The sequence below is a fragment of the Choloepus didactylus genome, chromosome 10, assembly GCF_015220235.1.
Source record: "Choloepus didactylus isolate mChoDid1 chromosome 10, mChoDid1.pri, whole genome shotgun sequence".
NCBI classification, from domain to species: Eukaryota; Metazoa; Chordata; class Mammalia; order Pilosa; family Megalonychidae; genus Choloepus; species Choloepus didactylus.
Genome location: NC_051316.1, coordinates 18552423 through 19129138, shown reverse-complemented (window position 1 = coordinate 19129138; position 576716 = coordinate 18552423). Strand labels below are relative to the sequence as shown.

Genomic DNA, 576716 nt, shown 5'->3' with positions numbered 1-576716 from the left:
AAGGATTGCTGCAAGCCAGCCCCAGAATGTTACAGATTTGGAGAAAAAGGATGGCCTTGCCACTCCTTGATTTTAGACTCTAGAAGTCTAGACCTTCAGGACTGTGAGACAAATAAATGCTTTTTGTTTAATCCAACCCCTTGTATGTATTTTAGCAGCCTGGCAAACTAAGACTAGGATGATGAGAAAACCTTGTTGATTTGTTTTATCTTTAGAATTCATCTTGAATGGACATGCTGGTTTAGATACAGTTTAAAGAATGAAAAATGTGTAGTATTATTCAATGTCCAAAACAGAGTTGACTCAAATATATTGATATAATAAAGATATGTCCTTTTATTTTTTAATAAGCTTTTAATTTTGGAATAATTTTAGATTTACAGAAAAGTTGCAAAGCTAGTACAGAGAGCTCCTGTGTGCCCTTCACCCAGTTTAATTTTAATGTCTTATATAATCAGAGAACACCTAACAAAACTAAAAGAATTGTTATTGGTACAAGCTATTCACTAAACTGCAAGCTTTGTCCCGATTTCACCAGATTTTCTACTAATGTCTTTTTCTGTTTCAGGATTCAATCCAGGATACCACATTACATTTAGTGTCCTTTCATTTTTAAAACTGGCTGTCTAACAATATCATATGCACACTTAATTTTTTAAAGCAAGTGGATTGGACTTTTTTGATTTTGAGGCTTCCTTTCATATCTAATTTTCTTTGATTCTGTAACATAAAAAATCATATGAAAGAAAGAGACGAAAAAATCCTACTGCTTACATTTATACTTTTGAATATCCGAAAATCTTTGGCTAGATGCCCAGTCTATATGGATGAGAAGAGAAACCAGGACTGCTCTTAGTAATTTTTTCTAGAAACTCAAAACCATTATAATTAGAATGTTCTTCCTCAATTCCAAACTAAATCCCTTTTGTGGCAGTCTAATTCAGCAGAAAACAAAAGCAGGGTTTATCATTTTAATTATAGAAACATAATAACTCATTATTTGGTTTAACTTATATTGAAAATCAGGACCTGGAAAGGAGCTTGGTGGTCAAACAGAGAAAAGCCACAAAATTAGTCATCATAATTACAGTTTATAATTATGATGGGCTCCTTGGGATAAAGCTTCGTTTTTTACTTTGTGTGATGGTTAATTTCGTGGGTCAACTTGGACTAGGTTATGGGGTTCAGTTTAGTCAAACACTGACCTGGTTGTGACTATGAGAGTATTTCATAGATGGATTTAAATCATTAGTCAGTTGATTGCATCTATGGCTGATTGCATTACGGCTGATTGCATCTACAATCTACAAAGAAATTTGCCTTCAGTAATGAGGGGAGTCTCCTCAAACAATCAGTTAAAGGTTTTAAGAGCCAGAACTTAGGATTTCAGAAGTCAGAAAGAAGACTGTCTGTCTCTACTTTCAACCAGCCCAAGTCTCCTGGGGAGTTTAACTTCACCTTCACTGGAGTGTCCAATTTGTAGCCTATCCTATGGAGTTTGGCCATGCCAATCCCCAAAGTTGCATAAGCCAATTCCCAGAATAAATATCTTAATATTTACACATATATGTATATATGTGTGTATATAACCTGGCAGTTCTGTTTTCTCTGGACAACACTGACTAATAAATTTGGTGAGTATGTGGTGAAATTCTGGAAGTCAATGAAACTCGCAGCTTTGCTGAACCCTTTGTCTCATCTGGCAGTTTCCATTTCAGAATAGACTCTGGCAGATGATTAAAGCTTCAGGGGTTTATTTAGTGTGGATACCTGGAATAGAAGTCAGCAGCCAAATACCTAAAATCTTGCCCCCCTCCCCCCCAACCCAAATCTCTCATATAAAGCAGCAGTTACAAAACAGGGAACCCATCAGCTTCCACATAATAGCAAAGCTTTCAGATGGAGCACATGCTTTCATGTTTAAAAGTAATTCCTTTTTTAAAACAGAGAGGGAAACTTACTTGAAGAAATCAGATGTTCTAATATTTCCAAATAGCATATGTTCTGTTGATGACCATGTAAAAAGATGAAATGAATTCATTCACACTCCACCAGATGTTCTGCTGCAACAGTCCTGGCCAATCCCATGCATCCTGTTTCCCAGGAGCAAAATGCAGTCCTGGGTCTCTGTCTCTAAACTGCTCTCCTGGAGCCAGCTGTGGCTTCACTGGAGACATTTATCCCTTCCCTGTGGGAGCTTGGATAACTGGTTGGCCATTCAGCAGGCACCATGCTGGGGGTACTGGACCCCCTCTGTTCTGTGCCCCATGCCAAGAACCCCACATCCCACTATATGCCAACATGGGTGCACCCCAGGGTCCCCTTGGAAACTCAGATAGGCTCTGGGGCTGTCTGCTCCATCTGTGCAGGCAGAACACAGATGTTCCTAGGGAACTGTCACAGAGCAACCCTGAAATCTCCATTCTATTTTTGGGGAACTGAAATTTTTGGAATTTTTAGAAAGTTCTTTTTCATATGGAGGGCATCTCTTTTGTTGTTAAGGCTGTCTTCTGTACTTGATTTAACCCTCTATTATCACAGCAGTTTAAATGTTTGGAGACTGCTGTCACCAGCATAGCAAAGTGGTCAAGAGGATGTATTCTGGAATCAGGCTAGTTCAACTCCCAGCTCCATGACCCATGAGCTGTGTGACCCTGGGCAAGCGCCTTAACCTCTCTGGGCTTCATTTTCCTGCTCTGTGCTGGAATCTACCTCTTGACCCAGGCTGGCCTGTGACTGCTTTGACATAGCAGTGATGCTGTTTCCATTCTAGACCTAGCCTTTTAGAGGGCTGACAACTTCTGCCTTGGTCTCTTAGAGCCCTGAACTAACAAGTAAGAAGTTGAAAGTCACTGTTGAAGAGACCACAGACTGAGGGAGGTACAGAGCTGAGCCCAGTCTTCTTATCCCTGCCAAGGCCAGATGTGTGAATGAAGAAGTTTTGGACACTCCAGCCCAGCTCAGATGCCAGCCAAATGCCACAGAGTGACCCCAGCAGTGCCATGTGAAGCAGAAGAATCACCCAGCTGAACCCTGCCCAAACCTCTGACCCACAAAACCCTGAGATATAATTAAATGGCTATTGTTTGACCCACTTGGTTTGGGGGTAATTTGTTACACAGTTACAGAGTAATTGATGACTGGAACTGGCTGCATGTCCCTAGCTAGGGCCAGCTACATAATTTGCAGGGCTCTAGTTCAAAATTAAAATGTGGGGCCCCTTGTTCAAAAAGCAGGATAAAGTGCTTCTTTAAGGCATTAAAGTATAAAACTTTTTTCTCTCTTCTTTGGTCTGTTTTACAACTTGTCATGGTGTTTTTTTTGCTTGGCATTTAATGTCATTTTAAGCAAAGAAAATTTAAAATTGTAAATTATTAGCATGAATTTTACCGTTCATCTTTATATTGTGCCATGCTAGTTTAAAATGCAAATATAAAAGCATTTAACTCATATGTGGTTACACAGTTCTTATTTAGTAGCTCATACATGCATATTTATTTCATTCTCACCAGAGCAACAGAAACACTGTTCAAAATGAACCAAATGTTTTATTTCACTTCTTGATATGCATGCATTCTACCAACACTCCCTGCCTTTAGCTTACTGATGAGAAAGGAAGTACCAAAGGAATAGAAACTATGGGTTGCCCTTTCTTTCCCTTTCCTTCTCTGTCATAATTTTCAGCCAATACAGGGAAGTAACAGGAGTAAGAAAGGGTATGATATGGCTCCTGGGTCATTAGTGTTTCTTAGAAAGCCACTGGCTTCTTTCTGCCTTTGAAGCAGGTTCTGATGTGAACAAGAAGCTTGACTTCTCCGGGCTTCCTGCTTCCTCACTTGTAGAAGTAACGTTTTTACCTTGTGCTTGCTTTGAGTCTTACAGAGCTCCCATGCATCATGGATAAACTGAATTCTGTGCATTTGGGCATCAGACAGGCTAAATGCTGATAAGGGTGCAAGGAACTGAGGTGAACATGCAGAGTGTGTGCATTTCCTCCGCTCGGGCACGTACTCCATTGTCCCATTGGACTTCACTTACCAAACTCAAGTCCAAAGATAAAATTACTAAGAATTTCAAGACAACATCGGAGCCTTAAACCAAGCTCGGTCTCCTTCTGAGCATGGGGTCCATTTCTGGGAAGCTAGCTGTGTGTGTGGCTACCCCTTTCCTGTGCATTTTCATGAACCCATCATACATTTTATGAATCATTGGTGAGAGGCCTCCTTTCATTTCCCAGATTGCCCTAAAATATCTGAAATGTGAAAACACCAATACTACATAATTAAGTTGTCATCTCATGAATAGAAAGTGTTATATCCAGCACACTTTGAACATTCAGTGTGTCATACATAGAAACTTAGATCTTCTGGACCACCTGTGAATGCCCATTTACCTGGTCTGTGAGCCAAGATGATGGTTAGTAAGTCAGGTTCAAGGCCATCGCCCGAGAGAACCCTCGCTAGACAGGCTAACTTCCATGGCTCGCGTTCAGCATTTCTTCAACATGTCCCTATGCTTTCTTCTTGGCACAACATGCACCTGATACTGGAGACACACAGAAAACCCTTCCTGATACGCCCCAGTGAAACTGCTCTCTGTCCAACCATCACGGCATGCTTGGATGATAACGGTAAGAATTTACTGAGTGTCTGCTCCCCTCCAGGCATGGCACTAACAGCCTTGCAGCTATCTTGTGTTTTCATTTCTGTAAAAACCCTATGAGATAAACAGTAATATGAATTCACCTATCTCCTTTTACAGATGAGGAGATCCGGGCACAAAGAAGTGGGGTAATTTGCCCAAGGTCACCCAGCTAGTAAGTGGTGGATTTAGGACTGATCCTGGTCCTGGGCTGCTTGGTTCAGACAGGAAGTTCTTTTTTTTTTTTTTTTTCTTTAATTTTTATCCAACTTGACCCAGACTTGTCTTGCCTGCTTTTTGTAAAGTCTATTTTCCTTTTAGGAAGTTTAGTGCAGCAGTTGGAAGCAAAGACTCAGGATGTGTATCTGAACTTTGCCCCATAGATAGGTGTGTGAGATCAGACTACTCACCTGATCTCTTTGAGCCTGTTTCCTTAGAATAAAGGGGGAATCATAGTCAAAAGGTTATTGTGAACACTAAATAAGAGGATGTCCACAAATTGGCCCAGCGCCTGCCACATGCTTAGTGCTTCTGATAAGGAAGTGCCTTTATTACTCTTAATTTGCCTCTACACTATATCTGGACTCCCACTGGGCTGGCGGAAAAACCCTCAACCGCTGTGTCCCAGCTGCCCAGTTGTGGTCACCAAGCTGCTTGGCCAGGCCTGAACCTGCAAGTCCACAGAAAGGAACTTCATTTGCTTTGCTACAGTGGCTGTCATTTTTCTTTTGCCATCGCTGTCCTTCCCTTGTGGCTCTCCCCAGTGTTTCTCTGGCTCTCAGTCCTCCAGCTCCTGACCTCCTAGTGCTGTCTCCCTGCCTCGCAGTGATGTGGCATATTTCATGCTGTCCATGTCAAGTGGCAACTCATTCGGGTCACTCTTCCTGGCTTCCAGATGTAGCACAACACTCAAGAGGGTGTTCAACTGCCCCCCCTTCTCATTTTATTAAATCTGATCAACACAACTCAAAAGAGTACTGGCCGTTTTTGGCAGTCTCACCATACTCTTGAATCCTATAGAGCCCTGCCCTCCTTCCCCAAATCTTACCTTGGCCAGCTCTGGCCTTTCAAGCCAAGCCCTCAGAATGTTTCTCCTGTCTGGAGGAAAATGCTTGCTTTGGGAATGAGTAGGACTCAGAGCCATCTGTGACTTCTAAGTCTTTCTCTTCTGTATCATTGAGACAATTTCACATATCCTGTATTGCTGTTGTGAGGATTAAAAGACAACCTTTGGGAAGGGCCCATTGCTCCACCTGCCCATAGCAGGGCTCACAGATTTCAACTGTGGCGACTCCTATCAAGGAGTGAGAAATTTCAGGGTTCTGTCCCCCTGCAGAAGCTTTGAACAACTGACGAGAACTGGAAGAAGTGGCTTTCTAAAAGCTCCAGAAGACAGTTAAAGGATTACAATAACAGGATTTAGGGTGCTAAATTCAAGCCCCATGCTAATTACAAAGAAAATATCTGAGAATATGCAAGCTCATAGAGACAGAAATTAGAGTCCTGGTTGCCAGGGTCAGGGGACAGCATGGGTAATGGGGAGTTCGTGTGTAATGGGTGTAGGGCTTCTGTCTGGGGAGAGGGAAAAGTTTCTGTAATGCAAGGTGGTAAGGGTACCACACATTGTGAATATGATTAATCCCATTAAATGGAATGCTTGGGAATGGTTGAGATGGGAAAGTTTATGTTGTATATATATTTCCACAATAAAAAAAAGAAGACGACTAGAGACATTGTCAATTAAATGCAGTGTGTGATCTTAGGATCTAACAAGGGAGGAGAAAATACTCAAAAGAATATTCTTGAGACATGGAACAATTGGAATATAAATTATAATCTTCATTTCAGTATTACATTTCTTGAACTTGATAATTGCACTTAAGCTGGTTACAAAAGTGAATACTCTTGTTCTTAGGGAAGGTACATGGCAGTATTAAGTGTTCAGGAGCACGATGCATACAATCTTTGCTTAAGGGTTCAGAAAGTGGATTGATCAGTAGATAGATAGATCAATCAATAGAATGATATGGCTAATATGGCAAATGTTAAAATTGATGGATCTGGGTATATGGATGGAGAGTAGGGGTTTGTTGAAGTTCTCTCTATGGGGTTTGTATTATTTTATAACTTCATTGTAAGTTTGAAAGTATTTTGAAATAAAAAGGTGAAACATATATTAAGTAAATTATTCAAACCCTATTTCCTTAGATTTGACCCATTATTTAGCCTTTTGAGAAAACTGGCATATTTCCTGTTCCTTTAAGCTTTGCAGACACCAGACTTGGTAAATGAATTATGCAAGGTGAGAGAGAGAGAGAGAGAGAGAGAGAGAGAGGGAGAGAGAGAGAGAGAGAGAGAGGTTTTAAGGATGGGTTCTTGTGACCATCGTAGCTGGCACATCTGAACTGTGTAGGGCAGGCCACAAGCTGGAAACTCCAATAAAGGTGATGCTGAATTCCTTAATCCAAATTACCCAGGAGAATGTCTTGCTAGAAATTCTGGCAAGAACCTGTGTTGAAGCTGAGGCAGAAATTCGTCTTTCAACCTCTGAAATCCTCAGTTCTAAGACCTCCATCTAATGGGATGAGGAGATTCCCCACACTCCTAAAGGCAATCTCCTTTGTTGATAGTTGATGTGGTCAACTGATTAGAGATGCTAATCCCATCTATGAAACGCCCTCACAGTTACAAACAGGCCAAACAACTGGACACTATAAATGGCAAAGTTGACATAAGAAACTATCACAGTGAAGATACAATTCTCTTCCTTAGACAGCTACCCCAAAGTGCTGCTTTCGGAGCCAAGCTCTTCTCCCTCCTTTCCAAACTGGGTGCTTTGAGAAAGCAGACATTTAATGCATGTGAATCTTGCATCCCTTTGAAGAATGTTCCAGTTGAGTAGGATTTGTCATAGGGCTTTTCCATTCCTACAATCACCTTTAGTGCAAGCTATTTAAATTGCATTATTCTAGACTCATAAACTCCTCTTGCCACTGAAGAAGTAACCCCTTATTTTATCCTTGATTCTCCAGGTGAGTGATGCAACAGATAAAGTGGGTGAAACAATATGGAGTTGAAATTTTTGTTTCAAAATTTCCTTTTCTGTGGCACAGAATACCTGGAATAAAGTCCAGTTTTTCTGGAAAAGTAGGGCTTTACCTCTGGTAAAGAGAAATAGGGTTTGTGAATCCCAACAAAATACCCCGCCTTTGAAGGATCAATCCTTTTTCTACTATATGGTCTACTGGAAAAAGCATTAGCCTTGCAAAACCTGGACTGGTTTTGAGTCCTGAGTGTACCATGAACAAGCCTTGAGACCCTCAGACATTTGATTAAACATCTTGTGTCCTAGCTCATTTGCAAAACTTACCTAATAATACCTACCTGAGGGGGGCATTTTTTTGTCTGCCTTTGATTCACATCCCCATTTCAATGTCCAGTTTAGTTTTGGTGGCACTGTCCATGTTAGAATCTTACACCTCCCACTGCCCAGGACAAGCCTATCACTCAAACTGAGCCAACGGAGGCATCCATACCCTGGTGCAGATGGTGGGCATGTGACTTAGACCTGGCCAATCAGGGCACCCCATGCCCTTGTGCACAGTGGCTGTTGCTAACGGTAGACATGTGACTCAGATCTGGCCAATCAGAGCACTCCATGCCCTGTGCACAGTGGCTGTTGCAAATGGTAGACATGTGACTCAGATCTGGCCAATGAAGGCAACCCATTCCCTTGTGCTCAGTGACTGGTGGAAATCGGGGGCATTTGACTCAGGTAGGGCTCACCCAGATGCTTCCTTGAGAGTTGACATAGGAATCATGAGAAGGGGCGGGTCTCTCTTTCTGTTGGATTTTATGTTGGATTCTTGCCTCCTGGAGAAAGGCTGCCTGAAACAGGAGAGAATGAAGCCAATGAATAAGGAGAAACAGAGACAAATATAGCTGGGAGACAAGCAAGAAAGATAAACAGAAGAACATTTGCATATCACTTAACCTTTGGACCTTCTAACTATATAGAAAATCCATCTCCATCTTGGTGTTTCAGTTGTGGAAGTCAGGCATCTTTTTCATTCCTCCTCCTCCTCCTCTTTCTCCTCTAACTTTGTCTTCAACTATTTTGAGTTGAGTTTCCAACTCTAGCATTCAAAATATCCTCAATTATGCTCCTATATTTTGTTGTTTTGAAACTAAAAGACATAATTTATATAAGATCCCTGATATCAATGAATTTTAGTTTATTTTATCTGTACTTCTCTAGATTTCAGTCCTTTTATTCCCTGCATGTCTAACAACTTCTACAGCTTCTTTTACTTAGCAGGTCACTTCCTTCTTTTCTCTGCACTTAGAGCACTGTCACAGCCCTCTGCTTATGAGACACTAAATAAATATTTATAAAAGCTCCAGGAACTTTGCTAAATTTTTTATGTGGATCATCTCATTTTTTCTTTAACAGAGTCTGTGAAGTGGGTACCATTATTATTTCCATTTTACAGATGAAGAAATTGAGGCAGAGGAAGACAAGTAATGTGCCCAAGGTCACATAGTCAAAAAGTCGTAGAAATGGGAACTGAACCCACTTCTCTCTGCTTTAAGAGCCCCTGTTCCCAAGTTTGTTCTTTAAGGTTCCAGGGGCCCTAGAGTATGTGCATACCCACCCAGTGAATAATCTTCAGGAGTAAATGAACAGTTGTTTAAGAACATCAGTAATGTGTTTTCACTATTCAAAACACTGACTGACAACTTTGTATTAGTTCAACAAATAATAAGGATGCCCACTGTAATCTTAGGAAAATGAGAAAAAATAGATGTCACCATTGGTGGTGTCTTGAGGCTGGCAGGTAAAGCTGTCCCCTGTCACAGTCAACCACTGAAAGAATGTTGCCACTTTTGGAAATAAACCCTGGTCCAGACCACTTATGGCAACAGGGACTTGTAAGTCACAGCAAATACTCTGGTTTTGTTATAAAGGCAAGGAGAATGCATTATTAAATTTAAAAAAAATTGAAGTGTCATTTACATACAACAGGTGCACAAACCTTAAATGCATGTATTGGTTATTTTCAACAAACCTATAGGAATCTATATACTTGGGTAGTCACCACCACAATCAAGATACACAATATCTTCATTACCCAAGAAATTGCACCTTTAAGCCCATCTCCACTCAACCAGACTCAATTGCAATTCTGATTCCTATCCCTGTTCTTGGACTTTCATTTAAATGCAGCCATACATGTATATACTCTTGAGTCAGATTTTGTTTGCTCAAAGCATGTTTCTGAGATTCATTATGATGCTGTGTGTACCATTGGTTCATCCCTTTTTATTGGCTATTCTACATTTTATTTATCCATTTTCCTGTTGATGGATATTTGAACTGTTTCCTGCTTTTGACTGTGACAAATAAAGCTGCTGTGAACATTCTTGTACAAGTTGTGTGTGTGTGTGTGTGTGTGTGTGTGAACTTGTGTTTTACTTTCTCTTGAGTAAATATCTGAGATCATGGAGAAGAATTGCCCAGTCATGGAGTAGTTGTCTAGTTAACTTCCATGAAACTGCCAAGAAGTTTCCAAAGTGGTTTTACCATTTTATGTGAGATTTTGTGCCATGTGTGAGATTTCCAGTTGCTCCACATCTTTGCCAACAGTTGGTGCAACCTGATGGTCTAGCTTGAGGATTTCAGTCATTTTAATGGGGGGAGGGGGTGTATGAGTATTTCATTGTGGTTTTACTTTACCTGAACATATTTTTGTATGTTTATTGAGCCTTTCATTGCTTTCCTTTATAAAGTATCTTTCCATTATTTGTCCATTGAAAAAAATGCCTTCCCTGTTTCCTATGTAAATGATCATATTATCTGAAAATAGAGTCAGTTTTGTTTATTCCTTTCTCATCTTTATGCTTTCAATTTCTTTTTTCTTACCATATTGCAATGCCTAGAGCATCCAGTAAAATGGTGAATAAAACTGGTGAGTGAACACTCTTGCCTCTTTCCCAACCTTAGGGAAATGTTTCCACTATTTGAACTTTAAATATGATGTTATTTATAAGTTTTCCAAAGTTACCCTTTATTGGTTTGAGAAAGTCTATTTCCTTACATATAACTTCTCCAAGAGACCTCAAGTTCTGTTCTGGAGTTGAAGGGGTTTTTCAACACCAATAAAGTCAAAAGATTTATTTCACAAGCACTTAGTGCTAACTCCATGCTGTGCTAAGTATTAATTCTTCTAATCCTGAAATGCGGTTGGGCGCTATTACATCCATTTTATAGTATAGGAAACTGAGGCACAGCTTGGTTGAGAAATTACCGATTGTCAGACAGCTAGGAAGTGGCAGATCCCATCAGTTCTAACTCCTGACACTTTGTGCTGGGCTGCCTGATCACCTCACTTGTGGGGTCACTGTCATCGTAAATCCACTCTGCCTTAACTTGCCCATCTGAAAGTATCCGATGCTACTGAGCAATGCCTTGTTTTGGGGGTGGGGAAGAGACTGTCATGTGTGATGGCATTAGTGAATTTCTACAGCATGGATATACCTTTCTGCATGACAGAAATGTAAGTAAGTTGGCCTAAAATGCATATGCATAGATGCCATTGCTCTTTTATTTCCTTGGAACCTGTAAGAAAATGAATGGAGAGAAACAAACTGATTTCATCCTTCCCGATATATTTAAATTCCATATTTATTTAGTTGCTATCTCCACAGCTCTCTGTAATGTGTACCTTCCTTGCCCCAAGAGATGAGAAAGCATCTGTCTTCATGGCCCAAAGCAGTATCTTTTAAAAAATTTTTCTGTTATGGCTAAATAAACATATTTATGCTTTGTAATCTCAAGAGAGTATATTCTTTCCTCTTCTCTGGTATTAGCCAAGATTATACCGACACAATTGGCACACATATTCTAATATACATCAATATGTGTGTATGTGAGCTTACACCTCTACACAGTATGTGTGTGTATGTATGTATATATATATATATATATGCATTTTGTTTAGGTTGTCATGGTAGCAATGTCTATCATTTATTCAGGCTGCCGTAAAGGCAACCAGGGGCTTTGCATTTATCCTCTTTAATTCTTACAACCATTTTGCAAAATGAATACTACTGTTCCCATGCTCCAGCTGAGAATGTGGCTGAGTTGGGGTTATTTTTGGAATTCCAATCCAGATCATTAGTGGCGGTGATCTTAGATCAGTCCTTGGTCAATGACCCTGGGGGTGCCCTGATGCCCCACAATCCAGGGTGGCTATGCCTAAGAGATCGATTTGAAGGACACCTAAAGGACAATCATTACTGGTGAGTCCAGGCAAGGACAACCCCTGCTAATGTGCACACACACTATTCTCTTGGGATAAAGTTTTCAATCAAGATGAACCTTCACCTGCTCAAACTTGTTTACTTGAGGGACTGCTCACTCAACAGGATCTTATGGGAGTGCCCTGGTGTGAGTTTCGGTCATTGGCCTGGGAGGTGACAAACCACACAAAAGGGGAACAAGTACATCTGCAGGTGCTTGAGGGTGTTTTCTGGGGCCCCTTCATCACACCCATTTCTTTTCTTCAACCTAAGTGCCTGGAAGAGTCCTTGGCACATGTGGGTTCTCAACAAATACTTGCAAATGAATGGATAGAAAAATAAATGAGTGAGCTTCTCTTTGGCCCCTGTCCTCAACTCCCCTCCTTGCATTTGCTCAGGGCCTATGGAATTTTCTCCACGGTGAGAACTGGGCTTAGCTTCACACTGCTTTTTCAGGAACAGCACAGGTAGCACCTCCTTGGTGAAACCCTCCCTGCTGGGGGAAAATGCTGGCAGAGTGTTAGGCCCAGACAACAAAGTGTATTTCAAATCTAGACTCAGTAGGGAGAGACTTTTTTCAAAAGGATTATTGCAAAGGGGGAAAGGGACTATTGCAATAGAGGGAGGAAACTGTTGCAATAGAGAGAATGCTCTGAGTGTAAGGTCTGCAAGTATCTCCAGAGCTAGGCAAAAAGGGTTTTTCTTTTAAAGGGAGGAAAGAACCGGGTCTGGGGAAGCAGGAGGAAAGGTTGATGTGATCAGATAGTAGATCTGAGAATATTTTACACAGAAGCAGCCTATTTTCTGGAAAGCAGCCTTAGAGTTCAAGCATCTGCAGGAAGGGAGAAGGAAACTAAAGTTTGGTTAACAAGCATTTTACTCTAGTTGACGAGTGGGGACAAGCAGTTCGGCTAATCATTTCTGAGGCAAAGAAAGGGAATTTGTGTCTGGCCTTGTAGGTAAACCAGGGGGCATTGTGAGTTTCATCCAAGTCACGGGGAAGAAGGATTCTTTGCAGTGAGGCTTTTTCCAGAACACAAAGGGTGGGGGCATTTTTTTAACCCCCTGTTTTCCAGGATCATACGGCTCAGGTAAAAATTTGACATTGTCACCTTGTGCAGAGCAGTGGGGTGGGTCAAGCAAAGCTTCTAGACCAGGTATTTGCTCGCAGGGGCAGCACTGAGAGGGAGGGGATGATGGAGCTCAGTAGAACTCAAGATACCAGGGCAAGGATGGGAGGTTCTGGACCGTGTCCACTCCCTCCTGTATTCCTAAGTGGACTATAATCTTGGACCCCTCTGCCAAGTTCTCTGAGTTTGTGGTTCTACATCTTTAAAATGAGGAAGCTGGGGGTCATGAAGACAGCCAACATTTGTTGAAACACTGTGTCATGCATATGTACATTTTCCCTTTTAATATTTGAGCTAAACCCTATTAGTACGAGCTTTACAGATGAGAAAACCAATACTTAGAGGAGTTAACAGACTTGCTTAGATGGCACAACTGGAAACAGCAGGGCAGGGGCTCCAAGGAGGGCCTTACCCCCAACCCCATGCTATCCATGCAACTTTCCAGTCCCTCCAGTTCCAACTTTCACCACCGAACTCCTAGTTTTGCTTCTGGAAAATGAGAGCCTCTGCCACCTTTATAATCCCATGTCGTTTTCTTTGTAAAGCTGATGTATAATCTTCATAAACTTTATTAAATACACAGAATAACTTTCCCAGAGGCTTTCTCTGCCTGGCTTAGCCTCTGATGTCCAGCAGAGGGCAGTATAAACTCAGGGAGGTACACTGGCTTCCTCTGGTTAAGGTAATGGCATACATCTAAATGCTTCTAGCAAAATCCAGTCTCAGCTGGAAAAGGTCTAGTCTTACCTGGAGGGAAGATTGAAGAGTGCATAATAATAGATTCGGATAAATCCTATCTCATCAGGAGGCACAGTTTGAATATCGTTCTTAGGAAGGCGCTAGAAAGGCATTCATTTTTAATATAAATTTCTCATTTTATTCCATGCATGAAAAGAAGTGATAAAGATTTTGTGCTTTCTCTCACCTCTATTTATGGAAGTTATTAACATGCCTGTAATAGAAGGCATTTTGCCTTCTCTGGAACCTATGGTAATGTTAATTGACAGAGCACAAAGGCACCCTGTTGTCAAGCGTTAGGTAGGGTCTAAAATCTAAAGAATTTGTGCAAGTCACAGGTAAATCTTAAAACCTGTTTTTTTTTCTTCTTCTTCTTCTGGATTACTTTCTTTTATATCAATAAGTTGCTGGGATTCAGAACTGGACATCTTATTATCATAATAAACTAGACAGTGGTTAGTCTAGTTTATTATGTTACAGCCTACTCCTTGACCAGAAACCTCCCCCTGGCTTCTCTGGAGACTGGCGCCTGATAAAATAGATGCCTATTTTCATTTTCATTTTCCCAGCAATGCCTCCATCAATTCTTGGTGCATTATAGTGGATACATTATTTTTTAAAGATCTTTGGGGCACCCACTCTATCAGAGCAGTTATAAGCCAAAGGAATTCACAAAAGATGTAGGAAAAAAATGTTTAAGCCCTTATCATGGGCTAGGCATCTTTTAAGTGCTTCATCTATATCAACACATTTAATTCTTATGACATCACTACAAGGTATTATCGTTCCTATTTTACAGATGGGGAAACTGAGGCAGAAAGAAGCTAAGCAACTTGCTGACGATCACAGAGCTAGTAGGCAGAGCCAGGATTCAGCTGATTTCAGAGCCTGTGCTCTCCATTCATACTCTTCACTGCTCCTCTGTAGCAGCAATAGTAAGTGGTGTGAGGTTTAATATGTCCACCCCACCTTCTAGAAAAGATATTCTTCACCCATATTTATCTATGCTGGGTTCCAGAATCTTCTCCCTATATGTAAAGGTAGCAGAAGCTGCTGGTGACCCACCCACATCCCTCCGACCTGCGAGTTCTGCCCAAATTCCAGCTGCCCCTATCTGCAGCTCCTCTTCACCTAAGAGCTTCCTCCTAAGTCTCAGGAGGCCACTCTGTGCAGGGCGGTCTCTGATCTGTGGTACTAATATCCCCAGTAGTGGACGTCAATCAACGACTGGTGGGGTTGGAGTATAAATGCCCCAGCTCCCTCACCCTCAGTGGGGAAAACTCTAAGGAATGGGTTTCACTCTGTTCTTCACATTTCCTGATGGGACTGAGCTCCAGGTGCCCACAGTGGTGGGTGGCCTGACAGTGCATCCTAGATTGGCCACCTCTCTTTCCCAGTCTCAGGCGCTGGTGTGCTCTGCGCCTCCCAGATAAACTCCTTCCACCAGAATCTTGTCTCTGCATCTGCTTCTGGGGAGGAAGTCAGGGAGTGCCCACTTGATGCAAATGTCTATGTTGAATGGTTATTTGGGCTTTCTGAAGACAATCGAAAGACTTGTTGGGGAGAAGCAAATTCACTCTGTAATGAGAGTTCTCCTCAGTTCAAAAACTCTGCTGGTAAACAAAGAACTGAAGAATTTCAGCAGGTTCTTCTAGCCTTTCTTAGAAGGGAGCCGATGCTAGCCCCTATGCATAATGGCTAGAGGTGTGGGGTTTGTGGAACTTCAGTGCCAACCTTGTCCTCATGTGCTAAGGTGCTTTGTGATCACTTAGAGTCAATTCTTGGTATTCATAGTAATGATCTATAAAGTTACTGTGATCACTGAATTAGTAAACACTGAGCCATTGCTCCTAAGGGAAATAAAAGTTGGGGTCCTGCAAGCCTCTGGGCCCAGCATTTTCATCAGCAAACCAATATTTAATGCTGTGTTTTGTGGGTTTCTGTTTAAAGACATTTTGGTATATATTGTTGATTCATTAGCATTAAACTCAAGGCAACAGGACTACACCTCATGCCTGTATGAAGCTTAACTAACACATGTATTATTCCGTAAGGCACATCACAGCCTTCTTGCCCTTGGGAATAGCAGAAAGCCCTTCAGCACCATGCTTGGGGGCCATTTGAAACAGTGAAATCACCAATGGAAAGCACATGTATGAAAAATGTGGCACTAACTAGACTGCAAAAAGAACACATTTACAGCATGAGGACTGAAACAGAAGGCAGAACTTCTCCTTGTTAGGCCTTTGCTGGAAATGTGTGCATCAGGTGACTCAAATTCTTCATCACTCTGTGTTTCTGCAAATGAATGCAAAATCACCGCAAGTATAATTTGGGGGTTTCCAATAATTTCAGGGAATAGGAAAATTTGCAAATCTGGAATCCATGAATAATGATGATGGGCTGCATCTGGTTTGCCCCCTTCCATCCTCAGAGCCTGCTTTTTATCTCGCTTGCACCTTTGCTTGGGCTTGTGGCCTCAGAAATGGCCATGCTGCTGGAGCTATGCCCTGTTCTACATGCAGGGGTCTGTGTGCTGCCCTTTGTGGGACGCAAGGTTTACACTTGTCTCTGGAGGGAAGAATCTCATCTGCTTGGATTCAGAACTGGAAAAGCAATGCACCCCATGATGTCCCCATTTTCTGCATGGGAGAAGTCCCGTTATATATAATAATAGTCAATCCACGGAGTCTCTGAATTTTGGTCCTTCTTGTAGCATTTATTGGTTGAGTCCTATGTGCTAGGCATGATTATAAGTGATTATATATATTAATTAATTAATTAATTAATCAGAACAACTCTATGCAGTGCTTACTGCTGGTTTCTGCATTTTATATATGAGGGCATTGAAGGGAAGAAAATTCAAATAAGTTGACCAAAGTTGTACAGCGAGTGAGCAGTGCAGCTCAGATTCCAGCAAGCCTGTTTTGTGTCAAGAGTCAATATTTGTAACCACTTCTCTATACTACCCCAGTTTCACATTTTCAACTGATAAGAAAATAAGAAATGGCAGAAGAGGTTTATGAGTTCCTCTTTTTCTTATTCACGCTTGACCCCTTTCCATTAACATGTACCCAACAGTGTCTTTTACATGGTTCTTTTCCCAGTAAAACATCTGTGCTTCATAGTTTCCTAAAAACCTAATTAATATATGCAAATAGTAAAAAAAAAAAAAAAAAGAAGAAGAAAAAGGAAAAAGAGAAAAAAATCAGAGTCTCAGGGCTGCTTACTTTTACTGCTCCTACAGAGGAACCCAAAGTGTCTGTGGCAAGAAGGTTTTGAAGAGCAGTGATTCCCGCCATTGTCTGGGTTTCCCAGAAAGCATTGTAGGACTTCAGAAATGCACTTCCAGGACTTCTGGGTCAGGGCAGCTGTCTGAGCATATGGGTTTAACTCCCACCCTCCAAAGTACCTTATGAAAAAGGATGTGAAGAGAGGAGGGAAAAAAAATGCATGAGAGCAAAAAGAACTGGGAGAGAGATAATTAGCAGCCCAGAGCATCTTTGATTTCTGGATGATATAACCTTGCTCTGGGAGAGCAAAACAAAGGGAATTTTCAACAAGTAAGGACCCTACAGATTACTTAATTTCTTTGGCTGTTTTACTCCATCAAAACAAATGTACAAACAAGCAAAAAATAAGTGAGGGGTGGGGTGCAGTATTGTGACACAAGAAAGGGTACTCTTGGTTCTGCCAATGGTTATTTCCATAGCTCTATGTCTTTGCCTCTGTTTCTTGAGTTCTTGATTTTATTCCTTTAGGCTTTACGTATTGACTACATAACCTTAATGATGACACTTTAGCTCACTTATTTCGCCTGTTACTTATTTTGTCGTCCCTCCCTTCCAATTTTTGATATGAATTATTTCGATTTCTCTTTTGGTTATTTAATAACTTCAAATAACATCCCATGACTCTGTTTCTTGTTTGATCAATTTAGACAGAGTTAGTATCTCTAGACCCTTCTCCTCCCTTGTCCCCATGGGAGGGGGACACCCCTACAATTTCCTCTCAACCTTATCCAACCATGTCTTTGTTTTTATTTTATCAAGACCCACAACACATGTATTTTGTTTGGGTACCTGTGGTAGACAGATGTCCAGATGTCCAGGTCCTAATCCTCAAATCCTGTGAATATGTTCCTTGACTTGGCAAAAGGGACTTTGCACAGCTCACTCCTACTAGAATGGCTGCTATTAAACAAGCTGGAAGCTGCAAGTGCTGGAGAGGATGTGGAGAAATAGGAACACTTATTCATTGCTGGTGGGAACGTAGAATGGTGCAGCCACTGTGGAAGACAGTCTGGTGGTTCCTCAGGAAGTTAAGTGTAGAGTTGCCTTATAACCCGGCAATCCCACTACTTGTGATATGCCCAGAAGATTTGAAAGCGGGGATGTGAACAGATATTTGCAAACCGATGTTCATAGCAGCATTATTCAAAATTGCCAAAAGGTGGAATCTCAAGTGTCCATCAACAGATTAATGGATAAACCAAATACAAAATGTGGTGTACACACACACACAGACACATACACACAGTTTTGGTTTGCTAATGCTGCCGTGATGCAAAACACCAGAAATGGATTGGCTTTTATCAAGGGGATTTATTAGTTTACAGATTTTACAGTTCAAAGACCAGAAAAGTGTCCATACTAAGGCATGAACAAGAAGACAGCTGCTAACCTCTGTCATCTGGGAAGGCAGGTGGCTGGTGTCTGCTGGTCCTTTACTCCTGGGTTGGGTTTCAAAATGGTTTTCTCCAAAATGTCTCTGGGCTTCTGTCTTCACTCCTCTCTCTCAGCTCCTGTGCATCCTTGCTTCTTCCTCCCAGGGCATTTCTCTCTAAGCATCTGGGAGTCCTCTCTTAGCTTCTCTGGGGCAAACTCGGGGCTTCATCTCTTAGCTTAACATCTCCAAACGTCCTTCTGTCTGCCTCTCCCAGTATCTCCAAGCATCAGCATCTGTGTTGGCTCCTGAGCTCTCTTAAGGACTCAAGTGAACCAATCAAGACCCTCCCTGAGTGGGTGAGGTCCACACCTCAGTGGAGATAATCAAAGATGTCACCCACAGTTGGGTGAGTCACATCTCCATGGAAATACTCAACCTAAAGTTTTCAGCTTAATCAAAAGACTAATAGGTTTGGCCCCACAAGATGGCATCAAAGAACATGGCTTTTCTGGGGGACAAATATATCTAAATTGGCTCACATACTATGGAATATTTTTCAGCAGTAAGAAGGAATGAAATCCTGAAGCAGGCAACAACATGGATGAACCTTGAGGACATTATGTTAAGTGGAATAAGTCAGAGAAAAGGACAAATATAATATGATTTCACTGATGTGAGCTAGTTATAATATGCAAACTCACAGATGAAAAATATAGAATATGTTACCAGAATATAAAATGAGGCTAAAGAATGGGGAGCAGTTGCTTAAATTGTGCAGAATGTTTAACAAGGTTGAACTTAAACGTTTGGAAATGGACAGAGGTGACGGTAGCACGTTATGGTGAGAATAATTAACAGTGTTGAATGGTGTATGAATGTGGTGGAAAGGGGAAGCTTAGAGTCATGTATGTCACCAGAAGGAAAGTTGGAGGTTAAAACATAGGAATGTATAATGAAGTGAATTTTGTGATGGATGATGGCTGTGATTAACTGTATAGATATAAAAAAAAAATTAAAAAGTTCTTTCATGAACTAGAACAAATGTATGACACTATTATAAGTAGTTAATAATAGGAAGTGTTTATGGGAAAAAACGTACCTATTGCAAATGATGGACTAGAGTTAACAATAATATTTTAATATTCTTTTGTCAACAGTAACAAAAGTACTGCATCAATACTAGGGGTCAATAATGGGGGGGATAAGGGGAATGGGAGAATTTGGGTTTTATTTTTTATTTTTATTTCTTTTCAGGATTAATGAAAATGTTCTTGAATTGATCATGGGGATGTATGCACCACTATGTGATGATACTGTGTGCCAGTGATTGTATACTTTGGATGGTTTATGTGGTATGTGAATATATCTCAATAAAATTAAAAAAATTAAAGAGGGGACTTTGCAATGTGATTTGGGTCAATGACCTTGAGAGGGAAGGTTATCTTGGTTTATTGGGGTGCTCCCAATGTAATGACCAGGGTCATTATAGTGGAAAGAGGGAGGCAGGAAAGTCAGAGCCAGAGGAGATCTGACAACTGATTTTACACTTCTTCTCTCCAAAAGTGTAAGATAATAAATTTGTGTTGTTTTTAGCCACTGTGTTTGTGGTAATTTGTTATGGCAACAAGCAGAAGCTAATATAGCAATATAATTAAGTCTCCTGGAGTTTTGTACACAGGTTATACTATTATTGTGCTAAGAGCAGTTTATATATATTCTTCCATTTAATTCTCAAAACTACCTTGTTCATGAGAAACTATGATTCTCCTTTTATAGATGAAGACACTGAAATTCAAGGTTTAGTGCCTTGGTAAGCACCACAAATCGAATAGTGGGTACCAGACATATTTACAGGCCTTTTGGAGACCAAGTCTGTATGCCTTATATCACACTGCCTTCCAAATGGGAGAGTTAACAGCTACCTTATGGGGCTTACAATCTATAAGAAGAGACATTCGGGGATTGGGGAAAAGAAGAAAAGAACAAAATATCTGATGTTTCCTGGAGAAGGGTGCCAGATCATCTGTGATCACACTGTCCCTTTTCCATGACCCTAGAACCTGGTACCCCTTTGTATTTTCCTTTTAAAGCTCACAGGTGCTTGTGCAACAGTGAGCAGTGCTGGGGCATCCCAGCTTCTTCTCATAGATTTAAACAGAATGAATACCTAGGGCATGCTCTTCCTCTAGCATGTATTCAGAAGCCAGAGAATTGCTGGCTACAAGGTCTCTTCTGTCTGCAAATTTTACTACTTTTGGGGGGATGAGGAGAACTGGATCTTTTTCTTACAGAGGGAGCCCACCCTTTTTGCTCCCATATGTCTGGATTTTTCCTAACATCTTTAAAATATTCTCCAATCAAGGTGACAAGACAGTGGTAGAGCAAAGAGCCACAAGCCTCTGTAGCTTGGCTGGGCAGGAGCCTCTGCACTGGAAAAAGTGGGAATTTGCATTTTGGAGATGAAGATGGCTGCTGTTTCTTCCTGCCTTTTTACATCTCATCTTCTCTTTCTTTCCCTTTCCCTTTCTCTTCTCCTTTGCTCTGACTCAGTGTTTGCCCTTTCCTCTCCTTACTGTTTTCTCTTTGAAAGCCCCCCTCCTGTCCATCCCTCCCTCTCTAATTTCTCCTTCCTCTTGCTCATCCTCTTGAATGACCAGGTACAACATGTGCTTATAAAGAAGCACCAAGAAGTTCCAAGCTTTGAACCTGATCACTGTTTATTTACCTTAAGCACATTAACAAATAGCTCACAATTATTTCAGTAAATACACAAATTGGGAAGTACTGAGGATGACTGGCCTGGAAAGCCTGGCCACCAGTTTTTTTTCCTTATGTTCCTCACAGTTTGCATCTAACTCCCAGGTAGGCACTCATTGCTGTCAATTAGGTTTTTTTTTTCAAAACTTTGAAAAATGCTCTCTTATTTTCTCTAGTAAATTGCATTTTTTATAGAAAGCAACTTCTTGTTTTATTCCCAGAAGTCTGACTAGTTCCTGTCTATATTAATTTGGTGTAAGAACTACTCAGACTGAGAATACAACTATATTCTCAGTTACACTTATACTTGCAGAACAATTCTATATTGTTATGGTAATAACAAGGCTGCCATCCCTTTGCTATGCAAATTTTATACATTTTAGCTGAGTAAATACTTCCTCTCCACCTACTGTAATGATTTGAATAACAAAGATGTGGGATGTTAAGAACAGGCTGCTTTGGTTGATTTGGCTGAAGACTTCTTGCAAAGAAGGTGTTGGAATAAGACTGTAACGCCTCCCTGGGAGGTTTAGCCACTGCCACAGTAGAGTAGCACAGGATCCCTTGAAGCAAAATTCAATTTTGGTATATGGCAGGAAGATAAAACTTTTGAACTTCAAATTCTGAAGTTTCCCTCCCCTCCCCTCCCCTCCCCTCCTCCTCCCCTCCCCTCCCCTCCCCTCCTCCTCCCCTCCCTTCCCTTCCTTTCCTTTCCCTCTCCTATTCTTTCCTTCTCTTCTTATCTTCCCTTCCCTTTCCTCTTTTCTTTTCCTTTTCTTAAGGGCTTAGTTAGAAAAAAAAAAAAAAAAGAAAGAAGGGCGCACCTGCTCCCAAACACAAGAGTTTGTGAACAGGCATTGAAACTGTAAGCTATACTCACTGTTAAAAATGGTCACTTCACTTCCAAATTTAGATAGAGGGGCCCCTTTTAAGTCTAAATTATCTACCAGCTGCTTCTCTCCATAGGCACTTTGGGAGCCCTCTCTTTCTTGCAGAGGTACCCGTGCACCCGGCTTCTTATTTAAGCAAAGATAAAGTATGTTAGTGTTCTATTGCTGCTATCATTTGTGTTAAAAGAGCACAAATTTATTACCTTACATTTCTGTAGGTCAGAAGTCTGACTCGCTTCTTACTGGACTAAAAGCAAGCTGTTGGCAGGGTGCAGCCCCTTCTGGAGTCTCTAGGGCAGAATCCATTTCTTTGCCTCCCCAAGTTTCTAGAGACTGCTTGCACCTTAGGCTTATGGCCTTTTCCTCCAGTGTTTCTATGATGTGAAGTTCTTAAGACATTAGATCTCCTGGAATCAATGAGTCGACAGGGGTGCATTCTTTCTGGAGTCTCTTGGGTAGAATCTATTTCCTTGCTTTCCCCAGTTTCTAGAAGATTCCAGCATCCATTGGCTCAGGGACCCTTTCTTCTCTCTTCAAAGTCACAACGGTTGCATAAATCTTTCTCAAATAAATCACTGACACATGCTCTCCTGTCCCTCTTCTACATTTAAGTACCCTCATGATTATACTGGGCCCACCTAGGTAATCTAGGATACTTGCCCTATGTTAAGGTCAGCTGATTATCAGCCTTAACTCTCCTTTGCCATGTACCATAACATAGTCACAGGTTTCAGGGGTTGGGATGTGGCCATCTTTGGGGACCCTTATTCTGCCTACCACATAAGATAGATAGAGGTTATATTAAGACTGAAGATGGGGCACCCCAAATCTGGGTCCATCGCTCAGCACGGCTTAAGGCACAGACACACCGAAAAGGCTGTAGAAGGAAAAAGTTTATTTACACCAGCGGGAGGGCAGGGGGAAATTCCCAAATCTGCCTCCCCGTATAGACTTTTTTTAATGTGGCTTTTATACTTGTTAGTGACAAAGAAAGGTACTCATCTTGGATAACATGAAACGGGTCTGGAGAACTTCATTAGTTCTCTATCTCAGTTATTTACTACATCCTTTTGGATTACATCCTTTAAGATACATGGTGCATGGTGCCTCTAAGCCTGGGGGGATAGATGAGAGAACACAAACAAAAATGATTAATGTCTAACATAATAACATAATTGGTGTCAGTTGGTGTCCATATATGCCTGGGAGCAAGTCCCACATTTTGCTTCTCTGTGAGACTAAAACTTCAATACATAGCTTGCTTAGAGTTTCAAGGTTACATTTAAAATGCTAACATTACAAGACCAAGAGTATAAATGGATACAAGGTTTTAAAGACCAAGACTTTAACCTGTGCTCCTAGGAGATATGATGTTAGAAACATCTCCTATGGAATGGAGAAAAATGCCCCAAGTGGAACTTTCTAGAAAGGAAAGGGGTGTTTGGAGTGAGGACAAGCACTAAACTCTGAGAGGCAGTTCCCCGCCAACTCTTTTAGTATCCTACCATACCTTGGTAGAATGCTGTCCACAAGAGTGTGACTTAGAAGTTATAACCTTGGCAGAGGAGCCTGGGCACCGAGAATAGACTGCCCCATTCCTCCTTTGGTGAATTCTTCTTTTCAGATTTTCAGTGTTGACTCTGCTGTGGGGTCTACTTCACTGGGGCTCAGTCACTGGCATTAACTAATCTGAGTGAGTGCAATTACCAGTGATGAATTATGCATGTGAATGTGGTTGAATATGCTAGTAGAAGGAAAGCTAGGGGATAAAGCATGGGACTGTATTACACAGTGAACACTGTTCTGGATGGTGACTGTGGTTAATAGTACAAATATAAGAATGTTCTTTCATGACGTATAACAAATGTATATCACTAGTCTGAGGTGTCAATAATAGGGTGGGATATGGGAAAAAAGACACCTAATGCAAACTATGGACTATAGTTAACAGTAATATTTTTAATATTCTTTCATCTATTGTAACAAAGGTACCACACCAGGGCAAAGTGTCAACAATAGGAGGTAAATGGGAATGTTGTATTTTTTACATGACTTTTATGTAAACTTACAACTTCTCTAATTAAAAAAATAATAATAAAGAAAAACATTATGCTAAGTGAAAGAAACCAGGCACAAAGTACTACATATGGTATGATTCCATTTGTGTAAAATGTAAATATAATAAATTTATAGAGACAGAATTAGATTAGTGGCTATGTAGAACTGGGAAGGACAGAGGATTTAAGAGGTGACTGCTAAGAGGCAGGTTTTTTTTTTTTTGAGTAATGAAATATTCTAAAATCGATTGTGGTGATGAACGCACAACTCTGATTATACTAAAAGCCATTGATTGTACACTTTGAATGGATTGTATGGTATGTGAATATATCTCAATAAAACTGCTTTAAAAATACGTGATTACTTAAAACACTTGCTATTAAATACCCATTACAACTTTTTTTATGAACAGCAAATTTTTAAGAGTAAATATTACAAAGAAAGCTTGCTCTATTCTAGGAATTTGTCTAAGATATCTAATACATTGGTGTACAATTTAGTTTGCACTTAATTTTCTAATTCCTTCAGGCATAAAATTATGTTATTGGTTTGAGATGGTTGTTCTTTTATGATGTTGGTGTTTATAGCTACAGATTTTTCTATGGGCAATGTTTTCATTGCATCCTATAAGTATTGATGTGTTGTGTATGCATTTCCGTTTGTCTCAATGTGTTTTCTAAATTCCCTTGTAATTTATTCTGTGACCCATTGGTCATTTAAGCATGTGTGTGTTTTATTTATTTATTTTTATTTTTTGGTTTCCATGTATGTGTAAATTTTCCAGTTGCCCTTCTGCTGCTGATTTTGGGTTTCATTCCATTCTGGTAAAAGAAGATACTTATTTCAGTGTTTTTACATATGTCTTGGGGTTACATATGATCTGACCTGGAGAGTGTTCCATGTGTACTTGAGGAGAATGCATGTTACCAGGTCTGCTTGGTTTGTGGTGTTGTTCAAGACCTATTTCCTTACTGATCTTTTTTTAAAATTTTAAATAATTTTAACTCTTTCTTTCTATTTATTATTTCTTTTATTGTTTAGTTTTGTTTTTGTTTTTCTTTTTCTCTGCTTATCAATACTTTTTTCTTCTTGTTCTATCCATTCTGAAACTTGGGAAATTGAAGTTTCCGTCTACTATTGCGGAAACCGATATTGTTCCCTTCAGTTGCCAGGTTTTTACCTCCATATATTTTGGTGCTCTGTTTATCCACAGAATATATGTTTATAATCCTTATATCTTCTGGAGAGATTCACTTTGACTTTATTAAACAATTAGGTCACAAAATGGCTATCCATTTTCCTCTTGGTGGACATTAAAAATTGGGGATATTATTTGTTCCGGTTTGCTAATGCTGCCTTATGCAAAATACCAGAAATGGATTGGGTTTTATAGAGGGGGTTTATTTGGTTACAAAGTTATAGTCGTAAGGCCATAAAAGTGTCCAAGCTAAGGTGTCAACAATAGAGTACCTTCACAGAAGAAAGGCCATTGGCATGAGGTACACTTCTGTTGTCTGAGAAGGCACGTGGCTGGCGTCTTCTTTTGCTCCCAGGTTGTGTTTCAAAATGGCTTTCTCCCATTTCTCTCTAGGCATCTGGGGTATTCTCTTAGTTTCTCCCAGGCAAATTCTGGAGTAGCAAAAGTCTACTTTCAATGGCCATCTTCAAAATTTATCTCTTGGCTGCAGCAGTGATCTCCTTCTGTTTGAGCACTTACAGGGCTCTGGTGATTTAATTGAGACTCATGCTGAAAGTAATAAAGAAAAAAAAAAAGAAAAAAAAAGACTCATGCTGAATGGGCAGGACAACATCTCCATGGGAATAATCTAATCAAATGCATTACCCACAGTTGGGTGGGTCACATCTCCATGGAAACAGCATAATCCAAAGATTCCAACCTAATCAGCATTAATACATCTGCCTTCACAAGATTTCATTAAAGAATATGGCATTTTGGGGGACATAATACAGCCAAGCCAGCACATTATTCATAAAGGTATGTGGATATTCAGTTACAAAAAAAAAAAAAAAAAAAAAGCAGTTATAACCTTGAGGTACACGTAGGGAGCCCTACAGAGATTTGGCACAGAAACGACACCACAGCAGTGAACAAGTGTTGTGGTTTTCTGCAGGACCCACCACTTTCAGGGGCAAAAGCTGCAGGCTGATGGGTTTTTTGGACTTCTTAATTCTCCCACTGAACTTGGAATTTGAGGTCATTCTCTCTCCACTTTGAACTAAGTAAGTCCAAACCCAACCCAACTTTGGGGTTGTTGGTCTAAGGAGGGAGGCCTGAAAAGGAGCTACTGAACTTCTCACTAGTAACAGCATGTGTGGTGTTAAGAAATTAATTGCATAAATAAAAGATATGTGCCTATATTTGTACCCCGACCTGGTGAAATGGGCCAAAACAATTATACGCATTTTAGGATATTCATCTTTAAGGAATCTATTATCCCATTGAATATGGCTTGGCTCAGTCTCCAGTAATTAAAGTCAGTTCCTCTACTTACCCATAACACACTTTAGACCTTATCAACCAATTCCCTATTAAAAATTTCATTCTTGGCATAATATAAAAACACTTGTTTTCTCCAAATCAGTCTAAAATTCAACATGATTCTATTAAATATAGATTTTAACTTAATAAAATCATATTAGAATTACCATGAGAACTTACTCTTTCCCTGATTCACAAAGCATTTTGTGGTAGAATCTTTTAAAGCAATATCGTTCTCCTCCTTTTCCTTATATCATAATCATCTAGTTTATTCATTTATTCAGGACAGCAATGCAGACTACCAACATATGATATTCCCCAGACTCTCTTGCAGCTAGGTATGGCCAAGCAACATGGTCTGGCAAATGATATCCTTGAGTATTTTGTGTGACTTCTGAGCAACCATTTTAGAAAAGAACTGTCCCATATCCTCCCCTTCTTTGCCACTGGACTCAGGTATGCTGCTAAGAGCTCTATGGATAAAGAAGACCCATGCCCTTGGATTGCAAGAGTGCATGGAAGGAATCCTGGGTCCCTTACCATCAAGGAAATGATACCTCAGCCCTATTGTCCAGGTTTATTTTTTTTCCACATGTATTATGAGACAATCAAATTACTATCTTTTTATGCAACTGTACTGTGATATTTTTGTCACATCCAGTCAAATCAAACAGTCCTAACTGATACAACATTCATGGAACTCAAGAAGAAACAAACAAACAATACCAAGTAACTCAATCAGGTAACAACATGGATAGCATTTTATTTAATGTGTCCTGGAAAAAAGGTACATCAAGATAGGCAAAAAGCTGTTCTTGGCACAACTGTTAATAAAAGTAAACCATGAGCACAATGTCTAGAAAGAATAGAAATAGTCATCACAGGGAACTGCATACATTATTGATACATCTATATGATGGGCTATGATGTAAGAGTTTAAAAAATAGATTGCATTCATAAGGCTGATATGGACAGATCTCTAAGAAAATTTAAGTAAAAAATCAAAGTTTAGCAGTTTGTGTCATTTTGGTTTGAATTTTTAAAAATCAGTATATCAGTAGACTTTAAAAAATGTGCACCCTACATATACTTTGTTAGAGTATGTAAAGGAATACTTTTTTTCTATAAGAACACATGGAAATTTTATCTTTGCATATTGCACTTGTTTTGGTTTGCTTGGTTGACAAAATGCACCATATCAGAGCTGGGATGGCTTTTACAATGGGATTTATAAACCTCAGCTTACAGTTCTGAGGCCATGAAAATGTTCAAACCAAGGCATCATGAAGACAATACTTTCTTCCTGAAGAAAGGCTGCTGGTGATCTGGGACTCCTCTGTCACATGGCAAGGAACATGTCTTGGGAGAAGCTTTCTCCTTTCTTTTCTGGGTTTCATTGCTTCCAACTTCTGGCTTCAGTGGTTTCCTCTGTGTTTCTGTGGCTTTCTCTCTCAGCTTCTGTGTCTTTTTCTCCAAAAAGCTTCTGAGTCTTTTTTTTTTTTTTCTGTTTCAATAAGAAGATTAAGACCCACCTGGGGCATGCCTCAACTGAAATAACCTAATCAAAAGGTCCCACCCACAATAGGTCTTCGCCCACAAGATTGGATTAGTTTTAAGAACATGATCTTATGGGGTCCATAAAGTCTCCAAACCATTATAGCACTGAAATTTTACCATGTATATAGGTTTTTATTTTAAAATGCCCCTGTGGATTTCCTAAAAATCTTAATGGAAAAGAAAGTCCTTGTTATTTTAAAAGATGGTTATCAGGACAACGTGAGCTTCGACAAGTAAATACGTCTCTGTGCCTCATTTCTCCATTTATAAAATAGGACAGTTTTAATTCAAGTTTCATTAAATGCTCTTTATCTTCAGAGTTTTTGTCTCCAATAAGTGCCATCTGGAGAGGTCAGCATAAGGTTTGGAGGCTGATGGACAATTCATACCCAGACGATGCCCGCACCTGGTGGGCACATCACACATGCGGGCTACCGTTACTACTGTGTGTTCAAAATGGCCAGGCTCTGGGACAAATCAGCCAAGGGTAAAAGAAGGCCCATCATACTTGCAGCTAGTTTGAGCTAGTTCTAAAAATAAGTTCATTTTTGAAAATTAAGATTATGTTATAGCAATCCCATGTTTAGCTTCCTGTGGAACCACCACATTGCCCTCCAGATGGGTTGCACCATTCTACTTCCCCAGCAACGGTGATTAGGTACATTCCTTACTCCACATTTTCTCCAGCACTTGTATCCCTCTGTTTATTTTTAGATGGTTTTATTCACACATCATACATTCCATCCTAAGCAACTAATCAATGGATCCCTGTATAATCAAATAGTTATGTATTCACCAACACTATCTATATAAAGACATTTCCATTTCTTCCACAAAGAAAGAAGAGGTGAAAAAAGAAGAAAAAGAAAGAAAGAAAAAAATGACAACTGCTGTTTCTTCTCTTTCCTCAATTCGGCATCTGCAGGACCTTTCTCTAGTCTACATCCTCCTCCTGAGTTTCAAACAATTCAGAATTGTCCTTTCTTTCACTGAATCTGAAGAGGAGTTTTCATTAGCTATGTACGTTGCCATGTTGATGGCGTCACCAATAGGATCTTTTGAAGATGTTATTTTTAGTTAAAGTGTGGCCAACTGAATAGGAGATCTTAGTCCTATTACTGGAGGCCTTTTAAAAGAGAAAGCCATGGGAAGGAGCTGCAAGCTGGGAGTCAGATGGAGCCAGGAAGAGAAAGGAGAGGATATGGTCTTATGATGGGAAAGCCAAGGAACCCAAGGATTGCCAGCAAGCCCGAAGATATATCCCTGGCATGAAGCTAGCCTTGTACCCTTCAAAACCATGAGATAATTCATTCCCGTTGTTACACCAATGCATTGTGTGGTATTTGTCATAGCAGCTGTGAAACTAAGACACTTATCCTGAAATATTATTGAGCTATAAAAGGAAATTAAGTTCCAAAACATGCCACAGCATAGATGAGACTTGAAAAACATTATACTAAGTGAAATAAGTCAGACACAAAAGGGAAAATACTGTATGATTTCACTTACATGGAATATCTAGAATGGGCAGATTCAGATGGAAACAGAAAGTAGATTAGAAGTTATCAGGCGCTAAAGGGAGTGGGGGGTGGGGAGTTATTAATTAATGGGTAAAATGTTTCTGTTTGGGGTGATGGAAAATATCAGGTAATGGATGTTGGTGATGGTAGCACAACATTGTAAACGCATTAATGCCACTGAATTATATGCTTAGAAATGGTTAAAATGGCAAATGTAGGGAGCAAAAGTGGAAACAAATAGATTGGGAAGATGTGGGAGCCATCTGTGTAAAGGTGGAAATGGCTTGAACTTGTGCAGTGAATTTTTACAGATATACCTTTAAACATTTCACCAACCCTATGTTTTGCCTCTTTTATTAAGAATAATAGCTAAAATTTACCTTTTAGCATTGTTCTAGTTTGCCAATGCTGCCGGGATGCAAAATACCAGAAATGGATTGGCTTTTATAAAGGGGGTTTATTTGGTTGCAAGGTTACAGTCTTAAGGCCATAAAGTGTGCAAGATAATGCATCAACAATCGGGTACCTTCACTGGAGGATGGCCAATGGCGTCTGGAAAACCTCTGTTAGCTGGGAAGGCACATGGGCTGGTGTTTGCTCCAGAGTTCTGGTTTCAAAATGGCTTTCTCCCAGGATGTTCCTCTCTAGGGCTGCAGTTCCTCAAAAATGTTACTCTTAGATGTTCTTGGGGCATTTGTCCTCTCTTAGCTTCTCTGGAACAAGAGTCTGCTTTCAACAGCCATCTCCAAAATGTCTCTCATCTGCAGCTCTTCTCTCAGCTTCCTGCGCATTCTTCAAAGTGTCCCTCTTTGCTGTAGCAAGCTCACTTCTTCTGTCTGAGCTTATATAAAGCTCCAGTGAACTAATCAAGGCCCATGCTGAAGGGCTGGGGTCATGCCTCCATGGAAACCATCCAGTGAAAGATCCTGCCCACAGCTGAGTGATCACATCTCCACAGAAACATCCAATCAAAAGTCTCCAACCCAATCAACACCAATAGGTTGCCTACCCACACAAGACTGCATCAAAGATAATGGCATTTGGGGGACATAATACATCCAAACCAGCAGGAGCATCTATTAACCCAATCATAAAATTTTTCTCTCTTAATTTGATGACACAATGGATTAGTAACATTATTGAACTGCCCTTGTATTTTTTATTATTTTGAAGTTATTTTGAATTGTTTTTAAAGACATTGCTGAATTGTATTTTTGAACATTTTATCATATTGATTTCTATTCTCCCTTTTAATTCCATTATTATAAGATGACATAGTAAGTCTCAAATAATTTGAGTGATTTTCCATCTTTTCCTTTCTTTTATGGTTTTGAATACTTTGACTATCACTGAAATAACCAATTATTTAAAGGTTAGATAGAATTTAGTTGTGAAGCCATATTATGTCTCTAGCGCCTTTAAAAAAAAGTGATCCTCTTCAATCATCTTTCCAATCTTTCTAAGGAAATCGTTATATTTTCTTGTTCTAATTTACATTTTGATAGGAAATGATTCGTTCTGTTGCTAGGGAATTATAATTCTTTTAATCCCTTCTCATTTCTAATCTTGTATAACATGTATGCCTCTTTTTTTTTGCATTCATCAGGCTCATGGAGAAATTCATCTATTTTGTTGGCCTTCTCAAAAGGCTAATTTTTGGTTGAATTTGTACAAATTTTTATTTCAAATTGGTTAATTTCAGCTTTTGTCTTTGTGAAATCCATCTCTCTATTTTTATTCGTTTTCTCTTTTCCCACTCCCCGCACCCCACCCCCCATACTCTTTAGATAAATACAGGGTTGCTTTATTTTTAGCCTTTCTGTTTACGTAATGAAGGCATATGAAATTATACATTTTCCCTTGAATACAGCTTTCAAGAGTTTTGATATGAAAACTTCTTCCTTTTATTGCTTTCTAATAGTTTGTGGAAGCTGACGTCTTCCCAGGGTCGTGGATTCCCAGTTTGAAAGTCCCTGCTGCACATCGCAGGAGGGACCCGGGAGCGCTCTCCCCGGCTTGTCCTGACTTTCGAGTAATCAGCAGCTCCCCTGGAGGTAGAAGTGCATTTTGGACCCTGCGTTTGAGAGCCGCACTTCTCTCAGCGCTGCTCAGGTTATTTTTTTGACATACAACCCTCAGTCTCGCCGGTTTATGCAAATCATTTTGGAAGAGTACGTGGGAGAGAGCGACATTCTAAAAGGCCTCTTAGTTTCTCGTGGCTTCTATAATAAATTGCCACAAACCGGGTGCTTTAAAACAACAGACTTCGAATTCTGTAGAGAAGAATCTTCTCCGTGGCTGTCGACAATGCATGGTGTTCTCTGCATCGGCTGTCAGATGGGGTAGCTCCCAGAGTCTGTCTATCTGTGCCTCTTCTCCCCTTATAAGGACACCGGTTATTTGGAGTATAGGTTCACTCTAATCCAGTGTGACCTCCTCTAAATCAATAACATCTTCAAAGACCCGATTTCCAAATCAGGTCCCATTCCTGGACCAGGGGTTTGGACGTGACCTTGACTTTTTGAGAGATGCAGTTCAACCCATAACAACAGCGATTGCCTTTAGGGGCAGGAAAGAAAAAAACTTTTCAAAAAAAATACATTAAATGTAGAGAAAAGTTCTTAATTTTTTTTATATCTTTATATTTGGAAACCTTGACAATTGACACACATTTTACTCAATTATCCATTATATATAAACTGTCCATTGCATATAAAGCTCCCTTTCTTCTTTTCTATTTTTTCCCGAAAGACACCTGTTTGTAAACTCATTTTATTTCCTGCAGTCTCAGAAACATCCTTTTGGCTTTTTAATGTTAAATTCTGTAATTTTTAATCCTGTTGTGGAGGAATACTTCCAATTTTATAAATGTTTTTTTAAATATTAATGAAAATTAATATTTTATGAGGTATAATTCCATGTGACATATCATATAAAAATAGCTGTATCTGAGAATACTGAGTATCAAGAATATATCAGGAGGGGCACACTCGGAGTGCAAGCTCTGTCTCCATTTATTGTGGTTTTGCTCTCTCACCTAATTGAAAAATCCTAGCTGGACTCAATAAAGCAAAAAATCATAAAAGAAATGTCAGTTCACCAATCATTTTTGCTGAAATAACCAAGTTCAGGCTGCCATTAGAGCAGTAATAACAGAACAAAGTAATGATAAATGACCATGACTATGGAGCTGCGCAATTTTGAGCGCAAGTTTCTCAATCTTGCATGCAGGAGAGGTTTCCAAAGAACAAAGAAGGGATGCAGGATGCCACAAGACATTTATTTAAATGTCACTTATGCATTGGGTAATGAGAATTGAAGGAGTTCCATTTGAGATAATAAACCAATTTTTGTGAGAGAAGATGAGGCAATTAATTATTCAAGGACAATGGCTTCTCTTCCGACTTCTTTTTCACAAACTACATTTACCCTTTGCTGCTTAAAGAAGAAAATGACGGCACACCACATTTACTCATTTCTGCTTAAGTAAGAAACCAACTGCAATTCAGTTCAAGAACTCTTGGTTTGAGTGTCGGAGTCTCAAAGGATGTTGCCAGGCCCAGGTACAGCAATGGGTGAGGCAAGATTTTTGGATCCAAGTTAGGATGATGGTGGTGGTGGATGGACTGGTTCCAGGAAGATGAGTGTGACAACAGTGGATGGAGCCCTCGGATTCCCAGCAGAGAGAGAAGCTTCTTTTGGGATCCCTGGGCCCTGTAATCCTCACAGAAGCTCTGTGGTAGCTGCATGTCTAAAGGGACTCCTGCAGGCCAACTAGTACAGACCCACCAAAGGGATGCTAGACTTGCTTTCAAATATTCTCTTCAGGAAGATGTTGCTGGAGAGGAGAATTCTTGAAGCTGACCTTGGTGATAATCTACCTTTGTGCTTGCAGTCTCTTCCTTAGTTTGCAGAGAGATGAGGGAAAAGTCATGAGGTATTTGGAGAAGCCCTTTGGTAGAGTGAAAACACCACCCAACTCTAAGAAGCAAATGGGTCAGGCATGTTCTACTTTGCCAATTGGAGCTGCCATTTACATACTTTAGGGCTTAATTTCTTGAAAGAGTTGTACTAGATGATTTCTGTGTTCAGTTTTAATTCCAAATTTATGCTTCCTGGATATAAGGCTTTTCAAAAGGTAGAAGCAACCCAAGTGTCCATCAACAGATGAATGGATAAACAAAATGTGGTACATATACACAATGGAATATTGTTTGGCTGTAAGAAGGAATGAAGTTCTGAGACATGCTGAAGCATGGATGAACCTTGAAAACATTATGTTCAGTGAAAGAAGCAAGTTGCACAAGGAGAAATACTGTATGATTTCACTAATATGAAATATCTAGAAGTAGCAAATTTATAGAGATAAGAGGTTTCCAGGGGATGGGGAAAAGTGGGGAAAGGTGGTGGTGTTGCTTGGTGGGTATACAGTGTTGGTATATTTTGGAAATTTTTTAATTGTGAAAAAAGAGAGAGAGGACTAAAGAGAGAAGATAAGGTGACACAGGAAGAAGCAGAAAGTCAGGGATCCAAGAAGGGTCCCTCTGAGGTTCTAATTTATATATATGGTTTTCTTTTAGTTAAGCCTGTCATAGCAGGGTGCATTCACCTAACACTTTTCTTCAAAAAACCTACCAAGAGACAGTTAAAATAAAAAAAAAAGGACAAAGGTGAAGTGAGGAGAATCAAGAATGATAAACAGATTGGCTACAGGAAGGGGAGAGGGAACGATGGGGAATTTCTGGATGACCTAAAGCAAATGGAATAATAATGGAGGCAGTTACTGCAGATGAGCGCAGCTGAGGGAGGAGAAGTTTCTCTCTATGGTGACCCCCAGAATCAAGCAGGGTGGAGAACGGCTGTGGAAGGAGGAGCCTCAACCAACATAATTAGTTAAAAAAGGAAAAACTCCGCAGAAAAGTTGAAAGGGTCAGCTTCCTCCCTGCTGAGGTGGAGGAGTGAGCTGTGCACCTGGATAAAAGCAAAGGAAGAACTGCTGAAGAAATGCAATGACCTCCCGAGAGGGAAATTGGAGTCCAAGAGTGGGGGAGTGTACCCCACTGTCACCTCCTCCTGGTTTCCGCATCTCCGGAGGAGCTCAGCTTGCTTCTGCAGAACTTACCCACCCCCTCTAAATTGAAGTCTGGCCATTAACTCCCCATGCCCATGTCCCCAGAGCTTGTGGTCAGTTCCATCACCCATGCAGGAAGCTGATAAAGGCAGAGGAAAACCACACGAAGTTCCTGTATTGATTAATCAAGTTGTCCATTCATAACTATGAATAGTTAACCCAAGATCACTGACTCCTGCTTTTCTTTATACTTTAACTCTCTATGCTAGCATTCCTAAATGACAGGATTGTTTCGACGCTTTAAAGCATTATACAAGTGATATCATGCTGTCTATTTTATTTTGCAATGTTTTTGGTCTCTTACCATTGTATTTGAGAGACTGTTCTATGTCTCAATAATATACCTCTCTTCTTAAGAGTTCAGATTCTGTGGGCGTGCACTGAATTTGCAGATGAATTTTGGGAAAGATCATCATCATTAGTGACTCTTTCTACGTTTGAATGTGGTATATTGTTCAAATGATTTAGGTCTTTCAAAATGTCTTTTAATAAATTTTTATTAAAATGTATTTTTATTGCTATTGTAGATGGTAACTTCTTTTAAATTAAAGTTTCAAACTGATAGTTGCTTATAAAGAGAAATATATCATGTTTATGTTTACAGGTTTTGCACACAGCCGATTAGCTAAACTCTCCTTTAATTCTGATCTTATGTCTGTGGATTCTTTGGGCTTTTCTACATAGATACTTAAGTTTCTGTAATTATATGTGATTTTGTTTATCCTTCTCTGATTCTTCTAATTATTTTTTCTTTCCTGGATAGGATCTCAAATAAATTGAGGAGTTTAGTCCTTTTACATTATTTGTGATTATTTTTACATTGAATTTACCTCCAGCTTTCTTCAATATGCTATCTCGAATATTCTATCTCTTGTTTTCCAAATACATGAAACCATCAACACTGAGGAAGCTTCAGGTCTCTAGGACATTGTGGGTTGTTCCCATGAAAGTTGTTTTTGCTGCCCTTTCCCAGGGTTTCCGTCCCTTCATTCCCTTTCTTCTTTGAAGATTTTTATGAAATATGCATTTTATCTCATAATTATTTAGTTATTTCACTTTGACAATTGTTCATGGCAGACTGCCATACTGCTAGAATTCGAGGTTGAAACTGATGATTTAAAAAATGCAAAATTTCTGACAGAAATGAAGAGTGAACTTTCAAAGGCACAGAGTTCAGCAACTTTAACATGTTGCCTCTTGAGAACCTTTGACACATTAACCTTTTTAGAGGTAATATGTTAGACTTGTAAAGTGTCTGGAGCCAGACCTCAGACTTACATCTTAACTAGACCACTTACCAATGGTGTGACCTGGGCAAGTTTCATCAACTCTGCGTTCTTCAGTTTCCCCATGTGTATTAAAGGGCAAATACTTGTATTTATGACTTGTTACAAGAAACAAAAGATTATATGAATATGCTATAGTTTATTTTTCCTTGTACTGATGATGACATGCAATCTTTTTCCAGATTTTGGCTTTTTCAGAGTACAGACACATTCGTATGTGTCTTTTTGTGTGCATACGTACACAATTTTATTGGGTATACATCTAGGACTTGAATTGTGGGGTTTTAGGGCTTCCAGATATACAACTTTAGATGCTACTGCCCAACAGTTTTTCAAAGTGGTTGTACCACTTTACTTCCCCCAAAAAAGGGTCTTACAGTTCCCACCAACTTCACCAATGATTGGTACTATTTGGCTTTTAAAGCCACTCTGGTAAATATGTAACAGTTATAATAGGTGTAATTTTCATTTCATATCTTAGGAAACATGATAAATCTTCACCGTTCACTTGGGTACCTCTTTTGTGATGTGCTTGTTCAAGTCCCTTGTCCAGTTTTCTATTGGTTTGTATATATTTTCTTTCTTGATTTGTTGGAGCACATTTCTTGCACAAAGTAAGGTTTAATTGTAGTCTACTTTTTAACAGCTTCATCAACATATGATTGAGATACAATAAACTGAATATATTTAAAGTATACAATTTGCTAACTTTATCATATGTAGAAACCCATGAAACTGCCACCAAACTCAAAATAAACATATCCGTCATCCTCAGGAGTTTACTTGGGTCCTTTTGCAATCTTTTCTTCTCACAACTCCCTGGACTACCATATACTCAGGCAACCACTGATCTGCTTTGCATAGCTAAAGATTAGTTTGCATTTTGTAGCACTTTATATAAATGGAATCATATGGTAGTTACTCTTTTTTTGGCTGGCTTCTTTTACTCATCACCATTTGTTCTAGTTTGCTAATGCTGCCAGAATGCAAAATACCAGAGACGGATTGGCTTTTAGAAAATGGGGTTTATTTGGTTACACAGTTATAGTCTTAAGGCCATAAACTGTCCAAGGTAATATATCAACAATCGAGTACCTTCACTGGAGTATGGCCAATGGTGTCCGGAAAACCTCTGTTAGCTGGGAAGGCATGTGGCTGGCATCTGCTCCAAAGTTCTGGTTTCAAAATGGCTTTCTCCCAGGATGTTCCTCTCTAGGCTGCAGTTCCTCAAAAATGTCACTCTTAGTTGCTCTTGGGTTGTTTATCCTCTCCTAGCTTCTCTGGAGCAAGAGTCTGCTTTCAACGGCGGTCTTCAAACTGTCTCTCATCAGCTGTTCCTGTGCTTTCTTCAGTGTCCCTCTTGGCTGTAGCAGCTTGCTCCTTCTGTCTGATCTTACATAGTGCTCCAGTAATTTAATTCAGACCCACCCTGAGTGGGCGGGCCAACACCTCCATGGAAATTATCCAATCAGAGTCATCACCCACAGTTGGGTGGGGCGCATCTCCATGGAAACACTCAAAGAATTACAATCTAATTAACACTGATAGGTCTGCCCACACAAGATTACATCAAAGATAATGGCATCTGGGGGGACATAATACATTCAAACTGGCACACCATTGTTCTGAGATTCATCAAATATTATAGTGTTCATCAACAGTGCATTCCTTTTATTGTTGGGTGGTGTTTCTTTGTGTGGATATGACACTATTTGTTTATCTAATCATCTGCTGTTGAATGGCTGAGTTGTTTCCATTTTTTGACTAGTACAAATAGAGTCACTATGAACACTTGTGTACTAGTCTTTCTGTGGACATATGCTTCCCTTACTTCTTCGTATGGACATTTGCTTTTTCTTTTTTTTTTTTTTAAATTATCTTAGTCTAGATTTATTTCAATGCCTGCAGACATTCAGACTAATCAAAACGGTACTACCGTAATTTCTTAAAATACATAAATACTTCATATAAAACTCTTGGAAATGTTGGTACTGTCAGATTTTTAAAAGCAATGGCTATTTAAAAAAACACAAGGCAACAATAAGATATCAAAGAACTTTCATATATTGATGAAGACATAATTAGCAGCAGACTAGTCAAACAAAAGAAACACAAATCTGTTTTTACACTTTGAATGTTTAACTCTCTTCATAAAAGCATAGATAATTGAGGCAGCTTTTATTCGAGTATTTTATTTCTAATGTTGAATTGCATTTTCTAAATATTTTATAAAGAAATGAAAAATGCCACAAACTGCTGTTTGCCACAAAGTCGTCCACCATAAAGTAAAATACAACCAACTGAATTTATCCATGTTTCCCCCTAATCAAATGTGACTTGTAGATGTTTTTCTATATACTTTATTCTAATTCATTTATGCAGATTAGGGAAAACTGATTTATAATGAGTTGTTTTCATCTTTAAAATTACCTTCTATATACTGCCCCACCTTTCCAGCAAATCCAGTGCTTAAGTGAAGAACAATGCAATGTACTATATCAGGGGCCCAAAGCAATCTGTAACCTCAGTTTCTCAAATTTCAATTTCAGATTTCTGCGTTCATAACCAAAAAGACTCAAATAGCCAAAAATCACATATTTAGCAGGAAGGAAATATGAGATGAAGTTTATTTAACTAGAACTTTATTATTTATGCTTTTCCCCCAAGCTACAGGCACTCTTTAGACTGGCATTGAACATTCACAACTACAGAGTTTAGATTTTTTTTTCAGGCACATAATTACATGAAAAATAAATAACTTTCAAGCTCTTTCCTAGTTGAAGTGGTTTGTAAACATTTTCAGAGGCAAGGAATCCCAAGAATTTTTTGTTCTCTAAGAAACTGGTAGATATAAATGAACTGCTATATGTTCAATTAAATCTTGAAACCTAAAGAAATTTTTTTTTTTTTCTAAAAGAGATGCATGGCCATCACTCTTCATATAGTGAAAGGATGGAATGGCAAAGACAGATACAACCTCTTGTGAATATACAGTTGTAAGCTAATCTAAATGGAAAAACAAAACGAAAAACTTGCCACTGACAATCCTTTAAAGGAAAAAAGAACCAATCAAGAAAATTGTTGAAGAACAAGAGAATCTCCTCTTAAAAAGGAGAAAACTGTTATCCAACACAAAAATGAGAACTACAGATTTGAAAAACACTCATTTGTCTTTATCTTAAAATACAAACAAAAAATGGTGGAAGGAGGGCCTCAAGGCCATTCAGAACAGAGGCAGTTCTATGTTAAAATGGAACAGAGTACAATGATTTCACCTCATGAGGGAAATGAATAAAATTCATTTTTATTCATGTCTATAATAAAATATATTAATGCTAAAAAAATCGATGCATAAGTATCAAAAATACAGTGTCTGAATTTTTCCTGTTAGGTTTATAATAGACTACAAACCTCTATTTAACACATTTATTTCTACAAGCCTGCTCTGCTTTAGCAGCACATGCTACATACAAGTACATACATACCTACTCGCATTTTACCATGAGAATCACGTCTTCTCAAACTACTGATACGCCTTTCACCCACACTTTTAGGTGCTTTATTTCCATCATAAGAAACTTAAGACCTTTCTAAGTGGTACATTTTAGAAAGTTCTGAAAGAGTTTTTAATCAACGTATAACATACAAAAGAATCTTGATTTTTAAATGAAATCTTTCTAGTACTGTGGCATGATGGGTTTAATTTAACAGTTGAAGCATAAGTATAATAATTACATTGCACTATTTAAATGAATTCACAGCTATAGGAAAATGAATTTTAAAATATAGCCATGAGTCTGTGTAGTTAAGAGCAGTGAAATACTGGAAAACAGTCAATGAATAAAGAAGATGATTTTTCAGCAGTGGCCATTCATGATTTTGCTTTTAGGAACTTGGAAGAAATTGTCTTTTTTATGTTTCAAATGGTCTGGTAAATTCTAGTTGTTTCTTAGCTTCTTCAGAATCACCTTGAATTGCTGAAATAAGTGACTCCAAAGAATCAAAGTTCTTTTCTGGTCCCAGATAGCCAATGATGGCCACTTGGAGCATTTCCCCATAGAAATCCTCTTTGGAGGTATGATTATGTGAGTTTTCATAGTCTTTTTCCTATTCTTGTAGCATGGGTTCTGTCCTATGCTCACCACCATCTTATGGACACTTCCAACACTGGCCCAACCATAATAAATGCCGGTGGATAAATCAGCTGGAAGATGACCTATTATTTGTTCAGGAAAGTTAGCAGTGGGGATGCCCAGCTCCTAGAAACCACAGCCAAAGCCCCACACTACCTGACTGCAGCAGAAGTAGCCTTGCGGCGTGGGGTCCTGGCCCAGTCTGTGCATCTGGAGGGATCGCCGTCTATGCAGTGCCAGGAGCCTCCTGGACCAACCGAAGGGCACGGAGTGGGCTGGGTAACTCCGACGACGCGCCGCAACAGGTCTCCCACAGCTGACCCAACAGAAGCTACCGGCCCCCCGGGAGATTACATCTCTGGCATTTGCTTTTATACCTAGGAATTGAATGGCTGGGTCATTTGGTACCCACAGGTTTAAATTTTTAATGTACCACTTTTCATTCCCAGTAATACCGTATGAGGGTTCCAGTTACTTATCCCACGTACTCATCAACACTTAGACTGGCCAGTCCTTTAAATTTTAGCTTTTCTATTAGGTGTGCCTGTGTAGCAGTATCTCCTTATGATCTTAATTTTCATCTCCCTAATGACTAACGGAGTTGAGCACTTTTTCATGTAATTATTTGTCATTTGTACATATTTTTTTCAACAAAGTGTCTATGCAATTTTTTTTTTCCTTTTTAAAGTGTTTTCCTTACTAGTGAGTGTTGAGAGGTCTTTATACACTGTGATGCAAGTACTTTATAAGATACATGGTTAACAAATCTGTTCTTCCAATGCATGGCTTGTCTTTTCACTTTCTTAATGGTATTTTTTGAAGGACACTCATTGTCTTAAATGGACCATTGGCTAATAAAGGCTTCTCTTTAAATGGGGAAGAGGAAGGGAGGTGCCCACTGAGCCAGGAGGGTACAGTCCATAGTTTTGTGTAGTAACTTCCTCTGCATGGTGATAATACAATGTTTAGAAAAGCAGAGAACTTGTAATCGTGGTAATCTTGCATGTGTTGGAGAATGGGAAACTATTATACTCCAACACTATGGCTTTCAACAGTCAACATGTTGACTTTCTTAAAATGCCTTGAATCACTCTCCTACCCCCAAATATGTAAAGACTAGTATATTAATTTTAGAGAGAAATGTTGGGTCATTTTCAAATGGGCATATGCAGAGAAATGTCAAATGTTTGAGTGCCTAACATTAGAATTGATATGAATTTAGGTATCATTTCATAATTTTAGAGAAAAATAATTCCCACCCAAGGGCATAATATATAAAAGAACAATAGAAGCTTGTGTTAGGGCAACTGGAATCTGTCATGGTGATTTCTGGTAATTATTAATTGGCCTCCATTGAAGTCCTTGAGCTATGCCAAGGAAAGAGGCCAATGGAAAGGGGCAGAAGACATTCTAATTCTCTAATTTCTAAAGGGCTTTAATACATTCCTACAGCCACACCCTGGGGTGTGTGCTGCCCGCTCCCTTACAGGCTTGTAGTCCTTAGAACCTGATTTACAGAGGTGGTGTAAACTGTTTTGACTATGTGTGCTAAACTTAATTTAAAATGAAATCAAACGTATGTACACATGTATCCATGTCTGTGTATTCATGGAAAAATTCTGGAAAGATATGGGCTGAACTGATAGTTTTCCTGAGGGTGAAAATGGAAGATGTCTGGATGGAGGGGCTGTATTTTATGTATTATTACTATTTTTTAATCAGGAGATATTTGAAAACTTAGTTTGGTGCTCTTACATATTTTTCAAATTAAAGTTATTTCAGAAAACAAACAATAATTGATAAATTTGAGCCCCGAGTGACAGTTCAGAAAAGCCAATCAACAAATTTATTGAGTTCTGAGGGAACACAAGAACATTTTATTTTTTATTCTTAGACTCTCTCCCTCCCCCTTGATATTTTGCTCACTGATTTTACTGAGATGATCTTTGTAACCTCCTCTAAAGGGAAATTAGAAAGAGTTGTTATTTAGTAATTCTGATGTTGTTTTTATCTGTGGAATAAAATAATTTGGTTTTTCAGAGTTCTCCTCATTCTGATTATGGATCAACAAAAGCTTTGACACTGAGTCTATTTTTCTCAAATACTCATTGAAGCTCTTTCAATATGTTAAACATTTTATCAGTATGAAAAATTATTTCTTTCCTTCCCTTTCTTTCATTTGTCCTTTCCCTTCTCTCTCTCTTCTCTTATTTCCTTCCTTCTGCCCTTCCTTCATTCTACTTATCATACATTTTGGAGCACCTATATGTGCAAGGATTTATATTGGATTTTATACGCTGACCAGCATCATTTTGCCTAGCAGTTTCATATCGTAACTTGTTATCAGTTACATTATCCTTCTGGTATAGTACTATCTCTTTCCTGCTGGAGCCTCAACTGCTATACTTTCTCCTTCTCTTTGTTCTGTGCTTCTCCCCATACCTTCACTTCACAACTTTCATCCAGGTCCCCATTCTTTGTAAAAGAAAAAAAGGAAAAAAAAAAAAAAAAAAAAAAAAAAAAAAAGCTGATGTACATTAAATAAATGGAAAGCCTGAAAAATAACTTTGGGAAGGTGGAAAGTTATGGTGGGAAAAACTCTGGTCTTGTTGAATCTGGCAAATCTGAATTGAAGTATAGGTCTGAAATCATTATGCAGGTATCTGGTACTAATTACATGCTCTCTTATTTTTCTCAGTTCCCTTATTTGTAAACAGAGTAGTTCTTAGGACACAGTGTGGAGGGTGAAGTTTTGCATGCTCAGCATCTTCCCCTACTTCCCACCCCTCCAGGAAAGACTCCAAGGATTTCCTTAAAGAATGACTGGCTCCTCTTTCTCTCTCAGTCAATGAGGCTCAGTGGAGCTGACTCCACTCCCAGGAAAAGCATGGATGGGCATGTGACTGGTCCTAGCCAATCAGAGCATTGCACAGCTCTTGAGACAGGGATTGGTTCAGGAGGGGAGAACCTGACCCAATCAGAGTCAATGAAACCAACCGGGACCTTCTCTGCAGTGTTGAGGAGAAGAGGATAGGACAAAAACCTAGGCGTGAGCTGCTGGAGGGCTTCATGAAAAGGGGCTGCTTGAGAGGGTGGCTGACTCAGAAAAGAAAAGAGCGAGAGAGGGAGAAAGAGAGAGGTGGGAAGAGGGGGTGAAAGAAAGAGAGCAGGGAGAGTGAGAGAGAGAGAAACCAAGTCCCAACAATGCAGATCCAGGCTCTTTGCTAAAACTAAGCTCCACTAGGACTTTTCTACATGAGCCCAGAAATCCTCTTTGTGGTTAAACTACAGTCAGTTATGTGCAGTTGATTCTCATTATTCACGGTTGTCGTGTTTTATGTTTTATAAAGTTGCCGCAAACACTGAATTAGCAAATACTGAACTACTGTTTATAGAGGAAATGTAGGTTTCGTTTCCTGTGATCCTCTGGTCACAACATTTTTGTTGACAGAACAATTTGTAGCCTTGTTCTATGCGTGTTTCTGTGTAAAGATACTTTATTTAATATATATTGTTGGTGCATTAACCTTGAACTCTTGGCCAACAGTGCTATAACTCATGCCTGAAGGACACTTACCCAACACATGTATAGTCTCTGCAAGGCACATCACAGCTTTCTTGTGCTTGGAAACACTAGACAGCACTTCAGCTCTGTGCTAGAGGACCGTTTGAAATAGCAACATCACCAGCAAAATGCACAAAAATGCAAAAAATGTGACACTAAATATGCTGCAAAAGGGCACTTGAAAGCTGAAACAAGGAGGAAGAGCATGGCCTTGTTTGACCTCAGTTGGGAATGTGTGTCAGGCAATTCAAAATTTTCACTGTTCTGTGCACGTCCCCTCAAAAGCACCATGAATATCGATTTTGGGGTTACACATAAATTTTAGCAAGTAGGCACACTTGCAAAGACAGAATCTGAGAATAATGAGGATCAATTGTATTTGTAACCTGCGAGCAAAAGTGTCAGAAGAGACATAAATACTATCCATGTAAGTAAGTGTCAGACGAGACATAAATACTATCTTCAAGGACCTACCTGACCTTACTTATATGAGATATTCCAAATAATAGGTGGGCAAAAATGTCATTTAAATGCTTACGTAGATTCTTGGGGAGAATCACAGTTTTCAGTGCAAGAAGGGGTAGCAAAAGCTTGCAGATGCAAAGGTCCAAGGATTTGGTAGCTGTGATGGTTTGAAGCTGTCTGAACCCCAGAAAAAGCCATATTCTTTTAATCCATTCCTGTGGGTGCAGACCTATCATAGGTGGGACCTTTTGATTCGGTTATATCAGTTGAGGCATGCCTCAGGCTGGGTCTTAATCCTTTTACTGGAGTTCTTTTTGAGAGGATAAAGGACAGACAGAAAAAGCCGGGAGAAGCTCAGAGAGGAAGCCCCTGGAACTAGAACCTGAAAGCAGTAAAACCTGTGAGAGAAGGACCAGCAGACACCAGCCATGTGGCTTTCCATTTGACAGAGGTATCCCAGATGCCGGCAGCCTTTTTTCAGAATCCAGGTATCATCCTGTTGATGCCTTGAGTTGGACATTTTCATGGCCTAAGAACTGTAAATTGTAAGGTAATAAATCCCCATTGTAAAAGCCAATCCACTTCTGGTATATTGCATTCAGGCAGCTTTAGCAAACAGAAGCAGTAGCACATTTGAGAATTAGTTTAAAAGTGAACTTCTTTGGCAGAGCCCTGGTCTTCTGGAAAACTCGGGGGATTTATTCCATGCCATTTTTCAACAGAAAGAAAGAAAATAATTAACAAAGCCTGTAATGTTCTGGTGTTTGGCTTTCATTACTCCTCAAACAAAATCTATTCCATTTTAAGCCTCATCTCAAAAAGCCATCCTGCTATTTCAGCAAAAGTAATACAGAAGCACAACTCTAAAAACCTCAAGTAATGACTCATTCATCTGCTGCTGGTTATTGGATTCATTTTGGGGGATTAAAGAAATCCCTTTTCTGAATTTACTATTAAAAAAAATTAAGGCCAACTTTCCAAGTTTAGATTTTTCATCTGTAAACTGAGGAGCTGGGATCACGACACAAAACTTCCTTCCAACTTAGGCATTTTGGGGTTTTGAGTCACACCAGCAGAACGTAGGACCCTCTTTCACAGAAAATATTGCATATTGTATCTTGGAAAAATATCTATATCAATACATTAGGAGAAGCCTCATTCTGTTAATTGCTACAAGGTGTTCTGCTAAAATGGGCACATAATATTGGAATAAAGAATAGTTCCTGTCCTCAAAGAATTCATGCTTTAGAGAGAAGAGAAGAAATGTTCCACAACTATGAGGCAAGATGGTCCATGAAATGTACTTTAACCAAAAAATGAATGAAATGCTATTAAAAACAATAAATCTGGCTGGGGATTTCAGAAGGCCTTCTGGAGTAGGGGACATGCAAAATTAAAAAGGGTGAGGGAGGCAGTAATACATCTCTTACATGCTTAATTCTGCCAAAATTATAGATGTTCGTGGCACCAGTTGTAAGACACAAGCACAGAAAGGCTGTGACTGGGCCTCTCTCACCTTTACTCCTGGGTAATATGTTAGTCCTTAATACAATCAGATTTGTGTAGGAGGAACCCACTCCTAAAATTGACTTCAACCTCTATTCTCTGTGGTTTCTAGCCAAGTCCAGTTCTGTCAATGGCTGTTTTATTCCTTACTTCCATTTATAGGTGATTAATATTTATATAGGAACGAACAACACTTAAAAGTATTGATCTCTTGATATGCTTTTGCATAAAGTGCACCTTCCATGTACTAAACAAATGCTACTAAAGCATCTGGATATAGGAATAGTTCATATTGAGCGTTTGATGTTTCAATAATTTTATAGCATGCATGTATGCATTCAGTCTTTAGATTTTTGCAGATGGATGTGATTAACTTCAGAATTGGAGATTTATCCATCCCTTCTGTCTATTTAATTCTTAATCATCTATTATTCCATCCCTTTGAGTACTCTTCCCCCAGATATGCATGCCTAACCCTTTTAACTTTAAGTCATTGCTCCAACACCATTTCAATGAGCCCCACCCTAGGCCCTATATAAAACTGCACCTTCCTTCCCTGCACACCTTCCGGCAGATTCCTGCTGCCCCTTTTCCTATAACTATAATCACCTTCTAATATACCATATAATTTACTAATTTATCAGCTTTTTGCTTTTTATCTGCCCCCCCCATGAGAATGTAAGTTCCTTTTATGTATTATTCCATAATGTAAACCAAGGGTTTAAATCAATGCTTTTTCCATAGTAGATGCCTTATAAATATCAAAAGTTAAACCTCTCCAGTTTTATTTATCTACTCTCTATCTGGATTATTTTCTGTGCAAATGGTGTATTTTGTGCTCAGGAGCTAGTAGTGGCCTTCATAGACAGCTGGCTGTGCTGCTTGATTGTTGCAAAGAGAATGTACTGCAAACATTCTAAAATAAAAATGAACACTTTTGTAAAATACGATTGTCAACCATGTACAAATGTGCTGTATTATCTCCCAGCATAAAAAAAAAAAAAAAGAAATTCCTTGATCTAATATCCCCTTCTGGCTACCATCTTATTTCTCCCATCTTCTTTATAGTCATACTTTTCAAAAAAATTGTATATTTCCCACTATCTACACTCTCTCATCTATCTCCACGAGTCAGATGTTTTAATCTGGGTTTACCCATCACCACCAATGGAACCTGGCCATCCGCATGGCCACCATATCAGCTTCTCAGTGGCCTCCCCACCCCACCCCACCCCACCCCTGATCTCCAGCACTGCCTCCCTGAAAGTCCCTCTTCTCACGGATTCCATGGTACCATGCCCTCTTAGTTTTCCTTGCCAGCTCACTGACTACCTGTGCTGGTTTGGATATATTATGTCCTCCAGAAGAGCCATGCTCTTTAATGCAGTCTTGTGGGGGCAGACTCATTAGTCTTTTGATTAGGGTGGGAACTTTTGATTGATTCCATGGAGATGTGACTCACCCAACAGTGGGCAAGACCTTTTGATTCAATTATTTCCATGGAGGTATGTACCCTGCCCATTCAGGTTGGGTCTTGATTGGTTCACTGGAGTCCTTAAGAGAGCTCAGAGGCCAACACAGGTGCTGATGCTTGGAGACACTTGGAGATGCAGACAGAAAGGCATTTGGAGATGCTAAGCTAAGAGATGAAGCCCAGAGTTTGCCCCCAAAGAAGCTAAGAGAGGACTCCCAGATGTTTAGAGCGGAATGTCCTGGGAGAAAGAAACAAGGACACACAGGAGCTGAGAGAGAGGAGATCAGAGACATTTTGGAGACAGCCATCTGAAACACAACCTGGGAGCAAAGGACCAGCAGACGCCAGCCACGTTCTTTTTCAGCTGATAGAGGTGTTCCAGACACTACTGGCCTTCCTTTAGTTAAGGTATCCTCATGTTGTTGCCTTAGTTTAGACACTTTTATGGCCTTAGAACTGTAAATTTTTAACCCAATAAATCCCCTCTATGAAAGCCAATCCATTTCTGGTATTTTGGATAATGGCAGCATTAGCAAACTGGAACAGTACCCTTTCTCCATTCTCTGTGTTGCTTTATCTTCCTCTACTGAGCTCTCAAATGTTTTTCTTTTCTCTACATTCAAATCTTGGTAATATTCATGGATGTAAATATGATCTTTATATTAATGACTTCAAAATATCTATCAATAGCTCTGAGCTCTCCTCCAGAATCCACACTAGCAATATCTAACAACTTGCATTACATCTCCATGTGGGTTTTTTATATAGTTCAAATTTAAGGTTTCTAACATCAAACCCTTGAGTTTTGCCCCACCCCCAATGTCCCATTCTTCCTCAGATCCATAAAGGGTCCCACCACCCTCACAGTCTCTCAAGCCGAAAAATCTGGCAGTGCCTATAACATGAATAAATAACTTTGACTGTATTTCCAATAGATGTTTTAAATCTGCTCTGTTTTCCTCTGGTTCCACTGTTGCCACTCTAGTCTACCCCATTACCACCTCCCTTTCACTGTTATTCCAATCCCCTCATTAGTTCCCAGCTTCCACTCCTGCCCTTTTCTAATCCAAGCTCTGCCCAGTAGCAAGAGGGCTCTTTTAAAAATAAAATTCAGATTACATAATTTTCTGCTTAGGAGACTTCTGAGTGCTTCCCAGTTATATTAGAAAGGTTCCTCTAGAGGATGCACACACACATATAATTTTTAAAGAGGTTTATTATTGGAACTGGCTCACATGACCAAAGGTGCTGACAAGTCCAAATTCCATAGGGCAGGCTGCAAGATGGAAACTCCCGCAAACTGGAAATTCAGATAAAAGTGAAGGTGAAGTTGAATTCCCCAGGAGAAGCTAAGCTGGCCACCTAAAGTAAAGGCAGAAATTCTTCTTTCTGCTTTCTGAAATCCTCAGTGCTAGCTTAAGACCTTCAACTGACTAGATGAGAAGCCCCCTCATTGTTGAGGGCAATTTCTCTTGCTGATTGTAGATACAATCAGCTGTAGATGCAATCAACTGACTACAGATGCAAATCCATCTTGAAATACCCTCACAGTAATAATCATGCCAGTGCTTGTTTAAACAAACAACTGGGCACCATGACCTAGCCAAGTTGACACATGAAGTTAACCATCACACCAGTACACTTAGAATAAAATTCACCTTTACCATGGCCTTTACTGTCCTGTCTACCTTTCTCTTCAGAGCCTTTTTTTCTACATTTCCTCTTGCTCATTACTATTCAGATACAATGATTTCCTTATAGTTCATTGATTATTCCAAGATCTTTGCCAGCTCAGGCCTTGCACATGCTTTCCTTCTGCCTGAATTCTTCCTGCCCTCCTTGCACAACTAGCTCCTTTCGTAAATTCGGAGCTCAGTTTAAATGTCCTGCTTTCAAAGAGGCCGTTCCTGATTGCCCCCACTGCAGTGCTTCACTGTGGATACTTTCCACATCAGCCCCACATTTGTTTCTTTCTTTTATAACATTTATTGTAAACTGAAATTGTTTCATTTGTTTATGGGTTTGTTTATTGCCAGACTTTATCTTTGGAAAATAAGCTTTGAAAAGCAAGGCCACTCTCTCTGTCCTTCTCTGTATCCACCAATCCTAGAACAGTATTTGAAACATATGAGTCACTCACTCAGTATTTGCTAAATGAATAACATACCCAAAACATTTCATTGTTAAGAAGCATAATCAATGTTCCATATTGAGGCTTGCCTTTTAGAAAGTCTCAGAAAAACTCCCGTTTAATTTACTCTTTTAAGAAACATTTGCAGTAGAAAAGCAGCAATTAGAATAACTCTCTCTACCCTTGGGGGGACACCAAACTTTTAGACTGTGAGACTGTGAGAACCAGTGAGCATAATTTAAGATTGGGAAGAAAACAGGAGGAAAAAACAAAATACAGCAAAACTTCAGTGGGTTGCATTCAGTATTTGCAATGGGATTTGCAATGATTCACTATCTCCTACACTAACTGTGTTTTATGACTTTCTGCAATTACCCAAAGTCTAAAGTATATTTCATAGATACCGAAATTTATGTACACACTGAGATTAAAATGTATAATTTAAAAGACTCTAAAATGGCCTCATGCTTCATTCTTCACTTGTACCTTCATTTTCTCTTTTCTTATCTCCCTCTTCCCCTTATTTTCACTTTAATTTATTTCACCGTATATAGTCACATGACCCAGCTTAAATCTTTTCCTGGAATTCAATATCGAATACATTTTTTTAAAATATACTGAACCTAATCCCACATTTTGTAGAACAGAAATGTTGAACACCACTTTTATGGATGAAAATTAGCCACTGAGACCACAAAGAGAAGTCTTTACATTTGGGACTCATATTTCTGTGACAAAGGGATGCTTAGCCAAAGTTCTTTGATCCTTTTACAAAAATATGAGTGGACAGTCAAGCTATGTGAACCAGAAATTCTAAAGGCTTAGGACCCTGGAACAAATTTGATGGTGGCAGCCAATAAAACAGATGACCATAGCTGTCAGCCCCTTGGAGGGTTAGAGCCATATCTTTTCTTTCTGTTGTCCCCAGAGTCGATCGATGTGGTTTGCTTATTGTGAACCTCAATAAGTATTTGTTGATTAATAAATAGGATGGTGTCTTAACAGCACTCATGCTGCTTTTGGGGTGCAGGTGATTAGAAAAGTTATGGTAAGCAACTGGATGGCAGTTGGAATTACTTTTTCAACCTAAGCAGCTGTCTCTGGAAGCAGCTTCAGGGACAGAGAGGAGGAAGACAAAACACTGCAGTGATGACAATGGTCCCAGGGTACCCTGCTTATCCCCCTGTCCCCAAGGATGCCCAGCCACTCGTTGGTCCTCAGCAGGACCCTCCACAGCTCCTGGGTGCTGGAGCCAGAGACATATTGTCCCTTTTTCTCTCTCTCAGAGCCATGCTCGAGCCCAGAGCTGAAAATCCAATGGCTGTCCTCAGTGTGAATATAGGTCCCACCATGGACTGCTGGTTCCTCGAGATGTGGCATCTTTTTATAAAAGTATGTTCATGTGGTAACTTAGTTTTCTGACACTTCTTCTCTCTATGAACTACTGAAAAACCTTTCATACAATGTTGCATGAATGTAAAATGGCTATTACTTGGTGTGAATGTAAGATCTGCATATAAAATCTCCCTCTGTCCTTTTCTTTTTCATCAGTTCATGGCAATAAATATGGCATTCCTTGGCTCAAAATACATATAGTAAGTAAATACATGGGTACTAAAGTTGTATGTCCATACCAGCTAGCTGCCCGGTTGATCCAAAAGATGCATACACTACAATATATGTTTAGAAAATGAAAGTTCAAGCTAGAAAACTCTCATGTAGAGAATTTTGAACTTGAAGCTCAGATTCTTCTCCCCCACCAGTTTCATTCCAGAAAACCCGACGAATGTAGAATGTTTCCTTATGAAAGGATGTGACCTCCATGAAGAGCTCACTGCCTGACCTTTATAGAAGGAAATATGGGATATTAGCCTTGTTAAAAATAAAAGAAGGTGCTATTTTGATGCCTTTTGATTTTCCACTTTTTCTGTAGGAAAATTGATTGGAGATCAGGGGCCCTTGGCTCTTTGAACAAGTTCTTTGAAAGACATCACTCTCATATAAATCTCTAAGTGGCTCCTTTGATTGGCTTTTTTCTCTCTTCTAGGTCAAGCTGTGTCTTGTGCGACTTCCACTGCCTTGTGCGACTTCCACTGCGGCTGCTGTTTAACTTCTGCGTAGCAAAGGAGATAAGAGGAAAAGGTGAAAAGCCTTTGTGCTTAGGCCTTTAGTGACTAGGATACTCACCTAAGAAGTCTTAAAAAGTATGACAACCCCTTGAAATTGAGATAGCTAGTGTTAATCATCTTGGTTTGTATTACATGGTGTGATGGTTACTTTTATGTGTCATCTTGACCAGGTTATTGTGCCCTGTTGTTTGGTCAAACAAATCTGTGCCAATGCTCCCCGAATGTAGAACTAGACATTACTGTGAAGGCATTTTGTAGATGGATTAGTGTCTACAATCAGTTGAGTTTAAGTAAAGGAGATGATACTCAGTAATGTGGGAGGGCCTCATCCAATCAATTGAAGGACTTAAGAGCGTGATTGGGTTTCCAGTCTGCCAGCCTCCCCTATGGATTTTGGATTCAAGATTGCAACATCAACTCTTGCCTGAGTTGCCATCCTGCCATCCTGACCTAGGGGTTTTGGACTTGGTAGTTCCCACAATCCCTCCTTTATTGTATGAAAGCACAAGCTAGAAAACTCTCATGTAGAGAGTTTTGACCTTGAACCTCAGATTCTTCTCCCCTACCAGTTTCATTCCAAAAAACCTGGTGAATGTAGTTTGTTTCCCTATGAAAGGATGTGACCTCCATGAAGAGCTCACTGCCTGACATGTACAGAAGGAAATATGGGATATTAGCCTTGTTAAAAAAAACAAAAAACAAAATATATCCTGCTCATTCTATTTCTCTGGAGAGCCCTGACTGATACACACACCTACTAAGGGTTAGGGGCAGCTGTGTGGATTTAGATTAGAGAATCATCAGGCATCCCTGCAAAGTGGAAATCCAAAGGGAAGAGGAATTGTAAGATTCTGAATGGGACAAAAGGAGATCAGAAAGTCAGAACAGCATCTGCAAAGCCATGAGGCAGAAAAGAGCTGGCTACACTCCAGGGTGGCTGGAGTGGTTTGAAAGCAGTGATCAGTGGGGACAACTGCGAAATGAGGTCTGTGTAGGAATATTACCTGCTCACACTTATTGAGCTTTGTTGGATGACTCTTCTTGGATTATCTCATGGACTCACCATAAAAATTCCTAGAAAGTAAGTATGATTATTATCCCTGTTTTACAGATGATAAAATGGAGGCTCAGAGAAGTTAAGCAATTTGCCCAAGATCACACAGCTTGTTAGTGGTAGAGCTGGGCCTTATCCCCTGGACACTTCAGCACAGGTGATTGCTTAGTTGTCAGCCGGGATGGTGCAGAACCTAGAGGTGAGTGATGGGATCACAGCAAAGGGTTTTAATGTACATTTTAAAATATTGGGGTAGAGAGGGACAAAGGTAGACCAGCCACGGAGTTTTGTGGAATAAAGCCAGAGGGAGATGGTGGTGGCAGGAACCGGGGCTGTAGCAGAGAAGGGCAAGTGGAGGTGTTGAAGGCACATTTTGGAGCTTGAGCAGACAGGATCTAGTGATGGGGAAAATTTTCTTCACAGGGTCCCTGGGTGGATGATGGTGGGATAGGGGAGGTCAGAGGAGAGCAGATGTGGAGGAAAGATGTGTTCGGGGTGGAACATGATGAGTCTGAGATGCCTGAGGAATGGCCATGTGGAGATGTCACCTAAGTTGTGGGGATGTGACAGTTGTGGTTTAAAAGAAGTTCTTTCTGCATTTGGGGAGCATTGGCACAGATTTTAGTGTGGATGAGATCACTGGAAAAATGTAGAGACAAAAGAGGACCCATGAGAAGACATCTCCCCAACAATTATAATTGAGTGGAAGCAGAGATACTGACACCAGAGAGAGAGAGAGGAGTAGAGAGACCAGGGAATTGAGTAAAACCCGGAGGATGTGCTTCCAGGGAGGCTGGCAGGAGGGAGTTTTAAGAACGTGGGGAAGGAACAAACTCTTAATGCTGGGTGAGGCCCACACGAGCCTTGGACCAAATGGCTTCTATCATCCCCTGCAGCTGTCCTTCCGTCTCCCCCTGACCCAGGGCACCGCATTTGAGGGGCGGGGATGGTGCTGTGCAAACCCCTCTGCGTGTCCAGCCATTGGCGCAGCGTCCTGCTGGCATCGTTTCATTTCATTTTCACAACAAGCACCGTTATTAGTCCCATTTCATAGCTGAGGATATTGAGGAGACAAGAGTTACCTAACTTGCCCCAGGTCTTGCAGCTGGTTACCAGCTGGGTGTTGGACCCTGCCCCCCAAATGCGGTGCCCTCGGGCACCCGAACATCTCGGGTCTCCCCACGCCAGGACCTCCACGAGGTTCGGGCCATTCTCCCTCTGGCCTCCTGTAAAGCTGTGATTTCTGTGCTTTTTCGCTTCCCAAGAGAGTTGGCAAGAAGCGAAATGCAGCGTCAGCCGCACTTTGATGCCTCGATTCTTGTTCTCGGAGCTGCCAGCTGGGCGAGGAGTCATGGAATCAAGACACTCTCTGGCCCCGAGCCCCATGCTATTTTCCTGTAACAAGTTGTAACAGGAAAGGCATCAGATCTTAACAGGCACTTGAGAAATTTTCTGGGTTTATTTGACTTGGTGCGGAAATTCAACTCGGGGTGTGTTCCAACTGCGCAGAACAGGATTTTTATCCTTTTTATCTGTCTTGCCTTCTGTAGCCGGTTTCCCTTCAGCCGTGCCCGGAAGGGGGTCTTTGGGCTGGATCACAGGCTCAAGTTCAGCTCTGGGGTTTTGTCGGTATTCTCAAGAGGTAGATGTGTTGATTTGCAGTCTTTTTTTTTTTTTTTTTTTTCCTTGAAGGGCCTGAAAAAGCTGAGTCGCTCAGTTTTCTTGGCCAGCTCCCTAACTGGGACCCCTGGTCTCGGCTTGTGGTTTCTGGACCCCAGTGGCAGCACACACGCCCCCCCGCCCCGGGGATTTGGTAGAAATGCAAATTCTCAAGCCCTGCCCCAGACCTAAGGAATTAGAAACTCTGGAGATGGGACCTGACCTCGCAATCTGTATTTTAGCAATGCCCCCAGGTGATTCTGATGCAGGAAGTTGGAAAACCACGATGTGGGGTACAGGCAGGAAGAAGTACGGACCCCAGGGAAGACTGCGGCCAGAGAAGCCAAGGTGATGTGGAGAGAGAGCAAGAAGGGGAGAACGACCAGGGTAACAGGGAACCCTCGATGTCCAAATGAGACCAAATCTGTTAGGACTCAAACTCCTATACGGGAAATTTGGAGAGCTTTTTTGTGCTATCTCATAATCATACAGTTAGCATACAATTTTCTTATGATGTTACTGGGTGAAGTGGATGGGTTAACATCTGATTAGAAAGCAGAAGGAATAAAACTGATTCATTTTATTCCTAACCATCTGTCACCCTGAATTAAAATAGTCTGCTTTTTGAGAGTCCATGCTACCCTGGGACCAAGAGGACAGCCACTGTGATGGTTAGGTTCCTGTGTCAACTTGGCCAGATGATGGTGCCCAGTTGTCCGGTGAAGCAAGCACTGGCCTAACCATTACTGCAAGGATACTTTGTGGCTGGTTAATAAACCAGAAGGCTGGTTTATTAAATCATCAGTCAGTTGATTGCATTTGTGGCCGATCACAGCAACTAAGAGAGTGTCTTACACAATGAGAAAATTCAATCAGCTACATTTAATCCAATCAGCTGAAGACTTTCACTTCTTCAGCCAGCCAGCCTCTCCTGGGGAGTTCATCCAAGATCTTCATCGGAGTTGCGGCCTGCTCTATAGAATTTGGACTCATACATCCAATTTCTATAGAATCTGGACCTGTGCGTCTACACAGTTGCATGAGACACTTTTATAAATCTCATATTTGCAGACATCTCCTGTTGGTTCTGTTTCCCTAGAGAACTCTGACTAATACAGCCACTATCCATTTTCCATCACTCAAAAGTGTCTTCTATGTGCCAAACATGGTTCTAGGTATTTTGCAAATATTAACTCACTTGTATTCATTTGATCCTTATAACAAACTTATTCATTTCATAGTATTATTATTTCCATTTTATAGATAAGGAACTAGGCAGGGGGAGTTTTAGGAACTTGTGAAGGGAGTCACACATTTCAAGAGTAAGAAGATTTGATCCCAAGTAGATGCTTTGATGGAGAGCCCAGCTCTGCCACAAATGAGCTGTGTGACCAGGGATGTGTTACTTCACCTCTCTGTTCTAGTTTCCTCTTCTGTTAAAAGGTGGTAATGATAAGGGCCCCCAGGCTTTCTATGAGAATTGAATGGGTTAGAACAAAACCTTGGCCCTCAAAACATATTAACTATTCATGGGAAATCCTAGCATGTGTCTAGTTTTTAGGGATTCTGTTTTTCTTTTTGTTCTGCTTCTCTTGCAGGAAGACCTTTGCAAATTGTTTGCCCTTTCCTCTCCATCCACAACTTCTAGGTCTACAGGAGGAAACAAAAGCACTGCTTACACATATACATAAACTATGTGTATATAGTTTATGTAGAGTTTATATAAACCCTATTTAGTTAATGCATTTTAGAAATCATTTTGTGATAAGTAACTATAAAATTTCCACTGCCTTTGATTTAAGTGCTACATTATAGAAGTAAATGAGTCTTCAGAATTGAGGGAATTCTTAAAACTTCCTAATTTATGTCATTAAACTTCTTCCCTGAGAGTGTGTTCTGAATATATTGACTGACTTTGCTTTCTTAACAAAAATTACCTTGAATTGATGGCTACCATCTAATTATTCTGGAAACTTGTGGGGTCATAAACTTTAGAAGATGATTCTCTGCTCAGATCATTGAAGGGGTGTATGTGTATGTGCTTGTATGTGTATATAAAATTCTGATAGAATGAAGCACACACATATGTATATGTATAAATTTTTCAACAAAAATAAAAAATCACACCCTAGGAAACTATTTTCATTTTAGCTTTATTTACATATGAGAATTTGGGGGAATAGCCCAATTATAGAAATTAATTGATTGATTTGATTTATTTCTTACTTTCTTATGAAAATGGTCAATTTTATTGGTAGTTTGGAAGCTGACAACAATCTCAGGCTTTGTTTTGGTTTGAAAAAGAAACCCTTGGTTTACAGTATGCCAAACATTTATCTTTAACTCAGAAAAAAAATACTTTTGTTAGTTAAAGCTTAAGAATGATACATGCCTAAATAGAAACCTATTTCCATTCCAACAATGGTTTTAAACCTGAAGTTGGGCCTTCATTCATAGTCAAAAGGTTTTATGTTGGATAATGCATTTCTTTTTTTACATATTGCATTTTTCTGTTTTTAAGGGGAGTAGGAAAAATCAGGAGGTGATATTTAGGTTTGCATTTCTGACCTTTTAGGATTGCATTTCTAATTAGTATAATTCAAGCAGGCTTGGCAGAAATGCTGGCCCAGATGTAGAATAAGTGTTGCTGTCCCCATTTTGCGCACAAGGCACATTCTGGAGTCTCATGATCTGTTAGAAACATGCCTTTTAACATCAAGTAACTTTATACCTTTTCATTTTCAAAATAAAAATTTTTCTGATTATTTCCTAACTGCTCAATTTGCCTTGCTATGGAAAGAGAAACAGGGACTCATGGCCTGAGCTTTGCAATGTTAGGAACATTTTAACACTGTTTTATATTTTGTCTAGGAGGCTTTTTCCTAAAAAGAAAAGAAAGAGGCTAATTAATAAACAAAGCATCTATGCTTTACACAGGTGAATGTTCTATAATACTGTGATTCCCTTTCCCTCTAAACCCATGTCTGGGAGAAGTGAACCTATTAAGATAGTCATGAAATGGAAGAAATGGAATCTATTTCACTGTATTTCTAGAGTCCTCTAGATAATTCTGGAGTTGCTTGTCAATCTTGTCAAGATTTCATACTATCCTTGATTCTATTTCTAGATATTTTTATCCACATACATCCTCCAGATCTGCTCACCTGGCTTGAAACTCATTGAGTGACAGAGAACATAAGAGAAATTGATGTTTTCAAATAGCGGTTGTGCCAAACTAAAATCAAATGTACTTTGCGAGGTGTTTCTGTGCAGCAGTGAAGCTTTACACTTTGTGAGCTGGGTGGCTTTGGGCAAATTACTTAACCTCTCTGTGCCTGGTTCCTCATCTGTAAAATGGACATGATAGCTGGTAGCTGCCTCATAGAGTGGATGTGAAGTTTAAATGAGATACTACAAATGCTTAGAATGCTGCTTGTGAAAAGCAGGTGGTTATGAAATTGGCAATTTCTTTTTTCATTTCGTACTACTGCTGTCAAGAAGGAGTTTCTGAAGCAGAAACCATTGATATGAGCCCTCCCTCTGGCTCCTCATTTACCGAGCACTTTGCAGTAAGGCAGACAGATGCCCAGTCCCAGGTGCCCATGGAAAGAAGGGAGACACAGCCTGAGTTGCCAGCTCACTGCACCCCCTGAATAGCATCTCTCTTGAACAAATACTTGCTGGAAGTTACCATTACCATGTCGTGACTTTTGCACTCCCTTATGACACCTAAGTCTCTCAATGCCGCCCATAAAAAGGAGACATATTGGGATATAGAATGCTTCTGAACATAAAATGTTATCTGCAGGGAAATGCCAAATACTCATATTCATAAGTGAACACATAAAAATGACTGTATTAAAGAAAACCAGCTTTTGGCCATCATTCCAGGTCCCAGGACCACTCACTGATATTATGAACCACATGCATTTTTTCTGTGCAAGCAACCAACCTACAAACATATGCTCCTGAAGAGCATCGAATGCCTATTGGGTTTTGTAATTTAAGTCATTTCCATTAAGGTGGATTTGGAATGCTAATCAGCTTCTTAAAAATTCCTGTTTTTCAAAGCAGAGTTGAAAAAGCATTCAATTCCAGGCTATTGTTAGGAAGGTGATGGTGTACTCCTTCTTAAAACTTCTACTTACACAAAACTATTGGCAAATTTATAAAGGAAAAAAAAGCAAAGAACAACCAAAAAACAGTGGTTGGGGTTCTGAGGACACAGGGCAGCAGTGTTTACTGTGAAGCCAGGCAAGCTGTGTTGGGAACATCAAATGCAGGCCAAAGAGGACTGTCTTAGTTTGCCAGGGCTGCTAAAACAAATACCATCGAATGGGTTGGATTAAACAACAGGAATTGACTTTGGCACAGTTTTAGAGGCTGGAAGTCCAATATCAGGGGATCTTCTGCAAGCTATGCTTTCTCCTGGAATCTGTAACATTCTGGTGATGGGTTTCTAGCCATCCTCCGTCACATGGCAATCTGTCTCCTTCTTTCTTCTCCCCTGGATCAACTTCAGCTCAGTCTTCTGTGTCTCTGTCTGGATTTGGTCTCCTTATAGGGAATCTAGTCACATGGATGAAGGTCCACATTGATTCAACATGGCCTCATCTAAACAGGATCTTCAAAGATCCTCTTTACAAATGGGTTCATGTCTCTGTAGGGGGACACGGTTCAACCTCCAACAAGGACGCTGGCCAAATATTTGGAGCTCGCTTCCCCCAGTTGACATTCCTTGGTTTCAGACCTTTGATCTCAAAGCAGTAGCAAAAATTATCGTTTAATTGCTACTCATCTGCTGAGATGAGATTTCTTGTGGCAAATGAGATATTACTTAGATTTATTTTAGCTGTTCAGTGGAAATTGCTGTATAACTCCAAGGTGACATTATTTGTTCATAAGGCAATAAAATTGCTGTGTGCATTCTCTCTAAACAAACCCATGAAGCTGATGGGCATGTGTGTCAGGGACCATTAATAATAAATAAAGCAAAAGCAATCTACTTGCACATTTGCACATAATCATTTATATGCCTTTGCCGTGGTGTTGTCTATTTATGTCCTCTTGTAAATATGCTGCAGTTGCAGAGCGTTCCGCTTATGGGGTGGTTGGAAACCCAGATTCCATCATCTACTTGGACATAATGGTAAGCGACCTCGGACAAACCATTTCTCTGGACTTCAGTTTTCTCATTTGTAAAAGAAGAGCCAGATGAATTCTAAGGCCTTCTTGAGCCCCAGGAATCTGTGCTCCGCCAGCCCTCCTGCCTGCCCACCCAGCCCTGTGAAAACAGAAGCTAACTCCTTACAAGCCGTTAGGAAGAACAGTAGATTCCCAAGTCAGCCGGCAAACATAAGGATTTCGTCATCGAAAACATTGCCTGAACGCAATTTGCTCTCAGCCAAAGCATCCCACCCAAAATAGAAACTGGTACATATAAAATGAACATAAGATTCCATAACTGAGGTTTTTATAAGGGGACCAGGTGAGAAGTTAAGGTGACAGAAGGCTAGATCCTAGAAAACAGAATGCCCGGTGATTAAAATCCACGTAGGGCCCTGTCTGCCGTGGGCAGCCTGCTCTTGGCCTCTGCTTTTCTCTTCTGAAAGGTGTAGCATGGTCTGCTGACATCAGCCTGTCACCTGACTGTTTCTACCCCAAAACCTGAGACAATTTGGGGATGGCACATGTGTAGATCAGGGTCAAGCAACACTAATAAAAGTTTTGCCTCGAGAATTCTTGGCTACAGATTGGAAGGAGAGGCCCAGCCCTCTGCCTTCTGATGCCTTTGAGCCTCTTCTCTGGTGTTCATCCGTGAACCAAGTCTCAAGTGTGGGAGTGTCCATGACCATTTCCTTTGGGGGACCAATGGAAGCTAGGCACAAGGTCCAGCAAACAGATCATTAGCTCTTTTACTGGGAAGAAGCTGGCTTGGAGGATGTGGCTTAGTTGGGCAGCCACCAAACCCATGAGGCTTTGTACCCAAATTAGGCTGACTTTCTAGGTATACCCGGGCACGGGCCCTGCATGGCGAGGATGCCCCTGTCTGGGGTTGGCAGGTCTGAAGGGGCAGACCCAGAAACTTCTTTCCAGATCATCAGAGGTAAAACATGCCTCTGCCCACCAAGACAGGTGAGTGCTGTGTGGGAAGGAACCCTCCAAAAGGAAACCTGAGGCCAGGGAAATAAAAGGAGGCTTCCCCCAACCCCATAGCACCCCACCGAATTCCCTCAAGTCCACCCCTTTCATTTCCCTCCACTCTGACTTGGCCAGGCAAGCCCAGCTTTCTTCTTATTCCAGAGAGCAGAATTAAATTCTACACCTTGGTGATTGTCTTCTGATGGTGTGTGCTTAGTATTTTGTGCATAAACATTCCCTGAGAGATACATCCTCTTTCCTTTACTGTCCTACTTGGTGCCACTTTGTGTCAACCTCTGCCCACACCTGCTTTCTTGGGGATATCTTTGCTTTATGTATCTTGGCTCACCTTTGTATCCTTAGCCTCTTGGGATGTAGACAGCACAAAGTTGGTTTACTTTTTGAGTTAATTTGAGTGATTTTACAAAGGCATGGGCTAGTTATTTATCTTTACATATTTTGCATTTAAATTTTTTTACTTTATCAACAAATTAAAAAAAACCCATTTCAAACAAAACAAAGGCATGAGAAAAACAAATAACCTAAAATAGCTACATTGCTTCCAACGTGTTCCTACCATACCCCAAGAAAATTAGCAACCATAACAAAACAAAAGAATAAGAAAAACAAATAACCTAAAATAACTACATTTCTTCCAACAAGTTCCTACCATAACCAAGAAAATTTACAAACCATAATCATTCCTGAGCATTCTCATAAGGTTAAGATTACCCTCAACAGCTTATCAGTTCTTATTAGATTATCATTCCCCCTTCACTAGTTGCTGTCTACCTCTAGGTCCCCTACATTCTACAATATACAGTCCCACCAGCAATGAATAAGAGTCCCAATTTCTCCATATCTTTAGATTTAAGCACATCTATTTGGATTTATTGATATGACAAGTATGTCTTATGACAAGTATGTCATAAGTATGGTTAGTTCTACCATTTTACGATATGACTTTCATCTTCAGGCTTCCATTTTCATCTTTTTGCTATTTGAATCATGTATTATGTGTGGTTGGTTGCATGGGTCCAATTTCTTTCTTAAAGTTGAAAGTCATCTGTGTCACTTTCGTTCTTCTCATGATCAACTGTTTATCTTTATAAAATAGATTTAAGCCTCTGTTTCTTGGTTTTAACTTGAGATGTCTGCCAATGTCTCCTCATTCTATGAAAGGTGAAGAAAGCTTCCAAGACCTCTGCCATTTTCTCTCCCCATCACTTCTGCATTTTCATTAATATATGATGATTTTTACACCATGAAGTTTTATAACATTTACATTTCATTCTGCAACCACAATCCCTATAATCCCCATACAGTTTAGCTTGAGTTTTATCGCCCAATCTTTTTTAGCACAGCTTTCCTGTTTCTCGGTTTTCTGGAGTGCTCTGTCTTTATCTTCCCCTCAAGAAGGGTTCATGACAGGTGGTATTTCAGCTTTCCTCTGTTTAAAAATTCTGCTTGCATCATTTTTCGTGTGTGTGACTTAATGACAGGTATTCTGGAGGTGATATTCGGGGTCAAATTTTTCTTTTCCTGAAACTTCTCTATAACGTTTCGATTTTATTCATTCATTGGATATTACTGTGGACGAAGTCCTCAGCTTCCCTGATTCTCTCCATTCCAAGTGATTTTATTTTATTTTATCTTTTGGCAGGGGGGTGGGTGGCGGTGTGGAGAGAACTGGGTACTCATCAGACTCATTTTTAAAAGGCTATTAACAGTCTATCTTTCAGAGTTGATTATTCTTGCCTACCTTTCCTAGGACATTTTGTGTCCTTTGAATGTATACATTTAGATTTCTATTTGTTTCAGAGATGGTTGTTTTTCATTGCTACCTTTGAATAATTGTTCCTTTCTATTCACTTTTTCTAGGAATTCCATTTTTATCTTCCACATTTATAATTTCCTTCCTCTACTGGTGAGCATTCTTTCAGAGGCAAGAAACACAAAACCCAACAACAAAAAAAATGACTGACTACGATAACACAAGTGGTTGCCTCCCCTAGTTATTGAATTCTTCCAAATGCACTCACCATCACCGTCTCCTTGCTCCTTCTCTTTTTCCTTTCCTCTTGTGGTAGCAGGTCCAATGGCTACCTACACCCCTTCTTACTCCATTTTATCTCTTTCTAGTGTAGCCCTGAGAAGAGCTGTAGTGGGAGAAGTTAAGTCTACAAGGCAGAGGGCTTTTCCTACAGGGGGAGATATTCCCTCTCCACCTTGATTCGTGTGTCCTGCTGGATCCTCAAGCTCATTGGAAGCGAAGTGGGAAGGAGGGGTGTTCCAGTTTGCTAATGCTGCCAGTTTGCAAAACACCAGAAAAGGATTGCTTTTATAAAGGGGGTTTATTCGGTTACACAGTAACAGTCTTAAGGCCATGAAGTGTCCAAGATAAGGCATCAACAATCAGGTACATTCACTGGAGAAAGGCTATTGGTATCCAGAAAAGCTTTGTAAGCTGGGAAGGCATGTGACTGGCATCTGCTTGCTCCTAGGTTGCATTTCAGCTCCTCTCTCAGCTCCTGTGCATTCTGCAAAGTGTCCCTCATGGCTGCAGCTCCTCTCCAAAATGTCACTCTTAGTTGCTCTTGGGGTGTTTTGTCCTCTCTTAGCTGCAGCTGCTCTTCAAAATGTCACTCGCAGTTGCTCTGAGCTCCTTCTGTCTGTGAACTCTTTATATGGCTCCAGGGATTTAATTCACCCACCCTAAATGGAAACAGGAAAGCTGTGCTAAGAAAATTGGGCAATAGAAATCAAGCTCAACTGTATGGGAACAATAGGGATTGTGGTTGCAGAATGAAACATAAATGTTTAATTCAGACCCACCCTAAATGGATTGGATAAATTTCCATGGAAATTATCCAATCAAAGTCTTGCCTACAGTTGATTGAGTTACATCTGCATGGAAACACTCAATCAATAGGTTCCAACCTAATCAACACTAATATGTCTGCCCCCGCAAGATTGCATTAAAGAATATGGCTTTTTCTGGGGGACATAATGCATACAAATCAGCACAAGGGGATACTCTCCAGTCTTCTTCCAGGGCTAAAGTTGGGGGAGACGGTTCCGACAATTTGATCGCTTAAAATTTTCTAAGCACCCTTTCTCTCTAATCCTGTACTGGAACTCTGAATGCATTATCACTTAGAACATCTTGATTTTCTTTTCTTTCTTTTTTTTTTTTTTTAATAATGATAGCAAATTCTATAAAAGTCTGCAAAACCATTACGGCTATCATTCAGAAACATACTAGCAAGGTGGACTAGGAAACTCACTAACTTAGAGAAAAACTTTGATAGTAAAGCCCAATCAAAAGCTGGGTAAAACCTGTATCTCTGGATACTTAGCTATCCCTGGACACTGATTTCAGCAACTGATATAGGCACTGGTGTCAATCAACATAAAACTCGTGGTCTAGGGTGACTTCCCCGTCTTTGTAAGCACAGTCATGAAGGTGAGCCCTTGATTTCTAGAGCTCTTTTATAGGTTTATGCTACATTTAATACATTATATATTTGAGTACTGCCTTAGTTTCCTGGCTGCTAAGATAAATACCATACAATAAGTTGAGCTAAAAAATGAGAATTTCTTGGCTCATGGTTCTGAGGCTAAGAGAAGTCCAAAATCAAGGCATCAGCAAGTCAATGCTTTTCCCCTGGAGACTGTGGCATTCTGGGGCTGCCTGCCAGTGATCCTTGGTCCTTGGCTTTTCTATCTCATGGCAATATATATGGCTCTTTGAGTTTTCTAGTTGCTAAAGCAAATACGATGCAGTGGGTTGGCTTAAACAATGAGAATTCTTTGGTTCATCATTTTGAGGCTAGGAAAATGCCAAACCAAGGTGTCATCAAGGTGGTGTTTTCTTCCCAAAGACTTGTGTTCTGAGCTGGCTGCCAGTGATCCTTGGTCCTTGGATTTTCTTTCACATGGCAATGCACACAGCAATCTCTCCTGGCTTCTCCCTTCTTTTCTGGGTCCTATTCAATTTCAGCTTTTGGCTACTCCCTCTGGCTTTCCTTCTCTGTGTGACCTTCCCTATAAGGACTTCAGTATAGGATTAAGGCCCCTTCTGATTGAGGTGGGTCACCCCTTAACTGAAGCAGCCTCACTGAAAGGTCCTACTTACAATGGGTTCACACCCAGAGGAATGGATTAAGTTTAGGAACATGTTTTTTCTGGGGGCACATAGCTCCAAGCCACCAAAACAATGCCTTCTCTTTCTCTTCTGGGTTCTATTAACTTCTGATCTCTTCCCATGGCTTCTCTCTGTCTAAATTTCACTCTACTTATAAAGGACTCTTCAGTAATCTGGAGTAAATCCCAACTTGACTCAGTTAAGTCATGCCTGAACTGAAGGAACATCTTTAAGTGATCCTATTTCCAATTGGTACACACCCACAGGAATGAATTACAGTTAAAAGTGTATTTTTCTAGAGTAATATAATTCAACCCACTGCAAGTACTGTCCTAATAGCTGAGATTCCTGATCACAATCTGCAGAATGTTAAGAAGAATATATATACAGAACATTTTTTGCAGGGAAAGCTAGTTTTCTTTAATGTATTTCTCACTTGATCCCAAATAGCCTTAAATAAGTAACTACATAATGTTCAATTCTGTTCTCACACCATTCCCTCTTGGGGTTGCTGTCCCCTTGGGGAGCAGATGTTTTCATGGAAAGCCTTTCAGTAGTCACCTTCCCTACCTGTCAGAATTAGAGTTTTTGTTTCCAGCCTTATCTTTGCTTTTGGTTCTACTTACTTGCTTTCCTAGCTACTTATCTGTTTAACTAGGGTTTAAAAAAAATCCTTAATGTTAAAAAAAATTATATAGCAAAAAGCAAATATCCAAGTCTATTCAAATCAATTTGTAAACTCCCAGATTCCCAAAGGAAAAATGGACAGATAATATAGGTAGAAAATTTACAGCAGAACTTAGAATCTGGGCTTTTCAACACACATGCAGACATGTGTACACACGTGTGTGCACATACTTCTCTTCCTCCTTTCCTGTTACGTTACATTAGTTCCTCCAAGATCTATCTGACTATAAAAGACCTGAATTTGGTAATATATTTGGGCTCCTCTCTCTCCATATCAGGGCTTGGAAATTCTACATCATTAGTTATTGATTCTCCCTGACTTCTTTTCTCCTGACGCTACTACAAATTAGCCATCCATCTCTCTACCCTGAGATTCTTGAAGTCTCTCCTAAGTAGTCTCCCTGCCTCTAATCTCTTCCCCTTCTAATCCACTTCAGAGCATCTACAGCCCCAGAAGGCAGTCAGTTCAAATGTGATCAAGATGCCAGCGGTCCCTGAAAAGGATGTCTTCCAAAAGAATAAATTGTTTCCTTAGCAAGAAGGAGCCCAAAGATGTCAGAGCTTAAGGGTATGTTAAATTGGCATATGCTTCTTTTCACAAAATGAAAGAGTGAAAGCAAGAGATAAAAGGACTAAAAGCCATTAGAATTTCTATGTGGGGTAGAGTAGGAGCTAAGGGGCAATATTAACAAGTTTGTGATGCAAACAAAATAATAATAATAATAATAATAATAATAATAATAATAATAATAATAAGGTAAATCAAATTATGGGCAAATGCAAGAAGATGTCAAATGGTGCTTTCTCCAGTCTCTGATAAAGACCCAGAGCTGAGGACAATAGGAAAGGGGCATATCCACATCCAAAAGGAAGCAGCAAAGGAGCCACCAGAACACCGCCCCTGACTCATCTTGGTAGGAGGCGGCCATGATGGCATCTTTGGCCACCTGATTGGTTCCAAATTCAACTTGATGTCTCTTGAACTGTGAGAAATGGCTGCCATTTCTAGATTGCAGAGGGTGAGACTAGAATGTCTGGCTCTGGTCTTGTCACTCACGGAGACTGCCAGAGGGTAGATTGTGATCTCAGCAAAGATCTGACAAACTCTGTTTTGACAAAAGTGTACATTATTTCTTTTCATTCTCTTCTGAGCTCTGAATCCTAACCCTATAAAAGTTCAGCCACTGGAGATTGGGTGCAGCGAAGATGAACATGTACTTGCATTTATTTTAGGGTTGGTCCTTCTGAAAACAGCAGGGTGAGGAGCCCCAAATCTGGAGAAGAGTCTCTGGAGACTGTGTTCCCTTATATTGTATAATAAAATACTTGGTTGGCCTTTGTCTCAGGTTCCTGGGAGAGACCATCTAAATCTTTGGAATTTTCCATGATAAAAGAGACTTTGTATTCATGGTGGGCCCTAGGACATCACCTGATTGTTTATGCTAATGAATGACTCAAGGTGGAACCAGTCATACAGGTAATCTTAGGGTTGGGGCTGGCCACACTGGAAAGACCAACCATGTGATTAGAGGGTTTGGGCTTTGAGCCACATCATATCAACCCACGTGGGCATTGATTCAATCATTCTTGCCTGTATAATGAAATCCCAATGAAACTCTTGACACTAATCTTGGTTTAGCTTCCCTAAATGGTAATACACATCAGTGTGCCAGGAGGATGACACTTTTAAGTCCATGGGGAAAGGACATGGAAGTTTAGTCTTTGAAAGCCTCCTACCTTGTCTTACTTGTCTCTTCTTTTGCCTGCTTAGTCATATCCTTTTAGCTTTACTACAATTGCAATCATAGATACAGCACTTTCCTGAGTCCTGTGAGTCATTCTAGTGAATTATCAAATCTGAGGTGCTGGGGGGAACCCCTAACTTTGAAGCCAGTTAGTCAGAAGTGCAGGTGACCTGGGGACATCTGAACTTGAAGCTGGTATCTGAAGGACAATCTTGTAGAGGACTGTGCCCTGAACCCGTGGAGTCTGAACTAACTCCAGGTAGCTGGAGTCAGAATTGCATGCTGATTGACGCCAGAAGTTATTGTATCTGACCTCTGCTGGTTTACCAGGCTTGTGACGTTGTTTGTCCTGATTGCTCTCTGACAGTGAAAAGGGCTCCGTCTGGATCCCAGTTCTCTCTTTAGACCTCCAATTGCAAAAATTCGAATATGATCATCATCTCTAGGCCCCCTAATGAGATCCTTTAACTCTGGATTAGACAGAGGTCTCTCTAACCTCTAAAGACAACTCTTTGAGACACTATGATGTCAACCCAAAGTAAGGGAGACTTAGGCACCTTTGGGTTTCATGCAGATGGTAGCTTACAACCTTGTATATCTTGTATTCAGGGAGAATTTGTTATTTCTTCATTCATTAGGGCAGGTATTTATTGTGTGCCCACTTATTGTTAAGAACTGTGCTAGGCACTGGTGGTGGGGAGAGAATGATTCTTCCACATTCTTCTTGTGTCTTTTCATGGGGGAAAACTCTATTGGAACAACACTCCTGACTTCTCCACCCCTCACATTCTCCTTCCCTTGGGGAAGGTGGAACAGTATTCTGCTGTCCTGCAATTTGTTGATGCGTGTTTGTGATAAAGGCTGGGCATGTGTAGTTCAGCTACTTTCCCAGCCCATTGTCTTTGGGAGCTGGCATCCTGTAGGAAGGTTGTCTTCTGCTCTGTGCCTCTCCAGTGTGAGTTTTACAGGACAAAGCCTTCTTGAGAAGGGAGGGGGCGTCTGGTTTGGGTTTAGTGCAGCCTGTGGCTGGGTACGCAGGTCTTAGACTCAGGGGTTCAGTAATAGCATTATCAGTGCTCTCCAATATGAGCTTTAGTAGTGATGATGGTGTTATTTTGTTCTCTGCTTGACTCTTGCATATCTAATTAGTTCAGAGCTTGAGGGGGGGAGGGATGTGCTATTTATGCACTGCCTCACTCCCCCTTCACCCCTACTTTTTCCAAAGTGGCATGCTGGGGATACAAAGAAGAATGAGGCAATTGGCGCCTGACTTCATGTAGCCTACAGGCTAATGGAAAAAGGAAAATAAGTAAATAAATGACAAATAAACAAACGGAAACTAAGTGGGATAAGATATAAAGGGAGTACAATCACAGGGGTTGGATGATGGTGGAGGGGTGTGATACAACTTTTATGAGGATGGTCAGGGAAAGCCTCTCCATGGACAACACAGTTAATGACATAGCTTGGAAGCAAAGCCTCCAGAGGTATTGGCCTTGACCAGGTGAGGACACAGGGCTGAAACAGCTTGTGCAGTAGCCCTGATATGAGGAAGGTACATTTGGGGAACTGAAGAAAGGCCAGGTGGGTTGGTCCCTGTGAGCAGAAGGAAGGGGCATGAGATGAAGTTGGAGTCGTAGCAAGCAGTCACATCCTGAGAGCCTTGTGAACCAAGATAAAGGGTTTGCATTTGATTCTGAAAGCTCTAGGGTGCCACACCAGGGTTTCATTGCTCAGCTCCTCCTGGCTTGGAGAGTAGACAGGCCCTTGCAAGCATAGAGGTGGCGAGACTGGTTAGAAGCTAAGATAATTCTGTTGATATTTCAATCCTTTTGATTCTTTAGAGAGGACAAAGGGTTGAGAGGGACAGAATTTTTCCAGAGATGGAAAAGATCTAACAGAGACTGAGAAGTGATGGTGTGGAAGAAAGAGAGGGAAGAAAGCTGCCAGGTCAAACCCTCAGAGGAAATGCCATCCCCAGCACAAGGAGAGAGACTGGGCTGTCAAAGGAGGAGGCCTTGTTGCATGAGAGTGGTTAGAAATTGGGATACATTGCAACCAATATTCTGCTGTCCTATAATCTGTTGTGATGATGGGGATCAGGAAGTGGCCATCATTGGGGATGCCTGGGATTTGGTGGAGGAAAACTCACTGGGGCCAAGAGACCATGGGAATAAGAGGCCAGGGATGGGGGTCAATCTTTCAGGTAACCTTGGGTCCAAGTGGACAGGAAGCCCACCCACTCAAAGTTCGATAGAAAATGACAGAAGGGAAGAGGGTGGCAGAATCCAAAAGAAGGCAGGATTTTTTAAAAATTCAGTTTTACTGCAATATATTCACATACCATACAATCATCCATAGTGTACAATCAGCTGTTCACAGTACCATCATAGAGTTGTGAATTCATCATTGCAATCAATTTTTGAACATTTTCCCTACACCCAAAAAATAATAAAAATAAGAATAAAAAATAAAAGTAAAAAAGCACACAAATCTTTCCATTCCCCTCATCCCACCCTAGTTTTCATTTAGTTTTTCCCCATTTTTCTACTCATCCATCCATACACTGGATAAAGGGAGTGTGATCCACAAGGGTTTCACAATCACACTGTCACCCCATGTAAGCTACATAGTTATACAATAATCTTCAAGAATCAAGGCTACTAGGTTGGAATTCGACAGATTCAGGTATTTTCTTCTAGCTATTTCAGTACACTAAAACCTAAAAAAGGATATATATATATAGAATACGTAAGACTGCCCTCCACAGTGACCTCTCAACTCCATTTGAAATCTCTCAGCCTGAAACTTTATTTTGTCTCATTTCGCTTTCCCCTTTTGGTCAAGAAGATGTTCTCAATCCCACGATGCCAGGTCCAGGCTCATCCCTGGGAGTCATATACTGCCTTGCCAGGGAGATTTACACCCTTGGGAGTCAGGTCTTACGTAGGGGGGAAGGCAGTGAGTTCACCCGCTGAGTTGACTTAGCTGGAGAGAGAGAGAGGGCCACATCTGAGCAACAAAGAGGCACTCAGGGGGAGACTCTTAGGCACAATTATAAGCAGGTTTAGCTTCTCCTTTGCAGTAATGAGCCTCATAAGCCTCAAGATCGAGGGCCCGCATACCAGATTATCAGTACGAGGCAGGATTTTTTGCAGCTGGGAGTGGAAGACATGGCCCAGAAGAGAAATGGGGATCAAGGAGCTGCTGGGGTATGCAAGGAAAAACATCCTCAGCTTGAGATGGCTATAGGAGAAGCAGTGACCTGGAGAACAGATAGCTTTATTTAGGGTAAAAGGTTGTTGGGACACTTCTGCAAAGAAGTTTTAGAGAAATTTGATGAATGAAGTTCAGGTGCTCCAGAATATACAATGGAAGGTTTTGCAAGGAGGGAAGAAGAAAGGTGCACTGAGCCTCTCAACCCAGGAATGAACAGAGCACTCTGAGCAAATAGAGTGACATTTTATGGATAGAATTATCTGTATATGTGCAACAACACTATTATAGTGAGTAGATCAAGAGAACTAGGTCAACCTTCTATAAATCAGGGATGAGAAAGTCTCTGAGATTACAGGGAACAGATGCCAGCCTTAGCATCTGTGTAGCCTGGGTAAGCTGAAAAGATTAAGAACAGAGAGCAAGCATGGTGCCTTATCCTTAACAGGTGCATGTGGTATCAAGGGAAGGGGAAGGAGAGACAAAACCTTGTTAGACTTAAAAGCACCTCATACAGTTGGGTAGCCTGGAGGTATGATTAAAATACAGAATCAGGGAATAACACAGAGCCTTTATTCTCTGCAAAAAGACCTGTGTCTCATCCCAAAGTAATTTGGGCAGAGAATAAAAATATATATGCAGGGCCCTCCTAAGGAGCTGGGGGAAAATGCAGAAGTGTTGGACTTCCTCACCTGCACTGTTGCTGATGTTCTCACAAACATTGAGGACTGGCGGTTTGATGTGCCGAGCCCTCTGTCATGGGACTTACACTTATGAAGCTCATTACTGCAAAGGAGAGGCTAAACCTGTTTATAATTGTGCCTAAGAGTCTGCCCCGAGTGCCTCTTTGTTGCTCAGACGTGGCCCTCTCTCTCTAGCTAAGCCACCTCGGTGGGTAATCTCACTGCCCTCTTCCTTACCTGACTCCCAGGGGTGTAAATCTCCCTGGCAACACAGGATATGACTCCTGGGGATCAATCTGGACCTGGCATTGCGGGATTGAGAACATCTTCTTGACCAAAAGGAGGATGCAAAATGAAACAAAATAACATTTCAGTGGCTGAGAGATTTCAAATGGAGTCGAGTGGTCACTCTGGTGGACATTCTTATGCACTATATAGTAACACTTTTTAGGTTTAATGTATTGGAATAGCTAGAAGTAAATACCTGAAACTATCAAACTCCAACCCAGTAGCCTTGACTCTTGAAGACAATTGTATATCAGTGTAGCTTACAACGGGTGACAGTGTGATTGTGAAAACCTTGTGGATCACACTCCCTTTATCTAGTGTATGGATGGATGAGTAGAAAAATGGGGACAAAAACTAAATGAAAAATAGGGCGGGATGAGGGGGGATTATTTGGGTGTTCTTTTTTACTTTTATTTTTTATTCTTATTATGATTCTTTCTGATATAAGGAAAATGTTCAAAAATAGATTGGGGTAATGAATGCATAACTATTTGATGGTACTGTGAACAGTTGATTGTATACCATGGATGATTGCATGGTGTGTGAATATATTTCAATAACAGTGAACTTAATTAAAAAAAAAAAGACCTGTGTCTGAGATTGTTCATTCATGGCCTTTTCATACCCCTTTCTCTACAAGTCTGTCTACCGTAATGCTTGCCGTGGCACATTTTGCATATCTACCATTCAGGATGGAAGCTTTCATTTCCCCAGTGGCTGGGACTGTTACTGCCACTGGGTGTTAAGCCAGATCACTGTCTTCCTGAGAATGCTCCAGGCAAAAAGAGTCACCTCTCTCAAGGTCCCATTCCTCTAGAGGCAGTTTACCCATTCACGTACTGAAGGACACCTTGGTTCCTCCAATTTTTGGCAATTCTAAAGAAAGCTGCTATAACCATTTGTGTGCAGGTTTTTGTGTAGACATCAGTTTTTAACTCAGTTGGGTACATATCTAGGAGTGGAATTGCTGAATCAATATGGTAAGTCTATGTTCAACTTTGTAAGAAACCGCCAAACTATCTTCCAAATGGTGGTGCCATTTTGCATTCCCATCACATCCTTTCTGGAATTTTATGTTGTCAGTGTTTTGGATTGTAGCCATTCTATTGCCTTCCATATTTTCACTTTTTAAATCTCTTCAGCCTTTTTTTGTTAAGTCTTCACATTTGGTTTTGTCATTTAACCGATAAGCTACTTCTCAGGTTGTTATGGAAAACAACTCTGTGACTAGTTAAACTGGATAGTCCTTTCAGATTCCAGAAATAGCAGGTATTGTCCATAACTGTTCATTAATGTTTCTAGACCCTCCTCTGTGATTGCTTTTCTATTGGTTGGTACATTACTTTGTAATTTCCAATGAGGATTCTGGGTATGGAGTAACACTGCTTTCCTGGCTTCATTAAAATAGAGGTAGGTTTGTTGACGGTAGCCTTAAATCTGGCAAAAATGATGTGCTTTTTTAAAATTTTTTCTTTTTTTTTCTTTTTTTTAATTTCTTTTGCGTATTCCAATAACTATAGCTTCAAGGACAGAATTACAGTCAGATGAGCAAAATAAACTTTCCTGATTAAAAGCTGTAAGAAGCATAACTCTTAAGTAAGATATATATATATATATATAAAATATGTCTCCTGTGAAAAACAGAGCAGACATATACCTTGGAAATGAACATCAAAGGATAAGGCTGTTTGAAACTATACAGCAAACCAAAAGAATATTAGAGCAGGTAAATGGGATTCTATAAGGTGATCAAACTTAAAAGAATGAGAAAATGATAATGTTGCCCAATTCTCTCAGAACACTGGTATTTTAAAAGAATGAGTTATAATCAGGAGAAGAAATCTTCCTCATATCAAACGTGTAGTATAAATTTAATATGGGTTGGTGTTATAGTCAAGCATTTCACAAATGTAGGCACAGATCTTATTTCTTGCTGATTCACCTGCTTTTGAATAAATGCTTCTTTGACAAATTGTTCATCAATGTCAGAAAATAAACCTAGTTATTTCTTTGAAACGCTAATGTGAAACTGCTCAGTGAAAAAGCAATTTTAACGGGAGATTGTCAATGGCGGTTTTGTCATCTGAACCTATTAAATTAGAATGTATTAATTTACACCGTATGATTGTTACTGAGTATCTCCTCTGCCTTCGAAATGAGTAGGTTTTTAGTTTAGTGACTGGAAACGGAAGGAAAGGCTTTATGTGGACAGTAGTGATTATAATTGCTTATGTGGACCATTTAAAACAAAGGAATCTGGTGCCATTTCAATGAAATTATTTTAATTCATTCAATTATCAGAAAATTCCAGCCCTCACGATATATTCCAGGAGCATGCAGTAGGTGGCACCTAAAAGCTCTCCGGAGGCGAGCAGGCGCCATTTAAGCAGGAGGAGAAGCTGCAGCAGCTGTAGCAGCAGCCTATGGAGTTGGCACCTTTCGGAAGTCAGAGGCTGAAGCGAGAGGAGAAAAGAGGTGGGCAGCCGGGTGGCAGGGCCGGAGGACGGACTCCGGAGGCCGAGACCGCGCTGGACCCAGCAGCAGCTCGGGCCAGCGCACGTGCGCGGGGCTGCGGTCCGGGAGGGGCGGGGCGGGGCGGGGCGAGGCGGGGCGGGGCGGGGCGGGGCGCGAGGAGCGCCGGCGGGAGGGCGGGCGAGCAGGCGCAGCGCGCACCGGCCCGGGCGAGCAGCTGACTGCATCGTCACGACAGCAAGAGGTGCAGCGCGCCCCGCCTCGCCTCCGGGAGGAGCCCGCACCCGCACACCCTGAGCTGCCCTGTACTATGCGAGGAGCGCTCTGAGCGGAGTTGTGTTCTCCTCCAGGTAACCGATTCCTCCCTCTTTTGCTGTGTCGGCGCTGCGTCCAATTTGGGGAACAGATGGCTTTTGCATTATTGTTTGAGAGTCCGTGAAAAGGGGTTGCCGCCGTCTGGGAGGGCGAGTCAGCAATATAAATGTTGGAGTTGGCGAGGGGCTGGGGCGGGGAGGGGTGGGAGCTGTATTTCTATATCCTTGTCAGGAAGAGTGAGCATCATGACACCCTTATCCAAAACATTTTCTTCTTAAAAAAATCTGCACCTTACCTTTTGTTAGGGATTCCTTCCTTCCAAAGAAGGAGTTAGTGTTTTGGAAAATCCTATTGTGCGAGTGTTGCTGGTTATGTGGAAGTTGGCTTGATGGATTTACGGAAGTCATAAAAATATGTGATCCAACGATAAATGCAAAGCGTTAGGGGCTGCTATTTTGTTCAGCATGTTTTCATCCTAGACCGCTTCACTTCATGGGCTTGGCTGAGACTTGTCTACATAGTTCATTTCTCTTTTGAAAGACTCTGTTTCATGAGATCTAGATGTGTTTCTTTCTGTTTCCGTGTTGTGAAGGCAGGAGATGGGAAAGCCGCCGCATCACATCGTTGGTTGTGTGACTGTGGTTTTTCCCATCGGATGGAAATGACTGCTGACAGTTCCGAGCCTGCTAAAGCCTTATTTCTGGCTTCACGCGGTGGGGACCTGCCTGAATCTGCTGCTTCTATTCCTGCCCCAGAAAAATGCCGTTTTCCCCCTTTCAAACTCCTATGAATTTTATGGGGGCTTGGGAGACTTTTAAACCAGAAGCTCTGTGAATCTACTACATCTATTGAATGGGGAAACCCAACATTGTGTGGAATTCAGTGACACAGCTTCCCCTCCCTAGCCATTTATTTTACATATTTGCACTTGTTCTCTTTTGAACGACTGCCCTGCATGTGAGAAGCTAGTCTAGCTTAGCTGTGTGTGTGTGTGTGTGTGTTGGCTTTCAACATAAAACTTTAAAAATATTTTTAAGGAAGATTTTCTGGGTAAAAGTAAAAAACAAAACAAAACAAACAAGCAACAACAAAAAAATAAAACTGAAGCAATTTGTATTCCAAATCAGTCCAAATGTTTCTTTTCCAGTGGCATTTGGCTTTGAAGAGGTGGAGTGGGAGGGAGAGAAAGGGAAGGATAAAATTAGAATAAATTTAACAAATTTGTGGGGGGAATAATACTATTTTTGGGGTTGTTGCTTGAAATTGCAAATGGCCCATATTCTGTCCCTGGAAATGCAGGAAGTCCTATAGACTGGGGCTCACAAAGATGCATAGTGCATGTTATAGAAATAGAAGATACAGGACAAGGAAACATTTTCATCCCATTTAAAACACATGGTACTTCATTTGGTAATAGAGGCAATAGTCCCTAGTGCACACAGGGGAAAGAGAGAGAAGTGATTCTGTCTATACCATGGTGCAGAATTACTGCTCATTCCTCACTTCTCCCTGTGATGGGGATTTTATGTATAGATGATGGGTAATGTAGAAACCTCCAGAACCTTTCTTGCTACAGCTTTAATAGAGTTCTTCCCAAGAAGAGACTCGGAAAACGCACACATTGAATTCCAAGTTGTGTAAGTCACTTTTCAATTTGTCTGGCAGTCCAGCGTTCTCAGCCATGCCATTTCACAAAGAACAGAGCAGAGAAGACCTTTTAAATAATTTCAAGCTGTTCATATTCTATACACCACACCTGACTTTGATTCTATTTGAAAGGCATTATTCCAAGGTGAATGAATACTGGGTCTGCTCTGATTGCCCCTCTGTATTTTACTGAATAATTAAAATCTTTGAGACAAATAACTGGGGTCCTTTTACCAAAAAAGAGAGTGTATTTGTCTAATTTTGTGACTATAGTTGGTATAATGGTATATTGGAAATTAACCTATTGCTTTAGGCAAAACCATCATTTCCTCCGAGATAAACGCAGTAAATATTTGCGCCAAAGAATTTCTTTGTTCCGAGGAAGGGCAGTTTGGTTGCCTGGAGTGAAGAGATTGTTTAGGTATGAAAGGGCTCTGTGCTGACCTATTAACTTTCAATTCAGATAAACATTCTGCCCCTTTCTCACTCATAATGGGAACTGGATCCAACTCTTTCTCCGTGTGTCTCATTTATCTATCTATCTTGTATGGTGGACAGATGTCTCTTTAAAAGCAGAACTGATTTCTATGACAATGATTGGGTTATAATTTTGCCAGGAAAACAGCTGCGTTTAATCAAAAGGCAAGGTGATGGTTGTCAGGTTGTCACAATTGCTGCTGTTCTTTTCGAAATTAAATTTACTAACACATTGCATGCACATTTAAGCGTTAACTTAAAAACCATTTAATTGATTTCAGAATAATTTTATGATGTGTCTCACAAGTCTCTCTTCCTTTACTGGGTAAGCAGGATTTGAAGTACTCGAACAAACACCCTCCTATTTTTCCCTCATCTTTGCTCTTGCCGCTTGCCAATTCAGGAAAGAGAAGATTCCTTGTAGCTCTCTCCTTAGTGCAGCTAAGTGTTTTCCTATAAATCAGTACTGTCCAATAGAAACAAAATGTATGAGCCACATGCATAATTTAAAATGTTTGAGTAGGCACATAAGAAAGGTGAAAAGAAACGGGAAATTAATTTTATTAATATGTTTTACTTAACCCAATATATAAAATATTATCATTTTAACATGTATCAGTACAAAACTAGTAATGAGATACTTTACTTTTTTTTTCCCCGTACACTTACAGAACATCTCAATTCAGATGAGCTACATTTCAAGTGCCTGATACTCCGTGTGCCTTCGTGGCCAGCACAGCTATCCATCATTAACCTTTTGACAAAGCGATTTTAAAGCTAAAATATTAGGGACCACTGCTAATTAAACGCTAACAAAAATAAATATGCAAATGACATCAAATTGTTATGGCATGTTTCCTACCTTCTCTGCCACTATCTAGTTGGGCGATCTTGAACCTATTACTTCTTTATTAGTAAAACGAAGCGGATTGAATCAAATACTTTCTGTGATTTTATGAAAAATAGACCAATGGATAGACTGTCGGGTTCAACCCATATGTAGGGTAGAAGTCTATTTTTAAACGCAGGCATCAATCACCATTTTGAAGCAGTGCTAACTCCTATCCCAAGAAGTACTGCCCCCAGGTTTTTGCTCCAGCCCAATCCCTGAGTCCCCATGTCTCATTAGAGATCATTCAATCTCATGTTTAAATTCCTTTACTGCACAGGGAGCAACAAGTCCATTGCAAAACCAATAAAAAGCTAGTAAGCTTGTATTTACCTCTTGATTGAATATATTTCATACACCTTTTAGTATCTTGTGTTGGTATGAATAGTTTCAATGTTTGTATCTGTTTATTCTGACAACATTAAAGTCTGGGTGAAATGTAATGCTTTATCATCAACTGACTCATTATGAATACTGAGTTTTGAAACAAGGAAATTAATGACCTTAATGAAACTTTGTCAATTTCTTCACCTGGTCATTGGATGGCTTCTGTGATCAATGAGTGTGCTAGAATGGCCATATCCATCACATAGTTCTTTATAAGAGGAGTTTTAAAGAGAGCAGTGTTAGGTATGAAAATGAGTTCATGTGATATTTTTTAAAAGCTAATTAGTGTCTGGAAAGTAATTATTTTTTTGAGGAACTAGAGAACACAGAGAATTCCCATTAGGCCTTCCCACAATATACACACACACAAGCCCATGCATGTAGATAGCCTTCCTCCGTTAACTTCTGAAACTAGACTCCAGAAAAGTCCAAAGCCTCATCAGAGCTCCATCACAGGAGCTCTTGGTTGGGAGAAAGGTGTCCTTCCTCTGTCACTCTTTACATTTTGATTGTTTCATTGGAACACCTCCCTGCCTTTTAAGTTTGGCGCCTATCTATAGTTGATACTGAGCAAAGAGGAAAAATGAACAGAGTCTAGCTCTCTGCGTCCAGAGCCGAGTGAGGAGTTCACTCAGCTCTCTTTCTCACATTCTACTTTAAAAATCCATCCCAAAGGCGTTTTCCTTTCTGTATAAATTTGGTTTTGTCTCCCAACCCTGCCACCCAGCTATATCCCCACTCCCACTAATCACATGCATGAGATCAGTGAATTAGCAGATTGCCTGAGATAGTCCCCTGACATTTAAAGAGAGATACCTATGGAATAATCTGCTGACGTTTAAAGAAGGATGGCTAAGCCTTTTGCTTCCTTGTCTTTGCTTCGTGCTGCTCATTTGGGGCCATTTTGGACTTCATCTGTTTCTTGATCGCAGAATGAATGGGGTGGGACAACAAAAGGTAAAACTGACATTGCTATTTTATTAAGGTCTATGTAAATGTTTGCAGGTGAAGAGGAGGTTGGAGCTATGGGATCATAGAAATGGTGGGGTAACCTTAACTTTGAAAAGAACGTAAGTGCTCCGAAACCCCTATATCATGAAACAGTGTTTATCTGTTTTTTGTTACCCCAGCTGGATTGACAGATGACACTGCATCACTTATTCTTCTATGCTTTCAAATGCTAGCTTAAATTCCTCTAAATATACTAACAATTTCAATTGCAGAAAGAGAGCAGGAGGTTGGAGCAAGTGTTTAAACATACAGAATGAAAATGTAAATATGGGGGAATTTTTAATCGTCTTGGAGTTGGGAAGAGTTTTCTAAGGATGATCCCAAACTAGGATACTCAAGAGGAAAAGTTCATTAAATTTGGCTACATAGAAGTTTTTAATTTCCGCCTGATAAAAATAGACAACATCAAAAGGCAAGTGGTAGCTGGGAAGAAATATTTACAAACTATTTCGGGTCCAATTTCCTTAATACAGTGGTTCTCTATTTTTGTGAGCATCAGAAGCCAGAGTATTTCTAACAAGGTCCCAGGTGATGTTGAAAGTGTCTGTCTTCAGAGCACACTTCGAGGACTACTGCCTTAATATAAGATAAATACCATACTTGCAAACTAATAGAAAACTGAGCAAAGGACAAGAACATACAGGTCTCAAAGATTCAAATGCAAATTACTTTTAACGAATCAAAAGATGGTCAGCATCACCCACATTCAATAAATGCAGTTAAATAAATAATGAGAAACATTTCTTGTTACACTGGAAAGGATTGGAAGTTTGGTCGCTTTAGGTACCTTGTGCTATGATTGCTTGAGGAAATAGTACTCTCATATTCTGTTGCTGTTGGGTGGTGGAGAAATTGGCATTATATCCCCAAATTAAAGTGCACATGTCCTTAGACCCAGCAGTCTACAGATGGACTAAAAAAGATGAGGTATATATGGATAAGCCTGTTCATTGAGCATAGTCTGTAATGGCAAAAGACTTAAAACAGTGGGAAACTGATTATGTAAATGATTAAACACCTTTCAGTGGAGTCTTATGCAACTGGTAAAAAGCATAATATGGTTTTATATGTACTGATGTGGACAGACTGACATGAAAACCTTGTAGCTACTACAGTGCCTTTCATCTTCCTCTTTCTTGGACTAATTAGTTATCAATTGATATCTATCTCTCTTTAACGATATACATTTTTAAACTTTTTATCATAGTGACATATGTACAACTTAAAATTTCCCATTCTAACCACTTTCAAGCATACCATTCAGTGGTAATAATTAAATTCACAATGTTGTGCTACCACTACCACCATCTGTTACCAAAATGTTTTCATCACTCCAAACAGAAACTCTGTACCAATTAAGCAATAACTCCCCAATTTCCCTTACCCCCAGCTCCTAGTAACATGTGATCTACTACTTTCTGTCTGTATGAATTTGCATATTCTAGATATTTCATATAAGTGGACTCATACAATATTTTTCCTTTTGTGTCTGGCTTATATCATACAACATGATGTCTTCAAGGTTCATTCTTGTTGTAGTGTGTATCAGAACTTCATTCCTTTCCCCAGCTCAGTAATGTCCCATTGTATGTGCTTAGCATGTTTTGTTTCTCCCTTCATCTGTTGATGGGTACTTGGATTGCTTCTACCTCTTGGCTATTGTGAATAATGCTGCTATGACTTCATACCCACTAGGATGCTGTTATTAAAAAACAACAACCAGAGAATAGCAAAGGTTGAGGAGGATGCAGAGAAATGGGAACCCTTGTACATTATTGGTGGGAATGTAAAATGGTGCAACTGTCGTGAAAAATAGTTTGGCGGTTCCTCTGGAAGTTAAACATAGAATTATCATATGACCTAGCAGACCCACGTTTAGGTATATACCCCAAAGAACTGAAAACAGGAGCTTGACTATAAACCACTTTGTTAATACCTGATTACAATGCTGGTTCCTTACCATTGACCACTCAACCAGTAACACATGCTAAATGCTTTACTACCAATCATCCTTTTCCCCTCTGTTTTCTGTCCTTGGCAAGAGACTGTTTGTGGTGAATGAGACAAAAATAATGTTGAGTACATTGTCATTGTTATTAGTGTGGAACTAGTCCCATTAGTTAAAACACTGGAAAAGCATACGATTTTGTCTTTCTTTTGCATTTCTGAACGTGAACTGTTGTTGATCTTTGCATCGGTAACATTTTTTGTGCTATTTTCATTCTTTACACTGACATTCTGAGAACTTTCCCTTAAGAGATCTTCCATCTCTATCCTTTAGAGCAATTCCAGATTACATTGAAGCCGTTTCATTTCCATTATGGAAACACAAGTCAAATTTGGGGCAGAGGGATTATAGTCTATAAACTCTTGAGACTTCCAGTGTGACCCAAACCTCTTTCATCATAGGCCTTGACTAATTAGGGAGTCTTTTATTGAAGAGTTGACCCTAGCATTGAAAGGTATGTAAATCCTAAACATCGTCGGATCATCTCATCACCTTCTCCTAAGACCTGCAAAGACTGGCAAAATCAGAGATCAGATTCTGAATCGTCTCCTGTGGCCTGAGTCTCTACAGGTCAGCCTTATCTCACCACTTTTGCCACCCTACCCCCAAACCTCGCATTAGGGCTAAATTAAGATAACGATTTACATACCCCTGGATGCAAGTATAACTAATGTTTTCCACCAAATCTCCATACCTCTGAACTATCTTGACAACATGGTGTAGTTGCTCAGAGTTAAGCTTTTGGCAGAGACCTTTTATGAGGCATTTGTAAGTTTTTTGATACATCAGAAAACATGCATACCCATCCATTATAAATTTCCTAAAGTCATTATTGTATTTTTAAACTTAATATGATGTGAGTCTGAAAGCTGCTTGGCAATAGTACAGGTTTATGCAAAAGAAAAAAAAAAAACAAAAACCCCACAAAAAACCCAAACCTTCCTTCCAACACATTTTAGAATCCAGAGCTCCTTGTTCAATTATTGCTAATTAGAATCAGCTTGAATGCCTTATGGGATTTGCTAGTACTCTGCCTAGGTGTGATAATAACTTACTGTAGAGTCTGCAGGAGATATCTGCATGGCATGTAACATTCCTCCAGAGCTTCCTTGTTTTAATCAAAGTCTGCCCCATATTTCTGATCCCTTAGGCTGTTGCGTCTTTCTGCTCCTCTTCCCCATGTGTGTTTGGACTCAGCTAAATGTGGGTTGAAATGCAGGCTCTACAACTCTACAACAATGAACTTATTGCTTTAACCACCTGGAGTCTTGGTCCTCTCATCTGTATAATGGGCTTCCTAATAACTAAATCAAAAGGGATTTTGAAGATTATCTAAACTCAAGCTTATCTAGACACTGCTAGATGGTAAGAGCTCCTGGGCTATTTTCGTGGTTGCTAGCCTGTCAGTACCCCAAAGGTTCCTCTTTTTCAATGTCTCCTATTCATTCTTTCCCATCCCCATGATGCTCTTGAGAGCTTGGTTCATGTCACAAACCCCATTGGCTTGGAGTTGTGTTTTACTTCTGGATGGAATTCTGGCTTTCAGTGTTAGACCCTTTCTGATTTACCCCACACTTACTCACACTTACAGGAGTTGCTCCCTGTAACTCCATTCTGTAAAAGCAAAGTCCCTCTCCCCAAAAAATGGATTCCAGGGAGCTCAAAGTAAATGCAAATATTATCTTATTACCTGTTGATCCTCGAGATCCTATCCTTGATTGGAAACCTGAAGGAAGGTGGTACTAAGGACTGTTTGATGATGATTTTATATATATAAATTTTATAAAATTAAATGTTTAATTATATATAATCAAAATTGATTTTATATAATATTTTATATGTTAAAATTGTATATAAATTTTATATAATATTTTATATGTTAAAATTGTATATAAATTTTATATAATATTTTTTAATCTTCAGTTTATTGAGATATATTAACATACCACGCAGTCGTACAAAACAAATTATACACTCGATTGTCCACAGCACCACCACATAGCTGCACATTCACCACCCAAATCAATCCCCGACACCTTCACTAGCACACACACAAAAACAACAAGAATGACAATCAAAGTGAAAAAGAGCAATCGAAGCAAAAAAGAACACTGGGTACCCCTGTCTGTTTGTTTGTTTCCTTCCCCTATTTTTCCACTCATCCATCCATAAACTAGACAAAGTGGAGTGTGGTCCCCATGGCTCTCCCAATCCCACTGTCACCTCTCATAAGCCACACCTTTATACAATTGTCTTCGAGATTCATGGGTTCTGGGCCATAGCCTGACAGTTTCAGGTATCCACCACCAGCTACCATGTCTTTGTATTTCAGAATTAATTTAAGAAATTTTTTTTTTTTTTAAAATGTGAACCACTCAGCCACCATCCCTTCTCTTTCTTTTGAATCTCAAATAATATCTCAGAAAAGGTTTTGAGGCTCCCAGTCTCAATTTCTGCCCTTCCCGCTCACTCCACAACCCACTGCTTCTGGCTTCCACCCTGTGGTGCCATCAAAACATCTCTTGCTGTGTTCACCAGTGATTTTCATTGCTTCCCAACCAGTGGGCACTTTCCAATTCTCATTTGACTTCTCTTCTTTCTACCAGTTCACACAGTTGCACCCTCCCTTCTTTCTGAAGTCCTTGCTTTCCTTGGCTTCTATGCCTGTGCCTTTATTGGAGTTGCTTTGAACCCTCTGGTCACTTTCAATTCTTTGCAGATTCGTTGTCCTTTACCAAGGCATTAGATTTTGTAGTCTCTCAAGTCTGTGTCTTAATGTTTTTTACTTTTTTCTCTTCATTCTTTACAAGCAATCTCATCTACACACTTGGCTTCCATTCATGCCTACACACATGACTCCCAAATGTGAGTTCTTATCCCACACTCCATACCTGGCTCTGGACAGGTGTATCTACCTGTCTGCTAGATGTGAGTCCTTGATTGTCTCAAAGGCCCTGGAAACTCAATATGTTGAACATCAGACTCCTTACCTCTACCCTAAAACCTGATCTTTTCCCAACATTCTCTCAGCAAATGATCTCATCCCATCTATCCAGTTCTATAAATTGGATACCTGAGGAATTTTTCTTGACATTGCTTTCTCTTTCTCTCCACATCTTGGATACATCACCAATTTCTGCTGACGTCATGTTAACCGATTTCCATCTTCCCTGCTATCACTGGTCTAGGCTGCCTTTGGTTTTGGCCTGGTTTATTATAAAAGATATCTTATCTGCTCTCTATATTGAAGCCAGAAAAATATGCTCAAAATGCCCATCAAGCCCTAACTCCTTTAAAGACTGCCCACCGGCCTTGGAAATCCCTTGATGGCCTGAGCTGGGTCTTCCTTCCCAGCCTCATCTCACATTGTTTTCTCCATGACTGACTGTGTTAGTCACACCATTCTCTTTCCAGCATCCAGAATGTTCAAGCACAGGGCCTGTGTGCACATCTTTGTCTTGCTTTGCTAAGGCTCTTTCTGCAACAGAGAGCTGGGTTGGGAGACAACAGTGGCAGCAGCATTGGCTTCTCACTGAAATAGTGACATTGTCCCTACTAACCCTCAGTTACTGTAGCCTGGAAACCATGTCTGATGTCCTACTCAGCCCAGTGGAGCATAGGTAACTACAGCTGGTAGTGCCAAACTGGAGATGATGCCCAAGCTCTCTGCTTAATGTTACCATGGCCTCAGGCAAGTTGTTAGAAGTAGAGTACAGAGTGATTCAGGCATTGAATGATTTCCTACTGCACACTTATGTGCCAGGCTGTGTTCTAGGCACTGGGGAGACAGTAGTGCATGAAATATATAAGAAGCTCTTGTGGGGCTTATAATATAGTGGGAGTGAACAAACCCTTTAAAAAAGTCAATTGCATAGTATGTCAGAAAGTGGCAAGTGCTATGGAGAAAAACAAAGCAACTGAGGCTTGAGGCTACCAGGGTTGAACTTGGGGGTGGTTGTTGAAATAGGGTGGTCAGGGAAGTTCTCATTGAGAATGTGACATTTGAGCTTAGACTTGAGCAGATGAGGAGGTGAGCCCTGTGGATATCTGGGGAAGGAGTGGTTCAAGCAGAGGGATCAGCCAGAGCAAAGGTCCTGAGGCAGAAGTATGCCAGGTGTTTCTAAGAAGCAACAAGGTGACTAGTGTGGCTGGAATGGAGTAGAAAGGGGCAAATGGTAGGAAATGAGGATAAGGGAGGCCAGAGCCCTTTCGCTGTTACTCTCAGGGAGACGGGAAAGTTGATGGAAACTTCTGAGCATAGGAATGATATGATCTGGCTGCTGGGTGAAGAGTTGATTGGAGTGGCTCAAGATCTGAAGCAAACTGACAAGTTTGGAGGCTGTTGCAGTAAACCAAGTAGGAGATAATGGTTGCTTAGAAAGCATGGAAGCAGTGGAAAAGGTGATTTGTGCCTGCGCCTGGACATATATATTTTTAAATGTGATACGAGAAGTACTATGATGACATACATATGCTATTGTAACAGATGGAAAAGAAATGTAATCTAGACGTATGAGTAGGGGGATTCATGGATTGACATCTAAGTTAAACATCTGAGGGAAGATCAGTGGAATAGGTGGATGTTCCTAGCAGAGGAAACAGTATAGAAATAGCCAAGAGGTAAGAGAATTCAAGACTCACAAGAGTAAATCAAAATAATTGAGTTGGGCTGGTTGGGAAGGCAAGGAAAGGAGATAGAGTGAAGCATGGTTACCTTTCAGACTGGAAAAATAACTGGAGCCTTATCATGGAAAGACCTTGTAAACCTTCAATACAGTTTGGATTTTATTAGCATTTTTAAGTATGGGTGCACTTTGAAAATATCACTAACAGATTTTGCCAATGGTTTGGAAGTGAGGTATAAGAGATAAAGAGAAGTAAGTAGGACTCCAAGATTTTTTTTTTAAATTAAACTCAGTTTTATTGAAATATATTCACATACCATACAGTCATCCATGGTGTATATCAGCTGTTCACAGTACCATCATATAGTTATGCATTCATCACCCCAATCTATTTCTGAACATTTTCCTTACATCAGAAAGAATCAGAATAAAGATAAAAAATAAAAGTAAAAAAGAACACTCAAATCACCCCCCCATCCAACCCTATTTTTCATTTAGTTTTTGTACCCATTTATCTACTCACCCATCCATACACTACATAAAGGGAGTGTGATCCACAGGGTTTTCACAATCACACTGTCACGCTTTGTAATCTACATTGTTATACAATCGTCTTCAGGAGTCCAGGCTACTGGGTTGGAGTTTGGTAGTTTCAGGTATTTACTTCTAGCTATTCCAATACATTAAAACCTAAGAGGTGTTATCTATATAGTGCATAAGAGTGTCTACCAGAGTGACCTCTAGACTCCATTTGAAATCTCTCAGCCACTAAAACTTTACTTTGTTTCATTTTGCATTCCCCTTTTAGGACTCCAAGATTTTTGACCTGAACAACTGGAAGGATGAATGTTGCCATCAACTGAGATGGAGAAAGCTATAGGGGGAGCAGCTTAGGAGTAATATTGGGAGTTGGGTTTTGCACATGTTACATTTGGGTTGTCTCCAAGGTATCCAAGCACAGATGTTGAGGAGGCAGAATCTGCAGTTTGGGGACGAGGCTCTGGCCATAGGCATATGCAGTTGAGAATTGCGAACATATAGTGATATTTAAAGTCATGGAAGTTGATCCCATCAAGCCAGTGAGTATGGTAGAGAAGGGAAGAGTAACTAGGAAGAGTTAATTAAAAGTGATGGCACTGAGCCAGCTCCCCTGCTTCCTCCATGGTCCACACCAACCTCAGGCCACATCGAGATGATTTCTGGAGCCTCCTGTCTGTCTCCTGCTTCCACTCATGGACACCATCATCTGTTCCCAATAGAGTCCATCAAGAGGTCCTTTTATGGCTTACGACAAATCCTGCCACTCCTCTGCTCCAAAACCTTCCAATGACTTCCCTCCTTCTCATAGTAAAAGCTAAAATCTTTACAGTGCTCACAAGGCTTTATACCACTCCCCGTCCCCATCCTCATCTACTTTTCTCCCTCCACGTCTCCATTCCAGGACACCTTCATGTTCCTTGAACATGTCAGGCAGCTCCGTTGGTCCTGCTGTTTTTTTTTCAGCTGGGAAGGATCTTTCTTAGCTATTCAGAGGGGCACATCGCCACCTATCTTAAATCCTTGCTTAAATCTCAACTTTTTAGGGAGTCCTTCTCTGTTCTCGACTCACCGCTGATGTCCATGACGTATTCTTGAAATGTAACTGAAAAGATGTTGCACTCATGTGTTTTTATCAAATGAATCCAAACCCATGGAAATTCTTCATTCATAAGATCTTTAAACTGATTAGAAAATTTGGTTTTTAAGTTTTTAATTCTGCAGACTGGAGAGTTTTTATAGGGGCACGTTTACATTGATTCTGACAAAATCACATAATGGTGGAAACATCTCTATGCATTTCTTTTCAAAATGCTCCCTCCATCAGATAATTATTTCCCAAAGCTGGTACTATGTTAGTTTTATATTACAGAAATGGAGGAAGTGTGCTTATTTTGGGAAAATACCTGCTCTATGGTATACTACTAAAAGGCACCTACCACTCAGAAAATGTTAATGAGTTTAGAAGAACTGCTTTTTTTTTTTTGTATAAAAGAAAAATGTGTGACTTGCCTTCAAGTTCTGCAAGTCTTCTATTGTGTGGTAGAAAATATGGTTGCTCCCCATCTCTATGTAAAGTATTGAAAAGCTTCTACTATATCTTAAAGATCTTATTTTTATACATGAAAAATAAAATTTAAAATATCCCAAAGGATGACGTCTGGTAGCTCCTGGCTACTTTTGGCTTGAACTTACTCATGAATGATGCAGTAAAGTGATTTGCCTCTGGTTCTGATTCTGTAATGTTTCCCAAATCCTTTTGCAATTTTTAGTTCAGTTAAAATGCAGAGATTTGTTTGCATGTTCTAGAGCAGTGCAGACCATTAGAAATGCAATGTGTGTTACATATGGAATTTGGAATTTTCTAGTAACCACAGTAAAAAAGTAGCAACAGGTGAAATTAATTTAAATAATATATTTTATTTAACCTAATAGATATGAAATGATTGCTATTTGTAATCAATGTCAAACTTATGGATGAGATATTTAACATTCTTTTTTTTTCGTGGTAAGTTTTCAAGATCCAAGGCTGTACATCACAATTAGCCATGATGTTTTTCAGCTGGCTATGGTCTTGAAGCGCATCTTCTAGAAGCTTAGTTTTAAATGCCATGGCTAATAGTGATGGCTTCACACTACCATTAATACAGTATGAAGTTTGGGCCACAATGTAACTATAAATTTCAATTGGTCTTCTTGATAAATTAGATTTTTTTTTGCCTTGTCAGATCAGATTAGATCTTTATTGTTTTTACTGTATAGTGTGGATGACAAAGGCTAGGAACTGTTTGCCTCTGAGATAGCTGCTAACTGAGCTCACATCATGAGTGCTATCTTTAATTCATGACTTCTCAGAAAAAGATTGCATGTTTTTTTAAAAAATTATTGTGGCTGTGTGTATATATATATATATATATATATGGCAAAATTTTCCACTTAACCATTTTAAGTGTACAATGCAGAAGCATTAATTACAGTTTCAGTGTTGTACAATCATCACCACTATCCTTTTCCAAAACATTTTATCACCCCAAACACAAACTCTGTACCTATTAAGCAAAAACTCCCCATTCTCTCACCTCCCCACCTTGCCCTGGGAAATTGTAATCTACTCTCTGTCTCTGTGAATTTGCTTATTCCAGGTATCTTCTATAAGTGAGATCATATGCTATTTGTCCTTTTGTGTCTGGCTTATTTCACTCAATGCCATATTTAAAGGTCCATCCATGTTGTAGCACGTCTCAGAAACTGATTCCTTTTTATGGCTGGATAATATTGTTTTGTATGGATATACCACCATCTGTGGATGGGCACTGGGTTGCTTCCACCGTCTGGCTATTGTGAATAATGCTGCTAAGAACATTGGTGTACAGGTATCTTTTTGAGTCCCTGTTTTCAATTCCTTTGGGTATTCATTCATGACTTTTTGAGGGAATCTTTTTAAGCCACTGACCAATCTTGCAAGCTTCTATTTGGTGAAAACTGGAAATCCACCTTAGTAAGTAGAGATGAACTGCACCATGTCCCGATTAGCCAACACTGCATGGAGGTGCCCAGGTGCCACCCAGTAGCACGTGACATCATCATAATACATTGAGCCCCCTCCCTTTCCATGGGAACAGAGTCCCCCTGCTCCAGCTGCCTTTATCCTTTGGTATGTATTTACCTGCAGGAGTTTGCATGCTCCACGGGGCATATAGGCTTGACCTTGCAACGGGTCCTTTAAACAGGGGGACGATATTGCTTTTTTATTCAAAATGATTTTCCTTTTCATTTCCCTTTGCTGTTTGGAAAGAAAAAGAGCAAAGCAGAATAATGCAGAAACGTAGTCAGCCTCGACAGTCTAAAAAGTGTCCCTAAGCACATTTTATTTGGCTCTTTGGGATTCCTGGCCCTCACACTCTCCCCAGATGAAACTGTTTCAGGCAAACATCAGGAAATATTCTGCATTTGCTTAAGCAGTGTGCTTATTTGCCCCTCAGTAATGAAATTCTTCATCAATAATTTATTCTACTTGCCCCTTTCCAAGAAGTCCCCCATTTTTCTCCATTATTTTATTTTCACAGATTCTGTGAGTGTTGGGTAATTCCCCATGAGCCCCTGACTCCTACATGGGGTTTCCCTGGGCCCTGAGCTCTTGGGTCTGTTAGCTGTATTCCGCTGTGTGTACTGCTGCCACAGCTGCCTTAACGTTCGCTGCCTAACAGGGAATCTCCATTGCATCACGAAATAGATTCCAGGCAAAGGATTCTGTTTTCCTGGAGAAACACAAGTCATGGATGTTTAACCTTCCTCATGAGACAGTGATTTCCCACTAACAGACAAATCTTCCCCTCTTTATGTTCCCCTATGATGGTACACAAAATGAACCTTTAAATAAATTGAGTTTCTAAAAATACTTTTAAATATACTGTCTAACCTAGAGAATTTATACTTTGTTAAAAATTGTTTCTTAGTTGCTTTTTAAAGATATCCTTATTTATGTTGTAGCAACCATAGTAGTCCATATTTTTACTTAAATGGCCCCATTTACCTTATAGTATTTATAGTTTTAAATGTGGGTTCTCAAGTACCAACTTTAAATGTGGAATGTGGAGTTTTTTTTTTTTTTTGAAAGTTAATCAATTTTAAATGTTACTATAAAGACAAATCTATTTGAGGAGAAAACATTGTGGAAATCCAAGGCAATCATTAAGCAGCGATATCTCATATAAACTTCAGGAAACACATGTACCGTTGAGCTCAGACTATAGATGGGAATTTTTGGCAGGAGAGCATACCTAAATTTTCAGATTTTTCCAGATGATTGCTCTTAATGAGATGAATTCTTCCAATCTATAAATTTTCTCTGTAAACTATTTTTTGAAGCAGACTTGATTCAGGATATAATACCAATAAAGATGGTGGGTTGTTTTTACTTGAGATCTTTCCTTTATCTCTCGCATGAATCTAGAGTTTCTTCCAAAGGCTACTTCAATAGGAAACCTTTATGACTCAGCAAATCAAAACCCATTTTTTTCCCCAGAAGCTTCTAGAACATAGACCTTGTAACTTCTTACCTGATTGTCAGTATTAAAAGGTCTCATCTTACATTCTTTATCGACCCAAATTTGTATATTTTGTGGCATTTTGGGATGGTTTATTCCCTTCCATGATCCTTCCCTTATGTGTCTGTCTGTCCATGTAGAAGCTTTTAGGAATCATAAGGGACTATTAGATAGCTTAGTCCAAGTTCAAGGAAATGTAAATGAAAGGGGGTGTATTTAAACTCACACCAGGCAGCCTCCAGATTCTGGGATGGTGTCTTACTGAATAGCCTGTGCATTATGAAGACAGCCCAATCCTGTTGCCCTTCCCAGCTGATATAAAGAGTCGTTCATCAGTCAGATGGTCAACCAGAGGCCAGCAGATATTTGGGGAAGCCAATAACATGGAAGAGAAGGATCACAATGAACAAATAGCCCAGAGATATTGCAGATAACTGAAGGCAGCAACAGCAGTACATTTTCAATTAGCAGTCTGGTTGAAATTCAACATGGTATCCCATTTCATCAAATAAGAAAGCAAATTTCTCTTGGGTGAGCGCTGAGTAGCTAGAAGTTGTACTATAAATGCCTGTGAAATAAATGGTCCCAAGAAAGATGAATATAGTTTACTGTTGGGGGAAATACTGTCAGAGAGTTGAGGAACAGTATGGAGTTATTACCCCAGACCTAGCTCATGAATATATATTGAATTTTATATCCCTTCATCTGCCTCTCTCCATCCACCTTTCTGGTTCTAACTTCCATGTCACCTTAGAAAAATGGTTCCCGATTTGACTGAGTTCCTCCAGACCTCTCTATTGCAGCACTTACCATGACATAATTTACTAAATATTTGTTATCTGTTTGATGCCTGTCTGCTCTAGCTGAATCTAAGCTCCATGAGAATAAGGACCTTATCTTAGGTGTCTTCTCCCCACAGTTATTTTTCTGGCTCCTCATCCAGAGCCCAGCCTTTAATGGAAGTTCAATATATATTCCTTGTACAAATAAATAACAGTGACCATAAATTCTTCCTTTTTATGTTGTGTTTGATTTCTACATTCTGGTAGACACCCACTTATTTTGGTTGCCAGTTTAATAATGGAGACTTAGCCAACAACCTATTTTACATACATGGGTAAAGTGCTCTTTTAGAGATTCAGGAGATAGAGATTGTTAAGACCTGATCTCTTCCATCTAGATGTTTACACTCTTGTCTAGAGCCAAATAACCATACCATCAGACAAGTCTAAGTGAGGACATTGTCTTCTAAGCAAAATGGGAGCCTCATTCTGAGGATGTAGAGGGAGAGCTCAAATCAGATTCCATATACTCTTGAATTTTTTTAAATATAGAACAATTTATCACAATGCTACACTCTTGAATTTATCATAATGATATCATGGGTCTTTAATAGACTTAATCAAATTCTTAAGCAGGCCCTCCTGCAGTCTGTTCCTTTTAGTGAACTTCCTGACATCTTTCTATATTCTCCCTTCGCAAATTTTAACACTGATGCTTCTTCAGTTTCTTGGTAGGTTGGGGTTCCAAAATGCACACAAGAATAACTGAGTACTTAATTGAGCAGATTTGAAGACAAATGTATATGGTGAAATCAGATGCTGGGTGCCACAGTCCTGGGCTTTGATCTTATGTTCCATTTGCAGTAGACACAAAATTCATTGCACACGCTCATTTCCTTCCATGGTTAATTATGTTTAATAATTTTTACTGGTCTCAAAAATGACCTTACTGAGCAATGCTTTTTATTGTTACTTCACAGTTCCTCTAAGAATAGAAAAATGACAAGTCAACACTATGCTTACCTAGCGAAAATAACAGATTCCCTGCTTTGCATGACCCTGTAACTTCTCTATATAATATATACAATAAATGGATGTTAAATTCACTACTTTTTTGTGTGTCTCATATGTCCTTCCGTCTTAGTTTTCCATCTGCTAAAACCAATATACAGTGGGTTGGCTTATGGTTTCAGAGGCTAGAAGGCTTCTGGGATGGTATCTTCTGGCTGGCCGGAAATCCTTGGGGCTCCTTGGCTTTTCTATCACATGGCAAGGCACATGGCAGTGACTTCTTTCTTTTCTATGTTCTGTTGACTTTTGCTTTGCTTATTAGGACTTCCTCCATATTGGATTAAAGCCCACCCTCGTTCAGTTTGGGAACACCTTGGTTAATACCTCCTTCCAAGGTCCTATTTACCAGTGGGTCCAAACCCCCAGTACCAGTGCTTGGGACCTGAACATGCCTTTTGTGGGGGACAGGATTCAATCCTCAATATCTTCCTTATCAAGATATTTGATAGTCTCTCTCTCTCTATTTATATCTTTGAATAGAGGCAATGCTTGTAATAAAGGAAGCCCCATTCTACTTACTTTTAGTGATCATTAGTAAGTAGTTCATATTACCATCTTGATAGTACTTGACTACTTATGATTCTTAAAAATAAAGTGCATATACTCATTTTAATTTTAATGAATGAAATGACTCCACATTTCTCAGATAACTGTCAATCTTCTTGTTTATGGGAGAGAAGCCATGCCATGACCTGAGTAATGCCAAAACCACGTGGGGTTGGGCCTTAATCTACCAGGGCTGCTAGGACAAGTACCACAGAATGGGTTGGCTTCAACAACTGAAATTTATGGCCTCCCAGTTTTGAAGGCTACAAGTTCAACATCATGGTGTCACTAGGCCATGCTTTCTCCCACAGCCTGCAGTGTTCTGGTGCTGGCTTGATCCCCGCTTCCATGGATAGCTGTCTCCTCCTCTGGCGTCCACTTCTGGCCTCTCCTTTGGTTTCTACTCACTGCATTCAAATTTCCTCTGCCTAGAAGGACTTTAGCCATATTGGATTAAGGGCCAAGGTGACTCAATTTGGTCTAATCTAAGTAGGATCTTCGAAGTTCTGATTTACAAATGAGTTTGCATCACAGGACCAGCAGTTAGGGCTTGAACATGTCTTTGTAGGGGACATGACACAGTCTACCAGAAATGGGCCTTGGCATCAGCAGTACTTTGGTTTGCCTCCCACCCTTATCTCTTATTGGCTAAGTGAACAAGTTCTTTCTCTGATTTCCAATTTCTCCATCACAAAATGGGGCTTATGACACCAGCTTCTGCAAGGTGGTAAGGACTTCATGAGTTAATATATAGACTGAGCAAATATTGAGTATTCACAATACTTAAAGTAAAACAATAAAGATATGCCAGGATTTTTGTGTTGGGGGGTTATGGGTTAGGAGATATTACTTTCTCATCTCCCCAAAGCCTTTCTTTGATTCTGCCTCCCTCAAGGGAAGGACTTGACATCTTTTCCCGCATGTGTGAACACAGATGGTCAATGATGTGATCCATAAGGAGAAACAAAGATGGTGGCCAGAAGCAGCTGGACGCCAGATAGGCTCCAGTTAACCGTTGAGGTAGCCAAGTGCCCCTTTTGAAAACTGAGGATTGGCTGTATTTATCAAATTTAAGAACTGGAGAATTTTCACAATGCAATACCACTGTTCTGAGGTTGGGAGAATGGAAACACACCTTACTGGCTCGTTTTTGGGGGGCTGTCAAAAGTGACCCATCTCAGGAAGGTTTTTAGTAATTCTCTCCAACATCTGCTTCCTTTGCTAGGTATTTCCAAGCTGAGTGTTGGAGCCCTCACGCAACATGCCTGAACAGAGCAATGATTACCGCGTGGCGGTGTTTGGGGCCGGTGGTGTGGGCAAGAGCTCCCTGGTGTTGAGATTTGTGAAAGGCACGTTCCGGGAGAGCTACATCCCGACGGTGGAAGACACCTACCGGCAGGTGATCAGCTGTGATAAGAGCATTTGCACGCTGCAGATCACCGACACCACCGGCAGCCACCAGTTCCCCGCCATGCAGCGGCTGTCCATTTCCAAAGGCCACGCCTTCATCCTGGTGTACTCCATCACCAGCCGGCAGTCCTTGGAGGAGCTCAAACCCATCTACGAGCAAATCTGCGAGATCAAAGGCGACGTGGAGAGCATCCCCATCATGCTGGTGGGCAACAAGTGCGACGAGAGCCCCAGCCGCGAGGTGGAGAGCAGCGAGGCGGAGGCCTTGGCCCGGAAGTGGAAATGCGCCTTCATGGAGACTTCCGCCAAGCTCAACCACAACGTGAAGGAGCTCTTCCAGGAGCTGCTCAACCTGGAGAAGCGCAGGACCGTGAGCCTACAGATCGACGGGAAAAAGAGCAAGCAGCAGAAAAGGAAAGAAAAGCTCAAGGGCAAATGTGTGATCATGTGAACGGCCTTCCGGTGGGGAGGAGTTGGTGGCGTCCGGGTGGCCTCATTTTCCCCCCTCCCATGTGAAACCGTCGTCCGGGTAGCATGTAAGATGCCCACATGTTAAATATTGCATTTGGACAGAGCTGTGCCCTGTTGTCTTTCAAGAGGGCATTTCATACCACCAATGATAGACATCCCTTCTCCCAGTCTGCCAGGCTGTCAAAAGGAAAACCAAGAGGCTCAACGTCGCAGGGGACTGAGGGAGAGGTCAGGAATTTCTGAAGGCGTCATTCTCCATTAGACAGCAGCAGGGCTTCTAAGCATGGAAGCAGCGTTTGCCCAGAGGACTAAATACCCAATAAACATGCATGTGAGAGCATGTTAACTAACACACACAGCTGCAGAGGCCAACTCAAAGCCAGGCATTTCTTTCTGCTCAGAATCCAAAAACACATCTTAAGAGGGAGGGGGTGAGCAGGAGGAAGTGAAAAGAGCAGGCCAGAATGCTTTCATTCCCTGGTTTTTTAAACTGGATTAAAAATGAAATAATGCCACTTCCCCCAAAGGATGTCCATTCTCGATTCCCACCTGGCCTGCTGGGAGTAAGGGGATGTACTCAACTGTAATTACCCAGACTTAGTTAGCAAGTATTGTTTTAATAGTTAAGAGTATTTATTTTCATGTCCGATGACGAGTTCACTCATGGCGTGCTCCTCTGTCAGAAATTCTTCAATTATCCAGTGAAAATATTGTGACATGACTAAAACACCGCAATAACGTTCCCGTGTTATATACTTCAAGGGTTTTAGAAATGTGAATGTTCCTTTGACCAATGAGGGGTGTCATTTCTTCCAGCCCTCAGATTTTAAATAAAACCAAATAAAGTAGCTATTTTTAGACATTTTTCTTTATCCTTCAAGATGGTTTTCTTCTTTTAAATGACTTGCTCTGTATCCTGCTGGATCATAGCCAACAAAGACCATCGACCAGAAGCACATTCATTTTTCTGAATACGAACATGTATATGCCACACTTTAACCTTAATGAAATACCTTGAAACAGAAGTTGTTCACTGTGTTTTTGACGATCTATCTGTATCAGAAATATATTCCTGGAAAATGCATTCAGGTGATAGCAGGTGATCTCACATGTTCCATTATAAGTGTCTCTTAAGAGCTGTTCAACGCAGTTTTCACTCTAGAAATAATTATCCCCTTGTAATGATTTTGTGTGCGTCTTTGATCCTTCAAGCCAAATTATAGTTATTGCTGGTTCCTGTGTGTTGGCGTGGGAGAGGGGACGGTGATCGGATGTCCGCCAGGTTGCTCTGTCACCAGCAGAGCCCGCTCAGCTTTAATTGCTTTGCCATCATTAGAGTGTGGTTTGGCTCTGCTTTCTGAAAAATTCCCACTGACAGAGTTTGCTGGTTGTGCTTGGTTTAGTCAGCCCAATGCACGCTCATCCCAACTGGAGAATCTTCCTCTGGGAAATCCATCCCATTGATCCCTCTGCAAGCAAAAGAAGCTGAAATGTGGGGCTTGCACAGGTGAGCTTTATGGCTGCCTTGCAGCAGCACCATCCACAGGCAATATTTGGAAGTTCAGGATATTTGTCTTCAGCACGTATTCTCTTTTGGGTCTTCTCCGCTCTTCAGCATCCTAGTGTGATTTTCCTGCTCTTTCTGAGCAGGGATTGCTGCAGCAGCAATTTGTGGCACCTCAGTTCTCCTAAACACATGCTCAGAGCATTTTGGATAATTTCAAGGCCCTCTCCAAATCCTAACAGGCCACACCTCCAGCAGACTGGCTCTATTCTAACAGAGCATTCACGGTGAAGTCTAGTTTGTGGATTTTCTGTAACATTTATTTTTCAACTTGTCCCCACATCTTTTCCTATTTCTAATCTCAGAGAGATGTTATAGGCTTGTAATATGGGTATGGGCAAAGTGGAAGAAGAAACCGAACATCATAGCCAAAATGGGATTTATAGATTTGGAGTTGGTTCTTTGCTAACAGTAAAATGTGACATCTGCCACTGACTGTACAGTCAATTAGGCTTCTAATGTGAAATATTCCTGTAAACAGTCCCATTTCTACACATCATAGTCAGAATTTCTTTTAGGCCTTTCAAGTCAGTATCGACATATCAAGATGAGAAGCTTGTAATTATTGAAAATCTATTCTCATTCAGGACACATTTTATTCCTTCATATTTTGTCTGTGAGTTCTACAGGAAAGCTGTTGAAACCTCAACCACTGGCCTTTGTCCTGAGATCATTTTCTATGAGCCAAATTGATGGTTATTTTGAACTAATCCCTTCGAAGCTCCCCAGCTGACTCAGGGTTTGAGGAATTAATATCACTCAATCAGAGATTTTCAGCATTTGTATGGCCCCATCCCCAAATGTGCAGTTTTGGTTCTTGAGAACACATCTCACACTGTATACGAGCACAGATTTTCTTGACCTAGCTACTAAGTTGTAAAACTCAAAGTATTGCTTTGAAGATGGCAGTTTGGGAACAAAGCCTGGGCTTGAGTTCCCTTCTGCCCGTTGCTTTCCCTTCTCCATCCAATGACAAGCCATGGGCATGCATGCAATACAACAAGACCCACACAAGAGCAATATTGAATTGTTCATTCTATCTAAAATTATATATATGTTATATATATATAATTTATCTTCTTGCATTTTTGATGTATAAAGTAGCAAATTGTACATATCTATAAGCAAGTATATTTGTTTCACCATTTGTAATATGTAAGAAATACCCATTCTTTGTAGAACAAAACATGTATTAAATATTTTAAAAAATTGCTCTGTGATACTTCACTGTTTTTCAAAATTTGTAATGTGTTGCTCCTACATAAGCTCTTTGAAAATATCCATCACTAATGGAACATATGTAAACCCGCCTGGAATTCAATATCCTGCAAAGACAGTGTGTGGACAAAGTATTTACAGAGCATGACTTTTATATGTGTGGGAAAACAATGTGTGTATGTTTATATTTAAGGTGTATTTATTGTTACAATTTCCTTACCTATTATATTTTATTTACTCCACAGCTATAAAAATCACCCTTGCATACAAGTTTCTAGTTGCCGTGATGTTCTAAAAATAATGAAACATATTGAAATAAAGCTTCAGTTATAACAACCTGGCTGGAAGATGGTGACGTATATAATTCTTAAGGGTTTAGATGGTCTTGGATGGCCTCTTGTTCTCGATCAACTGCATTTCTGGGCTCACTGACAGCACAAAATGCTCTCAGGCTCTGCTGTCTTGGTTTGGCCCAGCTGCCCTGGAGGTGTTCCTGTGAAATGTTTCTGGTGGTCCCAAGTCACAGGGCTGAAATGAAGCAGAGTTCCGGGCACGGGAAGGAGGTGGGAAGGGATAGGGGCAGGGCCCTACTTGGCTTGAATTAGGTCTGTTTCTGCCTCCACCCAGTCCCACATTGGCCTCTTCACAGGATTCACCATGGAACCCAAACTGTATAAATGGAATTTATAGAGAAAGCCCCTCTCGATATTCTCTGGACAGTTTCTGCCTGACATCTTGGATCCCTCCTCCTACTTCTCAACACTTACTATAAAATAAAGCTGATGTTTGGCTATACAGGGAAAACAAAACAGAAACTAAAAACAGAGTGAAATCCTCACGCTGCCACTTACTAGCTAGGTGACTGTGGGCAGCTTCTGAACCTCTATGCTTCCGCAAAATGGAAAATATTGACACCTGGACCTTGGGGGTGGCCCTGAGGGTTAAATTAAAGATAATCGTAGAGCACTGAAAACAGTCTTGCTGTGTCCTGAGTTTTCAATAATGATAAACAAACGCAGAGCCTGCTGGCTGTGTTGGATTCTGTTTGGAAGGTCTGTTTCCATGTGAGAATTAATTTATGCAAATACTCCAATCAATCAGAAACTTTCCATTTCTTTAAGCCTCAGTTTAACAGCTCTGCCAGCCTTGCTCTCTGCATGTCACTCCCCACACCCCCCCATCATTATTGATTGTTGTATCATTCAGAATTTCACCGTTTATGAAGATAATTACCATCAGCCAGCCCCATTAGAACCCATTAAAAGAAAGGCAGCCCGTAATGTGGCACTTCTGAAAGGTTAATGTGCACATGAAGCACTTGAAGATGCTGTGATTCAATCGATTCTGACTTAGCGGATCTGAGTGGCCTGAGATTCTGCATTTCCAACAGGGTCCCAGGTGACGTGGGTGCTACGCATCCCCAGGCCACACTTGGTTCTCCAATTTCGCTGCGTGGTGAAATCGCCTGGAGGAGTTTTCAAAAATATTGATAACCAGGTCCCACCACGGAAATGATGATTTCATGGATCTGGAATGTGGCTTTGGCTTCAGGATATTTCCAAAAGATGTGAGGTAATTATAATGTGGAATCTGGTTTGGGAACCACAGCTATTAGCCAGGTTTACTGGTGAGTGACTGACAGCTCTCTAAATCTCCTGGGCGGGGGGATGGGGAAGTTACTTGTTATATCCAGTTTCCTCTTAATGAATGTTTTCAGGCAGCACATGGGTGGTATCACGGTGCGCTTCCTGGCTTCCTCTATGTATAGCCTCTCCCAGGATTCGCTGCTGAGCTTCCGTCTACCCAAAGCACCTGGGAGTTCCATCAGGGCTAAGGGTGAGCTCACAGCAGTAGTCTTGGCTCTGAGTCCCACCAGCTATTTGGAGTTTCAAGTTCTTGTCCTGGTGCAATTCCAACATGACTCACACGTCAAACCAGACAACCACTGAAGTTCCTTCTGTGCCTGTGAATACCGATGGCCCCTCTCAACTGTGACCTCTGTTCTGCTGACTTCTTTTTGCTCCAGATACTGCAAATGTGCAGCTCAATCAACGACCCTAACTTCTTAGTTAACCCACTCGGCGGCTAGTGGCTGTGTTCACATCACTCTTTTGACCCAAGTGGCAATGGCTCTGCCCTGCCACCATTCCTGCTTTAGGCTCAGACACGTCCTTGCATGCCTTTCTGTTTCCATGTTTTTGGATTGTTCTTATATATTTTCCGTTTCTATTTACTTTTTGTTAGCAAAAAGTGGTCTTTGCCCATCCTAGTATCACAGGTCTTTAGTGGGCTGAAAGAGCCAGTCATTTGTCTCAGATATTTTAGTATAATTTCTATTGTTATAGTAATAACAATCATGACAGCAGCTATTATCATTGTCGCTGTTATTGGCTTGTTCTTATAATTCCTTATAGTCTCTTTGGCTCAAGCAACAGGGAAGGGATGAGGTTAGGTGTAGCAGAAAAGAGTGAACCTCCAAATTCCAGCTGAACTTTTTATAAGGAAGGAGAGCTTAAGGAAAAAAAAAGAGAGAGGTCAGAAAAAAATAAATGGAAATAGAGACATTCATAGTGAATGTTAAGATGGCAGATATGCAGTTTCTTTTGTAGGGGCAACAAATAGATATAAAGTAGATGTGAAATGTATTTTCCCCCTTGTCAAAAGTCCAAGTTACAGTCTTTGCAATGTGTCTAATGACAAGTACATGTTAGCTCCAAGGAGTATATCTCCAAGTGCTCACTAGCAGACAACTCACACACACACACACACACACACACACACACACACACAACAACAACAGTAATAAAACAGCCTCAAAAGTTTGCTCCTACAATGAATCCTTAACCTGAGGATGAATATCAGGAACTCAGAGAAGAGCTGGGAAATGGGCTCCATTTGAGTTATCATTGCCACTGTAAAACCAACAGCATAGAAACATAAAGTGGCTGTGTCCAAATATTCTACTTTGGTCAGGCTATTTCCTTGACTCAGAAATCCTTTCTGCTGCTGTGTCCCATCCCTGCATATGAAAATATTTTCCTATATAAAACCTGCTCACAAATGACCTCCCCAAGGAAGCCTTCCCCAGTCATTTGAATCAAAAGAATCTTTCTCCTTTTTGGAATACCTGTTGGCTTATTTTTCTGAGCTTTATGGCTCTTAACAAATGTTTCTTTGTACTGAAATGGTTTTTGTATAAGTCCTGCTTTATTCCACACTATGTAACCTGAATTCATTGTTGGATGCTTTCAACAACCTGAACTGTGCTTTGGACCAGTAAGTTCTCCATAAATATTTGATAGAGTGAGCAGCAAAACCCTTTTAACCACTCCTGGTAGAAAACTGTATTGTTCTCCTAATTTTGTCATTTTTCACCCCTTTGGGCACAGAGTATGATTGCAGTTTGAGGTCTGCTTGTCATGGATGGGATCTGAGCATTTCTGGCCAATGAGTTGTGAGTGGAGGAGACAACTATTGTTTCCAGGTTTGCATTTCATTGACAATGAGAACTCCTCAGAGTTCTTTCCCTTTTCTGACAATGTTCCAGAAAGTGGATGTTCTGTCCACCTAGGTATCAGAGTGAGGGCAATGGTGTGAGGAGAGCAAAGTTCCTTGCTGACCTGCGATGGCTATGTAGCAGGAGAGAGAAATAAACCTTTGCTGCTTTAAACCAATGAGAAATTTGGAGGATGTTTGTTATTGTGGCAGAACCTATCCTATACTGACTGATACACTATCCCCAGTTTATAATATCAATGATGAGCATTTCCTTCTGGTCAGCCCTTTCCTTTTAAAATTAAAATAACAGTTTGAATAAATAAACAAAATATAGACAGTACAAATAAATAGAATACTGTGAAGGATGAAATTCTTAAGGACATGCCAGAATCAGACTGGTAAAGTGTTTTTTATCCCCTTGACAGACAATTAAAAAAAAAAAAACCACAGCATTCTCAAATTGAGGCTAACAAGTGTAAATTAAAAATGAATTAGACCCCGGAAATTATGCAACAAAGTCAGTCAATTGGGTGAAGACTTATTTAGGCATTCTGGGGTTTTTGTCTATATCCCGTATATTAGTGTGGGTCAAAATGTTGATCAATTAAGCAGTCTATAGGCAGTTTTATGGTTTCCAAGGCAAAGGCAGTGAAACAGTCTTTTTTTTTCTATACATTTTACAAATGTGAAATATAAAACAAATTGACTTTCTCAGAAATCCCATTGTGTTCCTAATAGTCATTGTGGTCTCAACAGCTGTTCCAGAGCCACTGGGACTTTTGTCACACCATCTTGGCTAATAATCTCGTAACACTGTGCATTTCATCTCAGCTAGTGAATTTTCTTGTTTGTTCCATGTCATTTCTTATGCTTTTTAAATTAAGTTTTTATTCCATTATGCATCTAACTCATGGCTCCATGAGACATAAAATAGAGATAAATTAATAGCAAAATACTGTAATTTATAATATCATAAAGTGCTGTGAATCTCTATGCATACAGTGAACCTGTCAATCTTTGAGCAGAGTAATTTCCTGAGACAAGCACCACCTGCTCCCCCTCAAAAAAGAGAGTGTCTAGGAAATAAGGCAAAAATGTCTGAAGATTTGCTGATAAGAACCTGGACCCCTCAATCCAAATTGTTTTTTATGCAAGTTTATCAATTCATCAAACCTTCATCATCACATTATTTTTTGAACAGGACAATGCAAAATCCTGCTTTCAGGCACTAAGTTAGTGAGTTGTTAAAGGAAGAGAGGAAACCACGAATCATACCTTCTGTAGCCGAAAGAGACATGCCACACTGTCACAGAGAGACCTAGAAAACCAAATGCACAGGTTATCGCAAATGTTCTCAGAGAGAAGGCACAATTAGTTTTTGGTTAAAATTCCATTGTCTATTGTTGGATATCACATAATATCAATAGCATGCAATGTGGAAGAGCAATTATCAATGCATTAGTTAGCAGATTTTGTTTCATAGTTGAATCAGTTCATGAAATAGTGGTGGAACAGGTGAGGGGCATATGGAGACTCCATGCTAGGGGAGAAGATGATCTGTGGTTGCTATTTGTTTGTGTTGTAGTGATTATTTTGTAAGGGTTGATATGGACTGCAGAAAGTACAGTGGGATTAGTGGCAGTGAGATCCTAGCTTTGATTAGCATGCGAAAGGGAAAGATTTCACTTGAATGCCAAACCACACACTGTCTTATTCTCCAGAACAGTTGGTGGTTAACGATATGGTTCCTGCTCTTGATTTATTGTTCAAGGAAACAGTAAAAATGGTGCATTTTACCAAATTATGGCACCACAGCTTGCCAGCCTGCTAACTTTTAAAAACAAGGGCTAAGGGATTTAGCCCTCTGCTTTTCATTATGAAGTGTGTTGACTGTCAAAGGGAAAGCCACTTAGAAAGTTTTTTAAATTAAAGACGAGTTAAAATGATTTTCTTTTTGATACTGATAATGTCAGTAGTGTGATCAAGTGACATATTTTGGGGACATATTGAGTACTTTGACAAGTTTGGACCCACCACCTTAGGCCAGTATATTATGATTTTTTACATTTAGGATAGTGCATCACTTAGGATTAGATTTGGCTGAATTTTACAAAATCCTCAATAAGAGTGATTTAAACAAAATAAGTATGTATTCTTTATCACATAAAAGGAGTCTAGTGGCTTTAAGAAGTCATGAGGGATCCAGGTTCGTTTGCTAATGAAGCTCCTCCTTCTCTAAAGTGTGGGCCACATCCTAATAGCCCAGAATGGCTGCTGGAACTCCAGCCATCAACTCTTCTCTGCAAATGGGCAGCAAAAGGATAGGCATGGAAAAGCATTCCATTTCTAGTGGCCAGGAAGGCTTAGAAATGCAGTCATATTTACCTGAGAGCCCACGTGCTTAGCGAGAAATTGGGGTCTGTTAAGAAGAAGGGAAAAATGAGTATCGACAGGCAACTGGCAATCTCTGTCATGGATAGGATATCAAGATTTCATGAGAAGCCGAAATGACTCAGTTGCTATTTGAATTTTTCCCAGTATTTTGATTTTTCTAAATTTGTTAGAGAAACAAAACAGTGGCATACTATGAATAATTTGAAAGCACATACAAATGCTGAACAAAATGCATGAAGAAATACTTTCTAAAGCCAAAGGACATCAAAGACCAGACTAAGAATCCATTTGCTGTGATCTCTCAGTTGAAACTTTTAACCTCCTGGCTTTTGAGTGTGATGTGTTCCTTGATCAATATCAGATACAGCAATGAAAACAGAGTCCATTGAGAAATGCCCTCACCTCTATTTCTGGATCTGTTTTCAGTCTTAGCAACCAAATCTGCCAGAACAATCAACCACTTAACTGTGGTTACTTATTTGTAATGAGCTATTACTAGTTTGAATGAGAGTTTTCTAATTTGGTAGAAATAGATGATGAATAAAATATGCCAACTACACAATAAAATCTCATGCACAGTTCAAGGTATGCATTGTTTAGTCAGTGTGGTAGGTTGAATTATGTACTTCAGGAATAAAAACATGGTCTTGATTGTAATCCCATTCCTGTGAGCATGAACCTATTGTAAATAGGGTCTCTTAAAGACCTTATTTTTAGTTAAGGTGTAGCCTTTGAGAAACAAGCACTATTCCTAAAAAGGAATAAATGCTCACCCAATTGTGGAGAAGAAAAGAATTTATTTACGATCTTGCAAGAACGGCTCACAACCAAAATGTGGGGGGTTGGCGCATAGAACAATAGACTCAGCAGTGTTTATTCCCTGTGCCTAACTCGCAATTCCCCCCCACCCCCAGCTGTTTCTCCAGTGGCTGGATACCTCAAAGGTTACATTCGACAAGCCTAACTAGCCCATGCAAATTTGAAACATGCAGCCCACCCAAACTGGGAACATTTGAAAAATGTCTCCTGCACAAACTTGAAACATTTGAAACAAGTCCTTTGTTCCTTAACTGCAGAGCAGGTCTGAGCTAGTTTTGGTAACAAATTATGAAGCTATTTTAGGAAACTCTACCCCGTTAACCCCTCCACCCCCATCTTCACCTTGCAAGGACAGTGGGCAGATAAACAGGAGGACTGGCCACTGATTATAGCTTGGCTTCTTGACTCTCTGCCATTTCCCTGAGCTGCCCCCACCCTGTGTGAAAACTAAACTTAATCTAATTCTCACAAGCCTAAGTGAATGAGGTTGGGTCTTTATCAGGTTTACTGGAGTCCTTTATAAGCAGAAGAAATTCATAGATAGTGAGAGAAAGCCACAGGAGGAGCCAGAAACTGAAAGTCATACGGCATCTGGAAGAGAAAGGAGAGGACATTGCTATGAGATGGGAAAGCCAAGGAACCCAAACATTGCCAGCCATCCAGAATGCCACCAACCATGGGAGGAAGCAACCCTTTTAGCCTCTGGACTCTCGAGACAACAAATTCCCATGAGTTGCCTTCTCTCTCTCTCTCTCTCTCTCTCTCTCTCTGGAGAGCTGGTTGTCAAGCATTTATCAGCACACTACTGCTTGCAATGAAAGAAAAGCTGCATGTTTATTATTTTTAAAATTTCTTTTCCCCTCTGAGACTCTGTCCCTCCAGTGTATCATTCCTTTCCTAATCAATTGTTTTCCATCTTATCCTTCCCCTCCACCAGACCTTTCTTCACTGGTCTCCCCCTTGTCAGTTACTAGTTGGTTGTTAATTTCATCCTTAGAAATTGACCCTAAGGTTTTATTTCAAGTTATAATGTTGCCGGTTGGCAGTAGCGTGGGGAAAACTGGTGCAGCATTTTGGAAACCTTTTTGGAAGCTATAAAATATTTTATAACCCTTTTGACTACATATTCCACTTTAGGCATTTATGAAACTAATTTGGAGTATAAAAGAAATAATCTTAAGCCCAGAGATGTCCTCTGCAGCCTTAAAGATAGGAAAAAAACCTGAAAGTTTGTTACAACATCAAGCAGCGGGCGTGCTATTGGATGGTGAGAAGTGATTTTTGGAACAGTCTCCCTGAGGCGCTCTCAGTTAGTTAATTATCAAAGGACATTTAAATCGGGTTCACTAAGTCAGGCAAGTGTGTTTTTATATACTTTGGAAAAACATTTTTTTTGTAATGGAGAAGTTTTTCTGGTTAGTGCTCAATTAAGCCAGGGAATTAAATTACCCTGAACACTCAATTACTTGAAGACTCTTCTTAATGGAGATTTTTAGAATAACAATTAAAACGAAAAGCTTTGTAGTGTCTTTAGAGTGGAGCCCTTTTCTGCTCTCCTTGGTATAGCTTCTCTAGGTAGATGGGAAATAAGAAAGCCAAAACCATCAAGGGGCAGGCTGGGAAGGGTGAGGGGCTGCTCTAGGGGTTTGCTCTCTCAAGTAATTGGGGGCACATGGCCTTTGCCTATTTACACCCCAGTTTTCTCAACTGCAATGGGGAAAGAGAATAATATCTCTTAGGGCTCTAGTACGGGCAAAATGAGACCACATCGGTTAAAGACTTGGCACCCCCACTGTCACATTGTACACAGTCAACATGTCATTAGCAATAACTATATTCAGTCGGTGAGAGCCATTACCAGCAGAGCTCAAGAGTTTGTATTTAACCCAACGATTTCAGTCATGAGCCCAGCTCTTCTTTCTTTCTTTCTTTCTTTCTTTCTTTTTTCTATCTGCCAGGCAACATTTTCTGTTAAGCAACTAGAACTGAACTTGAATATGTAGTGGTCTGAATTGCGTTGCTCTCACTCTTTTCTTCTAGGTTAAATTTTCGCTGTTTCTATCCACACTCTCCTCTCTTTTACTATGTGCTCTTGCTTTCCTTCACACACAACTCAAAATAGCTGCTTTCAGGAAGTGCTAAATATAGGTAATTCAGAATAGCCATTTTTATCCTTCCCAACAAAGATCTCTTTCCTTTTGAATTCTTCCAGAAGAGGATATGGAGTGGGCTCTTGCTTTCTTTCTTGCTTGCTCTCCTTTGATGTCGTGGACCCTCCTCCCCAGCTGCCTGGGTTGGCTGTGGTCTGTGCCCCCCTTGCTGCTGATTAGGGTCCCCAGAGTAGACAGCTCCTGTGATGCATTCTGTTGTCCCCAGGCAGTGTCAGCAGAGGGCAGTGATGGCAGAGGGGACATACTTCTCAAGTCCTGTGTTTAGATGCATATGGCATAAAGCTTCAGGGACCACAGCTTGAACAATATATTCCTCTCAGGCCACCCAAAGTCTGAAGGGAAATATCCCAGGCATCTCCCAGATTTCTCTTGGCTTCTCCATCTGGGCTATTCCCGAGATGTGTGCTGTCACTCCAAGAACTGGGTCCATGTTTCAGGCAGCAAGCAGGAAGAAAAGCAAAAGGAAAAAGAGAGCAAGACAAGAGGGTCAGCCCTTCTTTAAAGGAGCTTTCTGGAAGCCCAACCTCATGACCTACCTTTACATGTCATTGCCCAGCATTGTGGCCCATGGCTGCCCTTCTCCACAAGGGAAGTGAGATCCTTATTTGGATAGCTGGGCTATTGCCACTGACAATGAAATTGATATTCCAGTAGTAAAAGAGAAGGAGCCTCTGCCTTTTCCCTCTATTATCCACATTAGTATCATGCACAGCTGTGTGTATCTAGCAACCATTACTGAAGAGCTGGGGTAACAAAGGGATTACTTCATAGAAACTGTCCTCATTTCCTAGCCTGGCTCTGTTGTACTCTGTATTAATGAGGGTTGCTCGGAGAAAAATAACTGATAAGATTAGATAGATAGATAGATAGATAGATAGATAGATAGATAGATAGATAGAAAGAAATATTAAGAGATTTACTATACGAACTAGCCCAGACAGCCGTGGGGATCAGAAGCAAGTCCATAGTCCACAGGCAGGACACAAGTTGGAAACTCTGGTAAAATTAATGTTGAATTCCCCAAGAGAAGCTGGCTGGCTGAAGTAGAGATAGAAATTCTTCTTTCTGCCCTCTGAAATCCTCAGTTCTCTCTTTAAGGCCTCTACCTGATTGGATAAGGAGACTCCCCTCACTGCTGAGGACTAGCTCCTTTGTTGATTGTAGATGCAATCAGCTGTAGATGCAGTGAACTGACTAGTGATGTAAATTCATCTATGAAATACTACCACAGTAACAATCAGACCAGTGCTTGTTTGACTAAACATCTGGGCACTGTGCTCTAGCCAAATTGACACATGAAATTAACCATCACACCCTGTTTGTCAGAATGTTTCCTTTTGGTAACCACCACCTGTGCTAATCTCTATCTGCTCTTCAGGAAGTATGCCCTCCTCCCGATACCCATAAAAGGGGGCTTGCCTCTGAAGTTCATTCTCTTACCCTATTTCCTTCAGCAGTTACTCACAGTCTCAATTATCCTGTCAAATACAGCACTTGAGTAATGAATGGATAATTTTTAAAGGAAAGAGATTTTTGAACATCTGGGTGGCAATCTATACTATTTTTTATTTTAATCTCACTAAAATATGTACCAATAATACAACTTGGTTGAACTTCTTAAGTTTATGGCTTTTATGCAACTTTAAAACAAAAACAGTTACACAGCAATTTCAAACAAAACTATATGATCAATTAAATCAAATTAGCACAATTAATTTCATGCGAATCAGGTTTCTTTTTTTTCAGTGGCTGCTCTCAGTTGAATATAGTACCAATTGTTCCCATTCTGGGCTCTGCAACTGTGGTGTGTCTGCAGTAAGTTATGCTGTGTGATGGCCCAGTTTTCCCGTCACATTTCTCTCTTTGAGCCATTGCAAAAATCATTATTTCACAGTGCACCAGATGTCGTTTGGCCTCCATCCTTTTGTCACTGATAAATAAACTTAATTTTTCTTGGCACCATGGGTATCATAGATACAAATGAAGTTTCAAGGCAGGATATTCTATGAGATGATCCTCCAGTTGCTGCCAATTAAAGTTAACTCCTTCAATTTACCCCTTTGTCTCCACATCAATTTGGACTCTGGGTAGTCCCTGAAATAAGAAATGTCCTAAGCACATGAAAACCAGGAAAACTTGAAATTTTTGCTTATAAAGTTTTGATTAGAGTCTCAGGCAATCCCTATTATCTACCATAAATGGGAATGAATTAGGTAAAAGGGGATGGTTGGTCCTTTCAGTCGTGTATAAATGTTTTTCATCTTTTTAAGGGAATAAAATATCTCAGTCAGGGTCCCCAATGCCTTTGGCCCTGGGGTTTCATATATCACCAGTACTGAGTGTGAAGTATGTGCAGAGCATTATAATAAATGAGAGAAAGGAAAAAGTCTTTTCTCTCATTTAGAGCAATGTCTGATGAGAGTTTCATTGGAAATGTAGAGCAGTAATAAGTTCGCCAGTCTCTTGATGGAAGAACATTTTAGTTATTTTGCTTTATGATTTAAAACCAGAATTTATTGATGCAAATTCCCTGAGAAATTAAGGACCACCCACCATCTTTTTATTCTAGCTGGGTTGAAGTTCTCCACTAAAAAGCAGTGGGAAAAGGCAGGGGAAACATTGTAGATGGTATTTGAGAATAACTTGTATTTCTCTTTTCCCCAGTCAAATTACAAAGTTATCTCTAATTCTGAAAGGACTCTTCTCTCATTCCCCGGGAAGAAATGGGCCCCTGTCTGAAGGCCCACGAGTGTTTTCCAGCTCACAAAGCAAGTAGCCTGCCTTATTTACCTGTGCTTAAGTTATTGCCACTGAATGTGTTGTGGATGAATTTCTTCTTTTGGCCCATTATATGCCTGTTTTTTGAGCAAAATGAACCTTTTGCATAGTGTCAGAAACCATCCATAGTCTGGAGAATGGTATTTCCCAACAGTATCAGTCAAGAAAGGCTAGGTTATAGAGTGATAACAAACAGCCTCAGAATCTCAGTGCCTTAAAACTGCAGATTTATTTCTTGCCCTGTTGCATGTCCTCTGTGCCTTAGTTGGGGTTACTTCTTCTAACAGGATCTAGAGTGTTAACACAGTCAAAACATAAATGGTGCAATTTCTGTGGCAGAGGGAGAGAGAGCTTTGGAGGATTTAAGACAGGTGGTTGGAAGCTCTGGAATGAATGATACACATCAGATCTGCAACAGCTCATTGGCCAGAATTAGAAACATGTTTTCACTCAACCTATAGAGCCCAAGAAGTGTGGCTCTACTGTGTTCCAAGTGGGGGGAAACCAGCAAGGAAGGAAACACCTGTCAGATAGCACAAATGAGCACACACTAAACCCGCATGCAAGGTAGGTTGAGGGTCTCCACTAAAATGCAATGCAACTGCATGGGAAACTGGACTTGATACTTCTGTTGGTAGAGAGTCTGTCCTCATGGGAAATCACAGTTTTCACAGGAGTACAGAGAATATGCACTTTCAAAGGAGGATGCAAATATCTACATATTGAAAGTGGAAAATGAGACTATCACTCTCCCAGTTTTGTCTGCGTTGACCAGTTATTTTATTCAGGTATTTTCATTTGGTCCAACATCCAACTGGTTGTAGATTTAGACAAAATCTCAACCGAGACGCTTGCTGAAGGAGGTCCTGTTGGGCAGACTTGGAAGATAGGAATATCCCTATGAATTAGATAGATGAAAGATATTTTAATTCTCTGTTAGTATGATGGAAAAGGTAGGTGATTATAATAAGGCCAGAGAGAGTAATCAAAGCAGGCGCTCACTCCCAGTTGAGAGTGAATTCTAGATATTGGAACTTGTCGCCACGGCAATTACAGAGGAAGGTGGGACCCTTTTAAAATAAGAGTGATTCTAGATCATCCAAAGGAAAAGAAGCATACTTAGCCCTCAAGTTGTGTAAATGTATAGGGAACCATAATTTTAGATGGCGTTTGAAATTACTTGCATAATATCTTCTTTACAGTGCACTGTCAAGGGAAAAACATGAATGAAATTGGCAGCCATAGGAAGCTTGGCAAAATCTGACAATACTTGTACTTCTGCCTGTGAGACAGGAAATTGGTCAGATATAAACTACAGAGAAATAAAAAATTTGATTAAAAAGTAGAATTGTACCAGTGATGTATTATGTTTGCATATCAACTTTCTCTGTAAGCTCTGAGAGTAAATTAACCATGGAAATTGTGCCCATGTTTCTTTCACTTTCATTGAAAGGACAAGTAAATAAATACACCAAAATATCAAAATAAATCTGCCCAGTTTGGAAGACAAGATGAATTGATAAACTATGGACTTGCATGCATGAAGAATTGTTTAGTTCCTTAAGAAATATGATATGTACAATACAAATTGATAGTTGTAAATTGTTATAATTCATGGTACTTGGCTGCAAAGGTGAAAAGCAAACTTAGCCTGATTTTGAGGCATAACTGGGGACTAAAGACAAAGAAATTCCCTGTAGTTTCTGGACACCAGCACTTAAAAATGTGGTGTTTACCACGTGCACAAAAGAGGCCCAGCTTAAAAAGATAGCTAGCATCTGTTCTAGTTTGCTAATGCTGCTGGAATGCAAAACACCAGAGACGGATTGGCTTTTATAAAAGGGGATTTATTTGGTTACACAATTACAGTCTTAAGGCCATAAAATGTCCAAGGTAACATATCAGCAATTGGGTACCTTTGCTGGAGGATGGCCAATGGTGTCCAGAAAAACTCTGTTAGCTGGGAAGGCACGTGGCTGGCGTCTGCCCCAAAGTTCTGGTTTCAAAGTGGCTTTCTCCCAGGATGTTCCTCTCTAGGCTGCAGTTCCTCAAAAATGTCACTTTTATTTATTCTTGGGGTGTTTGTCCTCTCTTAGCTTCTCTGAAGCAAGAGTCTGCCTTCAAGGGCTGTCTTCAAACTGTCTCTCATCTGCAGCTACTCTCTCAGCTTCTGTGCATTCTTCAAATTGTCCCTCTTGGCTGTAGCTCCTCTTCAAAATGTCACTCTCAGCTGCACTGCACTCCCCCTGTTTGTCAGCTCATCCATATGGCTCCAGTGATTTAATTTAGACCCACCCTGAGTGGGTGGGGTAATACCTCCTTGGAAATCATCCAATCAGAGTCATCACCCACAGTTGGATGGGGCACATCTCCATGGAAACTCCCAAAGAATTACTATCTAATCAACACTGATATGTCTGCCCACACAGGACTACATCAAAGATAATGGTGTTTTGGGGAACATAATACAATCAAACCGGCACAGGATCTAAGGCTTTGTTTCCAGCTGATTTTTTTTCTTTTAATAAGAACAAATGGCGATGCTCTTTCATTTCCCAAGAGGAAATTCTACTAGATTAGACCTGCTTTTGAAGGCAAGATTCATTGAATAAGTGAGGCCTGTCACGTACCTCTGGCCACCCATCAGATGAAACAGCATCCTTGGCTCCCAAACTGAGAAGGTTTTATTCATGCGAACCACTCTGCGACTGAGGGGTAGCCTTGTTTCAGAACAGGTCTTCTCAGCAAGCCTTCTCTAAGAAGGAGAAAAGTATTTTCTGCATTTGCATTCTTTCTTACCCCTCCTCCCATACTAGAGAGCTTGTTAAAATGGAGGGGAGCAACCTTTCAGTAGAGAAGTGGACATAGACTGTTAAGTTCCTATACAGGTACCAACTTGAATGCCAAATAAAGGCAGCCCTTTGTTGACATCTTTTTGAGTTTACATGACTATATTCAAATTTCTTTGGGAAGACCAGCACTTCATAATACATATTCAAGCAATATGAATTGGATTTACCATACCACTAAGCAATTGTTCTCTTGGACATTCATCGCAAAGAAATGAAAACTTATTTTCATACAGAAAATTGAAAACGAATGTTCATAGCAGCCTTATTTGTAATAGCCCCAATATAGAAATTACCCAGATGTCCTCCTAGGGCTGAATGGTTAAACAAACTGTGGTACATCCATACATGGAATACTACTCAGCAGTAAAAAAGAATAGACTATTGATATACACAACAGCTTGGTTTGGCCTCAAGGAAATTATGCTAAGTGAAAATAAGGCAATTTCAAATTGATATATATTAGGTAATTCTATTTATATAATATTTATGAAATGACATAATAATAGAGATGGAGAACAGATTAGAAATTGCTGGGGTGTAGGAATAGGGCAAAAAAGGTAGCTATGGTTATAAGGGGTTAGTATGAGAGAGTCTTGTTGTGATGATAGAGTTAAACATTTTGATTGTGCTCACATGAAATGTACACTTGTGATAATACTGCATACACACACATGAGAGTATGCATACATTGTGAAATCTGAATTAGCTCTATGGATTGTGCCAATATTCTGGTTTTGACATTGGACTGTATTTGTGCAAGATAATCACATTGGGGGAGGCTGGGTGAAGGGGGAAGTACATTACTTTGCAACTTCCTGTGAATCTATAATGATTTCAAAATAAAAATGTTGAAACAAAAGCAATGTGTAGCTAAATAATCCAAATGCTGCTGCTTAATTTGTGCTATTTTGGGTCCATTATGGTGTCAAATTGGTGCTCTTTAAAGGCATAAAATGAATAATATTTAAGACGCATTGAATGTAGTGAATGCAGAAATCATCTGTATATAACATTTCAAAAACAATTACAATAGAAAGTTTAGCAGATGTTTAATGTTAGCGAATCACCATTAGTGGAACTATTGAAGATCCAATTCTCTTCTCCAATATAGTCAGATTCAAAATGGAAGGAAAAAAGTTCCTGTTAGTACTAATTATACATAAGGACATCTATGAATCAATAGAACATGATGTGATGTGTTGTGAACTTCTGAAATGCTTCAAACCTTTGTTCTCTGATGCTGTAAGCATAGAATGATATCCATGTTACTCTGGTGGAGTGGATAACAAACTATGAGTTGGTCCCAAGTTTCAGGCTGCACTGATGGAGGGAGCATTGTTTCACAATATAAGGAATTCCCAAGGATGTTGTGCCATTTCATTCAATACCAGAAGAGATCATACCTCCACAAAATATCCTGGATGCCAATCTGGCTAAAGACAGAGAGAATGAATTCAATAACCTTTAAAGTATTTAAAAGAATACTTTAGAAATTGGGATAGATTGAGATATGTTCCCCTGGGGGGGGGGGTAGAAAAAACAGCATATTCTTAATCTTAATCCACTCCTGTGGGTGATAACCCATTGTTAAGTAGGACCTTTTGATGAGGTTGTTTGGGGTTGAAGTGTGGGCAACTGAATCAGGATGGGTCTTAGTCCTGTTACTGGTGACCTTATAAAGAGAAAGCCTTGGGGAGGAGCTGGAAACAGGGAGTCAGCAGGAACCTGGAAGAGAAAGGAGAGACAGCATCATGTGATGGAAAAGCCAAGAAACCGAAAGATTGATGGCAAGTGAGAATATTCTACTGACCCCAGGAGGAAGAAAGCCTTCCAGCCTCTGAACCTGTAAGACAATAAATTTCCATTGTTTAAGCCAACTTGTTGTGTGGTATTTATCATAACATCCTGGAAACCAAGGCAGAAATAGAAGCAAAATTTCATAAAAGCTGCCATATATCTGAGATACTGAGAAAAAAATAAAATTCTTATTATTCCTGCAAAGATGAAACATAACCTATTCATCATTAATGCTGAGGAGTAGAAGGGTGAAAAAACCAAAGTAATTTTGGCAATGGCAAATCCATTTTCCATATTCTTGCATATTTGGCATTCTTGAAAGTTAATATATTTTACTACTTATTATTATATGATGTTAATTATGTATAACAAGAGTTTCACTGATACGCACTGTTTCAGAAAGAAATAAAATTTGTATGTTCTAAACTGGGTCCTAATTGACTGCCTTATTTCCCAACTGCTACCACAATGACCCACTCTATTTTAGGATAAAAGACAGCACCTTCCAGAATGGTGGAGTTCACTAAATTAAGAATCATTCTGTTAAATGACATAGATATTTGTGTATTTGATTTTTACAATGCTCCTGGCATGATGTAGGCAGCCAAAAAAGCAGCTACAAAGTAGCAAAATGCACAAAACCCAATTTTGCTGGGTTGGATAAGAATTTTCTCCTTTTTGCCTTAGGAAAATGCCTGGAATACATGTCCCTAAATAATTGTTGATTGATTTCTTGATGTGCAACAATATGCACATCAGTCTGTTCTTTTTACCTCTTGCTGTAATTCAGCCTCCTGCCATATCATCATTCTTTTACTGCAGGAGGCTCTCTGTACCAAGCATTTTCCTTTTTATAGTCTACTCTGTGCATTATAGCTAGACTAAACTTTTTATTTCATCTTGGGTGAGTTTTCATAGTTGTGGTTTTTGAGGAATTGTTCCATTTCATCTAAGGTGAATTTATATCTGTAGAGTTGTTGATAGTATTCCCTATCATCCTTTTAATGTCTGTGGGGTCTGTCGTGATAGCCACTCTCTCATTCCTATATTGGTAATCTGTATCTTCTCTCATTCTTTTCTTTTTTGGGGGTGGGGTGTGGGTGGGGCAGGTCAACATTCCAGACCTCTACCAGTTTTGTCTTTTCAAAGATCAGCATTTGGGTTAAGTAATTTTCCCTATTTTCTGTTTTCAAATTTAATTTTTGCTTTTTATTAATTCCTTCCTTCTGCTTCATTTGCTCTTCCTTTTCTAGTTCCTTAAGGTAGAAGCTTGGATTATTGAACTGAAACTATTAATCAATAAATTTATGCTATAATTTTCTCTCTAAGCACTACTCTTGTTGCATCCGACAAAGTTTGTTCATTGTATTTGCACTTTCATTCTGGTTAAAATATTTTCTTTAAAATAGTCTTTAAAATTCTTTGAAAAGTCATTTGTCAACTGTGGTAGGCTGAGTAATGGACCCCAAAGATTTCCATATCTTAATCCCCTGAACTTGTGAATGTCCCCTTACTTGGCAAAAGAGACTGCAGATGTTATTAAGTTCAGTATCTTGAGGTGTGAAGATTATCCTGAAATATCCAGAGGCCAAATGTAATTAAAGGAATCCTATAGATCCACCATCTCAATTCTTTCCTTCTAGCTATTCTAATACTTTAGCAACTAAGGAAAAGAAAACTATGTAGAGATTCAGTCATAATCCTTTGTTAATTCCTATCTTGTCTACTGTTACCCCTACCTCAAGTTTGATCACTTTCCCAATCTTCAGGGAAGTCTGAGTGGTGACCACCCTAACCTGTTCATGTTGAGAAGGGTGTCAACTTTATGGGAAAAGGGGACACATCTACTAGATGTTCTTGAAGAGGCTATTGCCTCTGGGTTTGGGGACTTAGCTGGCATAGGAGTTCTCTGGAGGATTTAAGTTTCTGAAACTTAGTTAGTGAAACTTTTATAGAATCTCAGACAGGGATCCAGGTATTCTTTAGGGTTTTCAGGACTACTGTTGATTTGGGCTTATCATACTGTGGTCATTAAATTGTACTTGGAAAGTTATCACTTCTATGTATATATGTTATATTTAACAAACAAAAAAAAAAGGATTAAAAAAAGAATCCTATTGTGCCAGTTTGAATGTATTATGTCCCCCAGAAAAAGCCATATTCTTTGATGCAATCTCATGGGGCAGACATTTTAGTGCTGATTAGATTGGAATTCTTTGAGTGTTTCCATGGAGATGTGCCCCACCCAACTGTAGGTGATAACTCTGATGAGATAATTTCCATGGAGGCATGGCCCCACCCATTAGCGTGGGCCTTGATTACTGGAGCAGTATATAAGCTCAGACAGAAGGAGCAAGCTTGCTACAGCCAAGAGGGACACTTTGAAGAATGCACAGGAACTGAGAGAGGAGCTACAGATGAGAGAAAGTTTGAAGACAGCCGTTGAAAGCAGACTTTTGCTCCGGAGAAGTTAAGAGATGAAAAATGCCCCAAGAGCAACTAAGAGTGACATTTTTGAGGAACTGCAGCCTAGAGAGGAATGTCCTGGGAGAAAGCCATTTTGAAACCAGAACTTGGAGCAGACACCAGCCATGTGCCTTCCCAGCTAACACAGGTTTTCTGAACACCATTGGCCATCCTCCAGTGAAGGTACCCGATTGCTGATGTGTTACCTTGGACACTTTATGGCCTTAAGATTGTAACTGTGTAACCAAATAAACCCCCTTTCAGTATAAGCCAATCCATTTCTGGTGTTTTGCATCCCGGCAACATTAGCAAACTAGAACACCAATAGAGGGAGGCAGGAGATTCAGAAGCAGAGAAGAGTTGCGATGATGAAAGCAGAGGTTGGAGTAATGCTCTTTGATGATGGGGCCACTAGCTCACGAATGCAGGTGGTCTCTGGAAGCTGGAAAGGAAAAGGAAATGGATTCTCCCCTAGGGTTTCTAGAAGGTTTCATCTCTGTTGACTGCTTGATTTTAGCCCATAAGTCCCATGTCAGGTTTCTGGCTTCCAGACCCGTAAGATAATAACATTTTGCTGTTTTTAGCTACTAAATTTGTGGTAATTTGTTATGGCAGTAATAGGGAATAATATAAAACTTTACACTTTGAAAAACTTCAAACCTTCTCATTAGTGGCAGAAATAGTTCATTGCACCCTCATATGCCCTTCAACTGGATTAATCTTTTGTCACATTTGCTCCCCCCCCATAATGCATGCATTTTGCTGAATCAGTTGAACATGAGCTGTAGCTATCATGTCTTATTGCCCCTAAATATTTCAGCATGAATTACAGAAAGAAAATTTTCTCCTAAATAAGCAGTAAAGTTATCAAACTCAGGTAATTGAACAATACTTTTATCCAAGCTATGCGTCACATTTTAATTTTTCCACTTATCCCAATAGTCTCATTTATTTCTGTGCTTTTTGCTCCTAATCAAGATCCAATCAAGATTCCCACCTTGCATGTAGCTGTCATGTCTTTATATTTAATCTCCTTAAATCTAGACATTTCTAGGCTTTTTGTTGTGTTCTTCTTATGATACTGACAATTTGGATGAATCAGGAATATTTTTGTTGAATGCTTCTCAATTTGGAATAACTGAATTGCTTCCTCATGCCTACTTTCAGGAAATACACTTTTGGAAGGAATATTACATAGTGACATGATATCATTTCCAGGATCTCTCATCAGGATGCATTGATACAGATTTATTTTTGTGTGTGCATATGACTTTAAATCTTATTTTTAAAAGTATTGTACAGTAAAATTGACATATTTTGTAGTACAGCTTTATGAATTTTAACACATATGTAGATTCAAATAATCACCACCTCAATCAGGAAACAACAGTTCCATTCCCACAATGGACCCCACCCCAGCGGTCTGAATTTGTAGTTTAATGAGGTCTCCATGTGATTCACATACACATTCAAGTTTGAGAAGCACTGGTTTAGTGGACTTGACATATTATTGGCAAATTTCTTGGCACATAGCAGACCATCAATAAATCATGGCTTCTTTAAATCTGTCTTTCATCATTAGAAGGTTTTCTAAGGACACATTTGTGTTGCATTGTATGAGAAAGATTAACAAATTTATAGTTGCACTAAGGCAAATAATACTCTAGTCAAAGCAAGACATGAGTTTGCTGTAATGACTGTTATTATATCACTTTGGTGGTCATTATATAGTCACTTCTTTACTTTGATAACTTCAGTAAATTTTCATGAGCTGATATTATTGACTCCCATCTTTGTGCACATAGAAATACAAACCACACACACAAGCCAACAGAGCTTAATGAAGGTTACTAGAAATTGCTTTTTGTTTTTCCCCATTGAAGATGCTGCTACAAAAACTAACTCCCTGAATGAGCCTTCTACTAGGAGAGCTTTCTGCCCTCCCGTAGCTGGTACAAAGAATGCAAAATGGCCTGTAAGGGTAAGCTGGGCTGGGATAGGTTGTGATTCATGTCGCTTATCTTCTAGAGCCCAGGGTACTTGACCAATCTTTCCTATATCTTGCTGAGATAGGGGCTATCTCCTCCCTGTCTTGTGAGGACCTTGAAAACCCTAGGACTTACAGGACATGTGGTCATTCTAAAGTCAGTTTAAGGACCAATGTCAAGACTATTGTAATATGTCAATCCATGAAACCAAAGTGAGTGTTCACATATTTGCATGATGTCATTTTCAGTGTAGGGGTCTGTTAAAGGATCACAGCCTCCAAGTGCCAAAAAGATCACCATCAAAATTCCTGTTGATCAAGCAAAGCTAAATTTATTATGTTTATTGCAGTGTGGGAGAACACTGCCTTGATAATTGTAGTTTCTCAGAAGGACAGAGTAGGGGGAAAACATTTGTAGAGTTTTAGGGACTGGGCTGGTTGATTTTAAGGATGTAGTTCAAAAAGTTGGAGTTGGGCAAAGTTTATAACAAATAACTTGGAGTAGTGGGTCAGGAAGGTGGGGGTCTTGAAGAAAGTATTTATGATATAAACTGTAAGCTATTTTTTTAAACAAGGTCTGCCTACCCTTCAAAGTACAACTCAATTCATGCTCTTTTTTTAAAAATGCAATTTTATTGAGACGTTCACATACCATGTGTACCGGTTTAAATGTATTATGTCCCCCAAAACGCCATTATCTTTGATGTAATTTTGTATGGTCAGAGGTATCAGTGTTGATTAGATTGTAATTCTTTGCACATTTCCATGGGGATGTGCCCCACACAACTCTGGGTGATGACTCTGATTGGATAATTTCCATGGAGGTGTGGCCCTACCCATTCAGCATGGGCCTTGATTAGTTTACCAGAGCACTACATAAGCTCAGACAGAAGGAGCGAGCTTGCTACAGCCAAGAGGGACACTTTGAAGAATGCATAGGAGCTGAGAGAGGAGCTTCAGCTTACAGAGACATTTTGGAGACAGCCTTTGAAAGCAGACTTTTGCTCCAGAGAAGCTAAGAGAGGACAAATGCCCAAGAGCAACTGAGAATGACATTTTGAAAAGAAGCTGAAGCCTAGGGAGGAACGTCCTGGGAGAAAGCCATTTTGAACCAGAACTTGAAGCAGACACCAGCCACGTGCCTTCCCAGCTAACAGAGGTTTTCTGGACACTACTGGCCATCCTCCAGCGAAGATACCCGATTGTTGATGCGTTACCTTGGACACTTTATGGCCTTAAGACTGTGACTGTGTAACCAAATAAACCCACTTTATAAAAGCCAATCCGTTTCTGGTGTTTTGCATCCTGGCAGCATTAGCAAACCAGAACACCATGTAATTCATCCACAGTATACAATCAGTGGCCCATAGTACCATCATATAGTTGTGCATTCGTTGACACGATTTTAGAACATTTTCAGTACTCCAAAATAAGGAAAAAAATAAAAATAAAAAAGAACACCCAAAACATTCCATATCCCTTATCCCCACTTAATATATATATATATTTGTCTTTATTTTATTACTCATCTGTCCATACGCTGGATAAAGGGAGTGTCAGTCACAAGGTTTTCACAATCACATGGTCCCATGATAAAGCTATATAGTTATGCAATCGTCATCAACAATCAAGGCTATTAGATTACGGTTCAAGAGATTCAGGTATTACCTTCTAGCTATTCTAATACAATAGGAATTAAAAAGGAAAATCTATATAATGCATAAGAACAACCTCTAGAATGACCTCTCGACTCTATTTGAAATCTCTTAGCCACTGAAATTTTAATTTTGTTTCATTTCTTTTCCCATTTTTTGTCAAGAAGACATTCTCAATCCCATGATGACAGGGCTAGGCTCATCACTGGGAGTCATGTCTCACATTGCCAGGGAGAGTTACACCCCTAGGAGACATGTCCTACCTATGGGGGAAGGTAGTGCGTTGGCTTGGAGACATAGGCCACATCTGAGCAACAAAAGAGGTTCTCTGTGGTGACTCTTAGGCATAATTATAAGTAGGCTTAGCTTCTTCTTCGCAGGAGTAAGTTTCATAAAGTCAAGCCCCAAGAATGAGGACTTGACTTATTAAATTGGGAATCCGTAATGCTTGTGAGAATATCAGGAATTCTCCAGTTTGGGGAGTTTAATATTTCCACATTTTTTCCCCAGTCCCTTAAGGGGACTTTGCAATACTTTTTTATTTTCTGCCAAAAATACTCTTGGATTTATTGGGTTATTACAGAAACCTATACAAAATAACAAGATCTCATTCCCTTTTCTGGTTCCACGTAATTATGTTGTTTAAATAAACTGACCATAAGGTTAAATTAGTGTGCTACAGAGAATATAAATTTTGTGCCAAATAAACATCTCTTAAATAATAGTTAAAACTCAGGAATAGTTGTGACTGCTGTAAGAGATGTAAACTATTTTTAATAGTTGGTTTGGTCTTCTCTTTCAAGCAAGTATTTTTTGGAGCAATTAGGTATGTTATTTTTGCCTGATCCCTGTATTGTTTTTCACCAAAATGGGAAATATGCTTTGCACTATAAATATGTTTGGCCCAAAATTTATAGGGACAAGAACAAGGAAGTTTGTTGGTTTCAGTACTTACAAGCTACTCCTTGGATGATGCGTCAGCAGGAGGAAGTCCTGGGCATTTGTGGGCATCTAAGATCTAGCAGAGATAGGACGCTACTGATATTCTGTCATCCTGCTGAGAAGTACACATGTACATCTGTCAGAAATGTGTAAGTCCTGGGCCAAAGCAAAGGCAGGCAGTAGGGTCACCAAAGAGGCTCAGCAAAGGCACTGATCTCCATGGCTTCCCCATCCCTTTCCCATCTGTGCTATTGCTTTGTTGTTTCGTGGGCTGTTTTAATGGCAATGCAAAAGCTTGGAGAAAATAGTGCATCACAGTGGGAACTTACTGCTTGGACTAGGAAGAGAAACGATTCCATGAATATGAAAACTATGAATTGTGGTGAGGAATCGAGACAATCCATTTGCATGTATCACTTATGAGCATTGACTACAGCTGCATTTCCCATTTTGTGTCCCATGGGGTCCTACATCAATTCTCTAAGAGAAAAGGCTTCTGTAGACCAGAATGTGGCATGTATATTCCTGAGAAGAGTCATCGTGCATCTCAGTGCACTGCTCATAAAGGTCCCATTGCAGAGCTACTGGTGAACATTCTTTAAGTCCATGACTGTCCTATGTACTTCACACTGAACACTTTTTACAATTAACAATAACAGAATCCTGAGAAGCTCATGTTTTCAATAATTTTTTTCCCCAATCTGATAAGAGAAAAGTAGTAACCCATTGATATCTTAATTTGCCTTTCATTTATTTAGTAGAGATCTTTGGTCAACTGGTATATTTATTTTATGAGACAGATGGATCTAAGAAAAGTTAAGCATTTTCATCAATCATATTTTGCTATTTTGCATCTCAGTATTTTTTGTGATTTTTTTAATGGCACTTGAATGTTATCACCCAGTGGGGATACAAAAGGAAGTCCATTTTGCTATATTTGATTGATTTCATTTTGCTGTATTTGGTTGATTTTGAGGATAATGAGGGTTTGTAGGGAGGATGTTGATGTCAGGGACCTCTAAGAAATGTTCTCTGTATTTGAGAATTTTATTTATCCATAATGTGCTCTTCTTCCTCTATGCTAAGCTAAAGTTGGCAGCTTCTAACATGGCTCCCAATGATCCCCACCTCCTGGAATTCATGCCCTTGTGTGGTCCCCTCCCTTGAGTGGGGCATGAGCTTAGTGACTTGCTTCTAGTGAACACAACATGGTGAAAGTGATGGGATGCCACATCTGAGATTAGGTTATAAAAGACTAGCTTCCATTTTGCTCATTCTCTCTCTCTCTCTCTCTCTATCTCTGGCTCTGTTCACTTGTTAACCAGAGGATGGCAGCTGCCAGTCTGCCAGGTTGTGACTTTCCTATGGGGAAACACATATGGCAAGGAACTAAGGGATGCCTCCAACCAACAGCAAGTGAGAAACTGAGGCCCTCCATCCAACATCCTGTGAAGAATTGACTCCTGCCAACAGTCATGCAAGTGAGTTTAGAAACAGAACTTCTCCTCCTCAGGCCTGAGTTGACCACAGCTCTGGCCAACATCTTGACTGCGGCTCTGTGAGGAACTCTGAGCCAGAGCTAAGTCATGGTTTGGTTCCTCACCCACAGAAACTGAGATAATAAATGATGCTGTTTTAAGCCAGTAAGTTTTGGGATAATTTTTTATGCAGTGATAGATAACTAATACTAGCTGATTGTTCATCGATCACATATTCTACAGTGTGTAGATGTGTCTTTGGTTCATATGTATTTTCTCCAAACAATACCTTTTTCTTTCTGTCTGAAAAAAAGGAAGTCTTATTTGGGTATTACTTAATATTTTTAATATGTGGAAAGTAGTATAAATGCAAAAATTATCTCTGTACTTCATTAACAGAGTTGTGGACTATGCACTCATTAGCCTTGGAAAGACAGGTCTTTGATTTAACTTCTATAGTTCTGAGAATTTTTAGTTCTCTTTTTCCTAGTTAAGTCTGATAGAGTCTACATGATACTTAAGAGAATATCAGGAAAGTTCCATTGGCTTGAAACATGGGGCCTGAAATTGATATCCCTAACACGAGTCATTTAGATTACTCCAAACTACAAACGATTAATATTGGAAAATTTTGTGAGTATGAATTTAGTAGGAGGAGACTATATGGATTCTCTAGGTTCTAGAAAAAGAGGCAGATGTGAAGAGGTGGTGTGGGAGAAGTGCAGGAAAGGAAATGGGCCCTAAAGAAAATGGATTCATCAAAATTGGCTTAGGTCTGTACTACCGCATTGGACAGTGCCATTTTTCAGGTAGCTCAACTCAACTGCATGACTGGACAAAATGACTTTTCCAGGTTCTTCTAATCTTGAGTTTGGAAATCTAGACTGACTTCTTTAATCCATTGAGCACTGCAAGATAAACCTTTTCCTTGGAAACAACCTATTGCTACCTACAGCAAAATTCCAATTACAGAGAAAAGGCTGCATGGTTTTACAATGTCCTAAAAAGCTTAAATGATTTGCTCTTCTTGAAAATAACTGCCTTGTATATTGCATAATATCCTCTGTACCCCATCAGGGCTCAACAGCAAATATTGTAAAAAACCTACATGTCGTGTCCAGTGCTCACAGTGGGATATCACCAACTATCAATTTAATTACAACTTTATTACTTGCCAGTCAATTTGGTTCCTGCCAAGTGTATGTTTCCTCAGGGTATAAAAAAAATTATTTTCTAATTGAAGTATAATTATGCCTCAAGGACATAAGGATAGGGGACATCTTACTGCTGCCTATGCCCCACATCTGAGCAGAGGTGAAGATCCATCATTCACACCCACTTGCTGTAATCTCACTCTACAGGCAGTATTTCTATTGAAATATAAGCCTTTTATAGAAAATCTTTTATTTTGAGTTAAACAACATAGAATCAAAAAAGGTACAGAGTAATTGTAATAGGGTAAAGCATGTGTTGATTTCAAAACTTTCACAGTTTCCATTGAAATGCATACTCTTTAGATTTAACAATATTTGTTTGCTTGTTTGGTACATTCTTAAAGTCAGCATTACTCGGTCATTAAGAGCCAGAGGTTATTATCAATGGGCACAGGTTTTGTTTCCACTGTTTTTTCTCCCAGGGTCCAAATAATTGTAATTAACTACCATAAACATCCTCAGAGTTTCTGCATTTCCTGTGCCTAACTCCACCAATCTCCCCTCCCACTAACCTGCCTTAATATTCATTGACTTATTCTTATTTTTATCTTATGCATGGTGTCTCTATTGCTTACTCCTTTTTTTTTTTTGCTTTTATGTTTCCATTTGCTGTTTGGTATGTAATGAACAGATGGATTGAGATCCACATATGGGGGATTTGGGGTCTCAACTATGTGATGAAGTGTCTTTAGTTATGCAGGGAGTCAGACCACAAGGGAGTGCTTAATTCTGTTTATGGTTATATTTAAATTAGCTGGATCTATGTGTTAGATCTGTGCTTGCTTTATAAATTTTAATCAAAGTGAAAATTACTGCCCCAACTGCCTGGACCTTAAAATGTGAGAAAACAGGATATGATGTTGTGAAAGGAAAAAATGGCTATAAAATGGAGAGGTTTTTCACAGGACCCATGTCTACTGGGGGAAGTATGAAAATACAAACAACCACTCCTGTGCCCTCAAATATCTTAGTGAGAGTGAAGCATAAACAAAGACTTCTGCTAGTTCAGTCACTTTTTTTGCTTTGATTGCCAAACAGAGACATTTCACATTGCTATATGTACAACCCATATTATCTCATTCCTGTTCCTCTCATGTGCAGGAGTTTTAGAATGAAACAGCACAGCCTTGGAAATCATCAAGGTGCTGGATTTAGGAAAAATGCACAATTTGCATATTTTTTGAAATTTCTGAGGGACACAGACTCAGTTCTTAGTCACACTGGTGGACCCAAATGAGCTTAAATAATGGCATTAACTGAGGTAGAATGGCGTGAATCCAAAACCATAGTAAGAAATTCCAGGGAGCATATATTCGCTCCTTCCCTCCCTCCATCAGTAATCTTTGAGCTCCTCCTCTGGGCAAGGCAGTGTGGAGAGGCCATGAATGAAACAGAAGTAGCAAGGGACTCTTCTGTCAAGGAACTTTCTGTGCATTAGAGAAGATAAATCTTGCATAATTTTTATTATAATTAAAGGAAGAACATACCATCAGGTGAGATCTCTGTAAATAGAGAGCCTGACATCTGTTGTCTCCCCACCACTCCCTGCCCTGCTATGCTATCCCTCAGGAAAGTCAATGGAATATATAGACAGGGGCAAGAGGTCATCAGTACTGGGGGCAGTCGAGGGTGCCATCCATGAGTTGGAAGAGATAGAGATGACTTGACTGAAGCAGGGAAAGCATATCCTATCAGTCTCTCTTGTGAAGTCTAGGAAAAGGGTGGAGGTGGCTATGATAGGGCCCCCTAAATTCTTCCTCTAGCTTCCCCATCTGCCTTCTAGCAGCCCTGAGGCAGAAGTGCTGGGAGGAAGGCCATAGGCCATCTGGGCTTGTGGGCTGTTTCTCCTCCATAGAGGGCATCCTAAGTGTGCACTCAAGTGGATGATCGTCAATGCTGTTTAGGTACAAGAGGACCAGTTTAACCAAATTTTGCATGTCAATAAAAAGTAGCAATCTGGCATTTAGCTTGCTTAAGTGCAAGGACTTAAATGTGAGGCTACCTGAATAAAATATGATGAACTCAACAGATGGAAATTGGAGTAATTCTTCCAGGAACTGCACAAAAAGAGACAGTTGAAAATGCCAAAGAAAAAGAAAAGAGGAGAATGTAGGAGAAGAAGGAGAAGGGGAAGGTGGGAGAAGGTAGAGGAGAAGAATAAAGGGAGGGAAGGAGAAGAGAGAAAGCTGGCAATGATCTAGTGGCTCCAGGCTATGATGTAATATGAATCCCAGAAAGAGAGAACAGAACATTTGTAGCAAAAACAATACTAAAATTAATTCTTAGCAAGACCTAAAACTATAGATCATAAAGTATATTATATTCTAGGTTAAACTAATAAAAAACTGAATAAACACAGGGAATAGCTAATGATCTTTTTGAGGAATAAAAACATACATAAACAAGAAAAATACTTTCTATGAAGAAACAGAAATCAAGTTGTCTTGGGTTTTTATTCTAGAGGAATCTATACTAAAAAACAGAACAGTATAGGATAGGATAAAAAATAGATAAGAAAAAATGCGTATAAAATGTCATTCTCAATCATGTAAGTTCCATTAATTATACCGCAAAATAATCTATTCCAGTTAGTACTCTGCTGGCCAGTAAAGAGTTAATGCTAATAGAGAAATCAAGAAGGATGGAAATATAAAGAATTGATGAGCAATAGGGATAGTCAATAGAAACTGTTTCATTTCTTAGGCTTTTAATAGGAAAAGATCACCAAAACATTCATATTTGAAAAGCCTATTAGATAAAGAGGTTCAATGAATGAAAAAAACTATAATAAACAAAGTAGTTTGTAATTCATAAGCAGGAACCAAGAATCACCAGACATTTAAGGAAAGAGAAGAACTATGTTGAATATAAAAAAAATCAAAAGATAATAGAAGAAATAAATGATCCCGGGAAAAGGGAAAGAACATTTAACTACTTTCAATTAGTATCTTCAGAGAGATTTGAAAGGCCTTCTGTTGCTAAAATAAGGAAAGGCTGCCATGAAAAGGAAACAATAGAAGAATAGACAAGTATTTTTGGAAATTAAAATGTTGCCAAGCTGAGAATATCAGTAAAAGGATTGAATGATTACAAGGAAACAGCTGAAGATGGAATCAATGAACTGGAAGATGTTCAGAAACTCTACAAAGGTACAGAAGAAAAAAAGAATGAGATGATAAAAGAGAAAAGTTTGGCCACATGGATATTCCCATCCAGGAATCCCAGCACTCTTCTAATAGGTTTTCTAGGAGGAGAAGACAAAAGTGAAAGGAAGGAAAACATCAAAGAGGAACAGTAAGGATAATAACTATAATTTAAATAAGCAAGTAAAATAGTTCCCATTTTCATATTGAAATGATTGACCGTTGAAAAGGATAAATTAATAAAAATAGAATAGACCCATATCTAGATATTCCTAATAAAATTTAGACCTTAAAGTATAAAGAGATAACCCTAAAAGCTACCAAAGGGGCAGAGGAAAAAATATCAGACAAAGAATCCCTTGGACTGCATCAAACTTCTCATTAACAATGATAGCTGCCCACTTCCCTCTTTCTTTGTTTTGTCTCTTGAATTTTCTTTGTGGATGAAACTCTTCATACTGTAGAGTTTCCCAGAGCCTTCATTTTGCTCATTGCCCTGTCATTTAACATGCCCTCTATCCCAGGTATCCTATGTATTTCTTATAATTAGGTAATTAAGTATGGAGGCTAGAGCAGATTCATGTTTGATGTTCTCAGGAAGACTATATCCTAGATGGTGACAGTATTCTCTCTCTAGATATAGATGTAGATGTAGATGTAGATGTAGATACAGATCTTTTGCTGGTTTCTACCTAGTGAGATACCAGTAGCCAAATTTTTAAGAGATTACTAATAGATATTATAATAATAATTTCAAATTGTTTTCCTAAAAATAAGTGAACTTAAAAAAGCAATTCAGTGTAACTGATACAATGTTTAATGAGTCACTTTCAAGGTAATCATGTAAACAATAGAGCAAGGTCAAATACCACAAACATAGTAGCTTAAGCCAACACAAATTTATTCTCCTGCTGTTAGGGAGGTCAGAAGTGTGAAATCAGCATCACTGGCCCAATGTCATCGGGGCTGGTTCTTTCTGGAGGCTCTGAGAGGAGAATCTGTTTCCTTGCTGTTTTTAGCTTCTGGTGGGTGCCTGCATTTCTTGGCTTGGTGTCCCTTTCTTTCATCTCTGAAACCTCTTGCTTCTATTGGCATACCTTCTACCAATCACTCTGACCCTTTGCCTCCCTCTGGTGAAGACCTTTATGATTACACTGAGCCCACTGGCATAATCCCGGGTGAAGTTCCCATCTCAAGATGCTTAATTTAATCACAACTGCAAAGTCATGTTGTCCTTGTTTCCAGGGATTAGGAGGTAGACATCTTTGGGGGCCCTTTAGCTTGCCATACCTTTTATCTGGTTGACGATTTGAACTGCAGAATGAATCTCTCTGGTGCACAAGCACTCAGCACCAACCAGTGTGGCTCACTCTTTATTTGTTTCCAATGGCTGTTCCCATTAAGCTCTCTCAGGTGAACACTGAGGGGAGGAGAATGTGCACTGAAGGATTGATTTTATAGCAGGGAGAAGTATGAAAGTGCATTAATGCTGATTGATAATGGAGTGCATAAATAAAATGTGTGCCATTCATATGATGGGATGGTATACAGCAGTTAGAAAGCTTGAAAAACATACAAAGAGCTTGAAAAACGTAACGTTGAGTACAAAAGCAAGTTACAGAAGAGCATAACTTATGTATCTTATATGATATTAAAAATTCACTCAAATGGCCCAATTATAAAAATGTGCTTTCATCAATTTTAACAAATGGTCCACACCAATGCAAAGTGTTAATAATAGGGTAGCATATGAGAATCCTGTATTTGGTGCATGATTGTCCTGTAAACCCACAACTTCTCTAACAAAGAAAAAAAAAAAAAGGAAAAGAAACTATACTCAAAACCTAATACTGTAACTACATATATGTGTACATAAAATTATATCATAATAAATTGGAAGGATACATAATAAATTCATATTAGTGCTTGCCTGTGCAGAGGGAAGAAGTTACAAAGGATATAGCAGTATTATTTATGATATTTATTTACATGTTTATTTTAGAATTAAGATGTATAATGTGCTATATAAAAAGCATGCAATTCATTACATTTATAGCTCAACACAAACTTAACACTACTGGTTTCAATCAGATCAAGAAATAGAACATTTCCAGACAGCAGAAGACTTTATCACATCACCTCACAATCAGTGCCCCTTCTGCCTGATAGTTAATGCCAGAAATTCAATTCACCTGTTTTTGAACAATTTATAAGTGAAAATGGAATCACAGGATATGTGTTCTTTGGCATCTGATTACCATCACTTAATTGTATTTGTGAGATTCATCCATGCTATTGCTTCTAGACAGTATTTCACTAATTTTCAGTGCCAAATAATATTCCAGCATATAGATAGCTCACAACATATTTGTCCATTTTGTTACTAATAGATGTTTGGGTTGTTTCCTGATTTTTACCGGTATGAATTGTGCTACTAAGATTCTCATGCATGTCCTTTAATGCACACATGATGAATTACTCTTAGATAAATACTGAAGAGTAGAAATGCTGACCCAGGGGGTATGCATATATAGTGATTTCCAAAGTAATTGTATCAATTAACACCCCCATTAGTAGTGTACACATGTGGATTTTTCTTCAAATAAAACTGGAGTCAATGGAATCTAAAGTGAATGCAATGGATGTAAAAATGCTTTTAAGAAACCCTGTTGTAAATGTGAGCAGAGGATTGGGTCATAGGTACAATAGATGAGCTGGAAAAGAATGGCTTGAGGTGTTTTTTGTTTGTTTGTCTATTTTCTTTTTAATCAGGAAGGCAATTAATGGAGCAAAAATCCTCACTGACAGAAACGATGCTATAGGGGGAAACTGATGACAATGAAAGTAGGAGGGTTATCTTAAGTAAAAGGACCTCCTGTAGTAAGAGATGGCATCCAGAATACAAGTGAAGGGATTTATCTTTGATAGAAGGAGGAGGACGTCTTTACTTAACAGTTGATTAAACCTAAAGCCTAAGTTCAAATAATGCGGGGTGAACAGGGATGAATTGTTGGCCCAGACGTTTATTTCCTTAATGAATTTTGAGGGGGAAGTGGAGAAAAGGGAGTGATGGAGTAGAGAGGTTTTGAGGACAGTGAAGGTGTTTGATTTAACTTGAGTAACACTAGCTGCTGTAACAAAAATAAATGTAGCAAGAAAATAAATAGCTTTTTCTGTAGGAAGAACCTAAACAATAGAGTTTATTTTAAACTCAAAATTGATGTTGCAAGCAGAGATTTAGGGACCCAGATGAGTTTTGTTTTGTGACCCCACCATCTGAAGCACAGCGCCTCCCAGGCCAGTGGAAAGTAAGGCAGATCCCACATTGGTGGCCATGACACTTCTGCCCAATCCTTTGGCAGAAAGACAATCACATGGGTTCTTCTAACAGAAAGAAAGGTGGAGTGGAATCTGGTAAACGCAGTGATCCAAAGGAGAATCAGAAAGAGATTTATTGAGCAGTTCAGACTCTGCCCCAGCTTTGTATATTCCCCTTCTTCCCACACATAGAACACACAGGTCCCCTCTCCAAGGTCAAGAACAATAGTCCCTCTCCACTTCCAATTCAGTTTGCAGCCTAATTCCTGCTTATACAATTTGGGAATCCTAAGCATTGTTTTAAACTTGAACAGTCCAAGACGTGAACAGTCCGAGACGTAAAAGTCAAATGCATTTTAAAGGTCTGGCTCTTTCAAAAGTATAATTTCATCTAAAACAAAATAGGCCTTTGATCCATGTTCTCCTAGTCAGACCCATGGGGTCATATATATGTTTACTAGATATAGTTCTCAGGTCTCTTTTATTTATCTGCTTCCTCAGCACTCTGTCCCTAGCATTCAGACTAATGGCAGCCACCCTGAGGATATCCAAAGCAAAAGGGCTTGAGTGGAATTGAGAGGCTCTTAATTGGATGTTTGTCACAATTCCCAATCACTTTATCTACCTGAAGAACCATAATGGGCCGATTTTGTTCAGTGCATTTTACAGTCTACTTTCCACCTTTAGAGCTAATAGATGGTTAATTTTCCAACTTTTCAATGTTCTAATTTTTGGACTCTATCTATTCCTCTATTGCAAACTAGATAATCCTTTCCTAAGTCCATTTATTCCTTCTTATAACTTGCTAAACACAGAATGTAGAAGCCAATACCTTCTATCAATATGATGCTTTCCAAAAACTTTTCTAGGAACATAAGCTCAGTGGAAAGTTTTTTAGAGCCATGCTGGGAAGTAGCACATGCCACTTCTGCTCACATTCACTTGGCTGGAACTCGATTGCATGACCTCATTGAAATCAATGATGGCTGGAAATTTAGCCTAGCTGCCTGCATGGGAAGAACTTGGACAGCAAGCCAGTTTCTGCCACAGTATGTAATACTCATCTCAAACACGAGGAAAGCAAGCTTTTAGAGAAATATGGTGACTGCCCACACAGTGTTTTGCACTTATTTGAGGTTTGTGATTATCAGTTTCAAATGAAGCTACTCATATTGGTTGTGTGATTTTTCTCCCCAAACTTTCTATTGTTGGTGTTAAGTAAAATAAAACAGATACCTGTATGGGCATTGTTGGGAGGGGAGCCCATTCTGAGAAGGGCTTTTCCAGGAGACAAAACAATTGGTCTGCAGGGGCATTCCCAGAAAATGGAATGCGCTCTACAGAACTGCAGATAAGCAACACCTGGTGATAAAACTAGTTTCGGCCCAGTAGAGGTAACTTTCAGAATGGACAAGCATACCCTACCAATCAATGTACATCTACGCCCCACTTTGTAAGATTCCTCTGTGTAAAATGGAAAGTTGACATCAGCCAACCAGAACTTTTCCTCGCCTGCTTCCGCATTAACCCTATATGAGTTTCCCCTTTCCACCCCTCAGTGGAGCTCCTTTCTACTTTCTGAATCGGATGCTGCCCGATTCATGAATCGCTCAATAAAGCTGTGAGATCCCAGATTACATGTAAAGTTTTTCTTTTATCATTGTGTTTCAGGCATGGAGAGAGTAAAGGGTTTTAACCAGGGTTGGGATATGTAGGCAGATGCGTATGATTAAGGGAGAAAGATGGCAGTGAAGTTGAGAAAGTTTTAGGTGGGTGGATATAATGATGAATCCTGGCAGCTAAGATTTGGAGAAGGAGGGAAATGAAGGGTAGAAAGTGTGGATAGATTGTGAGTAGACAGTGGGCTAATGAACTAGGGGTCTTGATGAGGTTGAAGAGTTCCTGGCAGGCAGGGGGTGGGGTGCCTGAGTTACTGACCAGAAGTCCGGGCAGAGGTGGTTTTGAGCCCCATATTGATGCAGTTATCATGGACCAGAGAAAGTGGAGTAAGGGATAAAAGTTCAGTGTAGATGAAAAGCCGGGAAATGGTGAGGCCACATGCCAAGTGCACACTGCATGGAACTTGTATATCTGCAAGTGAGTTGGGGTCAACAGGAACATAGCGAGCCTGGTAGGGGCAGGGGTGAAGGTAATGGGGAGTTCTGTGGAGTCAAATGTTTAGGAGGAGGAAAGAACATTATTTCCATGTCCTCTGGGCTTAAAAAAAGCAGGCGGATTTGTTGTATAGCTGTTGTGGTTCCTTTTTTGTTTTCAGGAAGGAGGAGAAGATGCAATATGGAAGTCGTGATGGGAAACCAGACCAGAAGCTACAAGGAGTGAACTTGGGAGCACTGGAGGAGGAGCAGGGACAGTGAGGTCTTAGCTGGAAGGAGGAGGAAAAGGGAGCTTCCAGAGAAGGTATTGAGGATGTAGGGTCATTTCCTAAACACAGAGTGTGAATTCTGATGTGCACAACAAAAGGGTTTAGGGGTGAGGGAAGGATGGGGGCCTGGGTCAGATTTGGGGCTGGTGGGGCAAGTTAGACAGGACAGTCTGGGTTATGTCTGATGACATCAGGTCCAGGTGATTACCGGTTACTAATGCAAATTTTATTATTACTAATAATCTTTTCAAAGGGGGTGGGCAAATGTTCCAGCATATTCCTAGAGCTGTACTTTTAAGCTCCCTTCACTATATTCCCATCAGTTTCTCTTGGGAAATTTTGCCCTTCTCCATTGGAAAAAGAGGTTCTTCTCTTTAGTTATATAAACTTGAGCCTTTCAGGGTTTGCTAGCATGCTAACAGGGCTGTTTCTCCCTGGGTGGGGTGTCGCATGGAGGGTGTGGTTGATATGTGGGTGGGTGAATGGGCACTGTCCTTTATTATGGGATATGTAGTTGGTTGCTTATTTCAGTTTCCCTATAGGTAAGGGCTTGTGCTAATTTCCTGGCTAATTTCCGAGGAAGCAAGCAATTTTTCTTTTTCATGGAGAAGAGACAGCCTCGTCATATATATGGGAAGCATATTATTTCTGTTAATGAAACTTTGAACTTGCTCCTTGTGAAAAAATAACCTTGGCATTATTATCCTATAAAGCATTTTATTTCTTCCCAAGCTGAGTTCAAATTACCAGAAAAAATATATTGGCCCCAAATCACTGCTGTTGTTTTTTTTTAACCATCTGGTTGAATGATATTAACCTGAATTAGATTTTTTCTTATTCTAAAATCACATGTGTGGTAGGCAGTCTTCACGATGGTCTGCGATGATCTCTACCTCCTGATATTCATGCCCTTGTGTTATCCCTGCTCCTTGAGTGTGGACTGAAGCTAATGACTTGATTCAGATTAATAGAACATGGTGGTAGTGATGGGATGTCACCTTAGAGATTAGGGTGTAAAAGACGGCTGCTTCCATCTTTGGTTCTCTTTCTTTCTTTCTCTCTCTCTCGCAGATCCTCTTTCTGGGGTAAGCCAGCTACCATGTTTTGGGGAACCCCACATGACAAGGGACTGAGGACTTCCAACAACCCCATAAATGAGCGAGGAAGCTGTGCTGGCTCCCGAGTGAGGAAGCTGTGCTGGCTCCCAGCTTGACTGGAGCAGCATGGAAGAGCTGGAGCCAGAGGTGTCTGTCAAGTTCTGCTCAGATTCCTGACCCATAGAAACTGATCCATAACAAGTGGTTGTTGTTTAGGCTGCTGGTTTTGAGTTATTTATTTTGTAGCACTAATATACCATCCGTGATAGAGAGAGTTGTTGGGCAAAGGGCCTGGAGGAGTTGCACATCTCATCCTAATACTAAGAAAATTAAATAAGAAATAGAATGCTGATACAGGTTCAACTTTTAGTAGATAATCAGAGTGCCCCTTGCCTGGAAGTTTCCCCAGGATCATAATGTTGAAAGATTATTTGGGCAGAGTAAAGTGATTCTCCAGGAAATATCTATGGGAAAAAAAGAGGTTTACTTTGAACTAACTGGTATGGACCTTTTCTGCTTCTGCCATTGTAAAATATTTATTTATTTTTCAATAAATATTGTGGGCACCTATAATGTTCCAGATACTGTGCTAGGTTCTAGTTATATAATGGAAAACAAAAACCAACATGCATCCTTTCCACAGAGAACTTTGGGCCTAGGGTGAGAGACAGAAAACAATCAAACAATCCTGACATTAAATGTAAAACTACTCCTCTATGATGTGCCAATAAAGGAGAGGGCCAAGGAACTTCTGAGAGCTTGAAATGAAGGGAGCTAGAAGTATGGAGCATGTGCGAAGGCCCCGAGCTGGTTCTATAAGCAGGAAAGAATTGATGGCATGAAACAGTAACATAGAGTGGAAAATAATTACCCGAGAGGAGACTGAGAATTGGGATGGGGGTGGTGTAGGAGCCATCTGTCTACATCTTGGAGCACACAATAAGGGCTCTGATTTTGTAGGGAGAGTTGCTGAACCCATTGAAGGTTTTGGAGCAGGACCAGATTTGCATTTCAAAGATACTACTCTGAAGCAATGTGGAGAGGGGATTTGAGAGGAAAAAGCAATGTAGACTAGTTGCATAAAAATCCACCCCAAAACTTTGGTGGCAAAAAAAAACAACCTTTTAATCAGGCTTATGTATTCCATGGGTCAGGAATTCAGACAGTGCAGAGTGGACATGGTTTGCCTCTGCTCCAAGATGTCTGGAATGTCACTCTGTGTAACAAATAGCTCCAAGAATTTGAGCACAGCAGCCCCCAAGATTGACTAGCAGAGCCATTTCCAGAAGAGATTTTTGAAGCAGCATCTTTTAGATTCTTACTGACATCACAGTCCTCATATCTTGAAGTCTTACTCATTTGGGAAGTATGGTAGTCAGAATAATGGCATCCTAAAGATGTCCCTGGAACCTGGGAGTATGCTACTTTGCATGACCAAAGGAATTTTGCAGATATGAAGAAGTTAGGGGCCTTGAGATAGAGAGATTACCCTGGTTTATCTGGATGGCCCAGTCTAATCACCTGGGTTCTTAAAAGCAGAGAACCTATCTCCACTGTGGTCAGAGAGGGAGATGATGACAGAAGAATGGCCAAGGAGATGCTGTGTTGTTGGGTTTGAAGAGGGAGGAAGGGGTCCATGAGCCAGGAATGTGGTAGCTTTTGGAATCAGGAAAAGATGAGGAAGTAGATTCTCTCCTACAACCTCTACAAAGGAAGACAGCCCTTCTGAAACCTTGATTTTAGCCTGGTGAGGCCCAGTTTAGACTTCAGATCTCTAGAACTGTAAGAAAAGACATTTGTGCTGTTTTAAACCACAAAGTTGGTGGTTATTTGTCACAACAGCATCAGGGAACTAATACAGGAAGTACACTCTGTGCTTGGCTCAATGAATTCTGACCATCCTTTTTCCAAGGTGGGAGCTCTGAATGTCTCCCCTAAGCCTAATTCCCAATCTTTCCACCAGTGAAGTCTGAGTTCAGCTTTACCTTTTGAATTTATTGTTCCTGTTTTTCAGCATTTAGTACTCATGTTGGGACTTTATAACTCACAGGAATAGCTTTCTCCTCCAATTCTCTATTCCAATTCATTCTTTTAGTTTCTCTAAAATGCTGTCTGAGCTAAGCATATCTCCACCCTTTTACACCCCATCACCCAAAGTTTGTCTCATCTGCCTTGAGGCTGTTAGCAACCAAAAGCACTCATTGCAGTGCAGAACCATGCAGGGGATCATGGTCTTATACAGATGAAGGCAAAGCATTGTTGGGCAAAGAGATCCTAGGTGGATGTAACTTTGGAGCAGGTGCAGTGTGACAGTTTCCTGTCTAGAACCAACTTGGAGAAGCTGAGCATGCTCTGACCACTGTTAGGTTGGAAAACACACCTGAAACCTGGGGTGGTGGGGAGGCTACAAGTTCTACAGCTGATGTTTTCCATTCAATGAGCCCATCATCCCCAGCCCCAGCCTGCCTCCTTTGGACAGGTGCAGGTTTCTAAGTCACTCCTGACAGTCACCTTCATTACCTATAAGTGTAAACCCTCCACAGCCCACCATCCAGTTGTGACCTATGCAAGGAGCTGGGATACGCTTGCGTGTCTTCACTCCTACACTCAAGGTCTAGTCACAGAGTCACAAGCCCAGCATAATCCACCTTCCATGTGTCACCTTCAGATTTTCCAGCTGCTCTTTCTTCTCTCTTCCTTCTCAGCCAAGATGACCATGTTCCCTTGGCTGGAATTTCTATAACTGGGGTACAGCATAGCATGTTCATATTGATAGCACTTTTCTTAGTTTTCCCTGAAAAACATCCGAGCCTGGATTTTCATCTTTGCTGCCCCAATCTACCTCCTCTGATGTTCATCTAAACTGTTCCCTTAATCTGAAATTAGTTGTGCAGAGATAGGAATTTTAACTACACTAAGCAAACTTAACTAAAATATTAAAGTGAGAAACTAGGATCATTGAGTGAGTTATGGAGGAAGAAACTAACTTGTCACATCATTTTGCCAGTTCTTTATCAACACTGTGTCAAAATGCTGAAATTATTGCTAAAGTAACAGGAAAGAAAATTGAAAATCTCATAAGAAAATACTATAAAAATAATTATGCTCATAGAAATATTATTAATAAGTAATTGAATGACTCTGTATTACTTGAAAAGTAGAATATTATTACAACATATGACAACTATTGCTAGAGTCAATGGATGTCTAGAATCTATCCAGGGACTGCATTCTATACAAGAAAGTGAATTGATTTGACAATTTTTAGGATTGATTTCTCTTCCATGTAGGTTTATTGCCAGATGACTATAAAGTGGTTTTATGTATAAAAACATCGTAGTCTCAGAAAAAAAGCAAAAGGACAATATCATCAACAAAGAATGTGGATCCCAACAGAAGCTTTTAGCAACTAGATAATTTTTTTAGCAATTATTATTCTAGGTCGTGAGTTTATTTGTGTCCCCAAATCATTAAAAACTGAAAACGAGATCTTTGTAGAAACCATATGTCTGAATTTGTATTGAAACTTTGTTCTAAAACCCCATCAGTTGACAGAATTAAAAACAATTAACATTATTAAGGTTAGAAAGATCCAAAGAATAAGTATGCTGGAGTAGAGAATCTGTGCTATGAAGTGAAAGCTGGAAAATTTGGTTGGAGTAATTTTATAGAACCTGGACTTTTTTCCTGTAAACATCTGAAGACATTAGAGGTAGCTGGGAAAAGAATGTGACATAATTATTTTAGAGGATTAGGAATATTAAATTGGCAATTATATCTACTGTTATAAAATAGTTGCTCTACATGTCAATGTTTATTTGGAAAACATGTTTTACTCTTTAGTGTAATGAGCACTGCTAATGGTATGGAGAGAGTCTAGAGAAGCCTTTACTGGATTGTGCCTAAAACAGTTTTGGTTACCACGATCAAATAGACAAATGGTCACATCTTTGCTAGTTATTAGTCCATGATTTTGAGAATGTTCATTAACTTCTCTGGTTCTAGAATTGTCCTTGGCACATAGCCATCTTTCAGTAAATATAGCTCTAATTTTAAATTCTTAAGAATTTTCCAGTCTCTTAGAAAGTGTATGACAGCATCTTTAGTTGAAGGATGACAGTCAGTCTTTATCTCATTTGTCTGTTTCACCAAACAATAAAGCAAGATGACAAGGAAGACTTATCAGAAACATCCTTTATGTCTGCTCTTCATATTTGTTAGAAGAAGGAGCGATTGGTTAGTTTTAATTATGTTTTGGTCTATTTAGGCCTGATGATACATTTTTTTTCTTGTACCATTGATGAAATGTCCTTGATATTTGGACTCCCAGCTGACATACTTAGCAACTCACTCTGTCATACATAAATCTTTCTTATCACAGCAATAAAAGGACTTTAGGAAAGAAATACATACAACTACTGAAAGGTTAAGCTATTTAACATCTTTTTTTATCTTCTACAAAATATTTTTTTTCATTCCTTGTTCTTTCACATCTACTGTTAATCAATATGACTGAAAAGAACTTTCTTGAACTGACTGAATTTTATGTTAATCATATTAAATAGTATCATAGTAAAAATATATTCATTTTTTAATGGCAGAAAAAGAGGAAGTAGAAAGGAATGTGTCAAAAGTCTAATTCAGCAAATTTTTATTGGTACTACTCACTATGTGTTAATCTCTGTGTGCCCGTTTGAATGTATTATGTCCCCCAGAAAAAGCCATATTCTTTGATGCAATCTTGTGGGGGCAGACATAATAGTGGGGATTAAGTTGGAATGTTTGGATTAGGTAGTTTGCATGGAGATGTGCCCCACCCAACTGTAGATGATAACTGATGGGATATTTCCATGGAGGTGTGGCCCCACCCATTCAGGTAGGGCCTTGATCAGTGGAGCCATATAAACGTGCTGACTCAAAGAGAAGGAACTCAGTGCAGCTGTGAGTGATGTTTTGAAGAGGAGCAAGCTTGCTAGAGAGGAACATCCTGGGAGAAAGCCATTTTGAAACCAGAACTTCGGAGCAGATGCCAGCCACCTGCCTTCCCGGCTAACAGAGGTTTTCTGGATGCCATTGGCCATCCTCCAGTGAAGGTACCCAATTACTGATGTGTTACCTTGGACACTTTATGGCCTTAAGACTGTAACTGTGTAGCCAAATAAGCCCTCTTTTTATAAAAGCCAATCCATCTCTGGTGTTTTGCACTCTGCAGCATTAGCAAACTAGAACAGATTTTGGTACCAGAGAAGTGGGGTGCTTTTGCTGCTTTGTTTGCAAATACCAAACATGTTGGAACGGCTTTTTAAATGGATAAGGAAAAGATTCTGGAAGAATTGGGAGGAGCTTGCTAGAAAAGGCCAAAACTGCTTTAAAGAGACTGTTTATGGAAATATGGACTCGAAAGATACTTCTGATGAGGACTTGAGCAGAAATGATGAATGTGTTGTTGTAAACTGGAAGAAAGGCGACCCTTGTTTTAAAGTGGCAGAGAATTTGGTAAAATTGAGTCCTGGTGTCAGATGGAAGGAAGAATTTGAAAGCGACAACCTGGAATACTTAGCTGAGGAGATCTCCAGACTACATGTGGAGGATGTACCCTGGCTTCTTCTTGCAGCTTATAGTAAAATGCGGGTGGAGAGAGATAAACTTAGAACTGAACTCTTGGGTTCAAAGAAACCAGAAGCTGATGGCTTGGAAAATTACGAGCTTCCAGGGGGTGGAATCCCAGAAGCTACAGTCCAACATGAGGATGTAACCAAACATGGAACCCAGCTGCCATTTCAGAACAAGCCAAAATTGCAGATGGAATTATGCAGAAAGGATTTGTGGAAAGTCCTATTGTCTGATGGCTTTGACCCCTGCATGCTTCATGCGAAGCCAACAGAATTTTTGCGAGATCTTTACAGACAGAGCCATTGCCAGTCTGGACTGGAGGAGAAAGACAAGGAACAAATTGAAGGAAAAATTTCTTCAAAGACAGAGCCATGGAGGTTGAGGTCTGGAGTTAAGAGGCCTTGTGCTAGGAGAGTGGAGCAGCCCACATGCATGGAAAGGGTGAGTTTGCCCTGGAGGTTGAGGGTGAGCCTTCCACCTCGATGCTCTGGAAGAGTTTTGCCACCCGAGGTCCCAAAGAGGGTGGAGCACATTCCCAGGGAATTGGGGAGAGCCTGGCTGCCACCACACTGTTCTGAAGGGGTTGAGCTTGTGCCCCGGAGATGGAAGGGAATCCGGGAGCTGCCCCAATGTTTGAGGAGGGTGGGGCCGAGAAGGTGGTCTCCCCAATGTGTGGATATGTTGGAGCACTCACCCAAACATTTGGAGAGGAAAGGGCTGCCACAAAGACCCTTAGGAAGGGTTAGACTCCTGCTCTCTCAAGCCCCAAGGATGCAACGTCGTTCTGTTAATGACTCTCAGACTTCGAAATCTAATGGAGTTTGTCCTGCAGGTTTTAGGAACTGTTTTGGTCCTGTTAACCCTATTTTCCTTACTGTTTCTCCTTATGGCAATGGGAATGTTTATCCTATGAATGTCCCTCCTTTGTATATTGGAAGCATATAACTTGTTCTAAGTCCACAGATCCAAAGCTAAAGGAAAAGCATGCCTTAGGACTGACCATGCCTATATTTGATTTTGATGGGATCTTGTACTTAACTATTGTTACTGAAATGATTTAAGTTTCTGTGGTATTGTGGGATGAATGTATTTTGTATTTGGAAAGAATATGTTTTTCTGGGGTCCAGGGGGTAGAATGTGCCGGTTTGAATGTATCATGTCCCCCAGAAAAAGTCATATTCTTTGATGCAATCTTGTGGGGCAGACATAATAGTGGGGATTAAGTTGGAACGTTTGGATTAGGTTGTTTGCATGGAGATGCGCCCCACCCAACTGTAGATGATAACTGATGGGATATTTCCATGGAGGTGTGGCCCCACCCATTCAGGGTACGCCTTGATCAGTGGAGCCATATAAGCGTGCTGACTCAAAGAGAAGGAACTCAGTGCAGTTGTGAGTGATGTTTTGAAGAGGAGCAAGCTTGCTAGAGAGGAACGTCCTGGGAGAAAGCCATTTTGAAACCAGAACTTCGGAGCAGATGCCAGCCACCTGCCTTCCCGGCTAACAGAGGTTTTCTGGACACCATTGGCCATCCTCCAGTGAAGGTACTCGTTTACTGATGTGTTACCTTGGACACTTTATGGCCTTAAGACTGTAACTGTGTAGCCAAATAAACCCTCTTTTTATAAAAGCCAATCCATCTCTGGTGTTTTGCACTCTGCAGCGTTAGCAAACTAGAACACTCTGCCTCGTGTGTAAGGTTCTTGTTCTTAACGTTCTTTCGGTCCTGAAGGAGACACAAATGGAAGAGACACCTGCTATGTCAGGTTTAGGGCATATGTTAGACTAGGGACAAATGTCTTGAAGTAAGAGAAAAGAAGGTGGAGAGCTGGGATGGGTGGTCACTGTCCTGAAAGGCTGACATTTGGCCTCTCTTAAAATCTCGCTGAAATGTGGCTGGATGTAAAATGAGATTCAGGGTAGATGTTCCAGAAAGAAGACATCACATAGAGATGTAAAACACCATGAAAATCCAGAAAACTACAGTTCATTTTATTTTTTAATTAAATTCAAGTTTATTGAGATATATTCACATACCATAAAGTCATCCATGCTGTACAATCGACTGTTCATAATACCATCATATAGTTGTGCATTCATCACCACAATCTATTTTTGAACATTTTCCTTACACCAGAAAGAATCAGAATAAGAATAAAAATTAAAAGTAAAAAAGAACACCTAAATTATCCCCCCCATCTGACCCTATTTTTCATTTAGTTTTTGCCCCCATATTTCTACTCATCCATCCATACACTGGATAAAGGGAGTGTGATCTATAAGGTTTTCACAATCACACTGTCACCTGTTGTAAGCTACACTGCTATACAATTGTCTTCAAGAGTCAAGGCTACTGGGTTAGAGTTCGATAGTTTCAGGTATTTACTTCTAGCTATTCTGATACATTAAAACCTAAAAAGGATTATCTATATAGTGTGTAAGAATGTCCACCAGAGTGACTGCTCGACTCCATTTGAAATCACTCAGCCAGTGAAACTTTATTCTGTTTCATTTCACATCCCCCTTTTGGTCAAGATGTTCTCAATCCCATGATGTTGGGTCCAGATTCATCCCTGGGAGTCATATCCCACCCTGCCAGGGAGATTTACACCCCTGAAAGTCAGATCCCACATAGGGGAGGGCAGTGAGATCACCCGCCAAAGTGGCTTAGTTAGAGAGAGGGAGCCACATCTGAGCAACAAAGAGGTACTCAGGGGAAGAGTCTTAGGCACAATTATAAGCAGGTTTAACCTCTCCTTTGCAGTAATGAGCTTCACAGAAGCACGCCCTAAGATACAGGGCTCAGCATACCAAACTGTCAGTCCTCAAATGTTTGTGAGAACATCAGCAACAATCCAGGTGAGGAATCCCAACACCTCCACATTTTCCCCCAGCTCCTTAGGGGGCTCTGCATGTATATTTTTATTCTCTGCCCAAATTACTTGGGGATGTGTTGCTATTTCACTCTAATCTATACAAACCTACCATATCTCACTTCCTATTCAAAGTTCCATGTAATTATGGTGTTTGAACAAACTGACTGTAGAAGTTACACTGTTTAGAAAATACAGAGCTGCACCAGATAAACATCTCTTCCCTTGGTCTCACATGGAAGTTGAAGTTTTAAAACACAATCGGTTTCGACCTTTACCCTTTGGCCTGATTTGACCTAGTCTTAACTAGATCTGCTTCATTCATATCTCTAATTGAAGTCTAGGCTCTATTTAAGCTTTTTTTTTTTTTTTTTTTAAGATTGCTGAAGCTACAGTTTTTTAAAATTTTTTTTTTTTTTTATTAGAGAACTTGTAGGCTTACAGAGCAGTCATGCACAAAACACAAGATTCCCTTATACCACCCTATTATTAACACCTTGCATTGGTGTGGTACATTTGTTGCGAATAATTGTACCATGGAGCATGGTTTAACTTAAGGGCTCACTGTTTGTGTAGTGTAGTTCCCTGGATTTTTTTTTTTTATTTAGTTCTTGTACCATATGTATAACCTAACATATCCACTTATAACCATATTCAGATAGCGCTGTTAATTGCATTCATGATGTTGTGCTGCCATCACCTCCACATATTACCATTAAAAGGGTTCAAAAGTTCCATTTTAAATCTCTAGAAATGAATGTATCAAGGCAATATAAAGTACTACTTTACCTTTTTAACACAAGCTCATCTATCCTAGCTTTACCTTTTCCTTTACTTGCACTACTCCCTTCCTGGAATATCACAGCTTTAGTGATATTTTTTTCAAGTTACTGAAACTCATTCCAGCCAGTTTCATAGACAAGTGATTAAAAAAAAACCACAAGAAACAACAACCAAGACATGTTTTGTGTAATAATGCATCTCATCAGTTCCTGCCTGAGAAATAATGATGCTGATACTTTACACATATCCCCTGACTGATTCTTTAAATTCCAAGCTGCAACTCAATGGCTATGCAGAAATAGATCATTTTATGTCTCACACTCTCACATTCATTATTCTCACTGGTCTTCACTAGTGGCTCACTATGGCATAGCACAAGACCATAACGACTTGGGGAGTTTGGCTCAAACAATGCAATGACCATCCTTCCTGTGGTGGTTAGGTTCATGCGTCAACTTGGCCAGGTGATGGTGCCCAGTTGTCTGGTCAAGCAAGCACTGGCCTAACCATTACTGCAAGGACATTTCATGGCTGGTTAATAAACCAGAAGCCTTGTTTATTAAATCATCAGTCAATTGAATGCATCTGTGGCTGATTACATCTACAGTCAACTAAGGGAGTGTCTTGCACCATGAGAGAACATACAGTCAGTTGGATTTAATCTAATCAGTTGAGGACTTTGAAGGGAGAAGAGAGAACTTTCTTTTCTACTTCAGCCAGCCAGCCTCCCCTGGGAAGTTCATCGAAGACCTTCACTGGAGTTGCCAGCTCGCAGCCTGCCGTACGGAACTGGGACTCATGCATCCTTGCCCTACAGAATTTGGACACGTGCATCTCCATGTTTGCATGAGACTTATAAATCTCATATTTACAGATATCTTCTGTTGGTTCTTGTTCTAGTTTGCTAATGCTGCTGAAATGCAAAACACCAGAGACAGATTGGCTTTTATAAAAGGGGGTTTATTTGGTTACACAGTTACAGTCTTAAGGCCATAAAGTGTCCAAGGTAACACGTGAGCAATAGGGTACCTTCACTGGAGGATGGCCAATGGTGTCCAGAAAACCTGTTAGCTGGGAAGGCACGTGGCTGGTGTCTGCTCCAAAGTTCTGGTTTCAAAATGGCTTTCTCCCAGGATGTTCTTCTCTAGGCTGCAGTTCCTCAAAAATGTCACCCTTAATTGCACTTTGGGTATTCGTCCTCTCTTAGCTTCTCTGGAGCAAGAGTCTGCTTTCAACGGCTGTCTTCAAACTCTCTCTCATCTGCAGCTCCTGTGCTTTCTTCAAAGTGTCTCTCTTGGCTGTAGCAGCTTGCTCCTTCTGTCTGATTTTATATAGTGTGCCAGTAATTTAATTTAGACCCAACCAATGGGCGGGCCAACGCCTCCATTCAAATTATCCAATCAGAGTCATCACCTGCAGCTGGGTGGGGCGCATCTCCACAGAAACACTCAAAGAATTTCAATCTAATCAACACCGAAAGGTCTGCCCACACAAGATTACATCAAAGATAATGGCATTTGGGGGACACAATGCATTCAAACCGGCACAGTTCTGTTTCCCTAGAGAACCCTGACTAATACACTTACTAATAGTGAAGTAGTTTTTCAAGAGTTTCCAAAATACTTAACTACTATGATCAAGACTTCTAGAGAAAATGGAGCCTGGGATTCTAGTGCTCCTGAATGCACTGGGTCACTACCACCAAACTGGGGAAATCCCTCCATTTGCCTTTCCTTTCTTACTGGCTAATTTGTATTGCAGTTTACATTTCACCAAGTAATTTAACAAATATTACCATACCCTTATACCTGCTTGAGTCAGGGAAGAGGGAAAATTATGTCTTCTGATATACTCACCAGGGAATTAAGGTTCAGAGAGGTAGAAGTCCACACTGGCCTAGTGCTGAGCTCTCTCTTCGTACTAGTTCCATAATTGAACAGTTGTGGGAAAATGATGGCAGAAAATATCATAGAAGTATATTCTTATGCAATTGTTCATATTTAATGCATTCATTATAGTCAGTGAGCAGCTGACCAGAAAAGAGAGTTACCTTCATTAGCATTTATCGAAAACTCACTACTAGTAGTTAAAATGAAAAATACAAATGGTTGGATGAACCCTCACCTTTCTAAAATACTCACATCAGGAGATCCTACCTTAGTTTTCTTCAGCACAGTTTTTCTCTTGGCCCCAGAGTTCCTCATTGTCCAGTCTCTGACATTTTTTGCCTTCTGCCTGATTCTACATGAAATCAGTTCCAGATCCCATCTCCTAACCCTGGGAGACAGAATGCCTCAGTGCCCAAAGCCCTTGTATTTAAGTCATTCAACAAATATCGAGGACCAATATTTAAGGGAAAAAAGTCTTGGTCAGTTACCTGCTGTGTGATAAAGAGCAATGTTGAAAATTGAACGTGAGGCTTAGAAAGGGAGAGAGTGGACCAGTTTGGTTATTTCCAGGACCCAGAAATTAGACATATTTTCAGACACAAAGCAAAGGGAATTCCAGGTATGGTGAAGAAGGTAGGAGATATAACCAGTAGGGGGTTTTTATGTAGGGTCTGGATTTGGGGGAGAGGGTTTCCATTTCTGGAAAGCAAGACCTCAGCCCTGGAGGAAGTAAATTACCAGAAAGAAGAGGTGAGGAACTCACTTGCATCATAATAGGTAGCATTTGTCACTAGCCACAGGGCAAAACAATTCATGACCAGGGGTAGAAGGCAGAAACTTAGTTACATGGAAAGAAACATCATAGCTTGTTATTAAATTTGGGATCCAGGGTCAGATGAGGACGAATTGAATACCCAGGCTCTGGTTGCAGCCACTGTTCCATTACTTCATCAGAGACAAGTTAGTTCCATGATCAAGAGCTGAGCTGAATATACAGATTGAATGAAACAGCCCCCTCAAAACATAGACAATTGTGATGACAAAGACCCTGGCAAGTCATGTTTTCTTTATTTCTTCAATATACTTATAATGATTTTCAGCCTCAAATTCCACTCAGTTTAGAAGAACTGAGTGACAACATCTGGGGAAAACAACCAACCAAAAGTCACATTGTCACTAAGAAAGGCAAGACTCCCAGGAATGTGCTACATAAACATAATGATACCTGAACACAAAGGCTTACAGAAGACAGTTCTCTGCCATGCACAGCAGTCCCTGGCAACTCCGCCAGCAAAGAACTTACTTGGCTAAATTTGGAGGAGGAAGGATTAGGTGTAGGATGGGAAACCTTTCTGGTCTGCTTAAAATTAAAAATTAAGAACTGTATTTTTGAAAAAAGGAAACTCTCTTTTCCCAATTTATACAGACTATACATACAGTATATGGTTTATATGTTTGTCTCTCTGTGCGTATCTATCTATCAATCCATCTATCCAGCCATCTCCAGGAGCCATCTGGTCAACTCCAGGAGCAGGGAGGGGGAAGGGCCCAGGCATGTCCTGGTAGGCCAGGTGCACTCTTCCCAAAGAAAAAAAAAATATGAAAATGCAGGTGACCTCCAGAAGCTAGAAAAGGCAAAGTGGAGTCTTCCTTGGAGAGTTCAGAAAGATCCAGCTCTGCCAACACCTTGACTTTAACTCAGTGAAGCTGATTTCAGGCTCCTGGGCTGCAGAACTGTAGAAGAATAAATTTGTGTTGTTTTAAGCCCCCACATTTGTGGCAATTTGTTATAGCAGCGTGGAAAACTACTATGCAGCATAGGAAACTAATATACCAAGAGAATAATACAAGTGTTTTCCCCTGTAAATATCCAATAGCAGATACTGTTCAGAGCATCTGAGACTAGCAAAGAGCCTCTAAGAGTTATTTTTTATAATCAAAACCTGAAGGGATGAAAACTCACAGTGCAGAGCTTAGAAATTTTCTAATAATTCTCTGAGCAATTGGGACTTGGTGTCTCCCACGTCTTAAACGAGTGTCCTTAGATTTAATCACAAGCCACTCACTGTGTGGGACTGAGTCTTGCTGCTGTAATAAACATGGTTGGGCATGGTTGGGCATAGAAATGCCAGTCGTGTCTGATCATTAGGCAAGTAAATGAGATGAACCTCACAGGGCACCAACTCAGCCAGTAGCAATGCTTGGCAGAGAAGCTACGGAGTTCCTGGAGGAACCACTAAAAGTGCCTTACACGGTTTGATGTGCCAAGCCCTTTATCATGGGACTTGCCCTTGTGGGGCTCGTTACTGCAAAGGAGAGGCTAAACTTGCATATAATTGTGCCTAAGAGTCTCCCCCTGAGTACCTCTTTGTTGCTCAAGTGTGGCCCTCTCTCTTTGTAACTGAGCCACCTCAGCAGGTGAACTCACTGCCCTCCCCCCTACATGGGACCCGACTCCCAGGGGTGTAAGTCTCTCTGGCAACACAGGATATGACTCCCAGGGATGAATGTGGACCCGGCATCGTGGGACTGAGAGTATCTTCTAGACCAAAAGGGGGATGCAAAATGAGACAAAATGGTTTCAGTGGCTGAGAGATTCCAAATGGAGTCGAGAGGTCACTCTGGTGGACATTCTTATGCACTATATAGATAACACCTCTTAGGTTTTAATATATTGGAATAGCTAGAAGTAAATACCTGAAACTACCAAACTCCAACCCAGTAGTCTGGACTCCTGAAGAGACTGTATAATAATGTAGATTACAAGGGGTGACAGTGTGATTGTGAAGACCCTGTTCATCACACTCCCCTTGTCTAGTGTGTGGATGGATGGGTAGAAAAGTGGGGACAATAGGTAAATGACAAATACGGTGGGATGGGGGGATGGTTTGGGTGTTCTTTTTTTATTTTTATTTTTTATTCTTATTCTGATTCTTTCTAATGTAAGGAAAATGTTCAGAAATAGATTGTGGTGATGAATGCACAACTATATGATTGTACTGTGAACAATTGATTGTATACCATGGTATGGTATGTGAATATATTTCAATAAAACTGAATTAAAAAAAAAAAGTGCCTTATGGAGCTGTAGAGGTTGAGCTGAGTTCAAATCTGAATATGAATATGGGCCCAGAAATGTGGAGCTGAAGTTGGGTCCCAGCTGCTGACTCACAGCCTCTTCCTTATCCCATCGACACCGTTTTTTTGCGCCCTCACTTTCTCTCACAGCAGTAGCCATGTGATAGCTTTCCCACAAAGACACACTGTGTTGATGATTGTCCCTAAAGTTTTTTGTTTGCTTGGGATTGTTTATTTTTTGAAAGCTGAATTCCCTGCTGTCCTGACAACAGCTTTCATAAGGAATGCTCAGTTATTGTAACTGCTTTAGAGTAGTAAGAAAATGGGGCATTTTAAAAAGAACTTAACCTTCCAAATCAGTTGAGCCCAATTGTTTGAAGAAGATATTTGTAACTTTTCTGTTTTTACCATAGATCTCTAGGAGAGGAGCAAACCCTACAGAGGACCTCAGGAGAATACCTTATCTCGTACCATTTTCTGAAGAGGAACATGGGTCAATTCTTAAGGACAAATGAAGAACAGAGGCACACAGAACTCAAAGTCAGACTTGCCCCACATGCATTTTCATTGTATTTTGTCTGCATCCCTTACAATTATTTTTGAACATTATTAAGTCACTGTAAAATCACGTCACCTATAGGAAATAAGCTGTTATTTTCTAATTCACTAATCTTGGCAGTGGCTGGGCTCTGAACCATCTCTTAATATTCCTCTTGGTTCTAGAGCATACATCAGAGCAGATACCACCAGTTGACTTGTAGGATGGAAGGCCTGAGTATGGTAGGAGGGTACACCCTAGCTCTTCTCTTTCGTGACACAACTCATGAATTTTGGTAGGCCCCCGACCATCTAAAAAGAGGGATTTCATTTTGTTTTGTGATCTAAAAAAATGCTTTGTGCTTATTCCAAATTAACTTGTCTCCAGACATTTATTATAAGTTCATCGCTAGAACGTATTCATTCTTCTTCAATATAGCCATGCATTTTTGTTATTTTTTCTTTCATTTTCAAATTTTTTAAAATCCTTAAGGGGCACTTTAGCAAATTAGTATAAATTATTGCAAAGTAACCTTCACCTAGGTGAAGAAATAAAACATTGGTAGAGCCCTAAAAGCCTTCATATTCTTAACCACAAACCGTTCCTTCTGCCTCCCAAGATAACCACCATCCTCCCTGTTATACTAATCATGTCCTTGCTTTTATTTTTAGCTTTCTTATCTAGTTAGGCACTGCTAAACTCTAGAGTTTAGTTTTATCTATTTTTGAATTTTATATAATTGGAATCAAACCATATCTATTCTTTTTTGCCTGGCTTCTTTCACTCAAGATTCATTCATATAGTATAGTGAATGCTGTAAGGAAAGTCATTTCCATTGCTGTGTAGTAACTTCATAGTAAACACATGCAACAGTATATTTATTCATTATAATGTATATATTTGTGCCATCTCTATTTTGGAACTATTAGGGATGATACAGATATAAATATTCTCCAATATGTCTTTTGGGGCATATGTGTCTATTGAGTCCATATGTGAGAGTGAAATGACATGGTCTTCAAATATGTAATCTTTAATTTTTCTATATAAAGCTGAACAGGTTTTCAAAGTAGTTATACTAATTTATGCTTCCACTAGTAGTGTACAAGAGTTGCAGTTGTTCATATCCTTACTCAAACCTGCTATTATTAGTCTTCTTTGTTTTACCTATTCTGGTGTGTAAATAGTGGTATCTTATTGTGCTTTTAATTTGCACTTCCCTAATGACAGATGAGTTTGAGCACCTTTTGGATATCTTCTTTGTAAAATTTTATTTTTATATAATAAATTGGCATTTAATATAATTGACATTTTTGGGTGTACACTTCTATGAATTTTAACATGTATATTGATTTTTATATGCACCACCACAATCAGGATACAAAACTGTTCCATCACACTAAAAAATTTGATCATATTGACCCTTTATACCCTCTCCTGACTCCTAACCTTGGCACTATTGATCTATTTTCTTAGATTTAGTTTTGTCTTTCCATAATGTTATATGCCCAGCTATAGATATAATGCATTGTTCTATCTGGCTGAAATTATGCTTTTTCTTCATCTTTGATTTTCAGCAGTTTGAGTACAACATGTCTTAATTAGATTTCCTTGAGTGTATCCTCTTTCAAATTTGCTGAGCTTCTGAAATTTATAAGGGTATGCCTTTTGACAAATTTGAGAAGTTTTCATTCAATATTTCTTCAAGTATTTTTTTCTATGCTGCACTTTTTCTTCATTCCTTTTGGAACTCCAATACATGAATGTTAAATGTCTTGGTATTTATTATACCACAGGTACTTAAGGCTCTTTTCTGTTTTATTTTTAAATCCTTTTCTCTTTCTGTTGCCTATCGTCATGTTCAGTAACTCTTTTCTCTGTCATCTCCATTCGGCTGTGAATGGAGAGAATCCAAAGAATTTTTTATTTCAGTTATGGAATTTTTCAATTATGAAATTTCCATTTGTTTCTTTATATTTTCTATTTTTTCTATGATTTTCTATCCTTCCATTCATTTCAAGATGCTTGCCCTTGCGACTTGAAACATGGTTATAATATTGTTTTAAAGTCTTTGATAATTCCAACATCTGTGTCATCTTGTGGTTAGTGTCTATTGATTGTATATCCCCTTGCATGTTGAGTTGTGTTTGGTGCTTCACATGCCAAGTAAACTTGGATTATATCCTAGATGTTTTGGATATTGTGTTATGAAACTTTGGGTTTCATTTAAGTCTCAAGGAGAATATTTTTTGTTATTGTCCTTGTTGTTTTGTAGTTTTTTTGCTTTGTTTTGTTTTAGCTGGTAATCCACCAGTTTAGGTCCAGGTTACAAGTTCTGACCTGCCTTATGTGGGCTGTAATTCCACGGTCAGTTCAGTTCTCAAGTATTTTCCATACTCTATGGATAAGTCCCATTTTGGCAACACCTACTTGTTGTTCTGGAACTTGAACAGTTGCAACCCTGTTGCTCATTTTTCAAACTCGGGTGAGACCCCAATTTCATACACAGCTTTATTGGATCACTCTCTTGATCTTTTCCCTGTGATCTATCTGGCACTTTCCTTTTACCTGGGTCCTTCCTTTCCTTCTTTAGCCACAAGGCCAGGGATTAATTTTGCCACTCTTCCACACAACTGTTGTGTCTAAGGGTGTCTCCTGGGCCAAGCAGCAAGAGGACAGAGGGAAGAAAACAACCAAAAGAGACTGCCCTCCACTCTTGAGACTAGCTGCTCTGGTCATAGAAAAAACTCCCCTCACTCAGAGTTTTAAGGACATGCCTGGCCACAATTGCTTTCGTTGAGCTGCTACTGCAGCTGTCATACTGCCTGGGGGCTGAGGCCAGAGAAAAAGGAAAAAAGAAATCCATCAGGAAATTTCCCGCTCTCGCTGACCCTTAAGTGTCTCTTTTTATGTTCCTTAGACTAGAAAGAAAGGGCTTCTCTTGTAGCACTTATGCCCACATGCAATGCACACTTTCAGCTTCAGTCTGTCTTTGAGTTTGGGCCAAGTGATACTGAGGAAAAGGAAAATAGTAAACTCACCCCTGGTTTGCTGAAACTTTGAACTCTCTTCTCCTCCCCCAATTAACCTGCTACCATTTACTTTTCAGTGTGTTCAGATAGCTTTTCTAGGCATTCTGTTCCTCAGTGGGAGAGAGTGTGGAGCATGCTTTCTGCATTTTTCCTGGAAAGCACCAGACATTATCATTTGTGAGGTATCTCTTCAAGTCTCTTGCCTAGTTTCTTTTCCCACTGAATTATCTATCTCACTCAATCTCTGGTTTTATTTAAAAATTATCCCATAATTAAAGGGTTCATTGAATTTTAATGGTTCCATGAATCCCATATTTCTCAGTGTCAGATTAACATTAGCAGGATTTTCTCAGTGTTTTGACTTCTCTTGAAACTTTTCCATTTTTAGAGGAAATATTTTTAACTTACATCCCATTTCCAAAAAATAAAATTAGATACCCTTTAATATTTTAAAAAAACCATCAGTTATGAGAAAATGAAGTCTCTCAGAAGGAGATTTGAGTTGATGACACCAGGAAACTGGGACTGGCTTGTTATTATGCTAAACCTCTATTCCTAGGGTCCTGACCCCATGAAGGGGAGACATGGAAATGCAGATCTCCTTGTCTAAAAGTGATTTCAATAATTATATTAAAGTACTTGGCATCAAAGACATTGCAAAATTAAAGTTTGTGCATCTTTATACATTTTGATGAAAGGACCTGGAGGCAATGCAGTTCAAAAAAATCATTTAAAATACCTCTGACTTTCAATAGGAACACAACATAAATTTGAGAGTGACATAGTGTTATTGACAGGAAAACTGGGTTATTATTTACTTCTTTGATATTTATTTCTATATTTATTATTCTTGGCAAATTTCAGAAACATTAACAAATGGAGTTTATCCTCCTTATCCAGTAGCTTCTTCAGAGGGTTCAATAGTATCATTTCCATATTACTGTGGAAACTGTGTATAAGTATTATACTCTTCCAAGAAATGAAATTGGCTTCAGTTTCCTTTTATCTGAAAGATATTTGAATCTTAGAAACATCATTTTTGCATATGTGCAACACTCATCACTTCCTTTTGTTTGGAATTACAACACATGGGATCAAATCCATTAACAGAGGTAATGCATAAAGATATTAAATTTATGTAGTGAGGGGTATTGTTTGTATGCTGGTGCGTAAACACATAGCTTTTATAGCACTAAATATCACACAATTGTAGTTTATTATTGATTCTGATGTCAATATTCTATGTTAGTTACTTCAGAGCATTTTAATTCAGGCCAAAAATTGTGGACATTCTCCTTCCTAATCTGCTTAAAGTGGACATAGCAATTATGATGTATGATAGAATTCTCCACCTGGCAACCATGGTTGCCATGGTGATGACCGTGGGCAAGAAGCATCATGACTCACTGTGTTTTCTCTGCTTGACTTCAGCATTTCCCAGGGGAAATAATGTGCATCTGTCTGAGGACTGCCTTTCAGTCCCTTTTGTTATCTTCTGAGCTGCCAGATAGGAGGGGGAATGGACAGTGTGGAGTTGTCTTATTAAAAACTATTTCTCAGCATAAAAGGATGGGTAATCTGTTTTTGCTAAAATACAATCTGAAACCAAACAAAGAAAATCTGATTTTATATCATGGAGACAACATATTGTTGTGGTACAGCTACTGAGGCATGATTAATATTGATGCTCTCGATGATAGAATCAACACGGATGTGCACTATTTACATTTCATACCACAGTTTCAGCTAGTATAAGCAAGTGCAAAATGAAAGAAAAATATATTACGGATAAATTTCAAGACTACTTGCATCTTGTAGCTGTGAAATAAATATTTTTAAGACCATCTATATCAGCTCAGGGGCGATCTTGAGCTCCAGATTAAACTCCTGAGCTCTCCATCGAAGAGAACTTTAGAATATTACTTATCCATTGTGCAGCTCCATTCTTTCATATGTAAATAGAAAAAGATGATAATAAGGTTGAAATGAGTATGAAATGTGAAAATATATTAATGAGGCTAAAACAGTATTTGACATAATTATCATCAAATACATTTCTGCTATTATCAATGCTATTTAGAATTGTAGTTTTGTGTGTGTCGGAGGATGTCATCTGACCTGGTTACTGTGATTTCCATGAGGACTGATTTCCCTGATCACTGGGTCCTGTTGCCCCACTCTTAACCATCCCCTCGGAGCTGGAGTGAGACTCAGGGGTGGGGTGGGAGGGAAGCCAGCCATTGTTCCAGGTTTCTCATTTAAGTAGAGCTAGTCTATCAAAAATCCTGAGTTTGGGGGCTTTCTCCCCTAAAGGTGGGAGGAAATAACCTGGGTAGGTGAGTGTGCTTTCCTGACTACCAGTTTCCCTCTCAGGGACCATCCCAAGGTCTACCTTGGAAAGGGAGCTGGCTGGGGCTGGCAGTCTCAGGCCAAGCTGCCCTCCTACCCGAATTAATCAGCAATACAGAGAGCATTTGGTGTTCCATCTGCTGTTTCTACTGTATTAGTTCCCATGAGAGGCAAAGCTCAGGTGGGGAAGGAAACTAGTCATCGGTCCCTCTTAGAAGTTCACCATTGTTGTTAAAAAGCTTAATACATAATAGATTTATCTTACTGTAGACATATTCAAATATATCAGAACAGGCTATAGAAATTCACGGATCCCTATACAATGTCATACAAAGGCTATATATATTGGTGGTGTTATGTTGTTTTCTTTTGTTTTCTGGAGAGGTTTTAGAATTTTAGGTATGGAATTTAGTTTTCCAATTATAATATAGTTGAAAATCATCAAGGTCTTTCTGATTCATATCAATTTATTTAGTCATTGAGCTGTAGTTCAGTAGCCCCACTATATTTATCAAAATGTTGTAAAAAAATAAGAGAGGCTAAAGCACCAGGTTGCTTACAGAATGGACACAGATACATGTATGCTCATCTCAGAGAAAAGAGAAGCCACTGCAGATACATTAGTGTTTAAGCTGCCACAGGTTGCCTGGGAAATTTACTTTTGTGAATTTACTTTTGTGAGGCTTAAAAAATAAATGTAATCTAAGACACTAACTTCTATAGATTCCAGAACAAAATAAAATTTATCAAAGGTTGATCACCCTTGAACAGGAGAATGGACTCTCTATACTTGTTTATTTCCTTATGTTTCCTTTTTTTGCAGCTCCCTAAATTATCTATAAGTGATCATTGTTCATAATTCCTTATTCATAAGCCTTTCTCCTACTCGCTTTCTTTCGGCAGGCACCCAGGCTAATATGTTTGATATGCATGATGTCTTGATTACATCTCATAAGATATATATAATTATATATGCATTTTAAATTTTATTCCACTTGGGGCTTATTTTTCTTTCATTATTTTGTTTTAAATATGTGGCCTGTTAGTAGGTGTATTAGTCAGGATTCTCTAGGGAAACAGAATCAACAGGAGATATCTGTAAATATGAGATTTTGTAAAACTGTCTCATGCAACTGTGGAGATGCATGAGTCCAAATTCCACAGTGCAGGCCATGAGCTGGCAACTCCGATGAAGGTCTTTTGATGAACTCCCCAGGAGAGGCTGGATGGTTGAAGAAGAAATGCAAGTTTTCTCCTTTCCCTTAAAAATCTTCAACTGATTGAATCAAATCCAACTGACTGTGTACTTTCATAGTGGAAGATAATCCCTTATTGATCATAGATGTAATCAACTATGGATGCAATCAATTGACTGATGATTTAATAAACCAGGCTTCTGGTTTATTAACTAGCCATGAAATGTCCTTGCAGTAATGGTTAGGCCAGTGCTTGCTTGACCAGACAACTGGGCACCTTCACCTGACCAAGTTAACACATGAACCCAACGATTAAATTGCGTGTATATCCAGGTAAGTTCAGTGATTCTAAAACCTCTTGGTCTCTAGAACTCTTTATACTCGTAAAAATTATTGAGGATCCCAAAGAACCTTTTTTTTAAAATGTGGATTACATCTATCAATAGTTACTTTAAGAAATTAAAGTTTAAAAATATTTATTAATGTATTTGAAAATGACAATACTGAATTCATTTCAAATATATACTATTTTATAAGATATACAATATATTTGTATAAAAGAGAGCTATATTTTCAAAAAAATTAGTGAGAAGTGTGGCATTGTTTTTCATTCTGAAATTCTCTTTAATGTTGAGTTTCATAAAAAACAGCTGGATTTTCACATATACTTCCAGATTCACTTATTTCAATATGTTGGTTTGGTTCAAGTACATGAAAAAATTCTGGCCTCTCATAGATACATGACTGAAAAAGGGGAGCAAATTCCAAAAGCCTTGCCATCTAATGGGATTTATTCTTCTTTGCTACTGCAACGAAACTTGACAAGTAGTGGTTTCTTAAGAGTTAGTTAAAATGTGCAATCTGAAACAATGTCAACGAACTTTTCATACTCATTAACATTATAATCCCCTGGTCTGTCTTGGGCTTTGAATGGATATTTTACCTGTGGATGGTTTTGTAACAACACACATTGGTTATTCAAAAAACTATTGTTTCACTGACTGTTATAGATCTTCCCAATGTTGACACATTTAATTATATAATATAAAAAAAAATTTACACTCATTAACAGCTCATCATCTATCTCATCCGATCTTCTTTAAGTATTGGAAAGCTGTCAAGCTCACAGTGGCAAATACAAGTAAAACAAAATCCAAATTTTCTTTTGAAAGCTTGAATCTTACCATTGGCAACAAATAATGTCAGTTGTTTTATTTGAATTGACAGGGTCGCTATGTTCATTATTGAGAATATGTCTGCCAAAATCTTAGTCTGAATAGCCATTGTTTGTCTGTCAGTTTTCTGTCAAGTACAAAGGTGTTCCATAAAAAAGTGACTATTTCAGCTCCCAACTCTTATAATTGCACAAGTGATTTCCTTGAGACAGCTTTTTTTTGCCTTGGTGTGCAAAAAGGAAGAGTTTTATGTGTACTACTCATTTTATCACTCATGATATTAAAAAGAGGGACCCATGGGTTGAGGTTTAATAAAATTTTTACTTTTCACACAGTTTCATCAAGGACATTGTTAAGCAAAGCTGGCATTTGTTTTACTAAGAGTGCATGGTGGTAATGAATTATTGACTACTCATACCATTTGATTTGTGCTAAGGCTCCAGCTGTTCTACTACAGATTGCTTTGCACTGTCATTGCAAACATCAACACATGAAAAAGGCAAATGATACCTTCATATTATTATGAAAATAGTTTTGACCTCATGAACTTCCTAAAAGTGTCTCTGGGAACTCTTGGCTCTCAGACCATACTTTGAAAACCGGTGATTTAGTTCATTCCCTAATGCTTAGTAGTATTAATGCAATATTTATATTGACAAATATAATTAATATTATTAATTAATAATGTATAGTTAAACCAATCCACTTAAGTAATGGTGACATTATAGGATAAAAGTATTGAGAACTTGGAGAAAAACTCATCATTGTGCTAGGATGCATATTAAAAATTAAATGTACACATCTTTAATTTTCTATAATAAGAAATTGCAATTTCTAAAACAGATAAACAGATTGAGCCATATGAGTTACAATGCACAGTTTAGATTAAAAAATTGGACGTCAAAGAATGACAAAAACTTACCAGGATTCAATTTCATAATGACATGACACAATAATTATAAACATGATAAGAAATGAATTTCACCCCAATTATATTCTTAGTGAATACAAGGTAAGGGCTTTATAATTATTACTCAGTGTTCTTCTTTACCTCTATAACATGGTATAATGTCCAGTTTGATGAATTGTATTTTCGAAGAATTTGTGTGAATGGTCTTCCCATTTCTTTAATTGCTAAAGAAAACTTATGGCTTCTGATAACAACCATAATTTTATCTAAATCTCAGGCAGAATCAAAGAATTTGGGTGATGGTCATTTGTACCAAATGGCTTATCTAGTTACACTGTGTAATAAAATGCATGAACAACTCATCTTCTCTCTGATTTTTGGAACTTGTACTGAGATGGGTTAAATGCACCTCCCCACCACCACCCCGAAAATAAAGACTGGCAGCATTCATCTGTAAGTTTCTAGAACCTGGGGATTGGAAAATCTTTAATTAAATTCAGTTTATTTAGTAGTTATTGCCCTGTGTGTTTTTTTTTAAATTTTATCCTGTGACAATTTTGTCATTTTACATTTCCCCGAAAATTATCCAATTCATTCAGTAACAATATTTTAAAACTTATAAAATTGTAAATCTGTTATTTCTTTCCAATTACAGCTCAGTCTTGCTGGGGGCTTGTCTGTGTTGTTTTAAAGAAAGCTTCACACTGTGATAATATTTTCTATTATACGGTTGTTCTTTAATTGATGTCTTCCTTTTTCTTTATTATTTTTATATTTCTTGTATTGTCTTTAAAAAATTTGCAAGCGATTTTTATTTTTCCAGCTTTTTGAGTTGAATTCTTGGTACTTAATATTGAAAGCATTACATTTCTTTGTATGATTGCTTTAGCTATCATCACTGTTTTGATCATTCATGTTTTTATTATTGTTTAGTTGTTGGTATTTCTTAACGTCCCTTTTGATTTCCTTTTTCACCCAAGGGGTATTTAGTCACATGTACTTAGTTTTCACACACACAAATATACATATAAGGCCAGTGCTTTTTGTGTCTTATTTAAGAAAGCCATGTCTACCTTAAGGCTATAAAGATATTCTATATTCCCAAAGCTTTATGGTTTGCCTAGTTCCTTCATTCCTTTAATGTGTCTGGAATTGATTTTTGTGTATGCTTTGAGGAATGAGTCATTTTTATTTCTTTCCCTATCGATACATAGTTGTCCTAGCTCCAAGTATTGAAGACACTGTGCTGTCCCCACTATATCAGTAGGAAATACTAATATATGTGAATTTCTTTCTATGAACTTCATTTTCATTGGTCTATTTGACTATCCCTGCAAAAGTCACACACTCCTAATTACTATAACTTTAAAATATGTTTTGATATCCATAAGAACAAGTCTTCCCAGCTTGTTTTATTTAAGAATATTTTGGCTATTCTTGACCATTTCCTAGTCTCGGTATTTCCATACATAAATTTTTAAATCAGCTTGCCAAATTCCAGGCAAAAATTAAGGATTTTCATTGGGAATGCAATTTGGGGGAAATTGGTATATTTAAAAGAGTGAGGATTCCAATCCATGAACTTATTATATCTTCCAATTTCATCTCTTTTAATATTTCATAATGTTGTTTCAGAATTTTATTTATGGAGGTCTCGCCCATAATTCTAGTTTCTGGGCACTTGGCTTTTAGGCTAAAAATATGTAATTTTTTGTAAATACCATTATTTTTATATGTGGCTGGCGACATACACATACAATAGAGTTTTTTTTTTAGTCTTTAATTCATTTTTTATTGTACACTTTAACATATATGCACAACAGTGATAACTTTCAAAGTACAATTCAACAAGCAGTTAGAGAACAAATTTCAAAGAATGTCATGGGTCACAGTTCCACAACTTCAGTTATTTCCATTATTGTAAAATATAACATGCATACAGAAAGGTGTTAACTTTCGATAGACAGCTCAACAAGCAGTTATAAAAGTAATTTAAAAAACTTATGGGTTACAGTTCCACAGTTTCAGTTCTTACTTTAATATGCAATATAGGGTATATACAGAAAGGTGAAGACTTTCAAAGCACAATTCAGTGAGTAGCTATATAGCAAATTTCAAAGGATGTTACAGGGTACAGTTCTACTTTGTCATTTTCCTCCTTCCAGCTATTCCAACAATTGAGTTTTATATGTTGAATTTATATCTAGAAATTTAATAAATTGGTAGGTTTCAATGGTAAATCTATAGATTAAATTAACTGCATACCACACGATGTCACCTGCTAATAAAGATTGTTTTGTTTCTCCTATGGACATCCTTGTACCTTTTATTTATTTTTCTTGCCTTACTGAACTAGCTAAAATATCCTAAGAAAGGCAATATAATGATCAAAAGCAGTGGTGCTAGTGGCTATCCTTTTCAACTTCTAGATGTCACAGGAAATGTTTAGCATTTATTCAGCTCATTTATTGAGAACTTTTTTCTTGAGTTTCAAATAAAAATGTTAATATCCAATATCTTTTTCTAACCTTTTATTTTGAAGGAATTTCAAACTTACAGGACAGTTGCAAAAATAATACAAAAGCCAATACAGAGAACTCCAACATACTCTCTGCACAGATACCCAGTTTTACAAACTTTTAATTTTTTACCACATTCTCTTATCCTCCCTTCTTCCTTTCCCTCCCTCCCTCCCTTCCTTCCTTCCTTCCTTCCTTCCTTGTACAATAAAATGGCCACCTGTATTGGGCATTGTCAGAGAAGACCCTCTCTCCAAAAAAGTCTTTCGGGAGGACAAAAATAATTGACATGCAAGTATTTTCTAAGAAAATGGAATGCACCTTATAGAGCCACTGATAAGAAATACTTGGTGATAAAACTAGTTGAAAACTAGTTCTGTACAGAAGTCCTGTACAGAAAACTTAGAATGGACAAGCACACCACACAAATCAATGTATATCTGCTCCCCACTTTATAAGAACCCTCCCATGTAAAATGGAAACAATGTCAGCCAATCAGAACAGTTCTTCACATGCTTCCAAGTTCACCCTATATGAGCGTCCCCTCTCCACTCCCTTGGTGGGGCTCCCCTCTACTTTCTGAACTGGATGCTGCCCAGTTCATGAATTGCTCAATAAAGCATTAAAATTCAATAAAAGCATAAATGGCATGAAAGTTTTTCTTTTTTCAGTTTTGGTGATGAGGATGAAATCTAAAGACAATTGCCGATGACTCTAGAGACAACGAGAAAGATGGGTAAAGGCATCATAGAGCACTTTGCATTCTCTGTCTTCCCCGCCATCTCCAAGGGTTGTGGGTGAAGGGCTCTTGCATTTGAGCTCCACTCTTTTTGTGTTTGAGCTCTCTGATCTCACTAGCTTTGAGTCCAAAGATTAGTGGGTCAATCTCATCGCTGAGAAGGCTCAAATTTTGAGTCCAAGTCTCTAGACTTTTGGTGTACTATGCAGTTTCATTTTTGCTACTTCTGGTTTCTTTGTCTTGTGCACAAGGTAAGAGTGAAATGATAAAACAGGATCCTCAAATTCTAAATATTTTGATTCTCCTCTCTCTGAAACCCCAGCGTATTACATGTTCAAAAATGATGGGGCTAGAAGTGTGCTTGTCTAACAAAAGAGCAAAATCTCATCAAAGACCACTTACAGTTGTGAAGGCATTATGGGGAATGTTACAATTAGACAAACTTTAACAGAGATGCACTTGAGAAAAACAGGCTCCTGAATTAAACAGACCTAATGGAATACCTATTTTAATTGTTATTCAGAATCCACCAAGAAACTGTAAGACAATAAAATAGCTTTTATAAACTAGTGAGTTCTGTATTTCTCTGTTTTTTGTGTCTCTGTGTTTTTATGTCTGACTCAAGGCTGAAAAATTCTAAATTGAAGCTATAAGCTCTCTGTGTCTGTATGCCTGTTTGATGTAAACTATTTTCCTACCTCTAGAGGGTATTACAAAATTAACTTATAAAACTCCTTAAAAGAGCTCTACTCAAATTGGCTTAACAATAAATGCACCCTTTTACATAAAGTAATACTCCTAAATCCTACAAAATAAGGAGTCTAGATTTCTAATATTTCCATATGAAAAAGTATTCATAGAATTAAACCCAAAGTTTTTAAAAATATTCAAGTTCCTGTGATTCAGATAAAATTTTGACAAATGGGACTGGTTAAATATTGTTAAATAAAAACAGATACACCTTTTGAGTTATCAATGTTAAGAACAATACAAGCATAAAATTTTATTCTATTTGGGTATGCCCTTCTGAAATTTATACAAGTTTTATCCACTAGATCTTTAAGACGATGAAAAATTAAAACTTGTTTTTAAACAAATTAAAGTATTATTTTGAAAAACTTTATGTGAAAAATAATTATGTTTTGTAGCATGTTGGCTTGAAGAGCATCCCCAATATCTTTTTTGGTAACTTGAATATGTAAGGTATGCAGGATGTGTTTTCGTTAAGAAAAAGAGTCATTTTTTTCCCTAGAGTAAAATGATTTGTTGTTGCAGAATGAGAAACAGGAGTATGTAGGACAAAACCCGAATGGGCATAGAAAGTTGTAGAAGGTATATGGAAAAGGAATTTTACTTGTCATGGTCAAAGGTGGGCTAAGATTTGATAGGCTTATGAGATTTTTAAGTGTTTTCTCATCAGAAGGTATCTTCATGCAAAACTAGAATTTGGTTCTCTCTCTGTTAAAATGAAAAAGTTTTCTTAGATTATTAGTCTGCTCTCAATAACAGGTTATTAAAGGTTTTCTTAATCATCTGAGTAATCTGCCAAGAAGGCAAAGATTCTGTATCACAGTAATTTCCTATGCTTTGTAGTGACCTTATTCTTTATTGGATCTTTATAATAGAAGAACAATTCCTACTTTTTAAAGAACTAAGTTGTTGTTTTCTTTTTTTATTTGCAATCATATTAACTCTTACTTACTTTTAAAATCTATTATTGTCACTTTGGTTAAATAGGGAACTAAATACTGTTGACCCGTGATTCTATGTAACTCAATGTTCAAATCTGACATTTTGATATTTTGCCTTCCCCAATTCAAACCCTAAATGATGTCTTCTTCATCTCAAACTGACTTTGGGATTTTCCAGAGGGACCCAGGAAAATCATAAAGAATTTGTTCTTTCATCTTGTAAAAAGAGAGGTGCTAAAACTGGTTAGGTTTATTGATATGTTATGAGTTGCATGGGAAGCGTTGTCAAAAGTAGAAAATATTTTCTAACCTTCAGTTGGTTAAATTTTTATGGGTAAAACATTTCAGAAGTTTAATAATTTCCCTAGAGATTTGAGAATGTCCTCACTGTCCATAAGATGCCCTAGCACTGATCTGCCTGATATTAGACAACGGTCTTATATTATTGGTCATAATTTCAGTTATTCTTAAAATAATGTTTAATGAACTCTCATGAGATCACTCACTTTTATAAAACGTCAATGAGCTAACCACTGCCATTTTAAGTCTTTTTGTCATCTTTGCTTCCCTGAAAACACCTGCAATCAGCTTCAGGCCCACAGTGCTTCATTTTCAATAAAAATGTCTGTTGCAGAGACACATGGCAAGGACCGTGCCAGGGACTCCGGGGCACAGGCTTCTGATGACAGTGCTTGACTAACCTTGAGACCATATCGGACTGAGTTGAGATTCCAGAATTCCAGTGGAGAAGTGGATGGGTTCACAAGATGGCTAACACAAGATCAAAGGAGCAAGGATGAGTTACCTAGGACCAAAGGAACTGATGAAGAATGGTTATAGTTCTGTTTGGATCATTGCTGATGTTTTAATGTTCTATTTCCTAGATACAAGGGATCCCTTACTTTTTCCCCCTGAGCTGTGTATAATTCATAGAACAGTCATCTTCTCCCTGCCTGTCCCTCCAGAAATCAGAAACTCTTATTGAATATTCTTTTTTATGGCAGTATAATTATTTGCAAAGATTCAGTTAGCATCTATCCTCCTTGTTAACAGGACATAATTGGAGACATTGGTTATATAACCAAAGATTTGACTGGAATGTCAATTTTGAGAGTGATGCTTATTTAATCAGACATAACCAGAGACTTTTAAGAAACTTAGGTTGACTTCATGGAGGCACTGACTACAAAACCCTCTTGGAAAAACTGGTCTGGTACCTCGCCCCAGGGCTTCCAGCCTTACAGGTCATAAAGAAGTTTCCTTTTTTGTAAGCACATGTACTATCTGTACTGCAGGTGAAATCTGGTGTCAAGTTCCTGCCTTAGCTTCCTAGCCTCGAGAGGATTTTAAAAGTCCAATCAGAGTTCCTTTATGAAAACTACCACCAAACCAAACCTAACAATGGCTATATGGTACATCACTATTCTTGCTGCACTTATGTAAACAATCAGGCCAAATCCAATGAAACCAGCCTTATTTTATGATTAAGAATAATCTTTTTGAGGTCATCTTTGATGAAAAGGAGGGTGACAGTAGAAAAATTTGTGTTTCAGTGGAAAACTAGCACACTCCTCTAGGTTATCAGCTTCTGCTTCTCTTTACGGATCTACTTTGCATCCCCTTTATAAGCTGCAGATAACCACACAGTTTTGTTACCTACCTGTGAATTGGACTAGATCCTATGATCTTGCATGTACTGTTTACCCTAAGTGCCAGTGAAAAAGCTTACTCAGTATCTTCTCTACATCGGGCATCAAAACAACAAAAAAGGTATAAAACCCCCAATCCCTTGAGCTACTGAAATATAGGGTTCCCCTCTTTCTTGCACATCTTCATACCTTCCCTAGGACACCTGACAGGGAGTGAACAGTTATAAATCTATCTAAGGCTATGAAACAGCTTTAACACCATCTTCAATGTTCTTTAGCCCTCCAGGCTGATGTTGACAGCTGAGCATCAGTGGTGTTGCAAAACAGGCTCTCGATACTCTGACTGCCCATGAAAATGTTGCATTTGTGTTAATAAGTCTGGCGTCATGATAAATAACATCAATATTTTAAAGGAACGAGTTAAGGTGTTTCATGATATCAGTTAAGCTCAAACATTTCAATGGACAGACCTATTTCCTCACCTAGGTTTGATACTAATCAAAAGTGGTAGATTCTGTCCCTGCAGCACTCAAATGACCAATTCTCGAGACACCAGGGTTTCAAAGTGAGGAAGGGTTTATTGCTAGGTGCAAAGCAGGAGATCAGATTGCCTAGCAGCCTAAAAATCTGTCTCCCTGAACTGCAGTAACTCTGATAGTTTTATAGTATCAAAAGTTGGGCAGGCTTTAGGATAATGAGCACAATGGCACTAGATGATGTAATTAGATGTGATCTAATTACTGAGCATGTGCAGAATGGTTACATGCTTGGTCACAGAACATATGTAAGAAAATGGTGGCTTTAAGGGCATGATTTTTAGTATTATAATGAGTCACTTATAGGCTAAAGTCTAAGCTACCACACATGTCAGGCAGGCTTATTTTGGTTAGACCAGTTTCGGTTATCAAGATAACTTTGGACTCGGGGTGGGTTAGTTCTGGGCTGACTCATGGCCCTTCATTAATAAACATTAGGGGCTGTCTTTAGTGACCACAAGACTCCGAAGTCAAAAATCGGATAAAATGGGTGTAAGTGGGGACCAGTCACAAGGTTTTTACAATCACAAGGGCACAAGATAAAGGCTATATGATCATTATCAGAGATCAAGGCAGCTGGATTACAGAAATAATGTATTTCCCTCTGTCAACTCTAATATATCAGAAAGTAAAGAAGAAATGTCTATACAATGGTTCAGTCATCACAATCATCCCCTGAATCCTATCTTCTTGGTTATAGGTTCTTGGTTTAATGGAATGTGGGGACATACTAGTTGTGCTGGTTTGGATATATTATGTCCCTCCAAAAACCATGTTCCTTAATGCAATCTTGTGGGAACAGATTGATTAGTCTGTTGATTAGGGTGGAACCTCTGATTGAATTATTTCCATGGAGGTGTGGCCCCACCCATTCAGGGTGGATCTTGATTAGTTCACTGGAGTATTAAAGAGAGAAGCTAAGAGCCAACACAGACCCAGATGCTTGCTGACCTTTGAGATACTTGGAGATGAGGACAGAAGGACTTTTGGAGATGCTAAGCTATGAGATGAAGCCCAGAGTTTATACCAGAGGAGCTAAGACAGGATTTCCAGATGCTTAGAGAGAAAGCAACTGAAATCAGAAGCTGAAAGCAATGCAACACGGGAACAAGGTACCAGCAGATGCCAGCCATGTGCCTTCCCTGCTAGCAGAGGTGTTCAGGACACCATTGGCTGTTTCTCAGTGAAGGTTCCTCTTGTTGATATCTTAGTTTGGACACCTTTATGGCCTTAGGACCACAAATTTGTAACCAAATAGACCCCCTTTATAAAAGTCAATCCATTTCTGGTATTTGCAAAAAGGCAGCATTAGCAAACTGAAACACTAGTATACCTTGGATTTATGCTTAAAAAAAATTTTATTAAAGAAGTAGGTTTACAGAAAAATCATGCAGAAAATAGAGTCCCCATGTAATTCCCCAATTAACAGCTTGCATTAGTCTAGTACATATGTTACAGCTGATAAAAGAATATTATTATAATTGTACTATTAACTATAGTCCATGGTTTCCATTAAAGTTCTCTGTTTGTGTTGTACAGTATTCTGATTTATTTTTCAAAAAATTTTTATTCTAGTAACATACACAACCTAAAATTTGCCCTTTTAACCACATTCAAATATATGATTCACTGCTGTTCATTACAGTCACAATATTGTACTATCACCACCACCTGTCATTAAAACTTTTCCATCAACTCAGATGGAAACTTTGCACAGTTTAAGCATTAACTCCTTTTCCCTATGCCCTACTCTAGCTTTGTTTAAATTGCATGTCTTTATTTTATTACTCATCTAGCCATACACTGGATAAAGGGGGTGTCAGTCACAAGGTGGATTTATGCTTTTAATTGTGATTATCAGTCTCTATGTTTTATTTCTTGTACAAACGGTGTTTCACAATTCTGTTTAAATTCCTTGCTACCCTCAAGACGGATGGTTGCTCTTAAGACAGCTAATGAAAAGGAAAATAAGTAGAAAGGAGACTGTCTACAGTGGATTAAGACTTAAAATAAAAAAAATAATAGATACCCTGACTCAAAGAGAGGGCTGTAGCTATAATCCACTCAGCTGAGTAAGTAAACGTCACTCCAACTGGCTTAAATATAATTGAATAGCCACCCAGTGAACTTCACTGCAATGAAGAAAGGAAACAAACAAACAAATGCACAGGAAAAATGGAACAAATAGACTGACCAAGTATACTCAACTATCTGACAAGAAAAGAAATGGCGGTGACTGGAGTGTTTGGTCAAGTTTCCAATGAGATCATTGGGAAAAAGACCAAAAGGGGAAGTAAAATAAAATGGCCTCCCATATTGGGCATTGCAAGGAGAAGACCCTTTTCTGAGAAGGCTTTTCCAGTACAGAAAGCAATTGACCTTCAGGGGTTTTCCAAGAAAACAGAACACACCCTACAGGATCGCTGATAAGCAACACCTGCTGGTAAAACTAGTTTGGGTCTAGTACAGAGCGTATCAGAATGGACAAGCATACTATATTAATTAATGTACATCTGCTCCCCACTTTGTAAAACACACACAACCTGTTCCAGTTTGCCAATGCTTCACTGAAGGATGGCCATTGGCATCTGGAAAACTTCTGTTAGCTTGGAAGGTGCCTGCTTGCTCCTAGGTTGCGTTTCAAAATGGTGTTCTCCAAAATGTTGCTCTTGAGGCATTTGTCCTCTCTCAGCTTCTCCGGAGCAAAGTCTTCTTTCAAACGCCGTCTCCAAAATGTCTCTGTAAGATGCAGCTCCTCTCTCAGCTCCTGTGCATTCCTCAAAGTGTCCCTCTTGGCTGCAGCCAGCTTGCTCCTTCTGTCTGAGCTTATATAGTGCTCTAGTAAACTAATCAAGGCCCGCACTGAATGGGCGGGTCCACGCCTCTATGGAAATTACCTAATCAGAGTTATTGCCTACAGTTGGGTGGGTCGCATCTCCATGGAAACACTACAGAATTGCAATCTAATCAACACTAATACATCTGCCCACACAAGATTGCATCAAAGATAATGGTGTTTTGGGGGACATAATGCATCCAAACCAACACACACAGCCCACCCCCCATGTAAAATGGAAACTTAATGTCAGCCAATCAGAACATTTCCTCACTTGCTTCCAAATTTAACCTCTATGAGCTGCCCCTTCCCACCCTTTTGGTGGCACTCCCTTCTATTTTCTGAATGGGATGCTGCCCGATTCATGAATCACTCAATAAAGCTGTGAGATCCTAAATTGCATGAAAACTTTTCTTTTAAAGTATCTATCTCTATATTTTCTGAACTAATGTCTCTTGCTGACTGATTTTCTGAGACACAATGTCCTCTATATAAGATCAAACGTTATCTTCACAGTCTGCCATTTACAATTCTTTTGGAAATCACACCCCTCAAGCTAAGGTACAAGCAGCTATGAGATACCCATTTACAGAAAGAAGGACCTGTAAGCCCTCCTGGAGCCAATCATTTTTTACCATATTTTGTTGCTAAACCACATCATTGTCCACAGGAAAAAGGCATTTTTCACAGTTCAAGTTTTCAGAACATTTAGCAGTTTTTACTTCTACTACATTCTGATGAAACTCTCTGGGCTGCAGCATCCAGCCCCAAACTCCACATATCTCTGAGGCATCAATTGTTCATTCCTCTAATGAAACATCTTCCATGGGACAGACCTGTTTATAAATTGGCTGACAAATCCTGGCAGTGATAGTATGACTGTCAAAGTTCCACTGCTACCTCCATAGTTACGCTTTGACTATTTTTCCCAATCTTTGCAGCACCTTCTCAAAACATTGTTCACTCTGAACAATTCCCCATGTGTGTATTGCTTGAGGCTTTCGATCAGTGTTTATAGTCTAAATCTAGAAGAACCATTTGATGCCATCAACATGGATGCAAATCCTGGATTATGGGGATTATGTCGGTTGAGACATTGAAATCTTCAAACCATTCTCAAGCCATTGGTTGGAGATATCAACATATAGAGGATACTTTTAATTGGAACAAACCCCTGAATGCTGGTTGCAGATAGCTGTCATGAGACACAGCATATTCAGGCTGTGCTCATCTGAGAGATGGTTAGAATTATGCAATCAAGTTTTATATTTAAAACAAAACCTAAAGGACAGTTATAGAGACCAAGATCTAATTGTGCCTGTAGACCTCTTTCATGCAAACTACTGAAGGCAAATGGACTGATGTGGTGTTACCATATTTGTCAACATTTGTCCCCCACAGTGACTCATTGTCATGAGAAATTTTTTAATGCCATCTGGTGATGAACATTTTGGCTACACTTCCTGAATACTCAATAAAGCCACCATGAAAGAAAGCAATGTTCCTTGACTTCCAGCAACACTGCTGAAGGGAGCCACCTGACATTTTCAAGCCCAGATGTTCCTGCTTCCTCTAGTCACAAAAAGATGGCTCTTCCAGAGGAAACTTGCTCATCCTTGAAATGTGTAAGTTCAGAGGTCAAGTGAAATGTTGCTGGCAGGGGCACTACATTTTGTGGGACAACTTCTGGATTTGATTGTTTCAGTGATCTTGTTCAATTTCTGCTTTTGTTTCATTTTTTACAATGACAAAGATGAGATGGTTTTGGAGACATGTTTGTTCTTTGAGGTCATTCTGTTATTATTTCTTTCTTCTGTTACTCAGAACAGCACATTCAGAGCATAAAGTACATGGAAAAAAATAGTTCCACTGCTTGGGCAAGATGGTAGAAGGATCACAGATGACAAAGAGAAAGAAGAGCCTCTCAAACCAAGTTTCATATGAGCCAATGCTATAATCCAAGAAATAATTCTCTAATAAATGTATAGACTTTGTATATGACAAATATTTTTAAATGAGTCATATCTTGAGGTCAAGGTAGCTTTACCTTGGAAAAACCAGAGGCAGTCAATGCTCTTGAAATCAACAAGACATTCAGTGAGCTCACACTGCAGAGCAAAAAATAAATTTTCCTTGCTGAGCTGACATTTTCAGAATATTTCCCTCATGGCTACAACAGAAATTGACTGAGTCCAGTGCCAACATCCAGAGCTAGTGCCTTGGACCCTTTCCTGTTTCCTAGTCTTAAATTCTCCTCTTCTATAAATTCCATCTTTCTTTTTAGTCCTGTTCTAACTCAGATGTTATGAAAAGACAATCTAGAAATAAAAATTTATAACAATAATAATAATTGCTGACACCTATTAAACATCTAATATATATGTTTGAGGGTCATAAGGGATAATTCAGGTGAAAGTCTTATAGTGCCTTGGTGATAAATAAACATTGATTCTCAGCTCTTGTTAAAAAAAAACATCAGTTAAAGTAAAAATAGATGGTACCTTGGTATTCAATAAATAATGAAGTCTCTCACCCCCAGTCAAACTGTATCACCTTGGCTCCTTTAAAATGACTTCTCTGATTTTGATCAGGGGCTTTCCTGACTATCCAAGATATGACATTTCTATTCTTGTCTCTGCAACAAGTTTTGTGTGTATCACTCAAGTACTCTCTTTCCCTAAATTTCTCCTCCCTGAATTTGATCCATTCTGGATTCTTCTCCAAGCTCTCCATCATCTTCAGCTCAGCATGATGCTTCATGTTAAGCTAGAATACCTTTGTTTGTTGACTTTTATTATGGACATCTCATGTTTGAACCCACTAAACTGTCAATCACATGTGGGATGGCAGGGATAATTGCCTGTACTTTGTTTGTTCATGTAGTCAAAAGGCTTAGCACAAAGCCAGACATATAATTTCTGATCAAAGCTATTGACTCATACAGTGAGTTTAAATTTGTTTGACAGCTTCCCTTCCAGATCATAATTATGTCCTTCACAGGAATTTTCACATGTAATCTTTAAGGTGATTCTGTTTTACTTCACAGAATTCTTTGGGACTGAACCCTGGTCATATTTTCTAAGCATATATTCTAAGCACTATCCATCCTTTCATTTGCTTGTTCAGCCAGTCACCCTGGATACTGCAATGTCTGAATCATAGGTATATACACAATTTATCTTTTAGAATAAAATGAAACAAAACAAAGGTTCATTGGGAGGACTTTGAACTACACATGCACACTCACTCAACTCCATTGCTTCATAAGAGCCTCCTTCTTGGAGAAAGAAAGTAAATTCAGAAGAAATACAGTGCCTGGTAAGCTTAGTTCTCATTGCCTGGAGGTAATCTGTCAGGCTCTCCATGTTTTAATTATAATCAGCTCCTTTAGCCAACAGAACAAACAACTATCACATGTTAGCCGTCAAAAAGATTGCCAAAACATCTAGGAAGATCACATCTCTCACTTGATACCTTCTCAGTTTCTAAAGCAACTTGAGTCTTACTTCAACATCCTAAAGTCTCTTCTGTCAGTTATAACCTTAAAGACTAGTGACAAGACAGCTTCTAGGCTTGATCCTTATCTCTGGAATTTCTTTCTTGCCCTGGATTTGATAATGTGTATGAATTCTGGAGCCAGGTGCAAGTTGCCAGAATATTGAAGCTGCTTCAGAAAGGTAATCTATTTGAAAACACTTCAAAAACATTGATTTATAATGTTTTAGATAGAGATAAGATGTTTGTTATTTTGTTTTATGATACCCCATGCAGTTTCATAACTTTATATGTAGGCAGAAAATTAAAATTATGATTTATTATTAGTACTTTGAATAATAGAATAATTGCAGTTATTATTTTTTATTGTTAAATAGAGTAAGGCAAGGAGACAGAACTATGTCCCATATTAGTTCAAGAGAATTAATATTGGAGCTTAAAGGAGATGTCTTGTATTCTCCCTGATTCATATGTATGAAGCTAGGAATCTCAAAAATTGCATAGTAGCACATGCAGACTGTGTCCAAAACTTTATAAATTGTAATTATAAGCCTACATTATAACATTTGCAAAAATTTAACGTTATGATAAAAATAACTTTTTGCTTGGTGATATAGAGGGTTTTTACATAAAAATTAATAATAAAAAATAATAATAACAAACATTTACTGAGAACATAGGGTATGTCAGGCACTATGCATATGCTTAGCATTTACTCATAAGTACAATTTTTATTCCCAATTTTACAAGAGAAAAGTATTACCCAGTGAGGTTAGATAAATTCTTCAAAGTCATGCAGCTAAAAGTAGCTGAGCTGCAAATACTATACCCTCATCTCTATACTACTGCAGAAAGAGAGAGGGAGAGAGGGAGAGAGGGAGAAACAGGGAAAGTGAGCTGGATGTCTTTTGTTTATTCCTCCTGATTCACTCCTTACTCTTAATACCTTATCTTGTACCCATTGGGCTTCCAGTTGGGTTTGGTCAATGGATCTCAGCAACAGATGAGAGGAGGGGAAAAGAGTGAGGTTACAGGATTTCCTCCCTGCAGGGACAACTTTGAATGGGTTAGTCCCTTGAAAGTCAGTAACTCCTGTCAGGCAAAACTTCCATGCAACACTCTGTCTCTGTGTTCTAGTAACTTCTCTTCACTTTGCTCCATTAGGCCTAGGGGTTGCTCCCTATAGTTACTAGCTCTGGGGTATAGCACTGTCTCCTACCCAGTTTTAGTACCATCTCTTTCTTGCCAGGATCCTGATAGTTTCTGGGAGTCTTTCAGAATATGTTTCATTAGAAATAAATCCCCAAATTCATGTGGAATTTTTTCACCGCTCTAAGGATATTGTGAAGGTACAGTAGGATGGCCATATCAGAGCCCCTAGCACAGCTGCTGGGCCATATTGAGTATTTCATCAATTTAGTTAAAACATAATATGAATCATAATTGCTTTAAATGCTGAAATTACTAATCTACTTGAGTACACTATATGAACATATTGTTGTGATTTGTCTCAGATTTTTCTCATTCCTTTTTCCTATCCTGCAGTTTAGGATGACCATTATGCTTCTAAAAATTTAAAATTAGTATTTTAACTAACCTGTGTTATCATTCCACATTTCAAACTCAAATTGACACTGACATTTCCCAAAAGGGGCATGAGAAAATGCAGTTTAATGAAGAATAAATATTTGGGGGTTCTGCTGGGCAGAATATAGAATCAAGCAAAATTAAAATGTTCCAGGTCATGAACACTGAATACTGAGAGAAGGATAGACTTAGAGATCATTAGAATTAATAATTACACAAGAGTGCTTCACAATCAATGTAGCTAAGCTAGATGAGATCTGCTGAATTCACTAGTTTGGTCTCAATTACGCTCACTGTTATATGTGCCCTTTGGTAGTAATGAAAACACAGAAGACAAGATTTTCTGTGAGGATGTTGACAGCACGGACTGGATTTGCTTGCCCTATGCACAAACTTGTGAATTTCATGAGTTAATGATGCTTAATTTAAAAAATCTAGCTTAGTGAGCAATGCCTTGGCAAATTTTCTCCAATTTCCTTCCTCATGCAGCCCCACACTATGCAGATCATATCATCTTCTAACTGCTCAATACCTTACCAGACCTTCAATTTCTTTACATTTATGAGTAAATGCTAAGCATATGCATAGTGCCTGACATACCCTATGTTCTCAGTAAATGTTTGTTATTATTTTTTATTATTAAATTTTATGTAAAAACCCTCTATATCACCAAACAAAAACTTATTTTTATAAGTGCAAAGAAATTGACAAATGTTAGTGAATAAGGCTGCTATGAAGAAGGGGCCTAGTAAATCCCCCTGGCATTCAGTTGAACCCAAAGTGTTGCACTTAACAGTAAAGCTAAACTGATAGATCAGGACTCATAGGGACTGAGACCCAGCCTTTATACATTTCAAATCCTGATTGGGTTACATCTATTAGCACTTTGGATAGTCCCTTGGTCTGCCAGAGGAAAACTAACCCTTTCTGGGAAAAAAATATCATCATCTAGAAGTTCAAATTATCTTTAAACTCTTCTATATACAAAGTTTAGCTTTCCACAAACAATAATGAAGCAATCAAAAAGAAAAGACTGAACACAAAACTCAAGGAAAAAATAAACAATACAAACATAGACAGAAGAGATCCAGATAAAGCAGTTATCAGACATGGGCTTTAAACTAACTACAATCAATATTTTAAAGGAAATAAAGATAAATTAGAACATTTTGGCAAAAAACAAACAAATCAAATTTAAAAGAACTAAACAGAAACTCTGGAACTGAGAGAAATACATATATTTAATTAAGAAGTTGACGGATTTCTTTAAGAGCAGATACAACTGAAAAAAGAATTAGGCAAGAAAGAATATCCAGACCGAACACTATCTGATTGCTTTCTTTTCATCTATCAGATTGGAAAATAAGGAAAAGAGTATAAGAGGCATATGGGGCCTCATAAAAAGATCCAACATATGACTAATTGCAGTCTCAAAAGGAAAGGGAAAAAAAATAGAGTAGAAGATATATTTAAAGAGGTAATGGATGAGAATTTCCAAAACCAATGAATGAAATCAGATCACAGAATCTATATAAATATGAATAAGTAGGATAAATACAAAGGAGAGCAACTTAGACATATCATGGTAAAACTGCTAATAGATAAAAGACAATAAGAACAATCTTAAGAATGTTCTCAATCTTCAAAAGAGAACCCTGAAGGAAAGACTCTGTTCCCCCAAAAAGACAGTTTTGAAAGATATATATTCTTCCATCCAGTGGAGGTGGAGATTGGAGTTACGTAGCCACAAGCCAAGGAATGTCTAAAGCAACTAGAAGCTGGAAGGAACAAAGAATGGATCTCCCATGGAGCCTCTTAAAGGAGCACAATCCTGTCATCACCTTGATTTTAGACTTCTGGGATTCAGAACTGTGAAAGAATAAATGTATGTTGTTTTAAGCCACCTAGTTTGTGATAATTTGTTACAACAGCCACAGGAAACCAATGCAATTTTCCAAATAGAATATCCAAAGGAATCTATTAGAACTAATGCATTAACAATATTACAGGATATAAAGTTTAGTAGCATTTATATAAATTAGTAATAACAACCAGAAACTGAAGTTTGTATAAGAAGAAGAGATACTTAGGAATTAATCTGACAAAAGAAGTAAGGGATCTGTACAGTGAAAACCACAAAATATTGCTGTGAGAGATAAAGAAAATCTAAATAAATGGAGATAAATATCACATTTATGAGTTGGAATATTCAATTTTGTTAGCATGTTATTTAGCTTCCCAGTTGATTTATAGATTCAACATAAACAGATCAAATGCCCAGGGGCCATTTTTTTTAAGAAACTGAAAAACTGATTCTAATTTCTTATGGAAAAACAAAAGAATCAAGAATATTGGAAACATTTTTGAAAAAAAAAAAAAAAAACAAAGTTGGATAACTAACACTACTTGATTTAAAAATATATTAAAAATCTCTATTAATATAAAGAAATAGATCAATGGAACAGGAATAGACCTACAAATGTTCAAAGGCAACTTCATGAAGAAAGGATAGTCTTTTACACAAATGATGATGGAACTATTGGATATCTGCTAGGAAAAAATAAGGCAAAATAAAATCAAAACTTTGGATTCATACTTCGCACCATAAAAAAAATTAAGCCCAAATGGATCATAATCTTAAATGTAAAATGTAAAATTATAAAACTTCTAAAAGAGAACATGGTAGAAAATCTTTGTAATCCTTAGATAGGCAAAGATTTCTTGGATGTAACACCCAAGGTGCAATCTATGAAAGAAAGCATTGCTAAATTGAAATTCAGAAAATTACAAATGTTTGCTTTTCCAAAGATCATGCTAAGAGAATGAAGACAAGCCATGGACTGAGAGAAAATATTTGCAAGCATATATCTGATAAAACACTAATATGCAGAATATATGAATTGAATAAGAAGAAATAATAAGAAAAGAGTAAGAAAATGAATAACAGTAAAAATGAGCAAAAATCTTGAATGGTCACTTCACATAAAAGGTATACATGTGGCAAATAAACACATGTAAAGATGCTCAACATTTTTAGTCATTTGGGAAATACGAATTAAAACCACAATTCGATACCCTTACACACCTCTCAGAATGGCTAAAATTAAATGCACTGACCAAACCTAATATTGGCAAGGATGTAGAGGAATGGAAACTCACATGTACAATAATAGGAATACACAACCACTTTGAAAAATATTGAGCAGTTTCTTCAAAATTTAATTACATACCTCTTGAATTATCCAGCCATTTTAATACCACGTAGTTCCCCAAGAGAAATTAAAAAACATGTCCTTATTCATACATGGATACTCACACATGGATGTTTCATTGGTGCTATTTGTGGCAGCCCCCAAGCTGGAAACAACCAAAATGTTCATCAACAGATGAACAGATGAAATTTTAGTATAGTGATGAAATGAAATAAAATAAATGAACTACTGGTATATATGCAAAATAATTGAATCTCAAAATAATTATCCTGAATGAAAGAAGCTGAACCAAAAAAAGTACATGCTATGTAATTCAACACATGTAAATTTTTAGGAAATGCAAATGAATATATAGTGACAGAAAGCAGATAAGTGTTTGTTTATTGACAAAGTATCAGGGAGCAGTGGGATAGAGGTACAGTATTACAAAGGGGCATGTAGAATTTGGGGAGGATGATGGGTATGTTAAATATTTTGACTGGCAATTTTTTCATGGGTATATTTCACATGTAAAAACTTTCCAACTTGTACACCTTAAATATGTACAGTCTATTTTGTGGCAATTATACCTGATTAAAGTTGTCAACAAAAAGAAGATATTTAAAATGGCATCAAAAAATGTCTACGAATAAATTTAATGAAAGTTGTGCATGACTATCACCATACTGAGAGTTATTAAAGTAGAAGTGAATGGAAAACATGTCATGAACATGGATGTTTCAATTCTTCCCAAATTGATCTACAGACAGTTACTCAGTATCACTGCAGGATTAGTTTCTGTTCACATAGATAAATTGGTTTTAAATTTATATGGAAACAAAAAGGTTAAATACAGTTAAGAAAATTTTGAAGAAGTGAGAGAATTCACTCTACCAGACAGCAACACTGATTATAAAGTTTCTGTCATAAAGAGAATGTGGTATGAGTGCATGTATAGACAAACAGTAGAAATTGTAGAAACAGACAACACAATGTGGAAACATAATTTATGACCAAGTTAACTCTTCAGAACCATGGAAGAGGATAATCTTTTCAGTAATGGGGCTGAAACTTGACCCTAACTCCATTATACACAAAACTAAATAACAAGTAGATTGTAGATCAAAATAATAAGGTGAAATTAAGATTTTTTAAGATACTAAAGGAGAATATTTCTCTATCTTAGGTAGAAAAATATATCTTAAACAAGAAACAAAAAAAGAACTACCCATAAATGGAAAATTGTGTTGGACACAAAAAGATTTCTTCAACAGAACACAAAAAGTACTAGCCATAAGGGAAGTTTGATAATTGGACTACACTAAATTTAAAACCTTTAATCCATTTAAGATTGTTTAATCTGAAGATGAGGAGGTAAAAAAGTTTGGAGTGGGGATAATAAAAGACAGTATTTGGGGAAAGGCTTATGTGTGCTAGTTAGGATTTGATTCCCCATTTTCATATGACCTATGGAAATCAGAAATTTGCTTCCAAAACTGCAGTGGGACACATTTTGGATAAACTTTTGGGAGAACTCACTGACAGACTCCAGAAAATGTATCTAAATGTTTTTCAAGGTCAAATACCAAACCAAAAAAGTAAAATGACAATTTACTTCTCTAGAGTAGTTTCGATTACTAAATTCATGATGGCCTGTTATTGCTAAAACCATGGAAAATTTCATTTGGGGTAATGTGATTTTCACAGATCTGATGCATTCCCTAAGCTGCTGACAATGTTAAACAGACACTTATTAAGAATTCACATCCATATTCCTAACAGAATCATAAACCTAGTAGCATTTTCTGCCAAATGATAATGGTTGAGACAGAAATCTAATCAAGCTTCCCAATAAGTCTCAAATGGAAGAAGGATACAAAGGCAGTGCAACCCAGAAAAATGTGGGTAGCATTGGGGAGCCATGTAATTTTACAAAATATTTGTTTGTTAGTAAAAATAGGAGTGAGGAAAAATCCAAAATAATCCCATCACAAAAATCATAAACAGAAGCTTGAAAGGATCTATAGAAAATGCCATTAATTTAACTTTTATCCTAAACAAAAGTGGACCTGCTTAAAATGGGGACAAGCTCATACAGACTCTCTAAACTGTATCAACCACAATGAATGGTACATGAGCAATAATTGCTATACATGCATAAAAGCAGGGATCTATAACTTAGAGAAAGAGCTCTCAATATTAAAAGATATGAGATGACCCACATGTTGGAATTAGCATTCAAGAACTTTAAATGGTTATTATAAATGATGACCAAGGATTTAAAGAGAAAGATGGACATAATGAATGAATACTTGGGAATCCGCACATATAAACAGAGACTAGTAAAAAGAAACAAATGTAAAAGCTAGAATTGAGAAGCTCATATTGTAAATGAAGAAAAAATAATTGAGAAGCTTACTAGCAGATTGGATACTTCAGAAGAAAGGTCCAATAAATTAGATGACTGATCACAGAAATTATTTAACTGAAGGACAGAGAATGAAAAAGTTTATTTTGAAAAAATGAGAAGAGTTTCAATGACTTGTAGGACAGTATTAAACAATTGAATGTATCTGCAATTAAAATCCCAGAAAAGGAGCAAGAAAATGGGGAAGAAATAATTTTTTTTTTAAGAATTAATTTTGTAAAGTTCCCAAATTTGTTGAGAAGCATCATTCTAAGCATTTTAGCAATCCCAGGCAGGGTATACCCAAAGAAAATCAATTGGGCACATCACAATCAAACAACTGAAAGGCAAAGATTAAAAAAAAAATCTAAAAAGCAGCCCAAGAAAAAAGTACACAAATGTGTTGAGTAATTTTGCTGAGAATGATGACTCACTTCTTATTAGAAGTATTAAAGGCCAGAAGACACTGGAACCGTGTGATTAAAGTGCTAAAAGAAAAATATAGCTGTCAACACAGAGTTCTGTAGCAGGCAAGACTTCATCTAAAAATGAGGGAGAAGTAAAGACATTTTCAGATAAACAACAGCTGAGACAATATGTCGTCAGCAGACATGAACTACATGAAATGTTAAAAGAATACTTCACAGTGAAGACCATTTTACCAGATTGACAATTCTTATCTATGGGAATAAATGATGAATGCTGAAAATGGTAAATATGTGAAAAAATATAAATATCTTCTCTTCTTCTTTTAAAAAAATTCTTTATAAGTCAACTCTCTGTTTAAAGCAATAATAACAACATTATATTCTGGGTTTTATAATTTAAAAAATATATAACATCAATAATGCAGATGAAGGGTATAAATTGAAATGATATTTTGTTTGGTTCTTATATTTTATAAGTGGTACAATATTAATCAAAAGTAGACTGCAGTAAATTAAAGATGCATATTATAATCCCTAGAGCAACCACTAAAAATATTTAAAGAGGTATATCTTTAAAGATGAAAGAAGAAATAAAATGGAATATTAAAAATATTCAATGAACTAAAAAGAAAGCTGAAAAGAAGGTATGAAGGGTGGAAGGAAAACAAATAGCAAGAGATTGCAATCACAGCTATGTTGAAAAGTAAATTAAAAGGATATGAGCTAATCCCTCCAAATAAGAAATCAAGATTTTAAGACTAGTTTTTTTTTTTAAAAAAGGGAGACCCAATTATATGCTCTCTATGAGAGATAAACTTCATACACTTCAAATATAAACACACAGCTAGTTTCAAAGTAGAATGATGGAAAAAAATGTAACAACGGAAAAGGAAAGGATAACATTGCTGCTGTGGTCTTATTAATATCACAGACATTAATTTTATGACAAGGGAATATTACCAAAGGCTAAAGGGACATTTCATAATGATAACTGTGTTAGGATAATAGTCCTAAATGTTTATGCATCTAATAACAGAATTTCCAAATACACAAAATAGAACTAAATAGAAAATTGACCATCAGAGTTAGAGAGTTTGACACCCTTCTGTCGGCAATAGAACAAATTGGAAAAAAAAAAATGTAAAATATCTATCATGTGATCAACACAATCAACCAATTAGACCTAATTGAACCTCATGGAGGATTCTGATCAAAAGTGGCAGTATATACATTCTGATCAAGTACACATGTTACATTCACCGAGATAGACTATGTGCTGGGACATAAAATAGGTGTCAATAAATTTCATATTGATAACTTCAGAGTATGTTCTCTGACTGGAGTAGAGCTAAATTAAAGAACAAAGATGGTGAGCTATTGAGAATATACTCAAATATCTGGAAATTAAGCAACACGGTTATAATGACCCAATAAATCAAATAAGAAATCACAGGGGAAATTAGAAAATGCAGTGAATTGAATGATAATGAAAACAAAACATATAACAAATAATGTTATTTTTAAAGCATTATTTGAAGGAAATTTATAGCTTAAAAGCATATAGTAGAAAAGAGGAAAGATATAAAGTCAATTATCTAAGTTTCTAACTTAAAACAATAGAAAAAGAAGAGGAAATTATACCAAAGGAGAAGAAAAGGAAGGGAACATAAATATAAGAGCAGAAAACAATGTCACTGAATACACAACTTAATAGAAATGACTAGTATCAGGAATGAAAGAAGGTTTTAACACATCCCAAAGACATTAGAGACAATGAGCCTATTATGAACATGTATATGCCAATAAATACAACAACTTAGATGAGAAGGACATACTCCTGGAAACCCAAAAATCACCACAACAGATGCAAAAACAATAGGAGATCTGAACAGTCCTTTATTTTTTAAAGAAATAGCATTTGTAATTAAAAACATTTTCATGAAGAAACTCTAGACCTAGCTGTTTTAACTGGTGAATTCTGACAACACTTAAGCAAGAAACTACAAAACATAGAAAAACTATTTAGAAAATAGCAGAGAAAGTAGCACTTCTCTACATATTTTGTGAGGCCAAAAATAATACCAAAACCCTGACAAGTAGTTACAGGAAATGAAAATTACAGGATAATCGTCCTCATGAACAAAATATTAGCAAATCAAATCCATCTATCTATATCACTGTGACCAGACAGGGTTTATTCCTGAAATTATAAGGTTGGTTTAAAATTCCAAAACCAATCATTGTAATTTATTACATTAACTGAATAAAGCAAAACAACAAATTGTCATTTTGATAGATGAAGACAAAGCATTTGACAAATTTCAATGAAAGTTTATAGGAAGAAAAATTCTCAGCAAACCAGAAATCAAAGGAAAGTTCCATCACTTGATAAGGTATATTTACTAAAAACTTACAGTTTATATCATATTTAATGGTGATATAATGAACTTTTTTCCCTTAAGATTTGAACAAGGCAAGGAGGACCACTGCCATCTTTTCAACATTTTACTGGAGGTCCTAGCCATTCAAAAAGGTAAGAACAAGAGACAAACAGTATAAAGGATACAAAGGAAGAAATTAAATATTCTTTTTTTGCAGAGAACATGATTTGTACATAAAAAGTCTACTTTAAGAAACTTACAAAAATACTAAATCTAATAAATAAATTTTGTAAGGTCATGGAATATGAGGTTACAGGATGCAGAAATCATGAGTATTTTTAAATATTGGTGACGAACATTCAGAAGAGAGAATAAAAACTATAATTTTATAATATAAAAATATACTTAGGAATTAATTTACCAAACAATATACAGGACTTGTACAATAAGACCTAAAAAACACTGCTGAGAGAATTTGCAGAATATTTAAATAAATGGAAATATGTCCATTTCCTGCCCAGTAGTTCTTGCATCTAAGTTCAATGCAAAGCCAAAAATACAACCTATATGTATGCTCAGTGAGAAGGTAAGTCTGGTGAACAATTAGCTAGTCTCTACCACATCTATGAACAGCCGATGTTTTAAGGAGGAATTTCAGGTTTTCTTCTACATTTTCTCCCTCCCTTGTTCGTTTGCATTGACAAAAATGTGCAAATTCTCCTCTGTATAAACCTAAGCACTGGGTGCTTATCATTTATTCTTAAATAGGCTGAAAGCTGAATTGTAAACACTTAACTAGGCATATGTATGAAACTATCCTACTTTATTACGTCCAAGGGAAATTCACTAGAGGAGAAATGACTCCCCACCCGTGATCCAATGAGCCCTGGGAATTCTCAGAAAACATGGCAAAAATATCAATGAATCCCCATGGAGTCTAAGTAAGCATTGCCTGCAGACCATATTATGTTTTACACATGTAGGTCCTATTTTTCAGAAATAGCAGCACATTCTAACTAATGTGCCTTGGGGAACTCATTGTAGCTTTTGTTACCATATATTCTTTCAATAACTACTTTCTCTTTTGTTTTCATATCAAAATAGGGTACTTATACCAAAGTGTTTGGGAACCACATTATTCCAGAAGATTGGCAGCTGTCATCGTTACCGAGGCCAAAACAACAGACTGTTTCAAGACAAGAGTTAATTCAAACTAAAAAAAATTAAGTCAATCAAATTCACTCTCGAACTTAAAACCTTTTGTACTCTTAAGCTCTCAACGCAATTATTGTTTTCCGCAAGATCTTTCCATTCCAAGAATTAAAAGGCATCAAAGCAAATTGCCTTTTGGGATGCATCCAGTCATCTGAGAAGGAAAGGCCAAGTTGATTGAATCTTCAATAAAGATTCAAATCACAAATTCCCCCTCTGGACAGGTTGCTTCAGGGAATATTTCTCTCTATTTTTCACTCCTTATTTCTTTTAGTTTATTTCTTAAGTTTTGAGGTGGCTAATATGGTATTGGGTGTTCAGTCTCTGAGGATGTTCTCAAATTGACTTTCAAACCTGCAAAGCCATTTTAATATCTCATATTTGTGATTACACCTATATGTGTCACCAACTGCACCAGTTAACAAGCCTTTACAATTAGTGTAAGTTATGTCCTTTATATTATTCACTCTGTATAAAAATCCAGTTTTACTGAATTCACATCTGTAAAAGGAGGAAACATTACTTCCATAGGGATGGGTAGTGGGCAAAATCAGGAATCCAGAAAACTCTGGAGCCTTTGACCACCCATCAACCATGCAGTATTTCCCTTAGCACTGATGCATGAGGACCTGGTTATGACTAGCATAAACTTGGAAGGTTATTTCCCAAATATTAATGATCATTTTAAAAATGTCTTTTTTCTCTTGTCTCCTGAGGGACACAAAGATGAGTTGCTCTGTCCTATAAAAAGTGCAATATTTGTATTTCAGCAGCTTCATTACTAGAGGAACCAGTTGACCAAAGAAGAATATAAGATGTGATGAAGATGAATGAATGTGATAAGAAACATTCAAATATCGACTCCTCTTGTAACAACTGTATAATGCACCAGAGTAAGGTGTCAGCTTTTGGACAAAAGAGAACAATATAAACATTAAATGAACTAATAGACAGACATATTGAATCATTTCATTTTTGAACAGTGAGCTCAAGCTCTCCTTGATAGCATAACTGAAAAAGGGGTTTCTAAAACAACTCCTATTTATTGTTAGATAGTATAATTGGTACTATCAAGTTACTTTTTTAACAATAAAGTTAAGAAAACAGTGGATTATATAAAGCACAAAAAAATCTCACAATCATTGGACACGAACACCCTTAAAATGCTTTAAAATTGTTAAAAGGCTTCCAAATAAGATTTCTTCTGCAGCCTATAGATGTCTGCCTCATGTTGTTTTCCTGACTCTTAAGTGAACTACTCTAGCATAAAAGCTTATTTTGTTGCCTGAGTGGAAGTGAGGAAATGCGAAATCATCAATGACAACATTTAATAACAAAATGCTAAGATGCAATGTCTTCTAACACCCTCACTAAATTACCTCTGAAAAGGCATTACAGATATTCTCTTCTTCTGAGTGCTGGGTTGCCTTTTGTCTCTAAATAGATTTTGGATTGGGGGGGAAGTCACTGTCCTTGCTGTCACTGTTAATTAGTGTCTCCCAAGTGTTGCTTCCTGCCGGAGGCGCTCACCATTTGCTGCCAGGCCCTTACAGGGACGTGCAGAAAAAGCCTTGTTTACCATCTCTGGCTCTCAAGCTTGTATTATTTCATGGCTTTATAGCCAAGGACTCATCAATGTGTCTATGAAGGTGTTGAAGTCAATTTCATATGTGGTGAGAATTTCACCTCTAATCTTGGAGTTATGAATCCTCAGCTGGACATAAAATTTTACCAAAAAAAAAAGAGAGAGTGTGAGGTGACTTATCAAATAACCTATAATTTACAAGCAGTGAAAACACTTCTATTGGGCCATCATTATAAATCTATTTTTATTTGGTGTCATTTCACACATTCTTTGTAATGAATTTCTTTTCCTTTCTTAAATATTGGATTGCTGGGGAAATTCATATGGCAGGCTTTTCAGGCCAGGCAAACAGCTATTTAAATTAAGGTTATAATTGTTGAAATCTGTGCTTTCTTTCTTTGGGGACTTTTGTAAACTCTGACACATACAAGTATATCAAATGGATCCATGGTTTTGATTGGAGGTGTCTGAGAGATGTCTAATGTTTTTGTTTTCTCTATGTTCCATTTTTCCTTCTCCAGCCAAGAGAATTCAGCTCCAGAGTGTGGTGGCTGTGACACCCACAGGAAGCCAGTGTGAGCTTACTGTACTTTTTCAGCTGCAGCTGGAGAAAGAGCAGGTGAGTTTATTTCTGGTTTCAAAGGCGCCCTGGTGGCATCCTGGGGCTGCTGGCCCTTGTGGTCCTCCCTGAAGAAGAAAATTCTTGAAGGAGGTTGACTTCTGGAAGGGAACAAATAGGACGGACGGGGATGCAAGACCTGGAGGCTCTGGTGGTTTATAATTATTATTTGGGCAGGAATACTCCTTCCTAAGAAAATGTTCTTTCAGGTGATAATCCTCCCCTTTTTATTTGAAAGCAGTTGAATTGGGTGCCTGTCCTAAGAGCTGCCGCCAGTCAACTTGGAACACTAATGTCTGTCTGGGGTTTGAGGAGGGAGACTCCATTCCAAAAACCACATGAGGGTTCAGTTCCTCAATTCCCTATCCCTGCCTTCTTGATAATGATAAGAAGTAGATAATTTTTCATATTAATTGAGTACTTGCGATATGCTAGAAACCAGGCAAAATGTTTGACATGCAAGATCTCATTTCATTCTCGTGGCGGTCCTACAAGGAAGATATTGTTATCTCCATTCCAGAGATGAAGAAGTCAACTTGAGCAAAACACACTACCAGGGGGTAGCAAAGCCTGATTCAAATCCACGCAATCTGGGGCGAAAACCGGCGTGCTTCATTTCTTGTTTGAGTCAACGTGGAAATCTCTGCTATGGACTGCAATAATGGTGAAGACCTGAAAGGAAAGAAGTGGCAGGAAGTCTTACACTCTTCCTTATCCATCTCATTCTCCACATTTTCTTTGTTGAGACCAAGCCCTTGTCAAACTGGGCAGCTCCTGATTTGTTTCTCTGGTTTTCTTGTTCATGAAATAAAATTTGACATCTCTCCCTACGTGAAAGGGAAAAAAAAGTAAAATTCAAGATTTGGAACCATAGGCCAACTACAGATTTTTTTCTTAGAAAATGGACTATTGCTTTCACATGGGATGATAGGCTTATAGTTTCCTGTATGTGCAATATTACTAAGTATTGATACAAAGAAGTGGTTTATCAAACACCCACGAAACACCAGAAATACTATTTTGTCCTCTGAATTTTGCAACATAGCTAACATTCACACTTTTTCCCACTTCCTGATACAGAGGCATGGTAAGCCTTAAAAAGGACAGTAATTAACTTATAGACGTGAAGCTTTCCATCTTAAGTCCCTGGGGACTTTGTTTCTAATCTAAAGTCAGAAATTCATTTCACTAAGTGAGTAGACTACCCGAGTCCTAGCTCTCCAATCTACTAGCTGTGTGACCTAAGCAAAGTTGTTTAACCTCTCTGAGCTTTTGTTTCCTCAGCCATAAAATGGTGATAATCTGAGTATCCACATTATATGGTTGTTGTGAGGGTTAAAGAGTGACATCAATATACAGTAACTAGCGCCTGGCATATTAGTAATTGATCAATAAAACTGTTGTTGTTTTTATTGTCAGTCACTTCATGGGTTATGTGTGCAGACCATCATCCTTCAGCTCACAGCACATGCATCTGCACATACTCCCTCATTGCTTTGCTGATCACATTCCTTACTGTGTGAGTGTGTGTGTGTGTTTACATGTGTGTGGGAAGGGTCAGTTATAGCCTGTGGTGCAGCTGACACTTTGTCCCACCTGCCAAGCAGTGAAAAGTTATGGTCGTCACATCCCTTTCCGGAGACAATGAGATGGAAATGGACACAAGTGTGGTAGAAGGAACTACAATGCATGCTTAGACTTAATACAACAGTAACCCAGGGCTGGTTCAGAGAGGGAAGTAAGAGGCAGGCTGTGCTTACCTGCTCCCTGGGAGGGCAGAATGCACTGTATTGCATTGTCAAAGCATTGCTGACATTTGGAACTGTAATATGACATTCCCATTACCAGCCCCTTCTGCCATGTCAACAAATTGTTTGCAGCTCCTAGCGCTCAGGACTCAGAAGTTGTGCCACCTTCTGACATGGCACTGTGCCGGCTGCAGGAATTTTCCACGAGCGGGCTGCAGCCAAGGAGTCTCAGTGAGAAATAAGAGAACATTAGGAATGACTTAGACCAAAGATTTGAAGATTTTCAGAAAATAGTAAAACCAAAATGAACTCACAGTGTTGAAACCTTAAGAAAGAGTGTAAAGGTAGTTCAAGAACAGTCCTGAAAACATATCAGGTCTGGTGTAACCAGAGCGTGCGATCGTATTTTAGGGAAAAGATGTTTCCTAGGTTGTAAAACTGTCCTAGAGCATAGAAGAAAAAGGTAATCGACTCGTTTCGCTAAGCTGCCCAAATGATGATAATAAATCTGTGCTATATGAAAAGGTAGTAAAATCTTATCTAAGGATATGAAAGATTTCAATAAAAGATGATAACTATCACTTTTCTAAAGGATACAGTTAATTTGGCAGTTCTCCCCAAACTGATAGATGTAATGCAATCCTACTCAAAACGCCAAGAACACATTTAGTGGAACTTGACAAGTTCATTTTAGTGTTCATATGAAGGACAAAATATGGGTTAGCTAAATAAATGATGGGAAAAGAAGAACGAGAGTGCCTGCCCCGGGATATATGACAACATATCAGAAACGCATAGAAATAAATAAATGAATACATAAATAAATAAGTGCATAAATACATAAAGACTTAAGAGAATCGGATAGAGATTTCAGAGATGTGCTATTTTAAGTGTATGAAAGCTGCCATGTTTGAATTTTGTGATGAATGTGGAAAGGAGTGGAAACTTGACAGTAATTTTGGTGCAGAGTGTGACCCTGGAGAAGGATGAAGGGAAATGTCCCTATGCATTTCTAAGTTTTTGAAACTTTCACCCTAAGACAATTTTTTTAATGAATTATGAAACTGTAAATGATTTTTAAAAATTTCTGTCATCTTGTGTTGTTTTTTGTTTGTGGGTTTTAACGGTGAGTTCATTTTTTAAAGTGGAGAAAAGAATTTTAACAGCGAAGACACTGGCGCCAAACTGTCTAGTTTCAAATTCTGGCTGTACCATTTTCTAGCTGCAGGTTCCTGGGCGAATTAATTAACCTCTTTTTGTCTCAGGTTCCTCCTTTGTAAAAGGAGCAAATAAAACTTTTTGTGGCTCTTAGATGGGGGTAAGTGAGATAAGATATGGTAAATGCTTAGAATAGATTCTAATGAAGCCACTTGGGATGTTAGCTTGAAGCCCCTGAACAATCGAAAGCCAAGGAGCATGGCTGGAAGGTATGGAGTTTGTGGGAATGGTGACAAGAGAAATTTCTCAAATTTTAGAATGATTCCTGAAGGCAATGTGAAGCATTTAAATATTTCTATGCAACGAAAACATGCTATTACATGTGTCCTTTCAAAAGATTCCCTTGGCGGTCTAGAGTTATTACATTATAATTGATTACATTTTAGTTTTAATTCTAGGTTTTATAATTAAATTTATTGCATACCACACTTCTCCAAACCTTGGTTTATGAGCACTGACATGTAAAGGAATGTTTAGACAAAAAGCCCGTTAAGTAAAATTGTGACAATGACCTCTCTCAGGAAAGCATTTTGTGGTTCATAAGTCAGGATAGATGACAAGGAACAGAATATTTAGGCTACCGTTGAGCTGTGGGGTAAATCAGCTCCTCCAGCAGCTCAGAAAATTCTCAGGAATTCAAATTCATGCTATTTTAGTCTTTAAATTGTACTCTTCATTTTTTTGATTTTTTTATTCTTATTAACCCATTTAATTACTTTAAGCTTATTAAAAATATACCACACACACATACACACATACACACATATTGAATTTAGATGTGCTACAGATGCAGGATTCTGGATTGATATTATAATAAATCATAATAACATTGCTCTGTTTTATCAGGAAGTTTATAAAGAATTTTAATACATGGTTAAGGTTATGACTGTAAATAATTTTACATTTTAAATGTTGTCTGTCTCTAGAAAAATTATCATAAAAGCTTTAAAAATGCAGTATTATACACCCATCCCTCTTCCATCTACTTTAAATAAGCAAATATAAGTCCTGTGACATGGAGGTTATTATATATGCTTGTGTTTGTTCTAAGAGACTTTTGTTCCCTCGGCTTTTGACAATTTAATCTTTCCAAAGCATTTGTGGAATAGGCAGGGAAAAACAACTCCCTTTTATAATCGTAGGGAGAGAACAAAAAATCTCCTGAAAAAAATGTTGACGTAATGGGTATTTGATGACAGAATGTAAACAGAGATATTAATGTCACTATTGAACTAAGAGAACAGATAATATGAGGTAGACTGACTTCTTTGCTCATAGTTTTGATGTTAAGATAGAGAAAAACAAATGTATATAACAGAGAGTGTTATTAAATGGTCAGAATACATTTACAAGTTGTTTTTAAGAGCGAATGGATTATAAGGCTTTTAAAATTTGTACATTTAAGTTAGATGACACAAATATTTAGAGTCTTAAATTAGCCTTAGATAATGTTTATGAAGATTCTGAGCTTTTTTCTAAGATAATTCATGGTCTTAAGTGCAAAATCCCTACCAGTCCTGGAAGAGTAAACTGCTTCTGCCTGGGGAAAGATGAAAATGTAGCCTGTAGTTAATTTTCCTGAAATTCAGTGAAATCAAATGATAGGCAAAGCACTTTACTAAACTGGATCATTGACACTCGTCATCTCTGTGAATACTGGTCTTTAACTTGCCACACATGTTACTGGATATTGATAGGTCAAGCAAATAATTTTTTATATTAATTTCTAATATTTTCATGAGTCTTCTTATCATTATGCACCGCAACCTGAGATATTTAACACAATTTTTAACGAATGTTTATTAGTTTATTTTTCATATGCCAAAATTCAAAGAAATAGCAGAACATGATCGAAAACCCCAAAGCACCCCATCCCTGGATGCAGCCTGCTTCCACTCAGTTACCTCCCAAGAGGAGGTGGGTCTATAATGTAGTAGAGCAGTTCTGCCGGTTTTTGAATTTATGTCAATGGATTTTTAAAGCCCTTGCATTAGAAGATAATGAGTAACTAGAATATGATGGAAAAAGAGAACTGTGGTTACCAATTTAGACCTTCTGCCCACTGACAGTTGGGGAACTATAGCAGCTGTGCTTTATGTGATTAATCACTCCTCCCTTCCCCCATCCCCATGTAACCAACCTGGAGGATCCTCAAGGTGGCTCATGTTCTAGGTTTTAGGTGGGAGGTGGCCCTAGTTGGCATCTCACTATCAATGGCCAGGTCACCCATGGGACTTAGTGTGTCTCATGCTTTCTCTGGATGATGCACAAGACTGGAGATCGGGTACAAAAGGAGCAGATTGTGCTGGATGTTCTCCAGTTCCCTATCTTTCTCTGTGTCCCACGAGCTGTTTGTCAGCTCCATCCATAGGCTCCCTGCGCTGGGGCTCCCTATTGTCTCAGATTAGCTGAGGCACCAACTAACACCAGACTAAAGGGCAGGAGGAATGTGAAATCGTGAAATTGCGGTATTGATACTCCCAAAGTTTTCCCTGCAGAATTGCCCCCCAAGGGGCCTCTCCTCTAGCTTCTGCTCCCTCCCCTTGCCCCTTAGATCTGGGATTCATAGTGGCTCTTTGCTACTGCAGTCTCATGTTTTTTCCTTAACTTAGGTCAGAACTTTGTAAATAGTCTCAAATAAATTTGCCCCAGTTACCCCATTTAGTGTGCTGTTGGTTTCCTATCCAGACTCACTAAGACAACTATTTCACAGCATTCTATCCCCCCTCAACTCCCTGTTTCTTTCTCTGTCTCTCTCCTTTTTTTCTTTCTCTCACATTTCTCCTCCTCCTCCTTCTCCTCTTTCTCAATATCTCCCACCCTCTTACTCCTTTCTAATCTTTCCCCCTTCCAATCTCAATCTCTCTCCTCTCCACACCCCCTCCCCAGTCTTCTTTCCTGTCTCTCTCCCCCTCTCTGGCTTTTCTTGCTCAGTCTCTCTCTCCCTCTTTCCCTCTCTCTTTCTCCCCTGGCTCTCTTCTTCCCCCACTTCCCTACCCCCGTACCTCCTCCAGCCACGCTGTCTTCATATGCATCACACTTGTTCCTTATGTTTCCTTTGACATGGAGCTCTGCCCAATTATTTTTTTTAAACCCGTCTTCATTTTTAAAAATTTTGATCATAACTCCAATATCGCCTTCCAGATCTTCCACAAAGTCACACAGTGTCACATTATCATTTTTTAAATTTTCTTGTAAATGCCGATCACGGTCTGAAATTACATTGCTCATATATTTGTTTACTATATTGGTGAGGGATCAGTTACAGATGACACACTACCATTTTCAAGCAGCAACAGATTTCTTTTTTCTACATTGTTTTATCAGCTTACAGCATTTCAGAGGTCCAGGAAACAATGTTTGGTTACTAAAGAATGGGAAGAAATCTATTGAAGACAAAATGCCGGACCACACTGTGGGACTCCCAGAGTCAAAGTCCGGCGACAGCTGCCACTTGCTGAGAGCAGAACCAAGATTTTCCACTTCAGCTATGGAAACAGAAAATGAAATCTGTTGTTCCTGAAGGAACATGGAGTCTTGGCCTTTTATAATTCACTTCCACGTTCCAAGTCTTGCACGGGTGCAGAATCTAGCTGTAAGGGAATCTGGAAGAGAATTTTGTGGACTCCCAGTGCCTGGCTGCAGAAAGATCACTTCAAGGGCCTTGGAAGTATGTTGAGACAGTTTACCTGACTCCTGCATCTCTAAAAGCAAACCTATCGGTGGTTTTTTACCACTGAATATTCAGGTCAGAACAGTCTGGTATACAGTAAGTGTTCACTAATTTTTTTTTTTAATGGAATGCTATTTTTAAAATATATTCTATTTTTATTTATACAAAAGGACTACACTGTATGTTCTGTACTTTATTGTCCTTTAATAATATATCATAGAAAAGTTTCCTTATCAGAATAAATCAATCTACTATATTATTTTTATTGAGAGGTGTAATAATCCATTGTATCTTTGTACCCAATTTTTTGTTAAACCAGTTCCCTATTGTTAAGGCTGAATTAATGATTTAATTAAAAAAACCTGAATGCATACTGTAGTAGTTTGAAGCTGTTATGTACCCAGAAAATCATGTTCTTAAATATAATCCATTTCTGTGGGTGTAGACCTATTGTAGGTGAGACCTTTAGATTAGGTTATTTAAATTGAAATGTGACCCACCTCATTCAAGGTGGGTCTTAATCCTCTTACTGGAGTACTTTATAAAAGGGTAAAAGATAAAGAGATGAAATTAAGAGAAGCTCACAGAAAAAGCCCCAGAGAAGCTGAGAGGAAGCCACTGAAGCCAGAAGCTGAAGCACTGAAACCTGGGAGAGAAGGACCAGCAGACATCGCCATGTGCTTTGCTATCTCAGAGGAGCCCTAGCTCACTGGCAGCTGGTCCTTATAGAATGTATCATACTGTTGATGCCTTAATTTGGACACTTTTCACGACCTAGGTGCTATAAATTATAAATTAAGAAATCCCCATTGTAAAAGCCAACCCATTTCTGGTATATTGCATTTCATCAGCTTTAACAAACCAAAACATGGAAACTTTTGTTAATATAGTCTTGAAATTGATGCCTCAAAGTGTGTGTGTGTCTGTGTGTGTATATATGATAGTATTTTCTAATTTCTCTTAAAGAAATGTATCTCTAATGGAAAGTACATGGGAATGCTTAGTTCCCCATACTATTGTCTAGATTAGGCATCAAAAAACTGAAAAAGTTTGTCTACTAAAATCAAAATGATGTGAACAACGTTGTTTTAATTTTCTCTTTAATTTTGTTGGTATCTAGGCATCTTTCATGTATTCATAGACCTGTTCTATTTCTTCTCTATCATTTTTTCCCCCATAAACTCCCAAATCATTTCTGTTTCTCCTCTTCTATTGAGTTTTCAGTCTTTTCTTATTGATTTATATGAGCTTTTGCAAATTCAGGAATTAACCCTTCAGCTCTCATGTAAGTTTGTTTCCTGGTTTTTGTTGTCCTTTTGTCTTAGTTTATCATATCTTTTTAGATAAAGGAATGTTTTACATTTTATGATTTCAGTGTCACAAATATTTTCTTTTTGACCTTTTCCACTCTGAGGACATAAAGTCAGCCATGCTTTTTGACACATGGTTTCATTTATTCCTTTACACTTTTGATCCCTTTTCACATCCCTTTGAAATTTATTTTGGAAGGATACATGATATAGACATTCCGCTTTATGATTTTCCAAAACATGAGTCTGGTGGCCTGGAATGAACCTCACTTGCTTATCATGTATTATTCTTCAATGCACTAATTTGTGATTTGTGTTTACTCGAATTTAACAACTTCTCAATGAAGTGTAACAGGCATGCAGGGAAAGCTCTTAAGTTTTAAGTATACAACTCAGCGAATTTTCAAACAATGAATCCACTGATGTGACAGGCCCCAGATCAAGTAATTGAACATCATCAACACCCCAGAAACCCCCTAACCCTAACCCCCTCCCACAAATCACTCTTCTGCTGGAGTAACCAGTACCCTGACTTTTACCTCCATAGATGGCTTTGCCTACTTTTCAACTTTATACAAATGGACTCATGCAGAACATACTCTTGTGTCTGGCTTCTTATGCTCAGCATTCTGTTTGGAGATTTTTCCCTTTTTATTGCTACATAATATTCCACTATGGGGCTATCCCACAGTTGACTTCCCCATTCCACTCTTGATGGAAATTTGAGTATTTTCCAGTTAGGGGATGTCTCAGTTCCCTAAGGCTTCCATATCACTGTGCCACAAACTGGGCAACTTAAAACAATAGAAATTTATTGTTTCACAGTGCTGGAAGCTGGAAGTTTGAAATTAAGGTGTCAACAGAGCCGTGCTCTCTCTGAAATCTGTATGGGAGAATCTTTCCTTGTCTCTTCCCTAGTTTCTGGTGGTTTTCTGGCAATCTTTGATGTTCCTTGACTTGCACTTAAATCTCTGCCTCCTTCATCTTTTGGGGGGGATCTATTCAACCCAAAAAAGTGCTGCTAGGAGCACTCTTGTACATCCCTTTTGTAGAACTTGTATGCATTTCAATTGGGTGTGGAATTGCTGGCTGATAAGGGATGTATATGTTTAGATTAAATGGAGGCTGCTAGACATTTTGCAAAAGGGTTGTATTAATTTACACTCCTGCCAGCAGCATACAGGAGTTTCAACCTTTCTGCATCCTCACAAGCACTTTGTATTGTTAGTCTTTTCTATTTTAACCATTACGCTGGTTATACCGTGGTGTTATATGAAGCTTTTAATTTACATTTCCCTGATAAGGAGTCAGATTAGGAAAATTTTCATGTGTTTATTCACCATTTGGATATCCTGTTTTGTGAAGCACCTGTTCAGTTTCCTGACCTTTTTTTTTTTTTTTTTAATACAGTCTTTTCCCTGTTGATTTTTGGAGCTCTTTATATATTCTCTCTGTTGTGTGATTACATACACTGCAGATATCTTCTTTCACTCTGTGGCCTTGGCCTGAGTTTTCCCTCTTTTAATGGTATTTTTGAACATAATCTTTGAATTTAATATAGTCCAATTTATCATTTTTTCCTTTTATGTTTAATATTTTTATGCCTTCATAAGAAATCTTTACTAAGGCTGTGAAACTGATTTTTGTTTTGTTTTGTTTTGTACTTTATATTAAGATCTGCAACCTATCTCGCATTGATTTTTGTTTATGGTGCAATATAGAGGTCAAGATTTAATTTTTTCTGTATAGATATTGAGATGACCCAGCTCCATTGATTGCAAGGACTTTCTCTGCCTCTGACAAGACTCATCTATGTGGGGTCTGCTTCTGTGCTCACCATTCTGCCCCTTGGGCCAGTTTGTGAATACTTGTGCCAATACTGAAGTGTTTTATTTACTTTAAATTAAATTAACTTTATACAATTTAATTAGCTTTATGAAAAATCTTGAAAACTGACATGTAAGCTTTATTCTTCTTCAAGAAGAAATGCAATAGAATCTGTAAGCAACTATTATAATTGATCGGTGATTTTAGCAAGGTCTCTGGATATAAAGTCATATACAAAATTATTTTAATATCGGCAACAAAATAAAAATAAAATTGAAAAAATACTTCCTGGTATGGTGATTTCCTTCTGAAATAATCAAATAATCAAATCCCTAGGAATAAATCTACCAAAAGATGGGCAAGACCTCTACATTGAAAACCTTAAAATGATTCTTGAGAAAAAATTAAAGAAGTCCTACATATATTGAGATATGAGTCATGTTAGTAGATTGATGGACTTGATATTGTCGAGATGCCATTTCTCCCCAAATTGATCTATAGAGTCAATTCAATCATAATAAAATTCCAAAAGCTTGTGTAAGTTTGTGTGCAGAAATTGACAAGCTAATTCTAAAATTGACTTAGAAAGGCAAAGGGCCAGGAATGTTCAAGATAATCTGTTCATTACTTTTTAATTAAATTCATTGCTTTTTAATGTTCTCATCTATTGTCACATTTTCTTGATTTACATTTTCTTTGTTTTTGTGCTTTTCAAGTTTTGTTCTCAGTGTTATCCTAGTTTATTGTAAAAAAACTCTTTAAGAAATGGAAGTAGTTTCAGTACCTATGATCTGGTTCTAGTACCCCCTTTGTATTGTTCGGTTATGGGGAGGCTCTTTGATGATTATCTCAAGGTCTTATGTTGTTATTTTGTCTGTTGAGATTTTATGACTACTGGGGAAAAAATTGTGTTAGTATTTTTCCCCTGGAAATTATCCATTTTAATCATTTTTTCAAATGTATTTACACTGAGATTTATAAGTTAAAGCATTATGATTTTTCTTAAATTATCAATTGTCTTGTTTTATGGGGGAGCATCTCTATGCAGGTGTCTGTACAACCTTGCACATTTCCACATAAACCACCCAGGCAGGGTTTGATCCACAGCTTATCTGAGTCTCAGCAAAACACTTTGTGATCTTCCCAAAACCTGAGAATATAGGAAGCTTGTGAGCTGTTCCTACAAGGCCATTTCTCACTCACCTCCTTATTTATCAAGAAGGCTGTCATGAACCATTTCTCACTGCCACCCAGGTATATATAAAAATTAGTAATGATGGCAGTGAGGGTATTGGTTTTCTCATTCATTTTCAATGATAATTTACTACACAAGGATGGAACAGCTGGTATGGCATAAGTTGATGCAGGAAATATTTGAGGTTGGAGTCTTCTTCCTGTGATCAGAACTTCCATATTACATTTCTCTCTCACATCATCTTGGAGGTGAGATTTGAGCAGGAACAGGATGATGTTCACTGCTGAAATTCCAGAAAGCTTTTAAACTAAAGGCAAGTAGAGGACCATGAAAGCTGTTTTCACCTCATTGTCATCCAATGTTAAGGAAGAAAATGTAGTTGTCTAGCAGTGAGGAATCAAATTATTCAATTAAATCCCTTTTAAAATTAAAAAAAAAAAAAAAAAAAAAACTGCTCTGGCAACAGCCTGGCATTGGTTCCTTAGGAACAAGGTATCCACTTGCAATCCGGCCACTTGTATTTTGGTGTCACCATACATAAAGGCTATGGAAAGCTGGCCTCTTTGGCTACTCTTGCTTTCATTGTCTACATAAATAATAAACTGGATCTGAATCTTGTTTTTTTTTTTTTTTATTAGATGAATCAACAAGCCTGGCCTTGCTTCAGGGTTGAATGTGTTACTAAGTAAATTAGTTTTTTACTTTTGTCATTATACTTTCTTCTTTCTGTTTCTTTTATTTAAAAAATCTTAAATTTCATTTAATGTTTTAATTATTCATCTACATGAATATATCTTATAAGATGTATAAGCATATATCTTGTAAGATTTAATATGATGCATTTTCTTTATGCTTGCTTTCTATATTTTGATTTCTTTTTTGACCCAATTCCTATTTACATATTAAAAAATTTTCTTTTTGCATCTACTTTCTTCTTATCTCACATTGTTTCATTTTGGTCTTTATTGAGATTTTCTTTGTGGCTAATATGGTTAAATTTTGTGAGCATTCCATGGATGCTTATAACACAGACATTTTGTTCAGAGTCTTTTTTTTTTCTTGTCTTTGTTTGACACGTGGGCTGACAGGGTAAGTTAAGTTCTCCACTACCATCGTGTATTTGTCAGTTTCCGTCTTGGCTCTTTTGTACCTAGTAAGTTATGACTTTATTCTTTTTTGCAATTTTTGTCATGAGGCTTTGCCCCTCTTTGTCTTGTTTAACAACCTCTACCTTGAGTCCAAGCTTATCAGATATCAACGTCACAAACCATATTTCTTTTTAGTTAGAATTTTTCTAGTATGTCTTTGTGCATCCTTTTACTGTAAACTTTGTTAAAACTGTCAGCTAGAAACAGCACACTGTTGAAAACAATAATTTTTGCATCTATCATATTTACTGGATTCACTTTTATTTACATATATACACACACGTAATTCTACATGAAGGAATAAATGTCATATACAACTATTATCTGTTAGTACCCACCCCCACCTTTTTTTTTGGTTTGGTTCTCCTCTCCCCTTAATACATATCTTCTTTCCAAATAAGGCCCCACTTCTCCACACAGAGAACCCATAAGGACAACCCAGAATTTTCCTACCTTCATGTTTTTTCCCATGCTATATATACACACACATAATCATATATGAATTTATGTATCTATCTACCTATCTAATCTATTTATTTATCACCATATTTATATCCATATCTGCATCAATATGAATTTTTAAAGTGATATCTCTGTTAACCCCTGTATGTCTTAATGCAGGGTAAAACCTCAGATGCCTGGTTGCCTGAATTTCATGTCCTTTCAGTTTTTCCTCTTTAATTTCTTAATTTCTTGAGGGTATTTTAATGTTTTTGAGAAAATTTGGGGAAAAAAATCATATCTAGTTTTAAAAATTGGCTTCAATATGAGGCTAATTATTTTCTTTTAGAGTTTAAATATTTCCGTTCCTCTTAAACTTGTGAAAATTCAGTGTATCTGAGTTAAATAAGCATGTAAAAAATCTTTTGGTTCTCCCCTCCTCCTTTTACATACCAAGTTATTTTGTCCTAAGTAAATAACAATTTTTAATTGTTTTTCATTTTGAAGGGCATTTGCTGAACTACAAAGATGTATAACAAATTAAAATCTAATGCGAATGATATTAACGCTACATTTAACAAACTAGGCTTCCTTACTAACACAGAAATTTAAATTTCCATGCTTTCACTATGTGCTATAACTTCATTAAATTAAAAAATTAAAGTTTTTATAACCATGAAACTGACTTCTTAGAATGTAATGTCTGTAACATATTTCACTAAGTACATAAAGAAAATACCAGTGTATAATTTAATTTCCCTAAACGAAAATTTTTGTTTTGCTAAAATTTTATTTTTCTACAATTAACTTAGATTGTGTTCTGCATTTTTGTTCAAAATTCATAGAAAAGATTAAGTAAAAGCAGTGATCCACTTAGTTGAATAGAAAAAAAAAAACGGCTTTATTTGGCGAGTTGGTCTAATTAACCTAGTCCACCTTATTAGAAACAAGAAGCAATATTTTTGGAATTTCATTTCATTTCACATTAATTTTTGTAAAATTGATGTGTTTGTGGAAACAGGTCTTTTTATCCTTTTTGCTTGCTCATTTCTTATTTTGTACCCTTAGTAAGGTTATATATTTTTATATATACAGGCCTTGAGACATTCTTGTTAAATGTATTGTTAGGCTTTTTAAAAGTTTTGTTGTTCCTGCAAATGTAATATTTATATACATTTCCTTTTCTAGTTGATTATTAGAAAGAAAACAACTGTTGACTTTTGTAATGTCCAGCTAGTTCACCTAATTCCCAATTTTTCCTGGAATATCTTGGGTGATCTAGAATACGCTCAAACTATCAGCAAGGAGAACTGTCTTGCTTCTTATATTCCACTGTTTGTGTAGTAATATTATTATTTGTCTTTTTATTAGGCTGCTTAGACAATGTCGAAAACTAAAGGGTAGGGTGGGCTTATAAGTCAGTGGTTTTATTGTTTCATTGAATCAAGTATTATTTACTTTTGGAGTTTAAAATATGTCAATATTATATTTACTAAATTTCCTTCTATTCTTAGTGCTAATATTTTGGTCATAATTTTTTACATCTCTGCTCATAATTTCTATATGACCTTGATATGTTGGAATTACAGTTATGCCAGCTTTATAAAATAAATCAGAAGCCCTTTATCCTTTTGAAGCTCTGTATCTATGTTTGTATATATGCCATAAAGGTGAGCCAAATACAGGAGTTAATCCAAGCAGGCTTTGTGCGTTCAGTAAGGGTGGTTCTCTTTTCTTTCTTTTTTATGATAATTAGTCTGCCTCTTGGGTCAATTTCAATATTTTATATTTTGCTAGAAAATCACCTCTTTCCACAAAATTTTTAAATTTTTTGCACAACATCACCTATAGCATTTATTTATGATTCTTTTCATCATCCCTCTTTCTTTCAAGGTTAGGTCTCCTATTTCACTCCTTATTTTGTAAACTTTGTGCTAACTTTCTTTTTTCTTAAACTCATGCAGGGTTTGTCACTTCTATTTGTCTTTATAAAATCTTTCTCTTTTTATAGACATGATTTATAGCATGTTCTAATTTTAAGCTTTCCTCTTTTTCTATCTTTTGCTCTATGGCTTATCTTGGCTTTTTTTAGAGTTGTGTCATATGGGATTATGTTTGCATGTGGGTCTGTCTTTAGGCAATTTGGAAGTTATACACTCTGTTTTTGGTTTTTGTAGTGGTTCTTTTTGTAAGTCTATTTTATACTTAACCCTCTGTTTCTGAATTTAGCATTCTTACAGAGCATCTGTTGACTCTGTTATGACTAAGAGAAAATTACCACTCTTCTACTTCCTCTCTCTCCCTCCTCCACCTCCAGACTTTTCTTGATTTTGTTCTTTATTTTTAGTTCTTCTGGTGGTTCCCTTTACAGCTTCAAGTAATACTTATAGGCTTCTTTTTCTTGGCTTACCCACTCCCTGCTGTGACAGATAAGGAAATGAGACCCTTACATTTTCTTCTCCCCATTCTGATTGTTGTTTGTTTTACAGTGAATTTTACTTTCTTGAGGTTCATGAAATGGATCTTTTGGAACAAAACTGCTCTCAGGAATTTTGTGTTAGTTTTATATTTAAGTGGTTTTCCTGTTTGCTGTCACTCCTACTGCAGCTGTTTCCATCTCTTAAATGTCCAGATTCCAGCTTTTTTTTCAAAGTGCACCCAGTGGCGATGTATTCCTGAGTTATTGCATGGGTGAGACTTTCCGCTTCATGACTTTATACCTAAATCATAGCTTGTCTGCATGTGGTATCCCTGGGTCCCAGCTGCTTTCCCACAGCACACGTTGTAATGCGTGATACATCACTCTCTTGTCTTCTGGAGGAGTCACAGGCCAGGCAGTGGTTTTGTCCCTGCACTAATCAGCTGTTTGCTTTTGTCCTTCCAGGATGTCTGAAGAATGGTTATTTTTGTTTAAAAATAATTATACTTGAAACTTAGCTAGTCTCTGTGCTTTGTAAATAATTTTGTGCCATTTTGGGGGATCGGGGTTTGCCCTTTACATCTGCACACTCTGTCCTTCCTCAGGTTTAGGAAAATAGTTTTCTAGTGTATCTCTAAATACACTATCTGTTCCTTCTGCAGTGATTCTGACTTCATACGTGACAACTATCTTTATATTAGCTATTCCTGTTCTCCATGAAAACCTTGTCCTCTTTAACTGCCTTCTTTTGGTTGCTTTTTTCCTTCTGCATTTATGGGGAAGGACTCACAGCTTTGCAGTTCATGAGTACTTTGGCTTTAGCCCGAGTCTATTTATTCCTTGCTATTTTATTTATCAAATATGTGCTGGTAATGTGTTGAATAAAAATATAGATCTAAGCAACTTCCTCCTTCTCTTTGGGAACAGATTTTTTAAAAACATTCTATTTTGAAATACTTTTTAACTTACAGGAGAGTTGCAAAAATAATACAAAAACCCCCCAAACAGAGAATTCCAACATACTCCCCACTCAGACACCCTGATCCAAAAACTTTTAATATTTTGCCCCCTTTACCAACCCATCCCTTCCTTCCTTCCTTCCTTCCCTCCTTCCTTCCTTCCTTCTTTCTTTCCTTCCTTCCTTCCTTTCTCTCTCCCTTCCTTCCTTCCTTCCTACCTTCCTTCCTTTCTTTCACTATTATCTGTCATCTATCATCTCCATCTATCTATTTTTAAGCTTTTTATTGTAATAACATAACATATGTACAACTCAAAATTTCCCACTTTAACCATGGCATAGATCTTTACATGTGCAGTTTCATATTATACTTTGTCCTTATTCCTTCCTCCTTTATGTCTTTAATCAGTTAGCAATTCTCTTACTTATGTTGTGCCATGTTTGCATAAATTCCAAACCATTTTTTTTCCATATCCCTCATGCTTAAAAGGGGCAGCTCTGAGCAGATAACAGGTTTTGTCTGGATGTAATGTAGATGGAGTTCCTTGTCTCTTCCACTCTCTGTGAGACAGGTTCTGCCCCTCTCTGAGCTCTGCAGTTTCTTTGGGGTTTTACTGGGTTCCTAGATTTTCTGCATCATGGGGTGAAGATGTGGTTGGCCTGTGCTCTGCCCATTTCATTGATACATTTTTAGTGTGTGGCATATGACTTTCTGCAGCCCATTAGGGTACAGAAATACCTCAAGGCCTTCATTCTCTCCAGGGACACCTTGGCTTCTGAATGTTCTTTTCTCTTCAGCTCTTGCTGTCTTTGGACAGAGAGAGGCCACTGAGTTTGCTTCCCTACCCAGCTCCTCCTGCCTGTCTCCAGCATCCATTTATATCCACTTGAAGAAAAGAGCAAAATGTCAAGTGGAGACAGGGTTGGGGCCCCTAAGTTGAGTCCACAAGGTATCGAGGGGTTTTGCTTGGTTCTTTTCTTGTTTCCTCTTTTTCCATTTCCTGCTCACTTAGATGGTTCTCCTGCCTGCTTCTCCTTTGACTAAACTGATATTTATTTTTGGAGATTTATTTTGTGAACGTTCTGCTTTTACTCATCTAGAACTCCAGAGCTTTCCTGCCTCTGGTGGGAAATGACAATGGCTGGGGAGTTTCTCCCTATGTGGAAATTTTCTAGTGAATTCCCAACCCTGCCCAAGCCACACTTCCTTGGCATCTCTCCAAGCTGGGTAGTTCATGACTTTTTTTTCCTTTTCAGAATTTTGCTTCTCACCTCTCCTCTGTAGAGGTGCTGTACAATGTAGGGTTGAGACTGCTGTTGTAAGACATCAAGCAAAACACAGGGTGTTCTTGGAAATTTCTACCTTTTCCTCTTATTGGACAGCAGTGGTACTTTCCTCTATGAGATTGCCATTGTTGCATTTTGGCTTTCAGTTTTCCTTATTTGCTATTTTTCATCTTAGGTTTTGTGGGATGTAGGTGTTGATCTCTCACGTCAACCTGACTGTCATCATAAACAGGAAGTACCCAAACTTGGCTTTCAGAATTTCACAAGGGGATGGCCTCTCTCACCCCATGAATTTTCAGGTCTTTCAAGACTGGTTCTCCCCATGTCCTCATCATTCCCTGGGCTGTGTATTGATTAATTGATTTACAATTCATAGCCAATTTTCCAGATGCTTCTGTGAAGGGAAATTGTCTGCCTTGTTTTGATAGTGCCTAGTTGTTTCTCACGAAAGCTTAACGGTTGGCTCCAGGTGTCCTCCTTCATCCCCAAACTTGGAATAATGGCAGTTGGTCATAATACTTTAGATGTCAGTAGATCCAGGACTCTGGTTTCAGGCAAGTTACCAGGTTGTTTGTTGAAACAATTCATAGGTGAGCTGCTTTCTTTTTTTTTTTTAACAAAATATATTTACAAATATAAGGCATATTCATGAAAGACTCATCCTATTGCTGAACTGGTTTGGTTTTCAAACAAATCCTGAACAACACATTTGTTGTATTGTTTGCAAGTATCCAATTTTACTGAGGAGACAAGTAACCAAGTGGATGGGTGGAACTTTACCACTTGCTTAGCACAGATGAGGGACTTAGTAACCTGTGTGGTGTTTTAGACCTACTTAGAGCAGGACTTGTGTGTGTAAACTGGGTGGCAGGACCAAGGAGAGAGCTCATAATCATGATGCGCTAAATAAATGAAGTACAGGTGTCACTGAATATTCATGAGGTTTTAAATCAGATGCTCATCGGTGACATCCATTCTGTCCCTTGTGTCCTCTGCAAAAAACACAAATAAAATACAGAATGTTCAAATTGACTAATAAAGAAGTACCTGTAGAAGCATATCATGTAGAAGTAACATATATGGATGCAAGAAGACACAACTGAAGGGGTTGAGCGCTAAAAGGCTTTGTCTTTGATATGTTGAAATAGCATAATTTATGGGATCTAATTATAAAGTATCTTCTTTTAAATTTATTTTCTGGGACTAGCATTTCCCCTGCCTTTGATGAACATTTGAGCAGGCCCATACATTTGGTTTTTCCTGGGTACCACAAAATCCTCTGATCAATAATTAACGTGTAATTAAAACACTGAAATTGGTGAAAAGTGAAGTCTTTCCTGTCTCCCAGCTGAGGCCCAGTGTGCTGCTGATGGGAAACTCTGAATTCTGGAAAAAGGTCAGGTTCATTCTCTCTGTACTAATTTAAAGCTTCTGCTTCTCCTTGGGGGTAAGAAATAAAAAGGGGAGGCAGAGAAGTTTTTGTTTAATTGGTACTGTCATGATCTGAGCTTGGGCTCTTTGTGTCTGGTAGATGTTTTAACTAACTTCATCTCTTAGGAGTGTTTTTAATGGCTTTTCATGACACTGCATCCCAAAACATAGTGACTTGAAATAACCACAACTTTAGCATATATCCTGATTTTTGCGGTCAGGAATTTGGGCAGTGTCCCAGGTGGTGATTTTCAGCTTGTGGGGCATGGGCTGTTGTCAGACTTCAATTTGCCACATTGCTGGAACCTGGGTTGGTCAGGCTGGTGTGTCAACTTGGCCAGGTGATGGTGCCCAGCTGTCTGGTCAAGCAAGCACTGGCCTAATCTTTACTGCAAGGATATTTGTGGCTGCTTAATAAGTCAGAAGGCTGGTTTATTAAATCATCAGTCAGTTGGCTGCAGCTGTGACTGATTATATCAAAGAAGGGCGTGTCTTCCACAATGAGAGAATGCAATCAGCTGGATTTAATCCAATCAGTTGAAGACTTTTAAGCAAGATGCACAAAGGACCTTCACTTCTTCTTCCTCTAACCTGTGAAGTGTTTCCTGAGGAGTCCATCAAAGTCACCAGTTTGTTCCTGAGGAGTTCATCGAACATTTTCATTGGAGGTGCCAGTTTGCTGCCTGCCCTATGGAATTTGGACTCTTGCATACCCACAGTTGCATGAGACACTTTTATAAAATCTTATATTTATAGATATCTCTTCATGATTCTGTTTCCCTAGAGAAACCTAACTAATATAGTACCCTATCTTAGGAAGTCTCTCATCTGCAGTTCCTTTGATTGAGTGATGTGCATGGCAATGGCTCCTCGTTGCATCCTTCCCCAGTCCCTAGCCAGCCTGCCATAGCTCTCTGCTGAGATCTGTCTTCCCTTTCCACTGGCCCTCAGGAACAGAACCAAAGATGGCCCAGGCTGGCTGTCCCTCCCACCTGTATACAATGTCCAGTCTGTAGGAAACACTCCTGCACCCTTTGCTCTAACAGTTTCCCCCAACACAGCTATTTCTCCTTGGCTCATCCAAGAGTTGGCACCTCTGACTCTTTAGATTTCCCAGATACCAACTGCAGGAACTCATTAGATTGGAAGGAAGGGGCAAACCCAGCCAAGCTCTTAAATTCCTCTCTCAATCTCCATCCTCTCCTTTCTTAGCCTCTCCAGTCTCTTGCATAGGTGTAAGTGGTCAGCTCAGGATAGAAAAAGGTGGATATTTTTCTACCAATTCTGCAACTTCTTCAAGATGGTCCTTGCTTAAAACATAGCATCTGTTGTCTTAATGCCTCAGTAAAACAGAGGTAAGAAGGTTCCCATTCAGTTTTTATTAGTGTTTTTTAAAAATTATGTGCATGATCACTTTGATAAAATGAGAACCAACAAGAGAAGGGTGTAGCTTTGTTTTATAGTCACACTTTGGTTAAGAGAGGCACACTTGGGCTACATAAATGCATAATATGTTCTATAACCTTAGTTGGCACTTAGCACACATGACAGGTGGTGCTCGGTGTATATTCCATAAATAGTACAGTAGAAGGTTAAGATTTAGTCATTGGAGCCAGACATACCTAGATAATTTTATTTCAAATGCAGTGATATAACATATCTTCATATGCCTCGTGAAACCTCATTGTCAGTAGTTTTATCACTTTGCAGAATTAATTAGGCGTTTTGTGTTGAGTTACCCACTCTGGCCATCAAACTCATTTAATTTATATTTCAGATGCATTATTTTGATAGTGAGGCAAATGAAGAGTTTTTTTCACTTTATATATCCTTTTTTGTCTTTTGAATTTTGAACACCATGAATGTTTCATTACTGCAAAGTACAATATTTTAAATACAAAAAAAATAAGTGATTGACAATCTATAGCTTCACATAAAAACTGATTGAGACAATGATATTAAAGGATTTAAAGGGTGAAGGTATTAGAATTCCATCTGTATGCAAGTATAGATTACATGGATAGAATTAAACACATATTTCCTGCACATCCAGAGTAAGTCAGTGAACATTAAGCACTTAGAAAGCATCCATATATGAGGAAAGAATACCCCAAGTTTAGTGAAGAAACACTTGTTTCTTTACAAACACATTACACAATATAATGTAAGAACACTTACATTCATTTATTCTAACTCTAAATTCACCAAAATTATACACTGATTTTTTAAATTATTTTTAATCATATTTTTGTTGTAGAATATATTGTATATACACAGAAGTGATAACTTTCCAAGTGCAATTTAACAAGTAGTTAGAAAGCAAATTTCAAAGGAATATTATAGGTTACAGTTCCACAGTTTCAATTGTTTTCTTATTATGAAATATAACATATATATAAAAAGGTAATTTCTTTCAAAGTCTGATTTAACAAGTAGATATATAGGAAATTTCCTAAGTTGTTATGAGTTATAGTTCCATAGTTTCAGTTATTTCCTTATTGTGAAATATATATACAAAAAAGTATAGCTTTCGAATTACAATCTAACAAGTAGCTACAGAACAAATTTCAACAGATGCTATGTGTTACAGTTCCATCATTTCAAATCTTTCCTTCTAGCTATTCTAATACCCTAGCAACTAAGAAAAAGAAAATTATATAGAGATTCAGCATTCATAATCCATTGTTAAATTCCATCTTGTGTGTTGCTACCCCTTCCTCTAGTTTAATCACTTTCCCGATCTTCAGGGATGTCTAGGCAGTGACCACCCTAACCTGCTCTTGTTGAAAAGGGGTGTCAACTTTATGAGCAAAGGGGACACATCTAGTTGAAGCTCTTGAAGAGGAGTTCCCTCTGGGTTTTGGAGCTTAGCAGGCACAGGAGCTCTCTGAAGGATTTAAGTCTCTGAAGAATAAAGTTACTGATTGAAACTTGTATAGAGTTTCAGATAGGGATCCCAGTATTCTTTAAGGTTTTGGGGACTACTGCTGACTTGGGTTTATCATATTGTGGTCATTTGGCATATCGAGGTGAAGCTCGCCTGGGAGTAACCTCCAGGACAGCCTCTTGACTCTATTTGAATTCTCTTAGCCATTAAAACCTTATTTTGTTGCGTTTCTTTTCCCCCTTTTGGTCAAAAAGGCATTCTCAATCCCTGGATGCCAGGTTCAGGCTCATTCCCCAAGTCCATATCTCACATCGCCAGGAAAGCGCATTCATCTTGGGGGTTCTGTCCCACGTTTGGGGAGCGGGAGAAGGGTGATGAATTGATTTGCAGAGTTGGGCTGCAGATGTTGAATTCTCAACATCTCTGAAGTTTGATGAACAGGCCAGTGAGCCTCTTTCTTTACAGCCAGATCTTATTCTACAGTAAAGGCTCATCATCCCCTGGTTCTTGTACTGGTGGGCATAAAAGACATTGGGGCACGCAAGTAGTGGCAGCAGGCATGAGACAGTCAGTCTTTGAAGGAAATGATGCAGCTTATGGGCATCAAACAATCATATTAAGAGATCCATTAACAAAATCAGTTTGACCTGCTTAATTTTCCAAACCTCACAGACCCCAAAATCATGATTCTGCAATATAACTGTGACTCATCATTGGAACACAAAAATCCAAAGAAGCAATTATTGCTCATGCAATTAAAATAGCTACTGACTTTGCTTCCAGTGGTTTTAAGTCCATCTAAGAGCAAGCACTAGGTTCACAAAACATGAAGTCACAGTATAGTATGGACATGCCATCTTCAAATTACAAACTAAAATAGCCTGCACGTGCCTCAGTTTCCTTCCCTGCAAGGGGAGATTGAATGGCAAAGTATGTCTGAACTCAACTTATGAATCATTCATTCATTTTTTTTTATTCACTTATTTGTCCATTCATGCACGCAAAAGATTGACACCAGCGTGGCCCAGTGGAAAGGACTTTGTTTTGAAGTAGGCAGACCTGAATTCTAATCTCTGCATGGCCACATATTATCTGTGAATCATAATGGGGCATTTTTCCATTTTAAGTCTGTTTCCTTTTCCGTAATTTGGAGTACTATATATCTCTGGTGTTGGTAAAGGGATTGTGTGACAACACTGGTTCCCATCAGAGCAATAGCACCTCTTAGTAGTATTTTGGAAAATAGTTAGGCATTTAGAAGATGAGGACTAGAATTCTAGACTCCATGATAGAAGTTTCTATCCTGGAAAATCATGTCATGGCCCAAATTACTTTGAAATGTTCCAGTGAAATTGATGGAGCTGAAAAACCTGAGTATAGAGCCTAACCCCATTTGATGTATAAGTATGATCATGCATTGAACTTTCCAGAAATAGAAATGGCTCTTTACTGTGTGTTCTAGTTTGCTAATGCTGCCAGAATGCCAAGCACCAGAAATGGGGTTTTATTTGGTTACACAGTTACAGTCTTAAGGCCATAAAGTATCCAAGATAATGCATCAACAATCGGGTACCTTCACTGGAGGATGGCCAATGGTGTCCAGAAAACCTCTGTTAGCTGGGAAGGCATGTGGCTGGCATCTGCTCCAAGCTCTGGTTTCAAAATGGCTTTCTCCCAGGATGTTCCTCTTTAGGCTGCAGCTCCTCTTCAAAATGTCACTCTTAGTTGCTCTTGGGATGTTTGTCCTTTCTTAGCTTCTCTGGAGCAAGAGTCTGCTTTCAACGGCTGTCTTCAAACTGTCTCTCATCTGCAGCTACTCTCTCAGCTTCTGTGCATTCTTCAAAGTGTCCCTCTTGGCTGTAGCAAGCCTGCTCCTTCTGTCTGTGCTTATATACTGCTCCAGTAATCAAGACCCATACTGAATGGATTGGGCCACACCTCCATGGAAATTATCCAGTCAGAGTTTCCACCCACAGTTGGGTGGGGTGCATTTCCATGGAAACAACCTAATCCAAATGTTCCAACTTAATCCCCACTAATATATCTGCCCCACAAGATTGCATCAAAGAATATGGCTTTTTTCTGGGGGACATAATATATTCAGACCAGCATACTGTGAGTGGTTCATCACTGAAAAACACCTAATCATTCTGCACTTGGAGATGTTGTTTTTACAGTGATTCTACATATCGTATAGAAATATGCATATGCAGTTATTTTTAAATGTTAAATGTAAGGATAAAGTGCTAATAACTTTCAGTTGGATCTTTAATACTGGATTTTATACCAATATGTACTCTGCCAAAATAAAACAAAACCATAAGTTAGGCAAATATTTCCCAAAGAAAGACACCTATAGATTTGACAAGGACATACAACACCTCCATGATGTAAAGGAATGATTTGAAAACTGTAATCATATAACTGAAACACTGAAATATATTTTTTGGTTATAAGGAAAAAGAGCTCATTTCTTCTTAGATGAAACCACAAATTATCTAGATAAATATGGTAAACTACACAACATTTGTGAAAAATAATCTTATTAGCTGTAATAAGAAAGGAATTAAGAAGGAGGCAGAAAGAAAAAGTAGAAAGAAAGCTGAAAGAAATCATTTGTTAAAATTTCCACCGAGCAATGATTATGTTTGAGAAGTGTTGTTAGATGGGGAAAGATGTAAAAATCAAGTCACATCTCACATGATAGTGAAGCTTTACCGCTTGCATACCTTAAGTTTGTAAGGAACGAAAACTCACAGAAGAAATGCTATTTTCAAAATTACTAACAACAGATATGAAGAAATTGCCAATATCTGAAACTTTTTAAGGTATAAAATTTCCATTTCTTAATGGAATATCATTGTTTAAGCCACAGATGGAGCAGAAGCTTTGCTTAGTCAGGAGGGGAAACATACAGGATGTTTTCAAAAACAGTACTGGTGTTCCAGCAACTGTTTGCCTCACACTCAACAACACCGAGATGCCAGGAGTTGTCATGAAATGTCACGTGAATCAACCAAAGTTGCTCTTAATGACACGGAGAGTGGTGGTCTCTTATACAGTGAATTACTTTAGAAATTATGTAGTGACAATGAAGAAGGGTTTGATTGTCTTATCCCAAGACTCTGAAGGGAGTGGCTGTCCAAAGGAAATTGTTAAAAAATGTCCTGTTCATTTTTGATACTACTGAATAACTTTTAAATGTAATTATTGAAAAACCCTACAAATTGAAATATTGAGAAACTATGCAGTATATTTTTTCAGACAAATTTTGAAGTTTAAATGGGTCCTCCCTAAACTGTAAAGAAATGAGACAAATCTTATTATAGTGAAGGGGATTACCATGGGATTTTTCAATAAGTGCATGTTATTTAAACATAACCTTGCTCAATGAGAAAAATATAAGGATACATTTAAAGGTTCTGATTTGGCAATATATTGTTACATTTAGACACTATTTCAAATGCATAAAGAATTGATTTAAAGATCTCTAGCAGCTTAAAATAGCAGACTGGATCATTATCTAGTTGAAATGGATTGAGAAGCTGTTAACCGTTTGCAGAAGTTAAGTAAGTTAAAAATAGAAGTGATTTGAGACCACAATATCTTTTAATTGGTAGACTTAGAGGAGATTTCATATTTAAGATTGTCACACCCATTCTTTTGGAAAGAAACTAACTGACTTAGCTCCTTTTCCAACTCTATGCTAAAGATGGTTTCAGGGCAGCAGAGTGGTTATTGCAAAGGCAGTGAACCAATTGTAACATCTCCATGAAGAAGATTTGAGACTCCTTTTAACAGTCTGAGAACCAAATATTATCAAGTTACTAGAGACACACTAATCATAGAGATTTAGGTGAATTTCATTGATGCGTCTTGCTTTAAATGTATTTTGCATTATTGATGCCTGTCACCTGTGTAATCATCATCATCTATAAAATTATATAGCACAATGAAAGGAAACCTATGTTGTCAATAGTACACATCAGATTGATTTAGAGGTTGCCTGCCATTTTTTCAGTCCTTCTCTGATACTGTCTTGATAGGTCTACCACGTAATCTCTTCCTATCCTCTTGGCTACGTTTCACCTTTTTTCTTCTACTTCCTGTTGTGAATTGAGGATACGGTCCCCAAGCTCTTAATACATATTAAACACTGAATGGAGTGTCCACATGTGGAGAATGAGTGCAGTTTTCTATGGTCATCTGACTCCTATCTCACATGATAGTGCAGGGAATTATTTTGAGACTGCTTCTATAAACTGGCTAAGCTCATGTGTATGAACTTCATGCCTCAAGATTTTCTTTCCATTTCACCAGAAGGTAATTTGCCTTGACTTATTACCCCCTTAAGTTAAGAGTAATTCCCTCTCATTCTTATCATATTCAGTCTGATCTGTAATTACTTCTGCCAACATTAGACTTTAACGTCTGTTTTCCCCTCTGCATTTCCATTACCCTGTGCCTCTTATTAGAATGGTTTCTTGAGTGTCTTCCTTCTCTTAAACACAAACTTATTCCTCTTAAGTAAGTGCAAGCATTTCTTTCCTTTACAGTGTCCTACAGAATAGCTGTATCTGGGCATTTGCCTAATTGTCTGCTTAATACACTGTTTAATCATACTTTATTTTCCCTTCATATTGATTTTATATGATTACACTGATCACATGAATTTGACATTTTATTGGTTAAATGCTGTCAAATATTAGCAAAATCATAAAGTTCAATATAACACCACTTTAATATTTTATTGAATTTTTTTTGCAATTATGTGAGTGCCTGAGAATGTCATTTCAGCACAGCAAAGAGGCAACACAACATATTTGTTATAAAAATGGGGGTTCCCAGCTGAGAACCACTGGATGGTATGTTCTGGGAGCAGTCTGCCAGTGCTGGAAGAGTGAAACTAACAAGCAGCCACCTCTGTCCTAAATATTATGCCATCACAATTCTCTGATCAAAGTGAAAAAAGTGAGGTGAGATGGTCCCACATACCCTTAGGCCTTACATGGCTATGGAAAACTCATACCATCCTGGAGTCAAAGAAGATGCCAGCCTCATTTTGTATAATGAATTTAGCAGGAGCCTGTGATCTTACTTAAGAAAATCAGAAAGACAAGATTTACCTACAGAAAAGCTATCAGGGTAAGACGATATGCTTGACAAATTGTGTTTCTCTTCATCAGAAGAGCAAATGGACATTTTTACATATTCAAGTCTGTAGTAAGGGGCTCAAAAGTTTCTGGGAAAACACAGGATTCACTGTATGTGAGTACTCACTCAGGAAATAAAAATCTATATTTTCATTTAAACCAATCTATTGGGGCCTTCCTTTTGCAGAATCATGACCAAATTATTTTCTTGTAAAATATTCTAAGTTTCAGGGTGACAGCAGAAACAAATTCAAGACACATTAGTGATTATTGCTTAGACTAAATGGTTACCCTATAAACTACCCAAGCCTTGTGAATCTGTAGTGAATTGTTCCTGTTACTGCATGTAAACATGAACTTAGTCTAATTCTATTCAAACCCAGCAAGAATGAATTTTTATTTTAACTGAAGTAAGTAAACACTACAAAAATGTAGTGTTTCAGGTAACAAAAAATCTAGCAACAACATGTCCAGGGCTGCAGGTCTTAGTTGATGTTTGGGACTTTATCTCAGCTGATGGAATTTGTACAAAAATTGTATTCCAATCACACATCTATCCAACCCTGATTTTTTCTTTCAGATCTTGATTTAGATAGACATCTCTAATTCCTAGTCTGAAACCTAAACATTAAGAAAGCAACATTAATTATTTTATATTACTTGTCAAATGAATGATGCATACCATGATATAGAATATTATACAGTAATTAAAAAGAGGTAGATCCATGTTTACTGATATGAAAAGATGCTTGTACTGTTTTAAGTGCAAAAGTAGCATTTTCTATATGAGTTATTATACATTTTTTGGTCCTTTCTTCATAGGCTAAAGTTTTTTCCCATAACACATTAGTAAATATTTTAACCTGTTTTAATTTTGAAAAAAATTAATTTGACTTTTTCTTGAATAAGAGTTGATGCAATCAGATAAGGCAAATATATAATCACACTCGTGCATTAGCAACCAGTATTTTTAGTGTGGAAGGTAAGAGATTCAAGTAGAAAATCAAAGAAGTTAAGTAGCAATCCTGTGATTGTAATTTTAAATTAGATGCATCAGGAAACAAACAAGGGGTTTGCTTTGCCCTTATTAAGAACATAAATCTATATAAATGTACGTATAAATATATATATATATATACATATACATACATATATAGAGAGACATATAAAAACATGTAACTATATATCCTAGCTCTCTAAAGTTCTAGAAGCAGTGGAATTCCAGTAGCAATAAGCATGTCTAGTGTCTAAACTGTGGTCTCTAAGTCTGAGATCACTTCCCACTGATTCCAGTGAGGGTCCTGTGGAGAAAAGACTAATTCCAGGACTGTGCTTGAAGATGTAGAAGATGAGCTTGGGACAAAATATTTTATCAGAAATTAATAAAGTTTTACTGGGATCATGACAAAAGTACTCAGAACCCAACCTGAAGGGCTTTCACTAATCAAAATTGGACAACTTGAGCATCACAAAGAATGGCATCTATAATGAATTGAAACACATCAAATATGTAATAATTCATGAGATGACAGTAATACTAAAAATAACTTACTGCTCACCTTTAGAACATGCTAGAGAACAACCCTATTATTCTGAAAACTGGTGTATAAAGGGAAAGGCTCAAGCATTTACCCAGCCTCTCTTATATGAAATGTATTTCAAAGCAAACAATTTTTTAAATTTATATTTATGAAAAAATTCATTATCTTAAATTTGACTTAGAAATCCCATTATAAATTCACTTTTTTTCTTAAATGTATTCCCCAGAGTGGTTCACTGAAATATTTGAGAAGAAAAGGCAAACCAGTAGCAAAGAGTGCCCATTTCCCACTAAAAGGAAGCAGGATTCTTAGAACAATGGGCAGGAAATGTGCAACCATGTGAAATTTCCCATTCAGTCCTTGAGCAAAAAATATTCAAAATGAACACAGAATATCTCATTCTGCCAAAAAATAAGGAAGCTAACAAAGAAAAATGGGACCATAACAAGATGTAGTTGCTAACATGGTAAAGCTCTTGTTGGATAAATATGGTACACCTTGAGCAATAAAAAGAATAATGACTGCAATGGACCAGAAAATTTGACATAATAAAATTCATGATTATTTCAGGTTTCAGTTCCAACACTGGAAGAGCTTAGAAGTCATCACTCCTGTTTTAAAAATTTGAAAAACAAACAAACTGAAAATCAATAACCTCTCTTGGACATATAAAAGAACTTAGGTCAAAGGGCAAACCACCACCCTAAAATCAAGAGAGGCAGACACACCCGGGGAGGTACAGCAAACCTGGAGCTAAAACTGCTGGAGTCATAAATTGGTAAAAATAGGTCAATGGTAATTTTGATGACTTTCTGGAAGCCGAGTATAGACTAGTGTGATGGTGAAGTAATTTTGTGAAAGACTTAAAGTCTTTGTCTAGATTCATTTTTTTTTTTTGCATATGGCTATGCAATTTTTCCATTTGTTGAAAAGTCCGTCCTTTCTCTATTGAAATGCCTTTGCTCATTTTTCAAAAATTTGTTGGTTATATTTGTGTGGGTCTAAACCTGGGCTCTATTCTGTTCCATTGATCTATTTGTCCATTCTTTTGCCAATATAATGCTGTCTTGATTATTGTAGCTTTACATTAAACCGTGAAGTTGGTAGTGCAAGTCCTCTGAATATTATTCTTCATTATTCTGTTGGCTGTTCTGGGTCTTTTTCCTTTCCTTAAAAATTTTAGAATAGCTTTTTCAATATCCACTGAATCCAGACTTGCTGGGATTTTGACTGAGATTACATCAAATCTCCAGAGCAACTTGGGAGGAATTGACATCTTGACAATATTGATTCTTTCTATCCATGAACTGGAAAATCTCTCCATACCTCTAGATATTTCTTGATTTACTTCATCATAGTTTTATAGTTTTCCTCATATGGACCTTGTTCACATTTTGTAAAATTTATATCTAGGTATATCATTTCTAGGTGCTATTGTAAATGGCATTATGTATGTAATTTCAAATTCCAATTGTTTATTACTGGTATAGAGGAAAGCAATTGGCATTGCCACATTAACCTTGTATCCTGCAACCTTGCTAGAATCACTTATTAGTTTCAGGATTTTTTTTTGTTTTTTTTTTGTCAAGTCTTTGTGATTTTCCACATAGACAATCAAGAATAATTAAACAAAGTTTTTACTTTTATACTCATTTAGTCCATCTCTGACAACTTTCATTTCTTTATATGGATCTGAGTTTCTGACCTATGTCATTTTCCTTTTCTCTGAACTTCTTACATTTCTTGTGAGCAAAGACAGTTTTATTTCTTCCTTTCAAATCTGTATGCCTTTTATTTCCTTTTCTTGTCTTATTGTATTAGCTAGGACTTCCATTATAATGTTGAATGGGATGGTAAGAAGGGACATTCTTGCCTAATTCCTGATCTTAGGGGTAAAACATCTAGTTTCTCACCATTAATCTTGAAGTTAGCTATAGATTTTTGTAGATGTTCTTTACCAAATTAGGGAAGATCCCCTCTATTCCTAGAGTTTTTATTATGTATGGCTGTTCAATTTTGTCAAATGCTTTTTCTGCATCTATTGTTACAGTCATATGATTTTTCTTCCTTAGCCTGTCTTATGATGGATTACATTAATTGATCAATTGATATTTGAACGTTAAACCAGCCTTATATACTTGAGATAAATCCCACTTGGTCTTTTATAAAAAGAATCCCTTGTTGGATTCAATTTGCTAATATTTTGCTGAGGATTTTTGCATTTATGTTCATGAGCGATTTTGACTTCAGTTTTATCTTTATCTGGTGCTGTTTTAGGGTAATGCATAGAATGAGTTAGGCAGTGTTCCCTCTGTTTCTATATCTTGGAAGAAATTATAGATAATTAGTATCAGTTCTTCCTTGAATGTTTGGTAGAATTCACTAGCAAAACTATCTGGGTCTGAGAATTTCTTTTTTAGAAGGCTATCAATTATTGATTTAATTTTGTTACTATATATAGGCCTATTCAGATTTCTGTTTCTTGTGTGAAGTTTGGTAGTTTGTGTTTTTCAAGGAATTGGTCCAGTTCATCTAAGTTATCAAATTTGTGAGAATAGAATTATTCATGACATTCCCTTATTATCCTTTTAATGCCCATGGGATCATCAGTTATGACCTCCTTCCATTTCTGATATTAGTAACTTGTGTCTTCCACTCCCTCCCTTTATTTTGGTTAGCTTGGCTAAAGGTTTATCAATTTTATTGATATTTTCATATAACCAGTTTTGGAGTTCATTGATTTTCACTACTGTTTTCCTGGTTTCAATGTCATTTATTTGTGTTCTAGTGTTTATTACCTCTTTTCTGTTTGCTTTAGTTTATATTGCTCTTCTTTCTCTAGTTGCCTAAGGTGAAAGCCCAGATTATTGATTTTAGATGTTTCTTCTTTTCTAATAAGTGCACTTCATGATATAAATTTCCCTCTAAGTACTGTTTTTGCTGAACCCCACAAATTTTGATAAGTTGTATTTTCATTTTCATTTAGATTAAAATATTTCAAAATTTCTCTTGAGACTTCTTTGACAGAGGCAATATTTAAAAGTTTGTTTTTAAATCACCAAATATTTTGGGATTCCCTGGCTATCTTTCTGTTATTGATTTCTAGTTTAATTTCATTATGATTTGAGAGCATATCTTGTATGATTTCTATTCTTTTAAATTTGTTAAGGTGTGCTATGACTCAGAATGTAGTCATTATTGGTAAATGTGTATTCTGCTTTCTTAGATGAAATATTCTAGAACTGACAGATCCAATTTATTTATGGTGCAGTTCACTTTAACTATATCTGTACTAATTTTCTGCCTGCTGGATATGTCAATTAATGATAGAGGGGTTTGATGTCTCCAAATATAAAAATGTATTTTTCTATTTCTTCTTGCTGTTCTATTAGATTTTGCCTTATGGATTTTGATACTCTATTGTTAGGTGCATACACATTAAGGATAGTTAGAAATGGAGAATTCTCCCCTTTTTCATTATGTACTGATTCTCTTTATTCCTGATAATTTTCCTTGTTCTGAAGTCAGCTTTGTCTGAAATTAATATAATTACTCTAGTCTTCTTTTAATAGGTTATCATGGAAGTCTTTCTCCATCTCATTACTTTTAATTTGTCTGTGTCTTTATATTTTAAAAAGTGGGTTTCTTGCAGGCAACATGTAAATTGGATACTTTATGTGTTGTTCTTATCCGCTATGACAATGTCTGTTTTTTAATTGTTGTGTTTGGACCATTCACTTTTTTAAAAATTCAGTTTTATTGAGATATATTCACATACCATACAAACATCCATGCTGTACAATCACCTGTTCACAGTACCATCATATAGTTGTGCATTTATCACCCCAATCTATTTTTGAACATTTTCCTTACACCAGAAAGAATAAAAATAAGAATAAAAAATAAAAGTAAATAAGAACACCCAAATCATCCCCTCCATCCCACTCTATTTTTCATTTAGTTTTTGTCTCCATTTTTCTACTCATCCATCCATCACTGGATAAAGGGAGTGTGATCCACAAGGTTTTCACAATCACACTGTCACCCCATGTAAGATGCATAGCTATACAATTGCCTTCAAGAATCAAGGCTACTGGGTTGCAGTTTGATAGTTTCAGGTATTTACTTCTAGCTATCCCAATATACTAAAAACTAAAAAAGGTTACCTATATAGTACATAAGAGTGCCCTCCAGAGTGACCTCTCAACTCCATTTGGAATCTCCCAGCCACTGAAACTTTACTTTGTTTCATTTTGATTCCCCCTTATTGGACCATTCACTTTTAAAGTGATAGATGATAAAGTTGGAATAATATCAAGTGTGTTTGTAACTGTTTTCTATTCATTGCACTTTCAAATAGCTTTCAAATAACACCATTTTGCTTCACAGGTAGTGCATGTTCTTGTAACAGAGTATTCTCGATTCTTCCCTCTCATCCCTTATAACTTTGCAGCCATCATTTCACCGATCTATAAGCTATAATCACCCACTACATTGATGCTCTCTTCTTCCGAACAAACAGCTATTTCATAGATCAATTAAGAAAAATAAAAATAAAATTCTTTACTTTTACCCTCATTTAACCCATCTCTGACAATCTTCATTTCTTTATTTAGATCTAAGTTTCTGACCAATATCATTTTCCTTTTCTCAGAAGAACTTTTAGCATTTCTTGCAATGCAGATCTATTGGCAATGAATTCCTTCCAGCTTTTATCTGAGAATATCTTTATTTCTTTTTTATTTTTGAAGGATAATTTTGCTGTTTACAGAATTCTAGGTTGGTGGGTTCTTTTTTTTTTTTTTTTTAACACTTTAAATATTTTGCTCCTCTCTGTTTTTTGCTTGCATGGTCCTTGATGAGAAGTCTAATCTATTATCTTTGTTCCTCTCTATATAAAGTGTCTTGTTCCCTATTGTCACTTTAAGATTTTTTTCTTTGTCTTTGGTTTTCTGCAATTTTAATAGGATATACCTAAGTGTAGAATTTTGGTGTTTATCCTGCTTGGTATCTTGTGAGCTTCCTGGATCTGTAGTTTTGTGCCTCTCATTAATTTTTTGAAAATTATCAGCTATTAATACGTAAAATATTTCTTCTGATCCTTTCTTTTTCTCCTAGTATTCACATTTTGTATATGTCACTACTTTTTGATTGTCTCACAGTTATTCAGTATTCTGTTCTGATTTTTTGTTGTTTGCTGTTGTTGTTCATTCAATTTCTTTCTCTTTGCATTTCAGTTTGGGAAGTTCCTTTGAAAATATGTGCAAGCTCACTGATTCTTTCTTTGGCTATGTCCAGTCTACTGATGAACCCATCAAAGAATTATTTATTTTTGCTACAGTGGTTTTTTATTTCTAGCATTTTCTCTTGATTCTTTGAGTTTCTATCTCTTTGCTTATGCTAGCAATCTCTTCTTCCATATTGCTACTTTTTCCACTGGACCCCTTGACATCTTAATCATAATTATTCCTAATTTTCTATCCAACGTCTCTGAAATCATGTCATATCTGAGTTTGATTATCTTTGAGCTATTCTTCAACTCTGTAAGATGATAGTACAAATTATTTTTGTCTGTAGACAGAAAAATTAATCATGTGCAGTGGAATGAAATCTACTATTGCCCTGTGGGGAGACCTGCTTTGAATCCATTTGTAAATTTAATTCAGAGTTTCTTGTTCCCTATATGTGTATACTTCCTCCTTTGAACTGTCTGTAATATCTTATAGGTTCTCTGATTAATTAATGAGTTAAATAAAAATTTTGGCATATCCTTTTATTTGTATGACAATCATGATTTTACCTTAAAAATATTTTTAAGACAATGTTGAAATTTACAACAGTTATGTTTTGAGTCATAGTTCCCACCTTTGTCTTTTTTCTGTGTAAGTGTTTAGTGCCCCATACCAGAACATTTTTTTCAGGTTTCCAGTTTAAACTATTCTCGGCTAAATTCTACTGTTGCTTGGTTATTTTTCATGAAGTGTTTGTGGGTGCCCTGCCACCTGAGTTTTTCATATTTGAGGACATCTGTCTGGGCTCATTGCCTTTGAAAGACAACTTGGCAGTTGGGAACATCTTGGACTCTACTTTCTTTCCTCTATAACTTTATGTATACTGCTTCCTCATTTTGGCATCCGATGTTGCCTGAATACTTCTGAGGCCAACTTGGTTTTCTTCCTTTTAGTGACTTATTGTGTCTGTCGATGGCTTGGAGAATTCATTCTTTATCATTAATGTTCACTAACATGCATAGTATAGTCTCAATGTTGGTCATTTTCTGTGTCAAATGTCCTGGGGCCAAGTGTGCTTTTTTTGTTGTTGTTGTCTGGACAAGCAGTTTTTCTTTTATTTCTGGAAAACTCCACTGTCTTATAATTTTGAATAAAATTTCCTTACCACAAAGACTTTAATTATCCTAGTGTTGGGTCATTATTTTGTTCTCCATATATGTTATCATTCCTCTAATTGTTTTAGTCAACTTGATTCTTTCTCTGCATTCATTCTGATTATTTTAACCTTTTTCTTATATTAGCAATTTAGTCTTAAGCTGTTGTCTTTTTTTCCCTTGCTGCCCACTTTCTCTTTAATCAGTAAAAGAATATTATCCATAGTTTGTTTTCTAATCTCCACTATCTCTACCTGTATCTACTTTTCTTTTATTACCCCATGCTTGAGCTCTTTTAAAATAAACTTACTTTTATATATTCTTATATAGAGAGGAAAATATTAGGGAATGAATTTCTTATACCTTTAGATTAAGATTTTTTTCTTAATACATGCTTCATCTTCCTTTTGCCTGCTAATTTCCTTCCTTCCCCCCCTTCCTTCCATCCTTTCTTCTTTCCTCCCTCTTGCCTACTCTTCCATTCTCTTATCCTTTCCTTTTCCATTGTTTATGTATTCATTGGGGGCATTGTACTTGCATAAGTATCATGGATGTTGAGAGTGGATGACTCTGTCCAGAACTTTTATTTGCACTGATACGGTGTGAATGAATTCTCTTTGACTTTCTTCTCATGATGCACAGGCCTGCTTTACCTCCCCTATGAGGCAATATGGTAACAGTACATTAAAGGCCTGATGTTCCAGGGTTAGGAGACAGGGGGGTCAGGAAGGACCTTGTATAGTGATGGCTGAACCAGACTCTGCCCTCAACTCTGTAGTTCTCTTGAATATCCTGAATTCAAGGGAACACATCTTAGAATCCTAGAGATCATCAGGCCTTAGTAGTCCAACTGGACCTTGGATCTTCTCCGGGGGATATCATACTTCTGGGGTAAGAGCCCTTCACCAACAGCCTCCATATGACTATGTGTGACTATCTCATTTCCATAGCCATTGCCCATCTTGAAAAGCAGAAGTGGATTAAATGGAAGATAATTTTGCCCCTTGTGTTAGGAGCCCAAAAAAGCTCCTTAGGTGTTTCTACAGGTATGTATGTATGTCTCTCATTTACATTCTATTTGCCTAAATTTTTATCTGTTGCTCAAGATAATTATGCCCTTTCTTCCATTTTGTTCTCTGGTTTCCTCTAGAAAAGCAGAAATCATGAAATCCCTGTCACTTTTGTTTTGGGGTTTGTTGTTATTCCCATAGGATAAAGGAGGGTGTAAAAGTCTACAATCACTCCCTTTTCTTTCACTTCTCTCCTAGGCAAAGCTCACCATGAGATCTTTCTGGACACTCCTTACCTCTCTCCAAAGTTAAAAGCCAGGTGGAGATGCACCACGCTGACTTTTGAGGATTCTTAGACATCCTTTGTTGTTTAATTTTAACCACCAGCCATCAATTTATTGAAAACCATTTGATTTAAAAGTTTGCTGCTGTACTTTTTGCTGCCTCTCCTTTTCTATCATTTGCTTTGTAACTGGTTCTTTGTTCATATTGAAAAGTTGTGTGATAGGAAGGTTTTCATATCCAATATCACGTTACCAGTTAAGTCTGAAATCACACAATACTTTCTTAAATTCCTCAGGCTGCAAGGCTGAATGGCAATTTAAATTCATCTAAAGAAGTTAAAATGCACACAACAGCTTGGTTCCCTCCCTGTGGCCCAAATGTACTTTTAAAAGGCAGATTGTGAGTGTGTTTATTTCCAGCCATCCAGGGAGAAGCAGCAATCATTTAGAAACATCACCTTCAGATTTTTAGAATGTCCTTTTAAAAGAGCAAATGCCTTTGCCTCCGCACAGTGTCACCTGGACGTAAAAAAGTTGAGTTTAGGCACAACCCTGATGGCTATGTTAGGTGGACCTCAGACCCTTTGAGCTCAAAATCTTGCTCTGCCAACAACACACTGTGAAAATGACCACCACTTCTTTTCCTGACATCCTGGTTATGAGTACAGGGGCAAAAATGCGTGCACTGGGATGTTCTTGACTATTGGAGCAGGAGGGCTGGCCTCCTGCCTTAAACAAAATAGAGACAACAAATCTCGCTAATTATGAACACAGCCTTTAGGGTCAAGGAGGCAGTGATCACTTCCTCCTCTAACTCTTTGCTGTTTATAGTAAGTTATAAAATATTATTTTCTAATTTACCACTTAATTGCATGCAAAGATACTACTCTGCTTTACATACATCTTATATGTCAGGCACTATTTTAAATACTTTTTTTTTTAACACAATCTCATGTAATTCCCTCAATAGCCCTACAAATAGCAACTATGTGTTTTGTGGTGAGAAACTGAGGCACAGACAGGTTAGGTTGATTGTCCAGGTTCACACTGCTAATAAGTAGCAGAGCCTGGAGTCAAACCGGGCAGGCTGACTTCAGAGTCTCCCAGCCCTGGGTTACATGCTTGGAAAAGGTGTAGCTCTTGGCACAGTTCTAAGCAATATGGTATGAGGGAAACCATATAGAACACACTGGAATCTGAAAGACTTTATGTCCTTGTGTGTGTCCCAGCACTGCAAGCTACCAGCTGCATGGATCTGAGCCAGTTACAATTTCCTTGAGCCTGCATTTCTTTGACTACAAAATGAGCACAACCCTATTAAATGGGCAGGGTTGTGCGAGGAATTCCAGAGATGATCATTGTGGAGGTGTTTTAATTTCCTGGGCTGCTCAAGCCAATACCATGAAATAGGTCAGCTTAAACAATGGGAATTTATTTGCTCACGGTTTTGAGGCTAAAAGAGAGTCTAAATCAAGGCATCATCAAGGCAATGCTTTTTCCCAAAGACTGTGGTGTTCTAGGGCTGGATGCTGACGATCCTTGGTCCTTAGCTTATCACGTGGCAAAGCACATGGTCTCCTGATCTCTCCCTTCTCTTCTGGGCTCCACTGATGTTCAGCTTCTTGCTTCCTGTGGCTTTCTCTTTGTGCATCTGAATTGCATTCTGCTTATAAAGGACTCCAGTAATAGGATTCACATCAATCCTGATGGAGGCAGGCCACACTGAAGTAACCTCATCAAAAGGCCCTACTTACAATGGGTTCACACTCACAAGAATAAATTAGGTTTAAGAACATGTCTTTCTGGGGTACAGATGGCTCCAAAACCATCAAAGGAATGCTTAGCAGTATCAAGCACCTCTTAAGTTTTGTTTATCGACTGGTTTGCTGTGTATATTTTACACTGTTTACATTTTCAAATACATGGATCCTCAAAAAAATAATTTCTACGCATATTTGTCAGAACTCAAACAATAGAAGATTAACAGTCATATAAATAGAGTCAGCAGAAAGGGTTTAAATATGTATTTTCAGAACAAGGCTGGAAGATTAGAGGTTTTCAAGAAGTAAAGATACACTCACATTTTCACATTGTTTGGACTAAAACAAATGAATCATCTGTCCACAGATCTGATCATCATTTTAGTAAGTTGCATCCCCTTCCTCTTACCAAATTTTTAGCCGGTGAGGGCAGGTGGCCTGCTGTATGAGGGAGTGAGTCATTTACAGTGATTGCAAAATGCAGCTCCAGCAGCTCCTCCTTCTGTGCAGATGGGAGAACATGGTGTCTGAGAGGGAGCCCCATGGGCCCCACCTAATGATGTTCTTCTTTGTATATGAGAAAGGAAAACACAACTATCTTGACAACATCTGAACCAAGCTGCAGTGGTCCTTGACAATGAGCTGAGTTCTCCCTTTTGCTTGCTTCATGGTTATATACACTAAAAGTCTGCACCCCATTCTGAAACTCAGAAGATATGAGGACCATGAAGGGCTTGAGAATGTTTAAAAATGAAGAGATGGAAATACAACTAAAGGGAATGAGGATAGAACAGCCTGAGGCAGGATAAACTGAGGCCAGCAGCCTGTCTCTATTCTTGCACAGTGAGAAAGTCCTGCTGACTAGAGGGAGGGGTGGGGAGCTGGGCAAAGCAGACAAGACCATCTCCCAACCTCCATCACCCACGTCTCCCTTGTGGATTCAACTGAACCAAATTTATTCCTAATATACCACATCATCAAAGATCTGCAGAGAAAGATGGTGCAAAATTACAACATATGTTTGGATGAGACAAAGTCAAGCATTAAGAAGAAATTGGAGAAAACCGTGGCAGAGGGGCAGAAAGCTGCCCTCTCTTTTTTTTTTTTCTGATAATGTGGAAGTATTTGTAGGCTTTTGAGCATATCCTCCCTGAAAACTCAGTATATGTTTTAAAAGCAATCAGCAGGGTTTCTTTTTCACACCTTGTCAAAGAACTTGTTGCAAGAAAAATAAGGGAGTGGGTATAAACCTACAAGAAGAAATCCTGCAAATGGGAAACACAGCATAGAGGAAACTGAATGGTGCTGAAATTCAAAGGACATCGATAAAACTCTTAAGGCAATTTCCTGTGGGGGAAAAAAGAGGGGGGAACTAGCTTTTATAGCCATAAGCCTGGCTCATTTATAGCACAATTAATGTATTGCATGGTATCTCTGAAAGAAAGGCATTGAATATCCCTATTTTGTAAATGAGTAAAACAAAACAAAACAAAAAACACAGCACAGAAAAGCCTGTTCATGCCCTCATTTGTTTTATTTTCAGGTAAGACAATATAGATAAATAAACCTGCAGATATGTAATAAAGCAGATGGTAGTAAGTGTTATGCAGAACAACAATTAATCTGGGAAGGAGGGATAGCGAACTATCAGTGCTATTCGCCCACAATCTGGTCCGAGAGGAAATTGTAAGTAAGGCCTTTACAAAATCTGTGACCAGCCCATGATAGGGAGGTGGAAGGGTAAATGGGCCACCTCACAGAAGGAAACTCATCTGACTGGTCAGAGTGGGGTCTGTGGAAGACATAATATTAAGTGGAAACCAGCAGAGTGAATTCAATTTATGTAGGAGAGGGAATAGCATTTGTGAAAAGCCATACCAAAGCCGGATAAAGTTTGTGGAAAAAGACCTTGCATTGAGGCTGTGGCTGAGTCTCTTTGGTTACCTGGTGAGACATCTAGGTGGTTTTGCTCCATCTGTAATTGCCCCCCAGAGGTGAGCACAGGAGGAAAACCAGGGAGGGAGCCAAATATTTGGGAGATGGCAATGGAAGGCATGCGATTAGATGATATACCTTCCATGGAGAGAGGGCTGTGTGAGAAGAGAAGGGAAAGTAGGGCTCAGAAAAGAAGGCTGAAGAAAGAGGCAGAGAAGTAAGAAAAAACTACAAGAGGGAGTTTCTGATAGTACTTCTAGGAAGACAGAGTTTTCAGCATTGTACAATGTCTCTTGGAGGTTAAGCAAGAACAGGACTTTGAACTAGCCGTGGCGTTTATCCCAAAGAGGTCTTTGGGGATTTTGAGAAGAGTGCTGCTTCGATTGAGAAGTGATCTGAAGGCTAGATTTTTGTATGACAAGAAGTAGCCAGGAGGTTAGAAAATGGAGCAGAGACCATGCTTCCATGAAGTTATGCATTAAACAGGACAGGGTGAGCAAGGGAGCTATAGAAGCTTGAGGGACAAGAGACTGGCAAGCATGGCTTCTTAGTACACTTAAATACTTATAATAAACACCTGCCAGACCTGCAGAACTTGGCTCCTCTTCTAGAGAATCTGGGAGAGGGCATGTGATGGTTAGGTTCATGAGTCAGCGTGGCCAGGTGATGGTACCCAGGTGTCTGGTCAAGCAAGCACTGGCCTAATGTTTACTGCAAGGACCTTTGAGGCTGGTTAATCAACCGGAAGACTGGTTTATTAAATCATCAATCAATTCGCTGCAGCTGTGACTGATGACATCAATGAAGGGTGTGTCTTCCACAACGAGAGAATGCAGTCAGCTGGATTTAATCCAATCAGTTGAAGACTTTAAAGGGAGACAGATAGAGGACTTCTTTGGCTAACCAGCAAAGCATTTCCTGAGGAGTTTGCTGAAGTTGCCAGTTTGTTTCCTGAGGAGTTCATCGGACACGTTCATCAAAGTTGCCAGTTCACTGCCTGAGGAGTTCATCAGCCATCATTGGAGTTGCCAGTTTGCTGCCTGCCCTATGGAATTTGGACTTGTGCATACCCACAGTTGTGTGAGACACTTCCATAAATCTTATATTTATAGGTATCTCTTGTTGATTCTGTTTCCCTAGAGAACCCTAAATAATACAGGGCAGAAGAATTGTGTGTGTGCATGTGCGTGCATTTTAGGGAGACTGGAAGGAGGAGGAGCAGAGAAAGATGAAATTAAAATATTAAGAGACATTAACCCTTGAAACATAATTTAAAATAAAGTGTCAAGCTAATTTAAGTTAATTGGAAAATATTCCCATTTATATAATTTGATTCACATTTAACAATTTGAGGAGATGCAATAAGTGAAATATAATTACCAATTCATACATGTCCCTTAAAATAATTACATGGATCTTTGCTGTGACAAAAAGTCATATATAAAAATTGAGATTCCATTTCTGACAACATAAAAAAGAAAACAGACTCTAGAAGGCATTAACAAAATAATACTTCGAGTTGCAAATTCCTCATTTGCAATTTGTAATTGTTTCAGCATTCTATATGAACAATGTGGATATTTAAATAATTACTAAAATTTCCTCACAACAATGTGCTTGCAATATAGACAAAAAGGTATTAATATCTTGTAGAACTTTGGATGTGGAACTTTGCTTTGTATACTAAAGAGGTTTTAATGATTTAAAGTAATTTTATCAAATTAGACTTGACCTCTGTAATCCAGTCATTTAGAAGCATTATTATCGTACTGACATTGAGTTCCAGAGAAAAGGCCAAACCAATTCAAGAATTTCACAAGGTTCTGAGAAGCACTGCCACTCCACCTGACACATTTCACATTAACAATAAATTGCCTTTATAGCAATGTACAAGTGACAAAGAAGTTGACCAGCTATCCTAGATTTTTGAGGTCAGGGGAATGCGCAATCCTTAAAGAAAAATGAGGACAGTCTGACCAGGTATTATAACTTGAGGGCTCTCAAGTTTTAGATGTAAATCTAAATCCATTTATTTACTGTCCCTGGATAGTGAGGTCTAATCCTGAATTCTAGTCTAATCTTCCAGGCAATGAAATTTATCCAATTGGATTCACTCCCACTTAAGTTTCCCTGGGACTTGTAGAACTTTTATTCTGGAGTTTATGCCTTGGCCTTGTTTTTGTAAGTCACAAAATGTGTATCGCCAAAGAGCTCTTGGTGTTTGCTTGTCTCATTTTAAACCACAGCTTCTCTGTCCTTATTTGGCTATTTTGAGTCATGTCTTAATTGGCTGTATTTCATTATCAAAAGTATTGAATAGCAGCTAAGCGCAGGGTTCTGTGTCATCATCTCTTCAATGAGAACAGAAATGGTGCTTATCTCTTAAGGCTCTTGTGAGGATAAATAAAAACAAAATAGAGTGTGGTATATAGCAAGCCCTCAACAAATGTTAGCTGCTTGTAATGAGCAGGGTTTTATGATTATTTCTGCTTTCGTTTTGTTCATGGTTCTGTTTTGCTTTGCATTGTTTTGCTTTACAAAGACCAGTTAGTTCATTTTACAAAAGTATCTGCCACTTGCAGATGTCTTGAGTGGGCATATCCTGGAGACAGTTATCCTTCTTCTCAAAGCAATGCAGCTATGTATCCATTGTCATCTAACATTAAATAAATGTTAATGCAATGAACTGTAAGAGCAGCCTGAAATTTTTTTCTGGTTAGGTGATTTTGTTCTGATTGGCAATTTCTGTTTTGTGAATCCAGAATTGCAATAATTTAACCAGATTATATCACAGTATTGATTTTTCTGTCACAGAATGATTTTGTTCTACAAATTCAGGTCTTCAACTCAAAGGAATTTTCTGGTTTTTTATCTTTGAATTCCTTTTATTTTCTGTTAGTTGTGTTCTCTGTTTCATAGACTTCAGCCATCCTGACATTGGATCACAGCGGAAAAATTTTTGTGTTTTGGGACTCTTTTCCTTCATTATCTTCTCTCTTATAGCTTTAATTTCTGCCCTTTTTCTTTGCATTTGTTACTATGACAGGTGTATGTGTCACTAATTCAAATATGAGGAATGTTTATATGCATACACATATTTGTATTATTCTGTTTACTATTGTTTGGCCTTTGAACCCTTTTATTGCATCTTCATTCTCATTAAATTGTTTTCTGGTATGAAGTATTACATTTGGAAATTATTTCTGTTCCTTAGAGCATGTTTTCTTCCATACCAAGTTTCTTAGCTCCATTTCACGTTTTTGCATTTTTATTCCATTTCTTCTGATTGTCCCTTTGGCTTTGCTGTATTTGCTTTGCTGCCATGCCATTTCTTTCTCCTTGGGTTCAGATTTAGGCAGCTCTGTCCAGGGCAAAAGCTGCGGGCCAGGGCTGGTGACCTCTTGCTTGACTCCTTCCTCCGGAGGCTGCTTCTCTCCCCTCTGAGTCTCAGTGGAAATATTGGTCATTTCACGTTCTAGACGCTCGTCTGTGACCTGAGGAAATGAGGATCTGGGTGAGGGATAGGAGTGAAATCAATGTGCTTGAGTTTTGTTGCAAGACCTGGGCTTCTGTCTCTCTGTCTCTTCTGAACTGTTGTTAAATATCCTGGAACAAGATGTACTGAAACTGAGAGTGTGTTTCCCAGGGCAGGAAATGAATCCTTGGTCTTTGGAGAGTCGCTTGTAATCTTCATTCATGATAGGCCGAATCATCATCACTCATGGCAGTTATGCTTACTACCCTGGGCACATTAATCTTCTCTCCAGAGTTAAGAGATGCGTCAGAAATCTCAGGCTTTTGTCCACACCCCAATTCACCTGGTCAGGGTTAGGATCTCTATCAAGCCCTTCTAGAAACTACTGTTTGTTCCCTCGTCACTATATTGTGACACTGAGTGACAATATATTTTCCCCCTTTCTTTGTTTATTTCATGCTGCATTTTGTTTCTTCCTCAGTGTTGTCATTCCCTTCCTTGCCGATTTTCCTATTTGGGTTGTCTTATTAGGAGTTGAGATGAGATTCTGGGACCCACCATCAGCTTCCATTTTCAGCAGGAACTCTAAAGAAGATTATGTTGGATTTCTGTCTGCCTCTCCAGGTTGCTCGCCCCCCATTTTATTCCAGTTATCTATTGCTGAATAATAACTGCCCCCCTCCCCAAATATGGTTGTATAAAATCACCATTTTCCTATGCCCACTATTTGTGGAGGTTGGAAATTTGGGCAGATCATGGTGGGAATGGCTTGTCTCTACTCCATGCCTGGGGCTTTAGATGAGGCGGCTCTAACGGTTGGACAGGGAGTAAACCTTTGACAGTGGCTGTATGTCTGGATCCATGACTGCATTCCTTGATTCTGCTGGGCTGGAAACGTTTCCGACGTCTTCATCATTCATTTCTTCACTCTTCACTTAAGTCGGCACCTGGGCTGGGATAACTGGGGCAGCTGGGCCCAGGACAGGCAAAAATCTTGCTCCACACAGCCTTTCTCACAACATGGTGCCTTCAGCTGTCATTGTACTTCTTACCTGCAAGCTGGCTTTCCCCAGAGTTTTCCAAACCTGGAAATGGAAGCTGCTGATCTCTTGAGGCCTTAGACCTGGAAACCTGCAGAATGCCCCTTGCATTTTTTTCCATGGGCTAAAGTAGTCACAAACACAGCCTTCAATCAAACACATTCTTTCTAATTGCAGTGATGAAATGGTGAGAGGCCCCACACGTGGCTGGAGAAGGCAGCTACTTTCCCCTACCAGACTCCCGATTATTTTAACTCAAAATGATTCCAAGTCCAACATTTTCAAATGTTTGTATTGAGACACAAAAGATGGACAGTTGTTTTTGTGGATTATTTGCATGTTGAACTATTTTGGCTGCAAATGGTCTTTAAGATCATCTCCTCTAGCCCTATAATTTCAGAAGTAAGTAAGTCTCTTTCTACAACCTCTGGCCATTGTTTCAAAGGCTTGACTAGGTTATCTGGTTAAGTCAACTATATATGCATGCTATCATAAACAAGAAACCCATTTAGAATGTGCCCCATGAAAGAATAAACTGCTTTGTGATGCCTGAGAAGCAAATGTGTGGAAAGCATTATAGGCCTTCTTTAGCAATTTTTTAGATTATACTTCTATTATTTTATTCTTCCATATTTTGACTGATTTGAATTTTCAAGTGCACAGAAGAAGAAAAGAAGCAGCCCACTGATTATATATCATAGAAAATGTATTTCCCAAAGGATGGCAGGAAGTGCCAACAATTAGCTACTTGCTACATCACAGCATTTTTCATTTTCATTTTCACCTTGAGCCATCTGTGTAGCTAACACATTTTCCATTGCATCTGAAAAAGTAAAATTTCTGAGTGTACCATGTATTCCAGACTCGGCTGCACACACACTTAAAAAAAATTGCTCTTTATTTCTTATCCTGAAAGACTGCTTCTTCCTCTTTTTCTCTTTCCATTTCTTTTCTTTTTTTTGAGGGCGGATTGAACTATATTCCTTTGTTTGTCATTTTTACTAGTTTTTTTTTTTTCAACTTGAGAAATAATAAGCAAACATGGTAAAACCAAAATGCCGATGTTGCAACAGTTTTACTGTGCTAAAACAAGTCTCTCGCTACTCTGGAAAATCATTTCCAAGATCCACTTAGCAAAAGCAATTATAGTTTTCAATTTCTAGTGGGCCCTCTAAAAATACTGTTTCTGTTTTGTATCCAGACACTATACAGATGTGTGTGTATATATGCAGGCTTCCAATTCCCTTTTTATGCAAACAAGGAACTGAATAGAAGAAAATACACATAATTCTGTACTTGCTTCTCTTTTTTTTGTCTTAATGTTTATTGTAAATCATTCAATAAAATAAACTCTGTCACCTTGCAAAAGCAGGAAAGTCCCCTGCTCAAAATTTGGTTCAGATGTCAAGACTGATGCCACACATATATCAGAAGGTTTATTACTTACACAACTTACACAACTGAGGCCTCTGGGGAGAGCAAGCAGATCTCATCAGCAGGTCAAAAATGGCTTGAGAGAGCAAGGAAAGGAAAGAGGAGGGAGGGTGCCTGGGTTTTTATTGTGGTTAGGGGGTGGGGCCAACTGAGAGTCCCTGGGTACTGGCAGGGGCATGCATGGTTTGAATCTTCCACTGGCACCAAAAGATGGAGTACCCAGGCTTTCTGATCAGCTTACCCAGATTTGGGATGGAGGGGAAGATGGAGGAGTGAGCTCAAAGGCAGTCAGCAAACATCAAAACATGAGCCAGACCCTTTATTGCATAAATCTATCCCATTCATTGCATTAAAAATGTCTTTATAGAAGTTTAACATATGGAATTATCATAAATTGAAAAAAACCCATTGTGATGGTTTGAAGCTGTATGTACCCCAGAAAAACACGTTCTTAAATTTAATCCATTCCTGTGGGTGTGATTCCATTGTAAGTAGGACCTTTCGATGAGGCGACTTCAGTTAAGGCATGGCCCACATCAATCAGGATGGGTCTTAATCCTGTTACAGGAGTCTTTTATAAGATAATAAAATTCAGACAGAGAAAAAGCCATGGAAACAAGAGGCTGAAATCAACAAAACCTAGAAGAGAAAGGAGAGCCCAGCAGATGACGTCACGTGCTTTGCAATGTGACAGAGGAATCCAGGATCGCCAGCAGCCGGTCTTTGGGATGAAAGCATTGCCTCGACGATGCCTTGATTTGGATTTTCCCAGACTCTAAATGTAAGCAAATGAATTCCCATTGTTTAACTCGATTCATTTCATGTTATTTGCTTTCAGCAACCCAGGAAACTAAAACACTCATGTACGCATGATGTAAGCCAAGAAGTAGGACAATCTCACCATCCCAAATGTCTTCCTTATAGTCCCTTAATTATAACTCCCTATGCCTTCTCAAAGGGCAAACACCATTATGACTTCTGGAATCACAGATGCATCTTGCCTATTTTTCAACTTGATATAGAGAATTATGCTGAGTATATTCTTTTGTGCTTGACTTCTTTTGCTCAGCTTTGTATTTGTGAGATTCATCCATGCTGTTGCGTGGAGCCTTAGTTCATTTTGCTTCCACCGATGCACAGTATTCCATTTGTGACTAAAGCATAATTTTTATTTCCATTCTACTGGTGAGGAATGATTGGATTCTTCCCTGTTTTTTGCTATTACAGATCGTAGTGAAACGACCATTCTTTTGTATGTCTTTTGGAGCATGTGTAACATTTCTGTTGAGTGAATAGATAAGAGTGGAATTTTTGAATCATAGGATATGGTTATGCCAACTTGAATAGATACTACCAATCAGTTATCTGAAATGGTTGTGCCTATTAACATCCCCAGCACAACACAGTTAAAGGGGTTCCACATAGTAATCCACACTTGTATTTCCAGTCTTCTTAATTTTACCAGTTGGCTGGGAGTATAATGGTATGTTAGCATGGTTTAATTTTTATTTCCCTGATGACTGTGCTTGAGGATGTTTTCAAATGTTTATTGGGCATTTGGATATCAAATTTTGGGAAGTGGCCATTTACCAAATAAAAATTGGAATATCTCTATCTTAATGCTTTGAAGAATATATTTTGAATCTGCATCTTTTGTCCGTTATATGTACTGCACATATCTTATACTGTGGATATGCCATTTCTCTCTCTTACTCATATTTTTTTAATACATAGAGGTATTTAATTTTAGTGACTCAAATTTATCAATCTTTTCCATTATGCTTATTGTTTCTTATCCTGTTTAAGAAATGTCTTCTGACCACAAGGCCAGGTGGAGCTTGTCTTATCTTTTAGAAACTTTATTATTTTAACTTTCATATTTAGATCTACAATCTCTCAGGAATTAATTTTTGTGTATCCTATAGGGTGGAGAATCAATTTTTGATCTTTTTCCATTTTACCAATTAACTTAGAGAACCATAATTTTCCATGCTGTATAGTGTTACTTCTGTCAAAAATCGTGTCCACTTATGCTTGGGTCTGTTTATGGAGTTTATATTGTGTCCTATTAGTCTATTTATCTATCTTTGTATCACACTCCTTTGTTTTAAGTAATATACCTTTGCAATAAATATTGATATTGGATAGTGTGAGCCTGAAAATACTGTTTTTCTTATTATCTGGGTTATTCCTGCCCTTTGAATTCACACAGTTTTTGAATGAGTTTGTCAATTTCTGCAAAAAATGTTAAAAAGGGAGGATTTATGTGGCCTGACATTCAATCTTTACAATCAGTTTGGAGAGAACTGACATTAAGTCAGTGTTGAGTCATCTAATCTTTAAAGTGACACAGTTCTGTTTATTTAGATTTTCCTTAATTACTCTCAATAATGATCTGTAGTTTTCTGTAATCTGTTTTCTTGTACTCTTGAGAGAGATTTATGCCTATATATTTGATTTATTATAGTTGATAGAGTAGCAAGTACCATTTTAAATGTTCCTTTTCTAATTTTCTTTTGCTAGTATAGAACAATGCAATTTATTTTTGTATTATAGCCTGATGCCAAGAGTCCTTGCTAATTTCACTTATAAATATCTTCCTTTATATGTGGATTCTTTGGGATATTTTTTAACATGCAAAATTATATTTTCTGTGGATAGAGTTTCTTTTCTTCTTTCCAGTATTTACACTTTTTTTCTTTCTTTGTTTTCATTGCATTGGTCAAACATGCAAGTAAACTGTTGACTGTAACTGTAAATTTGTATATCCTCATTCACTACTCATCTTCGGGGAAACTTTTCAATGTTTTACTATCAAGTGTGATGCTAGTTGAAGTTTCTTGTAGGCTTTCTTTCTCAGATTAAGCATTTTAATCATGGTTTGCAGTTGAATTGTATTAAATTATTTTCCTGCATGTTTTAAGTTAATTATGTGATTTTCTCCTTTATTCTGTCAATACAGTAATTTGTATTGACTGATTTTCAAATATTAAACCAAATTCGCATTTGTGGAATAAACAAAACTTGGTTATGGCATAATATCATTTTTATATATTTCTTTGTTTGGCATGCTGCTATTTTGCTTAGAATATTTGTATCTATAGTCACGAGAGGTATTGGTCTAAAATTTTCCTTTCCTTTAAGATATATATACAGATCTTGTTGACAAAGTTACACTGTCGTCATGAATCAAGTTGGGAATTTTCCCCTCTTTTTCTATGCTCTGAAAGAATATGTGCAAGATCTGTTTATGTATTCATTAAATGTCTTTTTACTGGCACTGAAATGTTCCTTATGGAATGGATTTTACTTATAAATTTAATTTCTTTAATAGTTAAAGGACTGTTTACACTGTCTATTTAGTATCATTTCAGTTTTGCTAAATTGTTTTTCTAGGAATTTGTCCAAAAGTATTGCTGTGAATTTTTCATGATATTCTCTAATGATCATTTTAATGTTCATGGTATCTGAAGTTTTGTTCCTTTTTTCATTTCTAATATCGTTTGTCTTCTTCCTTTTCTTGTGATCAGTATTGTCAATAGTTTACCAACATTTTAAATTTTCCTCTCAATTGTGAATTTTTTCTACTTCATATTTTCTGCTCTCATTTTAATTCTTCTTTTTATTTTTAGTTCAGATACTATTTTCTACATGTTAGACACATTGATTTTCACCCCTTTTTCTTTTCTAATATGTATGTTCAAAGCTATGAATTTTTCCTAAGCACAGCTGCATTTATAAGTTTAATCCATTATATTTTTATTATTCCATTCAAAACATTTTTTAAAATCCATTGTGGTTCCTCCTTTGATTTGTGGGGACTTTAAAATGTCAATGATTAATAGTCATACATTTAGGAATCTTCTAGATTTATTTTTGTTATTGATTTCTAGCTTCATTGTGGTCATGGAGTAAACTTTGATATGATTTCAAACCTTTGAATTTGTTGAGACGTTTTATAACAGAGTATGTGGTCAATTTTGGTAAATACTCTACAATGTAGAATATTTGTACACGGTGTACACTTGAAAATAATGAATATGTTTCTTGATGACTCAGCTCCATCCTTTCCTTCATCTTGTATCTTGGTAGCCCTCTGATTTTTTTTTTTCTAATTAAAAATTTTATTGAGATACTTGTAAATTGACATGAAGTTGTGAGAAATAATACAGAGAAATCTCTTACACACTTTGCCTGTGTTCCCGTAATGGGGAAAACTATCCCAACCAGGATGTTCCCGTGGATGTGGCAATATTGCCCTACCATGATGCCAGCTGCCCAAGTAAGTCTGGGTTACGGAGGAGAGTCTCAGGTCCATGGAGACAAAGGGGGACCCCTGCACTGGGTCACTGGCTGTATTTGATCTCTCCTGCCTGCTCCCTTGGTGATCTGGGCATCTCCCTGCAGAACAGGGGAGTTACAGGCCCAGAGAGGAAGGCGAGTGACTCACCTCGTGGCTTAGTTTTGGTGGACACCCTCCCAATTGATCCCCCTTGCTGGTGATGCTGGGCTCGCCCGATGTTGTCAGAGGAACTCCTGTGGAACAAAACCTGGGGTTGGAATGAGCCCGTCCAGGCTGTGCTCCCTTGCCATGTGGGTGGCTTTCCTCTGTTACAAGATGCTTATGCAGTTTCTCCATTCCTGGGGTCACAAACCAGCTCGCCTTCCTCCTTCCACCTCTCAGAATTCAACGTTCGTTGTCTCCTGCAACATTTCTGGGGTTTATAGTTGTATATAGCGGGAAGAGGAGGGAAAAATGGGTCTGGTGCCGTCTTGTCTGGACCAGAAGTCGTTGACTTTTTAAAAAATTTATTCTGTTCTGATTATTTGTTTTCAGTGAAAAGGTCAGTATGAACCATTTGGTTAGCCATTACTGAAAGAGGAACTCCACCTCATTCATTTCAGTGGCCGCAGAGCATTAGATGTTATGGATGGTTTCAAAATTTATTGAATTAATTTCCTATTAATGGACATTTTAGATTATTTCCAGGTTCTTGCTATCACACACTCAAACACACATACAAACTCACATTTCAATAAATAGAGCACCATGGAATCAGAAGATGTCTGAATTCTCTGTTTTTTTTCTTTTTTGAGTTGCACCATAATTTTGAGTAGAGATGGGTAATAAGAAAATTCAGGAATAAGTTTATGTTAAGAAGAGTAATACCTTTTAATAACTTTGAGCTTCTGGAAATAAAAGGGCAATGTTCATGGTCCTTAATAACATAATCCATTTGTATTCTTTAAAAATTGCTTACCATGAAATTCTGTTCCAGATGCATCATTTAGAAACTTACTTTGGGAACAAACTGCTTTGCAAATGATACCTTGAAATAGAATTCTTACAATATATGAAATACTTTGCAAATATTAATATTTATAAAATTTATTGTATAAGAGAGAACATGGATATGAAAGAAAATCTGTTGAATTTTATGCTTATTCCTGATTTTTAAAAAGTCAGAGTAAGCCAGAAATAAAAAAAGTCCTTAATCTTCTCAAAATTCTATCAGAAATAAAAGCAATTAAGAATGTATTTCACATTTCTGCAAAGATGCCTTTTTAGCTTCTGTGAAGATGATCACATGATTTTTATATATTATTTTTGCAGATTTCCTAATTTAAATATATTTTTGCATTCTTCATGGAATATTATTTTTATAGATTTCCTAATTTAAATATATATCTGTGTTCTTCACAGAATATCTTATGAAGCAGTTGATCTACAAAGGTGGCTCTTATGTCAATCATAAAAAAAACACCCATTGATGGTTCTGTAATGTCTAGCCAATAGAATAAGAAAAAATTAACAAAGTACAAATATTAGACAGGAAATAACACACTATTAATTGAATATGATGTAACTCTTGATGTATAGGAATCAAAGAAAAGAGAGGATGACTATCCCCCTTAGAAACTTCAGTTTGGATACGTGCAAACCTATAAGCTATGACCTATTCAATGTTGTCACCGGACAGTAGACTAGAGACAACAATTTACTCAACAGCTTGTTTCATTTCATGCTGTAATATGTTACTTAAGATTTTATCATCAGATAATTGGTCCGATGTTTTCCTTTTTTTAGTTTAGCCTTCTTTTGAGTCCAAGGTGTGCAGGCTTAGAGCTGCATGAAAAAGTGTTCGGAAGATTTATTCATTTCTATTTTGGAGAAATGTAGGTGCTATGGAATCTACCTCCTCTTTTGTGGTGTGGGAGCTTGTCCTGTGAAATCATCTGTTGCTACTACCTCTTGAGAAGCAAATATTAGGGCTCTTTGACAACCTTCTCAATTTATTTGAATATTATTTAGGTTTTTTGTTTTTCCAGTGTCACTTCTGGTATTTGTTACTGTCTTAGAAATTATTCCTTTCATGAAATTTTTCAACATTATTTGCATTAAATTGCATAAAGTAACCTCATATTTCTTAATTTCCTGAGTTGTTTTCTCATTCCTCAATTTTTATTCTGTGTTTGTGCTCTTTCCCTTTTGCCATGATCATACATATCGATTTTGTTTGATATTCAGTGAATCAAAGTAAAGAACTTTGATTTTTTAAATTAATCCTAACATTTATCCAATTCCTAAGCTATTCGTTTCTGCTTTAAAATTTTTATCTTTTTTCCCTTTTTATTAGACTTAATTATTACATTTTTTCTAACATCCTAAGTCAATTGCTTACTTTAATTATATTCATTCTTTTCCATTTAATAATGTAAAAATTAAAAGCTAAGAATATTCCTCTGTGCAAAATTTGAAACTTATCTCATAGATTCTGGTATGAAATGTTGAATGGATTTTGTCATTGTCATTTTTGAAATAGTCTGCTATTTCAGTTTTGACCTCATCTTTGATGCAGTAATGAGTATTTAAAACTGATCAAATAGTAAATCTCCCCCTGGTTAGAGACCAAAATGTAAGGTCGTGAACTATAAAACAATAACACAATAACTTGCGTGACTATTTTCTCTAAGATACAGAAAAAAAATGTCATTGCGTCTTATCAGATTCACAATTTTGTATATCTAGGCCCTCATTAAGTTTGCAAAAAAAAATAATAATATTCTCTTGAGACATAGAAGTGGGCTTTGCTCAGTAATGATTTTTGCATGATAAGAGGTCATCTGTTTGCCTCATCTCCAATTTTTGAATACTCTTCCTTAACGTGGAAGTATGCATGAGCCTTGAGAAAACAGATCCTTTATTACTGATCTCTTCAGACCACAACCAAGTTCAATTAAAAATGGTTTCCACAAACACCCTGCATTCCTGCTCTGCTGCACTTACCTAATCCCACTCTTTTAATACTGAGTCTGCCAGGCCAGATTACAGCTGAGTCCCTCCGAGGAATGGCCCCACCCTAAGGGAGTGTCTTGCCCAATGTTAGCCCCTCTCCCTGGAGACAGCTCACATCCAAGGACTTGCCTTAATTCAGGAGGGCCTCCCAGCTTCAGGGATACCTACAGGATCAGTGGAAGCATCTGTTGCAACTACATTGCAGATTGACTTCTCCCTGTAACCAATCTTGCTTCCCTTGCTCCCTTAGAGGGTTTTTCCCAAAAGAACTCCACAACCACCCTTATATGCAAAAATCCATCTCAGAATCCAATTCCTGGAACTGACTTACAACATGTCCCCACCTTCTTGGATTCAAGAATCAGAGCTTCCAAAATAGGCTTTTCACCTCTTGGTTCCTAACACACTGGAAATGCACAGAAGGAAATTTGTTGTGGTAAGAATAAGGTGGGTACCAATTGACTGAGTCCCTGGGATTGCTGAACTATTTGAGGAAAGTCAGCCCATCTCTGCAATTCAGTTTTGTGATTTTTAAAAAAACTGTGAATAAACTCAAAATGGATCATAGACCTACATTTAAGGGCTAAAATTATAATACTCTTAGAAGAAAACATAGGAGTAAATCTTTGTGACCTTGAATTAGGCAGTGATTTCTTAGATATGACACTAAAAGTACAAGTGAAAAAGGAAATATTGATAAATTGAACTTAATCAAAATTAAAAATATTTGTGCTTCAAATGACACCAAGTCTGTGGAAAGACTACCCATAGAGTGGGAGAAATACTTGCAAATCACGTATCTGTAAAGGACTTGTATGTAGAATATATAAAGAACTCTGCAAATTCAACAATAAAAAGATAAATAACCCAATTAAAACTGTGCAAAGACTTTGCTAGACATTCCTCCAAAGAGCATATGAAAAGAGCTAATAAGCACAGGGAAAGAGGCTCAATAGCAATAGTCATTAGGGAAATGCAAATAAAAACCACAATGAGATTCCACTTCACCCTCACTAGATGGCTAAAATTTAAAAACAAAACAAAACACATAAGAACAAGTATTGGAAACAATGTGGGGAAATTGAAATGATCATATGTTGCTGGTGGGAATGTAAAAAGCGGTGCAGCCACTTTGGAAAACTATTTGGTAGTTGACACAGGTCTTACTAGACTAAAATCTAGCAGTTGGCAGGTCTGGGTGCCTTTCTGTCAGGTCTGGGGAGAATTTGTTTCCTTGATATCCTTATTCCCCAGGCCAGCCACAATTCTTGGCTCATGGTCCCCTTTCTCCATTTTTACAACCAGCAACTTTGCATCCCTGTGTCCTCAAAATGTTAAATATAGGATTACCATAAAATCCAGCAGTTCTGCTCCCAGAAATTTACTTAAGAGAAATGAAAACCTATGTCCACACAAAACCTTGTCCACTGATATTCCTAGCAGTACTATACATAATAGCCAAAAGTGGAAATAACCTAAATGTCTATCTACTGATGGCATGATAAACAAAATGAGTATATCCATATAATGGAATATGTATGATACAAGTACTGACACATGCTACAACATGGATGAACCAGTTTGTATATACTATGTTCCCCAGAAAAAGCCATGTTCTTTGATGCAATCTTGTAGGGGCAGACATATTAGTGAGAATTAAGTTGGAACCTTTGGATTAGGTTGTTTCCTTAGAGATGCGCCCCACCCAACTGTGGGTGATAACTCTGATTGGATAATTTCCATGGAGGTGTGGCCCCACCCATTCAGCATGGGCCTTGATTAGCTTGCTGGAGCACTACATAAGCTCAGACAGAAGGAGCGAGCTTGCTACAGGCAAGAGGGACACTTTGAATAATGCCCAGGAGCTGAGAGAGGAGTTTCAGCTTACAGAGACATTTTGGAGATGGCTATTGAAAGCAGATTTTTGCTCTGGAGAAGCTAAGAGAAGACAAACACTGCAAGAGCAACTGAGAGTGACATTTTGAAGAGGAGCTGCGGCCTAAAGAGGAATATCCTGGGAGAAAGCCATTTTGAAACCAGAACTTGGAGCAGACGCCAGCCACGTGCCTTCCCAGCTAACAGAGGTTTTCCAGATGCCATTGGCCTTTCTCCAGTGAAGGTACCCTTTGTTGATGGACATTTTATGGCCGTAAGACTGTAACTGTGTAACCAAATAACCCCCCTTTTAAAAGCCAATCCATTTCTCGTGTTTTACATCCTGGCAGCATTAGCAAACTAGAACAATGGATGACCCTCCCAAACAGTATGTTAAGTGAAAGAAGCTAGTCACAAAAAGCCATGTGTTCAATGATTCCATTTATATGAAATGTCTAGAACAGACAAATCTAAAGAGACAGAGAATAGTTTAGTGGTTGCCCAGGGTGGGAAGCAGAAAGCAGGGAATGACTGCTAATAGGTTGAGGGTGTCTTTTTTCTGGGTGATGAATATGTTTTAAAATTAGAAGATGTTGATGGTTCAACTCTATAAATATGTTATAAAGTTAGTACAATTCAATGATTGTATACTTTAAACAGGTGAACTTTCTGCTATGTAAATTATATCTAAATAAGACTGTAAAAAAAAAAAAAAACCTGTGGATAATCTTTGTACCTCACTGAGTGGGTGCAATCCACAAATAATATAATTTAAGTTTAAATATTATTTAAATTATAAAAGGAGGCACTATTAAGGTTAAGATGCCCTACCTAAGCACTTCTGATTTTTACCTCATAAATCTCTCCTTTCTTGTTACTCTTTGAAAAAGCCCATGTCTACACCCATGTCTACACCATGTCCCAGCAGTGATTGGAGGGCTAGCTCAGTATAAGCACTCTCACTTCTCACATTTACACTATTCTAACGTGCTTAAGTCTATGGGAGAACATGTGTTACAATGAGAAACCAGGGGCCATGGGATGGCATGTTCATTCATCATGTGGGGTCTGCCGTGAGTGTGAGTTCTGAAATAAGGAATATGCCCACATCTAGCATTAGTGAGAAAAAGGGGGCAGATACCATGATTAAAGACAAATACACAAATAAAAACAGTAACAAAATACTTCTGCAAAGGCAAACAGAAGAAAGGAGGATCCTATAAAGGGATCTAAACATAAGGGCTCTGGTCAGTGTATGGTGCTGTTGTGTGCAGAGCTGGGGGAAACACAGTCATTGCCAAAGATGGGCTTCAAAGATTCTGCTGCTTCTTTGCCTTGTTCTCTTGATTTTGTGATATTTCAGACCTAAACAACCAACAAACAATGTATTTACATGTAAGCTTTAAAACAAAACTTATTTGATTTAAAGGCATTGTTAAATTCCTTTTGGTTCCTATCCTGTAATTTTGAACTTCCTTTGACCTTTTATTAAACTCTCCTCATGCCGTTAAAAAAAAAAAAAGAGTCTTTTTTTGCACTGCATCATTAATGGTTCTACACATTTGAACTGTTTTCAGCTCACAGACTTGATTTACATGTTGGCTTCCGAGGTAAAATGAGTTGGTTCCTAATTCCCCTTGGAGCACATTCCAGAGGCAAAATAAAGGAGTGGTGAACTAACAGCACATCCTGAGCTCATACAGTAAGTGAGAAGTTCCTGTTGACTGACTTCTTTAATGACAACTTGTGCGGAATTGGGAGTTTCTGAAATCCCATGGTCTAAACCAAACTAGTCAGGACTTTTTCAGTTCACATAACTGACTTACCCTGTTCATTGATTTAAAGTGTTATACGTGGGCAAGCAGTGGCCATGAATTCTCTCCAATGGCAATTCTTTGAGTGTTAAGTCACCTGTTAAGACTTAATGCTAAAGACCTCAGCAGCATTCGTCTCTGTTAAAAGATATGCTGCTGAAGAAAAATAAGTGTGCATTTTTATGTTTCAAAAGAGGATTGAAGCCATGGGAGGGAGGGTTTTGGCAGTGGAAGATGCCAGGAGACAAGTGTTTTAAAAAGCCCCCTCACTTCCTTTCAGAGAATACTATGATAACTTTAAGCAAAGTTCCATTTCATATCAGCTGAATGTTGTTTTTTTCAGTTTCTTTCAGCATACCTTTATTACTCTTAATATTTATGCAGCTGGCACAGTTCTTGAGCAAGTCCTTTTTTATTATTTAATTGCACATTCTTGAACAGAAACCCAGCAGACTCTCCATATTAGTGGAACACAATTCTTTCAAATTATAGTTGAATCTGCCAGGGTTAGTTAGAACTGAAAAGTTCTACTCCCATTTAAACTAAAATTGTACAAAATTTAAGCAAACGTCAACTTAAAGAGGAAAAATGCTGACCCAGGCAGAATAGTAAGGGTGCTACTCCTTGGAGTGGAATTAAGTGGGCTGTGGGGAGGCAATAGGCCGAGTCCATCAAAGGCTTAATTGTTGAAAGCACATGGCAGTCCGTGTCATTGCAAGCCAAGATGGGATAAAGCTACACAGTAGCAGCAGCAGTGTGTTTTCATTGGCCAAAGCTCCCCTTTGGGAGCACTGAACACATCCCACATATAATCAACTCTTAACACTTGAAGCTACTTAAACCAAGCAACTGCTGCTTTGCCTGAGAGCCTTGTTCTGCGGCTGGATCACCCTGAGCCCCACAGACACCAAACCAGAAACACCCTCCAACAGCGAAGGGCAGGCCCTTGGGGGATATACGCCCGCCCAATCTCTACTGCTCTCCACTACCCCCCAGCGGTAACTTCATTACGGACCGGCCCCACGTGGTCTCCCTTTCTTCCGTCTCCCAGGCCATCTCCCCAGCTGGGGCTCCCGGGATTCACCTCTCAGAGTCCTGCTGGCTGTGAAAGCGCGAATTTGTGCGCTACGTGATTGATGTACCTGGGAACTATTTGCGCACAGTCCAATTTCGCATTTGTTCAGACGCGATCTAGTCTGTGAGGAGAACCAGATGAATGCAGAAAACTGCACCCAGCTTTCCTGACCTGCGCAGCAATTTTCAAGCGCACCAACACCTCCAACAGCCTCCTGGCTCAGCGTCTGGCCTTAGAGCTCTGGATCCACTTCAGATAACTCTTTTTCCACCTCACAGTATCTCCAAGCAAACAGCCATTTCATACCCAGGTGGCTCTGCAGTGTAGGGGACATTTCAGAGCTCTCACGTCTGTTCTAACCTGGTCTTGCTATCTCCATCTGTAATTCCTAAAAGTCCATACATTAAAAGCAAAATAGTCCCCAAAGATCACTGCACACTGCCGCAAGCAAACTTTAGATCTTTTTCAAGACGAAATACCATATTTATTATGGAATTTATGTATTTTTTAACCACATGGTAATATAAAATGGTCCTACGATTTTATTAGGTTCTTCCTTTTTTTTTTTTTTTTGCTTTTATAAATGTGTCACTGACAGTTTTTGAGTGTTGTGTCACTGACGCCATTTTGACCCCGTTTTCCCATTAGCCCTGTAGGTTTTATTGAGTGATTTTGCAAAATGCGATGAATTTTAGGGTGGCATATATGGTATTTCAGCAGAACTGACTGGTATCCTAGTAAATGGCTCCTGACTCAGCTTCTCCTCATCTAGCTGGGTATGTCCCATCACAAGAGAGGAGGTGGTAAGCTAATTGTAAAAGCCGGTTAAAGATTTTAATGTCTTAAGTCCTCTAGAGGTGTGTGCAAACTCCCACAGAGGAACAAGAAAGAAAAATGAAGCAATATGTATCTGAGGCTGGGAGGCATCATGTTCTATGACCTTGAACAAGAAGGAAGCCCTTTCAGATCAGCACATTTGAAAGTACTTTTATTCTAAGGCTTTCTCTCTTCTTTCTCTTTTCAGGTGTGCAAAAAAGCCAGAGGAAGGAAAAACCAAAGGGAGGGATTGTCCAACCACAAAACAACCCCTTAAGCCACAGCAGAGCAGAAATCTGATAATGTGTAAAATTCGGAAAGTTCCTTTGGGGAAAAAATCTACAGCAGGAAGTGAGCTTGTACAGCCCATTGCAGGGCACTCACTGAAAGTCAGATTGCTTGTCCCCCTGAGTTACATGGACTTATGCCATAGTTAATCTTAACCGAGAGAGTGAGCACTATAGAGAAATAAAAAAAAGATCTTTGGGGACTATTTTGCTTTTGAAGTATGGACTTTCAGGAATCACCGATGGAGATAGCAAGACCAGGTTAGAACAGACATGAGAGCTCTGAAATGTCCCCTACACTGCAAAGCTGCCTGGATATGAAATGGCTGTTTGAGGACATAAAACCAAGGACATGTGAAGGGCACAAGGATGGAACTTTCCGGTGACCACACTCAACTCAAGTGTTTCATTTTATTCCCAAACTTAGTAAGGTAGAATAAGTTAATCCCAGAGAAAACACAAGATAGTGCATTTAGTTTGTTTTTTGTATGCTAATGCTTTTTAATCATTTGAGCAAAATGTATTTAAAAGCCCTCATGCCAAAATAGAGGCTCAGTCCAGTTATTCTCAATTAATTTTTGAATGTCTTATTAAAATAATACTGTCAAATATTGTTCAGGTTTCCTACCTGAGATAGTAGTGTCTAGAAAGAGCAGAATTTCTTTAGAATTCTGCTTTAACATTTTCATTTTGGCAGGAACATCTCCATAAATATAAATAAAAATATAAATGTAAATAATATAAATAGTGTATATATGTTTATTTGTGTGTATGTACTTACTTTTAGGGGCTAAATCAGTTAGATAAGGAGTGTTTTCTGCTTTTGTTTGTTTTGCTGTTATTATTTGGTTTGTTTTTCTTAACGGGGACTCTCTGAAATATACCTTGGAAGCAAAGGACTGCCTTAGGGGGCTTTAGCCCTCCAATGTCCACCAGAACTCATTCCCAATAAAACATCAAAAGAAAACAGTGCCTTTGCTAAATAACCATGGTTTCAAGCCAGTTTTTCTGGCTCCCACCCCCAATTCTTTACCTAACCCTTTTTAGCCTGAAATTCCACTAATCGGATCCCCAAACCACGTATTAACCTTACTGCTAAGTAATATGTGAACAGTGCTTCATATTTTACAAATCATATTCATGCATCACCTCCCTGAATTTTTAGACAGACTTTTCTAGGTGGGTAATAGCAACACCCTTTTGCAATGGAAAAATCAGAAACTCCCTTAGAACTTTCATGACTGGATGAAAATCACACATTTATAGGCAGATTAGGAGCCTGAATTTGGATGTTCTTTTGGTCTTATAAGCTCTTTTGAATTTTTAACAGCCACCATTCCACTTACCTTAAGAAGAACTCAGAATTCAGAGATTGGAGTGGTATGTGTGGAGGAGGAGATTCTTCGGCAAGGCCCGTTAGTAAAAGGGGTCTGCCTACTGATGGCAGATAATGTGAATGATTATATGCAGGTGGAATGCAGGGGTGACAATCACCTATTGCAAAGGCTTACAAATTTTGCTTTTATTGGGATCATGTTAGCTTATGATTAATGGGGATGACATTCGCTTTCTCCGTTTTCAAATTCAAAAGGGTTGCTGCCAGTCCATCAACAAAGAATAGTGGCAATGCCACCCTTAGGCCATGGGGTCTGCTGATGTCCTCTTGTACCAGATGGCTAAAGTTGGCAGTTGGCTGTTTAATATTAAATGATTTTGGTATTCTATTATAAAACCATTAGTAGATTGAAATTGGCCATGTAGGGAGTATTTACACCATGAAAATTGACCAACTCTGCAAAACAGGGCTTTTTGGTTTTTAATTTTTCCAGAGAGCAGGTTTACCAGCAAATCACTGGCCCTGAGCAGCTGGGACCTCTGTCCCCAACCTCACACTTTAGAGGGCTGTGCTTTGGCCTTTTCTGGTCCTTCCACTGTCCCCAAGGTTAGAAGTTGGCAGGGCCAACAGGACGTGCTCATTCAGATCCTACCCTTGCAAGCCACCCTCAAAGGCATCTGGACCCCAAAATGCTCAACCCAAAAGGCGTGGAGCCCACTTCCCAAGCCCTACACAAGCTTCTTCCCCATCTGGGTCCTTTCAGGGGCTTAGCATGTCTTTTTTAGTACTTAACATGGTGTTGAATGGAGCTTGTGTGGGGTGGGGAAGGGGACTATAAAGTATAACCCATTTGCATGTTGGCAAATTTTGTGAGGCACAATGACGTGAGACATGGTATTTAAGTGGCATGCAAAATCTGGAAGAAGCCCAGGAAATTCCACTTGCAGCATCTACAGCGTTCTCTCACCCCTAATCTCAGAAACCCCACCCCCCTTCTCTCACCCTGAGAATCTGACTTACCCATCAACTCATGCTTCCCTTTGACAGGGATTTAATACACCTTGGGTAGCTTTTTAAAATAAATGATTATGATATCAACTATTCATATCTCAAAGAAAGACTTGGCTTTTACTCAGAATCAGTGTTTAATTGCAGAAGAAATTCATGACCTTTGGAAAGATAAGAAAAATGTAAAAAGTGAAAATCACTTGTCACAACACCATTCTGAGATAGAAGCTTAACACTGTGACTAATTTACTTCCAGACTTTTTGAACATCTTCATAAAAAAAGTAAAATGCATATACACATGTATAAGATCATGTTTAAACTATTTATAGAGGCGTGTGAGAGGAAGAGAAAGTGTGTGTGTCTGTGTGTGTGCATATAGGGTTATATTCTATTGGACAGTTTGGGTAAACTGCTTTTTAATTTTTAACTGTAAAATCTTCTAATGCCAGTAAAAGTACTTGGCTTTAATAGCAGCATAATGTGCCATCATGTGGATATACCATAATCTTTAAACCCCATTGTATGCCAATTTCCTTACAACTTCACCAGCAATGGGTATTATTATCCTTTTCCAACATTTTCCAAGTGGAAGTAAAAGTGGTATGCTATTTTCACTTAGAAGGGTTTTCCTTATTATCAAATAAAGCCTGCATTTCCCAAATAAATGGTGGCACCTGGATGCTAGATGTGACGCTGATATTTTGGGGCTGGGAGTCACTTACTGGTGAGGACAACACTGTCTTCTTGACAATGACAAGGAAATGAGAGAAGGAGGCCTTCCTTATTGCCCTTACTTCCAGCCCTCCCTGCTACTTGTTGCCACTGTCAGATGAGATTTCATGGATTTCCTTGTGGAATGAAATGTGGAATCTCTGATGTGCCACAAAATTTCTCACAATCCTCAGCTTTAGGGGCTCTGAGTTTTTCTCATGCCCTTTGACCAATTCATTGTTTATTAAAATTTTCTTACTTATGCAAATTCACTTGGCAGAGGTCTCTCCTTCAGCCCTTCAGTTTTCCAATTTGGTGGTGCTTTAGATAGATATCTTCTCTTAAATCTTCCCTTATTTTATTATTATTAGAGTGAACTTTTAATGGTTACATTTATCATACAGATCTGGGGTTTTCAGTTTTTGTGATGGATAATTATTTCTGTACACTTTCTGATAACTCAAGGTTGTTGACATTAATGAAATTGAGCACATATTCAAATTTGTATGGTCAAGGGAATACAGTTTGCATTTCAAAAGCAGAACACAAACTATGCCTTCTGATAAAAATGGCAGGTAAATTAAATTTTCTAGAACATACAATCCATGCTTTTATTTCAAAGTGTTTTCTTAATAGAGAAGATTCTCCATCATGTTGTATCTATCTTTCTTTTCTGTCTACTCAGCTCCTGTGTATATATTCCACTCTGGGCCATGCATCAAGGACCAGCTGTGAAGGCTCCATCTTCATGGTGCCTATTGATCACCCCACTATTTGACCTCCTTTGAGATATCTTTTGTATGCTTGGTGCACACTTTTATTTAACTTTGCAGTATTTGCCTTGTTTATCTAATTAGACTGTATAGAATCACATCCTTTCCACCAAAGTCATAGATAAGTAGTTGGTTAGTAGAGGCTACATCAAATCTGAGGTCATTTCAAAACTCACATAGACCTCTTACTTCAGAGATTCCAGTATCATAATCAAGGGATGTGGGAAAAGGAATCTGTATTTTGCAAAGTCTCCTTGGATGGTTCCCATGTGTGTGTTCCTTTGACCTGGAAGGCACTTAGGGATCCCACAGCCTTTCCCAAATTGGCAAATTGTAAGAATTTCAACACTCAAGTCCTAGGGCCTTCCCCTGGAGATTCTGATTATTGGGTCTGAGGTGGACCCAGGGTCACTCTATACTAAATAAGCACTCTGGGTTTTCTGATTGTCAGATAAGGGTAAGAGATTGTGACGGAGGACAATCCCCAAAGAATCACAGGAAATGACCCCGTTGAAGGTCGACCAGAAGCCTGGGGAGAGAATGCATGCTTTGAAGCATTCCTGCATCTCAGGACCAGAAGACTTGTGAAGGTTGCTCTGCTGTGCCAACGTTCGCCAAGGTTTGTTGTGTCACTGTAATTACAGGGTGAATGCAGCTACATTCCTCAGTACAAATAAAGTCGTCAGAGCCCACTCTACGGCAATTGTTCCCCATTAAGGAAATGCTAGGTTTCCCCCAATGATGAACGGCAATAACACAACATATAATTCCTATAGCCGTGATATCATGCATCCAAAACCAAAACACAACTCTCCCTTAGCCATGTCTTTAGAGTGCAGGAAGATGAGTTTGTTTTCCAGATTGAAAGGAAAACTCTCTATCTTTTGCTTATGTGTGTTTACATTTCTTCTCCCAGAAAGCTGTTTGCCAAGGAGCCTTTTGACCTCACCTTCTCCTTAAAGTTAATTAAGCAACACTTACATGCTGAGATTTATAAAGGCTGTAGGCTTAGTTATGCCAAAAGAAAAATATGGTGGTGGTGTTTATTTTTTCCCCGAAAATTTTTCACCTAAACCTTTCAGTATTGCAGATAATTAAAGCCTAGGAATTTCTGTAGAAATGATTTTGAATTTTTTTGTTCATCTGAACCTTTCAGTATTATAGATAATTATAGCTCTGCAGGTTCTGTCGAAATGATCACCTACATACAGCACTTTCGTGCCTCCCTCTCCTCCTTTGATTTCCTACTCACTCTCTTTCGGAGCTTTATCCTCAACCAGAAAGATGCAGGCCTATTATCTTCACATGAATGCCTGCAAATAATAACTTACCACAAGTGAAGGAAAGCAGATATAACTTAGGTGGCTGAAAAACATGGAGAGATGCAATATCTGTGATAGCATCCAAGGGTATCTGCGTTTTATGCTTATGCCTAAAAGCTGTAGTTCTATGTTAAGAGAGATAGCAGGAGAAGCGGTTGACGGTGGAAGGAAAAATATAATAGGTTGCCCCAATTCTGGACACATTTGCATAGATTTCTGATTCCTGAGCTCTCTAAGCTTCATAGGCTAGTGTCGGTGACATATGTCCAAATGAAACCAGTTCACAATTTCATACCGCAGTAGTGTATGTGGGTCAGGATGGGGGTTGTTTGCCTCATGTTTGTGGAGAAAATTGTTTTGCAAGATTTTTGTAGACTACTTAAAAAATTAATTTCAGGGAAGATTATATTGCAATTTTATTTGGCAAGGGAGGGCTGGAGGTTGTCATTTGGAATCCAGGAAAACATCTTTTGTTTAGATCCTTTTCCAACCCAAACTGAGATTGTTTCCAGTCCAATCAATCCAAATGAATGAGTGATTGAAAACAAAGTATCTCTTTTTAGCAAAACCTTTACAGAATTCCAAGAGCAGAAGGTTGTAGTAGCACTGGGGTGCATGGTTTTGGAAGGACTGTAGAGTGATGGGGCTTGAGGAGGTGATGGAATGCTCACTTTGCAGCAAACATCAGCAAGACAACCATGGGCAGTGGGTCTTTACTGGTCACTGGCAGGTGGCCACAAGGACTTGGATAATACAATGAAAAACTGTTGGGATTTCCAGAACTATCTAAAGAGATATAATGCTTCTTCAGAGGCTGGGGGCAGAGTCAGAGATATATTGGCATCTATGACTGTTTCTATGCAACAAGCTACTTTGTCATGAAAACTGTTTACAAATTTTTGAGACAATTAGATTTTCAACTTTGCAATAAATGCAAAAAGTAATTTCTGCAGAAAATAAACCTTATTTTCACAATGTTTACCTAGGGCCTTATATGTATCTTGCAGGTTTGGGGTTTTGCTTTTTTAAAAAACAAAACAGAACAAAACAAAAACTCTTTCATAAGTAATAACTTTCTTGAGCTTTTTTCACTTCTATTTTAGAGTCCCTCTGAGATTATTTAACATATTTTTATGACACTTGCAGAAATGAACACTCTGCTAGTACAATGCAATAGTGAAATAACAAAAATAGAAACCAAAACAAAGCAAAACAAAGAGTCATCGTCTCTTAGCCGCTGATACATCATATACCCTAGACACCTGAGGATTACTTCGTAATGCCCACTCCTTCTCTATACCAAACACAGACACACACACACACACTCACAAAAAGTTTGTTCTGCTACTTAGGAATTCTTCTAAGAAATCTCCTAATGTGTGTGTGTGTGTGTTAGATTGTCATTTTAAGTTCTTTTTCTCATACTTCATATTTGCTAAAATAATGTCATAAATGATAGCATTCCATAAGAGCTGCCTCTCTCTACTTTAGTGCACTGTTGACTTTTGAATGGGTGGCACTGCTCTCTCTTGATTTTCATCTGACTTCTCTGGCTGCTCCACCTCTGTTTCCTTGGATGACTTACCCCACTTTTGGACCCAAGACATGCTAGAATGGCTCACAGCTCAGGTGCTCAGGATTGATTCTGCCAATAATCACCCAGAGTGATCTCATTGATTCCTATAGTTTGAAATGTCTTCTCTCTGCAGATAATTTCAAATGCATATAAGTTATTCATGATTTTATTCATCAGTTCAAACACTTTTTAATCTTTTATGTTCCAAATACTGTTCCAGGGAGAGCTCACCTTTAGAAACTTACAGCCAGCTATTAATTAAATATCCTAAATTGCATGGAAAATTGCCAGGTTGATAAGTGCTATAAAAGAGAGGCCTTGGTGCCTGGAAAACACGTAATGTGGGCATCTGATTTCCAAAAAAGTAAAATAAAAAAAATAAAAAAAAATCAGGAAGCCCTTAAGGCAATGATGAGTAATTTAAGGTCTAAAGGATGAGCCTGCATAAACTAGGGAAACAGGGAAGGAAAGAGGCTCTCTGACTGTGAGGCAAACATCATGCATCCAAGGACAGTGGAAGACTGGAAGAAAGACAATTGAGCCAGCAGAATGGGGAGTGGCATCCAGCTGGAGAAGAATGCAAGAGCCAGCTCTGAAAGTTCTGTTTGTCTATTGGATGTGTTAAAGACTTTTTGTCCCCCCATAAGGTCAATGGCAATAGAGAGCCATTGAATATTTCAGCAGGGATGGCAGGAGGGTAGGGAAATTGATGAGTTAAGAATTGCATTTCAGAAAGAACAGTTTGCAGCACACAGTATATATGAGCAAGAATGCATCATGGTAGACCAGTTAGTTGAGCTAGGGAAGAAATGATTTCTTCCCTAATTTGCAATTGCTGTTTCTTCGGCCTGAGAGTCCACATCAAATTGTCAAATGACCATCATCATTCAAGTCTTAATTCCAATATTTTCTCCTCAAAAGGGTATGCCTTGACCACTCTATAATTTGTTGCTCCCTCTCCTTCACACAGTGTTACGTGCTCCTAGGTTTTTACGTTTCTATTCATAGTATTTACCATGATCTGAAATTCCAATATATTAATTGTTGCTGTATTTTTTTTCTCCAGGGCAGGAGCCTTTTCTTTCCCAGGCATCTCTGTGTGTCTCCTGCAAAGACAATACCTGGGACATGGTGGATACTCAATGACATTTATTTCATGAATGAACGGAAACAAATAAACATATTCTAGACCTACTAAGAGGTGAAAAAGGCAGGCTTCAGTAATGGGTTGCATACAGGGTCAGAGGAAGGCGTCTGGAGTTATCTAGGTTTCAGCGTCACTAGTTGAAAGCAAATGGAAAGACCGTTTTTGGAAAGAGGACAATACATACCAAGGAACAAATGAATACGTCAATGAATGAGTGAGACAATATTTGTACCAGATGGCAAAATAATGGCAGTTCAGGAATGACTGAAGTGTGGGAGCATACTCTAGGCCAGCAGTCTTCAGTTTTGGTGGATACCATGTTCCAGTTTCAATCTATTTGCTGAGCAAAACAAACAGAAGAGAGAAGTAAGGGCACAGGGATTTTGCTATTTCCCGCAGTGTTTCTATTTCTGTCCTTGCTAGGCCAGCCACTGGAAATATTCTGTGTTAAGAATTATTCTTGTGTTCTCCGGGAGGCAAGGCCTAGGAAGCCACCGGATTCTGGACCATCTCACTCTTGCTGATTAAATTGCACAGCCCGCAGAGAGCCCTGTAGTCTCTGGCAAGGACCTCTGAAAATAAAACAGAGAAGAAGAGCTGAAACACAGCTTGGGGGAAGAAAAATGCTCTGCTGTCCCTCCATGTGAGCAAAGGAAAACACTAACAAGTCATGGATAAATGAAAAGACAGAGTTGTTTTGATTTTCCCTCAGGGGATATTCAACTGATGAATTTGCCTATTTTCTCTCTCCTAAACAGTCAAGCTACCCTGGGGGAAGCAATAAATCCTGCTCCCTTCTGCCAAGATCTTCCTCTCTTCTAGGGCCTGAGCTTCCCTCAAACACAGCAGAGAGTTTCTTTGACATTTTCCCTGAGGAAATTGTCCCAAATATTAAAAAAGAAATAAATAAATGAGCATTCAAGGAAATACTAAATTTTCACTGGTTTCAAAAGCAAAGCCTGTAAAATTCTATTTCTTCAATTGTACAAGAACAATGAAAATGAATTAATCAACGGGGATAACTAATCTATGGTGAAAAACAGCAGCACAGCGGCCCCACCGGTGGGGGTGGTGGTGACTGGACGTGACTGGGAAGGGGCACAAGGGAACTTTCCAGAGCCATGGTGAAGTTTTATATCTTGACAGGGATTTGGGTTATACAGGTGTATGCATTTGTCAAAACTTTTTGATTGTCCCTCAAGATTTATGCTTTTTATGCTGAATAAATTTTACTACAAAAATATAGGACAGATCAATACTGAATGCAGGTAAATGATATGCACATCAAAGTATTTATGGATAAGCGTACTGGTGTTTGCAACTTACTTTGAAGTGCATCAAAAAATGAGGAAGACTGATGGCTAGAGGGAAGGATGAATAGATAGATTCTCAAACAAGTACAGTGAAATGTTAAAGGTAGAAATTAAGTGGTAGTTATATAAGAGTGTCTGCCTTGCAATTCTTTCAATTTCTCTGCATTTGAACGTTTTCAAAACCAACTGACAGGAAAGAGAAGACTCTGAATAGAATTGTGTCAAATGACCAGCTCTTGTTCATGTTAACCTCTTCCCTCAGAAATGTAGAATTGTAATTGCAAAAGTTTCCTGCTTTAGAATGCTGACCTAGATATTTAATGTGTAAGTTGCCCTAAATCCAATCGAATGCTTACCAGGACTAAGTCCTGACTGTTAGAGTCAGGGGATATTATTGTGAATGGATGTTATTATAAACCAGTCTATAGTGGCAAGTTTGAGTCAGAATGCCTGTGGCATTTACTGCTGTAAGCCTATCTTGATCCCTGACTTTGTATTTAGCCTCAAACCCAAGTTCCAAAGCACTCATCTTAATGTTCTGACCCAATAGTTTCTTTTTCAGGAAAGATGTGTTTCGAAGATTCATGCTAATATCTAAAAATATATTTCGGGAAATGTTTATTGTCCCCAATCTGTAGATTCTTTTATGTAGTACAACAGTATCACATTTACGGTAAAGTGTAATGAAACTTTTCAGCTGCAGAGCAATATTAAACAAAGAGGCTTGCATAAATACGGTTACCGTGTAGACTTTTAAATACATAAATATATTTCATACTTGCCATTTTATGTTTGTAATTCTGATTTGCGTAGAGTGACTTTAAAAAGCAGCTTTCTGTCCATCCTTCTTACCATGATGGCTATTCTTCCGGTTAAAGTATCTTACTGTCAGAAACCCAGGTTCTCATTGAAAATAGCTTTAGCCCAATGTGTACAAAGCAGCTGCAAAGAAACAGTTGTTAAACTGGGCACCAGTGGGCAGAATGTCTTAGCCCATACGTGCACCATGGTGTCTTGAACATGAGAACTAGTAATGGTCATCCAAGAGTGAGAAAGCCTAGAATTCCATCAGGATAGTGTGGTGACATTATTGGTGTAAACCTTGCAGAAGCCCTTTTCCATACAAGTAAGGAGTGGTTAGCCAACCAGTTAATCATGCAAGAACCTACATCACATCCCAGAAGGATGTTCAAATAGTCCAGTACCAAGTACCACTGTCTGAAACTCTACAATGGGTAAAGGCAGGGCCAGCTTCACCGATTTGCAACCTGTAATGTCATACAAGGCCCTTTCAGAAAGGCCTCCATGCACTGTTTAATGCTTTTCTATCATTGTCTTGAAATTATTAATAATTTTATTTTTGAACTTTTTTTTTTTAAACAAAGTTCAATAGGATAATGGCAAATGAGTGTTAGGAGATGTGATATGAGAGGTGTGATACGCTCACGAGCATGGCAGGCAGGAAGTGCACTAAGTAATTGCCTTGACTACCCAGAAAACACGTGCACGCCCGGGGGCAGTTCAGAGCATGGTATAGCACCAAGGGGTCAGCAGGGCTGGGTCTGGGCCCAGGTTTCTGGGGGTGACTGCAGCAGTGACCCCTGGAGATAAGTGGGCAGCACCGGGACCTGTAGTAGGAACTGCCCACACTTGGAAGGTAAATTTTGTCAGAATTACTAGAGAATAAAAGCATACACATGGATATTGCAGTAAAGCATGTCAGGAAGTTATCAGATGTATTATAAGATTTTATGAGATTTTAGAATCCAAAGTTTTGAAAATTGCTACAACATTGCAAAGCAAATATTCACAGTCTTATGAAGAAGAATCAATTATTAATTGATTTTAGCATTATTGTAATTGAAGATATAGCAATAGAAGAATCCATGAACAAGCATTTTGACTTATATACTGATCATTAAGCCACTTGAGGTTTCTTGTACAAGTTCTACTAGTTGCAGGAAATGTCAGAGGAAACATTAAAATGCCATGGGATAAATTTACATTTAAAGTTAAATTCAGACTTACATGGAACTGCTTTCTATGGAGAGTTAAATCTTTTTTAGAAAAAAATTTCTTCTGCAAAAATCATCTATGAAAATTTATATTTCAAAATAATTTATCAGAAATTTATCTAAATTTTGTCCAGACTATAAAATACTCTTAATAGCTCCAATAACATTTGCATTACATAAAGATCCTTCTCAAATTTAAACAATTTTCAAAAGTTATTTGTGATCTTGCATTTGCCAAGAGCAACTGATGTTGCTTTAAATGATATCAATTATACATGAATTGCTAAAAGTATAAATTGTGATGAGAATAAATTTCAGACAAATATTGTCATCAAAATATCACATTAATAAAATATCATTTATTGTGTTAAATTTTGATACCACAAACATTACTTTTTTTGCAGTTTGTTTTTAGTTGTTATTCATGTATTACAATTACCCTTCATACATCTTATAAGTAATAAAATAGTTTCAAAGCGAAGAGCTTAACATTTTAGTGCATTTAACTGCATTTTTTCCTATGTGTTGAACAAGGAGCCCCACAGTTTCTTACCCTGATGCCCCCCAGGTTATGTAGCTGGCCCTTGTTGGCAATTTGGGAATGGCCTCTTGATGCTGGTTAATTCACTCCTCCAACTTCTGCAAGGATGGGCCCCACTTCCATAGTTCACTGAGAAACCTCTCCTTTTTACCTCTACCAGCCCCTCTCTCCTTTGAATCTCCCTTCTATGTTCTGTCTCCTTTCTTATTTCCATAAGATCATCTATTTTTTTATTTACTCTTGCAAATTCTTTTTTATGCTCTTCTAGGTTCTTCTTCATGTCCTTTATATCCTGTGCCATACTCTCGTTGTTTGTAGTTAGTTCTTTGATTAATTGCTCAAAGTACTGTATCTCCTCTGATTTTTTGATTTGGGTGTTGGGTTTGGGTTATCCATATCTTCTGGTTTCTTCATATGCTTTAAAATTTTCTGTTGTTTTTGGCCTCTTGGCATTTGCTTATCTTGATAGGGTTCTTTTAGGATATACAGGCTTATTTGAACAATTGTCTCTAATTTGTCAGAGCTACAGCTTGGTGGAGTGCACTTTCTCTGACTTACCAGCAGGTGGTGCCCCCAAGCCACCTATTACCCTCAAGCCAGTTCTCCCCAACATTGTCTATGTGGTGAGTGGCTCTGAATCTTGTGGGGGTCTAATCAGTGCACCAAATTACTGTGTGTAGTTGGTGCTGCCAGCCCTGAATGTGGGGTGTGTGTCTGAGAGTTCAGGGAGGAAAAGCAACTTTAAGAATCAAATCTCCCCAGCTTTCCTGGAGACTTAAAGCTGTTGCAGGATTCTAAACCTTCAGCTTAGTCTCCCCACAGTCTGTCTCTGCCATGGACCCACAAGTCCCTGGTATTGGTATAGGGTCCCTGGGACTTCTGTGCGGGTCCCATGTCTCCTTTTTTAAATTCTCTGGTATTCAACTTTGTCCCATTACTGGCCTGAATGGGCCAGGGATGGAAATCTGAACATCTTGTATTTTGAGGCTGTTGGAATGAAAGAAGCAGCTCTCAGTTTGGTTTAGTATTAAACCAAAAATAGTGGACTATTTAAAAGATTTCATAGGACTAGGATTAAATTTCTGAAAATTTTGTTTCTACTCTGATAAACGTATCTGCTCCATTCTATGCCTGGAGTCACTTCATCAAATGCCTGACTCCTTCTGTCTTCTATCCCCACCAGATGCATTTCCTTCCATTGTAACGATCTCCTAAAATCTCCCCCATGGTCTAAATAGATCTGAGTGAGAAACATCAAATCCAAGAATGATTTTCCTGCAACATCTATGCCAAGCTAGAGGAAATCTTTCTGGGGATGGTAAATAAGTAAAACAACCCATCGTGATGAATACATTGTCTTGGTTTCAAGTCTAGTTTTGAAGACAAAATATCTATGAACGTTATTTCTAAGGATTTCCTGAACTGAATCGTCTTGACGTAGACAGTCTTTGTGGGCAATGCTTTTCACCAAATACAGCAGATGCAAAGGTCATTTATTTTTCTAAAAATCTTCTATCACTCTGTGCATGAGGAACTTGCACCCCCCCCCTCCTTATCTTTACAATCAGTCCCTCCTGTTTTCCGAAGTCATCAGCACCTTGGGTAGTATCCAGGCTGCATCCACTATTTCCAAGTCTCTTTTTGGGATGCTGTAGTACTCATTCTCATATTCCATTATTATCAGAAGTTTCTGTCTTCCCTGGGAAGAGCCTTTAGGTCTGGGAATGGGTGGTCCCTAGCCCTCTTGAAAGCCTGTTTCTTCTGTTCACCACTGTTTGAGTCAATCCTACAACCCCGTCTGTGGCAGCAGGACTGGGTTCAGGATGATGTAATCAGAGATCTCCACTGGTACAGCCTCTGGGGAAGATCCAGGCTCTGAACTATACCCTTGCTGAGGCATTACAACTCACCGCCCAGCTAATGCATTAGGGAAAATTTTACTTAAAGTGTATTTTATCTAATATAGTATATACCTTGGCTCTCGTGTGGTTACTACTTGCATGGTATATATATATATTTTCATCTTTTCACTGTCAACCACTTATGCCTTTGAATTTAAGTTGTCTTTTGTAAACAGTATATAGTTGGGCCATGTTTTCTTTTTACCCATTATGCCAATCTCTGCCTTTTGACTGGACACTTTAATCCATTTAGATTAACAGTCACTAGTGATAATGTAGGACTTTCTTCTGCCAATTTGGTATTTAGTCTTTTTGTATATCATACCTTTTCTTGTATCAAAATTCTTCGGTTAATGTCTTCTTTCATATTTATTTGATTTTTTGTACTATTCCATATTGAGGCCCTACTCATTTCTATGTGGGTATATTTTTCATATATTTTCCTTCTGATTACCATAGGGCTAAAATTTAGCATCCTAAATATAAAATAACCTTATCTGATCTGATTTGACTTCAATAGCCTACACACGCTTTGTTCTTATACCCCTCTGACCTCCCACTTATTTTGTACTTGTTACAAATTATATTTTTGTACGTTGAATGTCCCAAACCATAAATTTATCATTACTTTTTATGTATTTGCTTTTTAGCACCTGTAGAAAGTAAGAAGTGGAGTTACATACCAAAAAATACAATACAATAGTAAGGACATTTACGATTACCCAAAAAGTTACCTTCACTCGAGGTCTTCATTTCTTTTTGCTGCTTTGAAATCCTCTATTGTCCTTTCCTTATAGCCTGAAGAATTCCCTTTAGCATTGCCTGTAAGGCAGGTCTAGTTGTGATTAATTCCTACAACTTTTGTTTATCTGGGAATGTCTTAATATCTCTCTCATTTTTAAAGACAGGCTCTCTCTGTCTTTAAGTTTTTTAGTTGGAAAATTTTTTTTCTTTCAGCATATTAAATGTTTTGTCACATTGTCTTCTAGTTTCTGGTGAGAAATTGATACTTCATCTTATTGAGACTCCCTTGTATATAATGTATTCTTTTTCCTTGCAGCTTTTAGAACTTGTCCCTGTCCTTTGCATTTGAAAGTTTGATCAGTATGTCATAGGGCATATTTCTCTCCAATTTTATCCTGTTTGATGTTCTCTGGGCTTCCTGGATGTGTGTATTTATGTCTTTTGCTAAGTTTGGGAAGTTTTCTGTCATTATTTCTTTAAACATTCCCTCTGCTCCTTTCTCTCTTTTACGTTTGGGGCAATATAATGTGTATTTTGGTGTGCTTGATGGTATCCCAGAAGTCTCGTAGGCTATTTTCACTTTTATAATTCTTTTTTCTTTCTTCTCCTCAGCCTGAATCATTTCAATTGTCTTGTCTTTGAGTTCACTGACTGTTTCTTCTGTCAGCTCGAATCTGCTGTTTAAGTGCTCAAGGGAATTTTTCATTTCAGTTATTGTGGTCTTGAACTTCACTAGTTCTGTTTATTATCTTTTTAAAATTTATCTCCTTATCAAGATTATCTTATTGTTCATTTTCTCCCCCATATCCTTTAGTTCTTTCTATTTTTCTTCATCTCCTTGATCATATTGAAGATCATTTTTTAAAAGTCTTTGTCCAGTATGTCATAGACTCATCTTCTTTGTTGTTGTTTTCTGGATTTTAATCCTCTTCCTTTGGATGGACCATCATTTCCTGTTTCTTTGTTTGTCTTATAATCTTTGATTGCACACTGTACATTTTAAATATTTTAAAATGTTAACTCTGGGATTTTTTCCCTGAGATGTCCTTTCTTGAATTTGTAACTGGCTGGTGATATGACAGAGACTTTCTTGAGTGTCAGGAGCAAAAACCAAAGCAAACCTAAGCAAAAATATCTCTTTCACATTCTTTGCATATTGGCTTTGCATTGGCTGGTTTGCTCTGTCAGAGTTCAGCCCTCGTATTTGGAAACATCAACTCAAAGCAAAGACAAATTCAGGGTTCTCCCTGTCTTTTCTGGGCTGATGTTGTATCCTGGGCTTTTGCTGGCTAGTTGCCTTGGAGTTCCCCTGTTTACACTGACAGTAGCATTTGAATGCCCCCTCTACTTTCCAGGAAACAGATCTTCTCCATTTCCTACTTGTTCACTGCAGGTCTTGAAGCAGGTAAGCCTTTGCCCCATGCTACCCACCTCAATTGTTTCTTACACTGCTTTCCTTGCCTCAAGCTCCTTTTGTCTGGAGTGAAAATTCGGGGGGGGGGGGGGCGGTGCGCAGCAGAGAAGAATTTCCCAAGTCAGTCTTTCCCAGCTGGATTAAGTCCTGAGACACAAAGGGAGAACTGGCCAGCTCCAAATTGCCCTGTGAAGAGGATGAGGGAGGGGCTAAACATGGAGCCAGGAGTGTCTTCCATGGCTCCCCAAAGCTGTAGTTTCTTGACTCAGTGTCTGCCCAGACAATGCAGCCCTTCAACTGCCTTCTGCAGCTCCAAGGATCTGAGACCTCTTCTGCCTTTGTCCAGGGCTGGTTGGAACAATGACTGCCCTCAGAGCTGTGCCCCCAGTGATCCAATGTAGCTATTCAAAAGCAGGAATGAGTGATCAGATCACACTCTTCCACCCCTGGATCTTGGGGAACTGGATTTTTATGTCCATCTCTCGCACCAGCAAGCTATGCCAGGGGTCAACCCCCACTGCTCTCTGCCACTAGGAAAGAGCAATTCACTGGTATTTGTGGTAATGTACCAGCCACTTCCTCTCACTCTTCCTGGTTCCTGTACAGTGTAATACTGGACTCTGTGAATTTCAAAATAGTTGATTCAGACAGTTCCTACCTGTGTAATAGTTGTTCTGGTGGACAGACTGATTCCTGGAGTGTCCTACTCCATCATATTCCCACAATCTCTATAGTTTTCTTTTCACCTCTCCTTCCCTTTTGCAGATCTTGGGGAATTAGAGCTTCTGATGACTTCTCACTGCAGGGAACTTTTAGTGAAGTGAGTCATAAACAGCCCATCTTTGCAAGCAGCCTTCTCTCTCAAGGTGTCCACGCCCACTAGTGCCTCCTCCAGGAGCATGGCTAGATATTCCCCCTGGTCACTGGAGACCCCAAGTAGGGTAATAGCCAGAGGATTCTCTGCTCCAGTCAGGCAACACCACGAGAGGGGGGCCTTGGCATCAACTCCAGAAGTTACAGACTTATGGTAATGCACCCCAGATATGGTAACTCTTCTCAAGCCACAAGGGAGGGTTCCTGTTGGGATTTATAAGGGGATGAGGGTCACAGATTGCCTGTGGAAAATTGCAAAATGATTGTGACTTGAGTTACTGTTCAGCATCCCCTGGTGAGATTTCACATCTGAGCTGACATGTCCTGGTGGCCTCAGCAATTCCAGAAAGAAAGAGCCTGGAGCTGATGGGTATGGGAAGGGCCTTGAGTGGGGTTAATCCTAGTTTAATTGGGGACTGGTCTCTCTGGTTTATTGTCCCAACCTTTTCCCTGATTTTTTCCAGAACTTATGAATTTCCAGCTATGAGGAATTATACCATTGAGGAAGGGGAGGGCATGAGTTACCGAAGAGCATCCAGCCCCCTCACGTGGAAAGGGTGAGGCTTCGGAAATCTTGGGGTCCACAGTCTTTAAAGCATCCCCTTGCTCTTTTTTTTTTTAATTAAATTCAGTTTTATTGAAATACATTCACACACCATACTATCATCCATGATATACAATCCACTGTCCACAGTATGATAACATAGTTATGCGTTCATCACCACAGTCTATGTCTGAACATTTTCCTTACATCAGAAAGAACCAGAACAAGGATAAAAAATAAAAGTGAAAAAAAAACACCCAAATCATCCCCCCATCCCACCCCATTTGTCCTTTAGTTTTTATCCCCATTCCTCCACTCATCCATACACTAGATAAAGGGGGTGTGACCACAAGGTCTTCACAATCACACTGTCACCCCTTGTAATCTACATTATTATATAATTGTCTTCAGGAGTCCAGACTGCTGGGTTGGAGTTTGGTAGTTTCAGGTATTTACTTCTAGCTATTCCAATACATTAAAGCCTAAGAGGTGTTATCTATATAGTGCATAAGAATGTCCACCAGAGTGACCTCTCGACTCCATTTGGAATCTCTCAGCCACTGAAACTATTTTGTCTCATTTTGCATCCCCCTTTTGGTCAAGAAGATACTCTCAGTCCCACGATGCCGGGTCCACACTCATCCCCGGGAGTCATACTCTGCGTTGCCAGGGAGATCCACAACCCTGGGAGTCGGGTCCCACATAGGGGGGAGGGCAGCGAGTCCACCTGTCGAGATGGCTCAGTTAGAGAGAGAGAGGGCCACATCTGAGCAACAAAGAGGCACTCAGGGGGAGACTCTCAGGCACCATTACATACAACTTTAGACTTTCCTTTGTATCCCCTTACTCTTGAACTTGACTCTCTATGGTGATTTCTGCACTGCCCACCACAGTGGCAGGCATGACCTCAGCTACTTGTCACACTTAACATATTATTAGTATCATTGTTTTGTTTTTCTGCTTTTACTCAAACTCACTGCATGGGCAGGGAATATTCTGGAGACTTCAGGGAGTGAGCATGCAAACTGAGACTGGTCAAGACGGCTTGGTAGGAAATGCCTCCACCAAAACTTGTGTGGACCATACTCAGGGATTGTGAATGATCTCGGTTGTCTGGCCCAGACCCAGACATTGCTTGGGCCTTATGGTATATTTGACCTATAGACAACAGGCGGCCAAGAATTTGGCAAATGTTTCCTGAACTCTCTGCTCTTATTTTGGATATTACGTGAAAATTCTTTGGGTGATGAGGTGCAAACACAAATGGACTGCCAGCTGATAATGCACAAAAGGAGAGCTTTGCAAGATCAAAATCCCTGGAGGGGAAGAGGGGAGAGCGAGGGTGCCAGAGGGGTCTATTGGGATTACCTAACCTAGGCTCCTGTGAGGGTCCATGGAGGGCAAGAAGAGAACATGTAGTTCCAGGGCTCTCGCCTTTATAGTGACCCGGAGGGGAGGGGTAAGGTTTCTCTGTAGATACAGGGGATTGGCAGTTCCAAACTACAGGCTTGGAAAGCAGAAGCAACAAGTACCATTTGAAGAAGCCAAGGGCAGCTTCTCATCATACAAGCCACATGGAGTACCTACGCTGATAGTAAATTACGTGGCAAGAAAAGGCAGAAGCAGCAAGGAGCCATTTGAGAAGAAGCTGCAGGGGCGTTTTTTGGTGAAACTGGGGTGAGCTCTTATCATCTCAAACCATATAGAGGTGCAGGTCTTGCTAACTGTGATTATGCCCAGGCCAGAGCTAACTGGGGTGGTTGCTCAAAAGGGCAAGAATGACGAGGCACCAAATATAATTTCTTTTATGACAGTACAGCTCTCTCCAAGCCTTACTCTAAAGACAAGAACCATATGTATTAAACAGGCATTTCATTTCCTGACTTTTTTCCTATGTTCCCTGCAGCTCTGTAGAATTCTCTGTGGTTCCTCAGTCCCTAGTCTCACCTTCTTCCCAATTTCTCCTCCCCCATGTACCCAAGAGGAGCCACATCAGCATGACAGGCCTTTGGTACTTGATGGCATTGAACTGAGCAAGGGCTGAATCCTGACTTATCTTCTGACCTAGGTCCTTGGACACGGTTTTCAAGCAACCAACATGGAATTCATCATCTACCTGAGTTCCTCTTTTCAGTTGTGCTGGGATATGGCTAGCTACAGTTCTGTCTTCTTTTTAAATACTACTATAAGTTATTGTGGGATTATAAGCCATCTTTCCAGAGCTGGCCTTCCCTTGCACTTCATCCTGGAATCTCCCATGGAATTTGGCCTGGTAAACTCACATAATGGCATGGTCCCAACTCCCCTTACTCAACTGTAAAAATACCTTTGCCACCATCTCCCTTATCCAGCAGCTCTAGCATTGAGTTCACATTTATTTCTATCTCACTCCTTTCCCCAATCTCCACTCCCAATACAACCCTGAAGGAAAACACAAGCATCATTATTGCTCTTCTTAACAGTATAGATATCTTGCATCTAAACATTCCTTCACCCCTATCTAGAAACCCTTCTTTGGTTCTAGAGCACTCCAGTTCCATTGACCTGGATGAACTTCTCCAACTTCACCTGCACGTAATCCCAACACAATGGTCCAGATTTCAGGAACAGGGAAGACCTCTATGGGCTGGCTTTGAAGTGGATTATTTCAGACACAAACAGAATTCCTACACTGCCCAAACAAACCTTTGCTTAGAATCTTTTATCATTATCTGTTTTAGTATCTTTTGTTCATTATCGTGCAGAGTCTATCTCTTTCTCTGCCCCACGTTTTATTGCTGGAGAACCTCTGTGTTATTTTGTCTTCGCTGTTTGCCAGGCAAAGGAGAGGGGGATTTTCTGGCTGTATAAATCACTGAACCCGTGTTTAACAAAGGGAGACAGATGCTCAGTCAAAACGCCATAAAGATAACGATGCCCTCCAGGCCAGAGTCCCGGAGCTCTTGCTGAGATTCACAAGGATTTGGGAATTTTCTCCCTAAAAGCTTGATGTGTTTGCGACCCGAGGATGCAACGGAGACCGCTGGAGACCGTGTAGCCCACTGGTAGTTGGGATGCTTTAGAGCCAGAAAGGAGATCCAAACTCCATAACCCAGGCAGCTCAACTTCTGCCTGAAAAACGGGGAGTTTTAGTCAAATTAATTATCATGACTTGGAGAACGCGAGGTGAGATCAAACATGCTTGTAGAAGAGTTACTTTGTAGTGATAATTAAGTGAGAGGAATTTTCACATATTCCACATCAGACTGAAAAGGTCAGAATGTAGCTTGCCGTTCCCTGGTGATAACACATCTGGTGGAAGGAAAGGGTTTGCCTGCCCCTGAAGAAAGGGAGAGAAAGGTTGAAAGTTCTTGACTTTCCTAATAACTTAAAAGTTATTGTCATAACATGATTTTCTGTGACATTATTTTAGCCATTCCATCTTGCCTGTCAGTATCCCCATGGTTTATACTTCTGGATTTCATATTTAAAGCAAATGCCTGTTTTTTTCCCCTTCTAAATGAACTCTTACATGGAATCCCTAAAGACATAAAGGCACAAAGCAGGCCAGGTTGAGGGGGAGGAGGTGGAAGTTGCCCTCTATCCAGAGGGAAATCCCTAAGTCCAAAGAGACAGCACAGCCTGGAAACCTATTGACTATATCTGGTGGTGGGTGGGAGAGGGGAGGAGAAGGTTCTAGAACTGAATTTCGTTACCTACAAAGCTTAATGAAAATTTATAGCCACGGTGGGCTCATATCTTGCCCAGGAGCTCTATTTTAGAGAAGGCATAAGGGAAACACACATATTCACTTCTAAGGACAAGGGCAAATCTGAGGTTCAGACTCTCTCTCTCTAACAGGTCCACAAAGCTGCTTTCTTCCCTCCTGGGTTTGAACAGGGTGGTTTCCTCCTTTGAATATCAGTACTTAGTGGGCTTGTTTTGGGGAGCCATGTTGAAGGAAAATCATGCATTTTGAAAATCCAAGATTCACGTTTAACCTGGAAGCATGCTCATTCCATGCAAGATGAATGGGAACTCAGAGCTGACGGTGAATAGCAGATTCACGGCTCCCTGTTTGCATTCTCTCTGGGGCACACATCCTCTCACTGCGTAGTCAGTGGGCAGAAAGACCGGCCAGGTTGATTATTATGTAGTTTCAGTTGAAGTCACGATCACTAAATACACATATGAATCTGGCGTCATATCCTGACAACGTTGGGGACTCTCTTAATTTAGTTTACTATGTCTAAAAATGACTGTGCTCACACAAATTCTATTCTCCAGCTTCTGGGCATGAGATGGAATTTTAGAAGCAGAGGGAGAGCCTGATATATGGCATCTTACACTCTGAATTCAAATGTGCATAACTCATACTCAGGAGGAAGTTCACAAACTAGAAAAAATAATTCTGATGCAATGCTTCTGAATAAAACATTTGTCCTAGAGCCCTTCGAAAGGCAGGTTTGAATTTGTAAGTCATATTCCTTGTCTCCAGTGGGGGCTCTAGGAAAACAGGCAGTGGGTGTGAAGAAGTGTACATTCTAACCGGCATATTCTAAAAAACCCAAATAGAAGTTCTCAAGAACCTCAGTGGCCTCAGTGGTTGCTTATCTTTGTAGCATCTTTGGCTTTTTAATTACCTTAGAGTGTCAGATAATGAGAGGTAATGATCTTCTTCTCTTCTTTGCATTTCCAAAGCAGATGAGGCATTATCTTTCTAGGTTTCGTTGAAAATATTTGTATGACAAATTCCTCTTCATTGAGCAGGTTTTCCTACATTGGCAGTGGGTTATGGAAGGAGCCTCTAACAACTACAGTGCAATTCTGACTTAAATACTTGAGTTTGATCACATTTCACATGTCTCCACAAGACTGCCCTCACTTCTCCCACCAGCTACAAGTGTAGGGGGCTCCCAGGGCCATCTGCAATTCTGACCAGCTGGCTACAAATCTGGGGATTCCCACTATCCACCTGGGCTCAATAATTCACTGGAATGACTCCCCAAACTTGGGAAAGCTCTATACTTACAATTATGGTTTTATTGCAGTCAAAGGACATAAATAAGGAGTGAAAAGAGGAGATGCATGGAGTGAGGTCTGGGAGGGTCTCAGACAAAAACTTCTGCATCCTCTTCCCATGGGGTCAAACTTCTGCCACATGGATATGTATTTTATTTTGTCATGACTGATGGAATATATGCCTGTGGTGTTGAACTCAATCTTCAGCCCCTCTTTGCTTCCTGAAGGTGGGACAGATGTGACCTGGCTCAAAGCCTGAAGACCCCACCCTCTACTCACATGGCTGTTCTTTCTGGTGTGACCCTCCACCCCCCAACCGCTCCCACCCCCACCCCAAGACTACCACTGTGGCAGACCCCACACTGAATCATCTCATTAGCATAAACTGTCTGCTGTGGTCTAGGGCCCACCAGGAATAACACAGGAAATTCCAAAGACAGAGAAGCTATTCTACCCCCCACCCCCAGGAACGAGGGGACAAAGACCAAATCTCTTTTTAGAGACCAAATTTCTTTCTATACAGCTATGCATTCTCCATTTAAGCAACTGTGTTCTCCAGCCTTGCAGAGCCCATTGATGCAAAACATGAACCTGCCGATTCACATTTGGATGTGGCATGGGCTTTGTAGCATCTTTGGAAAACTGGTGACTGAATTCCATGACTACCTGTAGATTAAATATCGCACATAGCTATGTGCTTTGGTTACCAAGCAAGGGCTCACTGTCCAGCATGCCCAGAGGCCAAATACACTGACATCTGGATTTGGCAAAAAGAAAAGAGTTTTATTGCAAGGTTGACTGGCAAGGAGATAGGAGGCAAGGCTCAAATCTGTCTCCCCAATCTGAGTGCTAAGGGAGATTTTGTGGAAGTGGGAGGAGACAGGTGGGGACTGAATGGGGAGGTTTGACTTGGCATAGACCAGTTGGTTAATTATAGAGCCGTCCTTATGTGGTAGGGTGGATTTTAGGCTGGATCTTTGTTTCTGAAGGACCTCTCGCATTTTATTTGCTTCCCATGTTCCCTGTCTTCGTAATCTTGGTTCCAAGGGAAGTGACCTCTGTTCCTGGTGCCTCAAAGGTCATCAAAAAGCCAAGATTCAATGTTCTCTGTGCATGCTCAGGTTATGTGACCTGCAGTTAAAAAAGCTCAGAAGAAAAGATTACAAGAACAGAGAATATCCCCACAAACTGGTTTTGGCCTGCCTAAGGATTCACTTTGATCTAACTTTCATACTTACTAACAGCATTCAACAAAATTCATCTCACTTATCCTGACACTCTTCAGGCCTCCTCATAATCTAGAACAGTGTCTGACCTCCCACTGGCCCAGCTAGCATGCACACTCTAGGGTAAAGGGCATGCCCACTTTTGGTCACTGAATTCCATTAGCTTCACCTTACAAGGACCAAGATTAAGTCCCTGTGTTTCACTGGAGGCTTAGAGTTGAGCCTATTATATGCTCAACTGAGCAGGTGTAGAAGTTAGACAAATGGGAAGCGGAAGCTTCCCATAACAAAAGCTGGGCTTGTTAGCCACATACATCTATGAATATACACTGAGACATGAGGCATACATTTGCTTTCAAATATCCTTGTTTGTTTCCTCCAACATCAGCATCCTATTTCCAACAGATACCAAGGCTTTGCAATTTCTTGACTGCCATGAAAGAGAGCAAATGTGTCCCCTGGAAGCCTGTCTTGGGCATAAATAAGTTCACTGACTGAGGAAATAGCACATGCAAGGTGTCCTGAATGGGAATGAGAGAAGGAGAAGATGGCTGAGAAGCAGAGAGGGGTCTGGTGAAACTTCCTAGCTTAAATAGCATAAACTTGTGCTTTCTTCTGCACCTCTTTGGAGAGATGGTGAGATCTGAGAGACACGGAGGCTTTGGTGGGCTTAGGGGGTTGGGGCTCTGTTCTGGTTTGCTAATGCTGCCAGAATGCAAAACACCAGAAATGGATTGGCTTTTATAAAAGGGGGTTTATTTGGTTACACAGGTACAGTCTTAAGGCCATAAAGTGTCCAAGGTAACACATCAGCAATCAAGTACCTTCACTGGAGGGTGGCCAATGGTGTCCGGAAAACCTCTGTTAGCTGGGAAGGCATGTGGATGGCATCTACTTGCTCCCAGGTTGTGTTTCAAAATGGTGTTCTCCAAAATGTAAGTGTCAGCTTCCAATGGCCATCTTCAAAATGTGTCTCTCAGCTGCAGCTACTCTCTTCAGTTCCTGTGCGTTCTTCAAAGTGCCCCTCTAGGCTGTAGCAAGCTCACTCCTTCTGTCTGATCTTATATAGTGCTCTAGTAAACTAATCAAGGCCCATGCTGAATGGGCAGATCCATGCCTGCATGGAAATTATCTAACCAGAGTTATCACCTACAGTTGGGTGGGTTGCATCTCCATGGAAACACTCAAAGGGTTCCAATCTAATCAATACTAATACGTCTGTCCCTACAAGATTGCATCAAAGAATATGACTTTTTCTGGGGGACATAATACATTTAAACCAGCACAGGCCCTAAGAATGAGGTTCCAAGTCTCAGCAAAAATAATAATGGCCCATGAATATCACAGAAACAGAGCTCTGAGATTTAACTGATTAGTGAAAGCTTTCACAGTGCTGATGCCAGCAGTGACTCAGCTACGTGATTAGAAGCCTTGGCCTCATTTTGGGGGATGCAGGAAGAGTCCTGGATTCTCATGTGCACCCCAGAAAAGGCAGTGGGAACGGACCCCAATTGTCATCGACATAGAAAGTTTCCATGAGTCTGTTGGAACCTGGGGTCAGAATTTAAGCTGGTTTCAGTGATAAAAAGAAGGGGCTGTTTGTTGTGTGTCTGAGTCAAGAGACTAAGAATCATCTTTTTGGAAGGAGTAGTTTACTTTAATCTCTCCATTTCCGAAAGTGTTCTTCATAGCCTTAGCACTAGGAATGGTTTCTAATAGATGTTATCAGGTATTTTCTAACTTCAGCTCATTTTCTTTCTAAATCAGGGATGTTGTTTAAATTGCTCTCAGTTTAGAAACAAAGCCAAAGAGTTAAAGCTCAGGACAAAACTGATTTAAAATAACCAAAAGCCTATTTGATGTTATGGCCACACACAGTGCTTCTGGCACTGCAGTGCTGATGGTTCATAGCTTGGATTCTTTTTTTTTTTTATTTTTATTTTTCAAAGGATAACTTGAACCTATAAAGGGGTTTAGCTTAATCTTCAATTCCTTTGATAAACACCTAGTGGAGGAAAAATAAATTATTGGGTGATCGTTGGGTGAGAGAGCTTCTTATTTTCTAACAAGGAAGGAAGAGAAAGAAATGGAGACAAGGAGTGAGATGGGAATATGGTCCCTGGCAATGAGATGGGGAAGCAAAGTACCACTTGAATAAAATAAAGCTGAAGGCAATGCTTAATATCCTTGTTCCAGTTTTATACTGCTGCCATTATGCAAAACACCAGAAATGGATTGGCTTTTATAAGAGAGATTTATTAAGTTACAACTTTATAGTTCTAAGGCCATAAAAGTGTCCAAACTAAGGCATCAACAAGAGGATACCTTCTCTGAAGAAAGGCCAGTGGTGTCCAGAACACCTCTGTCAGCTGGGAAGTCACGTGGCTGGCATCCACTGGTCCTTTGCTCCCAGGTTGTGTTTCAAAATGGATTTCTCTAAAATGTCTCTCTTAGCTGCTCTTGGGGTGTTTTGTCCTCTCTTAGTTTCTCTGGAGCAAACTCTGGGCTAGCATCTCAAAGCATCAGCAAGCATCTGGGCCTGTCTGGGCTCCTTTTAAAGGACTCCAGTAAACTAATCAAGACCCAGGCTGAATAGGCAGGGCCACACCTCCATGGAAATGATTTAATTAAAAGTATCACCTACAGTTGGGTGAGTCACATCTCCACGGAAACAACCTAATCCAAATATCCCACAAGATTGGATTAAAACATGGCTTTTGGTGTAATATATCCAAACTGGTACATTCCTTCTGTCCTCAGTTTTGGAGCAACCAATACAATCACTCTATTTGTTCTTCGGTTAGAGACAACAGAAATCAACTCTGACTAATTAGTACAAAATGAGTACATATAAAGAATGCCACAGATACCACAAAGAATGAACCAGAAATCTGGAAACCAGAGGTCTGAATGTGAACAAGATACAGAGCAGTACCAGGAGTCTGGGTGGCAAGTGCCAACAACCCGTCCATCCATCTCCTTACGGTTCATTTGACAAAATCCATGAGCAACAATTTTATGTTCTGTCCTTGTATCAATCCATTTAAGATTCACATTTCTGGGATGCAGTTCCACTGGGCTAGCTGGGGTTCACTTGCCCAACCCTTTCCTAAGGGAAGAGGATGACACCTTAATATACAGTCTCACCAGACGGTACACATTGGAGAAGTGGTAATCTCCCCAAGTTTTCCAGAAGGTAATAGAATGCTGTTCCTGGAAGCATCCTGAAGGATGCTGTAAATTAATCAATCAATCTCATTTGACCCTTGAATCATGTTATCCAGGGAGAAAAAAGCTTAATTCAGAGGCAAGGGAAGTACCCCAGTTCCCAAATTTTCAGATAACTGTTTGCAGTTTGGGTAATAAAACCAATATAAAACCAACATTATTTGAGACATGCATATTACTATATTTTACTAATTTTAGTTAATATTTTTTATTAACAGCTGAGCTTTAAAGAGGCAGATTTTAGCTTGAATCCTAGCTCTAGCATATACTATTTTTGTGACTTTGGGAAAGCTAAATTAGATGCTTTGCAACTCAATTTCCTCCTATGGAAATGATGGAAATATGGAGGTGATGTAGGCATATCTCAGAACCAAGGGGATTAAATGTAACAATGCATCTACAATGCTTAGTAGAATCCCTGGCACATGGTAACTGATCAAAACCTATTAAATATTATTGGTTTTTCTGTCTTCAATAACTATTAGTATCCTGTCATTTTTGAGCCTTTCAACCCCCTCCTCATCATCATTCTCATCATTTTAATCATCACTACCAAATGGATGATAAGCATCTTCATTTTTAAGGGTATATAAGCATTCAATACTATTTCAAGGAGATGGACAGTTGTACAAGCTTGGTTTATAAAACTCATTCATCTTTTCAACATTTTTTGAAGTCAGAAATTGAATCAGACCTGTACTCTACTCTTTTTGGTCAATTACTGCTCCACAGTGCTGATCTGTATTATACAATATTAGTCCTGGAAGGGCCATTTGAAAAGATTTAACCCAACTCATACTGCACACAAGATAGTACCAGTCATATGTGTAAAGTGCTATTTAACCCAACTATTGAATTTCTAACTTCACAATTGATAACTCCAGGGCAGACATTTATAGTTAGCACATATAACAGCAAAAGATTTATTTCTTTAACCTATTACTATTTCTCACAGCAATTTAGCACAGCAATGCCTTCACATGTGTATTACTATATTTTACTGATTTTATTTAATATTTTTTATAAACAGCAGAGCTTTAAAGAGGCAGATTTTAGCTTGAATCCTAGTTCTAGCATGTACTATTTTTGTAACTTTGGGAAAGCTAAATTAGATGCTTTCCCCACCCCTGCAGATTCAAGGACACCCCACCCTTGCATATTCAAGGACTTCTGAAACTGGTAACAGGAAGCAAAAGCACAGTGATGTCATCTTGCAGAGATGACTCCATTGACCTCTGTAAGATGAGTTTGTCCATACTCTGCTGACTTACTGGGTGTGGTACAGTTCCTGCCTACCAGAAGCTTACAGTCTAATAAGGAAGCAAAGAAACGTTCAAGAGACAGTGCAAGGGAGAAAGTGAGGAGTTTCTAAAGAGGGCAATGAGGACTCAGAATAGGAGGAGACTATTTCTAGCAGGAGGCACAAAGGAAAGCTATGTGATGGCATTCTTGATATCTGGGTTGAGTATAAACTTGGAGAGAATCTGACTTAGCCATTCTGGGGAGAAGAAATCTGTTTCAGTTTGCTAAAAGTTCCAGAATGCAATATTCCAGAAATGGGTTGGCTTTTCCAATGGGGATTTACTAAGTTGCAAATTTACAGTTCTAAGGCCATGAAAATGTCCAAATTAAGGAATCAAGAAGTAGATACCTTCTCTGAGGAAAGGCCAGTGGCATCTTGGGTTCCTCTGCCACATGGGAAGGCACATCGTGATGTCTGCTGGCCTTTCTTCTCCTGGGTTCTGGTCTCAAAATAGCTCTCTCAGTTTCTGTGGATCCTTTTTGCTTCTCCAGGGGTGTTTTCTGTCTTATCTTCTCTCTACTCTCTCCAAACTGTCTCTGCATTTAATCCTCTCAAAGAGGACTCCAGCAAGGAGATTAAGACCCACATTGAATTGGCAGGATCACATCTCCATGGAAACAACCTAATCAAAAGTTCTCACCCACAATAGGTCTGCCCCCCACAAGACTGGATTAAAAGAACATAGGCTTTTCTGAGGTACAGAACAGATCCAAAACAGCACAGAATCAAATGGCCATTTGGAGGTCCCTGATGAATCACCTCTCTTGGGATTGTCACCCTAACATGATCCCCTTGTATTGAATCTGCTGTTGCTTGCAACCTGCTTTAACCAACAGAAGGTGGCAGACACGACACTGGGCCAGTTACAGGTCTAATTCTAAGCTGTTGCTTTAGCACTGTGACAGAAGCCAGTCACCATGTAAGAAATCCAGCTTCCCTGTGATCACCATGCTCTGAGGAAGCCCAAGCAAACCACATGGAGAAGTCACATGGAAAAGAATCCAGAAACCCAGTGGGTCCTGGGACACCAGATGTAGGATCCCAGCTGAGTGGAGCCAACGAGCCTGCAGCCTGTTGAGCAGCCTCAGCTGATGCCCTGAGATGTAGGGTGAGCTGCCCCCATTGTGCCCTGTCCAAATTCCTGGTCCACAAAATCGTGAGCAAGTGGTTGTTGTTTTAAGCTACTAAATTTTGGGATGGTTTGTTATGCAGTGATAGATAACTGAAAAAGCATAAAAGAAGAAATATTCAAGGGGCATTCAAGGATCTGTGAACCCTTGAATTTGGCTAGAAAGACTTGGTGTGGGGAGTATTGAGGTATAGAAGAATGAGTACACTGGTATGCACATCTGCTACAGAAGGAACAGGCTGATTCTTCATGTTTCTAGAAATCCTTTAAGTGACAAGTGGCAAGTTTTTACACAAACAGAAACTAACTATGAGGCACCCGAGGAAACGTGGACTGCAACAAAACCCTGAGTGTGTATGCCTTTGGGGATGACGCCCCCCCTACAGCCTTCCTAAAAGCCCCCTGAGCAAGGCGGGATCACTGCCACCCCCTTTGTCAGCACAGCCCTAATACTGTGGGAAAGCAATCTCGCACTTGCAACAGATGAGTCACAGGTACCAATTTCTGCTCTTTTATGACAACGTGGGTGGTGATATATGCCATCCCAGTAAGGCCTCCAGGTGACAAGCTATTACCAGACACGCGTTAAGGCACAAATGTTAGTCTCAGGGGAAGAAAAAAGTTGGCTCTTGGGTTTTCTTTTGCTAAAGAACATACAGTTTGGGAATTGGCAGTAAAGGAGATGGAAGACTTTTTTTTTAGGAATTCCCCGCTGAATACAGTGTCCTCAAACAAGAGCTCTTGCTCCCAGAGCTTGAATTCTTGTCATAAGCACTGTCATCCTAATCCACCATTAGGATGATACAATGTCCTTCTAAGCTTATGTAGCACTTTGTGCGTCTGTGTATGTGCATGTGTGTGCCTAAATCATCTGCATACAAATCAAGGGGTAGTCTTACCTTTAATAGACATCACCATTCTTCCCCCACCAGTGGTCTATTTTGTTAATCCAAATATCCACATGGACAACTTGCTTAAGAGGAAGAATATCTGTCCAGGGTGCCTTCCCCCACTTCCCCCCACCCCTATATTGACCGGCTCAGCTTCCCTACTTGCATATAAAAACATAAGCTTTAAAATGGAGCCTTTATATTAACTGGGTTTTCAGTCTCAGTTTAGAAGTGACTCCATTTCATACATGCCCTAATTTCCAAGCTACCGAGACACAGAAAACAGCTTGGCTCTAGCAAGTTATCAGGACAGCAGAAGAGAATTTAAGCCTATGGAAAAGATCCAGTCCAGGATTTTACAGAGATGATGAGAATAAATATCAGTGAGGATTCATTCAAAGTCAGGCACTGCTTTTTCATTTAAAAGGGTCCCTTGTTTTTCCCATTGCTTTGCTTTGTTTCATTTGGAATTGTCTTTTTATTTGACAAATAAAGTAATTTTAAGATAAAATAAAAAAAAAAAGGGGTCCCTTGTAATGATATGTAGTGTTGTTCGGTGTGCTACAGATTCATTTATGTTTAGGAAAATTATAAAATCATGGACAGGAATAAGCCAAATTTTAGCATATTTATTACATCTCAGGAGAAAGAGAGGGGAATGGGGCAACTCCCCCTACTTTTTAACTTTGAGAGGATTTTTCTGATGTCTCAAACCCTGTTACTGACGACTCAGATCTTTGCCTAATGCTGGTGGGCTTTACCTCATTATAGTAGTACTGATATTGCATCACCTTTGGGGAAAAGAAAATAGATGTCAGGTGAATGGAGAAGCTAGAGTAGACAGTGAAAGCTCAGAGGAAACCATTCCAAGGCGACAGGCAACAGAACAGCTAGAGCCACTTTTTGCTCGTTAGGGAGAAAGACGCTGCTGTGTGGGCGAGTGGCTAAAGCAAACATCCAGATTGTTCTCTTGGGTTGCTGTGTTCTGGCAAGACTCACAACAAACCAAACCCATTTCATGCACCTGCGTAACTGGGTAACTTTCTCTAGTCCAGTGCTGCTCAACTTTCTTTTATCCCTCATTATCACCCCTCCTCCACTATTACTGCCCAACACCTTTTTAGCTACTTTTTCCTGATCTCCATCCACAAGAAATTTTAATACCTCTGATATACTGAAAATCTGCTTTGTGTACTATATCACTATAGTACATATGTCATATATACTATATATGTCTGGGCTTTATAGAAAAAAGAGTAGGTATAAATCTTATTCCTTTTATTCACTGCAGACTTAAGAATGACTAGATACAATTTTTTAACTTAAAACTTAAATTGAAAATTGAAAAGCAATAACATTAAACTTAACTTTAGGATTTTTATAATGGTATTTGCCAAATAATTTAAATTTAAATTTATGTAAATTGTAACGTATCAAATTGCATATTCAAATTAGTAATTTATAGAAATACATAAAAATAACAGTGTGATAGAAATTTTTGAAAGTATTAAAAATTGTTATTTTCCCAAAATGAAATCCTTAAAAAAATTAAATTAAATTCTTAAAAGCTTTTAGTGAAATTAACTTTTAACTTTTGTTTGATAGAAGATAACTTTTAACTTAGCTATCATTCAGGTATTACTTTTTCTTTCCACCACTTGACAGAATCAAAGGTGGACTGAATAACTATTTTAGAATTAAATAATAAAATGTAAACAATTTTTATTTAATTCTCAAAGCCCAAGTCACACACAAAATCCCTGAGATCAAACAAACCCAGTGGCAGACAATAGTGAAGCTGCCTATATCCGTGTGACTTTGAGATGGGGCAATCTGTCATAGTTTGGGGTAGCTGCCACAACTTTAATATCAATGCTATTTATGTGATATCCAAGAAAATCCAATGACAGAAATTAAATTCTAAGGTGTAAAGCTTTGTTGTGGAAGGTTGAGCTTTGAAGGGCCACAAACCATTATAATATCTAAGAATTTTCATCCTCCAAGAACCAAATTTCACCCCCACTGAAAATACATGCTCTGGTCATATCTCTATTATAAAACTGAATTATTTCAACTTATTTCTTTTATGTGTGGATAATTATGTGATCACTATTGTTTTATATTTTATATATATTTCATCTCCCAAACCAAACAAATAAGCAAAAAAACTGTTTGATCCATTTGTTTAAAAAAAAAAAATGTGCACTTGAACTGATTCTTTTTTTTTTTTAAGTTTTTTTTTTTTTTCATTTTTATTGAGATTGTTCAGATACCATACAATTATCCAAAGATCCAAAGTGTACAATCACTTGCCCCTGGGTACCCTCATACAGCTGTGCATCCATCACACTTAATTTTTGTTCAATTTTTAGAAACTTTTCATTACTCCAGACAAGAAATAAAGTGAAAGATGAAAAAAGAAAAAAACAAAAGGAAACTCTAATCCTCCCCTATCCCTAACCAATCCCCCTCAATTGTTGACTTGTAGTACTGATATAGTACATTTGTTACTGTTTATGAAAAAATGTTGAAATACTACTAACTGTAGTATATAGTTTGTAATAGGTATATAGTTCTTCCCTATATGCCCCTCTATTATTAACTTCTAATTGTATTCTCATACATTTGTTCTGGTTCATGAAAGTGATTTCTAGTATTTGTACAGTTGATCATGGACATTGCCCACCATAGGATTCAGTTTTATACATTCCCATCTTTGACCTCCAACTTTCTTTCTGGTGACATATATGACTCTGAGCTTCCCCTTTCCACCTCATTCACACACCATTCGGTGCTGTTAGTTATTCTCCCATCTTGCTACCAATACCTCTGTTCATTTCCAAACATTTAAGTTCATCCTAATTGAACATTCTGCTCATACTAAGCAACCACTCCCCATTCTTAAGCTTCATCCTATATCTTGGTACCTTATATTTCATGTCTATGAGTTTACATATTATAATTAGTTCCTATCAGTGAGACCCTGCAATAATTGTCCTAATGTGTCTGGCTTATTTCACTCAGTATATTGCCCGCGAGGTTTTGTCATCAACCCATTTTTTTTAAATATGGTTTTGTTCACACCCCATACATTCCATCCCAAGTAACTAATCAATGGTTTTCTGCATGGTCATACATTTATGTGTTCACCACCTTCACCACTATCTATATAAGAGCATCTACATTTCTTCCACAAGACAAGAGGGAGAGTCAAAGAAGGTAGAGAGGCAAAAGAAAGAGGAGAAAAAAAAAATGACAGCTAGGAAGCAGCAAAAGGAAAAATAACCTTAAATCAAAGTAGAATAAAGAATCAGACAATACAACCAATGTCAAGTGTCTAACATGCCTCCCCTAATCCCCCCTCTTATCTGCATTCACCTTGGTATATCACCTTTGTTACATTAAAGGAAGCATAATACAATGATTCTATTAGTTACAGTCTCTAGTTTATGCTGATTGCATCCCTCCCCCAATGCCTCCCCATTTTTAACACCTTGCAAGGTTGACAGTTGCTTGTTCTCCTTCGTAAAAGAACATATTTGTACATTTTATCACAATTGTTGAATACTCTAGATTTCACCAAGTTACACAGTCCCAGTCGTTATCTTTCCTCCTTTCTTGTGGTGTCTCACATGCTCCCCACCTTCCTCTCTCAACCGTATTCATAGTTACCTTTGTTCAGTGTACTTACATTGTTGTGCTTCCATCTCCCAAAATTGTGTTCCAAACCACGCACTCCTGTCTTCTATCACCCTGTAGTGCTCCCTTTAGTATTTCCTGTAGGGCAGGTGTCTTGTTCACAAAGTCTCTCATTGTCTGTTTGTCAGAAAATATTTTGAGCTCTCCCTCATATTTGAAGGACAGCTTTGCTGGATACAGGATTCTTGGTTGGCAGTTTTTCTCTTTCAGTATCTTAAATATATCACACCACTTCCTTCTTGCCTCCATGGTTTCTGCTGAGAGATCCGCACATAGTCTTATTAAGCTTCCTTTGTATGTAATGGATTGCTTTTCTCTTGCTGCTTTCAGGATTCTCTCTTTGTCTTTGACATTTGATAATCTGATTATTAAGTGTCTTGGCATAGGCCTATTCATATCTCTCCTGTTTGGAGTACGCTGCGCTTCTTGGATCTGTAATTTTATGTCTTTCATAAGAGATGGGAAATTTTCATTAATTATTTCCTCTATTATTGCTTCTGCCCCCTTTCCCTTCTCTTCTCCTTCTGGGACACCAATGATACGTACACTATTGTACTTTGTTTCATCCTTGAGTTCCCGGAGACGTTGCTCATATTTTTCATTCTTTTCTCCATCTGCTCCTTTGCGTGTAGGCTTTCAGGTGTTTTGTTCTCCAGTTCCTGAGTGTTTTCTTCTACCTCTTGAGATCTGCTGTTGTATGCTTCCATTGTGTCTTTCATCTCTTGTGTTGTGCCTTTCATTTCCATAGATTCTACTAGTTGTTTTTTTGAACTTTTGATTTCTGCCGTATACATGCCCAGTGCTTCCTTTACAGCCTCTCTCTCTTTTGCAATATCTTCTCTAAACTTTTTGAATTGATTTAGCATTAGTTTAAATTCCTGTATCTCAGTTGAAGTGTACATTTGTTCCTTTGACTGGGCCATAACTTTGTTTTACTTAGTGTAGGTTGTAATTTTCTGTTGTCTAGGCATGGTTTCCTTGGTTATCCAAATCAGGTTTTTGCAGACCAGAACAGGCTCAGGTCCCAGAGGGAAGAAATATTCAGTATCTGGTTTCCCTGCGGGTGTGTCTTAGAAAATTGCTCCACCCTTTGATGCCTCGGGTCACTGTGCCTTTCTGCCCAGCAGGTGACGCCTGTTAGCCTATAATTCTTGACTGGTGTGAGGAGGTATGGCCGTGTTCCCCCAGGCTCTGGGGTCTGGTTCTGAATGGAAAGGGCCCCACCCCTTTCCTCCTAGAGAAGACAGAGCCCCCAGGTGGACGTCATTAGCATTTCAATGGTCTCGCTCTCTCTGCTTGTGCTGTCTCCACCCTTCCCAGAGTCACAGCCCTGGAAACTGAAAATGACTGGGGCTTTCTCCACTGAGCCAAAAAAGAAACAGATAGTCCCCTTCAGACAGAGTCCAAGGCGTCCCTCCGGCTCTCCCAGGTCAGTCGTCACCCAAAGCCTCTGTCTGTTTTTTGGGGATGCGTACCTGTAGTGAGCAGTTCACACTCACTACTTAAAACCCCAGTTGGAGCTCAGCTGAGCTGTATTCGCTTGCTGGGAGAGAGCTTCTCTCTGGCACCACGAGGCTTTGCAGCTCGGGCTATGGGGGAGGGAGTCTCACGACTTGATTCCGCAGGTTTTACTTACAGATTTTATGCTGTGTTCTCGGGCATTCCTCCCAATTCAGGTTGGTGTATGATGAGTGGATGGTCTCGTTTGTCCCCCTGCAGTTATTCTGGATTATTTACTAGTTGTTTCTGGTTTTTTGTAGTTGTTCCAGGGGGACTACTTAGCTTCCACTCCTCTCTATGCCGCCATCTTGCCCCATGCACTTGAACTGATTCTTTATCTGCGTTATCCTCAATTGATTTTAAAAATAAATCTTAACTTTTACCTTGGTGTAAAGTTAAGCTGGCTGCCTTTTCAGGCCTCACTTTCACCTACCCCTGGGCCATCTTGCTGAATAATTCCAACTCTGAACTATTAAACCCCAGCATCACTCTTTGCATCTGAATCCTCTGTTTTCCAACCTCACCATTCACTTTTTCTTTCAATGTTTTATTTTGAAGTCCTTGGGTCAAACATTTCCTCTCCAGCCTGAACCCCTTAGTTAAGCTCGACTTAAGCTCTGCCCAGAATTCTTACCACTTTCGGTTCCTTGTTTCTCTACCATGCTCGGGTCCACAAATCCTAACTTGATACCAGTGATAGAGCATAATAGCTGAGCCCTGAAAAACTTCTACAACTTTACCGATTGGTGCTAATATAAAATTTGGGTTTCCTTAAACTACTAACTGTTCTATCTCTTTCCTTGTGAGTGAATCTAAACCTTCTTCATTCTAACAGCATCCTATTATAAATACTTGCATGCATGAAGTTATTTGACCCTCATTACAACCTGTGAGACAGATATAATTTTATCTATATTTACAGAAGTTTAAACTTGGCAGAGAGAGGTTAAGTGACTTACCTAAGGTCACACAGCAAGTAAGCATCTGAGCAAGATTGGAATCCAGGTTGTCTGGTCCCAGAGTCTATGCACTTAATTCCCATCACCTATAAAGGCAATGTTTGCCAAACCTTTAAGTAAATAGATCAACTTATTCAATCATATATGTCTTAGAGTATTTACAGCAATCGACTGTTTACAAGGTAATGGAAAAACTTCAAACAATTAGGGCTTGTGAATTCTGCTAGTTTTGATGCCGATGTTTTCTTCCTGTCTCCTAAAAACTATTTAGTATCTGAATATATACATATATGTATGTATCCACATACATACACACATGTTGTACATATGTATATATTGTCTTCAGTTAGATTACCAGGCAAGAAAAAGAAAAAGAGAATTTATCATAACAAAACAGGCTGTGCCAGTTTGTATATAATTATGTCCGCCTGAAAAAGCCATATTCTTTAATGCAATCTTGTGGGGGCAGATTGATTAATCCTTTTGATTAGGTTGTGACCTAATCCATTGAATGTTTCCATGGAGATTTGAACCTGCCCATTCATGGTAGGTCTTAATTAGTTTACTGGAGTCCTTTAAAGGGAGCTCACACAGATAGCAGAGAGACATTTTGGAGAATGGCATTTTGAAAAGCAACCTAGGAGCAAAGGAATGAAAACTCCCTGGGATGTGCTAAGGCAGGAGAGCCAGATGCTTGCTGATGCTTTGAGATACTAGCCCAGGGTTTGTTCTGGAGAAGCTAAGAGAGGACAAAATGCCCCAAGAGCAGCTGATGCTTAGAAACACTTAGAAAACTTGGAGTTATGACAGAAGGATGTTTGGAGATGCTAAACTAAGAGATGAAACCCAGATATTGCCCTGGAGAAGCACAGACACCAGCCATGTGCCTTCCCTGTTGACAGAGGTGTTCTGGACACCATCGACCATTCTTCAGTGAAGGCATCATCTTGCTGATGCCTTAGTTTGGTCACCTTTATGGCCAAACTAAGTTACTAAGTTACAGTTACTGTAAATTTGTAACTGGATAAACCCACTTTATAAAAGCCAATCCATCTCTGGTATTTTGCATAAGGCAGCATTAACAAACTGGAACACAGGCCAAGGAAAATTAAAGTTAAACACAATGTTCCTATGACTACAAAAACAAGAAAACATTGCAGAATCTTATTTTCTAATGGTCATAGTACCTTATGTCCTCTTCTGAGAAACAGCAAGGCTGGCATCTCTACTGTGATGAGCTTGCAGGTTCAGAACCCGGCTTTGTTCAGGCTGCATGTTGCAGGTAATGTTTGACTGTCACTAAGCCCAGGACACTAAGATGTAAAGTCAAAGTAGCAACTTAAATCCTAGAAGATTCAGAATTCCCACAGCAGACTGGAAGGTGGAGCTGTGTGACCAACCCATTGTCTCCTTCTGGAGAGATGTCACAAATTGCTTACTGATCATAAGCAGATTGAGAGTAGTTCGTTGCATGAGCCCAATGTTGATGGGCCTCAGGCTGAGCTGCCCACTTGCAGCCCATGGCATTCCAGGTTGGCCTTCTCTGTCAATTCCTTCTCCTGAGATGGGCTATAACCGAGCGTTGCACTCATTGGCTGCTGTGCTTTGTTATCTCCTGGGTGTCCAAAACCAGCCAGACACTGGACTGACACATGCTCTCTTCAGGTAATCTTTTTGTAGGTTACAACCCAACAGCCTGACCCCTTAGCCATCCCATCTTAAGGATGTTCTGAAGAGCTCTTCTCTTAGCCATTTGGAAACTTTAAGTAGCTCCTATGCACTTGATTTTTAAGTTCTTGGGGAAAAGTGAAGTTGTAGCCCAAGCATCAACAATAAAATTTCATTAACTAGCAGATCATGTGCTCATTTTAATTACATGTGCTCATTTTAATTACTTGGTGGGAGGAATATCACCCTCTCTCCCTTTTGGGAAGGAGAGTCTTGAGGAAGGTAAGAGTATACCCAATTCTGGTAAATTTTAAATGTCAGAGGGACTTTTGGGGGAGAAAAAGCTCATTAATTTGCTTTTAAGAGTGGATTTAAATTTTTAATGGTTTCATTCTTCTTTACTGTTGCTGCTGTTGTTCCTTCCTATGTGTATTTTTTTTCCCTTGAGACTTTCCAAGGGCTTTAGTGTTCCAGTCACACCCCCATACCCCCTAAGAAAAACTGACAGTCTCCCAGAATAGCTCAAGTTGCAGGGTCTAGTGATGCATATGCTGCTTTCTGGTTGGGTTGCAAGACCTGGTCATGCAATACAAGTTGATGCCGAGCCACTGGCCAAGAGGCTGGTCATATTTTATAATACATTCTCACTTCTTATGTCAAAAGGCTCTTATGGTACTATGGATCCTTTAGGTTTCAACTTTGGGAGATGTGGTCTCTGAGATCTGCATGACTGAGCAAGCTCCAGGCAGTGTCCCATCATTGTTCCAGAATGCCCTGGTCTAGTCTAGTATTAAAAACATATGCATCTCAGTGTTTTCTTATACTAGTGGGGCCATAAACCTTTCATCTGTTAGGAGATAATGAGAGCCCTTAGCTAGGGCTTCTTTGTAGAACTTCTCCATGTGACTACTGAGCACTTGAAATGTGTCTAGTTCCACATGTGGAAAAGATACAACAATGGATATATTGGATTGTGGTAGTTTGAAGCTGTTACATACCCCAAAACAGCCCATGTTCCTTTAATCCATTCCTGTGGGTGCAGACCTATTGTGGGTGGGACCTTTTGATTAGGTTATTTCAATTGAGATATAACCTACCTCATTCAAGGTGGGTCTTAATCCTCTTACTGGAGTCCTTTATAAGAGGATAAAACACATTCGGAAGCTGGGAGATGAAATTAGGAGAAGCTTACAAAAAAAACCCCAGAGAAGCTGAGAGGACACCACTGAAGCCAGAAGGTGGAAGCAACGAAACCCAAGAGAGAAGAACCAGCAGACATCGCCATGTGCCCTGTTACCTGACAGAGGAGCCCAAGCTCACTGGTAGCCGGTCTTCAGAGAAAGTATTGCCCTTTTGATGCCTTGATTTGGACATTTTTCACAGCCTATGAACTGTAAGCTTATAAGTTAATGAAACCCCATTGTAAAAGCCAACCCATTTCTCCTATATCGCTTTTTGTGAGCTTCAGCAAACTGAAATGTGGATTAAATCAAATCTTTGGTTAATCTTAATTTCACCTTGTTCACTTTACCTTTTTAAAATGGAGTTAATAGAAAAATTTAGATTACACATATGGCATACGTTGTATTTCTACTGTGTATCACTGCTTTAGAAGATTCAACTAATTTTGTCTTTGGAATTTACTGCTGAAACCAGCTTGGTTATTGTGAGTGATACCAGAGTGGGTTCCTATGAAACAGCCCCAGACTCCCTTTTACTTGTTACTAAATATATGATCACTGATAATTAACTAAATGTTATGAGCACATTTCCATTTTTCTCTGGACTATTTTTCTTATGTCCCTGGTCACATAGATGGGAGCAAGTACAGATCAATTCTTCACAAATAGACATATATTCACTAGATGAAACCAGGACTCATATATATGCATTGATACCTTCCAACTTATTAAACTAAATAATGAATTTATAATGTCATATCATGCCAACCCTTTTTAAAATTATTTTTCTTTCCACTTTATATTGATGGTTCTCTTTTAAGTGTTGTTATGAATGCATGGTACCATAGATTTAACTTGTTGCAACTTTTATTGTTATTATTATTTTGATGTTCATTCAGATTGTCAAAATTTGGCTGTGTACATTCAGTTCTTCCACTGACAGCTTTAAAAGCTTCCACCTGGCACTTCCAGGTTTTCTGGAAACATCACAATTTCTAACTGCCGTGAGTTATAGAATAAAATATCCACCAAGAAATCCCCTGAATTCTTTCAGGGGAGGACGGAATTAAAAACCAAAATCTGATATCATGAGAGTTGGTGTTAGGGAAAGAGCTGTAGTCACTGCAGCTGAATTTGGACTATATTTTTTGCCTCATTTGGTTGGAGAAGATAATTATTGTTAACATTTTCAGTGCACATTTATTTTCTAATTTTACATAATGTATCCTACTTGTCAGGGAATAAATGTTTTCTTCTGTGACTATGGCTTTCTCCTCTGTTGATACACATGATGATATTGCTCACCTCTTGCATCTCTGTTTAAATGCTGAGTTAAAATACAGAAGCAGAGAGCAGAGAATACACAAACACACACTCACACAAATATAACGGCCACTTGGTTCCAGTGCCCCGGAATAGCAGGGTCTAGGCATTTCTAAAACTTGAAATGAGAAACTCAGCAACTTGAATTTATTTTAAGTTTAAGATTCTTGGATAAAGAGTTTCACGAGTCAGAGAGGAGCTGTCTGACTACAGAGCGTTAGTCATATGAGTAGGTCTTATTATTTGTTCAGTCGTGATTAGAAGTGTTTCCTGGAATGTGTCTAATTTTACCACAGATCACCTCCTGTCACACAGATTACATAAAACATCAAAGCTTGATCCAAGGTTTGGGGAAATGTGTCTCATCGTGGATGACAAAGTGACTTCTATATTTTATAAAGACATCTCTTCTCTCTCAATTTCTGTCATAATGAATCCTGAAACTGTATAACAATGCATAACTTTCAAAGGATGTTCATATTATTTATCTGCTTTAATTTTCTTGACTATCCTTTGAGACAGGTGATGTCCTCTCTGTTTTGTACATGAGGAAGCTGAAGTTCAGATACATTAACAACTTATCCAAAGTCTCACAGAGAAGAATGAAATTGCACTAATTTTAATTGTCTTTGAAGTTTCCTTATTATCCTTATCTTTCTGGAAACTAATGGAACCTACCAGATCCTGGCTTGTTAATACCTGTGGATCTTTAATCCTACAAAATTGCTTCTTTTAACAATTGAGAGCATATAAAATAAAGGACATGTGAAAAGAGGTTTCTGGAAACTGTTGACCCAGCAAAGGGAAGCAAAACAAATTTTGAATCATCTACTGAAGCTACTTGATGAGGTTGGTGTGGAGAGAAAGATCTAAGATTCAAATATTCTGCAATTCTAAGTATCACCTAATTGTCCAGGGAAGGAAGCTCCATTGATCCTAAGAAGATGAATTCTCCAGAAGAAGATGGCAAAAGCATCTTCCTAAAGCAGGTATGTTTGTGGATGGGTTTCAATTTGTTTTTATATTGTCAGTGTTTTAAGGCATATACAACATTCAGTTCCATAAACTATTTTTTCATTTAGTTGTTCTATTATTATTTCATTTCTTAAACTCATGATTTTCTTTTCTTTAAAGTAATTTGTCTCTTTGTGTTATCACTTCAAACATTATTAATTAGCTTTCATCCAGTCACAGATATTAATAAAGAATATGATTCTACATAGAAATAAAAAAGAGCATAGATTTGGAGTTTTAATTCATTTATTCATTCAACAAATATTTACTGGATCCCTTCTGTGTGCCAGGCAATATTTTGGGTGTGGAATATATAGCAGTTAACAAAAGAGACAAAAATTCCTGTCTTTATGGAGCCTACATTTGGAGAGGGGAAGTAGACAATAAATGAGGTAAATAAGTAACACATGTAATAAGTAAAATTGTAGAGAAATAAAGCAAGTAAGATGGTTGATGAGAACAAAAAAGAAGTGGCAGTTTAAATAGTTGATCAGAGAAGTACCTTATGGAGAATATGACATTTGAAGGGGGACTTAAAGAATTGACAGAATGGGACATCCAGATACATGGAGGAAAATGTTACAGGCAGAAGGAACAACAAATACTAACACCTGAGGAGAGCGATGGCCTATCATGTTCAAGGAATAGCAAGGAAACCAGTGTTGATGGAGCAGAATGAGAGGGTAGAAAAGAAAGTAAAATAGCTAATGAGGGACCATGTCACATCGAGCCTTATACAAGCCGACGTGTTTACTTTGTTTGAAATGGGAAGAACTTGGGGGTTTAAGCAGAGCAGTGACTAAGTCAGAAACTAGAAAGGATTTATGATTTCACCCTTTTTACAAATTAACAAGTTATCCTGCCACAATTTTATATACAGATACTTACAGAACATGCAATTTATTACTCACAGCAAACTTAGCAGTTGCAGAAATATCTTTTGTTAGGTCTCCATGTCGAAGTTACGTGGTGGTATAATGAGTTCTGTGTCACCTGCCCATGCAATGAGCTGCATATCAGGAAAAGAACCCCAAATTTAGGAAGCTAGGAACTTTTATAGGTCTGCTGGGTATGCTATTTTTTTCTTTTCTCTTCTTTGAAGAGAGAGATTGCTTCTTTGTCTCTGGTGAGGAGAAGGAGAAGTCTTTATCTTTACTACCCAGGGATGTCTCTGGGGAAGTAGGTTTCTAAGTCTCTCTAGAGGGATCTACTATCCCTAGCTTCCAACACTCTTTGCTACTCAAACATGTCCTTTGCTCAGAACCCCAGACCTTGAAGGAACACAGAAACCCATGGAGAATTAGTCTCTCAACAATGATATGATATGGCTTATGCTTTAATAGCAATCTAGCTGTTCAGTGAGAATAGACCAAAAGTGGAGGAGACAGGCAAGTGGAGGTGGGGAGACCCATTTGGAGGCTATTTCAATAATCCAGGCTGGGTTTCTTTCACCTTTTCTACTTACTATTTATGTGAAATTTGCCAAGTGACTTAAGTTCTTTGGCCTTAATTTCCTTAGAAGTAAAATGTGGATTATAATAACTAGTTTACAGGGTTGTTGTGAGCAACACAGAGAGTAATTAATATGAAGTGACTAAAGCAGTGACTCACACATAGTAACCCAGCATTCAATGCATAGTATTTCTGTCCTTATTTACTTAAAGTAGCAATAACTAGCAGAACTAACATATCACTTTGGAAAACAATCCACATGAAAAATACTTGAGTTGAAAATTAATAGTTATCTTGATAACTTAAGCTTTATATGAAACAAATAATACTAAGTTTACCCATAATTGCCTGATAAGTCTTAACCACCACTATGATACTTAAACCATTGAATTTATTAAAACTGTATAAAGAGTAAATTAAGCAATAATCTTTGCAAAATAAATTTGTTCTCATCTTTCCTTATGAGAAGAAAGAAGATGAATTCCTCATTTGCACTTCTTTTGAGGTAATTGTATTTATTTTGAGTACTTGACATTTTTCAGGTTTAAGACGGCAGAGTGGAGATGATTCATTCACACTACTTTTGGAAAGCAGTGAATAACTACTAAAAAGTATAAAAGCACAGAGACACTTCCATATTTTAAAAAGTATGAAACAGGAATAACCCTGCATATAAATAATGAAGAATACTCACTAAATATATAAAATGTGGACCAAATTTAAGGTGCTCTTAGCAGATATATTTCCATAAAACATGAATAATGTGTTTGTCCAGATCTGAACATCCCAAATCTCCATCTCTTAACTGAAATGGCAAATCCTGAACATTCCTTAATCATGAAACTCAAAATATTGGGGGAGAAGGACTGAAAGAGGAACCACAACCAAACAGACATACCGTCTTTCCAAGAAACAAACTGCTGTGTGCAGAGGGAGGAAAATTATGGATGGCACTCAGCTCCACAGCTGAGGATAGCTAAATGGAAATTACTTTACCATTCAAAAACACATCTGATAGGGTTGGATCATGGCTTTATTTTTTATTACCCAATTTGCCAATCTCTGCTTTGTGATTGGAGAGTTTAATCCACTTAGACTTATTTTACTTACTTTTAAAATGTTTCATGTCATCCATTTTGCTCTTTCTTTTCTATATTGCTTATATTATTTTTGCTGTTGTTTTTCTTCTATTACATCAATGCTGTCTTCTTTTTTTTTAAACAGTTTTTTTCTAGTATACCATTTGAATTCAATTTTTTTACTCTGTTTCTTTTTTGTTTTTGTTATAGTTTTAGTGGTTACCCTGGAGATTACAACAACTCAATTTATAACAATCTAGTTTACATTAATGTCAACATAATTTCAGTGGTATACAGATGCTTTACTCTGAAATAACCTTTTCCCTTCCCCTTATTAATGCTTTTATTGTCATACAAATAACCTTTCTGTGCATTGTAAGTCAATCAGTTGCATTTTATAATTATTGTTTCCTCAACTGTCATTTAAATCAGGTAGAAGAAGAAAAGTTATAAACGAAAATATGTTTATACTAACTTTTGTATTTACCTACTTAAACTTACCAGCACTCTTTGTATTCTCTGTGAATGTGAGCTATTGTTTAGTGTGCTTTCAACTGAGCATGAAGGAGTCCCGTTAGTATTTCTTGTAGAGCAGGCCTGCTACCTATCAATTATCTCATATTTGTTTATCTGAGAATGTCTCATATTCTTCTATGTTTTTGAAGTATAGTGTTTTGGATTAGCTAAAGCTGATGAAATGCAATGTTCCAGAAATGGGTTGGCTTTTACAATGGGGATATATTAGCTCACAAGTTTACAGTTCTTAGGCCATGAAAAATGTACAAATTAAGCCATCATGAGATGGTATCTGGACTCCTCTGACACATGGTGATGCACATGGCTGACATCTGCTGGTCCTTCTCTCCCAGGTTTCATTGCTTTACTTTCTAGCTTCAGTGGCTTCCTCTCTGAGCTTCTGTGTGTTTCTCTCTTTTAGCTTCTGTCTCTCTTAGCTCTCTGAGTGTTTCTCTCTGTTGTCTGTGTGTTCTTTATTTTCTTATACAGGACTCTAGTAAGAGGATTAAGACCCACCTTGAATAAGGTAGGTCACATCTCAACTGAAATAACCTAATCAGAAGTCCCACCCACAACAGATCTACACCCACAGGAAAGGATTAAAAGAACATGATCTTTTCTTGGGTACAAATAGCTTCAAACTGCCACATGTAGTTTTGGTGAAAACAGAATTCTTGTTTGACAACATTTTTATTTGTACTTTGAATATGGCATCTGCTGCTTTCTGGCCTTCATGACTTCCAATGTGTGATCAGGTGTAATTCTTATTGAAGATTCCTTATATGTGATGATTCACTTCCCTCTTGCTGTTTTCAAGATTCTCTCTCTTTGCATTTGTCTTTTGATAGTCAGATTATGATAGGTATATGTGTGGGCATCTTAGAGTTTATTCTACTTGGAGTTCAAAGAGATTCTTGGATGTGCAGATAAATATATATATATTTTTTTACCACATTTTATGTTTCCCACCATTTTTTCTTCAAATGTTTTTTCTATATTTTTCTATCTTATCCTGGGACTCCAATTAGTTGAATGTTGATAAACTTGAATGTGTCCTCCAAGTCTCTGAGGTCTCTTTTTTCTTTTTGTTTCTCAGACTAGATAATCTCAATTGACCTATCTTAAAATTTGCCAACTTTCTTTTTCCTTCTCAAATATGCTGTTGAACCCATCTATGGAACTTTTTCATTTTAGTTCTTGTACCTTTCAAGTCCAGAATTTCTATTTGGCACTCATATGATTTCAATCCTTTTATGATTTTCTCTACTTATTGAGAAAGTATTCCCACACCTTCCTTTCATTCTTTTGACATAGTTGCCTTTATTTCCTTGAACATAATTATAATACCAACTTAAAAGTCTGTGTCTGGTAAGTCCAACACCTGGGCTTCCCCAGAGCAGATGCTAATGACTGGTTTTATACATGCTTTGCATGTCTCATAATTATTATATTTGTTAAAAACTGTACCTTTAAAAAATATAATGTGACAGTTCTGGAAATCAGATCCCTCACCTCCACAGAGTTACTTGTTTCTGCTGTTTGGCATTGTTTTGTTGCTTGGTTTTGTGTTTTTTTAAGTGACTTTCCTGAAACAATTCCGTAAAGTCTGTATATTCATGCATGGCCCCTGGAATCTCAGTTCAGTTATTATTGACATAGTGACCTGCTAATGATTTGACAGAGGGTGCTTTAAATGTTTTATGACAGTACATTACTCTGACATTGTCAAGGAGCTCTCTGTGTGTATTAGTACATGCCTTCAACATTCCCACAGTTATAACTCTACCTTTTCCTTCACTTTGTACTTGCACAGAGCTTCAAAGCCAGCCAGTGGTGAGAGTTTAGGGTCCCAGCAGGTCATTCCTGGGCATGTACACAGCTCTGCAGGTGCATGTGTTCTTTATGATTCCCAAAAATATGTTGGAACCTTTCAAAACTTCTGTTCCCTAGCTGTTCCTCATAAGGTTCTTTGGTCAGCTGTTTGCCCATCTGTTACCACTGCTCAGGCAGCTGCAATTTTAAGCCATTGTCACTGATTGTTTTCAACAAACTACCCCATGGGAAAAGGCCTTTTGCCCTTAATAAGCTCTGAGATAGGTCAAATAAAAACAATCCTGATGAGTGGGGACCTCCAGGGAACTGCCAGACAGGTGAATTATCTGGGTATGGGACTTTTGGGGAGCTTAAAACTCATTCTGCCCCTTCCATTAGCTGTTAGGTAGCTGGTATTCATGGTTACAATGATTGTAAGACTGTTGACCTTCAGGGCTACTCTGGCAATAGGAAGAGAGGGATGGGAATAGAGCAAATTAAAAAGTTGTAAAACTTGTTGTTCTTATGGAGTTCCACCCCATTTTTCTTGAATAAATGCTCCTTAGATTGTTATGGATATTTGATTAATTTCCAGTGTCCTGATGATGTCAAGTTTTTGTCAAAATGTTCCTAGCTTTTCTGGAGGACCAGATTTTGAGAACTTCTTAGTCCATCTTTGGGGAAGTGATTCTTTTTTATAACTGCTATTTTGTTACCGAGATTTTCTGCATTTTCTTTTCCTTCAAGATTATTTTTAGTTGAATATTGATGCAGTTTTGTCACAGCTGCATGAAAATCCTTGTCAGATAATTCCAGTATATGACTTATCTTGGTGTTGGTGTCATTTGATTTTCTTTCCTCAGTCAACTTGAGATTTTCCAGGTTCCTCCTATGATGCATGATTTTTTTGTTGTATTCTGGACATTTTGTCAATGATGTGGTGAGAAAGAGTCATATCTAAATATTTTATACTGTCAGATAGTAACCCTTTTATAGTATAGCATGGAGGTCCTGACCCATTCTGTGGACTTTGTTTCCAATGATAATTTAATTTTCAGGGTCTTTGTTGTGCTATTTTGGTCTCCTTGGTTTAACTGGTGCCACTGGGGCTCCCACTTGTCTCTGCTGGTACTGCCTGAGGAACAATAAGGGGTTTCCCAGGACAAGCCACCCAATGTCTTTTGGTGGAGGAGGGGACTCCCAGGTTTTCTGGTGGGGAAGGGGAGATGAAGAGATTTCCCTAACCAGGGACTTGTTGTGACAGAATCTACTCCTCTAGTACCCTTTGGCTGCTCTGATGTCTTTGGTTGTGGAGAGGATGCTCAGGAATTTTGAGACAAGAAGACTTCCCAGGCTGGGAACTTGTAGTGGGGTCCCTCTTTGCAAGGGCTGCTTGCTCACCCTTCAATCCCTTGGTGGGAAGGGGAGTTTCAGGCCTGGTAGGGAAGGAGAACCCTTTCCCTGGCCACTTAATGTTAGTGGGGCTCCCCATTATTCCACTTTCCAGTGATGCTGGGCTCACCCCCTGTTGCATTCAGGATGCTGATTCAGTCTGGTGGGAGAATAAAGCTACATGGTCTAACTTCTTTTTATAGATTAAGAGTCTGGAAACACTGGGGTTGGATAGCCACCTTCTCGTGTTGAGTGGGGAGATGTATGATTCCTTGCTTCTGTGTTCTTTCTCAAGTACTGGTGTCCCAAAGCAGTTCACCTCCCTCTTTCCACCCCTCCAAGTTCATGAGTTCACAAAGTTTGCCTTTACAACATTTACAAGGTTTATAACTACAATTAGTGAGGATGAGTAGGAAAAAGGAGTACAGAGCATCTTATCTGGACTGACAGTGAACACAACTGATTATTGACATAGACATAAAACAATTCAATGGGGAAAGGGTCGTCTTTACATCAAATGGTGTTAGAATGTGTTGGAGATTGAATCATGTCCTCCAAAAATGCCATGTTTAGGTCCAAATCCCTGGTCCTATGGATTTGAGCCTATTTGTAAATAGGGTCTTTGAAGAAGTTATTAGTTAAGGTGTGAAAACATGTTTGCAGAAACTCTGTACATGAATGTTCATAGCAGCTTTATTCATGATAGTCAAAAACTAGAAACAACCCAGATGGCCTTCAGTGGATGAATGGTCAAATTGTGATGTATGTGTACTTTGCAATACTATTCAGTAGAAAATAAGGAACCATCTACTGATACAGGAAACAACTTAGGTGGTTCTCCAGGGAATTATGCTGAGTGAAAAAAAGCCCATCTCAAGAGGTTATTTACTATATTATTCCATTTATATTTTTTAAGTGACTCAATTTTACAAATGGAGAACAGATTAGTGATTTCCAGGTTTTAGGGATGGCAGGAAGTGTATGAGTGATGTAGATATTAATGAATAAGAAAGGGCAACACAAGGGATCCTTGTACTGATGAAACTGTTGTATAGCTTGATTATGGTGGTAGATTCAAGAACCTACACATGTGAGAAAATTGTATAGAACTGAATACACACACAGAGATGAGTATAAGTAAAACTGAGGAAATCTAAATAATAGTAGTGGATTGTGTCAATGCTAATATCCTGTTTGTGAAATTCTACGCTGATCTTGCAAGATGTTACTGTTGGCTGAAACTAGGTAAAGAGTGCATGGGATCTGTCTTCATTATATAGTACAACTTCATTTGAATGTACATTTATTTCAAAATAAATGCTTAATTACAAAAGGAAAGCTTACATAAAGTATGATTCCATTTACATCATACTATTGAAATGACATAATTACAGTGATGGCAAACAGATCAGTGGTGCTAGCTGTTAGATTTGGGAATAAGTGTGCCTACTAAGTGGTAGCAGGAAGAGGTTTATTTGTGTTGATGGAACAGTTTTTTGATTGTGGTGATCATAAATCTATACATGTCATAAATTTTCAGAGCATTAAACACTCTTCTTCTCAACAAAAAGTGCCTATAAAACTGGTGAAATCTGAGTAAGTTCTGCATTGGAATTAATAGTATTATATCAATGAGAATTGTCTTATTTTAACAATGGACTATATTTATGAATATATTAGCACTGGGGGAAGCTAGGTGAATAGTACACAGCAACTCTGTACTATTTTTGCAAATCATTATGAGTTTTAACCTGCATAAAAATAAAAAGTATTTTTAAACCATATGGTGTCGACACCAAATACACTGACAGATTAATCTAACAGATTTTAAAGTCCTGAAATACAAAGATACACAGAGAAAATTAGTATATGATGAAGTTGTTGCTTCAAAACATAAATAACTGGAAAAACAGATTATTTATAAATGGTGTTGGTGTAACTGCATAACCACCTGGAGAAATTAAGTAAAATTCATTCATTATACTTAACAGAGAAATCATGGAAAGTTTCTTTTTAATCTGAGTTTGGGCTATTTCAAAGTGTGACTTAAGACCCAGAAATGATAGCATAAAAGAAAATAAATCTGATTATATTGTATTTACTGATTTCCTCAAAGCAAAATCCATCATATGTAAATATGTAAAGCCAAAGACATAAGACAAATTCGGGAAAAATATTTGCAGCTCACAAGCCCAATGAAGAGCATGGTGTGTTTCCTAGGGTTCCTTGTCCAATTTTTAATACCCCTTTCTCTTGAAGCCAACAAATATTACTTTGCTATTTTTTTAAGTTTCTTTCTGCTTGGCTCCATTATTATTATTATTATTATTATTATTATTATTATTATTATTATTATAGCAGCTGTAAGTTTATAGAAAATGTATGCAGATAGTAGAGTTATCATACTGCCCACCCATACTTTTCTCTATTATGAACACTTTGCATTAGTGTGGTACCTTTGTTACAATTGATGAAACAATATTATTATACTTATACTATTAAATATAGTCCATAGTTTATATTAGAGATTACACTATGTGTTGGACAGTTCTGCGGGGTTTTAATTTTTATTCTGGTACATATATACAACCAAAAATTGTCCATTTTATCCACATTCAATTATACAATTTGGTGGTATTAATTACATTCACAGTGTTGGGCCACCATTACCACTATCCATTACCAAAACATTTCCATCACCCCAAACAGAAACTCTATACCAAATAAGCATAATTCACCATTCACCACCCCAATTATCCTCTGGTAACCTGTATTCTACTTTCCAATGCTATGAATTTATGTAATCTCACTTATTTCATACAAGTGAGATCATGCAATATTTGTCCTTTTGTGTCTGGCTTATTTTGCTCAACATTGATGTATTCAAGGTTCATTTGTGTTGTAACCTGTATCAATTCATTCATCTTTACAGATGAATAATATTCCATTGTGTGTACATACTGCATTCTGTTAATTCATTCCTCTGTTCATGGACACTTGGGTTACTTCCATCTTTTGGCAATTGTGAATAAATCCCCTATGAACATTGCCATGCAAATATCTGTTTGAGTCCTGTTTCCAATCATTTTGGAATGTGAATCCAAGATCATCTGGTAATTCTACACCTCTCTTTCTGAGGAAACACCACTGCCTTCCACACTGGCTGCACCATTTTACATTCCCATCAACAATGAACATGTGTTCCTATTTCTCCACGTCCTCTCCAATACTTTTCATGTTCCATTTTTTAAATAGTAGCTGTTTTAATGGGTATGAAATGGTATCTCATTGTGGTTTTGCTTTGCATTTCCCTGATGGCTAATGATGTTGAGCATCTTTTCATGTGCAGATTGGCCATTTGTATATCTTCTTTGGAGAAATGTCTAGTCAAGTCTTTTGCCCATTTCTTATTGGGTGGTTTGTCTGCTTGGCTTCTGGATCCCTTGCTCTGTGCAGCTTAATCAGCATATGCTTTTAGGGGACTGTCTGTGGGAACTTGGTCCCTCGAATCCTGGCTGTTTTGGTTTCTAGGATTGCCTAAAGCTCTACCAGTCTTCTTTGCCTCTTGCCCAGTGTCAGGAATTAGAAAATGCTTGGAAGAGGAAAGTGGCTCACATAAATTTTAGCTCATTTGAGGGAGCTTTTGCATCTCTCTGAAATCAGACTGTTTAAATCCTGCCTGCGTCAAAGAGAGGTTTTGTGTTTCTTCATCTAGCTCATTTAGGTGTTTCCAATGGCAGTGTTGGTCTACTGCAAGTTATACGCAGCCATATTTGATTGACTGATTTCAAGATAATTAAAATACAAAACTTTTAATATGACACTGTTTATATAAAAATTGATGTTTTGTAAAATGGCTAATTGTTTAAGAAGTAAAGTTACCTGATTTCATTATCTTCATTTCCTGATAAATTTTGACATTAAATAACACAAATGAAAATAAGGCATCATGATTACAAACAGTGTTTCTTCTTTGCCCAATGCTGTTCAAACTTCTAACACAACTAGGACAAACCACACCGTTTAAATGAGATCATTTTCCAAAGCATCTTGGAATCTTGTTCCAATTTACAATAGGATAAGAACAAACTGCCATTGAGGTGAAAGATTTTAAATCTTTTTGGTTGGATATATATATCCAGGTTGATTACTCTTTTAAACCCCTCCTCCCCCCATACACACCCCACTCCACAATTTCGTAATTTATCCACTGGCAAATATTTTCAGTGAGTAGCTTATTACTATAGAAAGTGTCAAATGACACTTTCAGTAACCATATTTAAGTAAATACTAAAGACTTCATTTAACTGCACCATCTGTACATACAGCCTTGGTTAAATTCCAGTTGCTTGAACTGTCTTTAAACATAGATTATTTTAAATATATTTTATTTGTCAAGACTCATCCATTCCTCTGGTTTCCTTTCTTATGAATTAAAAATTATTGCACTATTCTCTTGTGATATTTTTAAGAACAAGAAAATTTAATTTACCTCCCATTGTTTAACAGCCCACTCCTCCAAATGCTAACTAAAAAGGAGATCACATAGTTAACACATTTTGTCTATGTTAATGAGCAATCTACCCAATAAATTTTATATCACAAAACTCTGATAGAATTAATTGTCCAGCACAAGTATAGAGATTAATAGATTTGATGGTTAAAATGAGTTGAGGACCATTGGCAAAGATCTGGTTTAGGCCATCATGAAAATGCACCTTGGAAATCTCCTCTCGTGCAAAAGTGAAATTAATCATTTCCTTCCTTGCAGCAAAGAGTTGGGTGTAAATGAAACAGTAGGAAGGGTTTCCATATCTATCCTTTTTGAGTTAATTGTATGATATTTTCCAAGAAGTATTCTGCTTTGCTTTCAAAGAAGAAAAAAAAAAGACTTCTAAGTACTTAACAAAACATATTTTATTAAGAATAATATCCTTATCCAAACTAACATGAGCTGAAACAGCTCTAAGAAATTAGATAACAACTATGTAATAACAACAAGTGAATGAATATGCCTATGCCATGTGAGTCTATACCAGGTAGCATTGGAGAAAATACATGGTTTCAAAGAACATGCACCTAGAATAAAAGGATGCATTTCCAAAAACATAGCAGTTTACATATGTATTATAACATATTATCTATTAAAAATTAGTGTTGAAAAAATAACCATTTAAAGGGCTATGAAATAGCAAATGAGATCTCAGCATTATACGAATAAATAGTATACTGATTAGGGGTTGGGGTTTCCAGTCAGATGTGGGTGGAAATCCTGTCTCTACCATTTACCAGCTGTGTTTCCTTGTGAAAAGGCCTCTTCTCACTAAACCTTGGAATCCCCATCCATAAAATGAGGAATAGTCTCACTAACCTCAGGGGTATTTATGGAAATTCCATGAGACGATCTAAGCAGAGCAAACTGGCAAAGTGTGATAGAATGACCCTAGAAAATGTGGCAGTTTGGCAAATGCCGGTTATTTTGAGGAACATCATTAGGTGTCATTATTCAGAGGTTCTACTTCTGTAGACTTGGCTACCAAGAAGTAAGCCACAGAGAAAGCAGGTTTCAGGGCACATCCTGCCAAACATACAGACATGTAATAGCAAGGAGGTGTAGGAGCAATACTTTCCGCCCTCAAATCCCAGGGACATTTGGCATGAAAAGCTTCCCTTGAAGAAGACACCCCAAATACTTTTGGCAGATTCAGCATACCTGGTGTGCTGGTTTGGATGTATTGTAGGGGCAGACATATTAGTGTTGATTAGGTTGTAATCCTTTGATTGAGTGTTTCTATGGAGATGTGACTCAATCAACTGTGAGTGAACCATTTGATTGGATAATTTCCATGGAAGTGTTACCCCATCCATTCAGGATGGGTCTGAATTAAATCACTGGAGTCCTATAAAAAGAGTTCACAGACAGAAGGAGCTCAGAGCAGCTGTGAGTGACATTTTGGAGAGCAACTGAGAGAGACATTTTGGAGACAGCCATTGAAAGCAGACTTATGCCAGCCCAGAGTTTGCTCCAGAGAAGCTAAGAGAGGAAAAAATGCCCCAACAGCAACATCTTGAAGAATGCACAGGAACTGAGAGAGGAGGTAGAACATAACCAGGGATCAGCAGACACCAGCCACGTGCCTTCCCAGCTAACAGATGCTTTCCAGACACCATTGGCCATCCTTTGGTGAAGGTATACTGTGTTGATGCCTTAATTTGGACATTTTCATGGCCTTCAGACTGTAGCTTTGTAACCAAATAAACCCCCTTTATAAAAGCCAATCCATTTCTGGTATTTTGCATTCTGGCAGCATTAGTAAACCAGAATACCTAGGTCAAGAGGCAAGAAGCACCTTGAAGTGGAGGGCTGCAGGATTGACAGGCATCCATCGCCTGGGAACCTGGCTTCATATTCATGCAAAGGTGGTGCGTTTACTACATTATCCTTATCCAATCACATGCCCAAAACAGCAGTAATTACACTAATAAAGAAAATAATTCTAGCATTTCCATGCTAAATATCTAAGCCTAAGGTACAGATTCAGGTGGGGATACTTCATAAACAAATTAACCACTGGTAAAGTCTTTGTTAGAGTTCCCTTGTACACATGCATCACACTATTTATATTGAAATGTTTTCAAGTACTTTAGCCCACAACAAATTTAATGAATGACAGTAGGAATAGCTAACATTATTGACTGCTTACTAACTATCAAGAATCTTTCAAAAGTTTTACATTAATTAATTTATTCAAACCTCCCCACAACTCATCATGATATGATAGACAAGCAAATCCCCATTTTACAGATGGGGAAAGTGATGGTAAGAAGGTAAATTCCTTGTAAGGTCATATGTCTACTGAATGGGACAGTGGGCATTTAAATTCAGGCTGTCTGGCTTTAAATGCCATGATATCATGTCAATTAATAAATGGTAGCTCTTATTATTTTTATCAATATAACATGTGCCCCAAACCTACAAAAGTAAAATGTATCAAAATCCACAAAGAGATTTGAGAATGTATGATATACTTGAAAGAAAAAATACTGCTATATAGGTGAACAATGAAAGAATAAAATAAATACAGAACAAGGAAGTGTTTATGGAAATTAAAAATTATTTCCTAAATAAAAAAATTCAAAAAATTCAAGGGCTGGAATAAGGGTTGAGACAATAAGGGCTGAGATAAGGGTTCTAGAACATATGGCAGAAACAAAACAAAACAAACAAATAAACAAAAATCAAAGAGATAGAAATATTAGAGGATTACTTTTGGAAAATATTCAACTAGCAAGTATTTCTGAAAAAGAGAAGAACAAAATGGAGCCGACAAAGTATTCAAAGATATACTAGAAGAAAATTTCCTAGAGGTGAAAAAGTAATCCTCAAACCTTTTAGATGGAAAGGGCTCCAATGCCAAACTAGTACATTAGAGTGAAATTTCAATAATCTTTGGATTTTCTTAAGTTACCTGATGGTCAACAAGATAAAAATATCTCAATAAAAAAGGAGGTAAATTACAAGGGAACAGGATGTGTATTAGCACTGGATTAATCTTTGAACAGCTGCAGTGGACATGACTGTGCTCCACCTAGTTTCCCTTAGATTCCATTACCCACTCTGTGCACTTACCCTCAGTGTCATTGTATTTTACTTCTAATAGTTGGTCCATGATAATCTATTTCGGGAAACTTTCATTGGTTATTGGAATCACTTTGCACAAAGGTGCAGGGAGACAGAAATGCCTGAGAGTTTATGTTCTCTAGAGAAGCCTTTAGTCAGTGAATGACTTTGCAAATGTATGAACATGCAGCTCTTTGAATAGTCAGGCTCAGCCTGTGTGTTTTCCAGAATCTACACCCTTGCGTAGCTTCTCCTCCTCCCTCTCCAGTTTCCCTGCCCCCACCAGTTTCTCATGGAATCACTTCATAATAGATGACTTTCATGCAAATCCTCTCAGAGTCTGTTTGGGGGAACCCAACATAAGACAAGAGGCTTCAAAGTTCTTAATTTAAGTGACTTAAATTATTCCACATTTAGAATTCCATGCTAAAAATTATCCATAAAATACAAGGGTGAAATAATGATATTTCAGACATGGAAGATGTCAGAAATATTAACTCCTGTGCAATTTTTTTCTGAAAATAAAAATTGCCTTGATGTAATCTTAATTACTTGAAGTAATATTAAGAATTACCATCCAAACAAAAAACTAAACCTAGGAAAAAGATTACTAGTACCCAAGAATGGCAAATACCTAGCCCAGAAGTATAAGGAAAAGAATCCCAAAATAGCAGTTTAGCAACAGACCTACAAGTCACTCTTCCAAATTAAACACTGGGTCAACTAAGAATCTGGTTGATCTTAAAGATATAGTTAAGGCTGTATGTTTCTTCTGTCCCAGTAAACAAGAGAGGCATCTTCTGGTTGACCAAGATAGCAGCATAAGATGCTCCAGGAGCCATTTCCTCAAAGAATTTTTGAGCAACTAGCAAAAACTAGCAGAGAAATCTTCCTCAGAATTCTGGAAAACAGTTTATGGTTTACAGGAACTGGTGAGTGCCAAATCAAGAAAATGCATCTTTAAAAAATGGTAAGAGAAGCTCACGGTACCCTTGCTAGCCCTCCCCCAGCCCCTCTCTGGTGCAATATGGAGCCAGCCTGCCCTCCCGTTGTGGGCCCCTAGCCCTATTCTGGAAGGAGCAGATTAAAACCAATGCACCTGTCAAAATGCCAATCTATTGGTTGGCAACCTAAAGGCTCAACCAAGAAACTTGTCTCTGGATCAACCTCGCAGAACTTACCCCAGGGGCAGAAACAACTTGGGGAGAGCTAAAGCAGTTTAAGAAACAATTAAGTCAAAGTGGCCTGGGACAAAGCATTACCTGCTGTAACTCATACAATGGAGCACTGGTGGGTGGCAGTTGGGGGAGTTATAGGGAGAAGGGGGGCATTCAAATTCTGTAAACAGGAGACTTCCTAAGGACACAAGCAAGGACAAATTCAGGGCAAGATTCAGGCTTAGAGAAGATGGAGAAGACCCTTCACTTTTCATTAGCCTCAAGTTGATCTTGGTAGGAAGGCTAAACTCTGAAGGAGGGCACCAGCCAATAGAAAACCATTTTGCAAATATTGTAAAAGCTCTTTGTTTTCCCAATAGTTTGTTTACTTTTGTTAGCTCCAGAAATTCAAGGAAATTTCTTTCATATAACTATCTGAATACATACTAAAGGATAAGATGGTTCAGAGACTAAATCCCAGAGATTACATTTAAAAATACTAAAATGTACAATGTGCAAGAAAATATTGCAAGACAAACAAGGAAATAGGGAATCGTGGCCCATCCAAAGGAACAAAATAAAAGTCCAGAAGCCATCAATGAAGAAGAAATACTTTGGACATAACATACTGGTAAAAACTTTTAAAAAATTATCTTCAGTGTCCTCAAGAAGAAAAAGGGAAACTGAGAGAATGGCCTAAAAGATATCAGGAAGAGAATAAATAAACAATGTGAGAATCTCAATAAAGAGAAATTTATAAAGGAACTAAACAGAATTACTGAAGGCGAAGAGCTCAATAATTGAAATGAAAAATTCCCAAGAGCACTTCAACAGCAGATTAAGCTGGCAGAAGAAATAATTAGACACAAGACAATTGAAATGACTCAAGCTGAGTAGCAGAATTAAAAAAAAATTTTTTTTAAAGCTAACAGAGCCTAAGAGACCTGTGGGATGCCATTAATCATACCCATATACACATTATGGGAGTCCCAGAAGATGAACGAGATAAAGGGGAAGAAGGAATATTCAAAGAAATATTGGCAGAAAACTTCCCAAATTTAACAAAAGACATGGATATGCACCATCGAGTAGTCCAATGAACCCAAACAGGAAAATGTGAAGCAAAACATACCCAGCCACCTACTGGTAAAACTATTGAGTGCCAGGATAAGGAGAGAATCCTGAAAGCTGCAAGAGAAAAACAATGTGTTCTGTATGAGGGAATCTCAAGAAGATTGTCAACGTCTCATCAGAAACTAAGGAGGCTAGAAGGCAGTGTGACAGACATTCAATATGCTGAAAAAAAAAAAAATTGCCATGCAAGAACTTTAAAGACACAGAGAGAGTGTCTTTAAAAATGAGGGAGAGATTAAGACATTCCATATAAACACAAGCTGAGGGAGTCCATCACCAGTAGACCTGCCTTATAAGGAAAGCTAAAGGGAGTTCTTCAGACTGAAAGAAAAATACACTAGACATAGTAGATCAAAGTGGCACAAAATAATCAATGCTTCCAGTAAAGGTAACCATATGGATAATTATGAATGCCAGTACTATCTTATTGTATTGCTTGGTATGTAACTCCACTTTTTATTTCTTGCATGTCTAAAATGCAAATGCATAAAAAGTAATTATAAATCTATGTTTCTAGGCATATAATGTATACAGACATAATTTTATCAAGTACAGCAAAACAGGCTGGGGGATAGTGGAATAGGAAGAGTGTATGTGGGTGCTGTAAGGTAAGTTGGTCTCAAATAAAACATGATTATTATAGATTCAGGATACTAAATTTAAGCATAATGGTTATCACAAAGAAAATATCTGAAAAATATGTACAGAATGGATGAGAAGGGATTCAAAAAGGTATACCATAAAAATCAGATTAATATGAAAGTAGGCATTTACAGAAGAATTATGGGACAAAAAATTATGACTCCTAAAGACCGAATGGCAAAATGGCAGGAAAAAGTCCTGTATTATCTGTAGTTAATTTAAATGTAAATAGTTTAAACTCTCTAATCAAATGCAGAGATTGACAGAATGGATAAAAAGCAGGACCCAACCATATGCAGTTTAAGTGACTCACCTTTAATTCAAAGACACAAGTAATTTGAGACTGAAATTATGGAAAACAATTATTCCATGCAAGTAGTAATCAAAAGACAGCTAGAATAGCTACCATAATATCAGATAAAATAGACTTTAAGTCAGAAGCTATTATAAGGTAAAAAGAAGGACATGATACACCGATAAAAGGGTCATTTCAACCAGAAGACATAAAATTATAAATACATATGCTCCTAATAGCAAAGCCCCAAAATGTATGAAGCAAATGCTGACAGATTTGAAGGGAGCAATATGTGGTTTGACATTAATAGTAGGAGACTCCAATACACCATTTTCAATAATGGATAGAACATCTATTTAGAAGTTCTATAAGGAAATAGAAGACTTGTATGATACTCCAAACCAACTAGACTTAACAGACATTTATAGAACACTTCACCTAACAGCAGCAGAATACACATTCTTTTCTAGTGAACATGGATCATTCTCCAGGGTAGGCCATAGATTTGGTCACAAAACAAGTCTCAATAAATTTAAAAATATTGCAGTCATAAGATGTGTCTTTTCTGATCACGAAAGGAAGTTAGAAATCAATAACAGGAGAACTAGAAAATTCACAAATTTGGAAATTAAAGAATGCATTCAAACAACCAATTGTGAAAGAAGAAATCACAAGGGAAATTAGGAAATAACTTGAAGCTAATGAAAACAAAGAAACAACATACCAAAACATATGGGATGCAACAAAGGCAGTGCTGAGAGAGAAATTTATTGCTGTAAGTTCTTTGATTAAAAAGAAGAAATATCTGAAATTAGAGACCTGGCCTCAGAACCAGAGGATCTGGAATAAGAAGAGGAAACCAAAACCAAAGCAATCAAAAAGAAAGACATTACAAAGATTAGAATGCAGATAAATGAAACAGAGAATCAAAAACAATAGAGAATTAACGAAACCAAAAGTTCTATCTTCAAAAAGATCACCAAATCCATTGTTTCATCTATACTGACAAAGAAAAAAGCAGAGATGACACAAACAACTAAAAAAGAAATGAAAGGGGGAAAGGTACTACTGACCCCACAGAAATAAAATGGACTGTAAGAGAATACTATGAACAGTTGTACACCAATAAATTAGAAACCTAGATAACTGGAAAAATTCCGAGAAACACACAAACTATATGCACTGACTCAAGAAGAAACAAAAGATCTCATAAACCAATAACAAATAAAGAGATTGAATCGGTCATCAAAAACCTCCCAACAAAGAAAAGACAGGACAAGATGACTACTTCACTGCTGAATTTGACCAAACATCACCAGAAGAATCAATTGCTGCCAAATCTAATGTTCCTGTGAAGCTCAAAGATACCATGGCTTCCAAAACCTCCAGGTTTGAGCCAGAGGAGCTTCCTTCCAATATTTTTGCTGATACCACCATCTGCACATTTTAAAAGATGTCTTTGTGTTTTGAAAGATGAGTAGTTGTGGTGATGTCATCAACATAATGATATGAAGACATCCCCTGGAAAAGCTTCCCCTTGGAAACAACTAATAAAATGACAAATCCCACTTGCTTGGAACTCTGGAGGATGATAGAGGCTGGAGAAGGACTCCACAAATGCTGAAACAAAGCAAAAAAAACACTAATAAAAATTTAGGTGATCTATGACCTAGATGTGTCAGTCCAGATCCTGCCCCTGTCACTTGGTCCCATGCAGCTGTAGAGTCACACAGAGTCAAATTCAGCCCAGGAACCTCCTGCTGTGGATGCTGTCACAGAGCCACTCCTAGCAGTGAGTTAGAACCCGTGGCACACCCAAGCAAGGTAAACCAAATTTGCAGAGACCCAGGGCAGAACACACATGGCTGGTGATTCCAAACATAAAAAAGGGCCCCTGGGAAATAGAACATACAATGGCAGAACTGTTGGCAAGAGGTGCACACACCCAACCCAGTCTCTAATTAGATTAATTAATTCATGAGGGATATACAAGCACAACTGACTTAATTAATAAAGTGATAAAATGTTACTAAGGAAACATTATTGTTTGGGACTCCCAGCTACCCATTAGGAAGCTTGGAGCCTCATTGCAGAGAAATGTGATTAAGGAGAGATTGAAAATCTGCTGCAAGCCAATGTTTTCATGCACTTGCCAATTCTCTTTTCCTTTCTTCTGTCATTTGAGCCATGGAGAGCCAGGGAGGCAGCTTGGGGAAAGAATGGGGAAGTGTCTGGAGCATGGCCTTCCTGAATGATGCACTTAAAGATCGAGTTGAAAGCAGAAAAGAAAGCTGAGTAGCACTCTGACTCCACTCTAACACTGGTCAGTGCTAACTGCCCCAGAATCCTGAATCCTTAAAACCCAGGAAGAAAAAGTACATCTTAAACCTCACATGGTAAAGGGATTTTATTACCTCTACCAAGTCTGATTAGCTGGTAGGCAGAACTTGCCTTGGGCTATGTTGAAAAGAAGTTTAAGTTCAAGTCAGGGCCCAGATGAAAAGAATGTGGTGGGCTTGAGGTAATTAGTGCTAACACAGCTGCATTTTATATTAATTTTGTAAGACGTTTCCCTTTAAAAGCAAATGGAAAATAAAACTGAGGCTGATAAATACATATAGTGAGAATAAGAAAAAATATTTTAAACTTGAGCATAAGACAAAAATGTGAGCAGCATGCCTTTTTCATGTCCTTTGAGTGCAGTTTTAATAGGTCCAACTGTTTTAATTTACTATAGCTGCTATGAGGAATGCTGTACAATGGGTTGGCTTAAACAACAAGCCTTTATTGTCTCATGGTATTGAAGGTTAGAAGTCCAGAATTGAAGTGTCCTCAAGGCCAGGCTTTTTCCCAGAATCAGTGGCACTCTGGTGGTGGCAGTTCTCCATCGTTTGTCCCCTTCTCTAGTCTCCTCTTGTGGATCTCTCTGACCTCTGGGGTCTACTGGTTTCTGGTTTCTCTGGCTTCCTCCAAAAATCCTCTCTCTTTATAAGGTCTCCAGTCATACAGATTCAAACCCATCCTGATTCAGTTTGGCCACATCTTAACTAATAATAATATCTTCAAAAGGTCCCATTACAAATGAATTCATACCCACAGGAATGCAGATTAAGATTTGAACAAGTTTTTGGTTGGAGAAATGATATAACCCCCAACACAAACCAAGCATTATTTGGAGGAATGGACTTTGCTGTGCTCAGGGTTAACTAAAAGTCTTAGACTTAATAAAGTTACAGGTTAACTTGCATATGTTTCACACATAGAGATGCAAATAGTTTCTCTCTGGTAGGGCTATGACCCTAAGGCTACGGGTTAATTGTCCATTAGGATATTAACCTATTTTCTATCTAAACTAGCAACTTTATTCTAGTTGCTATTTTTGTTTGCTAAAGCTGATGAAATGCAATATACCAGAAATGTTTTGACTTTTATAATGGGGATTTATTAACTTACAATTTACAGTTCTAATGTTATGAAAATGTTCGAATTAAGGCATCAACAGGACGATACCTGGACCCTGAAGACAGGCTGCTGGCATCCAGGACACCTGTGTCACATGGGAAGGCACATGGCCAGCATCTGCTGGTCCTTCTCTCCCGGAGTTTGTTGCTTTCATCTTCTGACTTCCATGACTTCCTCTCTGTTTTTTATGGGCCCTCTCTTAGTTTCTCTGGGGCTTTTCTGTGAGTTCTCTTAATTTCATCTCTTAGCTTCTGTATGTTTTATCCTCTTATAAAGAACTCCGAACTTGAATGAGGTGGGTCTCATCTCAATGGAAATAACCCAGTCAAAAGGTCCTACCCACAATAGGTCTACACCCACAGAAATGGATTAAAGGAACATGACCTTTTCTGGGGTACATAACAGCTTCAAACCACCACAGGCATGAACGTTCAAAGGATGGGCACCACAATGGCATGAACCATTAATTCTGATAGCCATACAGATCTGGGAACCAATGGTCAAAAGAGTTTGTTTCAGTGCTGTATTGTATTGATAATATGGTTATACAGATCCGAAATTTCTCTCTTATAATACTCAGTTCTTATTATTGTCCCTCGCTGGCTTTCCCACATTCATATGTTTGTGATTTAGTTTTTAGTATTTCAGTAAGGAAAACATGGTTTGAGAAAGAATGAGGTTCATTGTCCGGCGCTCTCTCCGCCCCGCCTCGAGTCCTCGGTCGGCCGGCGATGGGGACCAGAGAGATAAGGGGAGAGAGGGTGCGGACAACGTCTTACCCGGAGCACTTGTGATCACTCAGGACTCGCGGTGGTAAAGCAGATAAACTTTTAATGGGACTAGGCAATCATCATCTTTACAGGTTCCACCCGGGGCGAGACACCTCGGGGGAGAACAACCTCGATGCGGCCGTCAGGTACGGCTCCTTGTGGGCTGTCTCCCCGAGCTCTGCCCGGGAACTTTCTTATAAACCTTGCGTGTATCCAATGGGCTAACGCCACGCACACAAGCATGATTGGTGAATACAGCGGGTGGTTACATACATCAGAAGCCGGAAGCAGGATGTGGGCGCCATCTTGGCACCACTCGATGGGCGGGGGGACTTTGGAGCAGGTTTACAGCGCATGCGCTATGCCCGTCCCGGGAGACGGCTCTCCACATCTCCCCCTTTATTATTTATATCGACCCAGTGTCCCCAGTGATGAGTGTGCTCCCGTGAACCCAGATGGCTCACAATTTGTTCCGGTGCTTTGGGGAGTCTGGACTAGGTCTCAGCCATTTAGCGGCGGAGCCTCTAGCACCGACCAGAATGCTCACCTCATATGGAGACAGGAGAGTCCGTGAGCTGGAAACAACATGACTCTCCCTGCAGTGCTTTGCCTTGCAACTGGGGGACAAAGGCGGGGGCAGGGATAGCATTAACCAGAGTCGGAGGCGTCACTAGGCGTCCCTATGCATTGGCTAGAGTCAAGTCTGGCCACAACTATGACTCTGCCTTAGGGACCTACCTGAGACAAAAATTATGACTGCTGGCGTCGCCCGTTATACCCGGGACACAGCTGCGCGCTTAGCTACAAACCTCGCTCCCGAGTGCCCCGCCCGAGGCGGCCAGGATGGGGTATGGCCATCAGAATGGTCGCTGTTGGGGGTATCAAAGGTGGAGGACATAGCCATCATAGTGGTAACATGGTACTGCCGCGCTTGAAACAGGCGTTCTAGCAAAGATTTAACAATGACTAATCCCACCAATAGTCCCACCATCAAGAGAATCCAATTAGTCAAATTGGGCCAAGAGAACCAAGAGGTGACTTGGTCCCACAGATTTTTTACAGTCTCGCCCAGTGTGGAAAGGTCGAAACTAACAGGCTTCAATTTCCTAATGTTCTCAAGTCCCTGAAGGCCGGAGGCTTGGTCCAATGGCCCAGGCCGTATATTCGTTGGCGTTTCTGACAGCTGCTCCCCGGCCTCCCCAGGTGATGTCACGGTTCTCACCAGTCTTTCCGGAACCCACACTGGTTGACGTCCTGGTTCCTGGGGAAAAACACAAACAGAGCCTCCGGCCCAGCCGAGCACCGGGTCAGGGCCTTCTCGCGGTGATCAGTCGCGGAGGTCAAACCACGGATCCCGGGAGCACGTCTCCGTCGGGTCGAGGGGAACGCGAATGAGGTTGCGGGTTCGAAGTTCCCCGTACGGGCCACCACTTGTCCGGCGCTCTCTCCGCCCCGCCTCGAGTCCTCGGTCGGCCGGCGATGGGGACCAGAGAGATAAGGGGAGAGAGGGTGCGGACAACGTCTTACCCGGAGCACTTGTGATCACTCAGGACTCGCGGTGGTAAAGCAGATAAACTTTTAATGGGACTAGGCAATCATCATCTTTACAGGTTCCACCCGGGGCGAGACACCTCGGGGGAGAACAACCTCGATGCGGCCGTCAGGTACGGCTCCTTGTGGGCTGTCTCCCCGAGCTCTGCCCGGGAACTTTCTTATAAACCTTGCGTGTATCCAATGGGCTAACGCCACGCACACAAGCATGATTGGTGAATACAGCGGGTGGTTACATACATCAGAAGCCGGAAGCAGGATGTGGGCGCCATCTTGGCACCACTCGATGGGCGGGGGGACTTTGGAGCAGGTTTACAGCGCATGCGCTATGCCCGTCCCGGGAGACGGCTCTCCACAGTTCATTGTAATATTGAGAGAAGTTGGGGTATTCTTATGCAAGAAATACAAATAATTCAATGACTAAAGTGTAAAAGGTATGTCTTATTAAACTGATGTAATTTTCACTGGCAAATATTTGTTAATTAGGGAAACAAATCTAATCACAAATTTAATCACAAGTGGAGGAAAGTCATTTCTCAGTGTTCTAAATTGAAATCTGCCAAAATACCAAAGCCTGATAAAAGTTTGGCCCCAATAGACTGTCACGATGCAGAATGAGCTGTTGTTACCCGAACACGAGATAATTATAAATATCTCCTTGAAATGCACATAAAGTTTCCAACAAAAGAACTGGCTGTTGATTGAACTTGTTCTACTTTTTAATTTTATGTTCTCATAAGGAAATTAAAATAGTATTACAGTCGCATGTTCTAACATAGAAATTGGTGAGAAAATCAACTTTATCACTAAAGTCCAGGTAGAGGATATAGAATTTGAGGTTCGCAAAGTTAAACTGAATTGCAAAAAAAAAAAAAATACTGAGTTGACCATTCGCCATCCAGATAAGACATTTCCTTCATCACAATACAGTTTTTTCCTAATAACTTGCCCTTTAAAATATCTAAAGGGATTAAATTTTTATTATGAGAGTATATTTATACAAGCATACTTTACAAAGGTATGTAATAGTGTCTATGCAAGTATAAATTCTATTTATACAAGCATAAAAAGAAAACATTATAATAAACATATTTACACAACACCAAACTGTGTAACAATTTAATATTAAATCACATTTGCTGAAGGTTTTTCAAATATTAAAACTTTAAAGATAGAATTGAGGCTCCTGGCATATCTATCAGAGATCCAATTATAGTCTCTTCATTCCCAGATATAACCACTATCATGAATTCTATGCATATTTTTATGTTTTCCACATATGTAGACATTCATGCACATACATATACAAATATACAGCATTGTTTTGCAGGATTTTACCTTTTTACCTTTTAAATAAATTGTATCATGCTGCATATGTGTCATACAGTTTGCTTTTTTCTCTTAAAATTATGTTTCTGAAAATTGCATTTATTGATTCATGAACCTCTAGCTTGCCAATTTTAACTGGTCAATTGAATTCTATTTTAAGAAAAATTTCTGATTTTATACATTAGACGTGTCCTACTATGATTATGGATTTTCAATTTCTCATTGAATTTCTTTTGTGTTTTGCTGTATCCATTTAAAGGCTGTGTTTAATAAATCCTATAGATAAGTGACTAATATGAATTCTGGGTGGCTTTTCAATTTATTATTTTGATGTGTTTTATAATTGATTTTTACCTTGAAATCTATTTTGTCTATACAAATATTAACATAGAGGTTTTATTTTGATTATTATTTACGTGGTATATCTTTATTTCATCCCTTTATCATTTCTAAGTGTGTTGTGTGTGCATGCATGTGTGTGTTATCTGTAACCAATTTATAGCTATATTTTATAAATCCAGTAAAATATTTTCTGTATTTTGATGCATTTCTATTTATGGACTTTCCAATATACTTCAAATTATTCCTCCCATCTCCTAAGAAGTTTACTTGTACTCTATCTTCTTTTGAGTAAAATTTCCTATATTCCTTTTTTTAAAACAAAAATCTTTGTACATATGAAAGTGCCTCCCTCCCCACCTCCTCCACCCCCTTTTAATTCCAGGATGACAGTTATTTTCCTTTGGCAATTTGAAGATTTTGATCTATTGAAATTATCAATTGCTGTTGAGGAAAAAGTCAGCTGTCTGTCCAATTATTGTTCCTTTGTACCTAATTTGCTTTGCACATAATTTGATCTTAAATTTTGGGGTTCTGCATCCATCTCCAATATGTTGCAATATGCATTTAGTTTTAGAGAGGCCATAGTTAAGCACACAAGCCCTGGAGCCGACAGATCTGAATTTGAAGCCTAGTTACAATATTTACCAGATGTGTGACCTTGGGAAACTTTCTTAACTTCCGTGCATCAGTTGCTTCCATATAAGATTGGGTTATATCTATTTTAGAGGATTAAAGGGCTTGGATATTGCTAAACTCATAGGAAGCTCTAAAAAGGTTAACACTTTTTATTATCTTCATCAACTCTAGCTATGCTGTTACAGAAGTATAAAGGAGAGTGTTACATTCAATTTAAGAAGCTAGAAATGTAACAATAAAAAGGGAACAGAAAAATAAAATAAACAGAAAAACTGTGGAATAAATAATAGAGAGAAAGGCAAAAATTATTGAAATATTAGAGAAAATGATGGTGTTTTCTTTAAAAATAAAGTTATTTGTGTGAAATAATTAGTTAAAAAGAGCACACCTTTGACAAGTCATTTAAAAATGAAAGGAAAAACACACTTTAGAAATCATAAAGTTTATAAATATGCAGACAGCACAATTATAAAATCATGAGATTCTTTTGTATAACTCGATAAGAATACATTTTCCAATCTATAAAAGCATACTATTAGAAAGCAATATAAGAAATGAATGCTCTAATAACCATATGGATCATATGATTTATGTAAATGCAAAGTTGCAAATGTGGCTAAAGTCCAAGACATAATAAAGGAGGAAAGTAAACTTGGTAGAGGGCCTGGGGTTGGAAACTAGTTAAATAGAATTCACTGACTTCATTTGTAATAATATTAAGAGAAAACATTGACACAATATGACAAAATATTGGCAGTTTTTGCTTTGGCAGGCCTGGGGCTTTGGATGTCTGTTTGTTCATTGTATACCATCCCACCCCACTTCCCTCCCCATGTCACACAGAATTTAAAAATATAGCAAGTGACTTCCTACTGAGAAGCTAGAAACCATTTGGTAAAATTCTGCATCCTTTCATCACAAACACTTATCAATCTGGTAGTACAAAGAGATATTTTAAAGACAATATATAATAATGGTTTTTTTTTTGAAATTGAGATAACTTGATTTAAATTGAAAACATTCTTAAAACTGCATTTAGAATCAATACCCTTTTGTTAGAAAAATCATGAGTATTTCTAGGTAAGGCAGAAATATTTCTAGGTTAACAGGATGAGATTTGACTTTATTCTTTAAACTGTAGAGTATAGAGAAAAAAATAGGTTATTTACAGAAAACAATATCTACATATGTACCCAGAGGTACAAATTTGGTGACAGAAAAGACATACCGGCATCTCAGAAGCAGTTCACAAAGAACTTTGTTTTCTTTTCTTGAATTTACGTATATCTAAGATCCTTCTTCATCCTCGGTCTTGGGAGCCAAATAGTACTTTAAATGTCCCATATCAGCAATTTTATATTCTATAACAAGAGATACATCTGCAAACATACTAAGTGTTACTGTAGGAGAGAGTGGAGTGGCTTTTGTAAAGAATTTCAGGTACCTCAGTGCAAAAGTCAGCTGAACTGGCTCATTCATGTCTATGGTGACAACTTCCTCCTCTTTATTGACATTACTCATTTGTGACAACTTAATGTTTCCAAGTTTCCCCATTTGCAGAAAATTTCAGTCCATCTTTTGCACAGGAGATTACAACAGCATTGCAATATGACTGAGATCTCGGCAAATACGTGCAAATTCACCAGAAGGCATCTTGACTACACAGCTGTACTCCTGTTCTGGAATTCCAAGTTGTTCAACATCTAAATCCATTAACTTCATTTCATAGTCTGAAACCTTTTCTTGATTCGCTGCTTCAAATGCTAGCACCAAAGTGTCAGCATTACCTTCGGCCCTTAGCGTAATGATGTCTTCATTGCCAGCACATTTTATTATTTGGAACATGCTATGAGGTTCATGCCAATGGCCAAATTACGGTCGCAGCGGTATGTGTCAAAGCCTTCAGAGCGCAGGGTGAATTGCACCAAGGAGACATGGGACGAGTCCATACTCTGCAGGTTCACACTGCTTGAGCTGATGTCCCAGCAGGCCTCGTTGATGAGGTCATTGATGAGGTCCTTGAACTCCTCCAACACCTTCTTCAGGATGGAGCCCTGGACCAGGTGTGCCTGGAACATGGTGGTGGAATCTCAATGATGCAGTTACAGGAGAGTGAGAAGAAGGATGTTCCTGTAGGCTTTGGCTTGACAGGATCCAAGCGAGTGGGCAAATGCAGTTGGGACAGCGGAGAAGCACCATAATAATGTTTTATAATAATATAATTTTTATATAATCATTATATATAATATATTACATATTTATATTATATATTATTTTATAAAATTATTATATATTTTTATATAATATATTATTATGCAATGTAAAAATATAATTTTTTAATAATATAAAGCATGCAGTAGCTTTATAGTATTAGCCAAATATTAGAAATATTCCTAACAAAATAAGGAAAAAGTGTCTAATACCACCACTTTGACTTTGGCTTTTGTTTATTTTCCAAGAAAGTTCAATACTAGTGGTTTGGAAGAATCCTGCTACAACTTTCCTTAATAGGATTTAACTGGAACTCACCACAACTTACACAATTCAAGAGCAATGATATTTAATACCCATTATGCGATGGAGGCCTGGATGATTTGTTGGGAATGCAGAGGTTTTTTTTCTTCTTGGCTTGAGAGAAGAGCAACTTTTATATTAATGAATGTTTCTCAAAATGCAGCTTCCCCTGCAGGCTGGGAAGGCTTGGTTGTCCAGCACTCCTGACCTAAATCCTTACTCTTTGGCTGACCTGGAAGTTGGAATTCTGAAGGGGTAAGAGGCAGTAAGAAGTAGACCTATTGAAACCATGCTCATCTTTTCCAGAGCATTTTTTGTTTTACCTAACATATCCTCAGCCTCTGAAGGTGAGTGGGGGTTGTGCTCCTTTCTAACCACACCCATCTATGGGCAACTCGGTTCTCTGGAGACAATGTCCCTGTGTTATTCTTATTTTTTATGAGAGAAGTTGTATATTTATAGAAAAATCATGCAGAAAGTACAGGGTTTCCATATACCTCCTCTGACATGCAGTTTTCCCTATTATTACCATTTTGCATTAGTGTAGTAACTTTGTTACAAAGGATGAAACAGTATTATTATAATTATGCTATTAACTGTAGTCCATAGTTTACATTAGTGTTCACTGTGTGTGTAATACAGTTCTGTGGTTTTCAAAAAAATTGTATTGTGATAATATATATCCAACCTAAAATTTCCCATTCTAACCTCTTTTAAATATACAATTTAGTGGTGTTAATTACATTCACAATGTTGTACTACTGTCACCACCATCCATTTCCTAAACTTTCCCATCATCCCAGATACTCTACACCAATTAAGCATTAACTCCATTTTTCTACTTTCATTCCAGCCCCAGGTAAACAATATTATAGTTACTGACTCTGTGAATTTGCACAATCTAATTATTTCATATCAGCAAGATCAGACAACATTTGTCCTTTTGTGTCTGGGCTTATTTCATTCAATATGACGTCTTTGAGGTTCATCCATGTTGTCACATATATCCAAATTTCATTCCTTTTTATGGTTGAATAGTATTCCAGTGTATCCATCTACCACATTTGTTTATCCATTTATCTGTTGATGGACACTTAAGTTGCTTCCATCTTTTAGCAATTATGAATAATGTCGCCATGAACATTGGTGTGCAAATATCTGTTTCAGTCCCTGCTTTCAATTTCTTTAGGGATATGCCTAGAAGTGGGATTGTTGGGTCATTATAATTTTATGCTTAACTTTCTGAGGAACCACCAAACTGTCTTCCACAGCAGCTGCACCATTATTTTACATTGCCATTAACAATGAATGAATGTTCCTCTTTCTCCAAATCTTCTCCAGCACTTGAAATTTTCCACTTTTAGAAAACAGTAGCCATTCTAGTGAGTGTGAAATGATAATGGTTAAAAATACCTATGCATTGATGGATTATTTGTCATTGTTATGACTTCTGTAATTAAGAATAAGAGAATAATTTTATGTTAGCATAAATGATGAATTAAAAGGTGAATATTCGGGAAGTGTATATCTAGAAAGTTGTCAAAAGATATGGCTTTCTGAAAAGGGGTTTCATAACAAGAACAACAACAAAAACAATGGCAATGACAAAAGCAGGAAACAAAACTGTTATTTATTTAATGTGTACAGTATGTTAAGTGGGCATGGTATTATGTGTCTTACTTTTAATTCTCACAGAAATATAGAAAGTTTTTTTTATTTCCCCATTTTACAGATGAAGCTATTGAGGCACACAGAGGTTAAGTAATTTGCCCAAGGTACACAAATAATAAATGACAGAGCTTGGATTCAAATCCATGTTTGTTTCATTCTAACCCAAGGGTATACTTTCCAAGAAGGACTTATAAGAAATTGCTGGACCTCAAATCTCCTGAAACAAGAATTGTTTCAATGGACATGACCTGAAGAAATCAGAATACTAGTCAATAAGACATTCATCAAAGCCAGAATGACAAGACTCAAGTTAGAGGAATGGAGTGTCTGGATGGCTAAGAGAAACAGAGCTCTGATTTAACATAACACATTTCCACATTCAGCAAGGATTGTGCAAAATCCACAGCCTGTGTGTCAGAAATCTAGAGATTTTAAAGTGAGACATATTTTTGAAAGGGCAGTTCTTCAATTTACAGCAAGAGTTTTTTTTTCTGTTTTGCCACGAATCCAACAAAGGCCAGCTAATCCCGAATCTAACATCATAGGGAAACTATGTGTGCACATGAGGAGCTGTGTTTGTGCAATTAGCAATGATGTTTTGTGATTAGTTAGGATATAAAAGCAGAAATTCAGGGTCTGTAATATATTAGAATAGAAAATTGCCTTGTTCCAACTACAGGTTCAAAAATAGCTACTCAGGTGGTAGTTTATGCCAAAGAAGAACGGTAGAGAATTCTAAATTTTAAGGACCAAATATCATTGCATGCATTTTCAAGACAATATCTAATTGTCCTACTGTAATCAAAATGTTTTGAAAAATTCTATTGCGTGGTTTGGGGCTCATTACTCACTTCTACCTTCCAGATTCTAACAAATTAACAAATATGTGCAGAAGTCAGGAATTAAATACCTCCTTCATTGCTGATGAAGCTGAGTTGAAGAACTCATCTTGGATCCAATAAAAATGAGACTCTATTTTCTATTGGAATTGGGCTTACAAGACAGAGATGTACTGCCAGTGAACTGGTCACATTCACCAAAAGCAGACCAAAAAAATGTGCACCTCATGTATAGGATCCCACAGATAAGGGGCTGGAGAAGCCAGAAGATACTGACCCAATGAACTCCTGCCAATCTTCCCATTAGGAGCAATAAAGACACACAGAGAAAGGAAGATACTGACTTTCCTCTACTTGTGAGAGGGTATAAATCCATATTTTGTGGGATGAATCAAGAACACAATAGAGAGGGAGAGAAATTTTCTCCTCCTAGACTATGAAACATCCAGAGTTATCAAGTAAAAATATTAATTGATAATTCAAAGTATCAAATATTGTCTCTCCACATATTTATTTGGCTGCCTCTTGCATGCATGGCCTCTTGCTAATCATTGTGGGTAATATGCAGAAGTAGCAAACATGGCCTCTACTGTTGGAGACTTTCATCTCTAGGAATACAGGAAAAAGGTATTCACACATAAATATTTAATTCAGCCTTTAAATAATAACACAGTCATATCACAATGCACCAGGTATGATCAAAGAGAAAATAAATTTCACTGTGTCTGTATTGATGAGAAGTTTATGAATTCCAGGAAGGAAGATATAAGTGCTGACAAGGTAATTATGGTAATATTCATGGGGAAGTGCTTCCCTGGAGAAATCTATTCTTAAAGGACCATGCAAAATTGTAATAAGTTGAGACTGTTAAGTAGATAGTAAGTGATAGAGCAAGTATCTTAATTCAGGCTTTATGATTCTGAGTTCTTTCTACGGTGTTGTATCATGTTTATTATGATATTCCAGTGAGAACATTTCTGTGTGAGGGATTGGGAAGCTGCAATGCATCTTCTTTTCATTTGCAATAATTGGATTTTGCCTATGTTAATTAATTTTTTAAACTTAAGTTATTTCAACAGATCTATTGAGGTATAATTTATTACTTACCCCTCCACCCCCAAATACATCCATTTTTAAGTGTTACAAGTCAGCAATTTTGGTTGCTTTGAGTTTTGGGATCATCACCACAATCTAGTTTAGAACATTTCCATTACTCCCAAAATTTCCTTTATACCCATTTACAGTCAATCTGTTCCCACCCCAGCCTAAAGTGACCACTGATCTGCTTCATCTCTATAAATTTGCCTTTCATAGATATTTCATATAAATGCAACTTTGCAATGACTCTTTTGCATCTGCTCTTTTTTTTTATGAGATTCACTGAGCTTCTTGTTTATGTTGATTAACATTTCCCCATTAAATTTGTGAAGTTTTTAGTCATAAGTTCTTCAAATAAATTTTCATACCCCTTCTCTCGCCTCTCCTTTTGTGACTCCCATTATTATTACATTAATACACTTGTCATTGTCTCACAAGTTTCCAAGACTCTGTTCATTTTTTTTCAATCTTTTTTCTTCTCTTCATATTGATTAATTTCTATTAATCTATCTCTAAGTTCAGTGGATTTTTCTTCTGCCATCTCACATCTGCTGTTGAGCCCTTCTAATATAGTTTCTTTTTATTTACTTATTTTACAACTCCAGAATTCCCATTATTTCCATTTGGTTCTTTTATTATAAGTTCTATATATTTATTGAGAATCTCTATTTGTTGACACATTGTTGTCATACTTTAATTTAATTCTTTAAACTTGGTTTCTGTTAGTTCTATGAACATATTTTTTTATCATCATTTTATTGAGATATATTCACATACCACGCAGTCATACAAAACAAATCGTACTTTCGATTGTTTACAGTACCATTACATAGTTGTACATTCATCACCTAAATCAATCCCTGACACCTTCATTAGCACACACACAAAAATAACAAGAATAATAATTAGAGTGAAAAAGAGCAATTGAAGTAAAAAAGAACACTGGGTACCTTTGTCTGTTTCTTTCCTTCCCCTATTTTTCTACACATCCATCCATAAACTAGACAAAGTGGAGTGTGGTCCTTATGGCTTTCCCAATCCCATTGTCACCCCTCATAAGCTACATTTTTATACAACTGTCTTCGAGATTCATGGGTTCTGGGTTGTAGTTTGATAGTTTCAGGTATCCACCACCAGCTACCCCAATTCTTTAGAACCTAAAAAGGGTTGTCTAAAGTGTGCGTAAGAGTGCCCACCAGAGTGACCTCTTGGCTCCTTTTGGAATCTCTCTGCCACTGAAGCTCATTTCATTTCCTTTCACATCCCCCTTTTGGTCAAGAAGATGTTCTCCGTCCCACGATGCCGGGTCTACATTCCTCCCCGGGAGTCATATTCCACATTGCCAGGGAGATTCACTCCCCTGTGTGTCTGATCCCACGTAGGGGGGAGGGCAGTGATTTCACCTTTCAAGTTGGCTTAGCCAGAGAGAGAGGGCCACATCTGAGCAACAAAGAGGCATTCAGGAGGAGACTCTTAGGCACAAATATAGGGAGGCCTAGCCTCTCCTTTGCAGCAACCGTCTTCCCAAGGGTAAAACTTATGGTAGAGGGCTCAACCCATCAAACCACCAGTCCCCTATGTCTGTGGTCATGTTAGCAACCGTGGAGGTGGGGTAGGCGCATAAACCCTGCATTCTCCACAGGCTCCTCAAGGGGGCACTACATCTTTTTTTTTTCCTTGTTTTCCTTTTTTTTTTTTTTTTAACTTTCCCTTCTTTTTTAAATCAACTGTATGAAAAAAAAGTTAAAAAGAAAACAAACATACAATAAAAGAACATTTCAAAGAGACCATAACAAGGGAGTAAGAAAAAGACAACTAACCTAAGATAACTGCTTAACTTCCAACATGTTCCTACTTTACCCCAAGAAAGTTACCTAATATAGCAACATTTCTGTAAACTTGTTCCTACTATATCCATCAGAAATTAACAGACCATAGTCATTTCTGGGCATCCCCAGAACGTTAAATAGCTTATCTGTTCTTCTTGGATTATTGTTCCCCCTTCCTTAATTGCTCTCTACTGCTAGTTCCCCTACATTCTACATTATAAACCATTTGTTTTACATTTTTCAAAGTTCACATTAGTGGTAGCATATAATATTTCTCTTTTTGTGCCTGGCTTATTTCGCTCAGCATTATGTCTTCAAGGTTCATCCATGTTGTCATATGTTTCACGAGATCGTTCCTTCTTACTGCCGCGTAGTATTCCATCGTGTGTATATACCACATTTCATTTATCCACTCATCTGTTGAAGGACATTTGGGTTGTTTCCATCTCTTGGCAATTGTGAATAATGCTGCTATGAACATTGGTGTGCAGATATCTGTTCGTGTCACTGCTTTCCGATCTTCCGGGTATATACCGAGAAGTGCAATCGCTGGATCGAATGGTTAACTCTATATCTAGTTTTCTAAGGAACTGCCAGACTGACTTCCAGAGTGGCTGAACCATTATACAGTCCCACCAACAGTAAATAAGAGTTCCAATTTCTCCACATCCCCTCCAGCATTTGTAGTTTCCTGTTTGTTTAATGGCAGCCATTCTAACCGGTGTTAGATGGTATCTCATTATGGTCTTAATTTGCATCTCTCTAATAGCTAGTGAAGCTGAACATTTTTTCATGTGTTTCTTGGCCATTTGTATTTCCTCTTCAGAGAACTGTCTTTTCATATCTTTTGCCCATTTTATAATTGGGCTGTCTGTACTATTGTCATTGAGTTGTAGGATTTCTTTATATATGCAAGATATCAGTCTTTTGTCAGATACATGGTTTCCAAAAATTTTTTCCCATTGAGTTGGCTGCCTCTTTACCTTTTTGAGAAATTCCTTGAGGTGCAGAAACTTCTAAGCTTGAGGAGTTCCCATTTATCTATTTTCTCTTTTGTTGCTTGTGCTTTGGGTGTAAAGTCTAGGAAGTGGCCGCCTAATACAAGGTCTTGAAGATGTTTTCCTACATTATCTTCTAGGAGTTTTATGGTACTTTCTTTTATATTGAGATCTTTGGTCCATTTTGAGTTAATTTTTGTGTAGGGGGTGAGGTAGGGGTCCTCTTTCATTCTTTTGGATATGGATATCCAACTCTCCCAGCCCCATTTGTTGAAAAGACCATTATGGCTCAGTTCAGTGACTTTGGGGGCCTTATCAAAGATCAGTCGGCCATAGATCTGAGGGTCTATCTCTGAATTCTCAATTCGATTCCATTGATCTATATGTCTATCTTTGTGCCAGTACCATGCTGTTTTGGCAACTGTGGCTTTATAATAAGCTTCAAAGTCAGGGAGTGTAAGTCCTCCCACTTCGTTTTTCTTTTTTAGAGTGCCTTTAGCAATTCGAGGCATCTTCCCTTTCCAAATAAATTTGATAACTAGCTTTTCCAAGTCTGCAAAGTAGGTTGTTGGAATTTTGATTGGGATTGCATTGAATCTGTAGATGAGTTTGGGTAGAATTGACATCTTAATGACATTTAGCCTTCCTATCCATGAACATGGAATATTTTTCCATCTTTTAAGGTCCCCTTCTATTTCTTTTAGTAGAGTTATGTAGTTTTCTTTGTATAGGTCTTTTACATCTTTGGTTAAGTTTATTCCTAGGTACTTGATTTTTTTAGTTGCTATTGAAAATGGTATCTTTTTCTTGAGTGTCTCTTCAGTTTGTTCATTTCTAGCATATAGAAACATTACTGACTTATGTGCATTAATCTTGTATCCCACTACTTTGCTAAATTTGTTTATTAGCTCTAGTAGCTGTATCGTCGATTTCTCAGGGTTTTCTAGATATAAGATCATATCATCTGCAAACAATGACAGTTTTACTTCTTCTTTTCCAATTTGGATGCCTTTTATTTCTTTGTCTTGCTGGATTGCCCTGGCTAGCACTTCCAGCACAATGTTGAATAACAGTGGTGACAGTGGGCATCCTTGTCTTGTTCCTGATCTTAGAGGGAAGGCTTTCAGTCTCTCACCATTGAGTACTATGCTGGCTGTGGGTTTTTCATATATGCTCTTTATCATGTTGAGGAAGTTTCCTTCAATTCCTACCTTTTGAAGTGTTTTTATCAAAAAGGGATGTTGGATTTTGTCAAATGCTTTTTCAGCATCTATTGAGATGATCAATTGATTTTTCCCTTTTAACTTGTTAATGTGTTGTAATACATTGATTGATTTTCTTATCTTGAAGCATCCTTGCATGCCTGGAATGAACCCCACTTGGTCATGGTGTATGATTTTTTTAATGTGTCTTTGGATTCGATTTGCAAGTATTTTGTTGAGGATTTTTGCATCTATATTCATTAGGGAGATTGGCCGGTAGTTTTCCTTTTTTGTAGCATCTTTGCCTGGTTTTGGTATTAGATTGATGTTAGCTTCATAAAATGAGTTAGGTAGTGTTCCATTTTCTTCAATGTTTTGAAAGAGTTTGAGTAAGATTGGTGTCAGTTCTTTCTGGAAAGTTTGGTAGAATTCCCCTGTGAAGCCATCTGGCCCTGGGCATTTATTTGTGGGAAGATTTTTGATGACTGATTGGATCTCTTTGCTTGTGATGGGTTGGTTGAGGTCTTCTATTTCTTCTCTGGTCAGTCTAGGTTGTTCATATGTTTCCAGAAAATTGTCCATTTCTTCTACATTATCCAGTTTGTTGCCATACAGTTGTTCATAGTATCCTCTTATAATTTTTTTAATTTCGTCAGGATCTGCAGTTATGTCACCTTTTTCATTCATTATTTTGTTTATATGGGTCTTCTCTCTTTTTGATTTTGTCAGTCTAGCTAGGGGCTTGTCAATCTTGTTGATCTTCTCAAAGAACCAACTTTTGGTGATATTTATCCTCTCTATTGTTTTTTTGTTCTCTATGTCATTTATTTCTGCTTTAATCCTTGTTATTTCTTTTCTTGTACTTGGTTTAGGATTGGTTTGCTGTTCATTTTCTAGCTTCTTCAGTTGATCCATTAGTTCTTTGATTTGGCTCTTTCTTCCTTTTTAATATATGCGTTTAGTGCTATAAATTTCCCCCTTAGCACTGCTTTTGCTGCATCCCATAGGTTTTGGTATGTTGTGTTCTCATTTTCATTCGTCTCTATATATTTAGCAATTTCTCTTGTTATTTCTTCTTTAACCCACTGATTGTTTAGTAGTGTGTTGTTTAACCTCCAGGTATTTGTGAATTTTCTAAGTCTCTGATGGTTATTGATTTCTAATTGTATTCCATTGTGGTCAGAGAATGTGCTTTGAATAATTTCAATCTTTTTAAATTTATTGAGGTTTGTTTTATGTCCCAGCATATGATCTATTCTGGAGAAAGTTCCGTGAGCACTAGAAAAGTATGTGTATCCTGGTGATTTGGGATGTAATGTCCTGTATATGTCTGTTAAATCTAATTCATTTATCAGATTGTTTAGGTTTTCAATTTCCTTATTGGTCTTCTGTCTGGTTGATCTATCTATAGGAGACAGTGATGTGTTGAAGTCTCCCACAATTATTGTGGAAACATCAATTGCTTCCTTTAGTTTTGCCAGTGTTTCTCTCATGTATTTTGTGGCACCTTGGTTGGGTGCATAGACATTTACGATTGTTATTTCTTCTTGCTGAATTGCCCCTTTTTTTAGTATGTAGTGGCCTTCTTTGTCTCTCAAAACATCCCTGCATTTGAAGTCTATTTTATCTGAGATTAATATTGCTACACCTGCTTTCTTTTGGCTGTAGCTTGCATGAAATATTTTTTTCCATCCTTTCACTTTCAGTTTCTTTGTGTCCCTGTGTCTAAGATGAGTCTCTTGTATGCACCATATTGATGGTTCATTTTTTTTAATCCATTCTGCAAATCTATATCTTTTAATTGGGGAGTTTAATCCATTTACATTCAACATTATAACCGTGAAGGCATTTCTTGAATCAGCCATCTTATCCTTTGGTTCATGTTTGCCATATTTTTCCCTCTCTCTATTAATATCCTTTATTGTACCCATACCGAATCTCTTTAGTACTGAACCTTTCTCCAAGTCTCTTTGTCCTGTCTTTGTTTCTCTGTCTGTAGGGCTCCCTTTAGTATCTCCAGTAGGGCAGGTCTCTTGTTAGCAAATTCTCTCAGCATTTGTTTGTCTGTGAAAAATTTAAGCTCTCCCTCAAATTTGAAGGAGAGCTTTGCTGGATAAAGTATTCTTGGCTGGAAATTTTTCTCACTCAGAATTTTAAATATATCGTGCCACTGCCTTCTCGCCTCCATGGTGGCTGCTGAGTAGTCACTACTTAGTCTTATGCTGTTTCCTTTGTATGTGGTGAATTGGTTTTCTCTTGCTGCTTTCAGAACTTGCTCCTTCTCTTCTGTGTTTGACAGTGTGATCAGTATATGTCTCGGAGTGGGTTTATTTGGATTTATTCTATTTGGAGTTCGCTGAGCATTTATGATTTGTGTATTTATGTTGTTTAGAAGATTTGGGAAGTTTTCCCCAACAATTTCTTTGAATACTCTTCCTAGACCTTTACCCTTTTCTTCCCCTTCTGGGACACCAATGAGTCTTATATTTGGACGTTTCATATTATCTATCATATCCCTGAGGTCCATTTCGATTTTTTCAATTTTTTTCCCCATTCTTTCTTTTATGCTTTCATTTTTCATTCTGTCATCTTCCAGGTCACTGATTCGTTGTTCAACTTCCTCTAGTCTTGTACTATGAGTGTCCAGAATCTTTTTAATTTGGTCAACAGTTTCTTTTCTTTCCATAAGATCATCCATTTTTTTATTTAGTCTTGCAATGTCTTCTTTATGCTCTTCTGGAGTCTTCTTGATTTCCTTTATATCCCTTACTATGGTCTCATTGTTCATCTTTAGTTCTTTGAGTAGCTGCTCTAGGTGCTGTGTCTCTTCTGGTCTTTTGATTTGGGTGCTTGGGCTTGGGTTATCCATATCGTCTGGTTTTTTCATATGCTTTATAATTTTCTGTTGTTTTTGGCCTCGTGGCATTTGCTGAACTTGATAGGGTTCTTTTAGGATTTGTAGACCTATTGAAGTCCTTATCTCTAATTTATCAGATCTACAGCTTTGTGGAGTACACTTTCTCTAACTAACCAGCAGGTGGCATCCATGAGCCACCTGTTCTCCACAAGCCAGTTCTCCCCTGCTTAGCCTTTTTTGTGAGTGGGGGAGTGAGTCTTGTGGGGCCCAATTGGTGTACCAAGCTTGCGTGTGTAGTTGGTGTTGCCTGCCCTGTATGTGGGGCGTGTTTCTGGGCAGTCGGGGAGGGGGGGTGGCCCTAACAATCAAATCTCCCTGATGATCCTAGAGTTTTAAAGCTGCTGCAATAGTCTAATCCTTCAGTTCAGTCCTGCCACAGTTTGTCTCTGCCACTGACCCACAAGTCCTTGGTATTGGCGTATGGCTCCTGAGACTTGCAAGTGGGCCCCTCTTCCAGGCTGTGCACCCCGGGTCCTCTGTTGAGGGATGACTGTGCTATGTCACAGGTGAGTGCCGTCCCCCCAGGGCAGTTCTGGGCTGCTGGGCTGTGTAGGGAGGCTCCCAGTCTGCTGAAATGATGGCTGAATGGGGCTTTGTTAATTCACACTGCTCTACCTTCCCAACTCTGGGACAATCAGCTGAGGTTGCAGGGAAGGCTAATGTCCACGCCCAGTTTTGTGGTGTGTGCCTGTTATTTGAAGCACTTCCGTCACACTGGGTTGTCTGGAGCAGCTCTGGGCTATGGTGCTGGCGATGGGCAGGAGTGTTTCCTCTCCACCAGGATGGTGGCTGTGAGCGGACACCCCCCTTTTCTTGAGAAGTTGTGGTGTTTAGTGAATTTTCTCAGCCACTGGATTATTGCCTTTTGTCTCAGAGCTCTCTTAGTTCTGCTCTTGACTTGATGTGCCCAAATTGCAATTCTTTGAAGCTTTCTGTATTGGGCTTCTTAGAGTAATTGTTTTAGAAAAAGAAAAAAGGATTAAAAAAAAAAAAAAAAACGGCCCTCCTCAGAGATCTAATGGGTTATTGAAATGCTAAGAGACAAAGCAACCAGGGCCATTAAGGAAAGGTCCACAGGGCAGAGAGATCAGCTTTTCTTTGGGTTTTGCATATGCGCCTCAAGGCCTGAGCTCCGCCCTTCCCCTTTCTGTGTTCACCAGAACTCCAAAAATCCTCTGCTTTTATTTTGGAGTTTTTCGTGTTGTTTTTTTTTTCTATGCCTGTCTCCTCTCTGCTGGGCTGGCAGCTCTCAGATTCTCTGGTGTCTGGTCTCAGTCTATCTATGGTTGGAGTATGGATCAGTAGAATGAGTTTCCGATAAGGGCTGCCACTGCAGTTCTCCCTTCTCCTTCCCGGAGCTGGCAGCCCCTCCTCCCATGGGACTGAGCCTGGCAGGGAGGGGCGCGGGTCCCCTGGCCGCAAAAACTTACAGATTTCGCTGATCTCAGCAGTTCGACATTTTCATGAGTGTTGTATGAAGTATGCCCAAAGACAGATTGCTCTGTGGTGTCCAGTCCACGCAGTTCCTGGCTTTCTACCTACTTTCCTGGAGGAGTAACTAAAACTTACAGCTCACTAGTCTGCCATCTTGCCCCGCCTCTCTGAACATATTTATAGTAGATACTTTGAAGGCTTTTTCTACTAAATCCAGTGTCTGGGAATCTTCTGAGAGAGTTCCTGTTGACTGCAAATTTTTCCTTCAGTATGGGCCACACATTTCTGTTCCTTTACTTGTCTTATAAATATTTGTTGGAAACTGGAAATATAAGATAATATTTTGTAGCAACTCTGGATTCAGATATTTTCCCCCTGAAGGTTGCTGTTGATGCTATTTGTTAGCTTATTTGTTTAGTAACTTGCCCTGGCTAAATAAATATGTCTCTCCTGTGATGTTTGGTCACTGATATCTCTGCTTAGATGTTTGTTTTATTTTTAGTTCTTGTTTGTAAGCCAGAGGCTATGCTCAAACATATCTAGTTGGTAAGGCTACTGTGCTGGTTTGAAATCTATTATGTATCCAAGAAAAGACTATGTTCTTTTAATCCAATCTTGTGGGGGCAGACCTGTTGTAGGTGGGACCATTTGATTAGGTTGTTTCCATGGAGATATGACCCCACGCATTCAAGGTGGGTCTTAATCCCCTTGCTGGAGTCCTCTAAGAGAGGATAAAAGGCAGAGACATTTTGAAGACAGTTCAGCAATGCTTAGAATGAAAATGCCCTGGGAGAAGCAAGAAGGACCCATAAAAGAAGCTAAGACAGAAACCCAGACATTTTGGAGAAAGCTACGGAAACCAGAAGCTAAACCCAGGAGAGGACCAGCAGACTTCAGCCATGTGCCTTTCCACGTGACAGAGCAACCCCAGATGCCATCAGCCTTTCTTCAGAGAAGGCATTATCCTGTTGATGCCTTAACTGGGACATTTTCATGGCCTCAGAACTGTAAATTTGTGAACTAAAAAATACCTCATTGTAAAAGCTAATCCATTTCTGGTATATTTCATTCCAGTAGCTTTAGCAAACTTAAATAGCTACCATTCTCTGTTAATTGATGATTTTGTGGTTAGAGGAATATGTCCAAAGTTCAGGTGATTTTCATGTCTGCCCAGCTTTTACTTTCCCTGGGGTCCTATAGAGTCCCCTAATGTGCATCCTCGGGATCAGTAAGGGGAGTGTAAATATCTTGACCCTGTGTGGTCTCTGATGTTCCTATGTGCAGTGTCAGTCAGGAATATACATGTTTCAGCCATGACTGCAACCCAGTCTTATCTGGATAATAGCTTGACTCCTCAAATCACCCACCTCCAAAACATTGCTTCCACTGACAATGCCACTGGCTGTGGGAAACACCAACCACTTCAAAACCAGGAGACCCCCCCTTTGACTGTGGCAGAGAAGTTGTTGATCCTTACGGCCTGCTCTGCCCAGCCAGAACCTCCATGACTCACTTGAGGATGAGGGATGTGAACCTTCCTAGGCTATGATGCCTCAGATCACCCCTGTTCCTACTCAAAGTCAAACAGTTTGTCAATTTCCTGAGCACCAAAATAGTCATTTGTGAGAATTCTGTCTATTTTGGGAGAGAGCTCTCCTCACTGGGTCATAAACACTCTCTTTATCATTCTTACAACACATCCATAAGTCTAAGATTATCTCAAAATAAAAGGTTTAATTAATTAAATATCACCTTTCTTCTTGCTTTGTTTATTTATTAAAAGTCCTGTAATAGAGAGTCAGCTGTGTTAACAACTGTGTGTAATAATTTGTCCTCTACAAGTATGAATCTGGTGGAACTTAATGAATCATTGACTCTGCTAGGTAGGCATTAGGAGCTCTGGGCTCTGACCTCATCTACCAGGGGAGAAATAATATCTTCTGGAACCTATCACCCACCGAAAAAAAAGGTAGAAGGGTTTAGATAGAGCAATTAAAAAGGAATTCATGTATTATTTTAATAAAGGTCTTATTTTGGAGAGTATGAGAGAAGGGTAGGTATAAGAGGAACTGCCACATTTTGTAGATAAATGTCTAGTTTCAGGGACACTGTGTGTGGTAGATTGAATGTGTACCCCAGTTGGGACATGTTCTCAGTCTTGGTCTGCCTTCTGGTGGGAGTGGACCCATTGTAAATAAGAGCTCTTCAAGATGTTACTTCAGTTAAGGTGTGGCCCCTCTGACTCAGGTTGGGCTTTACTCCAGATGACTGGAGTTCTTTATAGGCAGAGTGAAAATAAGACAGACAGAGGAGCCAGAAAAGCCTGTCATGTGCATTGCCGTATGACAGAAACGCCAAGGACCAAGGATCACCAGCAGCCAGCCCCAGTACCAACACCTCTCCCAGTTTTGGACTTCTCCCAGCCTCAAAATGGGAAGCCAATAAATGTCCATTGTTTAAGCCATCCTATTGCCCGGTGTTTGTTTTAGCAACAGGGAAACTAAAAGACCCTAGTACCCCAGAATTCAGAAATGTGAAATGAGGTAAACGGTCGGAAGCACATAAAAAGTTCATGAAACTGCAAAGAATCTTTTCCTGTCTCCTAGGAAATGAAACCTTTTCCAGTCTGTATTAAGATGGAAATGAAGAGAGCTGCTGAATAATAAAGAAAACACTAACAGGAGGTACATTCTGATGATGGGAAAGGGGCCAGTGAAGATAGTAGGGAAGTAAATAGTGTCTCCAAGTATGGAGGTAGGAGGTAGGGTAGATGTGCCTGAGAACCCCATTCACTTCTTTAAGTGCCAAGTCTTCAAAACTAACAGCTTGATTTTGAGTCTTTGCTTTGTCTTTTAGTGGCTATGTGATTGCAAGCAAGTTATGTGAACTCCAAGAGCCTAAGAATTTCCATCTTGAAAATGGGGATAAAAATGGTACCCTTTCCAAGGTGTTATTGACTGGATTAATGTATTAAAGCCTGGCACATGTTGTTTTGAAGTATTCAATGCATGTTGGCCACTATTATTATGAGCCGCCATTGCCTTACATGGAGACCAAAAGAGATTGTGTCCTCATTAAGAGCCTACAGTCAAGTCAGAGAAAGAGGCAATAAACAGACACATGTATGATGTAATCTCAGATAGTGGGAAATACTGTAAAGAAAAGTAAAACAAAACATTTGATCAGAAGCCTGAATGAAGGGTCTGGGGACACTCACCTAATTCTCTGAGCTTTGTGCCTGGGTTCCTTAAATTAGAAAAGCCCTGCCTAGTGGAACTAATATGGAGGCTATTACCCCAACTTAAATAGTCCAATTACCCCAAAGCTAGAAATTTAGGTTGCTGAAAATATTTTCCTTGTACCCAGCTTGCTGGAAGAGCCTGACAAAGAGCTATCATTAAAATATAGTTTAAGATATTTAACCCTTTTGTCATTTCAAATTTGTGTATCCATTAGATTTTTTTTGCACAATAAACCATCCCCAACCTCAAGAGGCTTAAACAGTACCTTTTTATTATGCTCATTAGGTGAGTGGAGTTTTTCTGATCTCCACTATGCTCACTTTGGTTAGTGTGAGTCTGGTAAGTGGGGAAAGTGGGAGGCTTTGCTGAATTGACAGGGCTCTCTCATGTGTCTGGGTCAGCTGTCAGTAGGCTGGGACCCTTTATTCTCTTCACTTTTCTCATCCTCCAACAGGCTGGCCTAAGCTTGTTCTTATGGTGGTTTTAGGGTTCCATGAAAGGTAGATGAAGTTTGCAAGGCCTTTTGAGAGCTAGATACAGAACTGGCATGTCTTACTTCTACCAGATTCTATTGACCAAAGCAAGCACAAAACCAGTCCAGACTTAGGGGTAGAGAAATAGACTCCGATTCTTGATAGGAGGAGTTACAGGTTCACACTGCAGAAGGCACAAATACAAGAAAAGAATTGAGGCTTATTTGCAATTATCCTTCACCAATATTTATAGCTTACAGTGTATATCAGGTGTGTATCAGGGCTAGATGCTAAATAATTTGGGTTTTGTGGGCTGCAAATGGTCTTTGTTGCTGCCACCGCTGCTGCCACTGCCACCTCTTCTTCTTCCTCTTCTCCTTCTTTTCCTTCTTTTTCTTCTTCTCCTTCTTCTTCAACCCATTAAACATATAAAAGTGTTCCTTGTTCAATGGCTGTTCAAAAACAGATGAAAGCCCGTTTTTGCCCATAGGGCATAATTTGGCAAACTTTGATGCAGATTATCAAAATGGAACCTCACAAGCCAAAGAAGAATAATTCTTTTTATATTTAATAATTGTGGTGATGCTGGTGCACTTCAGAGGAAAAATATTTTATTTTATTTTAAATGTGTTTTTGTATCCACCACTGAAGAAAAGATGCTTATTTGCCTAAAACACAAGAAGTATAATCTCAATGTATAAAGTGCTTCTTTGTAAAGCTACAGTTACAAATTGTAGACATAATTAAATGAATAACACCTGAAGAAGACCACTGAAGTTCTTTATTATAGAAAAATCAGTTGTTTTGTGGCGTTTAACGCTGTATGTACCCAAGAAAGGTATATTCTTAAATTTAATCCATCCCTGTGGCTGTGGAACCATTGTACGTAGGACCTTTTCACAAAGCTACTTCAGTTAAAGTATAACCCACCTCATTCAGGATGGGTCAAAATCCTCTCACTGGAGTCTTTTATTAAGGAATGAATGCAGAGAGAGAGAAAGTCATGGAAGCAAGAAGCTGAAAGCAATGGAACCCAGATGAGAAGGGAGAAACCAGCAGATACCACCACATGCCTTGCCGTGTGGCAGAGAAGTCAAGGATCACTGGCAGCCAGTCTTCTGGAAGAAAGCATTGCCATGATGATGTCTTGATTTTGGACATTTTTCTCATCCCAAAAACTGTAAGCTAATAAATGTCCATTGTTAAGCCAATCCATTTCATTGTATCAGCTTTAAGCAGCCTAGGAAACTAAAAACAGTGTTTTTTAAAAAAAGAATCTTGATTACTGTTACCTTGTAGTAAGTTTGGAATTAGGAAGTATGAGTCCTCTAACTTTGCTCTGTTTTCAAGACTGTGTTAGATATTCTGGGTCCCTTTAAATTTCATATGAAATTTAGAATCAGCTTGCCAATTTCTACAAAGAAGCCAGCTAGAATTCTGATAGCAATTATGGTGAATCTGAAGATCAATTTCAAGAGTATTGCAATCTTAACATTTTAAGCCTTCTAGTCCATGAACATGGATTGTTTTCCCTTTTTCTGAGTCTTCTTTAATTTCTTTGAAACATCTATTTTATTTTTCAGTGTTCAAGTCTTATACTCTTAAAAAATTTATTTCTAAGCATTTTATTCATTTTGATGCTATTTTAAATGGAATTATTTTCTTAATTTCATTTAAGATTTTTCATTGCTACTGTATAGAAATACACTTGGTTTTTGGATATTGAACTTGTACTCTGCAAATGTACTGAACTAGTTTATTATTTCTAAAAGCATTTAAAGTTGATTCATATATATATATTTTTTTTCCTTGTATACAAAATCATATTATCTGCAGATACAGATTGCTTTACTTCTACTTTTCCAGTTGGATTCCATTATTTCATTTGCTTACCTAATTCCCCTGTTTGGTATCTCCAGTTCAATGTTGAACAGAAGTGGCAACAGTGGGCATCCTTTCCTTTTTTCTGATCTTGGCTTTCAGCATCAGTAACTACAGTATCAGTTGTGAATTTTTCATAGATGCACTTTAATAGGTTTAGGAAGTTCCCTTCGACTGCTAATTTGTTGGGTGTTTTTATCATGAAGGGATGCTGGATTTTTCAAATGCTTATATAGGTTTTATCCTTTATTTTATTGATATGTGTATTACATTAACTGCTTTTCTAATGATAAAACATCCTTGCATTCCTGGCATAAATACACATTTGTTATGTTGTTTATTCCTTTTTATATTTTCTGGATTTGGCTTACTAATATTTTGTTGAGGATATTTGTGTCTATATTCATAAAAGATATTGGTCTCTAGTGTTTTTTCTTGTGATATTTTGTGTGGTTTTTCTTTCAGTGTAATACAAGTTTCCCAGAATTATTGGTGAATTGCTCTCTCATTTTCTATATTTTGAAGAGTTTGCGAAGAATTGGTACTAATTCTTCTTTAAATGATTGGTAGACATTAGCAATAAAGCCATCTGGACCTGGGCTTTTCTTTGTGGAATGCTTTAAAGTTACTAATTCAAACACTTTACTTGTTTGTAGGTCTGTTTAGATTTTACATTTCTTTTTCCATCATTTGATAATTTGTGTATTTTTAGGAATTTTTCAATTTCATCTAATTAAATAATTTATTGTCATTTATGTGTTTATAGAATTCTTTTATTTCTGTAAGGTTGGTAGTAATGTCTCCTCTTGCACTGATGATTTTAGTAATTTAAGTCTCCTATCTTTTCCCCTTGGTCAGAGTAACTAAAGGTTTGGCAATTTTGTTGATGTTTTCAAAGAACCAAAGTTTGGTTTCATTGATATTTCTCTATTGCTTTTCTATTTTCATTTTCAATACTTTATGCTCTAATCTTTTTTATTTCCTTCTTTATGTTTGCTTTAGGTTTGGTTTGCTTTTCTTTATTCAGTATCTTTAGGTGGAAAGTTATGTTATTTATTTAAAGCTTTCTTTTTTTATAACAGATGTTATACTTTAGCAGATTCCCATATGTTTCCATATGTTCTGTTTTCATTTTCATTTATCCTAAAGTGTTCTCTAATTCCCCTCATGATTTATTTTGCCCATTGATTATTTGGGAATAATGTTTCATTTGCATATATTTGTGGAATGACAAAATCTTGGTTATTGATACCTAATTTCTACCCAATGATTTCTGAGAATTTGCTTTGTATGATTTTATTCCCTTTAAATTTATAGAGTTTGTTGCATGTCCTGCCATGTGTTTATCCTGGAGAATGCTCAATGTGCACTTGATAAGAATGTGCATTCTACTATTTTTTGGGTGGTGTATTCTATGGATGTCTGTTAGGTGTAGTTTTTCTTACAGTGTTGTTCAAGTCTTCCACTTTCTTGCTGATCTTATGCCTTGTTGTTCTATCCATTATTGAATGTGGGGTATAGCAGTCTCCAACTATTATGGTTGATTTTCTTTTCCTTATTCAATTCTGTCAATTTTTGCTTTGCACATTTTGGGACTCTGTTATTAGTTGCTTCTGTGTTTATAATTGATATGTCTTTCTGATGGATTGACACTTGTGTTGTTACAAAATGTTTGTTTTTGGGACTCTGTTATTAGTTGCTTCTGTGTTTATAATTGCTATGTCTTTCTGATGGATTGACACTTGTGTTATTACAAAATGTTTGTTTTTGGGACTCTGTTATTAGTTGCTTCTGTGTTTATAATTGCTATGTCTTTCTGATGGATTGACACTTGTGTTGTTACAAAATGTTTGTTTTTGGGACTCTGTTATTAGTTGCTTCTGTGTTTATAATTGATATATCTTTCTGATGGATTGACACTTGTGTTGTTACAACATGTTTGTTTTTAACTCTAGTAAAATTTTTTGTTTTAAAGTCTACTTTGTCTGATATTATTATAAGCACTCCAGCTCTTGTATAATTGAAGTTTTTCTGATGTCTCTCCTTTCCATCATTTTACTTTCAATGATTTTGCATCTTTAAATCTAATATATGTCTCCTGTGAACAGCATAGTTGGATTTCCAAGCCCAGAGGGTTTTTCTGGAGAATTCTACAAAACATGAAAGAAGAATTAACCCCAATGCTATGATCTATTCTAGACAACAGGAAATGAAGGACATTTCATCTCATTCTGTAAGTCAAGAATTGCCTTGATACCAAAACCAGAAAAAAATAAGTACAAAATAAGAAAAATACAGACCAAACAGTATCTCTTGTGAACTTATTTTGGTCAATAAAATATTAACAAACTGAAACTAGCAAAGTATAAAAAATTATACACAATTTCATTTACAATAACTCCTAACATGATTAAACATATAGATATATATATAACAAAACATGTTTAGGATCTTTAAGATGAAAATTGCAAAATTCTGGTGAAAGAAAGCAGAAAAGACCTAAATAAATGGAGAGGCATATCATGTGCATAGATTGGAAAACTCAACCTAGTAAAGATGTCAGTGGTTCCCAAATTTTAAGGTTTATGATGTAGCTATAGTAATTAAGATGGTGTAGATTTGGTAGAAGAATAGAGTCATAGATCAATAGAACAGAATAGAGAATACAAAAATAAACCCTCATTTATGCTCAACTGATTCTTAATAAAAGAGCAAAAGCATTTCAACAGAGAAAGTATAGCCTTTAAAACAAATGGAGCTGAAATGATTGGACACACACAGGCAAATAAAGGAATGTTTACTTGATCCTTATACAAAATACAAAAATGAACTCAAAATGAAACGTGAACTTAAATGTAAAATATGTAGCATAAAGCTTTTAAAAGACATAGGCTAAAATCTTTGAGGATCTAGGGCTGAACAATTAGTTCTTAGGCTTGACATCAGAAACATTTTGTAAAAATAAAAAAGAAAATCTCAATGATCCAAAGATCATTATCTCCTGAGGCACCTCATTCCATTAATGAAAAGTCTTTAATATTAGAAAATTCTATCTTTATGTCCACACAAATCTGCCCTGCAACTTCTGCCTCCAGTACCAAATTTGTTCTGAGGCATCATGTAAAGCAAGTCTAAATACTCAACACTTCACAGATATAAAAGTTATAAACATGCCCCGCCCCCATGTCTTTTCTTTTGTTTCAAGTTAGTGCTGTTGGTTCTCATGTGACATGGTTTAAGGTCTCATTGCCATCTGGTTAGCCTGTTTTGAGCAAGAACAACAGACTGTAATCCATACATGGAAAAATTAATAATTTAGACCTCATCAAAAATTTAAAAAATTACCAAAAACAAAAAAAGCTTTGTTCTTTGGAAGCCCAAGTGAAAAAGGATTAAAAGATGAGTGACAGATTGGGAGGAAATATTTGCAAATCACATGTTGAACTGTTTTAGTTTCCTGGCTGCTGGAACACATATCATACATGGGTTGGCTTCAAAACAGGAATTTATTGGCTCACAGTTTCAGAAACTAGAAGCCTTACTTCCACCTGGGGTTGGAATCTTCTGAGTGGCCAGAAATCTTTGGGGCTTCTTGGCTTTTCTATCATACGGCAATGTACATGTGTGCTAGTTTGAATGCATTGTGTCCCCCAAACGCCATTATCTTTGATGTAGTCTTGTGGGGCAGACGTTTTGGTGCTGATTAGATTTGCTTGGAATGTGCCCCACCCAGCTGTGGGTGACAACTTTGATGAGATATTCCCATGGAGGCATGGCCCCACCCATTCAGGGTGGGACTTGATCAGTGGAGCCATATAAATGAGCTGACTCAAAGAGAAGGAACTCAGTGCAGCTGTGAGTGATGTTTTGAAGAGGAGCAAGCTTGCTAGAGAGGAATGTCCCAGGAGGAAGCCATTTTGCAACCAGAACTTTGGAGCAGACACCAGCCACGTGCCTTCCCAGCTAACAGAGGTTTTCTGGATGCCATTGGCCATCCTCCAGTGAAGGTACCCAATTACTGATGTGTTAACCTTGGACGATTTATGGCCTTAAGACTGTAACTGTGTAGCCAAATAAACCCCCTTTTTATAAAAGCCAATCCTTCTCTGGTGTTCTGCATTCTGCAGCATTAGCAAACTAGAACAACATGGTAGCATCTTCTCTTTTCTCCTCTCAGTTCTGTTGACTTCTGGCTTCCGGCTGCTCCCTGTGGATTTTCTTCTGTGTCTGATTTCCTTTTGCTTCTAGGGACTTCAGCCATATTGGATTAAGGCCCACCCTTATTCATTTTGGGCACCCTTAATTAATAACATCTTCAAAGATCCAATTTACAAATGGGCTCACACTCACAAGACCAGGGCTTGGGACCTGAACATGCTTTATGTGGGGGACATGATTCAATCCTTAGTACCGACAAACAACTTAAAATTAGAATGCATAACAAACTCTCAAAACTCAAAAGTGGAAAACACATAGGTAAAAAACATGAACAAACATCTCACTGAAGATCATATACAAATGGCCAATAATTACATGAAAAGTTATTCATTATCATTAGCCAAGAAGGGAATGCAATTTTATTTGGCTGTGAACCCACAGAATAGGTTCTGACAAGTTTGATGGTCACTTAAGTCTGAAAATTGAAGGAGGTCACTCCATAGAGCAAAATCATAACAGTTTATTAGAGAACTTACAGATCAGGAGGCTGGTCCTGGCTGGCCACAGGATGTTCAGTAGCACTCTGCACCAACTAGGGTTTACAGAGGGTTACAGGAGCAAGAACAAGGAAGGACAGAGCACAGTCGCGATTTGCAAGATCATAAATACATTTCTTTGAAGTTGCTGATATGTAGCAGAGTAGTTTAGTAAAGATAGCTATCAGACTTGGAAATATGCACATGTGCTTTAAGATGCACATACAAGGTGAGTTTTTCTTTTGTTATATCTAGGAATTTATGACTTCTCTGGTTTATGGCTTCACACAAATTAAAGCCACAATGAGTTATCACCATACACTTATCATAACATTAAATAAAAAATAGTGACAACACCAACCTGTGGACTTGGATTCCACATAATAAATAGAACTAGAGCAGAAAAGAAACAAAATGTGGAGTTCCTAAAGGTGTGTTTACTTCAACAAGTTAGGATCCCATTTGAGGGTTCCCATTGTATGTTCTTCCACTAACAGAAGTTTCCAATTTCTAGGGGACAAATTATTTCAGCATTATAAATATAAATGATAGCATTAATGGAAAAGGACAGTTTCGCTAGTTTACTTTCTGATTGAGAAAAAGTGTTAAAAACCATCCCTAAATTATCTAAGGTCATTCAGCGAATTTATGGAGATGCTTTTCCAAATTCACATAAAAAGCTTTTATAGAAATATTGTTATATTAGCAGTGAAAGGGTTAGACAATTATTGCTTTCACCTTCCATCATCTTCAGTATAGAAATTGGAGAAATAGAACTTTTAGGGAGGTATTTTGGCCAAAGAGCAGAATGATTTTAATACAGGGAAATGGAGGCTAATCCAACAACCAGAAGGGCTGGGAAGGCACAATCACTGATCTCACCTTGCTGTAGCAATGTTAGTGTATTCCAAGAAGCTCCTTTGGAGGCAGCTGCAAACCTCATGCCTGACAACACCTGGCTGCAACCACATCCCAAGAATGCTGGCTTCATCTTCATCTCCACTCTCCAAATACCCTGCAAGCTTCTTTCATTAATTGACTCTCACCCAGAACTACATTTGGAAAGGGATTCTGAGAAGCACAGTTCCTGGATCCTTATTGTCTCTTTTAAGTCACTATTCTGGTTTGCTAAAGCTGCTATTATGCAAAATGCCAGGAATGGATTGGCTTTTATAAAGGGGATTTAATAGGTCATAAATTTACAGTTCTAAGACCATAAAAGTGTCCAAACAAAGGCATAACAAGAGGATACATTCACTGAAGAAAAGGCTGATGGCATCCGGAACACCTCTGTCATCTGGGAAGGCATGTAGCTGGTGTCTGCTGGTCCTTTGCTCCCAGGTTCTGGTTTCAAAATGGCTTTCTCCAAAACATCTCTGGGCTTCTGTCTCTCTTGGTTTCTCTCCCTCAGCTCCTGTGCATCCTTGCTTGGATCTCCCGGGGGTTTATCTCTAAGTTTCTGGAGGTCCTTTCTTAGCTTCTCTGGGACAAACTCTGGGCTTCATCTCTTAGCTTAGCAACTCCAAACGTCTCCCTGTCTGCATCTCCAGGCATCTGTGTGGGCTCTCGGCTCTCTTACAGACTCTAGTGATCTAACTAAGACCCACCCTGAATGGGCAGGTTCACGCCTCCATGAAATAATCTAATCAAAAGGTCTCACCCACAGTTGGGTGTGTCACACCTCCATGGAAACAATCTAATCAAAAGGTCCCACCAACAATAAGTCTGCAACCTCAAGACTGGATTAAAAGAACATAGCCTATCTTGGGGTATATAACCAGGATAGTCACTAAGAGTCAGACTCACTCTTTTCTCCAACAAAGATGCAAAAATGCAAAAAAATTCATGACACGTAAAATACTAAAGAGCTGCCCATGTCCTCCTCTTCCCCATCCTCTCCATCACCCTTTAAATAACTGGGATGACCATGTAGGAATAGAGTGGTCCAAACTTCCTTATGCCAAACTCTCTTGGGAGAAATTTTCCAAGACCATGAGTCTGCAGATGAAAAAGGTGTTGTCACAGACAGGTGGTCATTCCTTACCTGTCCAGTGTGGGCTCTCAGCTCCCTTAAGGACTCTAGTGATCTAATTAAGACCCACCCTGAATGGGCAGTTTCACACCTCCATGACTGCCCAGTGTCCCTATCCCACGGTACTTCAGGTGATAGAATCAGTCTTTTAGACTCAGATCAGCCCAGGCATATTTACAGAAATCATATTTTTCCTGGCATGCCAACCAGAGTGCAATTATGATTCGAACGATGGGGTCATTTTCATATACCCAATGGTATGTCACAATATCCACTTTATTGGTATCCTGCTTATGCTTTTCAACTCAAAACTAGTCAGCATCATTTTAGAATATTATTTTCACAGTCTGCCTTGTCATATAATTGCTGGAAATTATATTTCATGATCCATTCTGGGTTATTAAGATTCTCTATGAGTCATTATCCTCAGACTGTTTATATTTTTCCCCATTCACATTTATTTTCCTTAGAATACCTAGAAAAAAATGCACATGGATAAAAGGATGAAGATATTGGAAAAAAGTTATTGTTTAAAAGTGATGAAATTTGAGAATAATTTTTTAAAATTTTTCTTTATCTTGTTTTTCCATTTTATTTTTAAGAAGAAGAATAGAGATGTGTGCTATATTTGCATTGTATAAGAAAGTGAAAAGAATGCACTGATTCAAAAACAAACATTCTCCATCCATAGAAAAATGTTCTCAGTAAGCTTTCTAATTATGTGTTGTTTTCCTTGAAAGCCTTGCTGATTGGAAAAGGAATTCCCACATAGAAATGGCCAAGAAGAAGAGCAATTTTTTTAAGAATCTGAAACACTAGACCACATTATTCTCTTCCTAGTTGTAAATACTCCCCAATTCCCATGGGTCTTGAAGGTAAAGCAATATACTGAACTGGGGGAGCAGTAAATAATAATTATGTTTTCCCTTACTCAGTTTGGAGCCAATTGAGATATAGGACAAAAGAGAGAGACATGTTGATATCAGTCTTATTCATGATAAACATACTGTTAAATGGACAGTGTGGCTTTGTATCTCCAAATAATTGGACTTAAACATATGCATTCAATTACAGGCATAAATAGAGAAACACAGACAATTGCTGCCTGGCAAAGGAGCAGAGTACAGGCTGGATCTGAGAGAAAGAAAGCCCAAGGGGTTTTGAGCCTAGGATTCTACTTCTCAACTCACTAATCTTCCTTCTCCTCTTTGAGAGAGAAAAGGGGGGAAGTTGGGGTTTCTTCCTGTAGAGTGCTATGAGAACCCGCTCCCTGTATGGAATACATTAGGAGAGGAAATTAGAGTTCCCAGTTGCACAAGGGCCTTATGAGACTCTTCCTGGTAAGCCAGCAGAAAATGAGCTCTCTTTTCTGCTAAACACAATTTGTTTTTGTCTTTCGCAGTCATTCTGATTTGTTAAAGGAGTGTACTCAAACATATATTAATTTCAGAAACAACAGTTGCTCAGGAGTCTATACTCAGATTAAACTAACTATCTGATTCCAACAAAGATTATCAGCATTAGCCCTCCCGTACCTCCCTCACATCCCTGGGCAGCCCAGCCCCTCCACCTGGTTCTGTGCCCTGTACTCTTTCACCATTCAAGGACTTCCCTGATGCAATCATGGTGGAATGAATTATGTACCCCAATGAAGCACATGTTCTTTATCCATTTTCCTGTGGGTGTGAACCCATTTGAAAGTAGGAACCTTTGAGTATGTATTATCAGTTAAGGTGTGGACTCATTTGTTAATAGGATCATCTGAAGTCCTACTTAAGTGTGGTCAAACTGAATCAGGGTGGTTCTGAGTACATATAACTGGAGGCCTTATACAGAGAAACTCATAGGAAGAAACTAGAAGTCAGTGGAAACTGAAGAGCAGACACAAGGAGAGAGAATGAGATTGCTATGTAACAGCAGAAAGAGATGCAAGCCAAGGAACCCCAAGGTTCCAGAATGCCACAGACATAAGTGAAAAAGCACTTGCTAACACACTGATTTTGTACCTCTAGCCTCCCAAACTGTGAGCTAATAAAGGCTTGTTGTTCAAGCCAACCTATTCTGTGCTATTTGTCATAGCAACTTTGGAAAACTCAGACAACAATTATTCATCTATCTTCTGAACACCCTTACAGTAAAACATCTGGAAAGAAGTCAACAGTTGCTGTCTTCACTTTTTCACAAAAAGCCTCTGTTTCTCTCACAAGGGGAGGGTGTTTACCCACTGAGATTAGTCTTGTCAAGATCACCAAGAATCTTCATCTGTTTAAATCAATCACTCTTATTTCCTTGTCCTGTCAGTGGCATTTAATAGTATAGATAACGCTTCAGAAGCGTGTTCTCATGGCAGATTTGACTCTTCTATTGCCTTCATGGCTAACAAATGACAACTCAATCCTGCTTCTCAGTCAGCTTCCTCTTCTAGGTACAAGGTACCTTAATTCTCCTAGTTATTCAACTCCAAAATATAAACTTATATTTACTTCTCTTCTATTCATTTTATGCATCCAGTCCCTCAGCAAAACCATTGCAAACACTCTTTCCTCTAACTCCATTACCACCACCATCATCCAAGCTGTCATCTTCTCTCACCTGGTCTCTGGAATAGACAGTACTTGCCCACCTATATTATCCACAGTGCAGCCAGAGAGAACTTTTAAAACTGCAAACTAGATCATGTAGCTCTCCCAAAGTTCTTCAGTGGCCATCAATTGCTTTGTAAATAAATTCCAAGTTTCACATCCTTGTTCTTCATATGCTTCCTCTATGTGAACTGGTGCCCAATTTTTCTTCAATTTTATCATACACCTTCACCTCTTTTTTCACTATCCTTTAGAAACATGGGTCTTCCTTAACTCCATGCATGCCAAGCTTACCCTGTCTTTGGGCCTTTGTGCTAACTCTCCTCTTCGACTGTAATAGCCTCCTTATATTTATATATATACCTTCTTTCCATTTGCATCTGTGCCAGTTTAAATGTATTATGTCCCCCAAAACACCATTATCTTTGATGTAATCTTGTGTGGGCAGACCTATTAGTGTTGATTAGATTGTAATTCTTTGACTGAGTGTTTCCATGGAGATGTAACCCACCCAAATATGGGTGATAACTCTGATTAGATAATTTCCATGGAGGTGTGGCCCCACCTATTCAGCATGGCCCTTGATTAGTTCACTGGGGCCCTATAAAAGTTCAGACAGAAGGAGCGAGCTTGCTACAGCCAAGAGGGACACCTTGAAGAATGCACAGGAGCTGAGAGAGAAGCTGCAGATGAGAGACAGTTTGAAGACAGCAGTTGAAAGCAGACTTTTACTCCTGAGAAGCCAACAGAGGAAAAATGCCCCAAGAGCAACTAAGAGTGACATTTTTGAGGAACTGCAGCCTAGAGAGGAACATCCTGGGAGAAAGCCATTTTGAAACCAGAACTCTGGAGCAGACGCCAGCCACGTGCCTTCCCAGCTAACAGAGGTTTTCCAGAAGCCATTGGCCATCCTCCAGTGAAGGTACCCAATCGTTGATGACTTACCTTGGACACTGTCCTTAAGACTGTAACTTCGTAACCAAATAAACCCCCTTTATAAAAGCCGATCCATTTCTAGTGTTTTGCATTCCGGCAGCATTAGCAAACTAGAACAGCATCTCAACTTGGATCACAATTCCTTAGAAATCTTACTTGACTATCCAATTGAAAGTAACCACCTACATGATCTCTATCACACTATCATATTTTAATCACTATTAAAATAAATGTTATAAATTTTATTCTTTATTCATTTACTTTATTTCCCTCTACCTGCTCTTCTCCCTAATTAAATGTAAGCTTTCTAAGAGCAGAAAGCCCTGCATGCCTTATCCTCTGCTGAATCTGCTACCCCTATTACACTGCCTGACATACAGAAGGTGCTCAAAACTATTTTACAAATTGAAAAACTAGTCACCTTTGCCTGCACATCTACCTGGCAGAAATGGGGTGGAGAAGGGTGGTGCCATTTGCTGTTTGATAATCTTTAAAGCTCTGAGGAGTTACAGTAATGGAAAGGAAGAAAGGCTGGTAAGCAATATTCTAAATGTTCTAAATAATTGATTGAGCTTGGAGTTTTATTACAGCTGGGAGGGTAAGAAGAAAGAAGGAGGTCCCGAATGGATGAAGATTTAAATTCGATCATGGGAAACAGAATTAGTCATGTTGACATTTTATTATCAAGTGCATATTTTAGACAGCTCAGCTTAAGCCATCCATGAATAACTCTGGTTCGTGCATTTAGGCAGCATTCAGGATTTAATAGCAGCATTCATTTGCCATTACGGGGGCTAAAAATTATGTTTCAGAAACATGCTAACTGAGGAAATGTGTTCAAAATTGGAGGAGAGTGTTTGATAGTCAATTACTCCAGCTGTGATCTTTTTGTTCTCTCTCATATTCTAATTAGTGATCAACTTTAGCTGTCTGCTAATAATCATCTTTCTTTTCCTGTGTGTGTGTGGGGGGGTGGGGTGGGGTGGGGGGCAGATGATGTCCATTCTCTACCTGTCATAATTAAAAAAAAAAAATTCTTCCAATTCCACCAAGATGATGTAACTCCATTCGTCTAAGGTCCTCCTCACAGCTCTAAAATCCTAGACAACACAACCACAAGCATAGGAAGTCTCTGAAAGATATAGAGAAGAAGGTAGAATGCCTAGCGACCGTGACACTTGAGGAACAACATGAAGGTGAGTTCCTCAGTTTCCTTTTTGTACCCCATATATGCAGGACAGGAAGTTGGGGAAGCCTCCAACCTTGAAAGGCCAAAAGTTATAGACCACTCCCCCCAAAAAAAGCTTCCAGAAAAGCCTGTTTCTCCCAGCTGAAGGACCAGGAAAAGGGTGATCCAACAACAGAAAACTTTTTTGAAATACTCACCCTACTCCAGCCAAACACCAACAGAACCACCACCACCATTCCCCGTGGTTTCAGTGGATCCTAACAGAGAGTACATCTTCCACTCCAGCCCGCATTCCACTCAAGCAGATGCAGGCTGTCCTGCGTATTGCCCAGTGGTATCTGATGACTAAGCAGGTAGCTGATCCCCTTTCCCCACCTGGCAGAGGCAGGCAGTGTTCATGGTCCCCAGGACATTGGTGTCAGTGGGTTCCAGGGGCAAGCTGAGCTTCCTTCCCCACTCAGCAGCAACAAGATTTATCCATGTAATACAAGGCAGGACTAGACATCACTAAGCATCACACCCTCATACCCCCAACCCCTCTGTGAAAGGAGGGACCAGTAGGAAGCTGAGCTTCCTCTCCTACCCTGTGCTAATGGGACTGAACCAGTAGGTACAAGTCAAGCCTAATATACACTCTCCTTTCCCCCAACTCTTGGTGTAGGCAAGGTCCAGTGGGAGTGGGAACTCCCCCACCTCCACTCCACAGCAAGGAAACTATTCTAGTTTGCTAATGCTGCTGGAATGCAAAACATGAGAAATGGATTGGCTTTTATAAAGATTTATTTAGTTACACAGTTACAGTCTTAAGGCCATAAAGTGTCCAACGTAACACACCAACAATCAAGTACCTTCGCTGGAGGATGGCCAATGGTGTCCGGAAAACCTCTGTTAGCTGGGAAGGCACGTGGCTGGTCTCTGCTACAGAGTTCTGGTTTCAAAATGGCTTTCTCTCAGGATGTTCCTCTCTGGGCTGCAGTTCCTCAAAATGTCACTCTTAGTTGCTCTTGGGGTCTGTGTCCTTTCTTAGCTTCTCTGGAGCAAGAGTCTGCTTTCAATGGCCATCTTCAAACTGTCTCTCATCTGCAGCTCCTCTTCTCAGCTCCTGTGCATTCTTCAAAGTGTCCTTCTTGGCTGTAGCAAGCTTGTTCCTCTGTCTGAGCTTATATAGTGCTCCAGTAAACTAATCAAGGCCCATGCTGAATGGGCAGGGCCACACCTCCACAGAAATTATCCAATGAAAGATCTTGCCCACAGTTGAGTGGTCATATCTCCACGGAAGCAACCAATCAAAAGCCTCCAACCCAATCAACGCCAGTATGTTTCCTGCCCACACAAGACTGCATCAAAGATAATGGCATTTTGGGGGGACATAATACATTCAAACTGGCACAGAGACTAAGCCAGTGATGTGAAGCAGGGCTAGCTGTCAGTATGGTTTCCCAGTCAGGGGTCAATGAGGCCCAGTGATGAGCTGAGCCTCTACCCCTATCACCAATGAGGAGAATGGGGGTGGGGTAATTGACATTCCACTTCTGGCTTCCCTGGCATCACTGGAGCCCAGTGGGAGAAACAGAGTTTCCATCCCACAATCCAAACAAGGCAGTGTGAGTCAGTGTCCCACTTTTGCTGGCACGATTTCCACAGGGGCAGTTACCATGGGACCCAAGAGGAAGTCAAATTTGCAAACCCAGGCAGCCCTTTGGCTGCACCTCAAAGAGAGAGCTGCCTCCTTAGAAACACAAAGCAAAAACCAAACCAAAACAAAACACTAAATAGGATACAAGCCTCCTAATATAATATCCAAGTACACAAAATATAATAAAAATTGCTCATTATGTCAAGAACCAGAAAAAAACAAAACATAAATGAGAAAAGAAAATCAGCAGATACAACCCCAAGATGAAATGCATGTTGGAATTATCTGACAAGGATTTTAAAGCAGCAGCTATCATAAAAATGTTTCAACAGGCAATTATAAATTTTCTTGATACGAATGAAAAAACAGAAAATCTCAGCAATGAAATACAGTTATAAAAAGAACAAAATGTTAATTGTATAATTGAAAAAATACAATAAGAGAAATTAGAAAAAAGTAAACTCATTGGATGAGTTCAATAGTAGAGTGGCGATGACAGAGGACAAATCAATAGAATTTATCCCATTTGAAGAACGGAGAGAAAAATAAATAAAAAATAAACCAAGTTTCAAGTACCTGTGTGACTGTAACAAAGTAGCTCACATTGGTATCATTGGAGGCCCAGAGGGAGATAAAAGAGAAAGTGAAACTGAAACAGTATTTTAAGAAATAATGGTTGAAATATTCCCAAATTTTGAAAGGCATAAACCTACAGATTCCAGAAGTTGAGAAAAACCTAAATAAAATATACCCAAAAGTCCATCCCAAGAGACATCATAATTAAAATTCTGAAAACCAACAACAAAGAAAAAAATTGTGAATGCAGCCAGAAATGATATATTACCTATGGGGGAACACCAATTAGAATATCAATAGATTTCTCATTCCAAACATGGAGATCAGCAGAAAATGGCACAAATTTTTCAAATGTCAATGATGAATTCTATAGCTAACGAAAATATCCTTCAAGAATGCAGGGGAAATAAAGACGTTCTCAGATGAAGAAAAACTAAGAATTTTTTTTTGCCAGTAAACCTACCTGCAAAGAATGGCTAGAAGAAGTTCTATAAATAGAAATCATAAAACAGAAGAAAGCTTGGAACTTCAGAAAGGAAAGAACAAACATAAACATGGGTAAATTTTTTTAAAAGTCCTTATGAGTTTCTTAAATCATATTGAAGGTTGATGTAAAATATTATAATATGATCTGATATGATGCACAATGTTTGTACAAGAAATACTTAAGAAAACTATATTTAAAAACTGGGAGAATATAGGGACCTAAATAGGAGTAAAGTTTATATACTTCATTCAAAGCAGTAAAATGCTGATGCCAATATATTTGTATGTATGTGTTTCTATATGTATACACAACACCTAAAATAAAGAGATACATGCAAAAAAAAATACTGTAAGGAAGTCAAGACAGATTTCTAAATGTGTTTAAGTAACCCACAATAAGGCAAGAAAAGGGAAACAGGAATGAGAAAAAGAAGTAATAAAGAAATAAACAATAAAATTGCAGACTTAGCCATAATTATCCTATGTGCAAATGGAATATTTCAACAATTAAAAGACAGAGATTGATTGTGTGTATAAAAAATGGTTCAACAATATGTTGTTTTCAAAAAACTCACTTCAAATACAATCACACGGGTAGGTTGAAAATAAAAAGAAATAAAGGCAGTTATGTTAATATAAAACAAATTTAATTTCAGAGCAAAGTACTAGAGACAAAGAGAAACACTGCATAATAATAAAAAAGAGAGAAATCTCCCAGAATCCTGCCTACACCAAGCAACAAAAATGCAAAATACAAGAAGCAAAAATTGATAGAGTTGAAAGGAAAAATAGACATATAAACAATTTTGGTTGGAGACCTCAAAACCACCCTCAGCAATTAATAGAAATGCTGAGAAGTAAGGATTTAAAAAAATTGAACAACACACTCAACCGAAAGAATCTAGTTGACATATATAGAACACTCTATCCAACGCTAGCAGAATACATATGTTTTTCAAATGCCAATGGCACACTCACCAAAATAGATCATATCTTGGGAATAAAACAAACCATAAGAAATTTAAAAGAATTGAAATCATACACTGTGTAGAGTTGTTCCACTTTTCTAATGCTGCCGGGATGCAAAACACCAGAAATGGATTGGCTTTTGTAAAAGGGGGTTTATTTGGTTACACAGTTACAGTCTTAAGGCCATAAAGTGTCCAGGGTAACACATCAGCAATCAGGTACCTTCACTGGAGGATGGCCAATAGCATCCGGAAAACCTCTGTTAGCTGGGAAAGCACGTGGCTGGCGTCTGATCTGGAGTTCTGGTTTCAAAATGACTTTCTCCCAGGATGTTCCTCTCTAGGCTTCAGCTTCTATCCAAAATGTCACTCTCAGTTGTTTTGGGGGCATTCTTCAAAGTGTCCTTCTTGGCTGTAGCAAGCTCACATGCATGGAAAGGGTGAGTTTGCTCCAGAGATCGAGGGTGGGCCTTCCACCTCAATGTTCAGGATGAGTGCTATTACCCCAGACCTCAGAGAGGGTGGAGCACATTCCCAGGGAATTGGGGAGAGCCTGGCTGCCACCACACTGTTCTGAAGGGTTTGAACATGTGCCCCAGAGATGAAAGAGGATCCGGGTGCTGCCCCGATGTTTGAGGGGGGTGGGGCCAAAAAGGTGGTCTCACCAATGTGTGGATATGTTGAAGCACTCACCCCAGCCTTTGAAGAGAAAAGGGCTGCCATGAAAGCCTTTGGAAAGGATTGGACTCCTGCTGTCTCGAGCCCCAAGGATGCAACTCATTCCATAAATGACTCTCAGACTTTGAAATCTAATGGAGTTTGCCCTGTGGGTTTTAGGAACTGTTTTGGTCCTGTTAACCCTGTTTTCCTTTCAGTTTCTCCTTATGGCAATGGGAATGTTTATCCTATGACTGCCCCTCCTTTGTATATTGGAAGCATATAACTTGTTCTAAGTTTTGCAGAGCCACAGCTAAAGGAGAATTATGCTTTAGGACTGACCATGCCTGTAATTGATTTTGATGGGATCTTGTACTTAACTATTGTTACTGAAATGATTTAAGTTTCTGTGATATTGTGATGGGATGAATGTATTTTGCATATGGAAAGATCATGTTTTTCTGAGGTCCAGGGGTTGGAATGTACCGGTTTGTATATATTATGTCTCCCAGGAAAAGCCATGTTCTTTGATGCAATCTTGTGTGGGCAGATGTATTAGTGTTGATTACATTGTAATTCTTCAGCTTCCATGGAGATGTGACCCACCCAACTGTAGGTGATAACTCTGATTAGATAATTTCCATGGAGGAGTGGCCCCACCCATTCAGTCTGGGCCTTGATTAGCTTACTGGAGCACTATATAAGCTCAGAAAGAAGGAGCTCACAGCTAGCTGCAGATGAGACAGTTTGAAGACTGCCGTTGAAATGCAACTTTTGCTCCAGAGAAGCTAAGAGAGGACAAATGCCCCAAGAGCAACTGAGAGTGACATTTTGAAGAGCAGCTACAGCTAAGACAGGGCAAATGCCCCAAGAATAACTGAGAGTGACACTTTGGAGAGAAGCTGAAGCCTGGAGAGAAACTTCTTGGGAGAAAGTCATTTTGAAACCAGAACCCCAGAGCAGACGCCAACCACGTGCTTTCCCAGCTAACAGAGGTTTTTCGGATGCTATTGGCTATCCTCCAGTGAAGATACCTGACTGTTGATGTGTTACCTTGGACACTTTATGGTCTTATGACTGTAACTGTGTAACCAAATAAACCCCCTTTTATAAAAACCAGTCCATTTCTGGTGTTTTGCATTCTGGCAGCATTAGTAAACTGGAACAAGAGTATATTCTCTGATCAGATTTGAATCAAATTATTAAGCAATCACAGAAAAAAACACAAAAATCTCTAAACACTGAGAAATTAAACAACAGGTTTTTAGATAATATATGTCAAAAAGGAATCCTTTAAAAATGGGAACCCAAAAAGGAAAATTTTTAAAAAGGCACACAGAATTAAAATGAAAATATAATATTTAAAAATTAAGTGGGTGCAGCTATAGCAGTGATGACAGGAAAATTCATAGCACTGTATGCTTATGTTAGAATATAAGACAGGTTTCCAATCAATTATCTAAGTTCCTATCTCAAGTAAGTAGAGAAAGAAGAGCAAAATAAACACAGCAAGTAGAAGGAAGGAAATTTAAAAAAGTAAGAGCAGAAATCAAATATATTGAATATAGGAAACAGTAGGGAAAAGTCAATGAAACAAAAAACTGGTTCTTTAAAAAGATCAACAAAATTAACAAACCTCTAGCAATAAGTGATAAAGAAAGTATATAATCTTCATTATACCTGGTCAGTTCTGGCATTTCAGCTTCAATTAATGTAAGCTACCTATTGGTGCACGCTTCAGCCAACCAGCCAAACTTTAAATGTCCATTCTAACCCATTGAGTTACCATACTGAACCCAGAATCTCTGATTAGTGGGACCATATGAATAAATTGAGCTTGATCCAACTTTATGTTCCTTCCAACATTATCCTACACTCTTCACATCCCTTATCATATATATACCCCTAATTTCTGCCTGTATAAATTGGAGACATCATAAATTTCTTTTGGTTCTTATAGCATACTTCTTCATTGGTCATACTTTGGCTTTGGGGCTTTTTGGGCTTCAGTCTAGTTATAGGGCTGGAAAAAAAGAGGTGGTAGCAGTGGGTCATTAGAGAAATTAGCAGGGTCTTCAAGCCAATTACTTCAAGGTATGCCAATACAGTTTCACCTGGTGAAACAGGGTTAACCTCTTCAGACAGAGAAATGAGGACTGTTTTCCTCAAGGGAGGCAATTACATGTTTATGTGGCAAAGCAGGGTTAACGTCTTCAGATAGAGGTAGGATGGCTTATTTCTCAAGGCAGACCTTACAGGTTTATCTGGCAAAGCAGACTCAGCAAGATTTAGGTGTTTCATGTCCCTACCATCATCAGTATCAGTCAATATGCTCCATTCCAATTTTCATGATCCTATTCATTCCAAATCAATGTCCTTACTTTAACACCAGACATATTGCAAGGTTGGGAATTCAATTTGCTTTGTAATTCAGCCCAGTTACACAATAAGACTATGTATCTGGTTTTTAGAGAGCTCAAGTCTGTGGCTAGAAGAAAGTGTTTCTTTAAGGGCTCACATAGAAACTTTCACGTTATTCATGCATCACTTGAGCTGAGAAGTTGATGCCCCAAGCTGATCCTTTACTTCAAAAACTTTATCCAGCATATTTAGGAGCAACCAGACAACCTCATTATACATTTTAACTTCACGATACTCTGCAAAGGTATAAAATAGACTGTCACCCAGAGCATTGCCTCTTATAAGCCTTTGAGTAGGAGTATCAAATGTTTATATTTTGCATATTTCTATTTCTAATTCAGTGCCTTCTTGAGCATAAGAAATAGATCATTAGTGCCTTTTAACATAATCAGATTAGATAACCAATTCCCCAAACCCCAGAATCAACACAGAAATCTCATTCTTAAGATTCTGTTTTTCAACAACCACTCCTGATACGAAAATTAGGAGTAATCAGGGTTCTCCAGAGAAACAGAATGGACAGAATATGTATTATAGGAATTGGCTCATGCAATTTTGGGGATTGGCAAGTCTGAATTCCACAGGGAAGGCTGCAAGTTGGGAACTCCAATAAAGGTAATGTTGAATTCTCCAAGAGAAGTTAACTGGTTGAAGTGGAGATAGAAATTCTTCTTTCAGACTGCTAAAATCCTCAGTTCTCCCTGTACGGCCTCCAACTTATTGAGTGAGGATACTCCTCTCTTTGCTGAAAGCAATCTCCTTTCTTGATTGTAGATGCAATCAGCCATAGATGCAATCACCTGACTAATAATTTAAATCCATCTTTGAAATAACCTACAGTGACAATCTGGCCAGTGCTTGCTTAACCAAACAACTGGATGCCATTACCTAGCCAAGGTGACACATGAAACTAAATGTTACAATACCAAAAATGCAATCCATAAAAGGGAAAATTTTTAAAAATAGACCTCATCAAATTAAAATCTTATGCTCTGTTAAACCCCATGCAAAGATTTAAAAACAAACTATAGACTACAGAGAGAAAGTATTTGCAAGCCTCAAATCTGAAAATAGCTAAAGAACTGTATAAAGAACTCTCAAAACTCAACAGCAAAACTACGTGAACAATAATAGAACAACTCAATTGTATATGGGAAAAAGACGTGAACAGACATTTCACCAAAGAGTATATATGACAGCATATATGCACTTGAAAAGATGTTCAACAATATTCAACATCAGAGAAATGCTAATTTAAACCATAATGAGATAGTTCTACTATGTACCTATCAGAGTTGCTAAAATAAAAACTAGTGATGACTGCAAATGCTGGCAAGGATGCAAAGAAACTAGATCATACATACATTGCTCATGGGAATGTAAAATGATGGAACTATTCTAGAAAATAGGCATTTTCTTATAAAATTAAATATAGCATATAACCCAGAAATTGTACTCTTGGGGATTTATTCCAGGGAAATGAAGATTTATGTTCACACAAGACTCTGTGCATGAATGTTAGTAATTTTACTTACTCATAATACTCAAAAAACTGGAAACGGCTCAAATATCATTCAACTGGTGAATGGCTAAACCTACTCTAGTTGAACTCTACTTTGGGATACTGCTCAGCAGTAAAAAGGAATGAACTATTGAGATACACAACTTAGATGAATCCTTAGGGAGTTACACGAAGTGAAAAAAAGCCATCATAAAAAGGTTACATAATGCATGATTCCATTTTTACAACATTTTTAAAGTGACAACAGTTAGTGGCCAGGGTCAAGAATGGTTGGGTGGAAGGTGGTAGTTGGCTATAAAAGGCAACACAAGAGATCCTTGTGTCATAGAAATATTCTGTACCTTGACCATGACCATGTTAATATCTTGGCTGTAATATTATGCGATAGGTTTGCAAGATGTTTTCGTTTGTGTGAATGGGGTCAACAATGCATGAGATATCTCTGTATTATTTTGTACAACTGCATGTGAATCTATATCTACAAATAAAAAGTTTAACTAGAAAAAAACAACCAAAATGTAACCATCACAATTTCTTTCACGGGGATTTTGTTCCTCGCAGATTAGCAGGATGGTTTCCACAGAATCTCCTTCAATTCTGGTGGTCTGTGTGTACTCACCCTTGAACCCAGCTAAGCTGTTTTGGAGAAGTTGCTCTTAGCTGGCATGGGGCACCTCGATGGATATGACAGCCAAGGGCACGGAACTTCTTCAGCGTGGATACAAAGGATTCTTGTGATGGAGGCACTTTTGCATACACAATGAATGCTCAGCACTGGATTCAAAACAGTATTTATTGTTGAATTGAGAAAGGACCTCAGAGATAATTTGGACCATCCCCTTTGATATTACAGATGAGGAAACTGTGGCCCCAAAAGTCAATCAACTTGTCCAAGAATAAAACACTAGGTATTGGCAACCTCAGAACTAGAACTCCGGTTCAGGAACCTTACATCAATGTTCCTAACTCTATTCTCTAATAACCCACTTAGTTCATTTGCTCACCTCCTTTTCCATCTTCTCCACATTCTTGTTTTGATAAGAGATCTAAGGATCTGGAAGACGGCCCCTTCATCTCTACATACCTGTGCTCTTCCCATGTTTAAAACTCTGTGCAAATGCCAAACCTTATTCTCCCAAAATTTGGCTTGACCACCTAACAAGAAATTAACCCTCCCTCTTCCCATTGTCTTTCTTCAGGCAGCTAAGAAGATCTATGTTGTTGTTTGTCACTGAGGTGTTTTATATTTGCTACGAGTTGTGATTCTGCAACATAGCATAATATGTTGTAAATGGTTTACATAGATGAATAAATATTTGTTGAATAATTGGATTATCTTCAAAATACCTTCTATTATGTTCCATTTCCATGCTCTTCATTATGTTTGTCTGGCTGCTTTCCTAATTTATCAAGTTAAATGAATTTTGCTGTTTCTTATGGAGCTACCTCATTATTAACTTTCAAGTCACCTTATGAACCAACTGAGTATATTTTCTGTTCCATGATGTGGGTCCACAGGAAGAAGTAATACTAATTGATCCCTCGGGAGACTGCCATGCATTCCTGAGGTTCACCATGAACCAAACTCACCCTTGGATTATCTACAATGCACTATTTTCACTTTGGAACTTTCTTTACATGAGTATTTTTTTTAAAAAGAAAGAGTAAGAAATATTTTCTGCGTAAACACAGGAAGGTTAGTTAAGGATTCTGTATATGAAAATGTTTTTACTAAAGCCTGTGTGGCTTCAATTTTTGATGCTGATGGACTATAGAAATTGGGATTGTGGGATACTAAAACAGGACAATTGATTTTATATATCTGGTTTGATATTTTAACTCCTCCATTAAATAAATCCTGGCAGCTTTATTTTTCACTTTAAAACATATAAAAGAGATTCTTGGGTTCATCCTAACAAAAATAGTTTCAAATGAGGAATAAAGATAAGTATGCTATTTTGTTTTTTCTAAAAAGAAAAAGGGTCTGGCAGATGGGGTGAAGAGGAAGCATGGGATTTCTCATTTTCTCACTTACCACCTTTTCCCCCACTCCTACTTCTTCTCCTACTTCTTATACATAGATATTCATAGACATTTAGAAGAAAACTAACACACATTCAAGGCTTTTCTCCTAATTCAAGCAATACCATCTGTACAATACACACAGAGGTGTGAGTATCTTCAAAATAAATTTATTTCTATTTTCATGAGCCAGGGAAATGTAGTTTCTCTGTGATTCCTATGTGGTTGCTTAATACAACAAAACTTAATTTATTGAAAGCAAGGATTTGTGGACAAGTAAGTTCAAACAAGTGAACTACCTTGGGGAGCAAACTAAGCAGTAAAAGACAGTATGATCCCATTATGATTTGCTTTTTTCCTTAATGAGGTATCACTTGTATAAAGTAAAATTTAACTTTAACTGCATAGTTTTATGAGGTTTGACAAATGCATACAGCTATAGACCACTACCACATCAAGATATAGAATGGTTCCATCATCCCCCTAAATTTTTTGTGCCCCTGTATAATCAATCCCTTTTCCTACATCTAGTCCTTGATCAATTTTTGAATTGATCTGTTTTCTAACTCTATAGCTTTGCCTTTTCCAAAATGTCCTATAAATGGAATCCTATGGGATGTAGGCTTTGTATAATGAATTGAAGATTCATCAAAGAAATTGCATGTATCGTAGTTCGTTCTTTTTAATGCTGCATGTATTCCTTTGATCTACCATGATTTATCTATTCACTAGTTGAATGACATTTTTTGTGTGTGTTTCTAGCTTTTAATGGTTATGAATACAGTCACTATAAACATTTGCATATAAATTTTTTAATAAACATAAATTTTCATTTCTTTGGGAAAATCCCTATGAGTTGGATTGGATCATATGGTAAGTGTGTGTGCTAACTACCAAACTACTTTTCAAAGTGGTTGTACTATTTCTCCTTCACACTAGCAGTGTATGAGAGTTCCACTTGCTCCACCTCCTTTTTGTCAACACTTGGTGATTTCTAGTCTCAGGTTCTGTTTGTTTATGATCTTATTCATTTTTGCCATTCTAGAAATTATGTAATGAAATCTTATCATTTTAATTTACATTTCCTTAGTAATGAATGATGCCATGCACCTTTTTCTGTGCTTATTTGACAACCACACATCTTCCTGCATAAAGTGTCTAAACAAATCTTTTGCAACTTTTATAATTGGATTGTTTGTTTTCATATTATTAAGATTGACACTTAAGTTGTTTATATATTCTGGATGCAAGTTCCTTATTATAAGAATGTTTTTCAAATAATTTTGCTCAGTCTATGACTTTTTATTGTTTTAATAATGTCTTTCAAAGAGAAAAATGTTTTAATTTTATATTCAATTTATTATTTTCTTTTCCAAATCATGCTTTTGACATGTGTCTGAGAAATCTCTGCCCAACTTAAGACAAAAATTATTTTCTCATTTCTTTTCTTTAAGAAAACTATAAATAGTTTCAGGTTTTATATTTAGGTCTATGATACACTTTGAAGTTAATTTTTGTATGTATTGTGAGACATGGGCCAAGTTTCTTTTTTATACCATACTTAAATCCAAGTTTTTCCAACATAATTTTATTTTGAAAAGGCTCTTCCTTTTCCACTGAATTTCCTTTGCACATTGTTGAAAATCAGTTGACTACATATGTGTATGTGTATGATGCCGTCTTACTTATTTCATCTTAATAATATATCCTAAAATCAGGTATTATTAGTCCTTCTTTGTAAAAATTCTTTTAAAAATTCTTTTGGCTATTCTAGTTCCTTTGCCTTTTCACATGAGTTTTAGAACAAATCTTTGATTTCCACAATAATTCCTGCTGGAATTCTGTTTGTGATTTTGTTGAATCTCTAGCTCAGTTTGGGGATAATTGACATCTTAACAATATTGAGCCTTCCAATCCATGAATATAAAGTATCTTTCAATTTTTTTGGTCTTCTTTGATTTTTTTCATCAGTGTCTTGTAGCTTCCAGCATGCATATCTTGCGAGTATTTTGTTAGATACATTCCTAAGTATTTCATGATTTTGTGCTATTGGAGATGGTACTATTTTAGAGTTTTAAATTCTCAGTGTTCATTACTAAAATATAGAAATACAATTGACTTTTAGATATTGACATCAACTCTTGCAAAGTTGCTATAATTTTGAAAAAAATATTTATTGGGATTGTCTATGTATATAATTTTATTTTGTGGGAACAGAGATATTTTATGTCTTCCTTTCCAATCCATATATCTGTATGCCTTTGATTCTTTTTTCTTCCCTTATTGTACTGGTTAGGACTTCCAGACTAAAGTCAAATAAGAGTCCCGAGAACCAATATTCTTCTAAATCTTGGGTGAATAAGATGCAGGTTTTCACCACTAATTATAATATTGCCTATAGGTTTTTGTAGAGGTTCTTTATCAGAGAAAGGAAGTCCCCCTCTATTCCCAGTTTGCCAGAGCTTTTATCATAAACAGAGGTTGAATTTAGTCCTGTGCTTTTGTTCCATTTATTCAAGATGATCCTATGGTTTTTCTTCTTGTGTCTGTTGATACAGTTAAATACACTTTTTTAAATTGTCAAACGAATCTTGCATTCCAGGGATAAATTTTCTCATGATGTATTAGTATTTTTATATATTGCTGGGATTGATTAGATAGTATTTATTGAGGGTCTTTTAATTTATGTTCATGAAAACTATTGGTCTGCAGTTTTATTTTCTTATATCTTTGTCTAGGTTTGGTATCAAGGTAATATTGGCCTCTTTCAATTATTTGAGAAGTGTTCCCCTCAGTTATATTCTCTCAATTAGTATGTGAAGAATTATTAATAGTTCCTTAAATATTTAATCATTCCTTAAGTACTTCATTGTTAACATCCTAAATGTTCTGTGGAATTTGCTAGTGAAGCCTTCTGGGCCTGGATGGAAAGTTTTTAACTATGAATTCAACTCCTTTAATGGAATAGGACTATTAGAATGTACACTTCTTAATGAGCAATTTTTTATAGTAGGTGACTTTGAAGAAAATTGTTTATTTTTTTGAAGTTGTTGAATTCAGGGGCATAAGGTTATTCTTAATATACCCTTATTAGTTTTAATTGTCTCCCTCTATCTTTCAGTTTTGAAGGTTTGGCTAGGTGTTTATTAATTTTATTAATATCTACAAAGATTCAGCTATTGGTATTACTGATTGTCTCTTACTTTTCTGTCTTCAATTTTGCTACTTTTGCTGTCTTTATTATCTCCTGCTTTCTGCTTATATTGGTTTTAATTTCCCTTTCTTTTCCCAGTTATATAAAATGCAAACTTATATCATTGATTTTAGACCTTTATGCCTTTCTAAATTTAAACACTTAATGTTATAAATTTCCCTCTAAGCCCTGCTTCAGCAATATCCAACAGATATTGATATGTTGTTTTCATTTTCATTTGAGAATATTTTCTGACTCTTATTGTGGTTTCCTCTTTGATACCTAGGATATTCACAAATGATATCTAAAATTTTCAAACAATTATGGATTTTCTAGACATACTTTTTGTTCCTTTTTAATTCTCTTATGGTTAGAGAATGATATTTGTATGATTCTAATTCATTTGCTAAGGTCTGTTTTCTGCCCATAATTTGGTTGATCTGTTTTAGAGAATGTTTCGTATACACTTCAAAAGAATGTGCGTTCTTCTGTTTTTGGTTAGAATGTTCTATCAAAGGCAATTAAATCCAGTTAGTAAATAGTCTTGTCCATGTCTTCTATAACCTTGTTGATTTTCCTGGTACTTGCTTATCTACTACTGAGAGGGGATAAATGAAATTTCCAAGCAAACATATTTAGGATTGATATCTATTTCTTTTCATTGACCCCTTAATTATGCTGTGATATCTCTGTTTTTCTCTGGCAATTTCCTTGTTCAGAATTCTATTCTGTATGATATTATTATGGACACTCCACCTTTATTTTTATTAGTATTTTCAAATCCTTTTACACTTAACCTATTTTTTTTCTTTTTTTTAACCTATGTTTCTTATTATTTAAAACTGATTTTTTGTGGCTGAATATTGCTTTTTGACCAATCTGACAATCTATGTTTTTAAATAGATACATTTAGGCCATTCACATTTATTTATTAATATGGTTAGATTAAAATCTACCATCATGTTTTTCTGTTTTCTATTTAGTCCATCTGTTCTCTGTTCCTTTCTTCCTGATTTTCTGCCTTCTTTTGGAGTAATTAAGTATTTTGATTATTCCAATTTGTCTCTAATATTGGCTTATTATTTACAACTCAAAATAATTTAATGATTGCTGTAATATTTACAATATACATCTTTAATTGATCAGAGTCTATTTTCAAATAGCATTGTGCAGTTTCATGTGCTGTATAAGAACAATATAATTGTATACTACTATTTCCTTATCCATGTCCTTTTTACCATTTGTCATACATTTTACATTTACATATGCTACAAAAGCACAATATATTGCTAATAATATTTGCTTTAAACAGTTAATTTAAGAGCAATTAAACATAAAGAATGAGTTTTTAATATTTACTCCGATTTTAATGATGCCTGGATATCTTCACTTCTTTGTGCTGATCCAAGTTTCAATCTCGTAGCATATTCTTCCTGCATGAGAACTTTTTATTTTTTAACATTTCCTGTTAAATTTTTTAACATTTTAACAGGAAGGAATTTTCTCAAATTTTGCTTGTCTGAAAATATCTCTATTTCTTAATTTCTGAAAGATGTTTTCATGGGATATGGAATTCTGGATTGACAGGGTTTTTTTTTTTCCTTTTATAACTTTAAGAATGTCACTCCATTTTCTTCAGTATTTTATGGTTTGTTAGTAGAAGTCTCCTATAATGCTTACATTTGTTCCTCTGTATGCAACGTGTCATTTTGTTCTCTAACTGGCTTCAAGATTTTTTTCTTTATCCTGGCTTCAATAGCTTAAATATGATATGTCTAGTTTCCTCCCCCACCTTTGGGTGTTTTTCTTGCTTGAAATTCTCTGACCCTCTTCAGTCTGTGTCTCTCATTATTTTTGAAAACTTCTTGGCCAATATTTCTTCAAATATTTCTTCTGACTCATTTTCTTTCTCCTTCTCATATTTCCATCACACATAGGTTAAACCATCTGATATCATCCCATAGCTTATGAATACTCTATTAAGCATTTCTTTTCACTTTTATTTTTCTCTGTGCTTCAGTTTTGTTAATTTCAATCACCCTACCTTCATGGTCACTGATTTCTTCACCTGTCTCGGGTCTACTCAACAGCTTTCTTCATTGCTTTTGCTGTCCCCACTTTCCCCAGAATATCCATTGATTTTTTCTTTCAGCTTCCATCTGTTTGATAATATTTCCCAACACTTCATGCATGTTTTCCACATTTCCACTAGAGCATTTAACATATCACTCATAGATTTCATTTTTAAAATGCCCTGGCTGATAGCTTCAATTTCCTGTTTTATATCTGAATCTGGTTCTGTTGATTGATTTATCTATTGACAGTAGTTTGCTCTCTTACATGATTCATAATTTTTGGTTGGATGCTAGATGTCATGCATAAGATAGTAGAAAATAAGGTAAATAGTATTTATACCTGAAAGTGGGTACATCTTTTCTTCTAGGTTTTAATGTGGGAAGGGAGGAGAAGCTAAGTCAATTTAGTCACAACTAGGTTTGGTTGTCATGTTGCTATGATTACCTTCAAGCTTCCAATGACTTCAGATTCCTCTGGTGTTAACTTGACTTTAAAGTAAGCACTCATTTGTCACCCCCAATGGTAGGACTTCCCTATGTACCTGTCCCTCAAAGAGGGATCTCCATGATCTCACCTTCACTACTTATAATAGACTGTTCTAATCCTGGGCTAGTCAGCATTAGGCAAGCCCTCTCTCCCTGGGTCCTGGATGTAGAGGTTTCTCAGTGATGCTGCCCTTCCCCCAGCAGCAGGCAATCTCTAATTGCCTGGGTCCAGGATGGTTTTTCTACCTCTCCCCCAGGAGTAGAGGGTTTCTTTTTTTTCCCTTCCTCAAGGGCTAATGAATCTTCACTTGTGCCTCAGGGACAATTTTATTTTCTGTCTTTAAACCATCTTAAGGCTTTTGTTTCAAAGGAGAGACCTATAGAGGTGGAACTTTCTGCCTTTCTTGAAGTAGTAGATACTCCCCTTTTCCAGATCTGTACTGCCAAGGGAGACTTTCTCTGCTTTCCATCCCTATATTTGTGAGGACACAGTGAAGGTGCATGGAGAAAAGCCTGTGAACTCACCTTACATCTGAGACTCCCAAGGGCTCTATCCACGCTTAGCTTCCTAAATTCATTAAATCTGTCAGCTGAGTTTTTAACCTACTTGTATGGCTTCTATGGCAACCCTGTGTACTTCCTGTGCTCTGCCTCAGGTAAGTCAGTGCTCATGTCTCATCTCTTTTCAAGACACTTCCCTTCCCTTAGATCTTAGGCTGTTTGAACTTCCCCATCAGCTTTCTTATTAATTCAAAACAAGTTATGATTTTCCAATTACCTGGATTTTTCTTGTTGTTACATTATTCCCCGTTATATTTGAATAAGAAGTAGAATTTCACTTGTTAGGTCTTACTTAAATACTTTGTTTAGTTTTTGTAATGCTTATACATGCAAAATATATAATGTATATGCACACATTGTTATTTTTTTACTTAAGAGTGTAAGTGCAAATAAGGTTTTGAAATTTACATTTAGTTAGGTATATGGTGAAGTACAAAATATTATTAGTCTTTGTGGAAAACACTCTCAGTTATGTCTGATATTGTTTACTCCTCCAAAAAAAAAATTAAATGGAAAAAAACTTACCAACTTGCAATGATGGTAAGATACTGTTAATACTTCAGAGATTGGACCAGAATATGAGTTTTGAATGTTAATAGTGTTTTTTTACTTTACCATCAATTTAAATAAATTTTATCTGCATTCCCGACAGAGTGTTGAGCATCATAGAAAAAAAAATGGGTTTAAAAGTATCCACCATTCATTTGTGTGACAAAACAGAACATGAAGAAAGTTTGACAATCAAGACAAATTCATGACTATACAGTCTAAAATTTACAATAACTCACCAAAATAAAAGAAAATGAGAATAAATCATCATCTCCAATGTTACTTGCAAACAATCACATCCCCGAGCCTTAAAACTTTGAAAAATATCTGCCCAATACAGAAGCTCCTCAACTTATAAATTTTTAACCTACAAAGTTTCTTGAATACAAATTAAAGTATGTCTAGAGCAAAAGTGCATCAACTTTGCTAGCTACCTGTAGCTGGAGAAAACCAGTATGTGCACTCTCAGAGTTTACCAAAATTTTGCTCCATGTGTGCCTATTTGGTCTAATAAATGAAAAAACAAAAAGGCTAAAAACAACAAGAGTGTTAAAAGTGTTATGAAAATAGGGCTTTGATAAAAATGAATATGAAAATGGGTGTGGGCAAAAATTAAAAGCAGCAAGAAAATGAAAATGTGATATGTACTTATAGAATGAATTGTTTAAAAGTAGGACAATTTAAAAGGTCAAACAGTGATTCATGCACCACATGAATGCCATTATACATATGCATTCAAAAGAAATTCAAAATACAAGAAAAACTAACAAAATGAATGTAAAATTTAAAAATATCTTGTTAGATGATAAGTGATCAGTCCAACAATCAGTGATTGTTGGGTGTCTTTTTGCCAAACAACCTTTCAGAACCTAGCTCCTTTTTTTGGTAAGAAAATGAGCTCCCATATGGCTAAATTTGAACCACAATGAGTAAGGATGCCAAGGAACAAATGTACCCTTCCAAAACTTGAACAGGGTGCAGCATTTCCTAAACATGTGTTACACTGTCAGGTAAGTCTCAAATAGTAATCTTTAATGGATATAAGGCAGTATAACAACGTGAGTGGGAAAGCTGAGGGCATTCTCCTAAAATATTGAGTTAAATCTAACAGAATGGCAGAAAAGGTGGGGATAAGCTTAGAAATCTTGCAGGTAAACAATATTTTAATTTTCTGTGACCTTGTCTCCTTATATGTGAAAGTGGCTTGAACTTGAGAAGGAAAGAAGAGGGAGAGCATGGAATGGATACACGTATGTACTGCATCCATTATCGACTGAGCAGAAACACTAAATTGGGTTGGGGTGTTAAGGGTGCCAGTGAGAGCTAGGCCAGCCTCATCTCACTGTCACAGGTAGGACAGGAATGGTGTCCCTTGCACCACCCTGACGTCACATGGATGCCAAATGGGCCTGCTACAACCGAAACTGTCGCTTGATCTGATCATTTTATCTTCCTTCCCTCACTCATCACCCCTTAACCTTGCACGCATGTGCTATGCTTAGACTATTACATTGGAGAGAATGGCCTCCTTTAAAGTAGAAAAGAAGAATATGAGATGACTCATATGTAAACACACACACACACACAAAGAGAGGAATATAAGATGTAAAAACAGAAGAAATTTCTAAATAAATATGCAACAATTATCAAGACAATTAAAGCAAACATGGACTAGGTAAAAAAAAATGTATGGCAAAGATACAAAATTAAAGGAGAGAAATTGGGCTGACAGAAGATAAAATGCAAGTTAGCACTAAGAAATGTAAATTATAACTAAAACCTTTATAGAAATGAAGGTTGCATTGAAGACTCTGTCAGGGCAGGGAGACTAATCTCAAGTTAAAAATGCATAGAAGGAAACGGAAAATGGGAAAGAATAAAGAGATAAAATATTTGGGGACAAGCTGATTGACACAAAAGTCTGGCAAAGGAAAGCCAACTCCATACAGCTAGTGTCTTCTGAGGAGAACCAAATGAGGCTAAGGAAAATGTATTCATTTTTACAAAGTTGAAATATGATTTTAAGTAAAGGATCACCTCAGTCTGAATATTTAAGAGACATACAGTGTATCAGGAGAGTAAATATAAAGTCATATTTCTGTGAGGTTATTGTATTTGAAAGATTAAAGAAACAAAGACAAGAATCCTTTGTGCTTCCTGGTTAAAATCGAAATCATCTGCAAAAATAAAATATAGCTGACCTCAAACTTTCCAAAAAATTCTTTATTAGGTGAAGAAAGAACAACAGCTACAAAGTGCTGAGGGGAACAAAGTGTGATGCAAGGATATTGCTTGAATTCCTCAATTGGCTAGGCTGGAGTGACCTTTATATTTTCCATAGTCTGGCTCCTCTGTTTGTGGGGGAAGATCAGAAGATGTGGGGTATGTCAGTAACTTGTCCTATGGGCTGGGTGCAGCATGAATCAATGAAATAAAAGAAAGCAGCGTTGTTACAGAACAACCCATGGTGACAACAGCAGCATAAAGTGGTTGTGGGGTCGAAAACAAGATTCTTTGCATGTAAACATGTTCTCTGGAGTTCTCACTTTACTGGTTTCGCTACACATCAGAGACACTCACCAAGCACCAATTTAAACAAATGGCATCATCCACAAGGCCCTGGTGGAACCAGGGTTTCCATGTCTTCTCTTGAGTTGGTCTGTTCCTAGGAAAATAAAACCTGGGCCATCTTTCTCCAAATGGTCCTAAACGTGAGCAATGGTGGGGAGGAAGAGGATAAAGGTGCAGCAGAATTTGCATCGACACATTTAAAATGGAAAAAGATGAATCAGTTTCTAAAACCAATGGCCTTTGTTGGTTTTATCATCTCCTATTGTCCTTAACATGTATTATGAGAACTTAGGAGTTGGATCAATTGCAAAGGAGAGGGATAGAGATGATTTAAGTCATCATGTGGATGACTTTTCTGTCTCCAAAGATCTTACTAGGAGACAGTGAAGGAATAAAAAGGCTAAAGGCAAAGAGACAGAAAATTCAAGGTCCCAGACAGCAGCAGAGGATGGGTAACAATAGATGCTTGAAAGACAGAATTGAGATGGGGGGTTGGTAACTGCTTTGGGGGTCAGTGAAGACATAGGCAAGCATCTATAGAGAAGAATAATAATGGCTCATAACCCGATTAGGCCTACAGATTCTGTAAATTGCATAGGACTTGAGGACAGGGTCACAGAAGCCTTGGTTGAGACATCGGATGAAAGCAAATACATTGATTGGAAGTCAATTAACTGAAAGGGCCCCCTCTATACTACACCCCCACCCCTACTCTTCACCACTCTAGCAAAGAGATTGCAGTATCCTGGTTTCAGAGAAGGGGAAAATAAGGGCCAATGTCTTCACAGAGACTTTCACTACTTATTTCAACTCTTTCCCTCACTGCTTTTCTCCACCCTACCCCTGCTCTCCACCATACCTGGTATCCTCATGGCCCCACATCTCTTCCCCTGATTTCTGCAGAGAATCAGCCTTCCATATTTTACCCCACTCTGAGAATACTGGTGGTGGGGATATAGCCACTAGGCAGAAGAATTTGGAAGATTTTTCTCTGTTAATAACTCTACTCCTCAGAATAGACTACAAGATCATGATATTTGAAGTTTCTCCAAAGAAATAGTCAAATCCCCGTCCAATAACTTGATATTTAATCCTAGAAGTTGATCAAAAATGTTTTAACATACCCACAGATTCTTCGTTTGTTCTTTAAACTCCTTATTCTTAAATATGTAAAGAGAGTTACAGATTATTCAACTTGAGGAAAGCCTTGTATCTTAAATTTGGTCTGCCCAGGAAACAGATGGAAATTTATATCCATAAGGTTTATTGGAGGCTGTCCTTGGGATCCATAATCATGGAAGGGAAGGGAAGAAAATGAGGTTGGGCAGAAAGAGAGAAATCAGACTCCCATACATGGCGATAAAGCACTCATTTGACCCTGCGGTGAGCTCTGGAGCTAGGAGGACCCTTTAGAATTGTCCTGAATGACGGTAAGGGGGCCAGTCTTTGACCCTCCATATCTAGCAGTCACTGGAGATCAGCTGTCCCCTCCCCAGGGAGGAAAAACTGTTCCAAGAGGGCTATTCCCAGAGAGAGACTTAGGCAGCTAACCATCAGCAACCAATCATCCCAGCAGCTAGGGAAATGGATACTTCAGTCTTGAAAGGGGAATCTGCGTGGGACACCATTGCATCCATTATATTTTACAACATAAATACACTCAGTTGAACAACAATGACAAAAGCTAGTCTATAAACAATACAGACAATGCAGGAAATCACAGAAAACATTGCTGGTTGCTTCCTTCCGTCTTTGAACAGCTAGAAGTCTTACAACATTGGAAGGGTTGATATGATGGTTTCATTATCCACAATGTGTTATTTACCCAGGAGTCTCAGGGTTTTGCCCCACTTCCACCTCCAGAAAATGACTTCTGTTAGGACTTCTAAATTATTTCTATTTAAGATCCTGAATCCTGCCCCAGGGATCTGTCAAAAGTCTTCTGGGTAGGATTTCTTGCCAAAATTCTGCCCCTTCACATAGTCTTTCAGTTTGTCACTTTAGGAGTCTCTTGGCAAACTTTACAAGATTCCTCTTTAGCTTAGAGATTTTCACAAGGTCCCCTATTTTCCTATTAAGTTTTTAATTACATAAATTCTTGCAAACCACTAACAAATTTGCAGAGATCATATCTATTGTTGACTCCTCAGTGGTATAATTTTAATTCTATTCAATTCACTGGCCTGTGCTTGGGGCTTTATTATGTAGCCACAGCTTGACTTTTTCTTTAAAGTAGTTAGACTTTAAGGAAACTTAAAATAATTCCCCTACTGGAAAATGATGATAATCAGTATTTATTTGTATATAAATCATTTGATTTTGACACTTGGAATGAACAAACTTTGGTCTGTTACTATAAGGGATTATTTAGATATATTTTAAGAAAAATAAAATCTAATTCTTACATTGTACTTTCCGTATCCCAGGGACTCTTCAAAGAGCTTTACATAGACTAACTCATTTACTTCTCTAATGCTCGAACAACCCAGGATTCTCCAGTCCTCAGCAGGCATGATGCCATCATGTTATGGATGGGGAAACTGAGGCATGGAAGTGTAAACAGCTTATGCAAGGTTGCAAAAGCTAGTAGACGGTGGGGCTTGAATTAACACTGGAATACATGGCTCTAGAGCAATCCTTCCACCACTCCATTATACTGCCTTCATAACTACACACACTAAGCCTTTCCACAAATTTAAATTGAACATTTACTCTCATAGTTATGACCTCATTCAGATTGTACTCAAAATGCAGCCAACATATTACCTTATGCACAAACATATTTTGAAATGTGTTTCTAAGTGCCTCTATGTAGTCTCTTGTTCTAGTTTGCCAATGCTGCTGGAATGCAAAACACCAGAGATTACCTCAAAGATAATGGAGTTTTGGGGGACATAATGCATTCAAACCGGCACATTCCACCCCCTGGACCCCAAAATGACATTATCCTTCCATATACAAAATACATTCATCCCACAATATCATAGAAACTTAAATCATTTCCGTGACAATAGTTAAGTACAAGATTCCATCAAAATCAATTATAGGCGTGGTCAGTCCTCAGGCATAATTTTCCTTTAGCTGTGGATCTGTGAACTTAGAACAAGTTATGTACTTCCACAATACAAAGGAGGGACATTCATAGGATAAACATTCCCATTGCCATAAGGAGAAACAATAAGGAAAACAGGGTTAACAGGACCAAAACAGTTCCTAAAACCTGCAGGACAAACTCCATTAGATTTCAAAGTCTGAGAGTCATTAACAGAACGATGTTGCATCCTTGGGGCTGGAGAGAGCAGGAGTCTAACCCTTCCTAAGGGCCTTTTCTGCAGCCCTTTCCTCTCCAAAAGCTTAGGTGAGTGCTCTAACACATCCACACATTGGGGAGACCACCTTCTCGGCCCCACCCTCCTCAAACATCGAGGCAGCTCCCGGATTCCCTTCCATCTCCGGGGCACACACTCAACCCCTTCAGAACAGTGTGGTGGCAGCCAGGCTCTCCCCAATTCCCTGGAAATGTGCTCCACCCTCTTTGGGACCTGAGGTGGCAAAACTCTTCCAGAGCATCAAGGTGGAAAGCCCGCCCTCGACCTCCAGGGCAAACTCACCCTTTCCATGCGTGTGGGCTGCTCCGCTCTCCCAGCCCAAGGCCTCTTGACTCCAGACCTCAACCTCCATGGCTCTGTCTTTGAAGAAATTTTTCCTTCAGTTTCTTCCTTGTCTGTCTCCTCCAGTCTGGACTAGCCATGGCTCTGTCTATAAAGATCTCGCAAAAATTCTGTTGGCTTCACATGAAGCACACAGGGGTCAAGGCCATCAGACAATAGGAGTTTCCACAAATCCTTTCTCGATAACTCCATTTCCAATCTCGGCTTGTACTGAAATTGCGGTTGGGTTCCTTATTTGGTTAAATCTTCATGTGGGGCTGTAACTTCTGGAATTCCACCCCCTGGAAGCTCATAATTTTCCAAGCCATCAGCTTCTGGTTGCTTTGAACCCAAGAGTTCAGTTCTAAGTTTATCTCACTCCACTCACATTTTACTATAAGCTGCAAGGAGAAGCCAGAGTACGTCCTCCACACGTAGTCTGGGTATCTCCTCAGCTAAGTATTCCAGGTTGTTGCTCTCAAATTCTTCCTTCCATCTGACACCAGGACTCAATTTTGCCAAATTCTCTGCCACTTTAAAACAAGGATCGCCTTTCTTTCAGTTCTCAATAACGCATTCATCATTTCTGTTCAAGCCTTCATCAGAAGTATCTTTAGAGTCCATGTTTCCACAAACAGTCTCTTCAAAGCAGTTTAGGCCTTTTCTATCAAGCTCCTCACAATTCTTCCAGAATCTTCCCCTTATCCATTTAAAAAGCCGTTCCAACATATTTGGTATTTGCAAACTCAGCAGCAAAAGCATCCCACTTCTCTGGTACCAAAATAAAGGGGGCTTATTTGGTTACACAATTACAGTCTTAAGGCCATAAAGTGTCCAAGATAACCCATCAACAATTGGGTACCTTCACTGGAGGATGGCCAATGGTGTCCAGAAAAACCCTGTTAGCTGGGAAGACATGTGGCTGGCGTTTGCTCCAAAGTTCTGGTTTCAAAATGGCTTTCTCCCAGAACGTTCCTCTCTAGGCTGCCGTTCCTTGAAAATGTCACTCTTAGTTGCACTTGGGGTATTTGTCCTCTCTTAGCTTCTCCAGTGCAAGAGTCTGCTTCCAATGGCCATCTTCAAAATGTCTCTCATCTGCAGCTCCTGTGCTTTCTTCAAAGTGTCCCTCTTGGCTGTAGCAAGCTCGCTCCTTCTGTCTGAGCTTATATACTGCTCCAATAATCAAGGCCCATGCTGAATGGGCGGGGCCACACCTCCATGGATACTATCTCATCAGAGTTACCACCTCTAGTTGGGTGGAGCACATCTCCATGGAAACACTCAAAGAATTCCAATCTAATTAGTAGTAAAATGTCTGCCCCACAAGGCTGCATCAAAGAATATGGCTTTTTCTGGGGAACATAATACATTCAAAATGGCACATCTTTCCTTCCAATTTTGGATATTTTCATTTTGGATAGGATTAGCAAGTAGACCAACTTCTCAGGGGAATCAAACTTCCTAACAAGCAGCCTCAGAAACCTTGGATATCCCGAAATTGCTTTGTCAGTATTAATTATTTCTGGAATGAAAAGCAAGACACAATTGATCTCTCCCCACTTCAGATCATCCACTGATAAAGGCAGCCAAACAAATCTTTCAGAAAGGTGACCCCAAGCATGTTTTTATCCCCAGGTCATAATCAAAGACTAAGAATCTGTCATGATCTATAATCTCCAAAACACATATGAAAAAAAAAGGTCCGTGTTGGACTTCTGGAGCAGTTTTAATGTCACTTTTGAAAGAATGTCCATGTCAAGTCTATGTCACCATGGACTCAGTCTGAGAACAAGCTAATGTCCATCAGCTCAACTCATCATGCAACTAGGGATCTCGAATGGAAAAATCCCATATGAGCAGAGTAAGAGATTTTCCCCTCAATGAAGAGCTACAGCTATTTAAGTGATTTTTTTTTTTTTTTAATTTAGCAAGGCAGGCATGAAGTAAGCAGGAAAGGAGTCACCACTGAATCTGTGAAAAATAGCTTTATGCCAACCATCGTTTTGGATTCCAGTGGGCAGCTCCCATGTGCTCAGTTATGGCAATTGCTGGTGGTATTTTGATCTTTCCTGTCATGCCAACAGAAGGCAGAATTCACACACACAAAAAAATGTTTCTGTGTGACCTTGAACAAGTTTAATCATTTGTCAACAGCCACCCAAAGACATCTGTAATTGATACAGTTCTTGTTATCCCAACCTTTTCATTGGTCTAGCTGATCCCTTTTACTGTGCCAGGCAGGGGACTTCAGTGCTTTACTAAACTTGTAATGAAAAAGGGTAAAGGACAGGAGTCTTCTGGAAATTCAAGATTCTCACTGGGGTTCAGCAGAAAGGAAAGGGAAGGAGTTATGTTATCATTTGGATGAAAATCATGGGTTGACAGGGGTTGCTTTCATACTTACAGTCATAACAGAGCTGACTCAAATTCAGTTGGCTATATATTGGCTATCTCCCCCTTCCCATGCCCACTACCTTCTTCCTATTCTCCTACTAGCTCTCTGATTTTCATTTTGGGAAATCCCTCCTCCCCACTTTCAATCCATAAAGATTAGGTGGTGGGCACATAACTTCCAGTCTAAGGTTTGAACATGTGGCTAATCCTTGCCAGTGTGTGTGGCTTAAGGGCAGGAATTCAATCCAAGATGTCCAATTGCTTCATCCATCCCTTCAACTACAGTGGCTCAAGGCTTTCCATGAGACTGACTCCATGACTGTGATTGGAGCTGCAGGGAAAGAGGTCGTCTCCTGTTGCCAAATTGCAGAGAGGGCGAGCTTGAAGCTTCAATGGGCTCCCTTGCCATGAAGATGTGACCTCCCGATTGAGGGTGGAGATAACCTGGGAGAACAAAGTCTAAAGGGGATGAAGCCAGGACTTGATTAGGAGCATAGCCAGCCCCTGAGTACAACTTTTTCTGAAGACTCAACACTCCTAAACTTTTCACTAAGGTGAGCAAATATATTCTCATTTTTTGAAATTGAGTTTGATTGAGCTTCTTGTCATTTGAAAATATTAATTACTAAAAAGCTTAGGGTAAATATGTTTTTATACCAGAATAATATTAACTTTAATTAAATTAAAACTGAAAACAGAGGTGAGAATAATAATAATATTAATAATAATATTATTAATAATAATAACAGTAATAATAGCATAGTTAATAGGTACTCTTTTATCCTTACAATATCCCCGTAAATGGTTTCGATTATTTCCCCCATTCTACGGAAGAAGATACTGAGACAGGATTTGAGCAACTTGTCCAAGATTACATAGCTAGTAACAGGCAGATCTGGGATACATACTCAGGAAGTTTGGCTTCAGAGTTCCTGCTCTTGTCATCAATCCCCAAATTCAATTGTAGTGTGTAACAATAAATAGCATTGGTTTTAAAAATAATTTATACTGGTAACTATATAGCTTGTACTGTGTGATCATGTGAGTGTGAAAACCTTGTGACTGACAGACAATCCATTTATCCAGTATATGGGCAGGTGAGTGATAAAATAAAAACCAAAGAACATATAAATAATAGGGGGCATATGGGGTGTGGGATGATTTGAGTGTTCTATTTTATTTTTATTTTTTTCTTTATTTTGGAGTAATGAAAATGTTCTAAAATTGATTGTGGCAATGACTGTACAACTATATGATAACACTATGAGCCATTGATTGTATACTTTGGATGGATTACATGTTATGTGAATAAATCTCAATAAAATTGCATTAAAATAATTTATACTGGAATATGAATCAAAAGACTGGTGCTGTGTAATAAATTTCAGATACATAGATTTATCCTCTGTGCCGGTTTGAATGTATTATGTCCCCCAAACGCCATTATCTTTGATGTAATCTTGTGTGGGCAGATGTATCAGTGTTAATTAGATTGTAATTCTTTGAGTGTTTCCACTCAAACTGTGGGTGATGACTTTGCTTGGATAATTTCCATGGAGGTGTAGCCCTGTCCATTCAGGGTGGGTCTGAATTAAATTAGTGGAGCACCATATAAGCTCAGACAGAAGGAGGAAGCTTGCTACAGCCAAAAGGGACACTTTGAAGAATGCCCAAGAGCTGAGAGAAGAGCTGCAGATGAAAAACAGTTTGAAGACAGTCGTTGAAAGCAGACTCTTGCTCTGGAGAAGCTAAGAGAGGGCAAACACCCCAAGAGCAACTAAGAGTGACATTCTTGAGGAACTGCAGCCTAGAGAGGAACGTCCTGGGAGAAAGCCATTTTGAAACCAGAACTTTGGAGCAGACGCCAGCCACGTGCCTTCCCAGCTAGCAGAGGTTTTCCGGATGCCACTGGCCATCCTCCAGTGAAGTTACCCGATTGTTGATGCATTACCTTGGACACTTTATGGCCTTAAGACTGTAACTGTGTAACCAAATAAACCCACATTTCTGGTGTTTTGCATCCTGGCAGCATTAGCAAACTAGAACATACTCCAAAGTATGCTTTGTTGTTAATTGGTGCCAATAATCCAGGCCAACATCTCAATGAGGAGACACTGAATATTCTGGCAATGACAAAGGCTCTCAAATGCCTGGCATGTAAATTGTCATTTTCAAATGTGATAGTTAAGCCTCAATAATACCAGTCTTATTTCTTATCAGATTATAGAGGTATTCCTACATCACAATTCTATAAATAGTTTAGGGAAGCTAAAATTAATAAGACTTGTAAGAATTGTTTGTAAAATGTAAGAATTGTTTGTAAAAATACTTTTCCAGGCATTGCCTCTAGGAAAGGGAGTTGGAGACTTCTCCTGTCTTTTCTGCAATGTTTCTCGCATTTGCCAAGAAGTAAGAGCGAGTCTGGGTGATTCTATTCAACATGGTTTACTGGTTGAATTTCTATGGGTGGAGTTTCAAAGGTATTAAAATCCACAGGGCATGTCAGCCATTGTCTGCTTCTTCTCCTCCCTCTTCCACTTACACGGCTGGAGCCTGGCATGGCTCGACTCCCTTGCAGAAGACTTCTTGAGCCTTCCCTCTATACCTTTTCTCTCAAGAACCTGGATGGGGTCTGCTTTACTTGCAGTGTCTTGTCACCTCAGCCCAAGGCACCAGGGCCAAACACCTCCTCTTGGAGTCAAGGTCCAAGAGGATGACAGAAGAATACTGAATTAGCAATTTGTTTCATTACCGTGGAGAGATCTAAGACTAGCACTTGGGGTAGGATCTTACAGTAAACACTGCCTCATTGCCTTTTATGGTGGAACTGTTTGGACTACACTAGCTTAGAGCAAAGGGCTGTTTACTGGAGCTCTGAACCAAGGTTGGGCCCCTGTTCCAGCTACTGGAACCTGACTTTGACTTCCATGCACTGTTATTGTCGTGTGAACCCTTTTCCTTAGTGTTTGTGTGATGCGGCATGTAGGCTGCCTAACCAGGATACTATACATTCTTTACATTCCAAACTCACTGAGGGCTGTAACCTCAATTTGCCATTGTTGTGGTGTGTGCCCTCAATATGTGTCCCACTATGTGCCTCAGTTTCCCAGTTTTAACGGAGATGATGGAGCTTTTCTAAGACTGCAGTCTCCTGGAGAATTCTGGGATGATGCCAGTCACCCAGATTCATTACAATGAGAAGTTCTTTGCATGCTGTGGTTGCAAATTCTGTTTACATTTCCCCCTTTCTAGCCCCATCTGTAACTTAACAAATCAGACCATTTTATATTTTTAAGAGTGGTAGCCATTTTGCTCTACCTGGCAAGGGCAGTTTACTGAGAAGGACTTTCCATCTTTATTTAAGTTTTCAAGAATTGCCTTCAAACCTGGAATTTCAAGTAGTCTCCCCTGGATAATGAATTTGGGTTGGTTTCCTGGCTCCTCATTTTTACGCATGCCCTTTAGGGTATACAGGAGGAAGAACAGATGGCAAAGCTTTCAGATACTTGGGGGTTGAGGAGCAAAATTTTGAGAATCTCTCATACAAGCTGTAGTGACAACTTGCATTATGGCCTACAGAAAAGCAAATTAAAACACGAAGTAAATGTCACAGCCACTTGACATTTTTTATGCTTCCTCTCTTCATATGAATGCTTTCCTTTAATTCTCATAATAATATAGGAATGATCTATCTTGAAAACTTGGGAATAATCTAAATGCACTCTGCAGTCAAAAGAATGATATTATGGATATGTATTTGCTGTCATGGAAAGATGTTCACGTATGGTTTACTGAACATAGTGTAACCAAAAAATTAAGAATTAACACATGATTATGATTACTGAATCATTATATAGATGTTTTTTTCTTTCTATATTTAAGAACAGCTAAAAGTTAATATGTGAAATTACTGAAATGCAACTAGTCTCACCCTTGTTTATACTTACTATAGTAATAGTTATTCAAGCCTTGTCTCAGCACTGCAGATACTTGATATTGTAATGATAACAACTCCATGTCTCCCCTTGCTTGAATCCATAAAAACCCTGAAGTCCTTAGACCTGGGGAGACAGATTTTGGGGCCAGTAGGCCATCTGGTCTCCTGCTTCACATTTAGCATTAAACTCTTTCTCTCTTTGAAACCTTGGTGTCATGGATTGGCTGTTATGCACATCGGGAAACAAACTCCATGTTTGTTCGGTATTGATTGGGGCTTTCTGAACAGTAAAAAATGAATGAATGAATGAATGAGAGAATGAATGATTGACTGAATGAATAAGGTAGGTGAATGAATGAATATTGAATAAAGATTTGCCATGCCTCCTTGAGTAAAGAAAGTGTTTCTGAGATTGGGAAAAAAAAAACCACAATTATAAATTTCATCTGTAGCAGGTATTTCCGAGTGAATTAAACCTCAAAGATTAAAAGTCATCATTTTAGAATGACATTTAACCTTCCAAAATGGTAATATTAGTCTGTTCTTTAATTGTCATACCTATTGCAAGGTGAGACATCTACAATTGTGTTAGAGGCCCTAATGAGGTTTAGACTGCATCTTTATTTCAAAATATAGTACAGGCTCTGGAGCCATACTGCCTGGCTTCAGAACTTGGCTCCTCCATTTGATAATTGTGTGTGCCCTTGGGAATTTCCTTCATTCATAAAAGAATATTAATAAGCATTGCACCAGATGGTGCTGGTGAACCGTCTGTATTTCCTCCTCCTTCCTGAAGGCTGCACAGGGCTCCCATATCTGCCTTCCTGCAATGGCTCTCCCTGATGGTGCTCACTGGCCAATATTTACTCACTTGTCTAGATAGGCTGCGAGTCTGGGAATCACTACCTGCAGAACACATTCAACCAGTCAGGGATGGATGTTATCAGGCAGATACCCAGCTGCCTCCTGTCTCAATGGGACAAATCTGAGGTGTGTTTCAAATAGTCTTTCAGAGGATCCTCAGAGAATTTTAGCCCTTCTTGCCTGTAAGAGTTCTCATTATTGCACCCTTCCCTTCTTTTTCTTGTCCCACTTCCCCACCCACCCACAATTCACCTTTTAAATAAACTATTCACACCCAAACTCTTCTCTTAAGGAAATCCAATCTAAGACAATAGAATTTACTGTTAGGTCTGGCCCCTCCCCCTTTTCCTTCTTTTGTAAATCCAGGCTGCAGATCAGACCATGTACCACATCACAGCTCCCTTCCTATCCCACCTCTCCTGTTTAAACCTACAAAGCAGGCATTGCCAAGTTGCAAGATAAACTATGTGTAATCCTCTATTGGCCAAAGCTCACATACCTTACTTTCCCAAGACCCTGTGTAACCCCTGATTGGCAGAAAGCCCTATAAAAGAAGGAATCCCACCACCCGATCACCCAGTTTCGCCTCTGAGCAGTCTTTCTCTGCTGGCTGGGGCCGCCCTGTGGCTTCTCTCAATAAACTTTTTTCATTGCCTGCCATTTGTCTTCGTTGCCCATCTTTCATGCCAGAATACCTTATATTTACCTTATGGAGTTGCGAAAATTAAACAAGATAATGCATATAAAGCAAGGAGCATGGTACCTACTCAAAGTGAGTGACCAATAAATATTATAGTTACTATTGTAAATATTACACAATCAGTGTTACAGTGGACTATCTAGCATAAATAATTATTCGAAAGAAGTTTGTAAAAATACCATCTATCATAACAAAAAAATTAATGTGCACAACTGTTCAAATTCTCAAGTAGCTGTAACTGAAGTGGAATATAAACACATTTATTCTTCAAAATTTGGGTTATAGGAAATGAGATAAATAGCCTTGACTATGAGGTTGTATATTAACCTGTCTTGGAATTGGGCTATTTAACATTTGTCATTCAGACCCTTCAAATGCTTTTAGCATCCTTGTTAACTTTTGGCTTCTTTATGTGCATTGTCTCATAGGGAGTCTGCTTCTTGCAGCTCTTGAAGCTCTAATCTAATATCTGAGCCCTGCTGGTGTGGTAGTTAGGTGTGGGAAAGGGTAAGCATTCTACAATCATATAATTAAATCTCATTATTTCAGTGCACACTGCTGTGACTGTTCTGTGACCTTCACAGGTGTTTCTTAGCTTCTTTTCTTTCCCTAGGTAAGAAAGGAAGGTTAGAAGGGTCCATAGTCAGGAAAATGCCCTTCTCTACATGAGCTAATGCTGTTTTTTCTTTTTTTTTCTTTTCTTTCTTTCTTTTTTTTTTTTTTTTTTTTTTTTTTTTTTTTTTTTTTTTTTTTACCACAGTGAGAAGTCCTTTGTTGTGGATAAAGCTCTGAGCATATTTCTTAATCTTTATTCTTCCTCTTCCCATTCCAGAATCTAGGGGGGAAATGTCTTCACTCTTTACCATGGTTGCTGATTTTTTTTTTTTTTTTTTTTTTTGCTACACTTTATGCAGCAGTTTTAGGTGTTTTGTAGAAAGAGGTCATCAGATTATTTAGTCTGTATTTGTGCTAGGAATGAGGTTCCATTCTCCATTCTTCACCAAGTATGTATTGAGTATATACTATGTGCCCATAATTGTGTTAAGACCTGCAAATAAAATAGTAAATAACTTAGACATAGTTCTTGCCTTTCCAGAATACATAGCCTTGTGGACAAGACAGATAGTTCACAAGGAATCATATTAATATGATTATAGTACCCAGGAAGGACCGGATAAAAACTGGGCATATATCGGTAAGGCACCATTCTGTGGCCCTCCCCTAACAAGTTTTCCATTCCTTGATGGGATTACCTACTTATTCTGTAGACTTTGATTTTTTAAATATTTCCCAGGTCATCCTTACTCTGATCTATCATCCCAAAAATCTCCAATGCCCCTTCTTGTCCTCACCCATCTCCTGGTACCCTTCTTCCATCTCCTACATTCCACTTCTCTGCATCACACTGAGTCCCTTTCATGCATATATTTGAAGAATTTTGATTAATTGAAAATAAATTTTGTAAACCTTATCTAACTCCTTTATATGTTTGAGCTTTTAGTCTACATATTTATGATTTTCTGTTTTTAGGAATTGTCACATGCACATATTTGCTTCCATTGTAATTTTGACAATGAAATGCAAATCTTTTTATAAACGTAATCTCTCCACTAGTAAGATAGCATAGAATTTTATATCACAAATATATTCTAAAATACCTTTTTTTTTTTTTTTTTTTTTTTTTTTGCAACTATCTTAGTAAATCTCCTGACATTCTGAGCTCATTTTTGTACATCAAAAAGATGCAATTCTATTCCAGGAGTAACATCAGTTATACCCACATGAAGAAAATTAAGAATTAGGGACTGGTCTTTCTTATCCAGAAAATTACTCTATTTTTCAACCGCCTTTTAATTAGTAAGAAATGATACTCTTTCCATGTCATGAGCTTTACTAAATTAAGTAAGCAAAGTGGTAAAGAAAAGCCAGCCAAAAGCTTTGGTTCCAGTTCATCAAATTTAATTTTAATTATATCCAGTTAATCAAAATAAGGCCCTGGAGGAAAGGCACAAGCAACTGGGATTACTCAGAGAAAATAGAAACTTCAGTAAGGTGTGCAAACAGAGTCTGATGATAAGAACTATTACAGAGCTTACAAGGGGGGGAAGAAATGGATCTGAGTCAGCCTTAGACATTTTGATGTTAGATTTAGGAATGATTTCTCATTGAATTATAAAATGAAGGCATTACTCACATAGTTATTTCAAGTCTGCTATTCACAAGCACTCTGCAATAGGAGTGGTTTTGTCTCATCAAGACTAGGAAAGTCTGAGAAACTTTCCCAAGATTACACAACTATTCCGTAACTGGGCCAGGATTTTTACAAAGCCTAAAGTCAGTGTTTTTCACCAACCTATCCTACCCCCATATTCAGCCTGAGAGCAGGAAAATGGACTAGGAACATTACCCTCATTGCCCCTGGGACTAAGGGCTTTGAGGTGAGGACCCCACAGTTCAGGTGACCTTGGAGAATTGATGGGTGGGAGTTGGGGGGGAGACAGGAGTGGGAGTGGGGGTGGGGGTTGGGTGGTTCCAAACATACACCTACCACTTCCACCTCCACCTTTATCCATACCCTTTGGGAAAAGACTGATGGATGGTCTCATGAGTCATTGAAACCTTCAGAATGAGAAAAGGAAAGAAGTTAGAATTTTAACAATTTCATAAAGTTTGTGACCCCTTTGTAAGTCAGAGTGACCAGTTTCCAGGTGCTTTGTGTAATGACGAACAGGTGAAAATGCTATTTAAATTTAACACCCAGTTCTAGATATTAGGGGTAACATTGTGATCAATTGATTAATGGAAATAAATTAAAGGAAATCAATGAACACAAGATGACACTTGGTATTTCATACACATATAGAGATACATGCATTTGTACCATAATGGAAGCAAATTAAAGGAAATCAATAAACATTAAGTGACACCTGGTATTTATATACATATAGAGATACACACATTTATACCATCGCTATATAAGTAATGTGCTTAAATTGAACACTAAAGCAATCTCAAAAGAATTACTTTATTATAGGTCAACATGAACAACAACACTTTGTTCCACCATTCTTCTGCATATAGTTTCAATTCCAAAGTGTAGCTTTAATTGATAATTTATAGTTTTATTCTTTCTGAAGGAACTTGCTATCACACTGCCAAAAGCTGGATATTGCTTTCATATATCCTCTTAAAACCTCAATTTAATTTTGTTGATGATTTTGTTTGATGATTAATGTTGGACCCTATAGCTGCAGAAATATATAATTTGTTTGCATTAAGACAGTGGAGTATTTGCTAGGTGTGTTCTGCGTGTTCTGTGAAAAATCAAGATTTACACAAGTGGGAAAGGATTGCCTTGAGTTGTAAAGGATTGAAAAATAGCCTGACTGGCTCAACCGCTGGCGCCAGCAGGGGGCGCTGTGCTGCACAGTTCACCTGCCCCTCTAGCACCCACCGCGGGACTCGTTTCACCAGCCGCTAGCAGCTGTGTCTGCACATGTTTCCACTGCAAAGAACGACGTTGCTTCTTTCCAGGACCACACTCCCTTCCCAGGGGATCACTGTGGAACCTCCAGGACCAACCCCTGTGCCTAACTACCCCTCTGCCCAATCCTGCTTCTTTCTTTCCTTAGATCATCTCTAAAATACAGTGCATCCGGAGATTCCTGTCTTAGAGTCCTCTTTCCAGGAACGTGATCTGCTGCTGTTTGGCCCTTCTCTGTCTAGCCGGAAACCTCAAAAAGTAAGTCTCACCAGAATGTCCTCAGGGTGTGGAATTGTTTCAAACACTCTGCAGAGTTAGTGGAGGGGATCCTAAGTGTCAGGCATTGCGCTTTGAGCAGGGAGCATCGAGAGGAATAACACATTGTTGTTGCCCCAGAGGAGCTTACTGCAGTCGGTGAAAAATCCACATTCCTGCATTTACACCTCACTGTCTTTCTCACCCCTCGGTACTTCCCGTTGTTTTTTTCTTTTTGCTATGACAATTGCGGGTCATTGCTTTTTCCGATAGACCCATTAATCTCCCATAACTCCCTACTGCCATCTTGCCCCTAATTGTAACTGCCAGTCAACCTCTCTTTCTTTCTTTCATTTCAGACATAACTCTTGCAAACACTTGTAAGCACAGTATGAAGCTAGTTATAAAATGGGATAAGGGAAAAGGAAACCCGTGGGAACCCACTTCATCCCCTGGAAAGCCCATTAGGAGAGCCCCTTCTGGATCTCCACCCATCTTGTTGTGTTCCTATAATTTCTCTATTACTTTTCCTTAATCAAGAGTAGTCGGGGAAAAAAAACTGCACAAGTTATTTGCAGATTAATTGCTTGTGTTGTCTTTAAGCTTTAATACAAAACACAGGGTTTCATCATAATTATGTATCAAGTTGATGAGTTGATGGGTAAGTCTGAACTACTCAAACCTTGGGACATGTACTGTCAGGCTGTGTGCATGCATGCATGTGTGTGTTTCTGTTTGTGTGTGTGTGTGTGTATATATATATATGTGTGTGTGTATATATATATATATATATATATAAAATGAAAGAGAAAGGAGTAGAGAATGAGGGAGGGAGACCATTGCAGAAAGGCATCCTTGACCACATGAGAATATCACGAAGCAAAATCCAAAAGCCTTGCATTCCTGGAGCCTTTATTCTAGACAGGGGGAAAGCTGATACACAAGGGAACTGACAAATAAATAGGTACGTGAAAAATTTCAAAGCACTCTGAAAGAAATGAAAGGAGTCTGTGAAAAGGAATAGTCTAGAGAATCTTCTTCTGCCAGAGTGGTTGGAAGGTGACCTACATAATCAAGTCTGAAGGATGAAAAGGATCCAGCCACATGGCATTGTGGGCAAGAACTATGCTGCAGCGTTTCATACTTTCAAGTGTTTGTGCAACTGAAACCAGATTGTGGTGCTGAATTGGAAGGAATAAAGGGGAGTGTGGAATAAATGATTTGCAATAAATAGGGAATGGAGACCTCTTGGAAGGCCCTGTGACAGTTGGGATTTTATTGCAAGTGTAATGGGAGGTCATCGGAGGGTTTTAAGGAGGAGAGACTGCTTTGTTCTGTGAAAATCATTCTGACTTCTGTTAGGAGAATGTATTGTTTAGGCACAAGAAGGGGAGGAATGAGAAATTGTTTTGTGCTTATTGAAGTACTTCAATGAAAAGAGAATGATGTCTTAGATTAAATGATGGTGGTGAAGATGGAGAGAAGTAAATGAATGTAAGACCTGGAAAACATAATGAAGAAGACTTCCTGAGTAAGGGGAAATGGGGAGTGGGTAGCTCAAGGGATCAAAAATGGCTCCCAGCTTTCCAGCTTAGAAAGTTAGATGTGAATGCAACTGCTTTCAAGGGATAATCAAAAGTTTAGTTTTGAAGATACTAAAGTTGAAATAATCATGGCTCTATAGATAGGATGTCAAGTGGACCATTGGGAATACAAAACTGGAGCTCAGAGGGTAAATCAGGGTTGAAGAAGTAGCCATCTAAATGTTGTTGTTAACATTAGAAAACACGGTCCTAAATAGTCAGGCCTGCCTGATCCTGCATCAAACAGAGAAACAAGTCTCTTTGCTTTGGTGAGAAGGTGAGTTTATTGAAGATGCATCAACAAGGAACTGGAGGAAAGAAAAATCTTTCAAGCCCAGTTCAGAGTGAGAAGAGTTGTTTGGGCTTTTACAACCCCAAACAGAAAAAGAAATGGCCAGAAGTCAGAAGAAAGCAGAAAGGAAAAAAAAAAATAGAAGAGAGAAAGCTGTTTGATCTGAATCTCCTTGTTATCTTGAAGTCCTCCCCTCATTCAGGTTTGTTTTTCAAAAAGCCATTTCTTATCAGACCATATGCTGGTGTCCTCCTGCGGGCAATGCTGGGGAAGTTCCTGGGATCAGAGAGCAAGTTTTTGTTGTTGTTGCTGAGATTAGAGCAACAGCAAGTTATTTTAACAAGGACTTTTTATGGTCATAATAACTCAAGGCTGCTTGAATGATGTGTTCTTTATAAATTTTTTTTTCCTATTGGCTGTTGAAGACTACACTAAGCATTTTCCACCTAAAGAATTATATTGAGTCTTTTCTACTTATCCAGCTATCAGTGTTGTAAGATATGGGGACAAATAAGGACATGTAGGAAGATAATTTAGGAAATGAAGAGAAGGGGATCTGGGACTGAATAGCAAGAACCTTCAGTATCTGGAGACAGGGAAAGGAAGCTAAAGGGAAAGCCTGTGTGCTGGAGCCGCCACAGAACAGAAAACCAGGGGCATCACATTCTGGTGGACATCACTTGCCTTTCTCCCGGCCTGACCTTGCCCTGGGTCTCATCTTTCTAATCAAGGATCACTGGATATGATCATTCTGCCTTCAGGGCTGTGAAACTTAACATCATGGAATGTGTGTCCTGCTTGAGATTCAAGGGAGAATGAGCTGACTCTCAGTCTGGGCATCAGCTTTTGGCAAGAATGCTTTGTTATTGTTTTGTTTTGTTTTTTTTTCCCTGGCCTGTTCCTTTGATAACAGAGATTTTGATTTTAATGCTTGTTATTCTAAATGTTATCATTTCCCATGGGTTTCAAGGGAGGAGAGAGGAGGAAAATGTCTTGATTATGCGATCTTCTTATGTTCTCTGGGCCTGTGTCCTCAGATGTAATAGGAGTTTAACCATTGTACACTTCTTGGATTGTTGAATGGATTAATTACAAAATAGATGTAAATTGGTTGGAAAAATGCATCATAAGCACCCAATAAATGTTAATGTTGGTTTACTCTATTGTCTTGGAGCAAACTTATCTTCTAATAACTTCTGAAAAGAAAAAGAGTGCATGGGGGGCAAATTACTTGAGATCTTCCATTTTATAATTCTGCTGTCATTCTTAATTGACAGTGTGAATGCATATGGATTTCTAATTAAAAATCATTTTCCCTTGTAAGTTGAAGATTTTGCTCCCTTATCTTCTAGTTTCCAATGATTTTGTGGAGCTTGCCAATGCCATTCTAATTCTTCAGCCTTTGTATAGAGACTTTTTCCTCCTTCTCTGGAATTTTTTCATCATCTCTTGGCCTCTAGCATTTTGGAGACCACTGTGTGGAACTCTTATGATTCGTATTTGGAGTTTCTGCACTGTCTCACTTTAAATCTTTTCTATTTTTTACTCCTTATATTTATTCTTGCAGTTGTGCACAACTTTCCCTTCTTACCCTATTTGGAGATTTTCATTTCCATTCTATTTTTTAACTCTCAAAAGCTATTTTTTTTCCACCAAATATTATTTTAATACTATATTGGTCTTTTCTTTGTGTTTTCAATATATCCCTTTTTATTTAAAATACTAACTGCATGTTTCTGAAGCTTCTTTCTTTCTGGGCTGGCTTGGTCTCCTCCAAGTAGGTTTTTAATTTCTGTTGATTTGTATAAGCCTCTGTTTTTCAAATTAGAAACTTCTGTGAATGCCCTACTACTGATGGCTGCCCAATGGTGGGCTTCTCTTTAGGTCCTAGAGTTTTGATTAGTGTGGCGGGGTATTTAGATCCCTTCTCTTAGCTGCTCAACTACCCCAGAGAAACATCTCCTAGGCTTCTGCTCACCCTGGATAATCCTAGTAGCCAGAGTTGTGATTTGATTTGGAGGAAAAAGGCTAGCGATCTCAATGTTCTGTATATGATATTTCACAAGTACTAATACAGTACTTCACCCTCATGCACCTGGTGGCCCAAGTCCAAAGACCCCTTTTGACCCTCCCAGTCAATAAGCCTCCAGTTGTCTGCTGTGTTAGGAGAGAGCGGGACTCTGTCATTCTCACTGATCTGCTGCCCTAGAATATCCTATTCCAGCAGAAGGATTTTCAGGAGTATTTCCAGCATATCAGAGTAAAGAGACTGATTAATTATAAATCACATAGAACAATGTTAGTATCAATCCATATGTTTAAAAAATTAGAATGCAGTTCTAGTTAGAGATGGCAAAATTAGCACACATGTTAACTTCCATTCTCTGCAGAAAATCCACTAAAATGGTAGTAAAGTGATTTTTAAAGGTAAATAAGGCAAAGAAAATAGGAAAAAAGACAACAGCAAACTCATTTGGGTAGCTGGAAAGCAGATGGTTAGGAAAGAACAAATCCTGTCAGTGAAATTTGAGAGACAACCTTCTTTACACATTAATACCCCACCAAAGGCAAATTTGAAGGTGGAGGTTCAGGAGCACTAATAACAAAGAGGATAGGATAAAAGCCTGTTTATGAAGCTGTTAGGCTTTCAGATTTCCTTCCCCAAATCTGAATAGGAGGGAGAGTACAGCTTATACAGTGGGTTGTGGGAAATGGAGCTCATGTTTTTTAACAGTAGGAGTTCATAGAAAGCACACAGAGAAATACCTTAGGCTCAGGAGCTTCACACAACCTGAGCTAGTGTCTTAAATTTCCCTTTTGGTTTCAGCTGAGTGCCTTAGAGGGACAACTCTTTTATTGTTTGTTTCCTAAAACCTATAGGATGCTTTAAAAAGACTGAATACCCAGGAGAATCAGCCACTGCCAATGTAAGAAGATAACCAGATGAAATCCAGTGTATCTCTCTCTATCTATCTGTCTATCTGTCTATCTATGTATCTATCTATCTTCATAACTTGATCACTGAGCCTGTTTCATCAGTTATAAACTAGGAATAACAATTACTTCATTGGACTTCAAATGCATTTAAGTAAAATAAAGTGTATGAAAGTTCTTACACATAAAACCATCCCATGGCTGGGTTTTTTTCTGCATTGAAATCTGAAATTATGTCAATAGTTCCATGGTACATTAAAAATGGCTTGAAGTTTTGTGCTACTTCTCCCTTTGAGAGTCAGGGTAGACCTCTCCTGAAATCCAGAGAGGCCCTGTGACTGCTTTGGCCAATAGGATACAGCTGAAATGGCACCACAACAGCTTCTAGACCTAGGTTTAAGAGATGGATAGCTTCTACTTCCTGTCTCCTGAAACATAATGCTCTTGGAAGCTATCCACCAGGCTGTGAAAAAGCCCAAGTAGCTCCTTGAGAAAAGCACAAGCCCCTGGCTGGCAGCCTCAGAAGAAGTCCCAGAAAAGGGCCCCTAACCCACATGCCAAACGTGTATAAGCCACCTCAAAAGGTAATCCAACAGCCCCAGTGGAGTTGTGCCCATCTGACATTGCAAAGAGCACAGAGGAGGCTTCCCCAATGAGAACTGCTCACCCTGCAGATCTGGGAGCAAAATAAATGATTGCTTTTTAAAATCTCTAAGTTTTGGGGTTATTTGTTATAGGGCAATAGATAATGAGGACAAATGCCACATCTCACAGCTTAACTTTTTAATGCATGTTTGTTTGCATCACTTACATGGTCAATGCAAAAATACCAATTATAAAAATAAACTCTTGATAACAGAAGACTGAAAGGATGTGATTCGAGTTTACAAAGGGAGTAATTTTGTCCCTGCTAGCATTTCAATAATGTCCACCAATTGTCTCATTCTAGGTTCTGGGCTGGAATTAGGTGCTATGGGTCAAATCTTGATTGTGTGAATTTGGCCAAGAACCTCCCCTTTCTGGGCCTTAGTTTTTTCCATCTATAAATTTATCTATGATTATAAGGGCAATACTTTGAAATTACAGTGCAAATATCAAGCAAGCTTAGGTTATACCAGCAGCAATTCTTTGGTAAGACCCTCATGGAAGCAAATTTTAATCAATCTATAAATGCTATAATTTATGTATTTCTAAATTTATTTCATAGGTTTGCATTTATTCAGTTCTTTATTTACAGATTTACATTTGTTATGTGAATAGCAGGTCAGGGAGGAATTCCAGTTGCTACTTGCCAGAATAAAGGACACTGCCATTTGTTGATGAGAATTGAAAAAAAGATTAAGCAGGGGTTTTTCAGAATCATCCTTGCCCCTTCCTGTTTACATGGATTATAATTTTAATGCATCCCTTGCCAAGCTTTAATATGCAATGGATGAGACAGAATAAGATCCTATTGCTGCATCTCCATCCAGGACTTTCGCATTTAGAATTCTGAAACCATCCCTGCAAACCACCTCAGGATTAGTGCAGGTCAGTAAGGTACTCTCGCTTTATGCATATGAAGTGAAATTTTCTCAGGTCAGATGCTGTGTTGCTTTCTAATCTGGCCCTGCAGTGTTTTATGAGCTTGCCCCATAGTGCCTTTCAAAATCCCTGATGCTGCCCTAACTGATTCCTGAAGAAAAGGATGCAAACTTTAGAGCAGAATTACCTTCCTTTACATAAGTGGGTGTTCTTGGAGAGCTTCCTGAGTTGGATTCCTAGGAGTCAACGTGCTTTATTTTCCTCTTAGTTAGCTTTCAAGGATGTGCCTATTATCTCTTTCTTGCCTCTTTTTACATTTGCTTGCCTCTTCTTACATCAAAGTTCCTGCATGCTGAATTTACTTTTATCAGCAAGTTAACAATTAACAATTAGGTAGACTGAGTCTCGTGTGAAAGCCAAATAGGGCAGCACTTCAATTTTACAAAGAAGTACTGAGCTCCTATATGCATGGAATTCTTTGGCTTAGAGCCCAGTCAGGGATCCCAGCCTCCGAAAGACAGGAGTTTACAGTCTATTGGGGTGAAACGCAAGTACTCGGGGCTTGTAGAGGCAAAGGGGTGGGGCCAGGGTTATGTCCAGAAGGTCCACAGGGAACTTATGAGGGCTGCCTGTGGATGGTTGGCTTCTGGGCAGGTGAACTCTGACCCAAGTCCCTCCTCCAATCTGGTTTCTTAACGTTTAATTTACATCAGTCCAGGACTACCTTCTCAATTCCACACCGTGTTTCCTCAAGTCCACTGCTGGCATCCTCAGCCAAAGGCTGTCAGGAATGTACCCATGCCCTGGCATCTCAGAAATGCAACTTACATCCTCCAAAAACCTGACAAGAACCTTGTTCATGGGAAGCCTGACAGGTATGTATAGCTCTTTACTATATCCCAACTCATTCCACCAATTGCGTCTGCTCAGAACGAAGAGAAAACTTTCTTCCTCCAAAAGACAGGGCATCAGGATTTTGCTTCATTATTAGAAAAACAATTAACACTTAAAGCAGCTATGCAATGTCTTTAAATATACATTAAAAATAAAACTAACGAAGCTGGTTGCATTTTCGGGACTTCGGGTTCTGTTTTAATTTTAATTTTAAACTAAGATAGACAATTTCATTAGCATTGCTGAGTAAGCTTATATAATTGAAGGCTTAAGTAAGCCTACATAATTGAAGGATGATGGTCTTTCCTCATCTTAAAAACCAGTAAAGAGGTAAAAATGGGTAGCATCCATTTGTTAATGGAGTTCATATTTCTTGGCAGGAGAAGAACACATTTGTGGGAGGTTCCTTGTTTGTCAGGTGTGTACTATGATATGATCAGGCTATAGTCTGGCCAGAAGCAAAATTTTTTCCCACTCCATTAATTATTCCTATGACTTTATCTAGGTTGATGACAAAAATCATATGTTTCCTTAAAAAATGCTATAGTATTTTGAGTGATTATTTATTCATTCTTCCTACTGCATTATGCTATGCAATGAAATTCATTCCATCTCTATATGTTTTCATCCATCTTATTTCAGCAAGTGAAATGTACAGGTGGACATATCATCAATATCTGAGTTGGAGAAAATGATATAATGATTGGTGTGTCCTTCTTGTAGTCAATCAACTAGTGTGGGATGATGGATCTTATGCACCACCTGTTACTTTCCCCATGATATTTCGATACTGAGGTGGGTATATCACTTCCAAACAATATGTTAGGCGTCCCATTATAATCCTCAGTAATAACGAATTTACATCTGAAATCATTGGATTAACACGTTTTAAGTACCTAGTTTAAAGAAGTTTTCCTTAGAGCATTTCTCAGCAGTCCCATGAATGTAGGGGCATTTAATGATGCAGAAAATACATTCCCAGATAGATGGGAATGTATTAAAATTCAGAAACCCCAGTCATATCACTGTCCCGCGTGTTGTTTAAGTCAGGTATTGAAAGCACCAAAGAAGCAGAGAGGGCAAATTTTGTGTGGGAAATGGGGAGCAGCTTTTGAGAAGGAGTCAGTGGGAGACTTTGAAGCCCAAAGGAAAAGAAAAGAAACACAGCTGACAAGCAGATGGAGTGGAAGCTGGGGGGTAGTTTTGAACCTTGCTTGCAGGTACGAAAGGAAACCCAGTTGGTCGGTCTTTTGAAAATTAAGAATGAAAAAAAATGACATGGGAAAGAATAAGTGTAAAAACAAACGAAAGCAGGGTGCCTCACACGTTAGCATGGGATCCAATGCAATATAGAGGATTTATGGTAGACAAGATTTCAGAGACATGTTGCCTGAATCAGAGACTGATTCCTTTTAAAGGGTTCTCTAACCAGTTCTGAAAAAAGGAATTCTTATTCAGTGAGATGATTGATAGTCTACTGATAAAACAGTCACACAAATCAATCAGGTTGGCAGTGGAAACAATGATAATGCCTCAGATTTCAAATCTGTTTTCAGTCATTTACATACAAAAACTGACCTAGAAAGTGCATTCTTTAAGATGCACTAAAATTTACCATTGTAATTCTGACATTAAGCTCTTTGGGATTTGTTGTTTTGGATGAAAATGTAAATATTCAAAATTTCACAAGAATAACAAGATTGATAGAGAAGAATGAGTTGATGAGCTATTTGAGTAATGTCAAATTGAACTTCTGAGCCTAACTTGTCTTCTAAATCCATAAAATGTAATAAGAGGTTAAAAAAAAAAAAAGGCAGGACACTCACAAAGAAAAAGAAAAGAAGTGGCTGAACCCCCCAATATGTTTAGCAGTTAGAAATCAAAGGGAAGTGTTACACTTATTCTTTCCCATGCCATTTTTTTTATTCTTAATTTTCAAAGGACTGACCAACTGGGTTTCCTTTTGTACCTCTAAGAAAGATTCAAAATTACCCCCAGCTTCCATGTTTTTCCAGAGAAAACATGACCCTAAACTTGCAGAGGGGAACCCCAAGAAAGCTAACTCAAGCTATAGGACTGAAGACAGCTTGGGAATGGAAGGAACTAGGCATTCAGCACTTTACCTTTAAATGCAGGTTGATAACCAGAGATTCCCAGACATTTGGGGAATGACAGAGCATGAAGACAGCATCCAGCAAAAGTTAAAGAATGGAGAGACTTGGAGGAAACAAACTAAACAGGAAACAGAACACAAGAATCTTCTAGAGCTATAATATCCTCCAAGTGATAAGAATGGATTGAATTCATGAAACAAAAACATGTGCCTATAAAAAAGAATATTCAAAGAATAAAATTTAATATAAGAAACCAAGAAGTTTTTAAAAATCCTATTGGATAATTGGAAGGTGTAGTTAAGGAAATCTATCAGAAGTCAGGGCTGAAAGGAAAGATTCTGAAAATGAGAGAAAACTAACAATAGTCAATAATCCTTCTAAATAGGTCAACTGAACAATCAGTGTTTTGTAATGAGGAAACAAAAAAGCAAACAATGGAAAAACAAAAGGAAAAGAAAAATTTCCAGAGTAGAAACATATGCATTTCCAGATTCTCCAAATTTAAAAGTACTACAAAAAAATGCCTAAAATTTCATAAATTCAAAAATAATGTCTAGATCATAAAATCATCCAGAGAAAAGGGGGAAAAATCAATTGCATAGATAATTTTTTGAAATTCTGAATGGCACAGAAATTCCCCACAACAACTCCGGGAGACAGTATTTCAGCATAGCTGTATTTTAGTATTTCAGTTCAGTTGTGAATTAAATGTCAAATTCTTTGTCCAATAACACTGAATATCTAATAGCAACAAGTAGTACATATAATGTGATGCTAACTTAGAATCTTAGTAGTAAGGTATAAAGGGATCTTGGAAAAATAATGCTTTGGAGAGTTTTTTGGCGGTCTGGAGCATTTTCCTCTCTTTTACATTTTTCCTTCTTTGGATGGACGTTACTTCTCTTCAACTCAGCCTAGAGAGAACGGATTTGAGGAGACCAATCTGAGAGCTTCAGACGGCTTTCTTGGACCCAAGGGAATGCAGGTGGCCTGTGCTAGGCTTACACTTGGAAAGTTTTCAGGGTGAGAAGCTGTGTCCATTCATTGGTTTAGAGGCATAGAGGAAAAAGGTGGCATGAGCTATATATCCACAGATGCAGGTCACAGGCAAGGATGTATCATTTTCAAAAAGTTAAAAATGTGACTGTAATACCAACATGTGAATGGACACTCGTCAAAGATTTTATTCAATAACTTAATCCATAAGGGAACCAGTAAGATAGCAAGGCTGATTAAAAGAACATTCAAGGAGCTGTGTCTATATAGAGAATACAGTAAATAGACATTTGGGGAAGATTGTTAGGTTAGCTACAACATTGGTTAATGATTAACAGGGCAATAAATTCTAACACTGGGGTCATTTCTTTTATACCAAACAAAACTCATTTGTATCTCAACTCAACAAAAATCTGTGGGTCTACATATAAATTCACTATATCTGGGACCTTTAGTAAATAGCAAAGAGTAAGTCAACCAAACCACATTTCTCTAAGTGATTCATTCTTGAGTGGGTCTCTGCCTCACGGGGCATTGACAGAACATGCTCTCCGTGTTTTATTTTCTTAACCTAATTCTAAGTTTTAAGTATGTTTTCTCAACTTAAGTATATATTTCCCATGGACTATATGTGGACTTCTCAAGAAGAAGTCAGTCTTGGATCCACCAGTCAAGTTGGATCCACCCAAGAGGTAGGATATTTTAGCAGAAGAGGCTGGAGGTAGGGAACCATAGGTGGAAAGGCTGTGAGCACCTAACAGGAGAAGGGCATTGCTTAGGCCAAAGGGCTGAGTCCATTGTTTCTAGTGAGGAAATTCATCAAAACTCACTTCGGTGGAGTGGGGCGGTGGGGAGCACGTCTCAACTGCTAAAACCCAGAGAGCAGCCACAGCAGTTCTAGGAGGCAGCTCCTAGAAATGGAAAATCTGTCTTTCCATTTCAAATCAATCCACCCTCCTCCCTACAGGATCAAATAACCATTTACTTATTTAATATGCAGCGGAGCCAAACCTCATCCTAACTGGAAGTGGCGTAGTGGGCTAGAGAGAAGAGAGGAGGGCAAAGAAGAGAAGAAAATGAGAAATGAGGAATCAGAGCCTGTATCCCTTCTCAACTTTGGGCTGCCTGTCCTGGGAGAGGCAGTGATAAATGAGTTCAAAGTTCTGATGACTACATTGAAATAAGCATTTTAATTGATGGTGTGTGTGTGTTTGTGTGTGTATGTGTGGTGAAGAGAAACCAGGCTCTTTTTTATTATCTAAAAATGACATGAAATATCTTGCAGCTACTTTAGATTACATAAAGGAGCAGGTAAAAAATGCAGAGTGATTAAATGGGCAGAGAAGAGCATAAAGTGTTTTTCCCCGGCTTTAAAGTAAGGATTACACTTCTAAGCACTAGATATGGAAGAGGTGGGAGGAAAGAAAGAATATGTGTTTTTGAGTAGAGGGGAAAGAAAAGTGTAAGAGCAAAATCTCCGTCTTTAATATTAGGAAATCGGCAGATATTATCTATAACTGAAAGGCAAGAAATGATGGAAATACCAGAGAAAGGACATAAGATAGTTTGTTTCTGGGAACTCAGAGTGGGCATGGGGATGAAAGGGACTGCAATACTTTATCTTTTGACTTGTAGATTTGACCCATTTAACCAAAAAGTCCTGGCATTGCATGTATTTATATCACGGGCTATCAGATTTAGTACATAAAATTCCACGGGAGTGGGTGGGTGAAGATTAGTGCTGAGGATGGGGGAAACAAGTAATTATAGAAAGGATACTCATATCAGCAAGTTTTGCATTTTTTATCTGAGTATCAAACACTTTCTTCAATCCATCATCTATATTATAGAAGTTCAGGTAAGAAGAAAAAAATGCATATCTTAATATGGATGAAGCAGAGGTTTTTGAAGGTGTAAAAACATTTGACTTTATCATTTGTGAACAAAATTAATTAGATGCAAACAAAAAGTATATAGAACAACTATTTAACAAGCCCAGCTGTCTGGACCAGCTGTTTTGAAACTCCAGAGTCCAGTAGAACATTGTGTAGCATCTAGGAAAGAACAGGAGGAAGAGCCTGGTAAATTTTGGTAAGTACAACTAATTGCACTCTGCATGGTGGCAATTATCTCCCATCTTCCGACCTCATGGCAGGCAGGAGTAAATGCTGGCACAGCTTGCTGGTGCCAGAGTGGAACATAACAACCCAGTTCCCTACATCTGAGGGTATAAAGTCTGAGCACTGATTGCTGCTTTTGATTAGCTACTTGTGTGCTGGAGATCCAGGTCTGAGGGAGGCCCTTGTTCCAGCCTACCTGGACAAAGGCAATGGAGGAGGCTTAAAGATGGTACATACGCAGAACTGCAGATGATAGTCGATGGGCCGCATCTTCTAAGCAGATCAAGAGAGAGCAGCTTTGGGGAGCTGTGGAAGAAACTCCTGCTGCTCCCCTGGCCCCTCCCTCATCCCGTCTTCAGGGAAGTTTGGAGTCATTCTGTGCTCCCTTTGTGATCCCTGGCCTTGCTCTGCCTGGGAAAGACTGACTTGGGAAACAGTCTCCCTGGAACTTACCCTTCAGGCAAAAGCAGCTTGAGTCAGTGAAAACAGAGTAAGAAAGTACTGAGTCAGTCTGCCTAGGAAAAAGGCTCATCTGCTTTAAGTCCTGCAGAAGAATACCCAGGAGAGGGAGAAGGTCTGTTTCCTGGCAAGCAGAGGGGGCATTCAAATTCCCATCAATAAGGAAACTTCTAAGGTCACTGGCAAGCACAAGCTCAGGTCAAGACTCAGGCCTACAAAAGACAGGGAGGACTCTGCAATTGGCATTTGCCTTGGGTTGACCTTCCTAACAAGGGGGCTGAATGCTAAAGGAGAGCGCCAGCATGTAAAGTCCATCTGCAAAGACTGTGAAAGGCGTTTTGGCTTCGGCTTGCTGGGTTTTGTTAACTCCTGAAACTCAGGACAATCTCTGTCATATCACTAGCTGGATACAAACTCAAGAAACAGACATCTCAGGGAATAAATCCCAGAATTAACATTTTAAAATATTAAAGTGTACAGTGTGCAAGAAAAGAGTACAAGAGAAACAAAGAAACAGGAAATGATGGCCCATTCAAAGGAAGAGGACTAAAATCCAGAAAACATCAATGAAAAAGACCAGACTGTGGAAATACAGGAAAAACTCTTGTAAAAAAAAAAAAATCTTCAATATGTACAAGGAAATGAAGGAAAATACAGAGAAAGAACTAAAGGATATCAGGAAAACAATAAATGAACATCATGAGAATCTAAATAGAGACAGAAATTTTTAAAGGATACAAACAAACAGAGTTGAAGACCACAATAACTGAAATGAAAAGCTCCCAGAAAATTTTCAAAGGCAGATTGGAGCTGGCAGAAGAATCTGTGAACTAGAATACAGGATAATTGAAATGATTCTAACAGACCTGTGGGACATCATCAAGTGTAACAATAAATGAATCATGGGAATCCTAGAGGGAGCAGAAAAAGAGAAAGGGACAGAAGAAAAATTCAAAGAAATAATGGCAGAAAAAAAAAAAAAACAAACGTAGCAAAAGATGTGAATATAATCATCTAAGAAGCCCAGAGAACACCAAACAGGATAAACTTGAAGAGAATCACACATGGCCACATACTGATCAAACTGTTGAATGCAAAGGACAAGGAGAGAGCTCTGAAAACTTCAGGAGAAAAGCAATGTGTTATGTATAAGGGAGTCCCAATTAGATTAAGTGCCAATTACTCATCAAAACCATGGAGACAAGAACACAATGGGTTGAAATACTTAAAGTACTGAGAGAAAACAATTTCCAGTGAAGAATTTTATATCCAGCAAGACTTTCTTTCAAAAATAAGGAAGATAAAGACATTTCCAGATAAACAAAAGCTAAGGCTGTTCATTACCAGTAGACCTGCCCTACAAGCAATGCTATAGGAGTTCTTCAGAATTAAAGGAAAGGACACTGGACAGTGGTTCAAAGCAGCATAAGGAAATAAAGACCTCTGGTAAAGGTAACCGTATGGGTAACTATAAATGCCCGTACTATTGTATTGTACATTTTTGTATGTGACTCTACTTTTTTACTTCCTACAGGTGCTTAGTTGGCCTCTGGATTTTGGAGAAAACATAATCCCCTTTTGGGAGTGCTACACTAGCCCATTGACCAAGTGGCCCTAAAGCGGCCAGTTTTGTGTGGGGACCAGAAGAAGAGAAGATTCTCCAACAGTTCCAGGCTGCCGTGCAAGCTGCTCTACCACTTGAGCCATATGAGCCTGCAGATCTAATGGTGCTGGAAGCGTCAGTGGCAAATAGAGATGCTGCCTGGAGCCTTTGGCAGGCTCCTATAGGAGAGTCACAATGCAGACTCAGGATTTTGGAGCAAAGTGCTGCCATCCTCTGCAGATAATTACTCTCCTATTGAGAAACTGCTTTTGGCTGGATGTTAAGCTACTGGATGCTTAACTGTGGGCCACTAAGTTAGCACGAAACTTGAGTTGCGCATCATGAACCGGGTGTTGTCTGAATCACCAATCCATAAAGTTTGGCATGCACAGCAGCACTCTATCATCAAATGGAAGTGGCATATACACTATCAGACTGGAGCAGGCCCTGAAGGCACAGTAAGTTACATAAGAAAATCCAAATGTCCATGGCCCCCCTCCTGCCACATTACCTTCCCTTTCCCAGCCCACAACTATGGCCTCTTGGGGAGTTCCTTATGTTCAGTTGATTGAGGAAGAGAAAACTTGGACCTGGTTCACAGATGGTTCTGCACAATATTCAGATGCCACCCAAAAGCGGAGAGCTGCAGTACTACGGTCCCTTTCTGGGACATCCCGGAACAACAGTGGTGAAGGGAAATCCTCTCAGTGGGCAGAATTTTGAGCAGTGCACTGGCTGTTCCTTTTGCTTAGAAGGAGAAATGACTGGAGGTGCATTTGTGTACTGATTCATGAGCTGTTGCCAATGGTCTGGCTGGATGGTCAGGGACTTGGAAGGAACACAACTGGAAAATTGGTGTTAAAGAGGTCTTGGGGAGGGGTATGTGGATAGAACTTTCTGAATGGGTGAAAACCATGAAGATATTTCTCTCATGTGAATGCCCACCAGAGGGTGAATTTGCAGAGAAGGATTTTAATAAACAAATGGAAAAGATGACCAACTCTGTGGATACCAGTTGGCCTCTTTCCCCAGTTACTCCTGTATTGCCCAATGGGCTTATGAACAAAGTGGTCATGGTAGGGTTGGAGGTTTGCATAGGCTCAGCAACATAGATATCCACTCACCAAGGCTGACCTGCCTGCAGCTATTGCTGAGTGCCCAGTCTGCCAGCAGAAGAGAGTCTCTCATGGCACCATTCCCCGAGGTGATTAGCCTGCCACCTGGTGGCAGGTTGATTATATTGGACCATTTTTATCATGGAAAGGGCAGTATTTTATTCTTACTGCAATAGATACTTATTTCAGGTATGGATTTACCTGCCCTGCACATGTTGCTTCTGCCAAAATCTATCATCCATGGACCTAAACAATATCTTATCTACCATCATGGTATTCCGCACAGCATTGCTTCTGATTGAGGAACCAATTTCCCAGTAAATTAAGTGTAGGAATTGACACATGCTCATGGAAGTCACTGGTTTTAGAATTGTCCCCATTATCCTAAAGCAGATGGATTGATAAAACAGTGGAATGGCCTTTTGAAGTCTCAAGTACAGTGCCAACTGGGTGGCAATATTTTGCAGGGCTGCTGTAATGTTCTCCAGAAGAAAATATACACACACACACACACACACACACACACACACACACATATACATATACATATATGCACACATATATATGCACTCTAAATCAGCATCCAATCTACAGTGCTGTTTCTTCCATAGCCAGGATCCATGGACCCAGGAATCAAGGGGTGGAAATGGGAGTTGGCACCAGGTATATACCCAAAAGTTTACACAAACTTGTATCTGAATGTTCCTAGCAGCTTTATTCTCAATAGCCAAAAAACTGGAAACTACCAAAGTGTCCATCGACAAATGAATGGATAAGCAAAATATGATACAGACTGTGATGGTAGGTTCATGTGTCAACTTGGCCAGGTGGTAGTACCCAGCTGTCCAGTCAAGCAAACACTGGCCTAACAATTGCTGTGAGGACGTTTGAGGCTGGTTAGTAAACCAACAGGCTGGTTTATTAAATCATCAGTGAATTGACTGCAGCTGTGACTGATGACTCACCAAAGGGCATGTCTTCCACAATGAGAGAATGCAATTGGCTGGATTTAATCCAATTAATCAGTTGAAGACTTATAAGCAAGACAGATAGAGGACCCTCACTTCTTCTTCAGCTGCCCAGTGAAGCATTTCCTGAGGAGTTCGTCGAAGTTGCTGGTTCGTTTCCTGAGGAGTTCATTGGACATCTTCCTTGGAGTTGACAGTTTGCTGACTGCTCTACAGAATTTGGACTCGTGCATACCCACAGTTGCGTGAGTCCCTTTTACAATTTGATAGTCAGAGACACCTCTCATTGATTCTGTTTCCCTAGAGAACCCTAACTAATACACAGACATACAGTTGAACATTATTCAGCCATAAAAAGGGATGAAGTTCTGAGTCATGCTCAAACATGGATGAACCTTGGAAACCTTATGCTAAGTGAAATAAGCCAGATACAAAAGGGCAACTATTATATGATTCTACTCATATTAAATATCTACAATAAATAGATTCAAAGGGAGAAAAATTAGATGAGAGGTTACCAGGGGTTATCAGGAGAATTATATGGGGAGTTATTGCTTAACAGGTATAGAGTTTCTGTTTGGGGTGTTGAAAAACTTTTCTAATGGATGTTGGGGATTGTTTTGAAACATAGTGAATGTAATTAAGGCTGTTGAATTGTACACTTCAAAATAGTTAAAATGGTAAATTTTATGTTACCATATATATGTTATCACAACAAAATTTTAAAAAAGAAAAAAAGCTTCTATTACCAAAATATGATCAACATTAGCTGAACTGTCCATCATTTCATTTATTGCTTTGACTTGTAAAAGATAAATCAAAGTTCATGAAACATCTTAAGTATACCTCTTCAGCTATTCCAGGCAAGTTGGCAAATCAGTCAGTTTTTCACCACAAATGATTTTAGCTTTTCCAATAGGGAATATTTTATTTTCTAACCTGCTAGTGTTCCTTCTTTTTCATTTTAGAACAAGATAAAAGGATTTATTCAAAAGTGCAAATGTGGTTTTGTATAATGCTGATAATTCTGAAATAAATTGCTCCAATTCACTTTCTCCAGTGCCAGGTATAATTTAACAGGGAACAAAGAAGATGTCATGAATTGCAACAGCAGGAGCCCAGAGCTGTGTGGCCAGAGATGTGTCATTTTAATGACACATCAAAAAGCTATCACGATTTGTATTTGGAGCTGTGTTTCCAGAGTTCAGCAATGATCTATTGTCATGTTCATAGCAATCCCATGAGGTAGGAACTGTGCTCACATCTGCTTTACAAATGAGGAAACTGAGGGCTGGACAGATTAAGCAACTTGTCGAGGGTTCCACATATTGGAAACACCAAGCCAGGAACAGAAGAGAGCAGTAAGTCCTTCCAGTGGATGGGGAGAAGTTTCCCAAGACCCAACTGGGATTGGCCATTGGTCTCTACTCTCTTGAACAACTAGTTCCTTCCAAGGCTAGATCTGTATTTTCAGATCTCTGCTTATGAAAAAATATTTCAAGCCCTCGTATAGAGAACAAATATTTCTAGGATTTGCAATGGGTTCCCCCTTTGCAATCAGAATATTCATATGGGAGTTGAAATTGCTTTTTTCAAACTCTTGAAGGAGCAGGATCAAAGAAAAATATTTTTCATCCATTGTCATCCATTACTAGCCATTTTTGTTTAAAAAAAAATAAACATTTCTTCTATCTGAATGTGCTTTGGTTTCCAGTAAACACTGTGTGTGGGAGTAAGGACTTTTTCAGAGAGAGGCATACTTTTGCAAACTTAAGTCTGAGGCATATTCTCAGCCTGCATTTCACTTTATAGCTGTCTTTCTCTAGTAGCAATTTTGTTCAGAGCTTTAACTTATATGAGTGATGAATCATGCAGCACACTAATAATTCAGACTAAAAGCCACCTGTCAGAACTCTACCATGTTTTTATATTTTTATTAGCCACCAGGCTGACTTTTAAAATTCTTGCTGTGTATTTTTCAAAATTCCATAGATGATCAAAGCCTTCAGCAACCAACTGGGTGCCTATGTGGGATTTAGGGGCTCTATTAGAAGCACCTTTCACAGAAGCTATTGGTAAGAGGGGTTGTGAGAGACATTTTCTATGGTGAAGGTCTTACCTGTTAGTTTCTTCAGCTACCCCTAGAGCCTGGAGTTGGAACAAATATTCCTAAGGAAGAAATGTTAGTAGTCCTGTTAATATCTCCCAGCCCTCTGTCTGGGTGGGGCACAGGCTCCAGATTCTGTTTGTTGATATTAGGAAGTATTTCTAGCTCAAGCCTACAAAAAATGATCACTAGGATGACAACATCTTCTCTAAATTCTGAACTTTGTGTTCTGTAGGGGAGCTGCATGGGTTTCTGTTCATTGGAGATTATACAGACCCTGCTGAGTATGATTCAGAATAAATGTCTGTGTTCTCCCCCTAAGCTGCTGTTTCAACATTTTCATAAGGGGTTCCTAATGGCTTCCTCCCTCCTACCTGACTTTGATGCCGTGCTGAGCCAGAACCACCATGTTTTCAGTGACTGTTTGGGATAAGAAATTCGTGGAGAGAGGGATTTGAAAAGCAGCCAAGCACCAAAGTGATTAGGTCAGACCTTGGGAGAAGGCTGTTGGATGGTACCAAGAAGCCCCAATTCTCCAGTCCCCCTTGCTCAGAGAAATCCTGATGCCACCTAGAGTTCACTGCTTCTGAAGATCCCCAGGCAGAGCTACAACTGGAGACAAAGAATAGAACACCAGAAATACGAACCAGCTTCCAACTGCTCTTCATTTATTCATCTTTTTTCCAGAAAAGTAATGAGTGCTTACTAGCTGTCAGAAGCTAGGAATTAAGGCTAAATCAATGAATGACATCTGTGTTCCCTGCACTCAGAGCTCTTACAATTGCATGTGGGGAGCAGATTTTTAAGAAGTCAAAAATATAAATGAATTACAAATTGTGAGAGGAGCTGTGTATTAGAAAGTAACAGTGAAGTTGAGGGTTGTGCTTTTTGATATGTGAGGCAGGTCTGACCTCTCTGAGCCAATGATTACCTGAAAGTTGCAAAGGAGCTGGTTTGCTAAAAGCCATGTGAAATGGCATTCTTGTAGAAGGGACAACAAATGCAAATTCCCCAAGGAAAGAAAAAGCCCATTTTCAGAACGTGACTTGTTTTTAGAAGTGATGTAGAACAAAGAGGCTAAAGCGATTCGTGCAAGCGGAAAAACAGAATGAGGTTAGATGGTAGACAAAGGGCAGGACGTGTGGGAAGCTGTAGACCCATAGGGAAGAGAATGAATTTTATCCTAAGTTCAATGGAAGGTTATGGAAGGGTCATAATCAGGAGCTTTGCTTAAACAGACATCATTTAAGAAAAGTTTGATGAGTACAATAAATTGAAATTAGAGAATAAATCGAAGGTAGAAGAAAAGGAGGAGCATGGCAACTGCCTTAGTTTCTAAGGGTTGCTGTAACAAAGTACCACCAGCTGGGTGGGTGGCTTAAAACTACAAAAATTTATTGTCTCACAGTTCTGGAGGCTCAAAGTCTGAATCAAGGTGTCACCAGGGCTGTGCTTCCCTCAAAGTCTGTAGGGTTCTGGCCCTAGCTTGCTGGCAATCCATGATGTTCTTTGGCTTTGGGCATAACTCAACCTCTGCTGATGTCCCATGGCTGTCTTCTCTGTCTGTCTGATTGTATCCAAATTTCCTCTCCTTAAAAGAACATCAGTTATATTGGATTAAGCCAACCTCAATCCAGTTTGGCTTCATCTTAACTAATGATATCTTCAAACATCTTATTTCCAAATAAGATTACATTCAGAGGACCAGAACATATCTTTTTTGGGGACACAACTCAACTCATAAGTGATCATGTAGGAGATGATTGCAGTAGTCTAAGCAAGAGGTAACAGTGGCCCACACCACTGGATAATTGCACATAGAAGATATTTTGAAAAAGAAATCCACAGTGCCTGCCAGTGGAGTGGCTGTGAGTGGTGGAGTAAAAGGAGAAATCAAAGTTGAGCCTTTGGTTTGTGCGATACAATTCATCTCTTCTAAGCCTCCTTTATCTTTTGCAGGAGCTACTGTTTTTTCCTTGCAATGTTATTGAGATATGGTCACATACCATACAACCATCCAAAGTGTACAATCGGTTGCTCACAGTATCAGCATATAGTCGTGCGTTCATCACCACAGTCAATTTTTGAAACTTTTCAGTACTCTAAAAAAATAAAAATAAGAACAAGAATAAAAAAAGTAAAAAAGAACACCCAAGACACCCACCTCCCCCATACCCCCCTTTTGCCTGTTTCTATTTTTGCTCTTTTATAATTTGGTTCCACAAAGCAGACAGAGATATCCTGTTACAACCTGTACCAGATCATATCACTTATTTGCTTACAGCCCTCCTGCAGCACGTAGGATACACAATGCAAACCTGCACCCTGGCCCACATCTTTCACCTCTCAGAGACCCCTGACATCCCCTCTTCCTACTCCCTACATTCATTCACTCTGCTCCAGATGCAATGGCTTCTCTAGCTCCGTGAGCCACTTACAGAGCAGAGTGGAACCAACGTAGTTGGGGACTGAGGCCTGGTGGAGGCAACCGTCATTGGCAACAAGGTCAAGGAGAGATGGGCCCCTCGATACCAATGCTCAAGTGATGAGAATGTGACAGGAAGTCATAAGAACAGGAGCCAGGACCACAAGTTAGAGGAGTGGGTGATATGGATGAATGGCCTGAACCCAAAAGGAGCATTGTTTGGAGGTGGGGAAGGACAGACAATGGGGGAAACAATTAAACCTCAACCCTATTTCCTGTCCCTGAAGTATGTGAGGCCAGCCTCCTCCTGAAAAGGCTGCAGGGGAGATGTGTCTTTGGAGGACAGTCAGATTCCATTAAGGACTTCTCTAAAGAAATGCAGATGGGAGTTTCCTTGATGTGCAAGGATAAAGTACCCCATTTCCTGGGTTAGGAAAAGGTACAAAATATAATACCAACTACACATAACAAAGAACAGATCCATAGTAGAAATGAGAGGCTACACTTTCCTGAACATTTGGATGTGGGATGTGCAATCATAGCAGGGTTTCTATTTGTGGCAGGAAAAATCAACCTTTTCCCTCCCACCTACAACAGGAAGATCCAGAACATCAAAATGGGTAAGTAAGTCCGGCCCCATAACTCCAGCCACAAAACAGGAGCCATTAAAGGTGACGTGTGGTTTTTCACTGCGTGTATGGTTGTGATGTCCCACGCGTTCCTTATGCAGGGCTAAAAAATACAGATGCCTCAGTACAAAGAAAGCCCTTCACTCCTGAAGGCCCAGGAGAGATCTGGAAAAGAAAACACTCCTTCCTTCTTAAATGTGGACTTGGTTTGAATTGCATCTGTTAACCAAAAAAACATGTACAAATAAACAGCAAAATGGGCAGTCAAGTGTAAGAGCTTTATGAATTCATTAGGGACTGAACAAGCAGGCAAGACAGTGGTTCCATAAACATTTGGGAAATGGGAATACTCAGTCAGGAAAAGAGTGCCCTAAATAAAAATGCTAAGTTACTTATAAGACTGGTTAGCTTTAGCAGGGCATGGCAACCCGAGACCTCTGCCTTACGTGGCTGTGAAAGTGTAATACCGCACCAGTCTCTGCAGTTTAACCTCTAACTTTTGTTTTACTTGTATCTTCTATTTTATTTGTATATTTTGTATATTTATAAATATTTATTTTATTTGTATATTTTGTATTTTTTATTTGTATATTTTATATTATTTGTATCTTTTATTTGTTAATTGTTAGTCAAATACACTTATAGTTCCATCTTTTCTTTCTAAAAATTCTACCGTTAAGTGAAAAGCCATTACATGAATAAATAGTCCCACAATTTTAGTGGGAAAAATTACGATGCCTTCTAAACCATTTTTACAGACAGAAAAGATATACTGATTGAACAATGGAAAGAAGTTCATGTGCATACTAAACAACAATTATAAATGATACACTGCCACATATATAAAGTTCGTTTGTATAGTACTGGAATGTAATGAAGGTTTATTGTGTTCTCCAAAGAAAGAAGATGTCATGGGGGTGGGGTGGGCATGGGAGTTGGGGGTTGGTAGAGAAGCATGTGGGGTAGTGTGCTGGTTTGAATATATTATGTTCCCTAAAACTCCATGTTCTTTGATGCAGTCTTGTGGGGGTAGACGTATTAGTGTTGATTAGGTTGGCACTCTCTGATTGAGTGTTTTCATGGAGATGTGAGCCACACAAACATGAGTGACAACTTTGATTAGGGTGTGGCCTCTCGATTGAAAGTTTCCATGGAAACGTGGCCCCACCATTCAGGGTGAGTCTTGATTAGTTCATTGGAGTCTATAAAAACAGCTCACAAACAGAGGGACCTCAGAACAACTGAGAGTGACATTTTGGAGAGGAGTGCAGCTGAGAGACACATTTTGAAGATGGCCATTGGAAGCTGACACTGACATTTTGGAGAAGGCCGTTTTGAAACGCAACCAGGGAGCAAGCAGATGCCAGCCACATGCTTTCCCAGCTAACAGAGGTTTTCAGATGCCATCGGTCATCCTTCAGTGAAGGTACCCTATTGTTGATGCCTTACCTTGGACACTTAATGGCCTTAAGGCTGTAACTTCGTAACCAAATAAACCCTCTTTATAAAAGCCAATCCATTTCTGGTACTTTGCATGATGGCAGTATTACCAAACCGGAACAGGTAGTATCTATTGGAAAGTCCATTCTTCTTTCCACACAATTTGTTCAATAGCTTTCCACTTCAGGGAGTTTATTGTTGTCTTTCACTCAGACTGCATTCGTAAAAATAAAGCTATAGCAAAGAAAAATATCTTTGGCACCTGGAAACATACGCAAATAATACACCTTGCATACATATGAAAAGTCCTAGAAGAATCTATTCTTCATCACTCTCTGGGCTTACCTAACCCAGGCAAAACACATTGTGTTCAGCCAAACCTGGGGAAAATTCAAATTTATTCCATATGCTATTATCTGGCTAGTAAATTGGTAGGTGTACTGATCTGAAACTATCATGCCAAAATATTGCTTCTCTTAGCATATTCATTTAGTGTCTTTTTGTATAAAAAGGATGTTAGAGAGGCGGGGAAAGATGGCAGACTGGTGAGCTGTAAGTTTTAGTTACTCCTCCAGGAAAGTAGGTAAAAAGCCAGGAACTGCGTGGACTGGACACCACAGAGCAATCTGTCTTTGGGCATACTTCATACAACACTCATGAAAACGTGGAACTGCTGAGATCAGCGAAATCTGTAAGTTTTTGCGGCCAGGGGACCCGCGCCCCTCCCTGCCAGGCTCAGTCCCGGGGGAAGAGGGGCTGTCAGCTCCAGGAAGGAGAAGGGAGAACTGCAGTGGCTGCTCTTATCGGAAACTCATTCTACTGATTCAAACTCCAACCATAGATAGACTGAGACCAGACACCAGAGACTCTGAGAGCAGCCAGCCCAGCAGAGAGGAGACAGGCATAGAAAAAAAACAACACGAAAAACTCCAAAATAAAAGCAGAGGATTTTTGGAGTTCTGGTGAACACAGAAAGGGGAAGGGCGGAGCTCAGGCCTTGAGGCGCATATGCAAATCCCGAAGAAAAGCTGATCTCTCTGCTCTGTGGACCTTTCCTTAATGGCCCTGGTTGCTTTGTCTATTAGCATTTCAATAACCCATTAGATCTCTGAGGAGGGCCCTTTTTTTTTTTTTTTTTTTTTTTTTAAATCCTTTTTTCTTTTTCTAAAACAATTACTCTAAGAAGCCCAATACAGAAAGCTTCAAAGACTTTCAATTTGGGCACGTCAAGTCAAGAGCAGAACTAAGAGAGCTCTGAGACAAAAGGCAATAATCCAGTGGCTGACAAAATTCACTAAACAACACAACTTCCCAAGAAAAGGGGGGTGTCCGCTCACAGCCACCATCCTGGTGGACAGGAAACACTCCTGCCCATCGCCAGCCCCATAGCCCAGAGCTGCCCCAGACAACCCAGTGTGACGGAAGTGCTTCAAATAACAGGCACATACCACAAAACTGGGCGTGGACATTAGCCTTCCCTGCAACCTCAGCTGAATGTCCCAGAGCTGGGAAGGTGGAGCAGTGTGAATTAACAAAGCCCCATTCAGCCATCATTTCAGCAGACTGGGAGCCTCCCTACACAGCCCAGCATCCCAGAACTGCCCTGGGGGGACGGCACTCAACTATGACATAGCACAGTCATCCCTCAACAGAGGACCCAGGGTGCACGGCCTGGAAGAGGGGCCCACTTGCAAGTCTCAGGAGCCATACGCCAATACCAAAGACTTGTGGGTCAGTGGCAGAGACAAACTGTGGCAGGACTGAACTGAAGGATTAGACTATTGCAGCAGCTTTAAAACTCTAGGATCATCAGGGAGATTTGATTGTTAGGGCCACCCCCCTCCCCGACTGCCCAGAAACACGCCCCACATACAGGGCAGGCAACACCAACTACACACGCAAGCTTGGTACACCAATTGGGCCCCACAAGACTCACTCCCCCACTCACCAAAAAGGCTAAGCAGGGGAGAACTGGCTTGTGGAGAACAGGTGGCTCGTGGACGCCACCTGCTGGTTAGTTAGAGAAAGTGTACTCCACGAAGCTGTAGATCTGATAAATTAGAGATAAGGACTTCAATAGGTCTACAAACCCTAAAAGAACCCTATCAAGTTCAGCAAATGCCACGAGGCCGAAAACAACAGAAAATTATAAAGCATATGAAAAAACCAGATGATATGGATAACCCAAGCCCAAGCACCCAAATCAAAAGACCAGAAGAGACACAGCACCTAGAGCAGCTACTCAAAGAATAAAGATGAACAATGAGACCATAGTACGGGAGATAAAGGAAATCAAGAAGACCCTAGAAGAGCATAAAGAAGACATTGCAAGACTAAATAAAAAAATGGATGATCTTATGGAAATTAAAGAAACTGTTGACCAAATTAAAAAGATTCTGGACACTCATAGTACAAGACTAGAGGAAGTTGAACAACGAATCAGTGACCTGGAAGATGACAGAATGGAAAATGAAAGCATAAAAGAAAGAATGGGGAAAAAAATTGAAAAAATTGAAATGGACCTCAGGGATATGATAGATAATATGAAACGTCCGAATATAAGACTCATTGGTGTCCCAGAAGGGGAAGAAAACGGTAAAGGTCTAGGAAGAGTATTCAAAGAAATTGTTGGGGAAAACTTCCCAAATCTTCTAAACAACATAAATACACAAATCATAAATGCTCAGCGAACTCCAAATAGAATAAATCCAAATAAACCCACTCCGAGACATATACTGATCACACTGTCAAACATAGAAGAGAAGGAGCAAGTTCTGAAAGCAGCAAGAGAAAAGCAATTCACCACATACAAAGGAAACAGCATAAGACTAAGTAGTGACTACTCAGCAGCCACCATGGAGGCAAGAAGGCAGTGGCACGATATATTTAAAATTCTGAGTGAGAGGAATTTCCAGCCAAGAATACTTTATCCAGCAAAGCTCTCCTTCAAATTTGAGGGAGAGCTTAAATTTTTCACAGACAAAGAAATGCTGAGAGAATTTGCTAACAAGAGACCTGCCCTACTGGAGATACTAAAGGGAGCCCTACAGACAGAGAAACAAAGACAGGACAGAGAGACTTGGAGAAAGGTTCAGTACTAAAGAGATTCGGTATGGGTACAATAAAGGATATTAATAGAGAGAGGGAAAAATATGGCAAACATAAACCAAAGGATAAGATGGCCGATTCAAGAAATGCCTTCACGGTTTTAACGTTGAATGTAAATGGATTAAACTCCCCAATTAAAAGATATAGATTCGCAGAATGGATCAAAAAAAATGAACCATCAATATGTTGCATACAAGAGACTCATCTTAGACACAGGGACACAAAGAAACTGAAAGTGAAAGGATGGAAAAAAATATTTCATGCAAGCTACAGCCAAAAGAAAGCAGGTGTAGCAATATTAATCTCAGATAAAATAGACTTCAAATGCAGGGATGTTTTGAGAGACAAAGAAGGCCACTACATACTAATAAAAGGGGCAATTCAGCAAGAAGAAATAACAATCGTAAATGTCTATGCACCCAATCAAGGTGCCACAAAATACATGAGAGAAACACTGGCAAAACTAAAGGAAGCAATTGATGTTCCCACAATAATTGTGGGAGACTTCAACACATCACTCTCTCCTATAGTTAGATCAACCAGACAGAAGACCAATAAGGAAACTGAAAACCTAAACAATCTGATAAATGAATTAGATTTAACAGACATCTACAGGACATTACATCCCAAATCACCAGGATACACATACTTTTCTAGTGCTCACGGAACTTTCTCCAGAATAGATCATATGCTGGGACATAAAACAAGCCTCAATAAATTTAAAAAGATTGAAATTATTCAAAGCACATTCTCTGACCACAATGGAATACAATTAGAAGTCAATAACCATCAGAGACTTAGAAAATTCACAAATACCTGGAGGTTAAACAACACACTCCTAAACAATCAGTGGGTTAAAGAAGAAATAGCAAGAGAAATTGCTAAATATATAGAGACGAATGAAAATGAGAACACAACATACCAAAACCTATGGGATGCAGCAAAAGCAGTGCTAAGGGGGAAATTTATAGCACTAAACGCATATATTAAAAAGGAAGAAAGAGCCAAAATCAAAGAACTAATGGATCAACTGAAGAAGCTAGAAAATGAACAGCAAACCAATCCTAAACCAAGTACAAGAAAAGAAATAACAAGGATTAAAGCAGAAATAAATGACATAGAGAGCAAAAAAACAATAGAGAGGATAAATATCACCAAAAGTTGGTTCTTTGAGAAGATCAACAAGATTGACAAGCCCCTAGCTAGACTGACAAAATCAAAAAGAGAGAAGACCCATATAAACAAAATAATGAATGAAAAAGGTGACATAACTGCAGATCCTGAAGAAATTAAAAAAATTATAAGAGGATACTATGAACAACTCTATGGCAACAAACTGGATAATGTAGAGGAAATGGACAATTTCCTGGAAACATATGAACAACCTAGACTGACCAGAGAAGAAATAGAAGACCTCAACCAACCCATCACAAGCAAAGAGATCCAATCAGTCATCAAAAATCTTCCCACAAATAAATGCCCAGGGCCAGATGGCTTCACAGGGGAATTCTACCAAACTTTACAGAAAGAACTGACACCAATCTTACTCAAACTCTTTCAAAACATTGAAAAAAATGGAACACTACCTAACTCATTTTATGAAGCTAACATCAATCTAATACCAAAACCAGGCAAAGATGCTACAAAAAAGGAAAACTACCGGCCAATCTCCCTAATGAATATAGATGCAAAAATCCTCAACAAAATACTTGCAAATCGAATCCAAAGACACATTAAAAAAATCATACACCATGACCAAGTGGGGTTCATTCCAGGCATGCAAGGATGGTTCAACATAAGAAAAACAATCAATGTATTACAACACATTAAAAACTCGAAAGGGAAAAATCAATTGATCATCTCAATAGATGCTGAAAAAGCATTTGACAAAATCCAACATCCCTTTTTGATAAAAACACTTCAAAAGGTAGGAATTGAAGGAAACTTCCTCAACATGATAAAGAGCATATATGAAAAACCCACAGCCAGCATAGTACTCAATGGTGAGAGATTGAAAGCCTTCCCTCTAAGATCAGGAACAAGACAAGGATGCCCTCTGTCACCACTGTTATTCAACATTTTGCTGGAAGTGCTAGCCAGGGCAATCCGGCAAGACAAAGAAATAAAAGGATCCAAATTGGAAAAGAAGAAGTAAAACTGTCATTGTTTGCAGATGATATGATCTTATATCTAGAAAACCCTGAGAAATCGACGATACACCTACTAGAGCTAATAAACAAATTTAGCAAAGTAGCGGGATACAAGATTAATGCACATAAGTCAGTAATGTTTCTATATGCTAGAAATGAACAAACTGAAGTGACACTCAAGAAAAAGATACCATTTTCAATAGCAACTAAAAAAATCAAGTACCTAGGAATAAACTTAACCAAAGATGTAAAAGACCTATACAAAGAAAACTACATAACTCTACTAAAAGAAATAGAAGGGGACCTTAAAAGATGGAAAAATATTCCATGTTCATGGATAGGAAGGCTAAATGTCATTAAGATGTCAATTCTACCCAAACTCATCTACAGATTCAATGCAATCCCAGTCAAAATTCCAACAACCTACTTTGCAGACTTGGAAAAGCTAGTTATCAAATTTATTTGGAAAGGGAAGATGCCTCGAATTGCTAAAGACACTCTAAAAAAGAAAAACGAAGTGGGAGGACTTACACTCCCTGACTTTGAAGCTTATTATAAAGCCACAGTTGCCAAAACAGCATGGTACTGGCACAAAGATAGACATATAGATCAATGGAATCGAATTGAGAATTCAGAGATAGACCCTCAGATCTATGGCCGACTGATCTTTGATAAGGCCCCCAAAGTCACCGAACTGAGCCATAATGGTCTTTTCAACAAATGGGGCTGGGAGAGTTGGATATCCATATCCAAAAGAATGAAAGAGGACCCCTACCTCACCCCCTACACAAAAATTAACTCAAAATGGACCAAAGATCTCAATATAAAAGAAAGTACCATTAAAACTCCTAGAAGATAATGTAGGAAAACATCTTCAAGACCTTGTATTAGGCGGCCACTTCCTAGACTTTACACCCAAAGCACAAGCAACAAAAGAGAAAATAGATAAATGGGAACTCCTCAAGCTTAGAAGTTTCTGCACCTCAAAGGAATTTCTCAAAAAGGTAAAGAGGCAGCCAACTCAATGGGAAAAAATTTTTGGAAACCATGTATCTGACAAAAGACTGATATCTTGCATATACAAAGAAATCCTACAACTCAATGACAATAGTACAGACAGCCCAATTATAAAATGGGCAAAAGATATGAAAAGACAGTTCTCTGAAGAGGAAATACAAATGGCCAAGAAACACATGAAAAAATGTTCAGCTTCACTAGCTATTAGAGAGATGCAAATTAAGACCACAATGAGATACCATCTAACACCGGTTAGAATGGCTGCCATTAAACAAACAGGAAACTACAAATGCTGGAGGGGATGTGGAGAAATTGGAACTCTTATTCACTGTTGATGGGACTGTATAATGGTTCAGCCACTCTGGAAGTCAGTCTGGCAGTTCCTTAGAAAACTAGATATAGAGCTACCATTCGATCCAGCAATTGCACTTCTCGGTATATACCCGGAAGATCGGAAAGCAGTGACACGAACAGATATCTGCACGCCAGTGTTCATAGCAGCATTATTCACAATTGCCAAGAGATGGAAACAACCCAAATGTCCTTCAACAGATGAGTGGATAAATAAAATGTGGTATATACACACGATGGAATACTACGCGGCAGTAAGAAGGAACGATCTGGTGAAATATATGACAACATGGATGAACCTTGAAGACATAATGCTGAGCGAAATAAGCCAGGCACAAAAAGAGAAATATTATATGCTACCACTAATGTGAACTTTGAAAAATGTAAAACAAATGGATTATAATGTAGAATGTAGGGGAACTAGCAGTAGAGAGCAATTAAGGAAGGGGGAACAATAATCCAAGAAGAACAGATAAGCTATTTAATGTTCTGGGGATGCCCAGAAATGACTATGGTCTGTTAATTTCTGATGGATGTAGTAGGAACAAGTTCACTGAAATGTTGCTATATTATGTAACTTTCTTGGGGTAAAATAGGAACATGTTGGAAGTTAAGCAGTTATCTTAGGTTAGTTGTCTTTTTCTTACTCCCTTGTTATGGTCTCTTTGAAATGTTCTTTTATTGTATGTTTGTTTCCTTTTAACTTTTTTTTCATACAGTTGATTTAAAAAAGAAGGGAAAGTTAAAAAAAAAAAAAAAAGAAAAAAGACAAACAAGGAAAAAAAAAAAAAAAGATGTAGTGCCCCCTTGAGGAGCCTGTGGAGAATGCAGGGGTATTCGCCTACCCCACCTCCATGGTTGCTAACATGACCACAGACATAGGGGACTGGTGGTTTGATGGGTTGAGCCCTCTACCATAAGTTTTACCCTTGGGAAGACGGTTGCTGCAAAGGAGAGGCTAGGCCTCCCTATATTTGTGCCTAAGAGTCTCCTCCTGAATGCCTCTTTGTTGCTCAGATGTGGCCCTCTCTCTCTGGCTAAGCCAACTTGAAAGGTGAAATCACTGCCCTCCCCCCTACGTGGGACCAGACACCCAGGGGAGTGAATCTCCCTGGCAACGTGGAATATGACTCCCGGAGAGGAATGTAGACCGGGCATCATGGGATGGAGAACATCTTCTTGACCAAAAGGGGGATGTGAAAGGAAATGAAATAAGCTTCAGTGGCAGAGAGATTCCAAAACGAGCCGAGAGATCACTCTGGTGGGCACTCTTACGCACACGCACACTTTAGACAACCTTTTTTAGGTTCTAAAGAATTGGGGTAGCTGGTGGTGGATACCTGAAACTATTAAACTACAACCCAGAACCCATGAATCTCGAAGACAGTTGTATAAAAATGTAGCTTATGAGGGGTGACAATGGGATTGGGAAAGCCATAAGGACCACACTCCACTTTGTCTAGTTTATGGATGGATGAGTAGAAAAATAGGGGAAGGAAACAAACAGACAAAGGTACCCAGTGTTCTTTTTTACTTCAATTGCTCTTTTTCACTCTAATTATTATTCTTGTTATTTTTGTGTGTGTGCTAATGAAGGTGTCAGGGATTGATTTAGGTGATGAATGTACAACTATGTAATGGTACTGTAAACAATCGAAAGTACGATTTGTTTTGTATGACTGCGTGGTATGTGAATATATCTCAATAAAATGATGATTAAAAAAAAAAAAAAAAGGATGTTATATATCCCTCAAAAATAGTCGTCCAAAAGCAGTATAAGTTTTGAAGAAGTATTATGCTAAAATGTGATTATGTATCTTAGTCATTATTTAAAGGATTCCTGCATATTCTGACAATGCAAACATATTCCCCAGCATGTCTTTTCACGTCAACAAAAACAAAAATAGAATGTTTCAAACAGAAAATGATTGTATTCCAAAATGGCTAATTATTTTTTCCTCCACTTCATGTAATCAAAATAGGCCTTTGGAAGTTTATTCTGTTGTCTGTGAAGAATCTGATATTATGTGAATGTTATCAGGAGCTCAGTTAAAAAGTTCAGCCATAAAGATAAATGTGCTTTTATGGTGGTGCCAAGCTTTATGGTTAAAACAAGGTTGTTTCTAAAGTTAAAAAAATCCTGTGGAGCAGAAATACACTAGAAGTTGACTGAAGGGCACACATAATTCATAGTTTTGTCCATATAAGCTGTAATTTTCTGTCAATTAGAATAAAAGTACAATTCAAAAATTCATAAATATTCTATATAGATAGAGTTGAGCAACTGAACCACAAGATTTTGTGAAGAAGCTAATATTAAAGAAAAATATTTTAGCATGATAGAATGTGCTTTATTCCTATTCTTTACCCATCATAAACCATAACTTAGATGCTTGAATCTTTGAAGTAACAATTTTATAAAGTAATCTATGTGATCAGCAATGATACTGAATTCTTATAAATGAGTTTTTATAAGCTTAGTTTTGCATTTTATTCCACAAATGAGTAGTCTTAAACACACAAAAATATCTAAGAAAATATTGAATTAAAATGGAATGACTGATGTTTTGCAGCATCTAAATTCAGCAAACCATTCCAAAAAATGTCAGAGACAAATTGTTTGCTAAGTTCTGTCTTGTAAAACATTTGTGAATGAACAGTATTCTGAATGACGGCAACAGGTAGTACCTAATAAAATATTGTGGATAAAATATTTATAATTTCAAAATGCAAATATTAAAAATGAGAGTATCTGTGCTTTCCAGTTTCTTCAAGTCTCTAGAGAGTATTTTCAGAGTGAAAAATATTATGATCTAAAGAAAAGGTGTCAAATTTCTTAATCATGAAATGTAACTTTGAGAAAACTGGGAATTTAATTTTTAAAATTCAAATAATAATACATATATTTAAATATATATTATTCCAAAAAGTTTCAGTAATATGGTATTAGAAAAAGTTGCAGATAAAAATTGAAGTTATGTCTGTTTACCAAGAATAATTATTCTGCTGTTATAATTTTTAATGTTTACCTATTCAATACTAAGAATTATTTTGGGGTCTAAATTTCTGTTAGCAATTACGAATTTGTTTTTTAGGAAAAATTATTTTTTACAAAAAGATTTTAAAAAGAGTCGTTCTTTTACTCTGTAATATAACTAAGTTGTTTTATCTCACATTTTATATAATTTTAATTATTTAGAAGTATCCTTTCACTCTCCTGGTTTGAAAGATAATTTATACAGTCACCCTGTATCAAAGAGACAAAATTCTGGCAAGATTGACCAAGAAATAAAGAAAAGGCACAAATTAACATTATGAAAGAAGCAAAAGAACATAATCACAGACAAAAATGTAATGAATAATATTCTGGGAGAAGGATGTCTATAAATTTGACCCACAGATTTGAAAAGTCAGATTAAATAAAAAAAATCAATATAACATTTAACAAATCTGGATAAACTGGATTGCTTATATACTCCAAAACTACTTAAGAAACTTCAAGCGATAGTCAAAATTTTTTGAGAAAGAAAAGCACTGTGGTCCTATAATTTTGTAGGTGAGCTCTCCCAGATTCTCATCAGATAGACCATCCCAACGTTTACAAGCTCTTTCAGAGAACAAAGAAGTCTGACTCTTCAACTCACTTTATAAGACCAATGCAATCATAGTAACAAAATCAGATAAGTACAGTGCAAGTAAAGCAAATTAAAGGTCTATTTCACTCATAAATATAGATTCAACAATTCCAAACAATATTTTAACAACTGAAGTTCTACAGTGTATAAAAAAGACAGGGCACACGCAGTACATCATGGTAAAGGAAGGTAGAGAAATCTGGCATTCAGTGCTTTAGGCAAGTCATCAAGTTTAACATCATCAGTGATTAAAAAGTCATGGTGATACCATATACTCTTGGTATGATGTGATGTGAAGCTCACACTTCCCCTCTCTTCTCTTCCTCTACAAAACCCATAACACCAGTCTTACCCTGAGAAAAACCTTAGCATTCCTCAAAACCATCAAAGTCATCAAAATCAAGGAAAGTCTGAAAAACTGTCACCACCCAGGGGACCCTAAAGTGACTTGATGACTAAATGTAATAGGTTATACTGGATGGGATCCTTCAAAAGAAAAAGGTGTTAGGGGAAAAATCTAATAAAATACTAATAAAGTATGAGGTTTAGCTAGTAATTAAAAAGAGGACTTCATTCATCAGAAGAAAAATAAGAGACATTGAAAGTGGAGATATAAGTTAAAAACTGGTAGAAGATAATTGTGACAGATTTAACTGAAAGAAAATTCATAGCTGTTAAATGCAGTAGGCAGACTTATAAACCGGCTTCCAAATTCCCAGCTCCTGGTGTATACACCCCTTTCCCAGTTATTCAAACACTAATCATAGTGCTGCTGTGAAGGGATTTTGCAGATGTAATTAAGGTCTCAAACCTCATTAAGATAGAGAGATTATCTTAATGGACATAGCCTAACCAGATGAGTCCACTGAAAGCAGAGTTTTTCAGCTGGTTGCAGAAGAGGAGGTTAGATAAGCTCCACCTGGCCTGTAAGAAGCAAACACCTACATCACAAACTGCCCGTGAGCGCCATATGGCAAGGAACTGTGACAGCCTCTAGTAACTGAGAGGGGTCCCTGGTGACAGCAAACAAGAAAACGGGGACTTCCATCATACCACCACAGAAAATGAATTTTGCCAAAAATTCGTGAGCTTGAAACAGGACCCAAGCCTCAGCTGAGAACCTTTGAGGTTTGAGCCTGTGATAACCTGAGCAAAGAATCCAGACACATCCTGCTGAACTTCGGACCTCTAGAAACAGTGAGAGAATAAATTTGTGATGTTTTAAGGCCACTGAATTTGTGGTCATTGTTATGCAGCAAATAAAAAGCCAATACAATAAATTTCAAGGAACTAGAAATAGACTTAAAGAGCACAAATATCATAAAAACAAGAATGGGCATTTCATAAAGAAGACATACATAATCAAGAAATATACAAAGAGCTATATTTAACCTCTTAAATGAGAAATTCAAATGAAATTTTGATGAAATAATATTTTACACCTATTAAATTGCCATTATTTGAGGAATCTGTCAATACCAAGATTTGGAGATGATGTGAATCAAGAATCTTTTATACATTTTATACATTGTATGCAGGGATATAAGTTAGTATAACCACTTTAGAAAACAATGTTGAATTATGCTGTAAAATTGAATATTCTCTTATCCTATCATGACTAGGAAATTCCATGCCTGGGAACATACCCAAGAGAAACTCTTAAAAGTGTGACTCAGGAGCTCTATATAAGAAGTTCATAACAGCACGTTTTTATCATTAAGATCTTGGAAACAAGGAAAACGTCAATCTCCATGAGAATGGATAAACTAAGTGTGGTATATAACACAGTAGGATATTATGTAATAGTTGAAATGAATTAACTATGTCCATGTATATATCCACGTGAATCAATCTTAGCAATATTACGTAGAAGGTTAAATGTAGCTTGATACCATTTCTTTCATAATCTTAAGGAAAAAGAACACACAAAAAAGAGAAAGCTTTAAAAAGATTTTAGGAATGTTTTATATTTAGAAACACGTTTTTAGCAGAATAATGAACACAAGTTTCAGGACAGTGGTTACTTCAGGTTGAGTAAGCAAGACTAAAATAGGAAGCAGCACATGGGGAGATACAAATGATTATCAGTATTTTAGGGAACCACTTATATGTGGGTTCACAAGCATCTGTTGTAGTGAGAGGGAGGATGGAAGGGAGGAGGGAAAGGAATGAAGAAAGGCCATACATATATGCAAACTGACAGCAGGGTCATGAACAAATGAATATGATTGTAATTCCATGCACTCGTGGTCAAAGAGAAAGAGACAGAAACAGAGTGCACGAGTCAGGGCTCTTCAGAGAAACAGGACAAGCAGGATCTGTGTGTGTGTGTGTGTGTGTGTAAATACTTGGAGATTTATTATAGGAATTGGCTCACACAGTCATGGGGATTGGCAGTCTGAATTCTGCAGGGCAAGCTGCAAAGTGGAAACTGTGTAAAAGGTGAGGTTGAATTCCACAGGAGAAACTAGCTGGCTGAAGCAGAGACAGAAATTCTTCTTTCTCAATTCTGAAATCCTCAGTTCTATAAGACCTCCAACTGATTAGAGGAGGAGAGTCCCCTCACTGCTGAAGGCAAGCTCCTTTGTTGATTGTAGATACAATTAGCTGTAGATGCAATCAATTGACTACATATGTAAATCCATCTACAAAATACCCACACACTAACAACCAGGACAGTGCTTGCTTGACCAAACCACAGGACACCATGACCTAGCCAAGATGACACATGAAATTAACCATCACACAGAAAGAGAGACAGAGAAAGAGACACAAAAACAAATAGCTTTGCCCATCCTCAGACCTAGGGAGGCCCCTGAATGAAACATTTTCCAACCAACATAATCCAACTGCTTCAGTGCATCAGGGTCTTTAGCCAAGTCAATTTTTTTTTTTTTCCTGCACAGGCATGCAAGAGCTTGCTGTCAACAGGATTAAGTACCTGTGTTGGTGGACAGTCAGATAAAATGTGTGCTGCTGTTAAGATTTTAATTCAAACAAAGCAACCATAACATATTTAGGAAGCAATTGGTAAATTTTATATTACACAACATTACTGAATGAATGCTAACTTTATTATGTGTGATAATACTATAGTGGTTAAGATGATGCTCTTATTTCTTTGATATACATATTTTTATGAATGTATAAAATGTTCATCAAAAATGTAAAAGAAAGAAGAAATTAGAGATTTGAAATATAAAGGAGGGGGACCCCATCTTAAGTCTAGGTTTATATTTTCTTTCTCTCATTCTCTAAGTCATTTCATTCTCATTATGCTTTAAAATACTTACCTACTTCATTCATAGTGACAACATTCTATTAAAGTATATGCAGAGTATACATAACTATCACTCACATACATAAATAAAAATTTTGGCTTAAGGTCACTTAGTAGGCAACTTAGCAATTCATACCTAGGAGAGTCTTAGAAATTAATTATCTAAATGAAATCTGACCATCTATTGAGATATAATGGTAATTGTGAGTGTTGATTTTCTTGTTACTCTGAGGTCTTCAGAGAGAGCAAGTAAGCCTTTTAGATGCATACAGAGTGTCTCAAAAATATTGGAAATTTAGAAAAAGAGGGAGGAGTCCAAAATGACTTAAAGAATTGGCATATTAGTGTCTGGAATTGCTTTGAAAATCTCATAGAAACAATGAACTCTCCATCCAGACCAATGTACATTTGCAGGTACCCACAAATGCTTGAAAAATATTTTACTGGGTTCTTAGAGGTCCTAAAAACCCTTCACAGACTCATTGGAAATCCAAACTTTCCCTAATTCCTGCCTGAGATAAAAAGAAGATGCCCTTACGACAAAGGCAAATGTGGACTTATCTGTCAGGTGAGGAAGTTGGCAGGAAACCTGGTTCTTGAAGATATTTGCTCATGAACCAGGACTTCAAATAGTCAAGTTATTTCAAGGGTATTCCATGACCACATAGAAAGAACTAACCAAGAACCCAAAAGTTCACCTTATAGGGATGATGGAAAGTTTGGAGGAAATATTATTTGTTGTCTGCAGTACTTTCAAATAAACATTTGGCTACACCATCCCTGAACTTTTAAACCAAACAGCTTGTCTCTTCTCCTGACCTGTGCCAGTTTGAATGTATTATGTCCCCCAGGAAAAGCCATGTTCTTTCATGCAATCTTGTGGGCAGATGTTTTAGTGCTGATTAGATTGGAATCTTTTGAGTGTTTCCATGGAGATGTGACCCACTCAACTGTAGGTGATAACTCTGATTAGATAATTTCTGTGGAGGTGTGGCCCTGCCATTCAGCATGGGCCTTGATTACTGGAGCACTATATAAGCTCAGACGGAAGAAGTGAGCTTGCTACAGCCAAGAGGGACTCTTTGAAGAATGCACAGGAGCTGAGAGAGAAGTGCAGTTTACAGAGACATTTTGGAGATGGCCTTTGAAAGCTAAGAGAGTGCAAACGCTCCAAGAGCAACTGAGAGTGACATTTTGGAGAGAAGCTGAAGCCTAGGGAGGAACATCCAGGGAGAAAGCCATTTTGAACCCAGAACTCCAGAGCAGACTCCAGCCCATGTGCCTTCCCAGCTAACAGAGGTTTTCCAGGTGCCATTGGCCATCCTCCAGTGAAGGTACCTGATTGTTGATGTGTTACCTTGGACACTTTATGGCCTTAAGACTATAACTTTGTAACCAAATAAACCCCCTTTGTAAAAGCCAATCCATTTCTGGTGTTTTGCATTCTGGCAGCATTAGCAAACTAGAACATACCCTTTCTTGGATTTTGACATTAGACAACATAGAGTTCAGAAAAAAGCAATTCTCACCCTGCCTGGGCCCATTATCCTTCCCATCCAGGATGGGAAGTATCAGAACTCAGATTTCCTCAACTTCTCCAGGGAAATCTAGCTTGCTAATAACCCTGTACCCCAACCAAGGTAGGACAATAACCAAGGGAAGAAGGAAAACCCTAGAAATAGAGAATTGCAGCAATTTGAGTAGATATTCACCTCCTGGGTTTGGGCTTTTCCAGGGAACTCCCCAAGCTGATTAAATGATATTTTCTCAGAAACGCTACTGACAAAAACTAAGATATATTCCTTTTTCCTGTAGTTGTTACCATCCTACTATGAATTCTGTAAGAAAACTTTAAAAATAAATTAGATTATTTTACTGTCTCAAGTGAGTTTCCCATGTGGTTAAAAGAAAAGGTGCTTGTCTCTCTGCAAGGTGTTATAAGGAACAGATGATGGTAATTTGTTCTCTGGGTTTTGGAAGCAAACTCACTTTTCATTCCATAAACCTGTTTATTTTTCAAAGAAATATAAGTTTAGAAGAAATTAAAGGAAATACATCTCATTTACATGCAAATTAAATGATAATTATTGCTGAGTACCTTGTTTCCATCTTACCTTGTATGATTTCCTTTAGCCGCCATTTGCATCTGTTTTCTCAATTCCTTCAGCAACTTTCAAAGTATAAATGAAATGCAGTGAGGGAAAGGAGTTGGAAACTTTCATGGGATAAAATCCATATTTTCCAGACTATTCAGTAAAATTAGAAGGTGGCTCTTGTGTCGATTTGCTTTAAACACTTCCACTTCTCTAGATCTCAGGTTTAATCGGGAGTAGGATATCAGGGAGAGCAGAGCAGAGAGAAGGAGAAATCAGGTTTTTCTTTTTACAGCACTTCAAAATTGACATGGTACTTCCCAAAACAGTGAACTTCAACTCTGAGTACAAAAAGTCATCAAAGAACAGAAATGTGAAGTATGGATATGAGGTACATCAGATAAATTACCATGAACCACATATAAGACTTCAGGGGGATGTGTATGTGTATGAATACATGTGTAAAATTTAATTTTTTCCAAAAAATTGTTTTTCCACATATCAGCAGTCCTGACATTGAGAATGATGTATATCTTATAATCTATGGCAGCTTGGATTGGATGGAATATGGTAGATACAGTATATGGACAGACATCACGTACTCTTTCTTAACCTTGAGCATCTGACATAATCACTGGGCATCCCTTGGGCAGAATGAGCACTGCCAGTGGCATCGCTTGCTCAACCCTGAAGCCAGGTTCATTCAATGTCTTGCTAATCAGAGTGGGGTCTGCAAACCAGCAGCATCAGCATCCCCTGGAGTCTGTTGGAAATGCAGAATCTCAGGCCCCATCCCCAAACATGGAATCTGCATTTTATTAAGATCCCAAGCAATTTGTGGGCACATTAAAATTTGAATAGATCCAAGGTTCAACTTAATGACCCACAGGGTCTTGGGACCATTTCTAAGCCCTGCCCCAGTTAGTCTTTTTCTTGAAGGCAAATATGAGAAAGGTGGTCAGGCCCAGATAACCACCAACAGGGGCTGTGGATACCTGTGAGCTTACAGGATTATTTTGGAGACAGCAGAGTATTTATCCATCCTCCAGACATTTCTCTTTGCAAATGCAATTATGGCTAGAATATGCCAGTCACTGAATTGTGAGGTTGATAAAATCAATATCCCTAGGACAAAAAAATCAGATATCCCTAGGACATAACTAGTTCTAGCCCAAACCTATAGTCAACCCCAGGACTCCCACAGAAATTATATTCAAGGACTCCATATCCCTATAACCTCTTGTTAAAATCAGACTGTGATGTGTCTTAAGGCCATCATAAGTAACTGGCATTAGAATAACTTGAGGAAGCAAAGTGATTTCCCTCCTGCTCCTCTGATTTGTTCTCTGCATTTTTAGCAAACCTGTACACAGATTAAAGTTTGAATCCCACCCCTCTCCCCAAGTCCAGAGGAAACACCTTTACCAAGACTATGGGGAGTAGCTTTGTAAGGAGAGACCTAGCATCCTTGAAGACCTCTGTGGTGGCTCCTCTCCATAGGTCAGTTATTACAGTGGGAACTGCTGCCATTGAACTGGGAACCCTAAGTACAACAGGGATGATAGAGTCCTGGCATGGCAGGGGGCAACTGGTGGCATTTCATTGCTAGAGACAAAGTGGACATAGTTACTGTAATGGACCATGGAGCCAAAACAAGAATCAGAGTAGTCTGGCTCAAAGGGATCTTTGTTGACTAGTTGACCATGGTATCCCTGGAACTGAAATAGATGGGTGGTCTACTAAAGTCATACTTGATCTGCATTAGCAGGGAAGCTCTGTATCTAGTGGACAGAAGTCCTACTTGAGTCATCAAGATAGAGACGTCCTGCTTTCTCAATCCATTCCCAGTTGTTTTAGTTTCCTAGGCTGCTCCAACAAATACCATGAAATGGGTTGGCTTAAGCAATGGGAAATTTTTCACTTACAGTTTTGAAGCTGGGAAAATGTCCAAATCAAGGCATCATCAAGATGATGTTTTCTTTCCAAAGTCCAGCTGCCAGTGATCTTGAGCTCTTCTGCTACATGGCAAGGCATATGGTGTTGTCTGCTTTTCTCTCCCTTCTCTTCTGGGTTTCATTGATTTTGGCTTCTTATTTCTGTGGCTTTCTCCTCTCTGTCTGAATTCCATTGTCTTATAAATGACTCCAGTAAAAGGATTAAGACTCATCCTGATTGAGGTGGGTCACACCTTAACTGAAGTAGCCTCATCAAAAGGTCCTACTTATAATGAGTTCATACCCACAGGAATGGATTAGATTGGAAAACATGTTTTTCTGGGGTACATACAGCTTCAAACCATCACACCAGTCTTGAGCCAGTTTATAGTCCCAGAGCTCATTGGTTGCAGGGGAGATGGGGTCCCCTTGAGGAAGGGCCCTGCTAGTTTCCCCAAATTTTATATAGTTAATCTTTCTCCCAGTCCTCTGTGAAGGGATATGCAACTATTTACCAGGGTGACTGTGCCTTGGAGAAGGGAAAATAAGCAGATGACTTTGGGGGATTGCTGGACTCTGTTCCAGAACTGAAACTAATTCCTGGAGACCCAGCCCATCACTGTGGTCCACCAGTCTAAGCAGGGGCTTATGGAAGTTTGGTGATCGATGGAGTTTGGGCTCAGTTCCAAATTACAGAGGGCCCTGGGGTTCCCTGAACCCATCCTACAGTTATTTCCCCAGTTTTGAAATACATAATTCAAATAGACATACCCAGTCCAGGTGCTGAGTGTGGGTTGGACTTACTGATTAAGAAACTTCCAGGGTCCCATTCAGACACATGAGAAAGCTTTGAAAGCCACAAAGGTGATTCTGGTATGGGACCAGTTGAGAACCTCTGCCCCAGAGAGCCCTGGGTGAATAAGCCTTCATCAGTGAGCAAGGCATCTACACCCAGCCAATTCAGCAGGACACATCCTTGAGCTGCTGAGGTCACTGTGGAAGTGAAGAGCAGAACTGGAACTATGAATTACATCCCAAGACCCACAAACTGGTGATTTTTCTTCTTCTCCCTTCTTCTTTTATTTCCTGGATTTTACTTTAATAACAAATGCAATACATGTTTGTAACAAGTCAACTACCACATGGGTATCTAAGAATAGGTAATCTCCTTGCATGGCCCTTTCCGGACAGTTTGACATGTATCGCAAGCTCATTTTTTACCTTTTTCTTATGCTTTCTGTGCTTATACATATACATATACACCTATGTATTTTTTTTTTGTTTATTGGCTTTTTTTCTCTTAAATTGTGATTACATTCTACATGATAATCCATACCTTGCTTGTTTCACATGATATTATATCATGGATATGGTAAGAGGATGGTCTGAGAGCTGCCTGCCACCCTTCCCTGTGACTTGCAAGTAAATCCTGTGCTTGGGACTGGGTTAGCCTGGCTGCTGGGATGGGATGATAAGTACGGGCTGCTTTCCTTCTCAGGAGTGCCTGGAGAGAAGACCCATCCCCTAGCAGGTAGTGTTCTGCAGGCACATTCCTTTCCCAATTGCACTGAGCATGTGCAAACATTCATTGGAGACAGCTTGGCTAAAGTATGTACATTTTATGACACTGGGCCCTTCAAGGCTGCTCTATCTGTTCTTGGTGGTGAGGGAATAGCATCCTTCACTGGGGCCCAAGAGGGGTGCACATAGACCATCCATCTCCTTGTGTTGACCAGGAATTGAGATCCTGCTGGCCATGGGGGGCCAACACCCACTTTTTTAAAAAATTCAGTCTTATTGAGATACAGTCACATACCACAGAACCATCCATGGTGTGCAATCAACTGTTCACAGTACCATCATATAGATGTTTATTCATCACCCCAATCTATTTTTGAACATTTTCCTTACACTAGAAAGAATAAAAATTAGAATAAAAAATAAAAGTGAAAGAGAACACCCAAATCACCCCCTCCATCTCACCCTATTTTTCATTTAGTTTTTGTCTCCATTTTTCTACTCATTCATCCATACACTGGGTAAAGGGAGTACAATCCACAAGGTTTTCACAATCACACTGTCACCCCATGTAAGCTACATGGTCATGCAATTGTCTTCAAGAATCAAGGCTACTGGGTTGCAGTTTGGTAGCTTCTGGTATTTAATTCTAGCTGCTCCAATACACTAAAAACTAAAAAGGGGTATCTATATAGTGCGTAAGAATGTCCACCAGAGTGACCTCTCAACTCCATTTGAAATTTCTCAGCCACTGAAACTTTATTTTGTTTCATTTCACTTCCCCTTTTTGGTCAAGAAGATGTTCTCAATCCCACAATGCCATAACACCCACTTTTGAAGCTGATCTTGCTCCGTCTCTTCTCGATGTGTGTAAAGGTTGTTCCATCCAGTGTCTGTATGAGTCGTGCTTTTGTTTGTGACCCCTGCATGAATGGGCTGGGACCCCAGGACTGCTGTTTCTGGGGGCAGATGTTGGTATGTCTTTTTCCACCCTCCATGCAGTGAGACCCCTCCCCTAGAGATGGTAATGGGTGGTGGTCTTTTTTGAATGGCAATGGGACATTACTCCGTTGAGCCAACATTTGTTGATCAATTGCACACTTTTTAACAAAGATGTAAGAGTCCAGGCAGTTAGGCAGTTTCCCAGAAGCAGGCTGTTGTCTTGGGATGAGTCTTTCCAAAACCCAGAGCACATGTTCTGACAGCTGCTTTTCTCATTCTGTCTCCTTGACTCCACCTACCTGCTCTTTCTCTCTACCTTTGCTACAATCAGAATCTGAAACAGAGATGATGCAGAGGGAACCAGAGAAAGGAACCAATAAAAGAAATAATACATTTCAGAAAATGTTATTATCCATTTTTCTTGGAAGAGACTGTCCAGGTTATTTTAGCCTGAGCTAGGGATATGCAAATTCAATACTGAAAAGGATTTTGAAAGACATAGGTTGTGCTTTCTGCCTATTACATGTCTATTTTAATGTGGTCTCTAGGTAATTTCTAGTAAATAGAATATTAAGTCCCCAGTGGCCTACTTTTGGTCTCATTTTAGCCTGTGGCTTTTATTTTCTTCCCCATCCAATTTGTGTATACTCCAAATATAGCATTATAAAAACATTAAAGAAATGTTCAAAAAGAAAATAAGTGATTTTCCCACCACAGAACGGAAATAATGATTTTTCTTTTACTTTTTTTTTCTCATTGTGCCCATCATATTTGAACAGGCACTTTTAACAGTCAGTAATTTATTGAATGTCTTTTCGTCTCTCTGTAACTGACTTTTGAATATAAACTGAGCATTATAAATTGTGTAATTAGTTATACTCACAAATGTTCTATGCGATAAATGTTAACTTCATGCTCTGAATCAAATTTCTTGGGAAAATCCATTAAGGAATCAAGTTTTATTAATGGATCAATCTTGTGTCTCTATTTACACTCCAGCACACTGTTAGTGCATCAGTACCTTTTAAAAAATAAAGCTAATACATTATATTTATGTTTGAAAAGGTGTTTGACTTTTCTTTACATTCTACTAAATTTTTTCCTCCTCCTTTCTACTCTTTACTTTTCCCTGATTTTATTTTTAATTGTTTATATCTTTCGAATAAAGATAACATGCCAGGCTGTAACCACTGGGTTCCAAATTAGGGTAAGTTGGGAACAGTTTGTTTACGAAAAGACTCTCTGATAAGATGCAAGATTTTAGGGTTTCCACAAAGGATAGGGCTGCGTAAGAACTGTGCATAAGAACTGTTGGTCCACCCTTGGACCCAGCAGGACTAGGGGAAGAGCTGATCCTCAGAAACTGAGAGGAGAGCTTGAAAAGAGTGATATTCAGTGGAGGAAACCTGCCGGCCCCAAATTATCTCACTTTGAGCATACCAGATGAAGAAACCCTCTCTCTGCTCTCCTTCTGATCTTCTGCCACTGGAAAACCCAACAGGAAGCTTAAGGACATCAGAACCCATTGGTGTAGCCTCTTGGGGGGTACAGAGCAAGAGAAGAACAGTCTGAATTTGGAAAATAAAGTAAAGAACTAGGGAGAATATTTTTGCATCCTATTTGTTGGATAGTGTGCCAACATGCCATGGGAATTTGGCATTCCTTCTAATTCTTCTGATTCCTGACCTATTCTGATTGGCAAAATTTCTGATTTGTTATCATTGAAATTTCAATAATAGCCTTAAAATGTGTTCAATACAGTTGTGAACAATAGAGAATTCAGTGGTGAGTTTATGCAAGGTCCCACATGGTTACAATTTGCACAGTACTTTCTTTTCCAAAATTGCTTTTGAGAGAACTCTTGAAAGCTTAACTTAACCTTTATCTCAATAGCATTAAGAATGAAGCACTCTTTTCAAATACTGCCCACAATTCATTTTTAATTACTCTTTAAAGAGCAATACTTGAAAATCTTCCCACAGCAAGAACCAAATTATTTCCTTTTTTGTTTTTCCACAAAAGAAAATGGGGATGGAAGGAACTAGGGCAGGCAGGAATGGACGTTTGGGTTGTTTATACGATGGTATATTTTAGGGACATGCTGTAGTTGTTCTGTTTCCCCAAATCAAGTATGTTCTTTTTGGTGGATAATCTGAGGCTGCCCTTTGATGCACACAAAAAATAAACATGAGCAATCTGAGAACTTTTTTTTATGATGGTTGCTTCGTGTTAGTATAAGCAATAGGTGCAATTCTAATGGGTAAAAGTAGCTCTGATCTTTACAGATTTAAATAGAACTTTCAGTTTTACTCATTCACCAATACAAGTCACATCTAAACTGTATAGATGCTTAATGTATGAGTGAATTTGGGGTAAATGCATATTTTTGGGGAACAAGCATCTAGCTCTTTTGCTCAAGACAATGTTTGATTGGGATTGATACCCTGTGAGTCACACACAGCATGTTTATGCATTGCCATTAATGTTTGAATTTACTTCAGGGTATCTTAAGGCAGTTTTCTCCAAAGCAGTGTACACATCAGAATCAACCGAGAACCATCCGATAAAAATAAAAAAATATAATAAAACATGCCCATATTTATTCCAGGATAATTGAATCAAATTAAATCTATATTCTAGCTTCTTAAAGAATTCCTCTTTTGATCGAACACCCAGCTATATTGGGAACCCTACAGTTAAAATTATTAAGATGAAGATTGCAGTCCCCAGAGAGTAAAAAACAGGCAGTGTGAGATAGTAGGTTTAACTCCAAATATATCACTAATTTCGTTAGCTAGAAACAGGATAACCCATTAAGCAAAAATTGAATACTCCAATTAAGAAGAAAATATTGTCAAACTGGATTAGAAAAATACCCTAATTCTACTCAGCTTACAGAATGCATAGTTTAAATTACAGGAAGGCAGCACACGTTAATGTGGGCATCGTATTGATAGAATAAAGGACCATCTTAATAGATGCAGGAAAATGAAAAGATCAACATTCCTTAATGATAAAGACTCAGAAATTATCTTAATCTGATAATGGAGAATTATAAAAACGAGCCAACAAAGAAAAATTAAAACAAGCACCATAACCAAAAGATTTCAAAGTCTTCCTATGACATCAGAAAAAAATATAAGAATGCCTCTTCTCCCTATTTTTATTTAACTCGGTGGTGGAGATTCTAGCCAGCACAATAAAGGATAAGGAAGCAAAAGCAAACACAAAGAAAATAAAGATTGAAAAGAGAGAACGAAATTGCCATTATTCATCGACAATAAGACTCTGTATGTAGAAAATCCAAAAGAATCTACAGCTTCTAGAAATAATAAGCAGATTTGTCAAGGGTAACTGGTTATGATATGATATGATATGATATGATAAGATAATATATAAAAATCAATTGTATTTCCACAAGCCAGCAACAAAACCATTAGAAATAAAATTTAATAAAAAGAAACTATTTATAAAAGCATCAAAAACATCAAATATGGGAAGTAGTGCAAGCAAAGCTGTGCTAATGAACTCAACTGAGGTCCTGAGAACTTGGCTCCTAAAATGGGTGACTGACATTTCCCTGCTACTCCCATGGTATTTTCCTTGCCTGGACAGATTATTGCAGCCTCCAGCACTTGGAATGGTGCTACCAACCTGTAAGCTCATTTTCTTCCCCATTGCAATGCCCAGTCACACCAAATTAATTGCCCTTCACCTAGCCAGGGCAGCGCCTTTCCTTTCTTACATGTCCTCAAGGATCTGTCAACTGTCTAGCTCCATGTGGTCTTGACCATTTATCCTGTTGATGCACTACACAACAGGACCTTGGGTGCAAAGTGTTCCTGAATTCTTAAGACGGAGGGGCTAAATCCCATGAAAAGAGTTAGAAAAGTTATCGAGTTTAGGACTTATGAAGATATCCTCTGCAAAAGGTAGCATATGTTGCCACCCCATTGACCTACCACTAAAATGATAGCACATTGCTGGTGGACCTCTTTGGAAGTTGCTAGCAGTATATACTTTATTTGCATGTTGTGCTCTTACCTGAAAGGCTGAGGGATTTGAGAGGTGCCCTGTGGTAGTTCGAAGCTATTATATACCTCAGAAAAGGCCATGTTCCTTTAATCCATTCCTGTGGTTGCAGACCTATTGTGGGTGGGGCCATTTGATTGGGTTATTTCAGTTGAGACCTGCCCCAGAATGGGTCTTAATCCATGTACTTTATAAGAGATGAAATTGAAAGAAGCTTACATAGAAAAGTCCCAGAGAAGATATGGAGGGATCCACAGAAGCTCAGAGAGGAAGCCACTGAAGCCAGAAGCTGAAAGGAACAAAACCTGGGAGAGAAGGAGCAGCGGACACGAGCCATGTGCCTTCCCATGTGACAGAGGTGTCCTGGATGCCAGCACCTGTCTTCAGAGTCCAAGTATCATCTTGTTGATGCTGTGAGTTGGAGATTTTCAAGACCTTAGAACTGTAATTTGTAAGTTAATAAATTCCCATTGTAGAAGTCAACCCATCTCTGGTATATTGCATTCTGGCAGCTTTAGCAAACTGAAACAAGCCCTGAGCAGGAAACAGCTCTCCAGCTGGTCAGGCTGCAGCCCTGTCATTTGGCCCAAGCAGAACCATTAGAGAAATAGCACCAGCAGAATAGAATGTTCTATGTGGCCAAGGGTAACTCTGATAGGAGAATCACAACGGAGTGTTTTAACAACAACCCATTCACGTATAACTATTTTCCTTTTGAGAAACAGCTCTTTGTTTAACTCATTTAGTGAAAACCAGATGCTTAACTATGACACACAAAGTGACCAAGGGGCCGAGGACATCCTTCACGAATAATCTTCTGTCTTATTCACCCACCAATAACATCAGTAGGCCCAGTTTTCTTGAAAAAAAAAAAAATACACTGACTTACCATGAAATAGTAGGCCCAGCAGCATCCCATCATCAAGTGGAGGTGTTATACAAAGAACCTGCCTCACGCTGGCCCCAAAGTGCTAGCAAGATGCCCTTATGGACGGGTCAGCTGCCCCACAACCCCACCTTAGCCTCATGGGGAATTCCCTGTGATCACTTGGCAGAGAAATATAAACCTCAGATCTCTTTTGGAGATGGTTCTGATCAACAGCTAAGATGAGATGGAGAGTATCATTGGCTCTTTATCATTCCCATGTCATCTCAAAGTCACTTCTCAGAGAGACCATCTTTACTTAAGCTTTCTATATAAAGAAGCACTACTGCCTCACCTAAAATCACATCACAGCGTTGTACTCTCATTATAAAATTTATCAGTATATAAAATTGACTTTCATGGGATATCTTTCCAATGTTTTAGATCTTCTTTAATTTCCTTCAACAGTGTTTCGTAGTCTTCCAAGTACGTTTTGCATGGTTTTGTTAGAAATGTTTTCCTAAGTGTTTTATTCTTTTTGAAGCTTGTGTAAATGAGTTTGTTTCCTTTATTTCATTTTCAAGTTGTGCATTCAGACTATATAGAAATATGATTGACTTTTGTAAATTAATCTCATATCCTGAAGTCTTGATAAACTTTTATTAGTTTAATAGTGTTTTTAGTGGATTCCTGAGGATTTTCTATATACGAGATCATGTCTTCTGTGACTTGGGATAATTTTACTTCTTTTTGCAATCTGGGTATCTTTTGCAATCTGGCTAGAAAATCCAGTACAAGGTTAAATAGAGGTGGCAAGAATGCACATCTGTGTCTTTTTCCTCATATAAAAGAGGAAACATTTAGTCTTTCACCAAAAGGTATGACGTTGGCTATGGGGTTTTTATATGTGCGCTTTATTAGTTGAAGATTTTCACTTATAATCCTAGTTTGTTAAGTATTTTTACACTGAAAGGACTTTGTGAAATCATTTTTCTGCCAGACAATTATTGTGTTTTTCCCTTTATTCTGTTAATAGGGTATGTTACATAACTGATTTTGGATTTTAAACCTGGAATAAATTCTACTTGATCATGGTGTATAATCCATCTACATGTTGCTGGATTCTCTTTGCTAATATTTCAGTGAGTGGTTTTGAATCTATATTAGATGGGATGTTTGTCTGTAGGTTTCTTTCATTTTGATGTTTTGTCTACTTTTGATGTCAAGGTAATAATACTGGACTCATAGAATGAAATTGAGAAATGTACTTAGTTTCTATTTTTTGAAAAGATTTATGAAGAATAAGTACTAATTCTTCTTTAAATGTTTTGTAGACTTCACTAGTGAAACCACCTGGTCCTAGGCTTTGCTTTGTGGGAAGTCTTTGGATTTTGAATTCAACATGTTTACTTTTTATAGATATGTTCAGATTTTCTATTTCTTGTTAAGTCACTCTTTAGTAGTTTGTGTCTTACTAGGAATTTGTCCTTTTCATCAAATTTATATAATTTTTTTGGCATACATATGTTCACACATTTAAACACACATATTCACACACATACACACATAATTTCTGTAAGATCAGTAGTGATGTCACAGTTTTCAAAGAACCAACTTACAGTTTCATTGATTTTATCTATTGTTTTTTCTATTATCTATTTAATTTCTTTCCACTCTAATATTTATTATTTCTTCATTTCTGCTATTTTTGGGTTTCATGTGCTCTTTTTATCCAGTATCTTAAACTGGAAAGTTGGGTTCTTTTGTGATATATGCATTTACAGCTATAAATTTCCCTTTAAGCACTGCTTTAGCTATATCCCACAAGTTTTGGTTTGTTGTAGTTTTGTTTTCATTTATCTCAAGGTATTTTATAATTCCAATGTGATTTCTTCTTTGACATATTGGTTATTTAGGAGTACGCTGCTATTTTACACATTTTTGTAAGTTTCTTAAATTACTTATGATAGTTATTTCTATCCCATTCCATTTTGATTAAAGAACATATTTTGTATAATTCCAGTCCTTTTTAAATGCATTAAGGCTTTTCTATCGCCTAGCATGTGGTCTATCCTGGAGAATGGTCCATGTGCACTTGAAAGGATTATATATTCTGATGTTGAGTACAGTGTTTTTCAGATGCCCTTTAGGTTTATGGTGTTGTTCAAGCCTTCTAATCTTGCTGATACTCTATCTATCTGTTTTATCTGTTATTGAAAGTTGGTTATTTAAGCATCCAAATATTTTTGTTTGTGTTTTTCTCCCTTCAGTGCCATCCATTTTCAACTCATTTGTTTTTGGGCTCTGTTATTAGATGTGCATATGTTTATAATTGTTATATCTTCCTGAAAGATTTGCCCTTTTATCATTATAAAGTATTTCTCTTTATATCTCTAGTGATATTTTTTGCTTTAAATTCTATTTCAGCTGATAGTAAGATAGCAACTTCAGCTCTCTTTTAGTTGCTGTTGCAGTGTATATATTTTTCCATCCTTTTAACTCTTTGTATTCTTTTAACTCTTTGTATCTTTCATATCTTTTAATAGAAGGTGTGTTAATAGAAAGTTAATAGAAAGTGTATCTTGCTGTTTTATCCAATCTGACAATCTTTGCCTTTTGATTAAATTTTTAATCCATTGTCACTTGTTGTTATTGGTATGGTAGGATTTTGAGTTTTGTTTTCTATTTTCCTACCATCTTTTTTCTTTCTTTGCTCCTTCTTTACTGCCTCCTTTTGCATTATTTGATAATTTTCTAGTGTAACATTTGAATAAAATGTTTTTATTTTTTAATAAAAAAAATTTTTTTTTATTAAATGGCTTTAATGGCTTTAACAATTTTTTGAGTTGTTTACTCAGTGGTTGCTTTAGGGTTTATAATATACACCTTTACTTGTTGGAATTTATTTCATGTTTATATTAAAATAATTTCAATGGGATACAGAAAATTTGCACCCATATAACTCCATTTCCTCTGCCAAGTTTTTCTTGCTATTATTGTTAAACAGATTACATTTTTATATTTTCACACCTAGTAATACATTATAATGATTTCTACTTTATATACTTTTATGTCTTTTAAAGACACATAGAGAAGAAAGGAGAACAAGTATATATTTACAGTTTGTTAGAATAGCATTCTTATTTCTAATTTTAGTTTCTCTTTATTTATTCTTTGGATGCAGGTTAGCATGTGTGCCATTTCCTTCCTCCAATATATCTTTGCTCCCACCCACTTCCTTTGTGTCTTTTATTGTCAAACATATTACATTTATATATGTTATAGGCCTAACAGTACAATTATATATGCATTGTTTTATGCATTTACTTTTTAAATCATTCAATAAAATAAAGGAAATAAAATATGTATTTATAATGCCTTTACAATTACATAATGACCTATATTGGCACTTTTTATGTATGCATGTGTATGTGTGTGCAGATCCTAATTATTTTGGGGGCTTACTTCCTTCCAGCCTTCTTTTAGTATTTATTGCACAGCAGGTCTGCTAACAACAGATTCTCTCAGTTTTCATTTATCTGGGAATGTCTTTATTTCAACTTTTTTGTCTTTATTTCAAATAAAGACTTTTTTGTCTTTATTTCAATTTTTGAAAGACAGCTTTACTGGTTATGTTATTCTTGTTTGAGAGAGTTTGTCCATTCAGCACTTTCAATATGTTATCTCTTCTGGCCCCCATTTTTTCTGATGAATTTTTTTCTGATGCTAATCTTACTGAGATACTCTTGAATATGGGGAATCATTTTTTTCTTGCTACTTTGAAGACTTTGTCTTTGTCTTTCCTCATTTTTACTGTGATGTATCTAGGTGTAGATTTCTTTGTGTTTATCCTATTTGGAGTTTATTGGCATTCTTGGATATTAGAATCAATTTTTTTCATCAAATTGGGGAGTTTTCATTTATTATTTCTTTGTATTCTTTTCCTGCACCTTTCTCTTTCTCCTCTCCTTCTGGTGCTCCCATTGTTCATATTTTGGCACACTTAAAGTTGTCCTTCACTTTTTTCTTTTCACTTTTCTTCATTTTTTTCTCTTTGTTCTTCAGATTGCATGACCTCTGTTGATCTATTTCCAATTCACTGATTCTTTTTTCTGTCAGCTCAAATATACTGAGACTCTCTAGTGAATTTTGCTAAATACACATTTGGTTCTTTTTTATAATTTCTATCTCTTTAATGGCACTCTCTATTTTATTAAATGTCATCATACCTTCCCTTAATATTTAAATATAATTTCCTATAGTTACTTGAAGATATTTATAATAATTGCTTTGAAGTCTTCATCTGCTAAACCAACATCTAGGCCACACAAAGGCAGTATATATATCTTGCCTTTTATTCTGTACATTGGTTGCAGTTTATTTCTTTGCATGCCTTATAAATTTTTGCTGAACACTGGCCTTTTTAGATAATATCCTGTAACAACTCTATCTATTGACCCCTAGACACACACACACACACACACTTGGGACTTATTGTTGATTTTGTTTTTTGTTTTGTTTTGTTTTTGTTTTGGCTTTTTTACTTGCTTATTTACTTGTTTTGCAACTTGACTAGAGTAGTTCAGTGATGTGTATTTTCCCACAGTGTATAATCTCTGGTGTTGCTCCTCAGAGAGTGTAGCCTTGGGTATGTGCATTTTCTCTTATCAACTGGGATGACCATGGCTCTGGCTTGGCTCTCTTTAGCTTTGGTATCCCCAAATAAATTCTAACTGTTCTGTTTTTATTGATATCACACCTGTCTGTTAGCTTCCAGTTGTTCCTAGCTGATTGCTCTATTGTTCTCCACAATGCCCTGGTACATAAATTGCCCCACTACCTAATCCAATTAAAGTTGGAGCCCTTTTCTGGGACTGGATGTTGCCAGTCTTTGGGGCTTGCTATGACCCCACAGGGGCTCTCCTTAGCTAGCTCTTTCCCTGGTTCTCACTGGTAAATTTCTAATGGGTCTACTGTTTCATCCCTTCTTAATTTTTCCATATCATAATTTCCCTTGTTTTTGTCCATACACTTAGATATGAACTTCTCACATATTCCATTTCAGATAAAGTTAGTCCCCTTGGGAGAGCTGCAGTGCTTTCTCTTCATTTGGCCAACATATCTTCTTGAGATAAACTTCTGCAAGACTGCATCATAACTGTTGTTGGGGATAGTGCCCCACTTCTTGAGTGACACCTCAGCTCTATATAACAGGGATGCTTGGAAGGGATGGTAGGTCCTGATGTGTGATTATCCCTCCTGATATGAAAACTGCACTCTATGAGCCAGAAACTGGGGCATTCAAGCCCAATAATCTCAGCCTACCCCTACTGATTTAGAGCTTCTGCCCTATGAGTAGGGGCTGTGTAGGGGAAGGAAACATCAGTCCTCTTGGCCATGCCTGACTGCTATAGGGCTTCTTCAACAAGAAGTATCCATGGGTATATTCATAGTCCTAGAAGGGAATTTGGGTGGAGTGAGAATCCTCTCTTTGGGGCCACCCTCACTCAGAGTACAGCTCTTATTACACTGAGACGGCGGCGGGGGGACAGTGAATCAGAGCATGGATGGCTCAAATGCCATAGACACTAACTGTTTTTATTGAGATTTAGTAGATTTTCTTGAATCAAGTTTCCTCCATTTGCTTTCTCCCTTTTAGGACAGTTTACAAATCTCCCATGGTTTCCAAAAAAGGTGTAACGCTGCCCTACTTCATTTTAATTTCTATGTAGCCTGTTCTTTCTATCTGGAAAATTGATGATTTTCTCTTTAACCTTTAACCTTTGATTCAGGCAATGCTCCCAGACATGTACAGGCATGCATCTTTTCATTAATATTCCCTAATACTTGGTAAATAATTTCAATGGACAAATGTGAGTTTTTCAATCAACTCAGATAAATTTCCCTTTGTTGTTTGTTTAGTTATTATTTCACCTACGTTTGTTGGTTTTTTGCCTTCAGGAAACACTACTGATCATACGTATGATCCCAGTAATGTGTCAACCAAGTCTCTGCTGCCTGCTTCATTTATTTTGTCTGAGCAGTGACGTATTTCCCCAATCTGATTTACCAACCGACTCTATTATTATCCTTTTCACTTCCAATATTGAAATTTTAAATTTGAAAATCTGGCCTAAATCCAAAAATTGTGTGTTTGTGTGTGTGTGTGCCAGTCCATTGCTTGAATGTTCTCTTTGGCCTCCTCTGTTAGTTTTACTCTAACAAGATTTGTCTGATAAGGGTGTTCAGATTAATTTTCCTCCTGGTTTACTGTTTCCCTTTCAGTGACCTGTGCTACATTTTTTAATTCTTTTCCAGTTCATGGTTTAGTGTTTTCTTAGGTTGTTAGACTGCCAGGCAGTGGCAAAGCAGTAAGAAGTAGAAAATAAGGCATTTTCTGCAGCGTGGTCACTGGCATAGGAGCTGGAAAACTTTCATTCCTCTGGTCAAGCTCAAGGAGAAAGCCTGCCTGCCTTCCAGGACACAGCCCCTTCCCCACCACCCTCCTGTGTCAACGGCACTTTTCTCTCAACTGAAGGACCTGGGGAAAGTCCTCCGACACTCACCAAGGGCAACTCCATTCTAGGTTCCCTAGGGTCAGCAAAGGCAGACAGGCTTTCCAGGTCCAGAGGAACTTTAAAATACCCAGATCCTGCCCAGGATTTGAGAAAGGGGAAGGTTAGTGCCTTGGCTGAACTTTGAGACCTCAGACTCACCAAGCCAAAGCCCAGGTTGTTGTGATTTTTATGAAGGGATTTGGGAGGGAAAAAAGTACCTACTACATTCAAGCTTCTGAAGCCCCAGAATTCCTCTTGTTATTTTACTTCTGATAAATTTCTCTTGCATAAATTTTACAACTGTTACGACTCTTAGTTGTATGTCAATCTAAGTTGAATTTTCCCATTTCTTTGAACTATGTTTGATCATAGCTCTAGTTGTGCTCTTTTATATTTATGTCTGTTCATATGGTTTCATGTTTTTTCTGTTTTTTTTTGCAATAAGGTTGTGTTTATATGGTTTTGTTGTGCATATTCTTTTACGTATCTTTCTCATGTATTGGAGGATTTGATCAGTTTTATTTTTAGTGGTTGACTTTATAGGACTATGTATTTAACCTTTATTTCTGGATATATCAACTTTAGAGAGTACCTATTGATTCCCCACTATGAAAATGTGAGGAAATTAATGCTTTCCTTGTTACAAATAAGCCATATTTGTTTTAATATCTTCAACTGTTTTCTTAATTTCCTATGTAATCATTTGTTCATTCAGTGGATACTTATTGCCTGGCTATTAGGCATTCTAATGACCTTATTTGGGTTACAGGGAGAAATTGACAGGAGGGGGAACAGAAAAGTTGTTGAGAGACTAGTGAATTGGTTTTAGCCTCGGTTGCCTTAAAAGCTGAAACTAAGGCAGAGGCACATATGCTCCTCCTTTTTTAGTGAGTATGTTCCCAGCAACAGGAATAAGGGACAAGTAAGAGAACTAGGGAATAGAGGATAGCCAATGTGAGCTATTGAGTTCTTTCAGCCACTAAATGTGATTGTTTGATCCACAGGGCTACTCCCTCATAAAAACACTGGATAGACTGAATCTCAGGGCCATCTCAAGAAAAGGGGAAACATTTATCCACTGGTTCACATTTCCCATTGGTCGCAGGTTTCACAGGGAGCTTTCATTCTCTCATAGTTCTCAGTTCTATATACACAGTCACGGGCCACACAGATTGAGCCACACAGGCACTTCAGGAGTCCAACTCCCATCCTCAGGCTGGAGGTGAGGAGAGAAGGAGGAAATGCTATGAGGTTGTTCCTGCGTGGAGTTAGTCAAAGCCCAGGAAGCACTGGAACTAGAGATAGCTGAGGCTGAAAGGATCTGAAGTGGCACATGCAAGATGCTGGATAGAGTAGAGTACTTTAGGACTCTAACAAAGATGGACCCTGGTTGTCGAAATGGAATATTGAGAGGACCTTGCTTGGCAAAGATGATTTGGACATGATGAATATGACATCCAAGTGGAGATGGTGGGCAGGAAATTGGATATATAGAATCTGGAGATTAACAAGAGAGGTCTGCCTAGAGTTATGTATATAGTAGTTACAGGAGCTGTGAGTGTACATGAAAGCACTTGGGGTAGAAAATGGAATAACAACTGAAGAGCTCTAGCTGAGTTTTGGGGAATCCCTAAATCTGTAGTATTTAGAGGCCAGTTTGCAGGAGAAGTACATCTACAAACATCTCCACGTGGATGTGGATGAAAGAAAGATACACCGTTGTTATCTATCAACCACTCAGACATTATTCCATCATGTATTGGAATTTTAGGATCCATCTCCCAGGACTCATCTTCATCTTTGACTCTTGACATAATTCCATGTCGATGACTCATCTAGAAATCTGGGTTTGTAATTCTTGGGCATTCTTAATTTCTGGGACCTGAATCTCCATTCTTCTGTGAGCCAGACAATATCCCAGATCTTGCTTATATTTGGAACAACTCCAAACTCGGAAATCTCAAACTCCAATTTCCTCTTATCAATACAGTCCAGGTTTATTTGGAACAATTCCGATTATGTTAGTTGTCTTGATTCTAATTATTAATAGCCTTCATTTTCATTTCAAACTTTTCCCCTGAATTTTATTTAGTTTTCTGTATCACCCACAATCTCAAAGGACAATTGACCTGTCATGCTCAGCATCTTGTTTAGGTTTGATTGGTCTAAAATGAAGCCCTTTTCCTTTATCTACATTTGGTTAATGAATTAGCTTGTGACCTAAAACTGGTCAATGAGATGTGAGGGCAAATATGCTAAGGAATTCTGGGAAATGTCTTGCTTTCAAGAGCAAGTTATATGAAGCCACTGTCTCTCTTCTTCCTTGGATTTTGTAAGGTCTTGATGTAACTCTTGGACTTGCTGGAGCCACCTTGCTGCCAGCTTGAGGATGAATCCCTTCCTAGAGGGACCAGGGAAGAGAAGTCAAAAGAACATGGATTCCTGATAACATTGTTGAGCCATTGATTCAACCAACATTTACACCTTCCCTAGCTCAAGATTTGCAGTTCTGTGGCATTAAAGATATTCTTATTATTTAGGGACAAGAGGGACAGAGAGAGAAAGAGAGAAATAGAGATCTCAAATTGCTGTATTCTAGACTATGACTTCAACTTATTTTTCAGTTTGTTGAGCTTTTTTCTTTTTGTGAGGATGGGAAGGAAGACATAAATTCTTTAAATGTCTGTGCAGAAAGAGGATGGTAATTTACACAATATTACTTCCTGATGTACTAAGTTCATCTATTACAAAATTATAATCCTTATTTTGATTATTTATGCATATAAATAAATTTTAAATAATGAAACTTTTAAAAATAAAGTATTAACAGATATATTTCTTGTCTTGCACTTGCTACGTAGGGATTAGGTAGATTGCTGCTTGACCTCAAATTCACTTTTCTATTGTTCCTTCTTATACTGCAGAGGATGAAAAGGCCAAGTGTCATTTTCCTGACTTCTTGCAGGGAGGGTGTTGCATGTGGCTTAGGCTTAACTAATAAATGAACTCCTTCCAGACCAGGGAGGGAAAAGTGTGGCCAACTTTCTGCTAATTTTGCTTCTGCCATTTGTTCAGTTGCAAGACATCTGTTTTTTTGTTTGTTTGTGTGTGTGTGTGTGTGTGTGTGTGTGTGTGTGATAATAATTCATTTCTGAGGATCCATTCACTACCTTTGCAGATGTCACAGAACAGGAAATCCATTGTGCTGGAAGCTCATGCCGGAGTCAGCAGTTAATGGCAGAGGTTTAAACCTGCCTGGCACCGATTGTAGTGATAGTGGTGACATCACAGAGCTAGTGGCTTCCTGGTTGTAGAAGTAGCAGCATCTCTCCTGGGGGCCTGATTCTGGGCTATGATCTGGAAATCATCCTATATGCTCAACCTAGAGCTGTGGTTCTCAATCTGATTGCATATCAGAATCACTAGAGGCAGTCTAAGAATACCACTACCCAGGCCCAAAAGAGTTATTATACAATCATCCCTGGGAGTGGATCCAGGAAATGGACTCTTTGAAAAGCTCCCCAGTTGATTCCCATTGCAGAGAGAGGTTTGAGAACCTCTGATCTTCAGTCTGTCCCTCCAGCCCTCCCAACAAATCGTGAGACCATTTCCCTTCTGGGTAATAAGTATTTTCCTACTAAACTAGCTGGAATGGATTCTGTTTTCTGCAAATGAACCCTGACTAATTTCAGTTTTTTTTCCTCTAGTCAGCAGATTTCCGGGGAAAAAACTAAAGAATGAGAAGTTTCAAAGAAGGTATTAATATTGAGAAATGGCATGCTTTCATTTTCCCTTTTGTCAAGGACAGCACTTGTATTATAGTTTTATATCACCGCATTTACTGCAGTTTCTCTTGAATGTGGCTTAAGCATAATGGCATGATGGGCTGGCTATTCAATAACAGAACTCGAAGACATTTTCAATGCCAAAGCACAATTTTCACAATAGCAATCAACCCTGCCCCTGGACAACCTGATGAATGGTCATAAGGACTCTATTTTGATCTTCAGTGGTATTTCCTGAATCCAGGGGCTAATTTGCTTTCCTTAAGGGGTTGTCCATTTATCTACCAAGCTGTTTGTCGATAATGATCCACGAGTTAGCCCTGACAAAGGAATTGTGGGAACATTTGTAGAAATAAAATATGCCAAAAAGGAATGACTCTCTTTTTATTTTATTGTTGTAGTATATAACGCAAAATTTGACATTTTAACCATTTGTAAGTGTAGAATTCAGTGGTGTTAATTATATTTACAGTATTGTGCTACCATCACCACCTGTTATTACCAAAAATTTTTTTCACCCAAAATAGAAACTGCCCCCATTAAGCAATAACTCCCCATTTCCTCTCCCCAACAGCCCCTGGTAAACCCCTGTTACTATGAATTTGCTTATTCCAGATATTTCAAATGAGCAGAATCATACAATATTTGTCTTTTGTGCCTGTCTTATCTCATTCAACATATTGAATGGTTTCAAGGTTCATCCATGCATCAGAATGTCATTTTACTGCAGAATAATATTCCATTGTATGGATTTCCCACCCTTTGTTTAGCCATCTGTTGAAGGCCACTTGGATTGTTTCCACCTATGGGATATTGTGAAATGCTTCTACAAACAGTGGTGTTGTATGTGTTTGAGTCCCTGCATTCAATTCTTTTGGGTATATAGATAGATTTAAAATTGCCAGGTCACATGTGGCATTTCTATATTTAATAAAAAGGGAAGACTCTTGAATCTCCTAACTTGGCAAATCAATGAAATAAATTCTTTTGTATGATTGAAAGTAAAGAGAATAAATACTTTCAAATGCTTTTTTTTAAAGTATGCTTGGACATTGATTAATTTTCCCTAATAGCAGTGGTTCTTATGGCATACTTGAGCAGTTTTTGATATGTGACATGAGTTTTCCAAAACAATGGTCTGTAGGATGGGACTCCTTTGTTTGGCATATAATAAGGGAACTTCACCCTGGCCTAGTCTTCAGCATCAACTCTTAACATTATCTTACTCAAATCATAATGAAAAATGTAAAGATCTATAATTGCTTTTTTACTCCCTTGTAAGGTTGCACATACTGTTCTGCCTGACATACTTTCCTACTTGACCACCTGGGACACTCCTACATGGTTCAAGTTCTAGCTCAAATTTTGCCAATGTGGGGTGCCTCCAGAACGTCCATCCATCTAATGATAACTGTCAATTTTTAGGCCAGGACGCATGTTGAATATGTCTATCGGAGGAGATATGGAGAGGGTCTAGGTGGAGTTGACAAGCAGCTGTCATCCTCCCAGGTCTTCTTGAATTCCTTCTCCGACTCTTCCAGGCAAAAGCTACTTTGTCCTAGGTACTAACATGTTCTCCATCTGCATACTATTAGAGTAAAAAAAAAAAACTGTATTATTTTGTAGTATTTGTTTACATGCATACCTTCTGTTTTAGTTTCCTAGGCTGCTTAAACACATACCATGAAATGGTTGGGCTTAAACCATGGGAATTTATTTGCTCACAGTTTTGAGGTCAGGAAAATATCTGAATCAAGGCATCAACACGGCAATGCTTTCTCACAGAAGAGTGTGGCATTCTGGGGCTGGCTGCCGGCAATCCTGGGCTCCTCTGTCACATAGCAAGGCACGTGGCGGTGTCTGCTGGTCTATCTATTCTCTTCGGGGTTTCATTGATTTGAGCTTCTTGTTTCCTGTGGCTTTTTTCTCTCTGTCTGAGTTTCATTTTCTTATAAAGAACTCCAGTAAGAGGATTAAGACTAATCCTGATTGAAGTGGGTCACACCTTAACTGAAGTAGCCTCATCAAAAGTTTCTACTTACAATGGGTTTGCACCCACAGGAATGGATGAAATTTAAGATGTTTTTCTGGGGGTACACAAAGCTTCAAACCACCACACCTCCCCTTCTAGCAAAAGGAATCTTATCCTCACTAGAGGCTGTTTTTGTCAATTTTGTAACCCCAGCAGTCTCCAATACAGATTTTTGTTATCAGTACATCCTGAATGAATTAATAAATTTATGGAACATCACCATAAGAATAAATTTGCTCCTTTGGAATTGTAAGGGGAATGGCAAGAGAGGCATTTTAATGAGATGGGAAACCAAGTGCAGGCATGAGATCTAGCAGCACAAGCTGAGAATGAATGTGTTAGAGATGCCAGGGGCATGGTGTCTGTCATAAATCCCAGGGGAGATACTGGCATTTTGATGCTGTGACCAAAAGAAAAAAAAAAAAAAAAAGGAAGAAGAAGAAGAAGAAAAACAAAACAGAACAAAATGAGTTTCATTTCAATCACATTTATCAAACCTGAAAACCATTCCAAAGTGGATTGACTGCACTAATTTTGCCATGGCTAATTTGCTTGTGCAGAGCCTGGAAGCACAGTTTCCACCTGCCAACCCTACCTATGCCTGTCTTACCAGTTGGTCTCCAACCATTCATCATGTTAGCTTCCAAAGAATTAATTTACAATGTGAGCTACTTGCAAAGTTCCACTTCGGCTGCCAAGAAAGTTGAATCTCTTCCCCTTTCTGCCACCCTGACTTTATATGCAATAACCTTCCTAAATAAAAAGAAATTATTTAATGACAGCACAGTCTGCAGCAATTACAAATCTGTATTTCATTCCATGCCACAGATGTCAAGAGAGTTTGGGTAATTTTTCTCTAGTCCCTTAACTGAACATTATGCTGTAGAGAAACTGGAGCTTGTGAACTATTCTCACTCTGGGGTTGCGTGACTTACTTGATTAAGGTAATGTAGTTAGAACAACTGACTCTTTAAAAATGAATATTTTTCATGGGATTTTAGAGTCAGCTTTGACAAGTGCCTAATGATAATCCAAGAAAATGGGGTTGAGGTATGGGTGGGTCAGGGATGCCCACACATTACATAAAAACCATCACAAACAGTGCAAAAGACTGATCTAGATACAGTTTCAGTGAGACATTTTTCTCTCCTTTCTGCTCACACACACCCCATTTGTGTTGGATGGATCCTCCAGGAAGCAGACTTAAGACAGTGTGAGAAGTACAAGGTGCTTGTGCAAGGAAAGGGTCAGGGATCAGGAGGAGGCAGGGAGAGCCTTCACACTGTGAAGCAGGTCTGACATCTGTGAAATGAGAAGGGAAAGGAAGATGAGATGGGTCAGAAGAGCCTCAGACTACAGTGTGGCTTTGAGAAAGCCAACTTGGCCAACTCAGTAGTGAGAGCCAATGCAAAGATTGCCCATGGAAGGATCTGGCATTCCACAGGACCCCTGCCCTGCTCTCACTGGCTGTGTGTCCTCAGCTAAAATGCTGCAGTGGATGCTGAAGATGCTACAGCTGAAGGTCTCAGTCCACTGTGCTCCTAAGAGCTGCATTGACGTTATTTCTTGATGACAGGTCCTAATGGCTCACTTCTATGGCTGTTATACCCTTCTATGGAGTTGTCCCATAGAGTGGACTCCAGGACTCCCTTCCTTCTTCTCTGATTTATTTTTCCTCATAGCGCTTATTTATTTTCTAAGATACTATGTGGTGGTGGTGGTGGGGGGGGCTATGTTTTTTGTTTTGTTTTGTTTTTGTCTTTCCCCATGCAAACACTCAAATGTCAGTTCCATGAAGGAAGGATATTTGTCTGGTTTGCACTATCCATTGTACCAAGAACTGTCCCTGGCACTTACTATGGGCTCCATAATTAATTGATACATGCATGCAAAGAAAATGCCAGTTATTCAGTTCCTACGAAGCATCAGGCAATGTGTTAGACACTCCATAGAAGTTATTCCAACTGTTTACAACAACAAGCAAAGGAGACATTTTAATCCCATTGTGCACAGAGGGAAAAAGGAGCTCATAGAAATTAAGTAACTTGTTCAAGTTTATGCAGTCTTTGAATGCAGATGAATATCGTCTCTGAAGCCCATACCTTTTCCACTATTTTAAGTTATCACACCATCAATTTTTGTATTATCACACAACAATGTGTGTAAAGGTTTTGTCTTTATAAAAGGTATGCTTTATAAGTATATGCTCCACATATCATGTATTCCCTACATCACACCTTGAAGGGGCACTCAATTATTTTCTTTTAATTTTGCAATCTGCTTGTTGTTCACAATACATCTAGAAGCCATGGAAGCAATTTTTGTTCACTCAGTCAAGACTTCTGTCTTCTGTTATTATTTACATGCCAATGGGATAAGAGCTACACACTTAGGTAGTTTATTTTCTGCCACAATTTCAGCTTGCCTCCAGCTTAAAATAACCTTCTAATTGAAAGTATCAAGGGTTTTCAAATGTTTGGGCCTGCCAAATCCACATGACTATATTCTCACCTAGAAAATTACCTATTTAAATAGTGTTTCAAGCAAGGAACAGGTGAAAACTGGATGCAATATTAATATGAGATTTAAAATCTAAACTGCTAATCTCAGGACCTCTCCAAACAGTTTTTTCTTAAACAGATGACCATGTCCTACAATTACGTAATAAAATCAACTCAATGAGTGATTCAAGGTTAATAGAGGTTAGCCTGCACATGATTATGCAAAGGTAGCATGGCTATATTTCAGAAAATATAATAGCTTATGAATCACTATCAATGGTTTATGCAAAGCATTCTGGTATGAAGGGATTATATTTGGATATACTGTGTTAACAGAGCTCACTGTTTGCTGAGGAAGATGTTATTGGAGCTCCCTTCCAGGCTCGCCATCTCCTTGCAAGGAGGAACTTAAGTATGGGGCAAACAGGTATAAGCAAGTGAGAAAAGCTTATTCAAGAGAGAAACAAAGTACACACTCAAGGAGTGAGTGCGGGCATACTTCAGGGAGAGCATGCTAGGTTGTTTGGCACGTGGGTGTTGTTAGATTAAATCAAGGGAGGTAGGGTTTGAGATTTTGGTACACTGTAATTGGCTGGTAAGCATTCAAATTAAGGATTGTAAGCAGGCTATTACTTACAATAATAATATTGTATTATTATGTACAATACATAATACATTTTTGTGCTTGGTTCATAAACATGCAAATTAAGGTTTATAAGTAAGCTATTGTGATAGGCTGAATAAAGATTCAAATTAAGGATTGTGAGCAGATTATGTGATTGGTCCATGCTTGTGGTGGAACAATGTATCCTGTTTTGCTCAACCTCCTGGGGTTTCACGAGCCTGACTGTTCTCTCTAGATAGGCCCTGTGCTAGTTTGAATGTATTACGTCTTTGATGCAGTCTTGTGTGGGCAAATGTATTAGTGTTGATTAGACTGTAATACTTTGAGTGTTTCCATGGAGATGTGACCCACCCAGCTGTGGGTGATAACTATGATTAGATAACTTCCATGGAGGTGTGACCCCACCCATTCAGCATGGGCCTTGATTAGTTTACTGGAGCACTATATAAGCTCAGACAGAAGGAGTGAGCTTGCTACAGCCAAGAGGGACACTTTGAAGAATGCACAGGAGCTGAGAGAGGACCTGCAGTTTACAGAAACATTTTGGAGATGGCCTTTGAAGGCAGGCTTTTGCTCCCAGAAGCTAAGAGAGGACAAACACCCCAAGAGCAACTGAGTGACATTTTTGAGGAGCTGAAGTCTAGAGAGGAATGTCCTGGAAGAAAGTCATTTTGAAACCAGAACTTGGAGCAGGCACTGGTCACGTGCCTTCCCAGCTAACACAGGTTTTCCTGATGCCATTGGCCATCCTTCAGTGAAGGTACCCCCTTACCTTGGACACTTTATGGCCTTAAGACTGTAACTCTGTAACCAAATAAACCCCCTTTTATAAAAGCCAATCCATTTCTGGTGTTTGCAAAAGGGCAGCATTAGAAAACCAGACAGGCCCCCACCCCCACCCCTGCACCAAATTCAAAGGTGTCTCCAAGTCTGCAAGATGTTTTTTTACATCTAACTTCCCTCACTGGAAGAAATAGCTTGTTTTCCCTCAACTCTCTGCACTGAACTTTTCAATTTAAGATTCCTCATCTTGTGTCCTGCTATCTCACACAAATTTATATCTTTATCTGGCTTCCCAAGTATTCATATTGCCATCTCCCATTTTTCACAAAGCCAATTCATTTCTGTTTCTCTGATAACCAGCCCAGGATGGGATACTGGCTTCCATCAAGATGCTGGTCTTTTAGGTTATTTAATCTTTCATGCATTTATATTGTGGCTTCTGGAATGAAAAGTTATGAAATGAAATCTATTTATTTTTCTCCAGACTCAGTGATATTTGAGGAAAATTTGATTTTCAGCTGAGCTTCTTGCAACTGAGGAATGGTATCCATTGGAAATGAATGAGAGAGGGCTATCCCGGACTTGATATGTACCAGCTACTGATTCAAGGATGACGGATTGTGCTGCTAGTCAGAGTTCTGTGATTTACAAAATAATTTATGGACTGCAGTGTACTGAATAAGGGGAGCTAACCATATACACCTCCAGGTATGCAACTGAAGAATCCTAGACCTTGCATCTTCCCTGTAGTGAGAGGATCCATGTTTGTCTGAGTTCTTTTTGTCCCTCCTGACCAAAATGCATCCCAAACAGTGACTGGGGAATTGGAAACTTCTTCTAGATGTCTGAATTCTCCCTGCTGTTGCTGCTGGGCATGCTACTTTGCTCCCAGTTTGTTTTTAATACCTTAAAACTTAGTTCTGGATAAGTCTACATTTTAAATTTGTTTGACACTCTGAACTTTGGTATTTTTGAAGCTCCCCCCAAATTAATGTGATCCCTAAGAACAGGTTTCTCTTTATATGGCCTTTAGTGCTTGGCACATTGCATACATAGGAAGTGGTCAATATATATTGGATTTATAATAATAATCTACATTCTAAAATAGTACTTGGTATATTTTTCCTCCATATTTTGCAAAGAGTATAAATACTAAATTTGAACAAAAAATCGTGATATATACTGTTCTAGTTTGCTAATGCTACCAGAATGCAAAACACTGGAGATGGATTGGCTTCTATAAAAGGGGGTTTATTTGGTTACACAGTTACAGTCTCAAGGCCATAAAGTGTCCAAATTGGATACCTTCACTGGAGGATGGCCAATGGTGTCTGGAAAACCTCTGTTAGCTGGGAAGACACGTGGCTGGCGTTTGCTCCAAAGTTCTGGTTTCAATATGGCTTTCTCCCAGGATGTTCCTCTTTAGGCTGCAGTTCCTCAAAAGTGTCACCCTCAGTTGCTCTTGGAGTGTTTGTCCTCTCTTAGCTTCTCCGGAGCAAGAGTCTGCTTTCAACGGCCGTTTTCAAACTGTCTCTCATCTGCAGCTCCTCTCTCAGCTTCTGTGTGTTCTTCAAAGTGTCTCTCTTGGCTGTCCCTGCTTGCTCCTTCTGTCTGATCTTATATAGTGCTCCAGTAATTTAATTCAGACCCACCCTCAATGGGTGGGCCAACACCTGCATGGAAATATCCCAATCAGAGACATCACCTACAGTTGGGTGGGGCACATTCCATGGAAACACTCAAAGAATTACAATCTAATTAATACTGATAAGTCTGCCCACACAAGATTACGTCAAAGATAATGGCATTGGAGGGGACATAATACATTCAAACTGACACATATACCAAAGGGAAAACTCTTACACAAGCTTTTGGCACTGACAGACTATGTAATGCAGAAGAAATCAAAATTCTACCACTGAGAACAACTAAGGAAAAATGCATTCTTATAGACATTAAAAAGCTAATAAGACTTGTGTATGGAGGGGAATATTTAATATTACTTTTTGATCATTAATAAAGTTATAAATATATGAAGCAAAAAAACAAAAAGGTAATAAGACAGGATAAGTATTATCAGGCCAAAATCTGGGAAAAGAAAGAAACCAAAAATTCCAGCATTTCAATGTTTTCTTTTCCTTAAGGAGTTTTCTGATTCCGAAAAGATGTCTGAGAGGCTGTTCTCCTGAGAAGTACTTTTGGAATCTTCAGACAGCTTTGGAGTGTGACCCTGAATGACTTCACCAGTCTCACAGGGCTGAAGCCTAGCTATATAACTTCCTGATCATTGAAATAGAATTGAGGTGACTTCAAACTCCCAGTGCCCACACCACTTGCCAGAAGCAAGCAAAAATATTCTCTGGAGAAATAAAATATCATCTTAGTCTGCAATGATTGCTATACACAGACTTTCAAATGCATTGTCAAAAATATAATAAAAATAACTAGGCATATCAGGATGCAAGATGAGAGAACTCTAAATACTGGAGTTATCAAAAACAGATTTAACATAACTATGCTTACTTAATATGTTTAACGAGATAAAAGACAAGACTGAGAATTTTGGCAAAGTACACAAAATTGTTTAAAAAAAATGACATACTGGATGTGCCAGTTTGAATATATTGTGTCCCCCAAATGCCATTATCTTTGATGTAATCTTGTGTGGCAGACATTATCAGTGTAGATTAGATTGTAATTCTTTGAGTGTCTCTTTGGAATGCGCCCCACCCTGCTGTGAGTGATGACTCTGATTGGATAATTTCCATGGAGGTGTTGCTCCACCCATCCAGGGTGGGTTTAAGTTGATCAGTGGAGCCATATAAATGAGCTAACATAACAGAAGCATAATTATATTATATTAAGCATAATTAAGACCCTAATGGAGTGTTGCATAGCAGATTTGGTACAACTGAAGAGAAACTAAATGAAGCAAATAACAGGACATAATATTTTCTAGATGAAGCACAGAAAACAAATGTGTATAAAATGCAAAAGACAGGGTACGAGACATACAGAATATATAATGAAGGTCTACTATATGTATATTGTGATTTTATGAAAAGAGGCATAAAAAATTAAAAATTTATGGGGCTAAAACAGTATTTAAAGAAATAGCTAAGAAATATGCAAAACAATAAAAACATCAAACTGCAGATTCAAGAGGGTCTATAAATGCCTGGCAGAATAAACAATCAAAAATCAATCTGTAGGAGAACCTAAGATGGAGGCTAGGTGAGACAGGGCAAAAACAACACTTCCGTGAAAAATACTAGATAAAAGCCAGAAAGTGACCCAGAACACCAGTTCCAGCAATGCACCAGCCAGACAAGTTCTGCTAAATCCACAGGGATCATGCATTTGGTGAAACCGGGAGTCTGCCTTCTGAAACAAGTGAGCCAACTGAAAGTCTGGTGGCTGCACTGCGGTGTGGGGAAACTGTGGGTTGGCGTTTGGACTACTCCTTTAAAAAAAAAAAAACCTGGGAGTGACTGCAGATATGGCGGCGAGAACTGTGCAGTGAAGTGCGGCAGGAGCAGGCCTTGCAAATGCCTCAATATCTGGCATGGAAGATAGCCTTTCCCACACCCACTGCTAATTGTCTCGGAGCCAGGAGGGCAGAGGGAAACCAAAAGGAGAAACAAACTGTGCCCTTTGCAGCCACTTTCCCAGTGGGCAGGGTACGCTCCTGCCAGGGGCTGGAGCCACAGCCAAGAGCCACTCCAAGGGTCCCAGTGTAATGAGGAGTGTCTCCCACAGCATCGTGCACACACCACAATATTGGCCATGGACAGTGGCCTTTAGTGCACCCACAGCTAATTGTCCTGGAGCTGGGAAGGAGGAGCTGTGCGAAAAGGGGGAAATTAACATGCCCCATTCATCCATCTTTACAGCAGGCTGGGAGCACCCCTGCACAACCCGGTGGCCCAGGGCTTCCCTGGAGGGCCAGCACACACTTGTGATGTGGCACAGCCCTCCCTCAGCAGAGGTCCTGGAAGAGCACGGCTGGGAAGGGGGACCCACTTGGAAATCCCAGGGACCCTACACCAATACCAAGGACTTGTGGGTCAGCAGCAGAGACAATCTGTAGCAAGACTGAAATGAAGGTTTAGACTCTTGCAACAGCCTTAAATCTCCAGGAGCACCTGGGAGGTTTGATTATTAAAGCTTCCCTGCCTCACTAGCCACTCAGACACACACCCCACAGTCAGGGCAGACAGCACCAACAACACATCCAAACTTAGTGCACTAATTGAACCCCACAAGAATCAAACCCCCACACACCACAAAGACAAAGTTGGAGAGGACTGACTTGAGGGGAATAGGTGACTCACAGACACCATCTGCTAGTTAGAGAAAGTGTATGCCACCAAGCTGTAGCTCTGACAAATTAGAGATTGGTATTTTTTATATCCTGAAAGAACCCTATCAAGTAAAGCAAATGCCAAGAGGCCAAAAACAACAGAAAATTTTAAGGCATATGAAAGGCTAGATGATATGGAGAACCCAAACCTAAACACCTAAATCAAAAGATCAGAAGAGACACAGCACTTGGAGCAATTAATCAAAGAACTAAAGACAAACAATGAGAGCATGGCACAGGATATAAAGGACATGAAGAAGAGCATGGCACAGGATATAAAGGACATAAAGAAGACCCTAGAAGAGCATACAGAAGAACTTGCAAGAATAAATACAAAAATAGATGATCTTATGGAAAGAAAAGAAACTGTTGACCAAATTAAAAAGATTCTGGATACTGACAGTACAAGACTAGAGGAAGCTGAACAATGACTCAGTATCCTCGAGGACCACAGAATAGAAAATGAAAGAACAAAAGGAAGAATGGGGAAAAAAATTGAAAAAATCTAAATGGACCTCAGGGATATGATAGATAAAATAAAACATCCAAATTTAAGACTCATTGGTGTCCCAGAAGGGGAAGAGAAGGGTAGAGGTCTAGAAAGAGTATTCAAATAAATTGTTGGGGAAAACTTCCCAAACCTTCTACACAATATAAATATACAAAGCATAAATGCCCAGTGAACTCCAAATAGAATAAATCCAAATAAACTCTCTCCAAGACATATTCTGATCAGAATGTCAAATACTGAAGAGAAGGAGCAAGTTCTGAAAGCAGCAAGAGAAAAGCAATTCACCACATACAAAGGAAACAACATAAGATCATGTAGTGACTACTCAGCGGCCACCATGGAGGCGAGAAGGCAGTGGCATGACATATTTAAAATTCTGAGAGAAAAAAATTTCCAACCAAGAATACTTTATCCAGCAAAACTCTCCTTCAAATTTGAGGGAGAGCTTAAATTTTTCACAGACAAACAAATGCTGAGAGATTTTGCTAATAAAAGACCTGCCCTACTTCAGATACTAACGGGAGCCCTACCAACAGAGAAACAAAGAAAAGAGAGAGAGATAGAAATTTAACAGACATATATAGAACATTACGTCCCAAATCACGAGGACACACATTATTCTCTAGTGATCATGGATCCTTCTCCAGAATAGACCATATGCTGGGACATGAAACAAGCCTCAATAAATTTAAAAAAATTGAATTTTTTCAAAGCACATTCTCTGACCACAATGGAATACAAATAGAAGTCAATAACCATCAGAGACTTAGAAAATTTACAAACATCTGGAGGTTAAAAATGAGGGGGAGATGAAAACATTCCTGGATAATCCAAAGCTGAGGGACTTCATCACCAGTAGATCAGTCCTATAAGAAACATTAAAGGGAATTATGCAGGCTCAAAGGAAGAGACACTGAACAATTGACTGAAACCACATGAAGAAATAAAGATTTCCAGTAAAGATCACAACATAAATATAAATACCAGTACTACTGTATTTTTGATTTGTAACTTCATTATTTACTTCCTACAGAATCTAAAATACATTAACTGTAATGATAAATCAGTGGTTTGGGACTCAGTGTAAAATGTGTAATTTTTGGCAAGAACTACATAAAAGCAGGGGAATGGAGGAGTATAGGAACATAGTTTATGTATCCTATTGAAGTTAAGTTGGTATCAAAGAAAAAAAAGATTGTTATAGATTTAAGATGTTAAATTTAAGCCCCATGGTAAACACAAAGAAAGTATCAGAGAATACGACCTTAGAGATGAAAAGTAGAGTATAGGTTGTGAGAAGTAGGGGAAGGGGCAATGGGGAGTTAATAAGAAATGAGTGCAGGGTTTCTGTTTGGGGTGAAGGGAAATTTCTAGTAATGGATGGTGGGAAGGTGATAGCATTGCAACATTCTAAATGTGATTAATCCCACTAATGGAATGCTGGGGAGGGGTTGGAATGGGAAGATTTAGGCTGTATATATGGTTCCACAATTGAAAAAAAAAAAAAAAAGGCAGTCTAAATAGATAATGACAATTAAATGCCAAAGATGATCCTGGATGGAATCTGAGGATGGAGAACAGGAGGCTCAAAGGGACACAGTTGGGACATAAGAAAAAAGGAACTATAGAATGTAAGCTGTGTATCAATGTTGAATTTCTTGAACTTCTTAGCTGCACTTAATGGGATTGCATAAAAGAATGTTCTTGTTCATGGGAAATGTATATGTGAATTATAGTGTTTGTTCAAGGATGTGTGCAGCTTGCTCTCATATGTTCAGAAGACAGAGCAATAGATGATGGATGATAAATAGGCAGGGAGGGAGGGAAAGAAAGAAATGGTGGTGTGACGGGATGTTAAAGTTGGTGGATCAGGGTATCGGGGGAGGGGGTCGGGGTATGCTGGAGTTCTGTGTATGGGGTTTGTATTGTTTTTGCAACTGTTCCTGTAATTTTGAATTTATTTCAAAATAAAATTAAAAAAAATTGATCTGTAGATTCATCACAGTAAAGCTGGTTGTTACTAAGGGGAAAAAAGGCAATCTTAAAGGTAGAAAGAAAAAAAAACCTATCTTACTTTCAAAGTGTCATCTATTAGACCAATAGCAGACTCCTTAACCAAAGCAATGTAAACCAGAAAGCAATTCAATCATTGAGAAGAAAATAACTGTCAATCTAGAATCTTAAACCTAGAAGAAAATATCTGTTAAGAATGAAGAAACTACAAACATTTCAGACATTCACAAACTGAGGGCATTTAGGTTCACACTAAAAGAAATACTAAAGGATTTTCTTCATGCAGAAATAAAATTATTCTAGATGGAAGCATAGAAGTGTAAGAAGGAATGAAGGACAATGAAAAAGTTAGTAAGGGTAAATGTGAATGAATATTGTATTGACTATGCAAAATAATAACAGTATCTTGAATGTGAAAAGTAGAGAGAGAATTAAAATTTATAAAAAAGTTGATCAGTAGGAATGGGTACAAATGAAGGTAAAATGATCTTAGGTCATTTCCATTCCAGAAAAGGGGTAAAATTTTCAATTAGTATTAGCTCTTGATAAGTTAAATAGTTACACTCTAATCTCTTAGATAACAATGAAAACAATAGTAAACATTTACAACTTTTACACAAAAATACACAAAATAACACAAAAATAACAAACCCCAAATAAGGCAAGAAAGGATAGAAAAAATATAGAACAGGAAGAGAAAATATAAAAAATATAATGTGGTAGATTTAATTCGAAATATATGTAATTACATTAAATGTATATAGAATAAATTTTCCTGGTTTAAAAAAATGACAAAACACAGGTAGAAAAAATATAAGGTCCCATAAAGGAAATCTTAACCTAAATCACAGGATACTAATCACATAGCATAGTTTCTCAAATAACAATGCAATTGACCTATAAGTTAATAACAAAAGAGTTTTAAAATGCCCATTTGTGGAAACTGAAGATATACTTCTGAGTAACTCTGTGTCAAAGAGGAACTCGCAATGGAAATTAGAAAATATTTTAATGCATGATAATTAAAAATACTCCAATGAGAACCTTGTGGAATAAAATTAAAAACATGTCTATAATGAAAATTCAATGCTAAATGGCATGTATCTGAAATTGAAAAAAGCTAAAAATTAGTGCTCGAAGCATCCTTCTCAAGAAATTAGAAAAAGAGCAGCAATTAAATTAAAAGATAAGTTAAGGGAAAAAAATAATAAAAAATAAGAGAAGGAATTAATGAAATAGAAAAAAATTCAATAGAACTAATCAACAAAGATGGAGTTGGATCTTTAAAGAAAGGATAAAATTAATAAACCATAGTGAAATTGATCAAGAAAAAAATAATACAAATATAGGAAAGGAAAAAGGAGACTTCATGTAGATCCTGCATATATAGAAATATAATAAAATAATAATATAAATATACAATGTGTTTGAACATTTGGATGAAATATGCAGTTTTCTTGAAAAAAAAAAAAAAATACAGCTTACCAAACTGACTTACCATGAAACAGAATGTCTCAGTTGTCCTGTTCAGTAATTTAAAAACTGTATCCATAATTCAAAATCTTTGTCAATTCCATTAACCAGATGGCTTCTTACTAATACTTCCAAATTCTTAAGGAAAAATGACATTGATATTATGCAAAGTTTTCCAGAGAATTCCAATATGGAAGCAATCTCAACTTGCTTTTTGTTACTTTTTATAACAAAAAAAAATTAAAAAAAATTAAAAGAAACAGTGAAAGAAAGGAAAATTACAAGCCAATCTCATTATTAACTTAGCTGCAAAAATCCTAAATAAAACATTAACAAGCTAAATCTAGCACTGTATAAAAAGGATAACACACCATAACCAACTTACGTTTACTCTAGGAATGCACAACGGATTATCATTGGAAAATCAATAAATGTAATTCACCACAGTAACAGAATAAAGAAGAACAGTCATTATCATTTTAATAGAAACAGGGAAATTATTTGATAAAATTTCATGACCATTTAAAATAAACACTCTCTGAAAACTAGGAATAAAATGAGGTTTCCCTTTGTTGAAAAATGTTGTAATTTCTTTTAGCAAACATTATGTTTAATGATTAAATGTTTTAAGTTTTCCCTTTAAGATAAGGCAAATGATTCCTGCTCTCTGTCCCCTTCTATTTAATATTGTATTAGACAACCCAGCCAGCATAGTAAGGCAAATAAAACAAATAAATTTGGAAAGGAAGAAAAGAGAAAACAATTATTATTCACAGCTATGATTGAAGTATATATAAAATATAAAATAGTGTACTGATAAATGATTAAAATATGTAATGGAGTTTTAGCAATATTGTATATGTAAGTAGCAGATAAACATATTTTTAAATAACACCATTTCAATAACATCAAAAACAAAAATATCTAGGTGTAAATCTAATAAATATGTGAAAGACATATATGCAGAAAAGTATAAAAAAATATAGAAGACCTGAAAACACTGAAGGATTATATCATATTTATGGGTTAGAAAACATAATATTGAAAAAAATAGGAATTCGCCACAATTAATCTATATTTTGAATGGAATCTAAAAAAAAAAAAATCCTGGTAGTTCTTTTGGGGGGAATTTAAGGTTGATTCTAAAATTTATTTGGAATTGCAAAGGGACAAGAAGATTCAAGCCAAGTTTGAACAAAATGAACATCATGGAAAATAATTATTATAAAACTACCATAATTAAGAATTGGCAATGGATAAGTAAATAGATCAATGGGATAGAAGAGCCCAGAGATAGAACCACACACATATGGACATTTCATGTAAGATAAAGTTGCCACATCACAGCAATGGGGAACAGAAGTTATTTACAATAAATGACTCTGGGTCAGTTAGCTATCCATTTGGAAAAAAAACAAAACATGACCTCTATCCCACATCATACAGAGATATCAGTTATAACCCGAAATGCAAAGAGGAAAACAATAAAGCTTCTGGAAGATAATATGGGAAGACGTGTTTACAATTTTAGGGTTGGAAGAGATTTCTTAAATAGCATCAATCATGATGGAAAAGACTGATAACTTGGGCCATATTAAAATGAAAAACTCCTTTATCAGAAGATACTCTTTAGAATGCAAAGAAAAGTCTAGCAGCAGAATAGGGAAATATATATATAAGCACATGTAACTAACAGTAGGATTATTTCCAGAATAAAATATCACTTACAAATCAATAGGGAAAAAGACAACTATCCTGATAGAAAAATGGCCAAGAGATCTGAACAGACCTTTTGCAAATCAATCTATCCAAAAGACCAAAAACATATGAAAGATGTCCTAACTTGTGTGGCTATCAGAAAAAAGCAAAATTAAAATCTTAATGGAATATCCCCCCAGATCCACTAAAATAGCTAAAATTAAGAAATAAGCAGTCAATAACTGAAGAGGATGTGAAACAATGGATTTCTGTTATCCTGCCTGCTAATGTGTGTTTAAAATTGGTACAAACAGTTTGGAAATCTCATCGGCAATAAAAAGCTGAATTCATTGTCCTATGATTTTAGCATGTGCACAAAGAGTCAGTACAAGACAAAATCATATCAGCATTATCCATAAAAGCCAAAGACTCAAAATAACTGAAGCACACAACCAAAAAATGAGATAATAAATCGTCCATATCATAAAATTCTAGTCAGCAATGAAAGCCAATGAACCATAGCTAACATCACTCAATTCAGAGTGAAAAAAGATAGAACAAAAGAATACATCCTTCATTTTACCATTGCAGGGTGTATAAAAAGGCAAACTAAAATACAATTTTTAGGAATGCACAAGTGGTATGAAAACCATTAATTTTTTAATGTGTGAATTAATACCATAAAAGAGATAGTTGTAATCAAGAGAGAGGAGCAGGGGCTACCTCTGGTGGGTTGAGGATGCTTAATTTCTTGACCTGAGGCTATGGTTACCCACACATATTCATTTTGTGGCAATTCTTTAAAGCAAGCATTTATATTTTGTGCAGTTTTCTGCCCACAGGTCATGCTTTTGAATTTTAAATAAATTCTGACATGGAAACACTCAGCTTCACTTGCAGCCTCTAATGTAATTATTCTCTCTGGCTCTCCTTTGTTCTCCTCCCTCTCCAATTCTGTCTTTGTAAATTTCCTCAGTAATGACCTGAAAGAGATGGATGAGATGATTTTCAAACTCAGCTCTCATTCTAGCATTCTGTGATTCTAATCTGCTGATAACTTGTGAAATATCACTCCATGAGAAGACTAATGTATTTGCTTCATAATGTATTTGCTTCATAATAGATATTTTCACTTTCTCTTGGGCTTCTTTTTCTGATTTTTGTCTTGATGTTTCTGATGGAGTTATCAAGCACTTTATCAGCTTGCTTGACAACTGGTGAGATAATGAACAATGGTGGCAGGGGAGAAAAGCTATTTGCTTCAGTTTCTTCTAACAAAATGTCAATTGAGCCAGAAACTGAAGGTAAGGAAAGTGTAAGATGATTCTTTCAGGGGGTGGGGTGGGGACAAGGGTCAAATTTATAAAGCATAGTGAAAAATGTAGCTAATCAAAAACAGATGGAGAAACAGAGTTTTAAATTTTGCTGTTTTTCGTTTGCTTGCTTGCTTGTTTTTGAGAGAGACAAAAAGGCTCTAGGTTAATTAAGAAAGGGGCCTTCTTGCTACTTGAAGAAAACAGATAATGGAATAACCAGGGAGTTAGCTGGGAAGGGTCTGAAAGTCCAGAAGTCACCATTCACCTTGGAGAGGAGCCACAGTCCAGAATCCCATACTCAGTCATGGAGGCTGAAAACCTGGTTTTCAACGTATGGCTGTATCATAACTTGTTAAGCTATTCACCCATTAAAGGACATCTGTGCTGTTTCTAGTTGCTGGCTATTATAAATAAAGTTGCTGTGAACATTTGTGTGGTCATGTTTTCAGTTCTCTGGGATAAATAACCAGGAGTGTGATTGCTGGGTCGTATGATAAATCTGTTTTTATTTTTTTAAAGAAACTGCCAAACTTTTCCAGAGTGGGTGTACCATTTTATATTTCCATCAGCAATGAATAAGAGTTTCTGTTGTTCCATATCTTGCCAGCATTTGGTGTTAACACTTCTCCCCTCCCCTCCCCTCCCCTTCCCTTCCCTCCTTAACCTTTCTGATACATGTTTTAATGGGATGGGTTTTTAATTCACATTTCCCTAAGGCAAAGGATACTGAACATCTTTTCACATGCTTATTTGCCATTCGTCTATCTTCTTTGGTGAAATGTCTCTGCATGACCTTTGTCCATTTTTCTAAATAGATTTTTTTGTTTTATTTTTTATAGTTGAGTTTTGAGAATATTTCATATATTCTAGATACTAATCCTTTGTTAATATGTGGCTCGTAAATATTTTCTCCAGTCCATAGCTTGCCTTTTCTTCCTCTGAAAATGATCTTTCACAGAGCAAAAGTTTTAACTTGATAAACTCCAATTTCTCAATTTTATGGATCATGATGTTGATGCCAAGTTTAAGAACTCTTTGGTTAGCCCTAGATCCCAAAGATTTTTCCTGTTTTCTTCTAAAAGTTTTATAATTTTATATTTTACATTTAAGCCTGTGACCCATTTCGAGATAATTTTTGTACATGAGGGGATAGTTAGTCATAGTTCATTTTTATTTTGTTTGTTTGTTTGTTTTGCCTACAGATGCCCTCTTGCTCCAGCACCATTTGTTGAAAAGGCTATCTTTCCACCATTGAATTGCTTTTGTACCTTTGTCCAAAATCCGTTGGCCATACTTCTGTGGTGTTATTGCTGGATTCTAAATTCTGTCCCACTTACCTATATGTCTAGCCCTTTGCCAATAACCACAGTTTCTTGATTATTTAAGCTATATAATGTCTTGATATTGAATATGCTGAGTCCTTCCATTTTATTCTTTTTCAAAAATATTTTAGCCATTCTAAGTCCTGAGCTTTTCATATAAAGTTTAGAATGATCTAAAAAAAATCTAAAAAAAAAAAAAAAAAAAAAGTCTTGCTGAGATTTTGATAGGAATTGTCTTAAACCTATATATCAGTTTTGGGCAGAACTGACATCTTTACTATGACGAGTCTTTCAATTCATGAATACATTTTTTTCTCCCCATATGTTTAGATCTTCTTTGATTCCTTTCCTCAGCTTGAGTAGTTTCATCATATAAGTCCTGTACATGTTTTGTTAGATTTCTACCCAAGTATTTTTTTTTTGAGTTATTACAAATGGTATTTTATTTTTAATGCTACTGTCAATGTGATCATTGCTAGTATGTAGAACTGCAACTGATTTTTCACATTATCTTGTATGCTGCAACACTGCTGAATTCACTTATTAGTTGTAGGAGTTTTTTGTAGATTCCTTGGAATTTTCATGTAGACAATCAATCATGTCATCTGCAAACAGAAGCAGTTTTATTTCTTCCTTTTCTTGCTTTTTCTTGCTTTTTCTTGCTTTTATTTCCTTTTCTTGCCTTATTGAGTGACTTCCAACCTTATGTTAAATAATAGTGGTGATAATGAGCTCACTTGCCTTGATCTTGATAATAGGGAAAAGCATTCAGTATTTCACCATTAAGTATAATGTGAGATATAAGATTTATATAGATTTTCTTTAACAAGCTGAGCTAATTCCCCTTTGTTCCCAATTCCTGAGTGTTTTTGTTTTTTAATCATGATCAGGTGCTGTATTTTGTCAAATACTTTTTCTGTATCAATTGTGTGCCAGTTTGAATGTATTATGTCCCCCAGAAAAAGCCATATTCTTTGATGCAGTCTTGTGGGGCAGACATAATAGTGGGGATTAAGATGGAATGTTTGGATTAGGTTGTTTGCATGGAGATGTGCCCCACCCAGCTGTGGGTGGTGACTCCGGTGGGATACTCCCATGGAGGCATGGCCCTGCCCATTCAGGGTGAGCCTTGATCAGTGGAGCCATATAAATGAACTGACTCAAAGAAAAGGAACTCAGTGCAGCTGTGAGTGACATTTTGAATAGGAGCAAGTTTGCTAGAGAGGAACGTCCTGGGAGAAAGCCATTTTGAAACCAGAACTTTGGAGCAGACACCAGCCACGTGCCTTCCCAGCTAACAGAGGTTTTCCGGACGCCATTGGCCATCTTCCAGTGAAGATACCCGACTGCTGATGTGTTACCTTGGACGTTTTGTGGCCTTAAGACTGTAACTGTGTAGCAAAATAACCCCCCGTTTTATAAAAGCCTATCCATCGTTGGTGATTTGCATTCTGCAGCATTAGCAAACTAGGACAGATTTTGGTACCAGAGAAGTGGGGTGCTTTTGCTGCTGAGTTTGCAAATACCAAACATGTTGGAATGGCTTTTTAAATGGATAAGGGGAAGATTCTGGAAGAATTGTGAGGAGCTTGATAGAAAAGACCAAAACTGCTTTAAAGAGACTATTTATGGAAATATGGACTCTAAAGATACTTCTGATGAGGACTTAAGCAGAAATGATGAATGTGTTGTTGCAAACTGGAAGAAAGGTGATCCTTGTTTTAAAGTGGCAGAGAATTTGGCAAAATTGAGTCCTAGAGTCAGATGGAAAAAAAAATTTGAAAGTGACAACCTGGAATACTTAGCTGAGGAGATCTCCAGACTACATGTGGAAGATATACCCTGGCTTCTCCTTGCAGCTTATAGTAAAATGCGAGCGGAGAGAGATAAACTTAGAACTGAACTCTTGGGTTCAAAGAAACCAGAAGCTGATGGCTTGGGAAATTATGAGCTTCCAGGGGTTGGATTCCCAGAAGCTACAGCCCAACATGAGGATGTAACTGAACATGGAACCCAGCCGCCATTTCAGTACAAGCCAAGATTGGAGATGGAATTATCCAGAAAAGATTTGTGGAAAGTCCTATTGTCTGATGGCTTTGACCCCTGTGTGCTTCATGCAAAGCCAACAGAATTTTTGCGAGAACTTTATAGACAGAGCCGCTGCCAGTCTGGACTGGAGGAGACAGACAAGGAACAAATTGCGGGAAAAATTTCTTCAAACACAGAGCCATGGAGGTTGAGGTCTGGAGTCAGGAGGTCTAGGGCTGGAAGAGCGGAGCAGCCCACACGCATGGAAAGGGTGAGTTTTCCCCGGAGGTCGAGGATGGGCATTCCGCCTCGATGCTCTGGAAGAGTTTTGCCACCCAAGGTCCCAAAGAGGGTGGAGCACATTCCCAGGGAATTGGGGATAGCCTGGCTTCCACCACACTGTTCTGAAGGGGTTGAGCGTGTGCCCCGGAGATGGAAGGGAATCTGGAAGCAGCCCCGATGTTTGAGGAGGGTGGGGCCGAGAAGGTGGTCTCCCCAATGTGTGGGTATGTTGGAGCACTCACCTAAGCGTTTGGAGAGGAAAGGGCTGCCAAAAAGGCCCTTAGGAAGGGTTAGGCTTCCACTCTCTCAAGCCCCAAGGATGCAACGTTGTTCTGTAAATGACTCTCAGGCTTTGAAATCTAATGGCGTTTGTCCTGCGGGTTTTAGGAACTGTTTTGGTCCTGTTAACCCTGTTTTCCTTACTCTTTCTCCTTATGGCAATGGAAATGTTTATCCTATGAATGTCCCTCCTTTGTATATTGGGAGCACATAACTTGTTCTAAGTCCACAGATCCAAAGCTAAAGGAAAAGTATGCCTTAGGACTGACCATGCCTATATTTGATTTTGATGGGATCTTGTACTTAACTATTGTTACTGAAATGATTTAAGTTTCTGTGGTATTGTGGGATGAATGTATTTTGTATTTGGAAAGAATATGTTTTTCTGGGGTCCAGGGGGTGGAATGTGCCGGTTTGAATGTATTATGTCCTCCAGAAAAAGCCATATTCTTTGATGCAGTCTTGTGGGGCAGACATAATAGTGGGGATTAAGATGGAATGTTTGGATTAGGTTGTTTGCATGGAGATGTGCCCCACCCAGCTGTGGGTGTTGACTCTGGTGGGATACTCCCATGGAGGCATGGCCCTGCCCATTCAGGGTGAGCCTTGATCAGTGGAGCCATATAAATGAACTGACTCAAAGAAAAGGAACTCAGTGCAGCTGTGAGTGACATTTTGAATAGGAGCAAGCTTGCTAGAGAGGAACGTCCTGGGAGAAAGCCATTTTGAAACCAGAACTTTGGAGCAGACGCCAGCCACGTGCCTTCCCAGCTAACAGAGGTTTTCCGGACGCCATTGGCCATCTTCCGGTGAAGGTACCCGATTGCTGATGTGTTACCTTGGACGTTTTGTAGCCTTAAGACTGTAACTGTGTAGCAAAATAAACCTCCGTTTTATAAAAGCCTATCCATCTCTGGTGTTTTGCATTCCACAGCATTAGCAAACTAGGACAAATTGATATGATCATATTTTTTAATCTTTAGCCTGTTAATATGGTGGATTACACTGATGATTTTTTAATATTGAACCAGCCTTACATCCCTAGAATACACTCCACTTGGTCATGCTGTGCAATTCTTTTTATATATTATGCTGAGTTTCATTTTCTAATATTTTGGTTAGGGTTTTTGAATCTATATTCACAAGGGTATTCCGTCTGATATTTTTTTGTTCTAAGTATGACAAGTGATCCTTGATTGAAACATGGACATTTTGGGTATTATGTTATAAAACTCAAGATCTTAGATTAATCTTGTTTGAGCTGCCTTTTTCTGACATTGCTCCAGCAGGTGAATGTTGTGGCACTGTCTACTTATTGTTGGGAACAGAAGCAAGGCTCCACATTGACCTCCCATTCATGCTGGGTGGGAATGAGAGAGCCAGGTTCCCACTAGTCCTCTACTGATACCTTCCTGGATGAGAGGGGTATAAACGCCTTGTTGCTGCTCCAGTGGTCTCCACTGACACCATTAGGGTAGTGGTGGAGAATGGCCTTCCTAACACTGGGCAGGGTTCAAGTCCAGATTCTCCACTAGGCTTCCTCTGATACAGATCCAGGGAGGGTGGTTGCAGCACCTCATTACAGCTTGGTAAGGGTGGAAATCTAAGCTCCCCATTCAGATTTTGCTTGTGCAGTTAGGGTAGGGACCACAGTTTTAAGAGTGGTGTTTGGCTAGTTGGAGTTATTTTCTAAACATTTTCTGCTATGCTAGTTTGTCCCCTTCTTGATCCTTTGGCACCAGTTGACATTTCCAGGATTCTCCATTATCCAATCAAAGAGGCAAAAAGAAAACCCAGGGAATTCACATCAAGTCATTGCTCATGTCCCGATGTCCCTAATCTGTCTTCCCTTCTCTCTCCACCTTTCATAGTCTTCTTATGTTAATTTCATACATAACATCCAGGGATTTTAGCTGTACTTTGTGGGAGCAACAGGACAAAGTACATCTACTTCATCTACCCTGCTCTGTTAAATTTTATTGTTTAAATAGGTTTTATCTGATTTAGCCCAAAGACAGAGGCTAAAATAAAACTTGTTTAGGATAGACAAAAATGCATGTAATGTACTGTAAATACTTTATCATTAACACATCTAAATTAACATGAAATCATAATTCACATTAAAATCTATATTTACTTGTGATTCACAAGATAAATTAAAAATTCTTGAAGTGATCATATAAAGTCCTGCATAATCTCTTTCTCTGATCTGATTTTCCTTTCCCCTCAGCATATTCAACCTGCAGGAGAGTTACAGATATATCTTCTATCAGACAATGAGCAAATCAAGGGCAAGTGCCTATCTTTGATTCAAATTCATATTCAGAATGCCTAGAACAGAACCTTACATATAGGACATATTGAAAAATTTTAGGATTGTCAGACTTAACAAATATAAAGGACACTCAGTTGCAATTGAATTTCATATATAAAACAAATATTTATTTTAGTATAATATGTCCCATGTAATATTTGGGAAATACTTAAAATTTTCTGTTGTTTTTCTTGAAATTCAAATTTTACTGGGAATCTGAATTTTATCTGGCAACCCTAATTTTTTATCTGTTGAATGAATTAATAAATGTTATTACCTGAATATTCATTTATTCATACATTAATAATAGATTCATGCTTTGGTTTCCTCTTCCATACCTTTGCACATCTACAACTAATTCTTCACTTTGAGGTTCAGCTCAAATGATACTTCTTCCACAGTGCTTTCCAGGAAGCCCTAGTCTCTCTTTTCTTAATTTTTATGGCACTTTTTTCTTCTCATGCAATTTATTTATCTGTTATCAATATTCATATATATATATATATATATATATATTTATCACCATTTTATACCATATGGTACTGAGGACAGGAGCCAAGTCTAATGTGCTTGTGTATATCACATGGTACCTTGAGCACTGTCAGTGCTCAATCAATATTTTAAATCAATAAATGAGTTTTTAACACTCTATAGAAGGCCTACTTATAAGTGTGCACAATGTATGTTTTTATTCCTTTGGGAAGAAGGAAATAAGTTGATATTTTCTAACCCCATTGAACTCCAAAATTTCTAGTTGGATATGATGTACATTGCTTGATCATGATTTTCTTTTCACTGGGATGCAGTTGATCCCACTCCTACTGCTTTCTGGTTTGTTTAGGGAAGGACACTCACAAGCAGATATATGGACTTGAAAGCAAGATTGTACTGAAGTCAAGAGTTCTATTCATTCTTAAAGCTACAGTTTATGTTTTCAGAGTTAAAGTTTTATTACAAGATAAAAATGGAGGATGTGACATGAGGGTGTTTCCCACCCACCACACTGGAAGAGAGAATAAGAATCTTTTTTGCCATGGATAGAAGTTGCAGTGGTGGAGGGGGTGATATTTGGAAGACTGCCTGGATGATAATGACAACTGGGTCCATAACAATGGGCACAGACTCAACCAGCCTCCATATTTCATCTAATGAAGTTGGTGAATAGAAGTTGGATTTGAGATCTGTTTTGAAAATGGAGTTAATATAACTTGCAGATGGATTGGATGGACATGAGTCTGAGAACCAAATGAAGAATGATGCCATTAACCAAAATGTAATAAATAGGGTGTGAAGGAGAATGGCTCTGTGGATAAATCCAAGACACCATCTAAGTGGAGCTGAGTAGTCACTTAGAGAAATGAGCCTACGGCTCAGAAGAGAGGTCAGACTGCTGATAAAATCTGGGAGTCACTAGGGCATTGTTGGTTTTTAAGGACATGGGACTGGATAGGGTGAGCTAAGGAATGAATGCCAATAGAAAAGAGAAGAAGGCAAAAGGTTAAGCCTTGGGACCCTGCAATATTCGTATGTCAAATGCGAGAAGTTGAGTATGCAGAAACGGAGGCTGCCAAGAACTGGGTGGGAGAAGAGGAAAACCAAAAGAGCATTCTACTCCAGAAGACAAGTGCAGAAAATAGTTCCAGAAGAAAGGTGGGAACAACTTTTTCACGCTCACATCATACTTCTTATGTAAGGTGAGTTCTAATAATTGGACAATGTATGTGGCAAAAAAGAGGCATTGATGACCTTAATAAGAATGATTTCTGTGGAGTGGTGTGACAAATTCCTTACTCAAGTGAATTCAAGAAGGAATGAGTGCAGATAATGTAGAGACAGGAAAATAGCAAATCATTTGCTTTGTTTTAAATGGGAGCTGAGGGAAAGGGTTGTGGCTCAAGGGAGAAATGCAAGTCAATAGATTGTTTTGTAAAGATTGGAGATGTACAACATATTTTGTGTTGAAGGGAAGAGTCTAATGGAGACTTAAAAAATTTGTAATGCAGGGGAGAACCTAGGATGGCAGCTAGGAGAGACAGGGCAAAACAACACCTCCATGAAAAATACTAGATAAAAGCAAGAAAGTGACCCAGAACACCAGTTCCAGCAATGCAGCTGGACAACGTGTGCTAAATCCACAGGAACCATGCACTTGCTGAAACCGGGAGTCTGCATTCTGAAACGAGTGAGTAAGCCGGCTGAATATCCAGCAGCCACGCTGCGATGTGGGGAAACCATGGGTTGGTGTTTGGAGTTGGACTAGTTCTTTTTTAAAAACCCAAAAGAGGCTGTGGATACAGCAGCGAGAACCGCACAGTGAAGCATGGCAGGAACAGGCTGTGCGAACGCCTCAATATCTGGTGTGGAAGATAGCCTTTTGCATACCCACTGCAAATTGTCTCAGAGTGAGGAAGGCAGAGGTGAACTGAAAGGGGAGAAAAACCATGCCCCTTGCAGCCATCTTCCCGGTGGGCTGGGAAAACTCCTGCCCTGTGCCAGTGCCACAGCCCAGAGCTGCTCCAAAAAACCCAGTGTGACAGGAAGTGTTTCCAGCAACACTTGAACACACCACAATACCGAGCATGGATAATAGCCTTTCATGCACCCACAGCTAATTGTCCCGGAGCTGGGAAGGCAGAGCTGTGTGAAAAGAGGGAAATTAACATACCCCATACAGCCATCCTTACAGCAGGCTGGGAATGCACCTACATGGCCCAGTGGCCCAGAATTTCCCTTGAGGGATGGTGCACATTTGTGATGTAGCACTACCTTCCCTCAGCAGAGGCCCTAGAAAGGCACAGCTTGGAAGAGGGACACTCAGAAATCCCAGGGACCATACACCAATACCAAGGACTTGTGGGTCAGCAGCAGAGACAAACTGTGGTGAGACTGAACTGAAGGTTTAAACTCTTGCAATAGCTTTAAATCTCCAGGAACACCTGGGAGATTTGATTATTAAAGCTGCCCTCCCTCCCTAATCACTCAGACACACACCCCACATTCAGGGAGGGCAGCACCAACTACACACTCAAACTTGGTGCACCAATTGGACCCCACAAGACTTAGACCCCCACTCACCACAAAGACAAAGTTGGGGAGAACTGACTTGAGAGGAATAGGTGAATCATGGATGCCATCTGCTGGTTAGTTAGAGAAAGTGTACTCCACCAAGCCGTAGATCTGACAAATCAGAGATTAGACTTAGAATAATCCTACATATCCTAAAAGAACCCTATCAAGTAAAGCAAATGCCAAGAGGCCAAAAACAACAGAAAATTTTAAAGCATATGATAAAACCAGACAATATGGATAACCCAAACCCAAACACCCAAATCAAAAGATCAGAGGAGACACAGTACTTGGAGCAATTAATCAAAGAACTAAAGACAAACAATGAGAGCATGGCACAGGATATAAAGGACATGAAGAAGAGCATGGCACAAGATATAAAGGACATGAAGAAGACCCTAGAAGAGCATAAAGAAGAAATTTCAAGAGTAAATAAAAAAACAGATGATCTTATGGAAAGAAAAGACAATGTTGATCAAATTAAAGAGATTCTGGATACTCACAGTACAAGACTAGAGGAAGCTGAGCAATGAATCAGTGACCTTGAGGATGACAAAATGGAAAATGAAAGAAGAAAAGAAAGAATGGGGAAAAAATTGAAAAAATCTAAATGGACCTCAGGGATATGATAGATAAAATAAAACATTCAAATATAAGACTCATTGGTGTCCCAGAAGGGGAAGAGAAGGATAAAGGTCTAGAAAGAATATTCAAAGAAATTGTTGGGGAAAACTTCCCAAACCTTCTACACAATATAAATATACAAAGCATAAATGCCCAGTGAACTCCAAATAGAATAAATCCAAATAAACCCACTCCAAGACATATTCTGATCAGAATGTCAAATACTGAAGAGAAGGAGCAAGTTCTGAAAGCAGCAAGAGAATAGCAATTCACCACATACAAAGGAAACAACATAAGACTAAGTTGAGACTACTCAGCGGCCACCATGGAGGTGAGAAGGCAGTGGCATGACATATTTAAAATTCTGAGAGAGAAAAATTTCCAACCAAGCATACTTTATCCAGCAAAACTCTCCTTCAAATTTGAGGGAGAGCTTAAATTTTTCACAGACAAACAAATGCTGAGAGAGTTTGCTAATAAAAGGCCTGCCCTACTTGAGATACTAAAGGGAGCCCTACCAACAGAGAAACAAAGAAAGGAGAAAGAGATAGATAGAAAGGTTCAGTACTAAAGAGATTCAATATTGGTTCATTAAAGGACAATAAGAGAGAGAGGAAAAAATATATCTGACAAACATAAACCAAAGTAGAGGATGGCTGATTCAAGAAATGCCTTCACAGTAATAACATTGAATGTAAATGGATTAAACTCCCCAATTAAAAGATATAGATTGGCAGAATGGATCAAAAAATATGAATCATCAATATGTTGCATACAAGAGACTCATCTTAGACACAGGGACACAAAGAAATTGAAAGTGAAAGGATGGAAAAAATATTTCATGCAAGCTATAGCCAAAAGAAAGCAGGAATAGCAATATTAATCTCAGATAAAATAGACTTTAAATGCAAGAATGTTATGAGAGACAAGGAAGGCCACTATGTACTAATAAAAGGGGCAATTCAACAAGAAGAAATAATAAGCATAAATCTTTATGCACCCAGCCATGGTGCCACAAAATACATGAGACAAACCCTGGCAAAACTAAAGGAAGCAATGCATGTTTCCACAATAATTGTGGGACACTTTAACACATCACTCTCTCCTACAGAATGATCAACCAGACAGAAGACCAATAAGGAAATTGAAAACCTAAACAATCTGATAAATGAATTGAATTTAACAGACATATATAGAACATTACATCCCAAATCACCAGGATACACATTCTTCTCTAGTGTTCACAGAACTTTTTCCAGAATAGACCATATGCTGGGACATAAAACAAGCCTCAATAAATTTTCAAAAAATTGAAATTATTCAAAGCACATTCTCTGACCACAATGGAATACGATTAGAAGTTAATAACCATCAGAGACTTAGAAAATTCACAAACACCTGGAGGTTAAACAACACACTCCTAAAATAAATGGTTTATAATGTAGAATGTAGGGGAACTAGCAATAGAGAGCAGTTAAGGAAGGGGGAACAATAATCCAAGAAGAACAGATAAGCTATCATGGGTAAATTTAATGTTCTGGGAATGCCCAGGAATGACTATGGTTTGTTAATTTCTGATGGGTATGGTAGGAACAAGTTCACAGAAATGTTGCTATATTAGGTTATTTTCTTGGGGTGGAGTAGGAACATGTTGGAAGTAAAGTAGTTATTTTAGGTTAGTTTTCTTTTTCTTACTCCTTTCTTATGGTTCTTTTGAAATGTTTTTTATTGCATATCTTTAAAAAATTTTTTTTTGATATAGTTAATTAAAAAAAAAGAGTTAATTAAAAAAAAAATGAAAAAAATATGCAGAGCCCTCTTGAGGAGCTGATGGAGAATGCAGGGGTGTTGGGCTTCCCCACCTCGATGGTTGCTGATGTGCTCACAGACATAGGGGACTGGTGATTTGATGGGCTGAGCCCTCTACCATGGGACTTGCCCTTGGGAAGACTGTTGCTGCAAAGGAGACGCTAGGCCTCCCTGTAATTGTGCCTAAGAGCCTCCTCCCGAGTGCCTCTTTGTTGCTCAGATGTGGCCCTCTCTCTCTAGCTAAGCCAACTTGGTAGGTGAAATCACTGCCCTCCCCTCTACATGGGATCTGACACCCAGGGGAGTGAATCTCCCTGGCAATGTGGAATATGACTCCCGGGAAGGAATCTAGACATGGCATCGTGGGATGGAGAACATCTTCTTGACTAAAACGGGGATGTGAAAGGAAATTAAATAAGCTTCAGTGGCAGAGAGATTCCAAAAGGAGCCGAGAGGTCACTCTGGTGGGCGCTCTTATGCACAAAATAGATAACCCTTTTTAGGTTCTAATGAATTGGAATAGCTAGCAGTAAATACCTGAAACCATCAAACTACAACCCAGAACCCATGAATCTTGAAGACGATTGTATAAAAATGTAGCTTATTAGGGGTGACAATGTGATTGGGAAAGCCATGTGAATCACTCTCTCCTTTGTCCAGTTTATGGATGGAGGAGTAGAAAAATGGAGGGACAAAAAAAGAAAAAAATAAATAAAAGGAAGGCACCCAGTGTTCTTTTTTACTTTGGTTGTTCTTTTTCATTTTGGTTTTTATTTTTATTGTTTTTTGTGTGTGGTAATGAAAATGTCAAAAAGTAATTTTGGTTATGAATGCACAACTATATAATGGTACTGTAAACAATTGAATGTATGCTTTGTTTTGTATGACTTCATCGTATGTGAATATATCTCAGTAAAAATGAATTAAAAAAATTATGATGTAGGAGAAAAGGAAGACAGTGCAAGAGGAAAGTCCTTGAGGAAGCAAAGAGGGGATGGAATCACCTACATGGGTGATGGAGTTGGCCTCAGGAGTAGGGACAGTTTATCTGTTGTCACTAAAGGAAAGAGAGCCCTTAAGTGTGCAAATGGAGAAGAAATGGTAGGTTTGATGGGAATGAAGTTCTCCTCTGATTGCTCCTAATTTTCTATGAAATGGGAAGTAAGGCCCTCAGTGGAGAGAGGAAAGGAGCAATAATTGGAGATTTGAGGAAAGGTAAGAAGCCATGAAATAACCATCTCTGGGAATGGGAGAACAAAATGTTTCAGGAAATATATTATTGTTATGGGTCAGCATTGAGTTCCCTTAATAGAATGTCAATTTTGTCAGAACAGTTGTATGTTTTTCTCTAATCATGTTCACTCACTTGAGTATAGATTGGAGTGATTAGGATGTTGGGTTTAACCAAGGTTGTGGTTATGCCAGGAAGTTTGATAGAAGTTGGAAATATCAGGGGATTTGAGACTGTATTAAAGGGAAGGATCAGCAAAATAGAAAATGGAATCTTCTGTAGTTAAAGTAATTGAGGCCATGAGGGCAGAGTGAATAGCCAAAAAGAGGAAGCGTCAATGAATTGCAAGTGTAAGTGTTTTTGAAAATATTTGGATTGGGAATACTAGAAAACATGAACTGGAAACAAGTGTTGGTGTTTAGAAAATCAAATGCTTAAAATTGATATTTTCGAGGTGATTCAGATATTGGTAAGATATGTTTTTGCAGTATTTCTAAGGTAGTGGATGGTTAAAGTGGTGTAAAGGGAAAGCTGCTTGGAAATAAGGAAGATGAGGAAGATGTCCACTGGATCATGAAGGTACTAAGAATGATTTTTAACAAGAGGCCCCACTATGATGACATTTTTGTGAATGCTATTTTAAGAAAATAGCAAATTTTCTTAAAATATTTTGCAAAGTATTAGTGTCATAGGCCTGGAGCTTTCTTTAGACCTGCCATTTAATAAAACACTTTTATCATTTTGAGTAACATCTGATTGTTCCAAGTAAATACTGAAACTATAGGTTATGTTTTATTTTTATACCCTCCTCCCAATTTTCCCTGTGGTCTATTACCCACAAAACAATTTCTCATACTGATTTTAGAAGAGGAATTTAAACACCTCTATTATCCAGCAGTATAATAACAAGAGCCACAATATTGATATCATTAAGCATCTATTGATCATAACCAGTATGGGATCTATATGAGAGATTCTACATGATGGACAAATGTCAAAACATCAGTAAGATAGAAATGTGAGACCATAGATAAAGGCATTAGCAAGAGTAGGGTCTGAACCCCAATAATGGAGGAAAGTAAAAAATGTTCAAATATTGGTCATGTTATCGGTAGACTCCAACATGATGATACAGCAGGAATTGTGTTGTTTCCTCTTGGTGAGGCGGGTGATCCTTTGGGTTGGAATAGCAACCTAGCCTACAGATAATGTGAATAAGGTAAAGAAGAGTCCAAAATTCAACTCCCAAGTAAAAGAGGATGGTAAGAACAAAGAAAGTTGTCAGGAACCCAGCTGAGCCACTTTGGTTTAAGGTTGGAACCTGCTTTATGTTCTGCAGAGAACTATATTGCAAATCAGGAATGAGGAAAGGCCAACTGTTCTTTTCAGAGTTAGGAACACTTCTCTGGCCAGCTTAGGTTCATCACACCCTGGACTTAAGGTAGCAATCTAATTTCCATATCCTATCCCCTCTGTTGGGATAAGGCTTTGAAATGAGCATCTGAAATTAGTTATGGTTGGCATCAACATTGGATATGGGCATTTATTTAACCCTCTTTCATTAAACATGCATTTATTTTATCCAATCCATTTAATCAGAAAATTTATTTTGAAGTGTCCACTATATACATTGCTTAGTAGGAAAAAAAAAAAAAACAATGATGAAAGCTAGTCTCTGATCTCAAGGAGTTGAATAGATGGAAGTAATATATACATACACACAAAAAAAATACTTTTTTTCCGAAGTCAGTGAATAATATGTGCCAAGTGGCAAAATCAGATATTTCTCACAAGTGGGAGTTAGAGGGGGGTCTCCAACCCAGCTCCAGGAGAAACATCTGAAGACAGTTTTCCAGGGGTCAGAGGTAGAAAAGAGGAAAGGAAAGGAACCACAGAACTGAAGTTAGAATGAAAGTAGCAGCCAGAAACCCATTGCAATGGTGGCAACACCTTTAAACATTCTTGTTTTCCAAACATTCATATTATTATCTGTAGAACTAAGGGCAGATTTCTCTTACCCATATTTTCTCACTGTACTTATAGTCTTATGTGTTGAGGGACCATGTCCAGTCATGTAGCGTAGCATGTGCAGGGGCTGGGCAGATTTCAATAGATATCTAAGAAAAATTACAGAGTGTAATGGAAATGATAATATGCAAGACAGGGGTTTTCTCTCCACTCTCTGCAGCCCCTTCCTGGATAGCAGCTCATGTTCTCCATCTTCTGGAATACTGGCCCTATGAAGAGGTACTGATAGTTAATGGAGAAAAGAGGCAGATAGGTTAGCGTAACAATGGACACCTGTTATGTAAAAACAGGCAATCCTGACAATAGATTGGTTCCTTTGCCTTTTGGTTGTTCCCCTTTGAGGCTGGCTTGGGAAGCTCTGCTTCCTTTCTCCCTCCTCTAGTCACTGAACCCAGAGGCTCACCTCCTTCCCTGCATTCCCAATTCTCACTCCATCAAGGAGCAAACTAACCGAGAAGTCAGGATTTAAGAAATGATTATGATCACTAAATGAATATATGGATATTTCTTTTTACTTTCTAGTGTGTTAGAATAGCCAGAAGGAAATGCCTGAAATTGCTCAACTGTAATCCATTTACCTTAATCTTTGATAATGACTGTAGAACTGTATAGCCTTTATCTTGTGAACTTGTGATTGTAAAATCCTTGTCACTGGTGCCCCTTTATCCTGTTTTTTCAACTTATAATCACAAAGGCAAACCCCTGATGTTAATGAAGGAATTTGAGTGAGCTCAGAATTTACCATTGACTTGTTCTTGTAATGGTTAGCTTAGTTCTAGCATAGGTCCATTCCTTTACATTTGTAAATTGTTTCTGCTTATACTTGTTATTGAGATGGAGACATTCATCTCCCCTTGTTTGAATCCAGAGAAACCTTGAGCTCCTTAGACTCAGGGAGACAGATTTTTAGGCTGATAGGCTGTCTGATCTCCTGCTTCATGCCTAGCAATACACTCTTTCTCTCTTTGAAACCCGGGTGTCATGGATTGGCTGTTTTGTGCATCAGGCAGAGCAACCCACTGCTTTTGTCCAGTATCAAAACCAGATGAACCCCAACAACCTTGTTCTTCTTGAATTTTCCAAATAGCTGTTGCTGACCTGATATGGTAGAGTGGGTTAAGCTACTTGTCACTCCAGGGCCTTTTTTCATTTTCTTTCCTCTTCCCAAATCATTCTTCCCAGTGCTCTTTGCACGTGCTCCAGCAACCTTCCAATTCATTCTTGATCTTGGCCTTAATGTACTTTTTAGAGAGATGTTCTCTGACCTATCTGTATAATTAAGAAAACTCAACATTAGCCTCTCTCACATTACATGTTTTGTTTCCTGTTACAAGTACTTAGCACTTATGTAATTGTTTATTTGTTTATGGTCTTTCTAACCAATTTGAAGACAATAGTCCTGAGGATCATGCCCAGGTCTGTTTTGGGCATGTTAGTATCCCAAGGATTTGGCAGGTTGTTGACAGTCAGTAAGTATTTATTAGGTAAATAATTGTATAGGCTTATAAAAGAAATTCCTCCTTTTAGTAATATTATACCCATGCTCTAACTCAGCTTTTCCAAAGCAGAACACATTTTCTTCCTCTATACTCCCACCAGCCTCTCTGCTTTATTCACAGGTGAATTCTTCAGTCCCCAAGAAATCTCAAAGTTTACAGCTTGACTTCATAATCCTTCATCATTTAAGAGTTTCTTCTCCCATTTCACGTCACATAATCCGCCCCCAGAGAAATCCTAAAATATCAGAAAAGTTACATGCCATTTTCTTTGAGACTTAAAATCCATGTCATCTGTGACAGCAATGGTAGAAGTTTATACTTTAGATTAGTGCCTCCGCATCATTAGTGATCAACACTGAAAATGACTTTAAATGCTCTCCTCTGAATTAAATCCCTGCAAAAAAAGCAAGCAAAAGTGAATACATAACTCTAAATTTCTTTTTGCAGACATTCAAGAACTACATTCTGTTCTTTTATGATTCAAGATAGCAACTGCTTTTAAAAATACTTCTACTTTATATAAAATTACTTTAAATTTCAAATAATAATAATAAGCTTAATGAACATTAACCACATGCTCTTCAGTGTGATTCTGAGAACAACCCAGTGTTGCACATATTATTATCCAATTTTGCCAGTAAAGGAAACTGAAACACACAGAAATAAATACAATTACTAAGATCAGAAAATAAAAATGTGCCATCTAGAAGATTTGAAACAGAGTCCATCTAAATTCTAGCATGCTGACTTTAACTGCACATTAGAATCACCTCATCTATCCCATCACACCTGCTCTCACCACTCTGGGATATTTTGTATTTATCACTTTGTAATGTGCATTCACATTTTTTTAAACTTTTATGAAGTGCATGTCTAACACTTAGGAATTGCCCTCATCCTCAACATCAAATACAAGGAATATATTACTGCTTTCTTTCTCTTAATCATGTTAAATTTGATTCTGAGTTCTCACTGGACAAGAGTCAAGATGCATAACACCAGTTATTACAGGGAAGAGATGGAAGGATACATTCCCACAAATCAGTACCCTTGACAGGCTGTATGCTCATGGTTGCATTTTTGATCACTAATATCATCCAGACATATATAGCATAATTCAAAGATGTGGGTTGAAAGAGATTCTATTTCTCGTTCCAAGCTAGAGCACAGGGACCTTTTGACCTGGCTTCTTATCAGTGAATGTGTGCAACCTACTGTAAGCATTTTACACATCTGCTCTTCTATCCAGTTGACTTTGGGTAATGATGCTGGGGGCTCAAATTTTGTGGTCTTGGCAAACTACCCTCTTACCTTACATTGGGATATCTCTGTCTCTTCACCTCCAAACATACTTATATCATGTTCTCATTTGTGATGATCCAATTAAATTTTTCTTGGTGGGACTGTATCCAAAAAGTGGTGAGGGTGTAGGGGAAAATGATGCCTTATGTTGCCATAATGAAAGCATAGTATTTAATAAAAGATAAGATGTTAACAAACTTCTTTATTGATAACTCCATAATGAAAACACAGTATTTAATGAAAGATAAGATTGGCAAACTTCTTTATTGAAATGGTAGTTATAAGCCATTGCTTGAGGTATAGAAAATAAGTAATAAAATAAGAGAATTTACAATCAAATTATATATATAAATTTTGTATTTCCTAGCATTGATATAGATAATAACTACTTTCCTACCTAGCCTGGAAACCCTCTGAGGACAGAGTTTATGCCTTGAAAGTCACTGATGCTCAAAACAAGACATAGTGTCTTTCCTATGATAAGAGCCAAATATGGATCTCCTGAGCACAATTTATGTTCTGTATATTCAGTGAAATGAGAATAAGTATTTCATATTTTTGTAATGGCATGTTTTAAATTTCAAATTCTAATTATTCACTGCTGGTGTACAGGAATGCAATTGTTTATTTGTATAGTGACCTTGTATCCTGCATCCTGTGGTCTTACTATACTCGCTTAGTTCCAGCCAATTGTTTTGCTTTGTTGGCTTGTTTGTTTGTTTTCTTATATTATTTGGGATTTTCTACATGGATAATCATGTCATCTTTGCATAAAGAAAATTTTATTTTTCCTTCCCAATATAACTTATTTCTGTTCCTTGTCTTATTTTGCTAGCTAGGACTTCCAGTACAATGTTGAATAGGAGTGGGAAGAGGGCATCTTTGTCTTGTTTCTGATCTTAGGGGTGAAAACATCAGTGTCCCACCATTAAGCAGGATGTTAGCTTTAGTTACTTTATAGATACACTTTATCAAATTCAGGAAGTTCTGTTTTATTCCTAGTTTGCTGAAAGTTTAAGTATGGGTATTGTACTTTTTCAAATATTTTTTCTGTATCAATTTAGATTATCATATTATTTTACTTCTTTGGCCTTTTGGTATTGTGGATTGCATGAATTGATTTTTTTGAATATTAAACCAGCCTTGCATACCTGGAATAAATCCCTCTTGGTTGTAATATATACATTGTTGGATTTGATTTGCTAAGATTTTGTTGAGGATATTTGCAAGTAACTTCATGAGACATATTGGTTTATGGTTTTCCTTTCATGCAATTTCTTTATCTGCTTTTTACAGTAGGTTCCTGTTGGCCATATAAAATTAATTAGAAAGTGTTCCCTCTGGAACACTTTTCTGGAAGTGTTTTCTCTGGATGAGGCTGGAGGGGATTTGTATCCTTACTTTTTGAAATATTTGGTGGAATTTACTGGTGAGAATATCTATTTCATTTGTTATATTTTTGCAAAGTTATTAATTATTGATTCAATTTACTAAATAAGATTATTCAGGCTTTCTATTTCTCCTTGTGTGAGCTTTGGTCATTTCTGTCTTTCAAGAAATAGGTCCATTTCATCAAAGTTATCAAATGCTATGAAATAGTATTCCTTTATTATCTCTGTAGTGTCATCATTATTAGTGATTATTTCTATTTCATTTCTGATGTTAGTAATTTGTCTTCACTCTTTTTTCCTTGATTGACCTGCCTAAAGGTTTATCAATTTTATTGAATCTTCAAAGAACCAATTTTTGATTTCATTGATTTTCTCTATTATTTTCCTGTTTTAATGATCATTTATTTTGCTCTAATTTTCACAATTTCTTTTCTTCTGCTTGTTTTACAGCTTATATTACTCTTTCATCTCTAGCTTCCTAAGGTGGAATCTTAGGTTATTGATTTTGGATCTTCTTTCTTTTCTAATGTCTGCATTCATTGCTATATATTTCCCTGTAATTGCTGCCTTAGCAGCATTTCAGGAATTTTCATGTTTTAGTTTTATTTCCATTTAATTAAATGCATTTTTAAAATTTCTCTTGAGGTTGTTTCATTGACCCATGTGCTATTTAAAAGTATGTTGTTTAATTTCCAGATATTTGGAGGTTTTCCAGCCATCTTTCTGCTTTTTATTTCTAGTTTAATTTCATTGCGATTTGAGAACATATTTTGTATGATTTGCATTTTTTAAACAGAATTTCCATCTTTCATTCAGCCAGCCAACTTCTCCTGGGGAATACATTGAAACCTTCATTGGAATTCCCAACTTATGGCTTACCCTACAGAATTTGGACTTGCCCATCCCCACAGTTGCATGAGCCAATTCCTATAATAACTCTTATAATATTTACATAATACATATATATGGTGTATTACATATACATATATAAAGCTACTTGACATTGTCCCACCATATTGATGCTCTTCTGTCTTTAAAAAAAAAAAAATGTTTTTTTCTCCCTGTATTTCATTTTGGACAGATTCTATTGCTATTCTTAGGAATTCAATCCTTTTTCCTGCCTGTCTAAAACGATGTTAATTCCACCCAGTATAAATTTTATCTCAGACATTGTAATTTTCAGCTTGAGAAGTTTAATTTGAGTCTTTTGTATATAATTTCTGTCTCTATATTTTTTGAACATACATAATACAATTATAATAACCACTTTAATATCCTTCTCTGCTAGTTCTTACATCTGTGTCAGTCCTGGGTCAGTTTCAATTGATTGACTTCTCTTCATTATGTGTTTTTATGTCCTCACAATGAACACACATCCAGAATCTAACTTTCTGTGCAGAAAGGTTAGTAGAGCCACCAACATCTTCTCCCTAAATTTTTAGAAAATCCTTTTAAGCTTCTGGTGGTTGCCAAGATTCCTTTGCTTGTGACTGCATCACTCCAAACTTGAAGGCCAGCATTTTCAAATCTCTCTCTGTTCTGTCTTCATGTCTCCTTCTCCACTCTGTCAAATCTCCCTCTGCCTCTCTCTTCTAAGGATACTTGTGATTATATTTTGGATCTTCTGGGATAATCAAGGATAATCCCATTTCAATATCAGTAATCACATCTGAAAGGACCCTTTTTGGATATGCTGACATTTACAGGTTCCAGGAATTAGGACCTGTTATCTCTTGGGGCCATTGTTTACCTTATTAGAGAGCCCCTTGGACTGTTGGCATTTCTCAACCAGAGGCTACAACTCTTATCAAGGTGGCCTTCTCCACCTTTCTGATGAGACTTTTCTTCTCCCACCATTGAAGCCTCGGAGTGCTAGTGTCCCTCCAACACCACCATGTCACCAAAACCCCTACTAACCTTATCCCTATTTCCATGGTTTCCATATTTCCTACCTAAACTACTTAAAATTCTATTTTACTCAAATTACCCAAGTTGCACATGCCGTTCATTTTCTTGACAGAACCCTGGCAGGCACCATCCTACATTCTAGTCTTAACAAAATAGCCAGAAATACTTTTTAAACTAAAGTTGGCTCCATGGTTCCCCTTTTCATTAAGAATAAATGTAAACATTCTTAAGAATGCTCTAAAATGCCATTCATGGTATGGTGCTCCATTTTTTTTTTTTTTTCTGACCACTGGATCTTCCTTTTATCCAGAATGTTCTTCCTCAGATATCCATGTTTGACTCTTTCATTTCCTTAAGGCTTTTTGCAAAGTCTTACTTTCATATTGAACTCCACCCTGACTGTTCCATTTAAACTTCTAACTACTACAATGCCCCACCCCCAAGCACTACCAATCATTTTCATTTTCCTAATCTTTTCTTTCTTCCTAGCACAACTTAGCACCTTCCAAGGTACTGTAAAATCTATTATATGTTAGGTTTAAGCTTCATCCTGTCATGCCTACTCAATGTAAGCTCCACTATAGCAGGGAACTCTTGACTATTTCCTGATATAAACACATACACAAGGGCTTAGAACAGAGCTTGACTCAGTGACTTTTTGGGGAATGAGTGATTAATAACTCACTATGTTGGCTATGGGCCTTCCCCTGCATTGCTGGTAGGAATATAAAATAACACAAACACCATGAAAAAAATTAGAAATGTGCATATCTTTTTATCTAGAACATATTTATTTCTGAGAATTAATCATACACGTATACTCAGACATTTAGAGAACATTACAACTACACTAGTGTTTTTAATAACAAAATATTACAATTGTAAATTAGGGGATTGGTGTAATGTTGTAAAAAACTTTTACAAAGAATGAGAATGTATGGATGGATATGAAATAATGGCTTTGCAGAAAAAAAAAGAACAAAGTAAAATGTTTGCAACCACTTGTGTTAAGAAACGTGTGTGTGTGTGTGTGCGTGCGTGCGTGTGTACCTGTGTTTGCATAGGATAGCTGAATGCAGAAGAAAATGTTAGCAATTATTGCCTCTGATGAAGGGAACCAGGAGGCTGGAGGACAGGGATGGAGGGAGATTTATAGCTTCCAGTATACCCTTTTGTTGTCTTTGAACTTTCTAAGGGTTGTTTATATGTGCATTTAACCTATTCAAAAAAACTAAAATGTATTAAAATATATATTTGTTTTCTTTTATTCATGAAACTTATAGTCTAGAAGGATCATGCCCTCAGTTCCTTGGAAACTCATCTCAGCTCTGTCCTTTCTTACACATGCCACTCATCTATGTGTCTAACCCATGGGAGAATTTGTTCACGCCTTACTTTAACTCTCCTAAGACTACACTTTTAAAAGCATCAGTGATATTTGGCCAAATGTTTAGTCTTTCTTTTCCATTGCCAAACTCTGATTGCATCCTAACTAATTATCTCAACAGAAATAAATAACAGTCTGCTTTTGAGATGGATGTGACACTCAGTTCATGTACCCTGCTGTGCAATATGTAAAACTCTATTTATTTTTAATAAATGACTCAATTGAATTTATATTTCAATTCCATATCTCATTATATAGTGAAAATCAATTTTGGCCCTCTTCAGAATTTTCTAGATCTAGTTCCTTCACTGAGCCAGGGCCCATGGGTCCTTCAGTTCCTCGCTGATTGCAAGTGAGGTTTTCCTTCTTGGCTCAAGGACCCTGGAAAAATTCATTTCAATCTGTTGCCTGGGTGCCAGAACAACGCACAGCAATTTCTCTGTCTAGCCTTCTGTTAGTGAAGCAGATCTCTTCTGTTCTCAGGTCCCAGGATCCTCTGCTCTTTCTTCACCCCTGTAGTGGGCTGAAAGGTGATCCCCCCAAATTCATGTCCCACCAGAACGTAGAATGGGACCTTATTTAGAAATAGAGTCTTTGCGGGTGTAATTAGTTATGTTACAGTGGGATAAGACTAGATTAGGGTGGGTCTTACATCCAATGACTAGTGTCCTTATAAGAAAAGGAGAGGACACCCAAAGACACACAAAGCGGGATGAAGGCCCACATGAAGATGGAGGCAGAGGCTGGGGTGATGCAACTACAAGCTAATGGGCACCAAGGATTGTCAGGAGCCATCAGTGGCTGGACAAGGCAAGGAAGGTCCTCACCTGTAGCCTTCACAGGGACGCTTTGAAATGAAAGTTCTACCTTCCAGAAACAATGCACTTCTGTTGATTTAAGCCTCACTCAGTTTGTGGTACTTTGTTATGGCAGTCCTAAGAAACTAATGCAACCCCCATCCCCATCCCCACCCCAGTAGTAATTTTAAAATGGGGATATTTCTCCTTTATGCTTATCCCCAAACCATTCTATGTCCTGAATCTTTTCACCACTCTGAGCAAGACACATTTATTCATTCTTTCTTTCATCCACTCATTCACTTAATAAGCATCTGTTGGATTTCTAAAATGTGACAGGTCCTGTTTTTGCATAGAGCTTAGAAAAAAAGAAACAAATAAATTAGAAAGCAATGAAATAAGACTGTGATAAGTAGGATGGTGAAAATAATTAACAGTCATGAGATAAGTACTTCTGTAATACTTATTATTTCTGCATAAGTAATGTTAATAAACATCTGGGTTGTGCTAATTTTCTCATAAACTATTTCTGCTTTTAGTCTCTCCCCTGAGGCAGTGGTTACAGAGCTGACTGTGTGCTTGACTTAGGAGTAACCAAGAGGGAAACAAAAAAAAACATAGGTTATTACTTCAAAATATATCTGGTCGCACACGTATTTGAAGCACATTTCTGAAGGTAGCTAAGAAGGAATTCAAAAGTAAATTGGCATTCCCATTTTTTGAAAAGGTTCACTTGCAGTTGAAGAGCCTTCCTTTAGTATTTTTCAACCTAAAATAATTACCTGAACAACTCAATTTCTCAACTGCCCCAATTCTCTGTTTCCATTCATGCACTAATTCTCAAATTAGATGTCTGTCCAAAGTGCTCTAATTCTTTATCCTTTAATCATTTCTCAACTTACTCCATTGAGACATCTATTCTCATCACTCAATGGAAATTACTGTTGTCTGGGTTAAAAATGACTTCTAGGTTGCCACAACACAGTGGGCTTTGTCCCTCCTCATTTTACTTGACACTCGACAGCATTTGTCACAGTTGACCACGTCCTTCTTATTGGAGCATTTCTCTGTCCTCAGTAAGGTATCAAAACAAGGCGACTGATTTCCCCAACTCCCTTCTCTTAATATGTAAAGCTATATCCCTGGAGCTAAAGATGTATCTGAATTCAAAAAAATATTTCTCTGAGCACCTTAGAACATTTTATTTCTTATTGCTTTATACTATATTGAGTATTTCACTAATTTGTGATGACCTTGGTCATGAATATGATCCTTCTAATTTATGTTTCTTGACCACCTTGAGGAAAACATGACAGAGTACAGAGGGACATGGATCCTGTCTGGGTTCAAACAGACCTACCCTACTTTTTCCTCATGTGTAAAATGATAAAAAGAAATCATAGAATCTACCCTTAAGATTGTTTGAAAATTAAATAAGCTAATACATGTAAGGATATGCAAATAGCACATGACAAATATTAGCTCTATTGTTACTCTCAGTTTTTCCAGGCAATTTTATTGCAGTAATTGATTTTATGACAAGGTCTCTTGATTGCATTTAACCAACAGCCAGTGATTATATAAGGACATTAACCAATCATGGTTTTCTCCACTGAGAGCTAGTTCTTATAATTTAGAAAAATAATAAGAGACAGCGGTGGACTTTAATGTCCTCAGTTAGTGAAAGGGTAAATCAAAAGAGAGATTAAAAATGCTTGCCAATATTGTTCAAGAAGGCATCACAAGTCATCTCAATTTATCCACTTTTACCGGTGTTGAGTTCTAGATAAAAGACCATCATCAAGAGTTTTCCTTCAGACACAAAACTAAGTTAGGTTGATATCTTATATCATGCACTGGGTGTAAGGTTGTATCAATGAGAAAATCTAATATCTGGGTGCATAAAGTTTTGACATAGCTTTATAGAAGGAATATGCATGTTTTATTGCATTTTACTAAAATTGTCTGTATAAATAATATGGATAAATGCTGGCTGATATGAAGTGCAGACAGAGCTGGTTGTAAAATGACTGTAATTTATTTGTTGATGGAATCAAATCAAGAATTCTGAGATAAGTATAAAATAGCAGACGGTATCTCACAGGACTGTAAGCCTCAAGATCTTCTTGTACTCTGTCTGGTGGGAAGTCTGACTGTTAACATTTGCTGTGGAAACAGATGCCTGAGCTCTGTATCCTTCCTCCTTTCCCCTCTCTTCATTATTTCATCATGTTTGTCAGTGTGATTCTGTCAAACAAATGAAACCATGGAAAAAAAAACAGATGGCGCAATCTCGTGCTTGACCTTGAGACAGCAATCTTTCTCATGGTTGAAAAAAATAAAGATTTTAATTGGAAAATTATATGAAAATAATAGTAACAGTTGAACTAGAAATGCAAAGTGCTGTACTTAAATGTGTAGATAGCCAGATTCAAAATGCAAAATTTCTCAAGCCACAGTTAAAAAAAAAATGTCATAAACATCCATCATTTTCAACAAGAGGAGAAAGGGTGAACTTTGTGGAATTTTGCTTTGTACCTTCCAAAGTCACCTTGAGTACACGATCTTCATCTTTTGGGGCTGAGCGTCACCATCAGCCACATATTAAACAATGACATGAATGGCCAGGACAACTCTCGTGCAATACCCTTTGAGGAAGAAGGTCAAGTTAAAGTAAAGGCATATCGATTCTTAGGATTGGTTGACATTATAGGTTATTAATTCTAATAAATTGTTGGCCCCACAAAAACTAGAGCCACCTCCATCTGCTACAGACTTTTTAACAGCCACATGGAAGCAAAAGACATTGAAACATCTTTGACATTGGAGACAATAGCTGTCCACTTAGGAACTGTGCCCCTTAACAAATTATCTGTAAGACAATTTAAATATTATTTGTATAAAATAATGAAAGTGATAATAATGTCTAATTTGTGGGAATATAAAAGTTTGGAAATAAAACACTAGAAAATAACATGTACTTGAGGAGGGAGTTGGAGTCAATTTTCTCTAACATTCTTATATTTTGGAGCAAGGTTAAAGATACTGATTAATTTTATAATATGCTAAGTATGCATATACAATTTCAAAGACAAGTACTAAAATAATAGAAATAAAGGTGTTTTAACTTCCAAATTAAAAGAAAGAGGAATGAAAAAAACCACAATTCTAGTCAGATTAATCTCAACTGTTAAAATAAAATAACTATAAACAATTCATAATATAAACAATTATACTGGAAAATATCTTTCTGATACAGTGGTAGGTGATGATTTCTTAAATAAAATATTCATAATTATAAAATATTTACAAGTTGGTTAAATTATATTTAAAACACATTTCTTAAAAGACATGATAATGAACGTGAAATGTTACAAACGGTGAGGAGATGTTTGGAATATATATATATGTGTATATACATATATATGTATATATATATGTATATCAAAAAGAAAATGAAAAGAACTTCTATGAATCAGTAAGGAGAAGAAAAACAACCCAATCAAAAATTGCACAAACATAACCAGGTGTTTCACATAAAAATAAACATGAATAACCAATAAATGTATGTAAGATGTGTAATCTCAATTTTACTCAAAGTCTTACAAATCAGTATCCCAATGAGTTAGAATTTCACATCCATCAGATCAACTAGTTTATAAGGCTGCTCAATACATTTGGGTATGATGTGAAGCAACGGAAACAACCTCTTTGGAAAACAACTTGCATTGCATAATAATCTCACTCTTGAGTATGCAACTTTCAAACTCCCCATATTCACATTAAGGAAAGAGTACAAATTGCTCATGGCATCTAAGTACAATTCTGAAGAAACTCAGAATCCATTTTGGTTGAATTTGGCTGAGTTAAATTAAATGATATGACAAAGCTCAGTAAACCTATGAAAGCTTTCAGAAATAGACTAGAGTTAAGCTTCCAGGAACATCACGGAGAGACATACTGCCCAACTCATGAAGGAGGTACCAAATACATTTCAGAAACAGACTGCAGACTGGGCCCAGAAAGAAGGAGCATGCTGCCACCAGCTCCAGAAGCATTAAAGCAAATGGACCTGCAGGGCCATGGCTGCTAGTCACAAGGGCAGCAGAAAATGGTCACCTCCTGCCACGCTTGTGCTCTGCCTGACCTCATTTCTTCATGTACTGGGGCTTGGATGCCTATTTGCTGGAATCCCCGATACAATATTGTCCTATAGCTGTCAGGACAGAGGCTTATGGGATTCTGCCTTGGGAATGCAAAACTAGCAATGTGAGACATTTTCAAACACTAAAAGAGGTAGAATGTCATTAACAGCATTAACAGAATAAATGAGGAAAAAAAATCACACGGTCATCTTAATAGCTGCAGACAAAACATTTGGCACAACCCAATGCCCATCCAGGATAAACATTCTCAGTTTACTAGGAACAGAAGAGAATTTCCTCAATCTGATAAAGAGCATCTATCAAAAACAAAACAAAACAAACAAACAAATAAATCTAAGATCATATTGAATAGCAAAAGACTGAATGCTTTCCCCTAAGATTAGAAATGAGGCAAGGATGTCTGCTCTGGCTGCTTCTATTTCATCATTGTGCTGGAAATTTTAACCACTGCAAGGAAGGAAGGAAGGAAGGAGGGAGTGAAGCAGAAAGGTTGAAAAGGAAAAAGTAGAAATATTTCTATTTGCAGATGGCATAACTGAGTAAGTAGAAAATTCTAAGGACTCTCCAAAGCAACTACTAGAATGAATAAGTGAAATTATCCAGGTGGCCAGATACAAATTTTATTTAAAAATAACCATTGTATTTCTATATACTATTAACAAACAACCAAATGATTTATTAATAGTACATCACTGCACAGACATTATGGACACCGTATAAATCCACATCTATGTAGTTAATAGATTTTCAGAAAACTATACTAAGATAATTCAATAGGGAAATGATTTTTAAAAATCATGTTGGAAAATCTGGATATCCACATGGGAAAAATGAACTGTGAACCATTAAAAAAAGTTAATTTCAGATCAATCATATATCTAAAATGTTAAATCTAAAATATAAAATTACTTAAAAAACAAAGTATATCTTTGAAATCTTGTAATAGGGAAATGCTTCTCAGAACACAAAATGTACTAGCATAAACCAAAAAAATAGACTTTAGTAAAATTAAAAATTACTGCTCATCAAAAAGCCCCAGTAAGAAAACGAGGATGCATGCCAAAGATTTGGAAAAAAATATATTTGCAATAGAGAAATGCGCTAGGATCTGTATCCAGAATATATATTTTTACAAAACAATAATCAAAAGAAAGACAACCTAATAAATAGGGAAAGGGGAGAGCAAAAGATGTGAACAGACCCTTCAGTGGGTTAGCTCTAGCAGTGAGTTAGCTCTTCACACTTACTAGAATGGTTAAAATTTGAAAGCTTGACAATTCCAAGTGGTAACAAAGATGCAAAACAAACGGAACACTTATATACTGCATGTGGAAGTATAAAATACTGTGGCCAGTTTGAAAAGTGACTTGGCAGTTTCTTATAAAATTAAACATGTACCTAATCTTTGAACCAGAAATTCCTCTCTTAGGTCATCACCCAGAAGAAATGAAAGTCTACGTCCACAAAATGACTTGTAAAATAATGTCCATGACATTTATAAGAGTCCACAACTGGAAGCCACCCAAATGTCCATCAGTTGGTTAATGTATAAAGAAAATGCAGTACATCCCTATAATGGGATTTGACTCAGCAATACAAAGAAATAAACTATTGGTGCACATAATATGAAAGTGAAAAATTCCAGCCACAAGGGTACATGCTGTATGATTCCATGTTACATAAAGTTCTAGAACAGGCAGTACTAAGTTATTGCATTAGAACTTGGAGTAGCAGTATCCTGTGGACGAGTGGAGGGATTGACTGGAAAATGGCACAAGAAAACTTTCTAAGTTTTTATTGTGGTGGTTATACAGGAGTTTACCCTTAAAACACCTGGACTTTAGTGTGGGAAAATAGCCTGAGCTGGGAGTGCGTCCTTGACGTGCTCGGGGATGCAGAACGTCAAATCCTGCCCAGACGGAACACTGTCCAGGGCAGCACCCGCATTGTTGCTACAAGAAGCGCAGCCTGTCCCTGACTTCCCTATCTTACTAACTTCTTTATCCTGCCTTCTCCGGCCTGTTACTAACTCCCCTATTTTCTGTGATAAGATGAAGCTAATAAATATGATGTGAAGCAAGCGGAGGTACTCTTTGTCTTCAAGGCTCTGAGTCCCCTGCTCCCAGAACTTTATATTTTGTGTCCGTGTTTCATTCCTGCACTGCCCTGTCAGCAATACTTTAGTGTTTGTAAATTTTATCAGATGTAAGGTAGCCACAAAGGGCTGAGGTCCACTACATCTAGCAGTGATTGCATTACAGAAAACTGGAAACTACTGAAGTATCATCTGATAGAAGAATTAGTAAATAAATAGGAGGGTGTGCAATTAATGCAATAATATTCATGAATGAAAATGAATGAACTATTGTAGGTATATATGTCAACATGAATGGATTTTTTGAACATAATGAGCAAAACAAAAAGCTATTTCATAAGAATACATGCAATATGAATCCATTTATTTAAAGTTATAAAGACAAGCAAATCCAAACAGTATCTTGTTTGAGGATACATGTTATGAAGAAAAACAATGGTATTATGGACATAAAATGCAAGATGATGTTTTCCTTGGGAGATTGAGGAAGATGATGGGATACGAGTGGGTCCCTCAAGGAGCTTCTAAACTATTGATAGTAATCTATTTCTTAAGACCATGGTGAGGAGTACATGGATATTTTTTATTATTTTATTTGAGTTCACAGAGTTCCCTTATAAATATTTTGTTTACATAGAGTATATGATAAAGAAGGAAAATTATAAAAGTATATTAAGTATGAGAACATTATTATAGCATATTATAACAATAACATATATTTCTGAAGGGCCAAAAATAAGGATGTGCATATGTCATTTACAGATTCCATAATGCCTGTAGCAAATGGTATTTTCCAAAGATGGTCATAACAATATTTCATCTCACATACTCTTTTTCTACTGTGATCTATGCTATTTTTACAATGTGATTGTACCATTCCCTCATCGACAAGTAAAGTCTAAATTCCTCCACTAGAACAGAGAGAGAGAACTTTGGATTATCTCAACCAATGGACTGAGGCAGAAATTGCATGTGTCATCCAAGGCTAGATTATAAAAGGTAATGGTTTTCATTTGGCTTGCTCTTTCTTTCCAGACGCTTGCTCTTGAAACCCATCCACCATGATGACAAAAGGCCAGGCCACATGGTGAGGTTATGTGTAAATGTACCAGCTGATGGTCTCAATTGAGGACCCACCACTGTCCAGGATCAACTGCCAGACGTGTGAGTGAGGAAGCCTTTGGGAAACCTCAATCCCAGCCATCATTTGACTGCAACTCTACAAGAGAACCAAGCAAGAACTGCCTAGCTGAGCCCCTGTTCTCCACGAACATGAAAGTTAATACAATGATTGTCGTTGTTTTAAGACATTAAGTTTTGGTGTGATTTGTTATGATAACCCACAGTTCCCTACCTCCTGGTATACCACAGTCACACGAGGCTTCTATATCACCCCCCTTTTGCTGGACTCTTAGCCCTCGACTGTTTTGTAGAACCCCAAATCTGATCCATCGCTCTTTAACCACCAAACCCTTTTGTTGTGAAAGCTAAAGCTCATGGGCTGTGATATATAATCAGTGTCTTCCTTTCAAATTCTAGCCCATATAAACTTTTCTTGGAACTCCTCAAGAAAAAATGATGACCAGTCTTAAATACACACACACACACAAACATACATACATCATATGCACCACTTACTCCTCCTTACTAATTCCAGATTTTTGTTCCTTCTTCCTCAAAAACAAACAAAAAATCCTTCCTTAGTCATGTTATATTATGGCATCCACTATTGCTCTTTACTGTAAACTGAAAACTCCCTCATCATTCATTAAAGATACTGGTGAACCTGACGTATTATTTCTCTCTCCAACACTGGTCCCAGCATTATTCTTGCTCATTTTAATATGCTTGTAGAGGATCCATTCAAAAACCAAAATACCTGTCTCTCAATACCTCAATCTCCATAATTCCAACCATTTTTCCTACCCCACCTAGAAATACTACTTACTAAACCATGTAATAGCCTCCAAAATTCTTAATTTCTGACCCACAATTTTCTGATCACTTTCCCCAAACTTTCCAGCTCACTCTCTCTAGTACCTTAACTCCACCAATTCTTTGAGCTCACCACAACATTTCCATTGTCAACAAACTCTCTCATTACAGTTCTTTCCATACTGTCTCTAAATTCCATGGTCCTTCATTATAATGACTCTTGTTTACATTGTCACTTCTCTTGACTTCCGTCTTATTTGCCTAGCAGAGCAATTACTCTATTGTCCACCCCCTTCTTGATCACACTCAAGCAGCTGAATACAGTTGAAGGACATAACTGTGCTAATTTAACTCTAAATTTATGACTTCAAACTTCAAGGGGGTACTAAACGCTACCCCACAATACAAGTATGCTCTCCTCATCATTTTCATTCTCCCACTGTCTGAAATGTCATTTCACCCCTTCTCCTCTGCAATGTTCCCTTTCCCACTCTTACTTCAAAGGGAAAATATCAATCAGAAGCCTATTTTTAAATTCTTCCACCACCAAACCCATGAGATTTATTTAATATCTACCCTACTTCTCTACTAGAAAAATGGATAGACTCCCTATAATATTCATCTGTTGTGCATTCTCTCTCACCTTCTCATAAATTTTCTCCTTCAGTTACCACCCACTCTCTATTTTGAATCATTTTTTTTTCATCACTGAGGAATTCCCATAGACATACAAATGAACTGAACTGAAATATGTCATATTATTTAAAATACCCATTGTCTCCACATCTCTCAGCAACTACTGATCTATTTCTTAGAACCCCTGTATAGGTTAAACTTTTCCCAAGAGTAACCTATACCTGCTATGTCCACTCGCTCTACTCACATTCTCTCCTAAACTTGGAAAAATAGAATTTCTCTCCCAACATTGCAGAAACCATTCTTTCCAAGATATGCCATTATGTCTACATTGTTAAAAATAAATGAAAAGTCCTATATTTTCATCTTTTTTCACATCTCAGGAAGGTTTGACACAAATTACCAAATTACTCTACAAATTATTAAATACTTCCTTCTGGAGACAGTATCCTCTGGAGTCATGTGAGTGGAACAGAAACATGAGATACAAAAGGTACCCAGGAGATCAATTATTTGGGGCTTTTCTCACCATTGTACTCTAGTCTCTTGACATAGAAATCATTCAGTGAATATATTTTAAGTAACTAATAAATAAATACATGATTTCCTTCAATGATATTGTGAACTAAGGAAATTTAGTTGTTTAGAAATAACTCTAATACAGAACATGCAAGTTCAAGGATTGTTACTTTAAGTCCCTGTATGTGGTGGCTACAATATCTTTTAGCATTTTCATTTGGGGGTTGCCTTTTTTGCAGGTCAATAAAACCTATGGATAAAAAGGTGGTGGTTATAAACCCACTGGTGAAGTCCTAAAGAGGCTAGGGTTAGATTGGGAGGATAGAGAGATACAATGGTTAATGGAACTGAAGTAAAAGTTTGGATGATAATTAGAATTTTTGAACAGGTTTTGTAGGAAATGGCTGCATCTCCTATACCTGAATGTGCTATTGGGATGGATATCATGTCTAATTGGGTAACCCTTCCTCTACTTAGTATTATAAAACAGATGGTATATAAGTCTGTCCTAAGGCCAATCTTGATTGGGCATGCTAAATGGGCACCTCCATAACTGCCCAAGCCCACACAAATTATTAATTTAAAACAGTATAGGATGCCTGGTGGTCAAAAAGAGAGTATTACTTTATTCAGTGACATGCTAGAAGCTGGAGGGCAGGTACAAATTAAGTGTCTGTTCAGTAGCCCTGTGTGACTCATGAAAAAGGCAGATAAAAGCTCACAGAGACTACCAATATTCTATGGAGGTATGAATAAAGTAGGGCTACCTATAGTTCAGCAGTCCCTGATATGGTTTCAAAGTTCTAAAAAAAATACAGTAGGCTAAAGAAGACTGGTGAATGAGCTCACAAATGCCTTTTTCTCTATACCAAAAAAGAGCCAAAAGCAGCTTGCTTTCACTTGGGAAATATCCCAGTTTGCATTTACTGTATTGCCACAGGGTTATCTGAATTCACTAACTTACTGTCATAGTTTGGTTAAAGGTAATTGAACCTGATGCAGGTATTGAGTGTAACACTACATTACACTGATGACATAATGATAATATCAGAAACTGAAGAGCAAACTAGAACTGAATGAAATGTAGGGGTGACCCCCGTGATCAACAGAGTGTGTGGTTGGTAAATCTAATTATGGTCCCAGGGCCTGCCCAAATGGTAAAATTCTTAGGAATAACCTGGACAACAGCTACCCATGAAATTCCTCAGGTGACTAATCATAAGCTGCTGCTGTTAACCTACTTCTAAAACTAAACCAAAAGCCCAGAATTTGGTTGGCTTACTTGAATTTTGGAGAGCTCATATTCCACATCTGGGAATATTGCTACCTCCTATCCATAAAACTACCTGGAAGAAGGCTGTATTTGACTGGGGACTTGAACAACATCAGGCCATGCCTAAATTGCAAAAGGATGCACTCTCTTTTTTGATACCGCTGGGCCCTTATGATCTACATTCAGATGTGATTTGGGAGGTGTCTGACACATGTACTTATGCATATTGGAGCTTATGGCAAAGCCTGTGAGTGTCACCCAGTGGTGACTGCTGGGATTTTGGACCAGAAAATTTCCAGATGCCACAGCACAATATATACCATTTGAGAGACAATTATGAGATTGCTATTGGGCATTGATTGAAATTGCCCCTATGACTGAAGGACAGAAAAGAATCCTGAAACCTGAAATACTCAGTCGTGGGTGATGTCAAAGACACACTCTAATAAGGAAAGCAGTGCCCAGAAGGGTACCATAATAAAATGAAAATGGTTTCTAAAGAGTATGCTAGTGGGTGAATGTTACAGGGCATCCACCATATCCACAAACAGGAAGACCTTTTTTCCCCTACAACTGACTTTGAAATCACTGAGAAGCCACTGGAACCTGTTGCCATGTGGACAGTGCCTTATGAACAGCTCTCTATTCATCAAAAAGAGCTGCTTGGTTTATAGATGGCCATTCCAAGGTAAATGGATAGCATTCTGTTTGGAAGGTCATGACATTAAGACTGATTGAAGAAAGTTAAGAATAAATCAGCTCAGTGGGCTGAATTGCATGCTGTTTTTCCTGCAGTGATGGAAGAATTGAGCAATGACAAATGCATCTATGTTTGGGTTTTTACTGATCCATGGGTGGTGGCCAATTGCCTGATCATATGGTCAGGTAGATGGGCAATGGATAACTGGGCTATTAAAGGGATGCTAGTATGAGGTGTGGCCCTACAGAAATAACTCTTAGAAGTTAAGAGTTACATTAAAGCAGGACGTGTCGTTGCCCGTCAGAAAACTCCCCCTGCCGTGTTCAGAATGTGTTTAGAATCACCAAGTAGACCTGTTGGTGCTCTCACTTGGATCCATGAAATGAGTGGACATGGGGGTGCTGAAGCAATGCTGAGATGGGCTGAACCTATACATAGTCCTCTTGCAGCCTCTGAGGCATAAAATAGCAGCAAGAATGATTCTGTCTGACCGCAACAAAGACAGAGGCTGCAGATGATTATGGGAAAGATTTCCGGGAGGAAGCCCCCACCACACATGCACACATAATTGGAAAATCAATTACGTAGCCCTGGAGGTCAGGGTGGGGGGACTACAAATGGTCCTGACAGAAATAGGTACTTGCTAGGACTGGTCTTTGCATACCTGTTATTAGATGCAAATTCTCAAATACTATTAAAGGGTTGGAACAGAAGATGCTCTGTCAATTTGTGCCACTGGGTTACATTTCTTCAGCCCTTGGGACATACTTCATGTCTCATGGTGTTCAACAGTGGGCCAAGAGATAGCACATCAAATGGATTTATCACATTACATATCACCCTTGGAGTGATGGCTTAATAGGACATTGGAAAGGGTAGTTGAAACATTTGTTGTCTAAAATAGGCAGAGATAAATGCATGAAGGGCAAACTTGCACACGTACATGAGGCCAAGAGAAGGTCCCCATAGGAGAGATCTCTCCACTTTTGTGCAGGATCCAGGGGAAAGGGGTAGGTGAGGATGCTCATACAGCCATACAATTTTCCTCGACATCACCTTCACTTTCTATTTTCCTACTTGAGGCAGTGGTCTCAGAACCAGCGATGCAACTGTGGATTCTGAAAGCAGGCATGACCCCTAAGCAAAAAAACGGTAACTATTCTTTTAAACCTTTATGTCAGAATTCTTAAAGGCCTAATAGGGTGGAGGGTGCCTTTCCCTCATCTGGCACAATTGGGACTGACATTGAATGCTGATGCATTGCCCGGTAGCCATGATGGGGCACTTGCTCTTTAGCGATGTAACCCCGTCCTCTATAAATGGGAGCAGACTGAGAGGGAGGCACTTGCTTCGTCAATCTTGCAGCCAGCAATCTGGACCAGCACAGTGGCTGAACCTAACAGCCCTTCCAAAGGTGGAAAAGTTTGAGTCAGAATAAATGACAAAAGGAGAGAAGGAGAAATAATAGCTGAGGGTAAAAGAATGAATACATGTATTATGCAATGGGGGAAATCCAATATTATATTAAAATCTTGAAAGAGGCTCAGAGCAAGACAATATCACCTCTTGGCACAGTTATGTTAACCAAACTGTAGAATTTATTCAGATTTTACCAATAATCATGCGTGTCTTTTTCTATTCCAGGATCCAGGGTCTCACATAGCATTTAGGTGCTGTATTTCCTTCATCTTCTCAAGTGCATGTCAGAAGTCTTTCTTTGTCTCTCGTGACCTTGACAGTGTTGAAGAATACTGTCAAGTACTTTGTAGAATATCTGTCAGTTTGGGTTTGTCTAACGTTTTCTCATGATAATATTGAGTTTATGCATTTTCACCAAGAATACCGTAGAAGCAATGTGCCCTTTTCAGAGTATCTTATTAGGAAGTACACAAAAATGTTTGCTTGCTCCATTCATTCATTCTAGGCTGTTAGCACCAAAATACCAATTGCTGCAACTTAAAAATGCCACTCTTGTAAATGTTTATCAACTATAAACCACATGAGAATCCATTTAGATGTTCACATAAAATAACAATCCCCGAAATGGGTTTTCTTATACGCCAAACAATTTTCTTATCTAACATCAATTCTCATGGCCAGTTTTCCTAAGACCTGTTAGTAAACGGGTGTACAACGGTGATCAAATTTGCTTCTAATTTGTTCTTCATATGAAAAAAAAAAATAATCCAGAAGTATTTAGATATGATCCCGGCTCTAGTTCACTTTCTTTACAACCATCACCCAATGACCAACTTGACTATATCCTACCTTTCAGAATGGATCCACAGAGGGATATAAAATAAAGAGAAAGTAAGGAGTAGAGACAGGTATTGAAGTCACAAAAAAATTGAATTTTTTCCCTCAAAAGAAAGGTGATCATAGCTTTTGAATGAAAATTGGCAGGAGTCATTTGAATATAAGAAATCAAATTTAAATGAGGTGAAATAAATCATTTCTTATGATCCAGAGACAAGTTCTTATTCAAACAATCGTTATTACTTTTTACTCCATTTTAGATTTATGTTTATTTGCTATATTTAGAGAGAAAGGGTATTGAAGATGCCATGATCTGTTGTTGTTCAGCCCTGTTTCAGACCACATAATGCAAAACAGACCTTGTCTGATGGAGGCTGGAGTGGACCAACTTTGTAACATGAAGTAGAACTCACATAAAGTTTCCTATGGAAGCAGAGAGTTGATGAATCATTTACAACAGTGGGAATTAGATATGAAGAGAAATTATTGAAAAGTAGGAAATTAGCCAGATCAAAAATATCCACTCAAACAAGCTCCTCTAACATATTTTTCTGTGGTGGCTTTGACATCTCTGAAGCATTTAATAAATATGGAAGTTGTCTGCCAAGCAATCTGATTGCTGCTGATTGCCCAATATTTACAGAAGAGCAGGGTCTCCAAGTGGAGGAAAATGAATCTTTAATTTTTATTCACACTTCATCAAACTCTGTGCGGGATTCTAAAATCCTTTCAAGTCTCCTTCCAGCAGGAATTACATTTTATGCTAGCAATGTCTTCTTAAAAGAAGGCACAGCCTACAGAAAAAGAAAAAGCATGAACATAAATCATAGTAAGGCCGTTAAAAAAGACTGAATGTCACTTTGAAAGAGGAAAGAAATGGAGAGTACATGGACCGCAGACAGAAAAGAAAGATAAATAAGAAAATAAATAAAGAGGTGAAGGCTCATCAGAAGCCAGTTGGAAGAGATAGTGTGTGGGTGTAAACTTGGGCATATATGAAGTTTGATATGTTGTTTCAGTAAGATAAAAGAGAGATGATGCTGGAAATTCCTGGTTTTGAATGTTGAAAGTTTCCATGTTGGATTCAATTGCATAATTTACTCTGATTGTTGCAAAAAACAAAAGATCTTTCATGATGAGGATGTCAGAATCAGAACAAAGAGTAAACAGCGACGTGCAGTCACAAAATGCAAACCCTTCTAGTGGCAGCATGTGAGGTTATATAAAACGTCATCAGAACAGTGAGGTGAAAGAAATATCTAATGGAGAGGGTACTGAAGGAGAGGTCCATGACGTCACTGACTTTCCCTATGAAGGCGTATATACTGGCCACAGTGGATATTGGAAGCAGGATGCAAACAAAATTCAGGTTCAGGAAGGATCTCTTGGCCATAGCTTTATTCACATTCTCTTATCAAGTGCCTTGGCTTCTATCCACTAATAGATGTGATTCTCATGTTGCTTGAGGTCCACTGACATAGCAGTCAGCATGTGTATTTAAACAAATTTACATTTTGGACTTGTATTTGGAATAAACACTATAGACACAAATTCTAAATTGACTCTACTGTTAACTAAAATCCTCACGCAGGGAGAAGAAACAAGCAACACCTATAAAGTCTAATAGTAAATGACTCAACCCCCAGTCTTTTTAATACTTTGATGTCACAAATGTTTTTTAATACAAATGTATATGGAATAAATATGTGGAAGTGGCTTAGCAGTTTGAACAAACTATCTGGGGTCTCTTTCTGAGAACCTATTTTTCCTTTTTGGTCAGGGGTCTTGTGACACAGGAGAGCTGGGGGTGGGGAGCTGTGACACAAGAGGGTTGTGGACAGTTCTGAGAGGAGAGGGTTGAGTGGGAAATTCATCATGCATCAAAAGAAAAAGTAAAGATTGGGTCTTGTGAATGGTTTCAGAGTAACTATAGACAGTGTCCTAAAATCTGTAAAGCCATTGACTGTCTGCTGGACCCGTGCTAAACCCCAAATTCATCTTGCTCTGGTAATGTTGGGACAATGGGCTAATTCCACCAGTCATCTTCACATGTTAAGACATGAGCTTCATTACTGTTTGATACACAGCCCATAAGGAAAGCAGTGACTGCCAGGAATGTGTGTTTCAGAACAGTCTCAAAGGACCATCAGATTACAAGGGTGCAGTGATTTGCCATGGGCAGTCCTCATTTTCAAACTCTCTGCCCATGACAGCATGCCAATCTTTTCTATGAAATATTTGAAATCTACTTCCTTAAAATATACAGGACATGAAAAGAAGGCCCAAAATGTCCCTTTCATTACTGATGTATTACAGGTCCAAAGTACAAAATAATTTTGTCCTAAAGATATTCCTCAATACTATATCACTCTTATATAAGAGAATTAGGTACAAGATAGAAATTTCCTCTTTTTTTTTTTTACCTTTGTTAAAATTGATGAAAACAACAGTATTTATAATTAGACTACTAGCTATAGTCCATAGTTTACCTTAGGGTTCACTCTTTGTTTTTTACATTTCTATGGGTTGCGGGGATTTTTATTTAATTCTGGTAAGGTATATACAATCTAAAATTAAGGAGTTTCTGTTTGGAGTGATGGAAAAGTTTTAGTAGTGGGTGGTGATAATGGTTACACAACATTGTGAAGGTAATTAACACTACTGAAAGTGGATTTCTTTGTATCATTCTAGTATGGTAAGCTATAAACCAGAAAACAAAATTCTAGCCTATACAATCTTTGTACCTCAGGAATCTATTCCTGCATCCTCCTTTCACTAATCCAAAAACAAGACTTCTGATTTTAAAAAAAGACAAAAATGGCAACTATTAGTTTCCTGGTGGGATTAAAAAAATCTCTAAAAATGCACTTCACATTTAAATTAGTGTGTTTATTCCTGTAGGAGTCTCCAGAAAAGTGTAATGATCATTTTGCCACTGTTCATCAATGAGAAGTAGAGTCTCTGTGCAATAATTGCAATGGGACATAATAAAGCATCCATTTGTAGTTAAAATAAGTGAAAGCTGAAGAAAAACAAAAGGACCATGAAAAAAAAAAACGGAGTATAATCACCATTTTGATGAAGCATCCAAGAACCAAATAAGTGAGCCTCCAATTATGTTCTAGAAACTTTACATATTATTATAATTTAAACACATGGTTTCATATGACTTCACCTAATACAATAAATCTGCTAAGAGGATACTGTCTGTGACAGAGGCTCAGAATATAGGGTAAAAACACTGGAAATCTTTTGCATAAGAACAAGACAAAACAAAACTTAGAAAAGGTGGAGATCAAATGCTAATAGAAATATGAACTCACCTCCTTTTAAAAAAACATACCATATCTAGCTTTGCCTCTAAAGTGACTGAGAAGGGATGTCAGCCACAATCTGTGCTTAGGAAAAATAGTCTGACATTTGTTTCCACTAAAAGAAAACTATGTCTCTTTGGAAATGGATTGGTTGTATTTCAAAATGCAGAAAAATTCAAGTTGAAACTAGACATGTTTTTATTGCCAAAAGTAATAATGGTTTGAAAAATATCCACCGTAACCCTGGAATTGACAAAGGAGTTAATTTAAAGGGGCTCCTCCTGGCCAAGTTCAGACCATTTAATCAATACAAAGAAAAGAATAATTCTGTGAAAAATCCATGAGCTTATCATTAGATTAGAAAGGATCAAATATTATGAAATACACAAAGAAGGCATACAGGAATGTCTAATTTACAGAAATACTGTATATTGATCAATTCAGACCACGTGTATATTACACTCAGCTTTGGTTATTACTAAATCTCCAAATTAGGAATTAAGGATTTGCTGAACTCTGTTCAGGAAATGTGTATTAGTTAGGGCAGGCCAAGCTGATGTAACAAATAGATCATGAAGTTTCAGGGTATTAAAGGACAAGAAATGCATTTATTTCTCACCTATGGGTCCTGGATGTGTTTAAGTCAACAAGGCATCCCTCCTCCATGTGGTCCCGTGGATACCCAGGCTCATGGCTTCTTTGCCATCTTCGATAAGAAAATCCAAAAGTCTCACCCTGGACCGTGCTCTCCCTAAACACAAGGGTGTGATTTCTGGGCAATCCAGCATCTTGGGGCTGGGAGAAGGGTGAAGAGTCCCAGTGGGTGGAAGAGGGAGAGCTCCAAGGACACTGGTATCTTTGTCTGTGCTTGTAGCTAATATTTGTGCTAACACCCTTACAATAATTTCTACTAACACCAACAAAGTGGATCATAATTCTGGGCACTCCCCTCCTATTTAAATGTTTAAAAGGTGGAGAAGCCATTTTCTCTTATCTGTTCACACTTGGCCTTCTGGGGTATCAGACATTAAGGAAACCTGCCAGAGAGATGTGTACAGAGAAAAATAAGTGGCTTTTGGCTCATTTCTTGGCACATCATTTTTATTCCAACATTCATACCAGGCCAGCTTTAATTACGTCCCTCTTCGGTCCCCATGTCAGCCACTAGTGGAGTCATCAATCCTCTGTAGTTTCTCCAACTGCTCTCAACAAAGTGCTATCATGTTTGGATCCAAGGAATGAGGTTCTGCAGGAAAAAGTAGCTAACTGAGTAGAAGCTTGGTTCTGGTCTAATGTAGGCTCTAACAGTTCCACATGGAGGCCTATCCAACCTGCCTCTAAAATATTTATGAAAGCACAGAAAACTTACAATACTGCAAAAAAGCCTGGAAGCCAATATTTTGTCAGAATCTGGCAGCAATGTCCACTAATGAAGACACCATTATTTGTCAACCTTGGTGAGAAATCAGAATCTCATGCAAGCTTTTAAGCAATGGTCTCCCCAGAGGTGGTTCTGATTTGTTAAGCTGGGTGAAAAATACAGACTGAGGTGGAGGGCAATGAATTAAGAAACAAAACAACAAGCTGTGGTTGACATGGAAATTAAAGTAGAGCACAAGGCACTCTTCCTTTATGGGAAAGTCCACAGTGTGTTACAGAAATGCACATTCTGCGTCTCCCAAACTGCCTGCTCTCCTTAGGGGAAGTCAGATTGCTCTTTGCCTCATCACCAGGTGTCTGTTCTCCCCGTTGCTTTCAATCAAGTGCTCTTGATAGTCATATGTCAACTGCATCAGGCAGAAAACAGGCAGAAAGGAGATGGAAAAGTTCCTAGTGGTGAATTGTGTCCTAGGAACTATAGTCGTTAACACAAAGCTCCCTAGAATAGAGCTGAAAGAGGGAAAGTCTTGATAGATGTATAAAGAAAGACTGCTATTTTTCACATACTCTATCTGGTCAGAGTGTGTAGGAGAAGCTGTGGGAGTAGAAAAATTCCTCTTCTGGTCCAGCAGAGCAACTGGAGGTTCTTGCCAGCTAAATGCTTGAAAGAGGTTAGGATGTAAACCTGGCACAAAGCATGCAGCAGAGAAGAGTGGAGCCAGCAGCTTGCTCTGCCAAGGGTACAAAAATTGTGCCTGAAATAAGGTTTCATTTGAGATGACATAAACAGAAAAGCAAAAGGAATCAACAACTCCTTGAGCTAAAAAGTATGTTCAATGAAGTAGCAGGATACAAGATAAACACACAAAAATAAACTGCATTCTTGCATACTAACAATGAACACATGGACACTGATATTTAAAATATAATACCAGGTACAATTGGTCAAAATAAAGTATTTGGTGCAAATGTAACAGAACACAGACTTATGTGCTGGTGACTGCAGAATGCTGATGCAAGAAATAAAAAAAAAATTGAGCTCAATAAATGAGGAGACATGCCATGTTCATGTATTGGTGAAGATTCAACATAGTAAAGATGCCAATTCTCCCCAAATTGATACACAAGTTTCATAAAATTCCTGTTAAAATCCCAGCAAGATATTTGGAGATATAGACAAGACTATTATCAAATTTATATAGAATGCAAAGGAAATAGAATAACAAAAACAATTTTGAAAAAGAAGAATAACGGGTTTCACGCAATTTCAAGATTTATTATATAACTACAATAATCCAGAATGTGGGATAATGATGAAGGGATATGCACATAGATGAATGGAACAGAATAGACAATCTATAAATATGCCCAACTGATTTTTGATATAGGTGCAAAAGCAATTCAATGGAAGAAAGAGACTTTTCAACAAACGGTACTGCAGCAATTGGATTCCTATAGGAAAAAAATGAAACCTGATCTAATTTTCACACCTTATACAAAAACTTTACTCTAAACGGATCATGGACTGAAATATAAACCATAAAACTAAGAAAATTTAGAAGAAAAGCATAGCAGAAAATCTTCAGATCTAGAACTAGGTAAAGGGTTCTTAGACTTGACTTCAAAAAACAATCCATAAAAGGAAAATCTTAGAGGTTGGAATTCATCAATGCCCAAAGCTTTTTTCTCTGTGAAGGAAGCTGTTAGGAGGATAAAAAAGCAAGCTACAGACGGAGAGAAAATAATTGCAAATCACATATCTGACATAGTAATAAAATCTAGAATATATAAAGAAGTCTCAAAATTCAACCATAAAAAAGCAAACAATTCAAACAATTCAGTTAGAACATGGGTGACAGATATGAAGAAACATCTCACCAACAAGGATACGCAGATGGCAAGCAAGCATATGAAAAGATGTACTTCATTATTAATTATTACAGAAAAATTAAAACTTCAATGTGAATCCCCTGTGTATGTATCAAGACAGTTAAAATGAAAAAGACTAACCATACCATATACTGGTGAAGATGTGGTAGAACTGGAACTCTCATACACTCTTGAGGAGGGTGTAAAATGGTACAGATATTTTAGAAAATAATATGGCAGTTTCTTTCTTCTCCTTCTTCTCCTTTCTTTTAGTTAGAGCAATTGTGGGTTTACAGAAAAATCATGCAGAAGGTACAGAGTTCCAATACAACCCCTCTCTCACACACACCGTTTGCTCTATTATTAACATTTTGCATTTCTGTGGTAACTTTGTTACAATTGATAAAACAATATTATTATAATTATGCTATTAACTTTAGCCCACTGTTTGCATTAGGGTTCACTCTTGCTTTGTGCAATTCTTTTTGTGTGTGTGAATTTACATACTGTACAATCTAAAATTTCCTTTTCTATCCCTTTTGAAGTATACAATTCAGTGGTGTTAGCTATATTCACAAAGTTGTGCCCAGCTGATTTTTGATTAAGGTACAAAAGCAAACCACCACCATCCATTGCCAAAACTTTTCCATCACCCCAAATAGAAGCTCTGTATCAACTGAATATTAACTTCCCATTCCCCTCCTCTACTAGGCTCCCAGTAACCTGTTTACTAGTTTCTGTCTTTATGAATTTGCATATTCTGCTTATTTCATATGTGAGATCTTACAATATTTGTCCTTTTGTGTCTGGTTTATTTCACTCAGCATGATGTTTTCAAGGTTCATCCATGTTGTAGCATGCATTATGCTATCAAACAGCCAAATAATATCCCATTGTATGTATATACTACCTCTCATTTATCCATTCATATGTTGACAGGCACCTGGATTGCTTCAGCCTTTTGACAATTGTCAATAATGCCGTTATGACTATTGCTGTGTTTAAAGTCTCTGCTTTCAATTCTTTTATACCTAAAAGTGGAATTGCTGAGTCATAGGGTAATTCTACACTTAGCTTTCTGAGGAAAGGCCAAATTGTTTTGCACATTGGCTACATCATTTTATATTCCCAAAGTATGAATGTTCCTATTTCTCCACATCCTCTCTAGCACTTGTTATTTTCCATTTTTTGATAGCAGACTTTCTAGTGGGTGTGAGATGATATCTCACTGTGGTTTTGATTGGCATTTCCCCGACAGCTAATGACATGGAGCATCTTTTCTTGTATTTATTGATCCTTTGTATCTCTTCTTTGCAGAAATGTCTATTCGAGTCTTTTTCTTAAAAAGTTACACCTACCATGTGACTCAACCATTCCACTGCTAAGTATTTTTCCAAGATAAAAGAAAGCATATGTCCTTACCCAGAATTAAATATGAATTTTCATAATTCCAAGCCAGCATCCTTCCTTTCTCAGGCAAGTGGCCTGGGTGGGCTCGTGCTGACTGTGGCCTGTGGCTGGGATGAGAAGATAAAGCCATATTGAATGATCTAAAAACAAAACAAAAAAATAGTAGTTTTATTCATAATGACCAAAAGATGAATGGATTAACCTTGGAATAATACTCTGCCATAAAAAGGAATGGAGTAATGGTAATTCAACAACATAAATGAAACTCAAATTAATTATCAGACCAAAGGAAGTCAGGCAGAAAAAGAGTCCATACCATATGATTCCATTTACATAAAAGTCTAGTAAATGAAAATAACATATAGTGACAGATACTAGACCTGTAGTTGCCTACAGCTGGTATAGGGGTTATATGAAGAAACGAATTACAAAAGGGCATAAAGAAATTTTTGGCGATAGATTGCTCATTATCTTAATTGTGGTGATGGGTTCATGGGTGCATACATATGTCAAAGCTCATCAAATTATGCTCTTTAAATATGTGCACTTTGTGGTATGTTAATTATTCTCCAATAGAGCTGTTTTTAAAAAGCATAAAACATGCAACTTGTGTTATCTTAATGAAAAAATCTCTTTGCCCAGCCACAGTCCCCATGGGCAAACTTGAATTATGAAATAAAACTTCCCATTTCAGGAGCAAGGGGAGTGGTGAACCAATGTGATTTTTACTCCTGCTGAAATAAGATAACCGAGTAAATATCAAAAGTTGAAAGATGCTGGACCCAAGCTGTCTTTGGGTTTTTGTACAGAGTGTTCTTTCCAGGAGTGTGGTGACTGGCTTTGTAAAGTGTACTTTTGTTCATTTTAATGAAGTCTTTAACCTCCTTGAAAGAAATCAATGATTTTTGAGTGGGAGAAGTTAATAAAAACATCGATCACACCTGATATTGGCATATTTAGACAGTACCCGGTTTTTTATAGGTTTAAATAGCATCCCATTTTTTTTATGGTGGCAAATGTATGTATATTTAAGGTTTTAAAAGTGGAAGTAGCTCACACTCAATTGTAGCAACTTAAATTCTGGGATCCTAACAAAAAAGCACAGATATCCAAGGGGAAAAAAGGACCTTCTGATTATACCTCCACTGCTTCATTATCCCAGGTCTGGGGCTTTTTCTGTGAGCTTCTCTTAATTTCATCTCTTAGCTTCTGTATGTGCTTCATCCTCTTCTAAAGGACTCCAGTAAGAGGATTAAAACCTACATTGAATGAGGTGGGTCAAATCCCAATTGAAATAACCTAATGAAAAGGTCCCAGCCGCAATAGGTCTGTACTGATGGGAATGAATTAAAAGAACATGATGTCTTTTAGGGTACATTCAGCCTCCAAACCACCACACCAGCCATCCTTTCCCCAGAAACACACTCCTAGTTTTCTGGGGAGCATAAAGGAGCAACAGGAACACGTTAGCATTCATTCTCTCCATAAATATGTAGAGAGAAACAAAACGGGCATAAAGCTGGCACTATTGCACTTAATTTGATGTGACACCTGTCCTTGATCTGCTCCAGATGTAGAGTTGGTAGACATACAGACAACTGTAAATTGGTGGAACACAGGAGAGAAGAGAACACACCATGTACCAGCTTAGAAGGATGAAGATCAGTGGCTCCACTGAAAAGCAGTGACAGTGAATAGTGGGGAAAGGATGAGAACACTCTTGGCTGGTGTGGTAGTTTGGATGCTGGATGTACCCTAAAAGGAACCATGTTCTTTTAATTCATTCCCATCAGTACAGACCTATTGTGGGTGGGACCATTTCATCAGGTTATTTCAATTGGGATTTGACCCACCTCATTCAATGTAGGTTTTAATCCTCTTACTGGAGTCCTTTAGAAGAGGATGAAGCACATACAGAAGCTGAGAGATGAAATTAAGAGAAGCTCACAGAAAAAGCCCCAGAGAAGCTGAGAGACAAGACACATTCAGAGAAGCTGAGAGGAAGTCACTGAAGACGGAAGCTGGAAGCAGCGAAACCTGGGAAACAAGGACCAGCAGACACCAGCCATTTGCCTTCCCATGTGACAGAGCTGTCCCAGATACCAGCAGCCTGTCTTCAGAGTCCACGTATCATCCTGTTAATGCCTTGAGTTGGATACTTTCACAGCCTAAGAACTGTAAATTGTAAGTTGAGAAATCCCCATCGTAAAAGCCAACCTATTTCCGGTATATTGCATTTCATCAGTTTTAGCAAACCAAAACAGCTGGGGTGAAAAGTGCATGAGATAATTAGGAACCAGTAGGGAATAGCTCTGAGCTAAGACATATGGGAGAGGAGGTTTGGGGGGAGACAAATTACAGTAAGGAAAGATTTAAAGGGGAATAGTAGCAAAGAGAGTCTTGCCTTGTGGCTCTTAAGGACTTGGAACCATCTGGTCAAGCCAGCAGCCCTTGACACTGCTGATATCTGTGTGCACACAGCACGTGCACATGCACAAGTCTCTGTATGTGTGTGTGTATGTGCTTGTGCATGTTGGGAAAACAGATAAACCCTTGAATACAGCCACTTCTTCCCTTCTGACTAGATCAAAATGCATCATATACTCAAAAGCAAGGTCTTTGAGCAAAAAGTAAGGCAACAAGGAAAAATGCCAAGAGAGAGAAGAGGTGGGCAGCAGTGAGAATGGGAAGCAGATGTCTCCAAAGGCAAGACATCCAGTTGGTACAAAGCATAAGGCCTGCAATTCTGTCAGAGGGCCCATGTTCTGGTTTGCTAGAACTGCTATTATGCAAAATACCAGAAATGGATTGGTTTTTACAAAGGGGGTTTATTAGGTTAGAAATTTACATTTCAAAGGCCATAAAAGTGTCCAAACTAAGGCATCATCAAGAGGATACCTTCACTGAAGAAAGGCCGATGGCATCTGGAACACCTCTGTCAGCTGGGAAGGCATGTGGTTGGCATCTGCTGGTCCTTTCCTCTTGAGTTGCTTTGCTTTCAGCTTCTGATTCCAGTGGTTTTCTCTTTAAGTGTCTCTGGGTTCTCACTTGGCTTCTTTGGGGCAAACTCTGGGCTTCATCTCTTAGCTTATCATATCCAAACATCTGGATCTATGTAGGCTCTGGTTTCAATGGCTGCCTCCAAAATGTCTCTGGGCATTTTCTCTCTGAGCATCTCTCTGCTCTCTTCAAAATGTCTCTGCATTTTATCCTCTCATACAGGATGCCACTAAATGAATTAATATCCACCTTGCAGGGGTGGGGTCACATCTTCACATACATAATATAGTCAAAAGTTCCCACCCACAATAAGTCAGCCCCCACAAGATTTCATTAAAGAATATGGCTTTTTATGGGGTACGTAAAAGATACAAATCTTCACAGCAGATAAAAATGAAATAATGAATCCAGCCTGGATTATGTTTGTCATTATACCAACATGGTCAGGATTTTTATTGTTACTTACATATTTATTCATTTATTTGTCTGTTTGTTTATTTATTACAGAGGGAGAGTCAAGAGAAAAGTGCCTTGGGCTCATGAAAATCATAATGCAACCCTGCATGAAGGAAGAGAAGATACTGACAAGGCTTCAAGTCTCATTCAATATTAAGGCTAAGGAAATATGAAGTCTCGGAGGTAACCCTGAGGTTTATTACTTGGACAGTGATGCAATTTTCCTGGGTGAGGAAGCAGGAGCAGAATGAGGAGTAGACAAGATATGTTTGGTGGGGATGCTCTGAAGTTGCTGTAACCCTGCACTCCATGCCTAGCTGAGTGGGGGCAGGTAAGAATTGGAGAGTTTCTGCTCGAAGATGGCACATAATGTCTTTCCCAGCAAGTCTACCATCTGCTAAAAAGCCTTAGATGGTCCCTTGCCTACAGGCTAAATTACTCAAAAATCCCATTGGAGGACTTTTGCTATCTAAGTCCAGCTTATGTTTTCTTCTACATCTCCAGGGGAGAAAATAAAGAGAATTTTGTTTAGAAAAATGGGAATGCTACCTGTTTTAAGTCTGCTAGGCTGCTAAAATGCAATATCCCAGAAATGGGCTGGCTTTTAACAATGGGAATTTATTAGTTTACATGCTTACAGCTCTGAGACTGTGAAAATGTCCAAATCAAGGCACCATCACACTGATACCTTCTTCCTGAAGACCGGCTGCCAATGATACTGGACTCCTCTGTTAGATGGCAAGGTACATGCAGTGTCTGCTGGTCTCTCCCTTCTCTTCCAGTTTTTGTTGCTGCAGCTTCTGACTTCAGTGGCTTCCCCTATTTCTGAGGCTTTCTCCCCCTGTTCTGTGTCTTTTTTATAAAGGACTCCAATAAGATGATTAAGATCCAGCCTGCATGAGACAGGTCACATCTTAACTTAAGATCATACTCACCAGCTGTGGTGTATGCATACAATAGAATATTGCACAGCTGCAAGAATGAATGAAGCTGTGAGACACACAACTAGGTGAACGGATCTTGAGGACAGCATTTTGAGTGAAGCACACCAAAACTGAAAAGACAAACATTATAATGCCTCAGTGATATGGACTAACATAATGTAAACTCTGAGAATTGAATCTTAGAGCACAGCTTATCAGAGGAGTGCTTATTATCATGGTCCCTAGATTGTAAGCTCTTACAGCAGTCATATCTATTCCTGAATTGTAATGGCTATCTCCAAATTCTGAGAGCTGATTCCTTTGTGTATAACCTGGTCAGTCTCTGGAACTTTGGGTATCTGTGACACCTGAGACTCAGAGCTAGAGCTCAGCAGCTATGAATGTCAGTATTACCCCATATGGCAACTGTTAAAAAAGCTCAAAAAGAGTTCAGACCTCAATTAGAGATAGGAATGAAGTGTATCTGGTTAGGACCAAAGCAAATCAGACCAAAGGGTAAAGGATGATATTGACTGTGTTTTAAAACTTCAACTTCTGTGTGAGACCTAGGGAAGAGATGTTTATTTGGTGCTGGATCTATATTTTCTGCAGCACACTAAATAATTTAACTTGTACAGTCAGTTTATTCAAACACCATAATTACATGGAACCTTTAATAGGAAGTGAGATCTGGTAGGTTTGTACGGGTTAGTGTGAAATTCCGATACATCCCAAAGTAATTTGGGCAGAGAATGAGGATATATTTGCAGAGCCCCCTGGGGAACTGTGGAAATGTTGGACTTCCCCACCTGGTTACTGGTGTTCTTGCAAACATTAAGGAGTAACAGTTTGGTAGGATGAGCCCTCAATCTTGGGGCATGCCCTTGTGAAGCTTGTTGCTGCAAAGGAGAGGCTAAGCCTACTTATAATTTTGCCTAAATGTCTCCCCCAGAGAACCTCTTTGACAGGATGCACCATAAAAGATTTTCCAGGGAGCTCCAATCAAGATACACTATTTGTCTAACCTCTTTGACAGGATGCACCATACAAGATTTTCCAGGGAGCTCCAATCAAGATATACTATTTGTCTAACACTTGGAAGATTTTCATGAGTAGTACAAGATAGCGGTATCTACAAACAATATTATGACAAAGTGCTTTAGATCTCTGAGCCCACTTAATGCTGAAAGTGGGATTTTTGTGACATTTTCAACCTCTTTTGACTTTTTTCTGATGTGCTTGCATCTCTCAGTCTTGATTTTCACTGTGATAGTTGAGTAGTTTACTGTGCACCCACCACAGGTTCTGCCTCAGTGGGTCCATTCTGCTCTGAGGGTCTCGATACGAGCAGGACTGGAGCATGGGCAGCCAGGCTTGTCAAACTGGGAATGTTAACAGATTATCATTCATAAATTGAGTGTCAGTAGGCAAGGAACTGCCTGTAGGGTCTTTATACAATGCTGGAAAAGGTTCACTTGGTTTTTTCACAAATAGTAAGTGCTCTTAATTTTTACAAGTATAAACTTTGGTGGAATGAAATTCACTCCATGTCAGTGATACAGATGAAAATCCTAAAAGTGACTGTTAATGCAAGTATTGGTGTGTGGCCAGGGAGATTAAAAAAAAACATCTCCTGCCTGCTGGTGTCATCGTCCCTTTGCCAAGGGCATAGGCTGGTTCTACAAGACATGCACGTTGGATACTGATCATTGTTAATGTGCATTTCCTAAGCATGGGACACTGATAGTAAAGTAGCAGACACGCTACTAGTCTATCCTTAGTACTTCATCTTCTACATTGTGCCACCTGTTCTTTTGTTCTAAGACTTTGAACCCTATATAGACAGTTTTTACTCTTAGAATTTTTTTTTGACTCTTTATCCATCCTTGAGAGGGTGGAGCTCTCTCCTGGTCGGGAGAGTGAAGAGAGGGCCTTCAGAGGCTTCTCACTGGGCCCTTTGATGCTGTTTCACTTTCCTCTTGCAGAGGAGGCTGAGGGCCAGGCCAGTGGGCCCGGAACTCCGTGCTTGGTGGGGGACACCTGGCTGCTGGATGACACCCCTCCTCTCTCCTGCTGGCAGCAGGCTGGGAGTCCATTTTGGAGACCATTATGGTCCAAAAACTAATGCTCTTAGGGATGGGGTTGGTTTTGCAGGTCAACGTGGCTAGTTTATAGTACCCGATCATTTAATCGAGCCCTAATCAAGGGGTCCCTGCGAAGGTACTTCATAGATGTGGTTAACCTCTACAATCAGGTGACTTTAAGCAAAGGAGATTTTCCTCGATAATTTGGAGGGACCTCATCCAATTAGATGAAGGTCTTAAGGTTTTCTGAGGAAGCACCTGTGCACTGTAGCCTCAACTCTACAGAATTTAGACTTGCCTAAACAGACACATGAGAAATTCTCTGGAAAAAAAAATGTAGTGTGTAGTATATATATAAAGTATATAGTATGCTTATATGTATGTATATGCATATGCATATATACATATTTGTATATGTACATATATTTGTATATTTGTATATGTACATATATTTGTATATGTGTATCTGTATTTGTATATTTATATGTATTTGTATAGGTATTTGTACATGTCTATGTGTATGTATATATATATGTATACATGTATGTGTTGTGTGTTTGTATTTGTATATGTACATGTATGTATATGTAATATGTATATGTATACATATATGTATATGTATATACCCTACTTCTTCTCTTTCTCTTATGGAACCCTGACTGATAGAGGGATGTTGTGTAAAACTTACTGATCTTAAATCCTTCTGTATTTCACCTGGATTACAGATTGTATTCCTATTGAAAAGCTAAGGATTTAATATTTTATCTGATTATAAAGAGACAACTAACTTTTAAGGCAATCCCCCTGTTTGTTCAGTTGCTAGAATGAGGGAGAATTTATTGGGCAAAAAGCAGTAAAGGGAAAAACCATTTAAATTAATACTTCAAAAATATCTTGTTGTTTTTCATATACATAAAAATTTCCTAATTAAAATATCTCATTTATATGTATTCTGTATAATTTACCATAAAAGCTTTTTATCCACGCTGATTCTGTTTTATTCTTCAATGGCATAACCACATGGCTTTTGCTAGTTATTAGATAATTAAAAATGAAATATTTGGCAGTTAAATGGGTTTCTCTGTAACATTAGTGCATTATTTCTATATTGGACCATTTGGAAAATAGTAGAAGATAAACCAAAGTTATTGGATAATTTGTATAATTTATATAAACTTTTGATAAAGACATAGTGAGGGTCCTGCTCCAGTAACACTAATAATTCAGTATCTACATCTCTGTGAAGAAGAGAACTTCTAAGGGCTTTAAGGTATCATAAAAAAGATAGTTCCTTTATTTCTGTAAATAATTAAAACTCCTACCTCCAATTCCAGTAATATTAAAGCATGATCAGTGATTCTTTTCTTTTATGATTTCCAGCAGTTCTCACTGCCAATTAGCCTTTGACTATATAAAAACACCTGTTTACAAATTGTACATTTAAATTACTCAGCAGGTGGCAATAAATGTTAGCTCTCTATGCATGCCAGTTGCAATAAAAAAAAAGGGAATAGTAAACAAAGGGGAATGTTTAATTAGACATAAAAGCATTTTAGTAAAAAGATCAAGGCAGGCGCACTGAAACATGAAGAAATAGGAAAACTTGGCACAGGCATTTTTAGCAGGAGGTGGAACTCTCAACTGAACAGGAAACCATAGCTATTTCCTGATCCCTATGGGCCATTTATAGGCTTAAACTATTGAGGTCTTGGGAAAATTGGTCCATAGTGGATTGTCATTGCCCAGAACAGATTGCCAGAGTGTAGTATTTTATTGATGTTACAACTTCAATATATTAGAAATTGCTTGTATTTCATGATCTCTTGATTAGTGAATGCAGTTTATCATAAGATTCCAATGTTCTTTGCCAGCTGTGCTTTTTGGCTCCTTCTTTACTTCCCTGATATAAAAGGTGAGTTATGTAGCATTCATGTAGGCAGAAAACCAAAGGTTAACTTTTCCAGGAAGTTCACTGAATGCTTCTGAAGTAGTTTCCTGGAATGGCTACCAATGTGTTGGGCTATTATTTATTTAAGTCCCCTATTATTAGACTTTTAACTGATTTCTAGTATTTCATGCCTATGAACAATGCCTTTGCAAACTTGTGGGTCTATCTATATGAGTATAAATGGAAATGTTGACCCAAACTGTATGTCCATTTCACATTTTAATGTATATTGTCAAATTGTCCTATGTAATGGTTACATTATTTTCTTTGTACCAAAGATTGTGTGTTTCACTTAACCTACATCAACTTCACATGTAAACAAACTTAAATCTTTACCAAATTGATAAATGAAAAATGATTTCTCATAATTGATTTAGTTTGTATTTTATTTAACTATTAGTGAGATAAGATACCTTTTCATATGTTTTCATATGTGTATTTCTTTGGTTTGAATATCTATTCATGTGCTTCATTTATTATTCTATGGGTTGCTGCTTCTATTTTTCTATTTTAAAATTACTTTATTTATCAAATAAAAAAAACATTTCCAAACAAAATAAAGCAAAGCAATGGGAAAAGCAAATACCTGAAATAACTTCATTCATTCCAATATACTCCTACCATATTTCAATATACTCATACCATACTTCTATTTTTTACTAGCTTTTATATTTCAAGTAAATTACACCTTTGTTGCCTTTTGGCTTGGACCACCTTCCAAATCCATCCTGATCTAAGGAAGAGAAACATAAAACAATGAATGACTTACCTGGAACTGTCTGATATAGTTTGGGAGGATTCTTTATAATGCAATTTGGTTCCCCTCTTCCTGAGTATGACTATTTTCTAGTCTGTGATAGATATCTTCCATTGTGTAATCATTGGGAACACAGTTTCCCAGCCTTATATGATAATTATTTATAATTGTTATTTCAAGCATATATCTCATCAATGAGTTTGGCTAAAATCAAATATTTTATGAAATAACTTCTAGAGCAGATTTTTTCTTAGCCATCAGTCTTTTTATGAGCAAGCTTAGATGAGTAAAATAGGATAAATACATCTAGAGTAATGAAAAAAATAAATACTAGATGCAGAGCAATACCTGGGAGCTGAAGGGATTTGCAGGGGAAATACTAACGAAGGTTGTCAAGGCCCTATGGCCTCACAAGGAATACCGGACACACTCAAACAAAAATGCCTAAAGAAACTTTATAGAAGAAAGAGAATTACACACTGTCCTTAATCACCCAGGTCTTAGAGCTTTCTTCAGAGATATAACTTAGACTACATGTTGGGCATTCAAAATGAATCATTCAAACTTAATCCTATATGAGGGCTTGGCGCTTGGAGGGATTCACATAATCAAATCCAAGCACAAGTACCCAAAGATTTCCTGAGGGAGGTGAGTCACTGCTCAAGTGAAAAGTCCTGTAGTGATAAGCCAAGAAAGGATATTCTAATGAAGCCTTAGCTTTAATGATGACATGGTGATGGAAAAATAAATTAGAAGGAAATAATGCAACTAACAGAGTGACTTTGCATCAGCATATTCTTGTTTTTCAGCCTTTTTATGCACTCACATGGCCCTGATATATTCTCCCAATGTGACTAAGAGATCTTGAATATCTGAATTTCAGATGTGATGTAGCATACCATCAGACTGACAGTGTCCTGTTTGCAAGATGGTGAGTGCAGGCTCTGCCTACTATCTCTTTGATTAGAGAACATCCCAGGAGGAAATGAGAGACTGTGTTGTCACCTGTGCTGATGGGCCTGGAACCTGAAAGGAATCAGATCAGTGGCCACCTGTGCCCAGGAATTTAAACTCACCTTCAGATAAATGTTCTAGTCAGTAGAAATGAAAAATGATATGTGAAAATGCTATCTCCTTTCTCCCAGGAAATAAATTACCATGTTTTCTAACCTCACTTAAAAGTACATGCTTAACTGTTTGGGGTGTTTTTTACTTTAATTTTTGTTCTTATTTTTTTTGTGTGTGGGAATGAAAATGCTCAAAAACTGATTGTGATGATAAATGCACAACAATATAATAGTACCGTGAACAACTGATTGTATACGGTGGATGATCGTATGGTTTGTGAATATATCTCAATAAAATAAATTTTTTTAAAAAAGTACATGCTGGATAGGGTTATGGAGAAAAGGCATCAGCTGGCACCAACCCCCTACCCTGCTTATTCCTGCTTCCCTGCCAAGTAACAAGGGACCCTGGTCTCAAGGGACATTGGTGAGCAAAGAACTCACAATTAATACTGAGGCTAACCCTATGGCCACACTGAATCTTCTAAGGAAAGCTGAGAATACACTGGCTTTTCTTCATTTCATATTCTGCATCACCAATAGACATGCTTCTCTAGAGGTCTGTTTAGGACAAGCTTATAAAGGAATGTTTATACCCACTAATGAAATGGAGAGCAAAGTGGCAAGGACAATCAGTCATTTTTCAGAAATAGTCAATGTACTGTGCCCTGAATTCAGCATATAGAGTTTTATAAAAATTGCATCTCCTCCATATACCTCTTTGTTTTTAATATTTGCCTCTTCTAGTCACATTTTAGATGTTTCTATTTTCCTTCAAAATTCTTTCTCTATAAAGTTTTATAGGCAATTGGCCAAGAAGGGATCTTTAAAATTAATGAAGAACTGTGAGATTTGAAATGACTAGGTGAGCCGGTGACAGACAACTTGGGAGTTGAAACTTCAGCCTTGATTTCCTCTCATAGATGCTGCAAGGTTTATGAAGCACAGGCTATTTTGAAAACCTGGATGATTCTTTTAACATTTGCATCTTCTGCACAGAAATTTTAATTCAATATGTGGTTGCAAAATGCTAGGGTAATAAATCTGGAATAAATGTTTCTTCTTAGTTAAATGCTTGTCTTTTTCATGCAGAGAGGAAAAAATATTTGAAGGCTAATTTTTCCCCTTTTTAAGAATAATTTGGATGATCTGAGAATAACATGATATAAATATATTGAGGTGATAGTTGTCATTTTGCCTTTCTCTAAAATCCATGGGTCAGCCTAAAAGCAGTGCTGTGTGGTCATGCTCAAAAATCTCATGTGGGTGCCCCAGGTGGAGACAGACTGGACTCAACAAACATTTGTTGGCTAGTTAATAAAATTAAACAGTCTCAGAATCTAAGGCCCCCTCTTGAAGCCTGTGACCAGATAACAGAAAAGCTTCTTTGTCATCTTTGTCAGGGGCTTGGATTTCAATAGCCCCTTGGACCAGCCCAATAGACTAAAAACACTTCTGAGGCCCAAGCTCTCCTAGCTGTCTTTGAATCAGCACCAATGCTTATTGATTATATATGGGCAAATTATAAAATTTTATTAATTCATCATTGCAATTATTTATGAAGCATATGTTATTCATTTTTATTTTAAGAACCGGCCTCTAATTTATTTTTTCTAACTCTAGCATTGTATTTGGAGTGTTTCTTAAATTATTTTTTACTTGCAGTAGAACAAGAAAAAGGCCTTTCCAATGTATTTACTGAGGTTTCTGCCTCCACGATCTCCTGCCACTAGCTCATAGCTCATGGTTCATCCAGATTACAAGGAAGTGTCACAAGGTTAGCCAAAACCAAGTTCTTCCTCCTGCCTTCTAAAGGACAGGAGAATACATTGCCTTACCCAAGTGAACCTTCTGCTTTCCCTCTCCTGATGACACTATACACACCAATTGTGAAGGGAGAATCCCTCCCTGAAATCTGAGGCTTTGGGGTACTTGAAATAGAATTATGCAATCCTTTATTATCTTTTCTTTTACACAGTGTTTGGCATCTTGCTTTCCTCACTTAGAAATATGTTTTAAATATCATTGCGGATCAATAAGCAGCTTCCCCTTTTCTAGGATTGCATAACATCCTACTGCATGGACATCATTTACTTAACAAGTTACTATTGGTGGTGCTAGTTTTCTACTGAACCCAAAGCTGCCCCCCCTCCTTTAACCTCTGTCACTTTGCACATGTTTGGTTGAGATGTAGGGTGAATTCCTCAAAGCTGAAATGCTTAGTCAAAGGGTGTGTATACTTTGAATCTGGCAGCCTTTATCTAATTGCCCTCCCTGGAGGTAATTACAGTTTATCTTCTCTAAAGGAATGTTTTCAGGTACCTCTTTCTCCGTATCTCACTAACTCAGTGTCTATTCATTATATAGCTTCTCTATAAGACAGTTTCATTAGCTCACACTCCTCTTGTAAAGAAAGCTGAGCATATTTTCTTATATTTAAGCTTCATTTATTTTCTCTTTTCATTTATTTGGAGGAGCTCTTTACATATAAGGGAAACTTCGCTTTGAGCATATTTTCTTATATTTAAGCTTCATTTATTTTCTCTTTTCATTTATTTGGAGGAGCTCTTTACATATAAGGGAAACTTCGCTTTGTTATATGAATTACAGGTATATTCCTAATGTTTCGTTTGTCTCTCGACTTTGCTCTGGGTGATTTTTATAAATGTGCAGTATTTTAAATCTGGGTTAGTCTTCTGGTTAAACATGGTGGATGTGATGCAAACTTCTCTCTGTCCCTGCTAGAACCCTTCTAAAATGACATGATGAATAAAACAGCATAAATCTACAAGGGCAAAGAGGAAAGGGGATAACTGGACAGCAGACTAGAAATATCAACCACTCTTTGGAAAATAGAAAGTGAGTAGAAGGGCTAGTTCCTCAGCCTGCAGGGAGGATCCAGCAGGAAGTAAGTCAATCACAACTTCAGCCCCCTGAGAATGGATCAGGAATCAGGGTTACCAGCTACATCCAAAAGAAATGAGAAGTGTGATGGAAAACAGGAGAATTGGTTGAAAGATTGCAGTAGCAGCTATTTATTTACAAGAGAAGTTGATCCAGAGGGATGCTGGTCATGAGACAAACTATGTATATAGATGAGGCAAACATTGAAAATGGAGTTTATATGTTTTATCAATGCTAAGGTCCACATTTTTCATCTTTTAATATACTTGAAATTAGGATGTCTGTTACCATCAAAAGTATCTCACTGTTTTAATTGGCAGAATTTTCTATTTTTTGTGGTATCTAAAATAATGGTTCATGCTGCCATACATGGCATCTAAGATCAGATACACTTTGATAAGTGAAAGTCCATGTGAAGATGAGCTCTCTAGCCTTCTTTTGCCCTCTGCTTCTAAAACGTTGGCAACTAGACTTAATAGCACCTTCACATCTCCACACATAAACTGAAAGGTGATTGAATGGCTCAAAAAATCCTGAAGATTAAAAAATCAGGCCTGTTTCATTATCACTGTATACTGAAATTCAACAGTTGCAAGCCCATCTATACATATAGAGCTAACAATTGACATTTTAGTGCTTTACTCTTAAATTTAAAACAATACTTAAGAATCGCTAGAAATTGAGGAGACTCTAAAAAAAATGTGGAGATGAAGCCAAACAGGAAAAAAAAGTGAAGAACTCAGATGAAAGAGAGATATAACAGGGAGCAAAAGAAAACTGCAAATTAGCCGTAATTGATACTCTTCTAGAAGACAAAAGAAGACATTGTAAAATGTCTTCTTGAAATCAAAAAGGAATATAAAGACATGGAGTCAGGAACCAGAATCTAATAAAAGAGAGAGAAAAAGAGACTTCCCAGTATGAAAGTGAAAGGATAACTCAAGATTCCAGGTGAGCATCAAGCTCACAGAACAACCAGTGAAGATAAAAGAAGGAAATGGAGACTCCAGAAAGAATGTCTCCAAGGGGAGGGGGGGCGGTTCTGACAAATTACCTGATGCATTTGACTCTACTTTGAAGAGCTTTAAGGTTTGATCAGAAGTTTGGAAATGAATTCATAGAAGATTGATGGACACTAAATGTTTTCATTATCTATTGCTATACAACAAACCACCTCAAAATGTAGTGACTTAAAATAACAATGTATTGTTATCTCTAAGGTTCTGGGAGTTGACAGGGATCAGCTGGGATCACTTTGAGGCATCTCTTATGGTTGCCATCAGATATTAGCTGAGGCTGAAGTCTTCGGAATGCTCGATGGCTTGATACCCAGGATGACTTTTCACTCACAGATCTGTTGCATGGATGTTTTCTAGAACAACCAGAAACCTGCCAGGCATCCTTGCTGCCCACACAGCTCTCCACTTGGCTGACTTAGGCTTCCTCTCAGCTCAGCCATCTCAGGATAGTCATAATTTTTCCATAGCTTCAGGCTCTTACAGAACAAATGTTCAAGAGACCCATTTTGAAGTTGCCAGGCTTCTTAGGACTTAGCCTCAGAAGTTACAAAATGTTACGTCCACAATAGTCTATGGTCAAAATTAAAACCCAGGGCTAGCCTGGATGCAAGAGAAGACTATGCCAGGAGACTGGTTCCTTCGGGCCATTTTGGAGACAAAGCTCCCACATTAATCAAATGAAGTACATGATTCAACTAATTACCCAAGAAAAATATAATGTTCAAAGGGAAGGAAAAAGTAAATGTAGCTGCACTGCTGAGAGCAATATTTACATCATTATAATTAAATAAACACTAAATATTAACTGAAAAAGTTGATAAGACTACACTGTAAATGGGAATGGGGGAGGTAGGGGCTACAGCAAGCAGGGCCCAGACTTGGTGGCAAAAGAGACCCCTAGGACCCAAATTTAATGAGACACATTCACTCTCAGGGTCAGACAAGCACATAGCACCTGAGAGTGAGTATCTCATTTAAATTTTGCACCCTAGGAATCTAAAGTACCTCACCCTAGTCCCTGTCTCAGAGGTAAGTTAGGAGTTTTTCTCGATTTTTAACTTCCATGTAAGAAATCAGTAGACAATGAATAAACTTAAAATTCAAGAACTAGCTAATAAAATGTGTTATTTTAGCAGTAAAAAGATAAACAGCTAAAATAGTTGAAAGAGTGTTTCTCTGGAGTGGGGCAGATATCACTATTACTCATTATGAGTATTGCTATTACATTGTTTAACTTTTAAAACTGTTTTCATGAATTACTTTGATAAAAAAAGAATTTACTTAAAATATCATTTTGGATGTTAAGGGAAAAGAATCTCGTACACACACTTCATCTCTAGGAAAAATAAGTATCCTGAATATTCCAGAACAGGACTAATTTAAAATATTTGTTTCAGTTTGCTTCAGAAATATGCTCTTACTTCTCAAATCGATTCTATTTTAAGAACCTTTTTCTGAACAGTGACCAAGAGCGGAAGTACTGAGTGGCCTTCATTCTCTAAGACACACCTCAGTAAAAAGATAATAATTCACAGAACAAGTGGGAATGAGCACAATAAGAATTTCAAAGGAACAGTAGGCAGCATTCAGAAAAAGGGATAAATCCTTCATGGTAAACTAAGATGCTATTGCCCCTGAGTTTCAAATTAAATATATTATTTAAAAATAAAAGCTATGGTGGACATACATTTTGCCAAGAAAAGATGACTTTTTAAAAACTTGATGGAAGACACACTCTTTATCATGATCAATTGCATGTCATGAAGTCATGAATCAATTTCTAATATATAGTAAATCCACACTCAATAAAATAGAAGTTCCTTCTAATCTACTTTTGGATTTTACAACACTTTCTTGGCTTGGCGAATTATACCTTAAAGACTTGTGGACATTTTTATTATTAACAATGCTTTTAAGTATCCTACTGGAAAAAGAGCAAATTATTTCTAGAGCTTGTACATCTCACAAAATTATTTTCTTTGAAGAGTGTTGTCAATCATAAAGTGTTCTTTATCAACAACTAAGAAAAAATTAAAACTTTCTCCATTCACTTAACATAGCCATAAAAAATATTCTTACCTGAATTCTGAAGGAGTTAAAGAAAACATAGCACCCCAAATGCACAGTTTATAATAGTCTAGCTCTATTTATTCTTATTATCCTGAGAATTTATTTCAAGGGAGACACATAAAAAAATAGTACAAAAAGAAGCTAAGTTTAGCTGTCTTGATCATCTGTGTAATTTATACAAAACCTTTGAGAATTTTCCAATCCAAGAGCAATTCTGATTAACAAAGAGAAATTAAACACTTTTTTCACCACTTTTATTGCTAAAAATCAATACTGTTCTGGGACTGGATAAGAAGGAACAAGCACATTTCACTCTGCCTCTCCAACTAAATGCAGCTATAGAAACAGGACAAATGCATGATGTAGGTATTTGAAGACGGATTAGAGAAGTCAAAAATTCAGATTACCAAACAGGTAGTGAGTTTCCTATTTTTCCTTTAATAACTTCTAGGCTGGATTCAAGGCACCCTGAAATGCAGACAACCAACTGATGCCAATGACAAGATGACACTGATGTTGGAATTATCTCACAATGATTTAAATTTTTTTTAAATCAGAATGCTTCAGAAAGTAAGGATCAACATTCCTAAAACAAAGGAAGAAAGAAAGTCTCAGCAAAGGAATAGCATATGTAAAGAAGAACCAAATGGGAATTTTAAAACTGAAAAATGTGTTAGCAAAACTTTAAATGTTTACGAGAAGGAGCCACTAGCAGAATGGAAATAAGAGAGAAAAGAGTTGGGGAACTTGAAAGCCAAGGACCGAGGATCACCGGCAGCCAGCTCCAGAGGGCTACTGTCTTCAGGAGAAAGCTTTGCCTTAATGATGTCTTGATTTTGGACTTCTCATAGTCTCAAAAATGGGAGCCACAACTGTAATACAGTGAATCTTGTGGTGAAAGATGACTGTGTTTAACAGTACAAATATTATAAAGTTATTTTGTGAACTAGAACAAATTAACAACACTATTACAAGGCATTAATAATAAAGGAGTATATGGGAAAATATGTATCTATAGCAAACTATGGACTATAGTTAACAGTAATATCTTAATATTCTTTCATCAACAGTACCAAACTTACCAACCAATGCTAGGGGTCAGTAATAGGGGGAGTTAGGGGGTATGGGATGTTTTGGGTTTTCATTTTTTTTTTTTGTTTTGTTTTGGAGTAATGAAAATATTCTAAAATTGATTTTGGTGATGAATGCACAACTATATGATACTGTGAGCCACTGATTGTATATTATGGATAGATTTATAGCATATGAATATATCCCAATAAAATTGCATTAAAAAGAACATGGGCATGCTTGGAGAAATAAAAAGGAGCCAATAAATTCCTATTGTTTAAGCCAAGCCATTGCATCGTATTTGTTTTAGTAGCCAGGAAACCAAAGCATATTTCAATCAGGAGTTAGCTGTGTAGCGGAAAATTCAGAGAGGGGCCTGTTTCTATTACTGATGTGGTGCAGTGAGGAGCCTCAACCATGCCTGACACTCTGCTCTGCAGCTGGTTAGGTGGTAGAGACCCGGTAGCAAAGCAAATGATGCTCTGGGTGTCTCAAGGTTAGCCTCAGAGCTCGGAAGCGCTGGTGATCAGATCACGGTGTGGACTGTTGTGGGAGAGAATACAAGACTTCCCACCCATGCCCATCCGAAATACAGCAAAGAGGAAGCAACTGCCAAGGAAGGAGGCGGCTCTTGCATTGAAGCTTATTGCAAGTATTCAGCCAGCAAATGTCTCAGGACACAGGGGAATAATCAGCTTAAGGTGACGGCTAAATGTGCCCAGGTCCAAATATCTGACTTTGCTACTTTACTAGCTGAGTAACCTCTCTGTGCCTCAGTTTATCAATCTGTAAAACAGAGTCAATAATAGAGGTTCACAACATTTTCAGATTGTTATGAGGAATAACTGGGTGTTAACATAGAGCTAATCACTCAGAACAGTCCTGACACATTGTTAAGTGTTCACTGTCGCTGGTTAGCCCGTATCCCTCTGAATAGAATGATTTATGCATCAGTCAGTGTCCTCTTATTAGATTCTGAGCACCTCAAGTGAAGGAGCAGTTTCTTATTTTCCTTTGTATTTCCAGACTCCAATTTTGTGTCTGGCATTCAGAGGGTGGTCAATAGAAGTAGACTGAGTGATTGCAACATTTCAATAACGATGACCGCCAAAAGACTAATCTCAGATGGGCCTGATTTCTTTCCTTTAAGCAATGGATGCTGGCTGAGTTAGTGAGCACAATGGAAGCACACCATTCACCCTCGACATCCTGCCATCACCACCATGCAAATACTCATTTCTTGAGACAGGATTGGCTGAAATGACCACTAGCTTCCTATCAATCATTAGAGCTGTGACTCTTTTTGTTGATATTTTCAATATTTCAGCCTACCTAAGCCTGATATTTCTTTAGCACTGCTTTAGCATGCATCCTTTATGAGAACCAAAACAATTAAACAAATAGGAAGAAGCAAAGACAATTTGTCCATTATCTCCCTGATGGAGATGATGTTGTGACTTCAGCAGCAGCATGCACATTTATTAATACTGAATCATCTGAAGGTGCCTGGCTGTTTGTTTCCTCACACAATGGCAATGAGATTTGGAGCTTTTCACTGCAATGCAGCTGTGCTCATTGTTCCCTTAGCTCTTTGTGGACTTCCATATTTTAAAGTCAGGCTTATTGACTTTTCTTTGTCCTCTACCCACTAAAGAATTCCTTAGGAACCCTAAGACTCCATCATTGTACTGCCTTAAAATTAATCCATTTGGATCACTCAGGAACTCTCAGAGAATCAAAATACAGAATTCTTGCAATTCACATTAGTATTTTTTTTTTCATTTCCTTAGCAATAAAGAGATTATAGATACGTGAAAGAATCATGCACGCATGCATTTGGCTCTGGTTACAGTATAGAGTCTAAGGAATCAGAATCTCTGAAGATGGAACCAAATATAGACAGATAGAGGATGAATAAAGGTAGATGATTAGATAGATGATAGATAGGTAGATGATAGATACTGAGATGATAGATGATGATAGGTAATGATGATAGATAGATAGATAGATAGACAGATAGATAGATAGATAGATATAGATGGATACTGATATATAGACAGAGATTGATGATGGTGAGAGAAAGAAAGAGAAAGGATAGTCAGATGACAGATTGATTGATAATGTGCCTGTCAAGTGAGTGAGTGGTTTTAAAGACTAAGAAGGTAGAGAAAATTTTTCTGTCCTGAAAAGACTCTTAGAAGTGCTTGTGCTGAATTTAACATTCTTTTCAATATAGACCCAAACATCAACACAGATCAACTTTTAAAATCTTGTCATTCTATTCATAAAACTAATAATTGTAGTATAATAGCAATAGTTTAGTTTTCTGATTAATTAATATAGGTGTTTACCAAATTAGTTTCCCCTAAATAATTAACCTTCACTGCAAATATCTTTAATTTGAGTTTCTTAAAATGCTAAAATTATATGGAAGGTAGTTCGACCTGATAATAGAAGACCACCTTTTTCACACTAAATTTCCCATAAAAAGAACTAGAAAAAATGAACAAAATAATTTTTAAACTATCTCCTTGGCAGCATTAATGCCACATATTAGCAAAGATATGGAGCAACTGCAATTCTTACCCTCTGTGGTAGGTGTAAAAATTGGTACAACCACTTAGGATAACTGTTTGGCATTTTATTTCTTGACTTGGGTGGAGGCTCCCCAGTTGAGTCCAGTTTGTGATAATTCATAGGTCTCTATCCTTTTAATTAATACATGCTCCTTTATGTGTGTTATCCTTCCATTAAAGTTTATTAAAAAAAATACCACGTGGAATGGTACAGCTTCTGAGGAGGACAGTTTGGCAATTCCTCAGGAAGCTAAATCCAGAGTTGCCTTATGACCTGGTAATCCTGCTACTAAGGATATTCCCAGAAAATCTGAAAGCAGGGACATGAACAGACATCAGCACACCAATGTTCGTAGTGGCATTATTCACAATTGCCAAAAGATGGAAACAACCCAAGTGTCCATCAACAGATGAATGGATGAACAAATGTGGTATATACATACTATGGAATAGTATTCAGCTGTAAGAAGAAATGAAGTCCTGAAGCACATGACATCGTGGATGAACCTTGAGGACATTATGTTGAGTGCAATGAGTCAGACACAAAAGGACACATATTGTACAATCTCACTGATATGAACTAATTATACTATGTGAACTCATAGACGCGAAATCTAGAATATAGTTTACCAGTGGATAGAATGAGGCTAGAGAATGGGAAGTGGCTGCTTAATACATGCAGAATTTTTAACTGGGCTGAACTTAAATGGTTGGACATGGATAGAGGTGACAGTGGGGTGTTCCTTTGAGAATAACTAACAGTGCTGAATGGCATGTGAATGTGAAGAAAAGGGGAAGTTTAGAGTCATGTATGTCACTAGAAGGAAATCTGGAGGTTAAAACATGGGAATGTGTAACAGTGAATCTTGCGGTGGACAATAAACCATGATTAACTGTGCAAATATAAAAAAGTTATTTCATGAACTGTAACAAATGTATGACACTGTTAGAAGGAGTCAATAATAGAGGGGTTTTATGGGGAAAATGTACCTACTGCAAACTATGGACTATAGTTAACAGTAATATTTTAATACTCTTTCATCAGCAGTAACAAATGTAATACACCAATACTATGGGTCAATAATAAGGGGGGATAAGGGATATGGGAGGATTTGGGTTTTTCTTTTTCTTTTTATTTCTTTTCTGGAGTAATGAAAATGTTCTAAAATTGACCATGGGGTTGTATGCACAAACATGTGATGATACTGTGAGCCAGTGATTGTGTACTTCGGATGGTTTGTATGGTGTGTGAAAATAAAACTGCATTAAAAAAAAGGAGTATCATGTGGACAAATTTAATATATCTGAGTCTCTCAATTACTAAATGCCTGATGTATCTGATTGGCAGACCAATGTTTTCTGAGCACTTAAACTAAATCTGTAAATCTAAAACAAAAAAAATCAAATATGAAATTACAGTGAACCAAATTATTAATTTACAGATTTATTGAGGTGTATCTTTGGATTTCAACCAGAAAACTCTTAATTTTTGTTTTGATAAGCACTTTTACATATACTTTGTCAAATTCCACTTTCTTACTGGGCAGATGGTCCATCAATAGGATCTTGGCCACATTCCATGAGTTTCCTGTCATGTTTGATTGTTAAAACTATCTTACTGAATGGTTTAGGACCCAGTCCTGTTCATTTCTAAGATATCAACCTCATAATCAACTCCAAACTCTTCCCCTCCTGGCTTCTGGATGAGTCAGCAGAGGTGTGGTTTGCACTGTGGTGGGCCGCCCCTCGCCGTTGACCCCTCCAGGGTTGGGAGCTGGAAGGAGGGGTTGGGGAGGTGTGGTTGCCTCACATAACTGCACATACCCTGGTGGTATGGAGGAGTCCCCAGCCCTCCTCTGGTTTGTCTGGTTCTATTTAAAGCAGGAAGCTTCTGCCAATATGCCAATACACCTGGACAGCATGGTGTAGCGTAGTCTTCTATTTACTGCTAGGATACTCCCGGGAAAGGCAGCCCTATCTCTTTTGGCCTGGTCAGATGCACCCCTCCCCAATCACTTTCCTACTTAAGTATCCCTTTTGTGTACTCAGTTGGGAAAAGCTAACCTTCTGAGAATTTCTTCCACATTCTCTGATGGCTTTGTGGAGCTTCAATGGGGTAGTGAGATGCTACCCCTGTCTTCTTCCCAGACACATAAGCCCTCCTATCACAGGCTATACACCTGCATCTCCACAGCCTGCAGTGATCTCTAGGCAGTACATTGGCAGCAGTCTCTGTGTTTACTTATATGTTCCCAAGCTTTGGGGACCACCTGTCAAGCCCTTCCTAGAATTCCATCATCTCATGTTACTCCAATTCTTGACACCAGAGTGCACCTATAGATTCCACTCTTTCATCAACAGTAACACATGTACTACACCAATACTATGGGTCAATAGTGGGGGCAGGGGAATTAGGAACATGGGAGGATTTGGGTTTCCCTTTTTATTTTTATTTCTTTTTCTGGAGTAATGAAAATGTTCTAATATTGATCATGGGGTTGTATACACATCTATGTGATGATCCTGTGAGCCAGGGATTGTGTACTTCAGATGGTTTGTATGGTGTGTGAAAATATCTCAATAACACTGCATTATAAAAAGGAATACCATGTGGACAAATTTAATATATCTGAGTCTGTCAATTACTAAATGCTTGATGCATTTTAATACACCTATTGAATGCACCTATAGATTCTACAGCTCGGCAAACATCCAGCTGAGGAAAGAGATGTCAAACTCTGCTTCTTGAAAGACACTCCAGCATCTTACAAGTGATTCTCTTAGAGTTCTAACTTGGCTACAGGGAGAAAAGAGCTTCCTTTGGTGCCCACCACAACATGAGTAGGAAGAAGAATAGTCTGCATTTCCCTCGGGGTCACCCCCCAGCCCCTAGTTCTCACTGTAGGTTGTCTAAAAGTCAGGGATGAAATTCTGAACAATAAACTCTCAGGGAAAGTGGCTGATTCTACCCACCGAGTACTTAGTATTGTCAGCTCAGACTCATTCCAAGACAATAAATCCCACAAGAAGTCATAATAATGAATTGAATCCAATTCTCTTAAATATTTCAAACCAATAATCACAAACCTAAAATCAATTACACAGTTTAAATTGAAAGCATAACTCTAATTTTCCAGATTCTCCAATAGGTGAGAGAATTTCATATGACATCAGGGATGGTTTATCCCAGTGAGTATCAAATGTGTTCCCAAAGCAAAGTCAAATGAGGCAATGCCATCAGATTCAATAACTTTGTCAGCTCTATATTTCTATGCCTCCCAAGAGTTGTAAACTAAAATACTTGCCATTTTACATGGGCTGAGGCTCCTGGGTTTGAAGGGTGATGTAGTGTCAGAGATTTCAGACTGGGACGTGGGACACGGAGGCCCCCTCTCTCAGTGTGACTCTTCCTGTGCTACAGGTAAATGTGTCCTTTCTTGTCACTGGCTCCCTCTGCTCTATCAAAGGGAAAACTAAACTCATGCCTTTCACCCAGGATGGATATAATTTCACAACCGAACGTTGTGTATCCACAGAAAATCTTTCCAATTTCATCCTTATCCAGCTCTTATTGTAATCTCTCTGGAATTATGTGGCCTGATTTGAATAGATAAAACTCAGCATCTCTGCCTCAGCTGCAATTTTTCTCTAGAATGTGATGCAACTCAATGGACCCCTTATTGCAATAACTAGTTACCAGTTTCTTTTTGCTAATTGCTTACCAATATCCTAGTCATTTGCTCTCACCACAGCACAGTTTGAGAAAGATACCACATTAGATACTTTACGTAACTATTCAACCTCTCCTTAAAACTGATCTTTAGGTAAAAAATTGATCTAGTGGCCATGTGGGAATATTAATGGCCCTTGGTTAACCTTCATATCCGTATTGAGTCTAATTGGTTAGACTGTGATGCTAATGAAGATGGGGTGCTAGGTCAGATCTCACTGCTGGCAGAGGGCTTCATCCCAGGGAAAACAGCACAATGACTCAGTCACAAATCTGTCCCATATGCGTGTTTTCTATCACCCACTCAGTGTTTTTAAATGTCTTGAGTTGAATGAAAGTTTACTCCAATTTCCACCACTTTGTTTTTGACTTACTCACGTCACTCTTTCACCTGTCTGCTAGCTTGGTACCGATAGACAGTTCAGTCTGTGACTCTCTGATTATAGCAGAAAGGAGACATTACTGGTTTTCAAATTTCAGTGTATGGCAAAATGACTCTCAAGAGCTTTTTTAATATAAAGATTTCTTAATTCCAAGCCAATAGGTCTGGAGTAGCTGGCCCAGGAACATGTTTCTAGAAAGAATCTCAGAGGATTTTGATGCCAGTGGTCCTCAGGTGAAACTGCAGGAAAGCTCAGCAATACAGGCTTCAGATTCAAGACAGATCCGGTTTGAATTTTTTTTTAATGTTCTGAGTTATTAGCTTAGTGTCCTAATGTCCTTGAGTATTGTCTTAGTTTGCCAGGGCTGCAATGACAAATACCAAATAGTGGGTTAATGTAAGCAACAGGAATTGACTCACAGTTTGGGAGACTAGAAGCCCAAAATCAAGACATTGGAAAGGTCATGCTTTCTCCAAAGTCTGTTGCATTCTGGTAATAGCTTTCCAATAATCCTCCATCAGATGGCCATCTCTTTCTCTCATTGTGTCTGTTCTGATTTTCTCTGACTTCTGGCTTCTCTTGGTTTATGACTCCTACCTCAATGTCCAAATTCCTTTTCTTATAAGGACTCCGGTCATATGAACTAATGCCCACCCTGACTCAATTTGGATCTTCAAGACCTTACTCACAAGTAAGTCCACACCCTGACAGCTTTACTATACTCAAAGAGACTATTTACAAGTGGATTCACTCACAGGAACATGGATTAAAATTTGAATTTAGAACTACCATATGACTTGGCAATCTACTTCTAGATATATATGCAGAAGAATTGAAAGCAGGAATTTGAATAGATATTTATCCACCAATGTTCAAAGCAGCATTAATCACAAGAGCCAAAAGGTGGAAGCAACTCAAGTGTCCAGCAACAGATGAATGGATAAACAAAATGCAATATGAACGTACAATAGAATATTACTTAGCCATAAAAAGAATGAGATTCTGACACATGCTACAATGTGGTTTGGATGAACCTTGAGGACATCTAAGTCAGACACATAAGAACAAATAATAAATGATCTCATTTATAGTAAATAACTAGAACATGCAAATTCATGAAGACGGAAAGCAGATTACAAGTTACCAAGGAGTGATGGGAAGGGGATGGGACGTTAATACTTACTGGGTAGAGTTTCTGTTTGGGTTGATGGAAAAGTTTTGGAAATGGATATTGGTGATGGTAGCAGAACACTGTGAAAGATTAAAACCTCTGAATTTTATATTTGAAAGCGGTTAAAATGGGAAATTTTATGTTGTATGTATGTTAGCACAATAAAAAATTTTAAAAACCCATAGAACCATACAACACAAAGAGTGAACTCTAATATAATCTATGGACTTTAGTTAATAATATTAAGTCATCAAGTATAACAAATGTAGCACACTAATGCAGTGTGTTAACAATAAGGAAAAGTATGTGTGTTGGGGATTGGGAGGATGGTATACAGGAACTCTGGATTTCATGCATAATTTTTCTGTAAACCTACAACTGCTCTAAAAATAAAGCCTATTTTGAATTTAATAAAAATGAAACTGCAATATATCAAAATTTGTGCAATGGCACTAAAGCAGGACTTACAGGAAAATTTAGAGGAGTAATTGCTTACATTAGAAAAGAAGAAAATTCTCAAGTCATTGATTTTGAATTCTACCTTTAAAAAATAAAAGAAGAAAAAATAAAACTCAAAGTAATAAAAAAAGGAAATTATTTAATAAAGACAAGAGTGGAAAGCAATAAAATAGAATCCAGAAAAACAATACAGAAAATTAATGAAACCAAATGATGGTTCTTAAGGAAGATCAAAAATTTGATAAAGCTATAGCCAGACTGATCAGGAACTAAAGATAAATTACAGAAATTATCAATATCAAGTAAGAGAAAAGTGACATCACTGAAAATTTTTACTAGGAAGATAAGGAAATACGATGAAAAAATATGTTAAATTAGGCATCTTAGATGAAATGGACAAATTTCTTGAAAGGCACAAATACCAAAAGCTAACTTATGAAAAAATAGATAAATTGAAGAGCCCTAGATATATTTTAAACATTGAATTTGCAGTTAAAAACTTTTTCCAAAGGAAAAATATTCCTGGCTCAATGTCTTTACTGGTAAATTCTACTAAACATTTATTGAAGAACTAATAGCAATTCTGTACATAATCTTCCTAACTCCCTCTATGAGGCTAAGTTATCCTGATACTAAAACCAGAGAAAGATGTTATCAGAAAAGAAAATAACAGACCAACATCCCTCATGAACATAGGTTCAGAAACACAAAGAAAGTTAGCAAATCGATTTCATAAATATATAGAAGTATAATATATCATAAATAAGTAGTTTATCCTAGTAAATTGAACTTGATTTAAAATTCAATCAATCAATATAATTCAAAATATTAGCAAACTAAACAAGAAAAACTATAGGATCATTTCAAGTCACATAGAAAAATCATCTAAAAAATTCAACATCTCCAAATAAAAACCCTTGGCAAACTAGGGAATAGAAGGCAACGTTCACAACCTAGTAAATGAGAAGTACAGAAACCCACCACTCACATCATACTTAGTGCTTTCTAAAAGCTTTCTCCACAAGAACAGGAACAAGATGTGCAAGCCTACTCTCAACACTTCCATGCAGTATTGCACTAGAGGTTCCAGCCAGTGCATTAAGGCAAGAAAAATAAATGAAAAGCATCCGCATTGGATGGAAAAATCTAAAACGGTCTTTTCACAGATCCCATGACTCTCTATGTAAAACAAAGAGACGAATTCTGCAAAAGAACTAATAGATCCAATAAGTGACTTCAAAAAGATCACAGGGTACAATACACAAAAATCAATTGCATTTCTATGTATTAGCAGTGAACAATCGGAAATTGAAATGTAAAAAAATTATCGCTTACAATGGCATTGGAAAATAAGAAATACTTGGGATAAATCTTACAAAAGATATGAAAGACCTATACATTGAAAACTACACAGAATTCTGAAATTAAAGAAGATGGAAAGAAGCGGAAAGATGTCACATTGACGATTTGGAAGACTCAATGTTAGAATACCAATTCCATTCAAAATTTCAGCAGGGACTTTTTTGTTTGGGGATTTTTCTTAGTAGAATATGAACATGCTCATTCTAAAATTCATATGTAAATGCAAAGCATCAAGAATAGCAAAAATAACTTGAAAAAGAATCAATTTATAGGAAAAGAACTACTCAATTTAAATAATTATTATAAAGCAAAGTAATAAATACAGTTTGGTATTGGACTCATGATAGATTGGTAGGTCAAGAGCACAGCATAGAACACAGAAATACACTCATATATGTATGGTCAATTGATTTCTGACAAAGACAACTTAAAAGACAATGCAGTAGAGAAGGAACAGTCATTTCAATAGATCATGCTGGAATAATTTGATATCCATATGCAAACAAACAACAACAAAAAAAGTTGATCCACACCTTGCTTCATTAAAAAAAATCAGCTCAAAAAGGATAATAGATCTAATTATTGAACCAAAAACAACAAAATATTTAGAAGAAAAATTAGGAAAAATGTCTTTGTGATCTTGGCTTAGACAAAGATTTCTTAGATACAACACCAAAAACAAGATTTTTAAGAGAACAAATTGATAAATTCCATTGTGTCTAAATTTAAAATGTCTTGCTCTTTACGCTAATATGAACTAATTATAATGAGCAAACTCTTGGAGTTAAAATCTAGAGTATAGGTTACCAGGAGATAGAATGAGGGTAGAGAATGGGAATCTGATGCTTAATTTTGTGCAGAAATTTTAATAAGGTTGATTGTAAATGTGTGGAAATGGATAGAGGTGATGGTAGCATAATTCTGTAAGTATAGTTAACAGCACTGAATTGTGTGTGTGATTGTGATTGAAAGGGGAAGTGTAGGATCGTGTATGTCACTAGAAGGAAAGTTAGAGGGTGAAACATGGGACTGTGTAACATAGTAGCCCTGGTGTGGATGATAAGCGTGTTAACAGTACAAATATAAGAGCATTCTTCCATGAACTAGAACAAATGTATATCACTATTACAAGGTGTTAATAATAAAATGCAAACTATGGACTATAATTAACAATAATATTATAATATCCTTTCATCATTTGTAGCAAAGGTACTATACCAATACTAAGGGTAAATAACAAGGGGGTATAAGGGCATGGTGTTTTTCTTTTGGAGCAATGGAAATGTTCTCAAATTGATCGTGGTGATGAATGCACGACTCTGTGATTATTCCAAGAGCCATTGATTGCACACTTTGGATGCATTGTGTAGTGTGGGATTAAAACTGTTTTTTAAAAAAGATGGATAAAGAAAAGCATAATAATCTTTCCCACCCCCTGCTTCTCCATCCCTGAAGGGCCAATGTTAACACACACAGCATGGTATGTGTTTGTCTTCACCTTTTTCTATGCTCATATAAGCATAGATACAGAGGAATATTTTCTCTGTCCCCTTTTATTTTACCAAAATGGGATCACACTAAACATATGTAACAGGCTGCAATTTTTAAAAAATTAACAATAAATCTGTCCCTCCAATTTAATACTATTCACGCACTTGTAATCATATGCCTATTTCATCTCTCCCTCCAAGTTAATGCATAGATGTCTAAAATCCTTTTCAATATCTGCACAAAATCTGCATAATGGGCCATAATTTATTCAGCAATTCCTCTCATCATGTACATCCATATGGTCATCAGTCTGATAGTTTCTCTACTGCAAGATGCCCACTTTCTATTAGGTTGTTTGATTGGTTTTTCTTATCAATGAATGGAATATCTGTGTGTAAAAGGGAAATTAACCCTTTGGCTTCTATGTGTAGCAAATAGTTTCATCCTTTTTCTTTTTTGTTTAGCCTTTTTACAATAGATTAAAGCAGTTGTAGGCTTACAGCAAAATTATGCAGGAAGTGCAGAGTTCCCATATATATACACCAGCAGCCCCTTCCTCCGCAACAGTTTTCCCTACTATTGACATTTTACATTGGTGTGGTGCCTTTGTTACAATTGATGAGCTGACATTATTATAATTACATTATTGACATTAGTCCATCATTCGCATTAGGGATCTCTCCATTATACAGTTCTACGGATTTTTAAAAAATCTTTTATCCTGGTTATAAATATATATATATACACATATATATATATGTAACATAAAATTTTCCATTTTAACCACTTTCAAGTACAAATTCAATTGTGTTAATTATATCCACGATGTCATGCTATTATCACCACCATGCTGATAGTTTTTGGTAGTCTATTGTTTGACCTTTGACTTTGCTTATGGCATATTTTACTCTACAATTTTTATGTAATCAAATATGTAGCTTTTCCTTCTTGGCTTCCCATTTTCCTATCTTGCTTAAGTGATTCCTCATGTCCTCCAAATTATGTAAATATTCTCCTATGTATTCTTCTATTTTAGTGGGTGTTTTCAGAGTTTTAATCTTTTAGAATTCTGGGGAGGGCGGGGATGGGGATAAAGCAGGGATCTAACGTTAGCTCTTCGAAATGCTTCTAAATGTAGAGCCTGTAATCCTGACACCATTAAGTAAACCAGCCCTGTCCCACTGAATTGAAACAGAAATGCTGGTGTCAGTATGCTAAATTCCCACACATACATGCAGCAGGCAAGCAGGTGCAGCCTCTTTCAGAACACATTCACCAGGCTCTCTCCATACTTGATCTTCCAAATTGAGCCAGCCTTCAAGGAGAGGCGAGCCTTCCCTGATTCTCCAGGTTACTGATGCTACAGAGGAGGAACTGGCACCTGTTCTGTCCTTGGAGATCTTAGTAGAATGTCTAAACACACATCCTTTCAGGATAAGTTTGCTCTCTCTGGTCCAGAGAAGGAGTTTGGAGGAAATTTAAGTGTGTCTTTCTTGAATTTCCTCAGTCAATGAATTTTGAAACTAAGAATGCTTGGTTAGTTACAATAAGGGCTTTTCATTCACACGTTGTAAATATATGCCTATTCCATTGATAAAATCCACTGAACTATTTATAGATAATCTTCAGATAGCAGATAGTACCCACATTGACTTGTTTGTGCTCAAATGAGTGACTTGTTCTGGAAATGGTGAACTAACACTTGCTAAATACGTCTATGTGACAAGCTTCAAGATCAGAGCATTAAGGTTTTCTGTTTAATCCTCACAACAGCCCTTCCTGATCTATAACTCTCTCTTCATTTTATAAATCAAGAAACTGAGGCTTGTAAAACTGAAGGCAACACAGCTGACAAATGATTGAGCTGGGACTTAACCCTGACCTGGTGAGCTCAAAAGTCTGTGCTTACTCCTCAGTAAATGAATTTTAAAACTAAGAATAATTGGTTAGTTACAATAAGAGCTTTCTATTCACACACTTGTAAATATATGCATATTTCATAGACAAAGTCCACTGAACAATTTATAGATAATCTTCAAATAGCAGATAGTATTTTGTCAACAAAGATTTTAAATCATTTGCCATCACAGATTGTATCTTCCACTTCTTATAATTATGTTTAATGAAACTGATCTAAAATTGATATTTATTGATGGTTTAAATGTACACTTCCTCATTTTGTTTTCAGACAGACAGCCCATTTCTGTAGATGACCACTTCCAGTGAGTTCTAGTTCTGATGTAGTCAAGGTTTCTGGGGATACAAAATAGACAAGATAAGGAAAATTGGTACTTTTTTATGACTGCACACTCTCACAAGGAAAAAAAGTTCTCTTTGGACATGCAACTCCAATATTTGAACATTTACTTATAAATTACATGCATGCTCCACTCCAGTCATATATTTTACAAATGAAAAAAACATACATTAAAAGAGGAAATAAAATGAAAGAGATTTTACAAAATATCTTTCTGCAGACAAATGGAATTATCCTTGAACACCCTTTGGGCCTGTCAAACCTAAATCTGGAGATTCTACTCTAGAATTTTGCTACTCAAAGTGTGGTCTGTGGAACAGCTGCATCCTCACCTGGATGCCTGTTAAAGATGCAAACTCTCAGGCCCCACCCCAGACCTCCTGCGTCAGACACACCTGGGATGACAACCAGCCATCAGTGGTTTAACAAACTCTCCAGGCATTCTGTTGCATAAAGTGTTAAGAAGTACTGGTCTTACAATTGCATGGAACTCTGAGTAGGAAGTGAGATACGGTAGGTTAGTATAGGTTAGAGTGAAATAGTGACACATCCCAAAGTAATTTGGGCAGAGAATAAAACATATATTTACAGCACCCCACCCCCACCCCAAGGAGCTGGGGGAAGGTGAAGAAGTGCTGGACTGGTGTTGATGTTGTCACAAAGATTGGGACTGGCGGTTTGATGTGCCTAGCCCTCGATCGTGGGACTTGCCCTTATGAAGCTCGTTACTGCAAAGGAGAGGCTAAACTTGCATATAATTGTGCGTAAGAGTCTCCCCCTGAGTGCCTCTTTGTTGCTCAGATGTGGCCCCCCCCTCTCTGTAACTGAGCCACCTCGGCAGGTGAACTCACTGCCCTCCCCGCTACGTGGGACTGGACTCCCAGGGGTGTAAATCTCCCTGGCAAAATAGGATATGGCTCCTGGGGATGAATCTGGACCCAGCATCATGGGATTGAGAATATCTTCTTGACCAAAAGAGGGACGCAAAATGAGACGAAATACTTTCAGTGGCTGGGAGATTTCAAATGGAGTCAAGAGGTCACTCTGGTGGACATTCTTATGCACTATATAGATAACACCTCTTAGGTTTTAATGTATTGGAATAGCTAGAAGTAAATACCTGAAACTACCAAACTCCAACCCAGCAGTCTGGAATCCTGAAGATGATTATATAATAATGTAGATTACAAGGGGTGACAGTGTGATTGTGAAAACCTTGTAGATCACACTCCCTTTATCTAGTGTATGGATGGATGAGTAGAAAAATGGGGATAAAAACTAAATGACAAATAGGGTGGGATGGGGGGATGGTTTGGGTGTTCTTTTACTTTTATTTTTTATTCTTATTCTGATTCTTTCTGCTGTAAGGAAAATGTTCAGAAATAGATTGTGGTGATGAATGCATAATTATATGATCATACTGTGAACAGTTGATTGTACACCATGGATGATTGTATGATATGTGAATATATCTCAATAAAACTGAATTTAAAAAAAAAAAAAGAAGTACTGGTTTTGAAGACCCAGGCATTCTTGCAGAATAAGGACTCTGTGAAAACATCAGTAAGTAGAGAAAATTGGGTCACGTGTCACACACATCATGCTCCTGGATGCATGGTTGTTCAAATAAGCACGACTAATCACCAAGACTATAAACAACACCAAAAGTTTTCCTCTCTTTCACTATTCAACTTAACCAAAGAGAAAGGGCAATATGTTTACTGTAACTTTCAAGAAATTGTAAGCAGTTGAAATCCAAAGAAGGAAATCAAATTTAAAAAAAGCCTGATTCTTATAAGCTAGAACCTCATGACAGAATACAACTTATTGTGGAATTACTAGACAGAATGAAAAACAAGCTTAACAATGAAATTTCAAGTGTTCTGAAGTCTAGACCCAATATCCAGAGAAGAATAATGGAATGCAGACAGAACAGAAAACCATTGAGTTATTATTTCAATTCAACCGAAATGACCACAATTCAATAAATATTTATAAACAGCTCACTATAAGCTACAGTGCATTTAGAATCAATGGAGAGATAAATAATGTTATTTGACATGGTCACTAATTTCAAGGAACCTAAAATCTTGTGTGTGTGTGTGTGTGTGTGTGTGTGTGTCTAAGCATATGTGTGTATGGTGTGTGTGCGTGTTTAAGGGTATGTGTATGATGTGCTGTGTGTGTGCATAGGTGTCTGTAAGATGGCCACTGATGACTGCTAAGAGAAGCTGCTAGTGGCAGGGTAGAGACAGAAGTCCGAATTCAGTAGCCTGAAGAGTACAGGAAATGAAGAAGTGGAAATAGCAAAAACAGGCATGTTCCCCAAAGATGAAGATCATAGATCTTAGATCACATTCTAACGTACAGGATAGAAAAGAAGGCATAAAGAATAAGACGCCATTCTACCTCCAAAGTAATAAGAAAATTATTTTGGCCTTCTGAGTATAGAGAGATGAGAGCTTGATCAACTCAAATCGGACTGAAAATCCATCAGACCAAATGGCATAATTAAGTAAACAGCTAGCGACTAGAAAATTAAGTTAATTAGATGTGGACATTAATGGTACATGCAGCCATTGGCATTCCATGGAAAAGGCACTTCGTTTAGGTTCATTTTTCTTTGTTTATAGGTGATTTTGTCTGTCCTACATTAATTTATACTTTTTGAGTCATCTTCAGTATACCGCAACCCATGCTAGCACAGCATTTTATCCTATTGTACTCCAGGATAAATCTGCATGTCAAACTTTAATGACCGAAAGAACTTTTTATTTCTAGAGGCTTATGAAAGTGTGATCAATGAAAATGAAGCTGAGCGATTGTTCTTTTCACTGAAACATCCTGATAACAAATAATCTTGGACGTACTCTACAAACATCCATCAGGCAATCATTACCTACTTACAGAGTCATGGATAGAGAACATTACATAATCTGTGATGAAGATCAAATAAATCATATAAAGGGCCTCAATATCTTTAATATAGTGAAGGGGATATTTTAAATGGTATTATGTGACTTTTGGAAAAGTTATACATTCATATTATATGCAGGGAGTTGAATAGTGGCCTCCAAAAAACTATGTCTCCATCTGTATTAGTCGGGGTTCTCTGGGGAAACAGAACCAACAGGAGATATCTGTAAATAGTACGAGATTTTATAAAAGGTTCTCACACAATTGTGGGGATGCACGAGTCCAAATTCCATAGAGCAGGCTGCAAGCCAGGAACTCTGATGAAGGTCTTTGATGAATTCCCCAGGAGAGGCTGGCTGGCTGAAATAGAGACAAAAGTTCTCTCTTCTGTCTGCTGGAGCTATCACTTCCCCCTGAAAAGCCTTACATTGATTAGATTAAACATTTCTCCCTGTGAAAGACACCCACTTTGGCCGACTGCGGATGTAATCAGCCACAGATGCAATCAACGTACCGATGATTTAAGTCCACGAAATGTCCTCACAGCAACATATAGGCCACTGCTTGCTTGACCAGACAGCTGGGCACCATCACCTGGCCAAGGTGACACATGGAACTAACCATCACACCATCTAACCCCTAGAACCTGGGAAGGTCACCTTATTTGGAAAAAGGATCTGTGCAGATTGAGTAAATTATGGATCTTCAGATGAGGTCCTTCTGGATTACCAGATGATCCAATGACCAGTTTTCTTAAGGAGGAGAAGGCATAGAGAAGAGGAGATCACGTGAAGATGGAGGCAGCGATTGGCGTTATGCAGCCACAAGCCAAAGAATGCCTGGATTCAGCAGAAGCTGGAAGAGCCCAGCAAGAGTCTCCCCTAGAGCCCCTGGAGAGAGCCTGGCCCAGCCTACACCTTGCTCTCCTTGATTACTGATTTCAGTCTTGTGGGCTCCAGAACTATGAGAATAGAATTTTCTTATGGCAGCCTTAGGAAGCTAACATAAATAACACAAATTTAACCTCACATGCAAAGCACACATTCTCTTCTGATACTAACATAATGACAAGTCATCCATTCTCATCCTAGATTGGAATTTTCCCCACTCCTTTTGTTTCTTCCTTTAGCAACAGCCTAATGTTGAGTCAAACAAAAAGGAAAGAGGCCCAGAGGTAAGTGTACCAGAGTTTATTAAAGCCAAGGAGTGAGGGTTGAGGTTTATGTGTAACAGACCTGGAAGTTGTCTGTGTAAGCTTCTGTTCACAGTCCTTTAGCTGGAACTTCAGCCACTGGCCACACTTTACTGCCAGGAAGGCTGGGAAACAGGCTCCAAGGAAGACGAGGAAACGGATTTGAGTCCACAACCACTCGTTCTCCAGCACGCCACATTCACTGACCATCAGTCATCTTGTAACCTCAGCAACCATTCTTCAATGAGGCAAATATAGCTGGGTGATGGCTGCAAGTATTTGATGGCTGCAGGTATTTGGCTCCACCCTTGCTTCTAAGAACCTTATTTATTGTTTCATGATAACATACATGCCTTTTTTGCATGTAAATTCTAGAAAGCAAGCTGGTAGACATCAAACTCTCTAGATTGTCCCTAAGCAATATTATTATTATTATTTATTATTATTATTATTAACAGTCACAGAGTATACCGGTTTGGATGTATTATGTCCCCCAAAACACCATATTCTTTAATGCAATCTTGTGGGGGCAGACGACTGGGTGGGAATCCTTTGAGTGTTTCCATGGAAAAGTGACTCAATCAACTGTGGGTGAAACGTTTGATTAAATTATTTACATGGAGATTTGTACCCCACCCATTCAGGGTGGGTTTTGATTTAATCACTGTAGTCTTATAAAAGAGCTCACAAACAGAAGGACCTTAGAGAAGCTGAGAGTGACACTTTGGAGACGGCCACTGAAAGCAGAATTTTGCTGAAACTTTGGAGATGTTAGCACAGAGTTTGCTCCAGAGAAGCTAAGAGAGGACAAACGCCCCAAGAGCAATATTTTGAAGAATGCACAGGAGCTGAGAGAGGAGCTGGAACACAACCCATGATTAGCAGACACCAGCCATGTGCCTTCCCAGCTAACAGAGTTTTCCCGGATGCCATTGGCCTTCCTTTGGTGAAGGTCTACTCTTATTGATGCCTTAATTTGGACATTTTCATGGCCTTCAGACTGTAGATTTGTAGCCAAATAAACCCCCTTTATAAAAGCCAATCCATTTCTGGTATTTTGCATAATGGCAGCATTAGCAAATCAGAACACAGGGCATTTTAAAATAATCACCGATAGTATTTGTATGAGCATCTCCACTGCTTACCATTGCCCTGATTTATTTTTAACTAACAAAGTTCAAGTATTGTTAAGCAAAAAATGTTTCTGATTAGAAAAAAGGAAGTAGAGAGTGAAAGGCCCAGCAAAGCCTATTTGGGGCTACCACCCCCCGAAATCACTATAATACATAATTCACAGCAATACAAAAGGAAGAAACACACTGAGCCTGAATCAGCCCACGCCCAGAGAGTCTTCTAAATCCTGTGGCAAAGGGAGTCCCGTCCTCCTTGGGCAGGATGATACAAGGTTACCCCACTGGTAAATGACATCAAAAATGCCTACATTTCCCTGACTCTCTAAAGGGTCACGATGATGCTCACACATCGTGTGTTCATAAGATGTATCTTCCAGCAAAGAAGAGGAAGTTTCCTTTCCATCACACAGACCCTTGTCTTGTGACTTCTCTCAGGGATATTTCCATCCATTCAGAGCTGTGCCAAGGTTACAGACAAATTTAATTTCAAAGTAGCAAAACAACACAATCAGCAGCAACCTTTTACTGCTCTGGATTCCTGATGCCCTGACCCATTTGAATAGATCCTGCCACACTTTTAAGGAGGAAAAATGCAAATCTTCGTGCCAGTGGGAAAACTTATATACAGAGAAGACATCTATATCTTAACCACATCTCAGATTTTCTACTTAATATTTGTAAACCTTGAGGTCATGTGGAGAAGGCAATGCCTAACAAAGGGGACCAAATCTGCAGGGGAGAGGGCCTGAGGATAAATGAGAACTTGGGTTCCTTATACCCACAGGTTCCTCACTAGGAAAGTGTTGAAATTCCTCAGTCAACCGGCAAACATAAATTCAGCACAGCCCAGTGCTGTGCTGGATTTAGAACATAAGTTTAAGAAGATATTTATCTTTCTGGACTCACACGGATTCCTGCTAAGCCCCCGGGCACTGCTTTTTCTTAATTCATTTGGTTTTACGTGGGTAACAACTTCCTTACAGAATACTTATGTCAAAATCAATCATTGCTTAGAGAGAAATAGTGGCAAGAAAGAAAAATATCACCATTGTTTTGTTAATACGTCTTCATTGTAATTTTAGAGCGCCCTCTGCTGACTGCTGCTTTTTTTAAAAAAAAATTTTACCATTGATTGCTCAAATTGATTACTTTGGTGAATTCGCAACCAAGAAAAATCAGTTTGATTTGGTGTATCAGCTTCCATCCAGGAATCTGATCAAACTGATTTTTCATTACATCTTTAGAAATGCAAATCATTGAGTAAAATTTATGCTAGAGATACCTCCAAAGGTAAGCACAGATTAATAAAATCTTTACCTTGAAAAAGAATACTCTGCTCATATTCAGCTGTGATGAGCGTGAAAATGGTGGGTCCCTTTTGTAAGCAACTATGTAATATATTGAAAGCCTTAAAAATATTCATGTATCTGACTTCAGGGTTTCACTTCTGTGAACGCGTCTTAGGAATGCACAGAGATGTGGGAAAACATTCATATACATGGACACATATGCTATCTTACTTATAACCTCAATAGATACAGGTATAGAGGTTTATGATACAATGGTAAGTAAAATAAATTAGGAAACTAAGCTGTATTTTTCAGAATGAGCTGAATGAAGCACAAAATATATCTATGTATCATTTAAAGGATACTGGATGGAATAAGAGCAGTGAGCTGTAGATGCGGTGAGGGGATTATTACAGTGTAATTCTAGTTCCTCATTTTGATTTTCCATAATTTTCCCAACAATATATAATGTAAATACGTGACTTTTGTAATCACTTAACTTACACATTTTATATAAATTCATGTTTTCATTGAAATGTTTTATTCAAAACAAAATGTTACAAATGATTGTGAAAAAATAAAATAGAAGTACATACTCTGCTTCCACCTAGTGGAGATAAGGAGAAATTACACTTGAAAGCTGAACGTTTTCCTTAAATAAAATACTCAAAAATCAAATCAGGAAGAGGAGAATGAGGAGAGGGCGAAAAGAAGAAGAAGATAAAGAGAACCAATCGTGTGGCCAGTCTAAAAATATATTAATATTTTAAGCAAATTTTCATCACTGGTATTTATACATATTACCCAGTCTGTTCAAATAACTAACTGATAGGTTCTTGAATTTGAAACAGGATTCCTCTCTACATTTTTCATCAGTTACCATCAACTATCCCCTCCCCAAAGTCTTCTCAGCTGCCGCCACACTGGCTCTACCAGGCTTCCCAGACCCGAGGAAAAGTTAACTGCAATCACCAACCCTGCCCCGGACTCAGAGGTCTTCTTTCTAGTGTACCTCCCCGTCCTTTCACCTCTTTCAAAGACTTTTTTCTCTTCACTGCTGCCTGAGATAGCTCTCTGTGCCCCTCAGAAAGGTCGAAGCTCCATTCTTTTTTTAAAAAATGCAATTTTATTGAGATATATTCACACACCATGTAATCCATCCAAGTGTACAATCAATGGCTCGCAGTATCATCATATAGTTGGGCACTCATTGCCACAATCAATTTTAGAACATTTTCATCACTCCAAAAGAAAGAAACAAATAAAAATAAAAATAAAAAAGAACACCCAAAGCAACCCATATCCCTTATTGCCACCCCCTATCATTTACATATATTTTTGTCTTTATTTTATTACTCATCTGTCCATACACTGGATAAAGGGAGTGTCAGTCATAAATTTTTGCAATCACAAGGTCACATGATAAAAGCTATAGTTATATAATCATCACCAAGAATCAAGTCTACTGGATTACAGTTCAACAGTTTCAGGTATTTCCTTCTGGCTATTCTAATACACACTAAAAACTAAAAAGGTATATCTATATAACACATAAGAATATCCTCCAGAATGTCCTCTTAACTCTATTTAAAATCTCTCTGCCACTGAAACTTAATTTTGTTTATTTCTCTTTCCCCTTTTGGTCAAGAAGACTTTCTCAATCCCACGATACAGGGTCCAGGCTCATCCTGGGAGACATGTCCTGTGTTGCCAGGGAGATTTACTCCCCTGAGAGTCAGGTCCCACATTGCGGCGGGGGGGGGGGGGGGATGGGGGGTGGGGTGTCATAGATATATATCCAGATATCAATGTATGTCTCATTCTAGAAAGTAAACAGGGGTCAAGAGAAATTGACTTAATGAAGTTCATAATTAGAAGCCAAACTGCTGATGAGAAGGTACTCAGTATTTTTGGAAAGCTACTTTCCATTTAGCATTAGATACGATCTTAAAAATCTCTTGCAAGAAAGTATTTTTTTCTTTACACCTGCAGGTTTATACAGGTGGATAAGAAACAAAAGCCAAAGATAGAAATTTGAATGTCATACACAATTTCCTGCTGGGGTGATAAATGAGAAGGAAAAGTGTTCAGAGAGAGTAAAAGAGAAACAAGAGTGACCTACTGGTCATGAAAATCAGGGGAGGGGAGAGTTTCAGGGGGAGGAGATGGTGATCAGTGATAAAGCAGGGTGTCAGGAGGTTAAGAGTAAGAAGAATGTGACATTGGGCAGCTGGGGCATGGCCAGAGGACCAACTGAGGGAGGCCCCCTGGTGGAGAGGCAGCCACATGAGTCAGATTAGGCAGGACAGGAGGGTGGGAGCTGAGGAACCAAGACAATGAACGTGGCTTCCTCTCCTAGGAAGCATGGTGGAAGGGAACTTAGCTCCCTTCCAGACTGAGGCACCTGAAAAGGGTGGAATGAAGAGCAAAGGGTCTATAATCTCTCCTTCATTTCCTCCAGGTCCCAACGAGGAGAAGCTAAGTCAATGCACAAAGGCTGTGCATCAGATCTTCTGCCTTTACTTGCAGGGGCAGGAGAGGTTATGCAAAGACCAGGGGTCAAAGTAAGTGGAGACAGTTCTAAAGTCATGCACTTGCAGCTGTCTGGGGCAAGGGTGTCTCAGCCCTTTGACCAGATCCCAGCACCATCCGTTACTTGGAGTTTTGTTGTCTGTTTGTTTTTTTTCTTAAGTCCCCTAAGTAGCAGGCAGAGCCTTAGAAATGATAATATTGTTATCACTAAGATCCCTGTCTTCTGTGCTTCTGTAAACTCATTGTCTCCAAAAGGAAGAAACAGAAAAAAGCAATGAAGCATCCATCGTCCACCTAAAAATTCTCTTCTTGGCTTAATAAAACTCAACCTCCTTGTTTACAGGAATAGGAAAAGGACTCTTGCATGTGTGGAGAGTGGAGTGGGGCCAAGGTTAAACTTAGATCTTCTAATCCTAACTTCAAGGTAGGCTCCACCTCTATTTTCATTTTCCCAGATATGGCCAGTTCGGATTCTCCATCTCAAAGTCAGGACTGACTTCATTGGCCGAGGCCCAGGTGGTCACACAGGGCACTGTACTCAGAAGGGTCTGTGCTTGGCTTAATGCTCTGTTAGTTCCATCTTCAAATTCTTAAGAATTTTATCTTTGAACATGGGTTTTGTAAGTGAAGTCCGTGGAGCAATGGTGCATGCCTGATGGCAGGGAGGGCAAATCCACAATTGCATATAGCATTCACGATGCCTCCTGAGTGCTCAATTCAGTGAGACTCAGACAAGGTGTGTTATGTCTAAGAATTAGCGGAAGCACCGATAGCTTAGAGGAGTCAGGCTCTCTACTTGAACCAGAACTTACTTCAAATGCAGCAAGAAATCAAGGGCATTCCAAGAAACACAAACAACCAAGGGACCTCATCATATCTTTTCTTATTTTTGTTAGTTCCCAGCATTAGCAAACCACTTACTTTGAAAACGATGGCATAGGACGGGGAAAGAGGGAAATTCATAATTTCTATTCCTATAAGTCCTTCATAACTCATCAGTAAGAGACAGTGTTGGTAAAACATGTGCAGAGCAAGAAGTGAAAATAGTGGGCATAGTTTTGTGCATTATTTCCACTGATCTGGTAAGAACAAATGTATATGCAAATAAGGGCTATGAAATATGAATTATGCAATTTCAGTGATTCTGCTTGGGAGTTAAATGTTCTTCTATCTGCATTTAAAACTAGTGTTGATAAATGGTAAAATTCATGGCAATAATTTAAAATTTTAATGTTTCTTTACTTAGAATGACATAAAAGAGCGAATTAAAAACCCACTGTGTGAGTTTGGACATATTATGCCCCCCAGAAAAGCCATGTTCTTTAATGCAATCTTGTGGGGGAAGACTTATTGTCTTTTGATAGGGGTGGAAATTTTTGATTCAATTATTTCTATGTAGGTGTGGACCCTGCCCACTCAGGGTGGGTCTTGATTGGTTCACTGGACTACTTAAGAAAGCAAAAGCTGACACAGATGCTGGCTGATGCTTGGAAATGCTTGGAGATACAGGCAGAAGGACATCTGGAGATGCTAAGGAAGAGATGAAGCCCACAGTTTTCCCCGGAGAAGCTAAAAGAGGACCCCCAGATGCCTGGAGAGAAATGCCCTAGGAGAAGAAAGCAAAGATGCACAGGAGCTGAGAGCGAGAAGCCCAGAGACATTTTGGAGAAAGCCATTTTGAAACACAACCTGGGAACAAAGCACCAGCAAACACCATCCACGTGCCTTCCTAGCCTTCATTCAGTGAAGGTATCCTCTTGTTGATGCCTTAGTTTGGACACTTTTATGGCCTTAGAACTATAAATTTGTAACCAAATAAATCCTCTTATAAAAGCCAATCCATTTCTGGTATTTTGCATAACAGCAGCTCTAGCAAACCTGAACACCCACCACATAAGTTGAAAAAGAGCCCATGGAAGAAATGAAAAAGCATTACATTTTAATGCCTTTCATGGCTTTTTCCTTGTTTTTTTTTTTTTGAAGAAAGGGTATCACAGTTTCATTTTTGCACTGGACACATTATGTATTCGGCCCTATCTACAACCAGCTGCCTATCAAAGCCGTCAGGAGCCACACTAAGTTCTCTAACGAGTGAGGACATAGAACATTCTCCAGACAAATCTTCCCTCTTGCTACATGAAGCTTTGATACTTTTCCCTATCTTGTCTTCTGGCTATGAGTGTCAGAAACTCCTTTAGATCAAAGCCTGGATATAAGAGTTCTTGCATGCAGCATGCTCCATGCCTGCTTCATGCAGAGTTCCACAGCAATTTCCACTTGGCTTCCAAAAGATGAGGGCATCTTAAAAGAGAGAGGCATCTCCAGGTGCCGTCTTACCTCATCAGCTGCAAAAGATGGGATCCATTCCACCACCCAAATGGCAAAGAAACCAAATGTCCGTAAACATTTCTATTTATCATCCTTTTCCTCCTTTAACTAAAAATACCACTACATGTCACATCAGCTACATTATATGTTCTTTTTCTAATGTTTAAGGCACATTTTAATATCTTTTTTTGTGAATTGTCTTTTTTTAAACTATTTTGAAATACTTTCAGACTCAGAGAACAGTTGCAAAAATAGTACAAACCCTATACAGAGAACTCAGACATACCCCCACCAATACGTTCTTTTAAAAACCTATTTTGTTGAGAGGTCACTCTGGTGGGCATTTTTATGCACTATATAGATATCCCTTTTTAGGTTTTAGTGTATTGGAATAGCTAGAAGGAAATGTCTGAAACTATCAAACTACAACCCAGTAGCCTTGACTCTTGAAGACGATTGTATAACAATGTAGCTTACAATGGATGACATTGTGATTGTGAAAGCCTTGTAGATCACACTCCCTTTATCCAGTGTATGGATGGATGAGTAGAAAAATGGGAACAAAAACAATGAAAAATAGGTTGGATGGGGGGATGATTTGAGTGTTCTTTTCTACCTTTATTTTTTACTCTTATTCTTTCTAGTGTAAGGAAAATGTTCAAAAATAGATTTGGGTGATGAATGCACAACTATATGATGGTGCTGTGAACAGTTGATTGTACACCATGGATGACTGTATGGTATGTGAATATATCTCAATAAAACTGAATTAAAAAAACTAATTTGCTTAATTTTGCATAGGTAATACAGTCACATTTCAAAACCACCAACCTTACAGAGAATGTTTTTGGAAACAAAGCTAAAAATCAATAATAATAGTAATAATAATAATAATAACTAGGAAATTCCCTTATGTTTAGAAATTAAGTAATATAATTCTATCTTAGTTTGGATTCCCCCAAATGCAGAGTTGGAGACAAGGAATTGGTCTAGATTAGTTATGTGGGATGTCATTTCAGGAAGGAGAAGTGAGAGGATGGAGAAATTCCCACAGGGAAGTTGGAAAAGTCATTATAAGTGGCTGATTTGGCCAAAAAGTCTTGAAACCTCAGAGGCCTGTGGCGAGCATATAAAATGCCTCCCAGAATTTCTTCGCTGAAGAATTGGAGGCTGGGACAGGTATACACCAGCTCCAAATGACTATGGTTTCACTAGGCCTTGGGGGTATTAAATTCCTTGCTTGTGAAAGCTGGGTTTATGCCCAAGTCCAGCAGGTTCCCAAAGAATTGAGAAGGTCCTGGGGCAGAAGGTAGAGCTATACATCACTCACAGTAGAAGTGGGAAGCCATCAGCATGACAGCTTCTACAAACCTGTCCACAGCAGATGTGACCCGAATTAGAGCCTTCTGAGGTATGGAATGCAGGACACCAGAAGCATAAGTTGCTGCTCTTAAATCATCTATGGGTCAAAGAAGACAATCACAATGGACACTAAAAAATATTTTGAACCAAACAATGATAAAAATACAACATAACAGAGCTTACAGGACATGGCTATAGCTGTATATTCTATATATTTATAAAAAAAAGAAGAAAAGTTTAAAATCAAAAGTTTAATACAACGTAACAGAGCTTACAGGACATGGCTATAGCTGTATATTCTATATACTTATTAAAAAAAAGAAGAAAAGTTTAAAATCAAAACTTTAAAATCAAAACTTTAAAATCAAAAATTCCCACAGGGAAGTTGGAAAAGTCATTATAAGTGGCTGGTTTGGCCAAGCTCAAATATCCAGCTCAAGAAGTTATAGTAGAAGGGAGGAATCAATAAAGATAAGAACAAAAAAATGATGAAATAGAAAATGAATACATAAAAGGAAGAATTAGCAAAACCAAACAACAACAAGCTCAAGTAAGAGAGAGAGAATGCACAAGTTACTAATATCATGAATAAAAAAACTGGATATTATGAGAGACCCCACATAATTTTTCAAATAATGGGAGGATCTTATGAAAAACTTTAGACCAAAAAGCTTGAAAAAGTGAATAAAAATAGACAAATACCTCAAAACATAAATTATACCCAAATTAATACAAGAGATAGAAAATCTGAATAGTAGTATCTATGAGAGAAATTGAATCAACAATTTAAAAGTTTCCCACAGGAAAAACAAAATTTCAGGTCTAGGTGGTTTCACCAGCGAATTTTACCAAATATTTAAGAAAGAAATTATACCTGTTCTCTTCTAGAGAATAGGAAAAGACAGAATACTTCTCTATTTATTTTATGAAATAATGTAACTTGAAGCCAAAATCTGACAAGGACAATACAAAAAATGAAAAAGCACAAAACAATCTCCCTCATAAATACAAATGCAAAAATCATAAACAAAAATATTATCAAACCAAATACCACTGTATGTAAAAATAATATACTTCATAACAAAGTTGAGTTTATTCAAAGATTGCAATGCTGGTTTAAAATTGGTCACTTCAATTCACTGCATTAATGGTAGAACAGATAAACCATTATCATCTTAATAGACATAGAAAATGCATCTGATACAATTCAAAATCCCTTCAGGATTAATTAAAAAAAACCCCAAAACTCCTAGATGATAATAATAGAAAAAAAGTCCATAATCTGATCAATGATAACTACATAAACCTCCAGCAATTATAATAGTTAATTTTAAAAGGTTGAAATCTGGCCCCTTTACAATCTAGAAGAGATAAGGATAATTTCAATTCAACATTGTCCTTGAGGCCTTTGCCAGTGCAACATGACAAGTTAAAGAAATAAAAGACATAAAAATTAGAAAAGAGGAAATACAACTGTCAGTATTTGTAGGCAACACAACTGGGTATTTAGAAATACCCGAGTATTTACAAATAAATAAATTATTAGAATTCATAAGTGTTTTCAGCAAAGATGCTAAATACAAAGCCAATACAGAAAAATCAATTCTATTGCTATATAATAACAAAAGGTTAGAAAGTAAAGTAGCATTATAAACCAGCAAGTACTCACAAATAGATCTAAATAAAGCAAAACTGCTTCGTATCAACTATGAAGCATTCATGATGGAAAATAAAGCTTACTCAAATAAATGCAGTGCTATCCAAGTTTATGATTTGATTGCATAAAAAGGCAATACTCCCCAAATTATCTATAGATTCAAAACCATCCCAAATAAAATATCAATAACCAATTTTTGTAGAAATTGTCAACCTGATTCTAAAATGTGAATATAAATATGAGTCAGGAATAGCCAAGAAAATATTGCAAAGTAAAGCAAATGAGGAAGTCTTCCTCACACATCAGGATGCATAATAAATCTTATTAATTAAGATGTTATGGAAATTGGCTCTTGGAAAGATAAATAAATGAGTGGAGGAGACCAGCGAGCCCAGAAACAGATCCACACTTATAGAGACTTAATTTGAAATAAAGGTGGAACTCCAGGTCAATGAAGGTAATACATATTTTCAGTAAGTTATGGTGAGTCCAATGTTTAGCCACATAGAAAAGAGTAAAACTTGACTCTTACCTCATACCATTTGTGCCAGTTTGGATATATCATGTCCCCCAAGAAAAAGCCATGATGTTTTAATCCAATCTCAAGGGATATTGGGATTAAGTTGTTTCCCTGGAGATGTGACCCACCCAATTGTGAGTGACACCTTTGATTAGGGTGTGACCTCTTGATTGAATGTTTCCATGGACGTGTGGCCCTGTCCATTCGGCCAGGGTCTTGATTAGTTTACCTAAGCACTATAAGAGCTCAGACAAAAGGAACTCACAGCAGCTGTAGCCAAGAGAAACGTTTTGAAGATGGCCACTGAAAGCAGACTTTTGCTGACGCCTTGCTCCAGAGCAGCTAAGAGTGACAGTTTGGAGAGCAGCTGCAGCTGAGGTAGACATTTTGAAGATGGCTGTTGAGGTCTGATGCTGACTTTTTGGAGAATGCCATTTGAAATGCATCCTGAGAGCAAACAGATGCCAGCCATGTACCTTCCCAGCTAACAGACTTTTCCAGATGCCAAAGGCCTTTCTCCAGTGCAGGTTCCCTATTGTTGATGCCTTACCTTGGACACTGTATGGCCTTCAGACTGTAACTTTGTAACCAAATAAATCCCTTTTATAAAAGCTGTTTTAGTTTGCTAATGCTGCCAGAATGCAAAACACCAGAGATGGATTGGCTTTTATAGAAGGGGGTTTATTTGGTTACACAGTTACAGTCTTAAGGCCATAAAGTGTCCAAGGTAAGCCATCAACAATTGGGTACCTTCACTGGAGGATGGCCAATGGTGTCTGGAAAACCTGTTAGCTGGGAAGGCACGAGGCCATTGTCTGCTCCAAAGTTCTGGTTTCATAATGGCTTTCTCCCAAGACATTCCTCTCTAGGCTGCAGTTCCTCAAAAATGTCACTCTTAGTTGCTCTTGGGGCATTTTTCCTCTCTTACCTTCTCCGGAGCAAAAATCTGCTTTCAAAGGCCATCTTCAAGCTGTTTCTGTAAGCTGAAGCTCTTCTCTCAGCTCCTGTGCATTCTTCAAAGTGTCCCTCTTGGCTGTAGCAAGCTTGCTCCTTCTGTCTGAGCTTATATAGTGCTCCAGTAAACTAATCAAGGCCCATGCTGAATGGGCAGGGCCATGCCTCCATAGAAATTATCCAATCAGAGTTATCACCAACAGTTGGGTGGGTCACATCTCCATGGAAACACTCACAAAGAATTACAATCTAATCAACACTAACATGTCTGCGGTCGGGGTTACTGCTTCTAGGGGGAGTGGCGGCCGGTAGCCGAGCCCTCAGCTCTCGGGGCTGCTTAAAGGGTACCGGCGGCGGGGGCTCTTTCCCGGAGGCGAGGGCGAGGCGGAGGACGTGGCCAGGGTCCTCGGCGAGAGGCGTGCAAGGTATGGAGGGCGGCGATAAGGACAAAAACACTCTTCATCCAGTAGGAGTATGCGCCAAAGAGATTTATTCAGGGGTGATTACAGGTTATATAGGCTGGTAAGAGGGGCAGGGCTGGAAAGGAGGTGAAGTAGCCTAAAATGGCAATACTGAAGGAAGAGGGGCTAGGATTGGTTCTGAGAGGACGTAGGAGCCGTTGCAGCGGGCGGGGGTTGTTCTGGCCACGGTGCATGCGCGCTGGCGGTGGCAGGAGTGGCCTTGGCACAAGGGAGTATGTGGGTAAGATAAGGAAGTGGGGAAAGGGCAGTTGGGAGAAAGGCGGTTTCCTCCGGCAAGCCTCCCCTGCCAGTGGCATTTTGGGTGAGGAAAAGGGAGCTGCCTTGACCTCGCTCCTCAGGCTCGGGGGGGCTGCAGAGGGCACTCACGCCCGTACCTACTACCCTCCCCAGGGGGTGATATCAAGTCCCCTGGCCCAGGCCTGGTAAGTCGAGGCACAAGCTCAGCTACCCGCAATTCCCCTTTCTTTTCTAATTAGAGGAAGAGGCTTTACCGGAGAGGCCCGCTAAGGGTGAGGGAAGGGGGAGGTCAGGGAAGGGAAAAAGGGGTTGACGGTGGCTCAGCGAGGCTGGAGCTCAGTGTTGGTGTGGTGCCCGGGCGCTCGACAATGGCTTCGCTGCAGCGGGCTGGGCGAAGGTGAGGGGTTTAAAGTTCAGGGGTTTAAAGTTCAGGGGTTCAGAGAAGCTGGAACTCGAGGTGAGAGCGATGTTCAGGTGATTGAGAAGGGTCTCGCGGTCGGCGGGTCGACCGGTGGCGTTGAGGTCGCGGAGGGTTGGCTGTCATCTTGGAGTGGGGGGCGTCAGAGGTGGCGAGTCGCTGATACTGGATTTGCACGAACGAGGAAAAAATGGCATCTGTTTGTTTTCTTACAAGCTGGACAATTTTGCGTATGATGCAGGGTCCTAAGATGAGAGCTAGAATAATTATTAATAGGGGGCCAAGAAAAGGAAGGATGTATGGGAGGATGGGAGTGAAAAAACTGGACCAATAACTGGTGGCTTCACGATCTCTTTTACGCTTTTCCAGTCCCTCTCGGACCCTTTTCAGGCTGTCCTCGACGAGACCTGTGGAATTGGCATATACACAGCACTCTTCTCCTAGGGCGGCGCAGAGGCCTCCTTCTTTGAGGAGGAGAAGGTCAAGACCTCGGCGGTTTTGGAGCACGACTTCAGAGAGGGAATTGACAGAATTTTTTAGATGGTAAATAGCGTTTTGTAGGTGACGAATGTCCTCGTCAACAGCCGCCCTGAGGTGAGTTAGGGCGGAGCCTTGACTGGCTAACGCAGCGATTCCGGTGCCAGCGCCGGCAAGACCTAGGAGGGAGGCAATTGTAAGGACGGTGATGGGCTCTCGCTTTTGCAGAAGGGCAGGAGCTGCAGTTCTTTCCAGACGGAGGAAGAAGTCTTCTTCGCTATGATATAAGACCCTAGGGATAAGGACAATTAGGAGGCAAGTTTCTTTATATTCGCTGATGATATTCGTGCTGAGACAGGGGGTAAGTCCTGTAGAGGAGCAGAGCCATTGGGAGGAGTTATGAGGAATGAGAAATTTTGCCGAGCTACTGGGAGATGAGTAGCTGGCACAGGCAGTGAGGTCGGGAGAGTTACTGGAGCGAGGGCGGACGCACTTTCCCGTATAGGAGACTGAATGAAAGGTCAGGGGGACGGCAGAGGTATTCCAACTGCATTCCGAGGGGCTGTCTTCTGTGCTTTCTGAAAAGGAGAGGTTGGAGGCAACGGGCTCGTACAGTGAGGAAGAGGTGGAGAGGCAGAGCCAGCAGGAGGAGGTAAAATTGGGGTTGGAGGAGTTCACTGAGGCAAAGGCGGCTTGGATGAGGCTGAGGAGGGGAGAGGAATAACGAGAAGGGGGCAGAGGAAGCTGGGGTGGTGGGGTTTGAGATGTAGTTGAAGTACGTTTAGTTGGAACTAAGGTGCGGCTGGAGAGCTGTGGAAAAAGGGGGTTAATGACTTTATTGGGACCAATGTTAAAGGGCTTTTTTATAACAGTATCTTTTTTTGGTTGGTTTAAAGCCTCCTTTCTTATGATTATAAGGGTTCCCCGATCGAACCCCGATAGCCAAATTCGGAAGCCCCAAGTTTTACCTAGGAGCCAAGACGTATCGGCAGGGTTTTGTATGGTGAGCATTAATCTTTTAGGGCAAAGGTACCTGTTGAGATAGTGATAGCCTGAATTTTGGCAAGTATACGGGATTACTGCGAGGTTTAGAAATTTGTCAGGGACAGAAGGTTTCCAGCCAGTGGCTAATGTTTCACACCCCCAGTACGGGCAGTAATAGTCCTTTGGGGATTTACAATATGATTTTCCAGGATTTGAAGCTGGACACATATAATAATCCTGAACATAATAATCTTGAATTTTTAGGCTGCCTGGATAACCAGGAGGTTTTGGATTAGGAGGGATAAACAGATCAATGGCATAAAAGACGAAGGAGGGAGATCCCGCTGTGGTGTTGGAAAAAAATTACTGTGGAGTCTTTCCAACGCGCAAGAGTCCACTTCCAAGGCTGGTGGGGATCGCCCTGGGTAGAAGAGGCAAGAACTAACATGACCATTAGAAGGGAGGTTATGCTTGGGTGAGGGTTGAGAGGGTGTATGACATTGGTTTTTGCCTGTTTATAGAGGCGTATAATTTTTCTAATTTCTCGCCGCTGCTGCGCTCTGCTCGGACTGGGGTCCAGGCCCAGGTATACTGTTGTCATCTGGTGCACCAGGCTGCGGAGACGACGGCGTTCCCGTCTCGTTGGACGCGTGGTTGCTGGTGGCGGGCCGGATTGCCCTTCCTGGGATCCATATTGGTTGTGCTGCATCATCTGGAAAAACACAAGCGAACCCACGCCCCTGGGCGAGAAGTGGGGAGGGACCTTTCCAGGTATTATTCTCCGGGTCCTTCCAGTAAACCATCGGGGCCTGGGTGGGCCTATACGAGGGCCCCCAATGTTTATGTAGGGGCGAAAGCCCTTCCTTATTGAATGTGAGTAGATTAAGGTGAATAAGGGCTGCTATGATAAGGTCCCCTGGAGTTGCCTGGGGGAGCATTGCCCTCTCTTTTTCAACTTGTGTTTTTAAGCGGCGATGGACTGCTTCCACAATGGCTTGCCCCTGTGGATTATAGGGGATGCCGAAATGATGGGTGATGTTATATAACTGAAGAAAGGCCGCAAAGGAGGCACTGCGATAGGCAGGGCCATTGTCCGTTTTTATGTCCCAGGGGACTCCCATGAAGAGAATTCCTTGTCTCAGGGCCTTGATACAGTGTTTGGCCGTTTCCCCGGCGAGGGGGACTGCATAACACATGGCTGAGAAGGTGTCAATCATTACATGTACATACTTGAGGCGCCCAAAGGACGGAACATGAGTTACATCCATTTGCCATCTAGAATTTGGTTTTAGGCCTCGTGGGTTGACTCCTTGAGGTTGTAAGGGGCCAAGTGGCGCAAAGGGCGCACAAGTTGCACAATTGCGGACAAGATGTTTACAGGTATCTAAGGGGAGGCCAAATAGATGATGTAACGACGTAGCCGAAAAGTGAAACCTGGAATGCAATAACTTGGCCTGGTTAACAGTATCCCCCGGAGGGGCTGCCGTGTGGGTTAGCATAGCTTGGGTATGTTGAGTTGAGACTGCTTGGTCTACTATACTATTGCCATTAGCCAGGGGCCCCGGAAGGCTTGAGTGACTACGAATGTGGCTAATGAACCAAGGATCCTGTCGATGTTCCAGGATGCTTCTGAGGTTAGAAAGTGCTTTATCAATGGCCGAGTTTCCGGGGAAAAAGGTGGAAAACGCGAGGACTCGGCAGACCTGATACGTGTAGAGGCTGTCTGTGAAAATGTTTACTGGGTGGTTGTAGTGGGCGTTTAGCGCGTATGACACTGCCAGAATTTCCCCCACTTGGACTGAATGAAGGTTGACATAACTGAATAGGCGGGGTTCTGGATGGTCCTGTGAATAAGAGAGGAAGGCGAAACGGGTTTTGGAGGCGTCAGTAAAGACGGTGTTGGCACCCGGGATGGGTGCAGAGGAGGGGAAAGGATGGAAGGGGCTGCGGAAGGGAAGCTTGGCGAGTCCCTGTAACAGCCGATGGCTGGGATAGTGACAGCTGAATTCCCCCTGAAATCCTTCTAAAAGGATTTGCATGTCCGGGTTGTCACGTATAAGCAGGCGGGTTTGGCCTGTGTCTAGGGGCCAAACAATTTTTTCTGGCGGCTCTCCGAATACATGAACGGCCAAGGTAACTAGATCTGAAGCCAGGCTGATCCAGAGCCGCACTGTAGGGCAAATCTTCCTAAGTCGACTTTTAGCGGGATGCGCCCAAAGTAGAGGGCCTTCCTGCCACAGGCAGCCCATAGGTGTGCCGGGCGTAGGGAGGATGAGTGCTATAAGATTGCCTTCCTTGGTGTTGAATCTGTTGAGACAGCAGGCAACGAGTGCCTTGTTAATTGCGGCAATGGCTTCCTTTGCCTCTTGGGTGAGCTTAATGCGCCGGGAGATTGCTAGCGGCGGGGTTTCAGGGACACTCAACAGCGTAAAGAGTGGTTGTAGCTGTGCTGTGGTGATCGGCAACGCAGAGCGGAGCCAATTGATCTGACCGCAGAGCTGTTGAAGCTTAGTGATAGTGACCCGGTCCGGTATGTCTAGCTGAGGAGCGGACGGAGCAATGGTTTTATCAATACTAAATCCTAAGAAGGCTAATGGTGGCACAATTTGAACTTTATCGGGTTGAATCGTAAGGCCGAGGTCAGCTAAATTAGTGGTGAGGTCTTTAAGGAGTAGAGGAAGTGCCTCGGCGTCCTCAGAGGCCACCAAGATGTCATCCATGTAATGGATGAGCATGGCCCGCTTTCGCAGGGGGGCCACTGCGTGATTAACATACATTTGGCAGATGGCCGGACTGTTACGCATCCCTTGAGGGAGGACTTTCCATTGATACCTGCTAGCTGCACCCGCGTGATTGGGGACGGGAACTGTAAAGGCAAAGCGCGGGCGGTCTTGCTCATGTAGCGGGATGGAAAAGAAACAGTCTTTGATGTCAATAGTGGCTACATGATAATGGGCCGGGATAGCCACCGGATGGGGGAGGCCAGGCTGCGGGGAACCCATGGGAAGAATATGCTTATTGATTTCCCGCAGATCATTGAGGAGCCTAAATTTCCCTGTGGCCTTTTTATGAATAACAAACACTGGCGAATTATAAGGACTAGTAGAAGGCTCTATGTGGCCAGCGTCCAATTGTTCTTGTACGAGGGCTTGGAGTACTACCAATTTATGCGTGGGAAGGGGCCACTGCTCCACCCATATAGGTTCCTCAGTATCCCACTGCAGAGGAACGGGCGTTGGAGGTGTTAAACGAGCAGTGGCGCACATTATTGGGGGGGCTGCGCGGTAAGCACTGCCCCAAAAGCGGCAAGGATATCACGGCCCCATAAAATTTGGTCTATGGTGTGCAGAAATAACGGGCGGAAGGTGCCTGAGTGGCCCTCTTCATCTTCCCACTTAATGGGTCTCATGGCTTGAAGAGAAGTAGAGGTACCGGTGGCTCCCACTACCGAGGGACCATCAAGAACCATGCACATGGTGGCATACTGAGCGGGCATGCAAGAGATTTCTGCCCCTGAATCGAGCGTGCCTGTGTACCATTGCCCTTCTATTCTTAACTTACGAGTAGGTTTTTCTGGAGTGATGGGGACTGTCCAGAGAAGCGTTTTATTGTTGGAGCATTGATTAGTTTTATTGGAACCGGCCGGCATGCTGCCTCTTAGGGGCGGGGCTGAGGCTTGCCCCGCTTGGAGTTTAAAGCTTGCCCAGTGCTTTGGTGTTGACTACCGCCAGGGCACCAGGGATAGCAGAATTTTTTTAAATCTTTCTCGTTAAGGTCTCTGTGGCTGTTTTTGCAATCGCGCGCCCAGTGATAACCACGTTGGCAACGCGGACATGGAGTGGAAGGGGGGGCGCCCATTGCGCTGCATGTGAGGCGGGCGTTTGACCTCCGCATTGGGGCACTCCCGGGCAAAATGACCGCTCTGCCCGCACTTAAAGCAACCGGTGGTGGCGGCTAAGGCAGCAGTGACAGCACCAGAGACAGCTTGGGCTAGGGACGCGGCAGCTGGGTCAAAGGCGCTGCAGGCGAGAACCCAGTCATTAAGTGTTTTTTCCCGCAAGGGGAGAATGGCTTGCTTACAGGGGGGGTTAGCCCCTTCTAGAATGAGTTCACGGGTGAGAGCTAGCTGGGCTTGAGGGTTGGTTACTTTTCTAGCACAGGCTTCTTCAACCCTGGAAACAAAGGTGGCGAAAGGTTCGTTTGGCTCCTGGAGGAGCTTGGTAAAGTTGTCAGGTCGACGGGCAGAGCAGTTGGCAAACGCGCGTAAGGCGATGCCTCTGAGGACAGTCCAGAAGGCAGCAGGGGCATTAATATAAGCAGATGCATTTAGAAACGCTCCAGTGCCCAAATAGGCTTCGGGGGGATGATAGACTCCAATGGCTGCATCTTGCTCACTTTGCTTAGCTGCTTCTGCCTGGAAGTGAGCACGCCAGTCAACAAACTGACCGGGGTTAAAAATTGAACGGGCAAGTGAGGCCCAGTCTTGGGGGATGCAATAGTTCATGGCGAGATCCTGTAGTATTTGGGAAGCATATGGGCTACCTAACCCGTCCTCCTTGACGGCCTTGCGAAGCTGCTTGATAGTATCTAAGTCAATGGGATACCAGTCATGCGGCCTCTGTGGGGTGGGGGCAAGGTTAAGAGGAAAACAGCGAAAAGCACGAGAGAAAGGAGGACACGCTTGCAGAGGACTTGGCGCGGGAGTGGGGGTAGGGGGAGCGTTGCCCCAAGGATTGCCTTGAGGTGCAGAAGGCAGCCAGGGGTTGTTAGTTGGCAGGGTGGGAGGAACGGCGGCAGCTGCCGGTAGCGGCTCCGAAGGGGAGCTCGCCGAAGGGGAAGGCGGGAGTGGGAGGCCCCAAGCGTCGCAAGATGGCGGCGCGGTGGGCGTGGCTAAGACACAAGATGGTGGATCAGCCCCGCCCTGTGAAAGGGTGGGGCCCAAGGCACAAGATGGTGGACTAGCTCCGCCCTGTGGAAGGGCGGGGTAAAGCGTATGCGGTTTCCGGCCCAGCTTAGGGCTGATGTCATCGCCAGAGCATTTCCTCCCCTCGATGGAAGAAGAAGGAGGAAGTTCGCCATCTTGGCGTGGCGCAGTGTTATTTTGCTTTTTGGGAGTCACCTCGAGCGCGTTGTTAATCTGCTCGACTAAGGACTCCGTGTCCGAGTCATGATTTGAATTAGTATCGCTATCTGAGTCTGTTGGCTGGGTTGATAGGGCCTCTTTGGATTTAACGGGGCCTCTATCGGGGGGGAGGGAGCCTTGAAGGCAGGAGCGGATGGTTATCAAGGTGGGGAGCAAGCCGGGAGGGAAGCGCTTGCTCTCATGTTCCATGGCATTAGTGACTCGATCAATAAGGCGATCATAAGTAACAGGGTCCCAAAGATGGCAAGTGGTGAGCCATGGGTTAAAGGGCAGCAGGAGATCCCAGTATATCTGCAGCTGCCGGACAGACACTTTACAGCGATGCGTGTCTAGGAGACCCGCTAGAGCACGAACTTGAGGTGCCTGACATGTAGATATACGATTACCCATAGCTGAGGGGAGAGGACGGGGAGTTGCTCCTGAGCCGGGCCGGCCGGCTGGCGGGGAGGAGAAGGAGGAGTAGTTTACTGAGCAGAGAGAATGAGATAAACTGTGGCTGCAAGGCCGAAGGAGACGGCGAGAGCAGAAAGCAGTGCCCTTTGGCAACGAGAGCAGTCAGGGGGGGCGGTTGCAAAGAGGCACACGGCACCAAATGAGGAAACAAAGATACAAAGAACTACAGCAAAGTAATGGAGGGGAAGAGGGAGAGCGTTAGGAGGAACGGGGGTCATAGAAGTGCGCATACAAGAGGACGAAGAGAGCGTGGGGGAATGGAGGAGTTCCTACTGGATGAAGAGAGCGTGGGGGAAGGGAGGAGCGGCTTCGGAGCAAGGAACCTCACACGGCTCCGGAAGCGGCGAGGGAGAGGCGGCCCTTACCTTGCAGGCGAGGAAATGGGAAGCTGGAGAGGCGTCCGGGCGAGCGGGTGACCTGCCAAACTGTCGTGTGGAGACGTTCCTCACACGGGGCACCAGTTGCGGTCGGGGTTACTGCTTCTAGGGGGAGTGGCGGCCGGTAGCCGAGCCCTCAGCTCTCGGGGCTGCTTAAAGGGTACCGGCGGCGGGGGCTCTTTCCCGGAGGCGAGGGCGAGGCGGAGGACGTGGCCAGGGTCCTCGGCGAGAGGCGTGCAAGGTATGGAGGGCGGCGATAAGGACAAAAACACTCTTCATCCAGTAGGAGTATGCGCCAAAGAGATTTATTCAAGGGTGATTACAGGTTATATAGGCTGGTAAGAGGGGCAGGGCTGGAAAGGAGGTGAAGTAGCCTAAAATGGCAATACTGAAGGAAGAGGGGCTAGGATTGGTTCTGAGAGGACGTAGGAGCCGTTGCAGCGGGCGGGGGTTGTTCTGGCCACGGTGCATGCGCGCTGGCGGTGGCAGGAGTGGCCTTGGCACAAGGGAGTATGTGGGTAAGATAAGGAAGTGGGGAAAGGGCAGTTGGGAGAAAGGCGGTTTCCTCCGGCAAGCCTCCCCTGCCAGTGGTATTTTGGGTGAGGAAAAGGGAGCTGCCTTGACCTCGCTCCTCAGGCTCGGGGGGGCTGCAGAGGGCACTCACGCCCATACCTACTACCCTCCCCAGGGGGTGATATCAAGTCCCCTGGCCCAGGCCTGGTAAGTCGAGGCACAAGCTCAGCTACCCGCACATGTCCAACCACACAAGATTGCATCAAAGATAATGGTGTTTTGGGGGACATAATACATTCAAACTGGCACAATATTATACCATATTCAAGCTAAATACTAGCAAAACTAGTGAGGGGAAGAGGTGATTAGAGTTATTTTGGGTGTATATGGGGGTGGGAGGGTTTTAAGCAAAGATGGAAAAAAAAATTGAGCCAGAATGATTCAGCCCAGGACCATGTACCAAGAAGATAGTGAATAGCCAGGGCTCCCCTTCCTGCTTCCCACACCCACCATGAGCACTATATAATAAAAAGTTTTAGAAGGCAGGTAAGAAAGTTGCCAGTGAAACTTTTACTGTCACATGTTTGCTTTTACCTGGTCTGTGTAAGCCTGGTCTGTGCACGTGATCTATACCAATCATTTGATCCTTGCCATAGTCTGCTCTGGTTTCTGTGTTTTGAATGAATTGTTTAAAAGCAAAAGAAATAGCATAGAGATAAGTTGAGAAGCTTAATTGCAATTGTCCAGTCAAGAGATACTGGTGGCTTGGATCAGAATGACTCAAATGGAGAGAAGTTGGAAGAAATGGGACATAATTTAGAGAGAGAGCTGAGAGACTTGCTGACGGGTTGAACACAGGTGAGGTAAATATAGGAAAGAAGGATGATAAGCTTTTGATCTGGTCAACAAGATATATGCTGATGCAGATAGGAAGGTTGAGATGGGATGGTTGGGGAGGGAAAAAGTGAGGAGAGTTGAGAATCAAGAGTACCGTTGTGTCCAGATGTCCCCAGGCATCAGATAATGATATCAGCTAGACAGCTAGTAGCAGCAAGAGCAGAGGAAGAGGGGGTCAAGAGTAGATTTCTTGTTATGATGGACAATGCATGACCCCACAGAGGAGAGAAATTGTGTAGGGGAAAAAGTAGTAATTGAGCTTGTAAGGATGTAGAACAACCAAAGCACGAAGTGCACATTCAGGATAGAAATAGAGTATATTCTAGCCTTTGATAGAAGCATGAGCTTACCCATATCAATAGGAAATAAATGAGAAGGCTGGGAGTTACAGATGCAGGTAGATTGGTGGATTTCGTGGTGAAAGTTGAAGGAGTTTTTCCTCATTGTTTCAAATGTCTTACAGGTAAATGAAACAAGGTCATTGACCTAGATGTGGAAGGACAAGGAAGATGGTGGGGTTTGGAGACTGAGGAACAGAGAGGTGTGGAAAGTTGTCTGGGGGTGTGACAGAGCAAGCACACTAGGATTTGTAGTAGAGTGGCTTGACAGTCCAAGAATTCACTTGAGATTTGCAATCAAGAATTTAAAAAGTGAAATCAGATGATAAAAAGTTTGGGTAATGGATGTTGGTGATGGTGGCACAATATTTTGAATGTGCTTAATTGTACATTTAAGTGGTTAAAGTGGGAAATTTTTAGTTGAATATATGTTACTTTAATAAAAACTTTAAAAAAAAAGTGAAGCCAGACAACACGGAGCTGTTTTATCTGCCATGAAGTCTAGGCAAATTGGAATGCAGATTTGGAATAGAGTCAACAAATATGATAGGGGAAGGATCAGATGAGGGAGTTAAAGGTGTTGCCAACAAGTGATTTGAAGGCAGTGCCATAGACAAGTCTGAGTAAGGAAGAGATGAGACTCTGCATAAGAAGTGGTGGATTCCATGATTTGGACATCTGAATGAGGTTTACTAACTGTTAATGGAATTGTTTGAATAAGTGAGCTGGAAAACTAGGGATAGAAGGTGAGAGAAGGGGATTGGAGCTCAGGTATAAGAAATGGTGGTGTGATGACATGAGATAGGATGCTGGGAGTAAGTAGCTTAAGTGTGAGGAGAAGAGGCACTCTGAAGTTACTGTGTAGATGGTCAGTCACGAGGTTGCTGAGGTTATGAAGAATGGTAGCCAGAGTTGCACAGAGAAGACACAGAGAGGGCTCTGAAGTCATCAGTCCCTGATGGGGGTGACTGAGCTGGGTGTGCAATGAGGACAGCAGGTGAAGTAGGTGAGGCAGCAGATCGAATAGCCTGACATGGTGTGCATCAGTAGAGTGGGTACATTCAAGGGGTATGAAGGAGAAAAGTTTGGATTCAGCCATGGAGAGTGAATAGGACCCCTACACACCTTTGTGACAAGAGGGATGTGGGGTGCGAGAAGAATCATCCTCCATGTACATCAAGGGACAGATAAGACTCAGTTAAGATAGGAAGGTAAAGTGGACATCTGAAAAGAAGTTAATGCATCATGGATTCTGGATGGCACTGCAGCATAATTTGGATGGCTAGGAATGGTGGGAAATAGGGTCAGACTAGGGAATTTTAAAATAAAATTGGATAAAGGAAACCTTGAAGGTCTGGATCTCTAGTGGGGACTGAGATTAACACAGACCAAAGATGCGATTAGTTTTGGAAGCCATTTACAGAAGGTGAATGATAAGTTGGAAAAGATGAGATCAGGGGACACCAAACCTCTTCCTTGGTATAGCCCTTCTAGGCAGATTGAGGAGATGCCCAGGAGAGGGAGGGCTGTGGCAGCCATGGACACCCCCAAGCAAACAGCGATCATACCTGAGGGGAACAGATCTCTGGAACAAAATATTTCAGTGTACAGTGTGGTGGCCACTATCTGTGGAGAGCCGTCTCCCGGGACGGGCATAGCGCATGCGCTGTAAACCTGCTCCAAAGTCCCCCCGCCCATCGAATGAGCCAAGATGGCGCCCATATCCTGCTTCCGCTTATGACGTGCACACTCACTATTCCTATCTGCCAATTGAGTGCATATGCGCGGCGCTAGATCATTGGTTATGAGTAGAGTACTTAAGAGTTTGCCCAAGCGAACCTCGGGGAGACAGCCCACTAGGAGCCATACCTGACGGCCACATCGAGGCTGCTCTCCCGCGAGGCACTCTGCCCCGCGTGGAAACCTGTAACAGAGAATGCTTATCTAGCTTCAGTAAAAGACTTGCTCTCGCAACCGCCGTGTGGCTCGAGTCGTGACTTCCAGCCAGGTCAGTTTGCGTGGTCTGCATCTCTCTCTCTCTCATCCCTTGTTTCTCCCCTCGCCGGCCGGGGAACAGGGGTCGAGCGGGGCGGCGCCGGACAAGTGGTGGCCCGTACGGGGAACGCTCCTCCTCCTGCCTCGCTCTCGACGGTCCCTCTGTGAGGAGAGCAGCGCTGCGCATCGAGCTTACGGCGGACTTCCCGCGCCTGATCAACGCGAGAAGGTGAGTGCGTCTTATTACATGATAGTTAGGGCCCGTGGGTTTTCAGGTGACCCCGGGGGACTCGGAAGAGCTCTCCGAGTGACTGAAGTATAGTGCCGACTGCAATCATGGGGCAGTCCGGAAGTTCACCTCTCTTAGCTCCCTTAAAGAACCTTTTGAAACAACGGGGTATCTCGGTCAGGAAAAGCTCCCTTCAGCGTTTTCTTGATGATGTTGATACTTTTGCCCCTTGGTTTGCCTGCACCGGCAGCCTTAGCCTACCCTCTTGGATGAAGCTCGGTCGCGACATAGACCGAGCGCGCCAGACGGGCGTGTGTATGGACCCGATTCTAGTACCCATATGGGAGACCGTCCGTGCGGTCCTTGAACTAGAATCGGCTGCCGGCCTAAGCCCGTCCTCTGCCTTGCAAGAAGCACGGTGCGCGCTCCAAGAAACCCAGTCAGTTTCGTCAGCGGACGGCTCCTATAAGGGCAAACCGCCGGAGTCCAGTGACTCTGACTCAGAGTCAGATAGCGATACTGACGAGGAGGCGGAAGCATCCCCGCTAATTGAGTGGGAGGAGCCTCCCGCCACACCCGTGCGGCCTTCCGCCCCGCCAATGTCTACCGCTGCACCCCCAGGGACACCCCAGCTCCCAACTGACGCCTTGGGCGGTCCCACCAAAGGACCTCGCCGAGAGCTCCCTCTAGTGGCCATGCCCAGTAAATGTAATTATCCTTTGCTGCCAGACCCGGAAACCCCGATGGGCCGGTCAGGGGAGGGGCAACCTTTGCCGTACCCCCCGCCCGAGTACACAGGCCCTCAGGACCCTTTGCCATTAGGTAGTGGTGGGAGACATTTCTGGAGATGGAACCCTTTCACAACATTTAGACCTTTTGGCATGCTGGGTGGCTACCAGCCACTTGAGCCGCAGCCAGTCTCAGAAATGTACCCGGTTATTATCAATCCCCAAGGTGGCAATCAGCACGAATCATATGATTACAAACTATTGAGGGAATTGAGGCAAGCACTGTACCGGGTAGAGCAAGCGCTCAGTTGCGCCACTCTGAAAAGAATAAACCCCAATGAGCCTTTTGAGGCCTGCGTGCTGCCAACAGAATTACAGCCCACTGCAGTGCTGTGGCAGCAAGGACCGCTGCTCTGGATCCACCCTGGGGTTTCCCCCCGGAAGGTTCTAGAGCATTATCCTACAGCGGTTGCAGAGTTAGCCCTGGAGTGTATTAAAAGAGCGGTACAGCATTTCGGCCAGCAACCCAGAAATCTCCGAGTGCCTTATTCTTCCCAACAGCTTGAGATACTCACTGGATGTATCGATCAATGGGCCGTCCTCCGGTGTACATTTCTCGGAAGCATTAACAATCAATTCCCTAAAGCTCCCCTCTTGCAGTTTGTCGCTCGGCACCCAGTGATTTTTCCTAAGGTGACCTCGCCTAAGCCGCTAGCGGATGCCCCCACTGTGTACACAGACGGCTCCAGCTCCGGCACAGGGGCGTATTGTGTCGAGGGGGACACTCCCAAAACAGTACTCTTCCATCCACAAAGGCCTCAATGGGTAGAGCTACAGGTTATCATCACTGTTCTGAAAAGCCTCTCTGAACCCTTGAATGTTGTCTCGGACTCTGCTTATGTTGTAAACTCTGTACAGATACTAGAGACAGTGGGCACTATTAGGTATTCATCTACAGTAAGAACATTCTTTATCAAATTACAGGAAGTTATATGGGCCAGGCGACACCCTTTCTACATAACTCATATCAGAGCCCACACGGGCTTGCCTGGCCCCATGGCCCAGGGAAACCACATCGTAGATGTGGCCACTCGACAGCTACACATCTTTCCCACACTGGTGCCATATCAACAGGCCCGAGAGTTCCACGCCAAGTTTCACATCAATGCAGGCACCCTAGCTAAGCGGTTCAGCATACCACGTGCAGCTGCTCGAGATATTGTCCGAGCCTGCAGCAATTGTGCGGAGCAGAGAGCAGTCTCCTCGGTTGGGGTCAACCCTAGGGGTCTCACCCCAGGGGATACTTGGCAGATGGATGTCACTCATCATTCAGAGTATGGTAAGGTCAAGTACTTACACGTGTCGATAGACACATATTCCCAAGTTTTGTTTGCCTCTGCTGAACCAGGAGAAAGAGTCTCCCACGTCGTTGCACACTGCTTGGCTGCATGGGCGGCTTGGGGTAAGCCAAAAACGTTAAAGACAGACAACGGACCAGCCTACACTAGTAAATCCTTCCAAAAATTTTGTGACAACATGGGTGTCCAATTGAAACATGGCATCCCCTATAACCCTCAAGGGCAAGGAATCATCGAGAGAGCGCACAGGTCGCTCAAAGACCTGCTTAGGAAACAGAAAGGGGGGATAGGTCACGGCTTGTCCCCAAAGGCTCAATTGTCTATAGCCTTATTTACATACAATTTTTTAAATGAAAATTCACAGGGAGTGACACCTGCCCTGCAACACACCACCCCGAGTCCTCAGCATAGAGGTCTAGTCCGTTGGAAGGATGTCCTGTCGGGGCAGTGGAAAGGCCCTGACCCGGTGCTCAGCTGGGCCAGAGGCTCTGTTTGTGTTTTTCCCCAGGAACCAGGACGTCAACCAGTGTGGGTTCCGGAAAGACTGGTGAGAACCGTGACATCACCTGAAGAAGCCAAGGAACAGCTGTCAGAAACGCCAACGAATATACAACCTGAACCATTAGACCAAGCCTCCGACCCTGCTGATGATGGCGACGACCGACAAGACGATAATAGTAGGACTGACCACCCCGCGGTTGCCCAAAAAGAGGATCGGTAACTCTGTTCTTTGCTCTCCTATAGCAATCCTTCTAATCTGCCTTTTTCTTTTTTTAGTGGAACTGTGGTAGCGCAGGAGAGTGGTCTTTGGGGCCTGTGGCATCATCCCCCGACCCTGGCCCCATTCTCTGCTGGGTCTCCCGCCTCTCCTGTGTTTTTCACTCGTACCCTGTCTCTAGGTCTCCACCACCTGCCTTCTGACAGAAATATTTCCTCCACAAGCTTCAACGAGTCCTTCCCCCTCACCAATGACACACTGATCCTCTCTTTTGCTAACCTCTCTGTCAAGGTTGTCAACACCACAGTTGCGGCGAATGCTACTTGTGAAACTGGTAATGGCGAGTTAAGTAAGGGAGTCTTGCTTGAATTTCTTAACGTTACAGGGAAGAGCCGCCAGTCTTGTGAAGGGATCTTGAGTAAAAATGAGACTCAAAGGTGCCTTTTCCTTCCGGGGTTTGCTCCTACAGTCTGCAACCGTTCCAAAGACCCGGATGCCTCGCCGCCCCGCTATCCTAGTGTATCGCCCAAGTTATGTCTGGCTCCCCGTCAAGGCAACCGACTGGGTTGGCCCTGTTTCTCAAGTTGTTTCACTTAACAATATCCCCTTCTCTAAGTCTAGGCGTCCAAGAGGCATACCTTACCCGAGACGTGCTACGCCGCCACAATCAGATGCTGAACTTAAATTTCCAGGCCATTCAGAAACTCCTAGCGGAGATAGATGAACTTGGACTAGAAATAGATGGACTCTGGAGAGTTCTCCAGCAGACGTGTGATACCCGATGGTTATTCGGGAGGCTTTGTGTCACCCCCGGTTAGGGTGAACTTGACAGAGGAGCAGCAAGATGTCGCCGAGTGGCTCAAGGACACTTATCTCCCCAACTTCACCAATCTCTCCGACCAAGTGAAATCCGACCTTCAGGGACTTGAGAACATTAGGAAATTGAAGCCTGTTAGTTTCGACCTTTCCACACTGGGCGAGACTGTAAAAAATCTGTGGGACCAAGTCACCTCTTGGTTCTCTTGGCCCAATTTGACTAATTGGATTCTCTTGATGGTGGGACCATTGGTGGGATTAGTCATTGTTAAATCTTTGCTAGAACGCCTGTTTCAAGCGCGGCAGTACCGTGTTACCACTATGATGGCTATGTCCTCCACCTTTGATACCCCCAACAGCGACCATTCTGATGGCCATACCCCATCCTGGCCGCCTCGGGCGGGGCACTCGGGAGCGAGGTTTGTAGCTAAGCGCGCAGCTGTGTCCCGGGTATAACGGGCGACGCCAGCAGTCATAATTTTTGTCTCAGGTAGGTCCCTAAGGCAGAGTCATAGTTGTGGCCAGACTTGACTCTAGCCAATGCATAGGGACGCCTAGTGACGCCTCAGACTCTGGTTAATGCTATCCCTGCCCCCGCCTTTGTCCCCCAGTTGCAAGGCAAAGCACTGCAGGGAGAGTCATGTTGTTTCCAGCTCACGGACTCTCCTGTCTCCATATGAGGTGAGCATTCTGGTCGGTGCTAGAGGCTCCGCCGCTAAATGGCTGAGACCTAGTCCAGACTCCCCAAAGCACCGGAACAAATTGTGAGCCATCTGGGTTCACGGGAGCACACTCATCACTGGGGACACTGGGTCGATATAAATAATAAAGGGGGAGATGTGGAGAGCCGTCTCCCGGGACGGGCATAGCGCATGCGCTGTAAACCTGCTCCAAAGTCCCCCCGCCCATCGAATGAGCCAAGATGGCGCCCATATCCTGCTTCCGCTTATGACGTGCACACTCACTATTCCTATCTGCCAATTGAGTGCATATGCGCGGCGCTAGATCATTGGTTATGAGTAGAGTACTTAAGAGTTTGCCCAAGCGAACCTCGGGGAGACAGCCCACTAGGAGCCGTACCTGACGGCCACATCGAGGCTGCTCTCCCGCGAGGCACTCTGCCCCGCGTGGAAACCTGTAACAGAGAATGCTTATCTAGCTTCAGTAAAAGACTTGCTCTCGCAACCGCCGTGTGGCTCGAGTCGTGACTTCCAGCCAGGTCAGTTTGCGTGGTCTGCATCTCTCTCTCTCTCATCCCTTGTTTCTCCCCTCGCCGGCCGGGGAACAGGGGTCGAGCGGGGCGGCGCCGGACAACTATCCACATGTGATTTTCTACATTTAAATTAATTACTATCCTCTGTTGCTCCCTAGGCACATTTCAAGTGCTCACTAGCCACATGTTGCCCATGGCAACATCAGACAGTGCATAATGAACATGTCCATCACCATAGAAAGTTCTATTGGACAGTGCCGGTCTAAGCTAGGGGCTCCTTTATCACTCAAGGGCCATACATAAATCTACCATCAGATGTCTCCAAAAATGGCGGAGCAGAGCACTTAAAGAATCAGTCCCTCCACTGAAACAACTGTAGCTGGGAAAGACTGATGGAATCTACTTTCTTGGAACCCTGGAACCTAATCCAAAACTTACAGAAACCAGAGGACTGCTTAATAAAGAATGAGTTGGTTGATTTTTGGTAGTAGAGCATTGTGGCATCTTTTCTTACCTGCCTTTTGTTTCCCATTGCCCAGTGTGACAGTAACAGGCATGGGGACAGCACACATGTTATGGGTATAGCTTCCTGGTGCCAGGAGGACAATACAGACCTTGTCTTACAATAATGTGGTCATGCATTTTGACCTGTCTGGTGGTTTCCTGTGGGACAGACCCAGAGGCTGACCTTTGTCTTCTCCCTCCAAAGGCTTGTTGAATCATCCGTAGAAACATGTAAAGAACATATACCGCCCATGTCCACCTGGGCAAGGGATGGTTTATGTTGAGCAAATGACAGACAGATTTAAACCTGGAAAAGAGGAGACAGAGGAGAATGTCTCTTGTGGAACTAGGGCTTTGAAAAGAGCTTCCATGTACACAAGGAGAAGATGGAAAGCAATGTGCATTCCCACAGCTGGGCACATGCTCAGAAATGTCCTGAGAGGACCCTAGGCTTGCAGCTTTGGCACACAAGCAGGAGGTGAAGGCAAAGGTAGAGCTCTAGGTGGCCTGACTTAGCACTGAAGGAGTTACCCACCTTAGAGCCAAATTGCAAAGACGGGGAGAAAAACAGTAATTTTTTTCCTTTCTTTTTGGCTCCAGACATTTAAGGAAATCTCTGTTAGGTTACTGGCTGACCACAGAGATAGCAGAATAGAAACTTTAGTGACCATACATGTCAACTAATACAGTCTTTGCAAAAATAAATTGTTCTACAAAGCTACAGTATTCAAAAAAGTGTGATACTGGCATAAGGGGAGACATAGATCAACAGAATAGAATTGAAAGTACAGAAATATATATATATATATATATATATATATAGTTCCTAATATATATATATATATATATATATATATATATATATATATATATAAATATATTATGGACAATTGATTTTCAACAAGGGTAGCAAGACTATTCAATGGGGAAGAATAATTCTTCAACAAATGGTGCTGGGACAACTGGATATCCACATGCAAAAGAATAAGTTTGATCCCTAATTCACACCATATACAAAAATTAACTCAAAATTGGTCATAGACTTAAATATAAGCACTAATATCATAAAACTCCTAGAGGAAAAAGTAGGGGTAAATCTTCATGACCTTGGATTTGACAATAGATTTTTTAGACTTTACACAAAAAACATGAGCAACAAATTGAAAAAAAAATAGATTTCATCAAAATTAAAAACTTTGCACATCAGAGGATATCACCAAGAACCTATAGCATGATGGAAAATATTTGCAAATAATATATCTGATAATATGCTAATGTCCTGAATATACAAAGAACACTTACAACCCAACAACAAAAAGACAACCCAATCAAAAAAATAGCAAAGACTTGTACAGACATGTTTCCAAAGAACGTATACAAATGGCCAACAAGCACATGAAAAGATGCTCAATATCTTTAGTCGTTAGGAAAATACAAATCAAAACCACAATGAGGTGCCACTTCACACCCACAAGAATGGCTACAATTAAAAAAAAAATAAAGGAAAATAACAAGTACTGGTGAGAACATGGAGAAATTGGAGCCCTGAAACATACCTGGTTGGAATGTGAAATGGTTTGACTGCTGTGGAAAGCAATCTGGCAACTTCTCAACATAGACTTACCGTATGACCCAGCAATTCCACTCCTTGGTATGTACCCCTAAGAACTGAAAACTGGAACTCAAACAAACACATGTATATGCATATTCACAATAGCCAAAATGTGAAAACAGTCTAAACGTCCATCAACGATGAATGAATAAACCAATCGTGGTATATACAAACAAAGGAATATTATTCAGCCATAAAAAGGAATGAAATACTGGTACATGCTACAACCCAGATGAACCTTGAAAATATTATGCTAAGTGAGAGAAACCAGACAAAAAAGATCACAGACTGTATGATTCCATTTACATGAAATATCCGGAAAAGGTAAATCCATAGAAACAGAAAACAGATTGGTGGTTGCCATGGAATGGGAGAACAGTGAGGGTAATAAAAATGTTTTGAAACTAGATAAATATGGAGGCAGTGGTTGCTCAACATTGTAAATGTACTAAATGTCATTGAATTGCACACTTTAAATTGTCCATTCCATATTACGTGAATTTCACCTCAACAAAAAAATAAATGTCTACCATCAACTTCATTGAAAACATTCAAGTCATCACAGTTTTTCTATCTAGTCTATAGCTTAAAATTAATAAAGTTACTTTATTTTTACTCATTATTTAATTTTAATTTTTCATCCCCTACCCCCAGGTTTTTAAGGTTAATGTGTGTGCTTCTGCTCTTTATTCCAAGACCTCTTGTCCCTCGGTCCTAATGCATTTGTAGGCCAGTCTCTTTCCTTCCTTCTCTCTCTCCCTTCAAACACTATCTGTCATCTTCAGTTTCTCTTTTTTTATTTTTGTGGTCTCTCCTGCCTAAAATATGCTCAGGGCAGTTCTAAAAACCAGGAGCATTGTTCTCTCCTTGCTGCCTCCCCCAACTTATCATCCTGGCTTCTCTTTCCTGTCCATACCATTTCTCTTCTATTCTGCTCCCATCTGACCCCCAGCTCTATTGAAATTCCTCTTTCAAATTGACCAGGAACCTCAACATTCCCAGAGGCATAACCATTCTTAGCCCTTTCTTCCTCTGTCTACGTTCACAAGTGGGCACCTGCCTACCTAAAAAGTTTACCTACACACATCTCCTTTTTGTTGATTCTCCTCCATTTTCTCTGTCTCCTCCACTGACCTTGCCCCTCCTCTAGTCTTATCACTTGGTCCCAAAGCCTCTTTAATCATCATGTCCCAAATATCTTCATTTACAGAATTTGGCCAAATCCTCTCCCTGGTTTTCACTTCTGAGCCCTGGCCAAGATCTTTCCTGCTGGATTTTCTCATCTGTGCAATAGTGTCTCAAACTCACAACACCCTCTCCTTCTGCAGTTTCCTCTGGGTATCCAACAAGCGCCACTCACCAGCTAAGCAGGCCACCTCCCTGCCCATGAACTCTTCTACTCTTCTGATCCTTGGATCTGATCCATCTTCCCTTTAGACATGGAGGCATGAAGACAGCTTCCCTTTTCACAGGTCAAAATTCTGCCTACCTTTCAATGTCCAGTTTAAAAACTGCCATGCTGTGAATTTTGCATTGACCATGAGAGAAGTGGTCTCTGTCTTCTTTGATCTTTGTTAGCCCATGATAACGTGCATTCTTAGCACAAATAATAATAAATAAATAATAGATCACATCTATTTGCCTACAACTTACTTCCCTATTACTAGATATTAATGCAGAAGGAACTTGGCACAAGCTCTATTTGATTTGTAACTGTGAATATAAAAGACCTTAACATTTCCAGATAATAAATATTCAAGAATAGATACATGCACGCACTTCATGGCCAGGTGTAGACATTTTTAGAGGTCAGACTCACACCTGGCTCTCCCTCTGGGTACAAGAGCACATCACACCACTCAAGCTCAAGGTGTTGTCACCCAGGAACCCAGTTGCCCTTGGGGGAGCAACATCTCCTGTGCAGACCTCTGGAATTAGGGCAGAGTGAGAAAACAACTTGATCATAGGTTGTTATGCAATCACAAATAAACAGGAACAGATTATTTCTAACCTGACACAAATAGCAACTGATAACAAATATGTCAACTTTGGCCAAGATTCTCTCTTGTTTGGTGTTCATTGTTGTTTGCTCCAAAATGCACACCCAAAGAAATTTTTTAAAGAATTCTTTTAAAGTGCTCTGAACAATATAATAGCGGATACATTCTATTTTTGAATCCTTATACCTCACTGCAATAGGAAAAAGCTTTCACGTAAATCAGCAGGAATGTTCCAGATTCAACAAGCAATTCAGTCACTTTTTATATAGATTTCTTTTTATAGCACATGGCTTACTAGTTATGTGGGCAATGAGAACGGAAGTCAATACCAGGGACAAACCATCCCAAAGTGAAAGCACAGAACCTCATCCGTGAGAGGAGAAAGGCCCTGTTTTCTACTTTGTTCTTCACTCGTTGTGAGAGGACATGGGATTTGAGCTATTTCTCAGTTTGTGGGGACAAGTCACACTGAACTCTGCACATCCACTTGCCCTGCCCTCCTTTGAACCTGAGGCACCAGCCAGACTTGTGCTCTTTATCAAACCTAATTTGTTGGTATAGAAAATCTAAGGAACCCCACAGGTGTTGTCTTCTCAATCAGACTATGGGGATCAATGTCCCTTCAAGATGACACTGTGAGGTCAATCTTTAAACCCTGCCTCATAGAAATAATAAGTAACATAAAAAAATAAAATATAGTCGAAAATAAAAATGCCTAGCTTTGTGGGTCAGAAATGGGTCCTAAACATAGACCGTAGTTTGGGTCCTGGAACTGGAAGCTGGAGAGATGGGTCTCTTGTTTTCAAGAGTAGAAACAGACAGAGATGTTGTGTTATACTCCAGAGATGTCACCGCAGCAGAGAAACTTCACATGAGGCAGAGAACGGGAGCCAGGCTTGCTTCATTGACCTGAAGGCTGCTGGGGCTGCTGAAGCTGGGCTGGAGCCAAAAGGCCATACTTCAGGGCTGGAAAGGAATATGCTGCTCGGTAGCCATACACATTCTGCCAGGACTTTGCCAAGCCTCTGCTGCATCAAGAATGTGATCTTAGATGAGCCTAGTGTCACTGTGGGAAAGGACCCCTGTTCTGGTTTGCTAATGCTGCTGGATGCAAAATACCAGAAATGGACTGGCTTTTATAAAAGGGGGGTTATTTGGTTCACAGTTACAGTCTTAAGACCATAAAGTGTTCAAGATAAGGCATCAGCAATCAGGTACCTTCACTGGAGGGTGGCCAATGGCGTCTGGAAAACCTCTGTTAGCTGGGAAGGCGCGTGGCTGGCATCTGCTCCAGAGTTCTGGTTTCAAAATGGCTTTCTCCCAGGATGTTCCTGCCTAGGCTTCAGGTCATTCTTAGTTGTTCTTGGGGCATTTGTCCTCTCTTAGCTTCTCTAGAGCAAAAGTCTGCTTTCAAAGGACATCTCCAAAATGTCTCTGTAAGCTGAAGCTCCTCTCTCAGCTCCTGTGCATTCTTCAAACTGTCCCTCTTGGCTGTAGCAAGCTCGCTCCTTCTGTCTGAGCTTATATAGTGCTCCAGTAAACTAATCAAGGCCCACGCTGAATGGGCGGGGCCACAGCTCCATGGAAATTATCCAATCAGAGTCATCACCCACAGTTGGGTGGGTCCCATCTCATGGAAACACTCAAAGAATTACAATCTAATCAACTCTGATACACCTGCCCACACAAGATTGCATCAAAGATAATGGTGTTTTAGGGGACACAATACATTCAAACTGGCACAACCCCAAGCTACTGAGGAAAGAGATCAAACAAAATGGAATTTCTATGGCTAAGAGATTTAAAATGGAGTCAGGAGGCCATTCCGGAAGTTACTCTTATGCACAGCAAAGCCAGATATCACAGAAACTGCCAAGGGATGAGAAACTAAAAGCAACATTTTTTCTGAGGCTACCTGGATGCCATGAACCAACTGCAAGATAAAGAAATCAGTAAATGGCCTGACTTGAAGGACATTTGGAGAGACCCTAAATGTCCACTGATCATAATTCTGTGCAAACAATTTATGTTCCCTTTTTTTTTCTTTAAAAACCTACGCTTGGAGACTGGTGAGCTGTAAGTTTTAGTTACTCCTCCAGGAAAGTAGGTAAAAAGCCAGGAACTGCGTGGACTGGACACCACAGAGCAATCTGTCTTTGGGCATACTTCATACAACACTCATGAAAACGTGGAACTGCTGAGATCAGCGAAATCTGTAAGTTTTTGCGGCCAGAGGACTCGCGCCCCTCCCTGCCAGGCTCAGTCCCGGGGGAGGAGGGGCTGTCAGCTCCGGGAAGGAGAAGGGAGAACTGCAGTGGCTGCTCTTATAGAAAACTCATTCTACTGATTCAAACTCCAACCATAGATAGACTGAGACCAGACACCAGAGACTCTGAGAGCAGCCAGCCCAGCAGAGAGGAGACAGGCATAGAAAAAAAACAACACGGAAAACTCCAAAATAAAAGCAGAGGATTTTTGGAGTTCTGGTGAACACAGAAAGGGGAAGGGCGGAGATCAGGCCTTAAGGCGCATATTCAAATCCCGAAGCAAAGCTGATCTCTCTGCCCTGTGCACCTTTCCTTAATGGCCCTGGTTGCTTTGTCTATTAGCATTTCAATAACCCATTAGATCTCTGAGGAGGGCCGTTTTTTTTTTTTTTTTTTAAATCCTTTTTGCTTTTTCTAAAACAATTACTCTAAGAAGCTCAATACAGAAAGCTTCAAAGAATTGCAATTTGGGCACGTCAAGTCAAGAGCAGAACTAAGAGAGCTCTGAGACAAAAGGCAATAATCCAGTGGCTGAGAAAATTCACTAAACAACACAACTTCCCAAGAAAAGGGGGGTGTCCGCTCACAGCCACCATCCTGGTGGACAGGAAACACTCCTGCCCATCGCCAGCCCCATAGCCCAGAGCTGCCACAGACAACCCAGTGTGACGGAAGTGCTTCAAATAACAGGCACACACCACAAAACTGGGCGTGGACATTAGCCTTCCCTGCAACCTCACCTGAATCTCCCAGAGCTGGGAAGGTGGAGCAGTGTGAATTAACAAAGCCCCATTCAGCCATCATTTGAGCAGACTGGGAGCCTCCCTACACAGCCCAGCAGCCCAGAACTGCCCTGGGGGGACGGCACTCAACTGTGACATAGCACAGTCATCCCTCAACAGAGGACCCGGGGTGCACAGCCTGGAAGAGGGGCCCACTTGCAAGTTTCAGGAGCCATACGCCAATACCAAAGACTTGTGGGTCAGTGGCAGAGACAAACCGTGGCAGGACTGAACTGAAGGATTAGACTATTGCAGCAGCTTTAAAACTCTAGGATGATCAGGGAGATTTGATTGTTAGGGCCACCCCCCCTCCCCGACTGCCCAGAAACACGCCCCACATACAGGGCAGGCAACATCAACTACACACGCAAGCTTGGTACACCAATTGGGCCCCACAAGACTCACTCCCCCACTCACCAAAAAGGCTAAGCAGGGGAGATCTGGCTTGTGGAGAACAGGTGGCTCGTGGATGCCACCTGCTGGTTAGTTAGAGAAAGTGTACTCCACGAAGCTGTAGATCTGATAAATTAGAGATAAGGACTTCAATAGGTCTACAAACCCTAAAAGAACCCTATCAAGTTCAACAAATGCCACGAGGCCAAAAACAACAGAAAATTATAAAGCATATGAAAAAACCAGACGATATGGATAACCCAAGCCCAAGCACCCAAATCAAAAGATCAGAAGAGACACAGCACCTAGAGCAGCTACTCAAAGAACTAACGATGAACAATGAGACCCTAGTACGGGATATGAAGGAAATCAAGAAGACCCTAGAAGAACATAAAGAAGACATTGCAAGACTAAATAAAAAAATGGATGATCTTATGGAAATTAAAGAAACTGTTGACCAAATTAAAAAGATTCTGGACACTCATAGTACAAGACTAGAGGAAGTTGAACAACGAATCAGTTACCTGGAAGATGACAGAATGGAAAATGAAAGCATAAAAGAAAGAATGGGGAAAAAAATTGAAAAACTCGAAATGGACCTCAGGGATATGATAGATAATATGAAACGTCCGAATATAAGACTCATTGGTGTCCCAGAAGGGGAAGAAAAGGGTAAAGGTCTAGGAAGAGTATTCAAAGAAATTGTTGGGGAAAACTTCCCAAATCTTCTAAACAACATAAATACACAAATCATAAATGCTCAGCGAACTCCAAATAGAATAAATCCAAAAAAACCCACTCCGAGACATATACTGATCACACTGTCAAACATAGAAGAGAAGGAGCAAGTTCTGAAAGCAGCAAGAGAAAAGCAATTCACCACATACAAAGGAAACAGCATAAGACTAAGTAGTGACTACTCAGCAGCCACCATGGAGGCAAGAAGGCAGTGGCACGATATATTTAAAATTCTGAGAGAGAGGAATTTCCAGCCAAGAATACTTTATCCAGCAAAGCTCTCCTTCAAATTTGAGGGAGAGCTTAAATTTTTCACAGACAAAGAAATGCTGAGAGAATTTGCTAACAAGAGACCTGCCCTACTGGAGATACTAAAGGGAGCCCTACAGACAGAGAAACAAAGACAGGACAGAGAGACCTGGAGAAAGGTTCAGTACTAAAGAGATTCGGTATGGGTACAATAAAGGATATTAATAGAGAGAGGGAAAAATATGGCAAACATAATCCAAAGGATAAGATGGCCGATTCAAGAAATGCCTTCACGGTTTTAACGTTGAATGTAAATGGATTAAACTCCCCAATTAAAAGATATAGATTCGCAGAATGGATCAAAAAAAAATGAACCATCAATATGTTGCATACAAGAGACTCATCTTAGACACAGGGACACAAAGAAACTGAAAGTGAAAGGATGGAAAAAAATATTTCATGCAAGCTACAGCCAAAAGAAAGCAGGTGTAGCAATATTAATCTCAGATAAAATAGACTTCAAATGCAGGGATGTTTTGAGAGACAAAGAAGGCCACTACATACTAATAAAAGGGGCAATTCAGCAAGAAGAAATAACAATCGTAAATGTCTATGCACCCAATCAAGGTGCCACAAAATACATGAGAGAAACACTGGCAAAACTAAAGGAAGCAATTGATGTTTCCACAATAATTGTGGGAGACTTCAACACATCACTCTCTCCAATAGATAGATCAACCAGACAGAAGACCAATAAGGAAACTGAAAACCTAAACAATCTGATAAATGAATTAGATTTAACAGACATCTACAGGACATTACATCCCAAATCACCAGGATACACATACTTTTCTAGTGCTCACGGAACTTTCTCCAGAATAGATCATATGCTGGGACATAAAACAAGCCTCAATAAATTTAAAAAGATTGAAATTATTCAAAGCACATTCTCTGACCACAATGGAATACAATTAGAAGTCAATAACCATCAGAGACTTAGAAAATTCACAAATACCTGGAGGTTAAACAACACACTCCTAAACAATCAGTGGGTTAAAGAAGAAATAGCAAGAGAAATTGCTAAATATATAGAGACGAATGAAAATGAGAACACAACATACCAAAACCTATGGGATGCAGCAAAAGCAGTGCTAAGGGGGAAATTTATAGCACTAAACGCATATATTAAAAAGGAAGAAAGAGCCAAAATCAAAGATCTAATGGATCAACTGAAGAAGCTAGAAAATGAACAGCAAACCAATCCTAAACCAAGTACAAGAAAAGAAATAACAAGGATTAAAGCAGAAATAAATGACATAGAGAACAAAAAAACAATAGAGAGGATAAATATCACCAAAAGTTGGTTCTTTGAGAAGATCAACAAGATTGACAAGCCCCTAGCTAGACTGACAAAATCAAAAAGAGAGAAGACCCATATAAACAAAATAATGAATGAAAAAGGTGACATAACTGCAGATCCTGAAGAAATTAAAAAAATTATAAGAGGATACTATGAGCAACTGTATGGCAACAAACTGGAGAATGTAGAAGAAATGGACAATTTCCTGGAAACATATGAACAACCTAGACTGACCAGAGAAGAAATAGAAGACCTCAACCAACCCATCACAAGCAAAGAGATCCAATCAGTCATCAAAAATCTTCCCACAAATAAATGCCCAGGGCCAGATGGCTTCACAGGGGAATTCTACCAAACTTTCCAGAAAGAACTGACACCAATCTTACTCAAACTCTTTCAGAACATTGAAGAAAATGGAACACTACCTAACTCATTTTATGAAGCTAACATCAATCTAATACCAAAACCAGGCAAAGATGCTACAAAAAAGGAAAACTACCGGCCAATCTCCCTAATGAATATAGATGCAAAAATCCTCAACAAAATACTTGCAAATCGAATCCAAAGACACATTAAAAAAATCATACACCATGACCAAGTGGGGTTCATTCCAGGCATGCAAGGATGGTTCAACATAAGAAAAACAATCAATGTATTACAACACATTAAAAACTCGAAAGGGAAAAATCAATTGATCATCTCAATAGATGCTGAAAAAGCATTTGACAAAATCCAACATCCCTTTTTGATAAAAACACTTCAAAAGGTAGGAATTGAAGGAAACTTCCTCAACATGATAAACAGCATATATGAAAAACCCACAGCCAGCATAGTACTCAATGGTGAGAGACTGAAAGCCTTCCCTCTAAGATCAGGAACAAGACAAGGATGCCCGCTGTCACCACTGTTATTCAACATTGTGCTGGAAGTGCTAGCCAGGGCAATCCGGCAAGACAAAGAAATAAAAGGCATCCAAATTGGAAAAGAAGAAGTAAAACTGTCATTGTTTGCAGATGATATGATCTTATATCTAGAAAACCCTGAGAAATCAACGATACACCTACTAGAGCTAATAAACAAATTTAGCAAAGTAGCGGGATACAAGATTAATGCACATAAGTCAGTAATGTTTCTATATGCTAGAAATGAACAAACTGAAGAGACACTCAAGAAAAAGATACCATTTTCAATAGCAACTAAAAAAATCAAGTACCTAGGAATCAACTTAACCAAAGATGTAAAAGACCTATACAAAGAAAACTACATAACTCTACTAAAAGAAATAGAAGGGGACCTTAAAAGATGGAAAAATATTCCATGTTCATGGATAGGAAGGCTAAATGTCATTAAGATGTCAATTCTACCCAAACTCATCTACAGATTCAATGCAATCCCAATCAAAATTCCAACAACCTACTTTGCAGACTTGGAAAAGCTAGTTATCAAATTTATTTGGAAAGGGAAGATGCCTCGAATTGCCAAAGACACTCTAAAAAAAAAAAACGAAGCGGGAGGACTTACACTCCCTGACTTTGAAGCTTATTATAAAGCCACAGTTGCCAAAACAGCATGGTACTGGCACAAAGATAGACATATAGATCAATGGAATCGAATTGAGAATTCAGAGATAGACCCTCAGATCTATGGCCGACTGATCTTTGATAAGGCCCCCAAAGTCACCGAACTGAGCCATAATGGTCTTTTCAACAAATGGGGCTGGGAGAGTTGGATATCCATATCCAAAAGAATGAAAGAGGACCCCTACCTCACCCCCTACACAAAAATTAACTCAAAATGGACCAAAGATCTCAATATAAAAGAAAGTACCATTAAACTCCTAGAAGATAATGTAGGAAAACATCTTCAAGACCTTGTATTAGGAGGCCACTTCCTAGACTTTACACCCAAAGCACAAGCAACAAAAGAGAAAATAGATAAATGGGAACTCCTCAAGCTTAGAAGTTTCTGCACCTCAAAGGAATTTCTCAAAAAGGTAAAGAGGCAGCCAACTCAATGGGAAAAAATTTTTGGAAACCATGTATCTGACAAAAGACTGATATCGTGCATATACAAAGAAATCCTACAACTCAATGACAATAGTACAGACAGCCCAATTATAAAATGGGCAAAAGATATGAAAAGACAGTTCTCTGAAGAGGAAATACAAATGGCCAAGAAACACATGAAAAAATGTTCAGCTTCACTAGCTATTAGAGAGATGCAAATTAAGACCACAATGAGATACCATCTAACACCGGTTAGAATGGCTGCCATTAAACAAACAGGAAACTACAAATGCTGGAGGGGATGTGGAGAAATTGGAACTCTTATTCATTGTTGGTGGGACTGTATAATGGTTCAGCCACTCTGGAAGTCAGTCTGGCAGTTCCTTAGAAAACTAGATATAGAGCTACCATTCGATCCAGCGATTGCACTTCTCGGTATATACCCGGAAGATCGGAAAGCAGTGACACGAACAGATATCTGCACGCCAATGTTCATAGCAGCATTATTCACAATTGCCAAGAGATGGAAACAACCCAAATGTCCTTCAACAGATGAGTGGATAAATAAAATGTGGTATATACACACGATGGAATACTACGCGGCAGTAAGAAGGAACGATCTGGTAAAACATATGACAACATGGATGAACCTTGAAGACATAATGCTGAGCGAAATAAGCCAGGCACAAAAAGAGAAATATTATATGCTACCACTAATGTGAACTTTGAAAAATGTAAAACAAATGGTTTATAATGTAGAATGTAGGGGAACTAGCAGTAGAGAGCAATTAAGGAAGGGGGAACAATAATCCAAGAAGAACAGATAAGCTATTTAACGTTCTGGGGATGCCCAGAAATGACTATGGTCTGTTAATTTCTGATGGATGTAGTAGGAACAAGTTCACTGAAATGTTGCTATATTATGTAACTTTCTTGGGGTAAAGTAGGAACATGTTGGAAGTTAAGCAGTTATCTTAGGTTAGTTGTCTTTTTCTTACTCCCTTGTTATGGTCTCTTTGAAATGTTCTTTTATTGTATGTTTGTTTTCTTCTTAACTTTTTTTTCATACAGTTGATTTAAAAAAGAAGGGAAAGTTAAAAAAAAAAAAAGAAAAGAAAAAAGACAAACAAGGAAAAAAAAAAAAAAGATGTAGTGCCCCCTTGAGGAGCCTGTGGAGAATGCAGGGGTATTCGCCTACCCCACCTCCATGGTTGCTAACATGACCACAGACATAGGGGACTGGTGGTTTGATGGGTTGAGCCCTCTACCATAAGTTTTACCCTTGGGAAGACGGTTGCTGCAAAGGAGAGGCTAGGCCTCCCTGTATTTGTGCCTAAGAGTCTCCTCCTGAATGCCTCTTTGTTGCTCAGATGTGGCCATCTCTCTCTGGCTAAGCCAACTTGAAAGGTGGAATCACTGCCCTCCCCCCTACATGGGATCAGACACCCAGGGAAGTGAATCTCCCTGGCAACGTGGAATATGACTCCCGGGGAGGAATGTAGACCCGGCATCGTGGGATGGAGAACATCTTCTTGACCAAAAGGGGGATGTGAAAGGAAATGAAATAAGCTTCAGTGGCAGAGAGATTCCAAAACGAGCCAAGAGATCACTCTGGTGGGCACTCTTACGCACACTTTAGACAACCTTTTTTAGGTTCTAAAGAATTGGGGTAGCTGGTGGTGGATACCTGAAACTATTAAACTACAACCCAGAACCCATGAATCTCGAAGACAGTTGTATAAAAATGTAGCTTATGAGGGGTGACAGTGGGATTGGGAAAGCCATAAGGACCAAACTCCACTTTGTCTAGTTTATGGATGGATGTGTAGAAAAGTAGGGGAAGGAAACAAACAGACAAAGGTACCCAGTGTTCTTTTTTACTTCAATTGCTCTTTTTCACTCTAATTATTATTCTTGTTATTTTTGTGTGTGTGCTAATGAAGGTGTCAGGGATTGATTTAGGTGATGAATGTACAACTATGTAATGGTACTGTAAACAATCGAAAGTACAATTTGTTTTGTATGACTGAGTGGTATGTGAATATATCTCAATAAAATGATGATTAAAAAAAAAAAACTAAATGACAAATAGGGTGGGATGGGGGGATGGTTTGGGTATTCTCTTTTCACTTTTATTTTTTATTCTTATTCTGATTCTTTCTGATGTAAGGAAAATGTTCAGAAATATATTGTGGTGATGAACGCATAACTATATGATCATACTGTGAACAGTTGAATGTATACCATGGATGACTGTATGGTTTGTGAATATATTTCAATAAAACTGAATTAAAAAAAAAAAAAAAAAAAAAAAAAAAAAAAAAAAAAAACCTACGCTTGAAAGCCCTGAGACAATACACAATATGGGTTGCTACCTGAATCTGTGCTCCCTGAATTGAAATTCTAAGACCCTAAATAAATGGCTTTGTTGCCTGGTGGCTCAGTTTTGTTATTTCTCAGCTGACGCTGCCCTTAGAGGAGCCATAGCTCCCGGGAAGCCAGGGAGCTGGGGTGACAAAAGCAACAGCAAAACTGGTAAAATCAGGGATGATTGTATGAAAAAGCTAAAACTTCCCATGCAAGATGCATTTGCAAACCAACACAAACCAAATAATCCAGCAAATTCAGTGATCAGTATTCACTTCTGACTTCTAAAGTAGCACAGCATATGGAAAGTAGTTCTATATAAATATATATTTTTTAAATCCTCAAGAGAGATCAAGGAAAGAGGAATATGCATAAAAATTTTTGAAGGAAAGTAGAAATATATGCACTAGGTAATTGAAAAAGAGTCAAAATGAAACTTAGAAATGACATACAGTCATTGAAATTTTAAAATCACTTGAAGGATAGGATAAACCCTGTCTTATTTTTATTCCCTTTGAAAGAGAGAAATTAATGAATCAGGAGATAAAACTGAGAAATTCCTACTTAGAACACAGTATCTAAAGAGAAAGGAATTAAAAATATGAACTCATGTTTGAAAAACTCAGAGATTTTTCCAGATTGCAGGTGGAAATTAATAACTAACAGGTTAAATAAAAATTAGCATCCAGCTAGTCATATTATGGCAAAACTGAAGAACATTAAAGGTGAAAGAAGAATTTCAAAAACCACCAGGGAAGAAAGGTGGATTACCTACAAAAAGTGATAATTACATTTCATATTTTTCATTAGTAGCAGAAGATGACAGAAGATGATGAACTAATAACTACAGTCTCAAAATCACAGCTGTCAATCTAGAATTCTGTATGTTGAATAAGAAGCATGAACCAGAGAGAGCGTTAATGAGAGAGAAATCTGTTGCATAAAAGAAAGGAAAATGTATCAAGATAAGAGAGGAGAAATCGCCAGTTAAATTAATAAATTTGGGAGAAGCTGATCTTGAGAAGGGAGAGAAAAAAGAAAGCAAGAAGATGGTTAGAACCAGGGGGTGATTTGCACCCTTTGAAACACAATAGTGATGGTTACCAAGAACACAACAGCATCAGACAAAGCTTCATGGCATTTTCGCTCCTTCTTAACCTGCCAATGGACCCTCTTCTTATAAATATATTATAGTGAACAAATCTACATGCCAATGAAGCAACAAATAATTGGGAGTGAAGCTCCGCTACGAGAAAAGTCTAGGGTGATATTTGGAAGCAGTTTGTATCACAGATCCAGGGTGAAATCATAAGGGAATAGGCTTTAAATAGCAAAAGGGATCACTTGAACTTCAGTGCTTGCAAAAGACAGAGTTGCTTATTGTCTTCATATTCAGAAGAAAACTTCAGAAATCAGGGACCCAGGACTGAAAATTCAGTCCTCTAACTTCTAGGGCTCTTTATAGGGCTCAGAGCAGCACAAGCAGTCTGCTGTCATCCAGAGAATTGGAAGTAGAGAGAATGCCAACACTGTATCTAGCCACTATCTAGCTACTGTCATTCAGGAAAAAGGGTGAAATAGAGACATTTTCAAATATACAAAGACAACATAGTTTGCCATCCTTATGTACTTCCTTGAAAGCAGGGCGGAGAAAATGAATGGAAAGTAAGAAACACTAGAAAGCCACAAGTTGAGTAAAACTGCTTCTAAACCTAATCAGCTCATGACTAGTAAGAAGTAATAAATAAAATTTTGCATATTTTAAATAAAAGATGAAATTATAATGCTCAATAGTAATAAGGAATATGGAAATCGGGGAGTTAGAGGGCAGGAAAAGCATTTAAAATTCCTTGTTTTGTTAGGGAGGATGATCAATACTTTAAAATTAAAATATGTTTACCCGATCAGGCATTCCTGCAAAATATCTATGTAGTGACTGTTTCCTGGGTAGCACATCCACATTTCATATAACATATGCATCTCTGATATAGCAAACTTTGGTGGATGTTTATATGAATAAAATTTATATTTAGATACCCTAAGACCAGTATGACATTTATAAAATATGATGTGTGGGAAAAGTCTTGAGTTCCTTTCCAAGTAGAATGTCAGAATCATCTATAGTCATTTTGGAAAGCATTTGATGTACATCTGAGATATGGCTAATGCTAAGCAAAGTCATATTACTAGATTCAAAATGACTATTTGCTAATGACCTTATTAATTAGTGATTCAGAAGCAATGCTTTAAGTATTTTGCACCTTAACATCAACTCCATCACTTATTGGACAGGCAAGTATATAGGTATGTGCTTTGCTTTACTTTGCTTTAGCATATTGGTTGTTATTCTGAGTTGATGTGCAACTCATTGTATTTTTTTCCATTTAAATTAATGGGAAATAAGTTCATGGTCAGCATTTTTGCACAGAGCAGCTGATGTACAGGTTCCTAATGTAAAGTGGAATATGCCCATACACTGTCAGAGGTACAAGTTAAAATTTTAAGGGAACTCACACAAACCCAAGAATAAATACAATTGATGACTTCTAAACCAGCAAGAATAAACAGAGAATG

General features: G+C 38.8%; 1 protein-coding gene and 1 pseudogene across 2 annotated transcripts; one reads left to right on the top strand and one right to left on the bottom strand.

Annotated features, from left to right (window-relative positions):
• Positions 1-73598: 73598 nt before the first annotated feature.
• DIRAS2 (DIRAS family GTPase 2) lies at positions 73599-97514 on the top strand. 2 transcript variants are annotated; one of them, XM_037798421.1, is made up of 2 exons: positions 73599-73676; positions 93741-97514. In XM_037798421.1, exon 2 carries the CDS (start codon positions 93777-93779, stop codon positions 94374-94376), a length of 600 nt encoding a protein of 199 aa, XP_037654349.1. In that variant the 5' UTR covers positions 73599-73676; positions 93741-93776; the 3' UTR covers positions 94377-97514. The 2 variants fall into 2 exon arrangements, with proteins under 2 accessions (XP_037654349.1, XP_037654348.1); XM_037798420.1 differs by lacking the exon at positions 73599-73676 and adding an exon at positions 73902-74023.
• Positions 97515-310021: 212507 nt separating this feature from the next.
• LOC119505622 lies at positions 310022-310812 on the bottom strand (annotated as a pseudogene).
• Between the last annotated feature and the right edge of the window lie 265904 nt (positions 310813-576716).

What these genes read in the sequence shown, in the direction of transcription:
- DIRAS2 (XM_037798421.1), top strand. Translation starts at nt 93,777, where the DNA reads ATGCCTGAACAGAGCAATGATTACCGCGTGGCGGTGTTTGGGGCCGGT.